This window comes from Lepus europaeus, chromosome 2, assembly GCF_033115175.1.
Source record: "Lepus europaeus isolate LE1 chromosome 2, mLepTim1.pri, whole genome shotgun sequence".
NCBI classification, from domain to species: Eukaryota; Metazoa; Chordata; class Mammalia; order Lagomorpha; family Leporidae; genus Lepus; species Lepus europaeus.
Window position 1 is genome coordinate 107,018,516 of NC_084828.1, and position 522,872 is coordinate 107,541,387.

The following is a 522,872-nucleotide window of genomic DNA, read 5'->3' on the forward strand; positions in this document are numbered from 1 at the left end:
CTGTTTGTTAAGTAAGGTCTTTATTTCACTTTCATTCAAAAATGCAAGCTTTGTGGGGTACAGTATTCTGGGTTGACAGTTTTTTCTTTTAAGACTTGGGACTTTATCTCACCATTCCCTTCTAACCTGTAGGATTTCTGATGAGAAGTAAGCTGTGAGTCTAATTGGCAATCCTCTGTAAGTAGTGTGGCATTTTTCTCATGCCCACTTTATAATCTTTTCTTTATGTTTTATTGTGGAGAGTTGACTACAATATGTCACAGTGAAGATATTTTCTGGTCATGTTGATATTGGGAGGCAGATAGAACAAAACTTCTGTAACCTGGAGACCACACCCTTCACCATGCCTGACCTCATGCCCCCAACTGGCCACAGCTGTGCAACTACCTGCCAATCAGGTTAATTAACCACTTCCCTTTGGAAGTGTACTAAAGGCCTGGGACATGGTAGGCCTGGCCCTTTTTCTCTTTTGCCCTGGACCCCCTTGCTGTCCCACACCTTTGGGTGTGTGGCCTTTGTTTTATGGCCTGCAAGCTCCTCCACATGGCTGGCTCCTGGTGCTCAGTATGAATCCAGATTTCCCTCCCTCTTTTGGATAGGGCCCTCACTCTCCTATGCATTTCTCTCTATGTGCTTCCTCTATTTGAACATCTCTTTCTTTCTCCAAATTGGGGAAGTTTTCAGTAATTATTTCAATAAATAGGCATTCTATTCCCTTCTCTCTTTCCACTCCTTCAGGCACTCCTAAGACTCATATGTTTGGTCGTTTGATAGTATCCCATAGGTCTCCAACACTGTTTCCTTTTTTTTAAGATTTATTTATTTTTTTGAAATGCAGATTTACAGAGGCAGAGAGAGAGAGAGGTCTTAACATTTGCTGGTTCATTCCCGAGATGGCTGCAATGGCTGGAGCTGTGCCAATCTGAAGCCAGGAGACAGGAGTTTCTTACAATTCTCCCATGAGGGTGCAGGGGCTCAAAGATTTAGGCCATCTTCTCCTTTTGCAAGCCATAGTAGAGAGCAGGATCAAAGTGGAACAGCAGGGACTTAAATCAGTGCCCATATGGGAATCTGGCACTGCAGACATTGGCTTTTACCTGCTCTGCCACAGTGCCAGCCCCAACACTGTTTTTAAGTTTCCTATTTTCTTGTTTATTTTTTTGTCTGAATGTAAGATTTCCGAAGATTTCTCTTCTAGTTCAGATATTCCTTCCTCTGCCTCATAGGTCTGCTCTTAAGACTTTCCACCACAATTTTTATTTTATCTATTTAATTCTTTATTTCTAAAATTTCATTTTCTATTTATAGCCTCAGTTTCCTGGGAAAAATTTTCATTCATGTCTTGTACAGTTTTTTTTTTTTTTTTTTTTTTTTTTTTTTTTTTAGTTCATAGATCTGCTTCTGATTTTTTTAAAATTTCTATGATTAATTTTTAAAATTCCATTTCTGGCATATCCTCAATCTCTTCATCTTCACATTCTATTGTTGAAATGTTGTTCTGTTCCTCTAGGGGGTTTGTGGTGACTTCCTTAGTCTTGTTATTTGAATTGAATTTCAGTTCTTATTTTTCAGCATTTTTGGAGTTTTTAATTTTTTTTCTTCTGTTGAATTTTATTTTTGGGGGCTCTGCTTCTGTGGCTTCCTGGAATGTCTTCCCTTTCAGTGAATACCAGGAGGTATGCAGTGGGTGTGGCCTGGGGACTCTGGTCAATGCTCTAGGGCAGGGTGAGCTTCCAGGGGAATGATTCCCAGCTATGCCCTGCAGTTTCTCATGTAGCCACATAGGTCCCAAGGTCTCAGCACCTGAGGTTCCCCTGGATGCTGCTGGCATGGATGTCGCTCTGTTTCTGGTAGTTGCCCATCCACTTCCTGGTCAGTCTCTGAGACAGTGGGGGCTGCATGCCATTTCCTCCATTCCTAGCTCTGGATCACATACTACAGTCACTGGCTTAACGCCTGCCAACCCCTGCTGCCAGCACTGAATTCAGGTGCCCCATCTCACTGGGCTGTTATTTGAACACTGGCAGGTTTCTCTAGTTGTAGTGCTGGTTTAACATGGCATCTAGCCTCTCTCAGCCAGGTCATGGGTTTTGTTTTTGAAAAACTGGCTTGAATGGGCTGCCTCTCTCCACTTCCACCTGGACCTCAGGCGACCGCCAGCAACTGCTGGCTCCCTGGGTTCTCAACTTGGAGGGCTCTATACCCAGGGATTGCTGCTGTCCATCCTGCCCCCAGGCCCGTTTCAAAAATGCCACTGGCTCTGGCTGTCTGCAGCTCCAGTTTTCCAGGCTCTGGGTGTTTATCAACTCACCATACCAGTTCAAGCTGGTTCCTCTCCTGTGGGGCTTCCTCAGCGGTTTTCTCTTCTAATATCCATGGAGTGTATACCTACTATGCTTCTCCTTGCTGTTTCCCCCTAGCCCTGTGAACTGTGCCGCTCCCTAATCAGCCATTTTCCCCATCTCTACTGTCTTTTTCTTATGAATTTTTCTTTATGAATTACTATCCCTTTTCAAACTGGCTAAAGTTCTTTGTATTAAGAAAATTCATCTTTTTCTAACATATGCAATCATATTTATTGAAAAAAAAATTTTTCCAAGTTTTAAAAAAATTAAATGGTAAAGTTGCTCCAAAATCTTTTAGAGATTATATAACTTTGGAAAGAGCTATCACACTGAAAATTCTTTGGTTTGGAATGTACTGTTTTGAATAAGTAACAAAATGATGTGTAATCCTTTTGTAAGACTGGCAAAGCTTTGGTACTGCTTCCCTTGAACAGAAAAAAAGAACACTGTGGTTTCTAATACAGTTGAATATGCTTCCAGGAAACCCAATTATTCAGATAATAAAGTCATTGATTAATGATTAATATCTGTTCATTGTGAGTAGTAATTAATTCAAATGGCACTGGGATAATATCTGGGAGGTGATTACTAATATATCAAGTATAAGCCTCTCTCAAAATCCTAAATCTTTATAGTAATAGCAAATGTCACACACATCATAGGCAAGAAGAAATAAGTCGTGGGAAGAGACTGAAAGTCAGAACTTGGAAAGCCAGCATAAACTTGGTAGCAGATAATGAGAATTAGGCATATGGTGACAGACTCATTTTTGTCTCCAAATTCCCATTTCATCTTTCTTCCTTCAAGTACTAAAACAGCCCTCACCACAAATGCCCATTCAGCTGGAAACTACCCAGGCTCTTTTACAGCTAGGTCTGGCTATTTGGGTGTAAGTGTATGTGCTGTGTGCAATTTCTGGGCCATGATATAAGAAGGAAAGTGCTTGCAATCACTCCCTCCTTTCTCCTTCCTGTAAACTGGAATATAATCATGTGACTGGCTCTCAGCTTACTTCAACCATGTGAACAGGGACATTTTCCTAAGATTAGCAGAACAAAAGAAGACAAAGAAGTAACCAGAAAAATCTGATAGAATGGAGCTACACTATTCCCTCTGCCCATTTATCAACTGAGATTTTCATGAGAGATAAAAAATAAACCATCCATCCTTTCTAAACCAATGATTTTGCATTGCTGAGGCAAGCAAATCACTATGCTTTTCTCCTGACCAATTCTTAAATGAGTCTGAAAATTGATGGAAAATTAAGGCATAGAAAAGAAATCTGGTGCAGAAAAATAAATATGAATAACTAATAAATAGATGATATTAAACTAGGTATCCTCAGGGAATCAGCTTGAGATAATGTATATCAGGGATCTCAAAAAGACTGGGAAAAAGGTTTGAGACAAGTGGGAAAAAAAGTTGTCATGGGAACAAAGAATGAGAAGAAAGGCAGAATGGAGTGAAAGCCATCAATAACATTAGAGTGCAAAAATCACTCTATTAATCAATAGCCAGTCACAAGGTATGCTGATGAGTTTACCTGATTGCAATGCAGAATAGACACAAGACATGTTTTGATCTCACGATTTTCCTCATAAATGTCTTAAATTGAGAACAGAAATCAATTTCCATTGCTGGTGTTATTTGATTTCACTTGCTCATAACAAAAGCAAGAATAACAAAGATGAGTTTATATATAATTTACACAAGTCTACTTGTGAATGTAGTAAATTTTAAAGTGTGTGTCTTTAAAATCCTCTTGAGGTAGTTATTGCTTCCCGCAGCAACCCAACATCCTAAAATTGATCCAGAAAATTGAGACTATGTAAAACAATCTTAGTAATCAATTAGAAAAATTGTATTTCTTCTCAGCTGTCAAAAGTCTTTCTCTAAACCTTAAAATTTTCCTTCTTGTTAGTTGCAGATGTATGAGAAGTTGAAAAAAAGTAAAACTAATATAATTTAGTATAGTATAGTTCAAAAATAGAAACATTGCTTCCTTTTTTTGCAAAAACTTACCAATAGTAGTTTGAACAAGGGCTTGATGTAATCTCATTGTACAAATTATTATATGGAGCAAGAATCCTTATTGTCTTGGAAAATTGTTATATTCCTTTCCAACTAGAATCAACTTTGAAAATCTTATCCTTTTTACTTTCAACATCATGAGACATCTCTAAAGTTTGTTTTAAGTTGAAATTGGGTCAGTATCACTTCTTTTGGGAGGTCTTCCTCCTTCCATCACCATCACTTTTTCCTTACATGGGTAGTTCAGCTTCACTAAGTGCTTTAGCTGCGTGTGTAGAGTATCTCACAAGGTAGCAATGCCAACATTGCCATAGTTAGCTATTTCTACAACTCCATTGATGGTCTCTTCAAATTCCAAGGCCAGATTTGTTTCTTTGCTGCACCTCTGTCTCCATTAGCAATTTCCTTTTTACACTATGGATTTTTGTAAAATGTCATGTGCAACTACTCAGCTGTAAAAAAAAAATTAAATGAAATCTGATTTCTGCAACAAGACGCAAGTGGGAACCATTACATTTAGTGAAATAAGCTGATCCGAAGAAGACAGATATTGTACATTTTCTCTCTGATCCAAGGTAACTAATAGAGTACCTGAAATGAAATATATTGGAGTGAAATACACATTTTGAGATTCAATGATTGTTTACAGCCCTGGTCTTTTCCGTTGAGGAACAGTGTTTTGTTTTTTCTCTTCATACTATTTGTTGAACTCTTTTACTTACTGGAGGGTTAACTATACAATAATTAAGTAAACTGAAATATAGATCTTTGTAAAAATTAAGAGTGGAATGTGAGAGGGTAGAGGAGGAAGTATTGGAGCATGGTCAAGAAGGAGGGGAGGGGAGGGATGTGTTACTATGTTCCTAAATCTGTATATATGAAATACATGAAACTTGAATAACTTAAGTGAAATTTTAAAAATATATACTACAAAAATGTCGTGTGGTTGATTTTATCAGTTGGAGAAAATACAACACAATTATACACTTTGCTATGAGTGAGCCAGTAACACTTCTGCAGTGACCAATAATCAACAGACTGAAACTGTAGTATAGTTGGTCATAAATTACAAGGCACTATGATCCATGCATATTTTTGCAAAACAAATATTTTCACAAACTTTTTGAAAGTGTATCATTTGCATTGATTTCAAAAATGTTTGCAACAAAATAATTATCTTTAATTCTCTTTTCCCATGAATTTTTTGAAGTACTTTTGTACTATAGGATAGCTATATTTTCGTGATGTGAGTTGAAAAAATTTCCCCCAATTTGTTACCTGTCTTTTGAACTCTGTATTTTATTTTTGTTATTGTGAAGTTACCGTTTTTTTTTTCCTTTCATTGCCTTTTGGTTTTGGGGAATTAATTAAAAATTAATTAATTAGAAATTAATATGAACAACTAGAAATTGAGAAATTCTCCATTCTTAAGATAATTTTTATTTACCTTATGTTTACACTTTAAAATTTTATAATAAACTACTGATTTACACAAAATTCATTTTGTTCTCAATGCGAGTTTTAAATTAAAATTTTTTTACTGACATAATTAACCAATTGTCCCAATACCATTGATTGATGAATTTGCATTCTTCATCACTAGTCTGATGTGTTGTATTTATTGTATTTATTGGGTGCTAAATTTCTAGACCTGTTTGTTTTAGTAGTATATTCTCTAGTCCTTTTCTGTTCCATAACTCTGTCTATTCATGCTCAAATATCTGTTTAATTCCAAAAGCATTTGAAACATTTTATGTCTAGTTGTCCTAGTTATTTCACACTTTCATTACTCCTCTGTGTTAGAATTCTCATTTTTTTTGTCAAAGAATGAATTCAAGATCTTTCTTTTTAAACATTGAAAAATTTATGTATTTGAGAGACAGAAAGAGCAACAGAGACAGATAATTTTCATCTGCTGGTTCACTCTCCAAATGCCTGCAACACCCATGGGCCAGAGGTAGAAGATCAGAAGCCAGGAATTCAATTCAGGGCTCCTACATGGGTGGAAAAAACCTAATTACCCAAGAGATCCTCACTGTCTCTCAGAGAAAAGCGGGACTCAGTGTCCAGAGCCAGGTATCAAAAGCAGGCACTCTGAAAAGGGACATGGGCATCTTAACCGGTATCCTAACTGCTAGACCAAATGCCTGCTTCTCCTGATTCTTCTTGATTAATCACCTTGAATTTCAGAAATGATTCATTGTTTTTAAAACATTTTACTAATATTCTGATTGAAATATTATTATGCTTATAGATTAAAAAGTAGTGACACTGATCCTTTAAATTGATGTTTACATTTATTGTTTTTATATTTAAGAACTTGACCTAAGTCCTGTTTTGGTGTCCCTCAGTGATATGTCAATATATATATACATACATAAACCAATATACATGCATGAGTACATATATATATATAATTTTTCATTAATCAAAATATAAATATGGAAACAATGTGTTGCTTTTATAAAGAGGAATTTCTTCGAGATATTCAAACAACTTTTTGTTCTATAAGTGAATATTACTGAGTTCTGAATATTATACCTTTTTTAAAAAGTTGCATTTATTTATTTGAAAGGTAGCATTACAGAGAGGGAGGAAGAAAGAGGACAGAGGGAGGGAGAGAGAGAGAGAGAGAACTTCCATCAGCTGTTTCACTTCCCAAATGACTGCAACAGCCAGGGCTGGGTCAGGCCGAAGTTAAGAGCCAGGAGGTTCTTCCAGGAAGTGGGTAGCAAAGCCTAAGCACTTGTACTATCTTCCACTGTATTCTCAGGTGCATTAGCAGAGATTTGGATCAGAACTGGAGCAAATGAGACATGAACCAACACTCATGGGATGCAGTTTAACCTGCTACCATGGTGGTCCCTGATATCTGTATTTTATAGTTTTATATAGCCATCTACTAGACTTTTACTTGAAGTAGTTTTCTAATTGATTCTTTAGATGTTCCAGATAAATCATACTGTTGCTAACAGTGATCCTTTTTTTTTTTTTTTTTTTTTTTTTTTTTTTTTTTTTTACAGGCAGAGTGGATAGTGAGACAGAGAGACAGAGAGAAAGGTCTTCCTTTTGCCGTTGGTTCACCCTCCAATGGCTGCCGCGGTTGGCGCGCTGCGGCCGGCGCACCGCGCTGATCCGATGGCAGGAGCCAGGTGCTTCTCCTGGTCTCCCATGGGGTACAGGGCCCAAGCACTTGGGCCATCCTCCACTGCACTTCCTGGCCACAGCAGAGAGCTGGCCTGGAAGAGGGGCAACAGGGACAGAATCCGGTGCCCCGACCGGGACTACAACCCGGGTGCTGGCGCCGCAAGGCAGAGGATTACCCTAGTGAGCCGCGGCGCCGGCCGGCCTAACAGTGATCCTTTTTAAGTTCTACTTTTACATTCCCTGCTTTTTTTCTCTTGTTTAAGTGTATTAAGTACTAACTAAAGACAGCAAGTATCTTTACCTTGTTCATACCTATGGTAAAACATGATGCTGGATTTGTCATAACTCAGTAAGTTCCATCTACTCTAAAATTAATGGATCATAGAAATAGGTTATCTATATCAGTTTTATTGTGATGTGGATTTTCTGTTCACGTTCCATCACAGTAAAGAAATATGCATTATTATTTAGATGTCAAATGTTATCCAATACTGTTTTAGAAACTGCAGAGATAATCATATCATTTTCTCTTTTGATATGTTAATTTCAAAGGTTTGATAAAATAGTCTTTTAGTACTACTTAGTCCTGAGGTCTGGGGGCTTCAGAGAAAAGCTGAGAGGAAACTGTTTAATACTGACTCTGTGAAACTTCCTTTATTCTATCATGGAAACTGCCCTATTTGGGTTATGTAATTTTACTTGATTAGATTTTTTACTTTTGTGAGTGATCCAAATACATACAAAAATATTGTTTTCAGGACACAGATTTTTACATATGCTTATTATGTTTAGCCTGTGCATGGACAGAAGCATGTGAAATAAAGCTGCCACCATGAATATGTTTCTATTACCCTTTTTATACATAGCAGATTTTTTTTAAAAAAATTCTTTTTCATAACAATGATTTAAAATTATTTTTCCTAGAAACGGTTTCATTAATTTTGTAACAATTATTCTGGCTACAACATCTGAACTTCCTGACAAATGCAACATCAAGATGGAAGCTGTAGAGAAACCTTCCTCTATCATTTTTCAATAGCTAATGTTCTTTTTTAATGGGGCATCATGAACATATTGGGCTATTTTCAAGGTAAAAGGTGACTCCAAAGGATGAAATGAAAAATTCACCATTTTTCTAATTATTTCCTAGAAATTCAGGTAACTATGCTTACATCCTTCATATTCAACCTAAGTCTCTTTTTTGACCACCTTCTACCCACTCTCCATCTACCCAGAAGCAACCAGATTCAGTCAGTAATAGCGTCAGATCATGTGAAATAACCCTAGTTGCTTTGTACTTCAATGGAAGACATAGGCAGCAAATTATGAGTTGATGTTAACAAGTAGAATTGGATAAGAATCCAGGGAATTATTTGTTGGTAATAACCTGTATTCCATGTTGAACATAAATAGATTTGATTAACTGGAGAGCGGCAAGATGGCGGAATAGGAAGGGAGCACATTGATAGTTCGGAAACACACAGGTTAATAACAGTGGAGATACTGCAGGGTCAAGGAAGAGTAGGGGAAGAAACAGCAGAGGAAACTCTTCCGGAACTAGTGATTCACAGTGGACCTGCGTGGAGAGCGTGGGAGCCCAGGATCGGGACACCAGCGGCAGAATCAACGCACCAGTGCTGGAACGCGAGGTGAGCCGAACCACAATAGCCCGAGACACCAGCGGGCAAGCAGAAAGAGGAGACTAGAGGGAATGAGGCTTGAAACTCCGTGGGGAAAAGTTCACCAGGCTAACTAGAAGAGAGAGAGGAAAAAAAAAAAGTGACCGATACGGACATGAGTTTCTCTCTCTCCGCTCACCCCTCAAAGGCTAACAAGACAAGAGCAGTCGCCATTTTGGACATAAGTCATAAGCAGGGTGACCTCAGGTCTGCACCGGCCCTGAGCCTAGCAGAAAAACCTGACTCTGGGGGGAGGGGTGAAATAACAGGAGATTAGCATCTAACTTGGCAACCCAGTGGGAGACTGCAGGAGAATTTGAGCCCACACTGAGGGCAGAACAGATTCCCTGTGTGGTTCTTGGGAAAGAGCTTCCGATCTCTGGCTCCTGTGGGTATATCATTCACCTGCTAACTACCTCCAATTACGTTCAACTGTGCAGAATTACTTCCCTTTTGGATCAAAAAAAAAAAAAAAGAGAAAGAAAGAAAGAGAAATTTACCACGCCTAACCTGGGAGTGTCCTCTTTGACACACCCTCAACCCTGAGGAACCAAACACAGCTCTCAGGCCACACTCATTTCAAGCCTCTAAGGCTCCACCGAAAGCAGACAGTACACTTAATATAGAGCCATAGTGTAACAAGAAAAAAACACCACAGTGAAGAAACCAAATATCTCCAACATGCCAAACAACAAACGCAAAAACCGAGGTAACAAGAACAAGGAAGACACTATGACGCTCCCAAATGAAAAAGACACCCCAATGCAAGATTATGAAGATGATGAGATTGAAGAAATGCAAGAAGCAGATCTCAAAAAATTGATAAGAACATTAAGAAGTTCTCAAAAACAAATTCTTGAACTACAGAAATCCTTAATGGACAAGATAGAAAATCTCTCTCGTGAAAATGAAATATTAAGGAGGAATCAAAATGAAATGAAACAACTAGTACAACAAGAAACTGTGATAGTGACGAGAAATCATAATGAAATGAAGAATTCAATAGATCAGATGACAAACACATTAGAGAGCCTTAAAAACAGAATGGGCGAAGCAGAAGAGAGAATATCGGACTTAGAAGACAGAGAACAGGAAAGGAAACAGGCAAACCAAAGAAAAGAAGAGGAAATTAGGAATCTAAAAAATATTGTCGGGAATCTACAGGATACTATTAAAAAACACAACATTCGGGTTCTAGGAGTTCCTGAAGGCATGGAGAGGGAGAAAGGATTAGAAGGCATTTTCAGTGAGATACTAGCAGAAAATTTCCCAGGTTTGGAGAAGGACAGAGGCATCTTAGTACAGGAAGCATATAGAACCCCTAATAAACGGGACCAAGAGAGATCCTCACCACGACATGTTGTAATCAAACTCACCACAGTGAAACATACAGAAAAGATTCTAAGATGTGCAAGAGAGAAACATCAGATTACTCTCAGAGGATCTCCAATTAGACTCACAGCAGACTTCTCATCAGAAACCCTACAAGCTAGAAGGGAATGGCGAGACATAGTCCAGGTACTAAGAGAGAAAAACTGCCAGCCCAGAATCTTATATCCTGCAAAGCTCTCATTTGTGAATGAAGGTGAAATTAAGACTTTTCATAGCAAACAGAAACTGAAAGAATTTGTTGCCACTCGTCCTGCCCTGCAAAAGATGCTTAAAGATGTCTTACACACAGAAACACAGAAACATGGTCATCAATATGAAAGAAGATAAAGGAAGGAAACCTCACAGCAAAAGATCACAGGAAGCTCAATTTCTCTTTGACATAGAATTAAACTCTGATGCTCTGTTAAAGCAATGTGTTAAAGTAATCTATTATGTTCTCTTGATGTCTGTTAAATTCTAATTGTTCAAAAACAGCTGCATTTTTATTAAGAGCTATGGGTTATTTAAATATGTGCTTATTTTCAAAGATTTGAATAATCACCTTGTAACAATGATCAAATTTGGTCTATGTTATGTCATGATTTTAAGAAATCTTATTTCAACCAGATATTTTGGATTTTGAGCCTTCTTGGCATTCTTGATAGGCATTCAAAAAATCAAAGTTCCAAATAATCTGGTCTCTAAAATTTCCAGTAAATCTTGGACTTTGGTTTTTCCAGTTTGGGCCCAACTGAAAAAATCGAAGGACCTATGTCTCTCATCTTATAGAGACACCAACTAATCAGGCTATTTGGATTATATTAGAAGTACTGTCAAGATGTGACGTGGTACCAAATTTTAAGTTTCTATAATGGAAAATGCTATTAATACAAATGATTGAGAATTAAAAAGTCTAATGATCTTGTGTTACCAGACATGATAGTTATCTCAATGAGAAAGCCCCAGAGGCCTAAAAGGTTAAATACTTGTAAAATCCTACAGGTGCTTTCAAAAATACTGTGAAGTAAGCAAGTGCCTCTTGTTGGCTGATGAGTTTATAATTTTAAACATGGCAACTTAAAGTCTTTTGTCATCCACAATTAGATATGATTTGCTGCTCACAAAACTATAGTGTTGTTGGTTCTGTGTTTAGCTGTCCTCCTATAGGTTCCTATGGACTTTTTCCAGCCACTTCTATTGTATTCAGTACTTTGGGATGGCTCTGTAAACAGATGAAGGCAATAATGTATTAACAGTACCAACTGAGAGAAAGTATGGTTAACTGAGGTTACTAAAAACAAAAAGCAATTCAAATCAATTGGCAATCTACAAAAAGAGTTAAAGATTTTAAACGCTATTATTAAAATTGCTATATTGGACTATTATGCTATGTTATGTATGTGTATATATTGTATGTCCACATGGGAAAATTTTATTAAGAGTTCTATTTTAATTGGCTTATGATTAGATTGCCCATAAATTTAAGCTGCTAAATTTAATCAAAGATACATTTTAATTTGTGTGACCTGAATATGTGTATCATATGTTTTAAACTTGTTAGTAGAATATAGATAAGATTGTCCATAAATTTAAGCTACTAAAATCAATCAAAGATACATTTTAATTTGTGTGACCTGAATCTGTGTATCATATGTTTTAAACGTGTTGGTAGAAAGAAACTAAAACATTTTATATGGTTGTGCTTAAGTTTACTGGTTAAACAAACTACACCATGTTAGATATTTAGGAGGTGCTTCCAAATACATGATTCTTAAAATTTATAGAAGGCATTGGACCCTCTGGTAAATGTTTTCTTAAGTTGTTATCTAAGGGTTGAAACTGTTTGCTAAGTATTCATGTGATATTGCTATGGTCAGCAAGCGATCTAGGACTTGCTCCCTCATTTCTCTATTCTAAGCGCAACTTGTTCTTTCATTTCTCTATTCTCCTCAAGGTAGGAAACTAATTCTATTATGAAGGAATCTGTAAGACGCACAATTTAATCTTTAGACCTCATAAAAGAGATGGCTAACATTTTTCTGTAATAGCACAGCCAAAATAAGTGCTTAAATTATAATCTCATAGCTAGATTTACTTCGCCATCAGCAAAGTATACAGTAAGTAGAAAAGACCTCTCAGACCAAAGGGAAAGAAAGTTTTAAAGTGAGAATATAATTTTCCTCATGGGCATTGTCTACCTTAGAAAAACTACTACAGAACATGCCTGTGACTATAGACTTGTAGTTCAGGCCACCGAAGTTTAGAGATGGGACTTGGGCACTGCCTTGACTTGCATCCTCTGGTCTGCTTTAACACAAACCAGGAGGAAAAGAAAGCTAGGCATCAGAAGCAATGGGTGGCAGGCCTATTAATGGCTGATCTGTACAGTGATCTGCCCTCAAGGAGACCCAACAGGCCAGTCCACTGCAGTGACTTTCAATGTGGTAAGCCTGGGCTTCAGCAGAAGTCAGCTTGTGAAGAGCCCTGGCAGCTCTGCCAAGAGTTGGATCACTGGAAATGGACCTGCCCTGGAGTTGAAGGATGCCCAGGTCAGAGCCACAGATCTTATTGGCTCTAAGCTGAAAAGCCCTTCACTCAGCCCAACTTCCAAAGTGACCACTGCAACTGAGGGGATGGTCAAGTAGGGTCAGCAACATTGCAGGCAGAACTGTAAATTTCTTGTTAGAGATGCCCCCTGCCTTTACCTGGCCAGCTCTCCTCCCAGGCCAGCCAAGTAATGAAAGGCAACAGAGTGCCTTCCCCTAGGAGGTTCACACCTCCCTTAGGATATACCCCATGTGAAGAGATAGATAAGTCTGGGCCTCTTAACTTATAAGGCCTAAAGCCCAACAGATTATTTACAAGCCCCTTCTGTCAGGTTCTATTTGCCTCTCAATCAGAAAACTTAATTGTAGCTTAGACAGCACCTTTCTTAGCTCCTCTAATAATGACTCTGTCCTTTGTTCTAGACCCTGTCTAGTGCACTTGGGCCTCATTCCTTTGTAATCATAATCTCTACTCTACCACCAATGGCTCTACTCCCAACCTGTGTGTACTGATGGTCCTCTTCCCCACTTAATGCTTTATAATTGTTCAGACCTGGTAAATGCCACTCTTAGGATCATTGGTTACTATCCTCACCCTGTCTTTTATGACCTTGTCTAAATATGATCAGAGTCGGCAAACTTGGAAGGCTTCCATAGCCTTGGCAACTCATGACGACAGCCTAGGATGGTTACTGGCACCATAAACTAGAGTGTCAATTTGTTGGGTCAACAACAGGAGTCACTGTGCACTTGCTCCTCATGTGGGATCTCTGTCCTTAATGTGCTGTACATTGTGATTTAATGCTATAACTAGTACTCAAACAGTATGTTTCACTTTGTGTTTCTATGTAGGTGCAAACTATTAAAATCTTTATACTAAATTGATCTTCTGTATATAAAGAGAATTGAAAATGAATCTTGATGTGAACGGAAGGGGAGAGGGAGCGGGAGAGGGGAGGGTTGCGGGTGGGAGGGAAGTTGTGGGAGGGGGAAGCCATTGTAATACATAAGCTGTACACTGGAAATTTATATTCATTAAATAAAAGTTTAAAAAAATAGATTTGGTTAACTTCCAGACTATTATATACATTTATACTCAGTCTGGCCCAAACTTTTGGCAGTTGATTTCCATGCTAGGCTTCTAATAATTATGTCAATGATGTTCTAAGCTTGTATTTTCCTGTAATGAGCCTTTGTGTTTGATGTTAAATCTTCTTTGACATTTGGGAATGGAAAGTCACTACCCATAGTCAAATTCTGCTACCTTGCCATATTGTTGCCATATTAAATGAGATATTCCTCACTTTAGGCAGATGGGCTGCTACCCTCCTTTTCTTCAATGTCACTACCTTCCCATAAATCAGCAAGCAGCAGGGCTGTATGTGGGGAAAAAATGATATCTTCACTAAAGGCCAACTGTATCAAATTGATTACACTTAATTGTCACTGTACAAAAAATAAAATCCTGAATCTCTCAGCTGTCTGCATCACCTAAACCATCAGGCTGCTTGTCAACCTATTTTCAGTCAGGGATTTACAGTATTTCTTGTGAAGATTTTGTGACATAAATATTTTCTTTAATTTTGTACCACATTTTTCTCCTTTTTTAAAATCCTGTTTCTCAAACTGAAAACCCCATTCTAGCTTGGCATGCTAAAAACAATTCAACAGATGTTGCACCTATCACTGTGTGTTTTCTGTTTCTACACAAGAATAAAAAAATTGGCTGAGAAAGTACATCTCTGTTGATTTGCACTTGATGCTGCTACCATCAATACCTTCCTCAGAATGCATGTTTCTGTTCATCACTATAGACCAGCTGTCAGAAACTGTTGAGTTCTTTCATTCTAAGCCGCATCTATATACATTCTCTATCTGGCAAACTATACAGTAATGGTTCTATTCTTTTTCAGAGTAACTATCTTAAAGTATTATCACTGGACTTTTTAAAACCGTGTTAGCTTGTTTCTTTGTCATCTTTGATACAGTGCAATGTTTTCCCCTTGTCTGTTTCCCAGGAATTTAAATTTTCTGACAGAGAAAACACAATCCCTAAAGAGAGAAATTTCCTAAAGAGCAGAATTTTCCCATGGCATTTTTTTTGCAAAAAGTTGATAAAAGTATTTATCATTCAATCTACATTTAGTAGTTATATGATTACAGTAAAGCTTTTTTAAATTTAAGAGTATGTATAAAGAAAAACTCAGTGCATCAACATAGATACAGTTTTGCAGATGTTTCATCAGCTTTAGTCACTAAACATCCACATGATTACTTGAATTATTTTACACCACTCAACATATTTAGTCATTTTCCACTCCTTGCCTAACACTTCATTTAGGCACTTCAGGAATACAGAAGAACTGTAAGACTCCTGTTCTTCAGATTCTGGCTTCTTAGTGAGCATAAACGAATATACTGCAAACAACCGTAGAATATAATTTATTTGGGGGCTCCTTTTAAAAAACATTTCAAAATATACTATACACACCAACAAATGCACTTCAGGGTACAGATCAATGAAGTTTTTTTTTTTGGTCATCTGATCACACTCGAAACCAACACCCAAATTAAGAATAGTTACCAGTACCCTAGGAGTCCTTACTATTCCCCACTCTACATTTCTTTTTCTTAACATGTGAAATGAGAGTATATCGTCAATTACATGGTATAATTCAGCAAAGCACTATTTATAATTATATACCCAATGACACAGAAACAATATCCACACAATTTTTATAGTCTCTATATTTTCTGACTACCACAACTAAGAGAAAACATGTGATATTCTCACTTATTTCACTCAGCATAATGTTCTCCAGTTGTATCCATTTGGTTACAAACATCAGGATTTCATTCTTTTAATGGTTGAGGAATAGTTTATCATGAATACATAGCACATTTTGTTTATCCAGACATCAGTTGATGGACATTTGTGTTGATTCCATATCTTATCTATTGTGAATTGAGCTGCTATAAACATGAGGGTACAGATAACTCTTTCATATGCTGAATTCACTTCCTTTATGTAAATTCCTAGGAGTGGAATAGCTGGGTAACATGGCAGATCTATTTTCACATTCTGAAGAATCTCCAAACTGTTTTCCATAATGGTTGTATAGTTTACATTCCCACCAACAGTCAATTAGGGTACCTTTTTCCCACATCCTTACCTATATTTGTTATTTTTTGATTTTTGGATGACAGCCATTCTAACTGGAATGAGATGAAACCTCATTGTGGTTTGTTTTTGCATTTCCCTGATGAATAGTGATTTTGAGCATTTTTTCATGTGTCTTTACCATCTGTAATATATCCTTTGAAAAATGCTTGCTCAAGTCCTTTGTTTCTTAACTGGATTGCTTGTTTTGCTATTGCTTAGTTTCTTCAGCTTCTTATATAATTTGGATATTAGTCATTTATCAGATGCATAGTTTGCTAATACTTTCTCACATTCTGTCAGTTGCCTCTTCAATTTGTTTCTTTTGCTGTGAAGAAGCTTCTTAGCTTGATGTAATCAAATTTATTTATTTATTTTATATTTTGTTTTCATGACCTGTGCTTCTGGGGTCTCATCCAAGAAGTCTTTTCTTAGGCCAACGTCTTGCAGAATTTTCCCTGTTTTCCATCAGTAACTTAATGGTATCAGGTCTTAAGTTTAGATCCTTCATCTATTCTGAATTGATTTTTGTATAGGATGTAAGGCAGGGTTCTTGTTTCCAACTTCCACATGTGGAAATCCAATTTTCTCATCACCATTTGTTGAAGAGACTGTATTGTATCCAGGGAATGATTTTTAGTTCATTTGTCAAAGATTAATGGGCTATAGATACATGGGTTAATTTGGCAGGGGGTGATGGTGGTAAGTTCTGTTCAGTTGGTCTACATGTCTATTTTTGTGCCAGTATCAGGCTGTTTTGATTATAAAATAACTGTATTATGTATTGAAATCTAGTATCATGATACATCTGGCCTTGTTTTTATTAATATTGCTTTTCCTATCCAGGATTTTATGTTCCATATGAATTTTAGGATTGTTTTTTCCAGCTCTCTTTAAAAAAAGTCCTTTGTATTTTGATTGGGATAGCATTGAATCTGTAAATTACTTTGTGTAGTATGCACATTTTAATGATACTAATTCTTCCAGTCAATGAATATGAAAGGATGTTCCATTTTTCGGTGTCTTCCTCTACTTCATTCATTTATGTTTTGTAATTTTTATTGCAGACATCTTTAACATCCATGGATTAATTTGTTGCTAGGTATTTAATTTTTTTGGTATTATTTGAATGGAACTGTTCAAGTTCTTTCTCACTCTGGGAACTGTTGGTATATATGAATGCTATTGATTTTTGTGTGTTGATTTTATATACTGCACTTTGCCAAATTCTCTTGAGTTCTAATATTCCTTTTTTATTGCTTTTTTAACTTTTATTTAATGAATATAAATTTCCAAAGTACAGCTTATGGATTACAATGGCTTCCCCCCTGCCCATAACTTCCCTCCCACACACAACCCTCCCCTTTCCCGCTCCCTCTCCCCTTCCATTCACATCAAGATTCATTTTCAATTCTCTTTATATACAGAGATCAGTTTAGTATATATTAAGTAAGGATTTCAAAATTTTGCCCCCACATAGCAACACAAAGTGAAAAATACTGTGTGAGTACTAGTTATAGCATTAAATAACAGTGTACAGCACATTAAGGACAGAGATCTTACATGATATTTTTAAAAAATTGATTAATTTTCTATGCAATTTCCTATTTAAAACCAAGTTTTTTTTTTCATTTTCAATTATCTTTATATATGCAAGATCGATTCAGTATATACTAAGTAAGGATCATCAGTTTGCACCCACACAGAAACACAAAGTGTAAAAATACTGCTTTAGTACTAGTTATAGCATTACTTCACATTAGACAACAAATTAAGGACAGATCCCACCTGAGATGTAAGTACACAGTGACTCCTGTTGTTGACTTAGCAATTTGACTCTTGTTTATGGCGTCAGTAATCTCCCTAGGCTCTAGTCATGAGTTGCCAAGGCTATGGAAGCCTTTAGGGTTCGCCGACTTTGATCTTATTCCGACAGGGCCATAGTCAAAGTGGAAGTTCTCTTCTCCCTTCAGAGAAAGGTACCTCCTTCTTTGATGGCCCATTCTTTCCACTGGAATCTCACTCACTGAGATCTTTCATTTAGGTCTTCTTCTTCTTTTCTTCTTTTTTTTTTTTTTTTTGCCAAGTGTCTTGGCTTTCCATGCCTACAATATTCTTATGGGCTCTTCAGCCAGATCCGAATGCCTTAAGGGCTGATTCTGAGTCCAGAGTGCTATATAGGACATCTGCCATTCTATGGGTCTGCTGTGTCTCCTGTTTCTCATGTTGGATCGTTCTCTCCCTTTATGATTCTATCAGTTAGTATTACCAGACACTAGTTTTATTTGTGTGATCCCTTTGACTCTTAGACCTATCAGTATGATCAATTGTGAACTGAAATTGATCACTTGGACTAGTGAGATGGCATTGGTACATGCCACCTTGATGGGATTGTATTGGAATCCCCTGGCATGTTTCTAACTCCACCATTTGGGGCAAGTCTGATAGAGCATGTCCCAAATTGTACATCTCCTTCCTCTCTTATTCCCACTCTTATATTTAACAGGGATCACTTTTCAGTTAAAATTTAAACACCTAAGAATAACTGTGTGTTAATTACAGAGTTCAACCACTAGTACTAGAACAAAAAATATTAAAAAGGATAAAGTTTTACATTGTACATCAACAGTCAGGGCAAGAGCTGATCAAGTCACTGTTTCTCATAGTGTCCATTTCACTTCAGCAGGTTTCCTTTGGTGCTCAGGTAGTTGTCACCAATCAGGAAAACATATGATATTTGTCTCTTTGGGACTGGCTTAATTCACTCAGCATGATGATTTCCAGATTGCTCCATCTTGTTGCAAATGACCGGATTTCATTGTTTTTTACTGCTGTATAGTATTCTATAGAGTACATGTCCCATAATTTCTTTATCCAGTCTACTGTTGATGGGCATTTGGGTTGGTTCCAGGTCTTAGCTATTGTGAATTGAGCTGCAATAAACATTAATGTGCAGACAGCTTTTTTGTTTGCCAGTTTAATTTCCTTTTGGTAAATTCCAAGGAGTGGGATGGCTGGGTCCTGTGGTAGTGCTATATTCAGGTTTCTGAGGCATCTCCAGACTGACTTCCATAGTGGCTTAACCAGTTTGCATTCCCACCAACAGTGGGTTAGTGTCCCTTTCTCCCCACATCCTCCCCAGCATCTATTGTTGGTAGATTTCTGAATCTGAGCCATTCTAACTGGGGTGAGGTGAAACCTCATTGTGGTTTCGATTTGCATTTCCCTGATTGCTAGTGATCTTGAACATTTTTTCATGTGTCTGTTGGTCATTTGGATTTCCTCTTTTGAAAAATGTCTATTGAGGCCCTTGGCCCATACCATGGAATAAACTTATCCAAGGACATTAAAGATCTCTACGATGAAAATTATAAAACCTTAAAGAAAGAAATAGAAGAGGATACAAAAAATGGAGAAATCTTCCATGCTTATGGATTGGAAGAATCAATATCATCAAAATGTCTATTTTCCCAAAAGCAATTTATACATTCAATGCAATACCAATCAAGATACTGAAGACATTCTTCTGAGATAAGGAAAAAATGATGCTGAAATTTATATGGAGACACAGGAGAGCTCGAATAGCTAAAGCAATCTTGTACAACAAAAACAAAGCCAGAGCTATCACAATACCAGATTTCAGGACATACTACAGGGCAGTTATTATCAAAACAGCATGGTACTGGTACAGAAACAGATGGATAGACCAATGGAACAGAATAGACACACCAGAAATCAATCCAAACATCTACAGCCAACTTATATTTGATCAAGGATCCAAAAAGAATCCCTGGAGTAAGGACAGTCTATTCAATAAATGGTGCTGGGAAAACTGGATTTCCACGTGCAGAAGCATGAAGCAAGACCCCTACCTTTCACCTTACACAAAAATTCACTCAACATGGATTAAAGACTTAAATCTATGACCCAACACCATCAAATTATTAGAGAACATTGGAGAAACACTGCAAGATATAGGTACAGGCAAAGACTTCTTAGAAAATACACCAGAAGCACAGGCAGTCAAAGCAAAAATTAACATTTGGGACTGCATCAAATTGAGAAGTTTCTGTACTTCAAAAGAAACAGTCAGTAAAGTGAATAGGCAACCGACAGAATGGGAAAAAATATTTGCAAACTATGTAACAGATAAAGGTTTGATAACCAGAATCTACAAAGAAATCAAGAAACTCCACAACATCAAAACAAACAACCCACTCAAGAGATGGGCCAAGGACCTCAATTGACATTTTTCAAAAGAGTTCTAATAGTCTTTAAGTGGAGGTTTTTGGTTATCCTACATAAAGGATTATGTCCTCTGCAAACAGATATAATTTTACTTCCTCATTTCCAATTTGTATGCTTTTTATTTCTTTTTCTGGCATAAAAGACTCTGGCTAAAATTTCCAGAGCTATATTGAACAACAGTGGTGAGAGTGGGCATCCTTCTTTGGTTGGTTCTGGATCTTAGCAGAAATGCTTCCAGCTCTTCTCCATTCAATATGAAGTTGGCTGTGGGTTTGTCATATATTGCTTTGAGGTATGTTCCTTCTATACCCAATTTGCTTAAGATGTCTGCAATAAAAATTACAAAACATTAATCAAAGAAATAGAGGAAGACATAGAAAAATGGAACAATCTTCTGTATTCATCGATTGGAAGAATTAATATCATCAAAATGTCCATACTACACAAACCATGGAAGGATGATGTATTTTATCCAATACATGCACTGCATTTATTGAGATAATTATTTTGTTTTTATCCTTTGTTTATCAGATATGTCACATTTATTTTTAAGGATGTGTTGAACCATCCATGTATCTCTGGGAAAAATCCTGTTTGTTCTGGATGGATGATCTTCCTGATGTGTTATTGGATTCAATTTGCTAGTATTTTGTTAAGGATTATTGCATATATGTTGGTCAGGAAAATTGGTCTATAACACTCTTTTTTGTTGTATCTTTCTCTGGTTTTGGAATTAAGGTAATGTTTCTCTCACAGAATTAGCTTGTAGGGGTCCCCTGCCTTTCAATTGTTTTGAACAGTTTCAGAATTGGGACTAGTTCAACCTTAAAAGTTTGGTAGAATTCAGCCATGAAGCCATCTAGTCCTGGGCTTTTCTTTGTTGGGGGGCTTTTTATTACTTATTCATTCTCAGTCTTGGTTATTAGCCAATTCAGTTTTTCTATTTTCCTGCCTCAATTTTGATAAATTATATACATGCAGGAATACAGCCATTTCTTCTGGATTTTCCAATTATTAGCATATTGCTATTGTTAATAATCCTTTATTTCTAATTATTCTTTTTATTTGTAGGGTATCAGGTGTTACATCACCTTTTCATCACTGATCTTTTTAACTTGAGTCTTCACTTTTTTTTTCCCCCTTTGGTTAGTTGGGTCAATGGTTTACCAATTTTATTTTTTATTTTTTTCAAAAAAAAAAAACAGCTCTTCATTTCACCAATCATTTACATAGTTTGTTTGTTTGTTTGTTTGTTTTGACAGGCAGAGTGGACAGTGAGAGAGAGAGAGACAGAGAGAAAGGTCTTCCTTTGCCATTGGTTCACCCTCCAATGGCTACCGTGGCCTGCACGCTGCAGCCAGCACACCGCGCTGATCCGAAGCCAGGAGCCAGGTGCTTCTCCTGGTCTCCCATGCGGGTGCAGGGCCCAAGGACTTGGGCCACCCTCCACTGCACTCCCGGGCCATAGAAGAGAGCTGGCCTGGAAGAGGAGCAACCGGGACAGAATCCGGCACCCCGACCGGGACTAGAACCTGGGGTGCTGGTGCCGCAGGCGGAGGATTAGCCTATTGAGCCATGGCGCCAGCCTTACATAGTTTTTTAATTTCTATTTTGTTCATTTGTTCTCTGATACTCTTATGAACTTGAGTTTTGGTTTCTTCTTGTTTTCCTAGGTCCTTGAGATGCATTGTTAGGTCATTCATTATATACTTTTCCAATTTTTTGATGTAGGCACTTATGGCTATAAACCTTCCACTTTAATACTGCTTTGGCTATATCCCATAAGTTTTGCTATGTTGTGTTTTCATATTCATTCAAGGATTATTTTATTTCCCTTTTGATTTTTTTCTATGACCCACTGTTCATTCAGAAGCACATTGTTCACTCCATGCATTTGTGTATTTTCTAGACTTTTTGTTGTTGCTATTATCCAGCTTCATTTCACTGTGGTCAGAAAACATACATGATATGATTTCAATTTTGAATTTGTTGAGAATTGCCTTATTTCCTAGTATATGGTTTATCCTAGAGAATGTTCCAAACACTGATTAAAAAAAAAATGTATGTTCTGTGGCTGTGGGATGAAATGTTCTGTAGATACCTATTAGGCCATTTGTTCTAGTATGTAGATTATCTCTGTTGTGTCATTGTTGACTTACTCTTTTTGTCTTGTTGACTTGTCCATTGTTGGAAGTGAGGTGTTGAAGTGCCCCATTATTATTTTACTGGAGTTATGTCTCACTTTAGATCCACTAACTTTTGTTAAATAAAACTGTGTGACCTAGCATTAGGTACATATACATTTACTATAATCACACCTTCTTGCTGAATTGAGCCCTTAATAATTACACAATGAACTTCTTTGCCTCTTTTAACAGTTTTTGTTTCTAAGTATATTTTTTCTTAGTATTGCTACTCTTGCTCATTTTCTATCCTTTTCACTTTCAGTTTGTGTGTATCTTTATCGGTGGAGTATGTTTCTGGTAGACAGCACGTAGGTTTTTTTTAACCCATCAGCCAGTTTATATTTTTTAATTAGAGAATTAGGTCCATTCATATTCAAGATGATTGATAAATAATAACTTGCTTTGTACTATAATTTTTCAATACTTGTTTCTACTTTTTGTTTTGAATTTCCTTTGTTCTTTTATAAGGTTTTCTGCCTACACATTCTTTCATGATGCTGATTATCTCTCTGTTTCTGTGTATCATTTATAAGGTTGGCTGAGTGGGTTCACATTCTTTTAATTTTTGCTTGTTTCAGAAGGCTTTTATTTCACTTTCATTTATGAATGACAATTTGATGGGCAAATTGAGTTGACAGTTTTTTCTTTAAGGCTTGGATTATACCTCTCCATTCCCTCCTAGCCTGTAGGGTTTCTGCTGAAAAATCTGCTGTTGATCTGATGGGAGTTTCTTTAAAAGTGACCTGGTGTTTCTGTCTTAGAAATTTTAGGATATTGTATCTTATGCTTTTCTTCTGAAAGTCTGTAGTAAATTGTGAGGATCTTTTCTGACCATGCCTATATGGTACTGTCTGTGCTTCCTGAATTTGGATATCCATATCTTTCTCCAAATAGAGAAAATTTTCTGCCATTATTTCACTGAATTCATTTTCTTAGCCTTTCTTTTTTCATGTCTTCAGGAAATCCTAAGGCTCATATGTGTGGTTGCTTGATGGTATCCCATAAATTCTGAACACCATTTTTGGTCTTCTTAATTTTCTTTCCTTTTTTTTTTTTTTTTTGTCTGAGCTATTTCAAAATACCTGTCCTCTAGACTGAAAATCCTTTCTTCTGTCACTCAGAATCTATTGTTGAGGCTTTCCACTGTATTTTTATTCGACTTATTAAGTAATTTATTTCAGTTATTTCTGTTTGCTTTTTCTTTAATATCTTTATCTCCTTGTTTAATTTTTTATGCATGTCATGTACTGACTTCCTAATTGCATTTATTTGTTTCTCTATGTTTTTGAGTATCCTTATAATCATTCTTTTGAGTTCTTTTTTCAGGCATTTTGTCAATTTCTCCTTCTTCAAATTCCAACATTAAGTAGTTATTATGTTCCTTTTAAGATACATCGCCATGTTTGTTCATGTTTTGTGTGTGTTTGTTTCTATGTTGATTTTTGCAGATCTAGGGAATCTTCTGTTACTACCTCCTGTGGTGGATTTTTAAAAATTATTATTGAAGGCTTTATTTCCTGGAAATGTGCCTCTAGGCCTTGTTGGAATATTAAGACATACACTTCAGTTCCGGTGGTGTGTGCTGGGTTGGGTCAGGGGGTTCTGGCCACCATTTGTTGGTGGGACAAGAGTTCAGAGTGACAACAAAGGTGTGCATAGTGGAGCACTTCTAACTACAGTAAGAAAGGGGAGGAGATGTTGGAGTTAGCTAAGGTATACACAGTACATTTTGTGTGCCAGGTTGAACCAAATGATTCATAGACTAGAGTGAACTCCTAGTGCCTGTGCACCCCATCCACCCAGGCAAGCACAACTTAACAGAACATCAACCCACTCTTGAGTTTATCTCCAACTCCTCTGCAAGATCTGTCCCCAGCATGCAGGGAGTTCTGAGTTTCTGCTTTCAGACTGAGTGGGTGCATGGGAACCAAACCAAATTGCGACCCTCTCAGTTCTATTTCTGATGCCCTGAATACCCACAGTCACAGGATACACGGGAGTCAACTTTCCACACTGCAAGCTGCCTTATTCTGGCAGTGATGCAACTGTAGCTGTTAACTGGCTCAGGGCACTGTAAATGTTTCTTTTTTTTTATTAGATTCCCATCTTTATGTGTGTACTATTATAAAGATTTTTTTGAGATTTTTTTTCAAGATGTACTTATTTGAAAGGCAAAGTAACAGAAAAAGAGGGAGGAACAGAGACAGACAAGGAGACAGAGAGAGAGAGAGAGAACCGTCCATCTACTCCCCAAATTCCTGTGAGAGCTGGGACTGGGTAAGATGAAGCCAGGAACTAGGAATTCCACCTAGATTTCAAATATGTGTGGCAGAGACTCATGTACTTGAGTCATCATCTGTCTACAAGGCACATTAGCAGGAAGCCTGATCAGAAGAGGAGCAGCTGGGACTCAAACGAGGCACTATAATATGGGATGTGGGCATTCCAATCCAGGGCTTAACTTGCTACATGACAATGCCTGCCATCAAAATTTTTATGTGCTGTACCCCTGATACCCTTTTTCCATAGCCCTGTGCTCTTAATTGAATGATTTTGTATATCATCACGATTTTTAGGGATTTCTATGTCCTGTTTTAAAACTGATAATACATATCTAGAACTCAATCACCTCCCTCTTTCCAGTGTTGACTGATGCCTTTTAAGTAATGATCAGAAACAACAGGCAGAAGGCTGGTGCTGTGGCTTAGTGGGTAAAGCTGCTGCCTGCAGTGCAGGCACTGGTTCGAGTTCTGGCTACTCCACTTCTGACCCAACTCTCTGCTATGGTTGGGAAAGTAGTAGAAGATGGCCCAAATTCTTGGGCCTCTGCACCTCCCACCTGTGTGGGAGACCTGGAAGAAGCTCCTTGCTCCTGGCTTCAGCTCGGCACAGCCCCAGCTGTCGTAACCATTTGGAGAGTGAACCAATAGATGGAAGACCTCTCTTTCTCTCTGCCTCTGCTTCTCTGTAACGCTGCATTTGAAATAAATAAATAAATAAAAGAAAAAACAGGCAACTATATCAAAGAATATCATTGCTTCAGTCCATCAAGCTCAGACACCTGGGCATGCTACAAGGTGCAGAAGGATGGAGATTGGATCTCAATAGGCAAACTGGAAAAATGAAGCAAATAATGAAGGATAGAATTAAAAGGGAGAGAATGATCCTGCGGGGGAAGCAGGACACACAGCAGACTCATAGAATGGCAAATGCCCAAAACAGCACTCCTGCCTCAGAATCAACCCTTGGGACATTCGGATCTGGCTAAAAGGCCCATGAGAGTCTCACAGGCATGGAAAGCCATGACACGATGGCAAAAAAACAAGCTAAATGAAAGACCCTGGTGAACAAGACCCCAGCAGAAGGAACAGGCCATCAAGGAGAGAGGCACATTTTTCTGAATGGAGGAAGGAACCTCCACTGTGACATGGCCTTGACTAAACAAGTTCAGAGTCGTTGAACTTAAGGGACTTCCATAGCCTAGACAGCTCATAGCAAGAGTCTCGGGTGATTGCTGACGTCACAAATAAGAGTGCCAATTGTTAAATCAACAACGGGAGTCACTGGGTACATGCTCCCCACGTAGGATCTCTGTGCTTAATGTGTTTTACTATGAAACTTAAAAACACTACTAGTCAAACGATACCCTATACCTTGTGCGGTTGTGTGAATGCAGCTTGTTGAAATCCTTGCTTATTAGTATATACTAAGTTGATCTTCAGCATATGAAGGTAATTGAAAATGAAACTCGATAAAGGGCGGGATGGGAGAGGGAGAGGGGAGGGCCACGGGAGGGAGGGAAGTGGGGGGGGGAAGCCACAACAATACAAAAGTTGCACTTTGTAAATTCACATTTATGAAATAAAAAAATTTAAAAAATTAAAAAAAGAATCCTCTCCTTTGATTTCCACTGTCTTGCTGATCAAAATGAGTCCCAGAATTGGCAGCAGCAACATCTCCTGGGAAAATTTTAGAAATGCAATATTGGGCCTCTCTTCACATACACTGAATTAGAGTCAGCATTTCAACAAAGTCCTTCTGGTGATTTGTGTACATAGGAAACACTGCTCTTAAACCTTTGCAATCTTGGTCTTCCATTTCCTTTCTCTTCAATATCTGACTTCTTGCATTCTTTCCTAGTGATATTTCCTCTTCCAATTCTACAAAAATTTCAAAGTTGTGATAGACCTCAATCAGACCACAACCTGAAGAAACTTCAACAATGTATGAGCTTTGGCTTCAAGGAGATCATTTCCACCCTGGTAGCCACCTCCAAAAATATCACATAGAAGGGAAATAAAATCTGTCTCCAAGAAACCAGGGCCAGACCATTAGAGTCAAGCTTAATTAATTCATGTTGACTTACACACAAAATATTGTCTACCAGCTGGTAAGCAAGACAAAGTGAGATGCCTAAAACTACAGTAATTGTGAACTGACAATTGTTATTAGATACAGTTTTTAACTTTATAAAATAGCAAAGTCAAAGAAATTCAATTTGCTTCAAATTCTTCATTAATTAAGTTTGGTCAATGATTTTATCTTTACATGTTCAACACTTGCCAACTGAAAGCCATGTAATCTTCACCTTCTATACCCTCCATCAATTCCCTGCAAAATTCTCCCCATCTCCCATTTCCCAATCTTCATTATTGTCTTTGACTCATTTCTTTTTCTTGATCTCACTTTTGGAAGCCAATAACCACTAAATCTTAACAATCCTACTTTCTCATGCCTCATATATTTTTCATTCTTTCCATTTCCATCTCTGATTTTCTGAGTAATTCCCTGATCATCTCATACCTTGGGATACATGAATAACTTCCTAAGTGCCCTCCTAAATAGCCTATTTCTTCTTAGTTCTACATAAACCTCTAGGAGATAATCATTGCTTCCAAGCAAATATTCATGACTGTCTCCAGCCTAAAATTTATGATTGCTGATCATCTGGCCTGAAACTAGCATTTCAACTTTATGTTGGAACTTTCTTGGTATCCTGAACAGCTCCATCTCCAACCACAGATGAATCACTAGTTTCTACAAGAGCATCTCCAACTACACTTTGAGGAACACCCAATTTCTGTCTAGTGTGTGTCCATCTAAACCTGTTTCTTTCATCCTGTTCTCCTTAAAGTAATCCCCTTTCGTTCAGACACAGTTTTCTGGACTGATCACTTTGATTTTGCTTGTTCTTGGTATTATTTTTTCAGATATACCTTGATTCTATGATTTAGAGACGTAAATCATACCTGCCTCCCTTTGAGACTGCCACCCTATAATGAATGTTAAAGGCCGGATTCAACTTCTCGTCTGTTTTCTTTAACCCAAGGTGTCCTTGACAGTCCTTTATAAAAATGAGTTAACTGAATTAAAAGACCTATACGTCAGGCCCTACAAGGTTCTAATCATCAGATTCAAGAAGTCATTTGCTTGTCCAATAGGTACAACCTTGTTGGCCAGCACTGTCCAGAGTGGATTACTTAGGGGAATTCCTGGTCCAGGAAGGGGAATGTTTTAAAATTTCCTAAAGAACATGGTATCACCAATCAATCAAAAGAAAGTCACAAGCATCACTGACCAATCAGGAACTTGGACAGGAGGTGAACATGCACCTGTTATCCCCAATTTCAATCCATAAGAACCTTTATCCTTAATACCTCAGGGAGCAGGAGAATCAAGTAATAGTTGCCTGGCTCCTTGCTATATGGTCTGCAATAAATACCTATTTTCTTCCACAATTCTGATATCAGTAATTGGCTTTCTGTATATCAGGCAGGCAGACTGAGGTTTGGGGGTTCCATACCAACACTTCCAAGTATTTTGGGGGGATTTTTCTATGGTACCTTCAGGATTCGACCCTGAGAAACCTCAGCCAATGTCCCTGTATGTGACCCCTTCTTTTGGCTGAGAAAAACCTTTTGAATTCTCCAAACTAGTTCTTTTACAGACCTTGACTCATTGCATGCTCCATGGATTGCATATAATCTCCTTTCTTCTCTGAATGCACAAATTATATCCAGAGTCCAAGAATGACATGAATTCCACTTTCTCAATAAGCAACTGAATTCCCCAGCACACAAGCTGCACAAGTATCCCTCCTTTTTTCACCACCATGTACTTTTTTTTTTCCACATGTCTCTATTTTCAGTTAAGAATCCTATGGTTTTATGACATCAGATGAACTTTTTTCTACAGTTACTTACTTCATGTTTACATCTTATGTCCCTAACAAGGCCAACAGCAAAGTCTAATTTGCCTTATATGCCTATGAAGTTTTGCTTGCACTCAGTAATATTTGTTGATTGCAGGCACAGCAATTTTTCCCACTTGTTTAATGGCAGATGAGTTTTTCTCCTTAAGGAAACTATTTGGTAGATCTTGGATACTGTGAAGGTACATACAAATACTCCAAACACTATTGGAATGCTGACATATTAACAGTGCTTTAAAAGTTGCCTTTAAAAATCCCATTCAGCGGGGGCAAGATGGTGGAATAGGAATGGAGCACACTGATAGTCCAGGAAGAGACAGTTTAAAAAAAGTGGAGATACTGCAGGGTCAAGGAAGAGTAGGGGAAGAAACAGCAGAGGAAACTCTTCCGGAACTAGTGATTCACAGTGGACCTGCGTGGAGAGCGTGGGAGCCCAAGTTCGGGACACCAGGGGCAGACTCAACACACCAGCGCTGGAACGCAAGGTGAGCCAAAACTCAATAGCCCGAGACACCAGTGGGAAAGCGGAAAGAGGAGATTAGAAGGAACGAGGCTTGAAACTCTGTGGGGAAAATTTCACCAGGCTAGCTAGAAGAGAGAGAGGAAAAAAAAAATAAAAGTGACCGATATGGACACGAGTTTCGCTCTCTCTGCTCACCTCTCAAAGGCAAGCAAGGCAAAGAGCAGGCCCCATTATGGACATACATCATAAGCAGGGCGACCTCAGGTCTGCACCGGCCCTGAGCCTAGCAGAAAAACCTGACTCTGGGGGGAGGGGTGAAATAACAGGAGATTAGCATCTAACTTGGCAACCCAGTGGGAAACTGCAGAGATTTGGAGCCCACACAAAGGGCAGCAGAGATTCCTTGTGTGGTCCTTGGGAAAGAGCTTCCAATCTCTGGCTCCTGTGGGTATATCATTAGCCTGCTAACTACCTCCAATTACGTTCAGCTGTGTTGAATTACTTCCTTTTGGAATCAAAAAAAAAAAAAAACCAAGAAAGAAAGAAAGATTTACTACGCCTGACCTGGAAGTGTCATCTTTGACACACCCTCAACCCTGAGGAACCAAACAGAGCTCTCAGGCCACACTCATCTCAAGCCTCAAAGGCTCCATCGAAAGCAGACAGTCCACTTAATATAGAGCCATAGTATAACAAGAAAAAACACCACAGTGAAGAAACCAAATATCTCCAACATGCCAAACAACAAACGCAAAAACCGAGGTAACAAGAACAAGGAAGACACTATGACGCTCCCAAATGAAAAAGACACCCCAATTCAAGATTATGAAGATGATAAGAAAGAAGAAATGCAAGAAGCAGATCTCAAAAAATTGATAAGTATATTAAGAAGTTCTCAAAAACAAATTCTTGAACTACAGAAATGCTTAATGGACAAGATAGAAAATCTCTCTCGTGAAAATGAAATATTAAGGAGGAATCAAAATGAAATGAAACAACTAGTACAACAAGAAACTGTGATAGTGATGAGAAATCATAATGAAATGAAGAATTCAATAGATCAGATGACAAACACATTAGAGAGCCTTAAAAACATAATGGGTGAAGCAGAAGAGAGAATATCGGACTTAGAAGACAGAGAACAGGAAAGGAAACAGTGAAACCAAAGAAAAGAAGGGGAAATTAGAAATCTAAAAAATATTGTCAGAAATCTACAGGATACTATTACAAAACCTAACATTCGGGTTCTAAGAGTTCCTGAAGGCATGGAGAGGGAGAAAGGATTAGAAGGCATTTTCAGTGAGATACTAGCAGAAAATTTCCCAGGTTTGGAGAAGGACAGAGACATCCAAGTACAGGAAGCTCATAGAACCCCTAATAAACATGACCAAAAGAGATCTTCACCACGACATGTTGTAATCAAACTCACCACAGTGAAACATACAGAAAAGATTCTAAAATGTGCAAGAGAGAAACTTCAGATTACTCTCAGAGGATCTCCAATTAGACTCACAGCAGACTTCTCATCAGAAACCCTACAAGCTAGAAGCGAATGGCGAGACATAGCCCAGGTACTAAGAAAAACTACCAGCCCAGAATATTATATCCTGCAAAGCTCTCATTTGTGAATGAAGGTGAAATAAAGACCTTTCAAGCAAACAGAAACTGAAAGAATTTGTTGCCACTCGTCCTGCCCTGCAAAAGATGCTTAAAGATGTGTTACACACAGAAACACAGAAACATGGTCATCAATATGAAAGAAGATAAAGGAAGGAAACCTCACAGCAAAAGATCACAGGAAGCTCAATTTCTCTTTGACATAGAATTAAACTCTGATGCTCTGTTAAAGGAATGTGTTACAGTAATCTATGATGTTCTCTTGATGTCTGTTACATTCTAACTGTTCAAAAACAGCTGAATTTTTATTAAGAGCAATGGGTTATTTAAATATGTGCTTATTTTCAAAGATTTAAATAATCACCATGTAACAATGATCAAATTTGGTCTATATTATGTAATGATTTTAAGGAATCTTATTTCAACCAGTTATTTTGGATTTTGAGCCTTCTTGGCATTCTTGATAGGCATTCAAAAAATAAAAGTTTCAAACAATCTGGACTCTAAAATTTCCATTAAATCCTGGACTTTGGTTTTTCCAGTTTGGGCCCAACTGAAAAAATCGAAGGACCTATGTCTCTCATCTTATAGAGACACCAACTAATCAGGCTATTTGGATTATATTAGAAGTACTGTCAAGATGTGACGTGGTACCAAATTTTAAGTTTCTATAATGGAAAATGCTATTAATACAAATGTTTGCGAATTAAAAAGTCTAATGATCTTGTGTTACCAGACATGATAGTTATCTCAATGAGAAAGCCCCAGAGGCCTAAAAGGTTAAATATTTGTAACATCCTATAGGTGCTTTCAAAAATACTGTGAAGTAAGCAAGTGCCTCTTGTTGGTTGATGAGTTTATAATTTTAAACATGGCAACTTAAAGTCTTTTGTCATCCACAGTTATATATGATGTGCTGCTCATAAAACTAAAGTGTTGTTGGTTCTGTGTTTAGCTGTCCTCCTATAGGTTCCTATGGACTTTTTCCAGCCACTTCTATTGTATTCAGTACTTTGGGATGGCTCTGTAAACAGATGAAGCCAATAATGTATTAACAGTACCAACTGAGAGAAAGTATGGTTAACTGAGGTTACTAAAAACAAAAAGCAATTCAAATCAATTGGCAATCTACAAAAAGAGTTAAAGATCTTAAAAGCTATTATTAAAATTGCTATATTGGTCTATTATATCATATGTGTGTACATATTGTATGTCCACATGGAAAATTTTATAAAGAATTTTATTTCAATTGGCTTATAGATAAGATTGTCCATAAATTTAAGCTGCTAAAATCAATCAAAGATACATTTTAATTCATGTGACCTGAATCTCTGTATCATATGTTTTATACTTGTTGGTAGAAAGAAACTAAAAACATTTTATATGTTTGTGCTTCAGTTTACTGGTTAAACAAACTACACCATGTTAGATATTTAAGAGGTGTTTTCAAAACATGATTCTTAAAATTTATAGAAGGCATTGGACCATCTGGTAAATGTTTTCTTAAGTTGTTATCTAATGGTTGAAACTGTTTGCTAAGTATTCATGTGATATTGCTATGGTCAGCAAGCGATCTAGGACTTGCTCCCTCATTTCTCTATTCTAAGCCCAACTTGTTCTTTCATTTCTCTATTCTCCTCAAGGTAGGAAACTAATTCTATTATGAAGGAATCTGTAGGACGCACAATTTAATCTTTAGACCTTATAAAAGAGATGGCTAACATTTTTCTGTAATAGCATAGCCAAAATAAGAGCTTAAATTATAATCTCATAGCTAGATTCACTTCGCCATCAGCGAAGTAAACAGTAAGTAGAAAAAACCTCCCTTTCAGACCAAAGGGAAAGAAAGTTTTTAAGGGAGAATATAATTTTCCTCATGGGCATTGTCTACCTTAGAAAAACTACTACAGAACATGCCTGTGACTATAGACTTGTAGTTCAGGCCACCGAAGATTAGAGATGGGACTTGGGCACTCCCTTGACTTGCATCCTCTGGTCTGCTTTAACACAAACCAGGAGGAAAAGAAAGCTAGGCATCAGAAGCGATGGGTGGCAGGCCTATTAATGGCTGATCTGTACAGTGATCTGCCCTCAAGGAGACCCAACAGGCCAGTCCACTGCAGTGGCTTTCAATGTGGTCAGCCTGGGCTTCATCAGAAGTCAGCTTGTGAAGAGCCCTGGCAGCTCTGCCAAGAGTTGGATCACTGGAAATGGACCTGCCCTGGAGTCGAAGGATGCCCAGGTCAGAGCCACAGATCTTATTGGCTCTAAGCTGAAAAGCCCTTCACTCAGCCCAACTTCCAAAGTGACCACTGCAGCTGAGGGGATGGTCAAGTAGGGTCAGCAACATTGCAGGCAGAACTGTAAATTTCTTGTTAGAGATGCCCCCTGCCTTTACCTGGCCAGCTCTCCTCCCAGGCCAGCCAAGTAATGAAAGGCAACAGAGTGCCTTCCCCTAGGAGGTTCACACCTCCCTTAGGATGTACCCCATGTGAAGAGATAGATTGGTCTGGGCCTCTTAACTTACAAGGCCTAAAGCCCACCAGATAATTATCAAGCCCCTTCTGTCAGGTTCTATTTGCCTCTCAATCAGAAAAATTACTTGTAGCTTAGACAGCACCTTTCTTAGCTCCTCTAATAATGACTCTGTCCTTTGTTCTAGACCCTGTCTAGTGCACTTGGGCCTCATTCCTTTGTAATCATAACCTCTACTCTACCACCAATGGCTCTACTCCCAACCTGTGTGTACTGATGGTCCTCTTCCCCACTTAATGCTGTATAATTGTTCAAACCTGGTAAATGCCACTCTTAGGATCATTGGTTACTATCCTCACCCTGTCTTTTATGACCTTGTCTAAATATGATCAGAGTCGGCAAACTTGGAAGGCTTCCATAGCCTTGGCAACTCATGACGACAGCCTAGGGTGGTTACTGGCACCATAAACTAGAGTGTCAATTAGTTGGGTCAACAACAGGAGTCACTGTGCACTTGCTCCTCATGTGGGATTTCTGTCCTTAATGTGCTGTACATTTTGATTTAATGCTATAACGAGTACTCAAACAATATATTTCACTTTGTGTTTCTATGTGGGTGCAAACTGTTGAAATCTTTACTTAATATATACTAAATTGATCTTCTGAATATGAAGAGAATTGAAAATGAATCTTGATGTGAATGGAAGGGGAGAGGGAGCGGGAGAGGGGAGGGTTGCGGGTGGGAGGGAAGTTATGGGCAGGGGGGAAGCCATTGTAATCCATAAGCTGTACTTTGGAAATTTATATTCATTAAATAAAAGTTAAAAAAAATCCCATTCAAGTTTATTTCCCATTAATTTTCAATCCCACAACAATTCACTTTTCCCGTGTCCATTCTCAATTACACTGACTTCACAATGCTATTTAACAATTAGCTAGTTAAAACAAACCCATAATTAAGGTGGCATCAAAAAGTTATGAGTGCTTCTTCATAGAGCAACACTTCCTGTCTTAAAAATATCAAATGTGTTCATTGAATTTCTAGTGAATTGTTAGTAACTTCCTTCTGCTATAATATTTAAATGTGCATATATATATTTTATATACATGCATTTTTAATTTTATATTATATTATATGTGTAAAATAGAAAATATTATAAGTGTAAAATAGAAAATCGGTTGCCTCTAATAAGTTAAGGTAACTTTTAACATAAGAAATATTACAAAAGAGTTTCCAATTTTTTTTTAAATTTAATAATCTTAAAATGGGCCTATATATTTCTGAGAGTGGCTGAACAGGGTAAAAAGGGAAAGCCTGTGATTGTACTCACAAGTTTTCAAAGTTTAGAAGGCTTTGACTGTAATATTCTGGATATGTAGAAAGATGTTCAAAATTAATAAAAAAAAAAGTGCATTTTCTACATTGGCAGTTAAACCTGTGCAAAAAATTTTTAACACTTCTAATAATAATAAAGAAATCAGAAGATTTTAAAATATGATAAATTTCAACATGCATGAGACAAATATCCCCTTAGAGTAACAAGGATTTTCCTTTATCAAAGTTTCTCAGGCTCCCCTAAGCCCTCTTCTTGACCAACTTTGGACCTTCTCCTGTTTTCAACAAGAATCCTAAGTCCCTTTGGAAAGAATCCCCTCACCTGGGTCTGCCCACAGCAAGAATCCTGTTAGGTGAGTCTGGCCAGAATTCTTCCTACCCCATGCCTCCTTTTAGCAATTTTGATCTACAGACCTCTTAATCTGACCCCTGTTACTTAGGTAAAAATGTGCACTTGCATTTGTTGCTTTAGTAGTTAAGCCCTGTCTCTCCTCTGCAGTCATAATCTTAAAATCTGCCCAAATCATCCCAAGTACAATATTCTTTACCATTCTAACAAGTGTCAAAATGATATTGTTTCCATAACTCTTATGGAATCATGACCTAGATAGGATCAGATGCATAACTGGCCCACCGGATTTCTCATCTAGGACCCCAAGTGCACACTTTTGAGACTTTGTCTTCACTCATGACTGATGATTCTGACTCACGAACCAGTACTCCAGGTGACAGTCTACTGAAACACAGTGAGGATAGACATTGCTTCTTAGGATTCTGATTAAACTTTCTAAAGCTGGGTTAGAGTGCCCAGATATCAAAGATAACTGTTTGAGTAAGAATTTTCCTGCATGGAAGTCTACTTGCTTCCTTGTCTCACGTACAGATTTCCTCCCAGACTCCTGAGATTGTTTTTTCCTTTTACATTTTTTAAAATTTTAAGTGGCTTTTAACAGATTTAATGTGATTTGTAGATACAATTCTTTTTTTAACTTTTATTTAATGAATATAAATTTCCAAAGTACAGCTTATGGATTACAATGGCTTCCCCCCTGCCCATAACTTCCCTCCCACACACAACCCTCCCCTTTCCCGCTCCCTCTCCCCTCCCATTCACATCAAGATTCATTTTCAATTCTCTTTATATACAGAGATCAGTTTAGTATATATTAAGTAAAGATTTCAACAGTTTGCCCTCACATAGCAACACAAAGTGAAAAATACTGTGTGAGTACTAGTTATAGCATTAAATAACAAGTACAGCACATTAAAGACAGAGATCCTACATGATATTTAAAAAATAAATTAATTAATTTTCCATGAAATTTCCAATTTGACACCAGTTTTTTTTCATTTTCAATTATCTTTCTATACAGAAGATCGATTCAGTATATACTAAGTAAAGATTTCATCAGTTTGCACCCATACAGAAACACAAAGTGTAAAAATACTGTTTCAGTACTAGTTATAGCATCACTGCACATTAGACAACACATTAAGGACAGATCACACATGGGATGTAAGTACACAGTGACTCCTGTTGTTGACTTAGCAATTTGACACTCTTGTTTATGGTGTCAGTAATCTCCCTAGGCTCTAGTCATGAGTTGCCAAGGCTATGGAAGCCTTTTGAGTTTGCTGACTTCAATCTTATTTAGACAAAGTCATAGTCAAAGTGGAAGTTCTCTCCTCCCTTCAGAGAAAGGTACCTCCTTCTTTGATGGCCCCGTTCTTTCCACTGGAATCTCACTCACTGAGATCTTTCATTTAGGTCTTCTTCTTTTTTTTGCCAGAGTGTCTTGGCTTTCCATGCCTACAATACTCTCATGGGCTCTTCAGCCAGATCTGAATGCCTTAAGGGGTGATTCTGAGGCCAGAGAGTTATATAGGACATCTGCCATTCTGAGTCTGCTGTGTATCCCGCTTCCTATGTTGGATCATTCTCTCCCTTTTTTATTCTATCAGTTAGTATTAGCATACACTAGTCTTGTTTGTGTGATCCCTTTGATTCTTAGACCTATCAGAGTCATCAATTGTGAATTGAAATTGATCACTTGGACTAGTGAGGTGGCATTGGTACATGCCACCTTTATGGGAATGTATTGGAATCCCCTGGCACATTTCTAACTACACCATTTGGGGCAAGACCTATTGAGCATGTCCCAAATTGTACATCTCCTTCCTCTCTTTTTCACACTCTTATATTTAACAGGGATCACTTTTCAGTTAAAATTTAAACACCTAAGAATAATTGTGTGTTAATTACAGAGTTCAACCACTAGTACTAGAACAACAACAACAACAAGAAGAAAATACTAAAAAGGATAAAGTATTACATTGTACATCAACAGTCAGGACAAGAGCTGATCAGGTCATTTTTTCTTATAGTGTCCATTTCACTTCAACAGGTTTCCCCTTTGGTGCTCAGTTAGTTGTCACCGATAAGGGAAAACAAATGATATTTGTCCCTTTGGGACTGGCTTAATTCACTCAGCATGATGTTTTCCAGATTGCCCCATCTTGTTGCAAATGACCGGATTTCATTGTTTTTTTACTGCTGTATAGTATTCTATAGAGTACATGTCCCATAATTTCTTTATCCAGTCTACTGTTGATGGGCATTTGGGTTGGTTCCAGGTCTTAGCTATTGTGAATTGAGCTGCAATAAACATTAATGTGCAGACGGCTTTTTTTGTTTGCCAGTTTAATTTCCTTTGGGTAAATTCCAAGGAATGGGATGGCTGGGTCCTGTGGTAGTGCTATATTCAGGTTTCTGAGGAATCTCCAGACTGACTTCCATAGTGGCTTAACCAATTTGCATTCCCACCAACAGTGGGTTAGTGTCCCTTTCTCCCCACATCCTCCCCAGCATCTATTGTTGGTAGATTTCTGAATCTGAGCCATTCTAACTGGGGTGAGGTGAAACCTCATTGTGGTTTCGATTTGCATTTCCCTGATTGCTAGTGATCTTGAACATTTTTTCATGTGTCTGTTGGTCATTTGGATTTCCTCTTTTGAAAAATGTCTATTGAGGTCCTTGGCCGATCTCTTAAGTGGGTTGTTTGTTTTGTTTTTGTGGAGTTTCTTGATTTCTTTGTAGATTCTGGTTATCAAACCTTTATCTGTTGCATAGTTTGCAAATATTTTTTCCCATACTGTCGGTTGCCTATTCACTTTCTTGACTGTTTTTAGAAGTACAGAAACTTCTCAATTTGATGCAATCCCAAATGTCAATTTTTTCTTTGACTGCCTGGGTATTTCCAAGAAGTCTTTGCCAGTACCTATATCTTGCAGGGTTTCTCCAATGCTCTCTAATAATTTGATGGTGTTGGGTCCTAGATTTAAGACTTTAATCCATGTTGAGTGAATTTTTGTGTAAGGTGAAAGGTAGGGGTCTTGCTTCATGCTTCTGCACGTGGAAATCCAGTTTTCCCAGCACCATTTATTGAATAGACTGTCCTTACTCCAGGGATTCTTTTTGGATCCTTGATCAAATATAAGTTGGCTGTAGATGTTTGGATTGATTTCTGGTGTGTCTATTCTGTTCCATTGGTCTATCCATCTGTTTCTGTACCAGTACTATGCTGCTTTGATAACAACTGCCCTGTATTATGTCTTGAAATCTGGTATTGTGATAGCTCTGGTTTTGTTTTTGTTGTACAAGATTGCTTTGGCTATTCGAGCTCTTCTGTGTCTCCATATGAATTTCAGCATCATTTTTTCCTTATCTCAGGAGAATGTCTTCGGTATCTTGATTGGTATTGCATTGAATGTATAAATTGTTTTTGGGAAAATAGACATTTTGATGATATTGATTCTTCCAATCCATAAGCATGGAAGATTTCTCCATTTTTTGGTATCCTCTTCTATTTCTCTCTTTAAGGTTTTGTAATTTTCATCGTAGAGATCTTTAAGGTCCTTGGTTAAGTTTATTCCAAGGTATTTGATTGTTTTTGTAGCTATTGTGAATAGTATTGATCTTAGAAGGTCTTCCTCAGCCATGGCATTGCCTGTGTATACAAAGGCTGTTGATTTTTGTGCATTGATTTCATATCCTGCTACTTTGCCAAACTCTTCTATGAGTTCCAATAGTCTCTTAGTAGAGTTCTTTGGGTCCCCTAAATAAAGTATCATATCATCTGCAAAGAGGAATAGTTTGAGTTCTCCCTTCCAATTTGTATCCCTTTAATTTCTTTTTCTTGCCTAATAGCTCTGGCTAAAACTTCCAGAACTATACTGAATAGCAGTGGTGAAAGTGGGCATCCCTGTCTGGTACCAGATCTCAGCGGAAATGCTTCCAACTTTTCCCCATTCAATAGGATGTTGGCCGTGGGCTTTTCATAAATTGCTTTGATTGTATTGAGGAATGTTCCTTCCATACCAGGTTTGCTTAGAATTTTCATCATGAAAGGGTGTTGTTGTATTTTATCAAATGCTTTCTCTGCATCTATTGAGATAATCATATGGTTTTTCTTCTGCAGTCTGTTAATGTGGTGTATCACGTTGATTGTTTTGCGAACACTGAACCATCCCTGCATACCAGGGATAAATCCCACTTGGTCTGGGTGGATGATCTTTCTGATGTGTTGTTGCATTCTATTAGCCAGAATTTTATTTAGGATTTTTGTGTCTATGTTTATCAGGGATATTGGTCTGTAATTCTCTTTCAATGCTGCATCTTTTTCCGGCTTACGGATTAAGATGATGCTGGCTTCATAGAAAGAATTTGGGAGGATTCCCTCTTTTTTGATTGTTCTGAATAGTGTGAGAAGAATTGGAGTCAGTTCTTCTTTAAATGTCTGGTAGAATTCAGCAGTGAATCCATCTGGTCCTGGGCTTTTCTTTGTTGGGAGGGCCTTTATTACTGTTTCAATTCCTGCCTCAGTTATGGGTCTGTTTAGGTTTTCTATGTCTTCCTGGCTCAATTTAGGTAGGTTGTACGTGTCCAGGGATCTGTCCATTTCTGATACATTTTCCTGTTTGCTGGCATACAAGTCCTTGTAGTAATTTCTGATGATTCTTTTTTTTCCCCTGTGGTGTCTGTTGTTACGTTTCCTTTTTCATCTCTGATTTTATTCATTTGGGTCTTTTCTCTTCTTTTTTTAGTTAGTTGGGCCAATGGGTTTCAATTTTGTTTATTTTTTCAAAAAACCAGCTCCTCATTTGGCTGATTTTTTGTAATTTTTTTTTGCATTGAATCCTGTTGATTTCTTCTCTGATTTTAATTATTTCTCTTCTCCTACTAGATTTGGTTATGGTTTGCTGCAGATTTTCTAGATCCGCGAGATGACTTGAAAGCTCATCTATTTGGTGCCTTTCCAATTCCTTGATGTAGGCACCTATTGCTATAAACTTTCCTCTTAACACTGCTTTTGCTGTATCCCATAGGTTTTGGTATGTTGTGCTTTTATCCTCATTTACTTCCAGAAAATTTTTGATTTCTCTTTTAATTTCTTCTATGACCCAGTGTTCATTCAGGAGCATTTGTTCAATCTCCATGTGTTTGCAAATGCTCTAGGGATTCCTGAGTTGCTAATTTCCAACTTCATTCCACTATGGTCTGAGAAGCTGCATCATATGATTCTAATTCTTTTGAATTTGCTGAGATTTGCTTTATGGCCTAGTATGTGGTCAATCCTAGAGAAGGTTTCATGTACTGCTGAGAAGAATGTAAAATATTTCTGTGTAGGATAAAAAGTTCTGTAGATTCTGTTAGGTCCATTTGAGCTATAGTGTCATTTAAATCTACTGTCTCCTTGTTGTTTTCTGTCATGTTGATCTGTCTATCTCTGAGAGTGGAGTATTGAAGTCCCCCAGTACTATTGTGTTGGGGTCTAAGTCTCCCTTTAGGTCCCTTAGCAAGTCTTTTAAATAAACCGGTGCCCTGTAATTAGGTGCATATACATTGATAATCATTATTACTTCCTGTTGAATGGATCCCTTAATCATTATATAGTGCCCCTCTTTGTCTCTCCTAACAGTTTTTGTGTTAAAGTTTATGTTGTCCGATATTAAGATGGCTACGCCCGCTCTCTTTTCATTTTTGTTGGCATGGTATATCTTTTTCCAGCCTTTCACTTTCAGTCTGTATGCATCTTTGTTGGAAAGATGTGTTTCTTGTAAGCAGCAAAAAGATGGGCTTTGTTCCTTAACCCAATCAGCCAATCGGTGTCTTTTAACTGGACAGTTCAGGCCATTAACATTCAATGTGACTATTGAGAAGGAGTAACTTTGCCCTGCCATTTGCCAAAGATATTTTCTAATATATGCTTTCAGATTCCTGTGATCTTTTGCTGTGAGGTTTCCTTCCTTTACCTTCTTTCATATTGGTGTCCATGTTTCTGTGTTTCTGTGTGTAACACATCTTTAAGCATCTTTTGCAGAGCAGGACGAGTGGCAACAAATACTTTCAATTTCTGTTTGATGTGAAAGGTCTTTATTTGACCTTCATTCACAAATGAGAGCTTTGCAGGATATAATATTCTGGGCTGGCAGTTTTTCTCTCTTAGTACCTGGGCTATGTCTCGCCATTCCCTCCTAGCTTGTAGGGTTTCTGATGAGAAGTCTGCTGTGAGTCTAATTGGAGATCCTCTGAGAGTAATCTGAAATTTCTCTGTTGCGCATTTTACAATCTTTTCTTTATGTTTCACTCTGGTGAGTTTGATTATGACATGTGGTGAGGATCTCTTTTGATCATGTTTATTAGGGGTTCTATGAGCTTCCTGTACTTGAATGTCTCTGTCCTTCTCCAAACCTGGGAAATTTTCTGCTAGTATCTCACTGAAAATGCCTTCTAATCCTTTCTCCCTCTCCATGCCTTCAGGAACTCCTAGAACCCGAATGTTAGGTTTTTTAATAGTATCCTGTAGATTTCTGACAATATTTTTTAGATTTCTGGTTTCCTCTTCTTTTCTTTGGTTTCACTGTTTCCTTTCCTGTTCTCTGTCTTCTAAGTCCGACATTCTCTCTTCTGCTTCACCCATTCTGTTTTTAAGGCTCTCTAATGTGTTTGTCATCTGATCTATTGAATTCTTCATTTCATTATGGTTTCTCATCACTATCACAGTTTCTTGTTGTACTAGTTGTTTCATTTCATTTTGATTCCTCCTTAATATTTCATTTTCACGAGAGAGATTTTCTATCTTGTCCATTAAGGATTTCTGTAGTTCAAGAATTTTTTTAAGAACTTCTTAATATTCTTATCAATTTTTTGAGATCCACTTCTTGCATTTCTTCTTTCTTATCATCTTCATAATCTTGAATTGGGGTGTCTTTTTCATTTGGGGGCATCATAGTGACTTTCTTGCTCTTGTTACCTCAGTTCTGCGTTTGTTGTTTGGCATTTTGGAGATAATTTATGTTGTTTTTTTTTTTTTGCTGTGGTGTCTTTTTCTCGTTATACTGTGCCTCTAGATTTAGTGGACTGTCTGCTTTGATTGATCCTTAGAGGCTGTGATGGGTGTGGCCAGAGAGCTCTATTTGATTCTTCAGGTTTAAGTTTGTGCCAAAGGTGAGTCACCCAGATTGTTCTCTCCCTTGCTCGCTCTCTCTTTTTTTCTTTTTCTTTTTCTTTCTTTTCTTTCTTTTTTTTTTGACTCAGTTGGGATGTAATTCTGCACAGCTAGTGGAATTGAGGGTAGTTGAAATCTGGCCTCTGTGGGTATTCGTTTCATCCACCCCTGGGACCACACAAAGAGTTTATGCAGACCTCAATGTGTTCTCAAATTTCTCCACAGTCCCAAGGTTTCCAAGTTTGTGTACTCGGTGAGTTCGCTTGCCCCTCCTCGGATTTTCACAGTCTCAGATCATTAGCTTCACTTACTTTCACTAGATTCTAACTTCCTGTTATTTCTCCCGACCAGAGTCAAGTTTTTCTGCTTGGCTACTCACGGTTGCCTCTTTACATATGTAAAATGGCGCCTGCTCTTTGTCTTGCTCGGCTTTGTAAGGTGAGTGGAGAGAGAGGCTAGTGTCCGTGCTGGTTCCCCTTATTTACTCGTTTTTTTTTTTTTTCTCTCCTCCAGTCAGCCTGGTGAACTTTCCCCAGTGGGGCCTCAGTCCTCGTTCTGCATTTCCCCGCCAATGTCTCGGGTTTCTGAGGTTTTTGTCTTACCTCCCGTTCACACGCTGGCGAGATTCTGCGGCTTGGCTCCCGTGGCTGGGCTTCCATGTGGTGGGCTCCCCGTAGGTCCTCTGTGTCACATCCACTAGATCCGGAAGCATTTCCTCTGCAGTTTTTTTCTTGAGTCTTTTTCTGAGGCTACAGTAACTCCACTTTTATTAAACTATCTTTTCCCAGACTATCGGTGCACACCCTCACTATCCGCCATCTTGGCTCCGCCCCTGATACAATTCTTATAACATAATGATATGCCCTTCTTCTCTTCTTACCTCTTTGCTCCTCTCCTCCTTCTCTCCCACCCTTTCTCCCCCTTTTTTTTTGTGTGTCTGAGATAACCTTATAAAATTAGATTACAGTAAAAAGGCTTAATACTTCACCAAATAAGAAGCCTAACAAGCAAAAAGATCCTAGTTTAGTGGGAATATATACAATGGCTATAAACAATAATTGAATGGAAAAATGACCATTTCACCCACTTACAGTGAATTTTATAGTAATCATAGATTATTAAAGCTATAGTAGTATGGGGCTGGTGCCATGGCGTAGTAGGTTAAGCATCTGCCTGCAGTGCTGACATCCCACATGGGTGCTGGTTTGAGTCCCAGCCATTCCACTTCCAATCCAGCTCACTGCTGATGGCCTGGGAAAGCAGTGGAAGATGGCTCAAGTGCTTGGGCCCCAGCACCTCCATGGCAGACCCAGAAATTCTTGGCTCCTGGCTTCAGATCAGCCCAGCTCCAGACATTGAAGCCATCTGGAGAGAGAACTAGCCTATGGAAGACCGCTTTCTCTGTCTCTCCCCCCTGTCTAGAACTCTGCCTGTCAAGTAAATAAATAAATCGTAAAAAAAAAAAAACCTACAGTAGTATAACATTCTCAACCATTGGTTTGACAAAGTATAACATAAAGTTTTATAAAGCTATATTTATAGCAATACTGATACCCACAGACATTTCTTTTTTGTTTGTTTCTTAAATTTTAGCTCTCACATATAAGGTAAAACGTGGTATTTGTCTTTCTGGTTCTGGCTTATTTCACTCAACATGATGTCCTCCAGTTGCATTAATTTTGCTGCAAACAGTAGGATCTTATTAATTTTTATAGCTGAATAATATTATATTGTGTATATTTACCAAATTGTCTTTATCCATTCATCTGATAATGGACACCTTGGTTGATTCCCAACTTTGGTTACTGTGAACAGTGCTGCTATAAACATGATTATGTAGCTATCTCTTTGATACACTGGGTTCAAGTCTTTTATGTATATACCAAGTAGTGGGATTGCTGGATCATATGGCAAGTGTATTTTTAGTTTTTTAAAGAACTCTCCACACTGCTTTCCACAGTGGCTACACTAATTTACACTCCCACCAAAAGTATGTAAGTGTTCACCTTTGTCCACATCCTTGCCAGCATTTGTTACTCTGTGTTTTGGACTTCAGACATTTTGACAGGGGTGAGCTGATATCTTTCTGGTTTTGATTTCCATTTCCTTGATGGTTAGTGATAGTGAGCATTTTCGTTCATATATTTGTTGATCTTTTGTATTTCTTCTTTTTAGAACTGTCTACTGAAGTCCTTTGCTTATTCCTCAACTGGATTTTATTATTGAGATATTAACCCTTTCCAGAGAGGTGGTCTGCAAATATTTTTTCCTATTTTGTTTGATGTCTTTTCACTCTATTGATCATTTCCTTTGCTGTGCAAAAGCTTCTGAGTTTGATATAGCCCCATTTGTTCAGTTTGATTTCTTGCCTATGTATTGGGAGTCGTATCCAAGAAGTTGTCACCTACACCAACGTCTTGGAGTGTTTCCCCTATGTTTTGTTTCTACAGCATCATAGACTCTGGTCTTAAATTTAGGTCTTTGAGCCATCCTTAAATTTGGGTCTTTGAGCCATCTTGAGTTGATTTTTTTGTATATAGTAAGAGATATGGACCTAATTTTGTTCTTTTATATACTTAAATCTAGTTTTGCCAGCCCTATTTGTTGGAGAGATTATCCTTATTCCACTTTTGCTAAATATCAGTTGACTGAATGCACATGGATTAATTTCTGGGCTCTCTGCTCTGTTCTGTTCAATTGATCTATGTATTGGTTTTTGTTCCAGTACCAAGCTGTTTTACTATGTCTTTGGAGTAGTCCTTGAAATCAAGTATTGTGATGCCTCCAGCTTGGTTTTCCTTGCTCAGGATTGTTTTGGCTATTTGGAGTCTTTTGTGATTCCATATGAATTTTAGGATTGTTTTTTTTCTAATTCTATAAGGAATGCCATTTGTATTTGGATAGGGATTACACTGAATCTATAAATTGCTTTAGGTAGTATAGACATGGTTATGATATTTAGTCTTCCAATCCGTGAACAAGGAATACTTTTTCCATTTTTTGTTTCCTTGATTATTTCTTTTAAAAAATATTTATTTATTTATTTGAAAGGTAGAGTTACAGAGAGACAGAGGCAGAGAGAGAAAGAGGGAGAGAGGTCTTCCACCCAATGGTTCACTCCCTAGATGGCTACAATGGCCAGAGCTATGCTGATGTAAAGCCAGGAGCCAGGAGCTTCCTCTGGGTCTCCCATGTGGGTGTAGGGGGCCTAAGGACTTGAGCCATCTTCTACTGCTTTCCCAGGCCATAGCTGAGATCTGGATTGGAATTGGAGCAGCCTGGACTTGAACCGGTGTCCATATGGGATGCTGGCACTGCAGGCTGCAGTGTTACCCACTATGCCACAGCACCGGCCCAAGTCCTTGATTATTTCTCTCATCACTGTTTGATAATTTTCATTGTAGAGATTTCTCCCTTCTTTGGTTAAATTTATTCCTATATATTTGATGTTTTTGGTAGCTATTTTGAGTGGGATTTCTTTCTTGATTTCTCTGTGAGTTCATCATTAGCATACAATCAAGCTACTATTTTTTTCTGATAATTTTGTAATTTTGTAACCTGCAACTTTACTGTATTATCAATTCTAACAGGTTTTTGGTGGAGTGTTTAGGTATTTCCATGTACATCATGTCATGTACAAACATGGATAATTTGACTTCCATTTTTCCAATTTGACGCCCCTTATGTCTTTCTCTTCCCTAATTGCTCTTGCTAATAATTCCACTGTTATAACAGTGGTGATAGTGGACATCCTTTCCTTGTTCCATATCTAAGAGGAAATGCTTTCAGTTTTTCCACACTCAGTATATTGGCTGTTGGTTTGTGATATATAGCCTTTATGATTTTGAGGAATATTCCTTCTCCACCTAATTTCTGGAGAGTTTTATCATGACAGGTATTGAATATTATCAAATGTGTTCTCTGCATCTATTAGAAGACAATATGGTTTCTGTTCTTCATTCTATTGATATGATTTATGATGTTTATTGGTTTGCAAAAGTTGAACCACCCTTGCATTTCTGGGATAAATCCCACTTGATTGTGATGTATGATCTTTTTGATGTGGTTTTGGATTCGATTTGCTAGTATTTTGTTGAGAATCTTTGCATCTACGTTCATTAAGGAAATAGGCCTGTAGTTTTCTTTTCATGTCACATCTTTGGTTTTTTCTTGTTCTTTGCAAAACTTCTATTTGAAACAGGGTTGAGATCCCAGGCAAACAAAGGCTGAGTTAGAGTCTTACACTTCCCTGTTTGTAGGAAACTGGGTCAGAGTCCCAGCCTTCTCTAATTATAAGACAAAGAGGCTGCGTTAGAGTGCCCAGCATCTCTGCAATTTTTTTTTTTTTGCTTAGAAACCAAGGAGCTTTTAGGATAGATGATGCCCTTCCCACACACATACTTCAATGTGTCTTGACCAAATGTGTCACCACTACAGTCACTTCCCTTTCTTGTTGGCATGATTTTATGAAGATAGTTTGAAACTTAAATGATTTGAGAATATTAAGCTCTCCCCCAAAACTGGCTCCTTTAGGATTTCTCCCTTCACATTCCTTCCATTCATCATTCATCCTTTTACTACCTTCTATTTTCTCCTCATCTTCCCTGAAGCCTTTGATAATGACCCTACATCCTCCATCTCTCTTACCTCTTGCAAAACATCTTCCTACATCAGACCCTCAATTCCCTATAGACGCTAGAACTTTAAGCTCCCACCCACTTTCTGTAGTAATCAAGGGACTTAGGAATACTCAAAAACAACCACTTCAGGCTGAAAAGAGAAAGAAAAGACTAACAGGAAACAGATTGGATATTTTATCCACCCATATGGGATACAGGTATCCAGACAAGTGTTTGATGTTCCTCACTCAGTCAATAATAAAACATCCCCAAAATTAGATGGAGAAATTAACTGCTACAGAAACCGCAAAACTGGGTCCACTGTCCTGATGTGTAGCAAGTCAGCTACTGACACCAGGGTGGGGAAAGAAAGTAGATATTTACTGAAAAGCACAGAGCAAGGAACCAGGCAGCTATTACTTAATTTCCTGGCTCCCTGAAGCATAGTGGTAAAGGCTCTTGTAGATTAAAGTTGGTGCTGAGAGCTGTAGGTTCAGCTCCTGTTCATGGTCCTGGTTGCTCTGCAGTGCTCCTGGCCTTCCTTCAATTGGTCAGTGACATCATGTCCTTTAGGAAATTATAATGGCAAAGTGGGCTCCAGTCAGTCTATGGGTTACGTGTAAGTGGGAGTTACTCTTTGCTCATAGCCTGGGTTTCCTGGAAAAGACACCCCTCAAGACAAGCCTGAACATCAAGATGTTATCTCTAGGGGAGATAAATGACCTCATGAATCTTGTGTTCAGGGACTCTGTAGGGCTAGCTGTACCAATGCTTCAATTCAATGAGGTAAATGAGGTAGCTTCAGTAAGAGGTTGACTTGCAGTGAAAAAAAAAAAAAAAAAAAAAGGAAACTTTCAGTGAAGTAGGGAAGCTGGGAGACCATGAGAGACTAGGACCTGATGACGGTTTCTAGCATTTGCATCCAAGGCACTGTGCAAGTGCTTGGTTTTGAGTCTTTTATCTACAATTTAGTCCACAGACTCCAAAATATTACATATGAGGGTAAATATAAAAATCATAAAAGTCACCTTCACAAAAACTCATTAAAAAAAGTTAGCCTTCATGCTGAGTAACCTTAACTATTCCATATTCCAGAAACATACCTCAGAAATAAAAATAAACCAGAGTATTTGTTTCACTGTATCTATTAGCTTCAATATTATGTTTTCTATATTTAAGGACCATCCCTCTCTTCTTTCTTAAGTTATCCATAACTTACAAGAGTTTAGTGTACTATACATTTTAAACAGAAACGAAAACCTTATTTTTTCCCTTCCCATTCCCTCTGGAATTCAGAAACTTATTGAACTTATGCAAATAACTATATGCCTATTTTCATGGCAATATAGTTATTTACATGGTCTCAGTAAAAACCTGTCCTTATGAAAGGATATAATTGGAAAAACCTGTTATAGAACCATAAAAATGATGTACAAAATCAAGTATGGTCAGACAAATTCAAAGAATGAAGGTTCATTTTATAGAGTCAATATTTAAAAAGCCATTTGGGAAAAAAATAAAACAGCCTTGTACCTGCCCTAAGCAGTTCCCAGATTTACAGGTGAGTAGGACAGTGACTTTTTACAATGCCCAGGATTTTTAGTATATTCTTGGGACCTTGATAAGAAAGGAATTAACCCTAACCTATAGGTAATGTAGGTGAAGTCTGACGGCAATTATTTTAGCTTCCTAGACTTTGAGAGGTTTTTAACAGTTAAATCTTTGATTCCAAATAATAATTTCCAACAAAATAAACTTAACAAGGTTTATGTGATCAATTACCACTCTCCCTGCAGTTATGTAAATAAGCAGGCCAAATCTAGTTAGGCCAGAATTATTTTCTAAATAAGAGGGCTGACTGAAAAGAGAAAATTAATGTTTCAGTGGAAAACTAAAGCATATCTTTCTGAGTTTTTAGATTCTACTAATTTTTGTTGCTTTTATCAGCCTTCACCAGATTCTCAATTCTCCTAATTTCCTCTGATGTCTGGCTACAGGTCTCCAAACTAAAATTTCCAATATATCTTTCACTCCTGGACTTGGAGTCACTGAGAACTGAAAAACTGTCTTCCAAGAGCCTTTTAGGAACTTTGGATTGTTGCATCCCCAAAATTCCTGCAAACTGACGCTTAACAATGGGCAACCTTTGTGGCCAGATTTTCCTTAGTGTGGCCACTCAAGATGCCTCACCAAAAGCTTAGAAATCCTTTTCATGGTTGCTCTGTGCCAACAACATCTCAACTGATGGTACAGCTGCTTCTTAAGAATAAAAGGCAACTGAATAAGAAATGGATTTATATTGTTTAATGAAAAAAAGGTGTTGAACAACAGGACGGACTGACAAAGACTCTTGTATCACTTACAGCTCTCCAGAGAAACAGAATCGGCAGGATAAATACAGATGGATAGATAAAAGAAGATTTATTACGGGAGCTGGCTCAGGCAAATATGGAAACTGAGAAGTCCAGTAAGATGCCATCTGCAAGCTAAACTATCAGGAAAGCTGGTGCTATAACTCAGTCTAAGTCTGAAGACCTGAGAACCAGGGAAGCTAGTAGTGCAAACCTGTTTGAGGACAAAGCTTGAAAACTATGGGCTCCAATGTCCAAGAACGGGAGAAGATAAAATCCCTGCACAAAAACAATTCACCCTTCTTCTGTCTTGTTGTTCTACTGGCACTGTCAATTGGATTATGCTCATCCACAGTGTTTTGACTGGATCTTCTATAGTTCACACACTGATTGAAATGTTAATCTCTTCCTGAGACACTCTGATAGACATACTCAGATATAATGTTGTATCAGGCATCTGTGTATCTGTTAGCCTGCTGAAACTGACACCTAAATTAAATAGTATCTCTCTCTTCTGGCCCAAAATTTAGTTAAAATTTAGAACTCTTACTCCTCTTCTCAACTAGGCTTCAACCTTGGTCCCTGTGCTTTCCAGACATGCATATCCCAATCTGTTTAAGAATCTGCTAAGTCCATTTAGAAAGAATATCCGACATTTGATACTGATAATTCTCAATATCCAAGTAAATTCCTTGTCTCCATCCCTTGATACTTGATTGTCACAAAGCAAGAATCTTGTTAGATCTGAATATTGACATGGATTCTCCAGAGAAACAGAACGAAATGTGTGTGTGTGTGTGTGTGTAGAAAGAGAGTTATATAAGGAATTAAGTTCAAGACCTGAAATTGGCAAGTTGGAGACCCAGGAGAAGTGAGGTATGATTCCAGTCTGAATCTGAATGCCTGAAAACCAAGAGAACTTACAGTATAAGTTCCAGCTGGAATCCAAAGTCCTGAAAATAAAGAGAGGCGATTATTTAAACTACAGCCCAAGTCCAAGATTGAAGACAATGAAAACCTGATCTCCTAGCTTTAAGACTATCAGAGAGAAAATAATCTTTCTTACTCAACCTTTAATTCCATTCAGAACTCAAGAGATTAGAAGAGGCGCACCTCCACTGGATAGGACAATATACTTTATAAAAATTAATCTCATTTACAAATATCCTTCATAGATGCACTCAGAAATAATGTTTAACCAAATATCTGGTAACCCTCTAGTCCAGTTAAGTGGACACATAAAATTAACCATCACAATCGGTCTAGAAAGAATTCTCCTACTTTTCATGTATTCCCTTAATAAATTTCCATCCATTAATTTCTTCACTTAAACTGCTTCTTGGCTACAAATCTCAACTCATTCTTTTTTTTTTTTTTTCTTTTTAACATGGAGAGTGGATAGTGAGAGAGAGAGACAGAGAGAAAGGTCTTCCTTTTTGCCGTTGGTTCACCCTCCAATGGCCGCTGAGGCCAGCACATCATGCTGATCCGAAGCCAGGAGCCAGGTGCTTCTCTTGGTCTCCCATGCAGGTGCAGGGCCCAAGGACCTGGGCCATCCTCCACTGCCTTCCCGGGCCATAGCAGAGAGCTGGCCTGGAAGAGGGGCAACTGGGATAGAATTCAGCCCCCCGACCGGGACTTGAACACGGTGTGCTGGTGCCGCAAGGCAGAGTATTAGCCCGTTAAGCCACGGCGCTGGCCTCAACTAATTCTTACCATATTGTATTTGAAGTTGGGCCTGATCTCTCCCTCTATGGTGATAGTCTTGATACCTTTTGTAGTATTCTTTTTTTTTTTTTTTTGACAGGCAGAGTGGACAGTGAGAGAGAGAGAGACAGGGAGAAAGGTCTTCCTTTTGCCGTTGGTTCACCCTCCAATGGCCACCGCGGCCAGCGCATCTCGCTGATCCGAAGCCAGGAGCCAGGTGCTTCTCCTGGTCTCCCATGAAGGTACAGGGCCCAAGCACTTGGGCCATCCTCCACTGCCTTCCCGGGCCTCAGCAGAGAGCTGGCCTGGAAGAGGAGCAACCGGGACAGAATCCGGCACCCCAGTCAGGACTAGAACCCGGTGTGCCGGCGCCACTAGGCGGAGGATTAGCCTGTTGAGCCACGGCGCCAGCCACCTTTTGTAGTATTCTTAAACAAAGTCTTCCTTACCATTTTAATATATGTCAGAAGAATTTTCTTAACAGCTGGAATATTTAGCATTACCTATAATACAAAGGAAAACACAAATTTAAAGAAAACAAAATTTTGTCAAATAAGCAAACATTTTAAAACATAATATCCAATGCAACAAATCATGTATTTTGTGACAGCCATACAATTCAATTTATCCAAACATATCAAAAACTTAAATTGTGTCTATAACATTTATGCAGATTATTCTACTTCCAGGACTCTTTCTTTAAAAGAATAAGAGTTGAAGTCACAGGTTTGACCACTAGTAAGGCAAAGGAGATTGTATAAAATAATGCACATCTACAAAATAAAATACTGAATAGCCATTTAAAAAACACTGTTAAAAATACATGAATATTTAGGATAATGCTCATAATAGCAAGTGAAAAAGCAAGAAATAAAAAGAAAATACAACTTAACCTCAATTATTTGATATATGAGAATACATTAAAAAGTTTTTGGGAATGCGCTTTTTTTTAATTAAACTTTTATTTAATGAATATAAATTTCCAAATTACAGCTTATTGATTAAAATGGCTTCCCCCCTGCCCATAACTTCCCTCCCACCCACAACCCTCCCCTTCAAATCACACCATGATTCATTTTCTATTCTCTTTATATACAGAAGATCAGTTTAGTATATATTACGTAATGATTTCAACAGTTTGCCCCCATATAGCAACACAAAGTGAAAAAAAATACTGTTGGAGTACTGGTTATAGCATTAAATAACAGTGTACAGCACATTAAAGACAGAGATCCTACATAATATTTTTTTAAAAAAATTAATTAATTTTCTATGCCATTCCCAATTTAACACCAGGTTTTTTTTTGTTTTTTTTTCATTTCCAATTATCTTTATATACAGAAGATCTATTCAGTATATAATTAGTAAAGATCTCATCAGTTTGTACCCACGCAGAAACACAAAGTGTAAAAATACTGCTTTAGTACTAGTTATAGCATCACTGCACATTAGACAACACATTAAGGACAGATCCCACATGGGATGTAAGTACACAGTGACTTCTGTTGCTGACTTAACAATTTGACACTCCTGTTCATGGCGTCAGTAATCTCCCTAGGCTCTAGTCATGAGTTGCCATGGCTATGGAAGCCTTTAGAGTTCCCTGACTTTGGTCTTATTCCGATAGGGTCATAGTCAAAGTGGAAGTTCTCTCCTCCCTTCAGAGAAAGGTACCTCCTTCTTTGATGGCCCCATTCTTTCCACTGGGATCTCACTCGCAGAGATCTTTCATTTAGGTCTTCTTTTTTTTCTTTTCCATGGTATCTTGGCTTTCCATGCCTACAATACTCTCATGGGCTCTTCATCCAGATCCGAATGCCTTAAGGGCTGATTCTGAGGCCAGAGTGCTGTTTAGGGCATCTGCCATTCTATGAGTCTGCTGTGTAACCCGCTTCCTATGTTGGATCGTTCTCTGCCTTTTTTATTCTATCAGTTAGTATTAGCAGACACTAGTTTGGTTTGGGTGATCCCTTTGACTCTTAGACCTATCAGAGTCATCAATTGTGAATTGAAATTGATCACTTGGACTAGTGAGGTGGCATTGGTACATGCCACCTTGATGGGAATGTATTGGAATCCCCTGGCACATTTCTAACTACACCATTTGGGGCAAGACCTATTGAGCATGTCCCAAATTGTACATCTCCTTCCTCTCTTATTACCACTCTATATTTAACAGATATCACTTTTCACTTAAATTTAAACACCTAAGAATAATTGTGTGTAAATTACAGAGTTCAACCACTAGTATTAAGTAGAACAAAAAAATATACTAAAAGGGATAAAGTATTAAGTCGTACATCAACAACAGGACAAAGGCTGATCAAGTCACTGTTTCTCATAGTGTCCATTTCACTTCACCAGTTTTCCTTTGGTGCTCGGTTAGTTGTCGATCAGGAAAACATATGATATTTGTCCCTTTGGGACTGGCTTATTTCACTCAGCATAATGTGTTCAAGATTCTGCCATTTTGTTGCAAATGACTGGATTTTACTGTTTTTTACTGCTGTATAGTATTCTATAGAGTACATGTCCCATAACTTCTTTATCCAGTCTACTATGTATGGGCATTTGGATTGATTCCAGGTCTTAGCTATTGTGAATTGAGCTGCAATAAACATTATGGTGCAGACAGCTTTTTTGTTTGCCAATTTAATTTCCTTTGGGTAAATTCCAAGGAGTGGGATGGCTGGGTTGTATGGTAGGGTTATATTCAGGTTTCTGAGGAATCTCCAGACTGACTTCCATAGTGGCTTAACCAGTTTGCATTCCCACCAACAGTGGGTTAGTGTCTCTTTTTCCCCACATCCTCACCAGCATCTGTTGTTGGTAGATTTCTGTATGTGAGCCATTCTAACCGAGGTGAGGTGAAACCTAATTGTGGTTTTGATTTTCATTTCCCTGATGGCTAGTGATCCTGAACATTTTTTCTTGTGTCTGTTTGCCATTTGGATTTCCTCTTTTGAAAAATGTCTATTGAGGCCCTTGGCCCATCTCTTAAGTTTGTTATTTGTTTTGATGTTGTGGAGTTTCTTGAACTCTTTGTAGATTCTGGTTATTAATCCTTTATCTGTTGCAACTATTTTTTCCCATTCTGTCGGTTGTCTCTTCACTTTCCTTACTGTTTCTTTTGCCGTACAGAAACTTCTCAATTTGATGCAATCCTGATTGGCAGTTTTGGCTTTGACTACCTGTGTTTCCAGGGTCCTTTTCAAAAAGTCTTTGCCAGTGCTGTATCTTGCAAGGTTTCTCCAATGTTCTCTAATAATTTGATGGTGTCGGGTCATAGATTTAGGTCTTTAATCCATGTTGAGTGGATTTTTGTTTAAGGTGAAAGGTAGGGGTCTTGCTTCATGCTTCTGCACGTGGAAATCCAGTTTTCCCAGCACCATTTATTGAACAGACTGTCCTTACTCCAGGAATTGGTTTTAGATCCTTGATCAAATATAAGTTGGCTGTAGATGTTTGGATTGATTTCTGATATTTCTATTCTGTTCCATTGGTCTATCCATCTGTTTCTGTACCAGTACCATGCTGTTTTGAAAACAACTGCCCTGTAGTATGTCCTGAAATCTGGTATTGTGATGCCTCCGGCTTTGTTTTTGTTGTATAAGATTGCTTTAGCAGCCGATGCCGTGGCTCAATAAGCTGATGTCCACCTGCGGCACCAGCTTCCAGGGTTCTAGTCCTAGTTGGGGCACCGGATTCTGTCCCGGTTGCTCCTCTTCCAGTCCAGCTCTCTGCTGTGGCCCGAGAGTGCAGTGCAGGATGGCCCAAGTGCTTGGGCCCTGCACCCGCATGGGAGACCAGGAGAAGCACCTTGCTCCTGGTTTTGGATCAGTGTGGTGCGCCGGCCGCAGCATGCCGGCCACAGCGGCCATTGGGGGGTGAACAGAAAAGGAAGACCTTTCTGTCTCTCTCTCTCACTGTCGACACTACCTGTCAAACAAACAAACAAAAAGATTGCTTCAGCTATTCGAGGTCTCCTGTGTCTCCATATGAATTTCAGTATCATTTTTTCCAGGTCTGAGAAGAATGTCTTTGGTATTTTGATTGGTATCACATTGAATCTATAAATTGCTTTTGGGAGAATGGACATTTCCATGATGTTGATTCTTCCCATCAATGAGCATGGAAGATTTTTCCATTTTTTGGTATCCTCTTCTATTTCTCTCTTTAAGGTTTTGTAATTTTCATCGTAGAGATCTTTAAGGTCCTTGGTTAAGTTTATTCCAAGGTATTTGATTGTTTTTGTGGCTCTTGTGAATAGGATTGATTTTAGAAGGTCTTCCTCAGCCATGGCATTGCCTGTGTATACAAAGGCTGTTGATTTTTGTGCATTGATTTCATATCCTGCTACTTTGCCAAACTCTTCTATGAGTTCCAATAGTCTCTTAGTAGGGTTCTTTGGGTCCCCTAAATAAAGAATCATATAATCTGCAAAGAGGAATAGTTTGAGTTCTCCCTTCCAATTTGTATCCCTTTAATTTCTTTTTCTTGCCTAATAGCTCTGGCTAAAACTTCCAGAACTATACTGAATAGCAGTGGTGAGAGTGGGCATCCCTGTCTGGTACCAGATCTCAGCGGAAATGCTTCCAACTTTTCCCCATTCAATAGGATGTTGGCCGTGGGCTTTTCATAAATTGCTTTGATTGTATTGATGAATGTTCTTTCCATACCAGGAGAAGAATTGGAGTCAGTTCTTCTTTAAATGTCTGGTAGAATTCAGCAGTGAATCCATCTGGTCCTGGGCTTTTCTTTGTTGGGAGGGCCTTTATTACTGTTTCAATTCCTGCCTCAGTTATGGGTCTGTTTAGGTTTTCTATGTCTTCCTGGCTCAATTTAGGTAGGTTGTACGTGTCCAGGGATCTGTCCATTTCTGATACATTTTCCTGTTTGCTGGCATACAAGTCCTTGTAGTAATTTCTGATGATTCTTTTTTTTCCCCTGTGGTGTCTGTTGTTACGTTTCCTTTTTCATCTCTGATTTTATTCATTTGGGTCTTTTCTCTTCTTTTTTTAGTTAGTTGGGCCAATGGGTTTCAATTTTGTTTATTTTTTCAAAAAACCAGCTCCTCATTTGGCTGATTTTTTGTAATTTTTTTTTGCATTGAATCCTGTTGATTTCTTCTCTGATTTTAATTATTTCTCTTCTCCTACTAGATTTGGTTATGGTTTGCTGCAGATTTTCTAGATCCGCGAGATGACTTGAAAGCTCATCTATTTGGTGCCTTTCCAATTCCTTGATGTAGGCACCTATTGCTATAAACTTTCCTCTTAACACTGCTTTTGCTGTATCCCATAGGTTTTGGTATGTTGTGCTTTTATCCTCATTTACTTCCAGAAAATTTTTGATTTCTCTTTTAATTTCTTCTATGACCCAGTGTTCATTCAGGAGCATTTGTTCAATCTCCATGTGTTTGCAAATGCTCTAGGGATTCCTGAGTTGCTAATTTCCAACTTCATTCCACTATGGTCTGAGAAGCTGCATCATATGATTCTAATTCTTTTGAATTTGCTTTTGAATTTGCTGAGACTTGCTTTCTGGCCTATATGGCCTAGTATTTTTTTTTTCCTAGTATGTTGTTAATCCTAGAGTAGGTTCCATGCACTGCTGAGAAGAATGTAAATTCTTTAAGTGTAGTATTGAAAGTTCTGTAGATAGGCTGGCGCCGTGGCTCAACAGGCTAATCCTCCACCTTGCGGCACCAGCACACCAGGTTCTAGTCCCGGTCGGGGCGCTGAATTCTATCCCGGTTGCCCCTCTTCCAGGCCAGCTCTCTGCTATGGCCTGGGAGTGCAGTGGAGGATGGCCCAAGTGCTTGGGCCCTGCACCTGCATGGGAGACCAGGAGGAAGCACCTGGCTCCTGGCTTTGGATCAGTGCAGTGCGCCGGCCATGGTGGCCATTGGAAGGTGAACCAATGGCAAAAAGGAAGACCTTTCTCTCTGTCTCTCTCTCTCACTATCCACTCTGCCTGTCAAAAAAAAAAAAAAAAAAGAAAGTTCTGTAGATATCTGTTAGATCCATTTGGGCTATAGTGTCATTTAAATCTACTGTTTCCTTGTTGATCTTCTGTCCGGTTGATCTGTCTATTTGTCTCCCTCCCTATTCCACCATCTTGCAACCACCCGCCAAGACATGTATTTATAATATACATGTGTATCATGTATATTATAACATTAAACATAATGTTAATACAATTGTATATAATATACATAATATAATATGTAACTTAGTTCATTTAACCTCATGAATCATGTATTTTCTATTTTAGTTCTCATTAACACTTTCATTGAATTTTTAGAATTTAAATGTTTCATGAACATGGTCTTTTTTCCTGTATGATTTTGGACAAATTCTAATAATGGTTTTCACTTCAAAGTTAATTTTATGTTTATCAGAGTGACACAAGTACATAATGATGAAAGTCAAATTTCTATTAACATTTTCAGTAAATGCCCTCCTTTACCCCAGCAATTGATTTTTATCTCCCAGAAACAGACTTTTTCAAATCATTTTACCTAGGCTTTTATCTCATTTTTGAATAGTCTGTTCAAACTATTCTTTCTTTCTTTTTTAGTTTTAGGCATTATCTATTGCCTAACTGTCAATAAGAAGTTCATAACCACCATCTTGCCTTTTAGGTGACTGGTGGTCTTCACAAACCAAAGTTTATGAAGTCATTTAGATAATAATAGAGTAAACAATTAATAATAATAAAGATAAATAAAGTCATTAAAATAATCTGAGGGTTTGGTGCTGGGCACTGATGTGTGGAATGTCTCTTTCAAATTTTACTATTTCTGAGAAAGTACAAGTACATTACAGTTGACCAAGGCTACATTTGTCTATAGTACCCTTTTCTCTCCTGTCTAATGGGGCCTGTCTCCTCTTATCTTATAGCCACCCAAGACATGCCTCTGTTCCTCAGTCCCTAATAAATTATATTCTTTGTAATCATGAAATTGCCTACCACTTTCTTTATTCTTTTGACAGCTTCTGCCTTTGGCAGCCAGTTCCAGTGTATTGAAATTATTATAAGGTTTTCTGTTTAGTATGTCTCCCTCAGTTGTATTTCAGAGAGAAAATAATAATATTCTGAGACAAACACACGAGTTACAGTGTTAAACATGACACATGTAGTCAGTTTAACATACATTTCTCACTCCTTCATGTTGGCTATGAATAAAATAGACATTCTCTTTGTTACCTAATATGGAAATTCCTTTACATAGTAGGAGTGAAAGGCCTAAATTAAAAAACCTCTAAAGACAAAATATTCACAAGACTATATCAAGTAATTTCTAAGATGTAAGCCTCAGCTATTCTCTGTGATGGGTACAAAGATTAAATAAAATAGAAAAAAAATTCAATGATCCTTTCCCAGTAACTTGGAAATACAATTAAATTAAGCCTGAATGGAAGACCTCATATTTTAAAAGGAAAGAAATTATTCAATTAATTGGAATTCAAATTTTATTGCAAATTACATATTTTTGAAATTGGCTATAGGAATTAAATTTGTTTTCATTTAACTTCTCTTTTATTGTATCTTCTTTGATCCCAAGGAAGACAAAAGTTTATTAATTGTGATTATTTTTTTAGTAACACTGTGTCTTGATAATAGTATGGATAAGCACGTTTTCTATTCTGTAAACAGATAGATTTACACTCATTTCAGAGAACCATAAGAATATACTATAAAACATATACTTGTATAATTTTCTAGTGAGGTATTCCTTTGTGCTTTGGTGATCCACAGGTTGTCTTATTTAAAAGCTTTATTTTCTTTCCTTTCTTTAATTGAAGAAATAAAAAGCCCTAGGAATTTTCAAGGGACACCTATACTTCAGTACCATATGCTATCTTATTATGTTTGGCTTTTAAGTGTGTTTAATTTTCACTTTGATTGCAAAGGCAAACTCCTATCTCCTTTGAACTTTAAAATCATGTTTCTGAATAATTCAGTTTCATACAAGCATAAAATAACCCCTTTTTGTACCATTTTCAGGTTATTGAATATCTTTCTACCAGTTGTCTTTTCAAAATAATAACAAAAGCAGAAGCACAGATTTGCATAAGACTCACACTTTCAAATCGATTTCACATACTTTGTTGCATTTTCTCCTTCGAAAGCTTTATGAGGTATGGAAGCTGGTATCATTTTCCACACTTTATAGATAATGAAACCAAGGTACAGAGTTGAACGTGCTTGCCCAAGGACAGATAGCTAACAAATGATAAAATAGAGCTATAGCCCAGAACTTCTGTTTTCTGGTCCACAAAATAATAAATCATGTGTGTTTTTTCCAAACTCTAATTTCTTTCAAACCAAGTTTATACTATTAGGTTGCACCCACTGTTTATCTCATTATTAAAATTAACAATATGGTCAGGTGGTGATTCAAATTCTGGAGTTTGGGTTGCCTCAATGTCCTTGTTTGTAAAAGCGATGTAATGATAGACTCTAAGCCACTTCATTGTGAGAATGAGATGAGTTAACATAAATAAAGTGGTCTGCCACTTGAAATGACCTTTGTTCAAATCCTGGCTTGTCATAATAGCCTCCATAAATTACCTCACCTTCTCCAATATACAAAATAAGAATAATCTAGCTCATAAATTATTGAGAGACTCAACTGAGAGAGTATGTGCAAAGCCCTAGTACAGCTCAGCATATGGCTCCTTTGTTTCCCTAAGTATTAGCCTATGCTCCCTTGTCAATGTCATTACTTGTTTTATTTTCTTTGCTTGTTATTAAATCAGCAATTCAGGATTTCACTTCATCAATGATCAACACACTTTGGTTACTTTGGGTATAGAAATCCTATTGCATAGAAAAACACTTTATTTGGTGTGGCAGTTAAGACACTCCTTGGGATGCATGTATCCAATATCAGAGTGCTTGGGTTTCAGTCTCAGTTCTATTCCTGATTCCAGCTTCCTGACAGTGTGCACCCTGCTCCCAGGTGATGGCGCAAGTAGTTGGGTCCCTGCCATCTCCACACAGGAGACCCAGATTGAGTTCTGGCATCCGCTTTGTCCTGGCTCATCCCTGGATGTTGTGGGCATCTGGGCAGTGAAACAGCACATGCAAGATCATTCTCTCTCTGCGTGTGTTTCTCTGCCTTTCAATTAAAATAAATAAATGTTTAGGAAGGTAGGAAGGGAAGGAAGAAAAGAAACAAAGAAAATAAAGAGGAGAAGGGAAGGAGGGAGGGAGGGAGGGAGGATAGGAAAGACAGAAATTTAAATTCTTGTGATTCCATTAAAAGATGGGGCTGTTACAAAGTGATTACACTAGAGGGCTCCACTCTCATGAATGTAGTAACGCTGTTATGGGAATACATTAGCTCTCTTGGGAGTTTGCTCCCCCTCCTTACTGCCCCCTTTCCCCCCTCCCCTGGCCCCCTTGCTGTGTGATGCTTTCTGCCATGTATGACAGAAAAAAGGCCCTCACTAGATGAAGCCACTTGATCTTGGACTCCCCAGCCTCCCGAATCATGAGCCAAATAAACCTGTTAGTCACAATTTACCTAGTCTGTGGTATTGGATTGTAGCAGCAGAATATGGACTAACATGTGGTAAGGTTTTCTTCAGAGGCCTTAATAAAAATAAAATGAGCTGTCTGCTCCATCCATTGGGTTCCCACAGCACTGTTTGTGCTCCTGTAAAGCATTTACTTACATTAAGTTCTGATTTTCACTTTTATTGCCTTGATATTTGATGTGGAGAAGCTGAGCTGCCCTGTGGATCCAGCCAGCAGTGTCCTAAGGAACAAGTTCTACCCAGAATTTCAGGATCTTTTGTCCCAACTGGAAGCTCAGAAAACTAAGAGTCAGTTCCCTGAGGCAGTCTGTTACATGGTTACACAGTCTAGGATCTGAAACCGGCTGACCTCATCCAAGCACTATAAAGTGAAAGGCAGAGACCAAGATCTTAATCTAAGTAGGTCAGGGACAGATGAAACGTGAACTGATGAATGATAAAATTCAAAGCTTCTGAAAGGAAGATGCGACTAGAGAAATTCTCTGAACTAGAGTTCAAGTGGTATCTGATTAGATTTTCTATCTACCTGATAAAGGCAGTTACGAGAAATGATGCCAAGCGAGTGGCTTCATATCCCATTCATTCTGGTTTCCCTGCTAGATTTGAAATGAAAAGCTTCTTTTCAGCCAAGTCAAGTTGCCTGAAGCTGCCTTCTAGCCCTTCCCAGGAGGGTTGTGGTAGAAGTCTTTTCCTCCCTGGGTAGTAAGGACATTCTTCCCTTTAGAGGAGCCTAGAAGCCTGCCTTTGTGCATTAATGAGAACAGAAAAGAGCTCCCTCAAGCAGTCTCCATGCACTCCAATAAGAAAATTCTACAACTGAGCTAAAGTCCCCATGTGGTCAGGTTTTGTTTCTGGATTCTCTGTTCATGTTTTCTTTTGCACTTCACACTTTGAGTTATAAAAGTTCCATTTGTAAAACCTCTTGTCAATGTTTCCTCTGTCCCCATATCTGGCTTGCTCTTGCCAACCTGCCTGGGAACAATTCATCCTTTTAATAAAAGAACATTTGCCCAAGGTTCTTCTTTTCTCCCAGCATGGAGGTGAACTTATGTTTGCAGCACACATAGTCAGTGATCATTCCAAGCCAAAATGAAGGCACAGTGCATGAGCTATACATCACTAGAACAGATGTCATGCTCCAACGTAATGGGTCTCAGGAGTAATTCTTTAGCACCCCTGGTATATTTCTCCCTATAAATTGCTGTGGGAATCGCCTCTCTGCAGCTCCTATTCCCAGAGGGGAAAGCTACTTATTAATTACTTCAGGCCTATCCTCTCCAACTTGTTAACCTGAAAACCTGCTATAGAAGGTCAGCTTTAAACAAGATTTCAACTCTGTCTTTTGTATCCTCACTGTCAGAGAATATACAATGAAATCTCACAACAGAGCTCATTCCCTCTCACAGGCATTTGATCTGTGCAGTAACATATACAGCCTTTCTTGCCTGGGTAGCAACTGATAAAACTCAGTTGCAAGGAATTTGGGACTGGAAAAGACGGTCAGCACGGGAGAAAAACTGGCTAGTCTCTGGAGAATCTGCTAAGGAGAATCATGCAAAAATCTCTGTACTAAAATGTAAGGTTGAGGGAATGGTGCTGAAAATATTCCAGTTTTTAAGTCAAAAGGATCAAAAGAATATATAATAGGAAGATTTTAGTCTATGCTAAACATACCTGTGCGATATTCTAGTTATCGCATCGTTCTGAAGCCTCTCTAACACCAGCCGAGGAGTGTAGCATTGTATGCAAGATCTGGGGTCTCATCCAGTGGGCATTCAAAACAAGCAGCTTAACCCAGTTTCATTGACCTAAGACTGGAGTACTCTTTTGTTCATTGAATATTATGTGATAATACAGAAAAATCATAAGTGCTACTGACTTATTAAGTGGCCTATTCATTGACTCAAACATACATATATAATATATATTATATTTATATATAGATACATATACATACATAAATATATATATTTACATATAAATATATATTTTTTTTTCCAAAACTGATAGTCCCATAAGGGAAATTCCCAAAACACAGGCAGCAAAGGTATCAATATTAGTTTTACATGTGATTTTTATTCTCTCTGCCTTCAGCTTTTTCTGTCTCATGGTATTGTCCATTTCTATCTCTAAACCTGCAAATTATTTACATGATGTAGTTGAGAATTTTGACTATTTTAAAAATAAGAACATTTTATCCCATTGAGTATCATTTTTAAGTGACAAACAATAGTGTTTTCTTTCTTTCATTTTTTATATTCTTCCCTTTTTTCCTTTTCTGTCTTTTTTCTTTGCATCCATCATCACCCTTCCCCCCCCCCACCTTTTTTTTTTTTTTTTTTTGACAGGCAGAGTGGATAGTGAGAGAGAGAGACAGAAAGAAAGGTCTTCCTTTTCTGTTGGTTCATCCCACAATGGCTGCTGCAGCCAGTGCACCGTGCTGATCCGAAGCCAGGAGCCAAGTGCTTCTCCTGGTCTCCCATGCGCGTGCAGGGCCCAAAGACTTGGGCCATCTGCTCCACGGCACTCCCAGGCCACAGCAGAGAGCTAGACTGGAAGAGGAGCAACCAGGACAGAATCCGGCGCCCCATCCGGGACTAGAACCCTGGGTTGCCTGTGCCGCAGGCAGAGGATTAGCCTAGTGAGCCGTGGCGCCAGCCATCACCCCTTTTCTACAACTTCCAGCCACCCTGGCTCAAGAAGATAGTGAATTCTTCTCAGCCACAAATATCCAGTGACAGCATTCCTTCATTCTCAGCTTCACTCTCAAATCCAGAAAGGTTCGGAAGGAAGGAAGGAAGGAAGGAAGGAAGGAAGGAAGGAAGGAAGGAAGGAGGGAGGGAGGGAAGAGAGGGAAGGAGGGAGGGAGGGAGGGAGGAAGGAGAGAAGGAAAGAAGGGAGGGAGGGAGAGAGGGATGGAAGCAAGGGGAGGAAGGAGACACAGACTTTTAACAAGAGCTACAATTAACTGAGTGCCTGGGGGAAAAATAAGCCCTTTACAAGTACTGTCAATAATCCATTTCCTTAAATAAATGAAAGCAATCACTTCTCTATCTAAATAACCTTCTTATAATACAAAAAAAAAAAAAATGCTGGCTGGTGCTATTAAGAAGTGATCATCTTATTGAGTGCCTGTTCTGTGTCAAGACTTGTGTTAAGCAAAATATATTATTTTGCTTAATCCTCTCTGTCATGCTATGAGGTCAGTGCTAGTAGTATTACTGTCATTTCTAAAATGAGAAAATTGAGATTGTAGATGACTAAATATCTTACCTGAAGTCAAAAAGCTAGAAAAAAAGTAGAATTGAAGCTCAGAGCACACTCATATCAAAACATATAGCTTTAACCCCTGTGCTCTCAATACTCCAGAATTTATGAAGAGCTATCAAAATATATTTTGAGGCAAAGAAGATAATAAAACTTTTGATTAAAAGAAGGAACATACTTTTTTGCCAAACCCTAATTATAGATGTGGCATATGTCTACTTTTCTTTTCAAACATAAAGTTACAGGAAGACAATAAAAACAAGAAAAATATAACAAAATTATTTGATCATATTTTAAAGTAAGTTTCTAACATTAAGTATTTTCAATTGCTAAATATTCTGTTAGTATATCTATGGCATATACACATTATATTACACATTATGATACTTATGGAAATTAATGATAACTTTAATATAAAATAAGCCATCCATGTTCATTGTTTGTTTTGCTTTGTTTTGTTTGTGTTTAAGTTTTGTGGAATTAGGAGCAATTCTACACTAGTATTTACAGGGACACAGGCCAAATGATATACATATCATAATTCAAAATATGAAAAATAATATTAAATATTTAAATTTATATTTAAACATTTATATTTAAATATTTATATTTAAACAAATATATAAATATTTAAATACTATAACTGAAGTTAATAAAGTATTAGGTAATTTACATTTATCTTTCTATCTTGTCAAATACACTTTTATGTAATAACAAGACTTGAAAAATATGCATATATATGGTTTTTATATAGCCTACTTTAAAGTTTCTAAGATTACTAAATTAAAGATTGTACATGGGGCTGGCACTGTAGCATAGCAGGTAAAGCCACTGCCTGCAGTCCTGGGATCCTCTATGGACACCAGTTTGAGTCCTGGCTGCTCCACTTCTGATCCAACTCCTTGCTAACGCACCAGGGGAAGCAGAGGAAGATCCCAAGTCCTTGGGCCCCTGACCCATGTGGGAGACCCAGAAGAGGCTTCTGGCTCTTAGATTCGGATCAGCTCAGCTCTGGCCATTGCAGCCATTTGGGGAGTGAACCAGTGAATGGAAGATCTCTCTCTCTCTCTCTCTCTCTCTCTCTCTCTCCCTCCCTCCTCCTTGCCTCTGCCTCTCTCTGTATTTCAAATAAATAAATAAATAAAATATTTTAAAAAGTATTATGCACATGTCTGGATGTTCTTCAGTTAGTTTGTAATGTTTGGATGTATAATAAAATACAAATAAATATAACTTACATTCCTATTAATTATTTGTTTTTTGATAGGCAGAGTTAGACAGTGAGAGAGAGACAGAGAGAAAGGTCTTCCTTTTTCCATTGGTTCACCCCCCAAGTGGCTGCTACGGCCGTTGCGCTGCGCTGATCCGAAGCCAGCATCCAGGTGCCTCCTCCTAGTCTCCCATGTGGGTGCAGGGCCCAAGCACCTGGGCCATCCTCCACTGCCTTCCTGGGCCACAACAGAGAGCTGGACTGGAAGAGGAGAAACCAGGACTAGAACCGGCTCCCCAACCGGGACTAGAACCTGGGGTGCCGGCGCCATAGGCAGAGGATTAGCCTAGTGAGCCGCGGCGCCGGCCCTATGTATTATTAAATAAAGCTTATTTTTCTTGATTATACTTGAACACATATTCTTCCATTATCATGTTCATGATTTAACATAATTTGTGCTCTATTAACAAGAATGATTTGAACAACCAAATTAATGTAATTTTCTTTAAAAATCCAACAACAAAACAAGCAATCAGTTAGGAAATGGGCAAAGAACTTGAAAAGGCATCTTTTTAAAAGATTTATTTTATTTATTTGAAAGACAGAGTTACAGAGAGAGGCAGAGACAGAAAGACTGGCCTTCCATCCGCTGGTTCACTCCCCAGATGGCCACAACAGCTGGAGCTGCGCCGATCAGAAGCCAGGAGCCAGGAGCCAGGAGCCTCCTCCGGGTTTCCCAAGTGGGTGCAGGGGCCCAAGGACCTGAAACATCCTCCACTACCATCCCAGGCCACAGCAGAGAGCTGGATCGGAAGAGGTGCAGCCAGGACTAGAACCAACGCCCATATGGGATGCCGGTGCCCCAGGCCAGGGTTTTAACCTGCTGTGCCACAGCGCTGGTCCCAAAAAGGCATTTTTTTAAATGAGGAAATTCAAGTGACCAACAAACAAACAAAATGCTTAGGACCACTAGCCATCAGGGAAATTCAAATTAAAACCACCTTAAGGTTTTACTTCACCCCAGTTAGAATGACTCTCATACATAAATCAACAAATAGTAAATGCTGGTGAGGATGTAGGGGAAAAGGTACCCTAATCCACTGTTGGTGGGAATGTAAACTAGCACAGCCATTGTGGAAGACAGTATGGAGATACCTCAGAAAGCTCAAAATAGATCAACCATATGACCCTGCAATCCAACTCCTGTAAAATTATCCAAGGGGAATGAAATCACCACATGAAAATGTTATCAGTACCCCATATTTATTGCACTTCAATCTACAATAGCTAAGATATGGAATCAACCCAGATGTTCAAAAACTGATGACTGCATAAAGAAGAATGAAACCCTGTCTTTTGAAACAAAATGGATGCAACTGAAAATCAATATACATAGTGAAATAAGCCAGTCATAAAAAGACAAATACCATGTTTTCCCTGATCTATGGTAAATAAAAGAGTACAAAAAATGCAATGTATAGAGTGAAATTGATATTTTGAGATTCAATGATTGTTTATAGTCCTGTCTCTACTGTGGAAGAACAGTGTTTTTTCTTACTATTTGTTAAACTCTCTACTTAGTGTAGGGTTAATCTTAAGAGTACCAAGTAAACTGGGACTGGCACTGTGGCATAGTGGGTAAAGCTGCCACCTGCAATGCTGGCATCCCATATGGACACCGATTCAAGTCCCAGCTGCTCCACTTTCAATCCAGCTCTCTGCTATGGCCTGAGAAAACAATAAGAGATGGCCCAAGTCCTTGGCCTCTGTGTCTGCATAGGAAACCTGGGAGAAGTTCCTGGCTCCTGGCTTCAGATTAGCCCAGATCCAGCTGTTGCGGCGATTTAGGGAATAAACCAGAGGGAATAAACCAGCGGATGGAAGCCCTCTCTTTCTCTCTCCTTGCCTCTGCCTCTCTGTAACTCTGCCTTTCAAATAAAAAACAAATCTTTTTTTTTTTTAAAAAAAGAGTATCAAGTAAACTGAAATTTGTAAAAATTAGGAAAGGGAATAAGAGAGGAAGGAGGTGAAAGGGTGGGAGCATGGGCAGGAGAGAGGGTTTGGTGGGAAGAATCACTACGTTCCTAAATCTGTATACATGAAACAAATGAGATTTGTTAATCTTAAATGAAATGTTAAAAATACACAAAATTTTATCTTTTATCAAATGCTATTTGTCAAAATTTTAATTAAAATTATTTTCATGTTCTCCAAGAAGTTTATTTCTTTTTCTTTTTTTTTAACTTTATTTAATGAATATAAATTTCCAGTGTACAGCTTATGGATTACAATGGCTTCCCCCCCCATAACTTCCCTCCCACCTGCAACCCTCCCCTCTCCCGCTCCCACTCCCCTTCCATTTGCATCAAGATTCATTTTCAATTCTCTTTATATACAGAAGATCAATTTAGTATAAAGATTTCAACAGTTTGCACCCACATAGAAACACAAAGTGACACATACTGTTTGAGTACTAGTTATAGCATTAAATCACAATGTACAGCACATTAAGGACAGAGATCCCACATGAGGAGCAAGTGCACAGTGACTCCTGTTGTTGACCCAACAAATTGACACTCTAGTTTATGGTGCCAGTAACCACCCTAGGCTGTCGTCATGAGTTGCCAAGGCTATGGAAGCCTTCCAAGTTTGCCGACTCTGATCATATTTAGACAAGGTCATAAAAGACAGGGTGAGGATAGTAACCAATGATCCTAAGAGTGGCATTTACCAGGTTTGAACAATTATACAGCATTAAGTGGGGAAGAGGACCATCAGTACACACAGGTTGGGAGTAGAGCCATTGGTGGTAGAGTAGAGGTTATGATTACGAAGGAATGAGGCCCAAGTACGTTAGACAGGGTCTAGAACAAAGGACGGAGTCATTATTAGAGGAGCTAAGAAAGGTGCTGTCTAAGCTACAATTAAGTTTTCTGATTGAGAGGCAAATAGAACGTGATAGAAGGGGCTTGATAATAATCTGCTGGGCTTTAGGCCTTGTAAGTTAAGAGGCCCAGACCTACCTATCTCTTCACATGAGGTATATCCTAAGGGAGGTGTGAACCTCCTAGGGGAAGGCACTCTGTTGACTTTCATTACTTGGCTGGCCTGGGAGGAGAGCTGGCCAGGTAAAGGCAGGGGGCATCTCTAACAAGAAATTTACAGTTCTGCCTTCAATGTTGCTGACCCTACTTGACCATCCCCTCAGCTGCAGTGGTCACTTTGGAAGTTGGGCTGAGTGAAGGGCTTTTCAGCTTAGAGCCAATAAGATCTGTGGCTCTGACCTGGGCATCCTTCAACTCTAGGGCAGGTCCATTTCCAGTGATCCAACTCTTGGCAAAGCTGCCAGGGCTCTTCACAAGCTGACTTCTGCTGAAGCCCAGGCTTACCATTTTGAAAGCCACTGCAGTGGACTGGCCTGTTGGGACTCCTTGAGGGCAGATCACTGTACAGATCAGCCATTAATAGGCCTGCCACCCATTGCTTCTGATGCCGAGCTTTCTTTTCCTCCTGGTTTTTGTTAAAGCAGACCAGAGGATGCAAGTCAAGGGAGTGCTCAAGTCCCATCTCCAATCTTCGGTGGCCTGAACTACAAGTCTATAGTCACAGGCATGTTCTGTAGTAGTTTTTCTAAGGTAGACAATGCCCATGAGGAAAATTATATTCTCCCTTAAAAACTTTCTTTCCCTTTGGTCTGAAAGGGAGGTTTTTTCTACTTACTGTATACTTTGCTAATGGCGAAGTGAATCTAGCTATGAGATTATAATTTAAGCTCTTATTTTGGCTATGCTATTACAGAAAAATGTTATCCATCTCTTTTATAAGGTCTAAAGATTAAATTGTGCGTCCTACAGATTCCTTCATAATAGAATTAGTTTCCTACCTTGAAGAGAATAGAGAAATGAAAGAACAAGTTGGGCTTAGAATAGAGAAATGAGGGAGCAAGTCCTAGATCGCTTGCTGACAATAGCAATATCACATGAATACTTAGCAAACAGTTTCAACCATTAGATAACAACTTAAGAAAACATTTACCAGATGGTCCAATGCCTTCTATAAATTTTAAGAATCATGTATTTGAAAACACCTCTTAAATATCTAACATGGTGTAGTTTGTTTAACCAGTAAACTTAAGCACAACCATATAAAATGTTTTTAGTTTCTTTCTACCAACAAGTTTAAAACATATGATACACAGATTCAGGTCACACAAATTAAAATGTATCTTTGATTGATTTTAGCAGCTTAAATTTATGGACAATCTTATCTATAAACCATTTAAAATAAAACTCTTAATAAAATTTCCCCATGTGGACATACAATATGTACACACATATAACATAGCATAGTAGACCAATATAGCAATTTTAATAATAGCTTTTAAAATCTTTAACTCTTTTTGTAGATTGCCAATTGATTTGAATTGCTTTTTGTTTTTAGTAACCTCAGTTAACCATACTTTCTCTCAGTTGGTACTGTTAATACATTATTGGCTTCATCTGTTTACAGAGCCATCCCAAAGTACTGAATACAGTAGAAGTGGCTGGAAAAAGTCCATAGGAACCTATAGGAGGACAGCTTAAACACAGAACCAACAACGCTTTCGTTTTATGAGCAGCAAATCATATATAACTGTGGATGACAAAAGACTTTGTCGCCATGTTTAAAATTATAAACTCATCAGCCAACAAGAGGCACTTGCTTACTTCACAGTATTTTTGAAAGCACCTGTAGGATGTTACAAATATTTAACCTTTTAGGCCTCTGGGGCTTTCTCATTGAGATAACTATCATGTCTAGTAACACAAGATCATTAGACTTTTTAATTCTCAAACATTTGTATTAATAGCATTTTCCATTATAGAAACTTAAAACTTGGTACCATGTCACATCTTGACAGTACTTCCAATATAATCCAAATAGCCTGATTAGTTGGTGTCTCTATAAGATGAGAGACATAGGTCCTTCGATTTTTTCAGTTGGGCCCAAACTGGAAAAACCAAAGTCCAGGATTTAATGGAAATTTTAGAGACCAGATTGTTTGAAACTTTGATTTTTTGAATGCCTGTCAAGAACGCCAAGAAGGCTCAAAATCCAAAATATCTGGTTGAAATAAGATTCCTTAAAATCATGACATAACATAGACCAAATTTGATCATTGTTACAAGGTGATTATTCAAATCTTTGAAAATAAGCACATATTTCAATAACCCATAGCTCTTAATAAAAATGCAGCTGTTTTTGAACAATTAGAATTTAACAGACATCAAGAGAACATAATAGATTACTTGAACACATTGCTTTAACAGAGCATCAGAGTTTAATTCTATGTCAAAGAGAAACTGAGCTTCCTGTGATCTTTTGCTGTGAGGTTTCCTTCCTTTACCTTCTTTCATATTGGTGACCATGTTTCTGTGTTTCTGTGTGTAACACATCTTTAAGCATCTTTTGCAGGGCAGGACGAGTGGCAACAAATTCTTTCAGTTTCTGTTTGCTATGAAAAGTCTTAATTTCACCTTCATTCACAAATGAGAGCTTTGCAGGATATAATATTCTGGGCTGGCAGTTTTTCTCTCTTAGTACCTGGGCTATGTCTCGCCATTCCCTTCTAGCTTGTAGGGTTTCTGATGAGAAGTCTGCTGTGAGTCTAATTGGAGATCCTCTGAGAGTAATCTGACGTTTCTCTCTTGCACATTTTAGGATCTTTTCTTTATGTTTCACTGTGGTGAGTTTGATTACAATGTGTCCTGGTGAGGATCTCTTTTGGTCATGTTTATTAGGGGTTCTATAAGCTTCCTGTACTAAGATGCCTCTGTCCTTCTCCAAACCTGGGAAATTTTCTGCTAGTATCTCACTGAAAATGCCTTCTAATCCTTTCTCCCTCTCCATGCCTTCAGGAACTCCTAGAACCCGAATGTTGGGTTTTTTAATAGTATCCTGTAGTTTCCCGACAATATTTTTTAGATTTCTAATTTCTTCTTCTTTTCTTTGGTTTGCCTGTTTCCTTTCCTGTTCTCTGTCTTCTAAGTCCGATATTCTCTCTTCTGCTTCACCCATTCTGTTTTTAAGGCTCTCTAATGTGTTTGTCATTTGATCTATTCAATTCTTCATTTCATTATGATTTCTCGTCACTATCACCGTTTCTTGTTCTACTAGTTGTTTCACTTCATTTTGATTCCTCCTTAATATTTCATTTTCACGAGAGAGATTTTCTATCTTGTCCATTAAGGATTTCTGTAGTTCAAGAATTTGTTTTTGAGAACTTCTTAATGTTCTTATCAATTTTTTGAGATCTGCATCTTGCATTTCTTCTATCTCATCATATTCATAATCTTGCATTGGGGTGTCTTTTTCATTTGGGGGCGTCATAGTGTCTTCCTTGTTCTTGTTACCTCGGTTTTTGCGTTTGTTGTTTGGCATGTTGGAGATATTTGGTTTCTTCACTGTGGTGTTTTTTCTTGTTACACTATGGCTCTATATTAAGTGGACTGTCTGCTTTCAGTGGAGCCTTAGAGGCTTGAGATGAGTGTGGACTGAGAGCTGTGTTTGGTTCCTCAGGGTTGAGGGTGTGTCAAAGATGACACTCCCAGGTTAGGCATGGTAAATCTCTCTTTCTTTTTTTGATTTAAAAGGGAAGTAATTCCGCACAGCTGAACGTAATTGGAGGTAGTTATCAGGCAAATGATATACCCACAGGAGCCAGAGATCAGAAGCTCTTTCCCAAGGACCACACAGGGAATCTCTGCTGCCCTTTGTGTGGGCTCCAATTCTCCTGCAGTCTCCCACTGGGTTGCCAAGTTAGATGCTAATCTCCTGTTATTTCACCCCTCCCCCCAGAGTCAGGTTTTTCTGCTAGGCTCAGGGCTGGTGCAGACCTGAGGTCGCCCTGCTTATGACGTATGTCCAAAATGGTGCCTGCTCTGTGTCTTGCTCGCCTTTGAGAGGTGAGCGGAGAGAGAGAAACTTGTGTCCGTATCGGTCACTTTTTTTTTTTCCTCTCTCTCTTCTAGTTAGCCTGGTGAACTTTTCCCCACGGAGTTTCAAGCCTCGATCCCTCTAGTCTCCTCTTTCCGCTTCCCTGCCAGTGTCTCGGGCTATTGAGGTTCGGCTCACCTCCCTTTCCAGCGCTGGTGCATTGAGTCTGCCGCTGGTGTCCCGAACTTGGGCTCCCACGCTCTCCACGTAGGTCCACTGTGAATCACTAGTTCCAGAAGAGTTTCCTCTGCTGTTTCTTCCCCTACTCTTCCTTGACCATGCAGTATCTCCACTTTTATTAACCTGTCTGTCCCCCAGACTAATCGTGTGCTCCGTTCCTATTCCGCCATCTTGCCGCTCTCCCAAGAAGTTTATTTCTAAGTCAGCTATTTATATAATGGATATATGTGTTAAAACCAAAGACAGGCCGGCGCCGTGGCTCAACAGGCTAATCCTCCGCCTTGTGGTGCCGGCACACCGGGTTCTAGTCCCGGTCGGGGCACCGATCCTGTCCCGGTTGCCCCTCTTCCAGGCCAGCTCTCTGCTGTGGCCAGGGAGTGCAGTGGAGGATGGCCCAAGTGCTTGGGCCCTGCACCCCATGGGAGACCAGGAGAAGCACCTGGCTCCTGCCATCGGAACAGCGCGGTGCGCCGGCCGCAGCGCGCTACCGCGGCGGCCATTGGAGGGTGAACCAACGGCAAAAGGAAGACCTTTCTCTCTGTCTCTCTCTCACTGTCCACTCTGCCTGTCAAAAATTAAAAAAAAAAAAAAAAAAAAAAAAAAAAAAAACCAAAGACAATTATAGTCCATTAAGTCCATTATGAAAGTCTGATAATTGTATTTCAGATTTTGAAAATTTAAATAAATCATTATTTCATAATACCATAATAGTTATTCTCAATTTTTTTCAATGTCATACTGTCGGTATAAAATAATTGATATTATACTTCTGGAACTATATGCAAATCTCAAAGAAAACATGAATAGTTTCTTACCATAAAAATTCCTCAGCCATCATATGCAACTGTTGTAAATTTCAATAGTATCTCCAGAACCATGAATTAGAAAAGGAAAACAAGCAGAAGAAAAGGACTCTCATCACTACTGAGAAACACTTCATTATACTACAAAATCTATACCAGTCATGCTATCTGGCAGGAAGCATTTGACAAGTCAATTAATGTGTCTTTTCTCTCAACAAACTGCTCCTACCATTCAAATCCTTCCTGTACTATTTATAAAGCAGTATCAATTTCTGATGTGGATAAAGGCATAATCCTGAAAGCTTCACTGTACTTTCAGAATGTCTCCTATAATTTCTACTTCATGAGGCTAAAGGCATGGAGAAGCTATTCACTGGAGCCTGAATGGAGCTGGGCAAAAGATACATTCTTTGGACTACATTTCATATTGTACCCAATATAGCATACAATTACTAACAGGTCTCAAGTGGCAGAGCTAATCTTTGATTCTTTTTTTGTATTTTTGTGTACATTTGTGCTATGCAGAAATGTCTAATTTGCCAGGTCAGGGAAGGAGGTCCCATTGTTAAGGTCTAGAATTGAGTAGTCCTAGGTTATTTCCAGTGTCAAAGGAGCATCTGTTGAGGAAGCAACCAATTCAAAAAACTTGGGTAGTCTATTCAGTTTGCTTCAGATTTAACCTAATTAGGACTTCTACATATGATTTACCTTTGTCCAATTTGACTGTGTTATTCAATATTTCAAACCCCATCTGTACTTAGCTAAACCAAAAGTTAAATCAACTATGGGCCAGACTGCCCACTGGGTGCCATCCATCACTGGACAATCAGACTAAAATATACTCATGATAAAAAATATATAAAGAGAGAAAGCAGTCCATCATTGTTTCTATGCAATTTTATATTTTATTATACCAAGAGTACTCATCAATATAAAACCAATAAGAGAGATTTCTGGAATGGGATTTACTTTGAAAATTTCGCAAGCAAATGCTTAAAAAGTAAAACAAAAAATAAAAAGGTACTCTACTCCATTCCAAGAAGGAAAGATTTATATGCCCCAAAGGAAAATAAATGTGTGTCAGATTGCTACTTAATCCTTGTCCAGGCAAAATTCAATCAGGACAAGGTGTCTGATCAAATTTCCATGAGGATCCATCAAAGATACAAATATGACAATTTCTAGAACAAAAAGAAAAATAGGCTATCAATGTATATGAGAAGCTATCAATATTGAATGGGAGAAACAAGTTAGAAAATTGCTCTATTTCAGAGTCTAGATTATATTGATGCAACACAAAAAGCCTTATGCTGATAAAGAAATTCTATTAAAGTATCTATATGTATATTAATAAATCTACAGAAATACATGAATATATATGAGTATGCCTGAATAAGTGTACCAGGAACCTTATACAAACAACCTGAATTATATTCAAGCAACAGTGCAAATAATTAAACAGACAAAAGCATTGATTCACAAAGAAATACTAAAATAAGTAAATATATGAAATTTGAAATTAAAACATTAATAGCATAATTATATTATGCAATGTCTAAAAAAGCATGGCCATAAATATGGAGAATGACTTGATTTATAAAGTAAAATAAGAGCAATGAAAGAAATCATAATATTTCTTTAACTATCAAGAATATTTCTTGGAATTTAGAAAAGTAAGAAATACAAAACAAGGAAAAACTATTTTGTAATTGAATCAGTGATAATAAAGGTCATAGATACATTATCACCAGCTCAGGGCATTAAAATACTACTGACAAATGTTTCCATATTTGAATTTTAAGAAACCAAAAGGAGAGCACAATTCATTGAAATGCTTTTCCCACAAATCCTTCATGTTTTAAGTGCTGCAAAACCCAGTTTCCTAAACTCAAAGGACAGCACACAAAAAATCTAATTTCCTATAAGTTTTTTTTAGTGGGAACAGGGAATTATAATTGCTTGACTATTATATTATATGTATTATTGGTTCCTATACCAGAGGTCTAATGCATGATAGGACATTTTAAGTTAATGGTAATATTAATATAATAAATGGAGTTTCTTTCCCAATCAGATAAAAAGACTGGCACTCCCACCTTAATAATGAGAACAACAAAAATCCAGATAATCTACAAAAATTGCCATTTTTGAAATTCATCAAAGAATTGAGGACATAATGAAAACTAAACTAATATCAGAAAGTACCAAATCCTTCACAGAAGAGACACAGGCTACTAAACAAGAACAATGTCATGAGAGTGAGACATATGAGGGAAGTGTTTATTAGAGGCATATTTTAAGAATTGTTAGCAGTCATACTTAGGCTACATACAGGCTAGAATCTGGAGGAATTTTGCTTGGCCAAACCTGTACGTTCCTGCCAACTCTTGCTCATAAGTATCCCCAAGTGTAGGGAGTAATGCATCAAAAATAGTGGGGAATATTGGTGTCAAAAAATGACAGCAAAGAGCTAGCTCCACCAAGGTATACATGCCTCTGTCAAGTGCAAATTTCAGAGGAGATTGTATTAGGTCAGAGAAACACACAAACACAAATTACAAACTGACTTTAATTACCAAAGGGTAAAGAGAAATATTGTCAAGGTGTTTTCTGTGTTTGGAGTATAGATTCACACCACTGCAAGTGCTGGGAGCAGTGTAACAGGTCTGAAAAGAGACATTTCAAGGTTTGGAAAATATGGGAAGAGAACTGGACAGCAAAAACAACTCTATATAGTCCCAAAAACCTGGCAAGCAGGCTGAAAACTAGGAAGAGATGTCCCCCAGATCTAAAAGCCAGTGCCTGGGCTTTGAAGCACACATAGATCTCTGGAATCCTGGAAGTGCTCTGATCCCAAGGCCTGCAGAAAGGAAAGTCCTCATTCACTCTTCCAAGCATATGAACACAGCAGAAAACTAAATTAATGTTGAAGTAAAACATAAACCCAAGTCAAGCACATCATATTGATTAGTCCTTGCTCTAGTGGCTTTATGAAAAATTTAACTCTTGGGATTCCAAGATGGCGGAATAGCAACAGGGTGGTCTGCACTAGGCTAGGCGGAAATAGTCAAAGAAAAGTGGAGAAAGTGCATTCTGAGGGGAAAGTTGCAAAAAAAAACTGCTGTGCAGATTCTGCTGAAGCAGGAGAAAGGCGATGGATCAGTGTAGAAGGTGCAGACCTGCAGCAACAAGAGCAAACATAACAAATGACCCCAGGAGCCCTGAGCCAGACAAAGTACCAGCTTTGGATGGCAAGGAAAGATCAGACTGCAGGTGCCCATGCCATTGGTGATATTACTGGAGGGAGAGCCTAGCAGACTGCACTGACTTTGACTCTGGCTCAGAGCCCTGATGGCAACAGGGGAACCATTCACCCAAAGAAAAAGGAAAAGAACATGCCTCTTTCTCCCCACCCACCCCCACAACAGTGCCTGGCAACCTTCTGTGAGAGGGCGGCCATTTTGGATATAAGTAGATAGCAGATGCTGTACCTCTTTTGTGTGCAGCCAGCAACCAGTGGGAACAGTCTCCATCTTGTCAGCAGAAGTAATCAGTCCATATTATCAGCCGAGGCAACCACAGCAACTCTGCTGCACCCAACCAGCAATGGGCAGGGAGAAAGAGCCATTCCAATATGCCTGCTGCCTATGGAGGCTCTTTGATGTGTCCAGCATGACTGTGAAACAAGTAGGGCTGCATCTGGCTGGCATTGTCCATGCGAGTGATCCAGGGATTTTACCAGGAGGAAAAAATCCATATTCCTAACTGACTTTGAGTCTGGCTGGGAGGATTGACAGGGGGCTGGGCACCCACATATGACTGTGAGGTGCCCCCAACCTCTCAACAAAACAGGCTCTTGGGTTCTGGGACTCAGTTCACCTAGGCAGAACACTCACAGGCAGTGGGCTCTGGAAACCTCTTAGCTTCTCTGTGAACAGGACAGGTTAGCAGGGCACAGTGGATCTTCTTGCACCCCTCTACTCTGGGAACCCTGAGTGCCAAGACTGTGAGAACAATGTTACTAAATGAGAGGGTGCAGAGTGTAACTGGGTCTCTGGGCAATGACTGTGAGTGGTGCACATGTTCACAGCTCCCTGATTGCCTGGGGTGGGTCACTGCAGCATGATCCAGGCTCTTTGTCATGTCCATGTGGAGGAATGGATGAGTATTATATCCACTGAGGACTAACTCCTAGGCATTAATCACATTGAAAGAGAGAAGTTGATGGTGTGATCAAGCCAACAGAGGTAACTATACCTCCCTTTCTGTTAACAAGAGATCTATCATGTTCAGCATGGATGTCACCCTCGAAACTCAGCCTTCCCTGGAGCACTGATCAGAGTTCCTTGGTCACATCCAGCACACACCTCTGAGTATTCACTAAAAGCACAGTCATTCCACTAAGCCACAGAGGCATAGTTCAAAGATAAGTCATCAGATGACAAAATGTAAAAGTATCTTCACAAAAGCCTAAAAATAAATGCAGAAACTTGGGGATAGTGCTGTGGTATAGCGGGTGAGGCCGCCACCTCCAGTACCGGCATCCCATGTGGGCACCAGTTTGGGTCCCAGTTGTTCCACTTCAAATCCAGCTCTCTGTTTTGGCCTGGGAAAGCAGTTGAAGATGGCCCAAGTCCTTGGGCCCCTGCAACCGCTTGGGAGACCCAGAGGAAGCTACTGGCTCCTGGCTCCTGGATTCAGATAGGCACAGCTCTGGCAATTACAGCCATCTGGGGGGGTGAACCAGTAGATGGAGGATCTCTCTCTCTCTCTCTCTCTCTCTCTCTTTCTCCCTCCTCCTTTCTCCTTCCCTCCCTCCCTTCCTGCCTCTGCCTCTCTGTAACTCTATCTTTCAAATAAATAAATACAGAAACTCAGAAACTCAAGAAACAAAATTAAAGAAGACAACATAACCCCCCCCCAGACAATAATATTTCAATATTAGAATGTGAAGATGAAGAGATTGATGAAATGCCTGAAATTGAATTCAAAAGATTAATTGTAGGATTATTAAGAAGCAAATCCACAAATTAAAGAAATCCATACATGACAAGAATGAAAATGTTTCCTATAAAATTGAAATTGTAAAGAGAAATCAAAGTCAAATATTAGAAATAAAGAATTCAATAGATCAAATAAATAAAGCAGTGGGAAGTCTAAACAACAGACTCAATGAGCCAGAAGAGAGAATATCTGAGGAGGAAGATGAGGTGGAAGGGGAGGAGGGGAGGGAGGAGGATAAGGAAAGAGCAAAAAGGAAGAAGGAAGAAGGAGGGGGAGGAAAGAAAGAAGGAAGGAGGAGGGGGAGAGTAAGAAATAATTCAAAAAGTTAAAAACAATTTTGGAGATTTATTGGATACTATCAAACAACCCAAAAAAATGGATCTTAAGAGTTCCTGAAGATGTGGAAAGAGAAATCGGGGGCTGGGGCGCTGGTTAGAATCCTGGCTGCTCCACTTCCCAATCCAGCTTTCTGCTATGGCCTGGGAAAGCAGTACAAGATGGACCAATTCCTTAGGCCCCTGCACCCACATGGGAGACCCAGAGCAGCTCCTGGCTCCTGGTTTTGGATCTGTGCAGCTCCAGCCATTGCAGCCACTGGAGAGTGAATCAGCGGATGGAAGACCTCTCTCTCTCTCTCTCTCTCTCTCTCTCTCTCTCTCTCTCTCTCTCTCTTTCTGCCTCTCCTTCTCTCTGTGTGTAATTCTGACTTTCAAATAAATAAATGTCTTTTAAAAAAGTAAGATAAAATGGATTAGAAGGCTTTTTCAGTGAAATAATTATCGAACACTTCCCTAATTTGGAGAAAGAAAGGGACGTCCAAGTAGAAGAAGCACATAAAACTTCTAATAGACACGACCAGAAAAGATCTTCACCTCAACATATTACTTTCAAGAGTAAATCATAAAGACAAACATTCTAAAATGTGCATGAGAGAAATGTCAGAGTGTTTTCAGAGGATCTCCAATTAGACTCACGGCTGACATCTCATCAGAAAATCTAGAGTCTAAGAAAGAATAGTGAGATAGTCCAAGTATTAGAAGAAAAAACTGTCAATCCAGAATACTGTACTCTACAAAACTCTCATTTGTGAATGAAGGTGAAATAAAGACCTTCCATAATGAACAGAAATTTAAAGAATTTGTCATGACTCAATCAGCTTTACAAAAGATGCTTAAGGGTGTGCTATACATTGAAACACAAAAAGGTAGGCCGGTGCCACAGCTCAATAGGCTAATCCTCCTCCGCCTTGCGGCGTCAGCACACCAGGTTCTAGTCCCGGTTGGGGTGCCGGATTCTGTCCTGGTTGCCCCTCTTCCAGGCCAGCTCTCTACTGTGGCCTGGGAGTGCAGTGGAGGATGGCCCAAGTGATTGGGCCCTGCACCCCATGGGAGACCAGGAGAAGCACCTGGCTCCTGGCTTCAGATCTGCGCGATGCGCTGGCCACAGCACGCCGGCCGCAGCAGCCATTGGAGGGTGAACCAACGGCAAAAGGAAGACCTTTCTCTCTGTCTCTCTCTCTCACCGTCCACTCTGCCTGTCAAAAAAACACACACACACACACACACACAAAAGGTAGATATCATTATGAAAGAATGTAAAGGCATAAAAATCTCACAATAAAAGTACAAAGAAAATACAAAGTAAACAATAGGAATATTTTTCAAAAATGGCAAAGCCAAGATATCACTTATCATGAGTAATCTTTTTTTAATATCATTTTTTTATTTGACAGGTAGAGTTACAGACAGAGAGAGAGAGAGACAGAGAGAAAGGTCATCTTTCCATTGATTCACACCCCCAAATGGCCGCTATGGCTGGAGCTATGCCAATGCGAAGCCAGGAGCCAGGTGCTTCCTCCTGGTCTCCCATGCGGGTGCAGTGGCTCAAGCACTTAGGCCATCCTTCACTGCTTTCCCAGGCCACAACAGAGATCTGAACTGGAAGAGGAGCAACCAGGACTAGAACCCGGCACCCATATGGGATGCCGGCACTGCAGGTGGAAGATTAATCAAGTGAGCCATGGCGCCGGCCCCCATCAAGAGTAATCTTGAATGTAAATGGTCTTAACAAATACAGACTGGCTGAAAGTATTAAAAATTAAGACCCATCTATTTGCTACTTAAAAGAAAAATATCTCATGAACAAAGATACACACAGACAGAAAATGACAGGATGGAAAAAGATATTCCATGCTAACAAAGTTACATACAGCAGGTATAGCCATCCTAATATCAGACAAAACAGACTTTAACACAAAATGGTTACAACAGACAGAGAAGGGAACTATGTAATGACTAAGGGGTCAATTCAATAGGAAGCTGTGACTATAACAAATGTATACCTACCCAATGCCAGGGCATCTGGCTATTTAAAAGAAATGTTAACAGATCTAACAACAGACATGGACTCCAACACAATAGTAACAGGGGACAACAACATCAACAGTGGATAGATCAACCAGACAGAAAATCAACAAAGGAACAACAGAGCTAATCAACACTATATACTAAATAGATCTAATTTATAACTACAGAACTTTTCATCTCACAATTTCAGAAAACATATTCTTCTCATCACTGCAGGGACTTTCTCTAGGAAAGACCATATGCTAGGCCATAAAGCAAGTCTCAGCAAATTCAAAAAAATCAAAATCATATGATACATCTTTTCTGATCACAATAGAATGAAGCTGGAAATCAACAACTCAAGAATCTTGAGAACATATGCAAACACATGGAGACTGAATAACATGCTCTTAAATGAGTAGTGAATCATAGAAGAAATCAAAAGAGAAATCAAAAAGTTTCTAGAAATGAATGAACACAGTGCAAGATACCAGAACTTATGGGATACAGCAAAAGCCATGTTAAGACAGAGTTTATAGCAATTGGTGCCTACAAGAAAACAGGAAAGGCACCAAATAAATGAGTTATCAGTGCATCTCAAGGACCTAGAAAAACAACAACAAATCAATCCCAAAAGTAGGATGAAAGAAATAATAAAAATTAGAGAAGAAATAACAAAACTGAAACAATAGACAATACAAAATATCAGTGAAATGAAGAGCTAGTTTTTAAACATTGATACACCATTGGCCCAACTCACTAAAAAAGAGAAGGCCCAAATCAATAAAATCAGAGATGAAAAATGAGATGTAACAACAGGTACCACAGAAATAAAAAAAAAATCATCAGGAATTAAAACAAAGATCTGTATGCCAAGATATTGGGAAACCTAGAAAAAATGGATATATTCCTGGGCAAATACAATCTATAAAAATTGAGTGATGAAGACATACAACACCAATAATCATACAAGAAGACATACAACAGACCAATAATCAAGACAGAAATTGAATCAGTAATAAAGACCCTCGCAAGAAAGAAAACCTCAGGACTAGATGGCTTCATTACTGAAATCTACCAGACATTTAAAGAACTAATTCCAATTCTTCTCAAGCTACTCAAAACAACTGAAAGGAGAGGAACCTCCCAAACTCATTCTTTGAAGCCAGTATCACATTATTCTAAATCATAAAAATAAACAACAGAGAAAGAGAACTATAGATCAATAACACTGGTGAACATAGATGTAAAAATCCTCAACAAAACAACAGCTAATTGATTCTAACAAAACATCAGAAATATCATTCACTAGGACTAAGTGGGATTTATCCATTCTATGCAGGTGGTTCAACATTAGCAAATAAATAAACATGGTATATCACAATAACAAAATGAAGAACAGAAACCATAAAATTATTTCAATAGATGCAGAGAAAGCATTTGATAAAGTACAACATTCTTTCATGATGAAAACCTTTTTTTTCTTTTTTTTGTTTTTTTTTAAATTTTTTTATTATGAAACTTTTATTTAATGAATATAAATTTCCAAAGTACAGCTTATGGATTACAATGGCTTCCTCCTCCCATAACTTCCCTCCCACCTGCAACCCTCCCCTTTCCCGCTCCCTCTCCCCTTTAATTCACATCGATTCATTTTCAATTCTCTTCATATTAAGAAGATCAATTTAGTATATATTAAGTAAAGATTTGAACAGTTTGCACCCACATAGAAACACAAAGTGAAACATACTATTTGAGTACTTGTTATAGTATTAAATCACAATGTACAGCATATTAAGGACAGAGATCCCACATGAGGAGCAAGTGCACAGTGGCTCCTGTTGTTGACCCAACTAATTGACACTCTAGTTTATGGCGCCAGTAACCACCCTAGGCTGTCGTCATGAGTTGCCAAGGCTATGGAAGCCTTCCAAGTTTGCCGATTCTGATAATATTTAGACAAGGTCATAAAAGACAGCGTGAGGATAGTAACCAATGATCCTAAGAGTGGCATTTACCAGGTCTGAACAATTATACAGCATTAAGTGGGGAAGAGGACCATCAGTACACACAGGTTGGGAGTAGAGCCATTGGTGGTAGAGTAGAGGTTATGATTACGAAGGAATGAGGCCCAAGTGTGCTAGACAGGGTCTAGAACAAAGGACAGAGTCATTATTAGAGGAGCTAAGAAAGGTTCTAAGCTACAATTAAGTTTTCTGAATGAGAGGCAAATAGAACCTGACAGAAGGGGCTTGATAATTATCTGGTGGGCTTTAGGCCTTGTAAGAGGCTCAGACCTATCTATCTCTTCACATGGGGTACATCCTAAGGGAGGTGTGAACCTCCTAGGGGAAGGAACTCTGTTGACTTTCATTACTTGGCTGGCCTGGGAGGAGAGCTGGCCAGGTAAAGGCAGGGGGCATCTCTAACAAGAAATTTACAGTTCTGCCTGCAATGCTGCTGACACTACGTGGCCGTCCCCTCAGCTGCAGTGGTCACTTTGGAAGCTGGGCTGAGTGAAGGGCTTTTCAGCTTAGAGCCAATAAGATCTGTGGCTCTGACCTGGGCATCCTTCAACTCCAGGGCAGGTCCATTTCCAGTGATCCAACTCTTGACAGAGCTGCCAGGGCTCTTCACAAGCTGACTTCTGCTGAAGCCCAGGCTTACCACATTGAAAGCCACTGCAGTGGCCTGCCTGTTGGGGTCCTTGAGGGCAGATCACTGTACAGATCAGCCATTAATAGGCCTGCCACCCATTGCTTCTGATGCCTAGCTTTCTTTTCCTCCTGGTTTGTATTAAAGCAGACCAGAGGATGCAAGTCAAGGGAGTGCTCAAGTCCCATCTCTAAACTTCGGTGGCCTGAACTACAAGTCTATAGTCACAGGCATGTTCTGTAGTAGTTTTTCTAAGGTAGACAATGCCCATGAGGAAAATTATATTCTCCCTTGAAAACTTTCTTTCCCTTTGGTCTGAAAGGGAGGTTTTTTCTGCTTACTGTATACTTGGCTGATGGCGAAGTAAATCTAGCTATGAGATTATAATTTAAGCTCTTATTTTGGCTATGCTATTACAGAAAAATGTTATCCATCTCTTTTATAAGGTCTAAAGATTAAATTTTGCATCCAACAGATTCCTTCATAATAGAATTAGTTTCCTACCTTGAGGAGAATAGAGAAATGAAAGAAGAAGTTGGGCTTAGAATAGAGAAATGAGGGAGCAAGTACTAGATCGCTTGCTGACCATAGCAATATCACATGAATACTTAGCAAACAGTTTCAACCATTAGATAACAACTTAAGAAAACATTTACCAGATGGTCCAATGCCTTCTATAAATTTTAAGAATCATGATGAAAACCTTAAGCAAATTGGATATAGAAGTACATTCCTCAACACAATCAAGGCAATCTATGATAAACCCACAGCCAGCAGCTTATTGATTGGGGAAAAGTTGGAAGCATTTCTTTTTTTAAAAAACTTTTATTTAATGAATATAAATTTCCAAAGTACAGCTTATGGATTACAATGGCTTCCCCCCTGCCCATAACTTCCCTCCCACCCGCAACCCTCCCCTTTCCCGCTCCCTCCCCCCTTCCATTCACATCAAGATTCATTTTCAATTCTCTTTATATACAGAAAATCAGTTTAGCACATATCAAGCAAAGATTTCAACAGTTTGCCCCCACAAAATAAAAAAACACGGTTGGAGTACTAGTTATAGCATTAAATCACAACGTACAGCACATTAAGGACAGAGATCCTACATGATATTTTTTTAAGGATTAATTTTCTATGCAATTTCCAATTTAACACCAAGTTTTTTTTTCATTTTCGATTATCTTTATATATAGAAGATCGATTCAGTATATACTAAGTAAAGATTTCATGAGTTTGCACCCACACAGAACATAAAGTGTAAAATAATGTGTCAGTACTAGTTATAGCATTACTTCACATTGAACAACACATTAAGGACAGAGATCCCATATGAGGATTAAGTACACAGTGACTCCTGTTGTTGACTTAGCAATTTGACACTCTTATTTATGGTGTCAGTAATCTCCCTAGGCTCTAGTCATGAGTTGCCAAGGCTATAGAAGCCTTTAGGGTTCACTTACTTCGATCTTATTCCAACAGGGCCATAGTCAAAGTGGAAGTTCTCTCCTCCCTTCAGAGAAAGGTACCTCCTTCTTTGATGGCCCCATTCTTTCCACTGGGATCTCACTCGCAGAGATCTTTCATTTAGGTCTTCTTTTATTTTATTTATTTTTTTTTTTTGCCAGAGTGTCTTGGCTTTCCATGCCTACAATACTCTCATGGGCTCTTCAGCCAGATCCGAATGCCTTAAGGGCTGATTCTGAGGCCAGAGTGTTATTTAGGACATCTGCCATTCTATGAGTCTGCTGTGTTTCCCGCTTCCCATGTTGGATCGTTCTCTGCCTTTTTTATTCTATCAGTTAGTATTAGCAGACACTAGTTTGGTTTGTGTGATCCCTTTGACTCTTAGACCTATCAGTGTGATCACTTGTGAACTGAAATTGATCACTTGGACTAGTGAGATGGCATTGGTACATGCCACCTTGATGGGATTGTATTGGAATCCCCTGGCACGTTTCTAATTCCACCATTTGGGGCAAGTCCGAATGAGCATGTCCCAAATTGTACATATCCTCCCTCTATTTTTCCCACTCTTATATTTAACAGGGATCACTTTTCAGTTAAAATTTAAACACCTAAGAATAATTGTGTGTTAATTACAGAGTTCAACCACTAGTACTAGAACAAAAAAAAATACTAAAATGGATAAAGATTTACATTGTGCATCAATCAGTCAGGACAAGAGCTGATTAAGTCACTGTTTCTCATAGTGTCCATTTCACTTCAACAGGTTTCCCCTTTGGTGCTCAGGTAATTGCTGCCGATCAGGGAAAACATATGATATTTGTCTCTTTGGGACTGGTTTAGTTCACTCAGCATGATGTTTTCCAGATTCCTCCATCTTGTTGCAAATGACCAGATTTCATTGTTTTTGACTGCTGTATAGTATTCTATAGATTACATGTCCCATTTTCTTTATCCAGTCTACTGTTGATGGGCATTTGGGTTGGTTCCAGGTCTTAGCATTTCTTCAAAGATCCAAAACCAGAGAAGGATGCCCATTTTCACCACTACTATTCAATATTTTCCCAGAAGTTTTAGCCAGAGCCATTAGGAAAGAAAAAGAAATCATAAGGATACAAATTGGGAAGGAGAAAGTAAAACTATCCCTATTTTGCAGATGACATGATTCTATAAATAGAGGAACCAAAAGACTCCACTAAGGGACTACTGGAAATTGTAAAGAGTTTGGTAAACTGTCAGGATATAAAGTCACACAAAAATCAATATCCTTTTTATACACGCATAATGCCATGGTTGGAAAAGTACTTCTAATATTAATCCCAGTCAAAATAGCTACAAAAAATTAAAGACCTCCGAAAAATTTAACCAAGGATATTAATGATCTCTATAATAAAAATTACAAAACATTAAAGAAAGAAATAAAAAAGACTAATAAATTGAAAAATCTTCCATGTTCATGGATTGAAAGAATCACTATCATCACTATAAAATACTATTGAAAGAAATTTATACTTTCAATGTGACCTCAATTAAAACACCAAGGAAATTCTTCTCAGATATAGAAAAAATGATTCTAAAACTGGTACAGATACACAAGACCCCAAATAGCTATAGCAATCTTAGCAACAAATCTTAATAATAAGAACAAAGTAGGAGGCATCACATTACCAGATCTCATTACATGCTACTGGGAAATTATAATCAAAGCAGCCTGCTACTGGCAAAAAAATCAGATATTTAGAACAATGGAATGGTATAGAAACTTCAGAAATCAATCCATACATCTAGAACCAACTTATCTCTGATAAAGCAGCTAAAATCAATCCCTGGGGCAAGGACAGTCTCTTCAAAATGGTGCTGGGAAAACTAGATATCTGTGTTCAGAAGTATGAAACAAGATCCCTACCTTCCAAAAAAAATCACTCAAAATGGATCAAAGACAAAATCTATGACCATCAAATTACTTGAGAACACTGGGAAAACCCTATATAATATTAGCATAAGCAAAGCCTTTTTAGAAAAGACTGACAGAAGCATAGGCAATAAAAGCCAAAAATTGACAAATGAGATTACATCAAGCTGAGAAGCTTTCACACTGCAAAAGAAACACTCAGACACTCAGCAACTCTAAGAGGCAATCAACAGAATGGGAGAAAACATTTACAAACTATGCAACTGATAAAGGACTGATTTCCAGAATCTATGAAGAGCTCAAGTGACTCAACAACAACAAAACAATCCAGTTGAGAAATGGACAAAGGCTTAAATAAGCATTTTTAAAGAGATGAAATGCAAATGGCCAACAGATAAAAAAAAATGTTCAGGGTCACTAGCCAGCAAGAAAATGTAAATCAAAAGCACAAAGAGGTTTCATTTCACCCCGTGAGGATGGCTCTTATACAGAAATCAAAAAATAACAAATGCTGATAAGGATGTGTGGGAAAGGATGCCCTAATACATTGTTAGTAGGAATGTAAAGTGGTGCAACCACTGTGGAAGATGGTATGGAGATAGCTCAGAAATCTCAATATTGACTTTATATGACCCAGCCATCCTACTCCTGGAAATTACCCAAACATAAAGAAATCAGCAAATGAAAGAGTAATCTGTACCCCTATGTTTATTGCAGCTCAATTCACAATAGCTATTAAAATATGGAATCAACCCAGATGTCCATCAACTGAAGTCTGGATAAAGAAGTTATGGTATGTATATACTATGGAATACTACACAGTGGTAAAAAAAAAAAGAAATGAAATCCTGTCATTTGCAATAGAATAAATGCTTAGTTACTTAGAAGTAAGCCAGTCCCCAAAAGACAAATACCATATATTCTATCTAATCTGTAGTAACTAATCTAGTACCTAAAATATAATCTATAGGAGTGAAATTGACTTTGAGATATAATGATTTTGAAAAGCCCATCATGACTTTCAAGTATCAGTGTATTTTTTTCTTTTTTCTTCATACTGTCTGTTGAACTCCTAGTGTATGGTTAAACTTATGAGTATAAAGTTAAGTCAAAATAGATCTTCACATAAAATAAGAACAGGAATAGGAGAGAGAGATGGAAGAAGGGTGGGAGTGTGTGCAGGAGTGAAGATAGGGTGAGCATAATCACTGTTATTTCTAAATTTGTATACATGAAATGCATGAAGTTTGAATTCCTTACATAAAATTTTAAAAAAATTACACTTTTGTGGCTGGCATTGTTACAGTATGGGTAAAGCTGCCACCTGTGATACTGGCATCCCATATGGACACCAGTTCAAATCTCAGCTGCTCCATTTCCAATCCAACTTCCTGCTACGCCTGAGAAAGCAGTGGAAGATGACTCAAACACTTAGCCCCAGACCCATGTGGGAGACCTAATGAAGCTCCTGGCTCCTGTCAGCCTAGCACAGCCCTACCCATTGTGGACATTTGGGGAGTGAACCAGTGGATGGAAGATCTTTCTTCCTCTCTCTAACTCTGCATTTCAAGTAAATAAAATAAATCTTTTTAAAAAATTAAGGGGGCTGGCATAGTGGCATAGTAGCTTAGCCCTCCACTTGCGGTACCATAATCCATTTGGGTGCTGTTTTGAGTCCCAGCTCCTCCTATGCCAATCCAATTCTCTGCTTATAGCATGGGAAAGCAGTAAAAGATGGCACAAGTACTTGAGCCCCTGAACTCACGTGGGAGACCTGAAAAAAGCTCCTTGTTTTGGATTGGCCCAGCTCTAGCTGTTCCACCCATTTGAAGAGTGAACCATTGTATGGAAGACCTCTCTCTCTCTTTCTATCACTCTAACTCTGCCTCTCAAATAAATAAATACATCTATAAAAAAATCAAACTCTGGGGCCGGCGCTGTGGCACAGCTGGTTAAACCCTGGCCTGAAGTGCTGGGATCCCATATGGGCACCAATTCTAGTCCCAGCGTCCCCTCTTCCAATACAGATTTCTGGTGTGGCCTGGGAGAACATTGGTAGATGGCCCAAGTCCTTGGGCCCCTGCACCCGCAGCGGAGACCCAGAGGAATCTCCTGGCTCATTGCTTCAGATCAGCACAGCTCCAGCCATTGCAGCCATCTGGGGAGTGAACCAGTGGATGGAAGACCTCTCTCTCTGTCTCTACCTCTCTCTGTAACTCTGTCTTTGAAATAAATAAAGTAAATCTTTTAAAAAAATCAAACTCTTTCTAGAAGCACATATCAATTTATTTCAATGTTCTTAATTCAAAATAGCCAAGATTAAAATGTTTAAATATAATGAAAACAGTAGATAATAAGCATAAAGAATTTGGAAAGTTCAGCATGATAACTATATGAAGTTCTAAATAGAAATGTCAAATGTGAAGTCTAACCAAAGATATTACAAATTCATTAGATGGATTTACAGTAGACTGGACATGGCAGAGGACAGTATCAATGAATTTCAGAGCTGATCAATAAAAAGTTTCCCAGCAAACAAAGGGTAAAAATAGATAAAGCAAATTTTAAAGAATAGAGTATCTGAGATATGAGGGATAATATCAAGCTGCCTTAAATACATGTTATTAGCCTGCCATGAAAAAAACAGAAACTGCTAGAAGAGATAGTTGCCTCAACTTCCCAAAATTGATGAAAAATACAAATCACAATCCACGTGACTCCATGAGTATCACACAGGCTAAACATAAGAAACCATCATAATCAAAATTATGGAAATCAAACACAAGCATTATATCTTAAAACACGTGGAGAACAAAAGCATGTACAAAGTGGAACAATAATATGAACAGCTTATTTCTTTTCAGAAACAATGGAAGATAAAATAAAAGAGAATGATATCTATAAAGTATTGGTTGGGGTAGGGAGGAGGGACCATGAACCTAGAATTAGAAATATAGTTAAAGCAGTCACTAAAATTTAAAGCAAAAGCAGAGAGAAGCTGCCATAATTGCAGCATTCCTTTTTTGTATAAATATTAAAAGTTCCTTGGGGTAAAGAAAATTATGCTAGATGGAACTCTAGAACTACAGGGCAAAAAAGAAAAGGAAAGTAAATATTTTTAAAAATATATTTAGCATTGTGTGTGGGGGGGGATAGTATCTTTATCATTATTTTTGAAATAAAGGAATGTGGATTTGGGCTCTACAAAATAAAATTAAAAATAAACAGCAAGATAATACAAAATAAGAGCACAGAGTTTGCTGATGTAAACTACATGAAGTAATATACCATTTATATGTGTTGTAATAGTGTGTACTGGCTTAGTGATATTTAATATCTAGAACAATATAAAATAATACAAAAAGTTGTAACAAGATAAGTGCATGAAAAAATGGATCTCCATGAATTACATAATTTACCCATAAGAAGTCAATAGAGAAGAGGGGGAAAATCAAGATGATAGCTTTAACAAATCAATTATTGCATTAAATATAAATACTCTAAATAAAGACTACATTAACATAAACAGATTTTAGAAATAAATATTATTAAAATAAATAGGGAAAATTCATAATGCTAAAATGATCAATTTTAACATAATAAAACAATACTACATGTATGTAAACCTAATAAAAATCTCTGAAACACATAAATGAGATATGGTAGAACTAAACACAAAAATACAAAGCATAATCATAATGTCAGATCCCTTATTAATTACTTTTAAGTAGAAAAAAGTGAGTAAATGTATACAAAGTCAGGACAACACAAACAATAATCTTGACCTAATATTTACAAAATCACACAGTATCTATAGATTATAGATTATTTTCATGTGCATGTGAGACATTGATCTAGATCAACATTTCTCAGCCATTGACAAACGTCAATATTAGTGTTGAAAAATCAAATGGAAATCAAAAATGAGCAATAGTAGTAATACTCATATCAGATAAACCAGACCTTAAGTCAACAGCTGTAAAAAGAGACATTATATATTGATAAAAGGATCTATTCAGCAAGAAGATATAACAATCACAAATATATATGCACCCAATACAAGATAACCCAGGATAACAAGGATATGAAAGACCTCTACAATGAAAATTACAAAACATTAAGGAAACAAACAGAAGACACAAAAATGGAATAATCTCCCATATTCATGGATTTGAAGAATTAATATCATCAAAGTGGTCATACTACTCTAAACAATGTACAGATTCAAGTGATACCAATCAAAATACCAAAGACATTGTACTCAGATCTAGAAAAAAATCCATAAAATTTATATGGAATTATGAGACCCTGAATGGCTAAAGCAACCTTAAGCCATAAAAATAAATCTGGAGGGGCCAGTGCTGTGGCGTAGCAGGTAAAGCTGGTGCCTGCAGTGCCAGCATCCCATGTGAGTACTGGTTCAAGTCCCAACTGCTCCACTTCCAATCTACCTTTCTGCTATGGCCTGGGAAAGCAGTGGAGGATGGTCCAGGTCTTTGGGACCCTGAACCTGAGTGGAGGACATAGAGAAGCATCCTGGAAGTGTCCTGGCTTCAAACTGGCACAGCTTCTGCCATTGCAGCCAATTGGAGCATCGCAGCCAATTGGAGAGTAAACCAGTGGATAGAGGACCTCTCTCTCTCTCTCTCTCTCTCTCTCTCTGCCTCACCTTCTCTCTCTGTATAACTCTGACTTCCAAATAAATAAATATTTTTTTAAAAAAAGTAAATAAATATGGAAGCATCACAATACCAGATTTTAAGACATTACAGGGAAATTATAATCAAAATAGCCTGGAACTGGCACAAAAATAGACATGTGGAACAACAAAACAAATTAGAGACTACAGAAATCAACCACACATCTATAACCAACTAATGTTTGACAAAGGAACTAAAATTACTTCCTGGAAAAAAGAAAGTCTCTTCAACAAATGGTGCTGGGAAAATTGGATCTCTGCATGCAGAAGTATGAAACAAGGATCTGGAGCTGTGGCACAGTGGGTAAAGCCGCCACCTGCAGTACCAGCATCCCAAATGTGTGCCGGTTTGAATCCATCTGCTCCACTTCCCATCCAGCTCTCTGCTATGGCATGGAAAGCAGTAGAAGATGGCCCAAGTCCTTGGATCCCTGAACCCACATGGGTGAACTGGAGGAGGCTCGTGAGTCCTGGCTTCAGATTGACACAGCTAGGGCTGTTGCAGCCAATGGGAAGTGAACCAGTGGATGGGACACCTCTCTCTCCGTCTCTCCATCTCTCCTTCTCTCCTTCTCTCTCTGTGTAACTCTGACTTTCAAACAAATAAATAAATCTTTAAAAAAAAAAGAAATATGAAACAAGACACCTACCTTACACTCTATACAAAAAATCAACTTACAAGGGATCGAGGTTCTAATAAAAAACCTGAAATCATCAAACTACTAGAGGAAATCCCAGGAAAAACACTACAAAACACTGGCATATGCAAGATATTCTTGGATAAGATACCATCAGCACAAGCAATAATGGCAAAAATAGATAAATGGGATTAGAGCAAGCTAAGAAGCATCCGCATAGCAAAGGAAACACTCAACAAAGTAAAAAGACAAGAGACATAATGAAAATATTTGCAAACTGCACATCTGATAAAGGACTAATATCTAGGACATATAAAGAGCTAAAGAAATTCAACAACAACAAAGCAAGCAATACAGTTAAGAAATGGGATAGGGATAAGAACAAGCATTTTTCAAAGGATGCAATACAAATGGTCAACAAACATATAAAAAGTTGCTCAGGATCACTAGCCATCAGGGACATGCTAATTGCCTAGGAAAGCAGTAGAAAATGACCCAGGTCCTTGGGTCCTGAACCAACATGGGAGACCAGGAGGAGGCACCTGGCTCCTGGCTTCAGATCAGTGCAGCGCACCAGCCGTGGTGGCCATTTGGAGGGTGAGCCATCAGAAAAAGGAAGACCTTTCTCTCGTCTCTCTCTCTCTCACTGTCTAACTCTGCCTGTCAAAAAAAAAAAAAAAAAAAACAAACACAATGAGATTTCAGCTCACCCCAGTTAGAATGGTTATTGTCCAAAAACCAAAAATAGATGCTGGTGAGGATGTGAGGTGAAAAGTGCCATAACACATGGGAAATGTAAATTAGTAAAACGATTAGGGAAGATAGTATGGAAATTCCTCAGAAATCTGAAAATAGATGTACCATAAGACCTAGCCTTTCCAGCCCTGGGAATTTACCCAAATGAAATTAAATCAGTAGATGATAACCCCATCTTGTAGCAGCACAACTCACAATAGATGAGGTATGGAATCAATCCAGAAGTCCATCAACTGATGACTGGACAAAGGAATTGCACAATGGACTATTACTCAATCATTAAAATGAATGAAATCCTGTGTTTTGCAACAAAATGGATGAAATTGGATACCATTATGCTTAGTGAAATAAGCCAGTCCCCAAAAGATGAATATCATACACTTCCCCTAATTTGTGCTAACTTACAGAGTAGAAAAAACGTAATCTGTATGAATGTAATTGACACTTGAAATTTCATTGCTTGTAGCTCTTCTGTATAATCCTGAAGATCAATGGTTTTTCTACTTACTACTTGTTGAATTCTTTATTTAACTGAGGATTAAGCTTGTGATTATAAATTGAAAGTACATAATTGCAAAAATTAAAACAAATAAGAAAGGAAAGAGGATTTGATGGTAGCAAGGGAGTAAGACAAGGTATGGTGGGAAGTATGTCCTTAAATTTATATTGTCTTTAAATTTATAATGTATATTTGAAGTACATGAAATTGTTCCCCTTTATATTAATAAAATATTTTAATATGAAATCTATAGACCTATATCATTGATGAACATAGACAAAAATTATCAATAGAATACTGACAAACCAAATCCAACACTACATCAAAATGATTATACACCATGATCAAGTGTGATTTATTCTAGAGTGTAAGAGTGGTTCAAAATTTTCAAATCAATAAATATAAATCACATCATCAGAATGGAAAGCAAAAACCATGAGATCATCTTAATAGCTTAATAGATGCAGAGAGCATTTGATAAGATTCCACATACCTTCATGATAAAAATGTTCCACAAATCAGGTATAGCAGGAACCTAGCTCAAAATTATAAAGGTTATATATATATAAACAAACCAACAGGCAATTATCAACCTAACTGGGGGAAAATTGAAAGCATTTCTCTGCAGATCTAGAATGAGACAAAAATATCCACATTCAACAAATTTATTCAAAATAGTAGTGGAAGTATTAATAAGAGCAATTAGGGAGGAAAAAGAAATAAAGGACATCAAAATTGGAAAGGAGGAAGTCAAAAATTATCCATGTTTACCCTGTCTTTTGATAGCACTAAAATTAACTCACTGAATTGAAGGAGTAGTACAAGTACTAAGAAGTAGTAGTCCTGCAAGATTCTAATCACTAGATTCATGAAATCTCTCCAACAAAAAAACATCTTGATGCCTGGTATCACCTTGAGTAGCTTTGTTTAGGGGAATTCCTAGTCCAGGGCAGAAATTACTGAATATAATCCACATACTGACTAAAGGGCACTTGATCATTATAAAAAATTCCATGAAGAGCACAGTATAGCTGACCAATCAAAGGGAGGCCATGAACATCATTAACTAATCAGGAACTTGGATATCAAATGAACATACACCTCTCAGTCCCTACTTTTATGTGTAAGATCTTCACTTTTAAACCTTTATGGGATCCCAGAAATTAAGTAAAAGCTGCCTGACTCTTTGCTCTAGACTTTGCAAATAAATACCTACTTTCTTCACAAGTTCAATATCAATGATTGGCTTTCTGGTGTTGGGTGAGCGGGTCCATGTTTGGGGTTTCTATAGCAACACCTATAACTAGTTTGGGGGTTATTCTGGAATAATAGTGCATCATGATTAAGTAGACTGTATCAGGAATGTAAGTTGGTTTGACATTTTGAAAAACCCACCATTTTATTTAATATTTTGCCACAATAAAGAGAAATCCTATAAAATCATCTAAAGATACAAAACAGCATTTGATCAAATCATCAAAGTCTTATAAGCTTTGAGCAAATTAAAAACAAAAACTTACAGAAGTTAATAGTCTGTTTCTGTCTTTAAAAAAATTACAATGATCTACTTTCAGTTTATTTTGTACTCATAAGATTAACCCAATACTAAATAAAGAGTTCAACAAATAGCAAGAAGAAAAAAACTGTTCCTCAATAGGAGAGACAAGGGCTTTAAACAATCATTGCGTTTCAAAATGAAATACATTTTCAGTATTCAATTAATTACCAAAGAGCAGGGGCAATGTGTTTGTCTTTTGGCCACTGAATGATCTCACTATGTATAATGGCTTCCAGTGGTATCCATTTTCTTGTAAGACAGGATTTCATTTTTTAAAGGCTGGATATTATTCCAAGTATATCTATAACAGGATGTCTTTATCCAGTCATCAGTTACTGGACATGAGTTTATTCCATATCTAGCTATTATGAACTGAGCTGCAATGAACATGGGAGTACAGATAACTCTTTCATATGCTGATTTCATTTATCATGAGTAAATTCACAGGACTGGCATTGCAGGGTCATATGGTAGACCTATTTTCAGCTTTCTGAAATCTGGTAATGTGATGCTTCTGGCTTTGTTTTTGTTGTTTTAGACTGCTTCAGCTAGTCAGGTTCTTTTGTGTTTCCATATGAATTTCAGCATCATTTTTTCTAGATCTGAGAAGAACATCAGTTTTATTTTGATTGGGATCACACTGAATCTGTAAATTGCTTTCAGTAGTATGGATATTCTGATGATTTTAATTCTTCAAATCCATGAACATGTAATATTTTTTTCATTTTTTGTGTCTTCTCTTTCTCTAATATTTTATAATTTTCATCATAGCCATCTTTCACCTCTTTGGTTAAATTTATTCTGTGGTATTTAAAAACTTTTGTAGCTATTTTGAATGGGAATGATCTTTGAAGTTCTTTCTAAGTCATGGATTTTTCTGTGTCTATAAAAACTATTGATTTTTGTGTGTCAACATTACATCCTGCAACTTTACCAAAATCTTTTATGAGTTCCAATAGTCTCTTAGTCCAGTTTTGGTTCCCCTATATATAGAATCATGTCATCTGAAAATAGGGATAATTTGATTTCCTCCTTTCCAATTTGTATCCCTTTGATTTTTTTTAAGATTTATTTATTCATTTGAAAGGCTGAGTTACAGAGTCAGAGGTGGAGGTGGGTGGAGAGAGAGAGGTCTTCCACCTGCGGGCTCACACCCCAGATGGCTGAAACAGTCAGAGCTGGGCAGATCGAGAGCCAGGAGCTTCTTCAAGGTCTCCCACGTGGGTGCGGGGACCCAAGGACTTGGGCCATCTTCTATTGTTTTCCAGGCTATAGCAGAGAGCTGGATCAGAAGTGGAATAGCTAGGACTCGAACTGGCACCTATATGGGGATGCTGGCACTGCAGGCAGTGGCTTTACCCGCTACAGCACAGTGCTAGCCCCTAATTTTTCTTGCCTAATGTATCTAGCTCAAACTTTCAGGACAATATTGAATAGCAAGGGTGAAAGTGGGCATTCTTCTCTGGTTCCTGGATGTTAGTGGAAATCCTTCCAATTTTTCCCCATTCAATATGATGCTAGCTGTAGGGTTGTTTATTTCTTAATAAATACACTACAAATAATGTGGTAATTAATCATGAAATATTATATCATTTTCTTGTAAGTTTATGAACAAGGATATTAACATTGACCACTTCTGTAAGTATTCAGTATTACAGTGGAGTACCTAGTCAATGCAATTAGAGAATGACAAAAACAAATGGTATCAATGTTAAAAAACTTATGGCTTTAGGTAATATGATTATGTATATAGGAAAACATGTAATCTGCAAAAATAACATCTACTAGCACTAACATGTTAATGTAAAAATGTTGCAGGTTGCAAGCTCCATATGTGAAAGTCTGCTTTTGTATGCTAGCAAAGGAAAAAATTAATTTCTTGAAAGTTATGTTATTTGAAAAGCAGAGAGAGAGAGAGAGAGAGAGAGAGTTTCTATCTTGATGTACTCCCCAAATGACCATAATGGCTGGTGCTGGACTAAGCCAGAATGTGAGTCAGGAATTTAATTAAGTTCTCCCACATGGATGGCAGGAGCTGAAGTACTTGGGGCATCTTATGCTGCTTTCCCAGGCATGTTAGCAGGGAGTTCGATCAAAATTAGAGCAGATAGGACTTGACTGGGTGCTCATATGGAAAGCCAGGATCAGAGGCAATGGCTCAATCCATTGTATCACAACACTGGCCCCCAAATTTTTAATTAAATTTAGAAAAATAAATTTATAATGACATCAATAAACATTAAATTCCTAGGAACCAACCTAATCAAAGATGTACAAAACACTTAGGATAAAACCTTCAAAGCAATGCTAAGAATTAGACAATATCCAAATAAATGGAGAGACATGCCATGTTCACTTGTAGGAAGACAGCGAGACAGTGTTTTTCACATTAAATTCATCTGTATTTTCAACAAAATCCTCCACCAGGATTAAAGTAGACTTTGTGTAAAAACTGATAAGATGATTCTAAAACATACTGTATGTGAAAATGTGAAGTTTCTAAAAACAGCCAATACAAACTTGTGAGGAAAAAACAAATTTGAGAAAGTTACTCTCTGATTTTAAGACTAATGAACTTAAATAATCAAGAGAAGCACTGAGAAACTTTATGTGGAAGATAAAAGTGTTCTACATCTTGTTTTGAATGGTAGTTATAATGGTAAGTGAAATTGCCAAAAATAGTTGAAAAAAAAATCTCTTTAAATGTGTGTGCATTTGCTGGTATGATAACTATGTAACCTTACTACATTATCCTTTCTTTTCAATATTCTACTGAACAAAAGCTAGTTTCTAATTTTGTGATTGATCAAAATTCTCACTCAAGCAAATGTGGACATAAGAATTTCAGAAGCTGATTGCAGGGAAATATAGCACCAAAACAGGAGACTCCCAATTAAGCAGGAATTCACAACCACCAGCCACAAACCAGCCAAATCTCAAAGAGGCCCAGCACTGTTCCTTGAAACCCCATTTGACAACCTCTCCAAGTTTTCTTTTTCCCTTTAAAAGTCCTTATGCTAACTTGGAGATTGGGAAGAGCATATTTGGACTAAAGGGTCTACTCTTTCCCTGAGTATAATTACAATTACAATTGAGTAAGCCTGCTCCCTTGCATTAGTCTTGTCGCTGGTATATCGGCCATTTAATATCAAGCATCCTGGACTTAACTTTATTTGATAACTATGCTATACCACAAAAACAAAAACAAAAAGACTAAATGCTCAGTTCTTGTTCCAGTGCCAAATCAAATAATGAGGCCCAGGTTTGAGGTGAGAGGGTAGCAGACCTCTGAACCTCGGGAATTACTGCCTTCCAAAATGAGAGTACTTGGGTGTATTTTGAAGGTTACAAGGAAGGGAACTGGTCTGGTGAATTCACAGAGTCCCAACTCTGGTGCAGGACCAGCTACCAAGGCTTGTAAAATCCTTCTTTGTTTCATCATAGTGACCTTTGAAATCTATGAGTTGTGAGATTAGATCTAGCATCTCTTGCTCTCATTGTCTGCAAAAGAAGTTGACAAGGAACAAAGAATTGTGTCCTAATGAAACTTAGGACATGGGTGAGTCAGAAATATCAGTAGTCCAGCTCTGAACAAGATGCTCTGCATAAGTTGCTTGCCCTTCATCTGGTTGGTCTCATGGCCAGTTGGGCCTAAGTCAGCCGGAAGGCTACATGCAGGTGGTAATTATTTTCTACCCTTGACCTAGAATTCCCCTGCCCAGACCTGGAATTTCCTTAAATGAAACAGTATTGGCTATTAAGGTGTTATATATTGAAGAAGCAAATGGCATTATGAGTTCAGTGTTAGAATCCTGTAGGACCAGTTGTACCACTCCCTTGATTCATTGAATTAAGGGAGATTGGGTAGAATAATGGGATCTGATGGCATCTACTTTCTGCATTTAAGGTACTGCCTGGGGGCTCAGTTTCAAAATGTTTTCTCTCCGGAACATTATTGCTATCAGTGGGAATCTGTAGTCCTTGTAGAAAAAAGAGAAAGTAACTTGGAAAATTAATAAAAGGCTTCAATTTGAGTATTCTAGAACTGTATTAGCTGTTTGCTTGAATATTCATATCTCTGCCGGCGCCGTGGCTCAACAGGCTAGTCCTCCGCCTTGCGGCGCCAGCACACCAGGTTCTAGTCCCAGTCGGGGCACTGGATTCTGTCCCGGTTGCCCCTCTTCCAGGCCAGCTCTCTGCTGTGGCCAGGGAGTGCAGTGGAGGATGGCCCAAGTGCTTGGGCCCTGCACCCTATGGGAGACCAGGAGAAGCACGTGGTTCCTGCCATCAAAAAAAAAAAAAAAGAAAGAAAGAAAGAAAGAATATTCATATCTCTTCATGTTTCTAGAATTACATGGAAATTGAAAACAGAATCTAATGGATATACATTTTTGTTCAATGCTCATAAAGAGCATTTACATTAAAATAAGGAGTAGGGCCTACACTACAAAAAACAAAACAAAACCAACCCTGAGTTAAAAAATACTTCTACCTTCAGAAGCGTGAAAATCACATGTTTTTCAGCAAATTTTAACTTCCATATCCTTTTTCATAATATATTTTAATGACTCTTGGCAAAACATACAAACAACTCTGGTCAGAGTATCAATTTCTGCTGATTTCTGTCTCATAACTCAGAAGACAAAAAAAGAAAACACACAAAGCAGCAAATCACCACATTCTTAACTGACCCTGTCATCAGACATTCAGGTATTTACACAATAATCTCTGAAGAGCACTTCCCATAACTGGAAATTATCCTGTCCATTAAGAGTCATTTGTGGAACAGTGATGGAAAAAAGAAAATATAACCAGTTAGAAAAACAGGAAAATCTCTATTGTCTTCATATTCAATTGATTTATAACAATCTATATTCACAGTACGACCCATTGAAAATGTTTGCTTCAACTTATTAATAAATTCCATTTGGAACAGAAATTCAGGTATCTAAAATATCAAAATAGAAATGGCCAATCAGTCCCCTTGGAAGACGCCAATGTCAATTGCCATATTCCATCCTGAATATTCTTATTTGTTTTGAATTTCCTTTTTTCTTATACAAGGAGGTTTTCTGCCTTCACATTCTTTCATGATGTTGAATGTCTTTCTCTGTTTCTGGGTGTAGCACATTCTGAAGGGACATTTGTAAGACTGGATGGGAGATGATAAGGTCTTTGAATTTTTGCTTGTCTTAAGAGGTCTTTATTTTGACTTCATTTATGAAGAGAGCTTTGCTTGGTAAAGTATTCTGTACTGTTTTGTTTTTAAAATTTGTGTATCACTAACCCACTGTTGGTGGGAATGCAAACTGGTTAAGCCACTATGGAAGTCTGTCTGGAGATTCCTCAGAAACCTGAACATAACCCTACCATACAACCCAGCCATCCCACTCCTTGGAATTTACCCAAAGGAAATTAATTTGGCAAATAAAAAAGCCATCTGCACATTAATGTTTATTGCAGCTCAATTCACAATAGCTAAGACCTGGAACCAACCCAAATGCCCATCAACAGTAGACTGGATAAAGAAGTTATGGGACATGTACTCCATAGAATACTATACAGCAGTAAGAAACAACGAAACCCAGTCATTTGCAACAAGATGGAGCAATCTGGAAAACATCATGCTGAGTGAATTAAGCCAGTCCCAAAGAGAAAAATATCATTTGTTTTCCCTGATCGGTGACAACTGAGCGCCAAAGGGGAAACCTGTTAAGTGAAATGGACACTATAAGCAACAATGAACTGATCAGCTCCTGTCCTGACTTTAGATGTACAATGTAATACTTTATCCTTTTTAGTATTTGTTGTTGTTGTTCTAGTACTATTGGTTGAACTCAGTAATTAACACACAATTATTCTTAGGTGTTTAAATTTTAACTGAAAAGTGATCCCTGTTAAATCTAAGAGTGGAAAAAGAGAGGGAGGAGATGAACAATTTGGAACATGCTCAATTGGACTGGCCGCAAATGGTGGAGTTAGAAATGTGCCAGGGGATTCCAACACAATCCCATCAAGATGGCATGTACCAATGCCATCGCACTAGTCCAAGTGATCAATTTCAGCTCACAATAGATAGCTCTGATAGGTCTAAGAGTCAAAGAGATCACACAAACAAGACAAGTATCTGCTAATACTAACTGATAGAATCAAAAAGGGAGAGAAAGATCCAACATGGGAAGTGGGATACACAGCAGACTCATAGGATGGCAGATGTCCTAAACAACACTCTGGCCTCAGAATCAGCCCTCAAGGGGCGGAAGAGCCCATGAGAGTATAGCAGGCATGGAAAGCCAAGATATCATGGAAAAAAAAAAAAAGACCTAAATGAATGATCTCTGTGAGTGAGATCCCAGTGGAAAGAACGGGGCCATCAAAGAAGGAGGTACCCTTCTCCGAAGGGAGGAGAGAACTTCCACTTTGACTATGACCCTATCGGAATAAGATCAAAGTCAGCGAACTCTAAAGGCTTCCATAGCCCTGGCAACTCATGACTAGAGCCTAAGGAGATTACTGACGCCATGAACAGGAGTGTCAAATTGTTAAGTCAGAAACAGGAGTCACTGTGTACTTACACCCCATGTGGGATCTGTCCCTAATGTGTCGTCTAAAGCCAAGTGATGCTATGACTGGTACTGAAACAGTATTTTTATACTTTGCGTTTCTGTGTGGGCACAGACTGATGAGGTCTTTGCTAATTATATACTGAAGTGATCTTCTGTATATAAAGAGAATTGGAAATGAAAAAAAAAAAAACAACCTGGTGTTAAAATGGAAATGGCATAGAAAATTAATTAATTTGAAAAAAAATTATGTAGGATCTCTGTCTTTAATGTGCTGTACATTGCTATTTAATGCTATAATTAATAATCCAATGGTAGTTTTTTCACTTTATGTTGCTATATGGGCAAAATGTTGAAATCTTTACCTAATATATACTAAACTGATCTTCTGTATACAAAGAGAATTGAAAATGAATCTTTACATGAATGGAAGGGGAAAGGGAGCGGGAAAGGGGAGGGTTGCGGGCGGGAGGGAAGTTATGGGAGGGGGGAAGCCATTGTAACCCATAAGCTATACTTTGGAAATTTATATTCATTAAATAAAAGTTTAATAAAAAAATTTGTGTATCAGTTATGAGTATCATCAAAGGACAAAAAAGCTCATTTATCTGTACACATATGTGCATTTGTTGGTACACATATTGTATTTTAATAAAATGTGGAAAAAGAAAAGATAAGCCTAATATGCTCAACTGAAACTCACAATGTTAATTTATATTGTTCATATAAAAATTCAACATTTAGAATAAAAAACTGTAGTACCAGTTAATCATCTCTAGGATCATTCTTTGCCTATTTAAAACCCAGATTATTTTTTCTCTTCTTGACCATAACTGGTTTACTAACTTTTTTTCTTTTTTCTTTTTTTTTCTTTTTTTTGACAGGCAGAGTGGATAGTGAGAGAGAGAGACAGAGAGAAAGGTCTTCCTTTTTGCTGTTGGTTCACTCTCCAATGGCCACTGCGGCCAGCGCATCTCGCTGATCCGAAGCCAGGAGCCAGGTGCTTCTCCTGGTCCCCCATGTGAGTGCAGCGCCCAAGGACTTGGGCCATCCTCCACTGCCTTCCCGGGCCATAGCAGAGAGCTGGCCTGGAAGAGGGGCAACCGGGATAGAATCCGGCGCCCCTTCCGGGACTAGAACCCAGTGTGCCGGCGCCGCAAGGCGGAGGATTAGCCTGTTAAGCCACGGCACCGGCCCTGGTTTACTAAATTTTAACTGCCCTCTGGTTTTCTCAATTGGTAACAATTTCTTGTTGCTGATCAGTTACTGAGATCAATAATTGTTAAATATATATACAGTAGTTTCCCATGTAGATAACATTGAAAAGCCACATGAGAACGAGATTGAGTCAAAGAAAGCAATACTGAGAAGGATGAGTGTATCAGCCATGTGGATACTTTAAAAGATTGTTTTAATGAGTATCAGGTAGAATAAATTCCCCTTCTTAGCTTCTTTACAAATATCAAAAGAAAATTGTTAGCTTAAAGTAAACACCAAAGATGTTCTGGCTCTAGAAGTTAGAATTTAAGACACTGCAATACTTTAAGATTAGAAAAATTAATCATTTGCAGATTTTGTTTGCCTCATGCTCTACAAATTGAGTCTTAATACAATTATTTCTAAATCTAATAGAAATCTTTTTATTTTTGATAGCCCCCAGTAGTCTTACAAAATTACCAAGCTTATTAAAAATACACTAAAAATCTGTCAAATTTATTTAAAAAGCATCAGGAGACATTAAACTCTACTGATTTTGGCAAACCAAACCCCATACATTAAGAACCTGGCTTATAGAAATTCAGTAGTGATTTGGTACCTTTTAATAATGATTTTCCAGTGACTTTCAAAGCCTTCAATATCTGCTTTCTATTTGGGTTTTCCTGGCTCATGAACATCAATATCCTCCCCTGGGTACAGATACTATATTATCCAACCTCCCTTGTAGTGAGGTTGGGCCAAGGTGACCATCTGGAACCTGCAGGTTCCTAGGTTCCCCTACCCCTTTTCCTGACCAATTCTTTGTTGCAGGGGCATTGACCCCTGCAGCCTATTTTGCACAGGCTGGTGGCAGTGGCTTCAAGCTAAGTTCGTCAAATGAAAGATACTGGAATACTACTAGGAAGTGGGCAAAAGAGGAAGACCAGGATAGCATCTATATCAGGGGCTATATCCCCTTCATAGCTCCAGTTCAGATGGCCCCCACTCTGATTTGAACTTTGAGTATGTAACATGACCTAAATTCTGGAACCACTGCCTATTCCAACTACAGACGGAAACAATTTTATGTTTTTGCTTTCTTATTTATTGTCTTAGTGCCCTGCTTGGTTTCTCATCTCTTTTATCATCTGCTTGCAGAAATCCTTGTATTAAACTTCTTCTCATTTGTTTTTTTTTTTTTAATTCTTAAAGTAGTTCCTTTCTATCTGGTCTGATAATAGCGGGTGTCTGAGTTGCGGCCAAGATAAAACAAGGCAGAAATAATTAGTGTTATTTCCACTAAAACTCTCCATGTATGACCCCTACTCCTTTCTTCCCACTCCTGTGTGATGAAGACTTGGAAGAGAAGAGACTTTACTATACCGGCACATATTATGTTATGACATGAGCAAGAATTTAACATTTATTAAGTTGTTGAGCTTTCAGCTACATTTACCTTTACTAATACAGGTGCCTTCCTGCTTCTCCCATGCCATGTGATTCTTGAATCTCTATGCTGACATATACAATAACTATTTTATGGGATTTTTTCCAATGCCCAAATTTAGAGTTAAGAAATAAATCACATAGTTTTTGGACTGATTTTCAATAAATATTTTCAGGAAAAATAATTTTAAAGTATAAAATTAATTTTTGGTGTATCATATTTGCTATTTCAGGTTAATCTTTCAAACTGTTGTGAACTTACCTCATTCTAGAAGAGCAATCCTATATCTCCTTAAAATATATTCATTTAAACCAGTATTTGTTTTCCTAATACTTCAGTGAACAAAGATGATCCTTTGGATCATCTTTGGGTCATAGGATGACCCAATAATCTTAGGGCTTTTTCTTTAACCTTGTATTGCAATCCCTGTTTTCTGTCCCTACATACATTGTCAAAGATGACTTCCACCACAGCCACACTCTAGCCTCAAGGAAGAGGGAGAGAATGAAGGAAACACAGGGAAAGAAATAAAGGGTATTCATTTTATTCTAGATGCACAAGTCAGACATTGTGTATATCACTTCTGCCCATATCACATGAACAAAAGCTAGTCATGTCATCATATCTAACTGCAAGGGAGGCTGGAGAAGTGAGACACCTAAACTTCTGTTACTATAGAAAGGGGTAGTGGTTGGCACTGAGGCACAGTGGGTAAAACTGCCGCTTGCAGTGCCAGTATCCCATACAGTGCCGGTTCAAGTCCCAGGTATTCCACTTCTGAGCCAGCTCTCGGCTATGGCCTGTGAAGGCAGTATAAGATGACCTAAGTCCTTAGGTCCCTGCACCCACATGGGAGACTTGGAATAAGCTCCTGACTCCTGGCTTCAGATCTGCCCAGCTCTAGCTGCTGCAGCCATTTAGGGAGTGAGCCAGCGGATGGAAGACCCCCCTCTCTCTCTCTCTCTCTCTCTCTCTCTCTCTCTCTCTCTCTCTGCCTCTGCCTCTCTGTAGCTCTGTATTTAAAATAAATAAATAAATCTTAAAAAAAAAAGAAAAGAGTAATCAACATAGGCATGAGAGGGTGGAACAATTGTTTCCATCACAGAGGCCTGTGCAGCAAATTAGATCAGGCTGTTAGAGCATTATTTACAAAAATCAAAAAGAAAGCAAACTTCTTATGATGAATACTAAAACAATGATGAAAAACTTATTGAGCAGGGTAAAGACAGATTATAATATAGAAACTTTAAAATTAGGTTTAACTGACATTAAAAAAATTTATTAACTAGACGGATACTACTATCTTTTAACAACAAAGAAAGCAATGTTCCTAATTAAATGATAGTACTATGCTTTCTTATTTAGCACTGTATTCTTATGCTCATTGCAATAACTTACAGATCTTTTTAATAAATATATATATTTAGCCCATATTACATTGCTCTGTTTCCGGTTTTTTGGTTTTTTTGTTTGTTTGTTTGTTTGTTTGTTTTTTGAGATTCATTTTTATTTTAAAGGCAGAGTTATAGAAAGCAGAGAGAGAGCTGGTTCACTCCCCAAATGACCAAACTGGCTGGAGCTGGGCCAGACTGAAGCCAGGAGATTGTTCCTGGTCTCCCATGTGTGTGCAGGGGCCCAAGCACTTGGACCATCTTCCACTGCTTTCCCAGGCACATTAGCACAGAGCTGGATCAGAAGTGGAGCATCCAGAAAATGAATCAGTGCCCATATGGGATGTTGGCATTGCAGGTGCTGGCTTAACCTTGTATGCCACAGAGCCTGCCCCTCCTGTATTTTCTATGTTTACAGTAATTGTGTTATTGCACCATCACAGTTTGGTCTTTCTGATATTTTAAGCAACAATTAAATTCAACATAAGCAGCACCAACAATGGGCAGCACTTAATTGAAACAATGATGCCGTGAACAGCTGCTATCAGGGTTGCACATGAGCAGACCATAACTACCAGGTCATTACCACTGCTTGACCAAAGATCACTGTAAGACGCATCCCAAACTCAGAGTTGTTCAAATGCTAAAAATAAAAAGTGTCACTTCCAATTAATAAAATACAGCAGTTATAACGTACTGTATGTAATTCTCCCACCCTCCCTTTCCCCATCTCTACTCATTTCTGTTCGCTGTTTATTTTTTAGCAGTGCAGACTTTGTTAAATAGTATCACATCATCTTCATTTTTAAGGGTTAAATTTTTTTCTTGCAGTGAGTATGTACATGATCAGGACTTTATATATACTGACCATTGCATTTAGTTTATTTATTTATTTATTATTATTATTTTTTTTGACAGGCAGAGTGGACAGTGAGACAGAGAGACAGAGAGAAAGTTCTTCCTTTTCCGTTGGTTCACCCTCCAATGGCCACTGCGGCCGGCGTGCTGCGGCCAGTGCACCACGCTGATCCAAAGCCAGGAGCCAGGTGCTTCTCCTGGTCTCCCATGCGGGTGAAGGGCCCAAGCACTTGGGCCATCCTCCACTGCACTCCTGGGCCACAGCAGAGAGCTGGACAGGAAGAGGAGCGACTGGGACAGAATCCGGCGCCCTGACTGGGACTAGAACCTGGGTGCCAGCAACGCAGGCGGAGGATTAACCTAATGAGCCGCGGCGCTGGCCTGCATTTAGTTTTAGAAACCACTTCTAAGCATAACAAGGATGATCAGTAATATAGTAACAGAACAAAAGGTAAATAATATCCTTGGCAGTGAAGACATAATAATGTGGAAATCAGCAACTGAGAAGTGGAGGAAACAAAGAAAGATGAAGGAATACCTAAGAGGACTGAATTGCCCAGCTTACAATGTGAAAATGCAAGCAATTAAAAGGCCAATGGTATAGAGGCTTTATATATTAAATGAATCTGTATTTAAGAGGACTAAAAGCAAAACCATGCCTAGCAGAGTTAAGCAGATGGGGAAAAGGGAGGAAGAGAGTGTAGAACAAGTGAGCTAAATTCTTCAATTGTAGTAGAGGAAACCCATTAGACACCGTATAAAGTGTTCCTTGCAAGGGATTAGTTGAAGAAAAGAAGGGAAAGAACTATTTACTTTTAACTTTTCATCATATACCATCTGTGGTTTTGAGGGGAAAACATACCATGTGTTGTGTATTTTAATCACATTGAGTTCAACTTTAGAAACTTATTTGAGAGACACAGACAGGGAAAGAGACACTGACAGGGACAGAGACTGACACAAATACAGAAAATGTAATATCATGGGCTGGTTTAATCCCAAAATGCCTGCAAGGGCTGAGGCTAGAAGAGACTGAAGCTGGAAGCCTGGAAGTCAACCCAGGACTCTCACCTGGATGGCAGGCATCCAAGTACTTGAGCCACCACCTGCTGTCTTACGGTGTGGACATTAGCAGGAAGCTGGAATCAAGATCAGCCAGGACTGGAAATCAGTGAATTATCTGCTGGTTCAAATGACCACTTCTGATTTTACTTTTTAATGTCCTTTTTCATTCTTGTTTAAGAATCAAGAATTCTTGATTGTTTTTAATGATTACTTACTGTTTGCCCACTTCACATTGCACTTTTTCATTACAAATTTAGTAAATGTTTAACTTGTAAGCTTTGTCTGAAAATTCTAATAACTACAGTTTTTAGGAATCTATATTTTTATATTAACTACCCTGTGATTGTTCCTATTTTTCTGTTTGCTCTTGTTCTTATTTTAATTTTAAATTCCTATGTTTCACTTTTTGGAGATTAATGCCTGAATAAGTTTGCTTTTCAGGGTCAACACTGACCTGGAACCTCCTGTGCCCCTTTAAGGATCTCCTCTTAACTTGTATCTTGCCATGAAGACAGTCTTGGTCTCCTGATCCTAGGAATGAGTTATAATTTAGCTAGGCTGAGTTTTCCACTAACAGGTTTCAGTTTATTTCATCCTTTTAAGTATCTCCTATTTACATGATTTCAGTGATTCTAGTACATTAAAAAGTGTATCTTAGCTTGAATTTTGTAGTTTTATAGTGAGGGGACTGTATTTCACAGTATTCAGTGAGCTGTACTAGTAGAGGTAGAAGATTATGTAATTCTGTTGTGATGGACTAGCTGTTACTGTGTAACAACTTATTCCAATGTTCAGTGGCTGGAAACACCAGACATTTATTAGCTCATAGTTCTTATGGGGTCAAGAATCCAACCCAGGGTTAGCTGGATGCCTCTGGTTCAGCTAACTTAATCTCTGAAGTGACACATGGTTATTTTTGCTGTACTCTATTAATTAAGACTTATTAAGTCCATCCCATTCTCATAGGGAAGAGGTTGCCTTACAAAATAAGTAATTTCTAAGAAAGTAAATTTGTTATTTCAAAAAGTCATTTGTCAATCTTACCTACATATCATTCCTTGAGAACTTATTATTATTTTACTCAACTGAATATAATTAAGAAATATTGTTATATTATACTTTTATCTTAATTACTAGATAAATAATAAATATATTCTACCTTCATTGGCTTTGCTCATATCTTTATCACTTTATTTACATAACTACTGTCATTTCCTCAGAACTAAGGAAATTGTCTTCCTTCTAGTTTTTCTTGTATAGCTTTTAAATTATCTTTCCTGTATAAATGATATTTCCATCATGTAATTCCCTCTCTGTGAAGCTTTCTTTGGCTTTTCATTTCCAAAACCTCTCTCTTTCCCAAAGCCATACTACTTAGTCCACTTCATTTCTTTTTGTCCCTAGAAAACATTTTCTGCTTAAACTAGTCTATCCTTTGTCCCTTCTTGATCTTTATTCAGTTTATTCCACAGGCCTGCCTGATTTTCCCTGATACTAGCTTCCTAAGAAACACTTTTATAATTCTTTAATATCTAATTCAAGTTGCATTTCTTCTACTTGGGTCTTCTTCACTTCCTAATTAAAAATGCTTTGTTACCTATAACCTTTGTTTGATAGTTAATCACATACTATTTTTATGACAGCTATTATATAAATATACCTTTCAACTCACACTAATGTTTAATAAAAATGTAATGTTTCTTTAGATAGATTACTAACACCTCAAACACGGGAACTGGTTTTCCAGAAAACTTGTATCTTTCACCACACTCTAAGAATACACCTGTCACTCAGAAAAGTTTCTGAAAGATTGACTTCTACAGAAATAAAACCAAAAGTTTACCATTAACTCTACTTTTACCCTATAACCTCCCCAGATCTAACCTATCAAGTGTACCAACATATATTTTTTTATATTTCATCAAAGTAAAATGTTTTATTGTATACTCAAATATATGTAAAATTTGTGTTAAAACCAAAACACCAATTAAAATCAATAATGGATAAAAATGCATGATAACTATGTTGCAAAGTTCAGTTGGAATTAAAAAGAAGCTGAAGCAAATTTACTGACTACCCAAAGTGATCTTAGTTCTCAAAACTTTAAGTGTCCAGTGATTTAAGTACAGACATTTCTAAAGATAGGAGGGAAGAAAACAAATGGGCCACTCACAAGAGATGAAGAATATAAGTAGGAAAATAGCCAGAAAAGTTTCTAAATTATTTAAAAAGTGTAAGCGTTCAAACTACAATTTAATGCTATGGTACTCATGCAGCCAAATTCAGTCCAGTAAAACTGCTGGCATTCAAGGTCTCTTTCGCTGCATAGCAGCCAGCGTTATAGCATCAAGATTGTTGCTTGCTACCTTGCTGTAGGACAACCCAATACAAAGCAATAGAAAAGAAAATGATAGGTTAGCCATACTTCAACTCTAAAGATGCCTTTTGAAGAGATCCTCACACTAAATCTAGAAACTTTTCAATCTTATTTTTGTTACAATTATGCTTGAACAAATCACAGCAGTGCACCCAGGATTTGAAGTACTTTAAGAAATCAGAGGAACATCACGAGGAAAACTGAAGCTTTTCCTTTCCAAACAAAATCCAGTTTTGATAAACGGAACACCTTACTAGGTTACAGTGTGTTATGTGAGGTGCCCAAGGGCAGAGAATGACTCAGTGGCAAAACTAAGAATAAAACATGGGCTTTACACCCTAGATAACTTCTGTCTGAAACAGAAATTAAAAACCTATGTGTAACTGAGAAAGTAGTCTTAAGAATTTCTAAGTGTTTCACTGAAAACGCTCTCTTTTCATCCCCCAATTTAAGTAAGCACCTGAAAAAAAAAATGCAATGCAAGATAAGATGAGCATTAATCCCAAGATATAGAACCCCAAAACACAGGTGGGCGAATTAAGAAATAACAGTGGAAAGAGAGATTTAAAGGAAGGTAACATTTTAAAATTTTGCTACTGTCCAACGACCGCAACAAGTATTTCATTTAAAGAACACTGTGAAGCCAAAGAGTGTAACTTCTAAGATCAGGACATAGGAGTTCAAATGTCTGTACTACTATCTGAGGCCTGGATAAGTCACACAGTTTGAATTTCAAGGTCCTTATCTGTAATTTAGGTGGTTGTGAAAATTTTATCTGTAATCTAGATTGTTATGGAGCACAAAACTGATATTGTATCTCTAAATTCTAAAGCTTACATAAATATTAACAATGTTAATAATAATTATTAATATTAAATATTATTAATAATAAAATAAGCCATATTTGACAAAATTTTACATTATTTTTCTCTGATGCATGGAAATACATGTGCTAAGCTCTAGACCAAACTCTACAAGAGTTTAAGCTAACTCTCATTAGTCTTTTATTTCCCTTATGTTCACTTCTTCCCTATTTTGTATCCATGTCTCCCAATATCTCATCCTGTACACAATATATAAAATACACAATAGAAGCACAAATTACTTCTCCCCCTCTATTGCCTCCTCCCTTTTCCACACCCAGACAACATGGTATCTGCACACACATACTCCTGTATAAAGGCTACTGGAGGAAAAATATAGGATCTTCTTCTATCCTGGTAGAATCTTCTCAGTGACTCTAAAAGACAATATCTTTACCACCTTGGCTTCCTGAGAAAATTTGCTACTATAATGCAGGTTGTAATATAATGGAAGAAATCTCACCAAACAGTAGATATTTGGAAAGAGTCAACATTTTTGCACTACCACTCAGAGAATAAGCCACTACCCATTTAATTATGTACTACAACCACTTTTATTTTTTTATGCCATTTAAAGATAATTTATGTACACACAGTTATATCTGTAGGGCTGTAATTGATTTTTTTTTTGACAGGCAGAGTGGACAGTGAGAGAGAGAGACAGAAAGAAAGGTCTTCCTTTTTCCATTGGTTCACCCCTCAAGGGCCGCTGCGGCCGGTGTGCTGCGGCGGGCGCACCGCGCTGATCCAAAGCCAGGAGCCAGGTGCTTCTCCTGGTCTCCCCTATGGGTGCAGGGCCCAAGGACTTGGGCCATCCTCCACTGCACTCCCGGGCCACAGCAGAGAGCTGGACTGGAAGAGGAGCACCGGGACAGAATCTGGCACCTTAACCTGGACTAGAACCTGGGGTGCTGGTGCCACAGGCGGAGGATTAGCTTACTGAGCAGGGGCGCCGGCCTGTAATTGATCTTAATGAAATTCAACACTAGAACTAGTAAAGCGTTTATAAGACGAAGTTTCCCAACATTAATGCTAGTCATTTGGAAATGTGTATTTATTTTCATCTCTGAGAGAGAGAGAGAGAGAGAGAGAGAGAGAGAGAATGAGAGAGGTGGGGAGAGAGAGAAAGAGAGAAAGAAAAAGGTATCCTCCATTCATTGGTTCACTCCCCAAATGCCAATAACAGGCAAGGCTGGGCCAGGCAGATGCCAGGAACCTGGAAATCCATCTGAGTCTCCATGTGAGTATCAGGAACACAAGTACTTGAACCCTCATCTGTTGCTTCCCAAGATGCATTAGCAGGAAGCTAGATCAGAAGTGGAAGAACCAGGATTTGAATCAGCCTCCAATATGGGTTGTAGGCAACCTAAGTAGTGTCTTAACTTTTTGCACTACAATGGCCACCCCAACATTAACCATTTTTAAACATGGAACTCCAAGTGGTATCAAGTAGCATTTGAACTAAATTCATCCAGATTTACATTCATAGGTTGGATGACTGACAAGGATTATTTTCATTTTTTCATCCTGGAGACATACTAAATATACAAAAACAGCTTTTCCTGAAATTAAGTAAAATAAGTAAAGAGTAAGCCACCAGAATCTGAAGGGCTTGCTCTGGTGATGCTCTGAGATTTAAGCAACTGTAATTCCTCTGACACTTTTTGGTAAAACATATTTTTTAATAAGAATAATTACACACTCAAATTAAGTGTTCTGCATTGTTCTAGTACCAAGAAGTTTAATAGTGGAATTTACATAGACTCTGGAGAATTTATGATTTTTCTATCTCAAAATGTGTTATTTCCAAAACTTCTTGCTTCTAACGAGAAAAATGCTTAACTTTGACTTTACAGAAACTGCTTCAGTTGTGGAATGCTATAATATGTATTTTAATATTGTCAATATTTGTTTATTTTTCATGTGCCATATGCAACCCTATTTTTGTCCAACTCCAGAGACCTTAATAGATGTTTGTGCTCACAAGTTTGTAAATGATAAGGGACCTACAAATTACATATGAATAATTTATAATGTTTGCTGTTTTAATAGTTATTTTGAACAAATTTTTAAAACTCCTTTCCTATTGCTTATAACATGGATCCTTTCATTTTGAAAATGCTATGCATATATTTTCCTACAAAAGGGTTTATGAACACTACGTTCCCTTAAAGGCTATCACATTTTTATTTTCACTTAATAATTCACCATTTTCTGGAATTGTGTAATGTTTTGAGCATGATGAATTATGAAAATTTAGAATTCATTCATTCTTAGTTTTACAAATTTCATAAGAAAGTCTTGGCAAACACTCATCTCTGCAAACGAAAATTCCTATGTGGACATCTCATTTTAAGAATTTCCTCTTTTCCATGTCTCTCCATTCTCATATTCCTCAATCCTCTATTGTTCACGCCCTTCACTCCTCCACCTTCCTTAATCTTCAGTTCCTCATTTGAAGGTCTAAGTTCCTCTTCTTATCCCCTCAAATCTGCCTCTCTGACCAGGAGCCCTGGGCTGTTCATCACACTGCCTGGCACACTCCAGCCTGGAATCAATTTCACTGCCTGCTTCCTTAGCCTCTACATCAGCGCCTCTGATCCGTGATGAGGAAAAAATCATACAACTGTTCAGATCAATTCCAAGTTATGGCTTCTACATCCACTAGATGCTCACATCTGCGTGGAAAACCTTCCGTGTTTGCGTAGGCAGCCCTCTCAGATAGGCAATTTCAAATATCCTCCCTTTCCTCACACCTGCTCAATCTCTTAATCTGACATTTTCTTTTTTTTTGTTTTGTTTTGTTTTGTTTTTTGACAGGCAGAGTGGACAGTGAGAGAGAGAGACAGAGAGAAAGGTCTTCCTTTGCTGCTGGTTCACCCTTCAATGACCGCCGCGGCCGGCGCTCTGCGGCCGAGCCAGGTGCTTATCCTGGTCTCCCATGGGGTGCAGGGCCCAAGCACCTGGGCCATAGCAGAGAGCTGGCCTGGAAGAGGGGCAAACGGGACAGAATCCGGAGCCCCAACCAGGACTAGAACCCGGTGTGCTGGCGCCACTAGGAGGAGGGTTAGCCTGTTGAGGCACGGCACCGGCCTTAATCTGACATTTTCAACACTAGACCTCTCCTCCTACAAAAAGGGTGGGGGCGGGGACACCTTAGACCTTCCCCACATACACACTTTTGCTGAAGTTGTTCTTCCTCTCTTGCCTGGACCCCAGCCCTCAAGGCTACTCAGGGAACTTGCTCTCACATTCAGGGTGGGTCCCTTCCACTTCTTCAACAACCCTTCCTCTGATTATAGTTTTCTTCCCACCAGCACTTACCCTATCCAAGTCTCTTCCCTATTAAAATAAACCTTCTTGTCCTTTCCTTTTCCATTAATTCTATTCTCTCCTACCACATACTTCTCATTTCTTTACACCTCACTCCAAACTACTAACACAGCCCTTGCCAGGTCACCAATGATCTCCTTCTATTACATCCAATGAATGCTTCTCAATCATATCCTTGACTTCTACATCCACATGATACTTTTCATTTGTTTCCTTTCCTTGCCAAGGTCCTCTCCCGTTGCATCTAGGACACCACACTCTTCAGATTTCCTTCCCTCAGTGTCCAACCCTCTTTCCTGGTCTCCACTCAAGCCACTCTGCCTTTTTCAAACTGGCACCCAGAGACTCTAGACCAAGCTGTCTTCTCTTTGTATTTTAAACATTTTCCCTTGATAAACTTAGTCTACTTACAAAACACATTTACCATTCCTATGCTGTTAACCTCTAGAATGATAGCCCAGACTTCTCTGCTGAAACTCAGAACCATACAAAAACTGCTCACAAGATTTCTTCCACATGCAATAACAGAATCCAAACTCAGCAACTATGCATTTAGCTTACTGTAAACCCATTTAGCCTCTCCTACTTCTCTGTGAATTTCTTGAGTTAGTAATGACATTCCAAATTCCCTCAGCTTCTCAAGCCAGAAACACAGAGAAGGAAACTTCAAAAAGTTCATTGTAGCATGCATATTTTGATCCACATAATACACACAGGGTCACTGCCTGTGTGGCTTCAGTTATAGGGGCTCAATGATTCTCAAGGTACCATATTCCATCCTCTTCCTCAAATTAGCAAGGCTTTGTCATTATGCACCTAAGTAAACTTATATTTTAATTCCACATTTGCACATTAAACTCATATGTATGTATAAATGTATTTATATGTGTATAAATGTAAGCATGCAAATGTTTACAAATTTAATTATATAGGCATATACTCATATAAATATGTGTTTATATTATTTTTCCAACATCATTTCACACTGAACACAAAATCTGGGTGATCCCTCCTTCTCAGTGTATCTTGAATCTGTCAGTTTCTCATCATCCTTGCCTAATTCATATCCACCATTTTCAGCCTCCTAGACACTGTTGCAGCTTCTAGCTTGCCTATGTGGCTCTTCTTCCACACTGCACACTGCAATCCAAAATGATTGTTTTAAAACATAAATTTCCTTTCGGGAGGTATTTTAAACCAATACAACACTCAGGAATGCCCATCCTCTTGAGTACAACATTGAAGACCATCATGATCTACCTTATTGTTGACACTGATAGCTCCTTCAACCACCCTCCCAGTCAAACTGAACTTGACATCTGCAGGTGTTACATTCTCTTTCTTTTCAATCCTTAGCACATGTTGATACCTCTGTCTAGAGGTAGCTCTCCAGACTGCTAGTGTCTAACTGCTCAGCTTGCCCTCTTCCTCTGTGCAATCACCTACTATGTTCCCCAGTCTTTTTTTTTTTTTTTTTTTTTGACAGGCAGAGTGGACAGTGAGAGAGAGACAGGGAGAAAGGTCTTCCTTTGCCATTGGTTCACCCTCCAATGGCTGCCACGGTAGGCGCGCTGTGGCCGGCGCACCGCGCTGATCCGATGGCAGGAGCCAGGTGCTTATCCTGGTCTCCCATGGGCTGCAGGGCCCAAGCACTTGCGCCATCCTCCACTGCACTCCCTGGCCACAGCAGAGAGCTGGCCTGGAAGAGGGGCAACCGGGACAGGATTGGTGCCCCGACCAGGGCTAGAACCCTGTGTGCCGGCGCCGCAAGGCGGAGGATTAGCCTAGTGAGCCGCGGCGCCGGCCTGTTTCCCAGTCTTAATGTAGATGTTACCACTTGCAGAAAACCTTTATGCTACACCCCCTGCCCAGGTTAGGCCCTCCACAGTGGTCCTTCAGTACTCCATGATTATTTCCCTTTATTAGCATGTATCACAATTTCTGGTAGCTTATCTATTTTCTCCCACAGCATCACAGCAAGCCCAAAGTAAGTTCTAATCAAACGATGAAAATGAAGTCATCCCACAAATTTGTAGATATTTGTATATAACTGTTTATACATTATACATGGGTTTATTTCCAAGGAAATAATGTGAGAGAAGGAAACATTTGTGTCCACCTTGAATGAATAAGTTTAACTATTTAAAGCAGAGGATCAAATGTGATAATCTCTCAGCATATGAGGACAACTGGGTTTATATGGTCCTGGACATACATTAGTACTGTTATACCCTGGTAGGTCAGGAGTTGGGGCAACTCTTGCTTGCTATAGTAACAAGGCTAAGCAATGGCAATATGCTCATGCCATCTAGTTAACAGATTTTTATCCACTAAATGGGAATTGGATTAATAAAAGAGGACCATGAAATAATCTTCTGAACAAATGCATGACCATCATTTTTATAAGCCACTGAAAATTATGAAAATGTTATATTTAATACTTTGGAAAACCTGAAAATTCTTCCATCATTAGTTTTCTTTCTCCATATAAACTTCAATTCCTAACACATATACAATGTGAGCATTTTCTTCCTTAAGTAAGAAGCCTAAGCAGCTTTTCCTTCATCTTTGTCTTCTTCTGGTAACTGATCTGTCCTATCTACAAATCCATGTAAGTGTCTTCAGGTCTATTCAGGGATTAGACTGCTGACTTGCATCAGTACTAAAATATCACACCATTTTTTTAATCACAGAAGTGGTATTACAACCAGAACAAAAAAAGAAAAAGTGACATCTTTCCCACTCTATGCTGCATAGGTACCAAACAGCCCAGTCTCTATCTTTATGATGCCCTATTTGTCCAGCCCAACTTCTTGAGAGAGAATGGATTATCTACCACTATATAGGTTTGCCAGATAAATTACAAGCCATCAAATCAAATCTGAATTTCAGGTAAATAATGAAAAATTTGTACTTTGTGTGTTCCAAATATTGCATGGGACCTACTCATACTAAACTTTATTCATTTGTTATCTGAAATTCAAATTAAACTGTATATTCAATAATTTTGTTAAATCTGGTAACTCCAAGTATCTGGGCTGTTGCCAGGAATTATCTCAAAAAATCACCTTCTACTTCCAAGTCAGCTACATGTTATCAACCACCACCCCATCTTAAAAAGCCCCACCATAAGTTACTCCTCAGAGGTGCAACAAGAAAGTACTTAGCCCATCCTCCTCATTTTCCACTGTGCAAATAGAAAAACAGAGTTCACAATGATGGATAGTATAATTGGAGAGGGTTCCAGTTTTTCTTAGTGTTTTTAGCTACAAGTCTAGCATTCTATCCACTACATAAAAATCAGATGGCAAAAATAAATAAATAAATAAATAAATAAATAAATAAAATGGTCATTTACTACATGATACTACTGACAAAACACAGCTAGGCTGTGGTTGGGTGGGAAATGGTTGTTGATCCTCTCAGAAAGTCCGAAGGTCATATAAAAACCCAGTTAAATGAACTGGAGGCAACATAATACTAATATAAACCAATGACTAACTCAAGAATAAGGATATGAATATAGAAGTGCAGCAAAAGCTCGTAGGAAGACAGCAGCTGGAGGTACCTACAAAGCCACTGAACCAGAGAAGGTCCTGGAGGCTCTAATGTAGATTCCTCAGAATTGTACAAGAGCCCTTAGAGTCCAGTGAAACTTTATATGTGCTACACCTGACACTCATCAATGTAAAAGAGGCATCTGAAAACAATCAACGTAAAATGACACAGGAACATCAAAACACATTCAACTGATTTGTGCATAAATACTACTGCCTTTGAGGGCCTATTCCTTGCACATAGCAAGGGGGTGGCATTATGGCATCATAGGTTAAGCTGTAGCCTGCAATGCCAGCATCCCATATGGGTGCCAGTTCAAATCCCAGCTATTCCATTTCTGATCCAGCTCCCGGCTAACGCGCCTGGGAAAGCACTGGAAGATGACCCAAGTCCTTGGGCCCCTGTACCCACGTGAGAGACCCAGAAGAAGCTTCTGGCTCCTGGCTTTGGCCTGGCCCAGCCCCAGACATTGCAGCCATTTGGGAGAGTGAACCAGTGGATGGGAAATCTCTCTATCCCTCCCTCTATCTCTCTATAACTCTTTCAAATAAAATAAATCAAGGAAAAGAAAACATCTAGCCACATGACATCTATTACATTTCATGAATGTGGAATTAGTGTGAATACCATAAACTCAGAGGCCTATGATTTTTGAGGTCACCCTATGTGACACTTAATTTTATGTCAACCAGATTGGGCCACAAGATGCCAAAATGTATGGTTAAACACTGTTCTGGTGTGCATGAAGGTGTTTGGGAATGAGATTAACAACTGAATTATAGAATGCATAATGCAGATTGTCCTCCCCAGTGGAGACAGGCACATCTAATACACTGAAGGCCCTGAGAGATCAAAAGCGTAAGAAAGGATACCCTGTTTGGCTATGTTTGAGCTGAGAAACTGGTCTTCTAGTCTGCTACTGTCTTTTTTTTTAAAAAATTTTGTTTAAGGTATACAAATTTCATATATACAGATTTAGGAACATAGTAATACTTACCACCCTACCCACCCTTCTGCCCATACTCCTACCGTTCCTCCTCCTTGCTCTTTTATTCCCTCTCTTAATTTTTACAGTGACCTATTTTCAGTCTATTTTATATTCACAAGATTAACCATATGTGAAGAGTTCAACAAATAGTAAGAAGAAACAAACACTATTCCTCAACAATGGACAAAGTCTGTAAACAAATTCGACCCTCAAAATGTCAATTCCACTCCTATACATTACATCTTGGGCACTCTACTGTTAACACCAGATGAGGGAAAACATGTGGTATTTGTCTTTTTGGGACTAACTTATTTCACTAAGCATGATGATTTCTAGTTGCATCCATTTTTGTTGCAAAAGACAGGGATTTTATTCTTTTTTACCACTGAGTAGTATTCCAGTGCATATATATACCATAATTTCTTTATGCAGTCGTCAGTTGCTGGACATCTGGGTTGATTCCATATCTTAGCTATTGTAAATTGAGCTGCAATAAGCATGAGGGTACAGATAACTCTTTCAAATATGATTTCATTTTCCTCGGGTAAATTCTCAGGAATAAGATTGCTGGGTTATATGGTAGATCTATTTTCAACTTTCTGAAGTATCTCCATACTGTCTTCCACAATAGTTGCACCAGTTTACATTCACACCAACAGTGGACCAGGGTACCTTTTTCCTCACATCCTTGCCAGCATTTGTTGTTTGCTGATTTCTATATGAGAGTCATTCTAACTGGAGTGAGATGATACTTCACTGTGGTTTTGATTTGCATTTCCCTGATGGCTAGCGAACCTGAGCATTTTTTCAAGTGTCTGTTGGCCATCTGAATTTCCTCTCTTGAAAAATGCCTGTTCGAGTCCTTTGTCCATTTCTTAACTGGATTGTTTTCTTAGTTGTTGTTGAATTTCTTGAGCTCTTTATAGATTCTGGATATTAATCCTCTATCAGTTTCATAGTCTGCAAATAATTTCTCCCATTCGATTGGTTGCCTTCTATTGTCTTTGGACTATAACTGAAACTGACTCTTCTGATCTTCAGGCATTCAGATTGTTGAGTTCTCAGTGTCCAAAAATCACATGAGTCAATACTTATAATCGATTGATTGACCTAATCACCTAATCCAATTGTTTCTCTGGTTTTCTGGACAACACTGACAAATGTATCTTCCCTTGTCCCCATTCTCTTGAAGGATGCAATAATCGAAGAAATCAGTGGAAATCATACTCTGAACAAACAGAGGCCTCATCACATATGAAGTTCAGGAAATATCTGCTGTCTGTCCAGCATGTAAACTGAAAATAGGTGGATTTACTTATTCAGGAAGTGGAAATTTAGCAAGTAGCCTAGTTCTCTGAAACCAGAAGGAACAGTAAGGCCTATACAGTGATGGTGACTATAACCAATAGGATTAAACTGGCACAAGGTGGGCTGGCGCTGTTACGCAGTGAGTTAACGCCCTGGCCTGAAGTGCCGGCATCCCATGTGGGCACCGGTTCTAGTCCTGGCTGCTCCTCTTCCGATCCAGCTCTGTGCTGTGGCCTGGGAAAGCAGTAGAAGATGGCCCAAGTGGGAGTCCCGGAAGAAGCTCCTGGCTCCTGGCTTTGGATGCTCGCAGTTCCGGCCGTTGCGGCCAATTGGGGAGTGAACCAGCGTATGAAAGACCTCTTTCTTGCCCTTTCTCTCTCTGCCTCTCCTCCTCTCTCTGTGAAACTCTTTAAGTAAATAAATAAATCTTTTAAAAAATAAAATAAAATAAACTGGCACAAGGGAAAAGTGGTGTCCCTAACGTGAAGGACACAATGACAATGCACTCCTTGCAGAGAACCTGGCTTGGAAATGTAATTAATAAAAATTAAACAAGGAGAAACAAATTAAGGCCAAGAAATCACAGAAATATCTAAAATTAGTACCAAATATTTAGCCTAGCAGTAAAGATGCCAGTTGGGACACCCACATCCCAGATTGAAGTACCTGAGTTTAAGTCCTGGCTCCAATCCTGATTCTAGCTTCTTGCTAATGTGTACCTGGGTAGGCAGCAGGTGCTGGCTATGTAGGTGGGTCACTATTACCAACATGGGAGATCAGAATTGAATTTCCAAGTCCTAGCTCCAGCTCTAGCCCCAGCTCTGCCCTGGCTTTTGCAGCTACTTAGGGAACAAACCAAAGAATGACAACTCTTCCTGTGCATGTGTGTGTGTGCGTGTGTGTGTTTGAATGTGAAATCAATTTAAAAAAATTTAAAGAAATCTCTAACACTGAAATGTGAAGGTTTCTGTAAAGACAGACATGTATTGTATAATGGAACCATCTCTTATCTACCACTGAGAGCCAATTGTGTACTTCTCTTTCCAACCCCACGTACAGTGACTTCTTGTTGGCAGCTTGAAAGTGGCCATGGTAGGAATATTTATACATAGAAACTGGCAAACACTTCAAACCAATGCTTCTTATTTATTTGTTTGTTTGTTTATTTATTTATTTTTCTCTGAGCCAGTTTATAAGCACAGTACTGTCCACTGCCTAAAACCCAGAAGACGAAATGTGACAAGGAGTACTACAGGACCAAGAGGCTCAGGATGTCTTTGAAGAAGGTGCTCATATAGGATGGTCTGGGATCAGAACCTGTGTTCGTTCTCTGGAGCACAGGCAGCATACCTAGGCCTAGAATTGGAAAGAAGGGTCTAGCATAATTCCCCACTATCAAGAATGCTATCTATAAGAACTTAATTCAAAAGTTTATCTCAAATTACATAGAGACAGAGAAAACAGAGGAAGCTTAAACTTTAAGGAACATTTAGAAATCCATTTTTTATATATATCCCAATTATTGTTTTTATTTTGTTTGTTTCCTGAATTTTCTTTTGAAAATTGGCTGTTCTAAGGAATGTAAATTCATTTTTAAAAATTTTGAGAGAAACAGACCATAATTTCAAAACCTTCACCATGATAGCCCAAATAAGATTGCCAGAGTTGATACAGGAAATGGGAAAGAGGTGCCAAAGCAAGCCAAAAAGGATGTAAAGTTATATATCATCCACTTTGAAACAGAAACTAGTAGCTATTTGACCAATTGTAGATGTACCTGATATTTGCAAAACTATCTCCAAAGATTCCACAAGACATCCACACACTAGTAGAGACCCCAAATGGAATAACAATGGCTTCAGCCTGCAACTTAAGAAATAGCCCTTGACTTTGCTCAACAATATCAGAATTGCTCATTAATTTTCTTTTCTTCTAACTTCAAGACAGGGACAGACCTTAAATAATCTATGTTTGCATGGGCAAGCAGGTAATTGTTTTTGCACTTTAGCAGCAAGTAATTACTAAACTTACTCCAAAGAACTGAAACACATTTCTTGCATTTTCTGCACCAATTTTTCCAACAATGATAAATAATTTTAAGAATCATCTTGATTATGAAATTTCTCTGTGTGTGCAAAAGACAGCATTCATCTCTTTGGATTTAATAAGAAACTATTTTATTTACTACTGCAAATGCAGCAGTCACTTAACAGGATATGTAAAAGAATGGTGATAATATCAGGGATAATTTTATGGTATGTTCGTATGTGTGTCTGTGTTGGTTTTCCTACTTAGAGCTATGTAAAATCCTTCTTTGACATTTCCTCTAAAAATTCATAATTTCAGAGGATTTCCATTTTAAAGTAAGTATACGTAAAAAGAAAACGTACCTTAGCAATCAGTAAGTTCAAAACCTGTTACTAATGCAGCAAGAGTCCATTTGTTAATGGAAGAGCACAAGCCAAGTCTTGTGGTTCGGTGTCCAGCATTCTTTCTGGTATGATGACACACAGCTTCCCCAAGAAATAAATATCAACCTAGTACCAGTTCGCTGAAGGTTACAAAATACTAAAGTAGATGACATATTAACAGGTAGGGTGAGGATAAAGCAGGTTGACAGAAAACAAAACCCTGTGTCTCCTGTCTTCAGCAGTCTGGGAGAGCCTCAGCTGATAGTCTCTACCAGGGCCACCATCAATCTCTTATCTTTCCCTCTCAATCCACGCCAACTGACTGGGACCAAAGAGTCACAATAGGAAATGGCAAAACAAGAAATTCTCAAAAATGCTTCCCACCTGTAAAACTGTTCATTTCTAACTCCATAGTCACCTTTTTCATCCATTTGAGTACTTTCCAATTCACTAGCTCCCCAGGTAACTGTATTATGTGAGTTAAAGGTGTTAGAGAATCTGTATTGGATTTGCCTGCTATCTGTGATAAAATGCCCTATTCTCCTTTGGCTCATGAGAGTCTTTATACACATCAAGTGTATAAGTGTTTTAACTAAATTGCTACTGGCACAATCTTGTTTTAAATATTATTTCATATTTCCCAGAATGATAACCTTTGATGCATCATATTTTTCTATCAATTATTATGAAAAACAAAAGCAAAAAAAAGTTGAGAAGTTTTCCAACATCACTTGTATTTCTAGTTTATATCGATCTATGTCTCAAAATTGCTTGTGATTATAAAAATTATATCAATAAGAAGTCATTACATATGATTTATGCAGGTTTGGCTCTGAACAATTCCCAAGGATTTCATTCAGATCAGAAGTGGATACTGCCCCAAGTACAACCTGCATGTCCATGCATGATGGTATCATCTCTCTTTTTCAAAAAAATTAATTTATTTGAAAGAGTTAGAGACAGGGTGAGACAGTAACTCCCCAGATAGCTATATAGGCTGGGGTTGGGCCAGGCTGAAGCAAAGAGCCAGGAGCTTCTTCCAGGTCTCCCAAGTGGATGGCAGGAACCCAAGCACTTGGTCCATCATCTGCTGCTTTTCTCAGGCACATCCCCAGAGAGCCGAATTGGAAGTAGAGCAGCCAGGACATGAACCGGTGCCCATATGGGATGCCAGTGGCTTTACCTGCAATGCCACAATACCACCCCCTTCCATCATCTCTTTATAGGTCTTGGATTCCTATAATTATTTATGAAGTAGAGAGCCAGTTTTGTGCTCTTCAGAAAATGCTGTTTTGCCTGGTTTTACACACTCCTCACGAAGTCACAAATACACAGACTGCATACTTAACAAAGCTTTAACTAATTGATCTGTATTAACAGATAAACAAAACAGATAAACAAAAATAGAGATGTGTTGGAGCAGGCATTTGCTGCACTGGTTAAGACAACTGCTTAAGACATCGGCATCCCTATCAGACTGCCTGGGTTCAAGTCTCAGCTCTGCTTCAAATTTCAATTTCCTGGTAAATGTACACTCAGGGAGGCAGTAAATAATGGCTCAAGTACTGGGATCCCTGTTAACCACATGGGAGACTTGGATTGAATCCCGAGCTCCTGGCTTTGTCCTGACCTAGCCCTGGCTATTGTGGGTATTTAGGGAGTAAAGTAACAGCTGGAAGATTTCTCTCTCTCTCTCTCTCTCTCTCTCTCACTTTCAAGTAAATAAAGATAAATAATTTTGCTTAAATAGAGGTCTCTTAAGTAAGACAACACAAGTTCAAAGTGACCTAAACATATCATTTATGGACTCTCAGTCTCACCTTCTTCAGCTGCAACAGGACAATAGCAGCACCTGACCTATTGTACTCAGTAACTGCTATGATGCAATGAAATTCAAATCAGCCAGCACAGTTCCTGCCATATACAAGGGCTCAAGAGATCTTAAAGAACCCTGAAAGAATTTCTACATCAGTCCTGGGAGTTAGCCCAATTGCTGACTTAAGGACTGTCATTACCCATTTTAACCAAAAGGACTCCAGCATAGCGGAGTGCCCAGGTCATCTTGTTGCTGCTGGTTCTGGAAACACATGCTGAGAACCACAGAGGGGCATTTGTAATTAACAATATTATATATTTCAAAGTAGCTAAAAGAGGTGATTTTTGCTGTTCTCTCCACAAAGAAATGATAAATGTTTGAGGTGATGAGTAAGCTAAGATCTTGATTTGACTATTACACAATGTGTATATATGCATCAAAATACACACTGTATCCTGTAAGTATGTATAACTATTTTTTAAAATTTATCTATTTATTTACCTGGGAGACAAAGACTTAGAGATTGAGAGCCAGATAGAGGATGAAAGTTCCAGTTCACTGGTTTGCAATCTAAATACTCACAATGGCCAAACTGAGCTAAGCCAAAACTTAGAGCTGGGGACTCAATCCAAGATTCCCAGGAAAACATTCACTTGGGCCATGACTGCTGCCTCCTATTGTCTACAATGGCTAAAAGTTGGAGTTAGTGCTACAGCTGGATATTGAATTCAGGCACTCCTATATGGGACAGGGGCATTTTTATCACTAGAGTAAGTATCTACCCCAATATGTATAATTATTATTGTCAACTAAAAATTAAAAAAAGATAGATGTAAAAAACTTAAACTTTTTTTTATAAATATCTACGTGCTGGGAACTTAAAAGAAATGATATTGAAAATAAGATAATACTTAGAACTGAATAATATATGTCTACATGTATATAGTCAAACAAACAGGGAAATTAATAACCTTGATATTTATGTTGGAAAAGAAAAAGAATCTAAATTAATGGCCAAAGAATTAGAAGGAAAGGGTAGACATAAAAATAGAAATAAATAAGATAGAAAGGTGAGTCTTCAAAAACATTAGTGAAATATAAAATAAAACAATAATCTAGCAATGTTTTTCAAGGACATAAGAGAGAGACAGAGACAAAGAAATACCAGAAACAAAAGTCAATTTAACAAAAAAAAAAAGCAAAGATTAAAAGTTAAGAATATAGGGGCCGGCACCATGGCTCACTAGGTTAATCCTCCACCTGCGGTGCTGGTATCCCATATGGGCACCGGATTCTGTCCCATTTGCTCCTCTTCCAGTCCAGCTCTCTGCTGTAGCCCGGGAGGGCAGTGGAGGATGGCCCAAGTCCTTGGGCCCCTGCACCTGCATGGGAGACCAGGAAGAAGCACTTGGGTCCTGGCTTTGGATCAGCACAGCGCCAGCCGTAGCGGCCATTTGGGGATTGAACCAACCAAAGGAAGAACTTTCTCTCTATCTCTCTGTCTGTCTATAACTCTACCTGTCAAATACAAAAAAAAGTTAAGAATATAATAAACAGCAAATTTTAATACTTAAGCCAATTCAATAGTACTAGAAAATAAATTTTAGGTTATTTATTTGTTTATTCATTTATTTAAATGGAAGAGACACAGAGAGAGACAGAGAGGAAGAGTTCCAAATCACAAGCTCACTACCTAAATGCCCACAATGGCCCCCGTCTAGAACCAAAGCCAGGAGCCAGGAACCCAATCCAGGTCTCCCGATGTGGGTGGCACTAATCCAACCATTAATGCCTTCCAGTTTATGTATTATCTGGCATCTAGAGTCAGTCACAGAGGTAGAGGTCGGTACCAGAACCAGGCACTCCAATGTGGGACACAGGTGTCTTAACCAACATCTTAACCTCCAGACCAAACATCTGCCCCACTAGAGGACAGTTTACTAAAATTAGCTCAAAAAGAAATAAAAGTTGAGTGGTGCTATGTTCAGTAACATGGATTTTTCCCAGGAATACAAGTGTAGTTCAAAATTAAAATGTAATCAATTAAATCCAGCATATTAATAGGTGAAAGAAGAAAATCATATGAGCATATCCATTGGCACAGAAAAATGTTTAGAAAATCCAACATTCAACCATGAATTTAAAAATCACAAAAAAGGAATCAGGAAAGTTTTTTCAATGTGATAAAAATATCTCTGATAAACCTATAACTGACATATTTAATGCTGAAACACTGAAACTTTCTCCTTAAGATAGGGAATAAAGCAAGAATGTCAACTGCCACCCATCCTATTTGACTACATAAAGTATGATTTTTAGAAAGCACAATAAAGTAAGGCAGCAATAAATAATTAACAGGTATACAAAATTTGGAAAGGAATAAATCTCTATTCACATATAATATGGATTGTTTATGTCAAAAATCCAAATAATCTTCTAAAAAAAGCTTCTAGAACTGAGCATAATAAAATCACAGAATATGCCATTACCATACAAAATCAGCTATATTTCTACAGAGTAATAACGAACAAATAAAATGGAATTTAAAAAAGAATAAAATGTCCAAAAGCATAGATGACATGCAATGCTTAGACTTAAATCATACAGAATATGTGCCAAAGCTGTATAGTGGAAACTACAAAACTGATAAAAAACAAAGGTCTATGTAGTAAAAGCATGCTGAAAATCAACAGCAGTAGACCTATATTTCAACAGAAAAATGGCTAAAGAATATGAAAAGTCACCCACAAAACTGGCATTACCAAATTGCTAAAAAGCCATATAAAAATATGCAGACTTTTGAGAAAAGCACATTAAAATGACAATGATATGCATTCAGACACAGAAGATTGGCAAAACTTCCATTTGATAAGGTGCTATTGAAATGTATGGGTAAAAAGAAACTGCAACAATGTAGGACAAGATAAAAACTTATACAGTTCACTTTTGAAGACTAAGGTGACAATGCCTGGTAAAGTTGAAATATTCCTCCTATGGAATCTGTTAATCAAATTTCACAACAAACACCCTAGATAAACCTATGTGTATGTATGAAAAAGATACTAACATTTATGGTCTTCGCAGTACTATCTACAATATTAAAATAGAATAATTAAATTGATTGCCTATCTTAAAAAAATCAAAGATCTAATTAAATAGAGAACTAGGCAATGATTTTGAGTTGAAAGATTCAACTGCCAAGATACCACTTTTCCCGTATTGATCTACAGATTCCAAGATGATTCCAATCAAAATTCTACTCAGATTATATGTGGAAATCAACAATCTGATTATAGCATTTACATAGAAAATCAAGGAAAAAAGTATATACAAAATAATTTTGAAAACAAAAAACAAATTTGACAGATACATACCATGTGAAATTAAGACTTACTATAATGCTTCAGAAACCAGGACAGTATGATATTAAAGAAAAAGTAAATATATAGATCAATAGAACACAATAGAGAATCCAGAAATAGATGCACACATTGATTTTTCAACAAAATACAAAGACCATTCAGTGGAAAAAGACTCTTCTTTTCCATGAATGGTGCTGGAACAATTTGGCCTCTGTGTGCAAAGAGAAATTCACCTCAAACCATAATTTGCAAGCCACACAAAAACTAAAAAAGAATTATATCCTAAATGCAAAACCTACAATGATAGTTTTCTGTTGAAAAGTTAGGAGAAAAGCTTTGTGAGCTTGGGTTGAGAAGATACCTTATGTACAAAATCAAAAGCATAAGCCATAAAAAGTAAATGGATTTCACAAAAAATAAGACCGTCTACTCTTTGGAAGACACTGTAAGGAGAATGAAAAGCAAAGCACAGACTGGTGGAAAATATTCGCAAATCACATATCTGATAAAGGACAAATATTCAGAACAGAAGAATGTACAAAACTCAGTAATTAGGCAATCCAGTTTTTTCAAATGAACAGAAGCTTTAACCAGACATTTAAAACAAAATATGGATGGCCAATAAGCACATGACAAGATGTTCAAGTTATTAGGAAAATGCACTTTAAAATCATGTGGAGATACCACTTTTAAAATGAAAAAAAAAAAAAAAACCTGACAATACCAAGCGCTGGTGAATATGTCTAGTAACTGGAAACCTCATATATTCAAAAATGGTACAGAAAACTTGGCAAACAATGTAATGGTTTCTTAAGAAGTTTAACCAACACTATATTACCAGCAATCTGATTCCTAGATATTTACCAAGTAAAATAAAAACTTACATTTCACAAACAAGTGTTTATTTATAGCAGCCTTTTTTTTTAAGATTTATTTATTTATTAGAAAGTCAGAGTTACACAAAGAGAGAAGGAGCGGCAGAGAGAGAGGTCTTCCATCCGCTGGTTCACTCCCCAATTGGCTGCAATGGCCAGACCTGTGCTGATTTGAAGCCAGGAGCTTCTTCCTGGCTTCCCATGTGGGTGCAGGGGCCCAAGGACTTGGGCCAACTTCTACTGCTTTCCCAGGCCATAGCAGAGAGCTAGATTGGAAGTGGAGCAGCTGGGACTTGAACTGGCGCCCATGTGGGATTCCGGTACTAGCAGGCGGCAGCTTTACCCCTTATGCCACTGTGCCAGCCCTATAGCAGCCTTTTTTATGATCATCCCAAGTGTCCCTAGCAGCTGAGCAGCTAAACTATGGCATAAACACAACAGAATATTACTCACCAATAAACACAATTGAACTACAGATTGACACCACAGGCACATGAATCTCAACTGTACCATGCTGAATGAAAGAAGCCAGACCCAAAAGGCTACATGTAGCATAATTCTATTTATTTGACATTTGGAAAAGACAACACCAGAGGGACAAAAAACAAACAAAAAGAAAAAAAAACAAAAAAACAACCACAGTCTGGGAACAGTCAGCAGGGCTGACATAAAGTGAACAATGCTATTTTGTCAGATGAAATAAGTTTGTTAAACTCCAATTACATGGTGATTAGAATCAATACTTGCAGGACCATTTACCAGTGTCAAAAAAAAAGTGAAGCAAGAAGAGGTTTGGAGGCAAGGGAAAACTACCACATCAATCAGTGATAGTAGCTGAGGTGGACTGGTAGGAACGGGACTGAAAGCCCATTTATTCCACAGCAGATGCTTTGCACACCTTATCTCTGCTGATCCTGACACCTTACCTCATTTTGCAGAAGGGCAGGAGTGAAGGGAGATGGATTGTTTGAATCACATAAATTCCCCCTCCCCCAAGAAGTGAAACTTAATAATCATTTTGATCGTACTTTATAGAAGAAAGCCACAATCAATGATTATACAGTATAGAGTAGTAAATCATGACTGGACTATTCTTACAAAATTCAAAGCAGAGGGGCTGGTGTTGTGACCTAGCAGGTTACACCAACACCTGTGATGCTGGCATCCCATATGGATGCCAGTTTGAGTCCAGGCTGCTCCATTTCTTATCCAGCTCCTTAGGAAAGCAGCAGCAGATGTCCCAAGTCCTTGGGCCCCTGATCCCACATGGGAGACCCAGCCCAGCCCTGTCTATTGCAGCCATTTGGGTAGTGAACCAGTGGAGAGAAGATTCTCTTTCCTTCTCCCTGTGTAACTGCTTTTCAAACAAACAAATTTCAAAAAAAAAAAAAATCAAAACAGATAAAACTCAACAGTTGTATTAGAAGCCAAGGAAGTCATCAGTTTCAGTGCATAGAAAAGAGGTGGTAATCAGAAAGGGCTTCTGGATGCTAGGCATGTTTTCTTTCTTTTCATTTTGTTTTGTTTTGGTTGTAGGCTGGTGGTGGTTACCTGGATGGTTTTACTTTGTGATAATTTAGTGAACACACCTGCAATTAATTCATGTTTCTGCACATATGCCATATTTCACTTACAAGTAAAAAACATGATTTGTTAGACTGTAGAAGAAAAGCAAGAGAGCAATCACCATGCAATTCACAACTGTGTTTAGGAAAAGCAGGGCAATCCCTTAGGGTTACAAAGATATCTCCAATAATATTCTACTTCGCAAAATGTGTGGAAAGTACATGGTTGTTCTTTCTGAAATGCTTGTTTTATTAAATATATAAATATTTATAAACTTCTACATATGTGTTTTTAGAGTAAAAAGAAATTTAAATATTCTTTATACAAGATACAAAGAGGGCAGGCGTTTGGCCCTGCTGTTAAGTCACTGTTTGATATGCTGGCCTCTCACATTGGAGAGCCCAGTTCAAGTCCTGGCTTCACACCTTCTGGTCCAGTTTCCTGCTAATACATACCCTTGGAGGTATCAGGTAATGGCTCAGTTGGCTCCCTGCTGCCCAGGTGGGAGACCTGAATTAAGTTCTGGCTGCCACAGGCTTTTGGGAAGTGAACCACCAGATTAATGATCTGATCTCTCTTTTCTCTCTCCCTCCTCATTCCTCTCCCCTTCTCCTCCCTCCCTCCCTCCCTCCCTCCCTCCCTTTCTCTCTCAATTAAAATGAAAATGAAGACAATGTAATAAATAATGTGTAAAAGTTTATCAACTCGATTTTTAAATCTATCGTATCCTTGCATTTGTGTGTGAATATTAAAAAGACTGCAAAAAAAAAAAAATACACTGAAATGTTCCTAGAGCTTCTCTTTAGAAGTAACTTTTTTTTTTTTTTTTTTTTTTTTTGGACAGGCAGAGTGGATAGTGAGAGAGAGAGAGAGAGAGAAAGGTCTTCCTTTTTGCCGTTGGTTCACCCTCCAATGGCCGCTGCGGCCGGCACATCTTGCTGATCCGAAGGCCGGAGCCAGGTGCTTCTCCTGGTCTCCCATGGGGTGCAGGGCCCAAGCACTTGGGCCATCCTCCACTGCACTCCCTGGCCACAGCAGAGAGCTGGCCTGGAAGAGGGGCAACTGGGACAGAATCCAGCGCCCTGACTGGGACTAGAACATGGTGTGCCGGCGCCACAAGGCGGAGGATTAGCCTGTTGAGCCGCGGCGCCAGCCTAGAAGTAACTTTAATATGTCTGGACTCATTCAGAATTTTCGAAATTACACGATCATATTACTTTAAGAATTTGAAACCAGAAGAGGGAGGGAGGAAAAACTGAAAGGAAAAACACAAACCTTGTTTTCCTGAGCGCAGGAGCAGGAGCGGCGAGGTGTGCGGAGGCGCCAGCCCGGCGCGGATTAAGGCGGGCAGCGCCACGCGGGCGTCAGGCTGCAGCGCAGCGCCCCCTGGAGCACGCAGACCGGCGTGGCCCCGAGTGGGCCGTTCGGAACTGGCGCGGGCAAATGCTACAGCCGGTGGAGTCGGGAGCTTGTGGCCACCGCGCCGCCGCCGAGGCACGACTACCTAGGTAGGACGAGAGTGGTGTTCGCCGTGCTAGGACGTGTTTAGTGGACGGGTTTGAGGAGAAGGAAGGAGAATGACCCTGAGCGGGAAGCTCGCTCTCGGGAGTCCGGAAAATAGGAGCTGCGTTCTCCCTTCCCTCAGGAGGCCGAAGGAAGGAACGTTGCCTATGGGTAACGCTAAAAAGTAGCCACGAAGTCCTCGCCTGCAGGCAGTTAGAGGACAAGGGTCCCTGAAGGCATCCTATAGCACATCCTCACCCTCACTTGGATGGCAACGGAAAGGCTAAGATCCGGTTTTTTTGTTTGTTTTTTGTTTGTTTTTTGTGAGTAACGGATTTTTTTTCTATTCCTTCATCCTAATTTGCTTTCCCTAATATAGTAGAATCTTAGGCTGTCTACTGCTAGTCAAATGACAGTCCAGATTTTGTTGAACATGCGCAATATGGGCTGCTGTTGGCGCGTTAACTCATACTGAAGACATTGAATGTCCCAGAGTGGGGTTTGGGGAAGGGAACGAGTCTGAGCTCCCTCTCTCCAAGCCAAAAAGGCTGTCCACATCATTACATCCTAACATCATACCGGCATAAAATCTGTGTGGTGAAATGATTTGACGTGTGAGTAAGGGTATGAACGACTGTCTTGCACAAGGAATCTGCTGTCCAGAGGTGGTTCAGCATGTCTGGTGACACTAGCTACCAAACTTTATTTAAAAGTTGGATTTTATATTTCTTACCCCTAAAATATTTAAAGATATCAGCAAAGGGCTCTGTTTTTGAAAAATGAGGGAGGGGGCGGGTGCTGTGGCGCAGTGGGTTAACGCACTGGCCTGAAGCACTGTCATCCCATATGGGCGCCGGTTCAAGACCTGGCTGCTCCACTTCCGATCCAGCTCTCTACTATGGCCTGGGAAAGCAGTGAAAGATGGCCCAGGTCCTAGCGCCTTACCTCCCACGTGGGAGACCCGGAAGAAGCTCCTGGATCCTGGCTTTGGATAGGCAAAGCAGTGGCCAATTGGGGAGTGAACCAGAGGATGGAAGACTGACCTCTCTCTCTCTGCCACTCCTCTATGTGACTCTGACTTTTGAATAAATAAATAAATTAAAAAAAAAAAAAGAAAGATGAGGGAGGTAGCTGCCATTTTGTGTAAGTCACTAGTTTTAGATAATGCATGTAACTTACTTTGTAGTGATATTTTGTCTATCCTCATATGATTATGGTGCTAACAATGTTATAAACACCAAAGAGCTTAGGTTCTTTCATATTTCACCAGTGAGACCTTAGATGCTTAAATGTGCTGCCATTTAAGTAGTATTGCAGGATTTTGGGACAGTTTTCTTCCAAATGGCAAAACAAATTCACCCAATAATATTTTACAGAGGTTTTTTGTTTTTTGTTTTTTGTTTTTTGTTTTTTTTCATGTGTGACAGAGGCTCAAGAATTTTTGTAAAGGAAAAGTAAGCATAGATAGAAGAATCCCCTGTAAGCAAGAGAGGGGCCAGAACACTTCAAACCTCCCACCTCTACACAATTTCTTCATTGTCCTGATTTCAATGAGGAATGAAATGTTGATTCTTATAGGGCATAAAGGAAAAGAACAGGAGGCAAGACAGGTGTGTATCATTTGAGAGAGATTTAAAACAAGTTTTAAAACTCTTCTGCAAATGCATAGAACAATGCTGATGAGTTGCTATGGTGTTTAGTAACACAGGACACAATCAAGATACAACCGAGATGTTTTATTCCCCAAGTGGACGGTTCAGTGAAGTATCAGTTCAGTCTTGTTCCATGTGCTACTCATCTGTATTATAACCAAAATAGCCAACACTTTTCAGCTAGTCGCTTTCAAAGATATTTCCAAAGAGAAATCATTTTTAAAGTCATTCAAAAAATACTTGTTTTTTCCCTTGCCACTGTTAGAATGGAGAAAAAACACTACTTGTAACTACTAGTAGTTTCTTGGAAATTGATGACAACTTCACTAAAAACAAATGAGCATGAATCATGAAATATAGAACTTTAACATGATCTCCGGACATAAACCAAAGTAAATTACTTCTTTTTTTTTAAATCTTTTTTTTTTTTTTTGACAGGTAGTTATAGACAGTGAGAGAGGAAGAAAGGTCTTCCTTTGGTTGGTTCACTCCCCAAATGGCCGCCATGGCCGGTGCTGTGCCGATCCAAAGCCAGGAGCCAGGTGCTTCTTCCTGGTCTCCCATGCAGATGCAGGGGCCAAAGCACCTGGGCCATCCTCCACTGCCCTCCTGGGCCACAGCAGAGAGCCAGACTGGAAGAGGAGCAACCGGGACTAGAACCTGGCCTCCACACGGGATGCCAGCCACAGGTGGAGGGTTAACCAAGTGATCCACGGCACTGGTCCCCGTAGATTACTTCTTGCAGGAAAAAATTTGCTAAAGAAGACACACAATGACTAGAGTCATATGCTGTACATACAATTTGACTACAAGACTAGTGTCTTTCTTTTCCTTTTAGGTGACATGTCGGTTTAAAACAGATGAATCAGTACCCCGACAATAGTAGGCCAAACTAACAAAAGTGATATTATACACCATATGCTCATGGGTTTGTAAATCCTTTTACATCAGGGAGTCCAGAATATTGTCTCACAGCTAGTATAGATATATTGAGTCATTTTCTTGGAAAGTAACGTTCAAGTTGTAACATTTTGCACCCATAAAGAGAATTTTTTCAAAGATGTTAGAAAATAAAATATTACAGCAATCTGGCTTAAATATCGCCAAAATAGAGACTATAACTTATCAAGACTCTGGCTAAATTTCAAAGTATACACAATGAATGAGCATGAGCCATCTGTCCAATAGTGTATTTCCTAATTGTCTAATTTTTTAAAAAAATTGCTGAGCAATAATAAACTGATAATTTTAAAGATAATACTGATAAAGTAATAGCATTTATTGAGCACTCACTTTTATCACTCAACCTTCCTCTGTTACTCAACCACCTTGTGAGGCAGGTGTTATCATTAACCTTAGTTTGTAGATGAGGAAACTGTAAGACCAGCATATAACCAATATCAACATCATTGCAAAATATCTACACAGTGGGAAAAATTGTAAAGTATCCTTAGAGTAAAAATTTAGGTTCACTTCTATATTTTAGAAAGCCTTCAGGGCTATATTTATTTATGTACTATATGATGTGATATACAACTATGTATATCTATTTACATCTATAATGAAGTGTGCAGGATTCATTGTATCTGAACCACTACTATTTAACAACTTGGGTACCTTTGAGAGGTGATGAAGCTGATTTGACACAGAGTGTGTGTTAGAATGTGTCTCTTTAAACTTAATAAGTAAAAACAAGCTGAAGCCACACTGCATTCTAGAAGTGCCATGACAAGGGGAAAACTGTTATGGTTTTAAGTATCCCATTCAAAGGAAATGTTTCAAAAATACTAGTATTATAATTACTGAATAGAAATCAGAAACCTTATTTTTATAGATGTATTAGCTGTCCTATCTTGCTGTTTATCTTAGACTTACTTAAAGAGTTGTACATGTGCCTTTCAAGAGTAAGCATTTCAAGAGCTGATCAAGTCACTGTTTCTCATAGTGTCCATTTCACTTCAACAGGTTGTCCTGACTGTTGATGTACAATGTAATACTTTATCCATTTTAGTATTTTTGTTTTGTTTTGCTCTAGTACTATTGGTTGAACACTGTAATTAACACACAATTATTCTTAGGTGTTTAAATTTTAACTGAAAAGTGATCCCTGTTAATATAAGAGTAGGAATAAGAGAGGGAGGAGATGTACAATTTGGGACATGCTCAATCAGACTTGCCCCAAATGATGGAGTTAGAAATGTGCCAGGGGATTCCAATACAATCCCATCAAGGTGGCACGTACCAATGCCATCTCACTAGTCCAAGTGACCAATTTCAGTTCACAATTGATCACACTGATAGGTCTAAGAGTCAAAGGGATCACACAAACAAGACTAGTATCTGCTAATACTAACTGATAGAATCAAAAAGGGAGAGAAAGATCCAACATGGGAAGTGGGATACACATCAGACTCATAGAATGGCAGACGTCCTAAACAACACTCTGGCCTCAGAATCAGCCCTTAAGGTATTTGGATCTGACTGAAGAGCCCATGAGAGTATTGTAGGCATGGAAAGCCAAGATACCATGGAAAAGAAAAAAAAAAAAAAAAGAAGAAGACCTAAATGAAAGATCTCTGCGAGTGAGATCCCAGTGGAAAGAATGGGGCCATCAAAGAAGGAGGTACCTTTCTCTGAAGGGAGGAGAGAACTTCCACTTTGACTATGGCCCTGTCGGAATAAGATCGAAGTCAGCAAACTCAAAAGGCTTCCATAGCCTTGGCAACTCATGACTAGAGCCTAGGGAGATTACTGACACCATAAACAAGAGTGTCAAATTGCTAAGTCAACAACAGGAGTCACTGTGTACTTACTTCTCAGGTGGGATCTGTCCTTAATGTGTTGTCCAATGTGAAGTAATGCTATAACTAGTACTGAAACAGTATTTTTACACTGTGCTTTTGTGTAGGTGCAAACTGATTAAATCTTTACTTAATATATACTAAATCGATCTTCTGTATATAAAGAGAGTTGAAAATGAATCTTGATGTGAATGGAATAGGAGAGGGAGCGGGAGATGGGAGGGGTGCAAGTGGGAGGGAAGTTATGGGGGGGGAAGCCATTATAATGCATAAACTGTACTTTGGAAATTTATATTTACTAAATAAAAAAAGAGTAAGCATTTGTAGCAGAATTAAAATTTGTATATAGAATTAAAATTAAGAAAGAGATTACTTTTTACAGAAGAATGGAATTTTATATAACTTGGAACTGGTGTTTTTAAAATGTTTTTGAAAATATAGGCTTGAAAATATTGGTCTTGCTTTTCTTCAGGAGCAACTAGATTTGTTCTTTTAGGGTGGTAGTGTTAACTAAAAAGGTACTGGCTCTCGACCTGTGCCAATGTCTGTGTTTCTCCAGTAGAAAAAACTTTCCTTAGGAAATTCCACATTGTGAGTGTTCATCTGATTTCACATGCATGAATGCTTCAGTGCTCTCCCACCACTTCTCACTTAAACCCCTATTAGCCAGCATAACTCAAGCAGAAGAATTCAATGCTGTCTTTATAGATCACCTAAGTTATAGCTTGAGTAGGCATTGTAGTGTCACCTTGTGTCCAAAAAGGAAAAAAAAAAGTGTGCATTTAACTTGTTAGAAATCAGCTTAATCTTGTTAACTTAAAAATATAAGGAGAAAAGCTATGACATAATAACCACTTTGCTCCTTTTTTGGCATTTGGGAACATAATTTAAGTTGTAGAAAAAGAAGATTGCTGCAGTAGTCCCATGATCTTCATGTTAACTCTCAGCATGTATTCTCAAACCTAATGTAGCTGGTCTCTACTTTAGGGAAATGAGTGTGGGATTTATGTATGTGGAATGTCCATGGGATCCTCCTCAGAGAAGAATAGTAAAGGAAGAATAAACACAGAAAGCATCTCAAAAATTCAGATCTCTCAATTAATTTCCTCATCTTTTATATTCAGTAATTCCCTGTTAGCAGAGAAAGGAACATCATTCCAAACATGGGGTCATGCTGGATTGAGGGGAAAGACTTAATACACATTAAAACTGATACTAAATATACATTTAAACACCTAAACCCAATGGACTGTGTGTAGAATTGCTTCAAGATACGCATTCATATATTCATTGGCTAGTTCCAGGAATGTACAAAAAGAAGTTATACAGTTTGTTAAAAGTTTTATGATCTCTTGCGTTGCCATTCCCATGCTGTAGGCCCTACCTTCCCGAGACCCTCATGTTACTTGGACTGTTATCATCGAATTTGTTTGACTAGTACTGACATTAACCTGGTCATCTGGCTTTGTTGTTACCTCTTGACAGCAGGTGACCACTTCTGTTTTCCACTTATCTGTTGGTATCCATAATTCCCAACATTTTTTCATTCTTCTAGATCGTTCAGATTTTTAACGTGCTCTCAGGAATACTGGGTTAGGGTTGAGTGTAGAGGGAAGGATATGTCATTTGAAAAAGTTCCTGCTGAGCCCAATTAGTATCTTTCTCCAGGCTGGAGGGTACTGCTTCTCTCTGGGACAGTCATACCTGCAGATGCTGCCCTTTGCTGCTATAGGCTGATTTAGATAAAACTGATGGCAGAGGCAGAAAAAAGTTGTTATTTTTTGTAGTAGAACTCATCAAGCAAGCTTTTAAGGCCCCAGTTCTAGTAATATTGGAGTGTGGGATTGGGTAATGGAACTATTTAAACTTTCCAACCAGAGATAATACAATTATGATTTAAAATAGCTTATTTGGGTAAATATTTAATAAAATTGAAATTCAAATTTCCTTTCAGGTCCATTTTCCCCTATCAAATAATCACTATTTTCCTCCTTCTTCTCAAAACAGAGGACAGGGAGAGGTTACTCTTCTATGTGGTTTCCAGGTATTCCTTGTCTCCATCAATATCTTGTAGTCCTCATTGGTCTCCACTGAGATATTCTTCCAACTTTTTCCTCTAGGGCTAACAGTTGATTGAGGTAGGGCTGTTCCTGAGATGGTTGATCTCATCACTAGGTCTCCATACATCTCAATTAATAGAACAAAGAGTAACACTGAGATTGGGTTCCAATCTCAGTGGAAGCATAGAGGTTTGTTTTTCCTCCTCCATCAGAAATAAATTTTTTAAATTATGATAGTGAAAGCAAACAACTTGTTCATATCCAGGACTGTTTGTCCAGGCTCTTTGGGGCTTTCAAAAACACAGAGAATTTCTTTCTACCTCTCATACATGCAGTCTAATAGTTTGAAAGCTACTGGTACAAACTACATGTTATTTACTTTGTGTAGTTTACCCTCCTGGAGAGTTTTTATTGGGGAGCCGGAGAGTTGGGAGGAGTTGGACACCTCGTGACTGACGATCAGGTTCTTAGCCTGCTGTGTCAGTTGTATTTTCATACAATAAAGAGATTATATGTAGTGGAGTAGGAGACACGTTTTCAGGGAAGATGTGTTTCGGGTAAACTCAGATTCTTTAGTAATGTGAATTTCTAAATGTTACTTGGAATTTTCTTAATGTAAACCTCCTATTAATGTACAACATACATTTAGTAAAACATGCTAATTTTAAGTGTACATAGCTCAGTTTTTCTTTTTATCAGTGATGTATATTTGTGTAACCAGCTCTGAGGTGCAGAAATGGTGGCATGATTAATCCCAGGACCTCCCTCAAGTACCACCCATTCACCGGTTACCTATTCTGACTCCTAACACCATAAATTAGTTTTGCCAACCCTTGATCCTAATCTAAATGAATCATAAATGTATTTTCTTTTGGATTTGCTTCTTTTATTCAACATTATATTTGTGAGATTCTTCACTGCGGTTGTTTGAAGTTGTGGTTCATTTATTGTCATATATAATCTTCTATTTTGTGAAAATATTTTGTCTACACTGCAGTTTATTTTTTAGCTATTGTTGATGGTGATTTTGGATATTTTCAGTATATATTATTATGAATGGTGCTACTGTGAATATTTTTGTCTATATATTTTGTTGAGCATTTATGTGCATTTCTGCTGTTATATATTTTTTTAAGTAATTGCCCAGACATAGGATAGGCAAGGAAGCAGATGCCGTCCAACACTTTGCCAAAGTGGTTGTACCAATTTACATTCATTATATGCAGTGTGTATGAGTTCTAGTTACTAATACTTGCTAGTATCTGTCTTTTTAATTCTAGCCATTCTGGTCAATTTGTGTGGTATCCACATGTGATTTCAATTTGCATTCTTTTGATAACTAGGGAACTTTTATAACCTTTTCATTAGCTTACTAGGTACCATTTTGTGACAGGTCTATTAAAAGTTTTGGCCCTGGGGCAGATTTTGAGGCAAAGTGAAGCTTATTGATAAACACATCCCTTATTGGAGTGCTGGTTGGAGTCCTGGCTACTCTGCTTATGATACAGTTTCCTGCTAATGCATGCTGAGAGCTTGCAGATAATGACTCATTTGCTTGGGCCTCTGCCACCCCTGTGTTCCAGAGTTCCAGACTCCTGGTTTTGGCTTGACCTATCCCTGGCTGTTGTGGGAATTTGGGGAGTGAACCAGTGGATGGAAGAAACTTGTGTGTGTTTGCCTTTCAAATAGACGAAAATAAATAAATCAACAATTTTTAAATGGGGCCAATCCCTCTACTGAATCATCTGCATTATTTATACTGATTTATAGAAATTCATTATATATTTTAGATGAGTCCATATCAAATATATTTATTAGGTATTTTCTTCCATTCTCTGAATTGCCTTTTCATTTTTTAATGGTGTGTTTTGATGAACAGGAGTTATTACTTATGATATAAAGCAATTTATTATTTTTATATCCTGTCTAAGAAATCTTTGCCTATCTTAGTCATGAAATATTTTTCTAAAAGCATTAATGTGTATATTTTAGACTTAGCTTGCAATATGTGTGAAATTGATTTTTGGTGTAAGTAAGGTATCACAAATCATTATTTGCTTTTGCCTTAGCCAAGCACCTTATTAAAAACACCATAACTGCCTCTATTGCATGGCAAGATCACTCTTATCATAACTTAAATAACCGTTTGTGTTTGGGTCTATATCTGGACTTTTAATTGTATTCAGGTGGTTTGATTGTTCATCTTTGCATCAAAACCATGCTGCCTTCATTACTGTAGCCATATTTATGTAAATTCCAAATATTTATTCTTCTTCAAGATTAAAATGGCTATTCTATCCTTTCATAGTTCCTATAAAATGTGAAATTTGTTGTGGCCTGACATATGAATAAACCATGGCTGATCTTGGTAAATACTTCAGATACAATGACAAAAATATATATTCTGAAACTCTTTGGTGCAGAATTCTATATATGTAATTTAGGTCGAGATTATGATTAGTTTTGCATATAGTTTCTATATTAAAATATTTATTTTTCATTTTTTCCTTTTTGACCTGAAATTGCTTTAGCTGTTGATAAAGATGTGTTACAATTGGAATCTGCCAATTTCTCTTGATTTTCAATTTTTGCTTTATGTTTTTTAAAGCTATATTAATGACTGAGTATAGATTGTAAATTGTACAGTCCTCTCCCTACATTATAAAACTCTATCTGCAGCTTTTCATGGTATCTTCTGCTTCATCATTACATCTTCTGCTTTTCATTATAAAATATCCTTCTATATCTGTTAAGATGCAGTCAGAAACAGAAACAGACTAAGCAGCTGTACAACAGAAGTGTTAACTATCTAGAAAAGTGATTAGCTAGTCAAAGTGATAGAGAACTGGAAGCATTTCAGAGGTAGAACCTGCAGTATCCTTAGGAATAAAGCGGCTTGTACAAGGAAGTTGCCTGGAACCTTATAGGGAGATCTGTAAGGCTAAGAGTCAGACCTCTGAGGGGATGGAGTGGCAGCCACAGAGGCTTCATTTGCCTCAGATCTGGGAGAGCAGTGTGGTTGTGGTACATTTGCCAAAGGGCCACATCTGTTGAACTGTGAGGACTGCCACAACAGTTATAATTGCTGCCTGGACTCCTACAAATTGATGCACTTACTGCTGATGAAAACAGACAGTCAGAAGGATGAAAAGTCTTCTTCCAGTCATGCAGTGTCTCTTCTCTACCCTATGTTGGCAAGTCTTAACTCCTACCCAGCTGAAGAAACAGAATATATTCTGCAGAGTTCAACTCCAATATCACAGCATAGAAAGAAGGGTGCACTTGGAACTGACAAAATAAATTAATATCTGGCACATCTTCTTTATTTCCAGTAATGCTTCTTGCCAAACAGTCTACTTAATCTGACGTTAGTAGAGCCCTGCCGTTACTGGTGGTTACATGCTATATCTTTCTGCATGGTATTTTCAGCTTTCCTGCGTTCTAATATACAAGGTACATATCTCTGAAGCAGATCATAGTTAGGGTTTATGTTTTTCCCCAATGTGTCAATCTTAGACTGAATTGAAAAATTTGGTAATTTTATGTATAACTGCTGATATTATTGTGTCAGCTATATTGCTATCTGATTTTGTTTGGCCCATTTTATTCTTTGCCCTTTTGGGAATTAATACAAAATTAAAATTTTCCTATACAAACACACTGAGTATATATTATTTTATCATTCTTTAATTTTTTACCCAAGAAATGAACTTTTGACTTAATCCATTTTAATGTAAATGATTATTTATAAACAAATCCCTAACAATTTTAGAACTTTAAAATGCGTTTAACTTCATTCACCTTCTCTCATCATTTGTCTCATGATTACTTTTCTTTTTTAATTCTACCTGCATTTTAAGTCTGTACAGTCACTGCTATTTATTGTTTTATGCACTCAATTAACAGTCAGTTGATATTCATTTCTGTATATGCATTTTTTTTTTTTTTTGGACAGGCAGAGTGGACAGTGAGAGAGAGAGAGAGAGACAGAGAGAAAGGTCTTCCTTTTTCCATTGGTTCTCCCCGCAATGGCTGCTATGGCCGGCACACTGTTCCGATCCAAAGCCAGGAGCCAGGCGCCTTCTCATGGTCTCCCATGCGGGTGCAGGGCCCAAGGACCTGGGCCATCCTCCACTGTACTCCCAGGCCACAGCAGAGAGCTGGACTGGAAGAGGAGCGACCAGGACAGAATCCAATGCCCCGACCGGGTCTAGAACCCGGTGTGCCAGTGCTGCAGGTGGAGGATTAGCCTAGCGAGCCGCAGCGACGGACTATATGCATTCTTACACGCTTATTTTTATGACTCCTCATTCACTCCTGCATTTTTGTCTTGCTTCTGGTTCATTTTCATTTCCTGAGACTTTAACTATACTTTATGAGACCTTTCCACCATGATTTACCTGTCTCAAAAGTTCTTTTCAATATTTTCCATTATTTTACTTCTCTGCTTAATTTTTTTAAGATTTATTTATTTTTTTATTAAACTTTTATTTAATGAATATAAATTTCCAAAGTATAGCTTATGGGTTACAATGGCTTCCCCCCTCCCATAACTTCCCTCCTGCCCGCAACCCTCCCCCCTCCCGCTCCCTTTCCCCTTCCATTCATGTAAAGATTCATTTTCAATTCTCTTTGTATACAGAAGATCAGTTTAGTATATATTAGGTAAAGATTTCAACATTTTGCCCATATAGCAACATCAAGTGAAAAAACTACCATTGGATTACTAATTATAGCATTAAATAGTAATGTACAGCACATTAAAGACAGAGATCCTACACAATTTTTTTTTCAAAATAATTAATTGTCTATGCCATTTCCATTTTAACACCAGGTTGTTTTTTTTTTTTCATTTCCAATTCTCTTTATATACAGAAGATCACTTCAGTATATAATTAGCAAAGACCTCATCAGTCTGCGCCCACACAGAAACGCAAAGTATAAAAATACTGTTTCAGTACCAGTCATAGCATCACTTGGCTTTAGACGACACATTAGGGACAGATCCCGCATGGGGTGTAAGTACACAGTGACTCCTGTTGCTGACTTAACAATTTGACACTCCTGTTCATGGCGTCAGTAATCTCCCTAGGCTCTAGTCATGAGTTGCCAGGGCTATGGAAGCCTTTAGAGTTCGCTGACTTTGATCTTATTCCGATAGGGTCATAGTCAAAGTGGAGGTTCTCTCCTCCCTTCGGAGAAGGGTACCTCCTTCTTTGATGGCCCCGTTCTTTCCACTGGGATCTCACTCACAGAGATCATTCATTTAGGTCTTTTTTTTTTTCCATGATATCTTGGCTTTCCATGCCTGCTATACTCTCATGGGCTCTTTCTTGACAGCAACAGAGAGAGAGAGAGAGAGAGAGAGAGAGAGAGAGAGAGAGAGATTGAGAGATCATACCTGCTGGTTCACTCCCCAAATGGCCTCAACAACTGGGGCTAGTCTAGACCAAAGCCAGGAGTCCAGATATGTAGCAGGGACTAAAGCACTTGGGACATCCTCTACTGCTTTCTCAGCCACATTAGATGGGAGCTGGATTAGAAGCAGAGCAATGGAGACTAACTGGTACTCCAATTTGAGATGTTGGTGTTACAAGGGGTGGCTTAACCCACTGTGCCACAATGCTGGCCCCTCTGGTTAATTTTAACTATTTTTTATTGATGTTTATTAAGTTTACTATTCCTGTCTTCTGTTACATCCATTCTATTGTTTAATCCAACTAATGAGTTAATTTAAGATAACTTTCTAGAATTTCTACGTGATCCTTTTTGTAGATTACAATGCTGTTCTCTATCAAATCTTCCTGCCTTGGCTTGAATATGTTAATTAGATTCATTTTAAATTCGTTAACTAGCTCCAATATCTTGATGATCCATGGGTGTGTTTCTGTTGTTGTCTTTTCTTTTTGGTTTTTGATTACAATATCTTGATTATTTTTGCATACCTAATAAATTCTACTAAATGCTAAATGTGGTGTGCAGAAAATTATAGGGGATCTGTATCATATATCTTTATCCTTAACAGATTCATCTTTTTTTCACTGGGCAGATTACATGATAGTTCATCTTAGGTTAATCATGATCTGTTCCACATTGAGGGAGAGTTGCAGGCCTGGAAAGAGCAACTTCTGGCTGATGTTTCTCCAAGGCGCTTCTTCTGGGAGTCTCATCTCTTGAGATTGCTAAAACTTTACCTTGCTTTTCAGAGGCATTTCAGTTTAGCATCTTGCCCCTACTTTAATTCAGAAATTTGCTTTTTTTTTCCAAGTGGTAAAATAATTCTGTTCTGAGGTACCCCTCATATCTAGGCAAAGCTGAACTGGTTTCATTATCAGCCAGCTGTGCCCCTCTCTAAGTGGATTACTGAGATGCCTCTTCCGCATACCTAGAATTATCAAATATCCCCAGAATTAAAATGCTGAGGAAATCAGCTCACTTTGAAGACGGAGTTACTTCCTCCCCATTTCTCACTGCCCACCCCTCAGTTCTCCAATACACTCAACAGAAGTTCTGATCTGCTACTCCACCCCACCCACAAGCACAATCGTTTGAATGATATATTTGCTCAGGTTCAGAGCATCAAAATGGTCATTTTAGAGTTCGGCACATAAAAACTTTTTGGCAAGCAATTTTTTTACTTTATGGTTCTCTCTTGCTGAGATCAGTTGGAAAATTTTTAGTAACGGATTAATACAGATCAACTTTCAAATGTTTTTCAACTTCATAAACCTGTAAATCTTCATTAAATATAATTGAAACATGATTGAAAAGTTAAAAAGTGTGTTTCTAAACTATTTTGATATATCCTTTATCTTGATTCCACAGTTAATTTCTTCTACAGACAAATGCATTTCTGCAAAATAGACATCATTCCTTATACTACAAAAGGATTCAAAAGAATCTTTTAGTTAATAGTAAATATAAAAATCTAAACAAGTAAAAATTATTTTATCTAGGTCAAATATATGTGTATTCAAATTTCAAATAGTTCTGTTTGAAAGCACTTAATAATTAAAGTATCTTTAGCAAAATATCAGAAACCTTTCAAAGAAACAAGTGAACCCTGTTTTCAAATCACCTGCTTATCATGTGATAGGACTTGACATGCATATCTGTGTTTCTGCATGTATTTCCAAATCTGTAATAAGTGCCATAAAACTTGTAAGAGGAAAGATAGTCAAGGAGTGAAGTTAAAATGCACTGTAAAGGTATTATAAAGCATGAAAATTATAACAATGAAAATTTTATTATATGAAAATGTTTGCTGATTAGGGAATTTTTATATTCACTCCTTACCTGCCCATCCACTCAAAAAGACAATTTATAGAGATTTATTGTGATTTTAGGTGAAAATAAACATCCAATTCAGCCCCAGGGGAAAATAATTTAGAAACAGTCTCACCTTCATGCCTCAAGTTTTAATGTTGAGATAAGAGTAGTGAGTAGTAATTATTCATTTAAGGGCCATTTCAATGGGTTATGCAATGTGTGTGTGTGTGTGTCTGTATTTATATATATGATGTCATGGAAAGTAGATCAGTTATCCTCATTGGTGATGGTCACTCCTCTACAGGAACAAAATCCTGAGAACAAATGTCTTGATCTAGTTTTTATGTAAATATCAACTGTCAACATGTTGAAATTTAGGAAGAAAAATGATATATGTATTTATATGTTTTTATAAACAAAGTTTCACAATGTGAAGCAAAACACCAATAACAACATTATTAGTGTATTTTATATGTAAATATTACACATAAATGTAAAATTTTATATTAAATATTAGCATGTATATTAATATAGTATAAATACTATATAGAACACCATCAGAGCCTCCCTAGGTAGAGAATTTATTATATACAAGGTTATACATGAATTCTTTTTATTTTGTTTTTTACTTAAGTTATACAAATTTCATATATTTCTTACTTACATATTTTGGAACTTAGTGTCACTTCCCCCACCACTCTCCCTCCCACCATGCTCCAGCCCTTCCTCCCGCTCCCTCTCAAATTCCCACTCTTAATATTTACAATGATCTATTTGCAGTATACTTAATGATTGTGTGGTTAACCCTACTCTAAGAGTTCAGCAAGTAGTATGAAGAGAAAGAAAACAAAAAACACTGCTCCTCCATAGAAGAGAAAAGTGCTATAAACAATCATTGAGTCCCAAAAAGTCTATTTCTCTGATACGTTACATTTCAGGTACTCTGTTAGTTATCTCAGATCAGGGAAAACATATGATATCAGTCTTTTTGAAACTGGCTTATTTCACTAAGTATAATGATTTCTGCTTGTAGCCATATTATTGCAAAAGACAGAATTTCATTCTTTTTTTATAGCTGAGTAGTACTCCATGGTGTATGTATACTGTAATTTCTTTATCCAGTCAACAGTTGATGGACATCTGGGTTGATTCGATATGTTAGCTATTGTGGATTCTTTTGGATCTCCTATATATAGGATCATGTCTTTTGCAAATAGGGATAGTTTGATTTCCTCCTTTCCAATTTGTGTCTCTTCGATTTCTTTTTCTTGCCTAATGGCTCTGGCTAAAACTTCCAGGACTGTATTAAATAGCATTAGTGAGAGTGAATATCCTTGTCTGATTTTGTATCTTCAGGGGAATGTTTCCAGCTTTTCCCCATTCAATAGGATGCTGGCCATGGGTTTGTCATATCTTGCCTTGATTGTATTGAGGAATATTACTTCCATACCCAATTTGCTTAAAGTTTTCATCATGAAAGGGTTTTGTATATTATCAAATGCTTTCTCTGCATCTATTGAGATAACCATATAGTTTTTGTTCTTCAGTTTTTTAATGTGATATATCCATTGATTTGTGAATAGTGAGCCATCCCCACATACCAGGGATAAATCCCACTTGGACTGGGTGAATGATCTTTCTGAAGTACTGTTGGACTGATTAGCTAATATTTTGTTGAGGATTTTTTCATCTTTGTTCATTAGGGATATTGGTCTATAGTTCTCTTTCTCTGTTGCATCTTTTTCAGGTTTAGGTATTAAGATGATGCAGGCTTCATAGAAGGAGTTTGGCAGGATTCTCTCCCTTTCAATTGTTTTGAATAGATTAAGAAGAATTGGACTTAGTTCTTTAAAAGTCTGGTAGAATTCAGCAATGAAACTATCTGGCCGTGGGCTTTTCTTTTTTGGGAGGGTCTTTATCACTGATTCAATTTCTGTCTTGGTTATTGGTCTGTTTAGGTTTCCTATGTCTTCATGGCTTAATTTTGGTAGATTGTATGTTTCTAGGAATCTACCCATTTTTTCCAGGTTTCCCAATTTGTCATCATACAGCTCTTTATAGTAATTTCTGATGATTCTTTTTTATTTCTGTGATATTTGAAGTTACATTACTTTTTTCATCTCTGATTTTGTTGATCTGGGTACTTTCCCTTTGTTTTTCAGTTGGGCCAATGGTGTATCAATTTTGTTTATTTTTTCAAAAACCAGCTCTTCATTTCTCTGATTTTTTGAATTTTTTGTTTCAATTTTATTTTATTTCTTTTCCAATTTTAATGATTTCTTTCCACCTACTAATATGGTGTTTGGTTTGTTGTTTTTCTAGATCATTGAGATACATTGATTACACATTGATTTGGTACCTTCTCCAGTTTTTTCATGTAGGCATTGATTGTTACAAAATTCCCTCTTAACACTGCATTTGCTGTATCACATAAGTTTTGATATTACATATTCTCATCTCCATTTGTTTCCAGAAATTGTTTTATTTTTCTTTTGATTTCTTCTATGCACTGTTCATTCAGGAGTATGTTGTTCAGTCTCCATGTGTTTGCATATGATCTAGAGATTCTTGTGTTGTTAATTTCCTGCTTTATTCCAGGAGATCAGAGAAGATGCATGGTATGTTTTTGATTTTTCTGAATTTGCTGAGACTTGCTCCATGGCCTAGTATATGGTCTATCCTAGAGAAATTTCCATGCTAATGAGAAAAATGGGTATTCTGTCACTGTGGGGTAAAAGGTTCTGTAGTCATCCATTAGATCTGTTTGCTCTATAGTGCCAATTACCTCTGTTGTTTCCTTGCTGATTTTCTGTCTGGTTGATCTGTCCATTGCTGTCCAAAGTGGGGTATTGAAGTCCCCCATTACTATCGTATTGGAGTCTATGTCTCCCTTCAGGTCCATTAATGTTTCTTTTAAATAACCAGGGGACCTGCTATTGGATGTGCATACATTTATTATAGTCTCTTCTTCCTGTTGAATTGATCCCTTAATCATTCCATAGTGCTCTTCTTTGTCTCTTTTAACAGTTTTTATGTTAAAGTCTATTTTGTCTGATATTGATGGCTACACCAGCTATGTTTTGGTTTCTGTTAGCATGGAATATCGTTTTACATTCTTTCAGTTTCAGTCTTCATGTATCTTTGCTGGTGTGATGTGTTTCTTGTAAGCAGCAAATAGATGGATCTTGTTGTTTAATCCATTCAGCCAGTCTGTATCTTTTAACTGGAGAGTTGAGGCCCTTTACAATCAAGGTGACTATTGATAAGTAATGACTTGACCCTGCCATTCTTTCATAAATATTCCCATTGTTTACTTTGTATTTCTTTTGTTCTGCTACTGGAGAATTTTCTGCCTTCTCATTCTTTCATAATATGGCTATCTCTGTGTTTCTGTGTGTAGCACATCCTTAAGCATGTTTTGTAAGGCTGGGTGAGTGTTGAAAAATTCTTTAAATTTCTATTTGTTATGGACGATCTTTACTTCATCTTTATTCGTGAATGAGAACTTTGCAGGGTACTGTATTCTGGGTTGACAGTTTTCTTCTTTTAATATTTGAACTATATCTCACTATTCCCTTATAACCTGTAAGGTTTCTGATGAGAAGTCAGCTGTGAGTCTGATTGGAGATCCTCCAAAAGTAATCTGGTGTTTCTCTCATGTACCTTTTAAAATCCTTTCTTTATGTTTTACTGTGGAAAGTTTGACTACAGTGTGTGATGGTGAAGATCTTTTCTGGTCATGTCTGTTAGGAGTTCTATGTGCTTCCTATACTTGGACATCTCTTTCTTTTTCCAAATTGGGCAAGTAAGTTTTCTGTAATTATTTCACTAAATAGGCCCTCTAGTCCATTCTCTCTTTCCACACCTTTAGGAACTTCTAAGACCCGTATATTGGGTCATTTGATAGTTTCCCATAACTCTCCAACACTATTTTTAAGTTTTCTATTTTCTTCTTGGCTTTTTTTTTTGGTCTAAGATTTCCAAAGATTTGTCTTCTAGTTTGCCTCTCCAAGTCTGCTGTTAGGCTTTCTACTGCATTTTTTATTTGATCTATTGAATTCTTTATTTCTAATATTTCATTTTTATTTCTCTTTCCAATCTCAATTTCATGGGAAAAAAATTCATTGATGTCATGTATGACTTTCTTTAGTTTGTAGATTTGCTTCTGATTGCTTTTGATTAATCTGGTGATTAATTTTTGAATTTCATTCCCAGCATTTCCTCAGTCTCTTCATTTTCATATTCTAATATTAAAATGTTGTTGTGTTCTTTTGCAGGGGTTGGGGGAGGTCACAGTATCTTCCTTAGTCTTGTTTCTTGAATTTCTTCTTTTGTTTTTAGGCATTTGTGTAGTTGATTTTCATTTTTTCTTCTGATGGCTTAGTGGAATGTCTGCACTTTCGGTGAAAACCAAGAGATGTGTGATGGGTGTGTCCAGGGAGCTCTGGTCAATACTCCAGGGTGGGGTGAGTATCCTTGGGTGTCATAGGTCTCAATACCCAACTACACCCTTCACTTCTCATGTAACCACTGAGACCCTCACGTTCTCAGCACACAAGGCTCCTACAGTCAGTCGTTGAGTCCAGAGGTTTCTTTCTACCTTGCCAGCCTGTCCAGTCAACAGAGAGGCAGATGTTCTCCAAAACAGTTCCTCCTAGGTATCTTGACCCTGGGGGCCTTGAGCACGGCACCATCCCATTTTGGCTGCCCAGCCACCTCCCAGCCAGGCCTAAAATCAGTGGGGACTGTAGACCATTCTTTCTGCTGGATTCTCTGGGTCACATGCTCACACAAGAGCCACTGACTGAACATTGCTGCCTGTCTGCCACTGCCATCGGCACTGCTGATTAGTGTCCCAACTCAGTCAGTTGCTGTGCACACACACAAAGGCTTCCATAGCTGCCACCCTAACCCAAAATGGAGCCCACCCTCTCTCAACTGGGCAACAGATGCTGTTTAGGGAAAATTGGTGGGAAACAAGCATTACCCTCCACTTAACATTTGGTCAGTGGGCAACTGCCAGCAACCACCAGCCCCCAGGGCTTCAGCCTAGATCCAGGCCACACTCTCCTTCCAACTCTATCACCACAGTTTGCTGCAATCGAATCTCACCATCTCCAAACTGCTGCCCACTCTGGCTTTGGCCCCTGCAGCAGTGCTTGTGCTCACACTGTGAGTCGGTACCCTCCACAAGGTCCGTGCCATTTCTCCCCTTCCCATAGATCTTCCAGTGTGTTTTTCTCCCCAGTTCTCCCTTGAGGATGCAATTCCTACATTTTTCTAATCACTGTTTATCCTTAGTCCAGAATAGCATTTCACTCCCTAATCCACCATCTTTAAATCTCTATGCATTAATTCTTAACATAGGTTATTTTGTTAATCCTTTGATTCTCTCTATGAGGAATGAGTTAGTATTCACAATTCTTAAATAAAGACAGCAAGTTTCATCAAAGTTAAATCACTTGCAAAAGTTTCTTCAGCCAAGAAGAGTTAGGGTCAGGATTTGCACTCATGTCCATCCATGTCTAAAATGCATGCCCTGTCATCCTCACTGCTTCAGCTATTGAATTTGGAACACTCCAGGAATGAACATCCTTTCAGATACCCTCTCTGATCTTTTGCCTCCAGACTCCTATGAAGCATTATCCATTCTATTCATGCTTGTAATCCCCCAGGAATTAGCTCAGCAATTTTACCTAGCAAGAACTCTCTAAATGTTTGTTGACCAAATGGATGAATGAATGTCTCCCAGCAGTTTATCCCTACAGGCAGTTTTCAGAACATTAAGCATTGAAACCAATAAATGCTTCTTTTTTATTTGGCAGATAGAGTTAGACAATGAGAGAGAGAGAGAAAGGCCTTCCTTCCATTGGTTCACCCCCCAAATGGCCGCTACGGCCAGAGCTACACCAGTCTGAAGCCAAGAGCCAGGTGCTTCCTCCTGGTCTCCCATGTGGGTGCAGGACCATCCTCTACTGCCTTCCTGGGCCACAGCAGAGAGCCAGACTGGAAGAGGAGCAACCGGGACTAGAACCCGGCGCCCATATGGGATGCCAGTGCTGCAGGCAGAGGATTAACCAAGTGAGCCATGGCACCGGCCCATAAATGCTTTTTTAACATCATCAATGCCTCTATCTTTTGCCTCATCAGTGCCAACCCAGCTCTCAGCTTTGCCTCAGCAAAAGAAAGCATATGAAGGCCTTGGCTTCAGGCCAGCATGACCACCAGACCACTGGTATCAGAATGCCCTGGGAGTAGGCAGATCATGAGCATGACCAAAAAAATATAACCTTCTGGGAAACTTTCGTTCTAGCATTTAGTATTTCAAAAGAAGCATGGTCTTAAGAGTGTCTTCTCCTCACAGAATGTATATAAGGTGCAGGAAGGAAATCTGTAACTACACTCTGTAAAAACTAAATAATATCTCAACTAGGTGATCAAAAATGGCATCACCAAAGAAGGTCAGGTGGACATTATAATCTCCATGTGTGATATCCTGAGAAAGACAACATCATTCTGTGGTATTCTGCCTGGGAATGCTTAACCTAAATCAGATCATTTAGAAGTGTCCCAAAAAGGAAAACAAAAGCCAAATTGAGGTCGACTCTGAAATAGCAGGCTTATATTCTTCAAAAATGGCAGTGCCATAAAAGACAAAGACTGAGGAACTATTGCAGAGTGGAAGAGATTAAAGAAACATGACAATTATATCCATTCTGTTCTCCTTCACTGCATCTGAACCTGAGCATAGCTGAGACAATTGACAAATGAGAATAGGATATGTGGATTAGACAGTAATACTGTAAAAGCTCAACATCCATGGATTTGATGACCATATTGTATTGCAACAAAGAAATATTCCTTTATCTTGGGAAATGTGCACTGAAGTATTAAGGGACAGAGAGGCAGGATGTATTAAAATTTTCCTCGAATGACATGGGAAAATAATGTTAAAATATACTGTGTATCTGCACATTCATACACACACACACATCCATAAGACAGAATTTAAAATGTTGTCAAAATGTTTAAAACTGCTAAGTATGGAGAAAGAGCAATTTTGAGTGTTATTATTCTTATAACTTTTCTTTAAATTTCAAATTATTTCAACTGAAAGTTATATTTTTAACACACTTTTCCTTTCTGTGGGTAGATTTAAGTTTGAAGCAAATTTAGGAGCAATCAGTTAAGTAATTTAAAGGGTAGTTTAAGATGTGAGAGCTCTTTTTAGTTATCATTCATGTTCATTAATTTTGTTGAGTCTCTCCAAACAAAACACTGAACTGTCCAATATATTTCTTCATTAATGAATAGCATTAGTAACCATTTACCTTTTATATTGTGGTGAGAAGTAGTGGAGTGATGTAGAAAGAATTCTGAGAGCTATGCTCTATGGATACAAGCCCTGTTTTACTGTGTAAATATGAGCAGGTCATTTCCCCTGCCAGGTTCTGCTTCATTTGCAAGATAAGGAGATTGAGTCAGGGTGTATTTGAAAACACATCCATTTCTACCATTCTGCAGTTCTGAGTTAACAAAATAAAATGAGAATTTCTAAACGAAGAAGTTGATTAACAAAATTAGAGTTGACCAGAGCTAAAGGGAAAAAAAATATTTTCTTTACACACCTGTGTAGTCCCAGCCTCTTATGTAAAGGGAAACTTGGATCACTTTTCAAGAAGGACAGAACAGGCCGGCACCGCGGCTCACTAGGCTAATCCTCCGCCTTGCAGCGCCGGCACACCGGGTTCTAGTCCCGGTTGGGGCACCAATCCTGTCCCAGTTGCCCCTCTTCCAGGCCAGCTCTCTGCTGTGGCCAGGGAGTGCAGTGGAGGATGGCCCAAGTCCTTGGGCCCTGCACCCCATGGGAGACCAGGAGAAGCACCTGGCTCCTGCCATCAGATTAGCGCGGTGCGCCAGCCGCAGCGCGCCTACCGCAGTGGCCATTGGAGGGTGAACCAACGGCAAAAAGGAAGATCTTTCTCTCTGTCTCTCTCTCACTGTCCACTCTGCCTGTCAAAAATAAAAAAAATAAAAAATAAAAAAAAAGAAGAAGGACAGAACAATGTTTGCAAGGAAACAGAACAGAATTCAAACTTCCTCTCAGGATGTTCAAACATCTGGCAGGTTTATCACATTTATATTTCAAGAAGAAATGTAGCCAAAGACACTGAAGTACACTGAAACATTAATTCACCCACACTCATATTGCTGTCACACCAAATGAGTTATTGTTTTCACAATCAGATTAGATCAAAAATTTTAGAGAAGCACAATTAAATCCTCACAGACAATACTTGTAATGCGAGCAAGTTGTATGAATATCACTTCTCCAAAAGGATTGATTTTTCTGAAGGTTTGGATTCTGAATGAAGCCATACTTTATAACAACAAAGAATCATGGAAATTATTTACTCCCTAAGAAAGGCTAAAATAAAAGAGGCCAGAGTAGGTACATCATAAATACTGTTGACTTACAATAGCAAGCAATAAAAATGGGGAGAAAAGAAAGAAGACCTCAAGATACCACAATGCATGGAGAAACTTTCCATGGTAAGGTCAATTTGGAAAAATCTAACATATATTTAAGTGACTCCAACTAAGCTCTTGTAAAACAGGACAACAGCAATAAACTTTTGAACTCTTCATTAATTGTACAATAAGATTTAATCATCCAGCTGTCCAATCAACAAACATTTATTGTGCATCTATTCTGTCCCAGGCATGTTTGAAATATATAACCAAGAATTAGCCATACAAGGCACAGTCTCTCATAGAGCTTCTATTCTGGTGGGGGGAGACAGATAGAAATGAAATATAAATAAGTAGATATCACTGTTATAAGTAGTAGGAAGTAGTTTAAAATAGTTATGACTGGGTCTGGTTACTTTAGTTCATTAAAGAAAGCTTCTATGAATAGACTTTTTTTTTTTTGACAGGCAGAGTGGATAGTGAGAGAGAGAGACAGAGAGAAAGGTCTTCCTTTTTGCCGTTGGTTCACCCTCCAATGGCCGCTGCGGCCGGCACATTGTGCTGATCCGAAGCCAGGAGCCAGGTGCTTCTCCTGGTCTCCCATGCGGGTGCAGGGCCCAAGGACTTGGGCCATCCTCCACTGCCTTCCTGGGCCATAGCAGAGAGCTGGCCTGGAAGAGGGGCAACCGGGATAGAATCCGGCGCCCCGACCGGGACTAGAACCCGGTGTGCTGGCGCCACAAGGTGGAGGATTAGCCTGTTAAGCCACGGCGCTGGCTGAATAGACATTTAAGCCATCATCCAAATAATATAAAAAGAACAGCAGAGAAAACATTCCAGCCCAACTAGGGCAAAAGTGCTGAGGTAAGAAGCAACTTGTTTAGTTAGAAGACCAGAATGAAAACAAGGCTCCCAGAACATAGTAGACAAGGAAGAAAGATGTGATGTATTTTCAGATAGGGCAAAAACATCAGAGTTCATATTCTATTCTAGGTGTCAGCTATTGAAAGGTTTCAAGCAAGAATGAGGTAGAATCTGATCTTCAATTAAAAGATTGATTTGGGCTGCTGTGTTTGAGGAAGTATTTACAGTAATCAAAGCAGAAGATCATGGGGTCTGTAGAGATAATTGTTCATGGATATGGAAAGGGGAAGACATTTGAGACAACCAGATCAGATTGTGGATTGTAAATTGGGTGTTAAGAGAAATAAAGAAATCAGGGATAACTTGTAAAATTTTGTCCTGGCCACCTGAGTAGATGGGAATAGCATGTTCTGGGATGGGAAAGATTGGGAGAGAGATGCTTTGAGAGGATGAGAATTAAGAGCTCTATTTGGGAATTGTTTATTTTAAATGCATATTAAGCAGTGCAAGTAGAGCTGTCACATAGTTGAAAAAGTTCCCCTTCCAGCATTCTTTCTGATACAACATGGCAGATGTTCACAAGGTACAGAGTACCATGGTTGCTCTGATGGCAAAAATCCCATTTGTTGACTTAATGGTCAGAAAAATGATTTGACTATTCTAAGTTTGACATCCTTGGAATCCACACAGAAGTTCAATGTCCACATCTTTTTTTCTAGATTTGATAACAGCTCAAATTTATCAGGGCCATAATTAAATTTGTAACTAAAGATCTTCTGAAACACTTAAAATCTAATGCCTCTAACAAAAAAATTTGGTTCATATTTTCAAATTATTAAAGGGAGTAACTTCCTGCCCTGTAAGACAGTAGTAAAGTTAAATACCTGGTTATTAAATTAAAAATAAAGTTCTTTAAAGTAAGGAAAAATACAGATCATTATTAGTTGGAGGTATAATGCAGAGGAATTCATTGTCTTATAGTCCAGAAGATCTGGAATTTGATGTCAGATATCCTGGATTCAAGTCTTAGGTCTCATAAATTTTCATTGTGGTCCCTTTCAAACTGATTAACTTCTCGATTTCTTCACTAATTAAAAAAAAATGCTAATATTTTGCAAGCACCAGTGTTGTGGCAAAGCAAGTTGAGCTACTGCCTGAGGCACCGGCATTCCATAGGGGTGCAGGTTCATGTCCTGGCTGCTCCAGTTCCAATCTAGCTCCCTGCTAATGTGCCTGGGAAAGCAATGGAAGATGGCCCAAGTGTCTGGGCCCCTACACCCACATGAGAGACCCAGATGGAATTCCAGGCTCCTGGCTTTTTTGGCCTGGCCCAACCAGGCTCTTGTGGCCATTTAGGGAGTGAACCAGCGATGAAAGATCTCTGTCTTTGTCTCTCCCTGTCTCTGCCACTATGCCTTTCAAACAAATAAATAACTCTTTTTTAAAAAACTATATGGTAAAGAGGTGATGTGAAAAATAATTGGGTGAGATAAACTTTTTTTAACTGAGAGTAGTTCTTGGTTGCTTTATTACACATAATGGTATAATGTTGCATGTTTTATGTTATATGTCTTAACAAGCACTGTGACCCAAATTCCCTTCTCCCTGCTGATAAAGGTGCACCACTCCTTGCAGGTATTTGGATAAAAGAGAAAAAAAATTGCTTGTAAAGGAATGCTTCTCTTTCTGCCCCTGCTAAAAAGCCTTCCTAAATATCTTGAAACTGCACTGGCCGCATGTTCCTGCAGAAGCATGTCTGTCATTGCTAGTATGGTACATGATACCTCAGCCTGATGTTCATTCTAATAACAAATGTGCATGGAGGGCCTAATGTGTTTCAGGCTCTGAAGGAACTACACATCCACATAGAGAAAAGGATTGTGATACATTTCCAACTCTCCATTAGTTCACAGTGTAGTAAGAGAGCAACTCCATTCCATGAGGTTATTTATCTACACTTCTCCTTATCCCTCCTCCACTGACAGCCTCTGCGAGCACTAGACTGCCAAACACGCTGTGTTGGTCACTTTTAGTTTTCCTCATATTACCTTACACTATGTCCTGCTTAACACTGCTTCTAAATAAATGATTTTTTATGGCGGGAATATTTTGTGTTCTGTTTTTAAAAATACCAAGGTGCACTGACAGACAAGCAAGGTTTTTTGTTTTTTGGTTGTTTTTTTTTTCTCATAATGTCTCTCTGGTTACATTTAACAGCAAGTTAAAATTAGATCTTTTTTTAAAAAAATGAAAGAAAGAAAACCATAGCAACTGTGATGTTGAATGTTTCAGGGAGCTCACTTTTAAGGATTCTTTTTCTAACGTGTTCATGTTTAACCTGCCTATTTCCACTAAAATCTGATAAATCATTTGTGGTACTAATAGCCATGTCAACCACTTATTGGATCTATGAAGCAGTAGAAAGTCCCACACAGAACAGGATGCTTGATGAAATGCTTAAGGAAAGAAAATAAATGTATTGAAAATCCACTGAATACATTTGAAATGGTTACCCACTGGAAATGATTGAACAGTAACCTCTCTTTGTTTTTTACACCTGAATTTGTATTATAAAACCTTGGAGATTGTTCTAATGTTTCCTATCAATATCTGTTGGAAATCCTGTTCTAAGGCATTTCTCTATGAGGAAATCAATTTTACCGCACTGTCTTCTAAATTGAAGAATGGATATTTTTATAGGATATTATCAGCAAATACTTCTTTGACACACATAATGATTGTCTAATAGTTTTCTCTAAAGCTATTTTATTGAAATAACGATTAAAGCATAGCTCACTGCCTCAGGAACACTGACTAATGTCATGTTAATCAACTTGAATACTAAAAAAAGTAAAGAGGTTGGTAGATAGTTTAAACCTAGTTCCTACGTGATTCACTTGAACTATCAAAGCAGAAAATGTACCTTATTCAAGACCTAATTTAAAATAAAACAAAACAAAAATCCCCTCAGAAAGAAGTTTTTAAGTTATAGGCCAATAAGTGACAAAATATCCAATTTTATTTCTCTTAACAAAGCCTTTCATTCACAGCATTCATATAGATCGACACCTATAGAATGCCTATTTTATGCAAAGCACTGAACTAACGGCAAGTTATGTAAAACATATTTCTGCTTTCATGGAACTTATTGGAACTTCATGTAAATTCTAAGTGCTGGAAATGCTGGTATTCTAACGAAGTTGTGAAATGGCTAACTCTTGGCTAGGTTTTGACAGGTAAAATGAAGAGGGGACAGTAGATGAGAAATTCTTGGTCAATACAATGAAAATGAGCATCTTTTAGAAAAAATAAGAAGTTCAACCTCACTTCATGGTAGTTTATAAGCATGCTAAATGAGGCTGGAAACACATTGGACTAGATGATAAAAAGTCTTGAATTAATTGCTTAATGGAGATTGTTTAAATGGAATTTTACAATTTAAAAAATGTTTAAAAAGCAAATGTTATGTATATTGCAACAATATTGATGAAGAACAGTCTCTACATCTAAACTGGATTTACTATAACATATGATTGAGTTGGGTCATACTTTTTCAGACAGCACATTTAAGATACTTTCAAACATGCAGATATTTGTTCCAGATTTTGGAAGAAGGGGGCTGGAATTATTTGGGTTTTTTTTTTTTATAAATTTAGAATAGTTGATCTTCCAGATGTCTGAAATCTAATTGTTTATTTACATATTTATTCTCTACCAGTGTTCTTTGTACAGCATGTACACTTTTACTTCCTCTACCATTGTTTCTTGTATAAAACTGTACTGGAGCCCAGACTGATAATTTGTACAAAGAGGTTTAGAAACAGATGCAGAAATATTCAGAAAACTGGCCTTAAAAACAAACAAACAAAAAAAAAAAACTTTTCTTCTTGCTGGGAAAGAAAGGCACAGAGTAGGGAACAGCTGGAAGGATTATTGAAGTTGGTAGAGTCGGAAGAAAAACAGGCAGAGGATAAAGAGGAGGAGGGAGGGAAGTAAACATGAAGAGTGAAAGAAAGAACAATTACCCGGAAGACGACTACACATTTATCTGTGTTCAAGAAATGTGAAATAAATGGAGCAGAGAAAGGTCATTCTGCTGTGTATGCTAAAAATGTTACTAACAACCAACTAAAGCTATTCTGATACACTTCAATCTCCAGTGCTTGAAGTAGAGATAGTTTAGGTATCTGGGAGATAGCTTGAAAATTTGGACATTTCCTGTTTATATTTTTATAGTCCATTGTGAAATTATATACAAACCAGAGCACCTTAATACCAGTTATTTTTAACTCTAGACGATTTTAAAAGCTACATGTCTGCTACAGAAAGAAATCCAGTAGTATAGAGGCTCATCTGGGGCATCCATCTACCAGTAATCATAACTACAGACTGAAACTAATTTCTGCTCAATCTAAATTGTATGTGGCACAAGAGCAAACGCAAGATACCAGTGATGGCCAAAACAGTTTTCGCCTCACCACTCTAAGTAACTACATTAGTGGTCCCAAAGATATTAGAAGCCAGCAATGAATCCAAAAGAGGAAAAGGAAACAGGGCATTGCTCACAGCAAGGCTATATCAGTACAGTCTAAGATTCACAGATATGATGATCTTCAACACTTAGCATAAGACAGACTGGCAAAAATTTCAAACTCTTAAGTGTTTCTGCCTCGTAGAAACACTGTTGTCATGCAGCAGTTTAAATCACTGGAAAAATTTTACTCTAGTATTCAACATTTGCAAATTAATATCCAAAATAACTAAGGTGAGAATAATTGGACTTTGATCTTTATTACAAGATAATATAGATTATCACAGTAGATTCTTCACTGTGTCCACATATGACCTTAAGCCTTTTCTGATGACCATGTACAATGCTAGGGAGGGGGAAAGTACCTCAAAGTTAGAGCCATACACATAGTTCTGCTTCTTTTATTTTTCTTAGGGAACTACTAGCCACAGTTTAAAGGTAGTTTAAAGGCTTTCTATAGGCAAGTTACTGTTGTTCAAACAAACAAATGAAAATAATAACATTTACAAAACTATAAGCTTTAAGAATCTACTGAAGTATCGCTCTTGAGTCATGCACTATCCTTGTTGTAGATGAAAAGTACAAATGTTAGCTTTTATCTCCCTATTACTACATCGTGATACTCATCCCTTGTTTATTTCTGTTTTCTCATCTTCTTGGTCTGATGTATGCAGAATATTCCAAAGTTTTGTGGAAAATGCACACTTATCTTTTAGTTCTATTTTCCCATGAATTTTTTTGAAGTACTAACATATTTCTTTTTTTATTTATTTAAAAGCATTCTTTTCTTTTTTTTAACTTTTATTTAGTAAATATAAATTTTCAAAGTACAGTTTATGGATTATAATGGCTTCCCCCCCCAATAACTTCCCTCCCACTTGTACCCCTCCCATCTCCCGCTCCCTCTCTCATTCCATTCACATCAAGATTCATTTTCAATTATCTTTATATACAGAAGATCATTTTAGTATATATTAAGTAAAGATTTCATCAGTTTGCACCCACACAGAACATAAAGTGTAAAATACTGTTTCAGTACTAGTTATAGCATTACTTCACATTGGACAACACATTAAGGACAGAGATCCCACATGTGGAGTAAGTACACAGTGACTCCTGTTGTTGACTTAACAATTTGACACTCTTGTTTATGGTGTCAGTAATCTCCCTAGGCTCTAGTCATGAGTTGCCAAGGCTATGGAAGCCTTTTGAGTTTGTGGACTTCGATCTTATTCCAACAGGGCCATAGTCAAAGTGGAAGTTCTCTCCTCCCTTCAGAGAAAGATACCTCCTTCTTTCATGGCCCGTTCTTTCCACTGGGATCTCACTCACAGAAATCATTCATTTAGGTGTTTTTTGGGTTTTTTTGTTTGTTTGTTTTTTGTTTTTTTTTTTTTTTAACCAGAGTGTCTTGGCTTTCCATGTCTACAATACTCTCATGGGCTCTTCAGCCAGATCCAAATGCCTTAAGGGCTGATTCTGAGGCCAGAGTGCTGTTTAGGACATCTGCCATTCTATGAGTCTGCTGTGTATCCCGCCTCCCATGTTGGATCGTTCTCTCCCTTTTAAATTTTATCAGTTAGTATTAGCAGACACTAGTCTTGTTTGTGTGATCCCTTTGACTCTTAGACCTATCAGTGTGATCAATTGTGAACTGAAATTGATCACTTGGACTAGTGAGATGGCATTGGTATATGCCACCTTGATGGGATTGTATTGGAATCCCCTGGCACGTTACTAACATATTTCATAAGTATACTTTCAGCTATCCTAAAGAACAGTGGGCTGCAGAACAAGTTTGTGAATGGCATCCTGAGAGAGGAAACAGCAATCTGAGTGAGGACTTCTGCATAATAAGCAACTCAAACCGTCTGTTCCTTAGTTTCTTTACAAATTACCTTATTCCTAATTACCCTACACAGTTGTTTCCAGGATAGAATGGATAGGTGAAGATGTCTTACAAAATGGAATCAATCATACTAAATAATTGTTAGGTCTTAGGACATTTTATATTTTGAAATAATTTGCAAGCAGAGAAAGTATGCAGATAAATCAAAAGACTGTTAGTCATAAATTTGGAGCATTAGTACTTTAGGAAAATGCCTCATCTTCATATAATATACATCATTAATACCATTGCTTTAAAAATATCAATACAGTAGACTCACAATGAATATATGGCTCCCCATTGATGTGAGGTTGATGGTCACATTTTTCTGCTTTAAAGTCAGTTTTGAACAACAGCTGTCTTTAAAGATGTTTAAACTTGAGATTTTCATTATTAATAGAAGAAACAAATTGAGGCAACATTATGCTCACAATATTTCTGGAAGCTTTTCAGAGGAAGCAGCTATAGTTTCTTTAGACCTCCAGGTCTATTATGCAGGTTAGCAGTGTATTTTATAATGAGTTCTAGACCACCTGTCTTTCTGAGGAAATTATGAAAGAGTATATTTTTCCTGGTCTTTTTTGTCCTCATTGAATGCATATAAGATTTTCCTCTTCAATGACACTTGGTACCCCATAAAAATATTCATTCAGTGTTGTTTAACTGCAGATGTTCTTTAAAGTCAGTGCCTAGATGTGGTTTCATCAAGTTCTTATCTTGGTGAGTTTGGAGATTGACACAGTCCTGCTGAAGTTGTTAGTAGATGATACAGTCAGTTTTACTTCAAGGTAGTGGATACCTAGAGTGAATAAACAGTGACTATAGTTTAAATGAGTGAAATTTCAAAATATTGTTTTAGTTATTTTCCTTTGTCTCACTTCTACAGGAGCTTTGGGCAAAACCAATGGATTCAGGAAACAGTATGAATTTGGAGAATACAATGAATAGAGTCCACCATGATCAACTTGTTACAAAGATAAACACAAACAAGAAAATGTCCACCTTAGCAAACCCATCTAACATCCTGGAAAGATCGCGGGAAATTAAGAAAAGTGGTGGTGATAAACAGGTAGAAATAACAACTGAAAGAATAAAAATGGCGAAGAGCTTCAAAGAAAAACAAAGCAATGATTTAGAGAAAGTGGCCCTTAAACGGAAGGCAGAAAGTGAAAAACAGCCAGCCGGAAAGAAAGAGGCAAAGATAATGGAACTTGACAATCAGTTAATCACCATGCCTCTGCCTCACATCCCCCTAAAGAACATAATGGATGTGGAAATGAAGTTGGTCTACATTGATGAAGAGAACGTGAACTATGAGTTTATAGAGCCCTCCATGTCTACTGGGATTCAGCCAACATGCCGAGCTGCTGAAATAGTAGGCCCTATGAGTGTACCTAATTTCAGCTTTCTGCCTCAGATTGACAAATGGCTTCAGGTAGCCTTAAAGGATGCCAGCTCTTGCTATAGACAGAAGAAATATGCCGTGGCAGCGGGACAGTTCAGAACAGCACTTGAGGTATGGGATTAAGAAAATAGAGATTGGTGACAGAAAGTTGTGAAATGGAAAGTTGCAATTGCATTGAATGGCTTTGATCATACTGTAATGAATGGTAATGGTGTGGTGGAACTTTTTAATGATATCAGGATTTTGCAATTCTCAGTTTACCTAAAGCAAATAAGATGTGCCTAAAAATTAATATTGTGTGCACTTGACAGTATAGATACAATCCCAAAAGCATAATCCTGTTTTTTCTCTGTTAAGGAACCCTGCAGGGAATATATAGAAGAATGTAGTTGTTTTGTAATTGAGATTTACATTTCTAAAAGTCATAAATATTAAGTATAGCATTAGAGCATATAGATTCTCTAGAAATATATAGTTAATGAGTATATAAATTGTCTCCTTTTGATACATATAGTTTTCATTGCTAAAAATAGTAATCTTTTCTTTTTAGCATGAGCTGATTATATGTTATATTATAAACAAAGTAACACTATTTTACTTCATCATCAAACTTCACTTTTCTTCCCATTCAGTGAGCTTTATGAATAATTATTTTTCTATATGCAAACAGCTAAGTTAGTCAATATCTTGGCACTGAGAATTATCTTGTGGACAATAACAAAATTGAGAATCACCACTAAAACACAGAATAGGTGGTGGGAAAAACTGGTCCATTTCATGACTCATTGAACCTATAGAAGCACAAAAGTGTAAATAGAAGTAAATATTGGTGACTGCATATTTTACTAATTCCAAAAAGACATGTTAAAGCATTCTGTATTTGCCAGCTGAGCACTGGTGATATTAAAAAATATAGCTAAGGCATGGTTCATCCTTTTAGTGATCCAATGAGGTAGACAATCCAGTGAACACTTAAACACAGAACACATGAAGGAGTCATTGACCCACCAAGGGGGATGAGAGTGAATGAGAGTCAAAGGTGAAATATTGTGGTAGACATTTAAAGAGTAGAGTGTTATTTCCACCACTACTTGCAGGCTAAAATGACTACATCCACCAGGAATTATTCATGGACAGTGCCAAACAACGTTGCACTCTAAATATTTTAAAAGAAACTAAACACCAAAAAAAAGGGGGAGCCTCAAATAAATAGGAGATGATTAGGTAACACACAAATACTTGCATCTATAAATATTTCTATTCTCATAAAGGGTCATCTCCACAAAGAAAATAAGTGTAATGCACTATGTAAACTCCTAAACTTTGTAACAAATACCAAAAAATATAGGTTACCTACAAGCCACTCAGAGAATCCTCTGCCATCCTCTGAACCAAAGTCTAGCAGCCTCTGACTAACAAATAAATGCTAAAGAAATTCTATGAAGATCCCTGGGCATTTCTGCCTGGGCTACTTGAAACTGAATTTTATTTTCCAGTGTAAGGAGGGTTAAATGCATGATTTTAGAGCTACAAAAAGAATCATTTTGGCAATGCAAGAAGAAGCACAAAATAGGTAAAGGTGCTATAAAAACTTCACTAAGACCAGGTAGAGGGAAAAACGTATCTGCTTTAACCAGAAGAAAATATCCAGTGTTCCAGAAAACTGCATGTTCAAAATTTGAACCAGAATTTCATGACCCCTAGATACAATTGCACTGGAAAAATACTCTCCCCCTACCCATGTCCTCCTTCCCATCTCCCTTCCTCTTTCTCCCTGGATTTTTAGGAAACTTTTGTATGCTGACACTAATTACTAGTAATTAACAAAAGTAATTATTTTGAGACCAAAACTTAGCTTAGGCATCTGGCCTAGCTTTCGTCTAATTATCTTGGGAGATAACTTTAAAATCTTACCTAGAATGTCTCTTCATAAACCAAAGCTACTGGGAATAGAACAAATTTGTAGCCTTTTTAAGCCTTCTTCTCCTGCATTTACCTTCTAAATTTAATATGTTCTCAGCATACCTAGGCATTATTTAATGTAACTCTCCCTTTTCATTTTTTTAACTTTTATTTAATGAATATAAATTTCCAATGTACAGCTTATGGATTATAGTGGCTTCCCCCTCCCATAACTTCCATCCCACCCGCAACTCTCCCCTCTCACGTTCCGTCTCCCCTTCCATTCACATCAGATTCATTTTCAATTCTCTTTGTATACAGAAGATCAATTTAGTATATTAAGTAAAGATTTCAACAGTTTGCACCCACATAGAAACACAGAGTGAAACATACTGTTTGAATACTCGTTATAGTATTAAATCACAATGTATAGCACATTAAGGACAGAGATCCCACATGAGGAGCAAGTGCACAGTGGCTCCTGTTGTTGACCCAACAAATTGACACTCTAGTTTATTGCACCAGTAACCACCCTAGGCTGTCATCATGAGTTGCCTAGGCTATGGAAGCCTTCCAAGTTTGCCGACTCTGATCATATTTAGACAAGGTCATAAAAGACAGGGTGAGGATAGTAACCAATGATCCTAAGAGTGGCATTAACCAGGTTTGAACAATTATACAGCATTAAGTGGGGAAGAGGACCATCAGTACACACAGGTTGGGAGTAGAGCCATTGGTGGTAGAGTAGAGGTTATGATTACAAAGGAATGAGGCCCAAGTGCACTAGACAGGGTCTAGAACAAAGGACAGAGTCATTATTAGAGGAGCTAAGAAAGGTGCTGTCTAAGCTACAATTAAGTTTTCTGATTGAGAGGCAAATAGAACCAGACAGAAGGGTCTTTATAATAATCTGTTGGGCTTTAGGCCTTGTAAGTTAAGAGGCTCATACCTATCTATCTCTTCACATGGGGTATATCCTAAGGGAGGTGTGAACCTCCTAGGGGAAGGCACTCTGTTGACTTTCATTACTTAGCTGGCCTGGGAGGAGAGCTGGCCAGGTAAAGGCAGGTGGCATCTCTAACAAGAAATTTACAGTTCTGCCTGCAATGTTGCTGACCCTACTTGACCATCCCCTCAGCTGCAGTGGTCACTTTGGAAGTTGGGCTGAGTGAAGGGCTTTTCAGCTTAGAGCCAATAAGATCTGTGGCTCTGACCTGGGCATCCTTCGACTCCAGGGCAGGTCCATTTCCAGTGATCCAACTCTTGGCAGAGCTGCCAGGGCTCTTCACAAGCTGACTTCTGCTGAAGCCCAGGCTTACCACATTGAAAGCCACTGCAGTGGACTGGCCTGTTGGGTCTCCTTGAGGGCAGATCACTGTACAGATCAGCCATTAATAGGCCTGCCACCCATTGCTTCTGATGCCGAGCTTTCTTTTCCTCCTGGTTTGTGTTAAAGCAGACCAGAGGATGCAAGTCAAGGGAGTGCCCGTTTCCCATCTCTAATCTTCGGTGGCCTGAACTACAAGTCTATAGTCACAGGCATGTTCTGTAGTAGTTTTTCTAAGGTAGACAATGCCCATGAGGAAAATTATATTCTCACTTTAAAACTTTCTTTCCCTTTGGTCTGAAAGGGAGGTTTTTTCTACTTACCGTTTACTTCGATGATGGCGAAGTGAATCTAGCTATGAGATTATTATTTAAGCTCTTATTTTGGCTATGCTATTGCAGAAAAATGTTAGCCATCTCTTTTATAAGGTCTAAAGATTAAATTGTGCATCTTACAGATTCCTTCATAATAGAATTAGTTTCCTACCTTGAAGAGAATAGAGAAATGAAAGAACAAGTTGGGCTTAGAATAGAGAAATGAAGGAGCAAGTCCTAGATCACTTGCTGACAATAGCAATATTACATGAATACTTAGCAAACAGTTTCAACCATTAGATAACAACTTAAGAAAACATTTACCAGAAGGTCCAATGCCTTCTATAAATTTTAAGAATCATGTATTTGAGAATACCTCTTAAATATCTAACGTGGTATAGTTTGTTTAACCAGTAAACTGAAGCACAAACATATAAAATGTTTTTAGTTTCTTTCTACCACAAGTTTAAAAAATATGATGCAGAGATTCAGGTCTCATGAATTAAAATGTATCTTTGATTAATTTTAGCAGCTTAAATTTATGGACAATCTTATCTATAAGCCATTTAAAATAAAACTCTTAATAAAATTTCCCCATGTGGCCATACAATATGTACACACATATAACATAGCATAGTAGACCAATATAGTAATTTTAATAATAGCTTTTAAAATCTTTAACTCTTTTTGTAGATTGCCAATTGATTTGAATTGCTTTTTGTTTTTAGTAACCTCAGTTAACCGTACTTTCTCTCAGTTGGTACTGTTAATACATTATTGGCTTCATCTGTTTACAGAGCCATCCCAAAGTACTGAATACAATAGAAGTGGTTGGAAAAAGTCCATAGGAATCTATAGGGGGACAACTAAACACAGAACCAACAACGCTTTAGTTTTATGAGCAGCAAATCATATATAACTGTGGATGACAAAAGACTTTAAGTTGCCATGTTTAAAATTATAAACTCATCAGCCAACAGGAGGCACTTGCTTACTTCACAGTATTTTTGAAAGCACCTGTAGGATTTTACAAGTATTTAACCCTTTAGGCCTCTGGGGCTTTCTCATTAAGATAACTATCATGTCTAGTAACACAAGATCATTAGACTTTTTAATTCGCAAACATTTGTATTAATAGCATTTTCCATTATAGAAACTTAAAGTTGAGTACCACATCACATCTTGACAGTACTTCTAATATAATCCAAATAGCCTGATTATTTGTGTCTCTATAAGATGAGAGACATAGGTCGCTCGATTTTTTCAGTTGGGCCCAAACTGGAAAAACCAAAGTCCAAGATTTATTGGAAATTTTAGGGTCCAGATTGTATGAAACTTTGATTCTTTGAATGCCTGTCAAGAATCCTGCATGGGAGACCAGGAGAAGCGCCTGGCTCCTTCCTTCGGATCAGCACGATGCGCCGGCCGCAGAGGCCACTGGAGGGTGAACCAACGGCAAAGAGGAAGACCTTTCTCTCTGTCTCTCTCACTACCTACTCTGCATGCAAAAAAAAAAAAAAGAATGGCAAGAAGGCTCAAAATCCAAAATATCTGGTTGAAATAAGATTCCTTAAAATCATGACATAATATAGACCAAATTTGATCGTTGTTACAAGGTGATTATTCAAATCTTTGAAAATAAGCACATATTTAAATAACCCATAGCTCTTAATAAAAATTCAGCTGTTTTTGAACAATTAGAATTTAACAGACATCAAGAGAACATAATAGATTACTTTAACACATTGCTTTAACAGAGCATCAGATTTTAATTCTATGTCAAAGAGAAATTGAGCTTCCTGTGATCTTTTGCTGTGAGGTTTCCTTCCTTTACCTTCTTTCATATTGATGACCATGTTTCTGTGTTTCTGTGTGTGACATATCTTTAAGCATCTTTTGCAGGGCAGTACGAGTGGCAACAAATTCTTTCAATTTCTGTTTGCTATGAGAAGTCTTTATTTCACCTTCATTCACAAATGAGAGCTTTGCAGGATATAATATTCTGGGCTGGCAGCTTTTCTCTCTTAGTACCTGGGCTATGTCTCGCCATTCCCTTCTAGCTTGTAGGGTTTCTGATGAGAAGTCTGCTGTGAGTCTAATTGGAGATCCTCTGAGAGTAATCTGACATTTCTCTCTTGCACATTTTAGGATCTTTTCTTTATGTTTCACTGTGGTGAGTTTGATTACAACATGTCGTGGTGAGGATCTGTTTAGGTCATGTTTATTAGGGGTTCTATGAGCTTCCTGTACTAGGATGTCTCTGTCCTTCTCCAGACCTGGGAAATTTTCTGCTAGTATCTCACTGAAAATGCCTGCTAATCCTTTCTCCCTCTCCATGCCTTCAGGAACTCTTAGAACCCGAATGTTGGGTTTTTTAATAGTATCTTGTAGATTCCCAACAATATATTTTAGATTTCTAATTTCCTCTTCTTTTCTTTGGTTTGCCTGTTTCCTTTCCTGTTCTCTGTCTTCTAAGTCCGATATTCTCTCTTCTGCTTCACCCATTCTGTTTTTAAGGCTCTCTAATGTGTTTGTCATTTGATCTATTCAATTCTTTATTTCATTAGGATTTCTCGTCACTATCACAGTTTCTTGTTCTACTAGTTGTTTCATTTCATTTTGATTCCTCCTTAATATTTCATCTTCATGAGAGAGATTTTCTATCTTGTCCATTAAGGATTCCTGTAGTTCAAGAATTTGTTTTTGAGAACTTCTTAATGTTCTTATCAATTTTTTGAGATCCGCTTCTTGCATTTCTTCTATCTCATCATCTTCATAATCTGGAATTGGGGTGTCTTTTTCATTTGGGGGCATCACAGTGTCTTCCTTGTTCTTGTTACCTCGGTTTTTGCGTTTGTTGTTTGGCATGTTGGAGATATTTGGTTTCTTCACTGTGGTGTTTTTTCTTGTTATACTATGAGTTAGATTAAGTGGGCTTTCTGCTTTTGATGGAGCCTTAGAGGCTTGAGATTGGTGTGGCCTGAGAGCTCTGTTTGGTTTCAGGGTTGAGGGTGTGCCAAAGGTGACACTCCCAGGTTAGGCATGGTAAATCTTTCTTTCTTTCTTTGTTTTTTTTTTGTTTGTTTGTTTGTTTTGTTTTGTTTTGTTTTCATTCAAAACGGAAGTAATTCCGCACAGCTGAACGGAATTGGAGGTAGTTAGCAGGCGAATGATATACCCCCAGGAGTCAGAGATCGGAAGCTCTTTCCCAAGGACCACACAGGAAATCTCTGCTGCCCTCAGCGTGGGCTCCAATTCTCCTGCAGTCTCCCACTGGGTTGCCAAGTTAGATCCTAGTCTCCTGTTATTTCACCCCCCCCAGAGTCAGGTTTTTCTGCTAGGCTCAGGGCCGGTGCAGACCTGAGGTCGCCCTGCTTATGACGTATGTCCAAAATGGCGCCTGCTCTTGGTCTTGCTCACCTTTGAGAGGTGAAGCAGAGAGAGAGAAACTCGTGTCCGTATTGGTCATTTTCTCTCTCTCTCTCTCTCTCTCTTCTAGTTAGCCTGGTGAACTTTTTCCCACGGAGTTTCAAGCCTCGTTCCCTCTAGTCTTCTCTTTCCACTTTCTCGTTGGTGTCTCGGGCTATTGAGGTTCGGCTCACCTCACGTCCCAGCGCTGGTGTGTTGAGTCTGCCCCTGGTGTCCCGAACTTGGGCTCCCACACTCTCCACGCAGGTCCACTGTGAATCACTAGTTCCAGAAGAGTTTCCTCTGCTGTTTCTTCCCCTACTCTTCCTTGAACCTGCAGTATCTCCACTTTTATTAAACTGTCTCTTCCCGGACTATCAATGTGCTCTCTTCCTATTCTGCCAACTTGCCCAGACCTCCCTTTTCTTTAGATTGCAACTTGAGTGAGATATGTTAGATGACAAAGACCAAGGTATAGTAATCGTGGTCACACCTGAAAAGACAGATAAATCGTGGTCACACCTGAAAAGACAAATAAATCAGCAAATTCCAAAGTGTATATAAGCTATTGTTAGGTTTGGCTGCAAGTGACAGAAAACCTCAAATCAAAGTATTTAAAGGAGATAGGAGTTCATTTCTCCCTCACATAAATGTAGGTAGTCAAGGGCTGGTAGAGTGTGATCATCAGGGCACCAAATTGTATTCATTCCTTAAGATGTGACTTTGGCCTCGGGATCCAAAATAGCTGCTGCTGGTGTCATTGCCCACAGTCTAGCAAGCTGAAAAGGGGGTTGGGAAGAACGGTGAAAGGCATGCTAGGTCCCAATAAGTACATTTCACTGACACTGTCATCCAAAATTTTCCATTTTTTTCCTCTATGTCCAGAATGTAGTCATCAAATGCAATTGCAAAGGAGGCTGAGAATATGTTATTCCCGATGACCCATTCAGTGGTCCAATTATTGAGGAAAGGGAGAATGGATTTTGAAGAATAGCTAGCATCCCACCCATATAGCACTTGCTTTGGGGGAGGTATTAGGCATATGATATATTTGTCAACTGGGTGGTACAAAGTCAGTTGTAGGAATGTGCAGAGCACAGGTTGCAGTTAAATGTAAGACTATGAATATTAATTTAAAAAATAAGAACTGAGCAAAGACCCTGGAGATTTATAATTGCTCATTAATTGGTAAGATAATTTCTAATATATCTAACAAACCCATTAAAATAATGTTTCTGCACTAGTTTCCTTTTGCTCTTGACAAAATATTGACTTATTTTGTTTCCAAAACACTATACCTAACCAAATAGGTAAATTTATGATAATATTTTATAATGATTAAGATAAAAGTGTATGCAGTGATTCAGAAGACAACAGTTTAAATTCCAACTTCGGTCTTTTAGGATTTCAGAAAACAGTAGGCATTTGTTTTACTGTACTTGTTGAAATAACATATTTTTGTATGATTTCTTTTTTCTAAATGAAGTTAAACTAGTCATATAAGTAAAGTTAGTCCTTAGCTCTATGTTCATCTTATCAATCATTCTCAAGTTTTATTAAAATCAGTCACCATTTGTAGTTACTTCAGAAGCCAAGCCAGCAGGCCAAAAGATAGAAGCTGAAGTTAAAAACACAAATTCATTTTCAAAGATTGATTGATTGACTGATTTGAAAAAGTGGCACAGCAAGAGAGAAAAAGACAGAGAGAGAGTGAGAGAGCTTCCATCCACTGGTTGATTCTCCAAATGGCTGCAACAGCCAGGACTGGGCCAGGAGTCAGGAACTCCATCTTGGTCTCCCGCAAGGGTGGTGGGGCCCAAGCACTTGGACTATCTTCTGCTGCTTTCCCAGGTACATTAACAGCAAGCTGGATTGAAAGCATAAGAGCCAAGACCCAATTGGCACTCTGATATGGGATGCCAGCATTGCAAAAGGCAGCCTAACCTGCTCAACTACATTGCTGTCTTCAAAAGCAAATTCATATAAAGTCATACTTTATGCCTAGATGCTGTTGCTTATAATTATTAAAAGACAGTTATACAAATTCACTCACTATAAATAATAGTGATTCTATGTGGGAAAATAGAACTGGCCTCATATAATTTGCATTTTAAGCAATACTACTATTCAATTACTTGCTTGGTCATCAATAAAAAATAGGAAGAGATTTATCAATAAACATTCTACTAGCTACGATTTCATGAGAAAAATAATAACTAGTAAAGACTTCTAGGACAATGTAAAGATCATAAGATGTAGGAATCAGATATTTCATATTACTTAAGAAAAACACTCAAATTATCAGACATCCTTCTTGGTTTGTTTCATACAACCTACACCATAACATCATTTCAATAATCACAGGACTTAGTAATTAAAAGGCTCCCACCTTCTGAATTAGAATACATCTGTGTGTACCCTTCAAGACTCAAAGCTTCAGAAAATCCCAAAGACGCAAAGAAGACAAAACAAGGCTTATCCCTTACAAACTAGAACTCCCCATGCTTCTGATTATAGCATGTAGGGACCCAGTTGAGTGGCTAATCTTTTTTTAATATATAGGTGCTCTAGCAACTGGCCTGTGAAGTTAAAGTAATAACAGTTATAGCTTTCTTCCTACGTGTCAGCTGCTGTACTTAACATTCTGGGACTATTTGCATTCAGTGTTCCATTTTATTCTCACAGCAAGCCTATGTGATAGTATTATGATTATTTTTGCTACCAGTGAGAAAGCTGAGGATAGACAGGTTAAGTTGTCTGCTCAAGAGACAACAACTAGAAGTAGTGGAGCCTGGATTTGAAGGCAGGTGCTCTGGCTTCACGGCTCACCAGCTTAAGCACTAAGTTTTTGTGTTGAACATATGAGTTGAAATGCTTGAAAATACAGAATTCCAGACTATGCCAGACCTACAGATTCAAAATCTACATTTCAGTAGATCTCAGTAGGTCCCTGTGCTCATAGCAGTTTGAGGAGCACCAACTTGGTGACTTGTCTACACTGAACAGATTTGCTCTCTAATAATACTTTAATGCTTTGTAGTTTTGTCTCTTATTTAAAATGTTGTATTCCCAACACTGATTTCATAGCAAAGAATTTCATTTTAGGCAGGTGACTCAGAATTTTTGAATTTCAAAAACACAATTTTTTTAAGAAAAGTTTAGGGGAGTGGATTGACATTGTCAAAGGGCCTTACCAAAATTTCCCCCAATTTCCATTATTTTTGAAAGAGGAGCAGCTTAACAACAAAAAGGAGGAGGAAAATAGAAAAATTATACTCTCTGAATGGAGGAGATTTTAGAAGTAGATTATATTTTAATTTTATAAAAAGCTATATAGTCTTTGTGTTTGCTTTCCCCTTGGTTCAGTAAAGCACTGGTCTGAGAACCAGATTTTGGGAATCAGTGTTCTAGAACACATTCTCCTTATGGTAAACATTAGGTATCCAGGACAATTGAACCCGCACCAGGACCTTCTTATAAAATTACTTCCAGTATAATGGAATTTTGTATGAGACAGGTCCATTTTGGAGCCCATTCAAGGGGGTTTATTTAATGAAGTAGCAAAGATATCTCATTATAGGGCAGCCTCACCTATAATTGCTCTGCTGAGAATAATTCTGTAGCAAATCCCTAGGGCATAAAATTGTGATATACCAGCAATGGCTTAATTTAAATGGATTCTAACACAGGTATTTCTTTTGTGCAATATAGTCAGAAAATTGAGGGTTCACCAAATTCTCTTGAGTGCCTGAACTGTCTTACTAATATCTGTGGATTTGCATATGAATTCAGTATGCATTTCTTAAGCTTCCACTGGATTCTATGTTTGTATTTTCATTCGTAAATGATTGTAATCATCTCTTAAAGTGATATTGTCATTCCCAATTCACAGATGAAGAAACTGGTACCCATGCCACAGCTAGCCTATGGCAGGGCTGAGATAGAATTCAGGTATCCAGATTTTCACATCTGTAATTCTTTATATTACTGCTTTTCATACTTTAATGTAACTATGAGGGAATCCGTTTAAAACACAGATTCTGTTGTGTTAGGTCTGGAGGAGGATACCAGATGCCTGATCGCAAATACATTCCCAAATAAACTTTTGAAGTACACTCTGAGTAGCAAGAATTTACACTAGTCCACTAGAAAGTACTCAAATTCTTGCCATCATTCCTCTGCTAAGTTAGTGTGAAGATTTCCGTATTTCTAGCTCACATAGCCCTAGGTAGACACCTAGGTCTAAAGGTGTGGTGGACAGATCATTGAAATTGGAGTAGATTATTATCTATGGTGGCATTTCTGCTACTTAATCACATGTGACTTTGAGCAACTTTCCTAACCCCTTAGGACACCATTACATAGAAATAATAATTCTGCTCAACTATAAAAAGCTTCACATAGGACATCAAAAACTGCCTATTGAAAAGCATGAGGAAATCTAAATTCATGTATAAGGTACATTGTATTTCTCAAGTACCTCATTTTCCTGTATGGTGTTACATAATTTAAAAGTTTTGCACTCTAAAGGATTTTGCCAAACTCCATATTTATTAACATTTTTAATCCGTAGCTAGTCCTTTTCTTCTTTGATTAATATTAAAAATGTACCGTCTTCTTTTAATAATATTTAAAATTCAAAGAGAGAGCCAAAATAATGCATTGTTTTCCACTTTTTTCCCTATTGAGAAGCAGTGATCCAAATCAAACACTATTTTGAACTGTTAACTGCTTCTGACAAAAATATAAGCCTTTCCTTAAATGCACAAATTGCTATGCTAGAAATAGTTCATTTTTTTCTCAGTTTTCAGGTATAAACTGACTGCTGAACTATGCATGTTCAATTAAAATATTTCTTTTTTTTTTTTTTTTTGACAGGCAGAGTGGATAGTGAGAGAGAGAGAGAGACAGAGAGAAAGGTCTTCCTTTTGCCATAGATTCATCCTCCAATGGCTGCCACGGCCAGCGCATCGTGCTGATCCGAAGCCAGGAGCCAGGTGCTTATCCTGGTCTCCCATGGGGTGCAGGGCCCAAGAACTTGGGCCATCCTCCACTGCACTCCCAGGCCTCAGCAGAGAGCTGGACTGGAAGAGGGGCAACCGGGACAGAATCCGGCGCCCCAACCGGGACTAGAACCCAGTGTGCAGGCGCCGCAGGCGGAGGATTAGCCTATTGAGCTGCAGTGCCGACCAATATTTCTGTTTTAACTTGATTGTTGCCATCTTGATCTATCCATAGGTATTATTACTATTAAATATCTAATTACATAAAATATTTGAAAAATGTTGGCAAATTTACATGGCAGGGAAATACAAATGAATTCCTCTGTTAACTTCAATAACAAATTTAGACATATTCATAAAAGTAAACACTGATTAAGTAAAACAAATCTCTAGAAAATTAAGATTTGTGATTATAAGAAAAAAAACACGTTAACACCGCTAACATTACCAGCTCCTTCAGTCTCGCATAGTGCTAGATGCTGGGAATGAAAATATAACTATAACATAGGCCTTGCCCTCAGGGAGCCACAGCTTACAGACAAGGGGCAGTACTGTTGTCTGCACTCCATGACTTTATTTTCATTTGGGGCTATGTAGTTTTTATTTTGGGTTTAGTGTTATTGTTTATATTTTATAAAGAATTTTTTTTTCTGAACTATGACCTTCAAGTGGACATTTAGAAAGATTTTTTTACATAGTGCTGTGTAACTTAATTATGTGCAGTGACCATCATCCCAACCCCAGTGGGATCAAAAGATTAAAAGATTTAAAATATATCAAGGAGAATAAATTATTAGATAAAGAATTGAAATATTTTCAGGCTAAGTATTATTAAAAAGAATCTAGAAATGGGAAAGGTAGCATAGGCCATTCCTCAGTTTGATAGGCCCCTGTTACTATGAGGCTGTTTATCCAGAAGGTCCTGGCTGTACTGCATACTCACCCTCTGACTCAGTGGACTCCTAGGAAGCCATATGCCTGTACCCCCCACCACCCATCACCACCGAAAAAGCCGTAGATACAGCAAGCAAATGAGCAACAATTCCTATTTGTGTACAGTGTCCTTAACTTGAGAGAACTTGTCAGGAGGGGTGTGGAGAAAATCAACAGCATGGAGAGGCAAGCTTGGATTCTGTCAGAGAGAAAAAGAGAAGTAAGACAGGTGGATAGGAGTAGTTTCAATAAATAACACTATACTGTAATTTATATCACATTGTATCATTTTACAAATAAAGGAATTACATTCCATATAAAAAGATCATGAACCTTATAGGTTCCTAATATAATTAATGACCACACAGGGAGGGAACTATTAACTTTTTTCTTAAAAAAAGATTTATTTTTTATTTGAAAGTTAGAGTTCCACAGAGAGAGAAGAGGCAGAGAGAGAAAGAGAGAGAGGTCTTCTGTCCAGTGGTTCACTCCCCAGATGGCCACAATTGCCGGAGCTGCACTGATCCAAAGTCAGGAGCCAGGAGCTTCTTCCAGGTCTCCCACGTGGGTGCAAGGGCCCAAGGACTTGAGCCATCTTCTACTGCTTTCCCAGTCCATAGCAGAGAGCCGGATTGGAAGTGGAGCAGCAGGGACTAGAACCGGTGCCCATATGGGATGCCATTGCTTCAGGCCAGGGCGTTAACCAGCTGTGCCACAGCACTGACCCCAGAACTATTAACTTTATATAGTTGCCCAATCCTTTCTCTCTCTCTTTCTCTCTCTCTGTCTCTCTCTCTCTCTCTCTCTCTCTGTTTCTGTCTCTCTCTCTCTTCCTCTCCCTGTGTTTGACACAATTGCCTGGGGGGGTCCAGATAATGACCATTTCCACTCTAGGAGATTGGAAAGCACACAAAACATTGCAAATATCATTGTCATGAAAATTTACTCTTTGGAAATTCACACTTAGAATAATCTCATTATTTTAAAATGAAAATTAACTTAATGACTACCTTCCTATTAACACTAAGAAACAGATGATTACTAAACTCCAGGCAGTGCTTGGTTAGTATGTCTCTGAAATACTAAATTCATCCTATGGATGAAAACCTCACAGAAAAATAACTGACTAGTCCACAGAAAGCTAAGCAAGCTTTTTTCATCAGCAGAATCATTTGCATAGTTTACAGGTGGTCATTATGTGTTTGATTCAATTTGAAATATAGTTAACTCTGACGCACTCAGTTATTGAAGTCTTAAACAGTCCTACATTTTATTCAATGTGATAAATCAGTGTTGGGGTTCACATGTATAAAGAAATGATTATTCTTACTCAAAGATTGGATAATATTCCCATTTTTCCCACTGTCCAACTTTTCAAGTTGATCGCAAGGCTACTATTTCCAAATAAATGTAAACAGCAATCATCTCTCTTTTTCCCACCTTCCATCCCACTCCAGCCTTCAAACACTTTGCAATTTGAAGTTCAAACGGACTGTACAGATCCTTAATAGATGAGATCCACTAATTTGTCCAAAGCAATGTAACACAATGAGGTTGTGAATATTCTTTACATTCAGTTTACCTGGAAGAGAGCTAGAATAAAACTACTATTTCTATTTCTAGTTATTTGTTTAACTCTTCCATTGCCTCATTTGACATTCTCTAAAACTAAGACATTGCTCTGTCTGGAAGATGATTCTCTTCCTATCAGGCAGTAGAATGTGATTAGGCAGGGGATAATAAAAAAGAAAAACAGATTTTCATCGCTTTGTCTTGGTGTGGTTTCCTTATGTTATGTGAGTTGTTATTAATACCTAGAACACTAGATTCATACATATTAAATGTGACTACTAAAGTATATTTCATATGCAGGAACAAATTTTGTTTAATGATGGTGATGATGATGATACTCTATAACTAATTAATCCATGAATTTGTGAAGTAAGTTATATCAAGAAATCACAGATTAGTAAATAACCACTACCTCACTGTTAGTAACTACTGTCTATCAACTCGTTAGATGACATGGAGATAAGAGAACTTCATATGTACAGGTTGTTTTGCTCTGCAAGGAATTTGGACTTAAGCTTTAGATAGAATTCTTATAATTTTAAGGCAATTAGAAAGTGTGCATGTACAATTCCTATATAAAATAAAAATTTAGGATAGGGACATTCAGTAGAGCCTGATATACATTTAGGAGCACAAAATGAGTGGCAGGCACTTTTTATTAACTTATCTCATCCTCACCAAAACCCAGTGATTTGTGAACTATTATTACCACTATTAAAAATAGATAGATAAAAATGCATCAAGTATACATGGAAAAGATGAGAGGATTTTGAAATGAATATCAAAAGACAAATAGCTATATGGAAAAGTAGGGTGGGGAGAGCAGTGGAAGATGAGTATGATATGAGAAAGTAACATTATTCTCACACATGAAGAACAACAGGAAAGAAGCATGAAAGAGAATCTGGGTGGGCCAAAGGAAAGTATTATGAAATAAAAGTAGATAGAGGCTAGAGGGTCTTAAAAACTAGGCAGGGGACAATGTAATTAATGTTGAAGACCACAGATGGATTCTTGGGGAAGGAAACAATGAGGTTAAAAAGGATTAAGTGGAGGACCCAAAAATATTTATAGAGTGGTTATTCAATCTATCTGTAATATATTGACTACTACAGGAGCTACAGGGAAGTTTAAGATTTCTAACTCCAGATTTATAGCTCTCTATTCTTTCTTCAGTTTCATCTAAAATATAATTATACTCTGCTTAAAGTACATGCTATATTTGCCATCATCCAAAGGCTAGTCTTGGGGGAAAAATAGAGAAATGAGTATATACAAAAATTAGAAAGACAGAAAACCAGGGTAGAAGAGGAAGGAGTTGATATTGCAAGGGTAATAAGTGTGAAGATATGTGAATGGGTAAAAAGGAAGATGGAAAAGTTGTCAGGCTGTCAAGAGCCAGGCCTGCTTTGTTGGGATCTGGGACATTATCCATAGGAAAGTGGACACTTCATAGAGGATCAGCATGAGGAATGATAGAGTCCAATTTTTATTTATTTCATCATTCCAGTATGTTTGCATATAAATATTAAGAAAGTATTCACATACTGTTCAGTCTCTGAGTTATGACTCATCATGACTCATTATGATTAACATTATATTTAACTGAAATCATGGAATAGAATAGAATAGAACTTAAGAATACAACACAATAAATAACGAGAGCTCATAAAACATTGGAAAGTTTTCCTTTGTGAAAATGTTGTTTCTGTTATATATCCTCATATATCTATATCTACCTATAAATGGAAATATAGATAGAAAAGCAAAAAGGAGAGAGGGAAGGAAATGAAGGAAGGGAGGGAGGGAGGAAAATTTGTAAAGTTCAGTGACAGATGAGAAAAAGGAAGCATTTTTTAAAGAACAAAGCGCCACCAAGTCAGAAAGAGAACAGCTGGAGGTAAAGTTGGTGAATGCAATTTTGGATGTGTTGCATATGAGACCTCCTGATAAGACAAGCCAGAGCAACACATTTGTTGGCTCAAGGTCTGTAGGAAGTACAAATGAGAATTCGTGGCCAAAGACAAACACTCTGAAGAGTTACCAATACCTTATGGTACCTAAAGTGTAGAAAGAAGTAAAGCAAGAAACAAAGACTTGAAGAATATGAACAATTAGTGATTGAATATCTCTTAGATTAAGAAATTATGAAACTAAATTAAGACAGAAGTGGAAGAGGTTACTCTTTGCAGACTGAGACTTTGAGAAAATAACTAGTAGAGTTTCTAGAAGCAGCATTAATAGTGAAGAATAACCTGTTTGGCTTTCAAAAGCCTTTGGAGACACTAATTTTTGTGGTTACCGTTAAAATCCAACTAGAAAACCTTACTCCTCCAGAAAGGGTCTGGATACACTAGATGGGAATAGGCTGGTGCCACGGCTCACTTGACTAAGCCTCCACCTGCGGCACCGGCACCCCGGGTTCTAGTCCTGGTTGGGGCGCCAGATTCTGTCCCGGTTGCTCCTCTTCCAGTCCAGCTCTCTGCTGTGGCCCGGGAGTGCAGTGGAGGATGGCCCAGGTCCTTGGGCCCTGCACCTGCATGGGAGACCAGGATAAGCACCTGGCTTCTGGCTTCGGATCTGCGCAGCGCGCCAGCTGCAACACACCAGCCGTAGCGGCCACTTGGGGGGTGAACCAATGGAAAAGGAAGACCTTTCTCTCTGTCTCTCTCTCTCTCTCTCTCACTGTCTAAATCTGCCTGTCAAAAAAAATAATAATAATCAAATGGAAAGATGAGCATTGAAAAATTACCCTCTCTAAACCTCAGTTTCCTCTTTTCTTAACCTGATGTAAGAATTAAAGAGGATGTTAGCCGGTGCCGCGGCTCACTAAGCTAATCCTCCACTTGCGGCATCAGCACCCCGGGCGGGTTCTAGTCCCAGCTGGGGAGCCGCATTCTGTCCCGGTTGCTCCTCTTCCAGTCCAGCTCTCTGCTGTGGCCCGGGAAGGCAGTGAAGGATGGCCCAAGTGCTTGGGCCCTGCACCTGCATGGGAGACCAGGAGGAGGCACCTGGCTCCTGGCTTCAGATCGGTGCAGCACGCCAGCCGTGGTGGCCATTTGGGGGGTGAAATGGAAGGAAGACCTTTCTCTCTGTCTCTCTCTCTCTAACTCTGCCTGTCAAAAACAATAAAAAAAAAATTTTAAATAATAATAATCCTGGGAATATAGTAGTTTGGAGCTGAAAAGATATTCTGACCATTCAGGTCAAGTACAAGTTTTAAATTAAAATTTCACATATTGGCACAATTAATCATTACATTCACTACATGGTTGAGCATAAAGTGTTTTCTCAAAGAACCCTATTTAAAAAGGTAAGCCACCATCTGATGCTAAAAACTGATTTTAATCCTTGTAGTGAAGGGCAAACTGGATTTTTAGGATACAGCCTTTCCAAACAAAGTTGGCTTCCAGAAGCAGAAGGAGATTTAGAGAGGGAAGTAGACACAGTCTCCAAAAGTTTGCCTTGAAAGGAAAAAAAGGTGAGACAACCCAAGGAGAATGTAGAGTGATGAGATGATTTTCAAATTTATGAACGCTAAGCATGATTATATTGTAAAAGCCTATAGACATGCAACAGAAAGAGAGAGAGAGAATGAAAGTGAATGAAAAGATTATTGAAGGTGTAATTCCCAAGGAGATGAGAAAGAATGGGAGTCTGGAGATGAATGTAAAGATAATATCTGAACACATGGGAAATTTTTCTACTGAGACAGGAAGAGTTTGTGGATAAAGGGTAGAGAGAGAAAATTTTATCTCAGATTATATCTTAAGCTAATCTTATGTTTATTGGAGAAAAAAGGCTAGTATTTACAACTTGGAATAGTTGTAAATTGTAGTTTCTTAGACAGCAATGTTTGATGGTTGTGCTGAAGTCCATGGCCACAGCTTGCTCTGCCAGCTCCAAATCATGCTTCAGAAGATTTTATTTCTTGTTTTAAGGTTTGATTTATTTATTTGAAAGACAGAGTTACAGAGAGAGAGAGTGAATCTTCCATCGGCTGGTATACTCCTCAAAGGCCAAAATGACCGGGGCCAGTCCAGGCCAAAGCCAGGAGCCAGGGACTTCCTCTGGGTCTTCCACATAGGTGGCAGAGGCCAAAACACTTGGACTGTCTTCTGCTTCTTTTCCCAGGTCATTAGCAGGAATCTGGAAGTAGAGCAGCTGGGACTCGAATTGGCGCCGCAGGCCATGGCCCTAGTCCACTGCCACAGTGCCAGCCCTCAGAAGGTTTTAAAAGGAGAGTCCAATGATGCTCCCTTGGGAAAGAGTTCTTATTTAAAATTTGTGTGAATGGTGACAGCCTGACACCCATTGCACTCCAGTACAATGCAGACAATGCTAAACCAACAATGCCACCAGAGTGTGTCATTGTCACCATTGGATTGGAGCTATCTTATGGTTTTTTTTTTTTTTTAAATTGATATGAAGGCAATTGTGGAATTTGAGACTTGAAACTATAGATTGGACAGTTTATAGAGGCAAATTAGACAAAAGATTTAAAGGAACAAGGTGGGAAGATTCAGGGCCTCTCTAAAGAGAGGGACCATGAATTGACTCTGTAATGACAATAAACAGCAAAGTTTTAAGATTTTCTCTAGTGCTGAGAATCCAAAAGTTTTGACTGACTGACAGTCGAAGCATTTTATTTATTAAGAGAAGAGAGCAATTCTATCTGCTGGTGGAGTGTCTGTAATAGACAAAGAACTCAATCCAGGTCTCTTATGTAGGTGGCAGGAACCCAATTACTTGAGCCACCACTGCTACCTCACAAGGTCTGCATTACGCTGGAATCTGGATTTAGGAATTGGAGCTAGGTACTGACCTCCAATACCCCAATATGGAATATGGGCATCTTAATCAGCATTTTAACTTCTAGGTACAACACCCACTGGCAGAGTTGAGATTTTGAGGAACAGAGGAGAGCAGACCGCTGTGAGTAATGCAGAGAGTGGCTGTAGTGGTGTACTGTGCATTGAGGCTGCGTAGGAAAGGGACAAAAGGAAGCTGTGGGTTGAGGGAGTGCACAGTGGATCAGGCACTAAAATGTAAAGGAAAGATCACCGAAGACATAAGAGTGAAAGAACTGAAAGGCTGGGAGGTCTGGTCAGGGAGTGATACTGTGTGATCTGGAATGTAAGATTTGAGAGGTTCTGCAATTCTGTGGGACTGAGATTTAAAAATGAGAGGTCAGGATATTAGAAGATTCATCCACACCTGGGTATCTGAACTCACTGAATACAACGTTGGGATGAAGAGCAAAGAGGTGTCATAATTAGGGCTTCAAATCTTAGTGGATGTGGGGAAATAATGAGGAGAGTGGTAGAGATAGTGTCCGAGAGGTAAAATATCTGCATGGCGTGGTGTTGGGTGTGCAGTGTTGTGCTATGGGGCAAAGACTGCAGTGGCTGTGGGATCTTTGAAAGGTTCCATTTAAGTTGTAGTAGATGGGAAAAAAAATCTGCATTCTCTTGCTTAATGACATGAGGTGAGTGGTTTATGATAGACAGGTACATGAGATGGAGTGATAGTGACAGAATAAACTTCAAAGGGAAGCCACAGGGCACAAGCAGCCAAGCCTTTGGGGTGTCTGATTTGCAGAGGAAGTGAAACATGCTTGGGATAGTAAGCATTCTCTCCCCTCCCCAATTCTGACTGTTTCTTGGCCTAACCCAAATAAAGGTCTGTGTGTCAGGTACCTGTGCTCAGTCTCCCTAGAAAGCTCAGCAAGTCTGAAGGAAAAGAGGAAAGGGCACTTGCATACCCAGCCGAGTGCAAGGGTAATTTTCTTCTTTTTGTTACTTGTATTTCTCCTGCATCCTTTTTTTCCTATGCGTGTACAGCACGAATAGAATAGTAAGGGTTATTAGAACTATGTAAACTACTATGATGATAAATTGCTTTTATGATATACCTTTAAAGTTCATTCGCAAGGCTGTTTGTATATTTTGACATGTTCATTTATATTTCTTGGATTTTTCTTTTACTTGTGATTTGTGAAATATTACTGAGTAATTGTTCATGACTGTGTAGGAGGAAACATACCAATGCATGTAGTAGTCAGCACATCTTTTAATACGGGAATTACCTTTATGAGTTTACAAAATTTAAAATATTGCTAAATAAGAATTTCCAATGACTATCACTGTTGCAGTGTACATGTGTATGTATGTGCAAGTACACACATGTGCTGTGTGCATTTGGTCCACTCTTGTAGATAGAGCACCAGCTTTGGGATAAAGGTGGTAATTAATTATTGGTATGTGGAGTTTTAAAGACACAATAAGAGCCGGCGCCTCGGCTCACTAGGTTAATCCTCCGCCTTGCAGCGCCAGCACACCGGGTCCTAGTCCCCGTCAGGGCTCTGGATTCTGTCCCGGTTGCCCCTCTTCCAGGCCAGCTCTCTGCTGTGGCCCGGGAGTGCAGTGGAGGATGGCCCAAGTGCTTGGGCCCTGCACCCCATGGGAGACCAGGAGAAGCACCTGGCTCTTGGCTTCGGATCAGTGCCGTGCGCCAGCCGCAGCACACCGGCCACAGCCGTTGGAGAGTGGACCAATGGCAAAGGAAGACATTTCTCTCTGTCTCTCTCTCTCACTGTCCATTCTGCCTGTCAAAAAAAAAAAAAAAAAGACACAAGAAGTGTTTTTTAAATACCAAGCAGATTCGTGAGAAGATGAAAACTATTGAAACAATCGATGTTCACACCCTGATGTCTTCATAAGGTGTGAACATTGAAAGCTGGTAATTTACACCAGTCAGTTCTTTTGTTTTTATCTTAATAATTTTGTAAATTTAAAATTTCTTTCAACAATAAGCTTAACAAATGCCTGAACTAAAGTAGCTCAGCCCTGATACCAACCTCAATTTGGGAATGAACTGAGTGCCCTGCCATTTATATGGGTAATGGAAACAGCAATCAAGTATCTACTTAGGCAAAAGAAGTAAGTAAAATATTATGCTAACACTTGGAGCATATGTCATCTGAGACTATAGGAAACCATCGCTGACACTAAGGGGCCTGCTCAGCATTTCTGGCTCCCATAGAGACTTGTCCTCACCAATGCTTTAAAATTGAGTTATAGTATATTTCACTCAGCTTTAGTGGCATGAACACTGTGGGTGCATTCTAAAGCAGGTCCCAGACTGCTAAGTGTTTGTGGGCTGATTAATTTCGGCCCAGCTCTTCTAAGGGGAAGCCTTCAGAGAACACCATCTTAAATGTGGAGATGTCCATTTAAGGAACCACACAATTTCCACCACTGCCACTTGTTAATTTAGGCTGTCAAAGGAGGAATATAAAAAATGAAAATGAATCCCCAAAGACTTGGCTGAAGCTAGAGAGAGGTGTAGGCGCCTGTGATAGATTTCTGACCTCTGTGTAAGTGCATCCTGATGACAGTTAACAAGCACAGTGGGACCCTCAGGCCAGTCATCCACTCACCCACACTGTATGACTCTCAGAAGGAGGAGTTTGGCTGTGCCACTCATTGCTTTAATTTTAAATATTTTAAATTTCTTACATTTTTGAATATGTAATATATTTACATTTAAGAGGCATTCATAATTCAAGAGGTAGAAAATAGTGTTACATATGAAGTCTCCTTACCACCTTTATCGTCTAGCCACCAAATTTCACTCCAAATGAGCAACTGCTGTCTATCTTTTATGTTAATAAACATAAACCATGTGGTAGTACTTAATTTTCTTTCTGTAACTTGATTTTTCTACTTAATAACAAGCCTTCAGGTCATTTTCTATCTATATGACTTCATTTTTATAATTTCATAATATTCCATGATGATAAAGATATACATATATTCCAGGTTGATAAACATTTGGGTTGTTTCCAGTATTGTTCATCTGGGTCTTGCACATGGGTGCAGGGGCCCAACCACTTGAGCCATCTTCCACTGCTTTCCCAGGGAACTGTGTTGGAAGTGGAGCAGCCAGGACTCAAGACAGCGTCCATAAGGGATACTGGCACTTCAGCACTGTGCCATAGCACCAGCCCCGGGGATAGTAGTAGTTAAGCAATAGCATTTATAAAAAATATTCTTAGTCTATAAAAATAAGAATGCGCTTCATTAGTAGTAAGGTTCTTGTAAAAAAGCATCATTTCTTTTATACTGGAAGACCGTAAAATCTACATAGTTTACGTTGGCAATTTAAGAATTTTTATAACTTGAGATTGTAACATATGAGATTTTGATGTTATTTCTAATGTACAAATTCTAGTGTTATCACTTCTCCTAGAAAATCCTTAGAGGAAAAATAAATATGATAGAAGTTAACAGCTCAATAAAAATAGACCTCACTAGTAATATTCATCTAATAATGCATTTTGTGATTATCATATGTAGCACAGTTCAGTGAATTCTGCATGAATTTGCCTTTACTAAATTTTGTCTAAAGTGGTACATTTTAATTAGTCTCCGGTATAAACCATTTATTTCAAGTAGGAAACTATTTCGATTCCTCTTACTACATGTTTACTTTGGAACAAGAATAATACAGACTGTTAATAATTAGTCAAACACAATACCCAACTTGGAATTCTCTCTGACTGGTGACAGTGTTTTATAGGATAATTTTCTCCCATGACATCAGAACACATGTGCTGGATCATGAGTACAGGTCTCCTCTGGTAATAAGAAATAATTGAAATTTTTGGATATATAGCAAATTTTTAATTATTTTTATTTACCATTTATCTCTAAGAAATAATCAAGAGAACTTTTCTATATTTCACACTCCATAAAAAATTAATGGCTTAGGCCGGCGCTGTGGCTTAACAGGCTAATCCTCCGCCTTGCGGCGCTGGCACACCAGGTTCTAGTCCCGGTTGGGGTGCCGGATTCTATCCCGGTTGCCCCTCTTCCAGGCCAGCTCTCTGCTATGGCCCGGGAGGGCAGTGGAGGATGGCTTAAGTGCTTGGGCCCTGCACCCGCATGAGAGACCAGGAGAAGCACTTGGCTCCTGGCTTCTTTCCCTCTCTCTCTCTCTCTCACTGTCTGTAACTCTACCTCTCAAGTAAATAAATACAATCTTTAAAAAAAAAAAAAAAAGATCACCCTACCAGTAAATAGCAGAGCTTGAGCTTGAACATAGACCTATCTGATTCTAAATATACAGTGACTAGAAACAGTGACTAGAACCACCGTCTGATGATACCTATTTAACAGTGGAGCCTTTTTTCAAATAAAATCTAACATAGAACCACAAATGATATTCAAAATATTTTATAATCAACACTGTCTAATCACTATACAGTTAAAAGAAGGACACATACTAATCTGAACAGATGCTTACAATCAGCTGCTGGAGATAAACTTAGAAAGATAAATTGGAGCCCTTCTGCAGCTGGTGTGGAGGACCCAAGACTCACTCCCGTGCTCTGCCTATCACACACCTTTGGAAGAAGCTCCTTTCATTCCCATTTCCCCTGCCAACCTTCATCCCTAGAAATTGGGACTAAATAATAAAGGTGGGAAAAGTTTCACACTGGGGTGGGCATATTCGATAGAGCAGTTAAGACACCAGTTGGGATGCCTGCATCCCATATTGAAGCACCTGGGTTTGAGGCTCAGCTCTGCTCCTGATTCCAACTTCCTGCCAGTGCAGACTGTTGGAGGCAGTAGATGCTGGTCCAAGTACTTGGGTGTCTGCCACCCACATGGGACACCTGGACTGAGTTCCAGTCTCCTGATTTCAGCCTGTTCTAACCCCAACTTTTGTGAGCATTTAGGAAGGAAATCAGCAGATGGGAGATCTCTTTCTGCCTCTCCTTCTCTCTCCCTAACCCCCCAATCCTTCTCTTTCCCTTTCCTTCTCACCCTTCCTCCCTTCCCTAGCCACCTACCCACCCAATTCTGCCCCCATCTCTCTGCTTTTCTAATAACACAAGTAAAAATTTTTTAAAAGCCTGCATATTATTTGCTAGTCCATGATATACTTCCATGCCTCATATTTGTACTCTTCTTAACTTGAGAAAAAAATCTTTTAAAATACATTTAACTAGTCCAAATTCTGATTTTTCTAGTATTTCATAGAGAAACTTTCTTTGTGCATTTGAGCTTACTCCTGCTGGGAAGTATATGTCTGTCCTTTATGATCATTTACTGAATGTTCACAAATCCATGCTTGAAATCCACCTTTAGCTTAAAAATTCTTTTCCTTTTTAAAGCATTGCATAGACAGTATAATATCTAAAGGAGAATTTGGCTTTAAACATTTATGAGCCATTTATTTAAATAGTTACTAGGCATACTGCATAGTGGAGAGATGATCTTTGGATGCTCTTCTTACAGTGAGAAAATCAAAGTTCAGAGGAAAGCATGGAGGAAAAGCCTATCAATTGTGAAGCCTCATGTATTTCAGTGACTGAACCACATGGTACTTCAATTTTTTTGAGAAGGTACTTGTAGGGGCTTACTGTACAAAGGAAACAACTAAGAAAAGAGTTAGGGACCAGCATTAAAGCGCAGCAGGTTGGGATGCCACCTGCCATGCAAGCATCTCATATCAGAGTGCTGGTTCAAGAAATTGATGCCCTGTTTCCAATCCAGTCCCTGCTAATGCAACTGGGGAAGCAGTTGAATGTGGCCCAAGTATTTGGGCCCCTGCCATCCATGTGGGAAAACAGGAGGAAGTTCCTGGCTCCTGGCTTAAGACTGGTCCAACCCTGGCTTTTACAGCCATTTGGAGGGTTGAGCCAGCAGATGGAAGATCTTTTTCTGTCTCTCCGACACTCTGTCAGTCTGCCTTTCAAATAAATCAGTCTTTAAGTAAAGAAAAGAAAAAAGAGAAGCAAAGAAAAATAAAATAACTTGAAGGAATACAAATCAAAAAGGGAATCGAATAGGGAAAGGGCACAGGAAGTCTGTTGGAGAAAGAGGAAAATAGAGTGAATCAGGAACCAGTCCTGTGCTCCCTTTTACCCAAATGAGCACAATGTGGTGTTCTGTGCTTAATAGGAGCTAAGAAACAATGAGAAATGGAATTTATTCAGCTGTCTTCCATTTACTAATTGCAAAGTTTACTGATCCCTGAGAAGAGACAGCGTTTTTATTACTACTAAGCTCCAAAAGAATTTTGTTACACAGAAATTGTATGAGGGTTGCAGTATTAGTATCTTTTGAGATTATCTTTTTGAGGATATAAATATAATCTTAGAAACAAGCTATATTAAAAAGCAATGACTAAATTTTTGTTTCAAGTATATAGCATCTACAGATTTATCTTATAGGTTCTTGGAGTGTTTCCATGATAAATATGATTTTAATTCTATAGTGTTATCATATGCATACTAATCTTTTGGAAATTTTCATGTTCTAATTCATTGTCCTTCAAAAAATTTTTTTCTATCGTATGCTTAGTCTGCTCCAGTGACTATGTTAAACACTGGTGATGTAAACAATTATGTTTTCTTCCTTCACGAGGAATTTACTAATTACAGCCCTGATACAAACATGTAATTATGAAAAAAAAAAAATGGGTGTCAATGTTACCTTGTTGTGAAGTGTCACTAAGAAGTAGAAAGTAGACAACTTAATTTCTACATACAAAATCTAAACTCACTGGAAGGACAAGTAATGACTGCAACAAGTTAAAAAGACTCAGTCAGATAAATGACTAAGTTTGACATTGAACGTTTTAACACTTGTGAATTTAATAATAGGCACACTCCCTCTTTTTGCTGATGTTCTACCATGTTGAAGCTACTGATAACTTTCTTCTAATTTTTAAGGCAAAAAGTCATGAGGAAAACATGTAGCTGTCTAATGATAAATAGGAGCTAGGTCAGAAAAAACAAAATGAGACTTAAAAATTCAAGGGTACTTTAAAAATTTATGGAAAATGGAATTAAAAAGGTAAGATTTTTGGTGCGGAAAAAATGAAAGCCATGCAAATAAGGAATTTCCCAAACGTTCATTAAAAATGAGTGTGAAGGGCCGGCGCCGCGGCTCACTAGGCCAATCCTCCGCCTTGCGGCGCCGGCACACCGGGTTCTAGTCCCGGTCGGGGCACCGATCCTGTCCCGGTTGCCCCTCTTCCAGGCCAGCTCTCTGCTGTGGCCAGGGAGTGCAGTGGAGGATGGCCCAAGTTCTTGGGCCCTGCACCCCATGGGAGACCAGGAGAAGCACCTGGCTCCTGCCATCGGATCAGCGTGGTGCGCCGGCCGCAGCGCGCTACCGTGGCGGCCATTGGAGGGTGAACCAACGGCAAAGGAAGACCTTTCTCTCTGTCTCTCTCTCTCTCTGTCCACTCTGCCTGTCAAAAATTTAAAAAAAAAAAATGAGTGTGAAGAAAATGCTTTGCAGGGGGCTGGTGCTGTGACGCAGTAGGTTAATCCTCCTCCTGCAGTGCCAGCATCCCATATGGGCACCACTTCTAGTCCCAGCTGCTCCTCTTCCAATCCAGCTCTCTGCTGTGGCCTGGAAAAGCAATAGAAAATGGCCCAAGTCCTTGGGCCTCTGCACCCACATGGGAGACCGGGAAGAAGCACCTGACTCCTGGCTTTGGATCGGCACAGCTCTGACAGTTGAGGCCATTGGGGAGTGAACCAATGGATGGAAGACCTTTATCTCTGTTTCTCCCTCTCACTGTCTGTAACTCTACCTCTCAAATAAATAAATACAATCTTTAAAAAAAAAAGAAAACACTATGCAGAAATTTCAAAACTTATCATTGACACGCAGTTAAACTTGTCTTTTAATTCCATTTTTCCTTGAACTTTTTGGAGTACCTTTGTATGCCTATCCTCTTCGTGTAGTAGTGATGGTAGTGACTGTATTAATAAGACATACTCTTGAGCAACTTTTTCTCCAGAAGTAGTAATATGTAAGGTGAGTTTCCAGTGAACTCCCACCTAATAGTTCTTGGACCAATATTAAGATGTCAGACCAAGGAAAAGATGGCCTTTATTCAAAACTGAGCTGCTCAGAAGCCAACTAATATGTGTTTATACTACACATATATTGTGATTACATACAATCTTACCACTTATGATTTTTTTTATCCTATTCATGGCTCAGAAAACCGAAGAAAAGCATCATCCTTACTTTCACCATATCTTTGTGCTGTAATGGATCATTGGTCCTCTGTGAAATGTATCTATTTGAGTACACGGACAAAAAAAGCACTTAGGAGTTGCCAAGGAGTGTGATGAACTGCAGCAGCTCTCCTTATCGGGTAAAAGACTGCAGCAAATCAGCAGAAGGCATTTGGGAACTGCAGTCAGAAAGCTGCACTTCCAGCCTAAGTTCTCCCCTTCTCATCTCTGTGAGTTCGGAGCCTCAGTTTCCTCTTTACAAAGAAAGGTTGAAACTGTGTTGCTCTGTTTCTGATCTCAAGGTGATGTGATACAGTGTTTGTGAAAACACCAAATTCATCAGTTGAAGGTATTTGTTTTTCTGGATTTCATCTCTATTTTTTTAGAATTTTCCTTGAGGGAGTTCTTTTTACCTGTTAAAACCAGACCTTTTGGACATGAAGAAAGAATAAGGAACCTAATTCTGATTAGTTTTTTTTTTTAATTTTACAAATTACATCTATTTTAAATCTTTTTTTAAAATAAAAAAGCAGGCCTTTAGTAGATAAATAATATCCAGTTGAAAACTAGGAAATGTTATTACTATCCAGCTTTTACAACCTGCTCAAGTCAGAAATCTTCCAGCAGGTCTCCCAGTCAAGCCAGGTCATGAGCTTTGCCTTGCAGAACAAGGCTGAATACACTCAGGCCAGGACAGACGGGCAGTGTCTCTGCACCTTACTGTCTCCTTCCCATCTCCTCATGCCTGGTGTGCAGGCCCTTGCCTCTTGCTCATCCCTTCCTATTCAGTGCCTTCTCTTCCCAAGAGAGCTCACTATGATGTTACCCTGACTGACAGCCCCTCGTTCTTGTCTTTCCCACGGTCAACACAAACTGCCACCACTGTTTCTTCAGGTCAGCTCAAGTCACACCCTCCTCCTCTTTACAGCCTCCATGGACTCATCTTCCAGCAGAAGATAATAGTCTTTTATCCTCGTCTCCCCTGACTGCTGTCACTGATACAGGCAATCGTGCACTCCATCTCAGCTGTTAACTGCACAATCACTGCCTCTCAGCCTCCCACTCTTTCCTGAAGCTTATTTCAGGTATTAATTTCCTCAGCCATCCACAGATAAGAACATCCCAGTAGAAAAGCAGAGATAAATATGGGGAGAGGGGGCATCTGATGTGGCTTCCTGCTGCTGGAGGAGGAAGGAACAGGCCCCACACAAGGCATCCTGCACATCAGTGTCTCCTCTACCTCCTAGGACTGAATTATCACTCAGAGTGACTTCTCTTATGACCAAATGCATGTCTGCTGTTGCATTTTCATCTTCTCTAGGGAACTTATCTATGTTGGGAGGCATAGATATAGAGAATCTCCAAGTTCAACAGTCACCTGATCCATTTATGTCTACTTTTTAAAAATACCATCACCACCAGTGGGTCATGCAGCCTGAACAGGGCTCACTTTTTCCAAGAATGGTCTGTCCCTCCTTGAACAGTTCTGATCAGAAGAAATGTTCAGCCTGAATTCGCTGAGATCTGCCTTCCAGAATGTTCCATCTTCTGGGTATACTCCCAGCCTTCAGGATGTCACGATTGAGTCCCTGCTTCCCATTGTTTACGCTGCTTCCTTGACCCCCAGCACCTGCTCCTGCAGCACAGTGGGCTCTTAAGAAATGTTTGGTAAATGAATGAATGTCTTCCTTGCTACAGGACAGCACTTGGTACAGGACATTTCTGAAGTATAACCTGAGTCTTCTCCAAAGTAGAAATCCTTTAGTTTCTTTACTCATTTCTCACAAGGAAAGTTTCAAGTTCAATACTCGATAGAGTCTCCTTCCTCTGATCTTTCTCCAGCATGTCTAAATGAATCTAGATAAACATCAAAAAATATTAAGTATATATTTTGCATATATAAAGACATATAGTCACACTTGTGTATATACACAATTCAGTATGAAATCTACTTTTCTAAATAAATAAAACTACATCAAAATATAAAGTATAAATGAAAATTAAAAGTTTCATTAATTTAAAAAAATACGCCTTGACACTCTCTAAATCTATTCAAAAGCTAGCAGGTTATATGCAGTATGTTTAAATTAATTTTAAATTGCAGATAGGGGCTTTGTTATAATATCATTAAACTACTTCTTAAAAGACAAGTTTGGAGACCGTCACTATGGCATAGAAGGTTAAGCCTCCGTCTGCAGCACCAGCATCCCATATGTGTGCCAGGTCAAGTCCCGAATGCTCCACATCCAATCCAGCTCCCTGCTAATGGCCTGAAAAACAGTAAAAGATGGGAGACCTGAAGGAAGCTCCTGGCTCCTAGATCAGATCAGCCCAGCTCTGGCCATTGCATCCATTTGGGGAGTGAACCAAAGGATGGAAGATCTTTTTCTCTCTGTCTCCCTCTCTCTCTCTCTCTCTCTGTCTAACTCTGCCTTTCAAATAAAAAATATCTCTTAAAAAATTTTAAAAAGATAACTCTGAAACAAAATTTTACCACCATGCTGTTACTGCCTCATCTTTCTGTTTGACTCATATTTCACATATATATAAAAAACTAAATTACTGTAACACTATGGCCCATTTTTTACTTTGGACTGTTTTTTGCTTAAAATTACATTGTAAATACTTTTAATGTTATAATTAATGCTTATTCTTATAATTATCTTTGCTTAATAGTGCCCCAGTAAGTTGACATAGGGTAGCTTCTTCCCAATTATTAGAGGTATAAAATGTTTCCAGTTTCTGTCTTACAAAAAATTTGAGGAATATAAACATACATGTGTATTTTCTCCCTAAATATGTTGCATATTCTTATTCTTCATTTCTATTATTATTTAAAAATATTCTTCAGTTACTATGAATTTTATTTACATGTATTCTATTTTTCATTTTCACATCAATGTAGGTAAGAAGTCTCTAAAGCTTTGACTTTTAATTTAAATAATTCATTAAGCTGTAAAACATTATAATTTATACCATATATGTACATTTTAAATGACTACCATTTGTTTCCATCCATAAATATTTACAAATTCCTAATTGATGCTAGGCACTGGGCTTGGAATAGGCGATACAAGAATGAGCAAAACAAATCGCTGCCTGTCAGTGTCAGTCTCACTACGACTTAGGATGTGGAAATAAACCATGATGTGTGACATGATTGCACAGGTCACTTGCCCTTGACTCCAGGCATCAAAGAACCCCACTCCAGCCTCATCAGCCTTGTGTCCCTCCCCTACCAGATGAAGAGACTAGGGCCGAGGAATTCTGGGCATGCCCATCTGGAGCCCATGTCCCTCACCAGACCCATCTCTGTGTTCCAGGGATGCCAGAATCCCCTGCTCAAATAGTTCAAATCCACTGGCAGGGCCAAAGCTGACTTTAGGTCAGTCCTCCTGAAAATAGGCCTTGCTGCATAAGAGCCCACCACTGGGTGACTATTTGGAGGAGCTTGTGAGCAGCGTTTACATGTATAGAGTGGGTTGTCCACAAACAAGCATAGTTCAAAGAGTTCATGGGAAATGAAATTGAAAAATAAGTTTATTTTGATGGAAAAAATTTTTTGAAACCTATGCATATTAGGTTCTTCAAAAACTTCATAGAAGTGCATATTATAAAAAAATAATGCATGGATTTGAAACTATAGGGCGCCAAAAAATTAATTCCATTTCCATGAACTTCTTGAAGTACCTCTTTTGTTACAGAAATCTGCCCTTTGTTCAAACAGGCATCAGAGACAGTGGAGGATCAAGCAGTTTATTATGCCAGCAGGCTCAGCTGGAATCACTTCCTGAGAACTGAGCAACAATCCCAAGTTTCTTACATTTTTTATAGGTTCATCAGCATCATATCTTAGCCGTTACAGCACTGGAGGCATTAAATTGAAGCCTACGTGACTTAGGACCACACTTCCAATGGTTGGTGCGTCCAGTATGTTTGTAAAAGAGATACCAAGGGCAGATTTATTAGGACAAATTTATAACTGGAGTTTACAGAAGCAGAGCTTAGGACTTCTTTCCTCTCTAGACAAGATAACGGTGGGCAGCTGCTTCACTAGTTAATTGCAAGCAGCCACTTTTCAAGATCTGTGTTGGTAGGAGGGATCCGCTTTTTTTTCTTTGTCTGTGGTTACAGCCGTATTTCCTCTACATGCGTACACGCAGAAGGCCCTGAATTTGATCCTGAATGGAGACAGGGGTTATAGATGGAGACAAGAGTTTTGGATGGAGACAGGATTGTAGAGGGAAGAAGGAGGGTCTAACAACTAAGTCAGTGGGTTGGGGTCACTTCTCTCTGTAGTCATGTTCCCACACAGAACTCCCAATGATTCTGAACCTGGTTTTCCAGGTGGTTTTTGAGGATGCATTTGTTAAGGTATAGGATGGAACATATTTCATTTAATGATTTGTTAGTTTGATTTAGACTCTTAAAGTATTTACACATATGGAACTTAGGCCTTTGTGTGTATTCTTGCCCCAGGCCCTGTAAATGCTGCGATAGGCCTGACAGAAGGTACTATGGGAACACCTAGCAGAGAAATCTAAACTTACATGAGGAAGTTACAGAAGGCTCTCAAAGTAAGCCATGGTTCAGCCATAGGCTGTGCTTCTTTTGCAGTCTAAAGAGGGAAAAGTTGTATGCTCATCTTAACAGATGTCAAAAAACAATGTGTTGAAATTCAAGAAACAGTTGCATTCTATTCAATTAATTTCTGACAACAGAATTACCATAGGATGTGATATCAATATGAAACTACTAGCCATCATACTTAAATGGTAAATACTCTCAGTTCACTTTAAATTTAACCAAGACAAAAATACAACTCTCTCAATTATTTAACATTAAATTTCTAGCCAGTTCATTCTGGCTGACATTAACTTCTTTTTTTCTGGTGATCTCATGAACAGTTTTAAGAGAAGATCTGTGTTTTCCTTTACTTAATGACTTCTTAAAAAGTCTTCTGCCTTGTTCTGTCTCTTGCCCTTGTGATTGCTGGTCTATCCCCCCTTTTTAATACATGAGTTCCATAAAATTGCCCTCTATTTGTTAAAATGTGCTTTTATTTATCTCAGACTTTTCTCTTTTGAGAATCAATGGAAGACTCCATTTTGCTCTTTATGATTTTGTATTTGTTTGGTCAGCCATTGCCTGGAGCTGGTGTTTGGACCAGGAAGCAACTCATTATTTCCCAAATGGTTCCTATGTCTCAGTCATTAATCTGCATCAGTTGGAAGCAAATAGCTTTCCCCACACCCTCCAGTCTTAACACATAATCAGGAACTTGGCATAGGAAGAGAGCGGTGGTGGTGGAAATTCTGGTCTGGCTGACTATGAGGAATAAGTAGTTAATCTAATATAAACAAGTCACATGGCATTTTTAATTTTAGTAAGAATACAAGTCTATTTTAAAGTTTTTTGCCTGGTCACTGCCAAGCATCTGTTAGCTACTGTTTTCTCTCCACCACCACCCCCTCCCCACCCCATCTCTCTCTCTCTCTCTCTCTCTCTGTATCTCTCTAATTTCTAGACCAGGAGTTCCTAGGAAAGATTTTAATATTTCAATGTTGGGCTTCAGAAGCCTGTTATTAAACAATGACCAGGGAAAGACAAGCCATCTTAATGAAACAGCAATGTGGGTCTGGCCTTTTGGCTGCCTCACAAATTTTACAAAGAACACTTTGAGGCCTGGGATACTGCCTGCTCGCACAGAACATTTTCATAGAAAGTATTTCATTCTGAGCTTGGATAAGACATCATTCTTTCTCCCTCACAATTTAGAACTCATGATAATTTTTTGGACATCAAACGTATTTATGCAGAACTTTCCTACATTAAGTAGAAGGCAAGGCTTTAAGATATGTGCTGTTGGTGCTCCCAGCATTTTATAAGTTCATAAATCAGGAAACCCATTCAGAATTTGTCTAGTGGTACACTATTCATTTAAATCCAGAGCCTTGGCAAGATCAGAAATTGCCTAAAACAGATTCTTCCATTAGTCATCAAATATAATTTTGACACAACAAAAGTGATCGCCGAGATAATTCTTTTCATAAAATTCTCCACGATGACTTTTGCCCCTGTGTCTCCACTCAGCCTCCCCCTCCCATCTCCTCATCTCTTCTTTCCTCCTCATTCCCCTGACATTCACAGCTCCAAGTCTCAGAAAGAATAAACAAATGACAGATGAAAGGCACTGAGATGGCTTTCCCCAGTATCCTGGAGTTTCAGTGTATAAAACCTGTCACTGATATCTCCTCTTCCAAGGAGAGTACCCCATTCAGACATGTGATTTGCTTCTCTGTTTTCTAACGCTTTCCAATTTTCATCTACTAAGAACTGGGGCCTCTGAGGAATATCTCTGATCACCTCCCTTTTTTATTTTTATTTTAATTAGTTTTTAACAGATGCAATGTGATTTGTAGATACAATTCTTTTACTTTCTTTTCTTTTTTTTTTTTTTTTTTTTTTTTTTTTTTTTTTTTTTTTTTGGACAGGCAGAGTGGATAGTGAGAGAGAGAGACAGAGAGAAAGGTCTTCCTTTTTGCTGTTGGTTCACCCTCCAATGGCTGCTGCGGCCGGCGCATCTCGCTGATCCGAAGCCAGGAGCCAGGTGCTTCTCCTGGTCTCCCATGCGGGTGCAGGGCCCAAGCACTTGGGCCATCCTCCACTGCCATCCCAGGCCATAGCAGAGAGCTGGCCTGGAAGAGGGGCAACTGGGATAGAATCTTGCGCCCCAACCGGGACTAGAACCTGGTGTGCCAGAGCCGCAAGGTGGAAGATTAGCCTGTTAAGCCACGGTGCCGGCCAAGATACAATTCTAAAAGCATAATGATATATCCTTTCTCCTGCCCTCCATCCTTCTTCCCGCCCCTTTTTGACCCCTTCTTTCTGAAAGGTTTTTCAGTGAATTCTGGAAAAAGGAATCCTGGACTGGGTCTAGGGAATCTCTTACCTTAGAGCAGTTCAAAAAGGCAAGGCATGTTTCTGCCCTTTCCCAGACTTCTGTTCTAGCAAATCAAGTCTGAAACAAACTCACACATTGAGTGTGTAATCAACAGGAAGAAAATTAAAATCGTTAATAATTCCATGACCCAGAGATAAACATTGTTAATAGTTTACTATATGATGTGGTATGGTACAGTACATACTTAGACTAAATAATTCTTCATTGGTTTTCTAAAATTCAATTTTAACTAGACACCAGTTATTCACTGTTTTTCTAAAATTCAATTTTAAGCAGACATTGTATATTTTTTCTTGCTAAATCTAGCAGTCCCTATTACAAGTTTTGTCCCACAGGCTGGTTTCCCTTCACATACATCCTCACTTTTAATCCCACATTTTTAAAAATAGAGAGCCAGTAAAACAACATCTCCATAATAATTTTGTTCTGCAAATTGATAACATTTTGCTACCCTTGCATTGGGTTGGAAAATTCTGTATTTTTATGTTAATGAAGAAATTGAAAGTAATTGTACTATACATGGTTATGATGTTGTCAGAGCACATCAATTATTTCAGCTCACTGTGAACATTAAGTAATGTCAGGATATCTTCATTTAAGTGTGAATAAAAGATAAAGGAGCCAGCCCCAAATCTTGCAAACAGGAGATAAAGTAAATTCACGTAGAAAGTATATAATAATGACATTACATTCACTTCGCTTTTGCATAAGAAAGTGCAAAAAATTCACCTTTTGTAATCCTTCACAAAGGAAATAAAGTTATTTTAGCACTGATCTTTGAAATCTGTTTTTTGGAAGGGACTGGATATTGGTTTTTATTATTAATTTTTGATTTCTTGTGTGAGCCTATTTTAACTGGTGATCTCATGTTGGCCATGTTTTTTATTTATGTTCACCATAATATTGTCAGCCATGCACTCCTTGGACCTAGAAGTGATTTTAAGTCATAATGAGGACTGCATATAAGATATTTGTGACTTGTCAAGCTCACAAGAAATACAGAGAATTGCCCCTGAACTTCCTCCCTATATATAATATCAACTCACTGTCAGTGTTTGGATAGCATCATCTTTCAGACAATAACTTTATAAATTTGGGCACCTAGAGAAATTTCTTAACAAACTAAGATGTTTTCAGAGTGACAGTAACAATAAAGAAATTTTTAGATAAAACATGTAGGCAAGTTTGCAAAACATGGGTTTCCACTGCAGACTTTTCCAGGTCCTTGTATTAGTGTAGCCATAATGAATGGAAAATAATAGTATGAAGATTTCATTCTACATATTGGCAGATTTGTTTTCTTGTATTCGTCGTCACCAAACATTAGTGTCATAAATGTTGGGCAATGGAAAAGAGCTTGCATCTGCTTGTTGGGTGTTTTCAGAAAATGGCATGGCATCACGAATCACAGGGAGCTGAAGGAAGATCTCCAACACTAATTAGGAAAAAAGTAATTTTCATTCATCTGGCTTGTCTTGCTATTACTTCTTGGCAGTGAAAACAGATCAAGACGATGTACAAGTTTGATGATTGGGAAGTCAATATTTGATACCATCTCCTCTTTCTGGTCACCCAGCATCTGTGCTGCTTTAAATATTATTTCAGTGTTGAAAATTGATTTGCATAGTCATAATCACTCAGATATGACATGGCAGCAATCAATGCATATTGCTCTTTTTTTTTTTACTTTTATTTAATGAATATAAATTTCCAAAGTACAGCTTATGGGTTACAATGGCTTCCCCCCTCCCACAACTTCCCTCCCACCCGCAACCCTCCCCCCTCCTGCTCCCTTTCCCCTTCCATTCACATGAAGATTCATTTTCAATTCTCTTTATATACAGAAGATCAGTTTAGTACATATTAGGTAAAGATTTCAACAGTTTGCCCATATAGCAACACAAAGTGAAAAAACTACCATTGGAGTACTAATTATAGCATTAAATAACAATGTACAGCACATTAAAGACAGAGATACTACATAATAGTTTTTTTAAAAAAAAATTAATTAATTTTCTATGCCATTTCCAATTTAACACCAGGTTGTTTTTTTCATTTGGTGCATATTGCTCTTTGTTTCAGTATTTGCCTGTATTTAACCAATTGGTATGTTTTTTATCCATAGAGTTCCCCATCCTAAAACATGACTTTTTAACTCTTTTTCTCGGTACATCTGTCCTTTTCATTTTGCCAAGAGAAGGTATTTAGTACAACGGTTAAAACCCAGCATGGGACAACTTGCATCTCAGAGCAGGATACCTGAGGTTTAGTCCTGTTTCCACTCTCCATTCCAGGTTCCTGGGAGACAACAGGTGATCACTCAAATACCTGCGTCCTTGTCAACCTTATGGGAGACCCAGAATGAGTTCCTGGCTCTTGACTTTGGCCTAATAAGCATTTATGGGGGTAAAAGAGTGGATGGGAGATCCCTCTGTCTGCCTCTGTCTCTCTTTGTCCCTCTGTGTTTCAAATAAATAAAGAATTTTTAAAGATTTATCCATAATTAATTGGAGGCAGATTCCTAGAGACAGATGTATATATTTGCTGTCTGTGTTTCAGTATTGTTGTACCAGTATTATAGTATTATAAATACCATAGTATTTATGATGGTAGTAAAAAATTAGCCCCCTGCTCTGAGCTTGGAGTTTGAATCGAGGCTCATTTTGTTTACTATAGCCTTGTGACCTCAAGGAAGTTATTTAAACTGCGTATCCCTAAGTTTTACCACTCATAAAATGAAAATAATATTAGTACTGGTCTCACATAGTAACATAGGTAAAGGGCTTAGCATAATTCATGGCATAAGTAAATATTCAACAGGTAATTTCTGTTATAAGAAATATTACTGATGGCTGGCGCCGTGGCTTAACAGGCTAATCCTCCGCCTTGTGGCGCCGGTACATTGGGTTCTAGTCCCGGTTGGGGTGCAAGATTCTATCCCGGTTGCCCCTCTTCCAGGCCAGCTCTCTGCTATGGCCTGGGATGGCAGTGGAGGATGGCCCAAGTGCTTGGGCCCTGCATCCACATGGGAGACCAGGAGAAGCACCTGGCTCCTGGCTTCGGATCAGCGAGATGCGCCGGCCGCAGCAGCCATTGGAAGGTGAACCAACAGCAAAAAGGAAGACCCTTCTCTCTGTCTCTCTCTCTCACTTTCCACTCTGCCTATCAAAAAAAAAAAAAAAAAAAGAAAGAAAAAAGAAAAGAAAGAAATATTACTGGTAATAGTATTAAGTTTACATTGTAGTATAATTAACAGTAGAAAAGCTGTAATTTTCACATGTCCTCATGAACTTTCATTCCTCACATGTGACTAACCAAAATATGAAGGTAGAATTTTTTTTTCTTCTTCCATTTTAACATGGGGCTACCACTGTCAATGGTAAATAGGCAAACAAATGATGTTTCTGTGTTAACCTATGAGTTCTAAGCAAAGTCAGTACAGAAAATTACTTCCTGCATGTCTGGGTGAGTCCTTCCCTTTCTCTTAGAAATGGAAAACATTGTCATCAGGTTTGATATGAGGGTGTTCATTGGTGAGAAAGAAAGGAAACTGCTGTCTACTTTGAGCATGTGGACCGAGAGCCATGAAATCAAGTTATCACTTGCTCCCAGAACCCTTGAGATCCTGGTCGTTTTCCTAGAAAAAGTGTCCCTTTCAGTCCTGTCTCACCACCAATTCTGGTAATTAGTTTCCCTTCTTTTTCGCAAAAACCTCACAGTATTGTTTAAAAATTGTTTTTATTTATTTGAAGGCAGAGCAACAGAGAGCGAAATTTCCCATCCACCATTTCACTCCCTAAATGGCTACAACAACAAGGGCTAGGCCAGGCCAAAGCCAGGAGCCAGGAGCCAGAAGCTTCTTTTAGGTCTCCCACGCGGGTGCAGGGACCCAAGCACTTGGGCAATATTCTGCTGCTTTCCCAGGCACATTAGCAGGAACCTGGATTGGAAGTGGAGCAGCAGGTACTCTAACTGGTGCCCTTATGGGATGTCAGTGTTGCATGTGGCTGTTTACCCCCTGAGCCACAATGCCAGCCCCCTTGTAATTCTTTAAGTAAAGTTTTATCCTAGCATGCCAAATGACTTGTACACACTATAAAAGTTTAATTTTCTCTATGGAGAAAATAGTGTTTTAAAATTCGCTTTCTGGAGTTCAGATCTTATTACTGCTTTTATACTCTTTTCACCTAAAATGTTTAAATTTGAAAGCGATACTGTTTTTTTCTTCTAAACACTGAACAATTCTACCATTTCTTTTTTTTTTTGGTTTTTATTTTATCTTATTTTTTTAACTTTTATTTAATGAATATAAATTTCCAAAGTACAGCTTATGGATTACAATGGCTTCCCCCCCCCCCCAAACTTCCCTCCCACCTACAACCCTCCCCTTTCCTGCTCCCTCTCCCCTTCCATTCACATCAAGATTCATTTTCAATTCTCTTTATATACAGAACATCAGTTTAGTATATATTAAGTAAAGATTTCAACAGTTTGCCTCCACACAGTAACACAAAGTGAAAAATACTGTTGGAGTACTAGTTGTAGCATTAAATCACAATGTACAGCACATTAAGGACAGAGATCCTACATGATATTTTTTAAAAATTGATTAATTTTCTATGCAATTTCCAATTTAAAACCAAGTTTTTTTTTTTTCATTTTCAATTATCTTTATATACGGAAGATCGATTCAGTATATATTAAGTGAGGATTTCATCAGTTTGCACCCACACAGAAACACAGTGTAAAAATACTGTTTCAGTACTAGTTATAGCATTACTTCACAAAGGACAACACATTAAGGACAGATCCCACATGAGACGAAAGTACACAGTGATTCCTGTTGTTGATTTAGCAATTTGACACTCTTGTTTATGGCGTCAGTAATCTCCCTAGGCTCTAGTCATGAGTTGCCAAGGCTATGGAAGCCTTTAGGGTTCGCCGACTTTGATCTTATACTGATAGGGTCATAGTCAAAGTGGAAGTTCTCTCCTCCCTTCAGAGAAAGGTACCTCCTTCTTTGATGGCCCTGTTCTTTCCACTGGGATCTCACTCGCAGAGATCTTTCATTTAGATCTTTTTTTTTTTTTCCCCCCCAGGGTGTCTTGGCTTTCCATGCCTATAATACTCTCATGGGCTTTTCAGCCAGATTCCAATGCCTTAAGGGTTGATTCTGAGGCCAGAGTGCTATTTAGGACATCTGCCACTCTATGAGTCTGATGTGTATCCTGCTTCCCATGTTGGATCGTTCTCTCCCTTTTTGATTATATCAGTTAGTATTAGCAGACACTAGTCTTGTTTGTGTGATCCCTTTGACTCGTAGACCTATCAGTGTGATCAATTGTGAACTGAAGATGATTGCTTGGACTAGTGAGATGGCATTGGTACATTCACCTTGATGGGATTGTATTGGAATCCCCTGGCACATTTCTAACTCCACCATTTGGGGCAAGTCCGAATGAGCTTGTTCCGTATTGGACATCTCCTCCCTCTCTTTTTCCCACTCTTATATTTAACAGGGATTGCTTTTCAGTTAAAATTTAAATACCTAAGAATAATTGTGTGTTAATTACAGAGTTTAACAAATAGTAATAGAACAAAAAATACTAAAATGGATAAAGTATTACATTGTACATCAACAGTCAGGACAAGAGCTGATCAAGTCACTGTTTCTCATAGTGTCCATTTCACTTGAACAGGTTTCCTTTTTGGTGCTCAGTTAGTTGTCACCGATCAGGGAAAACATATGATATTTGTCTCTTTGGGACTGGCTTAATTCACTCAGCATGATGTTTTCCAGATTGCCCCATCTTGTTGCAAATGACCAGAATTCATTGTTTTTGACTGATGTATAGTATTCTACGGAGTACATGTCCCATAATTTCTTTATCCAGTCTACTGTTGATGGGCATTTGGGTTAGTTCCAGGTCATAGCTATTGAGAATTGAGCTGCAATAAACATTAATGTGCAGACGGCTTTTTGTTTGCCAGTTTATTTCCTTTGGGTAAATTCCAAGGAGTGGAATGGCTGGGTTGTATGGTAGGGTTATGTTCAGGTTTCTGAGGAATCTCCAGACTGACTTCCATAGTGGCTTAACCAGTTTACATTCCCACCAACAGTGCGTTAGTGTCCCTTTCTCCCCACATTGTCCAGCATCTATTGTTGGTAGATTTCTGAATGTGAGCCATTCTCACCGGGGTGAGGTGAAACCTCATTGTGGTTTTGATTTGCATTTCCCTGATTGCTAGTGATCTTGAACATTTTTTCATGTGTCTGTTGGCCATTTGGATTTCCTCTTTGGAAAGATGTCTGTTGAGGTCTTTGGCCCATCTCTTTAGTGGATTGTTTGTTTTGATGTTGTGGATTTTCTTGATTTCTTTGTAGATTCTGGTTATCAACCCTTTATATGTTGCATAGTTTGCAAATATTTTTTCCCATTCTGTTGGTTGCCTCTTCACTTTCCTGACTGTTTCTTTTGAAGTATAGAAACTTCTCAATTTAATGCATTCCCAATTGTTAATTTTGGCTTTGACTGCCTGTGCTTCTGGGGTATTTTCCAAGAAGTCTTGCCAGTACCTATATCTTGCAGGGATTCTCCAATGTTCTCTAATAATTTGATGGTGTCAGGTCGTAGATTTAAGTCTTTAATCCATGTTGAGTGAATTTTTGTGTAAGGTGAAAGGTAGGGGTCTTGCTTCATGCTTCTGCACGTGGAAATCCAGTTTTCCCAGCACCATTTATTGAATAGACTGTCCTTACTCCAGGGATTCTTTTTGGATCATTGATCAAATATAAGTTGGCTGTAGATGTTTGGATTGATTTCTGGTGTTTCTATTCTGTTCCATTGGTCTATCCATCTGTTTCTGTACCAGTACCATGCTGTTTTGATAACAACTGCCCTGTAGTATGTCCTGAAATCTGGTATTGTGATGCCTCCGGCTTTGTTTTTGTTGTACAAGATTGTTTTAGCTATTCAGGTCTCCTGTGTCTCCATATGAATTTCAGCATCATTTTTTCCAGATATGAGAAGAATGTCTTTGGTATCTTGATTGGTATTGCATTGAATGTATAAATTGCTTTTGGAAGAATAGACATTTTGATGATGTTGATTCTTCCAATCCATGAGCATGGAAGATTGTTCCATTTTATGGTACCCTCTTCTATTTCTTTCTTTAAGGTTTTGTAATTTTCATTGTAGAGATCTTTAACATCCTTGGTTAAGTTTATTCCAAGGTATTTGATTGTTTTTGTAGCTATTGTGAATGGGATTGATCTTAGAAGTTCTTCCTCAGCCGTGGCATTGCTTGTGTATACAAAGGCTGTTGATTTTTGTGCATTGATAATATAACCTGTTACTTTGCCAAACTCTTCTATGAGTTCCAATAGTCTCTTAGCAGAGTTCTTTGGGTCCCCTAAATGCAGAATCATATCATCTGCAAAGAGGGGTAGTTTCAGTTCCTCCTTCCCGATTTGTATCCCTTTAATTTCTTTTTCTTGCCTAATAGCTCTGGCCAAAACTTCCAGAACTATATTGAATAGCAGTAGTGAGAGTGGGCATCCCTGTCTGGTACCAGATCTCAGTGGAAATGCTTCCAACTTTTCCCCATTCAATAGGATGTTGGCCGTGGGTTTTTCATAAATTGCTTTGATTGTATTGAGGAATGTTCCTTTCATACCCAGTTGCTTAGAGTTTTCATCATGAAAGGGTGTCGTATTTTATCAAATGCTTTCTCTGCGTCTATTGAGAGAATCATATGGTTTTTCTTCTGCAGTCTGTTAATGTAGTGTATCACGTTGATTGTTTTGCGAACATTGAACTATCCCTGCATACCAGGGATAAATGCCACTTGGTCTGGGTGGATATTCTTTCTGATGTGTTGTTGCATTCTATTGGCCAGAATTTTATTTAGGATTTTTGTGTCTATGTTCATCAGGGATATTGGTGTGTAATTCTCTTTCAATGCTGCATCTTTTTCTGGCTTAGGAATTAAGGTAATACTGGCTTCATAGAAAGAATTTGGGAGGATTCCCTCTTTTTTGATTGTTCTGAATAGTTTGAGAAGAATTGGAGTCAGTTCTTCTCTAAATATCTGGTGGAATTCAGCAGTAAATCCATCTGGTCCTGGGCTTTTCTTGTTGGGAGGGCCTTTATTACTGTTTCAATTCCTGCCTCAGTTATTGGTCTGTTTAGGTTTTCTATGTCTTCCTGGCTCAATTTAGGTAGGTTGTATGTGTCCAGGAATCTATCCATTTCTGATAGATTTTCCTGTTTGCTGGCATACAAGTCCTTGTAGTAATTTCTGATGATTCTTTTTATTTCTGTGGTGTCTGTTGTTACGTTTCCTTTTTCATCTCTGATTTTGTTGATTTGGGTCTTTTCTTTTGTTAGTTGGGCCAATGGGGTGTCAATTTGTTTCTTTTTTCAAAAAACCAACTCCTCGTTTGGCTGATTTTCTGTAATGTTTTTTTGGATTCAATCCTGTTGATTTCTTCTCTGATTTTAATTATTTCTCTTCTCCTACTAGATTTTGGTCTGGTTTGCTGCAGATTTTCTAGATCCTTGAGATGAATTGAAAGCTCATCTATTTGGTGACTTTCCAATTTCTTGATGTAGGCACCTATTGATATAAACTTTCCTCTTAACACTGCTTTTGCTGTATCCCATAGGTTTTGGTATGTTGTGCTTTTATCCTCATTTACTTCCAGAAAAATTTTTATTTCTCTTTTAATTTCTTCTATGACCCATTGTTCATTCAGGAGCATGTTGTTCAGTCTCCATGTGTTTGCATATGCTCTAGGGATTCCTGAGTTGCTAATTTCCAACTTCATTCCTTTGTGGTCTGAGAAGCTGCATGGTATGATTCTAATTCTTTTGAATTTGCTGAGACTTGCTTTATGGCCTAGTATGTGGTCAATCCTAGAGAAGGTTCCATGTACTGCTGAGAAGAATGTAAATGCTTTATGTGTAGGATGAAAAGTTCTGTAGATATCTGTTAGATCCATTTGGGCTATAGTGTCGTTTAAATCTACTGTCTCCTTGTTGATCTTCTGTCCTGCTGATCTGTCTATCTCTGAGAGTGGAGTGTTGAAGTCCCCCAGTACTATTGTATTGGGGTCTAAGTCTCCCTATAAGTCCCTTAACAAGTCTTTTAAATAAACCGGTACCCTTTAATTAGGTGCATATACATTGATAATCGTTATATCTTCCTGTTGAATGGATCCCTTAATCATTATATAGTGCCCCTCTTTGTCTCTCCTAACAGTTTTTGTGGTAAAGTTTATGTTGTCTGATATTAAGATGGCTATGCCTGCTCGTTTTTCATTTCTGTTGGCAAGGTATATATTTTTCCAGCCTTTTACTTTCAGTCTGTATGCATCTTTGTTGGAAAGATGTGTTTCTTGTAAGCAGTAAATAGATGGGTTTTGTTCCTTAACCCATTCAGCCAACTGGTGTCTTTTAACTGGACAGTTCAGGCCATTAACATTCAATGTGACTATTGATAAGTAGTAACTTTGCCCTGCCATTTGCCAAAGATATTTTCTAATATATGCTTTGAGTTTCCTGGGATCTTTTGCTGTGAGGTTTCCTTCCTTTACCTTCTTTCATACTGATGACCGTTTTTCTGTGTTTCTGTGTGTAACACATCTTTAAGCATCTTTTGCAGGGCAGGACAAGTGGCGACAAATTCTTTCAATTTCTGTTTGCTATGAGAAGTCTTTATTTCACCTTCATTCACCAATGAGAGCTTTGCAGGATATAATATTCTGGGCTGGCAGTTTTTCTCTCTTAGTACCTGGGCTATATCTCGCTATTCCCTCCTAGCTTGTAGGGTTTCTGATGAGAAGTCTGCTGTGAGTCTAATTGGAGATCCTCTGAGAGTAATCTGACGTTTCTCTCTTACACATTTTAGAATCTTTACTTTATGTTTCACTGTGGTGAGTTTGATTACAACATGTCGTGGTGAGTATCTCTTTTGGTCATGTTTACTAGGGTTCTATAAGCTTCCTGTACTGAGATGCCTCTGTCCTTCTCCAAACCTGGGAAATTTTCTGCTAGTATCTCACTGAAAATGCCTTCTAATCCTTTCTCCCTCTCCATGCCTTCAGGAACTCCCAGAACCCGAATGTTAGGTTTTTTAATAGTATCCTGTAGATTCCTGACAATATTTTTTTTAGATATCTAATTTCTTCTTCTTTTCTTTGGTTTGACTGTATACTTTCCTGTTCTCTGTCTTCTAATTCTGATATTCGCTCTTCTGCTTCACCCATTCTGCTTTGAAGTCTCTCTAATGTGTTTGTCATTAGATCTATTGAATTCTTCATTTCATTTTGATTCCTCCTTAATATTTCATTTTCACGAGAGAGATTTTCTATCTTGTCCATTAAGGATTTCTGTATTTCAAGAATTTGTTTTTGAGAACTTCTTAATGTTCTTATCAATTTTTTGAGATCCACTTCTTGCATTTCTTCTATCTCATCATCTTCATAATCTTGAATTGGGGTGTCTTTTTCATTTGGGGGCATCATAGTGTCTTCCTTGCTCTTGTTACCTCGGTTTCTGCATTTGTTTGGCATATTGGAGATATTCTTTGGTTCCTTCGCTGTGGTGCTTTTTCTCGTAATACTATGACTCTAGATTAAGTGGACTGTATGCTTTTGATGGATCCTTAGAGGCTGTGATGGGTGTGTCCAGAGAGCTCTGTTTGGTTCTTCAGGCTTAAGGGTGTGCCAAATGTGACTCACCCAGATTGTTTCCAATGCAGTTTTTTCCTGAGTCTTTTCCTGAGGCTACAGTAACTCCACTTTTATTAAACTATCTTTTCCCGAACTATTGGTGTGCGCCCTCACTATTCCACCATCTTGGCTCCACCCTCCCATTTCTTAACTAACATTGTAAGAGTGAGATGAAGTTGTTGGTATCATAAAACAAATCTTGTGAGAAAAGTGTTTCAGAAAAAAAATGTACAAAGTTAATGGAGAAGACCTGAATTTGAAATCAGAAGAATTATTTTTAATTTCTGTGTTGACTGTGAATTGTATGACCTTGCACAGATCACTAGGTCTCTCTGAATCTAGCTTTCTTGCCCACTAACTAGGAATCAGTGCCTGCCCAAACTCTCTTAAAAGTTACGTGAAGAGAAAACAAGATAATTTATGCAGAAGTTGTATATAAATAGCACTGCTTCTCTCATCTATTTCAGTAGTTCACAATTAACTGTTTTTTTGCCGTTCAGAGACTAAAGCATCTGAGGGCTTTGCTGCCTTTTCTGATTGAGGACCTTGTACTACATAACCAGACTCTGGGGACCAGGGTTCACTAGAGCCATGAACCACATAATCTTTTCAGTTTAGGATAAGTACTAAGAGATTGATTATGCAGAAACATACTAACATTTCACCTGAAAGACTAGTGAGTAATTTTCCCTTATCTTATTTTTAAGAGCAAACTCTTTAAAAAGTCACAATATTGACTAATATATTCCCCTCATCTACATAATATAATATATTCTTCAAACTTTTTATTATCCCTGAGTGGCTGTAAAATCTCAGCTGCTTAAAATGATTTTTTTCAGATTTATAGCATTCCATAAAAATGTTGCATGTAAAAAATTTTTTCTACTGAGCTAAAACTATCCCAGCCTTGTGAATGTTTTTAAAAAAACACGTGTTATTCACCATAGCAGAGAATCAAGGTATTAATTTTTTTAATTAATTTATTTATTTGAAAGGCAAAGTGACACAGATAGAGGGAAAAAGAAAGAGAGAGAGAGATCTTTAATCTACGCCTCACTTCCCAAATGCCTACAGCAGCCAGAACTGGGCCATGTCAAAGCCAGGAGCCAGGAACTCTCTCCAGGTCTCCTAAATGGGTAGCAGGAACCCCAGTACTCGAGCCTGCTGCCTCCCAGGCACATTAGCAGGAAGCTGGATCAGAAGCACAGGAGCAGGGACTGAAACTAGGAACTCCAGTATGGGGATGCAGATATCCCAAGTGGCAACTTAACCCAATGGGCTATTATGCCCACCCTAAGGTGTTAATTTCAACATACATTTCTAAATGGAAAATATATATATTTATATTTATTATATATATATATATATATATATATACACACTAGCTGAGATTTCACACTTGACGTAGCAGGATGGAATCAATGACTTTAGAACTCCATTCTTCCTGGGCCCAGAAATAGAAATCTATTGGCATCAGCAAACTTTATTTTCTGGTATTCTTTGAATATCCACATTAACATTAAAAAATGATTTTAAAAAGATATTGAGGGGCCAGCCCTGTGGTATAGCGGATAAAGCCTACGTCTGCATTGCTGGCATCCATATGTGTGCCAGTTCAAGTCCTGGCTGCTTCACTTGCAATCCAGCTCTCTGCAGTTGAAGATGGCCCAGGTCCTTGGGCCCCTACATCTGCATAGGAGGCCCAGAAGAAGCTCCAGGCTCCTGGCTTTGGATCGGCCCAGCTCTGGCCATTGCAGCCATTTGGAAGGTGAACCAGTGGATGGAAGACTTTCCCTCTCTCTCCCTCCCTCCCTCCCTCTACCTCTCTGTAACTCTGTCTTTCAATTAAATAAAATCATAAAAAGATAGTGAGACATGCCCAAATTTGATTAACTTAAAGTAACATGAACAACATAACATATTACATTGAAATAGAGTATATTATCTCATTTCAATAGTATACTTATATTGCCTTGTGGTAAGATACGCTAACCCTGCTATCTTCTCTCCTCAAATTCTTTTTAGAAACATTTATCTCAAAATTGGGATATTAACCAGATGCCAGTCTCACTTGAACTAACAAGTAAGAGAGATAGAAGTTGCCTCAGGACAGCATTTCCCAAAAACAAATTCCACAAAACTCGAGCCCCTCAAGATGTTCTTTAAAGGGAAAAAATGACTTTGTTCTAGGAAGGGAATTCTACGGTCAAACAGGTTTGTGAAATATTGTATGCCATCTATTCCTCTTAGAGATTTGCAATATGCATTAGTATGTTAAGTAGTTTCAGTAGCCCTACAGTCAAGCATATCACAGCTTATTTGATCTGAGAAACTTATTTGACACAAAAATTCTTTTATACCTTGTAGAACACAGTTTCAGAACTCTTTCTGTCCTGGATAAATCTGTGGTACTAAAAGAAAAGGGAGACCAAGACTTGTTGTAGCATGCCGTTGCCCACATTGCACACATTAATACAAGGGTGTATGGATGAGGAATGTGGGAAATCAGGCTTTGGAGAAATAGATCTGTATCCCTGCTTTTAGAAGAGAAAATTCCATATACAAGTGCTTCACCACTCTCCTCCCTACCAAGGAATACCTCTATGCACCCACACCTTGGCCATGTTTTCAGGCCTTGACTTTGGAGTTGACCATCACCAATGGGATGTCCATGAAATAAACAAAGACTTAAATGTGCTTGCCCAGTTTTCCTACCCTCAGGTACTCTTGTCCTTTTCATGAGAAGAACATATTTCAGGGAAAATGTACATGTGTTGTGTCAAGTCCAGTTAACTTGGCATTAATTATCATCTTAGAACCTAGCCCAAGTGAGCACAGCTGAGATCAAGCAATCCTAACCAGTCTGCATATGTGTGGACAAGGTTGAGTAATGTAGCCAGTGAGTTTGAAGTGGTTTGTTTTGCAGTGTTTTCATGGCAATTGCTGACTAATGTACTGCAGTATAGAGTTTGTTGAAAAACAGTACTGCTATCAATGCTATCAATGTCCATAGTAACTGAAAGAAATACGGACATGAAGTCAAGTGATGTATAACAGAGCATTTAATTCATGGATTTTTTTAAATCTTAAAATTATTAAGTTCTTAAAAACTATGTCAGAGCATTTTTTTTATATGTTACTTGTTTTATATGGTTATTCCAACATTTCTAAGGAAAATATATCTTTCCATCCTAATTTTCTCCATTTACACTGAACATAAGATTATGAAAAACATTTAATTAATAAAAATACAAAATAGAGAAGCAGTAAATTTGAAGGTTATATATTAAGGCTAAGAGTCACATGAAATTTCAGTTATTATGAAGTGGCCTCAAAATATTAATTTTCATTTTACTGCATTTTTGGCAAAGCTGATAAAGAAGCAGGCCAGTAATTCTCCTGAATAGGGAGCTGGTGGCGATAGAGTGGCAGACATTGGGTCACCAAGCTGCTCACGACTACTAGGCAAGCCCTTCATCCCTGGACCCTAGACAAGAACCCCTTTGAGCTTGATAAGAACTCTGGTCCATTTTTTTCTCCAGTGTCTACATCCTCTCTTCTTTTTCTCATTTCTCTATCATGTAATCTTCTTCTCTGTGCTTCTATGTGTTCTAGTTTCCTCTGCTTCTTGAATTAGTCTGCTGTGTCTTCATCTATAAAATAAGTGGTGGTAGAAAGTAAGTAGTTACCATTTGTAGACATTTGGGAAATAATAACTAATTTGTGTAAAAGTGCCTTACCTGCTTGCTCAGTAGGTGTTGACCTCTTTTCCTACTTATCCTAAACCCTATCCTTTCCTTAATTGTGTTCCAGTGATGTATAAAAATGTATACAGATACAGATAGAGGTATCTGAATTGGCCATGAATAAAGAAGCAATATGAATGATAGCTATTAGGATTCACATTGGTCCTTCTAGGATTTGACCATGACTAGCATTAATGGCCAGTTGAGAAGCAGTACTGCCTACTTCTGAAATTCCACAGGGTCTAGGTGAGATAGCAGATATAGACTTGAAACATAGCTCTAATCCTTAAATATAAGTTAGTACCTTCTCATAAACCCAATTTCCTGACCAGAAAACTGAGAATAATGAGAAGGGAACTTTAAAAACTCATGGAAGATGAAAAAACTCTACATGGATTTAATAGATTTTTACACTAAAATAAACTTGTCTTTTGGGGCCAGCGCTGTGGCGCAGCGAGGTTAACACCCTGGCCTGAAACGCTGGCATCCCATTTGGGCACCGGTTCGAGACCCGGCTGCTCCACTTCCTGTCCAGCTCTCTGCTGTGGCCTGGGAAAGCAGTAGAGGAAGGCCTAAGTCCTTGGGCCCCTGCACCTGCGTGGGAGAGCCAGAGGAAGCTCCTGGCTCTCCTGGCTTTGGATTGGCACAACTCTGGCTGTTGAGGCCAACTGGGGAGTGAACTATCAGATGGAAGACTTTCTCTCTCTCTCTCTCTCTCTCTCTCTCTCTCTCTCTCTGCCTCTCCTCTCTCTGTGTAACTCTGACTTTCAAGTAAAATAAATAAATCTTTTAAAAGAATAAAATAAACTTGTCTTTTATATGTATTTTCTATAAAATCTTTTTGAAGTCCCCTTGTATTTAATAAGATGCCACCTATAAAAGATAGTATTTAATGGCTCAGCACAGTGCCAAAACCATAGTCAGCACTCCATTAATGCTAGCTATTACAATTATTGTACAAAATCTGAGTTTGAATGTGATAATATATTTTCTACTATACAAACAACTACCTTGAAAGGAATGTACTATTAGCGTTATCTTTATTTTAAAGTCACTAACTTCATGAGTTAAAATGCCAGGGCTAGAAGGAAGAAAGATTTATTGCATTCATTCACCTCTCTCTTGCCACATTTCTAATCTGCTTTACACATTAGATAGCTGGAATTTAGGGGTATCCCTGGAAAAAAAAAACCCTGAAGGTTAATGCGTATCATCTACATGCTTCAGAGCATGAGCAAATTACTGGCTGGTCAGATCCAGATCAAGGTGAAACACAGTGGAATGAACCCACTGTGGCCACACCTCAATTTTAAGGATTCCTGGGGAAAAAAAAAGGTTGAAGCACAGCTATTTTAACAAATAGGAGTAGGAATGATTAATTACTTTTTACTGTCATTCAACAGCTTGTCACCCAGGGAGTAACCTCATTTCCCATAAATTTAGTAGAGGTCACATCATGGCCTACTTGGCTGAAAAGCATTACTCCTAAAACCCTGATGGTACTTTTAAGTCCACTGGTATGTGAACATAATTCTCTCCATCTCTTAGCCCCATATTCTCTGTCTATTCTGGAGAGATGCTTCAGTAGATCTATGTAGCACCATGTGGAAAGTCACAAGTGATGAACTCCTAATTAATTCCTCTTTTATGTAACAGAATGATAGAAAATTTAAACCATTAGATGCTATTCCACAGTGCAGGGCTTATTTCCACTCTGTTAAGGAAGTAAGAAAAGAATCTGTTGAAATTTAAAACTATTAGTTGCATGACCCTTGCAGTCTCAAACATTTAGTTTGGTATCTAAAAAGGAATCTTTAAAATCCTGTAAAAGACTTTGAGGGTTAGCATGGAGGGTTGCCACTGTGCCTAATCCTTATCCTTCCAGAGAGAGTTCCCATCCACTGATTCTCAGACCAAATGCCCAAAAGGAGTGGGGCCAAGCCGAGGTTAAAGCCAGGAGCAGGGAATTCAAACCAGGTCTTCCATGTGCATGATAGGAACCCACCACAACTGCCTCCCAGGGTCTGCAGTAGCAAGAAGCTGGAATCAGGAACCAGGGCTTAGTATTGAACTCAAGCAATCTAACATGGGATTGCATTTTAACCAGTATGCTAAATGCCTGCCCCTCATCCTACATTTAATTATTAATTTTTTGTAAGTTTAATGAATTCTTCCAATTTTCTAACCCCAATTACTTTTTAAAAATAACTGAAAGAGGCCGGCGCCGTGGCTCAGTAGGCTAATCCTCCACCTTGCGGCGCCGGCACACCGGGTTCTAGTCCCGGTCGGGGCACCGATCCTGTCCCGGTTGCCCCTCTTCCAGGCCAGCTCTCTGCTGTGGCCAGGGAGTGCAGTGGAGGATGGCCCAAGTGCTTGGGCCCTGCACCCCATGGGAGACCAGGAGAAGCACCTGGCTCCTGCCATGGGATCAGCGCGGTGCGCCGGCCACAGCACGCCTACCGCGGCGGCCATTGGAGGGTGAACCAACGGCAAAGGAAGACCTTTCTCTCTGTCTCCCTCTACTGTCCACTCTGCCTGTCAAAAAATTTTTTAAAAAAAATAACTGAAAGAATACTGCCTGTTAAAATTGTCTTTAATTTTTTGGTACAAGAGAACATCCTTAGAATTCAGTATTGGATCAGCTTTCCAGCTTCTTCATCATATTTCATCCTTCTACACTGACCACATTTCAGACAGACCTTGGTCCATGTAGCAATGAAGGGTCCCTCAACACTGGGTTTCTGTTCGCTCATAACACCTTTACCCTAAAATATGCAGACTATACAGGGTAGAAGGAATTCTCTGGAGGAGTTGAATTCTATAGGGTGGGGCAGGGGGAATGAAAAATACATGCAAACCCCAGACTTCTACAGCTAAGCCCATAGAAATTAACAACAAAAAATAGTAAGAATATAAAAGACCAGTGGTAAAGGAACTGAGAAGATAATCCCATGAATAATGACATATGAATTACTAACAAAAGTTTTTTAAAAGTCTAGTGTTACAAGTAACTAGGGAGAGAAAGTGGTAAAGTTATAAAGAATAATAATAAGCCCAATATTTTCCTAATCAGCTCTTTGTAAAAGAGATGGAAATAAAAGCTATGATTTGTTTTTCCTAAGTAAAGCACCAAAGCATACAGCAAATGTTTACATAACAAAAATTAAGATAAATGAGCTACATTGTCAACCAAAGACTTTAGTAAAAGAATTAAAAAAAATTTTTAATGAAGAAAAACAAGACAGAAAAATAACAAAACCAAACTTAATTAATTAGAAGGCAGCATAGGAGAATTAATAAATTAATCCAAAAGTTTTCTTTTTTACGGAAAATAAAATAATTAAACCTCTGACAATTCTAGTTAAGAAATAAACCAAGTCCAAAAAAAAAACACATAGTCTTGGGAATGAGCAAGGGTATGACACCACTGGCACACAGGTATATTGTAAGCGTCCTAAATATATAATATTCTGCACTATAATGACTTAATTTTTTTAAATTTTATTTAATGAACATAAATTTCCAAAGTACAGCTTATGGATTACAATAGCTTTCCCCCCCCCCCATAACTTCCCTCCCACCCACAACACTCCCCTCTCCCACTCCCTCTCCCCTTCCATTCACATCAAGATTAATTTTCAATTATCTTTATATACAGAAGATCAATTTGGCATATATTAAGTAAAGATTTCAACAGTTTGCACCCACACAGATACACAAAGTGTAAAATACTATTTGAGTACTAGTTATAGCATTAATTCACAATGTACAACACATTAAGGACAGAGATCATACATGAGGAGTAAGAGCACAGTGACTCCTGTTGTTGATTTAACAGAGATCACTTTTCAGTTAAATTTAAACACCTAAGAATAATTGTGTATTAAATGCAGAGTTTAACAAATAGTTTTAAGTAGAACATAAAAAATACTAAAGGGTAAAGTATTAAGTTCTTTTTTTGTTTGTTGTTATATAGTTATTTTTTTATTTAATAAATGTGAATTTACAAAGTACAACTTTTGTATTGTTGTGGCTTCCCCCCCCCACCTCCTTCCATCCCGCGGCCCTCCCCTCTCCCACTCCCTCTCCCATCCCATCCTTCATCGAGTTTCATTTTTAATTACCTTCATATACTGAAGATCAACTTAGTATATACTAAGCAAGGATTTCAACAGGCTTCCCTCACATAACCGCACAAGGTATAGGGTATTGTTCGACTAGTAGTGTTGTTTTTAAGTTTCATAGTAAAACACATTAAGGACAGAGATCCTACGTGGGGAGCATGTACCCAGTGACTCCCATTGTTGATTTAACAATTGGCACTCTTATTTATGACGTCAGCAATCACCCGAGACTCTTGCTATGAGCTGTCTAGGCTATGGAAGCCCCTTGAGTTCACCGGCTCTGAACTTGTTTAGTCAAGGCCGTGTCACAGTGGAGGTTCCTTCCTCCCTTCAGAGAAAGGCGCCTCTCTCCTTGATGGCCTGTTCCTTCTGCTGGGGTCTTGTTCACCAGGATCTTTCATTTAGATTGTTTTTTTGCCATCGTGTCATGGCTTTCCATGCCTGTGAGACTCTCATGGACCTTTTAGCCAGATCTGAATGTCCCAAGGGTTGATTCTGAGGCAGGAGTGCTATTTTGGGTGTTTGCCATTCTATGAGTCTGCTGTGTGTCCTGCTTCCCCCGGCAGGATCATTCTCTCCCTTTTAATTCTATCCTTCATTATTTGCTTACACTGGTCTTATTTGTGAGATCTCTTCGACACATACCCTATCTTTTTGATTGGTTGTGTATTTATACTTATCACTTTACCAAGTGCACTGGCATTGATACCTGCCTCCTTGGTAAGACTGAGTTGAAATCCCCTGGCACATTTCTAGTTCCACCATTGGAGGTAAGTCCGAGTGAGCATGTGCCAACCTATATATCTATTCCCTCTCTTATTCCCACTCCTATGTTTAACAGAGATCGCTTTTCTGTTAATTTTAAATGCCTAAGAATGATTGTGCGTTGATTACAGAGTTCAACCAGTGAAATATAATGACTTAATTTTAAGATAAACAAAACTCATGAGAAAAGAGAATATTGATACCCATAACAAATGAACATGAGAGGTCATGCTAGTAATCAAATTAAGGACATTTGCCATTTTTTCCTGTCGGCTAAGAAAACAATAAGTAGGTTAAAACCTTAACTTTCTTTTTTTTTTTAACATTTCTTTATTTAAAAGCAGAGTTACAGAGAGGGAAAGACAGAGAGAAATCTTCCATCTGGTGGTTCACTCCCCAAATGGCTGCAATGGCCAGGCCTGGGCTAGTCCATAGCCAGGACCCAAGAGCTTCAACCAGGTCTTCCACATGGGTGCAGAGGCCCAAGTACTTGGGCTATCCTCCAATGCTTTCCCAGGCACATTATCAGGGACTGGATAGGAAGTGGAACATCTGGGACTCAAACCAGCATCCATATGGGATTCTGGCATTGCAGGCAGCAGCTTAACACACTGCACCATGGTGCCAGCACCAAAATCTTAACTTTCAATGTCACTAGAAAACTTTCTGCATGGAGGAAGAATTAAACAGGAATCAATAAATAATTCAGCCATAGATGATAATGACATACTCCTTCACTTATTAGCATGAAATTTTTCATGACTTTCAGAGAAACAACCCTACATTTTATATAATAATAAAAATAATAATGATAACAATTCTTTTTTTAAACTTTTATTTAATGAATATAAATTTCCAATTTACAGCTTATGGATTACAATGGCTTCCCCCTCCCATAACTTTCCTCCCACCCGCAAGCCTCCCCTCACCCGCTCCCTCTCCCCTTCCATTCACATCAAGATTCATTTTCAATTCTCTTTACATACAGAAGATCAATTTAGTATACATTAAGTAAAGATTTCAAAAGTTTGCACTCAAATAGAAACACAAAGTGAAACATACTGTTTGAGTACTAGTTATAGCATTAAATCACAATGTACAGCACATTAAGGACAGAGATCCCACATGAGGAGCAAGTGCACAGTGGCTCCTGTTGTTGACCCAACAAATTGACACTCTAGCTTATGGCGCCAGTAACCACCCTAGGCTGTCGTCATGAGTTGCCAAGGCTATGGAAGCCTTCCAAGATCGCCAACTCAGATCATATTTAGACAAGGTCATAAAAGACAGGGTGAGGATAGTAACCAATGATCCTAAGAGTGACATTAACCAGGTCTGAACAATTAACAGCATTAAGTGGGGAAGAGGACCATCAGTAAACACAGGTTGGGAGTAGAGCCATTGGTGGTAGAGTAAAGGTTATGATTACGAAGGAATGAGGCCCAAGTGCACTAGACAGGGTCTAGAACAAAGGACAGAGTCATTATTAGAGGAGCTAAGAAAGGTGCTGTCTAAGCTACAATTAAGTTTTCTGATTGAGAGGCAAATAGAACCTGATAGAAGGGTCTTGATAATAATCTGTTGGGCTTTAGGCCTTGAAAGTTAAGAGGCCCAGACCTACCTATCTCTTCACATGGGGTATATCCTAAGGGAGGTGTGAACCTCCTAGGGGAAGGCATTCTGTTGACTTTCATTACTTGGCTGGCCTGGGAGGAGAGCTGGCCAGATAAAGGCAGAATAAAATGAAAGAACAAGTTGGGCTTAGAATAGAGAAATGAGGGAGCAAGTCCTAGATCGCTTGCTGACAATAGCAATATTACATGAATACTTAGCAAACCGTTTAACCATTAGATAACAACTTAAGAAAACATTTACCAGAAGGTCCAATGCCTTCTATAAATTTTAAGAATCATGTATTTGAAAACACCTCTTAAATATCTAACATGGTGTAGTTTGTTTAACCAGTAAACTGAAGCACAACCATTTAAAATGCTTTTAGTTTCTTTCTACCACAAGTTTAAAACATATGATGCAGATATTCAGGTCACATGAATTAAAATGTATCTTTGATTGATTTTAGCAGCTTAAATTTATGGACAATCTTATCTATAAGCCAATTAAAATAAAACTCTTAATAAAATTTTCCTATGCGGACATACAATATGTACACACATATAACATAACATAATAGACCAATATAGCAATTTTAATAATAGCTTTTAAAATCTTTAACTCTTTTTGTAGATTGCCAATTGATTTGAATTGCTTTTTGTTTTTAGTAACCTCAGTTAACCGTACTTTCTCTCAGTTGGTACTGTTAATACATTATTGGCTTCATCTGTTTACAGAGCCATCCCAAAGTACTGAATACAATAGAAGTGGCTGGAAAAAGTCCATAGGAACCTATAGGAGGACAGCTAAACACAGAACCAACAACGCTTTCATTTTATGAGCAGCAAATCATATATAACTGTGGATGACAAGACTTTAAGTCGCCATGTTTAAAATTATAAACTCATCAACCATCAAGAGGCACTTGCTTACTTCACAGTATTTTTGAAAGCACCTGTAGGATTTTACAAGTATTTAACCCTTTAGGCCTCTGGGGCTTTCTCATTAAGATAACTATCATGTCTAGTAACACAAGATCATTAGAATTTTTAACTCATCAACCATCAAGAGGCACTTGCTTACTTCACAGTATTTTTGAAAGCACCTGTAGGATTTTACAAGTATTTCACCCTTTAGGCCTCTGGGGCTTTCTCATTAAGATAACTATCATGTCTAGTAACACAAGACATTAGACTTTTTAATTCGCAAACATTTGTATTAATAGCATTTTCCCAGATCCCAAATGTTAGGTTTTTTTAATAGTATCTTGTAGATTCCCGACAATATTTAGTACCAAGTCACATCTTGACAGTACTTCTAATATAATCCAAATAGCCTGATTAGTTGGTGTCTCTGTAAGATGAGAGACATAGGTCCTTCGATTTTTTCAGTTGGGCCCAAACTGGAAAAACCAAGGTCCAAGAATTATTGGAAATTTTAGAGTCCAAATTGTTTGAAACTTTGATTTTTTGAATGCCTGTCAAGAATGCCAAGAAGGCTCAAAATCCAAAATATCTGGTTGAAATAAGATTCCTTAAAATCATGACATAACATAAACCAAATTTGATCATTGTTACAAGGTGATTATTCAAATCTTTGAAAATAAGCACATATTTCAATAACCCATAGCTCTTAATAAAAATTCAGCTGTTTTTGAACAATTAGAATTTAACAGACATCAAGAGAACATAATAGATTACTTTAATACATTGCTTTAACAGAGCATCAGATTTTAATTCTATGTCAAAGAGAAATTGAGCTTCCTGTGATCTTTTGCTGTGAGGTTTCCTTCCTTTACCTTCTTTCATATTGATGACCATGTTTCTGTGTTTCTGTGTGTAACACATCTTTAAGCATCTTTTGTAGGGCAGGACGAGTGGCAACAAATTCTTTCAATTTCTGTTTGCTATGAAAAGTCTTCATTTCACCTTCATTCACATATGAGAGCTTTGCAGGATATAATATTCTGGGCTGGCAGTTTTTCTCTCTTAGTACCTGGGCTATATCTCGCCACTCCCTTCTAGCTTGTAGGGTTTCTGATGAGAAGTCTGCTGTGAGTCTAATTGGAGATCCCCTGAGAGTAATCTGACGTTTCTCTCTTACACATTTTAGAATCTTTACTTTATGTTTCACTGTGGTGAGTTTGATTACAACATGTCGTGGTGAGTATCTCTTTTGGTCATGTTTACTAGGGTTCTATAAGCTTCCTGTACTGAGATGCCTCTGTCCTTCTCCAAACCTGGGAAATTTTCTGCTAGTATCTCACTGAAAATGCCTTCTAATCCTTTCTCCCTCTCCATGCCTTCAGGAACTCCCAGAACCCGAATGTTAGGTTTTTTAATAGTATCCTGTAGATTCCCGACAATATTTTTTAGATTTCTAATTTCCTCTTCTTTTCTTTGGTTTGCCTGTTTCCTTTCCTGTTCTCTGTCTTCTAAGTCTGATATTCTCTCTTCTGCTTCGCCCATTCTGTTTTTAAGGCTCTCTAATGTGTTTGTCATTTGATCTATTGAATTCTTCATTTCATTAGGATTTCTCGTCACTATCACAGTTTCTTGTTCTACTAGTTGTTTCATTTCATTTTGATTCCTCCTTAATATTTCATTTTCACAAGAGAGATTTGCTATCTTGTCCATTAAGGATTTCTGTAGTTCAAGAATTTGTTTTTGAGAACTTCTTAATGTTCTTATCAAGTTTTTGAGATCCGCTTCTGGCATTTCTTCTATCTCATCATCTTCATAATCTTGAATTGGGGTGTCTTTTTCATTTGGGGGTGTCATAGTGTCTTCCTTGTTCTTGTTACCTCAGTTTTTGCGTTTGTTGTTTGGCATGTTGGAGATATTTGGTTTCTTCACTGTGGTGTTTTTTCTTGTTACACTATGGCTCTATGTTAAGTGTATTGTCTGCTTTCAGTGGAGCCTTAGAGGCTTGAGATGAGTGTGGTCTGAGAGCTCTGTTAGTTCCTCACGGTTGAGGGTGTGTCAACGGTGACACTCCCAGGTTAGGCGTGGTAAATCTCTCTTTCTTTCATTCTTTTTTTTTTTTTTTTGATTCAAAAGGGAAGTAATTCCGCACAGCTGAATGCACAGCTGAACGTAATTAGAGGTAGTTAGCAGGCTAATGATATACCCACAGGAGCCAGAGATCGGAAGCTCTTTCCCAAGGACCACACAGGGAATCTGTGCTGCCCTCAGTGTGGGCTCCAATTCTCCTGCAGTCTCCCACTGGGTTGCCAAGTTAGATCCTAATCTCCTGTTATTTCACTCCCCCCAGAGTCAGGTTTTTCTGCTAGGCTCAGGGCTGGTGCAGACCTGAGGTCGCCCTGCTTATGACGTATGTCCAAAATGGTGCCTGCTCTTTGTCTTGCTCGCCTTTGAGGGGTGAGCAGAGAGAGAGAGACTCGTGTCCATATCAGTCACTTTTTTTTCCTCTCTCTCTTCTAGTTAGCCTGGTGATCTTTTTCCCACGGAGTTTCAAGCCTCGTTCCCTCTAGTCTCCTCTTTCCGCTTTCCTGCTGGTGTCTCAGGCTATTGAGGTTTGGCTCACCTTGCGTTCCAGTGCTGGTGTGTTGATTCTGCCGCTGGTGTCCTGAACTTGGGCTCCCACACTCTCCATGCAGGTCCACTGTGAATCACTAGTTCCAGAAGAGTTTCCTCTGCTGTTTCTTCCCCTACTCTTCCCTGAACCTGTGGTATCTCCACTTTTATTAAACTGTCTCTTCCCGACTATCAGTGTGCTCCCTTCCTATTCCGCCATCTTGCCGCTCTCATGATAACAATTCTTAAAGATATCTTACTTTAATTTGAAGGCAGAGCATGGGTGCATATACCATTGCAGTGTTTGAAGACACATAGTGCAGGGCAAGAGATTTGGAGAAACTCCACTTACTCAGTGACCTGAGCAAGTTTCTTACCTTCTTTGAATTTCAGTTTTCTCCTCTGTGAAATGGACATGGATGTAGTACTTCCTATAGTGATTATTAAATGAAGTTATAGGTTTAGAGCACTTAGAATATTACTGTAATATAGTAAGCACTATTTAAATTATTGCATTTATTATCACTTGTGTTGCTTTTATAAAAAGAATAGAGTTAGTAATGAAAAGAAAGCAAATAATGCAGCAGACAATTTTGAAACACCATAAAAGTGAGAGGTAAAATAAAAGAGTAAATAAATAAACCTAATAGATAAAGAGTAGACATCAAAGATACAGCTCAAGAATCTGTTAAGGTGGCAATGCTAATGATCTGGTGATAATCTTCAAACAGAGACACCAATTTAAAGAGCTGCTTGTGCACCAGATCACCTTCACAAGAGCCAAGGAAGCCATATAATAGAACGCAGTACCCTATTTTAGGATAAGAAGAAGAAGAAGGGACACATTGAAAATGATAGGAAGGAAATGGTTGCCTTATCATCCCTCTACCAGCTCCAAGAAGCACAATGTAAAGAAAGACATCTCTCATTTGAGGGTTGCAGGAAGGATTGAGTCCAGGTCTTAGACTTGACATGCAGTACCAGGCCTGTTGCAGTGAAACCTGGAGCCAGACTGGGCCCCATATTCTCTGCCCTCAGGCCCATACCTGCAGGATAATACAGTAGATCCTTCTTAGGAAACCAACGTCCCTAACTACCTCTATCAGACAGCAGAGAAAATTATAGCTTCTGGGTGGTAGAGTGGGAAAGTGAACTTAGGACTTATGCCTTCAATCACAGAACTGTGTCTCCTTGCCGAGACTCACTGTCAGATAAGGCCAAAAATCTTCTATCCCCAGCCCAGTACTCACAGACCCAGCCACCAGATCTTCCCTGATGGGATGGACTCCTTCAGGTATGTATTACTGCCAGCAACATGCAAGTCTACCAAACACCCAGAGACTGTACAGCATTTGGAAACTGTGGTACTCAGGTATGACCCAGCTTAGCATAAATCTGATTGTCCAGGGGACTTCCTCCACTACTTCTCCCCCAACCTTGGTCAGCTAGTAAGGAGTAAGACTTCAACCACAGGGGTGTAACACAGGAAAGTAAACTCAAGGCTTTGAAGTTCAGTGCTAGTTCCACTGTGGCAAGACCCAGCGCCAAAAAGAGAGCAGAGATCCCTATTTCTATATCGGTACTCATAGAGGCTTTAGACCTACCCTGGCATCAGGTAGATATCTGAGTCCTAGTGGTATGAATGAATATGTTAACCTTCACTCTTGGACTTTTTTTAAAAGATGTATTTATTTATTTGAAAGGCAGAGTTACAGAGAGGTGCAGGCAGAGAGAGAGAAAGAGAGAGAGAGAGAGAGAGAGAGAGAGAGAGAGAGGTCTTCCATCTGCTGGTTCACTCTCCAGATGGCTGCTATGGCTGGAGCTGCACTGATTTGAAGCCAGGAGCCAGGAGCTTCTTCTGAGTCTCCCACACAGGTGCAAGGGCCCAAGGACTTGAGCCATCTTCTACAGCTTTCTCAGGCCATTAGCAGAGAGCAGGATTGGAAGTGGAGCAGCCAAGACTCAAATTGACACCCATATGGGATGCCAGCACTACAGAAGGTGGCTTTAACCGCTATGCCACAGTGCCAGCCCCTACTCCCCCTGACTTTGCACAAGCTTGGCATGCATCTGCAAGATAACTCAGGGCACAGGGGCTGTGAGGCTTAGGTGCAACACAGCTTAAAGTCAGCCTGGGAAACCAAGGGACTATCACTACCTCTCTTCCCACCATGGACAGACAGCAAGGAGCAATACTCCAATCACTGGGGAGTAGGGCACCACAGTGAACACAGAACAGTGTCTTGGAATTGGTCAAAGCATCCCTGGGCAGATACTAAAAGTCTCTGTACCCAGGCCAGTGCCTATAAATGGAGCTTCAGGACCTACTCCAGTCTCAGAGACCTATGGCACCAAACAATTGGATTTATATTCCTGCCAGTATCACCTGTGGCTGGTTACAGTAGCCTTGAACCACAAGTCCATCTCAGAAGAGCAGACAGTCCATAGCACAGTGGACCTTGGCCCTACCCCATACTATATTGCACTGCTTTTGGCAGTCTGTTGGCTCCTGATGTGATCTAGCATTGCAACATAAGTGGCCACTCCATTTCTGCCTCATATACAAACAACATAACACAAGAGAGTACTTGCCTGGTCAAAAGGAAAGGTAGCAGAATGCAAAGATACTACATAGAAGTCTTGGGCTGGTCCTATGAAGACCCAAGCTCCCCTACTGGACTTTGGACCAGTACTACTGTTACCCTGGCCACAACTTTACCAAAGCAGATACCCAGTATGCCAGGCTAGTTCTCCCATAACCCCAACCATGGAACACTGAGAGCTGATATCCCTGTGCAAGTCACTTCTGAGACTCAAATACCACTGCTGGGACTGAGAAGAATGCCCCATACTTCCACTTCCTTCCACATCAATTTCTGAGAGGAAATTCAGGAAGACTATAGTGTAGCATCCAGTAATCAAAGACACATCTTTAGGAAAAAGCTTTTTACCACTACTTGTCATAAAAGCTGCTTGTTAAAAGTGATAGAAATACCTACTCTGCCAGATGTGCAAATGTCAACATGGGGACACAGAAAGCAAGGCAATATTATTCCCCCAAAGGAACACAATAATGTAACAGATTCCAAAGAAAGGAAGGCTAGCTGAATTCAAAAGAATTATTGTGATACTCAAAAAGATACAAGAGTACACAGTTGAATAAAATCAGAAAAACAATTAGTGATATGAATGAGAAATTCAGCAGAGAGATCAAGGTGTTGAAAAATAACTAAACAGAAATCTTGGAACTGAGGAACTCAGTAAATCAAATAAAACTACAATTGAAAACTTTAAGAACAGGCTCAAGCAAACAGAAGACAGAATACTTATAACTGAAGACAGCCCTTTTGAAACATCACAGTCAGATGAACACTAAAAAAGATTTTAAAAAATGAATCAAGTCCAAAACCTTTGGGACATCAGTAAATAAACAAAATTCAAATTGTGTGAATGCTTGCAGGTCAAGAGAAGAGTGAAGATACAGAAAATCTATTCCATAAAACAATAGTTGAAAACTCTTCAAACCTTGAGGAAGATTTGGACATTCAAGTACCCACAGAACCCCAATAAGCATAACCAGAAAAGATTCTCATTTTGAGGCATGTAGTCAGACTCTCAAATTTACAACACAAAGACAATTCTAAAATCTGCAAAAGAAAAGCTTCAAGTCATACTTAGGGGGCATCCCATTAGACCAACAACAGACTTCTAAGCATAAACCTTACAGGTCAGCAGAAAAATGTAATGATATATTCCAAGGTCTGAAAATAACAGAGAGTGCAGCATTGTAGCAGATAAAGCTTCCACCTGCAATCCTGGCATCTCATACGGGCTCCAGTTCATGTCCTGGCAGCGGCTCCACTTCCAATCCAGTTCCCAGCTAATAGCCTGAGAAAGCAGTAGATGATGGCCCAAATACCTGGGCCCCTGCTACCACGTGGGAGACCAGAAAGAAGATCCTAGCTCCTGGCATTGGCCTAGCCCAGCACCAGGCCATCTAGGGAGTCAAACAGTGGATGAAAGATCTCTCTGGCTCTCTCTGGCTCTTCCTTTCTCTAACTCTTTCAAAATAAATAAATAAATCTTTAAAAATAAATTTAAAAATTAAAATAAATGTTTTTAGAAAATAAAATAATAAGCAATTCTACCTTGAAGAAAATTTTACAGCAAACCTTTTTTGACAAATAAAGGAAAAATAAACATTTTTAAAGACAGGTAGGGGTCAGTGCTGTGGCTTAGCAGGTAAAGCCACCGCCTGAGGTGTGGAAATCCCATATGGGCACTGGTTTGAGTCCCAGATGCTCCACTCCAGATCCAGCTTTCTACTATGGTCTGGGGGGGCAGTGGAATATGGCCCAAGTCCTTGAGCCCCTGCACCCGCGTGGGGAGCCTGGAGGAAGCTCCTGGCTTCAGATCGGCGCAGCTCCAGCCATTGCAGCCAGTGGGGGAGTGAACCAGGGGATAGAAGACCTCTCTCTCTGCCTCTCCTTCTCTCTCTCTGTGTGTAATGCTGACTTTCAGATAAATAAATGAATCTTTAAAAATAAATAAATAAATGCTACCCATCTTTAAAAAAAAAAAAAGGCAAAAAATGATGGTCCTAAGGGTGTCTTAAAATAAAAACCAAAAAAAAAAAAAAAAGATAACTACCATCATGAAAAAACACAAAACTGCTAGTGTTGTAGTGCAATGGATTAAGCCAATGCCAGCAGCCCATATTGGAGTGCTGGTTTGAGTCCCAGCTGTTCTACTTCCAGTCTAGCCACCTGCAAATACACCTGGGAATGCAGCAGAAGATGGCCCAAGTGCTTGGGTCCCTGCTATCTACTTGGGAGATCTGGATGGAGTTCTAGACTTCTGGCTCAGACCTGGCTCTGCCCAGCCATTGTGGATATTTTGGGAGTGAAACAGCTAGTGAAATATCTCTTTCCTCTCTGTCTTTTCTCTCTTGGTCTGTCACTCTGCCTTTCAAATAAATAGATAAAAATCTTTGAGGAAAAAAAATATGAAAGTAAAAACAACCACTAGAATAGCGGAGAAAGGAGATATTTGATTCTAAATGATGGGGATATGGGGCGGCACTGTGACTCAGCGGATCAACGCCCTGGCCTGAAGCGCCGGCATCCCATATGGGTGCCAGGTTCGAGACCCACCTGCTCCACTTCCAGTCCAGCTCTCTACTATGGCCTGGGAAAGCAGTGGAAGATGGCCCAAGTCCTTGGGCCCCTGCATCCGCGTGGGAGACCCAGAAGAAGCTCCTGGCTCCTGGCTTTGGATCAGTGCAGCTCCAGCCATTGTGGCCAATTGGGTGTGAACTATTGGATAGAAGACCTCTCTCTTTCTCTCTCTCTCTCTCTTTCTCTCTCTCTCTCTCTCTGCCTCGCCTTTCTCTGTGTAACTCTGACTTTCAAATAAGTAAATAAATAAATCTTAAAAAAATAAATAAATGACAGGAATACATCTTTATTTCCAATAATAATGTTGAATATAAATGAAAAAAAAATCCTCAGAAGAAAAGACTGGCTGATTGGACAAAAAACAAGACCCAACAATGTGCTACCACCAAAAAATTCATTTCAGAAGAAAAGACACTTTGGGATGGGTGCTGTGGCATAGTAGGTTAAGTTCCTGCCTGTGGCACCAGCATCTCATATGGGCACTGGCTCAAGTCTCAACTGCTCCTCTCCCAATCCAGCTCTCTGCTAATGTCCTAGGAAAGCAATGGAAGATGGCCCAGCTGCTTGGGTCTCTGCACTCCACCTAGGGAGACCTGTAAGAAGCTCCTGGCTCCTGGCTTCAGATCAGCCCAGTTCTAGCGATTGCATCTATTTGAGGAATAAATCGAGTACGGAAGAGATCTCCCTCTCTCTCTCTGTATCTCTCCCTCTCTCTGCAACTCTGCCTCTCAAATAAGTAAATAAATCTTTAAAAGAAAAATAAGACACTCACCAATGGAAAAATAAAAGGATAAAAAGATATTCCATGTAAACAGAAACTAAAAGCTAACAGTTTTTTATATACCAGACAGAGCAAACATTAAGAAAAAAATGTAAAAAGAAACAAAGAAGCTACATACACACATATGTATACATAAACAATGATCAAGACATCAGTTTAACAAGCATATATGGCCATTGTAGATGTATGTGCACTTAATCCCAGAGTATCTCATTTTGTAGAACAAACATTAGCTAAAAGAGAGATAAGATCCTCTACAACAATAACGGAGGACTTCAACAACCCACTTTCATCAAGAAAAAGATCATCCAGACTAAAAGTAAACAAAGACACATAAGTACTTAAACTGATCACTTTGATTAGTAAAATGGCATTGTTACATGCCACCTTGATGTGATTGAATTGGAATTTGGAACTTTTCTAGCTCTGCCATTAGGGGTAAGTCCGAGTGATCATGTGCCAAACTGTACATCTCCTCCCTCTCTTATACCCACTCTTATATTTAACAGGAATCACTTTTCAGTTAATTTTAAATGACTAAAAGCTATATATGAAAAATCTGTAACCAACTTAATGTTTATTGGGTAAATACCGAAATCATTTCCTCTAAGATCTGGAACCAGAGAATGATGTCCATTCTCACCACAGTTATTCAGTACAGTAATATAATATCAGTTTTAGCCAGAGCCATTAGGCAAAAGAGAGAGAGAGTCAGAGAGAGACAGAGAGAGAGGAACATGAGGGAGGGAGGATAGAGGGAAGTGACAAATAGGAAAGGAGGAAATAAAATTATTCCTGTTTGATAATAACATGATTCTCCATATAGAAAAAATTAAAGATTCAACCAAAAGACTCTTAGAACTGATCAATGAATTTAGTAAAGTTTCAGGTATAAAATCAACACAAAAAATTAGTGGCATTTATGCACACCAACAATGTACTTAGTATTTATGGAGAAATCTCATTCACAATAGTTATGAAAAGGAAAATAAAATGTGGAATAATTTAACCAAGGATGTGAAAGATCTCTGCAATTAAAATTACAAAGAAATTGAAGAAGAAATGTAAAAAGTAGAAGAACCTCCCAAGTCATATTTTGGAAGGATTAATATTACTAAAATATCTATATTACTCACAGTAATTTGCAGATTCTGTGTAATACCCATAAAAATATTAATGATATTTCTCATAGAACTAGAAAAAACAATTCTACAATTCAATTCATCAAATATCCAAAGCAATCTTTAGCATGAAGAACAAAGCTGGAGCCTTCACAATACCAGATTTCAAGAAATGACATAGAGCTGTTGTAAACAAAATGGCATGATGCTGACATAAAAGTAGAAACATAAACCAGTGAATAGAATAAATATCCCCAAAGTGAATCCACACTCAACATTTAATTGATTCTTTCAACAAAGTCACCAAAAACTTACACTGGATAAAGGGCAGTATTTTTAAAAAAGATAGCTGATAATACTGGATTTCCATATGCAGAAAACTGAAACGATACATTCTCCCCTACATTCTTACACATTACAAAAATCAACTCAAGCTGGATTAAAGTGCTAAAGATAGGATCTGAAGCTATGAAAATAAGAGAAGTGTAGGAGAAACACTTTAAGACATTAGTGTGGACAATTTTGTTTTGGGGTATGACTCCAGATTCTGGGGCTGGGATTGTGGTGCAAAATGTTAAGCCACCACCTGAAATGCTGACATCCTATATGAGAACTGAAATGAGTCCTGCCTGGATCTCCAGATCCAGCTCCTTGCTAATGCACCTGGTAAAGAAGCAGAAGATGGCTAAATTTCTTGGGCCCTTGTCACCCAGCTGGGAGACCAGAAGTTCCAGGCTGCTGGCTTTGGTCTAGCCCATCCCTCTCCTCCTCTCTCTCTAACTCTATCTTTCAAATAAATAAATGAATATTTTTAAAAAGGTAAATATTTGTTGAATAAAAAAAGTCAGAGGAAGAATATTTTTAAAAAATTCCAAAGGTGCAGGCAGCAAAACACTAGACAAACAGAATTATAATAAACTAAGAAGCTTCTGCACAGCAAATGGAATAATCAACACAATGAAGAGACAACCAGCAGAATCAAAAAAAATAAAAATTGCAAACTATTTCTATGATAAAGGATTAATGTACAAAATATAGAAGGATCTCACAAGCAAAACCATCCAGCTAAGAAAGGACAGAGCTTATGAATAGACAGTTAACAAAAGAAGATATAAAAATGATAAATGAGGGCTGGCTGCGGCTCACTAGGCTAATCCTCCACCTGCAGCACCAGCATCCCTGGTTCTAGTCCTGGCTGGGGCGCCGGATTCTGTCCCGGTTGCTCCTCTTCCAGTCCAGCTCTCTGCTGTGGCCCGGGAGTACAGTGGAGGATGGCCCAAGTGCTTGGGCCCTGTACCTGCATGAGAGACCAGGAGGAAGCACCTGGCTCCTGGCTTTGGATTGGCATAGTGTGCCGGCTGTAGTGGCCATTTGGGGGGTGAACCAATGGAAGGAAGACCTTTCTCTCTGTCTCTCTCTCTCACTGTCTAAATCTGCCTGTCAAAAAAAATGATAAATGAATATATAAAGAAATTCTCAATATCACTAGCCATTAAGGAAATACAAATCAAAACCACAATGAGATTTCATCTAATTCCAGTTAGAATGGCTATTGTCTAAAACACAAAAAGGAAAAATCTTGATTAGAATGTAAAAAAATGGAATACTTACTCATTGTTGGTGAGAATGCTAATTAGTATAGCTGTCATAAAGAACAGTATGGAGGTTCCTCAGAAAACTAAAAGTAGATCTATATGACCCAAACTATCCCACTTTGTGATACATACTTCAAGTTAATGAAATCAGTAAATGAAAGAGATAACTGTTCCCCATGTTCACTGCAACACTATTCACAATGGCCAAGGTATGGCATCAACCTAGGTGTCTATTGCTGGATGACTGAATAAAGAAAATGTAGTTTATGTTACTCAAGTGTAAAATATTAAAATCCTGATATTTAGAGAAAAATGGATGGAACTGGATATCATTATATGAAGTGAAATAATACAGGCACAAAAAGATAAATACCACCTATCCCCTCTAGTATATGGAAGTTAAAAGAATCAATTTGAACTTACGATAGCAATTGCTAGAGGCTGTGAAATGTGGGAATGTCAGGATGGAAGAAAGTTGTATAAGGGTTCCCAAAGAACAGTGAGATAATAGAACTAGGGTCTAGTATTCCACAGCACAATGGGGCATCTACAGTTCCCAATACTGTATTATATATTGTATGAATAACTGGGAGACAAGTGCTAGTAGACTCCAGACAAAAAACGTACAGAAAAGGAAATGCTAATTGTTCAATCAGTTTACACTGTATGAATGTGTTGAAATAAAAATGTCCAGGAATTACATCTAGATATATAAGACAAAAATTTAAAGAAAAAATATTTTAAGAAAGAAAACATTGCAGTTGGAATAGGACCAATAACCAAAGATATAACTGAAGAAAACATTTTTAAATTGCCACAAATTAGAAAATAAAAAGTGACCTCTTTCCAGGAAAAATAGATAACAATAGAATATATCTGGACTCAAGGTAAAAATAATTTTGAATTAGAAGGAAAAAAGGGAATAACATTGTGGTGGAGTTGGTTAAGCTTCTCCTTGTATCAATGGCATCTCAAACCAGAGTGTTCAAAACCCCACTGCTCTACTTCAGATTCAGCTCTATGCTTATATGCCTGGGGAGGTAGGCAATGTTGGCCCAAGTTTTTGGGCCCCTGCCACTTGCATGTGAGACCCACATGGAGTTCCTGGTTTCGGCTGGGCACAGACCTGGCAGTTGCAGCCACTTGGGAGTGAACCAGCAGATGGAGTGTCTGTCATTCTCTCTCTCTCTCTCTCTCTCTCTCTCTCTTTCTCTCTCTCCATTTCAAGTAAATAAAGAAGCAGGGAAACATTATACTTCCAAAAGACCACAATAGATCTCCAAATATAGAACTTTTTCTAAAGAAAATCTATTAAATGCCTGGGGAAAAAATTAAAATAATAATCCTAAGGAAATCAGTGAGATGCAAGAGAATGCAGATAGATGGTTTAAAGAAGTGGGGAAAATAACCAATGAGATGAATGAGAAATTCAATTCAGAGATAGAAAACATTAAAGGGGCCGGCACCGTGGCACAATAGGTTAATCCTCCACCTGCAGTGCCAGCATTCCATAGGGCGCCGGTTCTAGTACTGGCTCGAGTCCTCTTCCAATCCAGCTCTCTGCTATGGTCTGGGAAATCAGTAGAAGATGGCTCAAGTTCTTTGGCCCCTGCATCCTCATGGGAGACCAGGAAGAAGCTCCTGGCTCCTGGCTTCGGATCAGCGCAGCTCCGACCATTGCAGCCATTGGAGACTGAACCAACCAAGGATGGAAGACCTTTCCCTCTGTTTCTCCCTCTCACTGTCTGTAACTCTACCTCTCAAATAAATTAAAAAAACATTAAAAATAATCAGACTTTGGAGCTGAAAACTTTAATTAATGAAGTAAAAAACAAAAATGCACTTGAGAACTCAATAGCAGAAAGGATCAAGTGGAAGAAAGAGTTTCTGGGGGGAAAAAGACTTTTGAAATAACCCAGTCAGACAAAATAAGAGAAAAAATTTAAAAGAATTAAGTAAGCCTGCATGTAATATGGGATACCAATGAGTGAAAAAATATTCATATTATAAGGATACCTGAAAAAGAAAAGGAATAAGACATTTCAAGCCCAGTTGAAATGAAATAATCATTCAAAACTTCTCAAGTCTTGAAAGAAATATGGCCATCCAGATACAAGAAGCTCAGAGGACTCCAACCAAATTCAACCAAAAAAGATCTCCAAGGCATAGTATAGTCACATTGCCAAAAGTTAAGGTCACATTGCCAAAAGTTATGGTCAAAGAGAGAATCCTGAAGACAGTAAAAAAATTGTCAAGTTACATATAAGGGAAAAATCAATTGGACTAACAGCAGACTTCTTAGCAGAAATTTTGTAGACCAGAAGACAGTGGGATAATATATTTAAGATCTTGAAATAAAAGCAGCTTCCAACCAAGAACATTTTATCAAGCAAATCTATCCTTTAGAAGTGAAAAATAAATAAAATATTTATAAGACGAGCAAAAATAAAGATAATTCATTACCACCAGTCTAACTTTACAAGAAATTTTGAAGGGAGGAGTCCTACATTAGAAGTAAACATCATGAAAACTTATGACAGTACCAAATTCAGTGACAAAGAAGACAAAATCAGTAAGTAATCAACAAAATGGGAAGAGTTATTTCTTTTGTATCAATATTATATTGAATGTGAAGGAATTAAATCCCCAAGTCTAAAGACATAGGTTGGCTTATTAGATAAGAAACAAGACCCGATTATATTCTGCCTACTAAAAACTCACTTCACAGGTACACATACACATAGAATTAAAGTGAAATGCTGGAAAAAGATATACCATGCAAATGGAAACCACAAAGAAGAATAGCTATACTCTGATAAAACAGATTTTAAATCAGCAATTTTAAAAGGAGCCAATATATAAGATGATAATTTAGCAACAATACTTACAATTGTAAATATATATACACTCAAAACAAGACCATCAAGTTATGTTCAGTAAAACTTATTAGAACTAAAAGAAGAGGTAGATTATAATACAATAATATTGGGAGGCTTCAACACCCTACTGTCATCAAGCGACAGATCATCCAGACAGAAAATCAACAAAATTGTATCTATTACTATTGAGCAAATGGACCAAAGCACACATTTACAGATTTTTTTTCACCTAACAGCTACAGAATACACATATTATTCTCATCAGCAAATAAAACATTTTCTAGGATAGACTATAAATTAGGCCACAATCAAGTCTTTTAAAAGATTAAAACCAGGTGCCTCTGCTGTGGCTTAGTGGATAAAGCCTCTGCCAACAGTGCCAGCCTCCCATATGGGTGCCGGTTCAAGTCCCAGCTGCTCCACTTCTGATCCAACTCTCTGCTATGGCCTTGGAAAGCAGTAGAAAATGGTTGAAGTCCTTGGGACCCTGTGCTTGTGTGGGAACACCAGGAAGAAGCTCCTGGCTCCTGGCTTCAGATCTGCCCAGCTCCAGCTATTGTGGCCATTCGGGAAGTGAACCAGAAGATGGAAGACCTATCTCTCTCTCTCTCTCTCTCTCTCTCTCTCTCTCTCTCTCTCTCTCTCTTTCTCTCTCTCTCTCTGCCTCTGCCTCTCTGTAACTCTGCCTTTCAAATAAATAAATATTTTTAAAAAGATTAAAACCATACCATATATCTTCTCAGACCACACAGTTATAAAACTAGAGATCAACAATAAGAAGAAACAATAGTAAATGTATATATATATATATATATATATATATATATATATATATAAATTAAACATGCTACTGAGTGGCCAATATACCACAGAAGAAGCTGAAAAGGAAATCAAATTCTTTCTTGAAACTAATGAAAATGAAAACACAGCAAATAAAATTCTGTGGTTTATAACAAAAGCGGTATTAAGAGAAAAAGTTTACAGTGATAAAGTGCTCACATTAAACAATAGAAAGATCTTGGATCCAGTGTTGTAATGCAGCAGGTTAAGCCACTGCTTGTGATGCCAGCATCCCATATGTGCCCTTATTTCATTCCTGGATGCTACTTCCCATTCAACTTCCTGCTAATGCACCTAGGAAATCAACAGAAGATGCCTTAAATACTTGATCCTCTGCCACCCATGAGGAACACCTACATGGAATTCCAGGATCCTGGCTTTGGCTTGGTCCAGCCCCAGACATTGCATATGGGCACCAATTCGAGTGTCAGATGCTCCACTTCTGATCCAGCTCTCTGCTATGGCCTTGGAAAGCAGTAGAAGGTCCTTGGGCCCCTTGCACCCACATGGGAGGCTTGAAGGAAACTGCTGGCTCCTGACTTCAGATCGGCCCAGCTCTGGCCATTGCTGCCATTTGGGGAGTGAACCAACAGTTGGAAGACTTCTCTGTCTCTCTCTGCCTCTCTGTAGATCTGCCTTTCAAATGGATATATAAATCTTTATAAACAAAACAAAAAGAACACACACAAAAATGGAAAGACACCACTTGCTTATGGATTAGGAGAATTAGTGTCATTAAAATGTCTATACTGCCTAAAACAATCTGTAGATTAAATACAATCTTTAACAAAGTACTGACAAAAACAAAGTGCTTTACAGAATTAAAAAGGCAAGCCTAAAATTCTTATGGAATTAGAGGAAACCCCAAATAACCAAAACAATCCTGAGCAAGAAAAAAAAATCAAGCTGGAAGCACCATAATGCCTAATTTCAAAGCATATTACAAAACTATACTAATTAAAATAGTATGATACTGGCATAAAAACCAGCAAATAGATCAGTGGAACTGTATACAAAGTAAAAAATTAATCCAAGTACATACAGCCAACTAATTTTTCACAAAGGCACAAGGACATATTTGAGAAAGAATAGTCCTTTCAATAAATAGTGCTGGCAAAACTGGACATATATATGTAAAATAATAAAATTATATCCCTACTTCTCCCCATATACAAAAATTAAATCAACAACAAAGATCTAAATGTAAGACTTGAAACTGAACATGGCAAAAGAACCATGAGGAAAACACTTAAAGACATTGATGTAGATGATGACTTCTTGGATAAAACCCAAAAAGTATGGGCAACAAGCCGGCGCCGCGGCTCAGTAGGCTAATCCTCCGCCTTGCGGCGCCGGCACACCGGGTTCTAGTCCCGGTCGGGGCACCGATCCTGTCCCGGTTGCCCCTCTTCCAGGCCAGCTCTCTGCTGTGGCCAGGGAGTGCAGTGGAGGATGGCCCAAGTCCTTGGGCCCTGCACCCCATGGGAGACCAGGAGAAGCACCTGGCTCCTGCCATCGGATCGGTGTGGTGCGCCGGCTGCAGCGCGCCTACCGCGGCGGCCATTGGAGGGTGAACCAACGGCAAAGGAAGACCTTTCTCTGTGTCTCTCTCTCACTGTCCACTCTGCCTATCAAAAAAAAAAAAAAGTATAGGCAACAAAGAAAAACTAGACAAGTGCTATTATATCAGACTCAGAAGCTTCTGCACAGCAAACAATAAAGAGACATCTGACAGAGTATGATATATTTTCAAAGGATTATCCAGCAAAGAATTAACATCCAGAATGTATTAACAACTCAAAATTTTCAGCAGCAACAAACAACTCAGTTAAGAAATGGGCAAAATATCTGAGTAGACATTTCTCAAAAAAAGAAGTACAAAATGGGCAGGAAACATGAAAAAGTACTGAGTATCACTAGCCATCAGGGATATGCAAATCAAAACCACACACATATGGGATGCTACTTGTTGCAAGTGATGCCTTAGCCCACTGTACCACAAAGTTGGCTCCTCAAACTAGGAATATTAAACACATAGACTCCAGATCTTTTTCCAGGTTGCAGTTTTTGGGTTAAATTAAGACGAGAAATATGGTTAAAAATAGAATACAGCCACTCTCAAATAACTAGATTAAATTTTTTAAAAATTACTGACAATAATGTTCACGTAAATGGAAAGCCAGCCTGGGTTACAGGGTCTCAGAAGACACTGGCAGTAGGGCAGGGAAGGTTGTTGATTTTAGAGTCACTTCTGTCTGTACACAAAGCCTGTTCTAGAGACCTGAGGACACTGAGGGGTGGAGTGGGGAACATGCTATCATGAAACCAGTTAGTCAAGGTTGTGTTAATGTTGACAGTTCTGTAAAGTCCCTGTTTAAGACTATTTCTCTTTAAGCTATTTCGCCTTTGTTATTAAGTCCTCCCCTTCTTTAGAGAAAATGCGACACTGTGAGAAAGCTTGTAAGAAATCTCTTCCCCTCCTTTTTTTCCCTTTAAGCTTCCTTTAAATGACAAAACTAGGTAATTAAGGTTGTGAATTTTTATTTTTGCTTTGTTTTTAATGAGCATTTGTCTTTGAGAATAGGATTGTGTGATAGTGTTTAAATGGCAAAAACAAAACATAATTTTGTGCAATTAACAAAGCTACTTCAAGAAAAATAAAACATTTCTTGGTAACACAAAAAAATTAGTTTATATCATTTGAGCAGAACTTAAAATACAAGAAATTTTACATGAAAATAAATATTAAAATATATTAAATCTAAATATAACTATTTCAAGTGAGAAAATGTGCCCCAGTGTTTGCACAGATGGAAACAAAACAAAACAAAACAAAACAAAACAAAAAAACAAAGAAGCTCTGTCCTGAGTAAGGTCACTGAACAGAGGAAGGGGGTCTCCCCACTCTCAGCATTAACCTCAAGAAACAGAAGGAAACCAAGGCAGGGGAGCAGAGAGGACAGGTGTTGATCTATCCTTGTCATATTATTGATACCTTTTAATGTTAGGGGTACTATCCCCAAATTAATTATTTTCTTCCTTTCCCATTTATCTGTAATGCCCAGAAACCATTGACTTCCTGGAATTTTTATTGAGAATTCCACATTCTTGCCATATTTTTCACATACTGTACTCTCTGCCAATAAATTGTAATAAATTTTCACTTTTTTTTTCAATAACATCCTAGAGAATATGATTCAGATGCAAATTAATCACCGATCATGTTAATGGTTCCTAGGAGTTTACTTCCGATACCCCTTATTATATTTAATCAAACTTGATAGTGTGCTAGATCATCGCTCAGCTGGGTTTTCATAAAAGCACTGATATTTAATATGATTTATGCCTGGTTTTCTATTATTATCTTTGCTTATTTTGTGCTTTAGTTTTAAGACAGACATTCTTAGCAAATGGCATGCCTTTAAAAACCTATCATACTTTTAAAATATTTTACAGGAAGAATTTTACAGTAAAATGTGTCACTTATAGTCAAATCATGGTGAAGAAGAACAATTTATTTAATTTACAATCAAAATATTAATATTTTACATATAGTGTGGAAAGAGTATAACATATATCCCAGTATGTTTTACCCATTTAAGAGATAAATTATATGATAACACTGTTAGGCATTTAAAGTATTGTACTTTGTCAAGCTTTGCAGCAAAGGGGCAGCTCTGGGAAAACCCTTGGAAGCATCTGCTGAAGACATAGCAAGTGTGGCCAGTTTCATTGAGACAAAGCTTGTTACCTGCTACCTGCGGATGAGGAAACCTGAGCTTGCCCTGAATCATGCACACAGGTAAGATAAATGCTAATAAGCATCAGTCAACACTGTCCACACACATGGCAGGTACTATGAGTTTGTCTGTTCACCTTCCATTCCATTTTAATTTAAAAAACCCAAAAAATGATTCATCTGCTCTTGGATTGATTTCAAACGACAACCATAGAAGCCCCACAGGGAATCTGAAAACTTTGTGGAAGAATAGACACATAAGCAATTAATCACAATGCATGGTAAAAGTAAAAGGCAGGTAACTAGTAGAAAATTGCTGCAGGAAGAACAAAAGTAAGGGAGACAATATTGAGGGGTAATAAGGATTTCCAAAATTAAAGAAGATGTGCAGAATGGTAGGAGAGAATTCTGAATAGGAAACGACTCAAAACTTGAAATTCATGGCTTATTTGTTGACAGCAAAGCTGATTTAAAGGAAACTAGTTTCTTTTGGACCGCTTTCCAAGGGCACAAAACACTTTTTATGTACGTCCACAAGGATTTCTTTTTCATACTTCTAACACTCTTCAGAACTATGTATCACGAGGTTCACATGTGATTTCCCAGAATTCTCACAGTTACTCAGACATATCTTTTCTTCTGTAAAAAAGTACCTGTCCTGTGTTGTATTTCCGAAAGGCCTTAATCTCATGGGTAATGATCAACTTTAGCATACAGCAAAGATTAAATAATCATACAATACCTTTCAAATAACTCTTTTATTCTTCAAATTATGATGCCTATATTCCTCCCTGACCCAGAGAAATCTTCCTAGAATTTTTGTTTTGTCCATTTCTGATCTCACACTCTATTTGAATACAAACAGAAAAACTAACATCAACATGATAATTCATGCTTTTAGCCATTGGGAAATATAATTATGTGTTATATTAAGACACATGTAAGTGGGAGATTTGTCAACATGATAAAAGTCATTTACAAACCCATATGAACTAAGATGTAAAAATTCTACCCAAGATTTTTCACAACCCTAATAGTGGGCTTAACTTGGTATCAGAATCCTGTGGACAACAAAAAACTTTGATATTCATAAGATAAACTGCTTGGGAAAAAAATCCACCATCTCAAGTAAACTACAGAACTCACAGCAGGTTCCCTTTGAGACCAAAAGAAAATTCTATTTTCTATATTATCTGGAAACATTCATGGAGCCAGTTTCCAACCCAGTATCAGCATTTATGGTCTGTCAAAGTATGTTGTTCCATTTCCATTTGAAAGAAGTAATATGGGACATGTAACATGTATTTCAGTATGCGAAATTATTGAAATTTCTGGCTACTTGACTGACTTTGGAACATAATAGGAGAAATATTTGAAATTGAGTCTAGCCCAGAAAATCCACAGTGTATGTAAACAATAATAAATTGCAATGCACTGAAAGCAATTGTATATCACCTTTTCCATGGCTTTCACCTACACATAAAAAGGACCAACAACATGGCCTACATTTTACAAAAACTATCTCCTGTATATCAGAATAATCTAATAGGTGTTTGAACCATATTTAGTAATAAACAGTTCACGTCAAAATTTAATTCAGTTTATTAAAACTGAGGATTCAAGGATCAGTTTTAGTAAGTTCACTATTTAGAATTAGAAACCTTCTGTTTGAAAACTAAGAGTGCTCTTTCAAGATCTTGAAGATTACTGAGTGGAAGATATTTAATGATAAAATGAAATTACCTACTCTATTATGTTGGAGCTTACTTTTACATACTTTTTCCACTGTAAAATGATTTTTGCTTCTGTTTCTGAGTTGAACATTAAGTTAAAAATGCAAATCAATAGAGGTTAAACAGTCAATTCATACAATTAATAATGCACTAACTAAAATCATTTTGCTGGGCTTGTCATAGTACAAAACAGCAAAAGTCAGTGCATAAGATTTTAACATTAAAGCTTTTTTAAAGATCCCAGATTTTAAAATAGAGTCTTGGGTGTAATCAATAAATATGTTTCATAATATTAATTAATCAGAATATTTTGTCTATAAATATCTTACAACCATTAATTACACACTGAATGAAGAATTCTGCTTTTGTATTATTACCACATTGTGATAGTTGATACTAATCATAGATTGAAATTAAAATATTCCTTTTTTGCATTTATTTGCATCTGTTGAAGTATCCTTTCCTTAATATTATGTAAATATGGAGTCTACTGCATATCTTTAGGAGACTTGTTAACACAAAAATTTGCTTAAAAACTATCAAGCATTTTGTTTCTCAAAATAATAACTGCATATTGTTTTGTCATGTTGAAGACTAGAACAGCAGCTTCATGGTTTTATGTGCAATGAAGATACATTTTGAAATCAAACAGCCACAGATTGCCATTTAAACAATAGTAATAATTGATACAAAGGCTTCAGAAACTACTATTTTCATAAACAGCCTTTTTTCTTCTCATAACATATACAAAGAGGCAAACATGGATACCTTCTTTGCTTCAACCCAAAGTGATGACTAGAGTCACCAGTCACAGTGCCTGTGTGCTTACTTCATCAAACTAGTAGCCCTATATATCTGTAGATGTTTTGAATGTTCTCAAGAGTAATTTCCAATCACTGGTATCATATCATGAAGATAAATTCTGCTACCATCCTTTTCCTACCATGTAATTACATTTTGATGTACATAATTTTAAGAATTCTATTGGTGCATGTCACTGTTTAGCATATACTCCAACTTTAGTTCTTTCATTTTTGTTGCAGAATTTTGTAGCTACAAGGTAGCAGACAAGATAAGTCTACAGTCATAAATATGTGTAAAATATCCTATTTTATATTATTATATAATTATGACATATTCATTTGTTCATTCAATAAGCATTTATTGTATGTCCACCAAAAGCCTGTCCACTTTCTAGGAAGTAAGAAGAAAGTTATAAACAGGAACTACATAGTGCTTCTACAGCCCAAAAATAGCAAACAATATCAGTAAGTACATGATATGTAAACAGTATAATAAATGCTATGAAGAAAATAAACATAATTTCATGTTGCAGGGGCAGCATAGTATATGGAGTCAGAGCACAGAGTCTGGAATCTGACTGCCTAGGTTCAAATTCTGACACTGCCATATGCTAGTTAGCCTTAACTTAAATTTATATAAAATTACATCATAATAATATGATCTACTTCATAAATGAAATATTACAAAGGCTTTGTGAAAATTAAATAAAAATGCATGGATTTGTTTATGCCATAACAATTATGGGTATCAGACTATCTTCCTTCTGTTGGTAACTATAAAACTGGAGGAAATATGTGAGTAGATGGTTTTCGGCATTTAACAATATTTACAGTAGGACTTTGGTCCTCAGAGGAGGAGAAATATACACAGTGAAGTTGAAAGTCTTCAGATTTTTGTTGGAATTATTTTTCTGCTATAATTCTAGAACATGGTGACCAAGTGGAACTACAGTCATACTGAACTCAGGAGGCAGAAATTAGACTGCTAGGTTGCCAAAAAATATATACATAATTTATATGGCAAGTGGTCAAAGAAGAGATAGTTGTATAAGATAGTTGGGGGACTGTATGCTACATAAGAATTCACCTCAGGTTCTTAGTCAAGACATGAGTCATACCTTTTTGGAGTGAGACTCCATGTCAAGGAGATTTTCTGATATAGAACTAAATACTAAATGGAAATGCTGAATGACCTGCAGTACTGGAATTCCTTGAAATATAAGGGTGAATAAAATCACTGTGTACATTCAGCATTCAGTTGTGAGCCAGCAAATTATACTTTAAAAGTAAGGACCATGACCTACAGAAGGGACCAACCCAGTAGGACTGAGTTCAATACTAAAGTAGACCTGTCTTAATAAAAACTAAAGCCAAGATTATAAAAATAAGGATATCTGACATATAACTCTCAGGTGAGAGGAAACAAATTCTTGACACAATTTCAGGGAAGATACTATAATCTAGATTTCCCCAAAGTTTCACCCATAATGTCTAACATAAAATTAAAAATTAATATACATTCAAAGAAGTATGGCAATGAGACTGATACTTAGGAAATTAAGCAATCCTATATTCCCTTACATTAGTTCTTCCATTTTATAAGTAGACCACAAGACAACCTAGATGTTAAAATTAGCAGAAAAGGATTTCAGCAAAGCTATGAAAATATAAATACTCCTATAAATAGACCACAGGACAACCCAGATGTTAAAATTGGAATAAAAGGATTTCAACAAAGCTATGAAATAATTTCAAGAAACTTAAAATAAAAATCATGAGTGAGTAGATATCGATCAGTAGATAAATATAAACAATGGAAAAGAAGCAAGTGGAGAAAGGGAATAAATTAGTGAAATACATGAAATTTAAATATTTACTGACTGACCATAACATCAAGTTGGATATTGTTTACAAAGGAGGCAGATAATGAAATGGAAGACAAAGAAGCCAGTAGAAATTACCTAATATGAAAAAAAAAAAAAAAAACCAAGAGGGAGAGTTTTTTTAATTAAATTCTTCAGTGATCTTCCTCAGGGACAATAACAAGCAATCTAATATACATATTATCAGAATCCCAGTGGAAGAAGAAAAAGAATGAGAGATAAAAAATAGTTTTTGGAAGTTCCCCAGAATTAATGAAAAAAGAAAGACTCTGTGAGACTCAGATTTGATGAATACAAAAAGAACCACATTTGGAGGCATCATAATCAAACTATTGAAAATCCAAGATGAAGACAAAATATTAAAGGCAGCCAGAAAATTTACCAAAAGGCAAACAATGATACAAATAATAGGTGACTTTTTTTTGGCAACTGGATATCAAATACAATGGAACAGCAGTTTCAAAGTTGAAAGAAAAATGTCAATTGGATTTCTATTTTCAACAAATATTCTTCAAAAATGAAAGTGAAATAAATCATTATATAAAGTTGAAAAAGTTATGTCAGAATTATGATATAGATAATATCTATATATTATGAGAATGATTTGGAGGTGTATTCTCACTGAAGGATATGAGATTGAAACATGAAATTATAAAAATGAATGAAGCATTATAGAAATGATAAAAAAGGGAATAACAAAGTTTTTATAAAAAATTTAAATTAATAACTAAGGGGAAAACAATATTTCAACATATACACAAAATTAAAAATAGCAAATTATAGTACTATATATGTTGATACAAATTTTGACTATAATATCACAGAGACTTGTGAGAGTAATAATAAATGGAATTATATTACACTAAAATTTTTCTTTTTATTTATATAAGGTGAAAAATTCTTACATTTCATATATACACATTTAAGAGCACAGGGATACTCTCCACACTACCCTACCTGTCACCCACACACACACCCTCCTGCCTCTTTCCTTTCTTATTATTTTAATTTTTACAATGACATTATTTGAATTTATTTTATTATCATAAGATTAACACTCCACTCTGAATTCAACAAGAAGTAAGAAAACACTGTTCCTCAACAGTAGAGACAAGAGCTATAAACAATAATCAACTCTCAAAATGCCAATTTTATTCATATACACTGCACTTTTTGTACTCTGTTAGCCAGATAAGGGAAAACATATGATATTTGTCTTTTGGGGACTGGCTTATTTACTAAGTATAATGGTTTCCAGTTGCATCCATTGTATGGTAGTAAAATAGATTTCATTCTTTTTTATGGCTGAGTACCATTCCATGTTGTATTTATACCACATATTTTAAAAAATAATAATAATTTATTTATTTATTTATTTGAAAGTCAGAGTTACACAGAGAGAGAAGGCGAGGCAGAGAGAGAGGTCTTCCATCTGCTGGTTCACTCCCCAGTTGGCTGCAACAGCCGGAGCTGCGCGAATTGGAATCCAGGAACCAGGAGCTTCTTCCAGTCTTCCATGTGGGTGCAGGAGCCCAACGACTTGGGCAATCTTCTACTGCTTTCCCAGGCCATAGCAGAGAACCGGATAAGAAGCAGAACAGCTGGGACTTCAACTGATGCCCATGTGGGATTCCAGCACTGCAAGTGGCAGGCTTACCCATTGCACCACAGTGCAAGCCCCACACATTTTATTTATCTAGTCATCGGTTGACGGACATCTGAGTTGATTACATATCTTAGCTACTGTTAGTTGAGCTGCAACAAACATGGGGTTACAGATAATTCTTGCATATGCTAATTGCATTTCATTTGGGTAAATTCCCAGGAGTAGGATGGCTGGGTCATATGGCAGATATATTTTCAGATTTCTGAGGACTCTCTATACTGTCTTGAAAAATGGTTTACATTCTCACCAACAGTGTATTAGGATTCCTATTCCCCACATCCTCATCAACATTTATTGTTTTTTTTTTTTTATTTCCATATGAGAACCACTCTAACTGGACTGAGGTGAAACCTCATTGTGGCTTTTATTTACATTTCCCGGATGGCTAGTGATCCTGAACATTTATTCATGTGTCTGTTGGCCATTTGAATTTCATCTTTTGAAAAATATCTGTTCAAGTCCTTTGCCCATTCCTTAACTGAATTATTTGTTTTCATTGAGTTTCTTGAGCTCTTTATAGATTCTGAATGTTATTCCTTTATCAATTGCATACTTTGCAAATAATTTCTCCTATTATGTCATTTGTCTCTTCTTTTTTTTTTTTGACAGGCAGAGTTAGACAGTGAGAGAGAAAGAGACAGAGAGAAAGGTCTTCCTTTCTCCGTTGGTTCAACCCCAAATGGCCACCACGGCTGGTGTGCTGCAGCCAGTGTGCTGCGCCAATCCGAAGCCAGGACCCAGGTGCTTCCTCCTGGTCTCCCGTGCCGGTGCAGGGCCCAAGCAATTGGGCCATCCTCCACTGCCTTCCCGGGCCACAACAGAGAGCTGGACTGGAAGAGGAGAAACAGGACAGAATCTGCTGCCCCAACTGGGACTAGAACCTGGGGTGCCAGTGCCACAGACGGAGGTTTATCCTAGTGAGCTACGGTGCTGGCCCTGTCTCTTCACTTTGTTAAGTGTTTCTTTTGCAGAGCAGAACCTTCTTAGCTTGATGGAATCCCATCTCTCTATTTTTGTTTTTACAGCCTATGCTTCTGGGATCTTTTCCAAGAAGTCTTTGCCTATGTCAATTCTTGTAGTTTTTCCCCAATGTTTTCCTCTAGAAATTTGGTTGTATCAGGTCATAGATTTAGATCCTTGATCCATTTTGAGTTAATTTTTGTATGAGTTATAAGGTCTTGCTTCATATTTCTACATGTATACCTGCAATAGACTGTCCTTTCTCCAGTGATTGATTCACGTCGTTTGTTAAAGATCACTTGATTGTAGATTCTCGTGGGTTAATTTCTGGGGTTCTATTCTGTTGTATTGGTGTACATGTATTTTTTTTTACCAGTACCAGGCTGTATTGATTGTAACTACCCTGTAGTAAGTCTTGAACTCTGATATTGTGATGCTTCCAGCTTTATTTTGTTATTTAAGATTGCTTTAGCTATTCAGGGCCTCCTCTGTTTCCATAAGAATTTTGCAATTTTTTTTCTAGATCTAAGAAGAATTTAATTGGTATTTTGATTGGGATTGCACTGAATCTTTAATTGCTTTTGGTAGTATGGACATTTTGATTATATTAACTCTTCCAATCCATGAACATGAAAAATTTTTCTGCTATTTGTTTCTTCTGGTTTTTTTCTTTAACATTTTGTAATTTTCATCATAGAGATCTTTGACATCCTTGGTTAATTTTATTCCAAGGTATTTAATTACTTTATAGCTATTGTGAATGGAATTGATCTTAGAAGTTCTTTCTCATCCATGGCATTGTCTATGTATACAAAGGCTATTGATTTTTCTGTGTTGATTTTATATACTGCAACTTTAGCAGACTTTTTTATTAGGTTTTTTATTTAATGAATACAAATCTTATATGTACAACTTTTAGGAATATAGTGTTTCTTCTTTTCTCCATTCCCGCCCTCCCACCCCTACTCCCATCCCACCTCCTACTTCCTCTCTTATTCCATTTTTCATTGATTCATTTTTTTTTTCAAATGCAAGAGGCGGCTTTATTTACGTTTTGCGCAAAACGGACCCCTCCCTCCCTCCTGAGAGAGTGAGGTACTGGACAAGGGTTACAGGCAGTATTTAAAGGCAAAAACCACAAAGTTGTCTTAAGCAAGTGAATACAAAGGGGAAGGGGATTTTTGTTTACAGTAATTTCACTTATCTTAGTATACAGCATTCCTGCTTATCTCAGTACACATCAGTTTTACTTATCTTAACCATTGCACAAGGGGGGGTTTCCAAACTGCTATTCCCTGTTATCTGCTAAGTTGCAGTTTCCCAGAAACTAACTGACCTTTCTTGAAACTTCCTAGTCTTTTTAGCAGGTAAATTTTCAGAAGTCCTTCATTCCCCCCTTTTTGTTTTTGTACAAATTTTAATCCTAAAATTTACAGGCTAGATTCCGCAGTTTTTAGCGCTCTGAGCCTGAACAGTTGAAAGGCGTTTACGAACAAACCACATCAGCTTATTAAAAATACAAGGACCCACAGATAGTGTAACAAGCAAACCAGCAATGGGGCCTAGAAGTGGTAGCAAGTAAGGAAGCAGTCCATTGAATCCTGTCCACAGGGGGTTTTTAGCCATGGCACAGCATCGATGCTCCACGCTCCAGATCGTGGCGAACTATGCCGGACTTGTTAGCATAAAAACAGCACTTTTCCTACAAAGCCAAACAAATACCTCCTTGTTCGGCGGCAAGCAAGTCTAAGCCCCTACAGTTTTGTAAGACCACTTCCGCTAGGGAATCGATTTGATCTTGGAGGTCCTGAAGGGTGGAGGATAGGGATTGTACATTATTAATAAGTTGTTGGGACAAATTTCTATAGCTTTGGACCGCAACTCCTAGTCCTGCAGATCCTGTAACCATAGCTGTAGAAATTTCCAACATAGCCAATATAGGAATGAATTGTACAGCTCGTTTTTGTCTTCCTGCAATACAATCGAAGGAAGGAATCGGGACAGGGGTATCTCCACTAATAATGTCTACATTGGGCAGAAGCATAGCATATGCACAGCTACCAGTCCAATTTGCAGGTAAAATGGTATAAGCCATATTAATGTTAAAGGAATCATTTTTAGGTCATTGGAACAGGAAGGACAGGGAAAGGCTGTACGGGAGGGCAATTAACAGAGCTATTAAACCCAAGGGTATCATTAAGCGGCAGGAAAACAGCAAGAGGGAGGGGGGGTGGTCCCTGGTGTAAGCAGAGCCAGCAGTTTTCTGCAATGCCTGGGGCAGAGAGATTACATCCAAATCTGCATCCCCTCTGGAATGAACTTTAGCCAGGGGATGGTATTGATGGGAAGGGTAAAGGCTCTCAAATAACAGCAAAACAGATCCTAATTAAACTATTACAGTTGTCTCAAGTATTACACAGTTTTAAAAAGAGTCTTATCTTTAAGGGGTTTGTGTGCGTTGCAATTTTCACGTTTCCGGTTGTGTCGGGGTCTGATCCTCCGTTGGGGACTCTGGAGTTGCCCTCTTGACATGTGCGGCATGCACCCAGGCAGCTATGCCATCCACCTTGACTGCTGTGGGAGTTGTTAAAAGTACGGTGAAGGGTCCTTTCCAGCAAGGTTTGAGGCTTTTCACCTGATGTCTCCTCACGTAGACCTGGTCCCCGATCTGGAAGGTGTGTGGAGTTCCCATGTTCTGGGGCTGATAGACTGCTGCTAGTGGCTTCCAGACATACTCCTGGACTAGTTGCAAAGCACGTAGCTGTGTCTGCAAGCCAGGGGAGGTAGCATAGCAATCAATGCTGGGATCCAACAGATCCGCAATGGGTGGGGGCCCCCCATACAGGATTTCATAGGGCATCAAGCCAAAGGCTGAGGGGGTGTTTCGAACCCGGTTTGATTCATTTTTTTAATTGACTTTATATACAGAAGGCCAATCCTATACTAAGTAGAGATTTCCACTGTTTGCACAGACACAACACACAAAGTATAAAGTACAGTTTGAGGAAAAGTTTTAGCATTAATTCTCATAGTACACCTCATTAAGGAAAGAGGTCCAACATAGGGAGTAATGCACAGTGACTCCTGTTATTGATTTAACAATTAACACTCTTATTTTTGACATCAGTGATTACCCAAGGCTCTTCACATGAGCTACCAAGGCTATGGAAGCCTTTTGAATCCACAAACTCTGTCGGTATTTAGACAGGGCCATTTGCAGAGTGGAAGTTCTCTACTCCCTTCAAAAAAAAAGTATATCCTTTGATAACTCCTTCTTTCCACTGGGGTCTCACTTGTAGAGATCCTTCATGTAGGTTACTTTGCCACGGAAATGCTCTCATGGGCTTTTCAGCCAGAACTGAATGTCTTAAGGGCTTATTCTGAGGTCGCAGTGCTATTTAGAGAACTTGTCATTCTATGAGTCTGCTGTGTGGCCTGCTTCCTATGTTGGATTATTCTCTCTTTTTTAATTCTACCTGTTGTTATTACCAGACACTTGATCTAATCTATCACTTATGAGTTCCAATAGTCTCTTAGTAGAGTCTTTTGGTTCTCTGTTGTATAGAATCATGTCATGTACAAAAAGGGATAATTTGACTTCCTTCTTTTGAATTTGTGTCCCTTTGATTTTTTTTATACCTAATAGTGCTGCCTAAAACTTCCTGAACTGTACTGAATAGCAATGGTGAAAGTGCTCATTTTTGTCTGGTTCCAGATCTTAGTGGAGTTGCTTTGAGCTTTTCCTCATTATATAAGATGCTCACCATGGGTCTGTAATAAATTGCCTTGATGATGTTAAGTAATATTCCTTCTATACCCAACTTGCTTAAGGATTTATTACCAAAGAATGTTGTATTTTATCAAATTCTTTTTCTGAATCCAGTGAGATAATCATATGGATTTTATTCTTCAATTTGTTAATGTGATGAATTGATTTGCAAATGTTGAACCATCCCTTCATAGCAGGATAAATCCCACTTGGTCTGGGTATATGATTTTTCTGATGTGTTGTTGGATTTGATTAGCTAGTATTTTGCTCAAGATTTTTATATCTGTGTTCATCAGTGATATCAGTCTAGATCACTTTCATTGTTACATTGTTTTCTGGTTTGGAAATTAAGGTGAAGTTGGCATCATACAAGGAGTTTTTAAGGATTCCCTCCCTTTTATTTTAATTAATGGTTTAAGAAGAACTGGAATTAAGGTCTCCTTTAAAAGTTTGGTAGAATTTAGCAGTGAAGCCTTCTGGTCCTGGGATTTTCTTGTTGGAAGAGTCTTTATTACTGATTCAATCTTCATCAAGGTTATTGGTCTGTTTTAGGTTTTCTGTGTCTTTTTTTTATTATTATTATTATTTGACAGATAGAGGACAGTGAGAAAGAGAGAAACAGAGAGAAAGGTCTTCCCTCTGTTGGTTCACACCCAAATGGCTGCCACAGCCAGAGCTACACCGATCCAAAGCCAGGAGCCAGGTGCTTCCTCATGGTCTCCCATGCTTGGGCCATCCTCCACTGCCTTCCCAGGCCACAGCAGAGAGCTGGAATGGAAGAGGAGCAACCAGGACTAGAACCCGACGCCTATGTGGATGCCGGTACTGCAGGCAGAGGATTAACCCAGTGAGCCATGGCACTGGCTCCTCTGTATCTTCATGACTTAATTTTGGTGGATTCTGAGTGTCCAGGAATCTCTCCATTTCTTCTAGATTTTCCTGTTGTTGGCATATAGCTCTTTGTGGTCCGGATGATTCTTTTTATTTCTGTGTCATCAGTTATTACATTTCCTTTTTCATTTCTGATTATTGTTTTCGTTCTTCTCCTTCTTTTTATTGGTTGGTTGGGCCAATGGTGTATCAATTTTATTCATTTTTTTTTCAAAAAACCTGTACTTCGTTTCACTGACCTTTTGTATTTTTTTGTTTGAATTTTGTTTATTTCTTCTCTAACTTTAATTATTTCTTTCCTTCTACTAATTTTGGGTTTGATGTGTTATTGTTTTTCTAGGCCCTTCAGATGCATTGATGGCTCTTTTATGTGATGACTTTCCAATTACTTCATGTAGTCAGTAATTGCTATAAATTTCCCTCAAACCCTGCTTTTGCTGTGTCCCATAAGTTTTGATATGTTGTAAATAGTTTTGAAATCCATCAATATTTTTTCATGATAAGCATTTTTGTTCAATTTTTAAAAGATCCTACATGGATTTCAAATTTTTGCACCAATATGCAATTATCTTCTAATTCCACTCCCCACAAAATTTTTGAAGTACTTGCATATTAGCGGTTATTAAAATAAGGCTCAATAAAATCTTGAAATCTTAACAAAGCTTGTTCTCTACCCACTATCAGTAGAAATCTACTGACTTCTACAAACTAGAAATCAGTAACAGTAAGATATCAAGAAAATATTTCCAAATTCTCAAAATTTAAATAATGTCCATTTAAATAACTAATGAGTCAAGATGCAAGAAAGTAAAATAGCCAAAGGCATGGACTTGAACCTGTGCCTCATCATTTCCTAGCCTTGACTTCACCAGTGACTTTAATTTGTCTCTATTTTCTCATCTTTGAAAACAAATAAACTGCTTGCTTTAAATCATTCTTGAGTCTCAAAATATATCAGGTTTCTATTTTATTTCAATCTCACCAATAATTAATAATTTCACCGGTACAGATAGTTTTCAAGGGTAGTAACAGTAATAAACTGTATATCTATCAATAAGATTTTTTAATACTTATTTATTTGAAAGTTAGAGCTACAGAGAGATGAGAGAGAGAGAGAGAGAGAGAGAGAGAGAGAGAGAGAGAGAGAAAGCACACTTCTATCTGCAGGTTCATTTCCTAGATGGCCACAGTGGCCAGGGCTGATTGAGCCAGGCGAAAGCCAGGGGCCCGTAGCTTCATCTGGGTCTCCCACATGGGTGCAGGGCCCCAAGCCCTTGGGCCATCTTTAGATGCCTTTCCCTGGCCATTAGCAGGGAATTGAATCATTAGTGGAACAGCCAGGACTTGAACCAATGCCTATATAGGATGCCAGTGTCACATGTGGCAGCTTTGCCCTCTATGTTACAACACTGGCCAAGGCTATTATTTTTAAAATATTCTTTTTAACCTAACATACTAAATAGAATAGATAATTTGGAAATTTCTAGGAAGACACTGCTTATAAATTACCATTGTCTTCAGTTATCAAAATAATTAAAATGTTGAGATATGTATCAGCTTAAAGCTTTTCAGATAGTCATGAGTTTTAGAGTGAACTGGCTCATGTTGGAGATGACAGGAATTTTGCAAATTTCTTGCTCATATAAAAAAGTTAGATATTTATTTTAAATATAATGCTCTCTTCTTTACCATAACTTAGAGTTTAAAATTTGACCATTAAATTCAATAGGTCAATAAGATTAGATAAAGTGTTTCTCAGAATCATAGTTGGATATAAAAATACAATACTATAGTAAAATAAAAAGGAGAATTGCTAGTGCCAGTTTCCTTTTTTTAAATTTACCTAATTTTAAATTTTTATTAATATAAAGGAACATATTTTATGCATTCCATAGGTACATTTCCAAGAAGACAAAGACACTTCCCCCAACCTTCTCCCTCCCACCCTCTCTTGATCAGTTTTTGCAAAAACATAATTTCAGTACACTCTAGATTCACAAGCTTAATTCATCACTAACCATAATATTCAACAAGTAAAAAGTAGGAAGACACAGTTCCATGTGAGTATATACATGTGCTAAAAATGGCAATCATATCCCAAAGTGACCATTTCATTCCTATATATTTTGGATTCTATATTAGCTGCCACTGATATGAACAAATGTATAGTCTACTAAGCATCTATGTTCACAGTGCTTATAAGGGTATAATAATTGTAGACAATACAAAAGTGTGTGCTTATCTTATCTATGTATTTGAATACATATAGGAATATATATATATGTGTGTGTGTATATATATTATATATATATAATATATATACATCAAGCCTTGGTAACCTCATAATGTCTTGCTTTGATAAAACATGCTTTGATGATTCTGCCACTTATTTCTGAAATGTATTAAATAATCCCTACTGATTTTCCTCAACTCTTAGAGAAAGGATTCACTCTAGCAAATTCTTATCTCTTCCTAATTATCTTCTTCTGTGACCCCTAGTTTACTGGGTGTTCCTTCCAGTCTTATGAAATAAGCACAATCTATATGTGTTGTTTGCCCCTATACATGAATGTGTTTATTTGTATAGGCTTGTGAATGCAGAGAAAATAAACAGAGATGTGGTGTATCTTTTAATACTTTTTTTTTTTTTTACAGACAGAGTGGATAGTGAGAGAAAGAGAGACAGAGAGAAAGGTCTTCCTTTTTGCCGTTGGTTCACCCTCCAGTGGCCGCTGCAGCCGGTGCATCTCGCTGATCCAAAGGCAGGAGCCAGGTGCTTCTCCTGGTCTCCCATGGAGTGCAGGGCCCAAGGACTTAGGCCATCCTCCACTGCCTTCCCAGGCCATAGCAGAGAGCTGGCCTGGAAGAGGGGCAACCGGGATAGCATCCAGCGACGCAAGGCAGAGGATTAGCCTGTTAAGCCACAGCACCGGCCATGTATCTTGTACTCAAAGTACATAGGGTGGCCAGGTCCAAGTTCTTGTCTCTGTGCAAGAAGGTGGGTAAAACTGAGCAGAGAAGCAAGATTTGTTTGTGCAAAATAAAAGTACATGCTCAAGAAAGAGTGCAGGCATACTCAAGAGTGAGTGGCACTCAAGGAGGTTCAGAACCATTCACATATATGATCTGGAGGTGCAGTGGGTGGTGTCTGGGGTCAAGTTTAGTTTGAATATTCATAGTGGGCAGAGTTTGGGATGGGATTTGAGTATCATCCATTCTCTTTTCTAATTTAGGAAATTTTGAAAGTGCCACGGTGTCAGATGCATCATAGGAGTAGAAGTCTCAGCCATCATAATTTTATTATAATGACCTTGTTTTTATAAATTTTAAAATTTATTTGACAGATAGAGTTAGACAGTGAGAGAGAGAGACAGAGAGAAAGGTCTTCCTTCCATTGGTTCACTCCCCAAATGGCCGCCATGGCCAGCACTACGCCGATCCAAAGCCAGAAGCCAGGTGCTTCCTCCTGGTCTCCCATGTGGGTGCAGGGGCCCAAGCACTTGGGCCATACTCCACTGCCCTCCCAGGCAACAGCAGAGAGCTTGACTGGAAGAGGAGCAACCAGGACTAGAACCATATGGGATACCAGCGCCACAGGCAGAAGATTGACCAAGTGAGCCACGGCGCCGGCCCCTATAATGACCTTATAATTAGCTAGAGGACATCAAAGGGACACAACTGGTGACCATGTTGGTTGTTTCTGGTCAGTACCAATTCAAACTGGTAGTTTCACAGAAACTGCAGTTTTCCACTACACAGAAAGCAGGTGGGGTTTGGGCTATATAGGTATGGATGCAATGCAATGGTGTTGCAAGAAGGGGCTGGTGACCTCTGCACTTCCTTGCTAGCTACCTCCTTGTCTGTATCAAACGCAACTGTCCTCAGTGTTTTTTCACCTTCTGTATTCTAAGGGTCTTTTCTAGGACACTGGGCATGGAGAAGTCACTATGTAAGCCATATATACATATACATGTATGTGTGTTACAAGTAGTACGAGACAAACTCAGATGAAACCAGTTTTTATTGGAGTAATAAAAGACATGGCTCAGATGTCAACAACTATTCATTCTATGGTTCTTGCCAGCCTGTATTTCATATTTAAGTTTTTCTCTATCTCATTTACAGATAAAAATCTCTTGATGTTCCTGACTTGCTCTCACTGTAATAGTTTTCTTTAGAAGAGATGACAACCCTACAAACATAGGTACCACAATACTGTTCTTTTGACTTCTCACAATGCATGAATGTGTGTTCCATGTATAGGGATGTTTTCATATATATCCTGTAGATATTTTACATCACTGACAACATAGTATTATCCTCAACAAGCATATTTCAAATCCTGTGGTTATTCTGTTACTTCTATGTTTCCTTCAGTCTTTTCTCACTTCCTTTTCTGTTGCTATGGCAAAATTCTTCATAATCATTCTCTCTTGGGCCTGTGACCTTTTCTCATTTTTCACAGAAGTTTGGAGAGCAACCACATGTTGAGTTATAACACCTTTAGTTTGAAAAGAAATATCTCCTTTATGGCACTGCCTGTAACTTTGCTCACAGGTTATAGTTATGATATAAACATTTCTTATAAATCTTTACCACTGGAGAAAATGTAGGTAATGTGCCTTTTACCTAGGCAAAATAATTCTGTAATTGCATATAAATTTTCTTGTGATTTTGAAAGTTATTAGGCTTTTGTTAGAAAATGTAACTTTAACACTATCAGTGCACGCCCTCACTATTCCGCCATCTTGATGGACTCCTAACACAAAACAGTTTAACTCTTAGTAGTGTTTCATTTTGAGCTTTTATAATAAAGGATTAGCACTTGAAATAAATCTAATATATAACTTCAAAATATATAATATATAAATCTAATATATAACTTGAACTACAAATTTGACCTCAATCTTTTCACTTTTTAGATTTTTTTTATTTTTATTTTTTTATTTTTGACAGAGTGGACAGTGAGAGAGAGAGAGACAGAGAGAAAGGTCTTCCTTTTTGCCATTGGCTCACCCTCCAATGGCCGCTGTGGCCGGCGCATTGTGCTGATCCGAAACCAGGAGCCAGGTGCTTTTTCTGGTCTCCCATGGGGTGCAGGGCCCAAGCACTTGGGCCATCCTCCACTGCACTCCCGGGCCACAGCAGAGAGCTTGCCTGGAAGAGGGGCAACCGGGATAGAATCCGGTGCCCCGACCGGGACTAGAACCCGGTGTGCTGGCGCCACTAGGCGGAGGATTAGCCTGTTGAGCCACGGCGCCAGCCTGTTTTAGATTTTAATAAACTTTCTTTACACAAGTGTAAGTAAATTTCTAGAAACTTACTTTTTTCTGTTAAGTTTTCCTGATGCAAACTATCCAACATATACAGGTTTTTGAAAAGTAATCCTTAGTTTATGAAAAAGAAAATAATGTGAAAATAGTGTTGAGAAATGACATGTATACTCCCAAAAAGGTGGGATGGTATATTGCTCTTAGGAAAGAAGACAAAAGGATGGTGAAGTATAAAACAATTTATCAGATAAATATGTCCCATATGCCTCTTCTTCATTCTCAAAACCTTTAACCAAATTTGACTATTTACTTGTAATGGTCTTCTTTTTTTAAAAGATTTATTTATTTTTATTTGAAAGTCAGAGTTACACAGAGAGAGGAGAGGTCTTCCACCTGATGGTTCACTCCCCAATTGGCCACAACGGCTGGAGCTGCGCCAATCCGAAGCCAGGAGCCAGGAGCCAGGAGCTTCTTCCAGGTCTCCCACACAGGTGCAGGGACCCAAGGAGTTGGGCCATCCTCTACAGCTTTTCAGGCCATAGCCAAGACCTGGATCGGAAGTGGAGCAACCGGGACTAGAACCAGTGCCCATATGGGATGCCAGCACTTCAGGCCAGGGTGTTAACCCACTGTGCCACAGCGCCAGCCCCTGTAATGGTCTTCTAATTTTAGTCTTAAATCACTATTATATTTTTAAACGTGATGAGGGAACTCTAAAAATTGTTTTTGCTTATGTGGATCATATCTATAAACATCTACCTTATAGAAATTAAAAATACATATACATAAAAACTCATTTTAAAATTACCATAAACCTATTACATGTTAGCATGAATACATAATTTATGAAAAACTATATTTTTAAAAAATGTATGAGAAGAGTAGCATATCTGTTGTCATAAGAGAAATCTGGATTCTCATAGATGATTCTCCATTCAATGAGGGTCATTATGGTTGATATACATGTACAAAATCCAGTCTCACAAGAGGTATATAGTTAAAAAAGAAAACTTTAATAGCCTTTTCAGATAGTGCTAAATATTCTTCTTTGATAGTACACCAAGACTTGACAAGTGGTAGTTTCTTTTTTTTTTTTAAGATTTTATTTATTTGAGAGGTAGAGTTACAGATAGTGAGAGGCAGAGACAGAGAGAGAGGTCTTCCTTTTGTTGGTTCACTCCCAGATGGCCGCCTCAGCTGGAGCTATGCAGATCTGAAGCCAGAAGCTGGAGCTTCTTCCTGGTCTCCCATGAGGGTGCAGGGGCCCAAGCACTTGGGCCATCCTCTACTGCTTTCCCAGGCCATAGCAGAGAGCTGGAATGGAAGAGGGGCAGCCGGGGCTAGAACCAGCGTGCATATGGGATGCCGGTGCTGCAGGTGGAGGATTAACATACTGTGCCACAGCGCCAGCCCCAAGTGGTAGATTCTTAATGATGAATTGCAATTTGGATTCTTAAACCCTATCAGTCAGCTTGTATGCTCAGTAGCACTAAACACCATTGACCTATCTTGCACCATCAAAGGATTGTTTGCCATGCATGTGTTAGTATTGTTACCCATTGATAATTTTGTAATATGATTCACATTTCCAAATGTTGACACATCTCATTATGCAATTGCAAATTTTAGGATCACATTTATTAACATAACCAAATTCATCAGAAAAGTCTTTAAGCATTAGGTGGCTGTCAACCTCACAGTGACAGATGTAAATTACCAAAATTCTCATTTTTGCTTGAAAGCTCAAGCTTTTATCACTGGCAATAAATACTGTTGGTTGTGTTCCTTTAAGTGACTAGTACATTTATTTCATTTATGAAAAAATGCCTGCCAAATTCCAAGTCTGATAATCATTCTTCTAAGTAAAACATGATGTTCCATGGAAACAGTGGCTAAGTCAGTTCACAAATATAAACAATGGCACAATATGCAAGCACTTTTCCTTGAGACAGTCATCTTATGTTGGTTTTCAGGAGAAGTGCTTGCTGCATACTTCCCATCATTTCAAAACAAGTATTAAAAAAAAAACCTGTATTCAAAAATTGAGATTAAGAAAAATGTTATTCCTTGGAGTTGGGAGAGAGGAAGATGAATGCACATAATAATGAAGAATACACTAAATGACTATCAGAATAGTTCAGTGTCACTGGGTGATTTCTGGAAAGGAGCCAGCAGTTCTACCCACTATGGATGGTTTTTGTAACATCTTTGCAAATGTCAACACAGTGAAAAACAAAAATAATGTGTTAATGTTATGAAAATAGTTTTGACCATGTGAGACCCCTAGAAGTGCTGGGTACCCTTGGGGATCTGCAGGCCACACTTTGAGAAACACCATGCTGATTTATACCATCCTTAGTGTCCTCCCAGGTTTTGTAATGCCCATCTTTCTTCAGAATGGTTGCAGTGATTATCTTCTTTTTTTTTTAAAGATTTGTATTTATTTATTTGAAAGTCAGAGTTACACAGAGAGAGGAGAGGCAGACAGAGAGAGAGGGGTTCCATCTGATGGTTCACTCCCCAGATGGCTGCAATGGCTGGAGCTGTGCCGATCCAAAGCCAGGAGCCAGGAGCTTCTTCCAGGTCTCCCACGTGTGTGCAGGGGCCCAAGGACTTGGGCCATCTTCTACTACTTTCCCAGGCCATAGCAGAGAACTGGATTAGAAGTGGAGCAGCCAGATCTCCAACCAGTGCCCATATGGGATGCCGGCACTTCAGGCCAGGGCATTAACCCTGAGCCACAGCGCTTTGAAAGTGGTTCCACCACTTCTTTAAAAGTGTTCCCATCACGTGCTTGCTTATTCACTGAAGTGTTAGTAACTTAAAAATGAACAGCTCCTTAATTGACCTCTCAACTTATTGTATGAGCCAGGTAAATTTGCATGATGGCTTTTTTTTTTTTAAATTATACAGATAGAGTTAAACAGTGAGAGAGAGAGACAGGGAGAAAGGTCTTCGCTCCGTTGGCCCACCCCCTAAATGGCTGCCACGGCCAGAGCTAACTGATCCGAAGCCAGGAGCCAGGTGTTTCCTCCTGGTCTCCCTACATGGTAGCTTTTAACATCATTTGCTACCCTCCCCACTCATCTTGGCACCACTCTCCAAATCTGGATTTTCTGCCTTTCTCTCCTAAGTCTCACCATTTCAAAATGCAGCCCAAAACTTAACTCATTAGTCCCTTTCAAGTTTTTAATTTCCCTGTCATTACAAATCTATTTCCTGAAGGTTTTGTCTTTCTCCATCTCCCTTATATGGATCCAACAATTTAACGATGGCAAATTTCAGGTTTTCATTCCTTGCTATATATGTATTTTTCTGATATTCCAGTAGTTTAATTTTGTTTGAGGGCTAGTCATTTAATATCTGACAAAACTTTCTAAACAAAAAAGAACAATATGAAGGTATTTCAAAAAGTTCATGGAAAATGGATATACGTGCATATCATAATATTCAATTTTCATGAACTTTTGGAAGATTCTTATGTACCTGGATTTCAAAACTTTTTTGTACCAAAATAAATTTTATTTTTGATTCTATTTGTCACAAATGTTTGAAGTATCCTCAAATATGCTGTTGTCATTTTATTCACAGAAATGGCAGCATTTCTACAGATGTCAGGAAAATGTATTTTTTGCAAAGTACTTTATTTGGGACAAGGCAAGCCAGGTTGAAACTCAGTGCATTGAGTCAAAGACAGAAGAATGCCAAAATAGGAAATTCATTAGTTTCAGTACATAAAAGAATGTGCATTTCAGGGGCTGGCGCTCTGGCTCACTGGGTTAATCCTCCGCCTGAGATGCCGGATTCCTATATGGGCGCCGGTTCTAGTCCCGGTTGCTCCGCTTCCAATCCAGCTCTCTGCTGTGGCCCGGGAAGACAGTGGAGGATGGCCCAGGTGCCTGGGCCCCTGCACCCATATGGGAGACCAGGAGGAAGCACCTGGCTCCTGACTTCGGATCGGCGCAGCTCCGTCCATTGCAGCCATTTGTGGAGTGAACCAACGGAGGGAAGACCTTTCTCTCTCTCACTATTTGTAATTCTGTCAAATAAATTTTTTAAAATGTGTATTTCAAAAAGAAACTTAATATTTTCATTCATAGTATTAGTATTTAGTAGACTTTCCCAATTAAAACCAATTTGTATATGATTCTATGTTTGAATCAGATTCTATGCTTCAATTTAACATAGGAAGCTTTTCCCATATTGAAATCCTTATCCAGTAGAAATCTAGGCTCTAAACTTGCAAGCTACTATAATCTAGAGGTTCAGCTCAAGTAGACACGGTATGCATGCACCAAATGCCCATTGTGGTACAATCCTGGTAATTGTTTTAATTCAACAAAGGAAAACCACAGAGATTTCTCAGGCATCCTAATGCTTCACAACGTATACAAGTTACATTTAATATTTCTCTTCTGGTAGAGGGGCTGCAAAAGGCTTCATAATATGTAAACTCTTATTTAGAAGTAGTGTTAGTCCATAAACAAAAATATATTAATATGAGCAAATTTAATACATGATAACATAAAAATAGCTTTGATTTGTTTATCAAAAATCCATCTAATTCTCATATTTAAATTCAAAACCCCTTACTATTAATATTCCAAAAGAAGTAAGCATTCCAATTCATTAATCAGTGGAATTATAGAATGGAATCCAATACATTTTGTTTCATTGTAAAGATTCTGAAATAATTTGCTTTTTGAAGAGAGCATAAGAAACAATAGAATTCAGGCAGACATTTAGTATTTCCATATAATACAGCTATCCAATATTAGTTTAAGTATGTATTTTCCCTCTGATTCTTTCTTTGGAAACTGTACAGTGTTTGGAACATGATTTATGCACAATAACTGTTACTGAATGAATTAGAAGTAATCTCTTACAGGTTAGAACAGAGGAGGATTTATTAATTGTCCTTTTCAAAGTAATCATTCTAAAATTCATCCCACCCAAGTAACACAGAAAGTGCCAAACAAAACAAAACAAAACAAAAAAAGTGAAATTTGACACACTGTGTTTGAACCATTGCTGCCATTGCTCCACCCTCAACCCTCCACCCCCTCAGTAATTGCACAGACAAATGAATAGGGCCTTACATCTACATCTTTGGTTTTGGAATCTTGATTGCTTTTCAACAAGAGAGCTGATAGGTGGTATTTGGTTCACAGACCCTGAAGAAAAGATAATAGGGCCAACACTGTATTATTTTTAAGAGAAAATGTCAAGAACAAAAAATGAAAATGTCAAAAGATAGGTTGATATACTGTATTACTTAAAGACTATTTTGTTGGGAGAACTGACCAAGTGATTTACTAACAGCTTTTACTGGACAGCCTTTGGATTACAATGTAGATGAAAAATAAATGGGAATCCATTTCATGTTTACTCTATCAAGACAATTGACAGATTGAGGGAAAAAATGGGAAGACACAATTAAAGGCTACACAAGATGGTCTCTTTTTTCAAGTTTTCAAGTTATGAAAAATAATTTTGTATTGAAAAATTTTTTTCAAAGGCCCCGCTTATATTCTATATCCTAATAATATATTAGCTGCCTTTTTTGTAGAGCACATCTGCTTTAAGGTAAGAATTTTGTAAGATTTTGTAAATTTGACATTCAACTGGGATTTGGGTCCAAAACTCCATGGGTAGTGGTCCTTGATATGTTTAGATCATAGTAGATACAGATATTATTGGAGAATCTAATATTAAATTAGGTGCTCTTCTTCTTGGAATTTACCCAAAGGAAATTAAATTGGCAAACAAAAAAGCCATCTGCACATTAATGTTTATTGCAGCTCAATTCACAATATCTAAGACCTGGAACCAGCCCAAATGCCTATCAACAGTAGACTGGATAAAGAAATTATGGGACATGTACTCTATAGAATACTATACAGCAGTCAAAAACAATGAAATCCGGTCATTTGCAACAAGATGGATGAATCTGGAAAACATCATGCTGAGTGAATTAAGCCAGTCCCAAAGGGACAAATATCATATGTTTTCCCTGATCGGTGACAATTAACTGAGCACCAAAGGGGAAAGCTGTTGAAGTGAAATGGACACTATGAGAAGCAGTAACTTGATCAGCTCTTGTGCTGACTGTTGTTGTACAATGTAATACTTTATCCATTTTAGTATTTTTTTGTTCTAGTACTATTGGTTGAACTCTGTAATTAACACACAATTATTCTTAGGTGTTTAAATTTTAACTGAAAAGTGATCCCGGTTAACCAAAAGAATGAGAAAAAGAGAGGAAGGAGATGTACAATTGGGGACATGCTCAATCGGACTTGCCCCAAATGATGGAGTTAGAAACGTGCCAGGGGATTCCAATACAATCCCATCAAGGTGGCATGTACCAATGACATCTCACTAGTCCATGTGATCAATTTCAGTTCACAATTGATCACACTAATAGGTCAGAGTCAAAGGGATCACACAAACAAGACTAGTGTCTGCTAATACTAACTGATAAAATCAAAAAGGGAGAGAAGGATCCAACATGGGATGTGGGAGAGACAGCAGACTCATAGAATGGCAGATGTCCTAAATAGCACTCTGGACTCAGAATCAGCCCTTAAGGCACTGGGATCTGGCTCAAGAGCCCATGAGAGTATTTTAGGCATGGAAAGCCAAGACACTCTGGAAAAAATAAAAAAAGAAGAAGACCTAAATGAAAGATCTCAGTGAGTGAGAACGGGAAAGTGGAAAGAACAGGGCCATCAAAGTAGGAGGTACCTTTCTCTGAAGGGAGGAGAGAACTTCCACTTTGACTATGACCCTGTCGGAATAAAAGCAAAGTTGGCGAACCCTAAAGGCTTCCATAGCCTTGGCAACTCATGACTAGAGCCTAGGAAGATTACTGACGCCATAAACAAGAGTGTCAAATTGTTAAGTCAGCAACAGGAGTCACTGTATACTTACATCTCATGTGGGTTCTGTCCTTAATCTGTTGTCTAATGTGCAGTGATGCTATAACTAGTACTGAAACAGTATTTTTACACTTTGTGTTTCTGTGTGGGTGCAGACTGATGAAATCTTTACTAATTATATACAGAATCTATCTTCTGTATATAAAGATAATTGGAAATGGAAAAAAAAACCTGGTGTTAAATTGGAAATGGCATAGAAAATTAATTAATTTTTTAAAAATATCATGTAGGATCTCTGTCTTTAATGTGCTGTACACTGTTATTTAATGCTATAACTAGTACTCCAACAGTATTTTTCACTTGTGTTGCTATGTGAGGGCAAACTGTTGAAATCTTTATTCATACTAAACTGATTTTCTGTATATAAAGAGAATTGAAAATGAATCTTCATGTGAATGGAAGGGGAGAGGGAGCGGGAAAGGGGAGGGTTGCGGGTGGGAGGGAAATTATGGGGTGGGGGGAAGCCATTGTAATCCATAAGCTCTACTTTGGAAATTTATATTCTTTAAATAAAAGCTTTAAAAAATAAAATAAAATAAAAAAATAAATTAGGTGCTCAGGTGGTTACTGAGAAAGGGTATGTTCATGGACATACGTTTATCCGGTAAATAATCATTCAGTGCCTCTTATGTGATAGGCATCCTCTAGGTGTTGGATATTACTTGTTAGGTTAGCGTTACTTTCTAATATGGAAAAGTTTTCAGCAGATAGCAGATAGTTAACCAAATTTGAAAATCCAGGAAATGTAGAGGAAGAAAATGTTTCTTTTCTCCTCACTCAAGAATGTGTATCACTACACACTTCCAAAGATCCAACAGAATATTGGACCTTTTATTCATAGCCATTTGATTCATGTTAATTTGGAAGAATAGGAAAGACTTGAAGCCCTAAGAAGAGCACGTTCTAAAAGCACCTGTTTCTTGATATTGATGACCAATTAAATTTATTGTTTTAATTCCTTAATCATCATTCTGATTCTCTAAGAAAATGTATCTCATGTTCAAATTGTCATGTAAAATAATACATAGATCTTAACATTCTTTAATGTGTTTTCTTTCCTAGCTCTATAAAGAAGGTAGACAATGTAACATATTTTAGTGCTGTAATATTAAGCATGGTTCTAAGTACTTATCCACAAACTCTAAGACAAATCATGAAATGTTCGTTGCTCACTTGAAATAATTCCATAATTTAGTACTTTCAATTATAGTTTGTTGTGTAATTAATTGTAATTTGGAGGCAAAACATATTTGAGTTACTGCCATCTGGCTTCTTGTCTAAAAGTCATACTCTACTTCTGTGTCATGCACATACTGAGAACACAAGAAATAGTTGAGAATGATTTCTTGTTGTTCGTTCCTTGAGTCAGGTTTTACTTTCATACATTGGCAAAAACATATGCAAAAACTATCGGCTTTATCTGACACTGATCTACTGCAATTTTCTTGTTTCAAAAACCAATGCCTTTATTTCTAATTTTATGTTCTAATACATTATAAAATGGCTCCATTTCTGCCATGTAAATTACATTGGGTAATTCATTTTTCTGTCTTGGTTGCCTAGGAAAATATTTAAACTGAAAACTTGAACTTCTTAACTCTTCTCCACAAGTGGAGAACTCTTAACTATTATATGAACTTTTAATTCTAACTGCCAATCTTTTGTAGCAATCCAGAAGAACAAATAAGACAAAATCACTGAGCATTCACTGAATCCCTGTGCAGTGTCAACACTATGGCATGAGTTTCCTTCACATTCCCATTCTTTCTGTCTGCCCCAAAATTTAGCTTACTAGATTGAGATTTAATAATGCACCAAAAGCCCATATAAAAAGGGGCACTAAGAAGGAGCAATGTGAAGAACTTGAATTCTCTGTGAATCTGTTATTGAGAACACAAATTGTCACATTACCATGCATCTTTGAATAAGTTGATTTTCTGATTATATCACAAGAAATATTTGAATTGAGCAAATGACTTATTTAAAGCAGTGTGTGTCCCTCTTTCCATTAGCTACTAGCAAATCTAGATGAAACTATGAATTCTATCTCAACCAAACTTTTGGGATCTTGTCACATACCAGGGATCTTTTAAAAAGTACATAGAAACGTGTATTATGAAAAAACTATACACACATTTCAAAAATTGATGTGCATCAAAATAAACATATTTTCATTACATTTTCCCAATAATTTTTGTAGTACCCTTATATATTTTGTGTACTAAACTCATCCTTTTGTCATTTTAACTTTTAAACTTGCTTTCTTCATGCTGTTGGATGTTTGTTTAACTATAGTAAAACACAAAAAACATAGAATTTACCATCAGCTCTATGTTAAGTATATAGTTAAGTTGTGTAACCAATCTCTAGAACTCTTTCATCTCACAAAACTAAAAGTTTTTATCTATTAAACAACAACTCTCCATTCCCTTCTCCCACTAGCCCCTTGGCAACCAACATTCTGCTTTCTGTCTCTATGAATTTGACTGCTCTAAATACCTCACATAAGTTGAATTTTACAGTATTTTTCTTTTTATGTATAACTTATTTAACTTAGCATGGTGTCCTAAATGTTGATCCATGTCTTAATATAGATTGCAATGTCAATTTCCTTGCTTTTCAAGGCTAAATACTATTCTCTGGTATGCACATACCACATTTTGTTTTTCCGTTCGTCTGTCAGCAGGCAGTTGAGTTGCTTTTACCTTTTGAGTATTGTGAGTAATGCTGCGATGAACATGTGTATACAAATATTTCTTTGATACCCTACTTTCAGTTCTTTGGGGTAGATACCCAAAAATGAAATTGGTAGATTGCATGGTAATTCTGTTTTTACTTTTTTGAGGAATATCGTGATACACTGTTTTCCATAGTAGCTGCATGATTTAACATTCTCATAAAAAGTGTACAAGAGGTCCAATTTTCTCAAAATCGTTTCCAATGCTTGCTATTTTTTGACTGTTTGATAATAGCCATTCTAATGGGTGTGAGGTGATATATCTCATCATGGTTTTGATCTGAATTTCTCTAATGATTAGTGATGTGGGGCATCTTTTCATGCTTATTAGTTATTTGCATATATTCTTTGGGAAAATATCCATTAAAGTCTCTTATCCATTTTTAATTCTGTTGTTTTATAGTTGTTGCCTTTGAGTCGTAAGAGTTCTCTATATATGAGAATTATGACTGTTAACCCCTTATCTGACATATGATTTGCAAATATTTCTTCTGTTTCTATATATTGCCTGTTTACTATGTTGATAGTATCCTTTGAGGGACATAAGTTTTTGTTTTTGTTTTTGTTTTGTTTATTTTTGACAGGCAGAGTGGATAGTGAGAGAGAGAGAGAGACACAGAGAGAAAGGTCTTCCTTTTGCCGTTGGTTCACCCTCCAATGGCCGCCGTGGCCGGCGCGCTGCAGCAGCGCACCGTGCTGATCCGATGGCAGGAGCCAGGTGCTCATCCTGGTCTTCCATGCGGTACAGGGCCCAAGGACTTGGGCCATCCTCCACTGCACTCCTGGGCCACAGCAGAAAGCTGGCCTGGAAGAGGGGCAACCGGGACAGAATCCAGTGCCCCGACTGGGACTAGAACCCAGTGTGCCGGCGCTGCAAGGCGGAGGATTAGCCTGTTGAGCCATGACGCCAGCGAGGGACATAAGCTTTTAGTTTTGATGTAGTCTAATTTATCTTTTTGAAAAGTTCCCTGTGATTTATTTTACTTTGATTTAAAGTAACCACTCTGACTTCAATTTTAGGTACCCTATAATTTTCCTATAATATCTTGATTTTTCTGTATTATGAAGTCTTTTGTTTATTAATAGCATAAATATAACAAATGTCACTTACATATATGAACAAAAGTTATCTATGTAGGGAGACAATTCAACACACATCTTCTACTTTTTTTGCATGTCTGTGACCAAAACACTGACTGGTCTTTGCTTCAGACTTTCTTTTCCTAGATGGTTATATGGCAGATAGCCTTGGAAGAAAACACAAGTCTCACAGCTTTTGAAGATAATATTTCCCTCTAGAGTAAAACATAGGCCTGCTTACAGCCCATTATAAAAGATTCATGTTCCCTAAGCTTGGGATTTCTCTGTCATATTACAACCCACTGCTTGTGAAGTTCTGGCCTGATCCTCCTAGCATCATCATCTGTGAATCGTGGTTTCAGAAATCAGTATGAAGTAATGATACTCTCACTACTGCTACTGTTGTGAGTAATAAACTGTCCTTTGTTCCTGACCCTGGAGGTACATGTCTTCTACCATCATCCATGAAACTACGTCAGGCTAACTTGTAAGCTCACAAGGAAAAAAACTCAATAGTGCTAGACAATGTATTACAAGGAATTTTTATGAATACATTGAGTCTTTTAGCCTAAATTTCTACCCAGTGGGGAATTTTTCTATAATTCCTTACAGATAACATTCTAAATATAATTTAAATGTTTCCTATAAAAGAGAACTTTTTCCAAAGACTATTCCATCATTAGTTATTAAGTTCTCAACTATTTGTAATTCCATAATACTCATTTTTGCCTGGCTTCTTCTGGTATTGCATAAAATAGTCTATTTTCCACATGAAAGGCCTTTGTATTTGAAAGTACTGAATTTTTTACTAGCATTATTTTACCCTCTAAACATACTGAATTGTTTTCATACTCTTCACACACTGTTTGCTGGACCAGTCAGATGCTCCAAACACACTCCAAAATAGTGATGATCCTCACAGATTCCCAGATGTATAGATGGATTCAAAAGATTATATCACAGTTCAGTAACAATACGTCTTTTTATTTGAAAACAATGTCTTCTATTGATTTGACTTAAAAATTTATGTGTAATTTTTTTAGTTCTATCATATTGTTAAATCACATTTAGCTTTTGGTTACATAAACTATACAGATTTTTCCCACATGCTTAAACTCAATCCATTATTATGTTTATAAACCTTAGTTAGTATATACTAATTTTCATTTTATTTTTTAATTCAGAATGACAAAGATAGAGAGACAAACAATAATATCACTCCCCAAATGCCTGGAACAACCACAACTGGGCCAGGCCAAAACCTACATCCTGGAACTCAATTCAGGCCTCCTACTTGCATGGTAGGAACCCAGATTCTTGAGTCACTCCTGCTACAGGAAGCTGGATCCGAATCAGAGAAACTGGGTCTGCCATTGTGGTTCAGTGGGTTAAGCCACTGCCTACCATGCCAGCATCCCATATTAACACCTATTCAAGTCCATGCTGCCAAAAGCAGTGGAAGACAAACCAAGTGCTTGTGCTCCTATGACCGCATGGGAGAACTGGATGAAGTTTCAGGCTTCTGGCTTCAGTATGGCTCAACCCAACTTTTGCAGCCATTCGGGGTGTGATCCAGCAGATCATTTTCTTTCTTTCTTTCTCTCTTTCTTTATCTCTTTCTTTCTTTCTTTCTTCCTTCCTTCCTTCCTTCTTTCCTTCCTTCCATCCCTCACTCTATCTCTAACTCTGCCTTTCAAATAAATAAATACTGAAAAGAAGAAGAGGAGCTAGGACTTGAACCAGGGACTCTGATAGGGAGTAATATGCAAGCATTCCAAATGGCATCTTAACCACTGTACCAAGTGCCCACCCCAAAACCTGATTTGATTATAATTCATAACAAAAGCTTTGCAATATTTCTTTATTCCAGAGTGCTTCAAATTTTGCTTGTGCTCTAGGGATACTAATTTCTTGTTAGGTAAAATACACTATATGAAAGTTTTACAGACGTCCTTTCAATTTATCAATCTTAGTCACTAATGGAAATAATATCTACAAAAAAGGCAAGAGCTTAAAGTCTTGCTTCTGTAATCACCCAACCAGTGCTTCAATAGAATTAATCAATTATTCAACTAGTTATAATATACTGAATGATGCTATTATCCGGCATAAATGTCATCATCTTATCCACAGGTATATCATGACTTGCTGAAATTAAATATTCCATGTCCCTGGCATTCTTTATCAACTGTTTCTTTAAGAAAATGTCAGCACTTTATTAGGAGAGTAATAAGAGCATGGTCTCAGGAAGATGAATCGAGCATTACTTTGTTAATGACCAAGCAAAGTAAAGGGAAAGAGATTTAGGCATCTTTGCCTAAATAAGAAATTGCTTCCATTATTCCTAATATCATATAAAGCAGAAGCCTTAAGCCCTGGAAACAGCAAACACACTTGTTCACAGAGCCCAAACAAAATCAGTGGATTCTGATGGAGAAATAGAAGTAAAATGCATCTGTCCCTGGGGAAGAGGTAGGAAACTTTCCTAGTCCCATTGCCATAGGAGAGTAATGCATAAACCCTCTGCCCCTGGGAAAAAGAGGAAACTGTTGATGTAGAAAAGATACCAAAAGAGTGTGGCTGTATAGAAGGGGCATAAAATGATCTCTACTGTGATACTAACCACATATTCAGTGTTCACAGATATGGGGAAGAGACCCAAGAGAGAGAAAAAGAGAGAGAGGGAGGGAGGGAGTGGCAGTGAGCGAATAGGCAAGCAATTTCCATATCTATAGAGAAAAACAACAGAAATGCAGATACAGCAAAGTCAGAGAACTCTAATAAAATAAAAACAAAATAAGAATAACAGAAGCTGGTACCGGAGCTTCTAAACCTTATAATAAGGTAAAGAAATAAGGCTGAAAAGAAAGAAACCATCTTTATTCACGGAAGATATTGTCATCCATTTTGAATTTCTCTCTCTTTGGAAAACTTTTTGAGACTATTAAATGAGCCTAGAATGTAGCAGAATACAAGGTCAGTTTACCACAAAACAGTATTTCTCCATAATTAGCAATGAGCTATTTGAAATTAGAATGTAAAAATTTATCAATTAAATATCAAATGCTTTATGATAAATCTAACAATTTATGTAATATTTTCATTCTAAAACTAAAATATTGATAACTAATTAAATAAAACCTAAATTATGAAGAAATAGATTATATTAATCAGATTCATTATTGTTAGGATGTCAACATTCTAAATTTTCGTGTAGCTTTACCAAAAGCTCAGTAGGCAATTTTAGCAATTTATAATATATTTTCTATAAGTCAAATGAAAAAAGTAAAAAAAAAAAAAATTCAGAGAGCCCAACCAATTTTAGGATAATAGAAAAAAGTTGAGAGGAATTAAATTACTGACTTAAGGGTCAATTCTAAGTCTATACTACATAAAAAATAAATAAATAGTACTCAAAATGCTGATATTGGCATGAGGACACACATCAATCAACAGAACAGAATATTCAGTACAGAAATAGACCCACACACACATGTGTATGCTCAGTTGATTTTTGATAAAGGTGAGAAAGAAATTCAATAGAGAAAACATAGTCTTGCCAATAAGTGGTTCTAGAGAAACTATAGATTCTAAAGCAAAAATAATATCTCTTTATTTTTACCTCACACCATAATCAAATTCAACTTAAATAGTTCACAGACATAAATATAAAACTGAAAACCTACAAAGTTTTGAAAGGAAACAGAAAAAATTCTTTAGCACCTTGAGTTAGGCAGAGTTTTCTTAGATAGTACATGCTAAAAGCACAAGCCATAATAGAAAAAATAGTTGCTACATTCAACATAATTAAAAATCATATGCTCAAAATATTCTATTGAGAATATTATAAGATACAGAATAAAATGATGTGTGTATATAATATGCATATAATTTCTGGATTAATATCCAGAGTACAAAGAGCATTTACAACTTGATAATAAAACCAGCAGTCCAAATTTTAAAATGTTATTTATTTATGTAAGAGAATTCAGCAGAGGGAAAGAGCTCCTATCTGCTGGTTCATTCTCAAAATCCCACAATGGCAGGGGTTGGCCCAGATAAAGCCAGGAGCCAAGAATTCCATCCAGCTTTCCCATATGGGAGGCATGAACCCGATTGCTTGAAACATCACCACTGCATTGGCAAGAAACTGAAATTAAGAGCTGGAGGCAGGAATTAAACCCAAGAACTCCAATGTGTGAGGAAGACATTTTAATCCTAAGGTAAATGCCTGACTTGTCCCCAATTTTTTTTTAAATGGATGAAAGATTTAACAATATTACAGAACATGTAGAAATGGCCAATAAGTACATGAAAGATGCTCAGTATCATTAGTCACTAGGGAAATGAACCCTAAATCCATGATAAGATATGATTGGCTGGCGCCATAGCTCACTCGGCTAATCCTCCGCCTGCGGCACCGGCACCCTGGGGTTCTAGTCCCGGTTGGGGCACTGGATTCTGTCCCGGTTGCTCCTCTTCCAGTCTAGCTCTCTGCTGTGGCCCGGGAGTGCAGTGGAGGATGGCCCAGGTCCTTAGGCCCTGCACCCGCATGGCAGACCAGGAGGAAGCACCTGGCTCCTGGCTTCAGATCAGTGCAGCACACCGGCCGCAGCGCAAGGCCGTAGCAGCCAATTGAGGGGTGAACGAACGGTAAAGGAAGACCTTTCTCTCTGTCTCTCTCTGTCTCTCTCACTGTCTGATTATAGACCTATTACTGTGGCCAAAAATTAAAATCTGTGTACATATGTATTGATCATACCAAGTTCTGAACTGGAATTTTCATGCATTTCTGGTGAAGATGCAAGATAAAATAACTTCTTTGGAAAGGTGCTTAGCAATTTCTTAAAGTTTTAAACATGTGCTTACCATAGAACCCAATATTCTCACTCAAGGTATGTTCTCAAGAAAATTAATACTTAGCAACAAAAGACATGTACACGGATGTTTACAGCAATTTTACTTATAATGACCACCAATAGGAACAACCTGAATGTTCATCAGTTTATAAATAATAAAGCAAGTGGTGAAATATGGTAACAATTCAAAAGGGACAATAATAGGAAACAACTTTTTGGTAAATGCAGCAATATGGATGAATCTCAGAGGTTATACATTACATGAAAGAAGTTCTACACATTAAAAAAAAAAAAAAACTTTCTGCTGTGTAACTCCATTAATGTGGTATTCTAGAAAAGGTAAAACTATGAAGTCCAGAAATAAATCAATGGTTGCCAGGGTCTGGACATAAAAGGATGAAATTGACTACAAAAGAATATGAGGAGATATTTTGGTATGTCTGGAAATCTTTATATCTCTGCTGTTGTGATGGCTATATATTTGTCAAGACATATCTTACTATACACTTTAAAAAGGTATATACTACTATATATAAATTATTCCTTAATTAAAACTGACTTAAGCGACATTATGTTCAAAGAAAAGTTAATTTTCTGAAAAGTAGTGAATGAAAATAACTTAAACCAAGAAAGACAATATTGCTCTAAAAACAATCTGAACTCTGAGATGATAAAAGTCCCCAATAAAATTTAGTCCTAAAACAGTCTCCCAAGGTATTAAATGAAATAAACATATTTATCTAGAAGTTTTTCTTAAATCATTGAAAATATTATAAGATTTCTTTCATGATTTCTAATACCTTACAAATGAAGAATATGTTATTTCTTCTACATAACACCAAAGTATTTGCAACACTGATTTATTAATCTAGACATATATCAAATGCAGAAATTACCAAGATATATTCTGTTTACACAGTAAGAAAGTGAGAAATTGACAACAAAAGTTGTAGTAAAAAATTACCCTTTGAAAACTGAATAAAAATGATATACTAAATAATTCGTCAATTGAACAGGGATTAAAATCTATGATTTGGGACTATAGGAAAAGCTATAATGAGAATAAAATATACTGTATAGTTCATGAGGATATGTTCAAGGCTAAAATCAGTTTAAAAATGCATAGTTCTAAATGTTCTCTTTAGAAATAAATAGATTTTCCATATATGAAGAATAAGAGAAATAATTGAAGAGATAAAAAAAATTAAATAAGTATAAAAGTATAAATGCACAAATTTTAAAAGCCAAACAGTAGAATTAATAGTTAAATCCAAGATCATTTCAGTTGAAAAATTAAACAACATAAAACATTAGCAAATAAATTGTGGTACAGTATTTTATAAATCACAGTATGAGGATTTGATGTAGCAGGTTAAGTCACTGCTTAGGATAACCAATCCAATTCAGAGTATGGGAGCTGGGTTCGAGTTCCAGCTCAACTGATCCAGATTTCTACTACTGCGTACCTTGGAAGCCAGCAAATGGTCCCTGCCATCCATATATAGGGCAATAGCTGAGTTCCAAGCTCCTGGTTTTGGTCTGGCCCAGCCATGGCTGTTATGGATATTGGGGAATAAACGTTGAACAGAAGATTTCTCTGTGTCTCACCCCTACTGTCTCTGCTTTCAAATAAATTAATTTTAAAAATTTTACAGCACAGTATAATTTTTATAACCTAATTTATAACCTATCATTTCTTTTGGCTGTAGTTTTATTTTGTTATTCATTTCCTTAATCCTTGGCTTTACTACTGTTTACTATACTTTATGCCTTTTTTAATCAGTAATTAATCTGATTCATCAACACAAAATATCAAAGGACAAAGTATACAAGATTATTTTGATAAATTTAGAGGATATTTGCCAAAATTAAACATTTATTTCTGACAGTAATGCTTTTAAGAATTTCTTTTTCTCAATCCATAATCATAAGTGTCAGTGAAATGTTAAAGCATTGCTATCACCTTTGTTATTTAAATTATTTTATAAAAATTCTAGCAATTAGAGAAATATTTTAGTCATAAGAAAAGAAAAATAGATATAAATATTGAAGGGCAGTTATTTGTAGATGATGTGAATAAAACTGAATTGTTATGATATGAAATTATAAGGTGATGCAAAGCAAATATTTTTAAATACTTCCTAAAAACTCACAATAAGAGGTTGGGAAATATAATGGAATAAAATCTCATTCTCATTATGTATACATGTGTTGCTTCTCATGCTTACTGTGCATGCAGATTCAGTAGGTTTGAGGTGGAAATAAACATAAAACACATTTAATAAGATCACAGGTGCTGCTGATTACCATACTTTCAGAACATGTGCATATAAAAATATGTAAATACACATGCATAAATATGTATGTGCACAAGCCTTTACACATGTCTTTACAGAGACATAGATATTCTCATCATCAAGTAAAATTCTCATAATGTAATTTTAAAACTTAAGAATTAATAAGAAATGAGTAAAACTTCTATTTTGCTTTAAAAGTGAAAGATTAAAATATTACTAGGAGACATAAAAAGAATATTTAAAGAAAGAAGAAAATGTCACATTCCTGGCTTAGAAAGACAATAGTATAAAAGCATCTATTCTTAAAATTTAATCTAAAGTCTTTAGTTTAACACATGAAACAAAATTTTGTCTGCCACTAAGAGAACTAAGGGTCATAAAGTTTAAGGAAGAATAAATATGCCATATGAGCTATCAAATTTTTTCATGAAGAGGATATTAGCTTTTTCACCTATAGAAGTTAAAATTCTTTGTAAAACAACAATAATTAAAGCAATTTGTCACAGAAAAGGATTAAAAGCACAGGATACAAAGTCCACAGGTAGACCCAATACTGCATATGAATTTAGTATATAATGATGATGTCATATCAACTATATGATTATCTCAATAGATGCAGAGAAAGCATTTGATAAAATACAAAATCGTTTCATGATGAAAACCTTAAGCAAATTGAGTACAGAAAGAACATTCCTCAACACAATCAAGGCAATTTATGACAAACACAGCCAGCATCTCATTGAATGGGGAAAAGCTGGAAGCATTTCCACTAAGCTCTGGAATCAGACAAGGGTGCCCAGTGTCACCAATGATACTCAGTATACTCCTGGAAGTTTTAGCCAAAGCCCTAAGGAAGAAAAAGAAATCACAGGGATACAGACTGGAAAGGAGGAAGTCAAATTATTTGTTTACAGATGACATGATTCTATATATAAGGGAACCAAAAGACCCCACTAAGAGACTATTGGAACTCAAAAGAGAGTCTGATAAAGTAGCAGGATATAAAAGTGACACACAAAAGTCAAAAGCTTTTGTATACACAGACAGTGCTATGGCTGAGAAAGAACGTGTAAGATCAGTACCATTCATAGTAGCTATAAAAATTTAAATACCTTGGAATACATTTAACCAATGATGTGAAAGATCTCTAGAACAAAAATTAAAATCACTAAACAAAGAAATGGAAGAAGACAAAAAAATGGAAAAATCTTCTATGTTCATGGATTGCAAGGATTAATATCAAAATGTCCATACTACTGAAAACAACTTATATATTCAATGTCATCCCAATCAAAATACCAATGACATTCTTCTGAGATCTAGAAAAAAAAGTTAAAATTCATTTGGAAACACAAGAGACCCTAAAAAGCTAAAACAATCTTAAACAAAAACGAAGACAAAGGCATTACAATGCCAGACTTCAAGACTTACTACAGGGCAGTTACAATCAAAACAGCCTGGTACTGGCACAAAAATACACATGTAGACCAATGGACAGGAAACCCCAGAAATTAAGCCATGCATCTACAACCAACTAATCTTTGACAAACGAATTGAAATCAATCCCTGAAGAAAAGACAGTCTCTTCAACAAATGGTGCTAGGAAAATTGGAGCTACATGTGCAGGAGTATGAAACAAGACCTTATACCTTACATAAAAATAAACTCAAAGTGGGTCAAGGATCTAAATCTATGACCTGATACCATAAAATTACTAGAGGAAAACATTGGGGAAAAGCTATAAGACATTGATATAGGCAAACACTTCTTTTAAAAGACCCCTGAAGCACAGGCTATAAAAGCCAAAACAGACAAATGAGATTACATCATAAAAAGCACAAGATATACCACGAGTAATAAACTGGCTTAACTAAATAAAATTTGGGAGTTGGCATTTGCCATAGCAATTAAGATAAAACCTGGAATACCCACATTCCATATCAGAGTGCATGAATTCCAAGCCCTCTTCCACTCTCCATTCCATCTTCCTATTACCAAGCACCCTGGGAGAGAGTAGGTGATGGTTCAAATACACAAGGGAGACCTGAATTAAATTCAAGCCTGGCCAGTCCTAATTGAAGGACATTTGAAGAGTAACCAGTGAATGGCTGCTCTCTCTCTCTCTCTCTCCCTCTGTGTTTATGTGTGTGTGTGTCTTCTCCTTCCCCTTTCTTCCTCCCTCCCTCCCAAATAAAAACTAAAAACTTTAAAAATAAATACATTTTTATTTCTTATAATATTAGCACAGAGACCTCTCTCTGCCCCAATGAAATTCTCCATTTGCATTAGACAGTGCTTCCTGCAGCATGACATCAAGTAATAAATGATTAAGAACTTTTTTAGACAAACCACCATTTCCTCCACAAGTTGCACACAGCACAAAATATATCTGCAAAAGGGCATGTCATTTTTATAAGGCATCAGTAAATTAATAAAAATATAAAAACTGGGCTCTACAATCACCATAAGCATTTCCTCACCAGATATCTAATAATCAACACACATTGATTGCCACCATAATAAGAGCCGAAACCCATAGTTCACCAAACACAATGTCTCATCCCGTATTTCTTTTATATCCTTTTAGAATTGTGCCTTCAGTGTAAAGATTGAGTGTAGGTTTTCTTTGTTCCCTCGTAGGAAGCTGGGAACACATGTGGCTGAGTGCAATGTGGAGTCATGTTTAAAAGAACCTAGTCCAGCCTAATGGTAGATTCATGTCCTCTTCAGCACTGTAAGAAATCGATAATACAATTTTTAAATTTTGATCCTTTCTAAAAATCATATTGAAATAGTTCCCATCATGTCTACCTCACTAATCCTCACTAGCCACAAAATCCTCCTCCTCCACTTACATCCATTAGTACTTGGATGCCTCTTCCTGCTCCTCTGCCCTCTCTTTTGATAAACCCTTCCCTCACTGTTCCTACCCACTGTACACCAAACTTCTTGCCAATCCAATCTATTTTTGTCAAAAGCAATTGTCTGGCAGAACAAGAGTCTTAGAGAATAATGAGAATAATTCAGCAAGGCCAGAATACTATATCATGGGCAAAGAAATGTCAAGGGCTAGAAACATCCATTCATCAAGGATTTTGTCCCATCATATTTGTAGGTACTTACTGGATAGACATAAATAACTGAATGATAATAAAGGAAGAAGGGAGAATTAACTATGATGTAGAAGAAAAAATTCTGGTTAGAGTAAACAAACTCTGGCTGTAAAAATAACCACTGCTCTGATTTGGCAAGATTGGTTTTACAGGGATTAAATATATAAACATGCACTATAGACATTCTCTTCTTCTGAAGTAATAAAAAGTATTAGTATTAGATGTTAATAGTTTTGTCTTGATATTGAATGAACCTATGTCATAGTTTTTAAATTTCCATCATTTAAATCAGAACTCACCAAAGCAAATGATCTGTGTTCTCGAGGGACTAATATATTAATTCGCACAAATCATCAGTCATAGAGTACAGTAAAGCCTCATTAATTCAGACCCCTCTAATGCAGAAATCATCATAGGAGAGGCAATAAGAATTAATACAAAACTCTGCAGCTAGAGAAGGGAAACACAATAAATTTGAAACAGTTTTTCGATTAACTAGTTGTATATGATTTTAGAAAACTCCCTTAACTTCTCTGGTTTCTTTCCATCTGTATTTATTTTTTTAAAAGATTTATTTATTTGTTTGTTTGTTTGAGAGACAATGTTATAGACAGAGAAGGGGAGAGACAGAAGAGAGATGTCTTCCATCTGCTTGCTCATTCCCCAAATGGCCACAATGGCCAGAGCTGAGCCAACCCTAAGCCAGGAGCCAGGAGCTTTTTCTGGGTCTGTCACATTGGTCAAGGACCCAAGCACTTGGGCCATTTTCCACTGCTTTCCCAGGCCATTAGCAGAGAGCTAGTTTGGAAGAGGAGCAGCCAGGACACAAACTGGTGCCCACACGGGATGTGGGCCCCACAGGTGGAGGCTTAGCCTACTACGACCACAGCACCAGCCCTTGTTCATCTGTATTTAAAATGAGGTAAATTATACAGTCAATGTGTCTCATCATCATAGAATTATCTAGTTCTTTATTTCCAGCCATTTTATGTTTCCTTAAGTAAAGTTTTCTTGGAATGAAGTTATTTTTCTCTGCATTTTTTTTTTAATTTGGAGTTTAGGAACAGCCATGAAGGATAACATGAGTTCCCTAAATTCGAGCAATTACGTTTATGTACAGTTTTCTGGACAAAAGTTAATAGCTTTCTTGTGATTCTCAAAAGGCTCTGTAAATGCCTCAAAAAAAAAAAAAAAGATTAAGAATCGCTTACTTCAATAGTGAAATAATCCCAAGTGATTCTAATCAGCTTGTAAAAACAGGCTTACAAATGTTTAATAATCCTGTGTTGGATCATCCTGTAACATTTTTATCCATCACTAAATGTAGTAGAAGCTACATTTCAAATTTTTGCTAATGACTGAGCCTCCCCCCCCCCCATTGTTGGTGGAATATGGACTGCATCTTTCTAGTTCATCTCATTGCATCAAATGCATTGAACAGTGCTAGCCATAATAGGTGCTCCACAAGGAAGGGGACTGTCTGTCCGCTGGTTACGGCTAGTGATATTGCAGCTGAGGAGTGTTCACCTTTTCTTCTGGATTTTGATTGAGACTCTAGACCTCTAGGCGATGATAGAAGAGTCGGCACATGGGGTATATAGATCATCTTGTCTGCAAGTCAAGCCTTGTCATTTCAGTCAAAATGGAGGTCCGAAGTAGAAAAGGATCTTACTAAGAACAAGGCCAAGACCATTTTCAATGGTACAGGGTCCTGTCTGTGCCACTGTATCACTCAGCTGGGAAAAAAACTGGAACCTAATTACAGAATTCCACTTCTTTTAATTGAAGTTCAGCAGCTACTAACCTCCTTCTTCATTAAAAGTAAACATGCAATTAAATAACTTGTGATTTTTGTCTGAATTACTTACATAAAACCAAAAAAAAAAAACCACCAGGAATTATATGTAATATAAGTTGAATTCCAATCATTTGCATTGTCATAGCTATAAAAGATATCCAGTACTATAAATAGTTGTTTTTATGATGCAAACTTAATTAGTTTTTCAATAATGTTTGTTTATTTGTCTTAAGTGAGGAAGAAAACTGAGGAAGAAAAAGGCTTCAGTCATTAGTGTCTTTTAAAAATAGATAGTATATAAAATTGAATGCATGTGATTTCATTCCTGTACACTTTGGTTAATTGTCTTCCAAAAACCTAATGACATTTGCGTTTCTTTTATCTTTTTACAGGAGCATTGTTTTAAACCCAGCCTATTTTCGAAACCATCTTCGTCAAGCCACAGTGTTCAGATGTCTGGAGAGATATTCAGAAGCTGCCCGGTATGTTTGTTATAACTTTTGTGAAGATTTATTTCAAGTTAAATTAATTTTATCCTCAGATTCTGGTAATAGCATAATAGAACTTTCCATTTCTCTCATGGAATATGATTTTACCCAAATTATTGTCTTATAAATGTCAAACCAACAATTATTGACTATCTTTTTCTTTAATTAAAGCCATTCCATGCTCAAAGCTCTTAGCAAAATTCAAACTTTCCAGCCATGAGGTCATTGACAATGATGGGAAAACTTTCATAGGATATTAGAAATGAACTTGACATCTTCCTCTTGAGGACATTCCTAGTCAAGCTTGTATTGACATAGTACTGTGACTGCCTCTTTCTTGAGTTCTGAAGATGAAATCCAGTCACATGAAATGGACCCCAGCTACTCTCACTACTCTGACTTTGTAGTCAGACAACCAGAATGCCACAAAACCTTCCTACCTTTGTGTTAATGTCCACTATGAAAAATTAAAGTACCTGTATCACTTTAAAAAATTTTTTTAATATAAATAGATTTCATATATTTCATGGATGCAATTCTAAGAAGATAACCATACTTCCCCCACCCTATACTGCATGTCCAGTGTGTTTGATCTAATGTAGTATATAAAACCTCTCTTCTCTGCACGGATTCATCTTTGTGGCTTCCTTTCTTTCCATACACTGTTCCCAACCATGTGAATGAGAGAGAATTTAGGAGACGATAGTAAGTATCTCTGTTGTGCACAGCAACAGAAGTGTCCTTATAAAGGTCATTAGCTATGGTGAAGTTCATTGGTTCAGCGTAACAGGTAATAGCTCTCTGCAATGTGGCTTTCCTTAAGAGATGGTTTATTAATGTCTTGAATCCAGTTAATAGAAGCCTAAATAAAACAAACAAGATTGCAGCTAATGAAAAAAAAAAAAAATACCAGCATTGTTCTTGTACATACTCTAAAATGATTGTAAAAAGTTGAGGAATTTGGAGGGACCCATTTGTTAGCTGTAGAAGTTAGCAATGCTGGGAGAATTTCTGCTCTGGAAATTGACAAGCACTACAAATCCAGACTATTTTCGTTTTGGGGAGAGCCAAGATATCAGCATACCATTGGCGATTTCTGAGTTGTAACAAACCCACTGTCTGAGCTAAAGTAGTGATAAAAATTCTTCATGAGAGACAGACAGTGTGGTGCAGCAGTTTAATCTATACCTTTGGAAGCCAGTATCCATACCAGTGCTGGTTCCAGTCCCAGCTACTCTGTACTTCTGATCCAGTTTCCTGCTAACGGACCTAGGAGGTAGCAGATGATGGCCCAAGTACTTGGGTTCCCACCCTTGTGGGAAACCCAAATGGAGTTCTGGATCCTGGCCTTGGCCTGGCCTATCCCAGACTGTTGTAGGCATTTGGAAAGTATAGCTACAGATGGAAGAGATATCTCTCTATCTTTATCTCTCTGTCCCTATGTATGGATGTCTGTTTCACTCTTATTTTCAAATAAATAAATATTTTTAAAAGTTCTTTATGAGGCCTGCGCTGCGACTCAATAGGCTAATCCTCTGCCTGCGGCGCTGGCACCCCGGGTTCTAGTCCAGGTCGGGGCGCCAGATTCTGTCCCTGTTGCCCCTCTTCCAGGCCAGATCTCTGCTGTGGCCAGGAAGTGCAGTGGAGGATGGCCCAAGTCCTTGGGCCCTGCACCCCATGGGAGACCAGGAGAAGCACCTGGCTCCTGGCTTCGGATCAGCATAGTGCGCCGGCCACAGTGCGCCGGCCACGGCGGCCATTGGAGGGTGAACCAACGGCAAAGGAAGACCTTTCTCTCTGTCTCTCTCTCTCTCTCTCACTGTCCACTCTGCCTGTCAAAAAAAAAAAAAATGCTCTTTATGGGTCCTAAAGCAAACAAACAACAAAAACTTGAATATTATGAATTTTTCAATATTTGCCATATAAAATTGGCAATGAATACCCCATTGCCTTTTTTTTTTTTTTTTGACAGGCAGAGTTAGACAGTGAGAGAGAGAGAGAGACAGAGAGAAAGGTCTTCCTTTTTCCTTTGGTTCACCCCCCAATGGCTGCTGAGGCCAGTGTGCTAAGGCCAGAGTGCTGAGCTGATCCGAAGCCAGGAGCCAGGTGCTTCCTCCTGGTCTCCCACGCAGGTGGAGGGCCCAAGCACTTGGGCCATCCTCCACTGCCTTCTGGGGCTACAGCAGAGAGCTGGACTGGAAGTAGAGCAACTGGGACAGAATCCAGTGCCCCAACCGGGACTAGAACCCGGGGTGCCAGCGCCGCAGGCGGAGGATTAGCCAAGTGAGCCGAGGCGCCAGCTACTCCATTGTCTTTGACATATATCTCCCTGTAATTAAATAGGTATACAACAGGACTGCAAAATGTTCATGGAAAATAGAAATAAAAGCTTGTTTTGGTGTAAAAATTTTTGAAATTTGTGCATAGTTTTTTATTGTTTGTTTGCTTTTTTTTTTTTTTAAGGGAAACGGTTTATTGGGGAACACCCTACAGACGGGAGTGAAGGGGCAGCGAAGGAAAAAGAGAAGGAGACTGTAAGAGAGAGAGACGAGAGGAGGAGAGAAGCCAAGAGAGCACGTGTTCAGGGCAGGCCCTTTTAAAACTTTGCCTGAGGGTGGGCAGGGAAGCAGGAGCAGCGAATCCCATTAGGATGGGGGTGGAGCCTGGCTCAGGTAGCTGGGCTGTGCGGCCACCTGGCTAAAACTTTGCCAGTTTCCTAACATTCCCCCCTTTTGTTTTTTATAAAGCCGGATTTGTATGGGGTTACATTAGTCCCAAAAGTCCAGGAGGGGTAGAGGGACGATGATCTGTCCTTAGAGCTACTTCCTGCTGACATGGGGTGACGAGGTACTCTTTGCTGGCATGGGGCAATGTCTCAGGCCGCTGTCTCCTGAGTGGGGAGCCGAGTATATTCCTGTAGCAGCATTTGTTTGACCGCCTGGTTGTTGAAGGCCTTCGTTTGTTCCATTATAACTTGCTGTAAACACTTAGACACTGTAGTATAAAGACAGGGTTGAGAATAGTAACCAATGATCCTAAGAGTAGCATTAACCATTTCATAGAGGAGAGGAAATGGGGGGTCTCCAGACCCTTGTGGGGACAGTTTGATGAATGTGGCTTGAAGCTGGTCCCAGCCAAGACTGGGAGAAAAGGCCACTTAGCTTTTGCAGGTAGCTGGGCTTGTCTGTAGAGAAATTCTGAACAAGCCTACAACATTAAGTGGGGAAGAGGACCATCAATACACACACAGGTTAGGAGTAGAGCCATTGGTGGTAGAGTAGAGGCTATGGTTACAAATGAGGCCCAAATGGGTTAGATACAGAGGACACAGGTGCTAAGCTACAAATAAGTTTTCTGATTGAGAGGCAAATAGAACCTGACAGAAGGGGCTTGATAATAATCAGGTGGGCTTTAAAGCATTGTAAATTATGAGGCTCAGACTCATCTATCTCTTCATATAGCCTACATCCTAAGGGAGGTGTGAACCTCCTTGGGAAGGTACCCTGTTGACTTCCATTACCTAGCTGGCCTGGGACGAGAGCTGGCCAGGTAAAGGTAAGTGGCAACTCCAACAGGAAATATACAGTTCTGCCTGCAGTGTTACTGACCCTATTTGGCCATCTCCTCAGCAGCAGTGGTCACCTTGGAAGCTGGGCTGAGTGAAGGGCTTTTCAGCTTAGAGCCAATAAGATCTGTGGCTCTGACCTGGGCGTCCTTCGACTGCAGGGCAGGTCCATTTCCAGTGATCCAACTCTTGGCTGGCAGAGCTGCCAGGGTTCTTCATAGCTGACTTCTGCTGAAGCCCAGGCTTGCCACATTGAAAGCCACTGCAGTGGACTGGCCTGTTGGGTCTCCTTGAGGGCAGATCACTGTGGAGAGCTACATTTAATAGGCCTGCCACTTATCTCTACTTTTCTGATGCCTAGCTTTCTTTTTCTCCTGATTTTTGTTAAAGCAGACCAGAAGAATGTTTGCTTTTTTTAAGATTTATTTTACTTATTTGAAAGACAAAGTTACAGAGGGAGGTAGAGACAGAGAGAGAGGTCTTCCATCTGCTGGTTCACTCTCCAAATGGCTGCAAGGGCCGAAGCTGTGCCAATCTGAAGCCAGGAGCCCGGAGTCTCTTCCAGGTCTCCCATGCAGGTGCAAGAACCCAAGGACTTGGGCCATCTTCCACTGCTTTCCCAGGCCATCGCAGAGAGCTGGATAGGAAGAGGAGCAGCCAGGATTAGAACCATCGCCCATATGGGATGCTGACGCTTCAGGCCAGGGCCACAGCGCAGGCCCCATGCATAGTTTTTTCACAACATGCATTTCTTGTGAACTTTTTTGAAGACCACTTGTATGCATGGATTTCAAACTTTACTTTTGATACCATAATTATCTTTAATTCTGTTTTCCACAATTTTTAAAAAGTATCCTTATGTGTGCTTAATATCATTTGATGACTGACCTGACAATGCTCCTTGAAAATGTTCCTGATAATTGTTGGTTATGCTGGTGTGTACTTTCCAATAGAGAAACAGATACAATTACTGTCAGATGCAAGTGTTTTTCATCTCAGTTTCTTTGACAATTACATCCCTCAGTATACAGTATAACTCATCTTCCTCCTTTCTGGGAGATGGAATGCTGTGGACTGTGAATGTGAATATCTTAGTGTCTCTTAGCTTTTAGATTTCTAATGCAAATCAACAAATATAAATCAGAATATACAGTATTGATTTTTATCAATAAATCTCTTAAGACTTAGATTATTTTGTTCAGGCCTCTTACAAGCATTTAATGTTAAAACTCATTGGTACAGCCAAGACATAAAGGATGCTTCTCCTAGAATAGCAAACAGTCTTGTTTCTGGTATTAAGAGGTACCTATTACACACAAAAGAATACCAGTATGATGTTACTTACAAGATCCAAAAAAAAAATGATTCCTAGTGAAGTGTTTTCGTCTGTAACTCATCCAAAACAAAATATTTATAGCCAGTGCCTGGTTATTTGCACGTCTATGATTTTCTTGCCCTAACTGTTGCCACACAAAAAGGGATTCCTAGTGAATAGGCCAAAAATAGTCCCAGGACAGCTTCATGAAAACCCAGGCTCTGAACCAGAGATGCTGGAGAAAATGCCTCTCTCCATGGTTGAATGGAAGGTATCAGCCCGGTATACAACAATGGGCAGGTCCTATTATTTGATGGATAAATATCCTTTCAGTCAGATCCTACTGGAAGAGGAAGAACACATAGATAGTAGAAATTGAATAGAACTAGGGATATTTTATTATGGTTTGGGCTCTGTGGCAATGCTGTCATACTAAGGGAGGTTGCTAGCACTACCTGAATTGATTGAATCACATTTTCAGACACAAAGCCAAATTAAGATTATTGTAACCCTGGCACTCAAGAAACAATAACCCTGAAATGGAAAGTAGCTGAGCTCTTTAGCATTTCTGTTTCTATACATATAAAAATATCCGTGTTGATATAGAATGTATTTACTCACTCCCCTAACACTCACAGTTACACACACACACACTTCCCAAAAAAGAAAACAATATGGAGGAAAATATGCAGAAATAGAAAACAAAGGCCAAGACTATTTTGTGAAGATGTCTGATGACTCTTGACAACATGAATGGCATGTGTGTCTCATCTCTGTATGCTCAATGACTAGCACAGGGTCTGGAACATACCAAGCTCAAATTAGGGAGACATGAATGAATTTAGCTAGTTTTTGAATCTGTGGTGGTAGTTAGTTAACAAGCATGAAGATTTTACAAGAACTTGTTCAAAGTTAGACTCTGGTTTAAAGGTAACTATACAAAAGTATACAAAGAACTCCGGTTGAAAGGTAATTATACCAAAGTATACAAAGTTAGTTAAGATCATCTGATAGCATAAAGTCTGCTACAGTGAAGATCCATAAGGCAATATACATATGGTATTGTACAGAGTCTTTGGTTAAGACCACACTGTGTGAGAAGAAACAAAGAGCAGGTAAAACAATAGAAGAAAATGCTACAAAGCCTCTTTATTACTGATGATGAATTTGCAGTGTACTTCTACATATGTGAACTAGACAGGGATACTAGAGCAAAAATAAGATACTCAGATGCTTACAAAGTCAGGCAGATAATGTGTGTGGTAAGACAATTATAAAAGGGTATTCTGTGAACTACAGTGAACTAGAGACCACAGACTACAGTGATCATTGAATTTATCTTTGAAACTAGACACTTGTGGTAGTAAAAGTGGGTACTTTTAGGAATCATACCAGGAAAACAGGCAGAAAGGGGGATGGTCCTAAGCACCCTGCTGATGTGGTCACCCTACTACCAGAGGCCCTTCCAAAGGGAATAGCCCTGCTCCAGTCTGCCTAACATTTCTATATAGGAATGCAGGCTCAGTGCTGCAGATCTTTTGTGTCTTCAAGAGCTAATATCAACTTAGAGCTTTCCAGGAAATTTCTTAACTTTTAAATGTTGGCAATTATTTCAGTTTTTCAAACAGTGTCATCTTAAGAAAATTGAAGTAGTTCCATTCATGAAAATATAATTCCTTGAAGAATCAATTTCCCAATATGCAGAATTCACCAAATTTGAAGTTGATGAAAAACTTATTTTAAGGAAGTCTTATTTAATATATTTAATTAATGTGCATATGTTTTCTTATGCACATGATTCTGTATTAATCCATTTAACTTTTTTTAATTTGGAGAAATTTCAGTGCTTCAAAAGCTAAAGTCATAAAACGCATATCTTTATGAATATATTCTCCTAGTCTACTTTTTTAATTTATTCTATTATTGTTTTCTTCTTTAAAATATAATCAAAAGCTTAATTTGGTAGTTTAGAACTTATATTGATTGAAAAGTAATTTTCTGTTTTTAGTGTTTTATCATTCTTAAGAATTTTCCCCCAGTTTATGTAGTCACCAAATCTACCTATTCAATGAAATGTATTTTTAACTTGAATCTTGATGTGAATGGAATGGGAGAGGGAGCGGGAGATGGGAGGGTTGCGGGTGGGAGGGAAGTTCTGGGGGAGAAAAAGCCATTGTAATCCATAAACTGTACTTTGGAAATTCATATTTATTAAATAAAAGTTAAAAAAAGAAATGTATTTTTAACTGTAGTGTTGGCAATAATTCATATTTAAAAAGACTATTGTAACAGTGCTCTTTTTTGTCTCTTGAAACTAGAACAGCCAAGGTAGACAAAATCTACAGTGAGCACCTGGTATGGCCTGGGCTGAGGGTCCCGCAGAGGGCAATACTAAAGAGCAGAAGAAAATGCAAAGGCCCCAGAACCCTAGAATCCATTCGTTTTCTTAACAGTTAAAATGAACTAATTTTTAGTAAGTCAGTATACTTAAAACTTTCACAGCTTGGCAGCTCCTAACTCCAGCTCATGCTAATTCATATGCTAAGGGACAGCAAGTGATGACCCAGCTGTCATCATGGTTTGTGCCATGTATGTGGAAGACCTGTATTGTGTTCCTGAGGCCTGGCTTTGGCCCCATCTTTTGCAGGCATTTGGGGAGTAACCAACAACTTTTGTCCCTCTCTCTTTCTCTGTCTCTCTCACTGTCACTCTTGCTCTAGATGCTTCTTGAATAAATAAATAAAATTTTAAAATAATAAATTTCTGTTCTTTATAAATTTTTCAGTCTCAGTTATTGTGTTATAGTAACACAAAACAGAGTAGGCAGTTCGCTTATATTTTGTTGTTGTTGTTGCTGCATTCCTTCCTTCCTCTTTCTCCAAAATTTCTCCCTCCGTTTTCAGAATTTGCCCCCACAGAAATTAGCGTAATTCCCTTCTGGAAATTTAATAAGCCAATCTCAAGATATCAGGCTATAAACCTTTGACTCTCCCTGATAATTACTGTTGTTTTAACTGATTGGTGATTATATTTGCTTTGACCTTTTTTTATTTTGACACTCAAGTTGAGACAATTTGGGAGTCTTTGAATTTCCTGGAAATCTACTCTCTAAGTGAATGTACAGCCTGAGAAGTCAAATGCATTGAAAAAATAGCTTCTTTTCAAAATGAGTGAAATGCAATACACTGGAGTATCAATTTTTTAAGGAGAGCCAGCATAAACATTTAGGGCCTGGGATCTATGTAAGTATCAACATATCCCAGAGCTGTTCTGTGTTTTGACAAGCAGTATAAGATTCATTTCATCATAGCTACCTTCACTGACAAGCCAGATAGTAGAGATTAGTAGAGGTAGGATAGGGGAGGGGGCTGCATGGGGGTCATTGAGAGTTAGCAGGGGCATTGGAGTTATCCATCTTCTCTCCTTTCTTTTTATTTTTTTTTTTTTTCAAAAATCAATCCTACTGGAAATATGCCTATATACATCAAAATCTGCCAAAAGAAAATAGTGATCCAAAAATAAATTGAAGTGTTCAGAAAACTAGCACGACAAAACAGTGGCATTGCTATAGATAAGCCATCACTCAGGAGGAGTATTAAACAGCAAGCAGAAAGAGACTTCAGCAGTGTCACATAACTCTGTGATTTAAATGAGATTATCACCTATCTTATAAGGTAGCGGACTATTTTGACAGGTGACTCAAGACAAGTGATTCTGAGGAGGTGATAATAATGTTGGGAGTTTATTTTAAATTAATTCTGTTTTATTAGAAGAATAAAATCCATTCATTCAACATGCAAGAGGCTAAAAATATAGATATTTCATGGTGGGAAAGTAAGTTCTCATTTACACCTTCAAATAGAATACATGAAGCCTGTAACCTAATTTTTATTCTTATACTGGCCATCTGCCTGAAGAGGCTTTCTTTTTCAGTTTTGGAAGTACTCCAGTATTACCAAAACAGCTTTAGTGTGGTCTAGCATTAGTCATATGTGACACATGTGTTGGAAGAAGTACATAAATATTGCACCATCAGGTGACTTTCCTCCTTTCTAGATAGCACAAAATTTCATGACCCTTAAGCATTGTAAAAACATTTCATCTTGGTGTGTCTTTCTGAAACTGGTACTAGTAAAGCAGGTTTAGTAATTTGCCATGGCTTCAGCCAAATATGTGACGTTAAGGCTGCAGTTCATCCATTTTTTAGGTAAATAAGAGAAGTATAGTGTTTGTGATCTCAAGGGGAAAAGTGAAGGTTAAAACTATAGTAAAGCTTCAAGGTCATAGTCCTCTCTTTTCATCTTAAGGATATAAAATTTCAGATTTACAAATGTCTAATATTTTAAGGCTATAGTGATAGCAGCTTGCTAAAGAAAACCACCCCAAGAAAATTTGTATCTTTTGGACTTGCTCCAAATTATGAGTAAATTATTACATGGACACATAAACTTTTCTATAGAAACTTAGAAACCTTTCTAAAAACCCAGCCCGTTAATAATAGCCAAAACTTCATTAGCAAAAAACATTGATTGACTCTGTGAATTTCTCCCTCCTTCACTGAGATTTATAATGACAATCATTTTTATACTTTCCTCTTTTAGATAATGTAGTATGCATTATTCTAAACATGTCCTAAAATAATTTAAAAAGGCAAAGTTCTTGTTCTGTGTGTACTTTCTGCAAATATTGATATAGAAAATTTGTCACAAAGTACAGAGGAAAGATTTGTGTGTTTGCTATAGATCTAACTGCATCCTAAAGAAACAAGGTGAGGTCTGTGAAAATTACATGAAGGAGAATGTAGAGAGACTTATACTTTCAATGGGAAGAAATGAAAGTCTCTTCCCTCACCTCTGTCAGCTCTCCACTGGATTTCGTATTTTCAAAAAAAATGGAATGTACAAAATGAATTAAATGTAGAAATGTTTAACCCAAAAGAACTGAAATTTAACTCTGAGTTCTGTGCTATATTCTAAGTGTTGTCAACTGAATTAGAGTTTAGTCTGGAGTTGCTAAAATTATAACAAATAGAGCCAAACCTCTGTGTTTTTAATTTGTGAATCATGGATAACAATAGCATCTATGTCACAGAGATCATTATGAGGATTAAATATGACAATTTATATAAAACATTTAGTATAGTATTTGCAAATCAAACTCTGAGTTAAAATGCGCTATTATCATTGCTTTTGTTGTTGTTAGCAATTAGACCTCTTTGAAGACAGATGAAGCAGCCTCAAGAGTCGATGAGTTTCTCAACATTGAAACAAGAATATGTTGAGTAATCACTTACCTGGTGTATTGTACTGCATTACTATTAAATCCTCTCACTCTCTCTCCCTCTTAATCTATGTTTTTAGAAAACCTGCTACTAGACCGGCGCCACAGTTCACTAGGCTAATCCTCTGCCTTGCGGCGCCGGCACACCGGGTTCTAGTCCCGGTAGGGGCACCGATCCTGTCCCAGTTGCCCCTCTTCCAAGCCAGAGTGCAGTGGAGGATGGCCCAAGTGCCTGGGCCCTGCACCCCATGGGAGACCAGGAGAAGCACCTGGCTCCTGCCATCGGATCAGCGCGGTGCGCCGGCCACAGTGCGCTACCGCGGCGGCCATTGGAGGGTGAACCAGCGGCAAAGGAAGACCTTTCTCTCTGTATCTCTCTCACTGTCCACTCTGCCTGACAAAAATAAAAATAAATAAATAATTAATTAAAAAGAAAGACTGCTACTAACGTACATGTCGAAACGGCAAGATTCTGGGTGATCTAAAGAGTTGAAAAGGGAAACACTTCAATTGCTTTTGGTTAAAAAAATACTAATATATAATGAATTGTAGTATCCTGTTTCATTCTAAGTGATATTTTTTTTAATTTTTTAACTTTTATTTAATGAATATAAATTTCCAGTGTACATCTTATGGATTACAATGGCTTCCCCCTCCCATAACTTCCCTCCCACCCGCAACCCTCCCCTCTCACGCTCCCTCTCCCCTTCCATTCACATCAAGATTCATTTTCAATTCTCTTTATATACAGAAGATCAATTTAGTATATATTAAGTAAAGATTTCAATAGTTTGCACCCACATAGAAACACAAAGTGAAACATACTGTTTGAGTACTAGTTGTAGCATTAAATCAAAATGTACAGCACATTAAGGACAGAGATCCCACATGAGGAGCAAGTGCACAGTGACTCCTGTTGTTGACCCAACAAATTGACACTCTAGCTTATGGTACCAGTAACCATCCTAGGCTCTCGTCATGAGTTGCAAAGGCTATGGAAGCCTTCCAAGTTCACCGACTCTGATCATATTTAGACAAGGTCATAAAAGACAGAGTGAGGATAGTAACCAATGATCCTAAGAGTGGCATTAACCACGTCTGAACAATTATACAGCATTAAGTGGGGAAGAGGACCATCAGTACACACAGGTTGGGAGTAGAGCCATTGGTGGTAGAGTAGAGGTTATGATTACGAAGGAATGATGCCCAAGTGTGCTAGACAGGGTCTAGAACAAAGGACAGAGTCATTATTAGAGGAGCTAAGAAAGGTGCTGTCTAAGCTACAATTAAGTTTTCTGAATGAGAGGCAAATAGAACCTGATAGAAGGGGCTTGATAATTATCTGGTGAGCTTTAGGCCTTGTAAGAGGCTCAGACCTATCTATCTCTTCACATGGGGTACATCCTAAGGGAGGTGTGAACCTCCTAGGGGAAGGAACTCTGTTGACTTTCATTACTTAGCTGGCCTGGGACGAGAGCTGGCCAGGTAAAGTCAGGTGGCATCTCTAACAAGAAATTTACAGTTCTGCCTGCAATGTTGCTGACCCTACTTGGCCATCCCCTCAGCTGCAGTGGTCACTTTGGAAGTTGGGCTGAGTGAAGGGCTTTTCAGCTTAGAGCTAGTAAGATCTATGGCTCTGACCTGGGCATCCTTCGACTCCAGGGCAGGTCCATTTCCAGTGATCCAACTCTTGGCAGAGCTGCCAGGGCTCTTCACAAATTGACTTCTGCTGAAGCCCAGGCTTACCAGTTTGAAAGCCACTGCAGTGGACTGGCCTGTTGGGTCTCCTTGAGGGCAGATCACTGTACAGATCAGCCATTAATAGGCCTGCCACCCATTGCTTCTGATGCCGAGCTTTCTTTTCCTCCTGGTTTGTGTTAAAGCAGACCAGAGGATGCAAGTCAAGGGAGTGCCCAAGTCCCATCTCTAATCTTCGGTGGCCTGAACTACAAGTCTATATTCACAGGCATGTTCTGTAGTAGTTTTTCTAAGGTAGACAATGCCCATGAGGAAAATTATATTCTCCCTTAAAAACTTTCTTTCCCTTTGGTCTGAAAGGGAGGTTTTTTCTACTTACTGTTTAGTTCGCTGATGGCAAAGTAAATCTAGCTATGAGATTATTATTTAAGCTCTTATTTGGGCTATGCTATTACAGAAAAATGTTAGTCATCTCTTTTATAAGGTCTAAAGATTAAATTGTGCATCCTACAGATTCCTTCATAATACAATTAGTTTCCTACCTTGAGGAGAATAGAGAAATGAAAGAAGAAGTTGGGCTTAGAATAGAGAAATGAGGGAGCAAGTCCTAGATCGCTTGCTGACAATAGCAATATTACATGAATACTTAGCAAACCGTTTCAACCATTAGATAACAACTTAAGAAAACATTTACCAGAAGGTCCAAAGACTTCAATAAATTTTAAGAATCATGTATTTGAGAATACCTCTTAAATATCTAACATGGTGTAGTTTGTTTAACCAGTAAACTTAAGCACAACCACATAAAATGTTTTTAGTTTCTTTCTACCAACAAGTATAAAACATATGATGCAGAGATTCACGTCACATGAATTAAAATGTATCTTTGATTGATTTTAGCAGCTTAAATTTATGGACAATCTTATCTATAAGCCAATTAAAATAAAATTCTTAATAAAATTTTCCATGTGGACATACAATATGTATACACATATAACATAACATAATAGACCAATATAGCAATTTTAATAATAGCTTTTAAGATCTTTAACTCTGTTTGTAGATTGCCAATTGATTTGAATTGCCTTTTGTTTTTAGTAACCTCAGTTAACCATACTTTCTCTCAGTTGGTACTGTTAATACATTATTGGCTTCATCTGTTTACAGAGCCATCCCAAAGTGCTGAATACAATAAAAGTGGCTGGAAAAAGTCCATAGGAACCTATAGGAGGACAGCTAAACACAGAACCAACAACGCTTTTGTTTTATGAGCAGCAAATCATATATAACTGTGGATGACAAAAGACTTTAAGTCGCCATGTTTAAAATTATAAGCTCATCAGCCAACAAGAGGCACTTGCTTACTTCACAGTATTTTTGAAAGCACCTGCAGGATATTACAAGTATTTAACCCTTTAGGCCTCTGGGGCTTTCTCATTAAGATAACTATCATGTCTAGTAACACAAGATCAATAGACTTTCTAATTCTCAAACATTTGTATTAATAGCATTTTCCATTATAGAAACTTAAAATTTGATACCATGTCACATCTTGACAGTACTTCTAATATAATACAAATAGCCTGATTGGTTGGTATCTCTATAAGATGAGAGACATAGGTCCTTCGATTTTTTTCAGTTGGGCCCAAACTGGAAAAACCAAGGTCCAAGATTTACTGGAAATTTTAGAGACCAGATTGTTTGAAACTTTGATTTTTTGAATGCCTGTCATGAACACCAAGAAGGCTCAAAATCCAAAATATCTGGTTGAAATAAGATTCCTTAAAATCATGACATATCATAGACCAAATTTGATCGTTATTACATGGTGATTATTCAAATCTTTGAAAATAAGCACATATTTAAATAACCCATAGCTCTTAATAAAAATTCAGCTGTTTTTGAACAATTAGAATTTAACAGACATCAAGAGAACATAATAGATTACTTGAACACATTGCTTTAACAGAGCATCAGAGTTTAATTCTATGTCAAAGAGAAATTGAGCTTCCTGTGATCTTTTGCTGTGAGGTTTCCTTCCTTTACCTTCTTTCATATTGATGACCATGTTTCTGTGTTTCTGTGTGTAACACATCTTTAAGATTCTTTTGCAGGGCAGGACGAGTGGCAACAAATTCTTTCAATTTCTGTTTGCTGTGAAAGGTCTTTAATTCACCTTCACTCACAAATGAGAGCTTTGCAGGATATAAGATTCTGGGCTGGCAGTTTTTCTCTCTTAGTACCTGGGCTATGTCTTGCCATTCCCTTCTAGCTTGTAGGGTTTCTGATGAGAAGTCTGCTGTGAGTCTAATTGGAGATCCCCTGAGAGTAATCTGACGTTTCTCTCTAGCACATTTTAGAATCTTTTCTTTATTTTCACTGTGGTGAGTTTGATTACAACATGTTGTGGTGAGGATCTCTTTTGATCATGTTTATTAGGGGTTCTATAAGCTTCCTGTACTAAGATGCCTCTGTCCTTCTCCAAACCTGGGAAATTTTCTGCTAGTATCTCACTGAAAATGCCTTCTAATCCTTTCTCCCTCTCCATGCCTTCAGGAACTCCCAGAACCCGGATGTTAGGTTTTTTAATAGTATCCTGTAGATTCCCGACAATATTTTTTAGATTTATAATTTCTTCTTCTTTTCTTTGGTTTGACTTTATACTTTCCTGATCTCTGTCTTCTAAGTCTGATATTCTCTCTTCTGCTTCACCCATTCTGTTTTTAAGGCTCTCTAATGTGTTTGTCATTTGATCTATTCAATTCTTCATTTCATTATGATTTCTCGTCACTATCACAGTTTCTTGTTCTACTAGTTGTTTCATTTTGATTCCTCCTTAATATTTCATTTTCACGAGAGAGATTTTCTATCTTGTCCATTAAGGATTTCTGTAGTTCAAGAATTTGTTTTTGAGAACTTCTTAATTTTTTGAGATCCGCTTCTTGCATTTCTTCGATCTCACCATCTTCATAATCTTGAATTGGGGTGTCTTTTTCATTTGGGGGCGTCATAGTGTCTTCCTTGTTCTTGTTACCTCGGTTTTTGCGTTTGTTGTTTGGCATGTTGGAGATATTTGGTTTCTTCACTGTGGTGTTTTTTCTTGTTATACTATGGCTCTATATTAAGTGTACTGTCTGCTTTCATGGAGCCTTAGAGGCTTGAGATGAGTGTGGCCTGAGAGCTCTGTTTGTTTCCTCAGGTTTGAGGGTGTGCCAAAGGTGACACTCACAGGTTAGGCGTGGTAAATCTCTCTTTCTTTCATTCTTTTTTTTTTATTCAAAGGGGAAGTAATTCCACACAGCTGAACATAATTGGAGGTAGTTAGCAGGCGAATGATATACCCACAGGAGCCAGAGATTGGAAGCTCTTTCCCAAGGACCACACAGGGAATCTCTGCTGCCCTCAGTGTGGGCTCCAATTCTCCTGCAGTCTCCCACTGGGTTGCCAAGTTAGATGCTAATCTCCTGTTATTTCACCCCTCCCCCCAGAGTCAGGTGTTTCTGCTAGGCTCAGGGCCGGTGCAGACCTGAGGTCACCCTGCTTATGACATACGTCCAAAATGGCGCCTGTTCTTTGTCTTGCTCACTTTTGAGAGGTGAGCGGAGAGAGAGAAACTCGTGTCCTTTTCGGTCACTTTTTTTTCCCTATCTCTCTTCTAGTTAGCCTGGTGAAATTTTCCCCATGGGGTTTCAATCCTCATTCCCTCTAGTCTCCTCTTTCAGCTTTTCCGCTGGTGTCTCGGGCTATGGAGGTTCGGCTCACCTCGCGTTCCAGCGCTGGTGTGTTGAGTCTGCCGCTGGTGTCCTGAACTTGGGCTCCCACGCTCTCCACACAGGTCCACTGTGAATCACTAGTTCCGGAAGAGTTTCCTCTGCTGTTTCTTCCCCTACTCTTCCTTGAACCTGCAGTATCTCCCCTTTTATTAAACTGTCTCTTCCCGGACTACCAGTGTGCTCCCTTCCTATTCCGCCATCTTGCCGCTCTCCTCTAAGTGATATTTCAATTATTATTCAAGGGAATTAAAAAATAGAGTCTTCAAAGATAGGCAGGTGGAATTTCAAGTTACACAGAAAAAAATGACGAGTATACATCAGCTGCTCCTGATTCCAGTCCCTCCTTTTTGCCATTTACATTTGTGTCAAAATAGCAATACCGTGGAAAAGGATTAGGTTGAAAATCTGAACAGCATATTACCAGAAATTTTGACTGAAATTCTTATTCCCCTCCTCCCTTTTTCAAATGCTGACGTCAATTCATCACACTATTATGCATATAAATTAATCTTGATTTTACTAATTGTGAATATTGCTTATAAGACAAAGTCCTGTTTCTTGATGTGTTAGCTAAGATATCATCTGCATTAGAGAAGTATAGTCAAGCAAAAGACTTGTGTTCTACCCCTAGAGTTACAAATAATGACTAACTGTAAGTGACCTTAGGCAAGTTAATTAAGCTCTTGGACTTTCAATGTTTTCAACCATAAAGCAGAGATAATAATACTACATTACAAATTAATCATAAAAATAAGATAATGGGTATAAAACACTAGACTCAATGTCTAGCATGTAGTAAGCCTTCAATTAATTATTGCTGTTGCTGCTGATGATGATGATGCTTTTGTTACAAGCATTGAGGAATGGTGTGAAACCCTAATACATTCCATCTGAATTATTTCTGTTAAGTGGAGTTTTTCTCTATACATGATATTCCTGAACTATCACCTCAATTTATGTCAGTTTTAATAATGATTATCTATGACCCTCTCCACTTCATGTCAAACTTTATATCAGATGCTTAGTGTGCATTATCTTGGTTCCTCATAATTCTGCAAAGATGTTACATTCTGAATTTTGTGGTAAGAAAACTGAAGCTAGAGTTTAAATGACTTCCAGAGACCATACTGGTAATAAGCAGCAAATCTTTAATTCAAGTTTAATTATATGTCAATACCCAGACTCCTGCATGAAAAAATGCAATTAGTATCATCCGACTTCTTCAGATTTGCCATTTGAGTGAGTTTGAAATAGTATTGTCTCATTGTGCTTCTCATTTTCATTGTCTTCATTACTAATGAGCATTTTAAATATTTTTATTATGTATTTTTAATGCATGTATTAGCCAGTGATTTTTCCTTTTCTATGAAATGCCCATTTCTATCTTTATATTTTGCTCATTTTTATTGTATTATTGATTTGTTCATCATTGATTCTTAGGATTCTTTTACATTCTGGGTACTAATAATTTTTGGCAGTATACATTTCAGGTGATTTCTCTCCACTTATGAAGATGTCTTTTATTGTATCTTTTAATGAAATTAAGCCTGAGGACTTGGTTTTAGTGTAATCAACTATAACCAAGTTCCTTTATGATGTGAAATGCTTGAATTTTTAAGAAATACATTCCTGGCCGGCGCCACGGCTCACTTGGCTAATCCTCCGCCTACGGCGCCGGCACCTCTGGTTCTAGTCCTGGTCGGGGCGTCGGGTTCTGTCCGGTTGCTCCTCTTCCAGTCCAGCTTTCTGCTGTGGCCCAGGAAGGCAGTGGAAGATGGCCCAAGTGCTTGGGGCCTGCACCCGCATGGGAGACAAGGGGGAAGCACCTGGCTCCTGGCTTTGGATCAGCGTGGTGTGCCAGCCACAGCAGCCATTTAGGGGGTGAACCAATGGAAGGAAGACCTTTCTCTCTGTCTCTCTCTCTCTCTCACTGTCTAACTCTGCCTGTCAAAACAAAAAAAAAAAAGAAATAAATTCCTATCCCAAGTTTATTGGGATAGCCTTCTAAGTCATCTTTGTAACCTTAAAACTTTCCCTTTGCCTTTAAAGTTTTGAACCAATGGTAATTGATTTTTATATTCATGTCTTCATCTCAGTGAATAGCAGTTATCTTTTTTTAAAAGATTTTATTTATTTATTTGAGAGGTAGAGTTACAGACAGTGAGAGGGAGAGACACAGAGAGAGGTCTTTCGTCTGCTGGTTCACGCCTCAAATGGCCGCAATGGCCGGAGCTGTGCCGATCCAAAGCCAGGAGCCAGGAGATTCTTTCCAGTCTCCCACAAGGGTGCAGGGGCCCAAGGACTTGGGCCATCTTCTACTGCTTTCCCAGGCCATAGCAGAGAGCTGGTTGGGAAGAGGAGCAGCCAGGACTAGAACCGGCGCCCATGTGGGATGCTGGCACTGCAGGCAGAGGATTAACCTACTGTGCCACAGCGCCGGACCCATGAATAGCAATTATCTTGACATCAGCTTATTGAAATCTTTTTCTATAGATCCTAAATATCTGTTCTGTCATTATGCATTTTCCATATATGACTATGTTGATATCTGGTCTCTTCTCTACATACATCTACTTATCTATAGCATTGACAAATCCACAGTACCCTATATAGGATAGATTTATAATATGTCTTTCTACCTGGAAAAGGAAACCTCCTTATTGATCTTTTTTCAAGAATGCCTTGTCTATTCTTCCCCTTTTGCTCTTTCATATAAAATGTAGAAAGAATTTGAGTTGCAATCCAGAATAGTGTAGGTTCTGGCTAGGAATCCCCAGGGAAGACTTCCTTTCTTTTCCTGTACTGCAATAAGATTAAAGGCCCAGACTGGCATTAGTCTTGCATTTTGTTCTGCAATTTTATCTTAATTCTTTCACTGATCTTTTTTTCAGGTGCTGTACCAAATGCCTGCCCCATGTTGTTTCTTAAGGAAATTTTTGTGTAGACAATTTTATATTCAATTTTCACTCTGTGTATGCTCCAGGCTTTGTCTCCTTTTCCTCATGTATATGTCCTATTAAAATATACCTACCAGACCCTAAGGATTTACAGATATTTTAAGAAAAAATACCAACTTCAGTGCTTACTTTACAACCCTTCTTTAATTAGATAACTCTATCCAAGCATTTTTTTTAAATCCTACTAGATACAAGAACCAGGAAGAAGAAATTCTTAATGGCCAAAACTGAAACAATGTGAACATCAAAGTAAATATTGATTGTAGTGGATTATAATTCTTAGAATAAATATCCATGAATTCATAATAACATAAAAATAATTAAATAAATGAATATGTGAGAGTAAAAATAACTCTTGTATACAGAAGAAGAGCAATTAATAAATGTAGAAAGAATGAGATAAAATTAATATGAACAAACACCTCCGTAAAAACTGTTGCAGGCAAGATTCACTAATGGATCTCTGGCTTCCAGTCCAATCTTCAAGGAGGCTACAAGTCACCATTTCATGCTAACACCAAGCAAGATGCTAAGAAAAATGAGAAATCAGTAACTTTCCTTAGATCCATCAAAGAAGGGAAGTCACAGGGAAAACTGCTGACCCCAAAATTGGAGCCTTGTGACAGACAGGTAGATACAGAGAATCACAATTTATCAGAAGAAAAATCCCTAGTGGGGAAATGACATATGAAACCAGTACTGGGTATGAAACTTGAAATGTAATTGACAATTGCTCTAAGCTTATTGTGGACAAGTCTGATGTTGAAGAAACTTTGGGTAACAAAACTATAGCAAGGTCCCCATGTATATGTTAGTTTTACCTCCAGGACCTTACAATAGTAATCAGGGTGAAATACCTTCCATGCATCTGGCAGTAGGAGAGGGGAAGGAGCTGTTTGGAAATATGTATACTGAAGTATTGTATTCTTAACAAGGCCTATCCTCAGGAGAAGCTATTTAACTAGAGCCTAACCTGCTGAGGTTTCATCAGTGCCTAATTTACCTGGGAGAAGGAAACCTACATGCAATTCCAGCTCCCTGGTCATCCTGTTGCATGTAAAGGTACAAAGTGAAAAGAAAAATCTCAGCAGCTGGTGAAATTCACAGTCCAGAAGCACAGAAAGACAGACCTAATCACAGGACTGTAGAGTACTTCCCCTCCCCAAACAACTCATCACCACAGCCCTGAAGGACCATACTGCAATTCTTTTTACTTGGTACATAATGTAGACTGCTCAATAAAAATGGCAAGAGACACTAAGAGTCTAAACGCACAATTTGAAGAGTCAGATATGACAGGAGGGTTTTTTTTTTTAACTATAATTAATATGATAAGGCTTCAGTAGGAAAAGTAGCTAATATGAAGGAACAGATGAATAGTATAAGCAGAGAGATGGAATTTCCAAGAAAGAAAAAGAAATGTTAAAAAAAGTAAACACTTTAACAGAAATAAAGAATAACTTTGAGCTCCTTGGGAAAGTAGATATGGACAAAAAAAGAATGTTCTGAGCTTAAGAATGTGATAAACAAAAACTTCCAAACCTGAAATGTTATGAGAAAAAATAATGAAAAACAAAAACATAACATATTATCCAAAACTATGAGACAATTTTTAAAGGTGTAAATATGTGTAATGTGAGTACCAAGAGAAAAAGAAGTATCTGTACTACTTTTAAGTGATACAGTATTTGAAACGTTACTCTTTATATTAATAAAAATATAAGTGATATAGTTATATGTGGATGTTGACTTGGATTGGTTGCAAATGTATATTACAAACTCTAGAACAACCACTAAAAGCAAACAAAGCACTATTACTATATTAATTTGCTAAAAAAGAGATAATGGAATTATCTAAGATGCTCAATTAGAAAAACAAAAGGAAGAAAAGTTATGGAAGACAAAATTGATAATATAGAAGAAGGACAAAAAACAGAAAAAGAGTCATGGGGCAAGCACTGAGGTGCAAAGATTTAAGCCTTTGTTTACAATGCTGGTATTCCATATTGGAGTGGCAGTTCAACTCCTGCCTGCTCTGCTTCCATTAATGTGCCCAGAAAGCAACAGAAGATGGCTCAAGTAGTTGGACCCCTGCCACCTGCATGGAAGACTAGAATGAAATTCCAAGCTTTTGGTTTTGGCCAGGCCCATCCCCAATCATTGTGCCCAATGGAAAATCTCCAGCTATATCAATAAATACTTTAAATATCAATATTCTAAGCATACCAATTAAAACACTGGTAGTTATACTGAACCAAATAGACAATACTCAACTATACATTGTCTATATAAAACCCACATAAAGGCATTTATAGATAAAAAGTAAAGGGACTGAGAAATAACATGGTAACAATAATTAAAAGAAAACAAGAATAACTATATTAATTTCTGATAGAGAACACCTTGAAGCAAAGAAAGTCACTATGGATAAAAAGGGATACTTCATAATCATAAAGTGATCAAATCTTCCAAAAAACAAGTCAATAATTTAATATGTGTACACCTAATAACAGAAGTTCAAAATGTAAAGGGCAAAAATTAATAGAACCACAAAAATAAATAGATAGATTCACTATTATGGTAATAGATTTCAACATCCTTCTTCCAAAAATGGACAGACACAGCAGGAAGTAAATCAATAAGGATGTGATTAAGCAAAACATCAACAGCACCATGAATCAACTGACCATCATGAACATAGGCTACTATTTAGTTGAACACAAGCTCACATGTAACATTGCCAAGATAGACCACATTATGAGCCTTAAAATACACCTTAATATATTTAAAACAATGAAAATCATGAATCCTGTTTGACCATAGTGTTATTGAACTATAAACCAATTTACAGAAAAATAGCTGTAAAATCTCAAAATACTTGATTATTCTATACTTCTAAACAACACACGGTTGAAACTATTTTTAACTTAGTTAAAAAGAAAACAAACCTCACCAAAATTTGTGGAATGGTGAAAGCATTGTTTAAAGGGAAGTTTAAGTCATCAAATGTAGATTTTAAATGAAGAAAGATCTAATACCAGTCATCTAAGATCCTACCTTATTAACTAGACAAAGAAGAAAAAATTGAATACAAACAAAACAGAATAAAAGAAATAATAAAAATTAGAGAAGTCTATTATATTGGAAGCAGGAATGCAGTATATCAAGTGAACAAATTCAAAAACTCATTCTTTGGAAAGTTCAATGAAATGGATAAATCTGTAGCCAGACCAAGAAAAAAAGAAAGAGTACACAAATTATGAGTATCATAAATGAAAGAAGAGGTAACACTAGAGACCTCCTGAACACTAAAAGATAGCAAAGAAATGTTGCTAAGATTTCTATACCCCAAAATTGAATAATTTATAAGATATACACCAATTCCTTAAAAGGTGCCATCTGCCAAAATTCATACTAGAAGAAAAGACAATCCAACTGTAAAGAAGCCAAATTAGTAATTAATAACCTTCCAAAAGACAAAACCCCAGAACTAAATGTATTGATTGATAAGCTCTACCAAACATTTAAGGAAGAAATTATAACCATTCCTCTACAATTTCTCTAAGATAGAAGTAGAAGAAATGCTTCTTGACTCACTTTGTGAGGTCAGAATTACCATAATACCAAAAGTATACAAAGATATAGCAAGAAAACTAAAGGCCAGTATCATTCATGAATATAGATGAAAAAATCCATAGCAAAATATTAGCAAATCAAATTTCACAATATTATATTTCATGACTAAGATGTATTCCAAATGTGTAAGGCCTGTTCAGCATTTAAAAATCAATTGATGTAATCCACACCAACAGCCTGAAGAAGAAAATCACATGATAGCATCAGTAGATACAGAAAAAGCATTTGACAAAATCCAACACATACTAATGATACAAATTCCTAGCAAATTAGGAATAGAGAGGAACTTTCTTAACTTTGTAAGAAGAAAGAAGAAACAGGCAAACAAATAAGCTACCTGAAAACTCACAGGTAACCTAATATTTCATGGTGAGAAACTTGGAACTATCCAGTAATATCAGGAACAAGGCAAGGCAAACACCTCTCACTACTGTTTTTCAGTATGTTACTGGAAGTCCTGGATAAAGCAATGAGACAAGAAAAGGAAATAAAAGTACACATTTGTAAGGAAGAAATAAAACTCTCTTTGTGTGCATATGACATGATCATCATTGTAGAAAATACAAATCATTCAATAAAAGAATCTCCGAAAACTAAGAAGTAGTTATAACAAGATTTCAGGTTAACAAGTTTAACAGGTTAATATATAAAACAATCATTGTTCTGAATACCAGCAATGAAAAAGTGGAATTAGAAATTTAAAATACATTACAACTTTTACTGTTTTCTATAGCAAAAATATTTTTCAATCTATGTATCAAACAATTCAGTTGACTTTTGTTTTTATTTATTTGACAGGTAGAGTCATAGACAGTGAGAGAGAGAGACAGAGAGAAAGGTCTGCCTTCCGTTGGCTCACTCCCCAAATGGCCACCATGGCCAGCGCTACACCAATCCAAAGCCAGGAGCCAGGTGCTTTCTCTTGGTCTCCCATGCGGTTGCAGTGGCCCAAGCACTTGGGCCATCCTTCACTGCCTTCCTGGGCCACAGCAGAGAGCTGGACTGGAAGAGGAGCAACCAGGACTAGAACCATGGGGTGCCGGCGCCACAGGTGGATGATTAACTAAGTGAGCCACAGCACCGGCCCCAAAACATTCTTTCTTACAGCTGAATAGTATTCCATCATGTATATACACCACATTTTCTTTATTCATTCATGTAATGATGGACACCTTGGTTGATTCCATATTTTGGCTGCTATGACTTTTAAATTATAACCCATTTTTAAGTTGGAGCTATATGTTCAATAATTTCTCTACAGTTGTATATAGTGTTTTTACTGTAAAATGAATGGTTTAAAATATAAAAAATAAAAATAAAATAAAATACATTGCAACTTACATTAACAGTCCCAAACTGAAATACTTAGATATAAATTTAAATATGTATAAGGATCTATCTTTCATGTCTGTTGAAAGAAATCAAAGAACTAGCTAAATTGAGGGATTTTTCATGTTCATGTACAGGAAGACTCACTATTACCAAAGTAATATAATAGAGCAAAAATAGTCCCAAATGCTGCTGGAAAAATTGGACACACATATACAAAAATAATCTAGGTAAAGTAAAAACTCCGTTGCACATATTGACTGAAATACAAAATGGAAAACTAAGGTAACATATGAAAAGATCTTGAATGTGGTAATGACTTTTTAGATAAAACACCTAAAACATGGTCAATTGAAGAAATAATCAGTAAGCCGGACTTCATTGGAAGTAAAAGCATCGCCTCTGCAAAACACATTGTCAACAGGGGAAAATGTGAAGACACAGGTTTGGAGAAAGCATTTGTAAAATATGTGTCTGAAAAAAAGATTTTATCCAAATATTTGTATTTTATACAAAGAACTTTTAAATCTCAACAATAAGAAAATAACCCATTGGGGTGAACCAACAGAAAAAAGAAGACCTTTCTCTCTGTCTCTCACTGTCTAATTCTGCCTGTCAAAAAAAAAAAAAAGAAAGAAAAGAACCCATCAAAACTGGAAAGGGGGAAGTAAAACTATTGATATTTGTGAATAACATGTTATTGAACAAGGCAAAACCAAGCACTGAACCAAAAAGCTGTTAGAACTGATAAACCAGTAAACTGATAAAATTCAGTAAAGTTGCAAGCTACAAAATAAACATACAGCGGAAAAAGGTAATTTATATACTAATGATGAACTCACATAAAAAGAAATCCCATCACAAGGGCCACATACACACACACACACACACAAATCGAATGTTTAGAAATGAATTTAACTGAAGTCAAAGGTCTCTACAATTAAAATTATCAAGCATTGATGGAAGAAATTAGCAAGGCCACAAAATACATGAAAAGATATCCCTTGCTCATGGATTGGAAGAATGAATATCATTAAAATGTCTATATTACCTACCTAAAATAGTCTATATATTAAATGCAATATCTGTAAGAATACCAATAATATTATTTACAGAATTAGAAAAAAAAGTCATAAAATGCATATGGAATCACGAAAGACTCAGAATAGCCAAAGTGACCCTGAGTTAAAAAAATAAATAAATAAAATCAAGGGGCCAGCACTGGGGTGCAGCGGGTTAATGCCCTGGCCTGAAGTGCTGGCATCCCATATGGACGCCAGTTTGAAACCCGGCTGCTCCACTTCCAATCCAGCTCTCTGCTATGGCCTGGGAAAGCAGTGGAAGATGGCCCAAGTCCTTGGGCCCCTGCACCCATGTGGGAGACCTGAAAGAAGCTGCTGGCTCCTGGCTTCAAATCGGCGAAGCTCCAGCCATTGCAGCCATTTGGGGAGTGAACCAGCGGATGGAAGACCTTCTCTCTCTTTGCTTCTCTTCTCTCTGTTTAACTCTAACCTTCAAATAAATAAATAAATCTTTTAAAAAAATCAAGATGGAGGCATGACAATACCTGACTTTAAAAGAAACCTTTTATTTAATGAGTACAAATCTCATAAGTACATCTTTAGGAATACAGTAATTCTTCCCACCATACCAGCGCTCCCACCCCCACACCCACCACACCTCCTCCTCTCTCTCCCATTCCCAGTCCCATTCTCCATTGAGAGAAAAAAAAAAACTGTTCCTTGACAGTCAAGACAAGGACTGTTCAAGTCATTGCATCTCAAAGTGTCAATTTCACTTCTACAGATTTCCTTTTAGGTGCTCTATTAGTTATCACAGATCAGGGAAAACATATGGTATTTTTCCTTTTGGCACTGGCTTATTTCACTAAGTGTGATGTTTTCCAGATTCATCCATTTTGTTGCAAATGACCAAATTTCATTTTTTATCACTGTGTAGTATTCCATAGAGTACATATCCCATAATTTCTTTATCCAGTCATCAATTGACCGGCATTTAAGTTGATTCCATGGCTTAGTTATAGTGAACTGAGCTGCAGTAAACATGGGGGTTCAGATAATTCTTTTATTTGCTGATTTCATTTCCCTTGGGTAAATTCCCAGGAGTGGGATGGCTGGGTCAGGCTGGGTTATATGGTAGGTCTATATTCAGATTTCTGAGGAATCTCCAAACTGACTTCCATAGTGGTTTTACCAGTTTGCATTCCCAACAACCGTGGATTAGGGTACCTTTTTCCCCACGTCCTCTCCAGCATTTGTTGCTTGTTGATTTCTGTATGAAAGCCATTCTAACTGGGGTGAAGTGAAACCTCATGGTGGTTTTGATTTGCATTTCCCTGATGGCTAGTGATCCTGAACAGTCTTTTCATGTGTCTTTTGGCAATGGGATTTCCTGAGTTGTTTGTTTTGTCATTGTGGAGTTTCTTAATCTCTTTGTAGATTCTGGTTATTAACCCTTTATCAGCTGCATTGTTTGCAAATAATATCTCCCATTCTTTCCATTGCCTCCTCATTTTCCTGACTGTTTATTTTGCAGTACAGAAGTTTCTCAATTTGATGTAATACCATTTGTTAATTTTGGCTTTGACGGCCCCCTCCAGGGTCATTTCCAAGAACTCTTTTCCTGTACTGATGTCTTCCAGGGTTTTCCCAATGTTCTCTAATAATTTGATGGTATCAGGTCATAGATTTAGGTCTTTAATCCATTTAGAATAAATTTTTGTGAAAAGTATAAGGCAGGGGTCCTCATACTTCTGCATGTGGAAATCCAGTTACCCAGCACCATTTTTTGAAAAGACTGTCCTTGCTCCAGGGATTGGTTTTAGGTCCTTGGTTGAATATAAGTTGGTTATAGATGCTTGGATTGATTTCTGGGGTTTCTAGTCTGTTCCATTGGTCTATCCATCTGTTTTTGTACCTGTACTAGGCTGTTTTGATTATAACTGCCTTGTAGTATGCCTTGAAATCTGGTATTGTGATGCCTCTGGCTTTGTTTTTGTTGTCTAAGATTGCTTTAGCTATTTGAGGCCTCCTGTGTTTCCATATAAATTTCAACATCATTTTTCTAGATCTGAGGAGAATGTCTTAGGTATTTTGATCACATTGAATCTGTAAATTGCTTTTGGAAAAATGGACATTTTGATGATATCAATTCTTCCAATCCATGAACATGGAAGATTTTTCCTTTTTTTTGTATCTTCTTCTATTTCTTTCTATATACTTTGTAATTCTCATCACAGAGATCTTTAACATCCTTGGTTAAATTTATTCCAAGGTATTTGATTTTGTTTGCCACTATTGTGAATGAGATCAATGTTATAAGTTCCTTCTCAGCCATGACATTTTCTTTGTATACAAAGGCTGTTGTTTTTTGTGTATTGATTTTATATACTGCTACTTTATGAAACTCTTCTATGAGTTCCAATAGTCTCTTGGTGAAGTCTTTTGGATCCCCTATATATAGAATCATGTCATCTGCAAATAGGAATAGTTTGACTTCCTCTTTCCAAATTTGAATCCCTTTGATTTCTTTATCTTGCCTAATGGCTCTGGCTAAAATTTACAGGAGTATTATTGAATAGCAATGGCAAGACAGGGCACCCTTGTCTGATTCCAGATCTTAGTGGGAATGCTTCCAATTTTTTCCCATTCAATAGGATGCTGGCCATGGGTTTGCCATAAATTGCCTTTTTTGTGTTGAGAAATGTTCCTTCTATACCCAGTTTGCTTAGAGATTTCATCATGAAAGGGTGTTGTATTTTATCAAATGCTTTCTCTACATCTATTGAGATAATCATATGGTTTTTGTTCTTCAGTTTGTTAATGTGATCTATCTCATTGATTGATCTGCGAATGTTGAGCCATAAGCTATAGTAATTAAAACAGCATGGCACTATCATGAAAACCAACACATAGATTTATGAGACAGAATACAGAATCCAGGAATTAATCCATTCATTTACAAACAACTGATTTTTGACAAAAGTAATGAGACTATGCATTGGAGAAAGTATAAACTCTTCAATAAATGGTGCTGGCAAAACTGGATGTTAGTATGTAAAAGAATGAAATTAGATCCCTTCCTTTCATCATGTACAAAAATATCAACTCATGGTGGATCAGAGACCTAAATTTAAGAACTGAGACTTTGAAGTTGCTGGAAGAAAATGTTGGGAAAACTCTTCAAAACATTGGTGTAGGTGATGATTTCTTGTATAAGACCCCTAAAGCACAAGCAACAAAAACAAAGCTAGACAAATGAGATTATGTCAAACACAGAAGCTTCTGCATAGCAAAGGAAAGAATCTACAGTGAAGAGACATCTGACAGATTAGGAAAAAAATATCTGCAAGCTGCCTAACCAAAAAAAGATTAATATCTAGAATATATCAGCAGCTCAAAAAATTCAACAACAATAAAAAACAACCAATCTGTTTAAAAAATGGGAAAAAATAAAAGAGGAATGAGGAGGGAGGGAGGGTAGGATAAGATAGGAAGTATCATTATGTTCTTGAATCTGTATATATTAAATAGATGAAATTTGTTCTTCTTATATAAATACAAAAACAAAAAGAGAAAACAAACTGGGCAAATGACTCCAATAGACAATTCTCAAAAGAATAGATGCACATGGCCCTCAAATATATGAAAAAATGCTCAGCAACACTAGCCATCAGGGAAATGCAAATAAAAACCACAATGAGGTATTACTTCATCCCTGTCAGAATGGTTATTATCCAAAAGACAGAAAGTGACAAATGGTGGTGAGGATGTGGGGAAAGGGGAACTGTTATACACTGTTCATGAAAATATAAATTAGTGCAGCCACTGTGGAAAACAGTGTGGAGATTTCTTTATAAACTAGAAATAGATTTGCCATATGATCCAGAAGTCCCATTACTGTGTATATCCCCAAAAGACATGAGCACATTGTATCTAAGAAATACCTGCACCACTATTTAAAAAAAAAAAACTTCGAATCAGCCAAGGTGTCTATCACCAGATGAATGGATAAAGAAAATGCGGTAATATGTTACTATTTGTTATATATAACATTAATGAAATTCTACCATTTGCATCAAAATGGATGCAACTGGAGGACATTATGTTGAGTGAAATAGACCAGACCAAAAAAAAAAAAATGGCACATGTTCTCCCTTTTATGTGGAAGCTAAAGTTAGAAAGAAAAAGAAGAAAAAACCTGTGTGTATCAGTACTGCTACAAATATAGCTTGGTCAAACTTTATATTTTTGTTAAACCAATGGTTAGGAATGTTATACTACTATATTATTAGTGATATGTGATTATTTTAAAATTTTCTTTATATGAGGGAAATGGACATACTTTTAGCTAATTACAGTTTATAGCCCTTGCCTGTATTCCACTGAACTATAGTCTTTTTACTTTTTACTTGTTGAACTCTTTATTTAGTGGAGTATTCAACCTTTGACTTTAATGTAAATTAATATATGTAATCTCCAAACTAAGAAAGATAAAGACAGAGAAAGAGGCGGGGGGCGGGGGGGAAGGCAGGCAGGAAGGCAGGAATACAGGAAGGCAGGAAGGCAGGAAGGGAGGGAGGGAGGGAGGGAGGGAGGGGGAGGGAGGGAGGGAGAAAAGGAGGGACAGAGGGAAGGGAGAGATGGAGGAAGAGAGAGAGGGAGAGAGAGGAAAGGGAGGAAGGAGAAGAGGAATGGGGAAGAAAGGAAGATAAGGGGTAGAAATGAGAGGGAAGTATCTTATATTCTTGGAATTGTATCTAGAAACTACATGAATCTCTTCTCATTTTATTAATATATCAACATGAGAATTGATTAGAAAAAATAAAATAAAAATTTTTAAAGTACTCTTTGTTTTAATTTTGTTTTAAAATTTACTTATTTATTTGAAAGGCAGAGTTGCAGAGAGGCAGTGAGAGAGTGGTCTTCATCCACTTGTTCACTCCCCAAATGGCTGCAATGGCCAGAGCTGGGCTGATCCCAAGCCAGGAGCCTGGATCTTCTTCCAGGTCTCCCATGTGGGTGCAGGGACCCAAGGACTTGGGCCATCTACTGATTTCCCAGGCACATTAGCAGGGAGCTGGATAGGAAGTGGAGCGGCTGGGACTAGCACCCATATGGGATGCCAGCACTGCAGGCAGTAGCTTTACCCATTATGCCATAGCACCAGCCCCAAAATTTTATAAATAGAAAAAAACAGTTAAGGCTGAGCTAAAAGTCACCTCACCAAAGAGAATATACAGATGGCAAGTGAGCATAAGAGAAGATGCTTCACATCACATGTCACCAGAGAAGTGAAAATTAAGACAAAAAGAGACACCATGGCACACCTATTAGAATGGCCAAAATCCAGAACACTGGCAACAGCAAATGCTGGTAAGGATGTGGGGCAACAGAGCTCTCATTCATTGCTGGTAAGAATGCAAAATGGTCCAACCACTTTGCAAGATAGTTTGGTGATTTCTTACCAAAGTAAGCACTTTTATCATACAATACGTGAATTGTGCTTCTTGATGTTTACACAAAGGAGTTGAAAACATGTGCCCATAAAAAACTGCACACTGACATTTATAGAAGCATTATTCATAATTACCAAAGCTGGAAAACAACCAAGATGTCCTTCAGTAGGTGAATGGGTAAATAAACTATAGCAGACAATGGAATATCATTCAATGCTAAAAAGAAACAGCTATCAAGGCATGGAAAGACATGAGAAAAATTTAAATGCATATCACCAAATGAAAGAAGCCAGCATGAAAAGTTACACACTGTATAATTTAAATATATGACTATGGATTAAATGTACCCCTCTATTGCACAGTGTTGATCCTGAGAGTGGCTGAGGGGGAAGTGGCAGACAAGGGTTAAATGGGACTTTGTGCTCAATTTTGGTTTGAGCCTAAAATTGCCTATTGCACAGAAGAGTGACTATATATAATGATAATGTACCATGTATTTCTCAAAAAAAATTTTAAATGTTTTTACCACAAACAAATGTAAATTTTTGAGGAGACAGATATGTTTACCGTGATTGGGCACTACGCAGTGCATACTCATATCAGAACATCACCTGGTATACCATAAATATGTATAATTTTCATACATCAGTTAAAATTTTTAAATTAAGTTTTAAAAATAAAGTTCGATCTTAAATAAGGTTTTTTAAAACATGCACTAAAGGATGCCAAAATCTGTGGGCAAAAGTTCAAGAAATATGACATTAGGATCGTCTTAAAACATCTCCCCCAATTATTTATCCATCACAAAAGATAAACTGGCAATTTTATATCAAAGAAAATAAGCCAATACTCCCTTAATCAAGGGATCATATTTGTCATTTGATAATAGTGATGCAATCAAAATGAGTAGCACCAAAGATAAGACATCAAGTTTATGTACCACAATAATGAACAAAGAGAATGCATCAGTTCCATGGTACTCTTACCTAAAATGCTTAATTTCAGTATAATCATGAGAAAACATTAGACAAACCCAACTTAGGAGACATTCTACATAATAACCAGTCAGTACTCATGAAAAGTGTCAAAACCATGAAAGATAAGAAAAGAAAGGGGAAATGTCAAAGGGACATAGCCAGATTGCAGACTAGAACAGAAAAAAAAACATTATGAGGAAATATGGGAAAATGTATACCTTAGTTATGTACCTATTTGTCATGTTTGTTTTCAATCCATTATGTTTAAGAGTTACTGGATAGTGTTTCTCTGATCATCCTAGCCACCATATTCTCAAATTTGGAAGCCAAGACTTAACATTTTCAAGACATTTTTATCAGTTTTTTTTCTCCTAGCCTATTTTGGGATATCCGTCTTTGCCTGCTGTAATTTAAGAACATGTTCTTTTCTATATATTGTATCTCCTACAGATTTCATCGCAATTTTAGCTTCTGAAGCTTATTCTGCTATTCTTTGATACTGTCCTTTAATTACCTAAGTCATAAAATCCAGTGCTAACTTTCTTAGAATTGAAGTTAGAAGATCAGGATTGGCAATCCAGGTTTACCACTTACAGTTGTTTCGGCCTTGGCAAAATGCGTAGTCTCTGTGGAGCGGGAATAATAGTACTTGTGAGAGTATCTACCTGTACCTCCTAAAATAAGTTGTGACAAGGACCAGCTCTCTTTTTCTCCCTATATTCGCTGACATCACTCCCTAGGTTTCCCATTGTCCCCTTGCCCCACAACATTCCCTTCCTAATGTCTGTTTACTCCTGCTTTAAAAGAAGTAGTTCTAAAGATTTTGTTCTCCTTCTTCGTTTCTTAAATTGTGCATTTATTTTCCCTTGACCACTAAGTTGCCTCTACTGTCTTTAAGTCATCAGTATAATAACTCCCAAATTTTTTTTTCTTTTTTTTTCCTTTTTTTTTTTTTTTTTTTTTTGGACAGGCAGAGTGGATAGAAAGAGAGACAGAGAGAAAGGTCTTCCTTTTTGCCATTGGTTCACCCTCCAATGGCCGCTGTGGCCGGCGCATCACGCTGATCCGAAGCCAGGAGCCAGGTGCTTCTCCTGGTCTCCCATGCGGGTGCAGGGCCCAAGGACTTGGGCCATCCTCCACTGCCTTCCCGGGCCATAGCAGAGAGCTGGCCTGGAAGAGGGGCAACCGGGATAGAATCTGGTGCCCCAACCGGGACTAGAACCCGGTGTGCCGGCGCCGCAAGGTGGAGGATTAGCCTGTTAAGCCACGGTGCCGGCCAATAACTCCCAAATTTAAACCTGCATTCATGCATCTTGCCTCCAGGTTCCACATGTGTATATTTAAGCATTTTCTGGATATTCTCCATTTGGCTATATAATAGCATTCCAAGTAAAACATGTTCTAAACTGAACACTTAATTGCTCTCAAAAACTTTACCCTCCAATATCTTAATTTTCTAACCTAGAGGATTGATTAATTAGTGAACACAGAATACAGTGCAACCTTTTTAATTAATACTATAATTGAATATTTACCCTTGTGGAAAACATCCTCACCATATTATCAATTTTCAAAAGCACATTATATGTATGTATATATATATATATATATATAGTATGTTTTATTTACAGAGAAAATATGAATGTGTTTCTCCAAATTAACTATCTTACATGATTCTCCATAATGTGTATAATAAAGTCTGTCCAAAAAATTAAGAAATTAAGTCTCATAATTAAGACTGTGTTTGTGGGGCTGGCACTGTGACGCAGCGGGTTAATGCCCTGGCCTAAAATGTCGGCATCCCATATGGGCGCCGGTTCAAGACCTGGCTGCTCCACTTCCAATCCAGCTATGGCCTGGGAAAGCAGTAAGATGGTTCTTGGGCCCCTGCACCCGCGTGGGAAACCTGGAAGAAGCTCCTGGCTCCTGGCTCCTGGCTTCTGGCTCCTGGCTTCAGATCAGCACAGTTCCGGCCGTTGCAGCCAACTGGGGAGTAAACCATCAGATAGAAGACCTCTCTCTCTCTCTCTCTCTCTCTCTCTCTCTCTCTGCTTCTCCTCTCTCTGTGTAACTCTGTCTTTCAAATAAATAAATCTTTTAAAAAAAAAAAAGACTGTGTGTCTCTCCTCTCTCTCTCTCTCTCTCTCTCTCTCGCTCTCTCACACACACACACGCGTGCACACACACACGTGCACACATACTTTTCAATACTGAAATATTCCTCCATCAGCACGTGATTTGATGTTTCTTCCCATTTGCCTGTGCCATAGTGTCTGCTCAGAATATCTTTCCTCTCTTTGGTCACCTAGAAAGCCCTTCTCAGCATGCACCCCCTGCCAGGGAAGGTCTCCCTGACTCCACTTTTCTCCCAATAATATTAATTTTAAGTACTTTTTCTCACTATTCACTATTTTTTTGCCTTCTCTGTGCAGCTACTAGCACATCTTCTATAAAATAATTATTCACCTAAAAGCCAGTTTGATTTAAAAGACTAAGTGTTTCTTGGAGATGGAGCACTGACTGATTCACCTTTTTTCATCTTCAGCATCTATCTTCATATTCAGTCATACAGGGGAACTTCAAATTGGTATTGGAAATGGAACTCATATATACTTATTTTGGTGAAAAAATTCAAATCCTTGCATAGTTTTTTTCATAATATACTCTTTCCCAGAATATTTGAAGACCTCTCCATGCATGGATTTAGAAATTTTTTTGCATCAAAGTAAACTTTAAATTCGATTCCCCACCAACTTTTTTAAGTCCTCATCTTTGTATTAGTCCAGTTTCCATTGATAAAACAGAATACCTGAGGATGGGTTCTATATAAAGAAAAGAGGTTTATTTAACCCACAGGTTTTTTAAAAATCGATTTATTTATTTGGAAGGCTGAGTTACAGAGAGAGACAGAGATAGAGAGAGAAAGAAGAGAGGGGGAGATAGATGGAGAGAGAGAGAGAGAGAGAGAGAGATCTTCCATCCACTCGTTCATTCCCCAGATGCCCACAACAGCCTGAGCTGGGCCAATCTGAAGCCAGGAGCCAAAAGTTTCCTCAAGGTACCTGACATGAGTGGCAGAGGCCCAAAGATTTGGGCCATCTTCCACTGCCTTTCCAGGCATATCAGCAGGAAGCTGGCTTGGAAGTGGAACAACCAGGACTTGAACCATTGCCCGTTTGAGATGCCAGCTCCGTAGGCGCCAGCTTTACTCACTGGCCCTGAAACCAGTTTTAGACACTGAAAAGTCCAAGATTGGCCCCTTCAGTTCAGCCTCTGGTGTGGACCTCATTACAAATTGTATTATTGTGACAGTGCATGCTAGACATATCACGAAGTGAAACATAAAGGCAGAGAGTGGGGAGGACCAAGATTGTTCTTTTATAACCGACTCTCATGAGAGCTAAGTCCATGAGAACAGCATTCAGTCCTTCCAAATGACCCAATTACCTAGACCCTATTTCTTAAAGGTCCCATCACCTTTCATCTCACCACAATGAGAACCAAGCTTCCAACACAGGACCCCTTGAGGGGCACAATCAAACCATATCCAAACTATACCAGCCAGAGCTAAAAGATACACACCTACCTGGTGGATGTTTAATTTCTCTCTCCTTGATGAGGGGAACCCTTAACATCACCCTAATATTTTTAAAATAGACTTCTAACTTGCAATGATTATTACAATTTTGATTGACTCTATTCGTTGCTGGGAATTCTCTCTCTACTCATGTAATCTGGATAGTCCTTAAAGGATCTTGCATGTTTCTCCTATGTTCATTGTGGGTTTTAAGTATAATTGCTCAGAAGATTGTCTCTGAGTTCTCTCAATCAATTGGTTTCTGTGAAAGTCTTTGCTTTCCAGACACTCTGGGAAAAAAAAAAAAAAAGAAGAAGACCTAAATGAAAGATCTCTGCGAGTGAGATCCCAGTGGAAAGAACGGGGCCATCAAAGAAGGAGGTACCTTTCTCTGAAGGGAGGAGAGAACTTCCACTTTGACTATGACCCTGTCGGACTATGACCCTAAAGGCTTCCATAGCCTCGGCAACTCATGACTAGAGCCTAGGGAAATTACTGACGCCATAAACAAGAGTGTCAAATTGTTAAATCAACAACAGGAGTCACTGTGTACTTTCGTCTCATGTGGGATCTGTCCTTAATGTGTTGTCCAATGTGAAGTAATGCTATAACTAGTACTGAAACAGTATTTTTACACCTTGTGTTTCTGTGTGGGTGCAAACTGATGAAATCTTTATTTAGTATATATATACTGAATCGATCTTCTGTATATAAAGATAATTGAAAATGAAAAAAAAACTTGGTGTTAAATTGGAAATTGCATAAAAAATTAATCAATTCTTAAAATCAATTCTTAAAAAAATATCATGTAGGATCTCTGTCCTTAATGTGCTGTACATTGTGATTTAATGCTATAACTAGTACTCCAACAGTATTTTTTCACTTTGTGTTGCTATGTGAGGACAAACTGTTGAAATCTTTACTTAATATATACTAAACTGATCTTCTGTATATAAAGAGAATTGAAAATGAATCTTGTTGTGAATGGAAAAGGAGAGGGAGCGGGAAAGGGGAGGGTTGCGGGTGGGAGGGAAGTTATGGGGGGGGGGCATTGTAATCCATAAGCTGTACTTTGGAAATTTATATTCATTAAATAAAAGTTTAAAAAAAAAAAGAAAGTCTTTGCTTTCCTAAAATACATTCTAGATCCTGGCCATAACAGAGAATTCCAAAATCTCTGCTTCTTCCTGGAGCACAAAACACTGCATAGCCTATTCAGGGATGCAAGGCCCCAGTCTTTGGATTGGAGGAGTCCTTTGCAAAGGCAGGAGATAAAATGGGTCCCATTTGGACAAGGCCTTGAGAGTGTATAGCCACCTTTGATTATGCCCAGGACATTGGTAGCCCCTCAGAAGTACATTAAAAGAATCACTATGAAATCTCTTCTACCCAGAATCAAATGGATTATAGGAGCATAATAAGAAGCAGGTATCCTTTATTTTTACTTCTATTTTTATTTTTATTACTCATCATAAACATTTTCCCTTATTATGTTTCTAAACCCCAGCCCTCACTCCTATCAACCAGACGCACATTCTAGAGCCTCCCATCTTCCTTCAACAAATGCACTTGTTCTCTCCCAGTCTTAATAAAATGTGGAATTCTGTTGAGATTTGTTGCATTGTGTACTCATCTGTGCACTGGTATGTTTTCCTTCTTCATGCTCACAGTTCTGTTTATTTCCTTCCTAAAAACAACTCACATGAAAAAATGCTTGCCAAATGTTATTGCTTTCCAAAGTTATTTATTTGTATTTTAATTTATAAATATGTTACCATTACTTAATGCCTCTGGGCACATTTGCAAAGTAAAAACACAATTGTTAGAAAAATGCAAATACCATGCAAACTGTGGTATAAAAGTAAAAGAATATCAACTCTGCCTGTGTTAGATCCCCTTCAAGCAAACATCTAAATAAAAAGATGGCTATTGTATTGTGCCCCAAAGGGATGTAAAGCTTTCCTAAAATCAATACCATGAACCAGTTCAAGGGTACAAGAACTTCTCATAAGAGAGAAAGTATGATTGCCTTGTAAATTCAACAACTGTAGTGCAAGAATCCAGCATCCAGTTTCTCTAAGTGCTTTCATGTTTTTCTGTCCCAAAAGCTCAGTAATGTAAATGCTACTTATAACTGACATATATTGAGTGCTCAATACATAAATAGTTGTTTGCTTTCAACATTCATACTATCTTACCTCCCAACTCTTTAACTTTGATTATGCTGTTCACCAAATCTGGAATGTTTCTCTTTTTCCCCCTTTAACTTTGCTTGTGTTTTTTATCTAAGGAAAAGTATCCAAAAATTTGGCTTTCTGTTATCAGTGTACTTGTGTATGTTGGATAATCTATGTTTCACTACCATGAAGTAGTGAAAATGTGTCTGTATGTATTAACTAGATTTTCCAGTTCAAGTGTATGCATTGAAAATGTAAAATATTCATTTGGAAAGCACAATTTCAGCACAAATGTCAGGGTTCCTATGGAATACATCTGATAAAATCCATTAAAAATATTTTCCAGTAAGTTCTGCTGACTGAAGATAAATAAGCGTTATCTCAAAGAAATTATATATCTTATAAGAGAAAAAAGTATACATGTATATGTATTTTTTCAATAAAGTCTTACACCAGGGCACAAGAATCTATTGCAATGTTCTATATAATCAGCTCTTAGTAGGAAGAGGAATAGAAGAAGCAGAAAATAATACTTCTGCCCTTGAAGAGCTTACAATCCTTCTGGAGGACGGCTCTATAATTCATTTTGCCAAAGATGGACAGATAGCCATGAGGATGGCTGTGCAACATCATACCTCTCTGAAATCTCTCCCCTGTGAGAACAATAGGAAATCACATAGTTTATCATCTAAACCATGACAACTTTTATAATGAAAGGGACATTATTACTCTAGGACAAGAGTTTAAGATTAGGATTGTGTTGGGAAAACCTGAGTGTATGGTCACCCTATAGACATGGCCATGAGTGTGGACATCTTGGTGTTGATGCCTCTCCCTTGAAGTGTGCTCCTGCGCAGAATAACCACAACCCTAGCAAACATCATCACAATAAAGTAGAGAGGAAGATAAAAGGAGAGGAAAATATTTCATTTTCTTTTCTCTTCTCCTTCTGCTTCTCTCTCTCCCAACACACACACACACACACACATACACACACACACTTATAATCTAAGAAGTAGACAGCCTCAGAGAAAAAGAGATGGATAAACAGAAACAGAGAGCTCCCATCTACTTTCTTACTCCCCAAATGCCTGCAAAAGTGGAGGGATGTGGGGGGAGCCAAAGCCAAGAGCCAGGAATACAATCCAAGTCTCCCAAATGGGTGGCAAAGACCCAATTATTTGAGCCATCACCACTGCCTCCTAAGTTCTATATTATCAAATCCTAGAATGAAGATCCAGATCCACAGATTGAATCCAGGTACTACAAGATGGAATATGAGTATCCTAGTTATCATCTTCTGGGCCAAATAGCTACCCTGATTTCTCTTTTGAAGAGTTCAGAAATCGTTATTGCTAGTAATGCTGCTTTGACCAACATCGTTGAACTAGATGACCTCATGGATCTCTAAAACGTGACTCCCCACCCTGGTCTAAACAGAAAGAAGAGCCAGGGAACCATCCTACTCCTTCACCAGGAGGTACCAGCAAGGCAGTTTTTCTTAGAAATGCACTGGCTAAGACTGTATACTTTATTCACAATTGATGAGAGTGCCACAATTTATTCCAGCTACTCAGACATAAGCTCTATGATCAACATCTTTGTGAATCCTTCCGGTCCCAAGTCACCCATCTTCAGCCACAGTTCCCTTCTTCAAGCAAGTGGCTGATTACTGAATGAATGAGGCAGTGTCTATGGCTATAGACAGGACAATATAGCTTATAGACGACAACTCTCGCTTCCCTCTCCTAGCTCAGAGAAATATCTCCAAAGGAGCAAACCAGTGCCTTAAACAAGTGTCACACTAGTATGGAAAAACTCAATGGAAGATAGAATTAAAAGATAAGTTTATTTGAAAGCAATTTTTTTTAAATTCATACATAGTTTTCTCATAATATACATTTCCATGAAATTTTTGAAGACATTTTGTGGTTTGCTTCTTGAGGAATATATCTGAAAAATGATGAGTGTAATTCAGTGGAAATTTTTATTTAATGTATGGGTACAGAATCCCATTTTGATGTCAACAGCACATCTGTGCTTTTCCTCGTTTAACAAAATCTCTCAACAAATATTTGTTCACTTACTGTGTGCTGTTCATTCTATATAGTTGAAGATAGATAACAAAGTGAGCAAACTTCAAAAGCCCCCTTTTATAAGGGGTAGGCATTATGGCACAGCAGGTTAAGCCACCTATAGCCCATATTAGAGAGCTAGGATCAAGTCCCATCTCCAATTCCGACTCAGATTCCTTACAATGCACACCTTAAGAGGCAGCAGGTGATGGCTCAAGCACTTGGATTCCTTTTACCCACGTGGGTGACCCAGATGGAGTTCTAAGTTCCACTTCAGCCTGCCCTGGCCCTGGCTATTGTTGGCATTTGAGGAGTAAGCAAGCAAATGGAAGATTCATTCTCTCTCTCCCTCCCTCTCTCTCTTGGTTTCCTCCATCTCTCCCCCTTTCTGTTATTCTGCCTTTCAAAGTAGATGAATAAACTTAAGAAAACAATCATGATATGCAAAAATTCCCCTTGATGTAGCTTATAATTATTCATTCATTTAATCATCACATAGCAAGTGCTTACACTATACATGTCTCTGATGAATTCATAATGAGTGAGATGTGATCCCTAACCTCCACAAAACTATACTGTATTGAAGATGCCTTTAAAGAATACAAATAGCTAATCTACAAAGGAGAATTAAAGGGCTCTATGAGCAGACATAAGTAAAGTGCCACAACAAGGGAGAGGAGAAGAATATCTAAGTACAATTAGGGTTAAAGAAGACTGCACCAGAGGAGTGGCATTCTCAGTGCAGGCTCACAAAACTACACTGTCTATATTAGTTTTGAGCTTCTACACATTTTGAATGCAAGAAAAATCTTAATAACAATATGAAAAATCAATACATTATTGAAGCAATCTAAATAAGTTTATCTGGAGATGAGTTTCCCACTGATGCAATCTGTATTTCATTTTCCTAACTCTGAGAATGCTAACTGGCAAGTTAACACTTATTGAGTGGCTCCCAAGTATCATGCACTGTTTGACATGCATTACATATAACAGAGCATTGAATCCTCTTGGCAACATTATGAGGTCAGCAACTATTGTTATCCGTATAGTAATCTAAGGAGACTGAGGCACCAGGAGGTTAAATAACTTGTCCAAAGTCCACAGCTAGAAAAATGAGAGTCAGAATTCAAACAAAGGCAGTCTAGCACCTACATTTTAGTTTTCAACCCCTGTGCTATATTGTCTCTCTGTTAATCTGATGAAAATAATTTATTCAAAGGAATTAATGAGTGGTAACATTTGCACCTTCCAAGAAACAGATGACAATACCACTTCATATCTCAACCCAAAGAATTGGCTCTTGTGTCACTTTATGGCAGTTTAAGTCATTGAAGGAAACATTTTGGGGGCCAAATTTTTTGATGACTCTCAAATTGCTTATCTCTAGATGTACTATTGTCTAGAAAAAATAGATGCTGAATTGATATGCCTGGATTATGATTATCGGAAAAGAAAAAGTTGAGGAGCAGGCATTGAATGCAGAAACTAAAACACCACTTGGGATGCTTGCACCCCACAGTCGAGTGCCTGGGTTCAAGTCCTGGCTGTGCTTCCAATTCCAGATACCTGCTGATGTGCATTCCAGGAGGCATCAAGTAATGGCTCAAGTACTTGGGTTCCTGCCACCCAGATGGGGGACCTGAATGGGTTCCTAGCTCCTGGTTTTAGCCTGGCCCAAGCTTGACTGTTAAAAGCATTTGGATAATGAACCAGCAGATAGGAGATATATTCATTCTCCCTCTCTCTCTCTCTCTCTCTCTCTCTCTCTCTGTATGTGTGTGTGTGTGTACATATATGTCTGTCTCCCTCTCCTCAATGTCTCCTCCTTTCAAGTAAAATTTTTTAGTATAATTTTTTTAAAAGAAGCATTTTGAATCCTTTAATATGTCTTGAGGCAAGGCCTGGGTGGGTTTCACCATGAGCTCTTTGGTGTCAAAAATCAAGCAGAGCACATTGCCAAGAAAGAAAAGAAGTTCCAGAGCAGAAGCATTTTCTCTTCAGATGGCTCTAGAAAAGTGCTGAAACAAAGTTTGAAATACAGAAATTTTTCCTGATGTCTGCTATGAATACAAATCAGTCATTAAAATCAGCAAATTTGTATGTGTTACCATTACAGCCTTCAGCTATCTTGGAAGAAGTGAGCCAGTTCTCCACCAGTGAGCTGTTAATTCTTGGAGAACTAACTATTGTTAGCTTTGTGGAATTTTCCTCAAAGAGGTTTTCTTGGTTGCTATTGTTTGGGGTATGGGTAGAGGTTCAGTTAATTGGATTAAATTCAGAAAGCTATATTTAAAATCATTATAAAATCTATTCTTTGCAACAATTTTGACCATGTTAATATTAAAATGTTCCCTAGGTATACTACCTCTCTCTAGTTATACATCCAACTCATGACTTCCCTTTACAACATGCCTAGCCATTAACACAGGAGCTAAGTTAGCCAGGGTTGGGAACACCTAACTCAATTTCCAACCCTCCCCATCTCCACATTCATTCTCAAATTGACAACAGTATTATTAAGAATAATTATATCAATCCAAAATTTATAATGTCATAGACTTCAAGTTGTTTTACAAATGTTCTTATCTACACATTTGTTCTGAGTTATATCCACCCCTCCAGAATATAGAAGATGGAACACAGAATGTTAAAACAAAGCCTTGGAGTAAATGACTTGCCCAAGGTCAAGAACATCATAGAAGAGTAGGACGCATGACTTCATTCCCTGGGTTCAGCCAGCCTTCATACATGTGACCATGCAAATGCTGTCTCATCCTTTCCTTTTATTTCCATTTGTGCTTGGATTATTCCACTTTAGGGAACCTTTTCTCAGATATACACTGTCTTCCAGTATCAGGCAGTGTTCTTTTGGCTTATCTTCTTTGTTTCATCTGGGAGTCAAAAAATTATCCTTCTCAAGACTGATAAGAACATAGCTCTTGATAATATGATCCCTGCTAAGAAATACTTAGAATGAAAACTCAACTTCAGAATGTTAAAAATCAGTTCCGTTGATCTTTAAAATATTAGTGACTGCCCCATCAGAATCTCTGAATGTCTCTGGGTGGCCCCAAGCCCCATGCTCTGTGCCTGGGAAATGCGTGGGGTACGTGGAGTGCCAAGAGCTAGCAAGCACTATTGGTCCATGGAGTAGTGTGCACAGGGATGCTGAGCCTCCTGCAACACACATGACAGTCCCATAGGATACAAAAATCAACAACCAGAAATTACCAAGAGTGGCCACTGTTGAGAAGCTCTGAAAAGAAAACCTGGTCCTGCTCAGAAAATTCAGAAGTATTAAACCATTTTACCCTTTTCTTTGCTTTTATTTCATTGCTGAAATATTATATAACCATTCAATGTATATTGTCTCATAAAACTGGTTTAACTAGGTAGCCATAGGCTGCCTTGACAACCTCACCATATTGTGTGCATGTATTGGCTGCGTCAGAAGATGAATTCTAAGTTTCCTAGACCCAGCTTAGCGTGCTGGGCCAGCCCATGCCTAATAACCATGCTTTTCATCACTCTCTCCTTTGCCTGTAGTTCTCAGGCCCCTGAGAAATAGGCAGCTGGCCCTATGACTATAACTGGGCTGTGCATTGCATTAAGGACTTGGTGTGTTTTCTCAGACTATAGAAATGCTAATATTTTGAAGCTTTTTTTCTGTCCAGAGAGGGGGAGATGGAGGGCAAGCAGTGAGACTATGCTTTGACTTCCATATTTCAAGGGAGTAACAGGACAGACAGTTCTGGCTTTCGTGTAAGTTGCCCCTCTGCTGTGAATGGGTTTATTTTCTGCTCTGAGAAATCTTTGTTTCCAACTCTTTTACATTTTTTATTGGCTCCAGAAACTGCAAGTGTGAGCTACCAAAAGCAAGATTAAATTCAGGACTACTTATTTTTGTACAACCAGACTCCCCTCTAGCTTTTTTTTTTTTTTTTTTTGACAGGCAGAGTGGACAGTGAGAGAGACAGAGAGAAAGGTTTTCCTTTTCCGTTGGTTCACCCTCCAATGGCCGCTGCGGCTGATGCACCACGCTGATCCGAAGCCAGGAGCCAGGTGCTTCTCCTGGTCTCCCATGCAGGTGCAGGGCCCAAGGACCTGGACCATACTCCACTGCACTCCTGGGGCCACAGCAGAGAGCTGGCCTGGAAGAGGGGCAACCGGGACAGAACCTGGCGCCCCGACTGGGACTACAACCTGGTGTGCCGGCGCCACATGTGGAGGATTAGCCTAGTGAGCCGCGACGCCAGCCAACCCCTCTAGCTTTTGTTCCTTGTGGGAATGACCTAGGATGGCATTCTTCATTTTCTCCTAATATTTATCCTTCCTTTAATGCCTTAAGAAGTGGAATAAAACGTTACCATCCTCTTCATGGTTAGAGAAACATAGTTTGGGGGTCTGGCATTGTGGTACAACAGATTAAGTCACCGCCTGCAGTGCTGGCATCCAGTGTGAGTGCTGGTTCGAGTTCTGGCTGCCCCACTTCCTATCCATCTCCCTGCTAATGCTAGGGCCCTTGCCACCTGCATGGGAGACCTGGATGGAGTTTCAGGCTCCTGGTTTCAGTCTGGCCCAGCCCAGCCATACTGGCCATTTGGGGAATGAGCCAGCAGAGGGATTTTAATCTCTATCTTCTCTCTCTCTCTCTCTCTCTCTCTCTCTCTCTCTCTCTCTCTCTCTCCCCCTTCCCCCTTCCCCTCCCTTCTCCTTCTCTGTGCCTGTGCCTTTCAAATAAATATCAATCTTTCAAGAGAGAGAGAACAAAAAAACATAGTCTGAATTTGTACTCACACCAAAAGTGAAGACCCCCTCTGCTGGTTAGAAATTGTTCCAAGAAGGCTGGTGCCGTGGCTCACTAGGCTAATCCTCCGTCTTGTGGCGCCGGCACACCGGGTTCTAGTCCCGGTCGGGGCACCGATCCTGTCCTGGTTGCCCCTCTTCCAGGCCAGCTCTCTGCTGTGGCCAGGGAGTGCAGTGGAGGATGGCCCAAGTACTTGGGCCCTGCACCCCATGGGAGACCAGGAGAAGCACCTGGCTCCTGCCATCGGATCAGCGCGGTGTGCCGGCCACAGCACGCCTACCGCGGCGGCCATTGGAGGGTGAACCAACGGCAAAAGGAAGACTTTTCTCTCTGTCTCTGTCTCACTGTCCACTCTGCCTGTCAAAAAATAAAAAATTTAAAAAATTTAAAAAAAAAGAAATTGTTCCAAGAAAAAGGCTCTGCTCTGGATCATGGGAGGGAGACCTGAGACAGGAGACTGGTCGTAGGCAGGAGCATTTCATGAGACAATGCTCCAGAAGGAAGCCTTCAAGACTGAGTGCTAAAGAAGCATCTCTGAGGTTTACCAGGCCCCATCAACACTCTTCAGGGAGTCAGGGAAAGACATTTAATGTGATACTGACCTGTGAATCCAGTCAGTCTCTGCTGAAGAGCTCACTGCTGGCTTCAAGCCAAGCCCATTATTATTTTATCATTATTTATGGTTTCCTTGGGCATCAGCTATTAGCTCATTCATCTGGAAAAAGACAGTTGTGTTTTAGATTTCACTTTTCTCACAAGATGAACAGGACAAACTTCTGTGGAAATTGTCCCTTGTCTGAGACCAGATACACTGGGCCTGGAATGTACCATTTTTAAGGTACTAAATGGGATATCCACTCGTGGCCTTGTAGTTTGACTTTGTCCTTAGGAGCATGGCCTGTATCTCAATTTTCTGTTTTCTATAGCCACTGCCCTAGTTCAGGCTTGTCTGCAGTTTCCCAGAATTGTGGCAATGCCCTCTCACCTCCACTACACCTTCTAAGGAGTTGCCACAGAACTGCACTTGCTACTCTCTACTTTAAACTCTGTAGGAATTCCCCACTGCCCACAGATAAAATCCTAGCCCCTCCTGTCCATCCCTCTGCCTGCCTCAACTGTGCTGAACTCAGCTGCCCAAGATTGTTAAAGTTTCCCACCTTACTCATGCCACCAAGCCCTGCACTTGTGAATAAGCTGTACCTTGTCCCAGAATGCTCTTCTCAGCTGCATTCTGTCTTTCCTTGGCTAACTCCTACACATCATTTTAAGCTGAGACAGGTCCCCTTCCCTGCACACCACCAACCCTGTCAGCTGCATTAATGCATATAGTGATTATTTCACTTTATTCACTATGATATAATTATCTTTGTGCATGTTTGCCTCCCCATTAGACCTTAATGATAGGAAATGGCTTACTCATCCTAGAGTCTTAGTTTTTGTGTAATGAATGAATACATGGAATATGCAAATATGAATCTAATAAGACTGTGAACTCAGATCCTTTCCTACATCTACATGGTCTTATCAGGATCCTGGTTTCCCAGGCCATTCTTTTTATCCTAGAAAGAGGAGTCCAGTATAAAGGGGTTCCACATGCAAATATATGTTTATAAACTTAGATCAGTGGTGGCTGAGATTATAAAATAAGGAGTTCCCAAGTTACTCTCCCTGCTAAAAATTCCCCAAATGTTCACCGTATCTTCAGGACAAAGTCCAAATTCATCTGCCTGGAATGCAAGCTCTGTTATAATCTGTCACTGACACATTTTCTGGCCTTTTTTCTCTTTCGTCCTCTACACAAACCTATCTCTCTTTGGACCCTATGTTAATTTTTTTTCTACCTTCAATGTCTTTGCAATGTGATATGCAAAAAAAAAAAAAAAAAACACTTTCTTTATTTGAATTTTTTCTTCATTTTATTTGTAAGGCAGAGAGACAGAGACACAAAAAGAGAGAGCTCCCATCTTCTGGTTCATTCCCCAAATTTTGGGTTAGGCCAAAGTCAAGAGTCAGGGATTCCCTCTGGCTGATCTCCCACATCAGTGGCAGAGTGCCACGTATTTGAGCCATCACCTAGTACCTTTCAGCGTGCAAACTGAAAGGAAACTGAAATAGGAAGAGGGACTGGACTGGACCCCAGGCACTCCAGTATAGGATGTGGACATCCCAAGTGGCAACCAAACATCTGCACCAGGCCTCCAGCTCTGTGCCCCCTTTCTTTATCACCATTACACTAAAAAGTGGCATCCAATACAAAAGGGAACCACTGGAATTTTAAAAGGAGGAATTCACAAGTTACTCTCCCTGCCAAACATTTCCCCCTTTAAAATCCTATAGCAATTATGATCTGCCCTTCTTAATTAACGTTATGCACTTAATATTTGCATAGTCCTTCATGGCTATAAGATGCTGTATTTTTATTTTTTTAAATAAAGATGCCAGACAGACAGTAAAGTTAGAAAATCATAGGGATTACATCATGTCATTATACTGTTGCATGTTTCCATGATTCCAAACGTGCCTACTACAATAAAATAGTAACCATTTAATGATACTTGCGCTTCACATAGGAAAAAAATCAGAAGTAAAACCAAAGGCATGGCCAGTGCAGCAGCTCACTAGGCTAATCCTCCACCTGTGGCGCCAGCACAGCGGGTTCTAGTCCCGGTCGGGGCTCTGGATTCTGTCCCAGTTGCCCCTCTTCCAGGCCAGCTCTCTGCTGTGGCCTGGGAGTGCCGTGGAGGATGGCCCAAGTGCTTGGCCCTGCACCCACATGGGAGACCAGGAGAAGCACCTGGCTCCTGGCTTCGGATCAGCGCGGTGCGCCGGTCACAGCATGCCGGCCGCAGCGGCCATTGGAGGATGAACCAACGGCAAAAAGGAAGACCTTTCTCTCTGTCTCTCTCTCTCACTGTCCACTCTGCCTGTCAAAAAAAACAAAAGCAAAAAACAAAAACAAAAAAAAAAAAAAACAAAGGCAAGGATTTAGCCTAGCAGTTATGATGCTGGTTAGACTCTTGTGTCTCCTATTAGGAGTACTAGGGTTCAACACCCAGCTCAGAGTGCTGATTACAGCTTTCTGCTAATGTAGACCCTTTGAGGCAGTGGTAATAGTTCAAGTCATTGTGCTCCTGTCACCCATGTGAGAGGCCTGGATTGAGTTCCTCCCAGTTTCAAACCCAATCCAGTCCCAGTAATTGAGGGCACTTGTGAGAGGAAACTAGTGAATGAGAGCTTACAATCTCTTTCTCCCTTTCTCTCTCTCAAATAAATACTTAAATTTTTTAATTAAAAATAAAATAAAACATTATACATAATCTGAAATGGGCTTTATTAACCCAAGCCCCTTCAACCTGACATATTTCTTAAAAGTAATGAAACTTCTCTCAACATGGCCAGGAAAGAAAAAAAATGACTTTTACAGATTAATAATCCAGGACTAAGAGAACAAGTGTTTGCTGGTAAGCATGGGACAGGGTTGAGGGAGGAACACCAGGCATCAGCAGGTAATTAACCAACCATGGGGAATAATGCTTTTAGAGAATATAGCAATAGTCAACAGTTTGGCAAGACATTAGCATCAAGGAACTCCAAAAATAATAATAATAATAATAATAATAATAACCATCTCCTAAAAGATGTACAGGAAAAGAAGGCAGCATAGAAATAGTTAAGAGATCAAAATTTGGTTCCAAATATAGATGGATGAATTTTTCCCTGCCACTTACTTTTTGAAAAATTACCCTCTCTAAACCTTGGTTTCCTCTTTTCTTAACCTGATGTAAGAATTAAAGAAAATGTTGGCTGGCGCCACGGCTCACTAGGCTAATCCTCCGCCTGCAGCACCGGCACCCCGGGTTCTAGTCCCGGTTGGGGTGCTGGATTCTGTCCCGATTGCCCCTCTTCCAGTCCAGCTCTCTGCTGTGGCCCAGGAAGGCAGTGGAGGATGGCCGAAGTGCTTGGGCCCTGCACCCCCATAGGAGACCAGGATAAGCACCTGGCTCCTGGCTTCGGATCGGCGCAGTGCACTGGCCGCAGCGCGCCGGCTGTGGAGGCCATTTTGGGGGTAAACCAACAGAAAAGGAAGGCCTTTCTCTCTGTCTCTCTCTCTCTCTCTCATTGTCTAACTCTGCCTGTCAAAAAAAAAAAAAAAAAAAAAAAAAAAAAGAAGAAGAATTAAAGAGGATGTAAAGGCTCTGGCTCAATATATGATAAGCTCCCGATAAATATCAACAGTGTTACTAAGAGTAAGAGTAGTACTGTTATGTTGTTTGAAACCAACAGAAAATCAAGGAACAGGAAATATTTGAAATTCCAGGCTAATAAGCAATAGTGAACCTCAAGAAAAACTCTCCTCCATTACTGGACAGTCTTTCAGGGGCAACTGGTAGAACCCAGTTATAACCAAAATCTGGTACTACAATCAAGTTAGAAACCTCTTCATTATACTGGGGCTGCAAAGGGTGGTGGCTTGATTTCAGTACTAACTTCCAGCTGTTAGAATTAGGCTATTAGGCATAGACATAGATGAATTATGAGAGTCTAGAGACCAAACAATAACTTGGGGGGCTTAGAGGGGAGAGGGGGATGCTAGCACTGCAAGCAGTGGCTTTACCTGCTATGCCACAGTGCCAGCCCCTTTTTTTTTTTAAGATGTATTTATTTATTTGGTTCGGGATTGGGGGGGCGGGGTGAACAGAGAGAGAGAGTGAGAGAGAGTGAGACAAAGAGAGATCTTCCATCCACTGGCTTACTCCCCAAATGACTGCAATGGCCGGAACTGGGTCAGGCCAAAGCCAGAAGCCAGGAGCTTCCTCCAGGTCTCTCACATGGTTGCAGGAACCCAAGTACTTGGGCCAATCCCCACTGCTTTCCTAGGCACATTAGCAGGGAGCTGGATGGGAAGTAAAGCAGCCAGTACTCCCATATGGAACACCAGTGTCGCAGATGGTGGCCATACCCACTGCACCACAACCCCAGGCCCCCAAACAATAACTTCTGTGATGCTTGCCAACTACTGACACACATGAACCCAGAATATTCTAGAAGCTGAGCTTCCTGATGAACATCAACTGCCTGGGGACAAGGGAGTAAAGGGAAAGAGGGATAACCAAGGTAAAGCCCAAACAAAACCAGATATAAATTGTTGAGCTTCTAAAGGATAATCTCTTCAACAAATGGTGCTGGCAAAACTAGATGCATATATGTTAGAGAATGAAGTTAGATCCATACCTCTCACCATATACAAAAAAATCAACTCAACATAGATCAAAGACCTAAATTTAAGGCCTGAGACTATGAAGCTACTGAAAGAAAATGTAGGGGAAACTCTCCAGGACATTGGTGTAGGGAGACTTCTTGGACAAGACCCCAAAGCATAGTCAACAAAAGCAAAACTAAGCAAATGGGATTATATCAAACTCAGAAGCTTCTACAAGGCAAAGGAAAGAAAATAGCATGAATAAAGAAATAAAGAAAAAAGCATGAATAAAGCAAATGGGATTATATCAAACTCAGAAGCTTCTACAAGGCAAAGGAAAGAAAATAGCATGAAGACATGAAGAATGGGTAAAAGTATTTATAAGCTACCTATCTGACAAAAGATTAATATCCAGAATGTATCAGCAATTTTAAAAACTCAGTAGCAAAACAAAAAAAAATCAAGTTAGGAAATGTGCAAAGCACCTCAAAGGATAGTTCCCAAAAGAATACGTACAAATGGCCAACAAATATATGAAAAAAATGCTCAACATCAATAGCCATCAGGGAAATGCAAATCAAACCCATGATGAGATATCACCCCACCCCATCTGAATGGCTAAAGTCCAAAAGAGTAACAGATGCTGGTGAGGATGTGGAAAAAGGAAAACACATCTACACTGTTGGTGGGAATGTAAATTAGTGCAGCCACTGTGGGAAACCATATGGAGATTTCTTTAAAAAACGAGAAGTAGATTTGCCACGTGATCCAGCAATCCCACAATATCCAAAAGATATGAACACATTGTATCAAAGAAATACCTGCACCACCATGTTTATAGCAGTACTGTTCACAGTATCCAAAGTATGGAACCAATCAAGGTGTCTATCATCATATGAATGGATAAAGAAAATGCGCTATATATACACAATCCATTGTGTATATATTATTCATTTATAAAAAAGATTGAAATTTTATCAATTGCATCAAAATGGCTGCAACTGGAAGACATCATATTTAGTTAAATAAGCCAGACACAAAAAGGCAAGTACCACATATTTCTCCCCTATATTTGGGAACTAAAATTTTTTAAATCAAAGAAATTCCAGTGTATACCAGTATCCCTGCAAATATAGTTTTGTAAAATTTTGTTTTATATCTTTGTCAAATCAGTGGTTAAGAATGTTATACTACTATAGTTTTAATGATCTGTGGTTACTTTAAAATTTGCTGTAGATGGGTGAAATGGTCATTTTTCCATTCAGTTATAGTTTATAGCCATTGTCTATATTCCCACTTAACTAGGGTCTTTTTCCTTTTACTTGTTAAACTTTTTATTTGTTGAAGTCTTAAGCCTTTTACTGTAATGTAAATTTAAAATATGTTATCTCAAAAACTAAAAAAAGAAAAAAAAACAGAAAGGGAGAAGGAAGAAGGATGGGAAGGAGGAAAGGGGAGGGACAGGAAAGAAGAGAAGATCATTATATTCTTAGAATTGTATCTACAAGCTATATTGAATCTGTTAGTAACTAATGTAAAATTTATAAAAAGCAGCAGCAGCACAGAGTAGTCAGTGTAAACCACCACTCTAGTAATGAATGAGGACATCCCAAGCAGCTGCCTACCCTGCAGCACCACAACTCCCACCCCAGGCAAAGAGAGAGTTTAAAGATGTGATGAAGGCTAAAGCCCTGAGAGGAGGAGCCTTGCCCTGGATTGTCCAGAGTCCCTCATCGACTCAGATGCAAATTAAATCAGAGAACATTTTCCAGCTGAGTTCTGAAGACTGCAGGCTGTGATGACAGAGTGGTCAGATGCAGGGTTGCTGATGTAAGGGGGCCACAAACCATTGTCACATCCAGGAATCCAGGCAGCCTGTAGACACTTCTGTCAGTCGTCCAGAGGGGAATGCAGCTCTGCTGACACCTTGATTTTAATCCTGTAAGAGCTATATTAAACTTCCAACCTTAGAACCTTCAGATAATAAACTTGTGTTGTTTAGGGGGGAAAAAAAGTAGAAAAGATTTTGAGTATATACCATTTACCAGGAATTGTACAGCAATGGTAGTCTCCTGTGGCAAACAGATCAGGGCTTGTAATACGTCATGCAGTGATGATGAGAATGTTCTCTGCTGTTCAGAAGGGCAGTCACTTGCTGCAGGTGACCACTGAGCACCTGACATGTGCCAGTGTGCTTGAAAGACTGCATTTTAAATTGAAATTTTAATTCACTTCAGTATAAATAGCTGCATAAGCCTGGAGGGTACCATGTTAGATGGCGCCAATCTAGGAAAAGAAGGCAGTGAGCAAGTAAACTCACAAGACATTATAAAATGTAAAGTGTATGCAGAAAAGGATAAGGTTCAGGTTGAGGAGTAGTATGGCAGGGAAGTGTGACCTCTGGGAGATGGAAAATGTGCTGAAGAGGAACACAGGCATGGCTGATTGGAGAGCTGCAGACCACCACAGGGGTCTGCATTTCATTTGAGGTAATTTGTTTACATTTTTAAAAGAGCGCTGTGCCTGACTGCTGTAGGGAAAACGTGTGAGCCTGCAAAACAGTCCTTCCTCTCTGAATGCAGGTCTGTTTCCTTGAGTGAATTTGCTAGTTCGGCTCGTCTCGCAATCAGAATGCCGTCTCTTTCGTATCAGTGTGTACTTATGTTCAAAAGGACTACATACTCTGCATCAATATTAATTCAACTAAAATTAATGACAATACAAATGCTGTTTCAGTTTTCGAGTTCAGGGGTAGGAAACAACTTCCTAAGTACGTTGATAAGAGTTCTGTAGTTGGATAATGAAGGATCTGTGTCAGAACTTCCCAATGCTTTCACGTCTAAGAAGTTCCTAACCACTAGTTACGTCAATGAGCCAGCTGTACACAAAGACCATGAGGTTATCCTTGGATGTTTGGGAGAGGTCAGTTTGCAGAAGGTAAAAAAGGAGGAACTCAACAAGTGGAAAAGACAACTGTGAAACTAACAACAAATAAAGAAGATCCACGGAGAAAGATTAAAGCAACTTTGGTTAATTAAGTAACCTAGGGAAGAGATTAATAAATTATTGGAAAGATATTAAGAACTGTTCTTCTTAGAATAAGGTAGGGGTAAGGCCTAGCTGGGCTACATTAATACTGAACAGAGAACTAAAGTCAACTGACTGAAACTGCATAAGATGCTATTTATGGTGGTGAAACTCGAGACTCAATGAGGAAAGCAGAGCAATGTCCTTCTGCGAGGTCTTTAAAACGGAATAGATTCTCATCAGTCTCATTTGAAAGGTTTAAGTATGATCCTGCCTAAAGGCAAGGTGATGAACGGAATGACTTTTCAAGGTCCCAGCTAGTCAGTCCGAGGAGACCATACAGCTGAGGGTGTGCAATGATTTTCTTTTGTTTACCCATAGCTTATTGTTTTACACCACCATGTGGCCACACTGAATAGAAATGTTATAAATTGTGAATCTGAACAGAGGCCTTGAGAAATGTCAATAGTATAGTCTCATACTCTTAGAATCATACCATGGATTTAGAAACATTCAGTCTGTGAAATCACCTGGCATGAATTTGCTTATACTCATGATTCTTTTTTTTTTTTTTTTTTTTGACAGGCAGAGTGGATAGTGAGAGAGAGAAACAGAGAGAAAGGTCTTCCTTTTTGCCGTTGGTTCACCCTCCAATGGCCGCTGCAGCCGGCGCATCGCGCTGATCTGAAGCCAGGAGCCAGGTGCTTCTCCTGGTCTCCCATGCAGGTACAGGGCCCAAGCACTTGGGCCATCCTCCACTGCCTTCCCGGGCCATAGCAGAGAGCTGGCCTGGAAGAGGGGCAACTGGGATAGAATCCGGCGCCCCAACCAGGACTAGAACCCGGTGTGCCGGCGCCGCAAGGTGGAGGGTTAGCCTGTTAAGCCACGGCGCCGGCCTATACTCATGATTCTTTTGTGGTATTCAGTTGAAAAATGAAGCCAGTACCTATTTCATTAACAGTAACATATCAGATTCTTTTGTTGTGTATTTCCCACTCTACAGGAGCAAGAGTTGGCTCACAAAATGCCAAATTCATGACATAAAAATTTTTTCTTTTTAAATGCATATATTTTAAAAAGTCATATTCTGATCCTTTTACATGTAACGGATGTATTAAATAAATGAAATATGGCTTCAGAAACAATTTTGTAAAATGAATTCAAACATGGTATCAAAATGCTAGTAGATTTGCTTGTAAGAAAGCAATAATTATTGACACATGACTGAAGGTATCATGTTAAAAATAATTTTAGATACTACACATTTGGCCAATGTGCTTCCTGGTACCTTTTCTCTTAAATTTGTTTAGTAACTACATCAGCATCTATTTGCATTGACTAAGCTTTCATATGAGCTAATCATTTTATTGGATTCTATGTTGGACAGATTAGATTGTCACTCCACTATTATGACACACCCACTACAAAAGCATTCTGCTAATTATGAGCAGTGAGATAGCCTGAGGGCCAATCTGCTTGTGTAAGAATAGTAGTATGCTATGTAACTCTGTTAGCCTCAGGTTCTTGTTAGCATATAATTTATTTTTTATGTTTAAATAAATTTAACCATTGATTCAACTAATATTTACTATGTGACTACTCTTCCAGGTTCTATTTTAGGCCCTCTAGGGGGTAGAGGAGTGAGTAAAACAAAAATCCCTGCCTTCAGAGAGTGTACATTCCATGTTAGGTTTTATGAACCATAGGATCACTGTCACAACAATGCAACTCTTCTATTACAGAATGAAAACAGTCAAAGATAATGCATAAATAATATATGAATCAGTGAGTATTAATTTATTAACTTTAATGAACACTTAATGACCATTCAAACTTTATTTATAAACACAGGTGGCAAATCAGATTTGGCCCATAGGTCATAGTTTGCTGAGCCCTGCAATAGAAGACAATAAAGATGGTTAAAACTAATAATAGTTAGTGGTAGTTAATCCTCCACCTACAGCACCGGCATCCTGTATGGGCATCCCGTGTGGCCTGGGAAAGCAGCAGAGGATGGCTCAAGTGCTTGGGCAGCTGCACTCATGTGGGAGACCCAGAAGTAGTTCCTGGCTGCTGGCTTCAACCTGGCCCAGCCCAGGCTGTTGCAGCCATTTGGGGAATGAACCAGCGGATGGAAGATCTCTCTCTCTCTCTCTCTCTCTCTCTCTCTCTGTAACTCTAACTTTCAAATAAACAAATCTTCTTTAAAAAAAAAAAATTAACCTGTGACCAGATGGTCCAAGAGTCAAATGCCATTATATCGACTTTGGGTTTTACCCCAAGAGGGACAGGAAAGCTTTGCAGTTTTGAGCATAGAAGTGGCCTGCTCTGGCACACTAATTTTAATAGCATCATTCTGGCTGCTGTGTTGAGAATAAGCCAATGGAGAAGCAGGGAGCCCAATTTGGAGGCTGTTGCAATAAGCTGTTTGAGAGACTTTGGACCAGATGGTAATGCTGGAGACACTGAGAAGTAGCAGAATTCCTAAATGGGTTAAAGATAACCTGACTAGGATTTTGTCTTAGATTATGAGCAGGGACACAGAGAAAGAGAGGACTTAATGGTCTTGCCATAAGAAACCAAATAGATGGAAAAAAACAACTAGAAGTTGGGGAAGGAAACAGAAGGAAGTTCAGAGTCTCAGGTGTAATTACATTAAGTTTGATTCCTAAAAAGTATCAAAGTAGAGATGTGGAGAAGGCAGCTCCTACAAGATTTAGGATATCTAAATGGAAAGCCACGACATGGTGGCAAAAACAATCTAAATGAAAGATCCTGGTGAACAAGACCCCAGCGGAAAGAACAGGCCATCAAGGAGGGAGGCGCCTTTCTCCAAAGGGAGGAAGGAACCTCCACTGTGATACAGCCTTGACTAAACAAGTTCAGAGCTGGTGAACTCAAGGGGCTTCCATAACCTAGACAGCTCACGGCAAGAGCCTCAGGTGATTGCTGATGCCATAAATACGAGTGCCAATTGTTAAATCTACAACGAGAGTCACTGGGTACAGGCTCCCCACTTAGGATCTCTGTCCTCAATGTGGTTTACTATGAAACTTTAAAACAACACTGCTAGTCGAACAATACCCTATACCTTGTGCGGTTGTGTGAGGGCAGCCTGTTGACATCCTTGCTTAGTGTATACTAAGTTGATCTTCTGTATATGAAGGTAATTGAAAATGAAACTCGATGAAGGGCGGGATGGGAGAGGAGTGGGAGAGGAGAGGGCTGCGGGAGGGAGGGAGGTTGTGGAGGGGGGAAAGCCACAACAATACAAAAGTTGTACTTTGTAAATTCACATTTATTAAATAATAAAAAGAAAAAAAGGATATCTAGGAAGAGGTTATCAATGTGTAGATGGTGTCTATAATCTAATCATGAAACTGATTAGTTCACCTAGAGAAGGAGTATAGGAAGAAGTGGTCCATGCATTGTTCCTTGTGTACTCCAACATTAGAGATGAGGAGATGTCAGGAAAGGAGACTGAAAAGAGCACCCAGTAAACAGGAGGGAAACCAGAAAGAGTAGAGATCTGAAAGCCAAGAGGAAACGTGTGTGTTGGAGGAGAGAATGAGCAATTGCATTGCTTGCACTGAGAGTGGGACACAGCACATGGGAATGTGGAGACCATCAGCAGCACTGACAAGAGCAGCCTCAGTGAAGTGGGAGGAGTGAAAGGCCTGCTGCATTGAGTTCCAGGGACAACAGGGGGACAGAAACAACACATAGAGGAGACACACAGACACAGCTCCTCCTCAAAGAGTTTTGGGGATTTGGATTTTTTGTGTTATAGCAAAGGAAATAATTAGCATAATAACTGGAGGGGGAGTGAGACTAGAGATGCTTTTGGGGTATTTTGTTTTAAGATGATAGAAACAACAGCCTGTGTGTGTGCTAGCTCCAGGAAAGCAGCAGAAATTGAAAGAGAGAGGAAACCAGAGAGTGAGAGCATTTCTGGGGCAGTCTATGGGTAGGCACAGTTGGATGAGATCTAGTGAGGAGCTAGGTAGGTTGAGGTCATGTTTGACCATCTTCAGTGCTTCACGTAGTGCTTAACACTTAATAAAGGCTCAAAACTGACAGATACTGAACCCTCAACTGTCAGATAAAAGGGGGTATGGCCAACATGATTTTACAGTTCCAATGTGGCTACAATAGTCAGTAGATAAGTACAAGTAAAATGAATAGAAAAATGACAATGAAATAAAGGCAGAAGCAACACTGAATCAAGTTGACTAGCACCTAGGATATCGATCTAATGGTAAACAGTACCTGCAGGAGAGTGGGAAGAATGATGGTTTACTGTTTACATTTGATTCATGGGCTGAATATGCCAGAACCAGGATCCCACAGGGTACTTGATGCCTTATAGTTGTTCAGTGAGTTGATTAATTAATTATCTTTGCCCTTTATAAATTCAGCATGATAAAGAAACCCCTGTCTCTTGCTTCACAAATATTGCATGGCATAATGTTATTCTCATGCTCTTTTCGTCATCTTCCATAGACTTTTACTGATTCATAAAGGCTGAGCTGTAGGGCAGAGCTATGATAGAGAACCATTCAAAGGAAGGTGGGTGGTAAAAGTATAGCAACCATTTCCACTGGGAAGAAAATGAGTTGAAGAAACACCTATCTAAATGTGTTCCTAATATGAATCCACCTTTTGCCAAGTGTGGGAAGAAATACATCATACTCATGAAATATATCTCAGCAAATATGTAGCTTTAGGAAACCACATTTTGTTATTTAGTACTATTGTTCTTTCACTCTTATAATAATTGTTCCTCACTGAGGTATGGCAGGTAACAAATTTCAATGCTTCTCAATTCTTCACTGTTACAATATAAATTTGGAACAGTGTTCCTTTGGAAAAAGACTTGAGCCCCCAGGTGTAATAAAATTATACTTTGGATTGTAGCAAACAATTTGACACCACATCATTACAGGAAAAAAGTAACTCTTGGAAAACATTAATAAAAATGCTAAAACATCCAATTTTACAATGTTGAACTCAAAACCAGATCATCAGAAACACTAAGAATGCAGAAAAGCCCTTGAAACCAATTATGGTACTCTGTCTACTTCCCTCTCACAGTTGCTTCAGTCCAAGGATGACAATCACTAACATTATAGAAACTCTGTCAGTTTAACTTTCATTTAATCCTGGCCTCTGTGTCTGTGATTCAGGATTATCTTTTATATTTTCTGCATGTTTTAAGGTTGGAAAATTTCTTTTCTGAAATCTGCTTAGTAATTTTAGAATTTACATTGTTCCTGAAGAAAAAAAAGTAAAGTGGAATAGCTAAGGGGGCCTATGACTATAATGTACTCATTGGAAGTTGACATTTAACTAAGGATTGACAGTTCCATCGATGTGTACCCCTAGTTGCTCAGTTTAGTCATTTGTTTATCTCAGAGCTAGGCAAAATACCTCAAATCTGGCTTACTTTGTTTTCTATAAATAAAGTCTTATTGGAACACAGCCACACATATTTGTTTACATTGGTGCTTCCGCAAGGCAAAGTTGAGTGATTGTGAGACCACATGGCCTACAAAGCCTGAGAAATTCTCAGTCCGATCCTTTCCAGTAAAAACCTGCCTACCCTTGCAGGGGAGGGGAACATCATTTGGTCTGGCCTTGCCAGGGCATATACAGGCAGGACTTGAATTTCAATAAGTCTATAGCAGGCTGATAATTTCATATGGCTTGCAAATGTTTTCAATATCCAAATGGCCCTTGACAGAGGAAAGGTTCCCACATCCTTGTGAAGCCAGGTTTCTTTTGCCACACTTACACATCCAAATGCTAGTAGGAGGAGGACTCAAGAATCCAAACCATGTCATCACTGAGATTAGTTATTCTTAAATTGTTATCATTTATTCTGAAATGTTGCTGTGCCACTCTTTTCTAGCACCACATGTGTAAGAAGAAAAATACCAAGCCAAGTAATCCTCGAAATGCTGGTGTTTGCTGCCATTGTTGGTTTTTTTCCAAGATCTAATTTTGGTCTGTCCTGAGCAAGAATCTTAACGTTTTAATTCTTTTGCCAGAGGACTATCGTAAGTTTATAGTTGCTGTGCCTCAGACAACCTATGTTTAGGGAAGGGAGATTTCTAATTCAATTCACAATAGTGTCAAGAAACAACACATATCTGCAGGCAGAGATAAGAGAAACATTCAGGGATACACAGTGATAGCTCTACTTAAATAAATAAACTTTTGGAACTAGTGATTAGGTATACAGGATTATTATATGTTTAATTGGCTAACGTGACAATTTCGAATTACTTCTAGTCACATTTAATTGGATTTGGAATCTCTGGAGAAAAGAAATAGAGAGGCCTAGCAGAGAAACAGTCATAAAAGTAAACTGTTTTTCCAAAGGCTGCTAAGTAATGCATTAATATCCATTGCACAATAGTTTTTAATATCCCCTCAGCTTAATAAGACTAATGCAGTGGTGGGACACAACAGATACTAAAGCCAATTCCATTAGACACAAAGTTTAAGGGAGGGGATGATTCATTGAATTTGAGATTTTTTTCGTTTTCAATTTTAAGAAAACTAATTTCATCAGAGGTGAAGAACCTTTAACTCGGTAAAGTCTGAGATGCACTGAAATACCAGTCTAGTAATTAGCTACCTATGCCACATGAGGCTTAAAGGCATTTTAAAGTTCACAAAATCTATTATCCTACAAATTCTATTTTTAAATAATTGTTTTTTAAAAGGTTTTATTTATTTATTTGAAAGAATTACAGACAGAGAGATGAAAAAAAGAGAGAGAGAGAGAAAGGTCTTCTATTTGCTGGTTCACTCCCAAAATAGCTGCAATGGCTGGAGCTGGGCTGATCCAAAGCCAGGAGCCAGGAGCTTCTTCTGGGTCTCCCATGTGGGTGCAGGGGCTCAAGTACTTGGGCCATCTTCTACTGCTTTCCCAGGCCATAGCAGAGAGCTGGACTGGAAGAGGAGCACCTGGGATAAGAACCAGCACCCATATTGGATGCAGGCGGAAGCTTAGCCCACTGTGCCACAGCACCAAACCCTCTATAAATTCTTAATATAAAGCAACTCAAACAAAGCAAACTCTCTTCATCTTTAAATAGTCTTATACTGTAAAAATAGGAAAACAAATGGCTCATTGCTTTTTTTCTTATAGTTTTAGATTAGATACCCCCACAACAGCACCAACTCCTCTATAAGTTCTTTTTTTTAAGATTTATTTATTTATTTGAAAGTAAGAGTTACACAGAGAGAAGAGAGAGAGAGAGAGAGAGAGAAAGTCTTCCATTGATGGTTCACTCCCCAGATGGCTGCAATGGCCAGATCTGCGCCAATCCAAAGCCAGGAGCCAGTAGCTTCTTCCCGGTGTCCCACACGGGTGCAGGAGCCCAAGGACTTGGGCCATCTTCTACTGCTTTCCCAGGCCACAGCAGAAAGCGCAGCAGCTGGGTCTTGAACCAGCGCCCATATGGGATGCCGACGCTACAGACCAGGGCTTTAACCCACTGCACCACAGCGCTAGCCCCTATAAATTCTTAATATAAAACAACTCAAACAAAGCAATCTCTCGTCATCTTTAAATAGTCTTATACTGTAAAAATAGGGAAACCATTGTGAAGACAAATGGCTCATTGCTTTTCTCTTATAGTTTTAGATTAGATACCCCGCCAAAAAAAACTCCACTTTCCATATTCTAAAATAGGTTTTATGTTTTGCTTAATATGAGTCTAGTCAAATTATGCATTACAAAATCTTCTTCCTCGATGTTTGTATGTACTGCCCACTATGGTTATCCAGCTGTCTATAAATTCATTTTAAAAAATCTGTTCTTGTTCTTAGGAGTGCCATGATTGCTGACTACATGTTCTGGCTCGGTGGAGGAAATGAACAGTGTGTGAGCAAGCTCATCAGACTGTATTGGCAGGTACAAATTGATGTCCCACCTAGGGAGGAGGGGCCCATTTCATTTTTAGAACCAAAATGAAAGATTGGTGCTTAAAAGACTGCTGAAAAAGGTAGCTATGGGCATATCAATCAGAAGGACACTACCTAGTAGTAATGTATTTATAATGAAGTAGATTTCCTGAGACTAATTTTAAGGGTAAAATTCAAGGTTGTTAACCCTTGGCCCATACTTCAGTTTTATAATCCCTTATAAATTTTAGACATCCCAGGAACTATTTTTCCCAGGTCTGCTGCTATAATGACATAATTCTTTAAAATATGAACATTGTATTTTCAGAGATTCTTATTGATCTATGACCTATAAAAGCAGATGCTAGAAGTAATATCAATTATATAACAAAGGAAGATGCAAAGATTAGATGTATTTGTTGGGTAACATTTACTCTTTGAAACACTTAGCCAATAACAAACCTCAGATTGTCTTTCTCATTTATTATTCAAAATGGCATCAAGAAGTGATGCCAAAGATCACTTTTATGCCAAGAAAAGAGCGACAATTTCTTACAGTTATAAACAGAATCTAGAATTTATGAGCTTCTTCTCTTTCACAATACACAAGTCTGCTCATGCCCCATCTTCCTCAAGTTGTCAATATACTTTTGCAGAAATGTACCCAAAAAGAATTCACTTGCTCAACCAAAAAAAAAAAAATTGCTAATTATTGTACTGTTTTCCTCATTTAAAGTGGCTTTCTCCTTCCTAAGAATTTTCATCCATTGGCTCCCAATGGGGCCATATGGACCAAATGGTAACCCATTTTCAAATGAAAATTTTCTAATATTTGAAAATCACCTGCAAAAGCAAACTCTGTCCTTCATATCATACTGTCTCCAGATGGTGTGGAATTCTTTTCTTGTAATTCAGGGTATTTGATTTGGTTAAATATGACCATTGAGAACCAACTGGAACAAAATACGCTAAACCAAAAACCATCTGATGCTTTCTGATTTTCCCCATATTTTCACTATTGTATCTTGATTGTAACTTGACCCTTAATTTTCTGTCTCTGTATATTACTTGTTATCTTTTAATAGGCAGAAAAGTACTAGGTTCATCACATAAAACTTCTAGTAATTTATATAGTGCCTCCAAAATATTTGGAGCCCAATTTAAATACTATTAAAAAATTCTAAATTAGCCCTACTAGAGGAGTGTAATTATTGTTTTTATTTTAAGATGTACTTAAAGTCAGAGCACGTTAGCAGGAAGCTGGATCAGAAACTGAGTACACAGTACTCAAACTACATTCTCATATGGGATGGCAGTGTCACAAACAGCAGTGTGATCCACTGTGCCACAATGCTGACTCCGTGGAGGTTATTTTCTTAGTTTGATATATAAATGAAACAGGATTATCGATGTTCTTTGAAAGCTAAAACAAACAAGAAACACTTTTATTTACAAAGATTTCAACCTCTTAATTTGTCTTGGGTTAGAACAACATTGGATATATTTAAGTTTTCTTAGTTCAATGTAGGAAGTAGATACTCAATATGTGTTTACTTAATGAATGAATAAATTCAGTCAGATATTCAGTAGGGATGTAGTATCTGTCAATTCTCAAGATTCAATTCTTTTCCTCAAAAAAACTCTGAAATCCTTTAATGAAATATCCTCTTCCTGCCCATAACATTTGCTTTTTTGTTATATTGAGTAATTCTTTACAAGATATTGACAGGCTCATAAGCAACTGCTACTGTTCGTATGTTCCTGATTCCTTGAGGAAAGTCTTAAAATCAGAAAATCGATACTTTTTTGAGATTAAAATTTTGTTACTTGATCAGACTTTTTTATTTTTTATTTTAATTTTTAATTAACTTTTAACAGATTCAATATGATTTGTAGATACAATTCTAAGAACATAATGATTTTCCCTTCCTCACCCCTCCCTCTCTCCTTTCCACCTACCTTCCTTCTCCCTTTCTGTTTTTTTTTTTTTTTTTTAGTTTTTGAGATAACGTATTATAAATTTACATTATAGTAAAAAAGCTTTAATACTTCATGAGTAAGAGGTTTAATGGGTAAAAAGCAAAAGAACCTAGTTTAGTGGGCAGACTTGATCAGTTTTAGAAACAATAATTACTGGGGCCAATGTTGTGGCATAGTGGGTTAAGCCTCCACCTACAATGCCAGCATCTCATATGGGTGCCAGTTTGTGTCCCAGTTTGTGTTTCCTGTAGAGGGTCTGGAAAAGCAGAAGTGCTTTTCCCAAGTGTTTGGGCCCCTGCCCCACAGATAGAAGACCCAGAAGAAGGTCCTGGCTCCTGGCTCTTGGCTCCTGGCTCCTGACTTCCTGGCTTCAACCTTGCCCTTCCCTGCCTGGTTATTGTGCCCATTTGAAGAGTAAACTGGCATATAAAAGACCTCTCTCTCTCTCTCTCTCTCTCTCTCTCTCTCTCTCTCTCTCTCTCTTTCTCCCTTCCTCCCTCTCTTAATCCATCCCCTACCACATATCACCCTGCATTTCAAATAAGTGAAAAATAAAAGTCTTTCTTTACAAAAAGAAAATATCTATGTAGCAATGATTTCGTGTTTGCAGTCTAAAAAGTAATACAACAAATGCATCATTTTACTCTTCTGCATTAATACAGGATTTTTTTTAAAAAAAAATACTTCTTTGGGCAAGAATTCAGCATAGTGCTTAAGACACCACTTGGGATGCCCACATCCCATATTCTAGTGCCTGGTTTGAGTCTTGGGTCCACTCCCCATTTCAGCTTCCAGCCAATGCATACCCTGGGAGGCAACAAGTAATGGTCCAGGTAGTTGGGTCCCTGTAACCCCCATAAGATACCAGAGTTGAGTTCCAGGCTTCTGGCTTTGGCATGACCTTGCCCTTGCTGCTGTGGACATTTGAATTAATGGCTAGAAGACCTCTCCTCACATTATCTCTCTCTCTCTCTCCCATTCAAATAAATGAATAAGTTCATTAAAAACCCATATTTCTCTCTGTATTCTCTTTTTCTCTTTTAAGTAACTTGGTATATTGGAAAAGACCATATGTCTGTAAGACCTTTTGCTCCAGCACAAGTTCCAGCACCAAGTAGTTTCCCAACCTAGGACAAGCTGTTCCCCAGAGGAACTTCAATTATACAGTGAGGGATGACTGGCACAAAGTGTTTGAAAGGGTCTGTTCTTTTTTTTTTCACTTTTATTTAGTAGATATAAATTTCCAAAGTACAGTTTATGGATTACAATGGCTTCCCCCCCCCCCATAACTTCCCTCCCACCCGCAACCCTCCCCTTTCCCGCTCCCTCTCTCATTCCATTCACATCAAGATTCATTTTCAATTATCTTTATATACAGAAGATCAACTTAGTATATATTAAGTAAAGGTTTCATCAGTTTGCCCCCACACAGAACACAAAGTGTCAAATACTGTTTGAGCACTAGTCATATCATTAATTCACATTGAACTACACATTAAGGACAGAGATCCTACATGGGTAGTAACTGCACAGTGACTCCTGTTGTTGACTTAACAAATTGACACTCTTGTTTAAGGCATAAGCAATCTCCCTAGCCTCTAGTCATGAGTTGCCAAGGCCATGGAAGCCCCTGAGCTCACCGACTTTGATCTTATTTCGACAAGGCCATAGTCAAAGTGGAAGTTCTCTCCTCCCTTCAGAGAAAGATACCTCCTTCTTTGATGGCCCGTTTGTTCCACTGGGATCTCACTCGCAGAGACTTGCCCCAAGTGGTGGAGTTAGAAATGTGCCAGGGGATTCCAGTACAATCCCATCAAGGTTGCATGTACCAATGCCACCTCACTAGTCCAAGTGATCAATTTCAGTTCACAATTGATCATAATGATAGGTCTAAGAGTCAAAGGGATCACACAAACAAAACTAGTGTCTGCTAATACTAACTGATAGAATAAAAAAAGGAGAGAATGATCCAACATGGGAAGCAGGATACACAGCGGACTCATAGAATGGCAGATGTCCTAAACAGCACTCTGGCCTTGGAATCAGCCCTTAAGGCATTCGGATCTGTCTGAAGAGCCCATGAGAGTATTTTAGGCATGGAAAGCCAAGACACTCTGGCGAAAGGGTCTGTTCTTAAAACCAAGTTAGCGGGGCCGGCACTGTGGCTCAATTGGCTAATCCTCCGCCTGCGGCGCCGGCTTCCCATATGGGCGCCGGGTTCTAGTCCTGGTTGCTCCTTTTCCAGCCCAGCTCTCTGCTGTGGCCCAGGAAGGCAGTGGAGGATGGCCCCAGTTCTTGGGCCTCTGCACCCGTGTGGGAAACCAGGAAGAAGCATCTGTCTCCTGGCTTCGGATCAGCGCAGCGCGCTGGCCGTAGCAGCCATTGGGGGGTGAACCAACGGAAGGAAGACCTTTCTCTCTGTCTCTCTCTCTCACTGTCTAACTCTACCTGTCAAATAAAAAAAAATTAAAAAAAAAAAAAACAATATCAACAGACCCAAAGGTAATGACATTACATCTCTTGGCTTCAATCTGAGAATTATCTAAGCTGGGATCCTGATTGAACTGCCATTAAAAAAAAAAAAAAAAAACAAGTTAGCATTACACTCTCATCCAGATTGTTAGGTACATCCAAATATAATGTCACAAATTTTAAGGGAAAGGGGAAATGGCATAATTACAAGTTGCAACTTGCAGACCAATTCTCTACACTAAAACTTTCTAATCCCACCATCACACCCCATTATCTCAATCTTTATACGGTTACTTCCACTAAACAGCTTCTCCCTGTTCTTGATTTAAATGTACACATATCCCCTATACCTTGTTCTGTCTTAAATCACAGAAGGGTCTTCAGCCATTACCAGGGAGTGTCCAGTCCATGCCATCTTTAAAGATAGAGCTGCCCTAATTCACAATCCACCTGGGCAATTACACTGCTGAATTTGAGAATGTCCTCCAAACATCACACACTGGACATGAAGTCTGCATGTGTATCTGTAGACATCCACTAAGGTTGAATAGATAGGCCCTATTTTCATCACCTTTGTAAGTTAAGAAGTTACTATGTATCTTTCTTTTCAGTCATATAAAATCCTTACCCTTTCAGGTTGGTTATTCTTATACAGAGATCTTGAAATCTGTTCTCTTTATATTAATAAAAAATTTTAGAAAGACATCTTAAACAGGAAACTTTGAGAATGTAAAATTTAACAACTACAGCGCATCTACTCTCGATTACAGACTTAGGAACTCTTAGATGCAAAAGAACAGACCTTTGCTTTGGTGTACTCAAGAACAACTTTCAATTGTATTAGGAATATTTTTCATATCATCAACCCAGCAAGGAAAGAAAATGGCATAAAGCTCTATTCTGTATGACAGCTCACACTGGGATATATCACTCTGAATCAAAGTGTTTGCACATGTTATTCTATAATAACATCACCTCTACAGAGCTAGAGAGGATTGAAAATAAATTCTGATGACTATATTTCAAGTAATGCCTCTACAACCCAATACCTGGTCTTCTGTCATCAGCCAGCCTCCCAGAGAACACCTCAAGGCCTCATCATAATTCTGAATTAATTAGAAGAATGGGAAGTACCTAACAAAGCTGACAATTAGCTACTTTGTACCGTTCCAATTTTTTAGTATATGTGCTGCCGAAGCAAAGTGAATTGAGCATGAACAATTAGCTACTTTGAAGCAGCTATCTTATGGCATTTATATATTGGTCCTAAAGTAATATTGTTATAATAAGTTTATAGTAAATTCTAGCCCATTACCCAAGCTACTGCCCTTTAGATACATGGCAAGATTTAATAACATCAGAAAAACAAACATGCTTTCCTCTTCATCCACTCCCCTGTCCCATTCTCCTGCCTTCACTTTCAGTCATGTTCTCTATCACAAAAGTTGTCTACTGTGAAGCTTTTTCTTCTATGATGTAAGTAACAGAGCCAACTCTAGTCTGCACTGCTCAGCAAAATGGAGTGAGAAAGGAGATAACAGCTGACTTTGTTACAGAACTCTCACAAAACAATTGTAGAGAAACCCCACAAAACAGAGAGAAGCTGCCTTATCAGTTCATCCCCCCCACCTAAATTGTTCCTTTTTTTCTTCATTTTTCAGTCAATCCACAACCCCTGACCTTCTGAACATCTGATTCAGTTTACAAGTATCCATCTAAAACAATGTTCATAAATATATGCACACACAAAAATGTGCTTACTATTTGTCTCATCATATTGGTAACTGATCTACACAGAGTCACAACACCAAAGCAGCATTTACAGAGAAGTATGGCCTTTTTGCTTCTGTGAGAAAGATGTGATTCTTCTGGAATAAGAAATTGAAAGATTGGATATCACATCCATTTTGATATTTCATTTTAATGGCAATAATGGTTAATGCTCTCATTCACAAAGTCTCTAATAGCAAATAGAGCCAGAGCTCCTGGAGCTCAGAATACTTCATATGGGTAAGCACTTGTCAAGAAATACTAAAATCTGGGGCTAGCATTGTGGCACAGCAGGTTAAGCCACCACTTGTGAAGCTGCCATCCCATATCTAGGTACTGAATTGAGTCCCACTTCTGAAGTCCTCCACTTTCGACCCAACTCCCTGCTAATGTTGATCTGCAACAGAGATTGCCCAAGTGCTTGGGCCCCTGCCACCTGTTTGAGAAACCCAGATAGAAGAAGTTCTGACTCCTGGCCATGCCACTGGTCGTTATTGCCATTTTGAGTATAAATGGAAGTCTCTCTCTCTCTCTCTCTCTCTCTCTCTCTCTCTCAAATAAATAAATAAAAACATAAATCTTTAAAAACAAAATACCAAAATTTTCCAGTTGAATTAATGTTTATCATTTCTTTTGTCCTCAAGTCAATAAGGTCACATTTGTTAGGTCTATATATCAATTTATTTCAAATTTAAGTTTGGACGAAAGATAACATCATAAGAAAGGAGCCACTTGACAAGTGTCTGTAGATTTTTGTTCCTGCAAACTCTCAAGACTATTATTAGTCTCTGATCCAGTGTTAGAAAACTCATGCTGTCATTTGACTCCGGCCACCTCATTCAAACTAGTTGCTTAGCCAAAAAATCTTATGGCCTTTGAGCAGCACCACTGATAATAACCAGAATTTCCGATCTAAAGATTTGCCTCCTTTATGTGGCTAATTATCTGCCATTATGAAGCTAGTCCTGGTGTGCTCTTGTATCTTGACAAAGCTCTCTTGAAAAGGCACTGATTTGAGCTCTTGGCTCTGAGGAAGTTGAAGACATTCACAGTACTGGGAAGACCTCTTTGGGGATTGTTGGAGAAGCTGTTGACACCAACAGAGGCCCATGTAGAAAACCTGACATGTGGAGCATCTTTCCTCAGTGAAGCAGCAAACGCTGAGACAGTGCCAACTTCACAGGCCTTCCATCTGTGCAGAGAACACCAAGACTTCCCATCAGATTCAAGTTGTAGTTGGCACTGAAATGTTCCCTGTCTCAAAATTATCAATGGCCTAGATGGCTTCCAAAGGCAGCTCACCAAAAAGAAGTATTTCTTTGGTGTAATTAATCTACTCCCAAAGGACAAAAACAGGCACTGGCTGCACTGAAAATGAAAGATTTTTCCAGCCACATGTGTAAAGAGGATGGTGTTCAGTCTATGGGCCCCTCACACTTTTCTCCCAGGCTTCAAGGGTGTGTAAGCCACAAGTTGAGACCCATGCACTCCTCCTTCCATCTACATGATGCTCTCTGTTGAAACAACTCATTTTTCTTTGGTATTGGACCTGACAGGAGACATCTGCTACCTCCAACACTCAAAGCAAAAAATAGCACCCTGGATATGTTTGTCTTCTATTGCCTCTGTGATCTGCATTGTAGTGATGCAAGCTAGAAACGTTCCCAACCCAATGTGTCCAGATTGTTATTAAGCCACTGTATACCTTTCTCTTTACTCTAAAATTGAGTTTTTCATTCCTACTTATTCAACAAATATTTATTGAGTGCTTGTACGTAAGGCACTGGGGCAAAGAATATAGACATGACCTTGTCTTCAAGGAAAATACTTTCTAGCATGAAATTTTACCAAGAAGAACTACTAGACTCTACGCTGTTTCACCTATGTGCTAGTTCTCATTAATCCATTTTTCTACCAGGGTACCATCAAAGTACTTTCCAAAGAGCAGTTCAATAAATATTCGTTGAATCAATCAGTCAAATCAAATATTAGTCTGACATAAAACCAATCAAATCTGACATGAGAATATTTTGGTATCACTGTTTTATGATTTAAAAATCAGTGACTATGAATTTAATGAACACTTTCTGCATATGTGTGCAGTTGTTGACATTTTTTGTGCGTCAGTTGAGTTTGGGGTTCAGCAGAATATTTAGAGAAGGTTGCGTATTTCCAGCAGAGTGTTTCAGGTTTGGTTTCTGGGCTAACAGGAGCCTCCAAGCAAGTCCCACAGTTTTGGTTAGGACCTTCTTTCAAACATGGCAATCAAAGCAGTGGAAAGCTGAGAGATTTCCCTGCACTGACCAAAGAATGATACAGGCGTCTTAATGTGGACATAAGTTGATACACTTAGACTAATAATGAGACTATCTTGTTCTCTCCTATTCTTTGTTTTTCTTCTTGATATTGCAAAATCATTCCAATGTCAGTCATTTATGTGGCAAAATTTTATGATATCTAAGCCTCATAATAAAAATTAAATATTCAGTGTGAAATTACATATAAAGTAACATCAAAGAACCAGAGACATTTGTTATTATCTTTAGCAAAACATATTTTGGGGGGCCAATGTTGTAGCATAGCTGGTAAAGCCACCGAACTCTGACACTGGCACCCCATATAGGCACTGGTTTGTGTCCCAGCTGCTCCACTTCTGCTCCAACTCCCTGCTATTGGCCTGCGAAAAGCAGCAGAAGATGGCCTGAGCATTTGGGCCTCTGCCACCCATGTGTTCTTACACACTGGTTAGTGGCTAATTGCATTAGACACTAGAGGAATATTTCAAATCTTAGATTCCAAGGCAGCCATTTGGTACAATGGTTGAAACAATACTTGGGACACCCACAGCTCATAATGTAGTGCCTGAGTTCAAATCTCTGCTTCACTTCTGTTAGTAGCTCCCTGCTAATGTGCACCCTGGGATGCAGCAGGAGATGTTCTAACTAGTTAGGTGCCTGTCATACACAGGGAAGACCTGGACTGAGGTCCAGCCTCCTGGCTTTGTCTTGTCTCAGTTCCAGCCTTTGTAGGCATTGGGAAGTGAACCAGCAGATAGAAGATCTCCCTCTGTCTCTCTGTCCTTTAAATAAAAATAAGTAAGTTTTTAAAGAAATATTAGGTTCCCAGTGGTGGGTGGGCTCCTTAAAACTGTATTTTTATATTGTTCCACCTCACCATGAAATGATTCTGATGTACAACACCTGAACTAGCTACTTCCAAGGTCATATTCAGTTTTTTAAGTTAATGGTCAACTTAGCCTACCATAGAATTTATCTGGGGCTGTCTTAGGTGCAGATAGAGCATCGGATTTCCTTCAGAGGTGATGCTGCCAACCTGTCTATGCAGCTGATATAACCCAGAAATCCTAAATTCTCCCTCAGTCATCCAACTGTGTAGATTACCTCCAGTAAATTAGGAAGCGTGTTTCCTGTTGTCAGAGGTTGATAACTACTATTCCTTGGGGCCTTGGGGTCGGCGCCACGACTCACTTGGTTAATCCTCTGCCTGCGGCGCCAGCATCCCATATGGGCACCGGGTTCTAGTCCCAGTTGCTCCTCTTCCAGTCCAGCTCTCTGCTGTGGCCTGGGAGTGCAGTGGAGGATGGCCCAAGTGCTTGGGCCCCTGCACCTGCCTGGGAGACCAGGAGGAAGCACCTAGCTCCTGGCTTCAGATCGGTGCGGCGCCATCTGTAGTGGCCATTTGGAGAGTGAACCAATGGAAGGAAGACCTTTCTCTCTATCTTTCTCTCTCACTGTCTATAACTCTACCTATCAAATAAATTAAAAAATAAATAAATAAAATAACTGCTATTCCTTTCCCACCACGATGGAAGTCTTTTCCTGCCCATCCCCTCCCCACAAAGCAAACTCCTTAGCCACTTCAGTATCTTTTTCTGCATTTAGTATTACATTTAGACAACAATAGGCATTGCAATATTTTTATTCATTTGCCTACAAAGAGATTTGTCTATTAAAGTAGACAATATTAAAATTCTCATCTTAGGAATTCTCATGTTTTTCAATTAGAAGACAAGCTAAAGAGGAAGTGCCCAAATTGAGATGAGAGGTAAAAGAGAACTTATTTTCCTGGGTCTTGGAAAAAGATAAATGTAGAAATGAAGTTCTCATCTAATTATTCATTCCTGTTTATATAGTCTTTAATGATGCGTTTCTATGGTTACCAGCGTTGTTAAATGCTGCCTGTGTTTTCATTTTGCTTTGATGCTATTTGAGGTACTATGCCAGTAGGAGAGGTTCACTTTTAAGTAAAAGCTGTAATTGAGACATGTATTTGATCCAAGGTTGAGTGTTCCCGTGAAAGAGGTAGAAACCATGACATTATTCACTGATTACGTAATTGTGTGTAATTCTATTGCTGTTCTGTGAGCATCCCAGGCATTAGGAAGTAAGGAAGAAAGGGAAAGGGAAGAGGAAAGAGAGAGGAAGCAAAGGAGGAACCAGGTGAGGCCAAAGGTGGGAGAGGAACTTGAACCTTGCACATGTATACATTAATGTATATATTTCAGTACTATTATATCTATTTGATGACGTTGATTTGACTGGACTGTCAAGCAAGTGAGGTTGCTTTGTACTTTCCCTTCTCCTCATGCCATCCTCCCTCCTTAATCTCACGTGTACAGCCAAGAGACAAACCTTCTTTCAAAAATAAGTCCGATATTCAATTGCTTCACCTCAGTGTGAATTTCAGCCAGAGTGCCACCTCACTGGAGGTTGCTTGCCTTTGAAGCCCTAACTCTCACTGTGAAATGAACGGCTTTGTCTCCTGTTAAATCAGTGTCAGGCATTCAGATCAGACAAGAATTGGGGTTAGGAGTCCCTGCCCAGGGCCTCAGAATGTGCCCTGCAGGGGGCAGCACGCTTCACTTTTATATCAGCCCTCCAGCTGCATCTTGATAATTCAGGCTCCTTAGAAAACAGAGGAATCACATGAAGCAAGAAAATTAATCCTCAGTTACTCCTGAACAGTATTCACTTTGTACTCTTCTTCAGAAATGTGTATTTTTTAAATGGTGTTGGTTTTGTTTTACATTAATACGGGTAGGTGATGTAGGAGGCCCATACCATTTGAATTGTCACTTTCTCTTTGCTTTACTTTTGCTTTCTAAAAAGCTTTTTGGGTTACTGACAGTTCTTAAGGAAGGGGGGGACAGCACCCCCTAAATTTCTTTACATTTTCTCTCATTTGAGAATGATATGGCTTTTAGGGATTTAAGGCAATTTGAGCCTTCTTTTACTTCAACAAATTTAGGTCTAGCTGTTTGATTCTCAGGAGTCTTATGGCTATTCCACTAGGTTTCAATAAAGTTATTTTGTTTACATAGAGACTTGACTTTCTAGTTTAAATCTGCAAACATGTTGATTCCTTCTTTGTTTTTGTCAGCCTCTGAAAATCAAAAATTATTATCAGCAAAACCAAATTCTGATAATTTATGGTTATCTTTTATATTTCCTATAGATTTTTATGGGTTATTGATTTATAAGCTTGCAGAGAAATTGAGGTCACTTTTTCATAGCAGTTGGAGATGTGGAATAACTATTCCATGAAATCATGAAATTTTTTAAGCTGTGTTCACCCAGGTGTAAGATAATCTGTAAAGCTCAAAGCTTTTGATGTTTTTATTTATATTCAGCCAAAAGCAGCACTACACACCAATTAAAAATAAAATGCTCCCTTTATATTGATTTTATATGATTGTATTTTCCTCACTAATTTTTGAAGACTACCTACTATGCCTGTACCTGAATTGAAATATTTTATTTTTCATAATTTCTCCTCTTCCAAATATGAGACTTTGGCATTTCAGATGCCAGTCTTTAACATGTGACATGATTTCGCTTTTCTCAGCATCAAGTAACTGTTCATCTCACCTATTTTTATCCAAGAGAGCCCAGAACACACTTTATATAGTGCAGTCCTAAGTCAGAGTCAACCCAGAAAAGACAATAACCTCCAGAAGACCTCGGCAGGACTTTTCAAGCCCAAATAAAAAGGGGTGGAAAGCATCACAAGTCTTCATTCACGGACCCTTCCTTCTGCAACAGAAGGAGTTTGTTCTGCCCTAACATTCATGTAAGAGGTGAAGCAGAGATAGAAGCAGACACTAGACACAGCAGATCTCGACGATAGCACTTTCTTTCATTTCATTTAATATCACTTAAAGTTGTGATTCTTGTCACAGAACACATAGACATATACATTTATGAAGTGTATATGTATGAGGGAACTTCAGAAAGTTCATGGAAAGTAGAATTTAAAAATACATTTATTTTGTAATCAAAAATTTTGAAATCCATGCATATAAGCAGTGCTCCAAAGGATTATAAAGACTGTGTGTATAAAATGGAAAAAAACTGCATGGATTTCAAAAATGTTTACACCAAACTAAACTTATCTTTTTAAAAAATTGATTTCGAAAGTCAGATTTACAGAGAGAGAGGGAAAGACAGAGAAAGAGAGATCTTTCATCCGCTGGTTCACACCTCAGATGGCCTCAATGACCGGGATTGGGCCAAACTGAAGCCAGGAGCCAGGAGCTTCATCTGGATCCCCTACATTGGTGGTAGGGGACCAAACACTTGGGGCATCTTCTGCTGCTTTTCCCAGCTCATTAGCAGGGAGCTGGAAGGGAGGTGGAGCAGCCAGGACATGAACCACCACCCATGCAAGTAGCTCTTTTAAATGCTAGACCACAACACCGGTGCCAAATTTATCTTTTAATTCCATTTTCCAGGAACTCCAAAGTGCCCTCATGCTTGTTGCAGGGCAGGGAGATGGGGTATTCACACACACACACTCACACACACACATGCACACATACAAACACACATTTTGACAGATCTGCATTTCTCACAGGTGTAATTATCCCCCCTCTGCAACATCTTGATGTGAGGATGAGATGATGGAAAGTCATGTATAGGAGGCCACCTGCCACATGAAATCATCCACTGCAATATGTTGCCTTTAAAAACATAAAATCCTCTGGAAGAGGCTGCCGCCTGGGAGAGATTAATTGCAGACAAATTAGAGAAGCAAGAAAGAAAAAAAGGGTCTGTCTGCCAGATGAAACTGAAAGTTGAGGGGAGAAAGAAATTATGGGGAACACCAACAAACTTGGAGTCATATAGACAAACATGGGTCATCCCTCTTACAGCGTTCCAGATGGAGTATCATCGCTCCTTGACCTGCATGCTACAGGGTCATGAGGCTGTAGTGCATGAGGCTGTATGCTACAGGGGTCATGAGGCTGTCATGAGCAACAGTGCCCCTATTGGAAAGCTCTATTAGAACTTTCTTCCTCCTGCTAAGAATTCCACCTCAGCCCTCTGGAGAGCTATGCAAAAACCTTTTGTATGTTTAGAATCCTCTGTTACTACTAGATGGGGCTGTAGACCTCATTTACAAGTCTGCATAGCCTGATGGCTCAGAGCAGAAGGCTCTGACTGAGACACAATTGATCTGACTCCCAGCTCTGTCATGAAGTAGCTGTGTGAACTGTATACCATGATGCAGAATCGCTTTGAAGACTGACTTTTCCTTATCTGTAAAATTGAGTAATAAAGCCTGCTTTCTGTGTAATCTTAACACACTAACAGAATAATTTATGGATAACGCGTGGCCAGTGCAGAATAAATGGTAATTCAATTAACAAATAAGTTTTACAGATTTATCAATGAGCTAAACAAAGCCTGTATAACCAGAGTCCAGGAGCACATTGCTATCTGACAAGAGAGTTAGTCCCTGCAACCTCAGCCTCCTCTCCAGGTTAAACATGCTAAAATCCCTTCAACATCTCCAAGGTACACTTCTTCAAGGGCATCGCTGATTTTCCACTCAAAGTCATTTTGCATAGACACCCAAGAGATAAAACAAGTGCTTAGTATAACGAGAGAGAGAGAGAGAGAGAGAGAGAGAGAGAGAGAGAGAAGAAAATGACAAGCTTGCTGCTGTGGCCAGGGAGTGCAGTGGAGGATGGCCCAAGTGCTTGGGCCCTGCACCCGCATGGGAGACCAGGAGAAGCACCTGGCTCCTGCCATCGGATCAGCGCGGTGCGCTGGCCGCATCGCGCCAGCCGCGGCGGCCATTGGAGGGTGAACCAACGGCAAAAGGAAGACCTTTCTCTCTGTCTCACTGTCCACTCTGCCTGTCAAAAAATAAAAAATAAATAAAAAAAATAACAGAAAATGACAAGCTTGGGAACCAGGTCACCAGATCCTTCTTCCAAAGCTGCCATTAATTATCTATGTGTACCAGCAAGCCATGCTCCAATCTAAAATCTCATCAAGGAATACAATAAAAAAAAAAACAAGATACAGTTAAGGATAGGAACAATTATCTTCATACAACTAATTAAAGCATAGAGATGATATACACAACGACAAAAAAGGGTTCCAACCTGTTCACATTTACAACCAAATCAGAGGCTAAACCTCATTAGTAACACCAGTTGTCTTTATGAAGTAATTGCAGGTAATGTAGCTATTTATTCCTGTGATACTATTCCATGATTCACTTGAAGTCAAGAATAAAAATTCTGTGACTCCCTGAAGAATCTGGAGGCTGCTGAAATCCACACTTGCAACTTTCAGTATCCATCAGTTGGTGCTTCTCTAATGTACAAGTAGAAAGTTACTCAAGATCTTTAGATTAAGAATGTATATTATGGCCGGCGCCGTGGCTTAACAGGCTAATCCTCCACCTTGCGGCGCTGGCACACCGGGTTCTAGTCCCGGTTGGAGCGCCGGATTCTATCCCGGTTGCCCCTCTTCCAGGCCAGCTCTCTGCTATGGCCCAAGTGCTTGGGCCCTGCACCCGCATGGGAGACCAGGAGAAACACCTGGCTCCTGGCTTCGGATCAGTGCAATGCGCCGGCCGCAGCGGCCATTGGAGGGTGAACCAACGGCAAAAAAGGAAGACCTTTCTCTCTGTCTCTCTCTCTCACTATCCACTCTGCCTGTCAAAAAAAATAAAATTAAAAAAAAGAATGTATATTAAATTCCATATATAAATTATATGTTTTGCCATTAAAAAAAAAACACTAGAAGAACCTAAGTTTATCAATATTTAAGCTTCCCTACAAGATACCTTTTGTTTGATGTTTCTAAATGTCTCTTCGAAACAGGCATGCTGGCTAATGGCATATCCTAAATCTAATGAGAATTCCATGAACTAAATAGTTTTATTGTAGCCAGTAGGTGGGAATGATAGATATTCTGTTTTGTGTTAAGATTATTTTCAAGAGAATCTTGATCTGGTTGTGGTTTGATGTGGTCTATTTGTTTCTCTGTGTTACAGTCAAATTCTAGTTGGCCTTAGAGACAGGAATAAGATAGTGATGGAAAAAGAAAAAGAGAAATAATAGTTGAGCTTATGCTTCTAGGAATTTACAATCTAATTGGAGGGATGAAAAGTCACTCTGTGTAGGAAAAATCATTGGCTTAGGAGACTTAGGTTGTCATCTTGCATCCATCCCTAATTTTGTGGCCTCAGATGAATCACCAGAACCCAGCAAGTCTGTTTCCTTGGTTATAAAGTCGAGTGATTATAAAGTAGTATCTTAGATCCCTTCCATCTATCCTCGGTTCTGTGTGGAAGGGACATGGAAATAAAAGTTGGCTTCAAAACATGAATGATGGAAAACTGATGCCGGGTAAATCTTAGGCATTAAGTACTGAAATTACTCAGTTCATGGAAACATATATAATCACAATTCTAACCCTAACTCTAATCAGATTGGACTGTAAACAGCAATACACAGGGGTCTGCAAAAAAATCATGGAAGTATGTATTGTGGAAAAACTGTGCATGTATTTCAAAACATTTTATGCCAAAATAAATTTGTCTCTTAATTTCATTTTTTCATGAACATTTTGAAGTGCCCTTGTTTATATAACCGTATGTACAGGTGTGTGGCAGGGCCCAAGTACTTAGACCATCTTCTTCTGCTTTCCCAGGTGTATTAGCAGGGAGTTGGATCAGAATTGGAGCAACCAGAACTCAAACTGGTCCTCATATACAATGCTGGCATTGCAGGAAGTGACTTAACTCACTGTGCCACAATGCTGGCCCTGGAAAATATACTCTTTTTTTTTTTTTTTTTTTGACAGGTAGAACTTTAGACAGTGAGAGAGACAGAGAAAAAGGTATGCCTTCTGTTGGTTCACTCCCCTAATGACCACCACAGCTGGCGCTACGCCGATCCGAAGCCAGGGGATGGGCGCTTCCCCCTGATCTCCCATGCAGGCCCAGGGACCCAAGCACCTGGGCCATCCTCCGCTGCCCTCCCGGGCCACAGCAAAGAGCTGAACTGGAAGAGGAGCAACCAGGATTAGTACCTGGTGCCCCAGCTGGGACTAGAACCCAGGGTGCCGGCGCCGCAGGTGGAGGATTAGCCAAGTGAGCCATGGCGAAAATATGCTCTTAAGTTCAATTCTCAATTTCATGAATCACTTCTCAGCCTTTTAGCTAAGATTAAGTGTAGTATATGAATTTCATGAAAATTGAAATCTTCCCAATTAAACCAATGCATGTTTACAGGGAGTAAAGTTTGAAACGTTGCTCACCAAATTTTATTTTTACATTTCCTAAAAAATTATAGTCAGTATACAAAATTTTACCATTATCAATGTCAGAACAAAGAGCTCTATTAACCGCTAAAGACTAATGGTATCCAACTCAAACATTTATGGCTTACAATTACAGAAAATTTTCTTTGCATTTAATTATGTCAACTCTGAAAGTAAAACAACACAATCATAATATTCAATCACTAGTAATGCCTACCTAGATGAGTTTTAAGGGGATTAAGGGAAACAGTGTCTATAAAATCATGTATATGTTATTTTATCTCAAAATGCTGTGTGTTTATTCACTTCTTTTATAACAGATAAGGTTTAGGAGATTAAAATGGATTATGAAAGGGATTCCAATTTTTATATATTATTTACAAAAAGGGATAGTCTAACCACAGCAACACACAATCCCCAAATTTTAGTAACTGAAAACTACAAAATCTGATTTCTCACACTGTAGTCCAATGTTAAGTGTTCCTGTTTCATTCCCCTCAACAACAATTTGGGGACCCACAGCACCCCGTTCTATATGTGGCTCCATCTTCCTTCACATCCTGGAAGTCTTCTTTCTTCAGAAAGCCAATAAGGAAAGAAAATAAAGGATTGTGCTAGGCCAGGTTTTATGCGCCAGATCTGGAAAAAGTTAACATCAATCCTGCCTATTTTCCATTGGCCTGAAATTATCCACAATTAATTTCAATAGAATCTGGAAGATGCTTACTATGTACCCAAAAAGTAAAACCATAATTTTCAAAAAAGAAAGTGAAATATGTATTTACACCCTAAATCTAAATTCTATAAAATTAGAAAACGTGTATGTCCTCAGAAAAGCCACTTAAGTTTCCCCAAATTTCAGTACACTATGCTGCAGAATTTATAAGTTCCTTCCTGATCTTAATCTAAGTGAATCAACTTACTACAATTATGGTCAGCCCTAATATTGGGAGCAATAAAAGAATAAGTTGATAATAATCTATAATAATTTGATCACTTTTTCTAATTAGGCTTTCCAATCACTGAACCAGGCATGTTGCTAAAAAGTCATAATTTGCCAAATTTTCCAGCTAAAAAATAGAAAAACAATTGTATGATCCCATAATTCTAAAAAAGTTTGAAGTTGGTCTTTTCTACCAGCTTTATTCTGAGCACCTTACATGCTCTTAAAAATTTACCAGAAAGAACCAGTGCTCTTGAATAGAAGAAGGAGATGAATTTTCTGTCCTTTTTGCTAGTCACCTATTTCCCTCTACTTGTATTGCTTATCCTTATAACATTCTCCTATGTTCAAGAACGAACTCTCTTTTGTTATGATAATTGTTACACAATTATCCTGGGCAAGTTGTTTTCTAAGGTAACATGTGGCTGTTTTTACATAGCTAAAATACCAGGAAAAATTATTATAAATTAATGTTTATAGAGAAAATAAGTTGTCCATATACACTCTTGGTTTATGTAACCGTAAGCTTTAAAACATAATAAATGAGGACAGCAACAGAGAGTAACTAGGATCCACAAATATAAACACCTAAGGTCAAATCTTCCTTTCTTTTTTTTTTTCTTTTTTTAAAGATTTATTTATTTATTTGAAAGTTAGAGTTACCAAGAGACAGAAGGAGAAGTAGAGAGAGAAAAAGAGAGAGAGGTCTTCCATCCGTTGTTCACTCCCCAATTGGCCACAATGGCCAGAGCTGTGCTCATCCGAACCCCTGAGTCAGAAGCTTCCTCCTTGTCTTCCCACGCAGGTGCAGGGGCCCAAGGACTTGGGCCATCTTCTACTGCTTTCCCAGGCCATAGCAGAGAGCTGGATTGGAAGTGGAGCAGCCAGGACATGAACCAGTGCCCATATGGAATGCTGGCACTGCAGGCAGCAGCTTTACCTGCTATGCCACAACACTGACCCCCAAATCTTCCTTTGAAATGGCAGCAGAGAAAGCATAATTAACAACAACCTGTAGTTCACATTAGGGCCCATGGACTACCCCATTCTCTGAAGCATTTTGACAAAGAGGAAAACCATGCTTGAAAAACAATAGTTCAATTACAGGATATTTATATCAAATGAAAAGTAGCATTGTTGTGGATATTGTGTCTCAGCAGTTAAGATGCCACTTGGGACCCTGGCATCCAATGTTGGAGTCCCTGGAGTCAACTCTCAGCTTCAGTTCCAATTCCAGATGCCTGCTAATGCACACACTGGAAGGCAGCAGGTGATGGCTCAAATTCTTGGTTCCCTGCTACCCATGTGAGAGACCTGGATTGAGTTCCAGGTTCCTAGCTTTGGCCTGTCCCATTCCCAACTGTTAGAGGCATGGAATATAGAAGGTCTCTCTCCTCTCCTCTCCTCTCCTCTCCTCTCCTCTCCTCTCCTCTCCTCTCCTCTCCTCTCTTTTCCCATCCTCTTCTCTCCCCTCTCCTCTCCTCTCCTCTCCTATCTTCTCCTCTCCTCTCCATCTAACTCTCAAATACCTAAGAATTAGAAAACATTGTGTTTAGGCCGGCGCCGTGGCTCAACAAGCTAATCCTCCGCCTTGCGGCGCCGGCACACCGGGTTCTAGTCCCGGTCGGGGCACCGATCCTGTCCCGGTTGCCCCTCTTCCAGGCCAGCTCTCTGCTGTGGCCCGGGAGTGCAGTGGAGGATGGCCCAAGTGCTTGGGCTCTGCACCCCATGGGAGACCAGGAGAAGCACCTGGCTTCTGCCATCGGAACAGCGCGGTGCGCCGGCCGCAGCGCAATACCGCGGTGGCCATTGGAGGGTGAACCAACAGCAAAAAGAAGACCTTTCTCTTTTTCTCTCTCTCACTGTCCACTCTGTCTGTCAAAAATTAAAAAAAAAAAGAGAGAAAACATTGTGTTTGAAATCTAACTCCAACATTAGTACAAGCAGTAATGCCTCACCTGATCTCTTCCCCTATTTTCAAAATCAAAGTAAAAATTTTACTGACCATTAAAAGGACATCTAGGGGTGGATGTTTGGTACAGCAAGTTGAACTACTACTTAGGATGTCTATATCCAATATCAGAGTGCTGGTTCAACTCCCAGCTACTCCATGTCTGATCCACCTTCCTGCTGTTGTACCTGGAAGGCAGCAGATGATGATCCAAGTGCTTAGGTGCCTGCCACTCACATGAAAGATGCAGATGGAGTTCCAAGCTCCTGACTTCAGCTTGACCTGGCTACTATAGGCATTTGGGTGGTGAACTAGCATATAGAAGATCTCTGTCTCTCTCTTTCTCCTTCTCTCATTATCACTCACCTTTCAAATAAATACATCTTAAAATAAAAGTGCATATAAATCTACATATTTAAATGTCATGATTACTTCCACATATTCTAGTGTTTACAAGTCTTTTTTAATCTGCTTTTTACTCATATGCTCTTTCTTTAAGATTTATTTGTTTATTTGAAAGGCAGATTTACAGAGAGAGAGAAGGAAAGCACTTTCATTCACTGGTTCACTCCCCAAGTGGTCTCAGCGGTCAGAGTGCATCAAATAGGAAGCGAGCAGCCAGGAGCTTATTCCAAGTCTCCCACATGGGTGCAGGGGCCCAAGAACTTGGGCCATCTTCCAATGCTTTTCCAGGCACATTAGCAGGGAGCTGGATCAGACATCCATATGGGATGCTGGCATCCCAGGCAGCAGCTTCACCCACTATGCTACAATGCCCACTCCTAGTTTTTACAAGTTTTTAAGTGTAATTTTTAATTTGTACACATTAGACTATTTATGTAAAACAAGTTAAACTCTAAATTAACTTCAATCACAAAGTGAAAATCTGATATTTTGGTATATAAACTATAACAGTTCAAAATACCCACTATTTTAATAAAGTACAGATATTAAATTTTTCCCAGATCATTCTATAGAGCTATTCAACAATATACCAAAAATGCTGCAAAAAATATGTACTAAGATTCTATTCCTTTACAAGAGCAAGGTAAAACAGATTCAAAGCCTCAAGATTATCTTTTCTCCAGAAGAGCAAAAATTATTAGCCCAGTAAAACACAGCAAGGCCATTTCAGGATGTGGTACAGGGGTATAATCAGTCTCCTCAAGTCTACCTCTTTTGTAATGTTTCTCCATGCAACTATAATAATTTCCTTGGAGAAAGCATACCGTGGAGAATTCCTTGATTATCGGTAAATTCTGTAAGCGTTCCGTACACTTACCATCTCCAGGATAGACAGCAGAAACCATGAAGGAACCATCTCTATTGGTTTTCCATGGACAGTGAGAGGCCATTCCTCCTGAGAGGCCCAAATGCAGTCCCTGAGCATTATACCAGGAGAACAGATTCTCCAACAAGCACATTAGGTTGCCAAGGGAAACCCACACTTCTGCCATTTGCAAAACTCTGGTGAATGCTTGTGGGCACGTCTTACCTGCCTGCGTGAGATGGCTTAGCACAGCTCCCCTGCCTGTAGTCATGGATGCTGCCAGCAACTGGAAAAGAAAAGGTGTGGAGAGAGTGTTTTCTTCCATCCTGTTCTGACTGGGATACTGCTAACAGATTTCTGGAAGCAATCTGGAGCATTGCATACCTTCATTAACCTTCTTAATATAAAATTTAAGTCAAAATAACCTCCACCAAGTTAGTCAGAGAGACCTACAGAAAAGATTTTGAGGTCTTACAAACTGTTATGGGTAGAAAGAAGTACGAACCCTCAGTGCTCTAGAATGGGACTGTATTTGGAGATGGGATAGGATCTTTATTTTCATTTTATTTTAAAGGCAGAGGGACAGAGAGAGAGAAAGATAGATCTTTCCTTTGCTGGTTCACTTCCCAGACACCTGCCACAGCTGCAGCTGGGCAAGGCTGAAGCCAGGAACTAAGAACTCCATCCAGGTCTCCGTCATGGGTGGCAAAAACCCAAGAACTTGAGCCATAGCCTGCTGCTTCTCAGGGTATGCATTAGCAGGGAGCTGGATCAGAAACAGCGTAGACAGGACTGAATCAGGGACTCCCATATGACATTTGGGTGTCCCAGGCAGTGACTTAAGTGCTACACCAAATGCCCGTCCTGGAGATGGGATCTTTAAAGGGGTAGTTAAGTTAAAGTGAGGTTTCTAGGATGGGCTCTAACCAGTGTGACTGGTGTCTTTATTAGAAAGGGAGATAAGGATACAGACACATCCAGAGGAAAGACCATGTGAAGTCAGAGAGAGACAACAGCCATCTACAAACCAAACAGAAGGCCTCAGAAGAAACCAACCCAGCCGACAACTCCTCCATATTGGCTTCCAACATGCAGAATTCTGAGAAAATACGTTTCTGTTGTTTAAGCCCCTCACCCTCTGGTATTTTTACCTGGCAGCCCTAGAACACTAATTCTGGAATGAACAGCCTACAGAGACAAGAAAGTCAGATCTTGAATTGAGAAGTGAATTCTGGGAACTAGTGCCTGTGGCGTAGTAAGTTAAGCCTCCACCTGCAGTGCCAGCATCCCCTATTGGCATTGGTTTATGTCCTGGCTGCTCCTCTTCAGATCCAGCTCTCTGCTAATGGCCTGGGAAAGCAGTGGAAGATGGCCCAGGTGGTTGGGCCCCTGCACCCACGTGAGAAACCTAATAGAAGCTTCAGGCTCCTGGCTTCAGGTCAGCCTAGTTCCCACTATTCTGGCCATTTGGATAGTGAACCAGTGGATGAAGGACCTCTCTCTGTCTCTCCCTCTCTCTGTAATTCTGCCCCTCAAGTAAATAAATATATTTTACAAAGAAGAAGAAGAAATGAAGTCCAGGATAGTTTTCCTCTCTAGCACATCACTCCACATGGGTCTGAGTGAACCTATGCACTTGCATGGTCTGGACAGGCCATTCCAGGATGGATTTTGATGGTGAACATATCCAAGCAACATGATGGAGGAATTACTGCTTCTATGCAATACAAAGGATCCCTTGGCTTGCTAAAAGACTAGTAGCTGGTTCTTACTGCATCTCTGGATTCCGTACTTGTTGCCAGCATTATCTTTGTTAGCTTTCCAAAGTTGACATCTGGGCCTCAGCATCCAGACTCTGACATACACAGCCCAGTGCAACTCTGAGTGCTGGCTCTGGGTGTGACCTCCCAGCCATATTTTTTCTCTTCCAGTTCCTTGAACTTGGAAAGGACAATATTGTGGGCAATGTAAGTTCTGTCATTCAATATTCAGTCATTCAGAAATATGAATTTCATTCAGAAATTTTCCCACCATTAATTTTTGCATAATTTTCTGATGCAGTGTTGGAGGAAGGAAGATGCTTTGCATCCAAAAAAAGTATTGCAGTGCTGCTCTTTTACAGACAACACATATGAGGTCAGAGACAATTTGAGGTCACTGAGGAATTGAGCAGGCAATGAACAAGTTCAATGAGACTACTCAGTTTAAAATAATTCCTTATTGCTTCTAACATCATAAGTATACAAAATACTATGCTGATTCTAATATAAATTGTTATTTGTTCAATGATTTTTTTTTCTCTGTTAGAAAGTTCAAACATTTTTTCTGATTAGTTGTTGACACTTCATTGTCAGGGGAAATACATATGGATTATTATATGCTTTTATACCATTTTCAAAGAAATGAGATAACTATCGACATTTCCACTGCTTCAATATTCAAACCTCATTAGAAGGAAAAGTTGTAGGAAAATAAAAAAAATCTCTCTTAAAATTATACAGCTTTCTTTTGGTCTGTTACTAATAGCAATGGACCTATTTAAACAGGAAGCTTGTAATGCTGGCAAAGCTTTCCCCAGAATGGTACAGGAGCAAAGATCACTTAAAGAAATCCTGGAAAAGGTGAATCCATCTTAAATGGCTCTTGTGATCCAGAAGGAAAGGAGACTTTGCTGGGAGGAAGCTAGTCAAGGTTTTTCCCATTCCAAAAGGCTTTCCCAGGTATTGGAAGGAGGGAAAAAATGGCATCTGTGTTGTTACCATGCTATTTATAGGAAATACTTAGATCTGCATAACTCACTGTGTGTTTTTTTTTAAAGAAAACTCTCTTTGTATAAATTGTTCACCAATTTGTAAGTTAATTATCCTGCTGGACTTAAGAATTTGAATTTTAAAATCAACTAAAAAATTATACTTTAGAAAATAGAATTTTTATTTTTATCTTGAAAAAACTCAATTTGGAGGTGCCTGTTTGCAAACTTTCTTCATTTAATTGGTTTTCTTAATATGAAGTAGTATCTCCAGAACTAATTAAAGTTCTGTTCTAATGAATATTCAAGACCAAAATATGTTATCTTTGCAGTACAATATATAGATTTCTAAGTAACCCATAAAGATAATTATATTTTTTACATTCTTGAAAAGTCATGTTACTGATGCCAGATGGATTGTGTGCTTCCTCTCAGGCCATGATTGAAGAAGCCATCACCAGAGCTGAAGCTTTCTCTGTCATGTACACACCATTTGCAACCAGAATAACAACCGACAAAATAGAAAAAGTCAAAGAGGTTTTCACAAAAACTCATCCTGCATATATGGAGTATATCTACACAGGTAAGATGCATCAGCTTCAAGTAACCAGCTGAAACTTTGTTTCCATTCAAATACAGGGTCCTTCCTTACTTATTGGGTCATGGTTTCTGTTACAAAGGTGTGTTGTCTTGCTCTGATGACATGAAATAAATTTCTTTTTTAACATTTTAAGTAGGGCTTGCTTTATAGGACTAGCACAGTATTCTTTGTACCTTCATGTTTATGTGTTTTTATTTATTTATTTATTTATTTATTTATTTTTGACAGGCAGAGTGGACAGTGAGAGAGGGAGACAAAGGTCTTCCTTTGCCTTTGGTTCACCCTCCAATGGCCACCGAGGCCAGCGAGCTGCAGCCGGCACACCATGCTGACCCGAAGGCAGGAGCCAGGTGCTTCTCCTGGTCTCCCATTGGGTGCAGGGCCAAAGCACTTGGGCCATCCTCCACTGCACTCCCAGGCCATTGCAGAGAGCTGACCTGGAGGTGTGCTGGCACTGCTAGTGGAAGATTAGCCTGTTGAGCCACGGCGCCGGCCCATGTTTATGTGTTTTAAGAAGAGAGGGTAGGCCAACACTGCGACTCACTTGGTTAATCCTCTGCCTGCAGTGCCAGCACCCCAGGTTCTAGTCCCGGTCAGGGAGCCAGATTCTATACCGGTTGCTCCTCTTCCAGTCAAGCTCTCTGCTGTGGCCCGGGAGTTCAGTGGAAGATGGCCCAAGTGCTTGGGCCCTGCACCAGCATGGGAGACCAGGAGAAGACCTGGCTTCTAGCTTTGGATCAGCGCAGCACGCAGGCCGTAGCAGCCATTTGGGGAGTGAACCAACGGAAGGAAGACCTTTCTCTCTGTCTCTTTTTCTCACTGTCCAACTCTGTCTGTCAAAAAAAAAAAGAAGAAGAAGAAGAAGAGAGGTAAACCTTAGAAAATCTAAGGTTTAAAAATTTTTTTTAAATGTCAGCCCTTGTCCTGACTGTAAATGTACAATTTAATACTTTATTCCTTTTAGGTTTTTTTTGTTGTTGTTGTTCTAGTTAATACTATTGGTTGAACTCTGTAATTAACACACATTTATTCTTAGGTAAATATTAGTTGAAATTTAACTGAAAAGTGATCCCTGTTAAATATAAGAGTGGGAATAAGAGAGGGAGGGGATGTACAGTTTGGGACATGCTCAATCAGACTTGCTCCAAATGGTGGAGTTAGAAATGTGCTAGGGTATTCCAATACAATCCCATCAAGGTGGCATGTACCAATGCCATCTCACTAGCCCAAGTGATCAGTTTCAGTTCACAATTGATCATAATGATAGGTCTAAGAGTCAAAGGGATCACACAAAGAAGACTAGTGTCTGCTAATACTAACTGATAGAATAAAAAAGGGAGAGAACAATCCAACATGGGAAGTGGGATACACAGCAGAATCATAGAATGGCAGATGTCCTAAGTAGCACTCTGGCCTCAGAATCAGCCCTTAAGGCACTGGGATCTGGCTGAAGAGCCCATGAGAGTATTTTAGGCACGGAAAGCCAAGATACTCTGGCAAAAAAAAAAAAAAAAAAAAAAAAAAAAAAAAAAAACCCTAAATGAAAGATCTCTGTGAGTGAGATCCCAGTAGAAAGAACGGGCCATCAAGAGCCCATGAGAGTATTGTAGGCATGGAAAGCCAAGATACCATGGAAAATAAAAAAAAGAAGAAGACCTAAATGAAAGATCTCTGTTAGTGAGATCCCAGTGGAAAGAACGGGGCCATCAAAGAAGGAGGTACCTTTCTCTGAAGGGAGGAGAGAACTTCCACTTTGACTATGACCCTATCGGAATAAGATCAAAGTCAGCGAACTCTAAAGGCTTCCATAGCCCTGGCAACTCATGACTAGAGCCTAGGGAGATTACTGACGCCATGAACAGGAGTGTCAAATTGTTAAGTCAGCAACAGGAGTCACTGTGTACTTACATCCCATGTGGGATCTGTCCTTAATGTGTTGTCTAATGTGCAGTGATGCTATAACTAGTACTGAAACAGTATTTTTACACTTTGTTTTTCTGTGTGGGTACAAGCTGATGAGATCTTTACTAATTATATACTGAATTGATCTGTATATAAAGAGAATTGGAAATGAAAAAAAAAAACCTGGTGTTAAATTGGAAATGGCATAGAAAATTAATTAATTTTTTTTAAAAAATTATGTAGGATCTCTGTCTTTAATGTGCTGTACACTGTTATTTAATGCTATAACTAGTACTCCAACAGTATTTTTTTTCATTTTGTGTTGCTATATGGGGGCAAACTGTTGAAATCTTTACCTAATATATACTAAACTGATCTTCTGTATATAAAGAGAATTGAAAATGAAACTTGGCCAGCGCCACGGCTCACTAGGCTTATCCTCCGCCTTGCAGCACCGGCACACCAGGTTCTAGTCCCGGTCGGGGAGCTAGATTCTGTCCCGGTTGCTCCTCTTCCAGTCCAGCTCTCTGCTGTGGCCAGGGAGCGCAGTGGAGGATGGCCCAAGTGCTTGGGCCCTTCACCCCATGGGAGACCAGGAGAAGCACCTGGCTCCTGTCATCGGATCAGCGCGGTGCGTCAGCCACAGCGTGCCTACCGCAGCGGCCATTGGAGGGTGAACCAATGGCAAAAGGAAGACCTTTCTCTCTGTCTCTCTCTCACTGTCCACTCTGCCTGTCAAAAATAAAAAAAAAATTTAAAAAAATAAAATAATAATAATAATAAAAAAAAGAAAGAAAATTAATCTTGATGTGAATGGAAGGGGAGAGGGAGCGGGAAAGGGGAGGGTTGCGGGTGGGAGGGAAGTTATGGGAGGGAGGAAGCCATTGTAACCCATAAGCTGTACTTTGGAAATTTGTATTCATTAAATAAAAGTTTAATAAATGAAAAAAAAAAGAAGGAGGTATCTTTCTCTTAAAGGAGGAGAGAACTTCCACTTTGACTATGGCCTTGTCTAAATAAGCTCGAAGTCAGCGAACTCAAGAGGATTCCATAGCCTTGGAAACTCATGACTAGAGCTTAGGGAAATTACTGACGCCATAAACAAGAGTGTCAAATTGTTAAATCAACAACAGGAGTCTCTGTGTACTTACTCCTCATGTGGGATCTCTGTCCTTAATGTGTTGTCCAATGTGAATTAATGCTATAATAGTGCTCAAACAGTATTTTACACTTTATGTTCTGTGTGGGGGCAAACTGATGAAATCTTTACTTAATATATACTAAATCAATCTTCTGTATATAAAGATAATTGAAAATGAATCTTGATGTGAAATGGAATGGGAGAGGGAGTGGGAGATGGAGGGTTGCGGGTGGGAGGGAAATTATGGGGGGGAAAAGCCATTGTAATCCATAAACTGAACTTTGGAAAATTATATTTACTAAATAAAAGTTTAAAAAATTTTTTAAATGTCATGTGATAAAATGTCATTTTTCCCCCATTCTTCATCAGTGGACTGTGATTACAGTATTTCCCTAAAGATATTTTTCCCCCAGAGTCCACTATTTCTACTTTCCATCATCTGTCTCACATCTTAAACCTTCCTTTTCCCTCATGTTCTTGATTTGCTGGTGTCCACATGAGATCAAGAACACCAGGAATGCCGTGGAAAACCTGACCACAGCACTGATATAATTATTCCTCTTTCTGTCTTTGGAAGTCACTTGTTCATAGACATTCATTTAAAAATTGTGTTTTACCACCTAGTATGTGTCAGGTGTTATTCTGGATTGAAAGGAGGGCGCTGGGCTGGCGCCGTGGCTCACTAGGCTAATCCTCCTCCTGCGGCGCTGGCACACCTGGTTCTAGTCCCAGTCGGGGAGCTAGATTCTGTCCCGGTTGCTCCTCTTCCAGTCCAGCTCTCTGCTATGGCCTGGGAGTGCAGTGGAGGATGGCCCAAGTGCTTGGGCCCTGCAACCGCATGGGTGACCAGGAGAAGCACCTGGCTCCTGGCTTCAGATCGGCACAGCGCACTGGCCGCAGCGTGCTGGCCGTAGCGGCCACTGGGGGGGGTGAACCAATGGAAAAGGAAGACCTTTCTCTCTCTCTCTCTCTCACTGTCCACTCTGCCTGTCAAAAAAAAAAGAAAGAAAGAAAGAAAGAAAGAAAGGAGGGGGCTGGCACTGTGGCACTGTGGCGCAACAAGTTACAATACAGCTTGTATCATCAGCATCCCACAGTGGGGAGCCTGTTTGCATCTGGGCTGTTCCACTTTGCTGCACTTCTGATGCAGCTTCCTGCTGATTTGCCTGGAAAGTCAATGGATGATGGCCCAAATGCCACCCATATGGAAGACCTAGATGTAGGTCCTGGCTCCTGGCTTTGGCCTGGCCCAGTGCAGGCTGTTATGGCCATTTGTGGAGTGAACTGGAGAATAAGAGATATCTCTCCTTTTCTCTCTCTCTCTCTGCTGCTCTGCCTTTCAAATAAATAAATCTTTTATAAAATGGATTTTTATTCTAAATTAAGAACCGTCCAGAGCTTGCACTGTGGTGCAGTAAGTTAAGCCACCACCTGCAACAACAGCATCCCATTTGGGTTCCTGTTCAAGTCTCAGCTGCTCCAATTCCAATCCAGCTCCCTGCTAGTGTGCCTAGGGAAGCAAGGAAGATCACCCAAATGCTTAAGCCCCTGCATCCTTGTGGGAGACCCGGAAGAAGTTCCCAGCTCCTGGCTCCTGGCCAAGCCTCGGCTGTTGGGGCCATTTGGAGAGTGAAGAAGTGGATGGAAGACCCCTCTCTCTAACTCTGCTTTTCAAATAAATGAAACAAATCTTTAAGAAAATCCAACAATGACTACCATATTTTTTAAAGATTTATTTATTTATTTGCCAGGCATAGTGACAGAGCAATCCTCCATCTATTGATTCACTCCCCAAATGGCCATAATGGCAAGGGCTGGGCCAAGCAGAAGCCAGGAGCCAGGATCTACATCCTGGCCTCTCCCATGGATGGCAGGGGCCCAAATACTTGTACCATCATCTACTGCCTTCTCAGGTGCATTAGAAAAACACTGGATCAAAAGTGGAACAGCTGGGACTTGAGCCAGCACTCCAATATGTGGTATCAACATCTCAGTTGGCACCATAACCTACTGTGCCACAAATATTATGACAAACCCACAATGACTACCATATTAAGCAAAAATCTCTAAATGCACATACCTAGTATTTCATCCTTCTGCTAAAGATCCTTCGTTATTTTTCTGCCCAGGCCCTTGGGGATGAGTCATTGATTTATAGGATTCAGAATGTACTCTGTTTTGACCACTTCTAAAGTACCAGGCACTCTACATTCATTATCTCTTGTCATTCTCATAATTTATGAAGTAAAATCATTCCCATTCAAAAAACAGTAACAAAAGAAGATAAATTGCTTTTACAAATATGCACAGAAAACTATTGCATGGTGGTGGCAGGCCTTGCATTTGAACTCATGTCCTAGTCATAGGGTTACACTATTTCCCTGTAATGGAGACATTAAATTTAGCTTCTGTGGATTCCTTACTCTTCTCCACAATGACACAGCCCTTAAAGGAAAGATATTAAGTCAATAAAACTATTGATGACTTACTAGTAAATAGCTTAGGACCAATCGGAATTTTAGGGCAAATAAAAGCTGGGGGAGGCAGAGTATAAGCGATCATGACCACTAGTGCTGATTTGCTTCATTTGAGCATTTTATAAGGAAGTAAGTAAGGATGTCTCAAAACACATTTTTTGCTAATTATTATAAATTATTAATTATCTTGTTATATATTCTTAGGGGGATTTTCTGGATCAGTGCACAAGTAGCACACAAAAGTTGTGGTTATCTAGCATTATGGAAAATGAGTCTGACTCAGCTATTTCCAATGCCACTCTCAGAGCCATTGGAATGAAGAGATATTCGAAGAATTACCAGTTTGCCAATTCCTCTTCTGGTAGAATGAGCTCAGTTATATTTAACCTACTTTACAAAGAAGTCATGAAGATTAATTAATACTCAGGAAGCACTGTTGACACCAAGAGTTTAAAAACAATAATAACTTTAATGAGCCAGACTCGTGTCTCATGTAACTCCATCAGACCTGTTATCAAGGTAAATTATGATCTTTTGGCAAGACAATTTGTGCTAAAGGATGTTATACTTTGGAAGAGAAGATAATTGTAAGTTATTAATGATTGTTTCTATTATTTTATAATTTTATAATTAGTAATTGCTGGGGTCTGACACTGCTACATGAAAACCCAGAGAGGAAAGACACAGCTTCTAGAGGGGAATAGGGGGTAGGGAAGGCAGTGAAAGTTTGTATTTCCTTGGAACTTACCAAGTTCTTTGCTCTGTGGAAACTGAGCTTGGGACTAACAAAGCTATTGAATTGGTGACATCATTAGCCTCTGTCGCAAATTAAGGGATTTCTCCTGAAGTCATTGCTGGAATGATGCTGAAACAACTATTGCTAGAGACAGAAACAAGATGTTGGAGAGATGTGGCTTTTTTCCCCCAGGCAATGGCAAGGTGGATGAGGGCACAGAGCACAGGAAGTGGGAAAGCCTGGTGTTATTTTTAGCATCCGGACATTTCTCCCAGGAGGTTAGAGAGGTGATTGGAGAGAGCAGACATAAGGAGCCAAACATAGTAGCTTGGAAAAGAGCCTCACAAAGAGAGATGAGACCTTGCTACTTAGTTTTCTTGGTACCTCCCAAAAACCAGGATCCTCCTTTTATAAGACTCGTAGGCCAAATTTAAGAAGGTTCTGTCCTGACAACTTATTAAATGATTTATTTCAACAAGTATTCATGCAGCATATGTGACAGGACAAACAGCAAATGTGTGCAAGCATAAGACTCCAACTTTTTTACCTACCTCTATTTTTCTTTACTCCACCCAGATTCAGAAATCAATTCTGTTTCATCTCTCGGGACTCATTACCACCCGGGGCATTTCTAAAATTCTGTCTCTTTTCCAATAACTACCTAATCATATTCACCAGCTCCCTTGCCCTTTTCAAGGATTTTTCTTCTTCCCCTCATCTGGCTTTGTCTTTCCCAGTGTTAAAACACACCCAGTGTGTTCGGAGTCAGTGGACATGTGAAGAAAGCAAGCTGGCCAGTGTCACTGGTGATTAAGTCTGGTGGCTTGAGCAGCACCCAAATACTCATCTCTGTGACAAATAAGTGACCCAAGGGTGCTGAAATAGATTCCCCATCCTGCCTCTTCCTGTGTGTATCAAGCACACCAGTTGATCCCACTCTGAGATTCCCTCTTCTGGAGAGAATGCTGGCTTGTGAACCCAGCCACCTTCTGAGTCTTGTCCTGGAAACCTCGTCCACTCAACAGACTCAAAGTAGTTATAGCTCTCTCTACAACTTGCTGTGTTACTCTGTCTTTTCTTCCTTTCCCAGGATCCTAGGGACAAGAAGAGGATCTACCATGGAAATGGGGGGTTTGTTTCTCTAGTCATTTACTCAGCCAACATTTAGTGGGCACACGTATCCTATACACTATTCCAGGTGGTGCCAAAAATATACCTGCTCCTGAGAAGGGAGCAGACGTATTTGGGGAGGATTTGTTTTATTTATTTTTAGTTTTTCTATTTTTTAACAGATTCAATATAGTCCATAGATACAATTCTAAGAAAATAATTATATTCCCTTCCTACCTCCCTTTCTTCTTCTTTCTCCCTCCTGCTCTCCCTCCCTCTCCCTTTCTATTATGGTCAAGGCTTAAAAATCCAACTAATAAAAAGTTTAATAAGTAAAAAGCAAAAAGACCCTAGTTTAGCTAGAATATACGTGAGGGCTATTAACAATAATCAAATGGAGGCCGGCGCTGCGGCTCACTAGGCTAATCCTCCACCTGCGACGCTGGCACCCCAGGTTCTAGTCCAGGTCGGGGCGCCGGATTCTGTCCCAGTTGCTCCTCTTCCAGTTCAGCTCTCTGCTGTGGCCCGGGAAGGCAGTGGAGGATGGCCCAAGTGCTTGGGCCCTGCACCCGCATGGGAAACCTGGAGGAAGCACCTGGCTCCTGGCTTCATATCGGCGCAGCGCCGGCTATAGCGGCCATTTTGGTTGGGGGGTGAACCAATGGAAGACCTTTCTCTCTGTCTCTCTCTCTCACTGTCCAACTCTGCCTCTCAAAAAAAAATAATAATCAAATGGAAAGATGAGCATTTCTCTCATATATACGAAATTTTAAAGTAATCACAGATTATAAAAACTGTAGTAATATAACATCTTTAATGTTGACAAAGGTATAAAACAAAAACTGACAAAACCATATTTGTAGCTATACTGATACACACAGGCATTCTTGCTTGCTTGCTAATTTGCTTTTTTTTTAACTTTTATTTGATAAATATAAGTTTCCAAAGTACAGCTTTTGGATTACAGTGGCCTCCCCCCACCCCTCCATAACTTCCCTCCTACTCGCAACCCTCCCATCTCCTGCCCCCTTTCCCATCCCATTCACATCAAGATTTATTTTCAATTATCTTTATATAAAGAGGATCAATTTAGTATATATTAAGTAAAGATTTCAACAGTTTGCACCCACATAGAAACACAAAGTGTAAAGTACTATTTGATTACTAGTTATACGATTGATTCACAAAGTACAACACATTAAAGACAGAAATACTACATTGGGAGTAAGTGCACAGTGACTCCTGTTGTTGATTTAACAATTGACACTCTTGTTTACGGCTTCAGTAAAAACCCTAGGCTCTTTTCATGAGTTGCTAAGGCAACTTTTGAGTTGAGAAGCCTTTTGAGTTTGTCAACTCTGATCTTATTTAGACAAGGTCATAGTCAAAGTGGAAGTTCTCTCCTCCTTTCAGAGAAAGCTACCTCCTTCTTTGATGGCCCACTCTTTCTACTGGGATCTCACTCACAGAGATCTTTCATTTAGGTTTTGTTTTTTGTTTTGTTTTTTGCCAGAGTATCTTGGCTTTCCGTGCCTAAAATACTTTCATGGGCTCTTCAGCCAGATCCCAGTGCCTTAAGGGCTGATTCTGAGGCCAGAGTGCTGTTTAGGACATCTGCCATTCTATGAGTCTGCTGTGTATCCCACTTCCCATATTGGATCATTCTCTCCCTTTTTGATTCTATCAGTTAGTATTAGCAGACACTAGTCTTCTTTGTGTGATCCCTTTGACTCTTAGACCTATCATTATGATCAATTGTGAACTGAAACTGATCACTTGGGCTAGTGAGATGGCATTGGTGCATGCCACCTTGATGGGATTGTGTTGGAATGCCCTGGCACATTTCTAACTCCACTACTTGGAGCAAGTCCGATTGAGCATGTCCCAAACTGTACATCTCCTCCCTCTCTTATTCCCACTCTGATATTTAACAGGGATCACTTTTCAGTTAAATTTCAACACCTAAGAATAAATGTGTGTTAATTACAGAGTTCAACCAATAGTATTAACTAGAACAAAAAAAAAAAAAACCTAAAAGGAATAAAGTATTAAATCGTACATCAACAGTCAGGGCAAGTGCCCATTTCACTTCAACAGGTTTCCTTTTTGGTACTCGATTAGTTGTCACCGATCAAGGAGAACATATGATATTTGTTCCTTTGGGACTGGCTTAATTCACTCAGCATGATGTTTTCCAGATTCCTCCATTTTGTTGCAAATGACCGGATTTCATTGTTTTTTACTGCTGTATAGTATTCTATAGAGTACATGTCCCATAACTTCTTTATTCAGTCTACTGTTGATGGGCATTTAGGTTGATTCCAGTTCTTAGCTACTGTGAATTGAGCTGCAATAAACATTAAGGTGCAGATGGCTTTTTTGTTTGCCAATTTAATTTCCTTTGGGTAAATTCCAAGGAGTGGGATGGCTGGGTTGTATGGTAGGGTTATATTCAGGTTTCTGAGGCATCTCCAGACTGACTTCCATAGTGGCTTTACCACTTTGCATTCCCAACAGTGAGTTAGTGTCCCTTTTTTCCCACATCCTCGCCAGCATCTGTTGTTGGTAGATTTCTGTATGTAAGCCATTCTAACTGGGGTGAGGTGAAACCTCATTGTGGTTTTGATTTGCATTTCCCTGATTGCTAGTGATCCTGAACATTTTTTCATGTGTCTGTTGGCCATTTGGATTTCCTCTTTTGAAAAATGTCTATTGAGGTCCTTGGCCCATCTCTTAAGTGGGTTGTTTGTTGTTGTGGAGTTTCTTGATCTCTTTGTAGATTCTGATTATTAATCCTTTATCAGTTGCATAGTTTGCAAATATTTTTTTCCATTCTGTCGGTTTCCTCTTCACTTTCCTGACCATTTCTTTTGCAGTACAGAAACTTCTCAATTTGATGTGATCCCGATTGTTAATTTTGGCTTTGACTGCCTGTGCCTCCGGGGTCTTTTCCAAAAAGTCTTTGCCAGTGACTATATCTTGTAGGGTTTCTCCAATGTTCTCTAATAATTCGATGGTGTCGGGACATGGGCTTAGATCTTTAATCCATTTTGAGTGGATTTTTGTGTAAGGTGTAACTTAGGGGTCTTGCTTCATGCTTCTGCATGTGGAAATCCAGTTTTCCCAGCACCATTTATTGAATAGACTGTTCTTGCTCTAGGAATTGGTTTTAGCTCCTTTATCAAATATAAGTTGGCTGTAGATGTTTGGATTGATTTCTGGTGTTTCTATTCTGTTCCATTGGTCTATCCATCTGTTTCTGTACCAGTACCATGCTGTTTTGATTATAACTGCCCTGTAGTATGTCCTGAAATCTGGTATTGTGATGCCTCCGGCTTTGTTTTTGTTGTATAAGACTGCTTTAGCTACTTGAGGTCTCCTGTGTCTCCATATGAATTTCAGTATCATTTTTTCCAGATCTGAGAAGAATGTCTTTGGTGTTTGGTATCGCATTGAATGTATAAATTGCTTTTGGGAGAATGGACATTTTGATGATATTGATTCTTCCAAATTTTTTTTTTGATTTTTCCATTTTTTGGTATCCTCTTCTATTTCTTTCTTTAAGATTTTGTAATTCTCATAGTAGAAATATTTAACATCCTTGGTTAGCTAACTTGCTTTTTTAATTTTAGCCCCCACATGTAAGGGAGAACATGTGGTATTTGCCTGGCTTATTTCACACACTATGATGTCCTCCAGTTGCATCCAATTTTTTGCAAATCGTAAAACATTCTTTCCTTTTTGTTGCTTAATTTATTTGACAGGTAGAGTTACAGACAATGAGAGAGAGAGAGAGACAGAGAGAAAGGTCTGCCTTCTGTTGGTTCACTCCCCAAATGACCACCATGGCCGGCGCTGCGCCAATCCGAGGCCAGGAGCCAGGTGCTTCCTCCTGGTCTCCCACATGGGTGCAGGGTCCAAGCACTTGTGCCTTCCTCCACTGCCTTCCTGGGCCACAGCAGAGAGCTGGACTGGAAAAGGAGCAACCAGGACTAAAACCCGGCACCCATATGGGATGCTGACGCCACAGGCAGAGGATTAGCCAAGTGAGCCACAGCGCTGGCCCCAAAACATTCTTTCTTACAGCTGTATAGTATTCCATTGTGTATATACACCACATTTTCTTTATTCATTCCTGTGATGATGGACACCTTGGTTGATTCCGTATTTTGGCTTCTGCGAACAAGACTACTATATAAATGATGGTGTAGGTATCTCTTTGCTATAACGTGTTCATGTCTTTTGAGAATATGCCCAGAAGAGGGATTGATGGATCATATGAGAAATCTATTTCTGGTTTTTTAGGAAATCTTCATACTGTTTTCCACAGTGACTGCACTCATTTACATTCCCACCTACAGTGTAGAAGTGTTCCCCTTTCTCCACATCCTTGCAAGCATTACTCTCTGTCTTTTGGATTTTAGTCATTCTGATGAGGTGAGGTGATATCTCATTATGGTTTAATTTGTGTTTCCCTGATGGCTAGTAATGATGAACATTTTTTCACATATTTGTTAGCTATTGTATTTCTTCTTTTGTGAACTGCCTGTTGAGGTCCTTTGCATGTTTCTTAACTAGCTTGGTTGTCATTTTGTTGTTGAGTTTTTTAAGTTGCTGATATATTCTGGATAATAATCCTTTGTTGGATAGGTAGCTCACAAATATTTTTCCTGTTCTGTTGAATATCTCTTCACACTATTGATCATTTTCTTTGCTGTGCAGAAGCTTCTGAGTTTGATATAATCCCATTTGTTTAGTTTTGCTTTTGTTGCCTGTGCTTTGGGGATCTGTCCATGAAGTTGTTTCCTGGGGGTGGAGCTATGGTGTAGTGGGCTAGGCCTCCTCCAGGAGCACCAGCATCCCATATGAGCTCTGGTTCTAGTCCCAACTACTCCTCTTCCTATCCAGCTCTCTGCTGTGGCCTCGGAAAGCAGTAAAGATGGCCCAGGTGCTTGGGCTCCTCCACCCACATGGCAGACCCTGAAGAAACTCCTGGCTTCAGATCTGCCCTGCTCCAGCCATTGTGACCATTTGGGGAGTAAACCAGCAGATGGAAGACCTTTCTCTCTGTCTCTCCCTCTCTCTGCCTGTTGTTCTACCTCTCAAGTAAATAAAATATTTTAAAAAAGAAGAAGTTGTTTCCTACACCAATGTTTTGGACTGTTTCCCCTACATTTTCTTCCAGCAACATCATAGTCTCAAGTTTTAAGTTTATGTCTTCAGTCCATGTTGAGTTGATTTTTGTGTGTAGTAAGATTTCAATCTTCTGCATATCCAGTTTTGCCAGCACTATGAAGAGGTAATCCTTACTCTACAATACGGTCTAAACACTTTCATCAAAATTCAGTTAGCTATATCTATGTGGATTAACTTTTGTGTTCCGTATTCTGTTCCATTGATCTGTGTTTTGGTTTTCATGCTATACCATGCTGTTTTAATCACTATGACTTTGTATTATGCTTTGAAATCAGGTATTGTGATGCCTCCAGCTTGATTCTTTTTTTTTTCTTTTTATTCAGTATCCCTTTGGATATTCTGGGTCTTTTGTGATTCTATGAGAATTTTAGATTTTTTTTTCTAATTCTGAAAAGAATGACATTGTTTTTTGATAGGGATTGCATTGAATCTGTCAGTTGCTTTAAATGGTACAGACTTTTTTAAAGATTTTTTATTTATTTGAAAGGCAGAGTTAGAGAGAGAGAGAGAGAGAGACAGTGAGAGAGAGAGACAGAGAGATCTCCCACCTGCTGGTTCACTCCCCAAATGGCCACAAGGGCAGGAGTTGGGCTGATTCAATGCCAGAAGCCAGGAGCTTCTACTGGGTCTCCCACGTGGGTTTAGCATCACAAGGACTTGGGCCATCTTCCACTGCTTCCTCATGTACCTTAGCAGGGAGCTGGATCAGAAGTGAAGCAACTAGGACTTGAACTGGTGCCTATATGGGATGCTGGTGCCACAGATAGAAGCTTAACCTGCTATACCACAGCTCCAGTCCCTAGAGGGTAGTTTTGCCTGCTACTCCAAAGCACCAGGCCCCAGTAGTATAGACAGTCAATTATATTGATTCTTCCAATCCATGGGCAAGGAATGTCTTTCGTTTCTTGTGTGTGTCCTAGCTAATTTCTTTCATCAATGTTTTTTTTTTAATTTCTTTTATTTAGTGAATATAAATTTCCAAAGTACAGCTTATGGATTACAAAGGCTTCCCCACCCACAACCCTCCCCTTTCCCACTCGCTCTCCCCTTCCATTCCCATCAAGATTCATTTTCAATTCTCTTTATATATAGAAAATCAGTTTAGTATATATATAGATTTCAACGGTTTGTCCTCCCATAGCAACACAAGTGAAAAAATACTGTTGGAGTACTAGTTATAGCATTAAATAACAGTGTACATCACATTAATGACCGAGATTCTGCAAGATATTTTTTTAAGAAAAAGATTGATTATTTTTCTATGTAATTTCCAATTTAAAACCAAGGGTTTTTTTTTTTCATTTTCAATTATCTTTATATACACAAGATCTCTTCAGTATATACTAAGTAAAGATTTCATCAGTTTGCACCCACACATAACCACAAAGTGTAAAAATACTGTTTCAGTACTAGCTATATCATTACTTCACCTTTGACAACCTATTAAGGACAGATCCCACATGGGACGTAAATACACAGTGACTCTTGATGTTGATTTAACAATTTAACACTCTTGTTTATGGCATCAGTAATCTCCCTAGGCTCTAGCCATGAGTTGCCAAGGTTATGGAAGCCTTTAATGTTCGCCGACTTCGATCCTATTCCGACAAGGCCATAGTCAAAGTGGAAGTTCTCTCCTCCCTTCAGAGAAAGGTACCTCCTACTTTGATGGCCCCGTTCTTTCCACTGGGATCACACTCGCTGAGATCCTTCATTTAGGTCTTCTTCTTCTTCTTCATCTTTTTTTTTTCCCAGCGTGTCTTGGCTTTTCATGCCTAAAATACTCTCATTGGCTCTTGAGCCAGATCCTAGTGCCTTAAGGGCTGATTCTGAGGCCAGAGTGTTATTTAGGACATCTGTCATTCTATGAGTCTGCTGTGTCTCCCCCTTCCCATGTTGGATCCTTCTCTCCCTTTTTTTTTATCAGTTAGTATTAGCAGACATTAATCTTGTTTGTGTGATCCCTTTGACTCTTAGGCCTATCAGTGTGATCAGTTGTGAACTGCAATTGATCACCTGGGCTGGTGAGATGGCATTGGTACATGCCACCTTGATGGGATTGTATCGGGATCCCCTGGAACTTTTCTAACTTCAACATTTAGGGCAAATGCAATTGAGCATGCCCCCTATTATACATCTCCTCCCTCTCTTATTCCCACTCTTATATTTAACAGGGATCACTTTTCAGTTAAGATTTAGACACCTCAGAATAATTGTGTGTTAATTACAGAGTTTACAAAAAAAAATACTAAAATGGATAAAGTGTTACATTGTACATCAACAGTCAGCACCATAGCTGATCAAGTCACTATTTCTCATAGTGTCCATTACACTTCCACAGGTTACCCTTTGGTGCTCAGTTAGTTGTCGCCGATCAGGGAAAACAAATGATATTTGTCTCTTTGGGACTGGCTTAATTCACTAGGCATGATGCTTTCCAGATTGCTCCATCTTGTTGCAAATGACTGGGTTTCATTGTTTTTGACTGCTGTATAGTATTCCATAGAGTACATGTCCATAGTTTCTTTATCCAGTCTACTGTTGATGGGCATTTGGGTTGATTCCAGTTCTTAGCTACTGTGAATTGAGCTGCAATAAACATTAATGTGCAGATGGCTTTTTTGTTTGCCAATTTAATTTCCTTTGGGTAAATTCCAAGGAGTGGGATGGCAGGGTTGAATGGTAGGGTTATATTCAGGTTTCTGAGGCATCTCCAGACTGACTTCCATAGTGACTTTACCAGTTTACATTCCCACCAACAGTGCGTTAGTGTCCCTTTCTCCCCACATCCTGTCCGGCATCTATTGTTGGTTGATTTCTGAATGTGGGCCATTCTAACCGGGGTGAGGTGAAACCTCATTGTGGTTTTGATTTGCATTTCCCTGATTGCTAGTGATCCTGAACATTTTTTCATGTGTCTGTTGGCCATTTGGATTTCCTCTTTGGAAAGATGTCTGTTGAGGTCTTTGGCCCATCTCTTTAGTGGATTGTTTGTTTTGATGTTGTGGAGTTTCTTGAGTTCTTTGTAGATTCTGGTTATCAATCCTTTATCTGTAGTATAGTTTGCGAATATTTTTTCCCATTCTGTCGGTTTCCTATTAACTTTCCTGACTGTTTCTTTTGAAGTACAGAAACTTCTCAGTTTGATGCAATCCCAATAGTTAATTTTGGCTTTGACTGCCTGTGCTCCTGGGGTATTTTCCAAGAAGTCTTTACCTGTGCCTATATCTTGCAGGGTTTCTCCAATGTTCTCTAATACTTTGATGGTGTCTGGTCGTAGATTTAAGTTTTTGATTCAAGTTGAGTGAATTTTTGTGTAAGGTGAAAGGTAGGGATCTTGCTTCATGATTCTGCACATGGAAATCCAATTTTCCCAGCACCATTTATTGAATAGACTGTCCTTACTCCAGGGATTGGTTTTGGATCCTTGATCAAATATGAGTTGGCTGTAGATGTTTGGGTTCATTTCTGGTATTTCTATTCTGTTCCATTGGTCTATCCATCTGTTTCTGTACCAGTACCATGCTGTTTTGATAACTACTGCCCTGTAGTATGTCCTGAAATCTGGTATTGTGATGCCTCCGGCTTTGTTTTTGTTGTATAAGATTGATTTAGCTACTTGAGGTCTCCTGTGTCTCCATATGAATTTCAGCATCCTTTTTTCCAGATCTGAGAAGAATGTCTTTCGTATTTTGATTGGTATTGCATTGAATGTATAAATTGCTTTTGGGAGAATGGACATTTTGATGATGTTGATTCTTCCAATCCATGAGCATGAAAGATTTTTCCATTTTTTGGTATCCTCTTCTATTTCTTTCTTTAAGGTTTTGTAATTTTCATCGTAGAGATCTTTAATGTCCTTGGTTAAGTTTATTCCAAGGTATTTGATTGTTTTTGTAGCTATTGAGAATGGGATTGAACTTAGAAGTTCTTTCTCAGCCGTGGCATTGTCTGTGTATACAAAGGCTGTTGATTTTTGTGCATTGATTTTATATCCTGCTACTTTGCCAAACTCTTCTATGAGTTCCAATAGTCTCTTAGTAGTTCTTTGGGTCCCCTAAATAAAGAATCATATCGTCTGCAAAGAGGGATAGTTTGAGTTCTTCCTTCCCAATTTGTATCCCTTTAATTTCTTTTTCTTGCCTAATAGCTCTGGCTAAGACTTCTAGAACTATATTGAAGAGCAGCGGTGAGAGTGGGCATCCCTGTCTGGTGCCAGATCTCAGTGGAAATGCTTCCAACTTTTCCCCGTTCAATAGGATACTGGCCGTAGGTTTTTCATAAATTGCTTTGATTGTATTGAGGAATGTTCCTTCCATACCCAGCTTGCTTAGGGTTTTCATCATGAAAGGGTGTTGTATTTTATCAAATGCTTTCTCTGCATCTGTTGAGAGAATCATATGGTTTTTCTTCTGCAGTCTGTTAATGTGGTGTATCACGTTGATTGTTTTGCGAACATTGAACCATCCCTGCATACCAGGGATAAATCCCACTTGGTCTGGGTGGATGATCTTTTCTGATGTGTTGTTGCATTCTATTGGCCAGAATTTTATTTAGGATTTTTGTGTCTATGTTCATCAGGGATATTGGTCTGTAATTCTCTTTCAATGCTGCATCTTTTTCTGGCTTAGGAATTAAGGTGATGCTGGCTTCATAGAAAGAGTTTGGGAGGATTCCCTCTTTTTCGATTGTTCTGAATAGTTTGAGGAGAATTGGAGTTAGTTCTTCTCTAAATGTCTGGTAGAACTCAGCAGTGAATCCATCTGGTCCTGGGCTTTTCTTTGTTGGGAGGGCCTTTATTACTGTTTCAATTCCTGCCTCAGATATGGGTCTGTTTAGGTTTTCTATGTCTTCCTGGTTCAATTTAGGTAGGTTGTATGTGTCCAGGAATCTATCCATTTCTGATAGATTTCCCTGTTTGCTGGCATACAAGTCCTTGTAGTAATTTCTGATGATTCTTTTTATTTCTGTGGTGTCTGTTGTTACGTTTCCTTTTTCATCTCTAATTGTATTGATTTGGGTCTTTTCTCTTCTTTTTTTAGTTAGTTGGGCCAATGGGGTGTCAATTTTGTTTATTTTTTCAAAAAAACAGCTCCTTGTTTGGCTGATTTTTTGTAATTTTTTCGGATTCAATCCTGTTGATTTCTTCTCTGATTCTAATTATTTCTCTTCTCCTACTAGCTTTGGGTCTGGTTTGCTGCTGATTTTCTAGATCCTTGAGATGACTTGAAAGTTCATCTATTTGGTGCCTTTCCAATTTCTTGATGTAGGCACCTATTGATATAAATTTTCCTCTTAACACTGTTTTTGCTGTATCCCATAGGTTGTGGTATGATGTGCTGTTATCCTCATTTACTTCCAGAAAATTTTTGATTTCTCTTTTAATTTCTTCTATGATCCATTGTTCATTCAGGAGCATGTTGTTCAGTCTCCATGTGTTTGTACATGCTCTAGGGATTCCCGAATTGCTAATTTCCAACTTCATTCCTTTATGGTCTGAGAAGCTGCATGGTATGATTCTAATTCTTTTGAATTTTCTGAGACTTGCTTTATGGCCTAGCATGTGGTCAATCCTAGAGAAGGTTCCATGTACTGCTGAGAAGAATGTAAGGTATTTCTGTGTAGGATAAAAAGTTCTGTAGATATCTGTTAGGTCCATTTGAGCTATAGTGTCATTTAAATCTACTGTCTCCTTGTTGGTCTTCTGTCCTGATGATCTGTCTATCTCTGAGAGTGGAGTATTGAAGTCCCCCAGTACTATTGTATTGGGGTCTAAGTCTCCCTTTAATTCCCTTAACAAGTCTTTTAAATAAACCGGTGCCCTGTAATTAGGTGCATATACATTGATAATCGTTATATCTTCCTGTTGAATGGATCCCTTAATCATTATATAGTGCCCCTCTTTGTCTCTCCTAATAGTTTTTGTGGTAAAATTTATGTTATCTGATATTAAGATAGCTACTCCCACTCTTTTTTCATTTCTGTTGGTATGGTATATCTTTTTCCAGCCTTTCACTTTCAGTCTGTGTGCATCTTTGTTAGAAAGATGTGTTTCTTGTAAGCAGCAGATAGATGGGTTTTGTTCTTTAACCCAATCAGCCAGTCGGTGTCTTTTAACTGGATTGTTCAGGCCTTTAACGTTTAATGTGACTATCGATAAGTAGTAACTTTGCCCTATCATTTTTGGGTTTCCTGTGATCTTTTGCTGTGAGGTTTCCTTCCTTTACCTTCTTTCATATTGGTGACCGTGTTTCTGTGTTTCTGCGTGTATCACATCTTTAAGCATCTTTTGCAGGGCTGGACAAGTGGCGACGAATTCTTTCAATTTCTGTTTGCTGTGAAAAGTCTTCATTTCACCTGCATTCACAAATGAGAGCTTTGCAGGATATAATATTCTGGGCTGGCAGTTTTTCTCTCTTAGTACCTTGGCTATATCTCGCCATTCCCTCCTCACTTGTAAGGTTTCTGATGAGAAGTCAGCTGTGAGTCTAATTGGGGATCCTCTGAGAGTGATCTGATGTTTCTCTCTTGCACATTTTAAGATCTTTTCTTTATGTTTCACTGTGGTGAGTTTAATTACAATGTGTCGTGGTGAGGATCTCTTTTGGTCATGTTTATTAGGGGTTCTATGAGCTTCCCGTATTAAGATGTCTCTGACCTTCTCCAACCCTGGGAAATTTTCTGCTAGTATCTCACTGAAAATGCCTTCTAATCCTTTCTCCCTCTCCATGCCTTCAGGAACTCCTAGAACCCGAATGTTGGGTTTTTTAATAGTATCCTGTAGATTCCCAACAATATTTTTTAGATTTCTAATTTCTTCTTCTTTTCTTAGGTTTGCCTGTTTCCTTTCCTGTTCTCTGTCTTCTAAGTCTGATATTCTCTCTTCTGCTTCACCCATTCTGTTTTTAAGGCTCTCTAATGTGTTTGTCATTTGATCTATTGAATTCTTCATTTCATTATGGTTTCTCGTCACTATCACGGTTTCTTGTACTGCTAGTCGTTTCATTTCATTTTGATTCCTCAATATTTCATTTTCGCGAGAGATATTTTCTATCTTGTCCATTAAGGATTTCTGTAGTTCAAGAATTTGTTTTTGAGAGCTTCTTAATGATCTTACCAATTTTTTTAGATCCGCTTCTTGCATTTCTTCTTTCTCATCATCTTCATAATCTTGAATTGGGGTGTCTTTTTCATTTGGGGGCGTCATAGTGTCTTCCTTGCTCTTGTTGCCTTGGTTTCTACGTTTGTTTGGCATTTCATCAATGTTTTATAACTTTTCATTGTAGAGATCTTTCATTTTGTTAGTAAAATTTATGCCTAAATATTTGGTTTTTTGAGGCTATTATGAATGCAATTTTTTTCTTGATTTTTGCTTTCAGTGAGTTCATCATTAGCATATGAAAAGCTGCTTTTTTGTATGTTTATTTTGCAACCTGCAACTTTACTGAATTGGCTTGTAAGTTCTAACAGTTTTTTGGTGATTTTTAGATATTTTCCTGTGTGCAACATCATGTCATGTGCATACATGGGTGATTTTACTTCCTCTTTTCCAATTTTTATGCCTTTTGTTTCTTTCTCTTCCCTAATTGTTCTTACTAAAACTTCCAGTACTATATTGAGTAAGAGCAGTCAAAGTGAACATCTTTGTCTTGTTCCAGAACTGAGAGGAAATGCGTTCAGCTTTTCCCCATTCAGTATGATATTGTCTGTTGTTTTGTTATATACAGCCTTTATAATTTTGAGATATTCTCCTTCTATATCTAATTTTTGGAGGACTTTTATCATGACGGAGTGTTGAATCTTATCAAATGTGTTCTCTGCATCTATGTTCATATGTTTTTTATTCTTCATTCTGTTGAAGTGATTTATGATGGTTATTGATTTGTGAATATTGAATCATTCTTGCATCTCTTGGATAAATATCACTTGATCATAATGTATGATCATTTTATGTGGTTTTGAATTCAAATTCAGACTCAAGTCTGTAGTTTGCTTTTTGGTTTTTGGTTTTTTTTTTCATATTGTGTCTTTGATTTTGGTATGAGAGTGATGCTGGCCTCATAAAAAGAATTCATGGTCTCAATACTAATGGCAGTTGCAAGGATGTAGAGTCTTTACTAAAATGCTTTTTTGGGAGCTGGTGTTCTGGTGTAGTGGGTAAAGCCACCACCTCTGACACCGTTACCCTATATGGACTCCAGTTCAAGTCCTGGCTGCTCCACTTCCAATCCAGCTCCCTGCTAATGCAACTGGGAAAGCAGTGGAAGATGGCCCCTGCCACACATTTAGGAGGACCCAGAAGAAGCTCCTAGCTCCTGGCCTTGGACCAGCTCAGCTCTGGTTGTTGCAGCCATTTGGGAAGTAAACCCGTGAATAGAAGACCTCTCTCTCTCTCTCTCTCTCTCTCTCTCTCTCTCTCTCTCTCTCTCTCTCTCTCTTCTCTCTTTCTCTCAAGCTCTCTCTGTAAACCCTACCTTTCCAATAAAAGAAATAAATCTTTTTAAAAATAAAATAAAAATACAAAAATATATAAAAAGAGTTCCCTGGAGTTTCATTCTGTTCAATATTTTTGAAAAGCTTGAAAAGTATTGGAGCTACTTCCTCCTTGAATATTTTGTAGAATTCAGTAGTAAAGCCATCAGGTCCCATGCTTTCACTTAATGGAAGACTTTTGATTACTGCTTCAATCTCATTGATTTTTATGGTTCTGTTTAGATTGTGTATCTTCTTGATTTAATCTTGGTACATTATATATATCCAGGAATTTATCAATTTCTTTGATGTTTTCCAATTTATTGGTATATAGTTTTTCATAGTAGTTCCTTACAATCCTTTGTATTTCAGTTGTTTGGTTGTAATGTCTCCTTTTTCATCTCTAATTTTATTTGCTTTTTCTCTTTTTTCTTTATTAGTCTGACCAGAGGTTTATCTGTTTTGTTTATCTTTACAAAAAATAGCTTTTTTGTTTTGTTAATCTTTTGTAGTTTTTTGTTTCAATTTCATTTATTTCTGTCCACATCCTTATTATTTCTCACCTCCTGCTGATTTTGGGTTCCATTTGTTCTTGTTTTTCTAAAGTCTTCAAGATGCATCATTACATCTTTTGAGATCTTGCTCTCTTTTTTTTTCATGTAAAGCACTTAATACTATAAACTTCCCTGTTAATACTGCTTTTGCTATATCCCACAGATTTTGATACACTGTGTTAGCATTTTCATTTATCTCAGGAAAGCTTTTTATTTTCTTTTTTAATTTCTTCAGTGACCCATTATTCATTCACTAGCTTGTTTAATTTCTATGTATTTGTGAATGTTGTATTATTCTTATTATTGATCCTAGTATTATTCATTTGTGGTCTGAAAAAATACTTGATGTGATTTCAGTCTTTTAAATTTATTGAGACTCAATCTGTGGCCTAATATATGGTTTATCCTAGAAAATGTTCCGTGTACTGATGAATAAACTATTTTCTGTAGCTATTGGTTGAAACACCCTGTAGAGAGACCCGGCTGGGATTCCAGGCTTCTGGCTTTGGCCTGACCCAGCCCAGGGTGTTGCATCTACCTGTGGAATGAACCAGCAGATGGAAAATCTCTCTCTGCAACTCTGCATTTTGAATAAATAAATAAATCTTTTTAAAAAAATTTTTCTTTATCTTTTTAATGAAAAAAAAAAGAAATACCCCGAAGATGTCTATTAGGTCCATTTGCTTGATAGTATGCTTCAACTTTGATGTGTCTTTATTGATTTTCAGTCTAGATGATCTTGGTGCTGAGGGAGACAAAGAGGGCTGTCATCTTGTCCCACTGGCAAGCCTCCATGTTGCTGGGGTTTGTGGCATCAACTGCTGTGGCTCTAGGACTGTGTGATGTCCATGGGCCCTTCCTCAGATCCTGCTAAGAGAGTCCAACACGTACTATGGCTTATAATACCAACACTCCTGGTCACAGGACCAGGGGATGTGCACTGAACCCAGCTCCAGTATGACAGGGTGACTACACAGTGTGCAGGAGATTTTGCTCTGGCAAGTATGAGTCCAGTAAGGCAGAATGCAGGAAGGTTCTTCCCTAGGTCCACCAGGTAGATTCCAGAGAGACTGAGAAATTGGAACTGATTGTTATAGTCCTGGTATTGTGAGGTACAGCAGGGTCATTGCCCAGATCATCCAGGGTAGGACCAGATTTTTTATGGGCTGCTGCTAGAGCTAGCCCCCAGAAGCAAAGAGAAACACCCCTGGCCCACATAGATTGAGGGAGCACACTTTAAGGCTAATGCCCAAGAACTCCCACAGGTGCAGGATGTAGTGGATCTGTCCTTTGCCCCGCAAGTTGATTCTGATCACTTCTGGTATCAGCAGAACAGAGGTCCACTGCCTGACTTTTCACAGCCTGGTCCAGTGCTCTGTGGTGGTAGGGAAGCCGAGGGAGGCATTGTGGTTACCCTTCTCTGAAATCGGCAGCTGCACAGACCCTCGTAAGCTCCTCAGGCTGGACTAATAGTCAGTGCATGACTGGAATTCTCTCTCGGCTAAAACTGCGGATGGCAGGACATGTAACAATTTCTTCTTTCCTTGACTTGGTAAGATGGCAGCTCCCAGCCAGCAGGTGGCTTCATTGCACAGCCAGTTGCAGCGGTGTCTCCATCCTCCCTCCTCTGGTCTCACAAAGTCTTTGTTGTTTTGTCACTTTTCTGGTGAAAATTCCACCAGTCAGACCCCTTAAAATGTGTCCCCCTCCTTTGTTCTTTTCAAATCCCAGTGCAGCTGAAGTCAGTGTGACTATACCCTACTCAACCATCTTGGATCTGGGGTCAGACTTTTTGATACCATATATCTTTGTTCTCCTAGAGAATATTTTCAACTAAAACCAAAATTCTGTGGAATGAAAGGCTGAATCCAATTAAAAGAATGATGAAGACAAAATCAAATGAGCAGGGGCCAGCACTGTGGCATAGTGGGTAAAGCTGCCGCCTGCAGTGCCAGCATCCCGTATGGATGCTGGTTCGAGACCAGGCTGTTCCACTTCAATCCAGCTCTCTGCTATGGCCTGGGAAAGCAGTAGAAGATGACCCAAGTCCTTGGACCCCTGAACCCATGAGGGAGACCCAAAAGAAGCTCCTGGCTTCAGATAGGCACAGCTCCAGCCGCTGCGACTATCTGGGGAGTGAACCACCGGATGGAAAACCTCTCTCTCTTTCTCTCTCTCTCTCTCTCTGCTCTGCCTCTGCCTATCTGTTACTCTGCCTTTCAAATAAATAAGTAAATCTTTAAAAAAAAATCAAATGGGTAGCAGACTGGAAATAGATGCTCTTTCCACTACGTGTAGCAAAGACTGGCTATTTCTATAACAGTCTTTTTTTTCTTTTTTACCTCAAGAACAGAACTAGAATCCATTTCCAGACTCCTTAGCAGTTAGGTAAGGTTTTGTTACTGGATAAAGGCCACTGGAATTGCAAAAATAAATAATATATGCCACTTATAATCCTGGCCCATAAAACCTTTCCATACAAAAATGTGCAGCTAAAGGAGTCAAAAGATTGAATCTCTGAATGACCATGTGGAATGTCACCCACGGCCTACGCACATGGACAGAAGACAAAATCCTCTTAGAGCCCTGAGAATGGGGGTTCTCTGTTACATCTGGTAGCTTTGCTGTAATGCATTTAGCTGCCTTACAGCAGAACAAGTAGACAGCTTCTCCCCTCATTTAAAATGAGTACAAGTTCCTGCTAATTCACAATTGAATAAACACTCTCCATATTCTATCAGCTCCACCCTCAGAAGCATGCAGAGTTTGTACGTATACTCTTCTACCCCACACTCCCTCATTCGTCCACAGTCAGCTACAGTGGCAAAGTATCACAAACACATGTTTGTACCCAGCCATGGGAAGAAAGTATTTCGGGAGAGATACTGATGCTCCATAGGAAGTAAGATACAACTGTGAAGTTTTCATGGCAGCAAGAGAAATGGAGGTTCTACATTAGAATTTCTGAATTAAAGAAGGTAGTTTAACGCTCAACATACGAAGGTCATACAATCTGTACCTTGAAGATCTTGGATGAGGAGTCTACCTAAGTTTTGCTGGAGAAGTAATCATTATCATTAAAACTTGGAACTAACACATATAATTCTCCCTGTGGAAGCTGGCAAACAAACGTCTAACTCAGAATCTCTGCCCAACTCCCGGTCACCTTCATCAGGTCTAGAGATACTGAGTTATTTAATGCCTGGTCACTTGACAGTGCAGTGAGTGCAGCAATGGCTGGCAGTGGCAGTGGCAACAAGCAGGGAGGGTATTTGCCCAAAAATCCCATAACAATGTTTTCTCTCAAGCCAGCCCCTAGTTCACAGTCATCGCTGTCAGGGGTTTCTACATGGAACACAGATGCAAGGTGGAGGGCATTTATAAAACTAATTTCTTTTGAACTGTATTCGGGTTTAAATGTTTCTCAGTTTTTTCATTGAACAAGCCAACTAAATTACAAATTAGCTTTGAAGTGATTTATCCTGAGAAAACATTCTCACCTGCAGTGGCGGCTACTAGGATTGTAATTTCTGGAAGACTGATGAAGGAGGCTTACAATTCAACTCTGCCTTGTGGGATGACCCCAGGCTTCTACATGCTCAGAAACTTAGTGTCCACCCTTTCCTCTTCCAGGGAAGTGGAAGACCTACCAAAAGTCTTAAAGTTATATTATCTTGGAGCTGCACTGCATTATGTTCCATGGAGAAAAAAAATTTTAGTGGGGTAGCAATACATTTTTCTTATTTAAGGAAAAATCCAGTTTGATTCATGCTGAGTAGTCAGGGTATATAAAACAAACAATAATTCACCAGCCCCAGAATTATTATGTTTTCATTTATAAAGATTTTGTGTGAGATTTTTATTCATATATTCCAATGAAATAATGCAATTTTGCACAGTTCTTATTCTTTCATGGTTGTATTTTAGTAATAATAAAGTAATACAATAAGCATATCCTGTCTCCTCTTGATGAAAATATCAAGATTTATTTGCTAAATAAATAAATATTCAGTAATGGATTATCAAGATTTATTTGCTAAATAAATAAATATTCAGTAATGGAACTGTGCTTAGTAATGTTTAATAGAAAAGTTTTCTGGATCAGATATCAATTACTTTAACACTTAGGTGGATAGAGTCATATTTTGTCTTTCCAAGGCTATTTAACTCCCAAGAGTAAACATGCATGTTCAGAGGAATAATATATTGTTTTAAAATAGACCTTTAAAAATTGCTTTTCAGTGAAACGTATAACCTTGTTCTCATTCAGTCATCATTCTTTAGTAAGGATAATATATTCTTTGTGTTTTCTAAAACATCAAGTTAAAATTCCTCATCTTATTCCTTCTTCTTTAAATTATTATAATTTTATCATGATCAAGAGTTTTCAAGATCAGTCTATTTTCCTCTTTGTAGCCAGCTTTCTCAAATGGAAAAAGTTACAGAATCAAAGTGTCTGTTTCTCCAATATTATTATGAAAGTATTACAGCCAGGTTGGTTATAAAGATGATAAATTGTCTCATATTTGAACCACAGAATTCCTCACATGTAGGACTAACATTTCTGTTCTTAAAATATTAAAATGTTAGTCTTCCCAATGGGATTGTAGTGTTCTGGCATTGCTCTGTCTAATGGAAGTAAATACTTCTCACCCAGCAGCTCATTTGTCCTTTGCAACAAGAGTTTATAGCGCCATGTGCCTCTGGTCTTCATTATCTACTGTACCTGAACCTCAATGAACCGTAATGTCCCTTGCTTAGTGTTTTCACTGGAATTCTAACCAAAGGCACGTGAGATTGCATTAAAGAAACACCAGCCAGTAATCCAAAAATGAAGTGGAAGTAACATGAAGCTTTTCTTCAGCCCCTCAAAAGAATCCAGTAGGTTGTGGTAAGGTGGGAGAATTGCAGTGGAGTACATGGCAGAAGGCAGACAGATGTTGTCAGTATTGTATCCATAAGTTTGAACAAAACCTTACAGAATGCCCACACATCAATACAAACACACAGCAGCCTTTCCTGCTCTGAATTCCCCTGATATACTCTCCCAAAGTATCTGTCAGACTATAGTCCCTTTCTAGTCTCTCAGGTTCTCACCCATCACCAGTCAGAACAAGGAAAAAATGGAAGAGAGAAAGAGAGAGAGAGAGAGAAGGGAGGGAGGAAGGGAGGGAGGAAAAGAAAGCCCTAGGATCATTTCAAAACAACCAGAGCTTATCCTAGCAGGTAGGAGAAAATTGGAGTAAATATGCAAACATTGAAACTTTATTTTCCCCATGGCTGGTGTTGAGGTGTTGCAGATAAAGCCACTGCCTACAGTGCCCACATCCCATATGGATGCTAGTTCATGTCCTGACTTCTCCACTTCTGATCCAGCTCCCTGCTAATAGCTGGAGAAAACCAGGAGTGGGAGATCCAAATGAAGCTCCAGGCTTCTGGCTTTGTCCTAGCCCAGCATTAGCCATTGTGGCCATCTGGGGAGTGAACCAGCAGATGGAAGGTATCTCACTCACTTGCTTGCTCTCCCTCTCCCTCTCTATAACTTTGACTTTTAAAGTAAATCTTTAAAAATTTTATACTTTATTTTTCCTAAATCACTTATTTTTATCTAAACTAGCCACTCTGTAATATTATAATTGATCAGTAGATACTTCCATCTAATAAATTATGTATGTAATAATGCCATCAACCATGTTATGGTGCAGCCTAAGTCTCTTGTCACATGTGGCCACACCAGCTTGGACTTTAACTGAAAATGATGAGCCAAAACAAATCCCTTTTCTTTATAAAGTACCCAACTTCAGGCATTTTGTTACAGAAACACAAAAACATACTCTTACTTCTCTTTAGTGTTACCAACTAGCCATACGTTCCTAAAATTTAGATTTTAATTTGCCTACCATGGAACATTATAAATATGAAATCATAGAGTATATATTATTTGTATCTTTTCTTTTGTTCAACAATTTCAGTATGAAATTATCCATATTGCAAAAAGTATTAGTTGGTCCATTTTCATTGCTGTATACTATTTTATTATATGAATAATCTGAAATTTATATATGTATTCTATTGGTGATAAACATTTGGTTGATTTCTAGCTTATGGGTACTGCAAATAAGGGCATTGTTAATATTCTTACATTTTTCCTATTCATTGTTTCTGAGAGTAGAATTGTTGGGTCATGCAGTAAGTGACACTACATAGTAGTGCCGGTGCCGCAGCTCACTAGGCTAATCCTCTGCCTGCGGCGCCGGCACACCAGGTTCTAGTCCCGATTGGGACGCCGGATTCAGTCCTGGTTGCTCCTCTTCCAGTCCAGCTCTCTGCTGTGGCCCAGGAATGCGGTGGAGGATGGCCCAAGTGCTTGGGCCCTGTACCCGCATGGGAGACCAGGAGGAAGCACCTGGCTCTTGGCTTCAGATTGGCGCGGTGCGCCGGCCGTAACAGCCATTTGGGGGGTAAACCAACAGAAGGAAGACCTTTCTCTCTCTCTCTCACTGTCTAATTCTGCCTGTCACAAAATTAAAATGTATCTTTGATTGATTTTAGCAGCTTAAATTTATGGACAATCTTATCTATAAGCCATATAAAATAAAACTCTTAATAAAATGTCCCCATGTGGACATACAATATGTACACACATATAACAGAGCATAATAGACCAATATAGCAATTTTAATAATAGCTTTTAAAATCTTTAACAAATCAATCAAAGATACATTTTAATTTGTGTGACCTGAATCTGTGTATCATATGTTTTAAACGTGTTGGTAGAAAGAAACTAAAAAACATTTTATATGGCTGTACTTAGGTTTACTGGTTAAACAAACTACACCATGTTAGATATTTAAGAGGTGTTTTCAAATACATGATTCTTAAAATTTATAGAAGGCATCGGATCTTCTGGTAAATGTTTTCTTAAGTTGTTATCTAATGGTTGAAACTGTTTGCTAAGTATTCATGTGATATTGCTATTGTCAGCAAGCGATCTAGGACTTGCTCCCTCATTTCTCTATTCTAAGCCCAACTTCTTCTTTCATTTATCTATTCTCTTCAAGGTAGGAAACTAATTCTATTATGAAGGAATCTGTAGGATGCACAATTTAATCTTTAGACCTTATAAAAGAGATGGCTAACATTTTTCTGTAATAGCATAGCCAAAATAAGAACTTAAATAATAATCATAGCTAGATTCTCTTCGCCATCAGCGAAGTATACAGTAAGTAGAAAAAACCTCCCTTTCAGACCAAAGGGAAAGAAAGTTTTAAAGTGAGAATATAATTTTCCTCATGGGCATTGTCTACCTTAGAAAAACTACTACAGAACATGCCTGTGACTATAGACTTGTAGTTCAGGCCACCGAAGATTAGAGATGGGACCCGGGCACTCCCTTGACTTGCATCCTCTGGTCTGCTTTAACACAAACCAGGAGGAAAAGAAAGCTAGGCATCAGAAGCAATGGGTGGCAGGCCTATTAATGGCTGATCTGTACAGTGATCTGCTCTCAAGGAGACCCAACAGGCCAGTCCACTGCAGTGGCTTTCAATGTGGTCAGCCTGGGCTTCAGCAGAAGTCAGCTTGTGAAGAGCCCTGGCAGCTCTGCCAAGAGTTGGATCACTGGAAATGGACCTGCCCTGGAGTCGAAGGATGCCCAGGTCAGAGCCACAGATCTTATTGGCTCTAAGCTGAAAAGCCCTTCACTCAGCCCAACTTCCAAAGTGACCACTGCAGCTGAGGGGATGGTCAAGCAGGGTCAGCAACATTGCAGGCAGAACTGTAAATTTCTTGTTAGAGATGCCCCCTGCCTTTACCTGGCCAGCTCTCCTCCCAGGACAGCCAAGTAATGAAAGTCAACAGAGTGCCTTCCCCTAGGAGGTTCACACCTCCCTTAGGATATACCCCATGTGAAGAGATAGATAGGTCTGGGCCTCTTAACTTACAAGGCCTAAAGCCCACCAGATAATTATCAAGCCCCTTCTGTCAGGTTCTATTTGCCTCTCAATCAGAAAACTTAATTGTAGCTTAGACAGCACCTTTCTTAGCTCCTCTAATAATGACTCTGTCCTTTGTTCTAGACCCTGTCTAGCACACTTGGGCATCATTCCTTTGTAATCATAACCTCTACTCTACCACCAATGGCTCTACTCCCAACCTGTGTGTACTGATGGTCCTCTTCCCCACTTAATGCTGTATAATTGTTCAAACCTGGTAAATGCCACTCTTAGGATCATTGGTTACTATCCTCACTCTGTCTTTTATGACCTTGTCTAAATATGATCAGAGTCGGCAAACTTGGAAGGCTTCCATAGCCTTGGCAACTCATGACGACAGCCTAGGATGGTTACTGGCACCATAAACTAGAGTGTCAATTTGTTGGGTCAACTGTCCTTAATGTGCTGTACGTTGTGATTTAATGCTATAACTAGTACTCAAACAGTATGTTTCACTTTGTGTTTCTATGTGGGTGCAAACTGTTGAAATCTTTATACTAAACTGATCTTCTGTATATAAAGAGAATTGAAAATGAATCTTGATGTGAAGGGAAGGGGAGAGGGAGCGGGAGAGGGGAGGGTTGCGGGTGGGAGGGAAGTTATGGGAGGGGGAAGCCATTGTAATCCATAAGCTGTACACTGGAAATTTATATTCATTAAATAAAAGTTTAAAAAAAATTAAAAAAAAATAATTCTGCCTGTCAAAAAAAAATTACATAGTCAAATTTAGTGGGTAGTATTTATACAGTTTAAACTTCCCTAGTCACATACCAAAATTCCCAGTCTCACATGTCTTGCTATCATATGGCATTCTTTCGTTTTAATTTTATCCATTCTTGTGGCCATTTTACATACTATATTCTACATTATTGTGGCTTTAATTTATAGTATCCTAATTTTTGATGAGATTGACAGATATTTAGATTTTCTTTTTTGTGAAATACCTATTTAAAACTGTTGTCCATTAGTTAAAGGGTTTTCAGCATTTTACTTATTAACTTAGCTCTTTATGTATTTCAGGTAAGAGCTAAATTATTTGTGTGTGTTGAAAAATACCTTCTGTCACTCTGTTTCTTATTGATCTGTTCATAAGCAAGAATTCTTCACTTTTTATTGATCATTTTGTCCCTTTATAGGCAATGCTTTTGGTTTACTTTCTAAGAATTGTTTTCCTAAACTATGGTTATAAAAATATTCCTCTATATCACTTTCTAAAAGCTTTGTTGGTTTTTCACTTCTTCAATATCAATCTTCACATATTCCAGCACATTTTAATTGAAATAATCATCATGTTATCCAGTGTTCAACAATGTTACTCCAGTTACCAATGAGTGGGTGTTTGTGTCTGTTTCTACTCTCTTATCTTTCTATTTTTCAACCCTCTACAAAAGCTATACTGTCTTAATTACTATACCTTTACTCTTCCTCTGCTATCTCATAATACAAGTCTTCCTGCCTGTTTTCCCTTTTCAGAATGTCTTAGCTTTCCTTGATCCTTTGCATTTCCATTCAAAATGTATAACATGTATTGATTTCTACTAGAAAACTCCATCTACTGAGTGAAACTTAAATCTATAGATCAATTTAGAGAAAACTGGCATCATTACAATTTTAAGTCATATTTCTCTCAATAGTATCTTGTAAGTTTACTAAATAGAGAAAATGTTAGGCACATTTTTGGTCTATTATAAATGATACTTTTATTTCATTTCTGCTTATTGCCAGTATGTAGAAATGCAATTAATGTTTATATTGACTTTAATAAGTAAACCTGCTAAATAAAAGCAATCTCTTTTTAAAAATTTATTTGCATTGTATTTGAAGGGGGGGAGAGAGAGAGAATAAATATCTTCCATCTGCTGGTTCACTCAAATCATTGCAACAGCTGGGGCTGGTACAGGCTGAAACCAGGATCCTGGAGCCCCATCCAGGCCTCCCACATGGGTGGTAGTGACCTAAACACTTGGGCCATGCTCTGCTGCTTTCCCAGGCACATTAGCGGCAAGCTGGAACAGAAGTGAAGCAGCCAGGATTTGAACAGGATCTTCGAGTAAGAGATGCCCCCTGCCAGGCAACAGCTTAGCTCACTGCACCACAATGCCAGCCCCATATAAGTATATATTTATGTATTCTTGCATTTTTATATAACATTAATCAGTGTAGTTTCTTCATTTCTAATTGTTACATCTTTTATGTTTTCCTTTCATTTGCTTAATTGTATTGGAATTATTCAAAAGAAGAATTGTTAGTAGATATATCTATTTCCAACTATAAAAGGAAAGCCCTTAGTTTTCAAAATTTTTACTTTTATTTGACCACATAATCATTGTACATGAGGGTGAGTGCAGCAATTCAGTCACTGCTTGGGCTGCCTGCGTGCCAGGTCGGAGTACCTGGTTCCAGTCCTGGCTCCTCTACTTCCAGTCTAGCTTACTGCTTATGCACATCCTGAGGGCCAGCAGACAATGGATCAAGTATATGGGTCCCTGCCACCATGTGGGAGACCCAGATTGAGTTCTGAGCTCCTAGCTTCAGCCTGGCCCTGGCTGTTGTGGACATTTGAGGAGTGGAGCAGCAGATGGAAGATTTCACTGTGTATGTCTCTGTCTCTGCCTCTCTGCATTACAAATAAAACTAAAGTAAATAATTGTACATATTTATAGAGTACAGTGTGATATTTCAATATATGTATACAGTGTGTAAAGATCAGATCAGGATTTTTGGTATGCCCATCACCTCAATTGTTTGCCATTTCTTTGTACTGGGGACATTTTAAATCCTCTCTACTAACTTTTCAATATATACAATTAATTTTTGGCAACCATGGTTACCTTTCTGTGTCATAGAGCATTAGAGATTATTCCTTCTGGAATGAATATTTGGTGTAGCAGCTAGAATGCCACTAGGGATGACCACATCTCATATCAGAGTGTGTAGGTTTGATTCCTGGCTCTGGCTCCTAAGATCAGCTTCCTCCCAATGTTCACTCTGGGAGGCAGCATATGGTAGCTCAAGTAATTGAGTATCTGCTACCCCATGAGAGACTCAAATTTAATTCCCAGTTCCTTGCTCTGGCCTGGCTTACACCAGGTTTTGAAGGTATTTGGAAAGTGAACCAATGGATGATAGATATGTGGGGGGAGGGGTCCTTCTGTCTCTCCCTCTCTCACTGTGCCTTTCAAATGAAAAAAGGAAATTAATCCTCCCATCTGACTGCACCCTGAGAAAGCCTTTAGCTTTAATCATTAAATATGATATTTGCTTTAGGATTTTATAGGTACTGTTTATTAGATCAACAAACTACTCCCAGATTTCTAAGCTTTCTTCATCATTTTCCTTGATTTTTTTGCATTTATAAAAAATATTATATGATTTTTCTCCTTTAATCTGTTAACTAGTGTGATGAATTACATTTATTAACTTTCAAGTATTAAACCAGCTTTGCCTTCCTGACATAAAGCAAACTGTTTATGATAAGCTATTCCTTTTGCCAATTAAATGAAGTTGCATTTATGGTCATGAGATTGACCTTGAGTTCTCATAGTGAGACTGGCTTAATTACTTCTGATTCACCTCTATTCTTGCGGTACAGACACACATATTCAGTGCCATCTCTGTTGTTCTCCTAGAGCCTATACAACTTCAGAGCTACTTCTTGCAGTTCCTAACACATCCCCAGAACAAAAGCAGCACAAGTCTCTGAGATTACCGCCTTAAGTAGCTGTCTCTCATATCTCTGTTAGGTAACACTGCAAGATCATAGTAGACCTTTTATGTTCCTTGATCCAGGATATACATTTCTTTGAGGGGTTTTAGTTGTCTTCAGAAGGAAGCTGGTCCAAATTTCTATTCCAAGATTATAAGAATCAAAATCTTCAATTTTTTTTTAACTTTTATTTAATGAATATAAATTTCCAGTGTACAGCTTATGGATTACAATGGCTTCCCCCCCCCCATAACTTCCCTCCCACCGGCAACCCTCCCCTCTCCCGCTCCCTCTCCCCTTCCCTTCACATCAAGATTCATTTTCAATTCTCTTTATATACAGAAGATCAATTTAGTATAAAGATTTCAACAGTTTGCACCCACATAGAAACACAAAGTGAAACATACTGTTTGAGTACTAGTTATAGCATTAAATCACAATGTACAGCACATTAAGGACAGAGATCCCACATGAGGAGCAACTGCACAGTGGCTCCTGTTGTTGACCCAACAAATTGACACTCTAGTTTATGGTGCCAGTAACCATCCTAGGCTGTCGTCATGAGTTGCCAAGGCTATGGAAGCCTTCCAAGTTTGCCGACTCTGGTCATATTTAGACAAGGTCATAAAAGACAGAGTGAGGATAGTAACCAATGATCCTAAGAGTGGCATTTACCAGGTTTGAACAATTATACAGCATTAAGTGGGGAAGAGGACCATCAGTACACACAGGTTGGGAGTAGAGCCATTGGTGGTAGAGTAGAGGTTATGATTACAAAGGAATGAGGCCCAAGTGCACTAGACAGGGCCTAGAACAAAGGACAGAGTCATTATTAGAGGAGCTAAGAAAGGTTCTGTCTAAGCTACAATTAAGTTTTCTGATTGAGAGGCAAATAGAACCTGATAGAAGGGGCTTGATAATTATCTGGTGGGCTTTAGACCTTGTAAATTCGGAGGCCCAGACCTATCTATCTCTTCACATGGGGTATATCCTAAGGGAGGTGTGAACCTCCTAGGGGAAGGCACTCTGTTGACTTTCATTACTTGGCTGTCCTGGGAGGAGAGCTGGCCAGGTAAAGGCAGGGGGCATCTCTAACAAGAAATTTACAGTTCTGCCTGCAATGTTGCTGACCCTGCTTGACCATCCCCTCAGCTGCAGTGGTCACTTTGGAAGTTGGGCTGAGTGAAGGGCTTTTCAGCTTAGAGCCAATAAGATCTGTGGCTCTGACCTGGGCATCCTTCGACTCCAGGGCAGGTCCATTTCCAGTGATCCAACTCTTGGCAGAGCTGCCAGGGCTCTTCACAAGCTGACTTCTGCTGAAGCCCAGGCTGACCACATTGAAAGCCACTGCAGTAGACTGGCCTGTTGGGTCTCCTTGAGGGCAGATCACTGTACAGATCAGCCATTAATAGGCCTGCCACCCATTGCTTCTGATGCCGAGCTTTCTTTTCCTCCTGGTTTGTGTTAAAGCAGACCAGAGGATGCAAGTCAAGGGAGTGCCCAAGTCCCATCTCTAATCTTCGGTGGCCTGAACTACAAGTCTATAGTCACAGGCATGTTCTGTAGTAGTTTTTCTAAGGTAGACAATGCCCATGAGGAAAATTATATTCTCACTTTAAAACTTTCTTTCCCTTTGGTCTGAAAGGGAGGTTTTTTCTACTTACTGTATACTTCGCTGATGGCGAAGTGAATCTAGCTATGAGATTATTATTTGAGTTCTTATTTTGGCTATGCTATTACAGAAAAATGTTAGCCATCTCTTTTATAAGGTCTAAAGATTAAATTGTGCATCCTACAGATTCCTTCATAATAGAATTAGTTTCCTACCTTGAAGAGAATAGAGAAATGAAAGAAGAAGTTGGGCTTAGAATAGAGAAATGAGGGAGCAAGTCCTAGATCGCTTGCTGACAATAGCAATATCACATGAATACTTAGCAAACCGTTTCAACCATTAGATAACAACTTAAGAAAACATTTACCAGAAGGTCCAATGCCTTCTATAAGTTTTAAGAATCATGTATTTGAAAATACCTCTTAAGTTACTACAAGGTATGAAGAAAAACATAATGGGCACCTACATACGTACCCCCTCACTTAAGAAATAAAACATTTAAGTTGTCAAATTTTACTGAGCTCTCCTCCAGGAGTAATTACAATCATAAACTGAATATTTTGCATATTTGTTTTTGTTGTGAAATATATATGGCAAAATGTTTCATTTTCGACAGTTTTTGGTGTACAATTCAGTGACAGTAAGTACATTCATACATGTACAATCACCATCAGCATCCGTGTCCAGAACTTTTTCAACTTACCAAATTGAAATTGCATGCATTCAACAGTAACTCCCCAAGCCCTCTTGCCACAGTTCTGACATCCACCATTCTATTTTCTGCCTCTGTGAATTTGACTCCTGCAAATAAGTTAAATCATACCTTAAGTATTTATTTGTGTCTGGCTTATTTCACATTACTATAAGGTCTTCAATATTCATCCATATTATAACACATGTCAGATAGTCCTTCCTTTTCAAGACTGAATAATATTCCATTGTGTATAAATATATATATATACACACCTTGTTTAGTATTCATCCATTGTTAGAAATTTGAGTGGTTCCCACATTTTGGCTATTATGAATAATGCTGCTGTGAACATGGGTATACAAATATAAGTCCCTACTTGGAATTGTTCTAAGTAAATACCCAGAATTTAAATTGTTTGATTAATTTTTTCAGGAATCACCATATCATTGTCCATAGTGGTCACATCATTTTATATTTTCTTTTTGTATTTTTTTACATTTTCACCAGAATAAATTTGTCTAGTTACCAGTAATAACATCATAATAATATTATCATACTAATAGTATCACCAAGATATTTTTCTACCTTTGTGGTAGCTATAAAATGTAATAATTCCAATTCTCAAACTGTTATTTTTCCTAAATAAAGAAAATATTCTCAGAAATTCAACTTGAAGAATTTATGACTATTTCACACCTCAACCACAATACTTTCAGGATCCTATATTATTTGTAGATATATTGAATAGTACTAGCTAAACTGCTGCATCAGGAATTTTTTATTTCAATTAGCAGACATCACAACTCAAACTGACTTCAGTATTCTTAAGTATGGAAGGGGCAGGAAGAGGACTGGAGCAAACTGTTTTACATGGCTGAAAGATTTGCAGGTGGAACATTAAGTACAGCTTGAGCCAACAGTCCAGCCCAGTATCTTGCTATTTCATTTACATGGTCCAGTATCTTGCTATTTCATATACATGGTCAACTTTATTCTCAAGTTCTGCCTGGTATTTCACTACCTGTACCATGTCCTCAAATGCTAGATTCTTGACTGTAACAGCAAAATTCTCAAATTCATTACAGATCTCAGTTCACACTGTCCCATAAAATGATGAGTGTCTCCACCACACAATTCCTGGAGCTCCATTTTTAGTATAGGCCCAAATTGAATAATATGCTTATGACTGAACCAGTAACTAGCATCAAGGGAATGCCATAAATTAATTGACAAGTCAGTTGGGTCTCACTTCTAGAGGAGGAAGGGATTGAGAGAATTCGCCAAAGGAAAAAAAGCAGAGAAGAAAGGAAATGCATGCCAGGCAGCCAACCAACCAATTAACCCTTCCAACCCATATAGATAAATAAGACAGCAGTTTATTTGCGTTAGAGCAACACTGTATCATTGCACTGATAGCCTGATAAATATTGGAGGGAATAGCAGATTCTTTAGTATTTGGATTGTCTTAACTTCTACTTTGGTGAGGGTGAATTAAGGAAATTTTATGTAATAAAATCCAGAATAAGCATCCATTACAGTTGATGTTGATTAAACATAAAGCTTTGGAATCAATAGCAGTTCTAAGTAAAATAGAAATGAACTGTGTATAAAATCTTTTGGGTTTATTTGCTTTTCTAAGATTTTCTATGGGTTGTGGAGACAACTTAAACAAAAATTGGTCTAGAAGTAAACCAGCAGACTGAAGTGAAAGTGAAGATTCTCGAGAATGCAAACCAATTTTTTTCCACTTTTATCTATAACTCTGAAATTACAATAAAGGTCAAAGGAAAAATATAATTTGTTAAACATCCATTATACATTAGCTTACTAACACATCGAGTGCAGAAGCCAAAATACACTAATTTTTTAAAAGTAAAAACAATTTTATTATTCATGTAAGGCCAATAATGATAACTTAGCTACAAAGTAGCTTTTGCTTTTTTCTTGATGAAGTGAATTTGCAAGTAACTCCCAAGACAGAAGTATTAGCATTAAAAAAGAGTACAAGATAAAACTCAGAAAATGATTGAGAAAGAAGTAATGACAATGTTGGTGTTCTGAAATTACTGGAAAAACTAAACTCTGAATCTGATTGGTAAAAGGACATTATGTAAAGCTTGCATGGTCCCTTCTCACACTGAACAATTGGGACCTTTAGAAATGAGATTTTGCTGTAATCCAAAATGTCAGAACATTTTGTTGTAGACAAAGGGCAGGGAAATGACAGATACACCAGAAAATAGAGAAGAAAATGAAACTTACAAAAAAGTCATCATAAAACACTAACAAATTTGCCTATTTCTAAGTAGTTTTAAATCTGTGATTTTTCCTTTTAAAATATTGCTTTGTGGGACTGGTGCCATATGGGTTTGAGCCCCAGATGCTCCACTTCCAATCTGGCTCCCTGCTAATGGTCTAGAAAAAACAGCCAAAGAGGACCAAATACTTGGGCCCTGTCACCAACATGGGAGACCCAGATGAAGCTCCTGGCTCTTGGTTTTGGCCTGGCCCAGCCCTCCCCATTGCTGCCATCTCAGGAGTGAATCAGCACATTGAAAATTTCTCACTCCGTCTCTACCTTTCTGTGTGTAACTGACTTTCAAATAAATAAATAAGCAAATATTTTAAAATAAATAAAATATGCTTTGAAACGTTCATTCACCATCTGTTGACCACAGTCACGATTATGGATCCAACAGAAAATGTTGATGTTAGTAGTATATGTGTGTCATACTTTACTACCAGGGAACTTAGATATTTAACTTCATAACAAAAGTAGCCATTCAACACATATATATAGATGAGTCTGATAATCTGCAATCAATATTCATGTTTTTTAAAAGATTGACTTGAGAGGCAGAGTGACAGAGAGAGAAAGGGCTTCCTTCCACTGGTTCATTCCCAAATGGCCACAAAAGCAAGGGATGGGCCAGGCTGAAGCCAGGAGCCTAGAATTCCATCCTGGTCTCCCAGTTGGGTGACAGAGACCCAAGTACCCAGACCATTTTCTGCTGTTTTCCCAGGCACATTAGCAGGAAGCTGGATTGGAAGCAAAATAGCTAGGCTCAAACACAAGCTTGATATGGGACACCAGCATCTCATGCCACAGCTTAACCCATTGTACTACAATGCCAGCTCCAGTATTTCATGTTTTTAGGTGCTTTTCTGGTGTTGGCAGTGGTTTCTCCAAGCCAGATTCTATCAACCCAATCTTCTTTTGTGGTACATATTTTGCAGAGAACAAACTGCAGCATGAGTACAACCTGACAATGAAACTTAATTTTCATCTAGGCAAAGCTGCTCTACTCACTGGGGCATCTTCTCTAATGAGTTACCCAGCACAGATAATCTTATCACACTCACCTTTCATAAAATGAAGATCAAGGTTAGAGTTTTTTTCCTAAGCTTATATATGTAAAATAAGTCACATCTCAGAGGCTTTAGATATTTAATTAGTTTCAATATTTTACAGTTCTACTCTCATTTGATCCATTAAAATTTCAGGATTTGTAACATTTGTTTTTAAATTCAATTCAAGTATTCATTGAGCACCTGCAAGGTGCTCAGAGCATGGACCTAAGTTGATGTGATCTTCAAGATGGTGAAGATTTGTTAAGGAAGCAAGAAACTGGGGATTCCCTCTGGGTTGCATAGTATAGATGTCCTTTTGAGGAAATTTTCAGGAAGCCCTTCATAGACAAAGTGGGACTTAAATTAGGAATCTGGAAAGATAAGGATTGACTGAATAAAGGGAAAATGGAGGCAATGGGCAGTGCTTCTGGGTGGAAAAATCATAAACAAAAGTACAGAGGCAGGATAAGCACAGGTGGTGAAACAGTGAAATGAGCAGAACTTCTGATAAATGTTTGTACTAGAAGAAAACACAAGAATCACATATAGATTGTGAAGTGGATGCACAGAGTTGAGAGTTTGGAGGGCCAGGAAAGGAGAAGTCCCTGGAGTTCCTGAAGAGGGATGTGACAATGACAAAGGCACTGTTCCAGTGGCATTTGTGAGGTGGCAGTGTGGAGACATATTGCATGAACAAACATTGGTATCAGTGAGCCTGGTCGGGAAACACTTCCTGCAATCCAGATGTTTTATGATTAGAAGTTTGGGCAAGATGACAGCAAAGATATGCATGGAAAGAGGTTTATAGAGCATGTTTTGCCATAGGCAGATTTAATTGGATTTTGAGATTTCCTAAACATCAGGGAATTAAGGGAATGTCAACAGTGGCCTCAAAAACTTACAAAGAATAATTGGGTGAATAATGGCTATCCATATGACATGCTACTGAAAACCAGGGTCAGCGTAAGTTGTGAAAGGTAAAAATACCACTCTTTTTTTTTTTTTTTTTTTTTGACAGGCAGAGTGGACAGTGAGAGAGAGAGATAGAAAGGTCTTCCTTTTGTCGTTGGTTCACCTTCCAATGGCCGCCGTGGTTGGCGCGCTGCGGCCGGCGCACCGCGCTGATCCGATGGCAGGAGCCAGGTGCTTCTCCTGGTCTCCCATGGGGTGCAGGGCCCAAGCACTTGGGCCATCCTCCACTGCACTCCCTGGCCACAGCAGAGAGCTGGCCTGGAACAGGGGCAACCGGGACAGGATCGGTGCCCCGACCAGGACTAGAACCCGGTGTGCCGGCGCCGCAAGGTGGAAGATTAGCCTAGTGAGCTGCGGCACCGGTTCAAAAATACCACTCTTGAGGAACATGTTTGCTCTATTTGAAAACTTATGGAACAGTGAGCAAATAGCATTGCTGTGGGAGGTATTGGGAATTATAGTGAATCAGTTTGGTGAAATTTTTCAGATGGGATTACAGCTTTGATCCCCAGTCTGTTAGTTAGAAATAGTAATAGCTAAACCACAGCACTAGAGAAATTCCCAAAGGTATATGTCAGAAGAGAATGACAGTGTGCTGGAGACAACTTTAAGACTAAATGAGAAGACAGGGGGGAGAAAGGGAGAAAGAGGAAGCTGGGTGTTTGTGTGTGTGAGAGAGAGAGTGAGAGAGGGAGATTGAAGTCCAGGTGATTTTATTTCTTTTTAAGATTTATTTTATTTATTTGAAAGGCAGAGTTTACAGAAAGAGGTAGAGACAGAGAAACAGAGGTCTTTGATCCTCTGGTTCACTCCCCAAATGGGAGTGAATGACCAGGACTTGAACCAGTTTGAAGCCAGAAGCCAGGAGCCAGGAGCTTTTCCAGGTCTCCCCCGGGGGTGCAGAGGCCCAAGTAGTTGGGCCATCCTCTGCTGCTTTCCCAAGGCATTATCAGGGAGCGGGATCAGAAGTGGAGCAGCTGGGACTCAAACCGGCGCCCATCTGGGATGCCGGCACTGCAGGCCAGGACTTTAACCCACAGGGCCACAGCGTCAGCTCCTCCGGGTGACTTTAATAAGGTGGGGCAGCAGTGCAGAGAGATCAAAGAGCTTCAGTAACTTAAAACTTGGAAACTGGTCAATTCAAAGAATTTGTGGTACAAAAATATTATTCTTGATTAAGGTGACTAAGGGAAAACCATTTAACCTCTTTGGCTGAAAGACATCTTTCATCTAAGGATGAAAGAATTGAAAGATTATATTTCTGCAAGAAATTAAACCTACATAATATATCTTTGATATTTTTTAAAGCATCTCCTTTCCTAGCGGTAAAAATCCAAAATTGTGTCTTACATGTAAACTGATTCTTAATAATAAATTCAGTCATAGTCATCTAAATTTCACCTCCAGTTGTGATAAGTTGTAAAACAATGAATTAAGAATTTATTTCTCCCAAGTTTTCTCCTGACATGACAGGAGCATGGGAGACCTTTTTAGCTAATTCCATTTTCCTACTGAAGGACAATATAATCTGATTAACTTTCATATCCATCAGAAGCACAAGGCTTTCGGACGTAGGTAGAGGTTTATGAGCATAAAATTGCAAACAATTAGCACTCAAATTAATGTTACATGAGATTCAACATCTGGTAAGTGTGTTGTCATTTTGGGTCATAGACCACCTGCTAAGCTAGATGTTCATACAACTGCAATTTACTCTGCATACAAATGGAAGAAAAATGACACTCTAAGATGATTTTTTTCTAACCTTAACAATATTTATATATAGGGGCTTCACACTTCAAAACTTCACCTGGAAGTGAATAATGGGTGCAGTATTCACAGGATAAAACATATAGGAACAAAAGGAAGAGAGAATACTTAAATTTTTGCAAGTGTACTTTGAAATAAATTAGCTATGGTGGTAGCATCAATTTTTTTAATCCATCTATCTACTGCAGTATTAGTACTGGTCTCCTCTTTATCCAACAAATATTTAAGAGCAAGAAAAGATCAACTTCAAAATCCACATTATTGGCAAATAAAGCGGCAAGATGGCGGAATAGGCAAGGAGCACACTATTAGTCTGGGGGAGAGACAGTTTAATACAAGTGGAGATACTGCAGGGTCAAGGAAGAGTAGGGGACGAAACAGCAGAGGAAACTCTTCCGGAACTAGTGATGGACCTGCCCTGGAGTCGAAGGATGCCCAGGTCAGAGCCACAGATCTTATTGGCTCTAAGCTGAAAAGCCCTTCACTCAGCCCAACTTCCAAAGTGACCACTGCAGCTGAGGGGATGGTCAAGCAGGGTCAGCAACATTGCAGGCAGAACTGTAAATTTCTTGTTAGAGATGCCCCCTGCCTTTACCTGGCCAGCTCTCCTCCCAGGACAGCCAAGTAATGAAAGTCAACAGAGTGCCTTCCCCTAGGAGGTTCACACCTCCCTTAGGATATACCCCATGTGAAGAGATAGATAGGCCTGGGCCTCTGAATTTACTAGGCCTAAAGCCCACCAGATTATTATCAAGCCCCTTCTATCAGGTTCTATTTGCCTCTCAATCAGAAAACTTAATTGTAGCTTAGACAGCACCTTTCTTAGCTCCTCTAATAATGACTCTGTCCTTTGTTCTAGACCCTGTCTAGTGCACTTGGGCCTCATTCCTTTGTAATCATAACCTCTACTCTACCACCAATGGCTCTACTCCCAACCTGTGTGTACTGATGGTCCTCTTCCCCACTTAATGCTGTATAATTGTTCAAACCTGGTAAATGCCACTCTTAGGATCATTGGTTACTATCCTCACTCTGTCTTTTATGACCTTGTCTAAATATGATCAGAGTCGGCAAACTTGGAAGGCTTCCATAGCCTTGGCAACTCATGACGACAGCCTAGGATGGTTACTGGCGCCATAAACTAGAGTGTCAATTTGTTGGGTCAACAACAGGAGTCACTGTGCACTTGCTCCTCATGTGGGATCTCTGTCCTTAATGTGCTGTACATTGTGATTTAATGCTATAACTAGTACTCAAACAGTATGTTTCACTTTGTGTCTCTATGTGGGTGCAAACTGTTGAAATTTTATACTAAACTGATCTTCTGTATATAAAGAGAATTGAAAATGAATCTTGATGTGAAGGGAAGGGGAGAGGGAGCGGGAGAGGGGAGGGTTGCGGGTGGGAGGGAAGTTATGGGAGGGGGAAGCCATTGTAATCCATAAGCTGTACACTGGAAATTTATATTCATTAAATAAAAGTTAAAAAAAAATCCACATTATCTGTATGACGGAATCTTCAAACAACTGGCCTGTTTTTGAAGCAGTGCTATATCAGAAAATGTCAAATCTCAAGGTTACTCAGTTGCCTTTTCACACAATCTGGGTATTGGCAACTTAGTGAAACTAGTAAATGCTTCTCTTATCAATACTAGAAATAATACTGGAAATATAGTGTGTCTGTGACTACGTGATACAGATTTTAAAAGCAAAGAAAACATCTAGGATCAAAAGAAACAGAAAATATTTCCTGCATTTTTGAAATTGAAATGTGGAAATCACATTTTTACCTTCTTAAAACAGAGGCATTTTGTTTATGATGCAAACTCCAACTAAAGAAATATCTAATACTACAAATTGTACATTCAAGTGCCTAAAAGTTACTCTGTTAATTCTGGGAACTCTTAAGTATTTGCTTATTTTTCTGGAGAATATCTTCCATCTCTTTTCTGGCGTTTCCATGCTTCTACAGGTAAAACATGTTTCCCATTGATTTTCACAGCCATGACCCTAACTTGCTATGGGAACAGTTTTGAAAGAGGATCCTTTCCACTTTGGTGTCCAGCTGCCCGACTGTCAATTCTGGTCTCTCTACTGGCTCACCTTGTGATCATGAGCAAGTCTGTGACCTCTTGAAGCCCTGTTTTATCATCTGTAGAGTAGGTGTCATGATGGACCTGGCCCTCATGGTGGTTGACCAGGAAAAGGTAATCCTCATCGTGTGTGGCACTGAAAGGCCAGATGAACATTAGACCTCGTGAAAATTAAAGAGTGAGCTGATCCTAAGCCACCCAAGAAAGACTGAACCACACTTACTGTGCTTTCTTTCTGTGCTTATGTTTAAAATGTATTCTGTGATATTTTAATTCTGTAAATAATCAGCATACTCATATAGTTTTACTTTCTATTTAACAGACATGCTATTTGCTTAACCAAACTGTGCCAGATAGCTGACTGCAGAGTTTTCCAAACTATTCTGTGAAAAATTGGAGTCTGTGGGGAGGCTCAGAGCAGCTATTGTGTGTGAAGTATAGAACAGGCAACAGTAAGGAGGGTGGGTGGTCCATGTTCCAGCTTCAAACAGAATATCTCTACTTTTTATCAGCTTTAATCATGGGCCCTATCAGCAGATTTGAATTTGAACAAAAGGTCTGTCACTAAAAATGTGGGGGTGGGGAGAGTGTTAGGATTCAAAGACCCTCGTGGATAACTGTATCTATTATTTTTAAGTAAATAATACAGGTAAATACTAAGACTACATTTCAACCATTACCATTTGAGTTGTGATTCTGTGCTAAAAACTGACCTTTAACTAATGATTCAGGGATATTTGGGGATTTCACCTTTTCCTCTTTCAGGCAGTGGTAGGCAGGGAGGGCTTATTAAAGTTTTCTGTTTATCCTCCTGCATTTGAGAAGTCAATTACAATAAGCCAAGGCCTTGTTGCTCAAAATGGAAATTAACTGAGTGACTCTGCCCTCCAGGACCCCAAGACTGACATCTGTCCGTGCCCCATAAGCAATCCTGAGCCAAGAAATCCCAAAGCAGAGTGCAGTGGCTAGACTCATGGTGTCTGGGGTCAGGCTGACTGGGTGTGGATATTGCTTTGCCCACTTTTAGGCTGTTCTTTCTTGGGCATACTATTTCTCATCTGTGTCCCTCAGCTTTCTACTCAGAAAATAGGGGCAACAGTACCAATATTAAAGACAAAATACACAAAACTCTTAAAAAACAGGGATGACGCGAAAATAAGTGCTCAGTCAATGTCAGCTCCTAGAGTCATTAAACGTTGAGCTTGTTTCAGAACCATTTTCATGACACTTGAGTTATTTCCAGGTCTAATTACAATAGTCAGTATATTTATCATTTTAGATTTTCTTCTACAATGATAGGAAGGAAGGTAAATAAATTAATTACACATATATTTTATTTCTCACTTGGTAATCTTTCTGTTTATATAACATTATTGCTTTATATCTTAAACTGTCATCAGAAAAAGCACATTGTCTTGAGAAGAATCACAGATGAAAGTTTCGGGCACACAAGCTGGTCCTGGATGTCCGTGATTATGACCAGATAATCTAGCTAAACTTTTATTGCTATGCTTTGTGTGTGTTTAGAGTACCAGGAAAAATATAGTGGAAAGGATTTTGATATATTAGCTATTTGACCTTTTGATTTTCACAATTTTGCTTTATGCATTTAATACTTCTGCTTACCATTTTTCTCAAGTATAAGGGGGGAGTATTACCATGAATATAATAAAACCAAAACAAAATCTCTTAGTTCTTTTTCTGTCATATTTCAGATCTTCAAGGATTCCACATATTGCCTCAAACAGCTGATTGGTCATCTTTTCCTCCCCAGCAATATCTCTTGACTCTGGGGTTTAAAAACAAGGAAGATGGGAAATTTTTGGAAAAAGTATCAAATAGGAAGCTGCCAACATTTACAGGTAAATGCCTTGGCCTTGCATTTGTCTTTCAATACTCTGATAAAGCAGCAACTGTGCATTATTAATCAAGTCATGTTCATCACAGAGCCTTGCTTATATAATAACTTGGGCCTCCAATAAATACTTGTTGGGCCATAATTAATGCCTTCTAATCTTCTTCCTGGATTAGGTAGCAATATCTGGAGGTTGGGCACTGTGGCACAGTGGGTTAAGCTACCACTTGTGTCACAGATATCCCACATCACTGTGCCAGTTCAAGTCCCAGCTACTCTGCTTCAAATCTAGCTTTCTGCTGATGCTGCTGGGAAGCAGCAGATGACGATGCAGGTACTTGAGTGCATATGACCCATGTAGGAGACCCAGAGGGAATGTCCCTGCCTCCTGGTTTCAGCCTGGCCCAGCCCCAGCTGTTAAGGCCATTTAGGGAGTGAACCAGACCATGTAAGATCTCTTTCTCCCTCTCTCACACTGCCTTTCAAATAAATAAACAAACCTTTTTTTAAACAGTACCTGGAATTCTAGTTCCAGAAAATCTTTTCCCCAAAAACATACCCAAATCTGGATTGCCCTCGCTCCATTCTAACCATGTCACCCCAACCACTTCAATCTTGAACACCTAATCATAGGAGATTTAAGAATAAAAACTTACATCTGGCTGGCGCTGCAGCTCAATAGGCTAATCTTCCGCCTGCGGCGCCCACACACCAGGTTCTAGTTCCAGTCGGGGCACCGGATTCTGTCCTGGTTGCCCCTCTTCCAGGCCAGCTCTCTGCTGTGGCCTGGGAGTACAGTGGAGGATGGCCCAAGAGCTTGGGCCCTGCACCCGCAAGGGAGACCAGGAGAAGCACCTGGCTCCTGGCTTTGGATCAGCGCGATGCACCGACCGCAGTGCACCGGCCGCAGCAGCCATTGGAGGGTGAAACAACGGCAAAAGGAAGACCTTTCTCTCTCTCTCTCTCTCTCTCTCTCTCTCACTGTCCACTCTGCCTGTCAAAAAAAAAAACATCATCAATTAGCAAACATAGAAGAAAATTAGGCAACAAAATTATTATGTGAAGTCAAAAATAAATAAATGACAATCTTAAATCACTGAGAGTAACTGTCATTGTATTGATATCTGTTCTACTCTTTTCTTAGGTAATGAGCCAAGAACTTAGATTTCCTCTAAGTATTACAGTTAAATAGGGTTCACTAATTTTTTTAATTTTTATTATTGGAAAGGCAGAGTGACAGAGAGAGAGAGAGAGAGGGAGAAAGGAATTCAGAAAAATCTTCCATCTGCCGATTCACTCCCCAAATGGCCACAATGGTCAGGGATGGGCCAGTCTAAAAGAAGGAGAATGGAACTTCATCCAGGTCTCCCATGTGAGTGGCAGATACTTAATTAATTGGGCCATCTTCCACTGCTTTCCCAGGTGCATTAGCAAGGAACTGAATTGGAAGTGGGCAATCAGGATTCAAACCGGCACTCATATAGGATGCAGGCTTCATAGACAGCACCAGATTGTCAGCCGCTATTCACTAATTCAAGCGGAAACTTTTAAAAATCAAGAAATTATTCATATGGAGTTGGAGTCTCAAATTTATGGATTAAATTCATGACTAGGTTGAACTTATTCCTTCATCTCTAACCACATAATTAAGAATTTGTGTTTTGTCTGGTGCCATGTCCTCTGAGGCTTATCTCAGCTTCTAGCTACAGTTAAAGTCAAAGGAATCTGCACACTTGAATAATACCTGAGAGGAACAAGACAAGAATCAGATACATTTATGACAATACTTTTTCACAACTCAGGAAAAATATACTCCGCTGAGATAGGTGAATTTTTATGGGCTGTCGCTTAGATCTCTCAATCAAAAAACACAACAAAATGAATAAATGATAGTCTCCAAAGGGCAGTGTCTCCTCTGCCTTTCTCCTCATAGATCTTTCTTTGTTAGACATATGGTCCAGTGAAGGGACTAGTTTCTATACTAAAGATTTCATATCTATTAATATTGAAATATCTGTTTATAGCTCACAAAATAAATCATTTTGAAATGAAAGTATGGAAAAAACAGTGTAAAAATTTATTGTTACAATTTTTAGAATATAAAACTCCCTTCAATCTGCTGACCAGAGAAGACACAGTGAGACACATGGAGACAATGGGGAAAAGAGTCTTGCCAATATTGGATCTTATTAGAAGTACCCAATTGAATGTAGGTATCTAAGTCTTTTCTATTTGCCCAATTGTATGTATATTAGATAATTCTAGAAGTACAGAAAGTTTATGATGCAAATATTGCAAGTGTTTGGGGAATTTTAGAAATGTTCGCTGGAAATTTCATCTGCAAAGCCAAACAAAGTTTAAGCTAATGACTCTATTCCTTTATATTCTAAAACTTATTACAGTGCTACACTTTGCAGTCTCAAGCATTTAGGCTAGCATCTATTTAAAGAGCCTTTTCTTTATTCTTTCCTGATATCTAATTCCATGTTGCAGTGAATTTCTCATTTCAAATCAATAACGAAATTTTAGCAAGCACAATGTTTTTCCAAGTTCATTTACTGAACTATTGCACTTATAACCATCTTCGTTACCTGCACAAGAATTCAGAGCTTTTCAAGTTAGTGCCTCCATACCACACTGATGAACTGGATGCTACTCTAAGCATTGAAAATTGATCTTTATATAGCCATAAGGTAAATTATCTGATTCTTTTCTATGATTCAGGAAAAATATGCCTTTTCCACTCTTCAATCTTAAAAAGCCTAAAATAAGACCAGATTATGCTGTGCTATTTTACAAAATTTAAACCATTGTACTGAAAGTATGTAAAGAGAACGTCTCATTAACAGACTATAAAGACTGCAGATTTCTCCTCTCAATATTTTTCAAAGGCTATAAGTTGGAAATTTTAAAGAATTTGCTTCTTGTGGCTTTTGTATTACATCATTGATTTGATGTTCTTACCTTACAAGGGGAACCAAGGGGGTCATCACAACCAGCTACTTAACATCTGCTCAGCACTTTATCTGCTCAATAACATTATTCAGCATTTTAGAAAGGCTATAAAATGCATAATCTATTTGCATGATTTGTAATTTTATGCATTACAAATGTGAAACCACATTTTCCTCATTTCCCTACCATACAGCTCACCACAGCCATGTTCCACTCAATTATCTCTCCTATATTTCTATTAATAAGAAATTCATCTCTCTTTGTCAGTTTGGGCAGCCACAACCAATACCATAAGTTGAGGTGCTCAAAAACAGAGATTTGTTTTCTCAGATCTCTGGAGGTTAGAAGTCCATGATTAGGGGGCCAGCATGCCCAGGTTCTGCTGGGGGCTCCCTTCATGGTTTCTAGACTTCTGCGTTCTCACTGTGACCCAACATGGCAGAGACAACAAGCTCTCTGGCGTCTCTTCTTACATGTCTCTAATTGTCTCACAAGGACTCCATCCTCATAACCTCATCTAACCCTGATTTTCTTCCAAAGACCCCCATCTCAATATACTATCACATTAGGAGTTAGGGCTTCAACATATGAATTTGGGGAGGTGTGGCATTCAGTCTATAACAATCTCATTTTCTCTACTACAACTTTTGGATCCTATTCTACAATTCACCTTATCTCAACCTCCTCCAGGGACTACACACACCCTCACTAACTTCCTCGTCTTAATTAGAAACCCACACAGAGCCTTGCAGTCTTATAGAGGTTTGCTAACAAGAGCCACCACCATGAAGCGTTACATCATTCCATCTGTGCACAACTAGTCCTGCACAGCCTGTGTGCTGGGTGTTGTGGAACTGATCGATCTATCTGTGCCCCAGCTCTTTGAGACAACTGCCTTACCTGCTTACTCAGCAGGAAACTGATTAGATCATTGGTGGCAAGCTCGCCTCCATGGTATAAATGCAGGTTGGGCCCGCCTGGGCATCATGCACTTTTTCTTTCTTTTTTTTTTAACATGTATTTAATGCATATAAATTTCCAGTGTACACCTTATGGATTACAATGACTTCCCCCTCCCATAACTTCCCTCCCACCCGCAACCCTCCCCTCTCCCGCTCCCTCTCCCCTTCCATTCACATCAAGATTCATTTTCAATTCTCTTTATATACAGAAGATCAATTTAGTATAAAGATTTCAACAGTTTGCGTCCACATAGAAACACAAAGTGAAACATACTGTTTGAGTACTAGTTATAGCATTAAATCAAAATGTACAGCACATTAAGGACAGAGATCCCACATGAGGAGCAAGTGCACAGTGGCTCCTGTTGTTGACCCAACAAATTGACACTCTAGTTTATGGCGTCAGTAACCACCCTAGGCTGCCGTCATGAGTTGCCAAGGCTATGGAAGCCTTCCAAGTTTGCCGACTCTGGTCATATTTAGACAAGGTCATAAAAGACAGAGTGAGGATAGTAACCAATGATCCTAAGAGTGGCATTTACCAGGTTTGAACAATTATACAGCATTAAGTGGGGAAGAGGACCATCAGTACACACAGGTTGGGAGTAGAGCCATTGGTGGTAGAGTAGAGGTTATGATTACAAAGGAATGAGGCCCAAGTGCACTAGACAGGGTCTAGAACAAAGGACAGAGTCATTATTAGAGGAGCTAAGAAAGGTGCTGTCTAAGCTACAATTAAGTTTTCTGATTGACAGGCAAATAGAACCTGATAGAAGGGGCTTGATAATAATCTGGTGGGCTTTAGGCCTTGTAAGTTAAGAGGCCCAGACCTATCTATCTCTTCACATGGGGTATATCCTAAGGGAGGTGTGAACCTCCTAGGGGAAGCCACTCTGTTGACTTTCATGACTTGGCTGGCCTGGGAGGAGAGCTGGCCAGGTAAAGGCAGGGGGCATCTCTAACAAGAAATTTACAGTTCTGCCTGCAATGTTGCTGACCCTGCTTGACCATCCCCTCAGCTGCAGTGGTCACTTTGGAAGTTGGGCTGAGTGAAGGGCTTTTCAGCTTAGAGCCAATAAGATCTGTGGCTCTGACCTGGGCATCCTTCGACTCCAGGGCAGGTCCATTTCCAGTGATCCAACTCTTGGCAGAGCTGCCAGGGCTCTTCACAAGCTGACTTCTGCTGAAGCCCAGGCTTACCACTTTGAAAGCCACTGCAGTGGACTGGCCTGTTGGGTCTCCTTGAGGGCAGATCACTGTACAGATCAGCCATTAATAGGCCTGCCACCCATTGCTTCTGATGCCTAGCTTTCTTTTCCTCCTGGTTTGTGTTAAAGTAGACCAGAGAATGCAAGTCAAGGGAGTGCCCGGGTCCCATCTCTAATCTTCAGTGGCCTGAACTACAAGTCTATAGTCACGGGCATGTTCTGTAGTAGTTTTTCTAAGGTAGACAATGCCCATGAGGAAAATTATATTCTCACTTTAAAACTTTCTTTCCCTTTGGTCTGAAAGGGAGGTTTTTTCTACTTACTGTATACTTCGCTGATGGCGAAGTGAATCTAGCTATGAGATTATTATTTAAGTTCTTATTTTGGCTATGCTATTACAGAAAAATGTTAGCCATCTCTTTTATAAGGTCTAAAGATTAAATTGTGTGTCCTACAGATTCCTTCATAACAGAATTAGTTTCCTACCTTGAAGAGAATAGAGAAATGAAAGAAGAAGTTGGGCTTAGAATAGAGAAATGAGGGAGCAAGTCCTAGATCGCTTGCTGACAATAGCAATATTACATGAATACTTAGCAAACCGTTTCAACCATTAGATAACAACTTAAGAAAACATTTACCAGAAGGTCCGATGCCTTCTCTAAATTTTAAGAATCATGTATTTGAAAACACCTCTTAAATATCTAACATGATGTAGTTTGTTTAACCAGTAAACTTAAGCGCAACCATCTAAAATGTTTTTAGTTTCTTTCTACCAACACGTTTAAAACATATGATACACAGATTCAGGTCACACTAATTAAAATGTATCTTTGATTGATTTTAGCAGTTTAAATTTATGGACAATCTTATCTATAAGCCATTGAAAATAAAACTCTTAATAAAATTTCCCCATGTGGACATACAATATGTACACACATATAACATAGCATAATAGACCAATATAGCAATTTTAATAATAGCTTTTAAAATCTTTAACTCTTTTTGTAGATTGCCAATTGATTTGAATTGCCTTTTGTTTTTAGTAACCTCAGTTAACCATACTTTCTCTCAGTTGGTACTGTTAATACATTATTGTCTTCATCTGTTTACAGAGCCATCCCAAAGTACTGAATACAATAGAAGTGGCTGGAAAAAGTCCATAGGAACCTATAGGAGGACAGCTAAACACAGAACCAACAACGCTTTAGTTTTATGAGCAGCACATCATATATAACTATGGATGACAAAAGACTTTAAGTCACCATGTTTAAATTATAAACTCATCAACCAACAAGAGGCACTTGCTTACTTCACAGTATTTTTGAAAGCACCTGTAGGATGTTACAAGTATTTAACCCTTTAGGCCTCTGGGGCTTTCTCATTAAGATAACTATCATGTCTAGTAACACAAACTCATTAGACTTTTTAATTCTCAAACATTTGTATTAATAGCATTTTCCATTATAGAAACTTAAAGTCTGGTACCACATCACATCTTGACAGTCCTTCTAATATAATCCAAATAGACTGATTAGTTGGTGTCTCTATAAGATGAGAGACATAGGTCCTTCGATTTTTTCAGTTGGGCCCAAACTGGAAAAACCAAAGTCCAGGATTTACTGGAAATTTTAGAGACCAGATTGTTTGAAACTTTGATTTTTTGAATGCCTGTCAAGAACGCCAAGAAGGCTCAAAATCCAAAATATCTGGTTGAAATAAGATTCCTTTAAATCATGACATAACATAGACCAAATTTGATCATTGTTACAAGGTGATTATTCAAATCTTTGAAAATAAGCACATATTTCAATAACCCATAGCTCTTAATAAAAATGCAGCTGTTTTTGAACAATTAGAATTTAACAGACATCAAGAGAACATAATAGATTACTTGAACACATTGCTGTAACAGAGCATCAGAGTTTAATTCTATGTCAAAGAGAAATTGAGCTTCCTGTGATCTTTTGCTGTGAGGTTTCCTTCCTTTACCTTCTTTCATATTGGTGACCATGTTTCTGTGTTTCTGTGTGTAACACATCTTTACGTATCTTTTGCAGGGCAGGACGAGTGGCAACAAATTCTTTCAGTTTCTGTTTGCTATGAAAAGTCTTAATTTCACCTTCATTCACAAATGAGAGCTTTGCAGGATATAATATTCTGGGCTGGCAGTTTTTCTCTCTTAGTACCTGGGCTATGTCTCGCCATTCCCTTCTAGCTTGTAGGGTTTCTGATGAGAAGTCTGCTGTGAGTCTAATTGGAGATCCTCTGAGAGTGATCTGACGTTTCTCTCTTGCACCTTTTAGGATCTTTTCTTTATGTTTCACTGTGGTGAGTTTGATTACGATGTGTCGTGGTGAGGATCTCTTTTGGTCATGTTTATTAGGGGTTCTATAAGCTTCCTGTACTAAGATGCCTCTGTCCTTCTCCAACCCTGGGAAATTTTCTGCTAGTATCTCACTGAAAATGCCTTCTAATCCTTTCTCCCTCTCCATGCCTTCAGGAACTCCTAGCACCCGAATGTTGGGTTTTTTAATAGTATCCTGTAGTTTCCCGACAATATTTTTTAGATTTCTAATTTCTTCTTCTTTTCTTTGGTTTGCCTGTTTCCTTTCCTGTTCTCTGTCTTCTAAGTCCGATATTCTCTCTTCTGCTTCGCCCATTCTGTTTTTAAGGCTCTCTAATGTGTTTGTCATTTGATCTATTCAATTCTTCATTTCATTGTGGTTTCTCATCACTATCACAGTTTCTTGTTCCACTAGTTGTTTCATTTCATTTTGATTCCTCCTTAATATTTCATTTTCACGAGAGAGATTTTCTATCTTGTCCTTTAAGGATTTCTGTAGTTCAAGAATTTGTTTTTGAGAACTTCTTAATGTTCTTATCAGTTTTTTGAGATCCACTTCTTGCATTTCTTCAATCTCATCATCTTCATAATCTTGAATTGGGGTGTCTTTTTCAATTGGGGGCGTCATAGTGTCTTCCTTGTTCTTGTTAGCTTGGTTTTTGCGTTTGTTGTTTGGCATGTTGGAGATATTTGGTTTCTTCACTGTGGTGTTTTTTCTTGTTACACTATGGCTCTATATTAAGTGGACTGTCTGCTTTCAGTGGAGCCTTAGAGGCTTGAGATGAGTGTGGACTGAGAGCTGTGTTGGTTTCTCAGGGTTGAGGGTGTGTCAAAGATGACACTCCCAGGTTAGGTGTGGTAAATCTCTCTTTCTTTTTTTGATTCAAAAGGAAAGTAATTCTGCACAGCTGAACGTAATTGGAGGTAGTTAGCAGGCGAATGATATACCCACAGGAGCCAGAGATCAGAAGCTCTTTCCCAAGGACCACACAGGGAATCTGTGCTGCCCTCAGTGTGGGCTCCAATTCTCCTGCAGTCTCCCACTGGGTTGCCAAGTTAGATGCTAATCTCCTGTTATTTCACCCCTCCCCCCAGAGTCAGGTTTTTCTGCTAGGCTCAGGGCCGGTGCAGACCTGAGGTCGCCCTGCTTATGACGTATGTCAAAATGGCGCCTGCTCTTTGTCTTGCTCGCCTTTGAGAGGTGAGCGGAGAGAGAGAAACTTGTGTCCGTATCGGTCACTTTTTTTTATTTTTTTCCTCTCTCTCTTCTAGTTAGCCTGGTGAACTTTTCCCCACGGAGTTTCAAGCCTCGTTCCCTCTAGTCTCCTCTTTCCGCTTGCCCGCTGGTGTCTCGGGCTATTGATATTCGGCTCACCTCACGTTCTAGCGCTGGTGTGTTGAGTCTGCCACTGGTGTCCCGAACTTGGGCTCCCACGCTCTCCACGCAGGTCCACTATGAATCACTAGTTCCGGAAGAGTTTCCTCTGCTGTTTCTTCCCCTACTCTTCCTTGACCCTGCAGTATCTCCACTTTTATTAAAGTGTCTCTCCCCCGGACTAATAATGTGCTACCTTCCTATTCCGCCATCTTGCCGCTCTCCATCATGCACTTTTTCAATGTCCTTAATGCATTTTCTTCTCACCTTTCAAAGGGTATTCTAGCCACTTGGAAATTTGTATGTGCATTTATTTTTATATGTCTATCAAGGAGATTTAAAGACTGTGATTGGTAATATGTTTATTATCTAATTAACAGCTGAGTCTTCTTTAGATTGAGTCTCAGGTCAGGACCGCTTTGCTTTGTGCAAGGAATGTCAACGACTTTGCTATGTTGGCTTCTATGGGAAATAACACTTTTTGGAAGGTTGTCTCAAAGTTTAATGAAATTTAAGTGAATGAGCCTGAAGAGTTCCAGGGACTACAAATAGATCCAAATATTGGTCTCTAGCTTTCTTATTATTTGCCCAGCCACAGCCTCATAAAGCAAGATTGGAGAAAATTGTCTGCAAAGGCAACCTAGCTTAATGAAGCAAATAATGAGTTGGTGACTAAAAATTATTGCTACCTGGTACCATAAACAGTGACCCAAGTAGCTCTCAATAGTATTTTTAGGCTCCTAGGTGTGTTTCCTCTTGCCAGACAGCCAATGCCACCCACTTGAATGTTTAGGCACTCCTTAGTTCATGTTGGTGAAGACTTTTACCCCAGGCTGTGCTGTGTAACCCTGTGGCAAGTCACTTAACCGCCTCAGCTGTTCTCTCTCTCTCTCTCTCTCTCTCTCTCTCTCCCCCTCCCTCTTTCCATCCCTCCCTTTCAAGTCAGCTAATAACAGCCATGCCCACTTCACAGAGCTGTGGTGACACCAAAAGTAGATAATCCAGCAGCAGACATTTGGTGCAGTGGGTAGAGGCTGCACCCATATCAAAGTGTCTGGTTTGAGTCCTGGGTACCCCACTTCTGACCCAATTTCCTTCAAATGTGCAGCCAGGGAGGCAGCAGGTGATGGGTCAAATACTTGGGTCCCTGCCACCCACATGGGATACCCAAGCCAAGTTTCTGAATTCTCACTCTTGTAGGAATTTGGGGAGTGAACTAGCAGATGAAAGAGATCCCTCTCCCTACCTCCTCTCCCTCTCCCTCTTCCTCTCCTTCTCTCCCTCTCCCTGTTTCCCTCCCTCCCTGTCTCCTTTTCCCTTTCCCTCTCTTCCTCTCCCTCTTTCCCTCCTCCCTGTCCCCTTCTCCCTCTCCCTCTCTTCCTCTTTCCCTTTGTCCCTCTCTCCCTCTCCCTCCCATTTTCTTTTTCTCTCCTCCCTCCCCCATCCCTGCTTTCTAGAAAAAAAAAAACTGAAAAGACCAACATCTATGTTGAAGTCCTTTGTAAAGTATTAATAATTTTGGAAACTGAAATAATTTGTACAGGCTTTAGTTTGCTTTAACAAAAAACTTTTTTATAGGCCTTTTCCTGTGCACAATCTGTGTACTTTGAAATTACATATTCTCCTAATATGGGATTATGTAAGTGAATTCTTTTCTTGCTTTCCTTAGATCCCTGATTTGTTCAGATCTCCTCACACAGGCAATATTAGAGAGTTCATCTCCAGCCTTGGAGCAGATCTACTGCCTGAAGCAGGGCTGGACTCAGAACTTCAACCTATGGCAGGCTTTGACCATGAGCTAATCACTCTCACATGCTTGGTATAAGAGAGCTATATCCAACACTTCCATTAGAAAACAGTGGACAACATCTTTGGCAATATATTTATCCTGAAGAATCTTAGATTTTTTCAAACAGCCTTAATACAAGTGACTGAGATGTGACCTTACCCATTAGGATAAACATTTGAAAAATTCACATTTTCATCCATGCCTAAAGGGTAAGAAACACACTTTGTGTCATATATTTTCAGCGATTTTTCATTCATTCTGACAATGTTCCTTAATGGAAATGGCTTCAGAATATGAAAATACTATGCATTGCAACTTCAGCATTCGTAACAGCAGGAAATCCAAAAGTTAATGCTAATGCTTGACATAATGCTAGTGCTTGACACAGTGCCACGACAAGAATCAGCCATACAATTTTTAAGTATTAGCACATGTATATTGTCACACAAGCGATGTTAAATCTGTAGATTTCTAAATAATACTTAGGCAGTGCCAGGAATTCTTATGACATTGCCTAAACATATTGGATATTTAATCACCTTAAATGTTAGGTTTATAACATCTAATATCTTTAGCAAAAAAAAAAATGTTACTTTGGCAATTCAGTAAATTACATCACAGGATATTTTCTCATTGGTTGCTCCAGTTTTCAATTGTCCTCCATTGAAATACAGCTACATATTCTTGTTCTCTACAAACTGCATATAAAGAGACAGCATGGTAATTGACCTTCAACAGAAACATATTAACAATGAAGTCAGTAAAATATTTTTCTAAACGTAATAGATCCTTCTTGTTTCCAACTCTCTGAACTATTTTATGGTCAAGAAATTTTCTTAACTCTAACACATAAAAAATATATACATACAGAGCAGTCCTGGTGATTAATGAGGTGTTTGTTGCGTGCAGTAAGTCCCACTAAGGAGCTAAAGTGTAGGAGAAGCATGTGTAGGTGCTCCACTGTTTAAAATGCATTTTCCTTCACATTATTTCATTTGTCCCTCATAACTTGGTGCCGCCTGTGGCCTTCATTCTATCAATGAGGAAACGGGTTCGCAGTGATATATTGTGATATATTCAAGTTCACACAGTGAGGGGATGGAGGACTAGGACTCAGATTCAAGATTGGAGTTCAGAATATTGTTGCAGTATTCTTTCATGAAGGCATACTACATCTCTTTGAAAAATGAAATCCTTGCTGGAGGCAAAACTTACTTGTAACAACATGGATTCCAAAGCTGGATCCAGTTTTTGTAAATGAACATGTAAGTGTATAAATCAGACTCAGAAAATTAATTGTGGAAAAACTTCCTCAGGAACTTGAGCTTTCACCTCCTGCTGGATGGTGGTGGACAGTTCATGAAGAGGACGACGAAGGTTGCAGTACCACAGATAGTAACTCCCTTCACACTACTGAAGCTCATTGCCTTGTCTACTGGGCACCCAGCACGCAGCCACACAGGATGATTCTGGAATTTTCAGAGTTACAATCCAAACATTTTACCACCCTCCGGGTGATTTCTAATCATCCTGAAACATCAGCCAGCAGCCCTGCTCTAACAGTACATTTTCTTCTCCAGATTGTTGTCCTAATTTCTTCTCATGCTACTGATGGCGCTATGCTTTTCCATTCATTAACTCTATCCACTGTTGTCAGTTTCAAACTTTATGTTCTAAATGCTTCCAGGGCTAAATACTGAAGAGTTAAAATAATAAAATCTCTTGCCATGCATGAAACCTTCCTTCACGGGATGACTTGCTAAAAAATGACCTAGCCATTTTTTAATACCTCATTTTAATTTTACTTTTAATTTCGTCCAAGCATAAAAATGTTTACATGTGCATATTTGAAATGAACAATAACAATCTATTTCCTCCCCTCCACACCACCCACTTGTTGCAGTTAATGTTTCTATATATTATGTCAAAAGGAGGTACATTCCAAACACCTGGACTCTGCTTCTCCTTGGTGTCACATGTACCCCTTATTTGCCAAACACTTATCCATAATGGCTATTAAATTCAGCCAATTCTTTGACTGAAGGCTTCATTAGAACTTGCTGTTTACCTGACCTTCATTGTACCCATGTGAGGGTTAGCTTCAATCTTGGCCACTTTATCGCACTCCCTTGAGCAGCCAAAGAGCCCTTTGATTGCTCCTAAAATCTCCCTCAGATAGTTTGCTACCTTTAGATTTGGCTTTTGTGACATTAGATGTTTAAGCTACTTCCCTCATTTTTCATTATTTTCTTAAAGCAGCAACATCAAAGCATTCTGATGGCTCGAGATATTAATTTTTTCATCTGTTTCACTCTATTCTTTCAGAAGCCCTGCCTCACATAAGGGAAAACATGAGCCTATATTCTCCGAATAACCAAAATGGCATTTGGCTCAGACAAGAGGACAGGTTTCAGTTAGAAGTCAACTCTGTTCTTTCCTTAGCATCTTATTTGCTTGGAGCACTTCCTGCTTTGTTATGCGTCCAACAATCAAGCTAACAAAGCACAGTTGCCTTCCAGGAGTTTTATTTTCCTGATGTCTTTGAAAATGACACAAATAGATTATGTTCCCGAGCAGACTGCAGTTGTTTCTGCTCTGTGGAGTTGAGTCACTGTACCACTTTCCTGCAACTAGCCCCATTGTTTCTTAAGAAACACAAAGAAAGCAATTTTTCTTCAGAAAATGAAAAAACAAAAAGCTGTGTCTCCTCCAGCTTGCTTTCCTGTATTTGACAGAATGCCACTGTTTAACTACGTGTTTAATCTGAATGGGTAGGCTAGCTATTTCATCAGTTCAGGCAAGGGATCCCAAATCTACCATTTGCAATCACTGCTCTCATGGCATCATAGACTTTCAGATAAATGATTAATCAAAAAGAAGAAGTTTATGCAAATAAAAGCACATGAGTTGAATAGCATAGATAAGTGTTGGGGATAAATAAGGCAAATATAGTACAATGAAGTCTAAACTTCATTTATTTCCAAGATTCTAGAAAAAAATGCAAGCTTCTAGAAGCTGTTGTCAATCAAATTATGAGTCTGATATTTCAGAAAGAATTGCTTTCTAGCTTCAAGTTGAAATTCCAGATGTTCTTCAGTACTACTGATTTCCAATAACTTGTCTTTGGAGGAGATTCTCTGAAGAAAGAGAGGCAATTCTGCTTTCTCTAATTTCTGGAAGAAACCATGTCATAAGTATTTACAAACTGTAACAATTGGTATTCATATACCAAGCTTTAAGGTAGTGATTTATTCTCAAATTTCACTTTGAAATATTAGAATATTTGGGGAGGCCCCTGGCTAAAATCTATTTTTGGGGCCACATATCAAGAGATTATGATGGACTAAATGAAGGGCAGAGCTCAATTTGTTTTGTTAACTTCTTAATTAGCTAACAAGCCTGGTGATTCTGGTGCAGGAAGTCAAGGAGGAATCCTGCTTCGAAGGGGTGCTGCTCACATAGAGGAATCCTGCTATAAAGGGTACTGGGCATCCAGATTTCATCTTCTCAGCACCAGGAAGGGGATACAATTGCCAGACTAAAACCTCCTGTGACTTCCTATTTCTCATCACCCTCCAAACACAGCAGAAACTCAGACTCTATTTTAATCAATATATGCCCCATTATATCAGAAGTAGCTTTTCACAAATGTAGACCTGAGAATTTTGTGATAAATTTTGTCAGTCCTATCATGCTTTACAAATTCTATTAAACATTTTAGAGAAAACAAGGCCTCCTCTTTTGTGGGTTGCAATAGGTGGCCCACCTTTATCCTAAGATGTCCTGTATTAAGAATGTTTAAAATGCCAAAAGCTCAATGGGAGTTGGTGGTCCTTACAGATGTTCACAGTCCTCTATTTCACAATGGAAAGTGCCAGTTGCTGGGATGGTCCTAGAAGTCAGAAGGAAGCACTATAAGGAGAGGAGGCAGTACACAAGCCAGCCAATAAGAACTAAAGAGTAGAGCTGGAGCATTAGTGGAAGCCATTGGGGTGAACAGAAAAAATGTTCTTTCCTGTGAACTCTGTAAGTTCTTACAGTTCTTTGGTGACACATATAAAGTTGCCCCTCCAAGGGGATACAGACCTATGAGGTCACCATAGGGGGAGTATGGCATAGGTTCAACTTTCAGTACCCTCTTTTCTCTTCAGCCTAGTTCCCATTCAGGAAGATCAGGAAACCCATCTCAACAGTCCCCTTTTATTCATATTCACTTTCTTGAGAAAGCAGCATAGACAATTCTCTTTTTCCTTTAAAAAAAAGGTGGGGGGGGGATTTGTTTGTTTATTTGAAAGGCAGAGGGAGAGAGATCTTCCATCCACTGGTTCACTCCCCAAATGGCCCCAACAACCAGGACTGGGCCAGGCCAATGCCAGGAACCTGGAGTTTCCTCAAGGTCTCCCATGTGGGTGGCAGGGGACCAGGGACTTGAGCCATCTTCCACTGCTTTCCTAGGCCATTAGCAGGAAGCTGGATTGGAAGTAGAGCAGCCACTGCAGGCAGTAGTTTAACCTGCTGCACTATAGCACTGACCCTGCATAGACAATTCTCTAATAAGATAGAAAAAAAAAAAGTTTATCTGTACTGGACACCATTTTTTCAGACAATGTAAATATAATAAGGCCTGTCTTCAGTCCCCAAGGGAGAGGTCTTGGTGATTTTGTTCTAAAACATTGCCCTTCCCTGTGAGACTAGGGGAATTTCCTGGCATGCTCTGGTGTGATGGAGAAGTTACAGTACGCCAGCCTTCTAAACCAGCTGCAGAGAGTGAAGGAGCAGTCCCAAGTGATTAATCAAGCAATGGCAGAACTAGCAACCATTCCCTATCTACAGGACCTCAGTCAACAGGAGGCAGAACTGGTAAGTGTCTGTTCTTCCTTATTTCAGATTGTCAAGGGCTGGAGGCAACAGAAAAGTTATATGGTCTTAAAAAGGTGTGATAATAAATGTAGTAGTCAGAAGGAAAACTCCCCAGCCCTCATGAAGCGTTCTAATGAAAAAACTGGAAAATGTAGGCATGGGTGTATGGTTTTTACCTACTCATGTTGACTAACTTCCATTTTTCTGTAGCAAGAACTTTGTGATGTGTGAAAACACAGAAAAGGACTGGCTACTTATACTGTGTGTCAGGCTTTTTGTGTTATATCAAGATTTTAGCTAATTGTTGCTTAAACTCCAAGATATATTAATACTCATAGATGATTCTCTTCCATGAAAAAAGTGAGAAGACTAAAGAGTAATTACTGTATAGAAAAATAACCCTACAAAATTATCTTCAGGATTTTCTTAACCACTTCAGTGTTACCTTTTGTATTGGCAGTAGCAACACACACACACACACACATACATACTAGTATATTTAGATAATAAAACAGTGGTGTATGTGAAGAGAAAATGTAGATAGTCAAAATAGCTGGGGGTTTTTTTAAACTAGATTGATGAGTTAACTCAGAAAACCAAACACTTTAGACTTACACAGACTAAGTCAAAACTTAGTTGAAGGAACATCTCACAGAAACAGTCTTCAAATGAATGCATATATTATAATCATAATTAATGTTAGAAATGATAGCACCTCATCTGAAAAACAATTACTAAACAGTTGTGCTGCCCATTCAAGGAAAGGTAAAATTTACTTTGTCTGGAGATCCTAATGTGTTATTGGCAATGCTATTTACATGGAAGCCTTAATTGAGAATAGCTAAAACTAATTACAGACTGGAATTGAATTCACATTGCAAGGATGAACATAGCCCAAACTGATTACCTGTAATTTTCAGATAACTAAAGGAGTTCTCCCTCTTTGAGCTCTTAAAGATGTAACCAAGAACTGAACTACCAACATTTGTGCTGTTCATCTAAACCTGTTAAAAGTGTATTAAATAAATACTGATAGAGCAAGCATATGAAAGAGGTTGCCTAGCCAGACAGTGAAACCATGCACGCTAAAGATGAAAGCAATGATACAAGTCTATTCATCGAGGAATGATAAAGTCAAAAGGGGCAACAAGACTTTCTTAAACCTTGATAGTTGTGTTCAGAGAAGCACCTTCTCAAAGGCTAAGTGTTTATTTTGCCACTCGTATGGCATTCAGGAGTGCAGTAAGTATGGAGCTTTCAAAGTACATATTATAGTCAATTGTACATGATTGATGTTTCTCTGAGGTAAGAGGAAGCAAAGCAAATGTTCACTTAAGAAGCAGCAAAATGCTGATCCTGTCTTCCTGAAAAGCACATTCAAGATTTACATGAGAAATACAGGGGAGTTCCCTGCACTTAAGTCTTCCTAACTACACATCTATGGATTTTTCCCCCCTGGAAATGCTTATTTCTAGAAATGCACATACTAATCAGCAAACTAGCATTTCTAACGTGCAATTTTTCAGTTTCTGAAACCTTGGAAAATGGGATTCCGTGGGATATTTTCATAATTTATATGCCCTCCAGAAAAAAATTTAAATATATTTGGATGTCTATGTGAAAGCCAAATTTTTAAAAATTATGTGTCTAGCAAGATTTCATCACCTAAAGTAATAGATTTTACTTCCCAGCTTCCAAGTATGGGTTAACCTAGAAAATAAATCCTAGTAATACCTTATGTAGTGCTGTGTAAGCAGTGGCTGCTCAATAGACAATTTTGGAGTGACTCAACTCTCTAGCGCCCTACTTAAGCCCTGCAGTATCTAAAGCATGGAAAGATTATCTCGGGGTTCATACTGTTTGATATCACAGTGAACTGAACTGGTATCTGTTTTTCAACAGAACTTTGCTGTAACCTTTGAATATCCCATAGCCTGATGAAGCTTCATTACACTGCAGCCACATATACACCACATGCATAGGATTGTTTAATATCAAAGCTTTGCAGGTGTCTATTTGGGGCAAAAGGTGGCTGTTTAAAACTTGCCTTCGAATAGGACCCAAAGGAGTGGGAGGGGGTAACTTGGTGGTTTCAAAATGTTAACAAAGAAAAGAATAGTAGAAGAACATAAATGAGCTACATTGTTTAAGAGGCAATAAAACAGCACAATTTTAGTATTGTCCTCTGGTGAGCTTTTGCATGATGCCTAGAATTATGATACATTAGCCTCAGGAGAAAATACTAAAATGCATTCATGTACTACATGCCATTTCCTGTGAGAATTAACTACTGCCTTCATTCTTTACAACCCAAATCTGTTTTTAACAAAACATCAACACTTACTACATTAAAACCTATATGTTTTTCTGCAAATTTTCAAGAGGAATCTTTTCATTGTTTCCATATTTTATATCTGCAATAATACTCGGTAATGACTGTGGCAAAGATGAGGTGGCACTGTTCGTTGCAGGAAAGATGAGTAATAAAATCATCAGCGTACAAATGATTTTTTAATTAGGTTTTAATCTGTGTATTTAGAGAAGTTATTTCTGTGTGAATTCCACACTGATAATTTTTATCTTGGTGCCACAGCTGCAGTCACTAATGGCAGACGCAATGGACACCCTTGAAGGAAGAGGAAACGATAAAGAACGTGTGTGGAATACAATCCAAAAGGTAAAACTTTGAGCCGAGGGAAAACGATATATTATTCTCCAAGAAAATGTCCTGACTTGGGTCAAATCTGCTTAGAAGATAAAAAGAAATGAGAGTAGCTTGGGTTGTATTTTTTTGTTTGGTTTGCTTTGGTTTTCCTTTTAAAATAAATGTAGCCCTCTCCCTGGAAGCGCAAACAAAATCAAATATAGATTTATTTAATCAGTTCCCTCGGGTCCGCTACTTTTCCAGCAGACTGTAGTCTTGAGCTTTCATGATTCTTCTTCATTGCCATGCTCATTTTTGTATTCATCTGCTTCTGCATTATTGGGTATTATAATTTTTTGAAATTCATGTCATCAGTGTTTTTTTTTTTTTATCTTGATGCCAAAGTTTTTTCCATCTTAGTCTATACTCCACTATTTCTTTCACTTTTGTCACTTGAGGAATAACAACTATGTTTCAGGAAACTTCAAAGAAACTAGCACATTGATGTTTCTGGTGGAGAAATAACTTCCAACACTGAGTGTTGGAAGCAGAGCAACATTTGCTCATTGGCCACTGGAGTTTGAATGCAACAGCACAGAAAAGCACTTTCACCCCAGCTGCTCCACTGACTTGTGTGACACTAAAGGACCCTCTGAAAGTCTACAAGTCAATAATGTTGGATCTCCGGTGTAGACTGAAGTAGTAAATTCTGATCAATCTACTCCCCATTCAGCCTCTTTGGATCACTCTAAAATCTACACAGGGAGATGGGTGTCAGGAGGTGTGAAAGGAGCAAATCAAGTAAGCCTTTAGTGTAAGAAGTAACAGCCGGGCCTGGGGGATCCGGCACATCTGAGGACATGCGTTCAGCATTCAACCCAGAGGCCCTCTGATATATGTACACAACCGAAATCCAATGAACTCAGCAGACATTGGTTGATTATCTGCTGTGCTGAGAGGAATCTAGGTGTTGAGGATATTGTGCTAATTAAGATACACACATGACCATTGCCTGTGTGGGTTTTACCATCGATCTGGACAACTGTTTCAAATGGACTTTGTGGATTCAAAAGGCTTCCATAGCCTAGGCAGCTCATTTCAAGAGCCTCAGGTGGTCACTGACATCATACATAGAAGTGTTAATTGTCAATTTAACAAAAGGAGTCACCGTGCACTAACTCCCCATGCAGGACCTCTGTCCTTAATAAGTTGAATTATGAGAGTTAACAAGTGATACTTGTTCTCAAACAGTTTTATGTGTGTGTGCAAATTGTTGAAATTTACTTAGTATAGAGTAGGTGTTCTGTGTACAAAGTTAATTGAAAATGAATCTTAATGGAGAATGGAACTAGGAAGGGGAGAGGGAGGAGGAGGAGGGGTGGGAGGGCAGGTATGATGGGAAGAATAACTATATTCCTAAAGTTGTATGTATGAAATTTGTATTTCTTAAAAAAATAAGTTAATTAATTTTTAAAAATTCAAAAAAAGTTTACTGAGTGTGATAGAAAAAATAAGGCATTCAATGATCTATAGAAACTAAGAGCAAAATAACCTGTTCTGGGAGGTCAAAACCCAAATCTCTGAGAAGATGATATTTATATAACATTTAAAGGAGATGTAGTAGTTATTCAGGTTATTTCCAAACAAAGGGTAGAGTTTGCACCAAAAATGCAAAGAAAGCATGGCACATTAAAAAAGTCTTTCAGAAAAGCAGATATTTCAAGCTGAGATGCAGAGCAGAAGGCAAATCACAGAAGGACTTATAAATTGATTTAGTTTAGAATGTATTAGGGTGTATTTAACTAAAAAAATTTTTGAGACATCTCTATCAATGGAGGGGCTACCGAAATGTGATTCATTATAAAGGGGTGATGGCCATCCAGGTAAGACATGATGGGGCTTGATCTGCAGTGGTGAGCATACAGGAGAGAAGCAGCAGACTGAAGAAACATTCAGGAACCCTTCACTGATGGGATTTGGGAGTTGCAAGAATAGAAAAAGTCAGGAAAAATGCTTCAGTATTTGCTGGAACAACGCAATTGAGCAGGGGAAAAGGTGAGGTTTTCCAGCAACATTTACCGAGGAAGGAACACGCCTTGGGAACAGCTTTCAGCTTTTTTTTCCCCCAAAGAAACCTTTTATTTAAGGAATACAAACTTCATGCATTTCCTAAGTACAACTTTAGGGATATAGTGATTCTTCCCACCATACCCACCCTACCACCCACACTCCCACCCCTCCTCCTCCCTCTCCCATTCCCAGTCCCATTTTCCACTGAGATCCATTTTCAATTAACTTTACACACAGAAGGCCGACACTATACTAAGTAAAGAGGGGAACAGCTTTTAATTGGGAATAGATTTCCCTTTAGAGTCCAGTCAGGAGGAGAAACCATACCCAATATTTGAATGGAAATTTAACATAAAAAGATGGATAGCTATGAAGTTGCTGTCTAGGTAACTAAAATGGCAAAAGACAGGAGGTTATCATGGCTAAAGCAATTAAAAAGCAAATGCCATCCCTGGGGCTGGTGAATCAAAGTAAAGCTGGTGAAAGGACTAAACCCTAGGAGCATACATGTGAAGCAGGGATCCTGCCAGTCTAATACAAGATGCTGCCCAGCTGCTAGTGGTGCTCTGTGCTCAGAAGCAGGCTCCTGAATGGCTGGGACTCAGACCTCTGAAGATGAGGTGTTAGCCCACTGGCGCTGTGCGAACTGATGGGGCAAAGATTGGTAATGGAGATAATTCTTCCATTTTTGGAAAAACTAGATTCGGCTGCTACTACAGAAAACAATGCATGTGTTTGGACTGAAGACAATTTGCTGAAGAGATGTCACAAGAACCCCAGAGCAGACGGAAGTAGCAAGAAGCAGAGAGGAAGGAGCAAGTCTCTTCACTAACATCCACCATAGGTAGCACCTCACAGTTGGCAAAAAAAAAAAAAAAAAAAAAGAGCTTTGTGGAACCCCAGCCCCTTTGGAATTCATAAATGATATGCTAATAAGTGGCACAAAGTGCTTTGAATTTAGGGTTCTGGCAAGATATTCAAGGGGAAATATGGAAGCCTTGACTTCTCTGTAAAAGACTAACTGCAGATAGAGATTTCCTTCTCCCTGGGAAATTTGTGCTAAATGAATTCATGTGAGTGAGTGACATGATTGAGAAACACTGTATACAATGAGAAGAGATCCTTAGAAGAACATGTTAACAGTATAAGGAAAAGCCTGCACAGGAGACTAAGAGCTAGCAAGAGGGACTAAAGTTAAAGATGAATCCAATCCAATGCTGATAATTATCAAATAATATAAAACAATATAATCAAATGTCTCTGTTGACCATAGAATAGTCTGGAGATCAAATCTACCACCTATTTATTTTATTTAGTTTATTACACAAAGCCATGTCATTCATTTGCATATTATCTATGTCAACTTTGTTGGGTAGAATAGTTGCCACAAAGACTGAAAGCAGCTCACAAAGTCTAAAATACTTAAATACTATTGTGTGGCCCGAAATACTATAAGTTTGCTGTACTCTGGATTAGAGCATTATCCCTCCCAGAAACATTAGCATTTTTACAGCCAATATTTATATTTACTAATTTAAGTGATAATAGAGAAGCAATCCAATTATTAAATTCTAGGGACCAGCCAAAAAGGTGGAAGATTTTAACATCTATATATATCTTGTAGACAACTACTAATTCCACTCCAAGCTAGTGTTATTGATGCCCATATTTATAACAGCACTTAACCTGCAGCTTATCAATTTTCGCTTTACTGTAGTTGTCTATTGCTGTGTTTTGAGCAACCCCAAATGTAGTGGTTTTAAATAGCAATTCAATATTATCTCACATTCTATAAGTTGACCAGACTCTGCTAGCTGATTCTGTCGCAATTCAGTTCAATCAAACAGCTTCTGGGCTGAAGTCTTCTGGAAGCTAAACTGGACTAGACTCCAGGATGGCTCATTCATATGGCTGACAGCTGACTGGACTGCCTCAGTGTGGCCTTTCTGTGTGAATTAGGCTTCAAACGGCATGGCAGCTGGGTTCCAACAGGAACTATTCCAAGAGAAAGGAACAAAAACCATTATTCCTCTAAAAGGCGAGGCCCAGAACTGGGATGGCAACATCTACCATATTCTGCTGATCAAAGCAGTTGCAGACCAGACAGGATTCAACCTCTCAATGAATGAGTGATGCATGATGCAGTGAGAAAATGGAAGATAGCAAACACCTTGGAGGCAAGGTACAGTAACAGGACTGAAGCTCTGAGTCCCAGGCTAGAAGACATAACTTCAGACAAGGAGTCAGGATCATCACGTCAAGGCCTCTAAGATTGTCCTGTAGTAGAATCACTCCACCCAACCTCGGGATGTCTAGAAAGACTCACTGGTGAGCAGCCAGTCTTTCCGCATTAAAAGCCCTGGTAATGATCATACTTTCTAAATGGAAGCTCCTGAGAGGTCTTTAGGAAGATGTGAATGGGAAGGAACAGGGTGCCAAATTTTTCTCAAGGGCTTTTAATTTGGATAATGTGACTATACAAAGGATGATCGTATCACTTTCCGACAATTCCAGTAGCAAATAAGTAATTTCCTTTTACTGCTACACAGTTAATTAGCATGTGCAGAAAAAAATAATTTAAAAAAACTAATTGTACAAGCTACACTGTGTTCTGAACCCACTAGAAGTTGATATCAGCATCACCACTTCTGAGATCTGTTATCTGTAATAGAAACAGCTGTTGTACCTAATGAAAACACTTGAAATTTTCATCTGAAACAGCAGAATTATAGCAGAACATCCCAGTTTCACATAGTTAGAGGGTCTGTCAGAAGCCTCATTACCTAACACAGTTTTCTGGGCTCAATTTTGTTACAGGTTTATTAAAAAAAAAAAAACTATCAAGATGAAATCTGGTTCGTGAGAGGTGTGTACATTTTTTTTCCTTTGACGTTTCTTGAACAACCCAGAAAGAAAATAAAACAATTGTTTTTTTTTCCTGATTCAACAGAATTTAAATACATTATTTATAGATTTTTAGGAAATTTCCTGTTTTGCTTGGTTTTGGCTTTGCTGAATATTTTCTTTCTAGTAATTAACTCAAGAAAGATACATGTATGTTGGTTCATGTATATTGGTTTTGTTATGCAAATACAAAACTAGACAGGTTATACCAAAAATAAAGTTAAACTTTCTTGTACTGGAAAATCCCATGTTGGGACATACTAAATTAAGGATGTCACATTTTGCTTAGCTTTGTTCTGTAACAAAAATACCTGAGGAAATGTACCCTTCGGATCCTGTGAAAGCATGTCATTCATCAAACATTTAGTGGGTACCTCCTGTGTGTCAGATACTCTCCTTGATATTGGAGACAACAGCCATGTAAAAGCAGCACCCCCATCATGTTTGCATTCCACTAAAATGCATAGTAACCTACCCAAATATAGAATGTGTTATAAAATAAGAAATCCATTGAGAAAGGGAACATCATAGGGTAACAGAAAGTGCCAGAGGATGGGGCTGGCGCCATGGCTCACTTGATTAATCCTCCGCCTGTGACGCCGGCATCCCATATGGGCCCCAGGTTCTAGTCCTGGTTGCTCCTCTTCCAGTCCATCTCTATGCTGTGGCCCGGGAGGGCAGTGGAGGCTTCTGCACCTGCATGGGAGACCAGGAGGAAGCACCTGGCTCCTGGCTTTGGATTGGCGCAGCACACTGGCCGTGGCGGTTATTTAGGGGGGTGAACCAGTGGAAGGAAGACCTTTCTCTCTGTGTCTCTCTCTCTCACTGTCTAACTCTGCCTGTCAAAAAAAAAAAAAAAAAGGAAAGAAAGAAAGTGCCAGAGGAGAGAGCTACTCCTGCAGGAATCTAGGGGAAATCACTCCAAGTAAAACAAATAGCAAATGATGTAAAGTCCTGAGAAGACTATGCTCAGGAGGAACAAAGAACAGTGAAGGTGGGGGGACTGAAGCAGAGTCAACAAGAGCAATTTGGGAGGAAGTGAGAGAGATCATAATGCATGGCAAACAAAAACACCCTAACCTGATGATTTGAGAGTAGATTGAAGGCATCAAGAGTAGAAGCAGAGACACCAGCTGGTAGGTTACTCAAGAATCCAGGAGAGTAATAATGGTAGTTTGAACCTTAAACCAGATGGTGACTATGGAGGTGACAAGTAGTCAGATTCCAACTTCTAATCAAAAGAAATGCAAAGGCTTACTTAGAAGGAAGCTGTATTTTGTGAAAACACCCTGAAGTAGACATTTGGAGAACTGAATCTGAAACAAACCACATCAGAAGTCACTTCCCTGTGAACCTCAGTTTTCTCATTTGTAAAATAAGGATATTGCAATAGAAGATTCTGAGTTCGCTCCCAGCTCTGAATGAATGAGTTTTTTTGAAAGCCAGACCATGAAAATGAAAACATAAGAGTCAATATGTACTAAACTCAGATTTTGCCAGCACTCTCCAACTCAGTGTTGCACATAGTGATTCACTGATGCTCAGATGAGCAAAAAGTGTAATTTGCGGAACAGAGAATTCGGCCATTTGCCTAAAGTCTCATAGTAAGTACATCCAGGACTTGATCTGACCCTGGAGTCTAAAGGTTTTTTTAGCTTTGTGCTGTCTGGGAAGGCTGGAATGACCAGCATTATTACATGAAAGAGCTGGGCATTTGGGTCTGAGGCCAACTGGGAAATTCACCAAAGTAGAGTTTCACAATGAACTAGCCCAGTTTGTCTTCAGTTCTCAAAATACAGAGTTTTCTCACACCAATCAGAGAAATAACAGGAATTTTGAGTTTAGTCAACCATTTTACCCACTTAGATCCAATCCACCTTCCTAGTTCCTTGGTTTTCCAAATAAAACCAGGAAGAATGCAGAACCTAGATCCATAGAGCTTGGGCCATTAATTCAGCTCCTGTTCACATGACCTTGGGCAAGTAACAGGCTTCTGAGGAATATAATGTTGCACACCCATACCACTTCAGATTCCATAATTTAGTGTTACTTAGTGTTCAATCTTAAGGTCTACTGAAGCCTTACAAACTGGTCCTTAAATAAATAGGAAAAGGGGCCTTTTAAAATATACCAGCTATTAAGTTGCAGCACTTCTGTTTCTTCTCACCAGAGTATGAGAAAAACCAATACTCCAACACCAATTCAGAAGAAAATCTATTTGTGTTTCATTTACAAAGTCCAAATTTTGCACTGAGAAGATCAGAATTGAACCAGGTATAACATATTGTCTTGCTCTGATAGGCCTCAAATACCTGATTTGAGACCAGATGAAGAAAAGAAAACTGTGTTTTTTAAAAGTAATGGGAGAAGTGCTGCAGCAGGGAATCATGGACCTGTGACTTTTCATGAAGAGAAATGCTACTTTAGAATGTCATTGAATATTTTTTAAAGATTTGTTTATTTATTTATTTATTTGAAAGTCAGAGTTACACAGAGAGAGGAGAGGCAGAGAGAGAGAGAGGTCTTCCATCTGCTTGGTTCACTCCCCAGATGGCTGCAATGGCCAGAGCAGCACTGATTTGAAGCCAGGAGCCAGCAACTTCCTCCAGGTCTCCCACGTGGGTGCAGGGGCCCAAGGACCTGGGCCATCTTCCACTGCTTTCCCAGGCCATAGCAGAGAGCTGGATTGGAAGAGGAGCAGCCGGGACTAGAACCGGCACCCATATGGGATGCCAGCACTTCAGGCCAGGGTGTTAACCCGCTGTGCCATGCGCCAGCCTCAACGTCATTGAATATTATAACTATTTCACAAGCTTCCATGAGCATAACTAATGAAAACACTCAGATAGGCAGATATCTTTAAACCACCCATATGAATTTATTCAAAATTACTTAGCTTTTTATGTTTCTTTTCATCTCAGATTCTTAACTTATAAATCACACTCATTACCATCATACCGAAATGACATTCATTGATACACTAATTTGATCTTTTAAGATGAAAATGTGATAGAATTATATGTCACTTAGCAACTCTGCTCAAGACTATTGGTGTAGGCAAAGCAAATTGGAAAATACAAATGGGGGGATGGGTAGGGCCAGTTTGTTAAAGAGGGAGAGGAAAGAAGAAATTGGAACCTTTTATTTTTGCTTTTCACATCAGCATTCAAACCTGACTCCTTCCAGAAATTCTTCCCGGAGAGCTTGTACACACGGCACTATCATTCACCAGCCAGTCATGTGGGCTGACTAATATGTGGTTTGGTTGGTACTTCTGAGACTACTGCTTCTTTTCAAAGGTTCAGCAGCCATGCCATTCATTTGCAAAGCAGTTTTTCTGGCAATCAGACTTTTCCTGTGTGTCTTGTTCTTTAAGGAGTCTCTGCAGATTTATTGCAATTTGATTGTGAATCTTCCAGCTCCTGGTTACGGGCTTCCTCATTAACATATCCCTAAATTCCTTTACAGTGTATGCTCCAAGCACTACTAAGCAGTTCTGTCCAGAGCATAATGCAGATTGTGTAGGAAAGCCTAAGTGCTTTTATTGCTGGCAGGGCTGGGGAGATGAGGAGGCTCTGAGAACAAGCATGGTGGATGATGAGGCCCAAGTGACCGAAAAGGGCCAGGTTCCTGGGAGAAATGAATCTGTGCGGATGGTATCCAGGAGCCTCCATCAAAGCCTTGGCAGATTCTCATGATTGTGCTCAGAAGCTGAACCCTGCAGCAATCAGATTTGTTGGGGAGAACCTCACCCGCAAACAGAAGCCACAGTCTGGGGAGTAGAGAAAGCACAAAGCCTTGGTTCTGGCCACTCCCCACCCCCGTCCCCACCAACCCACAGAGCAATCTCCAAATCTAGCTGGCAAATCTCGGTTATCATTTAAGCCTCAGCTTCCTCCTCTGACTGCAAAGGGTTCATTTGCTGAACATTTTCAACAGCTGCATTTGCTAGTAACCCACTACCTTCCTGTGTGCTTGGCCTTGCCTCCAAAACTGGAAACACCTCTTCTGTATTCCACATTGGACCAAAATTGATGTCTTCTCAAACTGATGATTTGGCAGGAAATTTCTGCCATTAGAAGTATTTTTGGGCAGGAGCCAAATCCCAACTTGGTCATCATCTAGGGAGTGTGAAGCCAGGAGTTCAGCCATTTTAATCAGAAGTTGATCAAAAAGCCAATAAAGCTAATCTGCCATCGTGCACCTACGTGTACCTAATAAAATCCTGTGTTACTCATCTAATCATCAGACTATGTTAGCCGGCCTAAAGTATGCTCTTGAGTAACTAACACAACTGGAATAAGCTATAAAAAATGCATTTCAGATAAATCAGTTAATAATGACAATGACAAATATTATCAGTGATTATTATTGATCTTTTCCTATATGCCAAGCACTTCAACACATTATCACATTTATTGATTGCAAGAAGCCTAGAAAAGAGATGTCATTCTCTTCCCTTAGAAAGGTGGTGGGAAAGAGCTTTGTAGAATTAATAAGGAAACAAATCCAAGTTTGTAGTGGTTGTGAGAGTTGGTTCTAGATCAAATTTCTTTACTCCCCAGATTCCATTCCTAATCGTTAGGAATGCAGCTGCTAAGACTCATTGGCATGAAGAACCTTGCCTGACACAACCTTAGGTCCTGTGAGACAGCCAATGAGACAGCCGTCTCATCTGCTTTTTGGCTGTGGGTGGCCTAGAAACGTCAGAGGCTCTTGTTGAGATCCTCCAGCCTTTTCTAGATCACAGCCTACTGCCCATCTGGAGACTTACCCACAATGCTCTGCAGAGCTGCCCAACCAAATCTGAGCCCTGGCACCAACTACTGTTCTCTGAATCGTGCTGCTCTCACTGTCTTCCCTCACCATTCCTCCCTTTGTAGACATGTCAGATGTCTCCTCTGATAACTCACCATTTCCCCTCTTCCTGCACTGTCAGAAGTTTAAGAAAACAGGCTAGAGTCTAGTTGTTCCTAGAGTGTACTTACTGTTGCTCTGGCCATCATTCTGGTGAGTTATCTGAATTAGCATTCTGAAATGCACTGGGCTTTCAAGGAAAACACAATTTTAGGAGCACATAGTGCCATAACCCCTCAGAGCTTTATCATCACAACACAGAGGGCCTTGAGGCTGGGACTGGACCAGCACATTGACACCTCTACTTCATGGGCTTTTCCCCTGTCTGACCCACTTATAACTAATTATAAGGAAGTAACTAAAACACAATTTGAAAAGGTTCACATTACTCCACATAAACTTGTGTTTTTATCTTTGCAAAAGCTTTTCAAAATACATCTTTTAAAAGTTCTTTTAAAGGGCATGTGCATGTGCCACAGTGTTTAAGTCACCACATAGGATGCCTGTATCTCACATCAAAGTACCTGGTCTGAAGCCCACCTACTCTGCTTCCCATCCAGCCTCCTGCTAATGCATGCCTGAGAAGGCAGCAGGTGATGGCTCAAGTACTTGGGTTCCTGCCACCCATTTGAGAGACCCAGATTGAGCTCCTGAGATCCTAGCTTCAGACCGACCCAGCCCTGGTTATTATGAGCATTTAGGGAGTGAACTAGTAGATGGAAGGTCTCCTGTCTGTCTGTCTTTCTCTTATCTCTGCCTTTCAAATAAAATGAAAACAAATAAATAATTTTAATTTAGTGTAATATTCCGGAAAGAGGGAGGAGAGCAAACGTCTCAATTGTATTTTCATCTGAAGGATAAATTCTCAGTTCATTCCTGAAGTGGCTTCCATTAAATTACCAAAAGTGTCTTTGCTTGGCAGACTAGCATTTTATTGCATGTATCCTATACATTCCTTTGCAATCCTTTGTAATTCTGGGGAATACAGAATAACAGCTTATACCTCTTGGTAGCTAAATGAACCATAGGACATCTTCCATTCTGTATTGAAAGTAGGATTAATACATAGTTCAGAGCAATTGACTTGTAGCTCGTTCAGTCATTTATAGTGAACTTATTCTACCTTGCATCTTTTGAAGAAGGACAAAAACAAAAGAACCTTTACATGTAGCTCTAAAGGAAGGTATGGGTCATTTATCATTCTGATAATTATTTTTTTAAAATGGTACATGTGGACAGGGGGACAGTTTGTCATCTAAAACATACCAAAAGCATAAATCCATAAGCATAAATACACCCATATTTCTTGGCATCACCAAAACTATGTAGAACTTCTGTACACTCTACTAAAATGAATGTCTGCTAGAAAAAAAAAAGCCCTGGAGAGAAATATGACATAGTTGGTTTGAAAAGCAGTTGGACTCGTAGGTTGGAGAAATCCTAGCCTAAAGATAGGATAAAGATAGACACATCTCCTCCTGAATTAAAGGAATTTGAGAAGATTTTACTTCCCAAGAGCTCTTAGGGAGAGAAGGCCCTTCAGTTTTATAAAGGGCAATTCACTTTATCATGTGAAAGGAGACATCTAGAAGCAACTGAGCAAACAGATTCAATAAATGAAAGCGGACCTTCTTGCGGAATAGGGATAAAAAAATGTGTTTTAAAAAATCCATGTTATGGGGCCAGTGCTTTGACATAGTGGGTAAAGCTGCCGCCTGTAGTGCTGGCATCCCCTATAGGTGCTGGTTTGAGACCCAGCTGCTGCACTTCTCTCTGCTGTGGCCTGGAAAGCTGTAGAAGATGGCCTGAGTCCTTGGGTCCCTGAACCCTTGCGGGAGACCTGGAAGAAGCTCCTGGCTCCTAGCTTCAGATTGGCACAGCTCCAGCTGTTGCAGCCACTAGGGGAGTGAACCAACAAATGGAAGAACTCCTCTCTCTCTCTCTCTCTCTCTCTCTCTCTCTCTGCCTCTTCTTCTCTGTAACTCTGTCTTTCAAATAAATAAATAAATCTTCCCCAAAAAATCCATGTTATGTGTGGGCATTTGGCCCAGAGGTTAAATCACCATTTAGTACATCTACATCTCTTTCAGAGTACATGATTCAAATCCTAGCTACTCTGTTTCTGATCCAGCTTCCAACTAATCCATACCCTGGGAAGCAGCAGATAATGATTTGAGTACTGGGGTCCCTGTTACCAGTGCAGCAAATTTGTCTTGAGTTCCTGGCTCCTGGCTTCAATCTGTCACAGCTCTGGCTTTTGCAGGCATTTGGGGAGAGAACAAGTATATAGAAGATACCTCTCCGTTACCCCCATTTCAAATACAATTTAAAAATTAAATAAAATTGTTTTAAAACACTTGATAGAATCCATCTACTTCTGAGCATATGGAATAGATGTACTTTTCCCTACTCATCCCATCACATGCAACTAAAAACCCTGTCAGTATGTGTAAACCAAACACATAAGACTCAAACATGGAATGGAAAAGGAAGACCTGATAAGGACATGAGAACTCAAGGAATGACACAGTAATGAGTTGTTGTTGTTTGCCTTATTTTCCCCACACTTGAAACTGAAGACCCTGAGAACCCAAGAACAGAAGCTTTGGCTATATCCAAAGGTCAAGAGAAGGGAAGCCTAGCAAGACAGAAAATTCTTAAATAAATATAGACATATTCCATCCAAAGGCCAAAGAAGAAATGATGGTTCCACCCCCACTACATAAGCAAAGGCCAAGTGGAACAATAGATTTCTGCCTTCAACAGGCCACAACAAGGAATCCCAATCTTTCCACTCTAAGAAGGTAATATCAAAGAAGACTGAAACTGGATTTCCTTCCCTACCTAGAAGCAAGTCTCCCCTCTCCTCTCTTCACTCTTCCTCGTATGGTATTGAAGAGGCCTAGTAGAGAGGATTTTTATTATCCAGCAGTGGTGAATCTCCCTTGACAATGTACTAATAGTGAAGACCATGTGGGAGGCAGTGATGAGGGTCTCCTACCCCTGCAGGTTTGTGTAGGATCAGTGAAAACCTTGTGAGGACCTTGGACTTTTACTCCTGCTTAGAAGTTCTGAGAAGCTCCTTCCTCAGGTATCAAGGAAGCTGACTGGGGAAGCCAAACTGCTGTCCTCACCCAGAGTAACAAGGCAACGCTCTTGCTTCCCTTGCTATCTGAGTATCTGAAAGATCCAGTTAAGCCAGGATAATTAACTACTATCTAGAGACTCATCACAAAATGTGCACAATGTTTGGATTTCAGCGAAAGATCATTCATCATATCAAGATCTAGGAAGATCTCAAACTCCATGAAGAAGTCAATCCATGCCAACATGGAGATGCTAGAAACATGAAAAATATTTTAAATATTTTAAATCATCCATCATAAAAATTATTTAATGAGCAATTATAAACACATTGAGGTGGAAGAATCATTTCAACAAATATATGAAAAATGTCAGCAAAGAGGTAGAAGATATAAAGAACTAAAAAGAAGCTAAAGTATAACTGAAAAAGCAAAAAACTCGGTGGATGGGCTTGACAGCAGAAAAGAGGGGACACAGGGGAGAAACCCTGAAGTGAAGATAGGACAGCAGAAGTTACTCAATTTGAACAACAGAGTAACAGACTGGGGCAGGGAGGGAGTGCACAGAGAGACTGGGGCAGGGAGGGAGTGTACAGAAAGACTGGGGCAGGGAGGGAGTATACAGAGAGACTGGGGCTGTAACAATAGATCTAAAATTTGTGCCATTGGAATTCCCAAAAGAGAGTAAAAGAGAGCAGGACTGAAAAGGTTATCAAGAAAATCATGGCTTACAATTTCCCAAATTTGGCAAAAGACACAAAACTGTTGATTCAAAAAGATATCCAAGGAGGATAAACTCAGATTCACACCAGGATATATCATAGTCAGACTTCTGAAAACTAAAGACTGAAAAGCAAAATCTTGAAAGCAGCAAGAGAGAAACAATGCATTGCCTATAGGAGAAAAACAATTTAAATGACAGTGGCTTTCTCATAAGAAAATATAAAGGCCAAAAGTAAGTGACACACTATTTTTTTCAAGGACTGAAAGAAAAGAATTACCAACCCAGAGTGGGATGCCCAACAAAAATATCTTTCAGGAATGAAGAGAAAATTAATATATTCTGAGATGAAGGAAAACTAAAAGAATTTGTCACTATTGAACCCACCCTAAAAGAATGACTAAAGACTGTTGTCCAAAGAGAAAGACAACAGTGAAAGACCTTGAAATAACAAAAAGGCTAAAAGAAGACAATAAGCAAAAATATGAATAAAAACAATAGACATCCCTTCTCATTACATTTGATGATGGAAGCAGAAATAACAACGTTATGTAATGTGATTCTAAATTCAGGTAAAGGCAATATTTATGGTATCATAGATTGGCGAGGATGAAGAGACATTAAAAAAATTAATGACTCTACACTTCAAACACAAGATAAAGATACCAGTAGACTACAACACATTCCATACAGATATATAAGTTGTCTATGTGGGTTTCATGAATCGAACCAACTATGAATTAAAAATCAATTTTTTTAGTTTTTTTAATCTATGTTATTTTTGAAGGGCAGAAACAGAGAGCTCCCATTCTCTGGTTCATTCTCCAAATGCCTACAATAGCCCTGGCTGGGCCAGGCCGAAGCCAGGAGCCAAGAATTCAAACCAGGTCTCTCACACAGGTGGCAGAGACCCAGCTACTTAAGCCATCTCCTGCTGTACCCAAGGTATACATTAGCAGGAAACTAGAATCAGGAACAGAACAAGGACTCAAACACAGGCACTCTGATTTGGGACAAAGGCAACCAAGCAGCATCTTCACCACTATGCCAAATGCCTGCCACAGGATAAAAAAATATTTTTAATTGTGTCTGTACTGAACACATACAGATTTAGTTTTTCTTGCCATTATTCCCTAAACAATGCAATATTACATTGTATTTGGCATTTTAAATAGTCTAGAGTTGTTTAAAGGGTAAGGGACATGTGTAGGTTATAATCAAATGCCACATTAACATGACTTGGGCATACACGGATTTTGGTGTCCATGAGGATCCTGGAACTAATCCCACATGTCAAAGGGCAAGTATGTAATGTTATATCTATAAAAACTGAAAAAGATACAATGAACACACTGTAGATAAATCAAAATTTTTAAGTTACCCTTAAGTTGCAGGGGAAAGTAGGTTTAAATCAAAAAGCAAACAAAACCTAGGTAAAGCAAAAACTAAAATGGCACACTAAGCTCTAACATATTTAAATATCTTAAGTACACCAATTAAAATACAGAAATTGGCAAAATGGATTTTAAAATATGAGTCAACTATACTGGCTACAAACTCACTTCAAACATAATGATATAGGCAGGTTAAAAGTTTAAAGATGGAAAATAATATCATGCAGAATAAATAAAAGGGAAGCAGTAATAGCTATATTACTATCAGACAAGGTAGACTTTAGAGCAAACAAAATTACCAAGGACAGAGAGAGACCTTCTGTAATGAGAAAAGGGAAAATCCACCAAGAAGCATCACAATCCTAAATGTATATGTACACAAAACAGGGGTATAAAGCATATGAAGTAAAATTGATAGAACTAAAAAGAAAGAATAGAGATGTCCACAATTGCAATTGGAAGTTTCAACTCCTCACTCTCAGCAGTTGATAGAAAAACCAGAGAAGCAGCAAGGACATGGAAGTCAAACCACCATCGACCAGCAGAATCCAATGAATATTTACAGAACATTCCAGGCACCAACAGCAGAACACACATTCTTTTCAAGTGTCCATGGAAGGTATGCCAAAATAAACCAAACCCTGGATCATCAAATAAAAAAACTCAGCAAATTTTGAAAACTGAAACCATAAAGAATGTATCCTGCAACTGCAGTGGATCCAAACTAGAATCAAAAACAGGAAGATAACAAGAAAATCTTGCATAGTCCATGGATCAAAAAAGAAATCTCGAGGGAAATGAAGAACTACATTGAACTGAATGAAAATGAAAATGCAGCGTATCAAAATTTATGAGCCGCAGCTGAAACAGCACTGAAAGAGAAACTTACAGCATCTAGTGCATGTATTGTAAAGGAGAAAAAAAAATCTTGAATCAGTAACTGAATGACCTCCTCAAAAACTTAGGAAAAGAAGAGTAAAAGCAAGCAGAAATTTAAAAAAAAAAGAAAATAAATACAATATCAGCAATCAATGAAACTGAAAACCAGAAAAATTGAGAAAAATCAATGCAGCAAAGACTGGCTCTTTGAACAGATCAATGACATTTAAAAACAACTAGCAAGACTAATGAAGAAAATAAGGAGAAGGCACGAATCACCAATATCAGTAATGAAATGGTGTATCACTACAGACGCTGCAGATATTAAAAGAAAGATAAAGGAGTACTCCAAAAAATTATGCATACATATATTTTACAACTTACGTGAAATGTGTCAGTTCCTCAAAAAATACAAATTACCACAACTCATCCAATATAAAATAATTTAAATAGCCTTCTATCATGAAAATCTGGTGTACCAGAACTGGCTACCAAAGGTCCACAAGACCGAAGAAAGAGGTAAACAAATCCAGGATTACACAGAGTATAATTTGTCGGGGGACTTAGAGACAGATGTGTAATCTTGAGCACCTAGAAGACAAATGGATCCTCAAGCGGGGCCATTAAAGGGGTTTTATACACTAACTCAGGCAAAGGCAGCCAGAAAGCTCCTGGCCTTTTCAAGAAACATTACATTCTGGACATCACTCAGTCCAGACATCAGGGCCCAGTACAAAATGCAGTTAGCCACTTGAACAACTTTAACCTACACACAAATGTTTGTAGCAAATCATTTCATAAAGTTCAAAACTGGAAATCTGGATATCTTTCAAAAGATAAATGGTTAAGCAAACTGTGATGCATCCACCCCCCAAGGCATACTACTGAGCAGTGAAGAAAAGAAATATTTGATAGGACAGCCTGAATAAATCTCTAGAGAAGTATGGAGTTATGTTCTATATGATTCCATTAAGATAATCTTATGATGTTCAAAGTGTAGACAAAGAGAACTGATTAGTGTTTGCCAGAGTTTATGTATTGACTGTTTTAATGTCAATATCCTGCTGTAGTTTTCTGTAGTTTTGCAAGTGTTAGCATTAAGAGAAACTGAGTAAAAAAATACACGTTTTTCCTTTATTATTTCTTACTGATATATGTGAATCTACAATTATCTCAAAATGGTAAAGTTTAATTTTTTTAAAAAATGTTTATTTTATTTCTTTGAAAGACAAAATTTAAGAGAAGAAAAGGTGCCAACGGCTTCTTCCAGGTCTCCCAAGTGGGTGGCAGGAGTACAAGCACTTGGACCATCCTCTGCTGCTCTCCCAGGCACATTAACAGGGAGCTGGATCAAAAGTGGAGCAGCCTGAACACAAACTAGAACCCATATGGATGCTGATGTTGCACATTGCAGCTTTACATGCTACACTACAACATCAGACCCCGTTTAATAATACAAAAAATGGTAATACAAATTTAAAACTTCAGATAAATTTGCCATTAAATATTGAAAATGATTTTTTGGCTGGCGCCGGGCTCACTTGGCTAATCCTCCGCCTGCGGCGCCAGCACCCTGGGTTCTAATCCCGGTTGGGGCACCGGATTCTGTCCCGTTTGCTCCTCTTCTGGTCCAGCTCTCTGCTGTGGCCCAGGAAGGCAGCAGAGAATGGCCCAAGTGCTTGGGCCCTGCACCCGCGTGAGAGACCAGGAGGAAGCACCTGGCTCCTGGCTTCGGATTGGCGCAGCACACCGGCCACAGCGCGCTGGCCGTAGCGGCCATTTAGGGGGTGAACCAACGGAAAAGGAAGACCTTTCTTCTGTTTCTCTCTCTCTCACTGTCTAACTCTGCCTATCAAAAAATGCATTTTTAAAGAATGTGGGGAGGGGGATAGTGGTGCTACTGTCTTCAGAGCTGACATGCCACATGGGCACCGGTTCAAGTCTCAACAGATCTACTTCCAATCCAGCTCCCTGCTAACGTGCCTGGGAAAGCAGTGGAAGATGACCCAATTTCTTGGGCCTCTGCAATTACTTGGAGGCACAAAAGAAGCTCCTGACTCCTAGCTTTGGCCTGACCCAGTTACCACCAATGCAATCATTCCAGGACTGAATCAGGGACTCCCATATGACATTTGGGTGTCCCAGGCAGTGACTTAAGTGCTACACCAAATGCCCGTCCTGGAGATGGGGTCTTTCAAGGGGTAGTTAAGTTAAAGTGAGGTTTATAGGATGGACTCTAACCAGTGTGACTGGTGTCTTTATTAGAAAGGGAAATAAGGATACAGACACATCCAGAGGAAAGACCATGTGAAGTCAGAGAGAGACAACAGCCATCTACAAACCAAACAGGAGGCCTCAGAAGAAACCAACCCAGCCAACAACTCCATATTGGCTTCCAACATGCAGAATTCTGAGAAAATACGTTTCTGCTGTTTAAGCCCCTCACCCTCTGGTATTTTACCTGGCACCCTAGAACACTAATTCTGGAATGAACAGCCTGCAGAGACAGGAAATTCAGATCTTGAATTTAGAGGTTCTGGGCACTGGCGTCCGTGGCATAGTAAGTTAAGCCTCCACCTGCAGTGCCAGCATCCCCTATGGGCATTGGTTTATGTCCTGGCTGCTCCTCTTCAGATCCAGCTCTCTGCTAATGGCCTGGGAAATCAGTGGAAGATGGCCCAGGTGTTTGAGCCCCTGCACCCATGTGGTAGACTTGAAAGAAGCTCCTGGCTCCTAGCTTCGGCCTGGCCCAGCTCCCACCGGTGTAGCCATTTGGATGTGAACTAGCAAAAGTCTCTCTCTCTCCCTCTCTCTCTTTGAAACTTTGCCTTTCAAATAAATATAAATGTTTTTGAAAAATACTGTCAATTAAAAAAAAATGGGGCCCAGCACTGTGGTGCAGGTAGTTAAGCTGCTGCTTGTGGCACCATTATCCCATATGGGTGCCAGATTGAGTCCTGGGTGCTCCACTTCCAGTCCAGCTCCCTGCTGGTTCCCTTGGGAAAGCAACAGAGGACAGCCCATGTCCCTGGGCCCTTGAACCCACATGGGAAACCCAGAAGACGCTCCCAGCTTCTAGCTTTGGCCTGGCCTCACCCTGGCCGTTGCAGCCATTTGGGGAATGAACCAGCAGGTGGAAGATTTCTCTCTCTGTCTCTCCCTCTCTTTCTGTAACTCTGCCTTTCAAATAAATTAATTAATTTTTAAGAAGGTGATATACGGTGCCTTAGTTCCTTCAGGCTATAACAGCAAAACTCTATAGACTGGGTAGTTTTTACTTTTTCTTTTTTTTTTTTTTTTTTTTTTTTGACAGGCAGAGTGGACAGTGAGAGAGAGAGAGAGACAGAGAGAAAGGTCTTCCTTTGCCGTTGGTTCACCCTCCAATGGCCGCTGCGGCCGGCGCATCGCACTGATCCGAAGCCAGGAGCCAGGTGTTTCTCCTGGTCTCCCATGCAGGTACAGGGCCGAAGCACTTGGGCCATCCTCCACTGCCTTCCTGGGCCATAGCAGAGAGCTGGCCTGGAAGAGGGGCAACCGGGATAGAATCCGGCACCCCGACTGAGACTAGAACCCAGTGTGCCAGCGCTGCAAGGCAGAGGATTAGCCTATTGAGCCACGGCGCCGGCCAGACTGGGTAGTTTTTAAATAACAGACATTTCTTCCTCACAGCTCTGGAGGCTGGAAGTCCAAGGTAAAAGCACTGGCAGATTCAGAGTCCAGCATGGGCCTGTTTCTGGTCCATGGGGGCCATCTTTTAGCTGTGTTTACACATGGTGGAAGTGGTGAACAAGCTTCCTGGGCATCTTTTTACAAGGGCCCTAATCCTATGCATGATTCTCCACCCTCATGATTTAATTACCTCCCAAAGGCCCTGCCTTCTAATACTATCACCTTGGAAACTTGGATTTCAACATAAAAAATCTGGAAAGGACCTCGGCATTCAGACAATAGCACATGTTTTCCTGGACAAAATGACAGGAAAGTTTTTGACAGCTTTTAAAGATGCTAGTTATTTAACACTCTGTGACGCATATTAAAAGTCTTATCATTTTGGACATTTTTAGTCACATATTGGTAACACAGTCTGGAATGAAGTTTTTTTGTGTTTTATTACATCTCAAGGGTAGGCACCTCAGATCTGCATGCTGTGCTCTTGTGACTAAAACATCAACAACCCGCCAAATTCACCAGAAGCGAAGGGGAAATGTAGGGGCTTGTCTGTCTGAACCCCAGCCAAAAGCTGAAGAAGGCTGCTATACTGAATTGTAGAAACAACTCTGTTTCAGAAACTGAGTTTATTTTAGAAATTAATTTCAAGCCTGTTTGAAAACAACTGTAATTCTAATAAGAATTAAAATTCAAGCCATTTTTGAATGATAAATATTTAAAAGCATTTCGTCTGGAAATTAAACTGGAACAGAGCAAAGAAACGAATATTATCAAACCCACAGTGGTGGTATGAAATGTCTGTTTTGCTAAGAGGATATTGGTGCAAACTGCTAATCACTAAAAACACATTCTCATTCTATAGTCGTAAATGCCTGATTTTATTCCTGAAGAATTTGATTCTTATTTTCTCAACCTTCTTTCTCCAAAAAAAAAAAAAAAATCTTTTTAATGCTTTATTGTTTTTAAAAAAAAAAATCCTTTAAGCACTCAATTCCTGATGCATGAACATGTACCTATATAAACAAAACAAGTCCTCTCTCCTGGACCCAGACTACATGAGGTCGAATAGGAAGACCCAAATTAAAGCTTCTCAATGTACATTACTCATTTATTCACGTTTGATACCAGCCTCTTCTCACTGCTGCTACTGGCAGGAGACTGCCCTGGTTTCCAAGGTGCGCCTTAGACCAGTGCAGGAGACACCAACCAAGTAGCAATCATCAAACAATGGAAAAATTGATTTTTTGAAACAAAGTCATGTTTGAGGAGAATATTAGAACTTAGTTGAGCTTCCTTTCACCTTATAGCTTAGGAATTATATTCGTTTGATAGGGCTGGCATAGCAAATGTCCACAGATTAAATGGCTTAAAAGACAGAAATGTCTCATTTGCTACTCTGGAGACCAGGACTCTACAATCAAAGTGTCCTCACGGTTGATTCCTTCCGAGGGTTGTGAGGAAGAATCTGTTCCCTGTGCTGGGCCTCTCCCCAGTCTTTACCAAGTTACTTTGGCTTGTACAAGCTTCTCCTAAATCTTGGCTTCCATCTTCGGCCAAGCTCTCCCTGTGTGCACATCGGCCTCCAAATTCTCCTTTTTCTTACAAACATCAGTCGTTTTGGTTTAGGGTCCTCACTAATGGCCCTAAAGGTACTGAAGGTTAATATTTTAGCAAAGGTGTTTAAGGAGGACACAATTCTAACCCTAACAGTAGTGTTCGAATATGGATTTGAGTCCTTAAGACACTAGTTGAGGACTATTTCCTTACTCTTGGATATAGATTAGGACCAATAGCCATATGATAGGTCAAAACCTGCCCTCCAACTGGAACTTTCTGTTACTTTCAATCTTCAGACATTCCAGAATTCTCCATAAGCTCATTTGGTCTGACATCCACATTTCTGTACTGTCAAGTCAGAATTGGCATGTATGTACACAGAAATATGTTACATCTGCCCATTTTGCCAATGAGGAAATTGGAGCCAAGGTGACCAAGTAACCTGATACAGTTAAGCAAGTAGATTCTGGACCAAAAAGAGTCTAATGAAGCCTCTCCTCAAAAACTCACTCATTTTCTTCCTTACAGACTTACATATTTCTTCATGCTTTATTTTCCTAAGGGCTTTATAGAGATTTCTATCATTTGCAATCTGTTCGTTTTAGTTATATGAATCTATTTTCTCTTCAACCAGCATTTTTCTTTTCTTGACTTAAAAAAAAAAAAAGAAAATAAAGGACCAACTTTACTAAAAACATGTTGCAGCTCTCCTACACTTCAGTAAGCACAGAAGCCAAAATTGGCTTACTTTGCTGCATATTGTGTCATTCATCTAGTGGTGTAGTCTAAGGGAATAACCTCATATGTGAAAATATGAGTGTTCGCTTTAGGACTGGGCTGCTTAAAACTGATGTGAGTACAAATCATAGAATTTGACTCAGTGTGTCCCTGGATATCATCCGTGTCAACCCCATTTCTATACCAAATGTTGGTGAAAACTGAAGCTCAGAAAGGCCAAGTGACTTCCCTAGGGTCTTGGGCAGGGTTATGAGACCAGCCAATAGCAGAACTCAGTGCTCCTGCAGACTCCTCATCCAGTGCCCACACCACCCTGTTATCACTTTTGCTTAAGAGTACCAAAGCTGGGCCAGCGCCGTGGCTCACTTGGTTAATCCTCCACCAGTGGCACTGGCATCCCATATGGGCGCTGGGTTCTAGTCCCTGTTGCTCCTCTTCCAGTCCAGCTCTCTGCTCTGGCCCGGGAGGGCAGTGGAGGATGGCCCAAGTGCTTGGGCCCTGCACCCGCATGGGAGACCAGGAGGAAGCATCTGGCTCCTGGCTTCGGATCGGTGCGACACCAGCCGTGGTAGCCATTTGGGGAGTGAACCAACAGAAGGAAGACCTTTCTCTCTGTCTCTCTCTCTCTCTCTCTCTCTCTCACTGTCTATAACTCTACCTATCAAATAAAAATATAAATAAAAAAAGAGTCTCAAAGCTAAACAAAGCAAATAGAATGATGGCATGTGAAAGTAGTGCTTATTTAGTTTATAAGAGAAAGGAAAACCCTCTGATATGTCCCATACCAAGTATCACTTTGAGTATGGAAATTGAATCTTTTCAACTGTTATCACAGATTAGATTATCAGGAATCTACCTTACCCTAGGTTCTGGGAATAGTGAATAACATGGATCTAGCATTGGCCTTTAAATTCCAGATGAGAAGACAGAAAGTATATAAAGCATTACACACAATTGAGTAAAAAATATTTTACAATAAGCAGAAATGAGTGAACTACTGTGGGAATATATTCCTGAGCTCCCAAATTGGCCTGGTTATGAAGGCAGACTTCTCTGAGGTATTGATGTTTAACCTGAAACCCAGAGTACATGTAAGGGTTCCAAAGGACATATTGCATAGCATTAGGAAAATAAGGGTGCAGGGAACAATGTCTGGTTGTGCTCAGCTAACTAGAAATTGTACCACACAGCTGAAGCAGAAGGAATAATGTTAAGAGATACAGATGCAAGTAAAACCAGATAACTCAGATCCATATAGCCCATGTTAAGAATTTAAGAATCCATTTAAAGTATTTTAAACAAAGAAAAGATGTGATTGGATCTCTATTTTTGAAACAATCATTTGAGCTTCTTATGAGATGGATTGAAAGAATAATACATACACAGACCAGGTAAGACATGAACTCACAGATCAGGTGCAACATGTACATAATATGAGCTCTAGACCTCTTGGCTTTATTCAGTTGTACTCTTTATTCCAAGACAGATCTTGTGTTTCATCATTGTCTTTTTTTTTAATAAATGACAACCCAGTTAGTCAAGCTTGCTCTTAATAAACACAATTAAAATTTAAAAGCAGCAGTCACTTAATGGAAATTTTTAAAAATAATTATTTTTCTGTCTCATTGAAGGAAGCCTTTTTTATTGCATTAAAATTGTAGTTTTAAATTGTATCTGGGCTAATTGCATGCATTCTAACTGTAAGGAAATTTGATTTAAATGATACATTTTCAGTGCAAATGACATGTCATCAACTCAACTATTAAAGTGATGGTGAAGTGTCATCCATTATGTTTGTGTTGATTTTGCCCTACGTTAATATTTCCACTTACTATTTTGGTGCAAATTAGGTAGCATGAGTATATGGAATGCATAGTATAACACATTGATTTCATGACAGGATGCAAAAATATCGCATCAAATTATTTTAATAATTCGTGCAATGTCCAGACATCAGATACAACAATATACTTTTGAAGATATTTACCTGAAGTGGTTTTAAAAGCATTTCCAAAAAGACTTATTTTTGCATAAGTAAGTTATTTTGTTTTCTTAAGCAAACCAATCTACAGTTCATATCACCTGATATGATGTATAAGATGTACGCATAATATACAGATGAATGCTACCATTTATTATGCTCTTTTTGACAATCTGAATTATCTTTTGGACATCACTCTGAATGATAAATCAAGTGATTTAAAAGTGGAACTCAAAGTTGGAAAATTGAAATTGTAAGTGCTTTTATCTTAAGTAGATGATACCTTGAATAATAAGTGCTCTAGGCTTCGAGCTAACATTATGACAATGGTCTCTTTAGTGAGTGATGTTAGGCTGATACAATATGCAGGTCTTAGGAGTCAAGGTTAAGTGTAAATGGTTCTATCTACTTTCATTGAGAACCCAATTCTGCTTGCATATGTAAACTTTTATACCATTGTTTTTTCAAACAGTATAATACATTTAACCAACTGCTAAATTTCTTTGGAGAAAAACTAATCTTTTTTTTTTCCAAGAATTATTGTTTTGCATATAAGTATCTTACCTTTTTTCCCTGGGTTATAGCGATTTTTAAGAAAATGTATTTTTTGAAAATTTTTTCTTGATTTAAGGGAGAAATGGTTCTTGCTAAGACAATAGAATTTTCTTTTTCCCCTAACCTTTGCTAAGGGCATACAAATGCAAAAATCTCTTTCATGGAGAGGAGGTGGGTTCGTTTTCACTCTTGGTTTTTGATAAAGGTGGTAGGGGACAGGGAGGGTTTACCATGGATTAATTTTGCACCCTGTACCTCCTTTCTTTCGACATCCTTGGTTTCACTGACCCTTGAGAACAGTGAGAGGTTGACAATCCCCGTTTCCTTTCCTGGAATGAAGGACTGACAAAGCACACTCCTGCTTGCCTGCTTCTTGTTTATAAAACAGGGAGACTTGGAATGAAAACAGCAGGAGGCTTCTACATTTAATTCTTTCAGTCCCTGCCAATTTTGTTCCAATATGGACCTGTGTCTGCCATTTAATTTTAGATACCTCCCCATTTACATAAGGACACAAATCCCAGAAGACCACCAACATATCTTGTTGTGTTTGCTTATTTCTTCTAGATTGGGCGAATTGAAGATTTCCTATACCAATTAGAGGACAGCTTCTTAAAAACTAAAAAACTGAGAACTGCTCGGAGGCAGAAAACGAAAATGAAGCGGCTTCAAACAGCCCAGCAAAGCTAGTCAGGAGGGAGCAGGCACAACCACCAAGATGTCCCAGAGAAAGAGGCAAAGGCGTCCATCCATGGGGACTGCAGCAGCCAGATAACAAAGGCCTGTCATCAAAGGCAAGAGGTGCTGCTCGCTCCTGCTCATCCTCAGCAAAGACATCCTATACTTCATTAATCTCGGCTGGCAGCAATAAATGTTCTCAGCAAGTTTGACTTGACTCTTGTTCAAATTTGTCTTGTTTAGTTAAACAGCTTATAAAATAGCCACTGCTGTCTCTCTCACTTGTCCTTTCCGTCCAGTTTTCACCTGTGGTGTACCACTTCTTCCAGAGTGTGCTTTTAGTGTACAACTACATTCATTCAGTTATTCACATGCCCTACACAGATATGCACACACAATATAAATGAAACTAAAAAGCATAAAGCTGCTAATATACACGTTCAGTCCTCATAGAGACAGTCACATGTGATATGGCCGATGTCAACAGTTACGTTGTCTCATTAAAATCTCTGTTCTTGGGACAGAGGTTGTGGCACAAAGGGTTAAGCCACCGCTCAGGATGCTCACCTCCCATATCAGAGTGCCAAGTTCAAGTCCTGGCTGCTCCACTTGTGGATCTAACTTTCTGTTAATGTGCTTGGGAGGCAGCAGATGTTGGAAAGCAGGATAGAGAGCAGCTGTTGCAACGTCCAGGGCTGGGCCAGGCTGAAGCCAGGATTGAGGAACCTAATCTGGGTCTTCCACATGAGTACAGGAGCCCAATCACTCAGGCCATCCTTTGCTGCACACCCAGGCCATCAGCAAGGAGCTGAACTGGAAAAGGAACAGCCGGGACATGAACTGGCCCCCATATGGAATGCCTGTGTTGCAAGCAGTGGCCTCACCCACCACACCACAACACCAATCCCCATACCTTTTTAAGATAATGAAGGAATAGGGGCAGTGTTATGGCACAGCAGATTAAGGCACTGCTTGAGTTGCCTGCATCCAATATCAGAGTAGCTGGGTTGAGTCCAGTCTTCACTTCTGATACAGCTTCTCGCTAATGTGCACCATAGGAAGCGACAGATGATTACCTAAGTACCTTGTTTCCTCCCACCCACGTGAGGGACCTGGGTGGAGTTCCTGTCTCCTTGGTTTTCACCTGGGTTTTCTGCCCTTGCTGTTGCAGGCACTTTGGGAGTGAGCTAGCAGATGAATGATCACCTCTCTCTCCCTGTGTGTCTATGTGTGTGTGTGTGTGTGTAACTCTGCCATTCAGATAAATAAATAAATCTTTTAAAATAAATAAATAGGGGACCAGCACTATGGTGAAGTAACACCTTGACAGTAGGGACTCCATTTTAGAGCACCCGAGACTCCATCTTGAAAAAGCACTCCCCCACCGTGAGACTCTGATCTGAAACTATGATCTAAAACTCAGACAATAGCAGTCCACTGCATCCCACTTGGCAGAACATAGAAACTCCCTTAGCATGATCACTCAAGCTTAAAAACAGATAGGCTGCACCTGAATTAATGTTAAGATTGTAATTTGTCTATTTTCAAGATTGTAATTGATATTAGTTTCACATAGGCCTTAGGTCAGCTTACCCCTAGTAACCATGTATTCCCCCAATCCTAGAAACATGTATTCTCCCTCCCCTCCTTGTAGTTTTTGCCTTTATAAACCCTGTTGCTTTGAGCTTCAGTGTCGAGAATTCTTTGAGGCATGAGCCTGCTCTCGACCACCAGCAATAAAGGACTTCAAAATTTATCAGTATGTGGCACTTCTCTGTCACCCCTCAGGCACAACAGTGGCATAGTAAGTTAAGCTGCTTCCTTCAATGCCAGCATCCCAGGTGGGCACCAGTTCAAGTCCCAGCTGCTCCATTTCCAATCCAGCTCTCTGCTGATGTGCCTGGGAAAGCAGTGGAAGATGGCCTAAAGTCCTTGGGCCCCTGAACATACATGAGAGACCCAGATGAAGCTGCTGGCTCCTGTCTTTGGCGCGGCCCAGCTTCGGCTATTGGAGGCCATTTGGGGAATGAACCAGCATATGGAAGATCTCTCTATCTCTCACTCTATCTCTATTACGCTGCCTTTCAAATAAATAAAATAAAACTTTTAAATGCACAAATCAGATTCCATAGAACCTTGATAATAACAAAAAAGGGATAAAATATAGATAAAAAACCAAGATAAAATATAGATAAAAGCTGAATTTATGAGTTTGTGAAGGAATCAATAAATAACTTAGTCTTAATGTATGTTAGAATTATGCAAACATATATTGCAAAATATACTTAGAAAATTTTAAAATAAAAGTGAGGACCTAGTTACTCTGGGGACCATTTGCTTAATTCTCCTAGCTTTATCAAATAGTCCCCTCTTTTCTGCCCCATCCCACCTAGAGAATCCCAGCACCCACTTCGAGCACCTGCTCTCAGGTTAATTATGAATACAATTGCAATCAATTCAAGACAGGATTTTAAGAAACTCCTTTTTGTTTCTAAACTCACATCAACCCAGCATCTCCATTTTGTTCTTGTGAAACTGGAGAATTATTTTTTCAATGAGCACTGGAATTTAGCTGAATGTGGGAGTCTCAGTAAATGGCTTAGCCTCCCATTTAGTCATTGCTGCTGTCACCACCTCCAACTGTTGTCCAGGAATTCCCACCATTAAAAAAATCCTCATAACATCTCCAGAAAGCAAAGTTTGCCAGTGTTGGATTTTGACTTTAATATTAATCATTTTAAGCTTTGTTCTCCAAAAGGATTTTTATGTTCTTTGGGTAATTAAGAGGTTTTTAAAATTGAAGTAGAATCTTAGCACTGCCTGTTTGTTTACTCAGCAATTTTTTGAAAGAATTCTCGGGGCCAGCGCTGTGGCGCAGTGGTTAAAGCCCTAACCTGAAGCGCTGGCATCCATATGGGCACTGGTTCTAGTCCCAGCTGCTCCTCTTCCAATCCAGCCCTCTGATATGGCCTGGGAAAGCAGTAGAAAATGACCCAAGTCCTTGGGCCCCTGCACCCACGTGGGAGACTCGGAAGAAGCTCCTGGCTCCTGGCTTCAGATCGGCACAGCTCTGGCCGTTGCAACCATCTGGGGAGTGAACCAGCAGATGGAAGACCTCTCTCTCTCTCTCTATCTACCTCTCTCTGTAACTCTTTCAAATAAATAAAATAAATCTTTTTTAAAAAAAGAAAGAAAGAAAGAATTCTTAATGTTCAATAGCCATTCAAATGCTTTACCTCTGTACTTTGAGGCTTCTATCATCCCAAAATGCCTAAAGGTTATATTTGAAAATACTGTAGTTACAGTTATTATTTGAGGACTTTACTATTTGAACACTTCTGCCTTACACAATATCATGTATCCACTGAGTACTTTTGCTGTGGCTTGCATAGGAGGCTGGTTCTAGTTTGCCTTAAGAAGAATGATGTAGAATATAAATCTGAAACTTCTCAAAAAATTATCTTCAGAGTAAAAAAATCAACATTCATAACTCTTCAACAACCTATCTTTAGTATTCTTTAGTATGCAGTATCAATGTCCATGAGGATAAATTTTGTTCATGGTTTCAGTATGAATGCCAATAGCCTTGAATAGCATAATTTACTGCACCTGGCCTCCCATCCATTGTTTGTTAAGTTGTCTGCAGAGGAAGGATTACTAAAGCAATAGAGTATTAACAAAAACAAAATCAATTAATACTAGGGAAAGCAAACTTAATAAAGTACTTTCAGAATGCTTATTTCATCCCCACAAGAATGTCATCACATATATATTCTCCCCACTGCACATTTAAGGAAACCAAAATGCTAGGCCTGTCCTCTCCTTGTCATTCAAAATGTGGTTCATTGGCCAGCAACATCAGTGTCTGTGAGAAATGCAGAATTTTTAACTCCACCCCAGATGTACTGAATCAGGATCCCAATTTTTAATAAGGTCCCTGGGTGATTTCTTTTTTTGTTTTTTGAAATTTTATTTATTTTTTCCCAGAAACCTTTTATTTAAGGTATACAAACTTCATGCATTTCATAAATACAGATTTAAGTTTGACAACTGCTCCTTTACCTTTTTGGAGCGTGTTTTCCACCAGTTCAGAATTAACTTGACACAGGAGCAAATTATGTGTCCTTAAGTTTGATCCAAAGAAAAGTATCCTAATAACAATCATCCCAGCAAAAACTTATATGCCAAAAAAAAATTAAAAGTTCAGTGATTGAAAAATATACACTTTCCAAGGCCGGCCCTATGGCATGGAGGGTGGAGCCACCACCTGCAGTACTGACATCCGGTTTGGGTCCCGGCTGCTCCACTTCTGGTCTGGCTCTCTGCTATGGCCTGGGAAAGCAGTACAAGATGGCCTAAGTCTTTGGGCCCCTGCACCTGTGTTGGGGGCCTGAAGGAAGCTCCTGGCTCCTGTGTTCGGATCGACGCAGCTCCTGCTGTTGGAGCCATCTGGGGAGTGAAACAGTGGATGGAAGACCTCTCTCTCTCTCTCTCTCTCTCTCTCTCTTTCTCTACCTCTGCTTCTTGGTGGCTCTGCCTTTCGAATAAATAAATAAATCTTAAAAACATATATATATATATATATGTATGTATACACTTTCCACCTTTTTCTTAGAAATGAATGAAATTTCATTCAGTGACATTTCAAAGACATTAAATGCAAATAAAAAAAAAGAGACTTTGGCTAAATAGAAATGTTATGCATTTGATGATCAAACCAACCATCAGTATTATTAACTGGATAGCTAATCCATGTTCTAAATTCTTCCACAATCATAGTGTCCTTTGCTTTCATTTTTTGCTATGCCCCTTCTTTTGCTAATGTGTCTGCATGGAGAGCAGAACTGTGGATCATCTCTAGAGCTGGGAGTAACCTGTCTTTCCAAATATCTAAATAGGTTCTTCCTAACTTGTCTACAACAAAGTGACAAATACTGTGTATTCTCCTGTAAGAAATAGTTCAAGATTGCAGCTCCAAAGGACAAATCTAAAAGGAAGATGCCCATGACCACATAAAAATCACATCTGAGCACATCTGCATTACCTCCAGGCACTTGGTCATTTTTTATCCTTCGTCGATTATTCTGGGGGCATTTTTCTGTTGTCTGTTTTTCTCAGCTTCCTACTTTCAAATTTTTCAAACCTGTGGAAAGCAGCAAGAACACTGTGAGGTAACTGATATACCTATTCACATAGTTTTCCCAATTATTAATGTTTTGCAGCATTTGCTTTCTCTCTGTTGCTCAGTATCTCTGTTTCTTTCTCATCAAGTAAAATCTATGTTTGCACATAGAACAACCAAACTGTTTCTTTTAATCAAATTACCATATAATAAATACATGTGCTAAATTCCCCCATTTGCACTTCTAAATGTATTCTCTGTATCAACTTAATCCAGTGACCACAGTTACTTTGAAACTGCTGAGGGAAGAGGCTGTAGCTAGCAAGTGCCATCACCCAGTCCACCTCCTCCTCCACTCTGCTGGCTTTTCTGGGCAATGCCTTGATGCCCAGAGCAGCATTCGACGGGGTCGGGACCTTTAAAGGAAGAAGGGCAGGCTGGTGGCAAACACTGTTTGCTCCTTACTGCTGAGAGACCTGGTAGTTCATACTTTCCTCTCTCTCCAAGCAAAGCAAATCTTTGAAAATGGGAGGTACAATCTTTGAAAACAGCCAAAAGTTACTCAGAACCCAAATTGGTGAGTAGAGTGGAATGCAGTGATTGGTCAACTGACTCATGCTGCTCTGTGTCCAGAATCATGTGGCGTACAAAGACAACTGCATTGAAATATGGGTAGCACTTCAAGGTGACTCCTGAGAGAACTCACATGCACGTTGGTATCAACATGCTGTTGTGTTTATTTTTAAGAAGTCTGCCTTGCCAGGCACTCCTACATGCTTTCTGGTTGGAGAGCACATTGTCAGTATGTATCAAGAGTCTTACAGACATTTGTATCTTTTGTCCCAATAATTCCTCATCTAGGAACTATACTAAAGAAACCATCAAATGTGTGTTAAAAGTTCAAAGGTATTCACCACAGTTGTTGCTATTGTTGTTTTTGTTTGTTTAAGATTTATTATTTGAAAGTCAGAGTTAGAGAGAGGGAAAGGGGGAGAGAGAGAGAGAGAGAGAAAGAGAGAGAAGAAAGGGGGAGAGAGAGAGAGAGAGCTTCCATCTGTTGGTTTACTCCCCAAATGGCCCCAACAGCAGGAGTTGGGCCAGGCCAAAGCCAGGAACCAGGAGCTTCTTCTTGGTCTTCCAGGTAGGTGCAAGGACACAAGGACTTGGGCCATCTTCCACTGCTTTCCCAGGCCATAGCACAGAGCAAGATCAGAAGTGGAGTAGCTGGGACTTCAACCAGCTCCCATATGGGAAGCAGGTGCTGCAGGTGATAGCTTAACCAGCTGCACCACAGTGCTAGTCCCCTACAGAGTTGTTTTTAAAAGAAAAAGAATGCTGCCTGCATGTGGCATAGCAGGTAGAGCCACCACCTGCAATCCAGCATCCCGTACTGGAGCTGGTTCAAGCCTCTGCTGTTCCACTTCTAATCCAGTTCCCTGCTAATGCACCTGGGAAAGCATCAGAAGAGGTCCCAAGTGCTTGGGACCCTGCACCCATATGGGAGACCTGGAAGAAGATCTTGGCTCCTGGCTTCAGACTGGCCTAGCTCCAACCATTGCAACCATTTGAGGAAGTGAACCAGCAGATGGAAGATTCTCTCTCTCTCTCTAACTCTAACTCTAACTCTAGCTCTGTGTTTCAAATAAAATAAAGATAAATCTTAAAAAACAAAATGGGGCCAGCGTGTGGCACAGTGGGTTAGCACCCTGGCCTGAAGCACCAGCATCCCATATGGGTGCTGTTCTAGTCCCAGCTGCTCCACTTCCAATCCAGCTCTCTGCTATGGCCTGGGAAAGCAGCAGAAGATGGCCCAAGTCCTTGGGCCCCTGCACCCATGTGGGAGACCTGCAAGAAGCTCCTGGCTCCTGGCTTCTGATCGGTGCAACTCTGGCCGTTGTGGCCATCTGGGGAGTGAACCATCAGATGGGAGATCTCTCTCTCTCTCTCTCTCTCTCTACCTCTCTCTATCTCTCTCTCCCTCTGGCTCTCCTTCTCTCTGTGTAACTCTTTCAAATAAATAAAATTTAAAAAAAAAAAGAACCCAAAAGAATTTCCTAACACTGGTAATAGACTAAATGACTTATGACATGACATCTATACAATGCTTAACCTAATAGTATAAAAATTTTATAATGTTAAGACAAAAACTAGGATATAAAACTGCATATAAAAATTATAACTAGGTTATAAAATATCTGCATGTAAAGACTTGTAGAAAATACAATAAAAGTGTTAAGAATGCTTATCTTTATTTGTAGCAATTATGAGTGATTTTTATTATCTTTCCTTAATATTATTCAATATGTTCCTAGATAATAAAGACCATTTAAAGTATTCTTATTTTTTAGTATCACTCTCAGAGAAAGAACTAATTAAGAACTAATTCAGGTCAGCTTTCCTATCCCTGTTTTGTTTTTAATTTGGGAAACAGAGCAACAAAGGGAGAGCACTCCCATCTACTGGTTCACTCCCACAACATTCAAAGCCAGACTGAAGTTGGGAGCCACTCAGTACAGGTCTCTCACATGGATGGCAAGAACCCAACCATGGAAGCCACCACCGCTGCCTCCCGGAGTCTGCATTAGCAGGAAGCTGGAATCAGGAGCCAGAGCCAGGGTTTGAATCCAAGCCGCCTGAAATGTGACATGGGTGTCGTAACCATTAGGCTAAATATCCTCTCCCTTTCCCTGTTTTAAAGAAAAACTATATGAATTCTGATACCTGGATCACAGATAATAGCTACTGCACCGATGGCAGTCTAAGGAAATACTGTATTTACATAATTCTTTGGGGCACAGATGTAGTTATGACCACCTCTTCCAAGCATCCCTGGCACAGTCAGTCCAGAATATCACTTAGGTAATGATGACACAGAGCACCAATCATGCTGTTCGACCTCCCAAAATAAGTACTAACCATATATGGATTGTCCCTCTCTCTCTTGTTTCTGTTCCCCATAACTTTCTCCTCTGATTATTTTGTTTAGTTCTCTCCCTGTACCCATGGGGTATCATCCCATGAAATATGAGATGATCACAGGCCAACATCCCTTAAATCAAAGTGTATTGAAAGTTGAGAGACCACTGGCAGAGCAAAGCTTTGATTTACAGTGACTTGATTCATGGAGATGGTGTGACGGAGACTAAGCTCAATCAGATATTTTACAAGTTGCCTGAGCCACTCAGCAGTTCCTTAGAGACATAGATATGGATACAAAAGACTATTGTGCGGCCATGACAAGCAGCAGATTGTCAAGATGGAAAGTGATGACACCTGGAGTCAGGCATCTCTTGTTGACAAGCCATCAAATGGAAGGAAAATTAGAAAACCAACTTAAAGAGCATCCCCAAAGTTATAAATATAAGCATATTCTGCTTGTGCATTAATTAAAAGAACCCAGACCACTATGACTGCATGAGATAATCAGAGCTAACAAGCATTTTCCACACACGTTATATAACAAATGCTTTGGGAACTTGAAAACTAAATATTGGATATTCACTTTTGTTGTGATCCTCAGTTGATCCAAAGCAATGTACAGAATTAGCATGCATTAATAATGAAGACTTTAACTTTATTTTTAAAGAACTGTTTGGGGAAGTAGAAGAGGAAATATTTAGTGAGAAATCAGGGAACTGAATCCCTGATGTGAACAACCAGTCAGTTCTCTCTGAGATTTGTACAACTAGTTTACACATATAAATAATTGTTTCAGATGTTGCTTCCTTAAATTCAGAGGACAAAACTAGTGTATTGTAAAATAGCCAGTAAACGCAAAATCCTAATAACAGTTCCTCCAATGGGTTCCACTCAGTTTCAGTTAACTGCTGCTGACAGTGCTCATAGTCCAGAAAGCAAATGGATTTAAAGTGTGAAGATCTGAATTCAAATCTTCGCTCTGTTGTCCCTGCCCAATGAGGCTTTACTTAAAAGCAAATGAGATAATGAAATATGAAATGATGTTTAAAACCCTGAAGCAGTCATACCTTACCTTTTTTGACACCTAACTAAAAGCCAAGCATTGTCCTATTTAGTCCTTTTCACAAAGCTAACACAGGAAATGTTGATCTATTTATTGCAGATGAGCCTTTTGAAACCCAGAAAGTAGGTTTCCTTACAGCTGCAAAGTTGCAAGGCTGAGATTCAAATCCAGGTGGTTTTACTTAGTAATAGGGTCCTTAGTTTATTATATTACTGTTTTTAGAACCTTGTGTGTCCCAAGTAGCATCAGCATTATGTATGCCTGGGATTACCCAAAAATGACCCTAGGAATTCACTCTATGTCCAGTGTGGTAGCCATTAGTCATTTGCCACAACTGAACCCCTGAAATGTGGCTAATGTGACTAAAGAACTGAATTTTTTTAATTTAAACTTTCAGTTTTAGAAGTAACCCTTTGAGGCACCTTTCTCCGAAGGGAGGAAGGAACCTCCACTGTGATATGGCCTTGACTAAACAAGTTCAGAGTTGGTGAACTCAAGGGGCTTCCATAAGCCTAGACAGCTCATGGCAAGAGCCTCAGGTGATTGCTGACGTCATAAATAAGAGTGCCAATTGTTAAATCAACAACGGAGTCACTGGGTACAGGCTCCCTATGTAGGATCTCTGTCCTTAATGTGTTTTACTATGAAACTTAAAAACAACACTACTAGTTGAACAATACCCTATACCTTGTGTGGTTGTGTGAGTGCAGCCTGTTGAAATCCTTGCTTAGTATATACTAAGTTGATCTTCTGTATATGAAGGTAATTGAAAATGAAACTCGATGATGGGGATGAAGGGCAGGATGGGAGAGAGAGTGGGAGAGGGAAGGGCCGCAGGAGGGAGGGAGGATGGGGGGGGAAGCCACAACAATACAAAAGTTGCACTTTGTAAATTCACATTTATTAAATAAAAAATAAAAAAGTAACCCTTTAAGTTTAATTTAAATTTAACAATTAATACTATGTTCAGTTATTGGAAAGGTATTGAAGGGTATTTGGAACAACTTGGGTATGGTATGAATATCAACTTTTAACTATATTTTATGAACTCTAACTAGATATCAACTACTTCTGATGACTCGTGTCCAAACTAAGATGTGCTGTAAGTATAAAATGCTTACCTGATGTCAAAGACCTTAGCATAAAAAATGTAAAAAATAATAACAATTTTCACATTGGTTGCATGTGGAAATGATAACATTTGGGACGTAGTGATTTGAAGGATACAGTGTTAAACCAGATTTCGCCTGATTTTACTGTGGTTACTAAAATATCCAAAATTACATAGGTGGCTTAAAAATATATATATTGAACAGCACTGGCCTTGACAGTAAGTTAACTAGAACTGGGAGCTCTCCCCTTCTTCTAGAGGCATGAGGTTGAACAGTGGTCCATTCTTCCTCTAGGTCTGTAGATGTTTATGAACCCAAGGTACCCAAGGGAAGACCAATTGGCTTTCCCAGACAAAGGGCCATGAAAGCCTTGTAATCTGTTGGTATGTACCTGCTTTGATGCTTTTCCTATGAGAGATCAACAAGGAAGCAGGTCCTGCTCCTGGAATATGGACCTCCAGTGTGTCCAACACAGCACCCTGAACCCAACGCATTTGGCTGCACACATTATGCCCCCTATATCTTGCTAAATCCTGCTTTAAATTTTCCTAATAAAGCCTTTCTAACCCAGAGAATTGCAGAATTTTTCTTGGTTCAAGACAGATGGTGATCACCAAAAGACTGGTCTTACACAACAAGGTTACTTGGGAATATTTGGAAAGAATGCTCATAGGGAAAGTTTGAAATTTCTGCTAGTATGAAGGCAGATACTCAAAGAGCACTGAGACTTGAGATCCTATTGATAATGTGACAAGTGATGTACTTCCCACAGGAGAACCCAAGAATATACTGGGCACATCTGTAACCAATATTAGTTCCCTGGATCACCTAATCCCATAAACACATCAATGGCAGCAAAGTGAAGTTCCTATCCTAACATGAAGCAGAGCATTTACCCCAGCACAAAACAGAAGTGCACTACTATTTTTTCAAGATTTATTTATTTATTTGAAAGTCAGAGTTACACAGAGAGAAGGAGAGGCAGAGAGAGAGGGCTTCACTCCCCAAATGACCGCAACTGACGGAGCTGCACCAGTTGGAAGCCAGGAGCCAGGAGCTTCCTCTGGGTCTCCCACGTGGGTGCAAGGGCCCAAGGACTTGGACCATCTTCTGCTGCTTTCCCAGGCCATAGCAGAGAGCTGGACTGGAAGTGGAGCAGCCGGGTCTCGAACCAGCACCCAGATGGGCCACAGCGCCAGCCGCAAAGGGCAATACTATTGATATACCCCAGGGACAAGGAACTCCCTATCCACAAGCACATGTGACAGGGAGCTATCTATTGAGGATAAAAATCCAGCTCTGTATATTAGTTAAATGAGCACATCCAACTATTTGCCAGGACAATCAAAGTGTGGAGGTCAGAGGGAATTGGAAACAGATATAAGATCTAAGAAACTGAACTGATAGGAAGTGATTCCAGAGCACAAAGTAGGAACTGCTTCCTTAAGTAGACATTAGGACAGTCATGTGAAATAATACAAACAGCACTGGCTTTCTCCTTATGTGATCTGGATCTCAGTCACTTAACCCGTGCAATAATACTCCTCACGTGGGCATAGAGACCCTTGAACTGACCGTGAATTGGAATTATTTAAACAACATGTGACACATAGTAGAGACCCTTTAAATATGAGTGTGCTGCCTCTGACATACAGAAGAGTGAAGACAGGTCCTGCCCAGAGAGAGTTCTCAGTCCATGGAAGGGGCAGAGCAGCCCAGGCCGTCCCGAGGCACAGCCAGCAGTGTCCTCTGGCTGTGTGTCTCTGCAGTGCAGGGACGCAAGGCCGCTGGCACTGAATGAGGCTGTGAATGTGGAACAGCCAGCAGGTGGAAAGGACAGGGAGGTGACATAGATGCAAGAAACTGAGCTGATAGGAAGTGATCGCAGAACAAAAAGTAGCAACTGTTTCCTTGAAAACAAAATTGCTATTAGCCTATTTTCTTGTCATTTGCCTTTCTCTTAAGTGTTTAGCACAGAATAAAAACAATTATTTGAGGCATTTAATGAGCTGTGTTCCACATAATCACATTTTAACTGAATATGTCTGTATTTCACCAAAATTCTCGATCTTTTAAAAATAGAAACAGCCTTCTCCCTTATATTTGCAACTAAGCAGTCTTTTTTTCCCCATACTCTATCTAAAATCCTCAAATTTGTCCACTCAGTACCCAGGATTTCCACTGTCTTTGGCTCACTTTGGGTTTTTTAGGGTCTTCCATGGATTGGTATTATTCCTGATGGATTATATTTCTCTCCGTTTGAATTGCTATGACGGATTACAGGAGACTGGGTGGCTTAAGTAACAAGCATGTATTTTTCACAGTTCTGGAGGCTAAGAAATTCAAGATCATGGTGCCAGCAGTTCAGTTGCCTGATGAGACCCTGCCTCCTGGCTGTGAAAGGGTTCTTCCTTGCTGTATCCTCACTTGGTAGAAGCAGAAAGAAAAAGCAAGCTCTCTTGTCACTTCTTAATAACATCCCAGTGAAGGCCAGGGTTTCAATATATCATTTTTGTTTCTTAAGATTTATTTGAAAGGCAGTGTTACATACAGAAGCACCAGCTGGTTCACTCCCCAAATGGCTGCAACAGCTGGCGCTGGGCTAGACCAAAGTCAGGAGCCTGGAACTCCATCTGGGCCCAAGCGCTTGTGCCATCCTCTGCTGCTTTCTCATGTACATTAGCAGGGAACTGAATCAGAAGTAGAGCAGCCAGGACTCAAACAGGTGCCCATATGGGATGCCAGTGATTCAGGTGGTGGTTTAGCCCACTGTGCCACAGTGAAAGCCCCTTCAAAATATGAATTGTAAGCGCTCACAAGCAGGTAGTCCATAAAAGGCCTCATTCTCCCCACTTTCTCCTCACTCCTGTCTCTTCCACACAACGACCAGAGTGATCTTTCAGAATCTCATGTCAGGCACTGCATTACTTCTACATCATCAGCAGCTCCCCCCTTCTACGGGTGAGAACAGGTGATTAGCAAGGCCCTGAGACTTAAAGACCCGGTGCAGCCTCATTTCCTGCCCCTTCTCTTGGACAGCCCTACCCCAGAATAACCCATATTTCAGTGATGGTGTTGCATAGATGTGTTCTCTTACCATTACAAAATACCTTCACAAAGAAAAGAGGTTCATTTAGCTCCTAGTTCTAGCAGTTCAAATCATGACACCAACATCTGTTTGGCTCTGGTGAGCCTGGCTCATGTCAAGATGGCATTACAATGGCAGGAGTGCATGCAAAAGGGAGATCCCATCACCAAAGAGGAAGCCAAACAGGCTGGGAAGTGTCCAGGATCACTCTTTTACAACAACCCTCTCAGGAGAACTAAGAGCTACCTTAATCTCTTCTATAGGCAGTACCCCAAAGGACCCCAGAACTTCCCAGCAGACCCCAAGCTTACAGATTCCCCCACCTCACCACTGCCACCCTGAAGATCAAGCCTGCAACATTTGAACCCTTGGGGGAACCAAACACTCCCCCATGCCCTTTCCTTTCTTCCTTAGTCATTCTTCAAGGCCTCAGCTCAAAATGCCACTGACATTATCCTACCTTTTTCTTTTTTTTTTTTTAATATTTTATTTATTTATTTGAGAGGCAGAGTTATAGGTGAGAGAGAGAGAGAGGGAAAGATCATCCCTCCGTTGGTTCACTCCCCAGATGGCCGCAATGGTCAGAGCTGCGCCAAATCCAAAGCCAGGAGCCAGGAGCTTCTTCCAGGTCTCCCACATGGGTGCAGGGGTCCAAGCACTTGAGCCATCTTCCACTGCCCTCCCGGGCCACAGCAGAGAGCTGGCCTGGAAGAGGAGCAACCAGGACCAGAACTGGCACCCATATGGGATGCCAACACTGCAGGTGGAGGATCAACCTGGTTCGCCATGGCGCCAGCCCCATTACCCTACTTTTTTCAACATTCACATAACACTTTGTTCGTACCACCAACCCTAGTCAAATCCTGCAGTATAGGAAAGAATGGTGTGAATATTGCTTTGCTTCTTTACAATGTGGAATTTTAGAAGGCAGGACTTTTTTTTTTTAATCACCGTTGCTTCTCCAAAGTTTCTAAGATGGAATGAATTCCCCATTTATAGAAAAGAAGACATGATGAAAGAGAAGAAACAAGTGTATGGGGGGAGCTGTTTAGGAATTGAGTTTAGAATCTAACACAACTGGTGTTTAGCTTAGTTCCTAGAAATGAAATTGCTGCACAATGATTAAGAGCATTGTTTCTCTGGATGTCACTCATGTCATCTGCAAAATAGAAATAATAATATCAGATCTTACCTCCCTGGGATTCTTAAGAGAGTAAATGAACTGAAATGGTATCTATAAAATTTCAATTTTGAATTGTGTCCAAGGTCATTTCATTTTTTATGTATTTTTCAGAAAAGGAAAACTGGAAATTTTCTCAAAAATTTTTATTGAAAAACTATTCTTTTTTGTTGAATAATAATAGAAAATAAAATCTGCCAGAGCCCCAGCTCTTCCTACTTTATTAATGAATTAATCCACATCAAAATGCAATAAAAAGGGTATAAAAGGCTCCTAAGAATCATTCAAATTTTTATCAGTCATTTTCCATCCATAAATGAGCATTTCTATTAAAATTATATTACATAAAAATGGAATTTTAATATGTGGACGTTCTTTAAAATCATGAGACCACCTGGTAAAAGGCAGACTTAATATTATTTTCCCACCATAGAAACTAAAAATGAAAGAAATTAGACATGAATGAATTAGAAATGTGAAACCAAAATGGCCACAAAATAAAACCTCCCCAAATGTGGAAGTGTCGGCACAGCCAACTCAAAGATCCCCTTTAAGGTGGGCATTTGGCACAGCAGTTGAGACACCATTTGGGAGGCCAGTCCACTTTTTCACGATGCAGGTTCAAGTCCTGGCTACTTTGCTTCCAATCCATTTCTGCTAATGTGCACCCTGGTGGTGTGAGCTAGGCAGGAAGTCAGTGAGGAACAAAGAATCTAAGAGGTTCCCAGCAGTCCCTGCGCACAGCACTGCACCCTTAACTCCACCCCTGACAGGACAATTGAGCACACCCACTTTCCCATGTTGCACCTGAGCCTCCTCCGCCACAAAGACGCCATGATGAATATGTGAATATGTGTACACTGAGCACCACCTGGTAACGTCACGAATCTGTCCCAGGGATAAGCAAATACATTAACCCTGCCTAAACTGCACCTCATTTGTAAACTCAATTAGAGCACGACCCTCTACCCTATAAAGGGAACAACCAAACTGCAATGGGGAAGATTCCACTCATGGCACATTTTCTGTCCCCATGGTGCTGCCCATATTCACCTCTGGATGAATATTCACTCTCTATCTCTTTAAATAAATTCCGTTCCCATTCTTGTACTTTATCTTTCTCTCTGCTTTGAATTCTTTTCTCACATGGAGACAAGAATTTAGAACTAATCCAGCTGGCTACACTCTTCTTCACAACACTGGGAGACAACAGATGATGCCTCTCAATTATGAGTCCCTATCAGCCACATGGAAGACCCAGACGGAGTTCCCGCATCCTGGCTTTAGCCTAGCCCTGCCCCAGCTGTTGCAGGCATTTTGGGAGTAAAGCAGCAGATGGAAAATTTCTGTTTGTCTGTCTTTGTTTCTCTGCCTCTAATATAAAATAAAATTTTTTAAAGTTTTCATAAACTGTACCTCTACCTAAGAGTGTTGGGCTCCTGGTTGGAACTGACTACAGGAAATGAGGAAACCTTCATGCATAGAGAGACCACATGGGTTATACAAGGGGGCACAGCCAGGAGTGAAGGAGCCATGTGTGACCGGAAAACAGGAACTGTGATAGTAAAGCACAACAGGAAGCAGGAGCTACTTGCCCACAAAGTAGATGCTATGAGAAAGAGAAATAGGAGGCAAAAACAATAAAGTTGAAATAACTTTATTAATTACTCAGGGAAGTGGGATCCTTGAGGAAAGGGAGGATTATCAACAGTCCAGCTCAGATGTCATCTTGAAACTGAATTAGGCAGGTGTACTCTAGTAGGTCAGACCTATGAGATGAGCCCCTGGAAAATACAGATGCCAAATGGTTTACTGATGGCAGCAGCTATATAAAAAAAAAAAGGAGTTAGAAAGTGTAAATTTTAGGGGGTCTTTTCCGATTTCAAAACCATGACTATAGTGGTGAAAAGAAAACATCAAGTGCAAAAGTATTGAGACAACTTCATACATTGTAAATATTTTGGGAATATTGATGATTTTCTTGATAATCCCTAAAGCAAAAAGAAAAAAATATATATATGAGAACAAAAACTCAAGGAACAATAATCTTCCAAGACATAAACTGAGTACTTCAGAGTGTACGTCATCCCCATTGGGCACAGCTAAGAAAATAACTTTCCTTGCACCAAAGTCTCCCATGTGTGCCTGAAAAGCTGAGCCTCCCAAGAAGTCATTAGATTAAGGGCCCCTGTTAAGAGTCTTTTTTAAAAAAAAGAAAGAAAAAAGATTGATTGATTGATTGATTCAAAAGTCAGAATTACACAGAGAGAGGAGAGGCAGAGAGAAAGAGAGAGAGAGAGAGAGAGAGAGAGAGAGAGGTCTTCCACCTGCTGGCTTACTCCCCAGTTGGTCGCAATGGCCGAAGCTGTGCCGATCCAAAGCCAGGAGCCAGGAGCTTCTTCCTGGTCTCCCACGTGGGTGCAGGGGCCCAAGGAGTTGGGCCATCTTCTACTGCTTTCCCAGGCCATAGCAGAGAGTTGGATCGGAAGTGGAGCAGCCAGGACTCAAACAGCACCCATATGGGATGCCAGCACTGCAAGCGGCGGCTTTACTGGCTATGCCGTGGCTCTGGCCCCAGGAATCTTTTACAAATAGGGAAATCTAGCACTAAAGGACACCTCTGATGTACTTACGAAATCAGCTAAGCTACAAATCACTATTACTAGTATGTCCCACTTGGCTTTTTCACCCTACTACTCACATCTTGCCTTTGAAAAGCTGGTCACATTTCCCAAAAAATCTTCACATCAATTAGCTCCTTTGAAGTACAATCCATCCCTGTGCTGGGCTGGGCAACTCTTCTTTATGAGAAAACAAAAATTCAGGCAGAGAAGGAAAGCCACACTCCTAGAAAGAGAAGCACATTGAAGACAGAAACATCCAGGTCTTCTTGGTCTAGCCTACTGCAATACCACTTCCATTTTAAGTTGCATAATAATCATGAGAATAGTTAAGTTCTTCTAGAGAGAGCCCAACCCTTGGCAAGTGCTCTAACATTTGTTCAGAGTCTGTTGGAGGAGTAGGGGCTGTGTTTTATACTTGAGGGTGGGAGAAGAGACCAGGATGGGCTGAATTTCTCATGTGAGAGGCATTGGCAGCACGTTCAGGCTGCAGATGGGCAGAGGGAGCGACCAGGGTGCAATGCTCCAAGCGGGGATTAGACATCAAAATCAGAAAGAGAACAGCTGTAGCCCCTTCACATTATCATTTTAAAATTCCGAGCATGTAAAGAACCATAAAAATCACAAGTAGGCCCCTGGATCATAACAGATGAATAAGGAATTTATAATCTTTAAACTGCAAGGAGAATGGCTTACATTTGTACCATTTCCTATTTTGATTACAATCATTGTCCTGAGAGCAGATTCATGTTGTGCCTTTTCTGATTCCTGTTGCAATCCATCACAAGGAGGCAACTGAACGGTAATGCCACCGCGCATTCTTTGGGAGACAATAAAAGCCTATGTCACTCCTGACCTTTTCCATTTGTTGTGTTTTTGTTTTTTGGTTTTGCTTGTTTGTCATAATTTGACCGGGCAGTCATTTTCTATTGTGGCCTGTTAGCCACCTCATTAACCTGGAAGGGTGAGATAGTCTGGACAATTAGCTCCCAGAATATTAAAAAGGTTAAAGCCAAAAAGCCTGCTGCTTAGTGCTTTTCATAAACAAGCTCGGGTATTAAATTCTGATATCTTGTTCCAGGTTCCCAGCCTGTAATCATAAGAAATGGCACAAGGCAAGGGCTCTTCCTGGATTGTTTCAAAATGGCACTCTACAAATGCTTCCTGTCCATACATAGTCTGTATGTCAATAAACCTTGAGGAGTGAACCTTTACCCCTCCCTCCCCTAAACACCTCACTATACTAGAATGTCCTTTATTCCTTAGTAGGGAATTTTTCAACCCAATCTGCCTTCTTTTATATTAAAAGAACATCTATAAAAGTGATAAAGACCTCTGTAACAACAAAAACTCTCAATTTCTCTAGAAATTCACCGCTCATGAAATGTGTGAAGAAGGTATCAAAACTTTCATGCAAAGAAATAAATGTGAAAGTCTTAGGCTCCAGTGCCTCTGGGTTCTAGTCTGGCTATTAACTGTTATGGCCGACAGTAGGGCCAGAGCAGTGTGCAGTTACCTGTCTTATTGTGCTATATATGCAACCACCTGGAAAACTATAGCTGTACCAACGCAAGAAAAAGGAAAAAGAAGACATGGATTACGTTGTATTTCTCAGGTGTTATTCAAATCCCACAGTTGAGTAACTGAAAGGATGACATAAAAATCCAGCAATTTCTAAGTTAAAAAGGAAACATTAACTTTGTCTTCTCTTTGTTGATTATTTTTTTCACTCTTTGTCCAACTGTATTACCTATCCTTTTATAAAATAGAAAGTATCTTGGACCTCAGAAACTGGTATCATGCACACAATTGACCTGTGTATACAATTGCACTCCTATCCCCTTCATTGATATTTTACTTCATCTGTCCTGGGTAGCTTAATACACACTGAGGGTTCCTGGGGAATTTCCCTTTGGAGGCTGCAAAGCTTGGGGTAAATCACATCATGTGTGGCACTAGAGCATTTCCAAACCATACTTTATCATGGCCATGGCAGCCTCAGGAACCCTAGCTGGATGTGTAAACGGTCTCTTTTAATTTTAATTGTGGTCTTTATGCAAATGTAAATAAAATGTGCACTCTGTTCTCCACCATTTACAGATAGATTTGGCAAACAGCATTTGAAAAAAAAATCTTAACCCTCACTTCTTTATAATCACTAGACTAACACATTCATTCATCCACTCATTTATTCCACAAACATTTGCTGAACATCTCCTATGCACCAGGCAGTGTGAGGGAAAGGGGCATGGGACACACAGAAATCATAAGGAGATAGTTCCCGTCTTTGTGGAGGATGTATTCTTGTGGGTAACTTGCAGGTAGCTTGTTAAAGTAGTGGGATTTAGGCACAAATAAAACTCTGACCCAGGAGACACAAGCCGGCAAGTCTAACAGAGTTATTAGAGTTGTTATTAGAGTTGGATTTTGAAGCGTGAGTTGGCCATTTCCAAACGGAGAAAGCTCAGAGGACTTCCTTGTTGAAGGAGCTGCTTCAAGAGGGAATGCAATTTTAGTCTTGGCCTACACAAAATACAACTTCGCCAAGGAAATCTACTTCCTGTTGCCTTCTCATCCCCCTCCCTAAATCAAATAACACAGGCAAGACTCCAATACAAAGAATTTGGAACTTTGCTTTTGGTTACCCTCTGGTAGTACGAACAATGTAATCTTTTGTGACTGCTTACCACAAGAACAGCAACTAACTTGGATGCCATGCTCTTATCACACATTATCTCCCTTGATGTCCTCAGTCTTAGGAAAGAATCAAACCAAACTTTAGTATTGTCAGCTGACTTAGGCACCCCCTGATTCATAGTGAATGTTGGCGCTTGGACATGAGAAGTTTGCAAGGAGGTTAGAAAGGATTTCAGATCACAGGATCCAGAGCTCTGGGGCTGTCTTGGAGGAACGGACTGAGCAAATGGCTCTCATCCCCTGAGGTCTCATGGACATCACCAACGCAGTTGTGCCATCGCATTGTACAACACAGCAACTTCTCCAGGCGCTGACTACCGCCTCAGCAGTGGAGCTGTGTGGGGATCAGATGTTCTAATGACAAAATGAAAGCATGGGGTCAGTTAACAGGACCCGGTATCTGAATGTAAAAACATCTTGAAAAGCTCCTAAATGGAAGGGTACAGCCATCATCTCCCCAGGGAGGACCTGCTCTCTCTAACTGTGCTGGCCCAATAAAAACATGAGTCACAAATGGTAAGCACACATGTGATTTTAAGTATTCTTTTAGCCACATTAAAAAGTAAACAAAAAATAAGTGGAATTAATTTTAATAATATTTTTCATTTAACCTAATAGACCCAAAATATTAATTTCAAAATGCAAAAGTGTAAAAAATATGAATATATTTTACTTTCATTTCCATGTTAAATCTTCAGCCTCCAGTATATATCTTCCACCTACAGTACATCTCAGCTAGGGTAAGCCACGTTGCAAGTGCCCAGCAGGGTCTAACGCCTATGGTATCAGACAGTGCAGTTCTATACCAAAGCAGTTGTCTGTGGTCACTGCTTTGCTACCCTGCTCTATATTCCTAGTAATCTCCAAATAACCAAAAGGTTACCTACGGTTAGTCAATACTCTGGCTTGGGAAATAAGATAAATCTTTGTTCCCTCACTCATTTATTCACTTTAAAAACATGGATTCAGCAACTAATATGTGTCAAGTTATGTTCTTTGTGTGATTACACAAAATGAAAAAGCCTTAGTCTGGCTTTCACAATCTAGTAGAGGAGATGAATGGAAAATAGTAATCATGTAATGACTTGAGTTGTTTAACAGTGTGTGTGCAGGGAAACTTGGGCATCCAGAGGCAAGTCAGGAAATGAGCAGGAAGAAGAGGGGAACCACAACATTATTCAGAGCGATGCAGGATTCTTGGACATTTAGTTGGACAACTGTAAACAGGAGGGGCAAATGTGCACGGAAGGAAAGGAACAGGTACAAGGACCCAAAGCACCACTGTATGGAAGTCAAAAGTAAAATTTGGGGGCTGGCATTGTGGCATAGCAGGTAAGATCACTGCCTGCAACACCAGCATCCCTATGAGCGCCAGTCCCAGCTGCTCCACTTCTGATCCAGCTTCCTGCTAATGGCCTGGGAAAGCAGCAGATGAGGCCCAAGTGCTTGGCCACCTGCCACCCACTTGCAAGATTCAGATGAGGCTCCTGGCCCTGGCTTCAGCCTGGCCCAGTCCTGGCCATTATGACCACCTGGGGAGTGAACCAATGGATGGAACATTTCTCTCTCTCTATCTACCCCTCCTCCCTGCAACTCTAACTTTCAAATAAGTAAATATTAAAAAAAGAAAAGGTAAAATCTGTAGTAAGGTGGTTCCAGGGGTATCAGAGAATAAGTTAGGCAATGCTGTGTATCTATGTTGCATATGCCCACCTACTTTACAATCTTCTGATAAGTTCCAGCAAATCCTGGAAACCTGTTTTTAGATAAGAAATATTTCTGTTCATCAGCATTCCAAAACAAATCTAAAAATCCTGCAATTTATCCTGCAAATGTATATGTTGGATATGAAGGTAACATAATGTCACAGTTTTTCAAATTCAGCTTTCTCAAGAATCAAAGACTGCTAGCTTATGTTCAGTATATTTTACTTACAATACAGACCTTTTTGCATTAATTTAAAGACCTCTTTGCTGGAACACCTTAGGCAACAGAAGCACGGAGTTACACTTTAGATTGTCTCTCTTGGGCTTTAAGATGTCAGGCAAGGTTCCTCGAGGTCTGCCTTGCCTGCATCTCCAGCCTCACCTTCACCTTCATCTACACTCCACACTCACACTCAGGTACAACGCATCCAATCTGATGGTAAAGTAGGCAAATTCTTGGTCCCGAAATACAGACCTGAAGTCTCTCTCAGTTGCATACCTTTTCACAAGCGATTTCCAAAATTCACTGCCAGTTTCTTCCCAAACAATTCCTTGAGGAAGTCGTCCTCCCCTTCTTTCCCCTACTTCTCTAGAGGGTGCTGCCCAATGCTCCCTTGGAACACTATGCAGATCGCTAGCATGGGTTTTCTTCCTTTATTTACCTGTTGTAATCTCCAACAATATTTTAACTCCTAGTGGGCAAATACTGTTTTCATCTCTACACTCCCAGCACCTACTCAAATACTCAATAAGTAGTTGATAAATGGATGAATAAATGAAACAATTAATCATATCATTTTTAGAACAAAATGATATACATTGGAGAATTCATGTTATGAGTAACTTAGATTCAGAAAGCAGGGCTGTGGCAAATCAATCAAATATTTAAAAAAAATAATAGTGCATGATAAAAGATATAAAATTGTTGACAAATTTAAAGGGAGGCATATTTTGGTTTGGGATAGAATTTCTAACAATTAATGCTGTCCCACAACAGAATGGTCTATCTCAGAAGTAGGCAAATTATGCCTGTGAGCCAAATCTAGCCTATCTGCCTTTGTTTTGTTGCAACATAGCCACATACTTTTTACATTTTGTGCATAGCTGCTTTCATACCATATAGGAAGATTTTAATAGTTGCAACAAAAACCCTAGGGCTTACAAAGTCTAAAATATTACCTGCCTGGCCCAAAAGAGAAAAAAGTTTGCTGAGTCATGAGGTGGAGAGATATCTGACACAAAATATTCAAATAGAGGCTGTATCTGCCCTGGATGTAGAATGAATATGTCTATATATCTATAGATATATCTAGATAGGTAGATAGATACATAGATAGATAGATACATAGATATAGATAGAATGATTGATTTATAAAAGGAGCACATTTTATATATTTCATATATACAGTTTTAAGAACATAATGAGGGGCCAGCACTGTGGTGTAGCAGGTAAAGCCACAGCCTGCAGTGCCCGCATCCCATATGGGCACTGGTTTGAGTCCTGGCTGCTCCACTTCTGATCCAGCTCTCTGCTGTGTCCTGGGAAAGCAGCAGAAGATGGCCTAAGTCCTTGGGCCCCTGTGCCTGTGTGGGAGACCTGAAAGAAGCTCCTGGGCTCCTGCCTTCGGATCAGCCTAGCTCTGGCTGTTGCAGGCATTTGGGGAGTGAATCAGCGGATGGAAGACCTCCCTTTCTCTCTTCCTCTGCCTCTCTATAACTCTGCCTTTCAAAAAATAAATGAATCTTAAAAAAAAGAGAAAATGATACATCCCATCCTATCCTAATTCACTCACTCACACCCTCCCCTTCTCCTTTCTTTCTTGTTTTTCTTTTAATTTTCACAAGGATACTCTTTCAATTTACTTTATAATCATAAGCTTAACCCTCCATTAAATAAATAATTCAACAACAGTAAGTAGAAAAACCACTATTCCTCAAGAGTATAGACAAGTGTTATAAATAATAATCATATCTCATAATGTCAATTTCACTTACATGCATTACATTTTGTTGTACTCTGTATATTAGTTACCAAAAATCAGTGAAAACACATTTGGGGACTTTTGGGGACTTGCTTATTTCACCAAGAATAACAGTCTCAAATTGCATCAATTTTTTGCAAAAGATAGGATTTCATACTTTTTTTACAGCTGAGTATTATTCCATCATGTATGTATACCACAATTTCTTTATCCAGTCATCAATTGATGGACATTTTCTTTTGACAGGCAGAGTTAGACAGTGAGAGAGAGAGAGACAGAGAGAAAGATCTTCCTTCCATTGGTTCACCCCCCAAATGGCCACTATAGCCGGTGTGCTGCACCAATCCCAAGCCAGGAGCCAGGCACATCCCCCTGGTCTCCCATGCAGGTGCAGGAGCCCAAGCACTTGGGCCATCCTCCACTGCCTCCTGGGCCACAGCAGAGAGCTGGACTGGAAGAGGAGCAACCAGGACAGAACTGGTTCCCCAACCTGGACTAGAACCTGAAGTACTGGTGCCGCAGGTGGAGGATTAGCCAAGTGAGCCTCGGGGCCAGCCGATGGACATCTTGATTGGTGCCATGTCTTAGCTATGGTGAGCTGAGCTGATGTAAACATGGGAGTACAGATATCTCTTTCATATGCTGATTTTATTTCCTTGGGTAAATTCCCAAGGGAGGAACAATTGGATCATATGGTATATCTATTTTCAGGTTTCTGTGGAATCTCCATACTCTCTTCCATAATGGTTGTATTAGTTTAATTCCCACTAATAATGTATTAGAATACCTTTTTTTCAAATTATCATCAGCATTTGTTAATTTTTTATTTTTGGATGATAGTCATTCTAACTGGAATGAGATGAAATCTCATTGTGGTTTTTATTTGCATTTCCTTGATGGCTAGATCCTGAGCATTTCTCATGAGTCTGTTAACCATTTGTATTTCATCCATTGAAAAATGCCTGTTCATATCTTTAGCCCATTTCTTAATTGGACTGTTTGTTTTGTTATTGTTGTGTCTCTAGAGCTCCTTGTATTCCCTGGTTGTTAATTCTTTATTAGAACCGTAGTTTACAAATATTTTCTCCCATTCTGTTGGTTGACTCTTCAATTTGTTGAGTGTTTCTTTTTATGTAATCCCATTTGTCTATTTTTGTTTTTGTTGACTGTGCTTCTGAGGTCTTATCCAAGCAGTCTTTACCTAGGCCAATGTATTGCAATTTTTCCCCTAAGTTTTCCTCTAGTAATTTGATGGTGTCAGGTCTTAGCTTTAGATCTCTGATCCATTACCAGTTGATTTTTGTGTGGGGTTTTAAAGGTAGGGGTCTTGTTTCATACTTCTGCATGCAGAGATCCAATTTTCCCAACATCATTTGTTGAAGAGACTGCCCTTTCTCCAGGGAGTGATTCTAGCTAATTTATCAAAGATTAGTTGGTTGTAGATGTGTGATTTAATTTCTTGGGTCTCTTATCTGTTCTTTAAAGAGGAGGACAGGGGCAGGCATTTGTCCTACCAGATAAGATAGCAGTCAAGATGCCTGGTTCAATACCCAGCTCCTGTTCCTAACTCCAGCTTCTTCCCAATGCAGACCCTGGGAGGCAGTGGTGATGGCTCATGTAATTGAGTTCCTGCCACTCATGTGAAGCCCTGGATTGAGTTCCCAGACATTGCAGGCATTTAGAGGTGAACTAGAGGATTGGAGAGCTTTCTTATTCGTGTGTGGATCTGTCTGCCTGCCTCCCTTACACTCTTGCTCACTCATGTGCGCTCTCTCTCTCTCTCTCTCACACACACTTTCTCTCAAATAAATTAAAAGGGTTTGGGGGACAATGGTAACCTTTAGCATTCCCCCACACTGAGCATGTCCATAATTATAGGCCTGCTTATCTATGGCGTAAACAAGTCACATTCCCTAATTTGCCTTTGGTGATGGGCAGCGTTGCTAGTTATAGAAACAGAAATGTGGGGCCAGCACTGTGGGGTAGCCAGTAAAGCCACCGCCTGCAGTGCTGGCATCCCATATGGGCACTGGTTCGAGTCCCAGCTGTTTCTCTTCCAATCCAGCTTTCTGCTATGGCCTGGGAAAACATAGAAGATGGCCTAAGTCCTTGGGCCGATGCACCCATGTGGAAGACCCGGAAGAAGCTCCTGGCTCCTGGCTTTGGATTGGCACAGCTCCGGCCATTGTGGCCAGTTTGGGAGTGAACCAGCAGATGGAAGATCTCTCTCTCTCTCTCTCTCTCTCTCTCTCTCTCTCTCTCTCTCTCTGCCTTTCCTTCTCTATCTGTGTGTAACTCTGGCTTTCAAATAAATAAATAAATATTTAAAAAAAAAACAGAAATGATTGCCTGTGTGATTACAGTTTAGATTATGTACCTGACTTCCTAAATACAGCTTACTGCAAAGCAAGGAATAAATCTGTGGCTCCACGCATCACCAGGGCACTACCACGGGAAGAAGCTGTGATTGATTCAAGGGAAGCCAACGGGATAATAACTTGATCTGATGGTAGCTCTACATTTCCCAGTAGACGTAAAACTAGATTCTCCCTCTTGACCATGGATATTAATCACGGGGCAGTCCTTCAGCCTTTGTTGTTCTTTATAAATCTGTAGCGGCAGGGGTCTGTGAGATTATCTTTCAGCTGCCACCAAGAGCACATTTCTGCTAGTTCCAGGCATATTGTTCTACAAGTAAAGGAAGCACAGGAACCAGTCTCCAGGATCCACTGTAAAGGGTCTCCATGAGCTACCCCAAAGTCACTTTCGTTCATCACATCCTCCTTCAAGTATTTCCTCTCTGAGCCTGTCAAGTCCCAGAAGATGTTCAAAGGTGGAGACAGCTGAAAAGACCCCAAAAGTTTTGGGTTAGAAATTCTTCATAACTGCTGTTGGTTCTTTCCAGCAGTGACAACGGGCAAAGATTCCAGGGCTGAGCAAATCCTCTTCCCTCCCTCCTGTCCACTCATGATGTGATCCTCTCCCTTCTTGTTTACTTCAGCGGCTCTGAAACCAGCGGCTCCCTCGCTGTCAGACTTCGCAGACCCTACTTGCCAGCTGGAAGGCATTGGCTGTTTTAGAAGGAAAGGGAAGAAGTCTCCCCAACATTAGGTAGTATATAGGGAGGATCATGTACGTTAGAGCTGCCAGGGCCAACTGCTGAGGACACTTGTGGTAATAACACAGCCTAGAGAAGATTTGCTCCCAGAGAGCCTTATGGCAATGTGGTTCAGCAGAGGAAATGTTCAGTCAATGGAATTCAGGGCCACACTCCTTTCTCTGAACTCCTGTGGCACCAATCAGCTGAACCAGTCTGTGACATTTATCAAATCCTACGCTGCTCTGTTGTCTGTGCCTGTGTGTCTCATCCACTCAAATAGTGCGTAAAAATTCCTTAAAAGCAGCATAATCCCTTATGTTCTCCTTTGTACTCCCAGCAGCTCCCCTCACAGGGCCTTGTACCCTGAAACCATTTGAAAAACATTGTTTGGTGTGCTGCTTTTGAAGCCTGTGAACTAGTTTGAATACATTTTGAATATTTTTAAAGGCTTTCAGTGTAACCACAAGAGAAAATCAGGCAAAAAAAAATGTTAAGCCTTCACTGTGACAGGCAGAATAGTAGCCCCTTGAAGATGGCCAAGCCCTAACCCCCCACACCTGTGAATATGTTGGGTTACATGGGAAGCGAGAATTGAAGGTTCAGCTGAGTGAAGAGCACTAATCAACTGACCTTAGGATGGGGAGATTGTCTAGGTGGACCCCATAGCACCACAAGGGCCCTTAGAAGTGGAAGGAGAATTAGTGTCAGGGTGACGACATATGAGGAAGACTCCAGGCAGCCCAAGCCATACACAAGGCCTCTGGAAGCTGCGCAAGGCAAGCAGAGCATCCAGGAAGGAGAACAATGCAGCCATCCCTTCTCTTTAGCCCAATTCTGACCTCCAGACCATAAGATATTAACTCTAATGTTGCTTTTTTAAAGATTTATTTATTTATATGAAAGTCAGAGTTACACAGAGAAGGAGAGGCACAGAGAGAGAGAGAGAGAGAGAGAGAGAGGTCTTCCATCTGCTGGTTGACTCCCCAATTAACCACAACAGCCAGATCTGTGCCAAATTGAAACCAGGAGCTTCTCCAGGTCTTCCCACATGGGTGCAAGGGCCCAAGGACTTGGGCCATCTTCCACTGCTTTCCCAGGTGCATTAGCAGGGAGCTGGATTGGAAGTAGAGCAGCCAAGACTTGAACTGATGCCCATATGGGATGCCCACACTGTAGGCAATGGCTTTACCTGCTACACCATCGCACCGGCCCCAACTTCATGTTGCTTTAAGCCACTCAATTTATTGAATTTCGTTAGAGAAACAATAAGAAACTAGTGCACACAATAATCTGAGAGTTTATAAAAGGATGTATTTTCTTCCTGATAGGTTTAAGTCCTGTTGGACCAGGAAGTTCCCATGCAATAAGGACTAAGAAAGGGTCAATTGACTAAACAGCAAAAATCTCTCACTTTTGAGGCCTTTGGACAGCTCTGGCCCTACTATTGTGGAGGGCAGAGCTAGCCTTGCTCTTACATGACTTGAGCAGTCACCTGTGTAGTGTGATTTTGTGGGGAAGGACAAAGTTCCCCCAGATACATTTCCCCACCCACAAACATCCTTCCATACTTGGCCCTGAGGACAGCGAAAGTCATATCACAAGTAGCTGAAGAGGGTACCACCCCTGCTTTCTGTAAAGGAAGTCTTTTATCTGTGGATAGCAGCAGTCTCGTTTTCACAACACAAAACAGCTCACCATAGTACCTGACTGACAAACTGTCAGCTGAGAAGTGATGTCCCCAAACTGGTAAGTGGTGGATGTTGTCAGCTGTGATAGGTTCAGAGCCAACCCAAAGGGAGGCACAGAAACCCTGGTGTTTGCTAAGCCAGGGGGGAGAATAGAAAGAACTGGACTCCAAAGACCATTTTTGCTATATTATGATTTTGCTTATTGTCAACACTTAAAGGGGCAGGCTCCCCAACTCAGTCTGTATCAAGTTGATTAGCTTGGAAGGGCTGCAGAAGCTGCTTCTTTAACACATTCCAGGTAAAATAGGGGCCTCTGGGGTTCTTGGAATTGTACAGTATTGAGACACAAGTCTAACGCATTTATAGGAGTTGGCCTCTAGCCACTTCTTATGAATACACATAAACACACCTTTTATTGCTCAATAATGTTTTCCCTTTTGCAACTTTTTATGAACCACTAAAAAATGTGGCTTGTATTTTAATTTTTTCAGGAGAAGAAACCACAGAAAAACCAAATCTTCCAAATGGGAACCTCTATGGCCTGCTGCCTCAACCAAAAACTATTTGTCAAGGGAATGGTCAAAGCTTCAACATCAACAGCTCAAGATATTAATTTGGTCCAAATCCAACTTATTTGCTCTTCAGACTGAATTGCTGCATTCCTCTTTATGAGCCCAAACTTCCTTCTCTGGGGTGCTTAAGGTGCAATGCAGCAGAGTTCATCAGTTCTGTGTGCCTGCGGGGATGTGCTCCCCACCGGCTCTGTTTCAAATCAGCATTCTCTCCCCTTGGCTCGTATCCAGAAGAACAAGAAGCCCTTTCAACCATGTTTACCTTTTCACCATTACATCTATACCGTGAATACGAGCTTTTGTGAGCCCCTGCCCAGACCATTACAATAGCTTTCTAACTGGTATCTCTATCCCCAATATCCACATTGCTACCACATCAATCATGAAGGAGAGATATAATCGTATTGTCCAGCTGAGATGTTTGAAGTTCAATGCCCTTACCCTGTCATTCAACTTCACACACCCTGGGCCCAAATTACCTTTCCAGATATGTCTGTCACTACTCTCCTTCATGAATTCTGCACTGCTGACAACCTGAATGGTTAGCACTCTGCAGTTTGACCCACACATGCCTTTACTGTAGTTACTACCAGATTTTGTTGCAAGCCACAAAAACTGACTCTGGCTAATGCAGGAGCAAAAAATATATGTATGTGCTGGAAGGGTGGGTGAAAAGTCACAGAAACTGAAAAGTTGGGCTCAGAAAGGACACGGCCCAGATTAGTTCAGAGAAGGAGGGTCTCAAAGTAACAGGAGCTGTTGGCACAGCCAAATAGAATGAGTAAGGCCAAGATTTTTGTCTTTTTATTTTTGCCATTCTATTCAAATTCTGATTCCAGGGAGTATATAACTGACCTGGCTTTAGCTAGAGAAAATTTGGGTACTTTTGTAGATAATTTTGCAAACTTTAAAGTTTCATCCTGTGGAAGAAAATAATTCCCTCAAAGAGTAAATCAGGGCAGGAGTTTATGCTGTTAGGACGGCAGAGGACCTACGTTCAATGCCTGACTCCATTGCTGATTCAGCTTCCTGCTAATGCAGACCCTGGGAGCCAGTAGCGATGGTGCAGGTGTTGAGTTCCTTCTACCCATGTGGCAGACCCAGATTGAGTGTCCATTTCAAGGTTTGGTCCCTTTTTTCAGGCATCTGTGGAGTGAACCAGATGCCTGTTTCTCTCAATGTCTATCTGTGTCTTTCTGTCTGTCTCTCTGTCTCTCAAGTAAATGTTTCTAAGATGCATGTCAAATTAACAAATAATTGAGGCTTGGCAGTCATAAGAAAAAAATGTTTATGACATCTTGTCTCTGCTTGAAATGCTCACTTTCTATTCACTAAGACTCTGCTTGTCTTTAAGACCCAATTGAAACATGATTTTGAAGTCTGAGCTTAGATTAGTCAACCTTCCATTACTATAACAAAATGCCTAAGACGTGTTACTTACAAAGGAAGGAGGCTCATAGTTTTAGAGATTCACATCCAAGATCAGGTGGATTCCATCGGTTTGGCCAGTTAGTGAAGCTGAAGGATGGAAGTGGCAGAGTATTGCAGGGGAACAATCACACAGCAAACCAGGAAGCAGAGAGACAGAGCAGCTAGCCTCAACTTGGGCCTTCATGAGAACTACCTTCCATGCCTCCCATAACTTAAGGACATCCTACTAGGCCAACCCTCTAAAAGCTACAGTGGGACTTTTCCACCCTTTTGATACCACTAACATATGTCTTTGAGAATTAAGTGTTTAATGAGTTCATAGACCAAATCATCATCCAACCAAAAAAAAGCCCATCTCTCTTGCTATGAACTTCTGGTTCAGCATATATTCTTCTCTTCTTGTTCTCTTTATTTTCTTCTTTTTTTAATAGTTCTTCTATCTTATTCTCTTCATCACATACTAGCTTTGTAATGAGAAATCCATGTCCCCTCTGTATTGTCACTTTTTGAATCTCAAAAAAAGGAAATAACAACTATTTCACAGAATCATTGTGAGTAGGATTAATATCTATTCATAATGTCATTAGTTTAGTTCCTGGCATGTAGTAAGCCCTCTTACATGTGTTAGCTATTGTTGCTATTGTTGTTTTTATTTTTATTAACTTATCATCATCCACTGTTATTGTAAGTATATAACTCTTTGAGACAGGGAAATATGATTTATTCATCTTTAGAGAACGTAGCCAAGTATTTTATACACAAAAGCGATTTACTACTTCAGTGAATGGATGACTGAATCAATAAAGCAATTAATCAAAGAAAGAAGAAAAACTTTGGAAATCTGGATTTGTGTATACCTGCCCTTTCTAGTTTCACCAGCCAAAAGAAAGGCCCCCACTGTAAAAAATCATCATAGATGTTATAAGAAATAGACAGGAAGAGGGTTTTGCATTGAACATCCTGTGGTTATGAAGCAATTGGAAACAAAGCCCCAGCTCTGCTTGTTGCTTTTCAGCAATAGCCTATTTCTGCTGGAGATTTTTAAATATGTAACAAAAAAGAAGGTATGAATGGAGGGGGGAAGGAAGGGAGGAAGGGAGAGAAATAAAAAAATTAAGGAGAACTTTGGGGTAGTCCAGTGTGATAGGAAACAAACACACACACACACATGTATACATACACCAGCCACAGACCGAGTTTTCTGAGTCTGCCCCTGCCCCTCAGGAGCTGTCCTTGGTGCTGCCACTATGTATAATAGTTAGGAATCCTCCCCAGGCAGCCTTATTATCTCCCCCGGTTACAATTATGGGTCTGTCATCTATGGATTTATCTAAATCTTTCTCAAATCTATTTATGTGTTCAGCCTTTGCCACTTTCACTTGTATCTTCAAGCTTTGCTGAAGTTTCATCTGTGTGACTAGGGAAAGGTGAGAAAAAATAAGCCCTTCCAATAGGGAGCTGGAGAAAGTTACTTCAAATCATCTCTGTGCCACTTACTCCACAGCCTCAGGCCAGGCATCTGCCCTTCTTCCTTCACTTTGATCCATTTAAAATTGATATAATAATCTTCAGATGAGTGCATTAAAGGTTAATTAGATTTTAACATTTTCATGCCACTCAGAATATGACGGAGATTATACAAATGCTACATCTTATTATAGATTCTGGATAAGAATCCTTTTTTAAATTTAACTAAATTTATGTCCCTAAATTTAGGAATCTCACTCTTCTGTCCTCCACACCACCCGTTTTTACACACTTTGGATAATCCCAGTAGGCCATAGCATATGGTTGTGTACATTATGCACTACACTACTAGGGGGCGACACTCACAGCCTGTAGATCATAGACACATACATTTATTATGAAAATTCCAAAATGCATAATAGTCAAGTATCTTGAGAAACAGGCACCTTTTTCTACTCCACACAAAGATATTTAGAAGACATTATAGCTGGATTTCTGACATTCATCCATATTATCCCAGGGCCTTTGATAAATTTTCAGTTATGAAATAGATTCCACCCCAAGTGCTACTTCAAATACAACATGCCTGTAGGAGCTATTTCTTGCATCAGACTTCTCACTTACAGTGCATACCCTTTTATTTGAGTTGTTTTTCATGGAGCCAGATTTTCAGGTCCAGCACTTCCATTTCCAATCCTGATTCTGAATCCAAAAGATACACATTCCACTGCAGATCTAGAAGTCAATCAGCTTGAATGTCTTCCCTCCTGAATACCCACATCTCAGGTTGAATGTGAGGGTGCCAGGAAATCCATAGAATAGCACTAAATGTTGCTATAATCTCTCCTCAAAATGGGGTCAAATCATAGATTTGGCTCCTCTTGGGCCTGAGAATTACATGCCTAACCCTCAGCGTGGAGCAGAAAAACACTTTTTATTCTACCTGGAAATTTAATATTTCCAGGTGCGTTTAAGAAGACCACCATTATGTTTTATTTTCTTAAGATTTTATTAATTTATTTGAGAGGCAGAGTTACAGAGAGAGAGGCAGAGACAGAGAGAAAGGTCTTCCATCTGCTGGTTCATTCTCCAAATGACCGCAATGGCCAGAGCTGGGCTAATCTGAAGCCAGGAGTCAGGAGCATCCTCAGACACTCCCACACAGGTGCAGGGGACCAAACACTTGGGCCATCTTCCATTGCTCTCTCAGGCCATGGCAAAGAGCTGGATTGGAAAAGGACAAGACCTGGTGTCCATATGGGATGCTGGTGCTGCAGGCAGAGGCCCAGCCTACATGCCACAGCAATGGCCCCACATTTTATTTTCTTCACTTCCCACAGCTCTTGCTCCAGGTATATGCTTTAAAATGTATAATCTCATCATACACACACAGATCACATTTATAAAACTAAAGTTAACCATTTAGCAGGAATGCTTGTGCAAGTAACAAACTTGGGAGTTGGAATTCTCAGAATAAAGCAAACAACCATCCATGAGTATTTACTGAGCTCTTAAATTTGAGCTAATTGACATTACAGGGGAGATAAAATCCTTGCTCTGGAATAAGGATGGGAAGATGGCAAGTTACTTCCTCTACTTCAATGTACTTTTATACTTTGTAAAACAAAGATAATAATACTTGCCCCCATAGGCCATTGGTTAATTTAAATAATGATCATAACATATTCTAAGTAGCTAATAAATGTTGAACAGGTACTTATAGAAGACCTACCATGCTACTAAAAAAAATAAGCATTTAAGCATTGTATCTGCCTGTGTAGAGCTTTGACTCTTCCTGCAGCCTTTTTTTTTCCTCAAGATGTTCTTGGAACAACCAGTGATGTCCTAGAGACCACTCCACTTTATAGACACACAGGAGCTCATTATTAAATATTCAGAACTAGTTCTAAACCATTGATAACTTGAAATGAGGGAGTATTTACAGCATAAGAATTCACAGACATTGCAAATCAGGTGTTTTTTTTTTTCTCAGAAAATCTGTTTTCCAGAATATCTTTGGTGGCCATAATATGAAAGCATGAACAATGTAACATGGTAGTTAAGCAGACAGATCTTGGGGTCGGTGCTGTGGCATAGCAGGTCAAGCGGCTGCCTGCAACACCAGCATCGCCTATAGATGTCAATTCAATTCCTGGCTGCCCCACTTCTGATCCAGCTCCGTGCTAATGTTCCAGGGAAAGCAGTGGAGGATGGTAAGGTGCTTGGGGATCTGTACCCATGTGGAAGACCTACAGGAATAGTTAGGTTTCAACCTGGCCCAGTCCTAGTCATTGCAGCCAATTGGAAAGTGAACCAATGGATGGAAAATCTGTCTCTCCCTATCTCTTTTTGTTACTCTGCCTTTCAAATAAATAAATATTTCCTAAAAAGAAGAAGACAGATCCAGAAATTGGGAAGATATAAATTAAAATTCTTGCTTTATAATGCATAATCTTTGAGACTTCGAGTAAATCATTTAGCTCCTTGGAACCCCATTATCCTCATTTATAAAATCACATAATAATGTAACCTAACGTATTAATCTGCCCAGGCTATCATAACAAAATTCCACAGACTTGAGGATAGAAATCCAAGATCAGGGTGACAGTTAAGTCAGCTTTTGGCAAGAGCTCACTTCCTGACTACAGAGGGTGCCTTCTCCTGCATCCTCACACTCATGTGGCCTTTTCCTTGGCGCACACACATGGAGTGAGAAACTGTGTTGTCTGATCTCTCTTTGTCTAATTCTGTCAGATCACAGCCCTTCCCTGTGAATTCTGTAACATGAATTACTTCTGTAAAGGCCCTGTCTCGAAACACAGTCATATTGGGGATTAGGGCTTCAATACAAATTTGGGGAAGGCACAAACATTCAGTCCATAAAACTACATTTCTAAGAATGTTGGGAAGGTAAATGAGCAAGTCAGCTTGATCCTGTGTCTGGTCCTGTGAAAGTGCTCAATAAATACTAGCTATTATTGTGATTATGTGTTAGAAAGTGAGTCTGGCTTGATGGGATGGTGAAGAGGGAGACCAGACAAGCGAAACCTATAGTGAAGATCATTGAGCAGGATGTTGGAAAATATCAGACAATTAAAGAGTCTACACCAACACAGATCCTTTCAAGTGAAAAATTAACAAGATATAGAAACCAACTAGACATAGAAGTGAGAAGAAGCAGCAGTCAGAGATAGTCCCAAGGATCTTAAGTAGATAGGAATTCATGCTAAAAAGACACCGTAAAATGACAATCAGTTTTAGGAGCAGGAAGAGATATACTGAAACAACTGAGAATTTAAGGTGATTGTCAGAAAAATTCAAAATTCAGAAATTTCAGTTTCTGACAGTATGTATTTATTGACCAAGTATTTTTTGTATTTCTACTAGGTAAAAGCATTAGGAGGAATTTTTTTTAAAAAAAGCAGTGAGGATCTAGTCAGTGTCTTTGATGTGCATATTAAGAGACAGTACATGAAAAGAAAAAGGACAGGCAAGCTTGAAAGAGGTTCAAATTGGGTGCAATGGATTTTCAAAGAAAAGGAGGTGGCTTCTTGCTGGGGAAGAATCAGGATATCAGGGAGGCAGGAGCATGTGGCGTGAAGACTAGACTAGGTTCGGATAAATAGGTAGGTACTGATTGGGGAAGAGCAAGGCATATTCATAGAGGCTTCCTTCTAGTATGGGCAGAAGCAAAGAGGCAAGAAAATGTGTATGGGGGCAGTTCTGTTCAGCCAAATCATAGGCAGCCAGTAAATATGATCTAGGATGAAACCACAAAAGTTCTCAAAATCTAAAGAATTTGAACTTGACTTAGTGGGAAGTGGTGTGTCACTGTCAAGTCCAAATATGAGCATCTTTCATCCTCTTCACAATTGATTACTTAGACTCTGACATTTCCAAATCTCTAAATAACCTTTTCTCAGCTGTACTGACTTAAGGAGCTGGATTCCTGTTATTAATCCTCTTGCAAGTCCTCTAGCAACCAGATTGTCCAAAACGATACTACAGTGCTCCATCTCACGAACTCTGGAACACTAAACCATCTCTAGCCATTAGTTATCTTGGCTTTTCAATATCAGGACTTCCTCAAAAGACTAACTAGAAAACTCCAGTTGCTCTCACTTGTGCAAGGTATTGGTTTGCCAGGGATGCCATAATAAAGTATCTGGACTGTGTGACTTAAACAACAGAAATGTATGGCCTCACAGTTTGGGAAGCTGCAACTCTAAGATCAAGATGGCGGCAGAGTTGATCTCCCCATAGGCCTCTTCCCTGGGTTTACAGATGGCCACCTCCTCCCTGTGACCTCACTCAGTCTCCTTCTGCGCATGCCCAGGGTATCTCTTCCTTTTTGTACAAAAACATCAGTCACATTGAGATGCAATGACTTTGAACAACCCTTGTCTCACTTGTGAGGAAGAGTTTTTGTTTTCCATACTATTTTTGAACTCTTTACTTAGTGTAGGGTTAATTTTATGTGTATAAAGTTAATTGAAAATAAATCTTAGTAAAAATAAGAATGGGAATAGAAGGAGGAGGAAGGTGGGAGTGTGGGTGGGAGGGAGGGTAGTGTGGGAAGAATCACTAAGTTCCTAAAGGTGTTATTTATGAAATGCATGAAGTTTGTATACCTTAAATGAAAGGTTTCTAGGTTAAAAAAAAAAAAAAAAGAACATCAGTCACATTGGATTAGGCCCATACATTTTGTCATTTAATCTTAATTACCTTTTTTTATTACCCTTTTATCTCCAAATATAGTCATAATCTAAGGCACTGGAGAAGAGGTCTTTAACATATGAATTCTAAAAAGATACAGTTTAGCCAAAATAGTTGTTAAGCAACAGGAAAAAAATGGGGAAGCTAAAAATCAAGTGATTTACCAAGAACCTTTGAGACACCTCTCTGAGGCCCTTCTCCTCCTTCGCTCCTCACTGGAAGCACCTTAGAAGAGAGTCAAAGGAAAAGTGTGGAGGCCAAACCTTTGAAGTCCAGGCCACCCACATGTACACTCAGTGTCTTTCTCATAAGCATTTGCACCAATTGAGGGGCTCTGATATGTGATCATGAACCTCTGGAGGACAGACCCAGTATTTTATTTATGTCCATGCCTCTAGCACATACCCTTGATCTTGACACAGAATAAGCCCACTAATAAGTGGTGATTGAAAGAAAGGAGGGGAACCGGCACCAACCCACATCAGGTTAAATCACTGTCTGCAACGCCAGCGTCCTATATGGGCACCAGTTTGAGTCCCGGCTGCTCCACTTCTGATCCAGCTTCCTGATAATGCAACTGGGAAAACAGTGGAAGATGGCTCAAGTGCTTGGGCCCCTGTCCCCCATGTGGGAGACATGAATGAAGCTCCTGGCTCCCAGCTTCAGCTTGGCCTAGCCTCGACCAATGCAGCTATTTGGGGGAATAAACCAGAAAATGGGAGACATCTCTTTTTCCCTCTCTCTGTAACTCTTAATTTCAAATAAAATGAATAAACCTCTTTAAAAAAAAAAAAACTCCTTTAAAAAAAAGAAAGGAGGGATGGCAGGAGAAGGATACAGCATCAGGACAACAAGGCACAGGGCTTTGGGCCTGCCAGGCTCCTTTGCTCAGGTACATATCTGACTCCACATCTACATTACGAGCCTCGAAACAAAGCCTATAATCTAGCATCATCCTTATGTGTATTCTTCCAGCCAAAATGCCTAATACAGAACCAAGAATGTCCTGAACATTCAATAAATGTTCATTAAATGGAATTTCTTTGGTGAAATAAATCTGCCTTCTCTCACTTTTAGGGGGATAATGTGTAGATTAGCCAGATTTTAAAAATCCACAGGATTTTGTAGATGAGCAACTTCTAAATTCAAGATTATAATGAGTTTATTAATATTAACTACTATTATTATTATTACTGCTGCTATTTCTAATTCTTGTGCACTAGACTACTTGAAGATCCCAGGAGTAAAGGAGACCAGAGTCTTTTAAAGACTCAAAACTAAAGCAACCCCCCTTCACCTTCTCTCCAGCATACTACCAAGAATTAATTACCTACTTTGGGGGAATGAACAAAAGCATTATTCCACCTAGAATGGGAAAACCAGGCCCTCGGGACTCAGAGGGCTTCGAAGCTGAGCCTGCTAAGCTACATCAATTTAAGGAGGATTTAAATGATTTAGCCTGCTTTCCCTCTGTCACTAGTAAATCACATTGAGATGAGAAGGAGGTCTGGCAATAACAGCAAGCATCTTGCTTGAGGTTGGCTGGCACAGTCTATTATGGGTATGTGAAGTCTAAAGATGGCGGCCATGTCCCCAGTGTTAGCACAACTCTGAATCATTATAATAAACAGGGATTAGAGATTAGAGAGAATCATGCATTTAAAAACAGATGAGGCTTCTTAAGTTCTAGGAAAATTAGAAAACCCAGATGTTGCTGCTGATAGCATTGACTTCTGCTATGAGTGTATAGCAGGCTTGATGCTGCGTCATTTGTGTTTATAAAAACCCAAAATCCTTAAAGGCTCTGAACACTCACACCAAGCAAACTGAAACTAAAAGAGCTCCTTTGTACTTGCCCCTTGTAATCTCCCACCCACCTCTTCTGCTCTGCACTAAGAACACGCTGATTAAAAGGCAGTCACTCACTTAAAGGGCACACAAACCCAGAAAAGGTGATGTATTCATTTCCTTTGTAAAACAAATGAATCTCAAGCTGATACCAGATCTACCAGCCCACCAGTGTTAAAGATCTTTGGCAAGCTTCTTAAGTGGTAATCAGGGTCTAGGAATTCATTTAATTCCACAATCTTTTCCTGAGCACCTACATTATGTCAGGGATGATGCTTTCACAGAGTCCATCACGAGTTTGTGGTTGGATTAGCCCTGTGCGGGTTAATGCCCTTGCCTGAAGCGCCGGCATCCCATATGGGCACTGGGTTCTAGTCCCAGCTGCTCCTCTTCCAATCCAGCTCTCTGCTATGGCCTGGGATAGCAGTAGAAGATGGCCCAAGTCCTTGGGCCCCTGCACCCACGTGGGAGACTTGGAAGAAGCTCCTGGCTCCTGGCGTCGGATGGGCTCTGCTCTGGTCACTGCAGCCATCTGGGGAGTGAACTAGTGGATGGAAGACCTCTCTCTCTCTCTCTCTACCTCTATCTCTACCTCTCTGTAACTGTCTTTCAAATAAATAAAATAAATCTTAAAAAAAAAAAGAGTTTGTGGTAAGAAGACTACTGGCCCAGGCCCCAAATAAACAAAGGGCCAATGTAGTCCCATCAAATGTAAACTTGTGATGTCTTCCCACAGATACAGTGACAGCGTTGAGAGATGCTCTTCATTATGCCTATACTACACTTTGAAAGGTGTTTTTTATAAGTCCCATGACTATGTAAAAAGCTATTTTTACCACATTACTGTTGGACTTTTTTTTTTTTTTTTCATTTTATTTGAAAAGCATGGGGGAGGGTGGGATAGACAGAGAGCTCTCCCTTCCTCTGGTTCACTCCCCCAGTGCCCACAAGGCTGGTGCTGGACCAATGAAACACAAGGAGCCAGGAATCTGGGTCTCCAATGTGAGTGACACAGATATAAATACTTGAGCCATCACCTGCTGTCTCCCTGGGGGTGCACATTAGCAGGGAGCTGAAACCAGTAGCAGAGCTAGGACTACAAGCCAGGCTCTCCAATATGAGATGCTGGTGTCCTAAGCAGTATCTTCACTGCTGAGCCTAACATCTGCCACTGCACTACATTTCTGTGTTAAAAGAATTAATGGGGTGTGTGTGTGTGTGTGTGCGCGCACGCAGCGCTGTGGCATAGCGGCACTGTGGTGCTGTGCTCCACTTCTGATCCAGCTCTCTGCTATGGCCTGGGAAAGCAGTAGAAGATGGCCCAAGCCCTTGGGCCCCTGGACCCACATAGGAGACCCAGAAGAAGCTCTTAGCTCCTGGCTTCAGATAAGTACAGCTCTGGCCATTGCTGCCAATTGAGGAGTGAACCAGTGGAGGGAAAACCTCTCTTTCTCTGCCTCTCCTCTCTCTATGTAACTCTGACTTTCAAATAAATAAATTAAATATTTTTTAAAAAAAGAATTAATTCGGCCGGCGCCGTTGCTCAACAGGCTAATCCTCCGCCTTGCGGCGCCGGCACACTGGGTTCTAGTCCCGGTTGGGGCGCCGGATTCTGTCCCGGTTGCCCCTCTTCCAGGCCAGCTCTCTGCTGTGGCCCAGGAGTGCAGTGGAGGATGGCCCAAGTGGTTGGGTCTTGCACCCCGTGGGAGACCAGGAGAAGCACCTGGCTCCTGCCTTCGGAACAGCGCGGTGCGCCGGCCGCAGCACACCAGCCGCGGCAGCCATTGGAGGGTGAACCAATGGCAAAAGGAAGACCTTTCTCTCTGCCTCTCTCTCTCACTAGCCACTCTGCCTGTCAAAAAGTAAAAAAAAAAAAAAAAAAAAGGAAAAGAAAAAAAAAAAGAAAGAATTAATTGGGAGCCAGTATTGTGGTGTAATGGGAAAAGCCATTGCCTGCAATGTTGGCATCCTAGATAGGAGCTGATTTGTGCATGTCACGGCTTCTCCACTTGTGATCTAGCTCCCTGCTAATGGCCTAGGAAAAGCAGTGGAAGATGGGCTAAGTTCTTGGGCCCCTGCCACAAGAGAGACCCAAATGAAACTCCTGGCTTCTGGTTTTGACCTGGCTTAGCTCTGGCCATTGCAACCACTTGGGGAGTGAAACAGCAGATGGAAGACCTCCCTCTCTCTGTAACTCCGACTTTCAAATAAATAAATCTTTAAAACAAGAATTAATTGATCATAGATAAATAAAGAGTTATACACATATATACACATTTTTTAAAGATTTATTTACTTATTTGAAAGGCAGAATTACAGACAGAGACAGGGAGAGAGAGAGACAGATCTTCCATGCACTGGTTCACTCTCCAAATGGCCGGCCAATCCAAATCCAGGAGCCAGGAGTTTCTTCCATATCTCCCACATGGGTGCATGGTCCCAAGCACTTGGACCATCCTCTACTGGTCTTCCAGACCATGAGCAGAGAGCTGGATTGGAAGAAGAACAGCCAGGACATGAACCAATGGCCATATGGGATGCCAGTGCAACAGGTGGAGACAACCTGCTAAGCCACAGCACTGGCCCCTATACACATATTTTTAAGATACCATAATATTTACTCTGTTTTAACTTTTCTCCATTTGTAAATATAGTGGAGTGTCTTGAAATATGGAAGTGGCTTAAGCCTCTCCAAGAGTATATAATAGTAGAAAATAACATGAAGCCATAAAAATGACATCATCGTTTTCTAGCACCTAAATAATCTCAAAATAATAATCATTTTCCTTTTTAAAAATAACTATTTATTTATTTTATTTTGAGAGGAAAGAGACAGAAACAGAAAACTCCCATCTACTGGTTCACTTCCCAAATGCCCACAATGGTGGATCTTAGTCAGACTGAAACTGAGAACCAGGAATTCAACTCAGGTTTCCCTTCTAGGTGGCAGGGATCTAAGTACTTGAGCCATCAGTGCTGGCTCCCAGGGTGTGCATTCGCAGGAAGCTGGACTCAGGAGCAGAGGTGGGACTTGAACCCATGCAGTCCAGTATGGAATGTGGGTATACCAATCTGCATCTCTACTGCTAGGTCAAATCCTCTTCTACCCTTTTTTATTTTAATATAAATCTCTATTAGAGGTTTCATATCGACTTCTTTTATATTGGGCGCATAGTATTTCACTATGGTTCAAAATATTCTGCTACACTTTAATATAAATCCCTCCTGATCAATTTCTCTCAATTCTTTCTTGACTTCTTGGTGTAAAATTAACAAAAAAAAAAGAGTTATTTATCATCATCATTTATTCTGGCTATTTATCTTTTTTCTCTGTAAATTTTTTATTATATACTTTATTTAAGTTTTAAAAGATTTATATATTTCCTTTATACTGTTATAGGAACATAGTGGCATTTCCCCCCACCCTCCCTCTCCCCCACACTCCAACCCTTCCTCCTCCTCCCTCTCAGATTCCCACTCTTAATTTTTACAATGCTCTTTTTTTTAGTACATTTAATGATTGTATAGTTAACACTACCCTAAGTAAAGAGTTCAACAAATAGTATGAAGAGAAAACAAGACAAAATATCCTTCCTCGATGAAAGAGACAAGGGCTATAAACCATCTTTGATTCTCAAAATGTCTATTTCACTTCAATACATTATATTTCAGATACTATATTCAATACCTCTGATAAGGGAAAACATATGATATCTGTCTTTTGGGGATTGGCTTAATTTACTAAGTATAATGGTTTCCAGTTGCAACCATCTTGTTACAAAAGATAGGATTTCATTTTTTTTTACAGCTGAGTAGTACTCCATACTGTATATATCCCATAATTCCTCATCCAGTCACCAGCTGATAGGTATCTGGGTTGATTCCATATCTTAGCTATTGTGAATTGTGCTGCAATGAACATGGGGGTACTATTCATTATCTTTTTGCAGTGTATGTGGACAGAGTATTTTGCTCATCAAAGATGCTGAACAAATTTCCAAATCAAGAAGATCAATAAATTTAAAAAAAGAAGAACTGTTAGTTATTTCAGCAAACTACTTCTTCCAAAATACTTCATCTATACTATTTTACAACATTCCTGTAAAGCTCTTTTTATTATATCTGATCACACAGCTTTGGAAACCAAGTCTCAGAGATGCTGAGTTACTTGCCTAAAGTCACACAGTAATGAACTAGAATTGCAGCTTAAACCCAAGGCCATCTGACCTCAAAAGCCATGATTTTGGCTCCAGACTAGAGATTGTCTGAACTTTGATCCTGAGACTGGTTTTAATTGCTGGCAGACTCCACATGTACTTTTCTATGAAGACCATTGTGAAGTAGGAACAATGTTATAGAGGTTTTTGAAGAACTAAACAGTAAATTTGGAGAGGTCAGAGCTCTGAAATTTTTTCCCATCATATTTCCTGAAAGTAATTGTTCAGGATGATAAGGTGGTACTTCCAGTAAAGCTGTGACAGTCCCAGAAATGCTGACTCACTTGTAATGGACTGTCATTCCTGGAACCATGTCCTATATAAAGTGGCCTGTCAGAGCACTAGCAGAGATGAAAGGGCCTCTCTGATCACTGCGCCTCCCTCCCACCCCCCCGCATCGAGAATGGTCATCTGACACGTCTGCCTGATGCTTACATGGGAGGCCAGTCTGTCTCCAGTTTCATCCTAAGATGCACAGCTAGTCTGCAGGGCATCTGTTTTCCTCTAAATGGCCAATGTTTAAAATTAATCATTTGAAAATAATGATTTTATTTTAACATCTCATTTTTGCATTATTTTACCTCCCTTCATTTCCCTAACATTCACATTCATACAGTTCTACACCTTTAATGTATGTAGTAAAAGGTAGAGCTCTAGCTAGCTGTCCCTGAAAACTCCTTGTCTAGTGTTCCCTGACACTATCATCCACGTACCTCCAAAGAGTTACACTGATCGGATATCTCAATTCCTTATTTTAGTTGATCCTTGCAGTACTTGATGCCATTGACCATTCCCTCCTCGAAACTTGTATGCTCCTGATTACCTTTCTTGTTTACTTTCTTTGTGGCCATTCCTTTCCATTTTCATTCATAAACTATCATCCATCCTTTCTACTCCCACATCTTAAATATTAATCATCCATGAACTACTGCTTCACACTCTTCCTAGATGACCTCTCCCTCAAGACTCCAAATCCTCCCATCATGCTCTGTCCACCAAAGACTGAAATCAGAATGGGGCAAGGATCATACCAACTGTGGTCTGGAGTATGGAATATGACGAATGTGTTCTTGTCTAATGCATCAAATATCTCCAGATCTCTCTCCTGAGCCCCAGACAGTAAATACACACATGTATACGCATGGGTATACATACATACATGTATGTATTCATATATGTGTACACATGTGTGTAGGTATTCTTTGTCTATCCATTAGACTACTCCGCCTGGATGTCCTACAGGCATTTCATAGTCATCTTTTTCAATCTCCTAATTATCGCTGGTTCTCTAGTAAATGGTGTCATGAAAAGCAAACACACAGGACTCCCTTCACCCACTGGTGCTGCCCTCCCATATCCATTTATTCATCAAATCCATTTCTGTTTTACAAATTTTTCCAACCCACCCTCTCTATTGCACCCCTCACACTGCCACACCTCGGTTCAGGGCTTTATCGTTACGTAACCACCAGAGTCTCCTAACTGGTGTCACTGTCTTCATTCTGTCTCCAGGTCCTCAACATCCCAGGGCATTGTCTACGCTGTTGTCAGAAAGCTGTTTTCTGGAAACAAACCAAATTACATACAGTTATATATACAGTATTCCCCTTTCTCTGTCCTGCAACAGGCACTTTTCTTGCAGGGTTCTCTCAAGGCAAATGCAGCCACATCTTGTAACAGAATTTAGCCAGCTTCCAATAGTAATCAGAGCCCTGGATCAAGAGCACCCGCGAGTCTTATACTTTGCTCATGCAAGGGTAATGGGGATGCCAGTACCATATTTCTAGCCAATATACTTATCTTGAATAGTACTTATTTCACTAATTTAAAATTATTGCTAGCATCCCTCAGGCTGGTTAATAAACCCTGTCGTGCTAATTGAGATGACTGAGACTTAAACATTTACAGTAGCTACCTGATTAGAGTCTTTCAAATGCTAACTAACCTCCCTGAGAGTGTGTATTTCTGATTAGGGTACTTCAAATATTAGAAAGCTGCCCCTGGAGGCAAGTTAAACTAACTAAACACACACGTATGTATCATACTCTCTATGCTGAGTGATTTTAAACTAAATTACAGACGATATAATGCCCTATTTGACGGGGCCGTATATGCATGCCTAATCTGCCTACTGGGTAATTAAGCGGTGAGGAATGGATATGCAGCAAATGTTTTGTTAATGAATAAATGAGTGACTTTACTAATCCATTTATTATAAGGACAAAGACTCTTGATGGAAACTCAGAGCTCATTTCACCTACCCAGGCTTCAATCTTCCATGTCTCTGACTGTAACTAGTATCCATCTGAACCTTAGGAAATTGCCATCTTTGGTGTTCAACAATACACAATCATTGGCAATTGGGGAAAAAAATGGCAATTTCATTTGGTTGAGCCTTCTATGATGCTTTCAAGCCACCTTCAAATAAACAAAGAGCAGGCACTCTAAAGCAACTTGTAAGAATGGAGTTCTTATTCCAATGCTTAGCGATGAGACCCCAGGAGAACAAATCCCTACCTCTTGGTGTCACCAGCGCCTCATTAATATTCTTAACCATTCAACAGGGAGCTGTGGTTACCAGGAAGATGTCACAGATCAATTAAATCCTAGGAGTTTCTAAAGTGACATTCAGATTAGTGGGAAGGTGAAAAGAAATCCATTTCTACTCTTCAGCCTGCAGGGGCCTCCAGATTCCCCGGTGTGAATAGTGAACTCTCATTTCAAACACAAAGGCCGAGATGGCCTCTCCTGTCAAAGCCACTGACTCACTGCTGAGGTAGGGCAGAGACGAATGGGAACCCCAGGGGTCTTGCCTGGCATTACACTGACAAAAAAGAAAAAAAAAAAAAGACCTCTTTATTCCAGGCCTTAGAAAGAGGAGAGGATGGAATTCCTATTTTGCCCAACCTTGACATGAAATTACCTTGAGAATTTGGGCTTCAAGCAGGGATAAGAGCTCTAGTCTCCATTATTCAGCCAACACATGGTGGGGAAGAAATGCTTTTTTTTTTTTTTTTTTGAGTAAGAAAGTCACTCATGGGAAGATAAGTCAAGGTGAGGCAAAGTGAATTCCACCGTTTAATTAGTGATCACCCCTAACCTGTCAGACTCTGCTAGTGTGATTCTGGAATGGTTGAGTCAAAGCAAAAGAACAGGTAATTAGACAACAACCACTAGAGCATTGAGAAGTTTCACATTTCTAGGATTTGCACCGAGAGCATGCTGGATATATGGGCTATGCTTTTAATACATTCTGCTTTCTAATTAGCAATCAGGGCTGATTTGTCAGTCATTCAGCCTATAATGCATAAAGCACCAGAACATAGGGAAAAAAGCAAGTTCAGAAAATCAATTATGCTTATATTTACATTCCCTCAAGGCTGAGGCATTGCAAAACTGCCGAAATATTATCTTTCTCTTTACACAGGAGCAGAAAGAAAGGGTGAGATTGCAATTCAATATAATGAATAAATCTCTGGCTGTTTGGGGAAAGGTACAATCGCTGAATATTTATGAGTTTGGTGATGGGAAATACATTTCATATGGTCAGCAACTGTGGAAATGTTCTACCAGTTTTAAAGAGCCTAGGAACAAGTACATGCTTAGGAAGGACCATCTTTTGCATAAACTCATAGAAAATTCACAGGAAATATATAATTCAGTCTTTTATCACATTTGGCAAAACAGCCACATGAGCATAGAACCACACCCAGAAAAGAAACTATGAGTAACTTCCTTCCAGCCTTCTCAAAAAGCCATGAACTCATTGAGTGGCTCCACTTCTTCAGCTTACATTCAGTCCTCACTCAAAGCATCTGCCTGCCATCACCACCAGTCCACTAGGCCACCAGGGACCTCGGGGTCACCAAGTCAGTGGACATTTTCTAACACTCATCATTGGAAAGGCAGAGTTACAAAGAGATCTTCCACCCACCAGGAGCCTGGAACTCCATCCTGGTCTCCCACATGGGTGGCAGCCATCTTCCACTGCATGCCCAGGTGCATCAGCTGGGAGCAGGATAAGAAGAGGAGCAGCTGGGACAGCACCATGGCTCACTTGGTTAATCCTCCGCCTGCGGCGCCAGCATCCCATATGGGCGCCGGGTACTAATCCTGGTTGCTCCTCTTCCAGTCCAGCTCTCTGCTGTGGCCCAGGAGTGCAGTGGAGGATGGCCCAAGTGCTTGGGCCAGGAAGAAGCACCTGGCTCCTGGTTTCGGATCAGCGCAGCGCCAGCCGTAGTGGCCATTTGGGGAATGAACCAGCGGAAGTAAGACCTTTCTCTCTGTTTCTCTCTCTCACTGTCTATAACTCTACCTATCAAAAGAAGAAGGAGAAGGAGGAGGAGGAGGAGGAGGAGGAGGAGGAGGAGGAGAAGAAGAGGAGGAGCAGCCAGGGCTCCAACTGGGCCCTGGAACAGATTCTGGCATCTCAGGTGACGTGTTAACCTGCTGCACCACAACACTAGCTTCTCTAATGCTTATCTTAACAGACCTTGCTGTGGTCATTGACAATGATGCCTTCTGCCTTCTTCCTTCATTAAACCCTCTCCTTCATTTGCCTGCCTCTCTGATCATCCCGTTCATTTCCCTTTTGTGGACTTTTCCTCCTGAGCATGTGCCTTAAGAATCAGTGCAAAAGCAAACAGCTCCAGTGAAAAAACTCCAGTGAGAAAAACTTATTCTAACTTATTAAAATAATTCAAGCTGCAAAGTAGCTTTTGAATAATTCAAGCAAAGGAACATGAAAGAATTGTAAATGACAACATGTCCATTGATAAAACTTCATCTTGCACAAGTAGACAGCTGCTTCTTGAATTTGTGAAGTAGCATAATTCACTGACTTGCTGTGGTATTTTGTATGCCTTAGATTTCTGTTTTAAACCATGTAATTTTGTTAGCCAAAGATTTCTTTCTTAAAAATTTTTTTCCCAGGAACATTTTATTTAAGGTATACAAACTTCATGCATTTCATAAATACAACTTTAGGAACATAGTGATTCTTCCCACCCTTCCCACCCTCTCACCCTTATTCTTCCCCCTCCTCCTATTCCCATTCTTATTTTTTACCAATATTTATTGTCAATTAACTTTGTACACATATGATTAACTCTACACTAAGAGTTCAACAAATAGTATAGAAAAAAAATTGTTCCTCAACAGTCAAGACAAGGGTTGCTCAAAATCATCATATCTCAGGTGTCAATTTCACTTCTATAGCTTACCTTTTAGGTGCTCTATTAGTTACCACAGATTAGGGAGAACATATAGTATTTGTCCTTTTGGGATTAATTTATTCACTAAGTATAATATTCTAGCCTAAGGTTTCTTACACATGTAAGTATATAAAATAAGTGATTATTTATTGTTTCAGCTTCTCCAATAAGATATTTCCTAGTATTAGACTCTCAGGAATATACCCTTGTGATATTACATTTTACACTTTAGGGCTTAGTTCCCATTAGATATTATTGTTTCACCAGATTTAGTGTATAATGTCTTATAAGCTTTTATCTACTATCCATCCTTCCAGTCTATACTTAACTGAATTTGAATCCCCATCTATGACACAGTAAACTTAAAGAATTAAAATCCTAAAAGATACCTTTACAAATATTGTTCAAAGCTATAACAAATGACCTTCAAAACAATGCATGATATTATATCTGTGGTCATTCAAATCATTTTGCTTCCAGCTTTAAATCAGTTTCTTAACAAGCTGATCATTAAACACCAATGTTGGTTTATGGGACTATGGGGACTTGTGAAGCTTGTTGAAGTTTACTGCAGCGAGAACCTGAAAATACTCAGTTTAAACTAAAATATTTCCACTGACATCAAGAAGGGACTACCTCAGCTGATAGCCCCACTATGGCAACTAGATCCTCCTATAGAGGAGGACTGAGAAACTGTAAGGAATTGGCTCAAGATGATTATTGGCACGAGTCCCATCTGCAAGCTGAAGATCCCAGAGAGCCATCAGGGTAGTTTCAGTTGGAGTACAAAGGCCAGAAGACCACAGCGGCCCTTCATGTAAGTCTCAGGTCAAGGACAGAAGCCAGTTGTTTCAGCTGAAGCAGTCAGGCTCAGATAGGAAATTCAACTTCCCTGTGCCTTCTTGTGCTATTCAGGTCTTCAATGGTTTAGATGACGCCCCCCACCCACATTGAGGAAGGCGACATGCTTTACTCAGTCCACCAACTCAAATGCTGATCTCATCTGGAAGTATCTTCACAGGCACATCCCAAGAAATATTGTGTAATCAAATACCTGAATATATTGTGGCAAGGTCAGGTCAATACATAAAATAAACTATCAGATTTATGTTTGTGCAATAAAATATATTCTTGAAGTATGTGATATGCTTCACAATAAAGAGTGAAAATAAGAATAAATGTAACCATAAGATCCTGCAATCCCATTTCTGGGTATATAGATCCAGAAGCATTGAGAGCAGGATCTCAGAGAGAGATTTGTACATTCGTGTTCACATCCTGGCTCAGGCTGGCCCAGCTCCAGCTGTTGCCGGCATCTGCGGAGTGAACCAGCAGATGGGAGCTCTCTTTCAGTCTATGTTTCTTTCTTTATATTTCTCCCTCTCTCTCTCTCGCTCGCTCTCTTTCGTGTGTATGTGTGTGTGTCTCAAATATTATTCTCCAAAGCCTAAAGCAGAAGAAACTCAAACGTCTGTCGGCAAACAAATGGATAAGCAAATTACAATGGAATATCGTTCAGGCTTTAAAAGGAGGGGGGAAAAGGCAAGCATTTGGCCTATAAGTTAATATGATGCCCATATTCCCTCTCAAAGTGCCTAAGTTCAAATCCCACCTCCACTTCCAATCCAGTTGCCTGCTAAAGGGCATCCTGGGAGTCAGCAGATGATGGCTCAACTAGTTGGGAATTATTTCCAGGCTGCTGGCTTTGGTCTGATCCAGATCCAGTTGTTGCAGGCATTTGGGGAGTGAACCAGCAGACGAAAAACCTTTCTCTTTCTGTGTATCTCTCTGTGTCTTTCAAATAAAATGAAAATGCATAAATTTTTTTAAAAGGAAGAAAATTTTGTCAAATGGTATAACATGGATAAACCTTGAGGACATTATGTTAGGTGACATCAGGTAATCGCTAAAAGACACCTACTGTATGAGTCCACTTACACGAGCTATCTGAAGATGTCAGATTTGTAGATAATCAAAATGGAATGATGTTTGCCAGAGACTGGAAGGAGGTGGCAAATGGAAGTTGTTGCTGACTGGGCTGAGTTTCAAGCCCTGTGTTCACAACAGATGTACATAACACTACTGAAGTGTATATATAAAAATGATTAAGATGGGAAATTTTATTATGTGTCCTACTACAGCAGAAAATATTTGTTTTTCAATAAAAAAAGATCAGGGTATACTTTCTAAAATTTAAAATGACAAACTAAATACATATTCTTATATACTTTCTCTCTGAAACTAGTTAAATGCTAATTAAATTGTTTTAGGAGCAGTCATTTAACCTAGCAATTAAGAAGCCTATATTCCACGTCAGACCTCCTGGATTCAAACACCAGATCCGGCGCCAGACTCCAGCTTTCTGCTAATGCAGACCCTGGGAGGCAGCGGATGATGACTCAGGCAATGGGTCCATTTCCCCCGTGCCGGAGACCTGGACTGAGTTCCCCATTCCTGACTGCAGGCTGGCCCAGCCCAGCTGTCGCCAATATATTAGGAGTGAACCAGCTGTCGCCAATATATTAGGAGTGAACCGGCACATGGGAGCTCTCCCTCCCAGTCTATGCTTCTTTCTTTCTCTCTCTCTCTCAAATAATTTTGAAGTGGTGTAACTTTTTGTTTTGAAATAGTTTTAGACTAACAAAAATTTTTAAAATATATTTTAGCTTCCTCTAATGTAAATTAGTAACTCCTAGTTATCAAAACCAGAACTCCAGCATTCTACCAATAACCTAATATGCAGCTCTTGTTTGACTCCCACATTGTCCCTCCAACTCAGTGTCCTTTTTCTGATCCAGAATCCTAGATCAGAAATCCATCCTGTTTTCTACACAATCCATAGAAATTCCTTGCTTTGCCCTTGTCTTCCATGTTCTTGACAGAGTTATTTTGCAGAATGCCCTTCAGTGTAGATTAGTCTCATATTTTCTCTTGATTATGGCCTTTGGGGCAAGAATATTTATATTAATTAATAATGCTTTCTCTTTCTTGGGGCATTCAAACAATAATTCTATGGATTATAATCAAATATTCTTCTTACATATTTTATGCCTTAAATCATTCCAATTTTTTGTCCATATGACCCCTTCTTGTCCTCCTTTTTAAAAATAATTTCTTTATCTTCTGGCACCACAAGATGTTCCAGTTATGTCCTTTATCTTCTCTCTCCCAATTCTGAATCAACCACTTTTCCAGGAAATTGTGGTTCTTTTCATTAAAGAATAGTATTTATAAACCAAGATTCTGCCAATTGTGTGCCCATAGATACTAGGGTACTATTACTTCTAGGCCCTACCAGGGGGAAGAGCTAGGATATATATATATATATATATATATATATATATACACATATATATACACTATATATTATATATATTACTATGTTTTATATATATATATATATAACACATCCCTACACACATCTATATTTATTTCTCCAGCTATCTATATGAGGATGCTTCAAAACATTCACAGTCTCAGTAACAGAACACATTGATGTGTTTTTTAGTTTCTCTCAGTCTTATAAATTACACCATGGCACTGTTTTAATGAGCATTTCTGTAATTACAAGTGAATGGAATTTTTTCATATATTTGAGATTTACTTACATATTCTTATTTCTGTTCATGGTTCCTCCCACCCCCATCTTCCAGTAGGTCTCATTCCTTTGTCTTGCAGTGTCTGCAAGCTCTGTATATAGGTCTTTTCTGTGGTATATAAATATTACATATATTTTCTCCTAATTTATCAACTATATTTTGATTTGTTTATGGTGTGTGTGTGTGTGTGTGTCTGTGATGAAAGCTTTTTTTAAAAAAAAAATTACTTATTCATTTATTTGTTTGGAAGGTAGACTGACAGACAGAGAAAAGGTGAAAAAGCCAGAGAGAAAGAGATCTTCTGTCTGCTGGTTCACTCCCAAAATGGCCACAACAACCTGGGCTGGATCAACCCAGAGCCAGGAGCCAGGAACTCCATCCTGGTCTCCCGTATGGGTGGCAGGAGCCCAAGCCATCATCTTCTGCTCTCCCAGGCACATTAGCAGGGAGCTGAATCAGAAGCAGACTAGCTGGGACTCCAATATGGTATGTAGGTGTCCCAAGTGGCAGCTTCATTGCATCACAATGCCAATCCTGTGGAAATTTATTTTTAATTTTTACATGGTCATATTTCTTAATCTTTACTTTTATTGAACCTGGATTTTAAGTCATGATTTTTTTTTAAAGATTTATTTTATTTATTTGAAAGACAGAGTTACAGAGAGAGGTAGAGACAGAGAGAGAGGTCTTCCATCTGCTGGTTCATTCCCCAGATGGCCTCAATGGCCGGAGCTATGCCGATCCGAAGCAAGGAGCCAGGAGCTTCCTCCTGGTCTCCCACACGGGTACATGGGCCCAAGGACTTGGGCCATTGTCCACTGCTTTCCCAGGCCATAGCAGAGAGCTGGATCAGAAGAGGAGCAGCTGGGACTAGAACCGGCACCCGTATGGGATGCCAGCACTTCAGGCCAGGGCATTAACCCGCTGTGCCACAGCATCGCCCCTTAAGTCGTGATTAAAGAGCCTTTCCCTGCTCAAGGTTAAAGAGGAATTTACTCATGCTTTCTTCACCTACTTACATGCTTTCACCTTTCACATTGAAATCCCTATCCCTGAAGAGGAAGAAGGGTTGGAGGGGTGGCAAGAGGGAGGAGGGGTGGGTAGTATCACTCTGTTCCTAAGCCTGTATATATGAAATACATGCAACTTGTATAACTTAAATAAAATTGTAAAAATAAATACATAAATCCCTACCTCTTTTGGAATTTTTTCCTGTGTATGGTGTGAGACATGGACATAATTTTATCCCAGTGATCAGAGGTGCCGTCTAATGAACTTATTTCTAAATCTGCACTGATGAAGGAATGATGAGAACCATCAGCAGCCAAGAAATGTTTTGAAAAATTATTATGAAAAGCAAACAGAGGGGCACTGACACATGAAGCTGAGCGAAGGACGCCATGCCCTAGAGTACATGCGGAGGAGGGGTATTTTATAATGATTTTTTAATAGTCAACTCATCAGGTGTACACAACAACTTTAAATGTGTATCAACTGCGCTGTGTCTCTTGACTGGTTTTCTAATCTAACAAAAATGCAATGACTCTCATGTAACACGAGTGTTCGCTTGGAAAATCACTGTTTTATTTGTTCTTCTGGAACTGTTTTCCATTTCAGCCCACAGAGCCAGAGGTACAATGTGGAAGATCTCTCTCTCTCTGTCTCTCCCACTCTCTGCTTCTCAAATAAACAAATCATATATATGTGTATATATATATGTGTGTGTGTGTGTGTGTGTCTGATTTGTCTGATTCTGGGGTAGGACTTTTTATTTAAAGAGCTCTTTTATAAAAAGAGCAAGCAGCTCTTTTTAAAAAATATTTATTTTATTTATTTGAGAGCTAGAGTTACAGACTCTTCCATCCACTGGTTCACTCCCCAGATGGCCGCAAGGCCAGAGCTGGACCAATCTGAAGCCAAGAGCCAGGAGCTTCTTCTGGGTCTCCCACGTGGGTTCAGGGGCCAAGCACCTGGGCCATGATGCATTGCCTTCTCAGGCCATAGCAGAGAGTTGCATCGGAAGAGGAGCAGCCGGGACTAGAACCGGCACCCATATGGGATGCTGAAGATTAACCCACTGTGCCTCAGCGCTGCCCCTCAAGCAGCTCTTGACCTCATACAATAGCCATTCAATTCCATATTAGTCCTGAGCACTATTCTGCCTCCCACTTTGCAAAAGCACTGAGAGGTAAATGTTTTAATTTCATAAACACTTGGTGTTAATTACAAACTAGATGAACTTTGCCCTAAGTAGGAATGCTCTAAAGTCCAGTTTTTAAGGTGCACATGAGGTAGACAGACGGGCTAAGTAGCTGGGATTCACACTGAAGGATTTACCCACACCTCTGGGCTGCTGGAATCAGTGAGTCAGCCAGTCTTCACTCTGTGTTTATGAAATGTCTTTCCTCCAGGGAGTTCTCCTCACATTCATTATCTCATTAATCATCCAACTATTCCCTCAGAGAAAGGAAAGTGGGGAAATATGCATCCTATTAGCTCCTTTATTCCCAGGAGGAAATTTTGAGGCTTAAAGAGAAAAAAATAATTTCCTCATCTGTAATAGGAATCCTCTGGCTTAGTCCATGCCTTTTTGCCTTAGGTACTTGGCAAGGATGAAAGGCTATTTTTTTTTTTCCTTAGGAAAAAAAAAATAATTACTTATGGCAAGTCAGGCTAATTATTGGAGGTGATATACCCCTAGACCAAAGTGAGAATTTGCATAAAATTTAAAGTATATCACATAAGAACCTGTTGCTGTTTTGTGGCTCCTGATATTTGTTTCTTGTGGATCATGGTTATGATTCCACCCAGTGAGACTTCGGTAGGTTCATTACCATTTGAAGTTATGGGCACGCTTATTTTACATATGAGGGAATACACTGAATTAACATTTTGGCCTTACCAACTTTGCATGCCAAACTTTAACCCTGGAAACAACCAAAAAAAAAAGAAATAAAAAATAAAAAGAATTAGAAGAAACTTACTGAGGATAATATAGCCAGCAGGTGTCAGATTTGGAATTCTGATTCTTAACTACATAAATTCTTTCCAACAAATAAAACATTCACAAATGACAACATATTTCAACTTAATTTTAATTAATCTCAGCATTTTAAATTATGTAATTTACAAAATGGGCAAGCCTGTATTCATTGCTTTGGAAGTACTATGCATGTAAATGAGACAGGAACAAACCTGACTGTCATAAGCAGAGGAGGGATAAGCAGTGACACTCCCTGGAAAAGCAGTCCTGCAAAGATTGCAGCTCACAAGCCCTCTCTGAAAGATGTACCACAAGTTGCTCCATGACCTGGAATGGCTGGGGAAGAAGGTCTTGTGTGTATTTTTCAGTTATCTGACAAAAGAATAATGTTCAAGGCTAAAATTATTGATGTCATACTTTGTGGCATAACTCTTCGACTTTGCCCTCCCAAACATCCCTGGGGGTGCAATATATTTATATCAGTAATGATGATTTAGTGATCTTGCTACACTGATTCACAGCCAATCAAAATCACCGAGGGTGGGATATTGAGACCTCGGAGGAAATTTGGAAATGGCCCCTCACGGAAGTGATTCAGCTATGAGAGGAAGAAGGAAGGGATGAGGAGAGCTGAGAACCCACCACTAAAGAGGTGCAGCAGTAGGCAGTCCGCGCCTCCTTCTTGGAACAAATCATGCCTCCTGAAAGTCAGTGGAAATGCAGCCTAAGAAATTACAAACAGCTTCCCCTGGTGCGCCTGGATGTAGGCCCACACCAGAGCCTGCGACTTGATAAGGACACACTGTGCTTCGGTCTCAACGCTTCCCTCTAGGCCAGCTGGAACATAATCTCTACAACCATAAGCAGTGGCCCTGCTCGGGGATGATGGAAGCACACACAATCTATGTTGGGTTAACTTGGGTACAAATCCCATTACTTATGGTTTGATCATATTACACTCTCTCTCTCTTAGTCCGCTGGGGCCGCCATGACCCAAATACCTTAAACTTGACCATTTATATGGGAAAGAGATTTATTTCTCACAGTTCTGGAACTTGGGAAGCCTATGATTTCTATTTCAGTGAGGTTGGTGCCTGGAGAGGCCTGCTCTCTGCTTCCAGAGTGGAAGCCTTTTGCTGCTTTTGGGGGTGTGGGGTGAGAGGGAGGGAATGCTGAGCCCTCACATGGCAGACGGGACAGCAGGGGCAGGAAGGAGGGCAGCAGCTCCCATATATCTCGTGGCTAAGGGTGCCAATCCCATTGTTGAGGGTTCTTTCCTCATGACATAACCACCTCCTGCAGCTCTCAGCTGATACCATCACATGGGCAATTGAGTTTTAGCAGATGAATTTGAGGGGACACATTTAGCAGTCTCTGGACTCAGTTGCCATTTCTCTAATGTGTGAATGATAACAGGAACCTCAAAGGTTGTTGTGAGAATAAAATGGAATAAGGCTTAGAGATTGCTTAGCACGATTCATAGCACCTGGCTCTAAATTCATACTAGCTATTACTATCAATAAACCACAAAATTATACCCTTGGGGAAATAATTAAGAGTTTGAAAGAATAACTCACAAAAGAAATACAAATTGGGGGGCCAGCACTGTGGCGCAGCTGGTTAACGCCCTGACCTGAAGTGCCGGCATCCCATATGGACGCTGGTTCGAGCCCTGGCTGCCCCACTTCTGATACAGCTCTCGGCTATGGCCTGGGAAAGCAGTGGAAGATGGCCCAAATCCTTGAGCCCCTGCACCCATGTGGGAGACCTGGAAGAAGCTCCTGGCTCCTGGCTTCGGAATGGCATAGCTCCAGCCGTTGCAGCCAACTGAGGAGTGAACCATCGGATGGAAGACCTCTTTCTCTCTGCCTCTCCTCTTTCTGTGTAACTCTGACTTTCAAATAAATAAATACATCTTTAAAAAAAAATACAAATGGAGATTGGCAGAGAAAGATGGTCACAGAGACCTCCAGAGATCATCTCCCCCACAATTACATCAACTTGAATGGATATTCACTCAGGAAATCTGAGTACCTTGTTTTAGGAAGACAATAAGAAAAAACACGTGGAAGAAGGCAGGAAGAAAATAGATGCCTGTGTCACCTCTCCCAACACCAACCCACAGTGTGAAGAAACATGTCTCTCACTTGAGAGAGGGAGAGAGAAATAAATGTGAGTCTCAGACAGGTAACTCAGTACCAAGTTCACCACAGTGAAACCCAACACAGGACAAGCCCATAGACAAAACTTCTGGTTCTGCCTGGGTACCAGCTGGGGACCAACAGCCCCAGTGGTATAGATTAGTATCCCAGTCAGTATTAACTCTGCCTGGATGCAGAGATCTTGGTCCAAAACCACAATACAGCAGCAGGCAGGCCACAGCAGTGTATGCCTTTGTCCCTGTGCTGTGCTGGTCTTGGTGGACCGTGGGCTTCCACTGAAACCTAGTATTGCAGCAGCTGCAGTGCCCACTGCAGTGGCCTACCACCCCCTTCATCCTCCCTGCAACCTCAGGCAGCAACATGGAAAAAATTAGTCTACTTGGAGGAAGAAGTGGGCTCAATTTTTTGCTTTGTAGCCTAGGGCTGGATCCTCCACAGTGAGTCCTAGTGTTGGGCAGAATTCTGGGGCACCTGACCACAGGCCAGTGACTGTGGAGGAGGCATCGGGCCACCCTTGACCAGGCAAAGGTTTGCAGGGACAAACTATGCATCTTAGGCACAACCCCAGTTCATCCTGAACAACACACCAATGGTGGGTTTGTGACAAATTTGGATTTGGAGCACCCTCTAATGCTGAAACAGTTGACAGAACGCCAAATAGGAACTTGCAACAAACCTGGACGTGGGGTGCCATCTAGTGCTGAAACAGTGGCAGTGACCACACAGAGAAAATGATAAACTACCTGATTAGAATTTCTGGAAGCAGGGCACAACAACAACAACAACAACAACAAAGCCAGACTATAAGCACCAAGAACTTTCAAGAAACCAAAACTCTACCTAACAAGCAAAATGAATCACTAGAAGCCAGCCACAAAGTGGCCAATGCATACAGACTCACAAAAAGAGAATTCAAACAGCTGTTTTAAGGAAACTCAACAAACTGAAGCATAGAAACAATACAGTGGTTTATGAAAGAACATAACAGAGAGGTTGAAGTCCCACACCAAAAGTGAATAATGTGATAAAAGCCATCAGCAGCAGAGTCAATGAAACAGAAGAATAATCAATGAGCTTTTAAAAAGCTACCTGAGCATGCACAGACAGGGAAGAAAAATGGGAAACAAGCAATGAAAAGGAATGGAGAAAGCTTATAGAAATCATGGGGCAGCATTAAATGAGCAAATGTTCAGATCTGGGGCATTTAAGTGCAATCTGAGAATGGCAGTGGGGTGGAAAACTGATTCAAGGAGACCATAACGGAAGACTTCCCAAATCTGGAGAAGAATACAAATAGCCAGGTATAGAACGGTCACAAATCACCAGTCAGATTCAGTTCAACCAAGTCTATCCCATGCAATATTGTAATCAATTCTCAAAGTTTAAACACAAGAAGACAATCCTCAAAACAGCAAGGAAAAAGAGCTAATGGTACATGCGGATGCTCCAATTTGCCTGACAGCAAACTGCTGAGCAGAAGCCCTTCAGGCAAGGAGGGACTGGGATGAGATACGCTGAAGGGAATCAAACAAATAAAAACTGCCAACCAACAATACTGCACCCAGCAAAGCCAAAGAAAGGAGAGATAAAGACATTGCCGGACAAACAAAAACTGTAAGAATTTATCACCACTAGACCTGTCTTACAAAAAATAGTAAACAGGATTTTTCAAACTGCAACACAGAAATACTAGCAAGTAACAAGAAAACATTGGAAGGTATAAAACTTCCTGGCCAGTAGGAGGTGGGACGGGAATAGAGGTGAGAGATGGGTATGGGGGGAAGAGCCGCTGTATTCCTAAAGCTGTACCTAGGAAATTTGTATTCATTAAATAAAAGCTTTCTGGGGCCGGCGCTGTGGCTCACTTGGTTAATCCTCCGCCTGAAGCACCAGCATTCCATATGAGTGCCAGGTTCTAGTCCCGGTTGCTCCTCTTCCAGTCCAGCTCTCTGCTGTGGCCCGGGAAGACAGTGGAGGATGGCCCAACTGCTTGGGCCCCTGCACCCGCATGGGAGACCAGGAACAGCACCTGACTCCTGGCTTCAGATTGGCACAGCGCCGGCCACGGTGGCCATTTGGGGAGTGAACCAACGGAAGGAAGACCTTTCTCTCTGTCTCTCTCTCACACTGTCTATGACTCTACCTGTCAAATAAAAAAATAATAAAAATAAATAAAAGCTTTCTAAAAATAAATAAATAAAGGAAGGAAGGAAGGAAGGAAGGAAAAAAATAAAAAAACAAACTCCCAGGGTCGGCGCTGTGGCACAGCGGGTTAACGCCCTGGCAAATGGGCACTGGTTCTAGTCCCAGCTGCTCCTCTTCTGATCCAGCTCTCGGCTATGGCCTGGGAAAGCAGTGGAAGATGGCCCAAGTCCTTGGGCCCCTGCACCCACGTGGGAGACCCAGAAGAAGCTCCTGGCTCCTAGCTTCCGATCGGCACAGGTCCGGCCATTGCGGCCATTCAGGGAGTGAACCATCAGATGGAAGACCTCTTTCTCTCTGCCTCTCCTCTCTCTGTGTAAATCTGATTTTCTTTTTCCTTTTTTTTTTTTTTTTTTGTTTTTTGTTTTTGACAGGCAGAGTGGACAGTGAGAGAGAGAGACAGAGAGAAAGGTCTTCCTTTTGTCGTTGGTTCACCCTCCAATGGCCGCCGCGGTAGGCGCACTGCGGCCGGCGCACCGCGCTGATCCGATGGCAAGAGCCAGGTGCTTCTCCTGGTCTCCCATGGGGTGCAGGGCCCAAGGACTTGAGCCATCCTCCACTGCACTCCCTGGCCACAGCAGAGAGCTGGCCTGGAAGAGGGGCAACCGGGACAGGATCGGTGCCCTGACCGGGACTAGAACCCGGTGTGCCGGCGCCGCAAGGCGGAGGATTAGTTTAGTGAGCCGCGGCGCCGGCCATGATTTTCAAATAAATAAATAAATATTTTTTAAAAAGTGATTGGATGCATAAAGATATCCTATGCAAATGGAATCCAAATTAAAGCAGGAGTGGCCATACTTATGTCGGATAAAATATACATTGAATCAAAAAAACAATAAAAAAGACAAGGTTATCACATAATATTAAAGGGGTCAATTTTGCAAGAAATAACCAGTAAAGCTGCTACCTGTAACACCAGCACCCCTCTTATGGGTTTAGTTCATATCCCTGCTTATCTACTTCTAATCCAGTTCCCTGTTAATGCCTTGGGAAAACCAGTAGAGGATGGCCTAAGCATTTGGGCCCCTACCACCTATATGGCAGACCCAGAGGAAGCTCCTGGCTTCTGGCTTTGATCTGGCCCAGCCCTGGCCATTGCAGCCATCTGGGAAATAAACAAGCAGATGGAAGATCTATGCTGTGTGTGTGTGTCTCCCTCTGTCTTGAAACTCTCTCAAACAAACAAAAAAAAAACTTTAAAAAAATTCTGCGAGACAAAGAACAACTGTAAATATGTATGCACACAATATCCAAGCATCTAAATATATAAAACAAACAATGATAGACCTTAAGGGAGATATTAAACTCCAATATACTAATAGCAAAAGATCTTTTTTTTTTTTTAAGTATAAAAGATGTATTGCCATTCCAGGTTTCAAATGATCCCCAGGACATAGGGCTGGGCCATGGGTCAGCAAGGCATCACAGTGGTGCAGTGCAGTGGCGGGTGACATGGGCAGCCTGACCCTTCTCCACAGAGCAGCTGCTGGTGGCCTCAATTCTTTGGCAGCTGCCCCTGTCCCCGGTGGGTCTCTGAGGCGGAAGCAGGAAGTCTTGTGATCCCTGTAGCTCACAGCTCTGAGAGGCAGCCCACACCTTAGCCAGCAGTGGATGAGCCTTCTCCTTGGAGTCACACACTAAGGGTTTGACCCTCTGAGTGGAGAAATGGTGCTAGAGGATTTGCCTTGAGACTAAAGAACAAGCCCATACAATTAGACCCAAGGTTGCAAACTGACACCCGAGTATATCCATTTGGTCCATGGGGCTGCACACTATTTTTAAAAATTAATTAGTTGCTAATATTTTAAAAGGTAAGATTTCATATAAAAATCTGGATTCGGGACTATGCAATGGCAAAAAGGAGACTATGTGGCAATACTGGCTGGGCACACAATGTTCTTCTATGGCACTAAGTATAGATGGAGAGCAAGTGTTCTCCCACAGACTGGACGTGATGCCTTGCCAGCATCCCCAGCCGGAGACTGTGCCCCAGCTGCCTTGGATCCACGTGTATGTGCTGCTACGTTGTATACACTATAACAAGGATGTGTCTTATCCAGTGTAGGTCTTCTGTTTGTCCAAAAAGGAGAAGTGGAAGTCAGGTCTCAACGCAGCATGTTTCCAGTGGTCCTTGTCACCCTTTAGTCCCTTGCTTTGAACTACAGGAACCTGCACTTGTAAATGACCTCAAACATCAAACATTCCCAACTCTCCTAAGGGACTCCCCACCACACATGCCCTGCCTCTCCAGGATATACCAAGCCCCAGTGTTACCTGGACAAACTCAGAAAAGAAATTAATCACAGAAATGAAGCGAAGAGCAGACCTAGATCAGTTATTTTAAAATGTTAATATGCTCTGTCTGCTTTTAAGTCAGTGACTGAAAGAAAAGGGAGAAAGTCACAAGGGTACTTCAGGAGGCCAAGGTTGGGTCAGTCTGAACTTGAGTTTCCCCAAACACATGGGTTCCCAGTCCATGATTGCTTTGAAAATGAACAAGGCTCTTGGGAAGCCATAAGGGTGGGCAGGACCATGAGGTGGCCAGCCCAGCAGATGTCCTGGGCCACCAAGAACTGCCCAACACGTCCTCTTTGGGTTAAGGCTATTTGTGCCAGCCAAAAATCTAAGTGGCACAAAATGATTTTCAGTAAGGGTAGTGCAATCTTTGTAGAAAGGGGACAGAGATGGGGCAGAGGGTTGGAATTCAGCCTTGGCAAACACAAGACAGAGGAAGAGGGAGACCTTGCTCTTCCCCTCATGGGCTGTGGCTATGCCACACTATTTGCCCTTCAGGTGGTGATCTTGAGGCAGGCCAGCTGCTCCTGGCCTCTGACTAGGACACCCTCAATGTGGTAGTTGCCAAAGCTGAGCCAGCTGGGCAGCTCCAGAACAGGCACAGTGAACTAGCTTTTGGGCAGTGAGTAGGTGTCTTCGAAGCGGCAGTGGCAGGGAAGCCCATGGGTGTGCAGGGGCTCTGGGCAGGACTCCCCAGAGGGAATGAACACATCCAGTACACCACAGACGTCTTCACAGGTGCAGCTGCAGAGCTGTTCCATTCAGGGGACCTTGATCCAGAAACCTGCCACTTCCCTGTCCACAGTTAACGCCACCTTCAGAGGAGAATCGAGGGGCACACCGGTCTAGCCCTCAGTGCTGATGGTCACATTCCAGGGAATGACGACAGGGTCAGGCCCCAGTGTCAGGCTTTCGATCACCAGAGGGTCCTTCCCTTCATCACAGTTACCCCAGGAAAAGCTGCTGGGGAAGTTCTGGCAAAGGCGTGCAGGGGCCCCTGGGGCAGACAAAGCAAGCCCAGGCCGACCAGGAGGGCAGCCTGCATCCAATAGTGCATCGCAAAGGGCAGTTCTGCACTGCACTCACTGCCGCAGATCTTAAGAGCCTACTTTCAGCAACGGGTAGATGATCCAGACAGAAAATCAGAGAAGAGAAATGGGAGAATTAAACTATTTTATAGATCAAAGGGATACAACAAATATTTACAAAATAGCCCAACTAACCATGCAGAATACTGTCTTCTCAATAGCACATGTAACATTTTCCAAACTACGTCATGTAGTAAGCCGCAAAATAAGTCTAAGCAAATTTTTAAGTAGGGAAATATTGAGTATCTTCCAACAACAGTGCAAGAAAACAATAATAAGAAAAATTTTAGAAAGTACACAGCTATGGGAAAATTAAACAATATATTCCTGAGCAACCAATAAAGAAATTAAGAAACCACATTAAAAATTTCTTAAAGCAAACGACAGGCTATCAAAACCTACAGGCTGCAGTAAAAGAGGAAAGTTGGTGTTAATCGATCCCTACAAGAGAAAAACCAGAAAGATTTCCAATAAACAACCTGCCATTGCTCCTCAAGGAACTAGAAAAATAAAAACAAACTAAACCCAAATTTAGTAGAAGGAAACAAATTATTAACTCTGAAGCAGAAATAAATGAAAACAGGTCTTTAAAAATACAAAGGAGCAACAAAAAGAGTTGGGTTTTCATAAAGATAAACAAAATTGACAAACCTTTAATGGACTAAGCAAGAAAAAAGATTCAAAAAAAAATGAGATGAAAAATTAGTCATCAAAACCAACCCCAGGGGCCAGCGCTGTGGCACAGCGGTTAAAACCACTGCATCCCATATGGGTGGTGGTTCAAGTCCCAGCTGCTCCACTTCCGATCCAGCTCTCTGCTGTGGCCTGGGAAAGCAGTAGAAGATGGCCCAAGTCCTTGGGCCCCTGCACCTGCGTGGGAAACTGGGAAGAAGCTCCTGGTTCCTGGCTCCTGGCTCCTGGCTTCGGATATGCGCAGCTCCGGCTGTTGCAGCCATCTGGGGAGTGAACCAACAGAAGGAAAACCTCTCTCTCTCTCTCTCTCTTTCTCTGTAACTCTGCCTTTCAAATAAAAATAAATAAATCTTTACAAAAAAATTAAATAAATAAAACCAATACCACAGAAATACAAAAATTCATTAGAGACTATTACACGAGCTGGCACAGCTGTTACGTATGTTCAAAATGGTGCCGGCCCTACTTTCAGCTTGTTGTGGTTGTAAAGTGACTGGGGAGAGAAAAACGTGTTCGTTCTTTTTTAGTTTTTTTTCCTCCTCTAATTTATGAGGATCAAGCCTTCAAGCCTCGTTCCCTCTAGGCTCTTCCTGCCGCTTTTCCGCCAGTGTCTCAGGCTACTGCGGTCTCATCTCACCTCACTTTCCAGCACTGGTGTGTAGATCCGGCAACTGGGCTCCCGAGCCGTGGGCGCCTGTGTCCTCCATGTAGATCCACCGTGTCTTTCTAATTACGGAAGAGTTTCCTGGGCTGTTTTTTTCCTTAATTCTTCCCTGAGACTACACTTTCCACTTTTTTTTAACTATCTTCTAGACTGGAGCAGTAAGCTCCCTCCCTTCTCTGCCATCTTGGAACCGCCTGTAAATATCAAACAACTATATGCCAACTAATTTGAAAATCTGAAAGAAATGGATAAATTCTTAGACTTATGCACCTCACAGAGATTGAATCATAGAGAAAGAGAACCCTCCTATAAGCACTCTTTGTTAATTAATCCTAACTGCATCATGAGTCATCTAGCTAATTGCTTCTACTGCTCCTACTAACCAACTACCTCCCTCTTTCCCTTTGATGATTTATCATCTAACATCTCTTACTAATAGCATCTACTGCTCTATTTTCCACCTGCCAAACTTTTCTATGAAAGTCTTCTACTCCCGTCAGTACTGACTGACAAAAAAATACTTGTATATATTGCACAAGTTCTCAACAGAATATGATCGGTTTTATCATTTGTCATTGTCCCTGACTGGGCAAACTTTTGTGACTAGGCATCTCATATGCCATTGGTCACTGGACCATCCACACGTTGACTACCCTTGAAAAGGTCAGAAGTTGCAAACAAGCCACGTTTGACTGAACTTGGCCCATGGATGTTATTTGTTGAGTTGTACTACACAGTGGGGAGATCAGAAGATTTCATTTTTAAATGGGAATCTGAAGATTGTCTTCAAAATCCAAAGATCTGATAAGATTTGCTCTTTATTCTTGGATTACAACAACTGGCTAAAGCTAATTGATGGTATCCCTTTAAGATAAGGCACACTCTCTTCAGTGTGCTGCAGTCTTCAGTGAATTCCCCAGGTGTGGGTTGTACATGAGCCTGTGTACCTCAGTCTGATTACTTGCCGGGCATCCCATAGGTTCTTGAGTTTTCTAACCCTTGGCTAAATGCCTTCCTCTCTTTCAGAATAGAGGAGTCGGGTGATAAGAAGCAGAAGCCTAGGCAGATGTTTGGCACAGCAGTTAAGAAGCCATTGGGGATGCCCACATGTCATATTGGAGCCCCTAGATACTAGTCCCAGCTCCACTTCCCAATTCTAGTTTCCTGCTAATATGTACACTGGGAAGCAGTAGGTGGTAGTTCAAGTACTTTGGTCCCTGCCACCTTCAGTGAGATCTTGGATTGAGTTCTGAACTCCTCCCTTTGGTCTGGCCCAGCCCTAGCTACTATGGACATTTAGAGTGAACCAGCAGAAGGAAATCTATGTCTTTCTGTCTCTCTGCCTTTCAAATAAAAATAAATAAATTTTCAAATGACCCAAATTCTATAGAAAAAAAAATTAAAAAGAGAGAGAGAAAGAAAGAGGCAAATCACTGTTTGTAAGAAACAATATAGTGGAGTGGGTATTGTGGGGTAGCAGGTTTAGCCACCACTTGGGACACCTGTATCCCATGTTGAAGTGCCAATTTGATTTCTGGTTTCTCTGCTTCCAATCCAGCTCCCTAGACACTTAAGAATGAAGAGAGTGATGACCCAGATACTTGGGTCCCTGTCACTCCTGTGGGAGACACTGATAGAGTTTTGAGCTCTTGTTTTCAACCTGGCCTAACCCCAACTATTGTGGACATTTGAGGAGTAAAGCAGCCGATGGAAGATCTCTCTCTCTCTCTCTCTCTCTCTCTCTCTTTACTTCTCTCTCTCCCCCCTCCCTCCCTCCCTCTCTATTACCCTATCTTTCTGTCACCTGTCTTTCAAATCCATAAATAAGTAAATCTTCAAAAAGAAAGAGAGGGGACTAGCATTGTGGCTTGCATATCATATGGTTGCCAGTTTGAGTGTCAGCATTTCCAATCCAGCTTCTTGCTAATGGCCTGGGAAAAGTAGTGGAAGTTGGCTCAGTTACTTGAGCCCCTGCACCCATGTGGGAGACAGATGAAGATCCAGGCTCCTAGCTTTGGCCTGGCCATTGCAACCATCTGGGAAGTGAACAAGTAGATGGAAAACCTTTCTCTCTCTGTTTCTCCCCCTCCCTCTGTAACTCTTTCAAATAAATAAATTAATCTTTTAAAAGAAAAAAAAAGGGAGAGGAAGGAAGGAAGGAAATAGTACTTCTCCCTCAGCAGAGAAGCATGGGCAGGAAACCTTCAGAAAGGAGTTGTGGGAATGGCAGACTTTCTAAGGCTTCGCCAGCCATTACACAAACAGGGCAAATTCTCGTGTTCATATAAATACAAATATAAATCATATAAATCAGTAATATTGCAACCAGTTTTTTAAATAAATGTACATACAAAGATTGCTTGTCAACTAAATCTAATTTTATCCTGAATTGACACAGCTCCTCGTCTTTCTCTTTCTGGGACCTAGGTCAAGCATGAAACTGAAGATGGTCATGAGCTCTCTGCACCAACCACTTCACTAAATCTAGCCTTCGCCACAAGATTTAGGATTTTTACTTTGCTTTAATCACTTCCTTCATACCTTGGGAGTCAGCAACAAATTGCAAGAATAGTTTCTTCTGTAGTCTGCTCATCCCCTGTTATGATACATACCAAACTCAGTTGATAGATTTGAAGACATTCTGAATGTCAAAACTCTTCCATAAATCCACACTAAAGCAGTGTTGCCTGCATCATCAGGCCATATATCAGCTTGTAAGCACCACATCCTGCATCACCATCTGCAAACAATGTGCCTGGAAGACTGCAGTGACCAGGTCCAGAGGTTACCATTGTGACACAACACCAGGAGGCAAAAAAGACCACTGACAACAACAGGAGTCACGGTGCACTTGCTCCTCATGTGGGATCTCTGTCCTTAATGTGCTGTACATTGTGATTTAATGCTATAACTAGTACTCAAACAGTATGTTTCCCTTTGTGTTTCTGTGTGGGTGCAAACTGTTGAAATCTTTACTTAATATATACTAAACTGATCTTCTGCATATAAAGAGAATTGAAAATGAATATTGATGTGAATGGAAGGGGAGAGGGAGCGGGAGAGGGGAGGGTTGCGGGTGGGAGGGAAGTTATTGGGGGGGAAGCCATTGTAATCCATAAGCTGTACATTGGAAATTTATATTCATTAAATAAAAGTTAAAAAAAAAAAAAGACCACTGTGCTATTATGGCCATAATTTTGGCCAACACCAGAAGGACATCTGGGATCTTGGTCTATCACCAAAAGAGCCTAGTGTGTAAGCGTCCCATCCCGTGTACTCCTTGATGAAAAGCAACAGTTAACTCCTCATGTAAACACTGAACACTGCCTTGGCCATCCAATTTTTATGAGCTGACTATCACATAACAGGCAATTCACTCCTCAATAGGCTCTCACATGCACGGGGGTTTTTGAAGTGATGCTCCGGCCCAGGTTTTAACTTAACTCCACATTCACTTAAACACAGTGTTCACCTATTTTGGATGCTTTATGTTCTGGCACTTTTTGTTTCCTTTTCTGAAATGAACATACGAGATGGCATTCGTTTCCAAAATAGCCCAATTTCATCGGCATTAAAAATTTGCTGTGCAGTTCAATCACCTTTGTCAATAGTTTTCTGCAATCCAAGGGCTCATGTACTTTCTTTACAGGCTTTTCAGCCTTCTCGGAAGACGTTTTCAAGTAATAATGTGGAATCTGATGAGATAATGCACACACTGTAACTCTGCATGCATAAGATTCCCAATTATCAAAGCAGAGCTGAGAATCTACGGCAGCACATTCTCTGTGTATTTTCTTCTCTGAATTTGTACACAAATCAAACAGTTTTACAGCTGTGACAATGTGGATTTGTTGTAATCCTTTCAGATAGTGAATTAGGGAAACATTTCTATAAGTCCTTAAAATGAATATTTGGTTAGTGAAAGTCAGGCCTGAAGGAACATCCATAAGTGTATATTAGAAGAATATGAAAGAATATAAATCCAGGTTAATTCGTAACTACCCTTGAAAGATGGGACAGAATAATTTCAGTAATTTTTCACTGGATTCCTTGGTGCTTCTGATCTGTCTAAAAATAATATGCATCAGTTTAATAGTTCAAATGGAGAAAATAGATAAATCAATAGAATAAAATGCCATCTACCTGGGTTGATAGGGTATTTCACATCCAAACCACACTGGTTTGTGCCTCAAAGCCTAAAGCCACTTCAATGCTAGCTCCCATTCACTGCTAGTGCAAGACTTCTAAAATGTAACAGGAAGGGCAAGCATTATGATACAGTGGATTAAGCTATCACTTGGAACACCCACTTCTCATATCAGAGTGCCTGATTCGAGTCCTGGATACTCTATTTCTGATGCAGCTTCCTACTAATGCACCTGCGAGGGCAGCAGATGATGGCCCTATGCTTGGATCCTTGCCACCCACATAGGAGACCTGAATGGAGTTCCTGGCTCCTGTCTTCAGGCTAAACCAGCTGTTGTGGGAATTTTTGGAGTGAACTAGCAGATGGGAGATGGGAGATTCTTATCCAGTTCTCTCTCTCTCTCTCTCTCTCTCTCCCCCCCCCTTCTTTCTCTCTCTCTTATTCTAGAAGCCTTTCAAATAAACAAAAAGTAATTAATTTTTTGAAAAATGCAAGAGGATATTGAAAAGGGACTCTTTTGTGCATTCATTTCATTGGAAGCCACCAAAAAGCAAACTCAAAGACAAACAAGAGAAGATAAAGGAGACTTGCAAAGAAAACTGTTTTGTCCACATCATGTCAAGGACATCAAGAGGTTTTGTGGAAGAAGCCAAGAAAGAAAATTGGGAGACTGTTTTGTGCAGTGGCACAATCGTTCTCCTCCCACCTCCCCCAGGGAGGAAGGAGGACATTTCCCCCTCACCTCATGCTTGGAGAAAGGGCCTTTCAGGAAAACGTTCAGTTGAAATGGCGTCCCTGAAATGTGCACAGCTCAGCAGACCAGTGTGTGACATAGCTTGAAGGTGCTACCAACTGAGGGAGAAGAACCAAGAAAAAGCCCAGGCTCCAAGGCACAGTATCCTCACTGGCACCAATGGAGAGGCAGGACCCTATCAGCAAAGGAAGGTAGAGTCTTCAATCTGACTTCCTTCTTCCCCAAATCAGAAGAATCCAGAACATGGGAGCAGAAGGAAGGGTGTAATAAAGAAGGGGAAAAATAAAGTTTTAAAACCCAGAAGAGTGCAAGATAGAAGGCCATGTCTGTCGTTCACCACTGCAGACTTCCAGGCCAACCTGTGGGGGAAGCAAAGTCACACTTCAAATGAGGGTTTGAGTTTTGATTAGCTCAACAGAATACACAATAATGATGAAAACAGGACAATTCTAGTGATGAAAAGTGAATGAAAGCATTTGATTTTCTGAAAATGGCAAGAAGATACCAGAGTTACATTTCGCAAAGGGATGGGGGAAAGCAGCAGGCATGCAATGAGGAGCAATTGGGAAGTGGCGGGCAGAAGCATAGGGTTGCTTCTATTCCTACCCCATGCGTTCTGTTTGTGCACATCGCTAAAGCTCCCGTAAGCATCATGTGGCTATAATGACCACAAAGAAGTTGTGGAGTACACATCACCATCCACATCAAACACAGCATCTTTACCAGAGCCCGGTCATTTGTCTCAGTCATTGCGCCAGCAGCAGTTCCCCTTCTCCGTAGTAAATTGTTTCTGAGTTACGAACACTGTTAACTGGTCCTGTGGGCTGTGGAACTGGCTTGTGCTCTGCTGTTAATCACTCAGAAGAAAATGTGTGCTGTATTCCTAACGAATGCCCCACCGTGTGGTCTCTGAATGAATGCCGGCCTCATACTTAGCTGCCACCTCACCTTCCCTACCCTTCTCCCCATTGTCTCCGCTGATCTCTTAGTGTAGTATGTATTTATGTAAGCCACCTTAAATACTTTCTGTAATATGGCAGGACAATAAACACATTTCCCACAAATACCAACACAACTGGCTCAAACTATGAGTAACTTGCACTAAAATTGATCTTGAACATAATTTAACTTTGTTCTGCTAAATTATGAAGGTGCTTTGAGGTCTTGCATTCCCTTAAAACATCAATATGAGTATCACTTATTATTGTTCTAACAGTGTGGTTAAGCTGATAGAGGAATTTAATTAATCATGGATCTGATAAAGATTTCTCAGTGTTACTAGCCTGGGGTGGGTGGGAGGTGGAGAACGATGTTCTTTAATTTTTAAATATTTCTGAGTAAACATACATCTATAGCTAAGACACTTTGCTTTAAAGAACCAAATGCTCTTCTCACCTGACAATGCTATTGACATACCATTCAGATTATATCTACATATATAGATATAATCTATATAGATAATCTATATAGATATCATTTTAACTATTTGGAATGCATATTAAGTAGGATTTCCAATTCAAACTGTGATTTAGGTACAAATGATTATTCAAGAATTCCAGTAGAGACTGAAGAAAAAATTTAATAAAAGTAGACCGAAGAAAAAAAAACTTGAAACCATTTCTAAAACATAGAAATGGGATGGAAGTCTGTTGATGGATAAAGCCAAATAAGCAAGCAGGAATATAGAATTCACAAAGAAGAAAAGCAGTAAAAAAGAGACTGTTGGGACAGGTGTTGGGTGCAGTAGTTTGGGACACTGCTAGGGATGCCCATATCCATATCTGAATTAAAGTTCAAGTCCCAGTTACTCTGCTTCCAATCCAGCTTCCCACTAGTGCACCCAAGAAGGCAGCAGATGATGGCCCCAGTGCCTGGGGCCCTGCCACCCTTGTAGGAGACTAGAATGGAGTTCCAGGATCCTGGCTTTGACTGGGTCCAGCCCTGGCTGTTGCAGGTATATGAGGAGTGAACCAAGGGATAGAAGATCTCTCTCCCTTCCCCTTCCTTATCTCCCTCCCTCTTCCTCTTCCTCCCTCCTCTCTTCCTCCCTCTCCCCTTCTCCCCCACCAACTCTATCATTCAGATAACTAAATAACTAAGTCTTTTTATTCATTTTTTTAAAAGGGTCATTGCCTTTTTTTTTTTTTTTTTTTGACAGGCAGAGTGGATAGTGAGAGAGAGAGAAAGAGAGAGACAGAGAGAAAGGTCTTCCTTTTTCTGTTGGTTCACCCCACAATGGCCGCTTCAGCTGGCGCGCTGCGGCCGGCGCACCACACTGATCCGAAGCCAGGAGCCAGGTGCTTCTCCTGGTCTCCTATGGGGTGCAGGGCCCAAGCACTTGGGCCATCCTCCACTGCACTCCCGGGCCACAGCAGAGAGCTGGCCTGGAAGAGGGGCAACTGGGACAGAATCTGGCGCCCCAACCGGGACTAGAACCCGGTGTGCTGGCGCCACAGGCAGAGGATTAGCCTAGTGAGCCACGGCACCTGCCATAACTATGTCTTTTTTTTTTTTTTTTTTTTTTGACAGGCAGAGTGGACAGTGAGAGAGAGAGACAGAGAGAAAGGTCTTCCTTTTTTGCCGTTGGTTCACCCTCCAATGGCCGCCGCGGCCCGCACGCTGTGGCCAGCGCACCACACTGATTCAATGGCAGGAGCCAGGTGCTTCTCCTGGTCTCCTATGGGGTGCAGGGCCCAAGCACTTGGGCCATCCTCCACTGCACTCCCGGGCCACAGCAGAGAGCTGGCCTGGAAGAGGGGCAACCGGGACAGAATCCGGCGCCCCGACCGGGACTAGAACCCGGTGTGCCGGCGCCGCAAGGCGGAGGATTAGCCTGTTGAGCCGTGGCACCGGCCAACTATGTCTTTTTTAAGAGTGAGAGCAAGTGAATGAGTGAGAGACTGTAAATAATTGCAGAACTCCAGAGAGACTTCAACTCAGGGTCAGAGGCAGGGAGGAAGGTAAACAAAGGAGGGGCTGAAAACAAGAGATTAATTAAAATTTGTCTACTAAGCAACACTCCAGGAAATAGGGGTGAGGTGTAGGGGGAAAGAAATGGGGAGGAAGCCAATAAGAAACACCAGGAGAAAGAACTATACAAGAAAGTCAGGAGCAAAAGCCATGTAAACTAAAACGTAGACCGTTTTGAGCAACTGAATGGAGTGTTGATGATAAGAAATGAAAAACCATTTAAACCAGATGCAAGGATCATTGAATTTGATTGGTACCAAGGCTGTAACACTGAATTTATCATCTTAACATGTGACTTACCTCTATGCTGGACATTGTTCACTTATTCATAATCAAGTAAATGTTGTGTATTAATTTGTAGCTTTTGAATCAACTTATAAATCAAACCTAAGAAACTTAAAAATGTTACATAACAGAATGTAAATGTCACCAATGTTGACATTATAAAATTGATGGTTTAGGGGACAGCACTGTGGTGTAGCAGGTAAAGCCACCACCTGCAGTGCAGGCATCCCACATGGGTGCCAGTTTAAGTCCTGGCTGCTCCACTTCCGATTCTGCTCTCTGCTGTGGCCTGGGAAAGCAGTGGAAGATGGCCCAAGTCCTTGGGCCGCCACACCCATGCGGGAGACCTGGAAGAACTCCAGGTTCCTGGCTTTGGATTGGTGCAGCTCCAGCCATTGTGGCCATCTGGGGAGTGAACCATCGGATGGAGACCTCTCTCTCCCTGCCTCTGTTCTCTGTAACTCTGCCTTTCAAATAAATAAACAAATCTTTAACAAAAAAAAAAAAAATTAATGGTTTGACTAACAACTACAGGTACAGAGAAAGTGGAAAGGAGAAGAGGGGAGGATCCAGGATCTAATAATCTCCTAGTGGGAACTAGAGCTTATTCATCAATAGCACGAATAAGAGCCACATCCCAGCTCTACTCCACAAGGACTGCTCTGTTCTGTTTCCACGTCTGAAAAATGAGCATAGTAGCCTGTATCATGGACTGTATCATGAAGGATAAAATGAATTAACAAATGCAAACTGTTTAGATCAGTGCCTGGCATTCCATAAGCACTGAAATGTTTAATAGAATCTGATAGCTTTGGTGATTATGAGATGCTGTCCCAATAGAGTGAAAAATAACACAAAAATAACAATTGTCTTAAATTGTGAGGAGGAAAGGGAGATGGAAAGTGTAGCTTATGTACACAAAATGCTTTCGAGCTTCTTAGAAATTCAGGCAACAAATAAAGTCT

General features: G+C 39.1%; 1 protein-coding gene and 1 pseudogene across 1 annotated transcript; one reads left to right on the forward strand and one right to left on the reverse strand.

Annotated features, from left to right (window-relative positions):
* Positions 1-161,441: 161,441 nt before the first annotated feature.
* Positions 161,442-450,335, forward strand: SPATA16 (spermatogenesis associated 16). The gene is made up of 10 exons (XM_062177925.1): positions 161,442-162,053; positions 236,983-237,128; positions 277,261-277,350; positions 337,073-337,157; positions 361,301-361,448; positions 406,961-407,107; positions 409,197-409,309; positions 422,429-422,593; positions 425,187-425,270; positions 450,213-450,335. The coding sequence occupies exons 1-10, from the start codon at positions 161,442-161,444 to the stop codon at positions 450,333-450,335; spliced, it is 1,713 nt and encodes a 570-aa protein (XP_062033909.1).
* Positions 450,336-511,443: 61,108 nt separating this feature from the next.
* LOC133751480 (uncharacterized) lies at positions 511,444-519,402 on the reverse strand (annotated as a pseudogene).
* Between the last annotated feature and the right edge of the window lie 3,470 nt (positions 519,403-522,872).

Excerpts from the sequence above, each read along its gene's own strand:
- SPATA16 (XM_062177925.1), top strand. The coding sequence starts at position 161,442 with ATGGATTCAGGAAACAGTATGAATTTGGAGAATACAATGAATAGAGTC. Across the intron at positions 277,351-337,072 it reads AGATATTCAGAAGCTGCCCG|GAGTGCCATGATTGCTGACT; the intron begins GTATGTTTGTTA and ends TCTTGTTCTTAG. Across the intron at positions 407,108-409,196 it reads GAAGCTGCCAACATTTACAG|AATATAAAACTCCCTTCAAT; the intron begins GTAAATGCCTTG and ends TACAATTTTTAG.